This window comes from Syngnathoides biaculeatus, chromosome 8 (genome assembly GCF_019802595.1).
Source record: "Syngnathoides biaculeatus isolate LvHL_M chromosome 8, ASM1980259v1, whole genome shotgun sequence".
Classification (NCBI taxonomy): Eukaryota; Metazoa; Chordata; class Actinopteri; order Syngnathiformes; family Syngnathidae; genus Syngnathoides; species Syngnathoides biaculeatus.
In genome coordinates, this window is record NC_084647.1 from 27911788 (window position 1) to 28488503 (window position 576716).

The 576716-nt window shown below is 43.7% G+C and overlaps 4 protein-coding genes, 3 long non-coding RNA genes and 3 other non-coding genes across 19 annotated transcripts in view; 5 read left to right on the forward strand and 5 right to left on the reverse strand.

Annotated features, from left to right (window-relative positions):
• Positions 1 to 37591, reverse strand: part of LOC133505247 (uncharacterized) — a 38915-nt gene extending 1324 nt beyond the window's left edge. For 2 of the 5 annotated variants that reach the window (XR_009796187.1, XR_009796186.1), the window contains exons 1-5: positions 37500 to 37591; positions 3624 to 3799; positions 2317 to 2922; positions 1093 to 1378; positions 1 to 122 (exon numbers count right to left, since the gene is read on the reverse strand). The exon at positions 1 to 122 is cut by the window's left edge and continues 133 nt beyond it. This is a non-coding gene — a long non-coding RNA (uncharacterized LOC133505247). Of the gene's footprint in view, positions 151 to 1092; positions 1379 to 2316; positions 2923 to 3623; positions 3800 to 37499 lie in introns of all 5 variants that reach the window. The other 3 variants (XR_009796188.1, XR_009796190.1, XR_009796189.1) reach the window with 3 other exon arrangements.
• Positions 37592 to 48391: 10800 nt separating this feature from the next.
• On the forward strand, positions 48392 to 48463 carry trnap-ggg (transfer RNA proline (anticodon GGG)). The gene has a single exon. It is a non-coding gene; the product is annotated as a tRNA-Pro (tRNA).
• Positions 48464 to 54248: 5785 nt separating this feature from the next.
• On the forward strand, positions 54249 to 145161 carry appbp2 (amyloid beta precursor protein (cytoplasmic tail) binding protein 2). 5 transcript variants are annotated; one of them, XM_061826969.1, is made up of 14 exons: positions 54249 to 54613; positions 63987 to 64075; positions 76754 to 76905; positions 90370 to 90493; positions 102416 to 102587; positions 102683 to 102772; positions 102917 to 102984; positions 103066 to 103171; positions 109779 to 109903; positions 117009 to 117094; positions 125534 to 125724; positions 135307 to 135472; positions 140595 to 140686; positions 140754 to 145161. In XM_061826969.1, the coding sequence occupies exons 1-14, from the start codon at positions 54476 to 54478 to the stop codon at positions 140787 to 140789; spliced, it is 1635 nt and encodes a 544-aa protein (XP_061682953.1). In that variant the 5' UTR covers positions 54249 to 54475; the 3' UTR covers positions 140790 to 145161. The 5 variants fall into 5 exon arrangements, with proteins under 5 accessions (XP_061682953.1, XP_061682954.1, XP_061682952.1 ...); XM_061826970.1 differs by having other exon boundaries at positions 140595 to 140668; XM_061826968.1 differs by having other exon boundaries at positions 102683 to 102733; positions 140595 to 145161.
• Positions 91504 to 91574, reverse strand: trnat-agu (transfer RNA threonine (anticodon AGU)). The gene has a single exon. It is a non-coding gene; the product is annotated as a tRNA-Thr (tRNA).
• Positions 93538 to 102016, reverse strand: LOC133504579 (uncharacterized). The gene is made up of 3 exons (XR_009796031.1): positions 100014 to 102016; positions 99389 to 99497; positions 93538 to 99272 (listed from the first exon to the last, which is right to left on the reverse strand). It is a non-coding gene; the product is annotated as an uncharacterized LOC133504579 (long non-coding RNA).
• Positions 145162 to 162521: 17360 nt separating the features above from the next.
• Positions 162522 to 167536, forward strand: LOC133505277 (uncharacterized). Of its 2 annotated transcripts, none has more exons than XM_061828376.1 (2): positions 162522 to 162716; positions 165337 to 167536. In XM_061828376.1, exon 2 carries the CDS (start codon positions 165627 to 165629, stop codon positions 167034 to 167036), a length of 1410 nt encoding a protein of 469 aa, XP_061684360.1. In that variant the 5' UTR covers positions 162522 to 162716; positions 165337 to 165626; the 3' UTR covers positions 167037 to 167536. The 2 variants fall into 2 exon arrangements, with proteins under 2 accessions (XP_061684360.1, XP_061684359.1); XM_061828375.1 differs by having other exon boundaries at positions 162525 to 162716; positions 165358 to 167536.
• Positions 167537 to 171355: 3819 nt separating this feature from the next.
• On the forward strand, positions 171356 to 429105 carry usp32 (ubiquitin specific peptidase 32). The gene is made up of 34 exons (XM_061827750.1): positions 171356 to 171413; positions 181703 to 181830; positions 190640 to 190745; positions 200526 to 200712; positions 201139 to 201283; positions 209662 to 209818; positions 217091 to 217222; positions 228113 to 228220; positions 233808 to 233923; positions 241809 to 241871; positions 242074 to 242157; positions 248293 to 248354; positions 248440 to 248546; positions 267387 to 267469; positions 277419 to 277553; positions 298040 to 298157; positions 316950 to 317104; positions 321806 to 321887; positions 321972 to 322046; positions 327799 to 327937; positions 328003 to 328108; positions 332960 to 333133; positions 338657 to 338831; positions 338909 to 339060; positions 347234 to 347333; positions 347587 to 347636; positions 350566 to 350750; positions 361136 to 361222; positions 361365 to 361485; positions 378545 to 378736; positions 405810 to 405943; positions 408903 to 408987; positions 424018 to 424110; positions 428793 to 429105. The coding sequence occupies exons 1-34, from the start codon at positions 171356 to 171358 to the stop codon at positions 428964 to 428966; spliced, it is 4068 nt and encodes a 1355-aa protein (XP_061683734.1). The 3' UTR covers positions 428967 to 429105.
• An 11913-nt stretch (positions 429106 to 441018) lies between these two features.
• Positions 441019 to 450402, reverse strand: mrpl27 (mitochondrial ribosomal protein L27). The gene is made up of 4 exons (XM_061828312.1): positions 450258 to 450402; positions 449917 to 450045; positions 442246 to 442313; positions 441019 to 442173 (listed from the first exon to the last, which is right to left on the reverse strand). The coding sequence occupies exons 1-4, from the start codon at positions 450349 to 450351 to the stop codon at positions 441967 to 441969; spliced, it is 498 nt and encodes a 165-aa protein (XP_061684296.1). The 5' UTR covers positions 450352 to 450402; the 3' UTR covers positions 441019 to 441966.
• Positions 450403 to 507657: 57255 nt separating this feature from the next.
• Positions 507658 to 507730, reverse strand: trnai-gau (transfer RNA isoleucine (anticodon GAU)). The gene has a single exon. It is a non-coding gene; the product is annotated as a tRNA-Ile (tRNA).
• A 61731-nt stretch (positions 507731 to 569461) lies between these two features.
• LOC133504852 (uncharacterized) lies at positions 569462 to 570330 on the forward strand. The gene is made up of 2 exons (XR_009796092.1): positions 569462 to 569880; positions 570166 to 570330. It is a non-coding gene; the product is annotated as an uncharacterized LOC133504852 (long non-coding RNA).
• Positions 570331 to 576716: the final 6386 nt, after the last annotated feature.

Consider the following 576716-nt stretch of genomic DNA (forward strand, 5'->3'; position numbering starts at 1 on the left):
CTCCTGACGGAGTTTTTCCTCTCTTGTCCTGCTCGGCATCCTTCCCACAGTTGCCATCTGGTGGGTCTGCAGAGGTACTGCCAGCCTCGAAGCATCACTTTTTTTTTTTTCCACCGCAGTCTCTAGTGAAGACAAACACCACAGTAGGTCCTAGACGGGGCAAGGAAATCACGGCAACCCGTAGGAAGCACTTCTACAATGTATACAAAATTTTAAACATTGTACAAATGATGTTTAAAACCCTGGCTGTCTAAATAACTCCTGTGTTGCCGTTTTGCCGCGCAAGCACGTATGAGTCTCAGGGTTTATATATATATATATATATATATATATATATATATATATATATATATATTATATATATATTTAATATACACACACATAACCAAGAAAACATGCATTGACGCATAGACCCTTTTTTACACATATGTAATTTAGTCTGTCTCCCTGGCCTCAAGGTCTGTGATTCATTGGCCTCCAGGAGATGTCTCCGTTCGGGCCTGTAAGACAAAGAAGACATGAGATTTCGCGTTCCCCCTCGTCCCCGTGCGCGCGGAGGGGCGATTTCGGGTGAGGGCTGGAATGGTGTGTGTGTGCCTGCGGACATCGACCCACCCCTGCGCCACGCCATCGCGCCCCCAGAAGCCTCGTGTAGGCCTGCGGCGCCCCCTGTACCGGGCGTCCGCCCAGTCCTCATCTTCCCGTTTTCCTCGTGTTTGGCAAGCAGCGGAATGTCTTTTTATAATTTTTATAAAGGCACCTGTTGTGCCTATTATACAAAGTCTATTCTGTACAGTCCAGGTGTCCTAATAAAGTGTTCAAGAACGTTTCTTGTCTTCATGAACAACCATCGTTTTATATATACACACTTGTTTCATAAATTTATACAAACATTACATCAGGTTTCTAACAGTGAAATCAGTCTGTGTATGTTAGCCAACATGTTCTATGTGTGCTATACATCAACGTTTAGGCTATATGCTGAGCCTCTATCAATACGGAAGCACACTGCGAACTTTCTAAACATTGATATTGCTAATCATGTTAAACACAAATCAGGGCAGGTGGCAAGATTCCGGTCCACCGACTTACATGCACCCGGTGGCTGCTACTAACGCGGATTTCTTTTTTTTTTATATCCGAGGCCCAAAAACCCTTTGCAGCAGAGAAGTACCTCCTCGCATGCGCATTGTTCCGGACGGGTCCTCCATACAGGAAGACCTAACCCCTCCTGACGGAGTTTTTCCTCTCTTGTCCTGCTCGGCATCCTTCCCACAGTCGCCATCTGATGGGTCTGCAGAGGTACTGCCAGACTCGAAGCATCGCTTTTTTTTTTTTCCACCGCAGGCGCGGGTGAAGACAAACACCACAGTAGGTCCTAGACGGGGAAAGGAAATCATGGCATCCCGTAGGAAGTACTCCTACAATATATACAAAATTTTAAACATTGTACAAATGATGTTTAAAACCCTGGCTGTCTAAATAACTCCTGTGTTGCCGTTTTGCCGCGCAAGCACGTATGAGTATCAGGGTTTATATATATAATATATATATTATATATATATATATATATACACACACATAACCAAGAAAACATGCATTGATGCATAGACCCTTTTTTACACATATATGTAATTTAGTCTGTCTCCCTGGCCTCAAGGTCTGTGATTCATTGGCCCCTAGGAGATGTCTCCGTTCGGGCCTGTAAGACAAAGAAGACATGAGATTTCGCGTTCCCCCACGTCCCCGTGCGCGCGGAGGGGCGATTTCGGGTGAGGGCTGGAATGGTGTGTGTGCCTGCGGACAACGACCCACCCCTGTGCCACGCCATCGCGCTCCCAGAAGCCTCGTGTAGGCCTGCGGCGCCTCCTGTACTGGGCGTCCGCCCAGTCCTCATCATCCTCCCAATACCGCCCCATCTTCCCGTTTTCCTCGTGTTCGGCAAGCAGCGGAATGTCTTTTTATAATTTTTATAAAGGCACCTGTTGTGCCTATTATACAAAGTCTATTCTGTACAGTCCAGGTGTCCTAATAAAGTGTTCAAGAACGTTTCTTGTCTTCATGAACAACCATCGTTTTATTTCTACATACACTTGTTTCATAAATTGATACAAACATTACATCAGGTTTCTAACAGTGAAATCAGTCTGTGTATGTTAGCCAATGCGTTCTATGTGTGCTATACGTCAACGTTTAGGCTATATGCTTAGCTTCTATCAATACGGAAGCACACTGCTAACGTTCCAAACATTGATATTGCTAATCATGTTAAACACAAATCAGGGCAGGTGGCCGGATTCCGGTCCACCGACTTACATGCACCCGGTGGCTGCTCCTAACGCGGAATTCTTTTTTTTCATCCGAGGCCCAAAAACCCTTTGCAGCAGAGAAGTACCTCCTCATGCACATTGTTCCGGACGGGTCCTCCATACAGGAAATCCTGACCCCTCCTTACGGAGTTCTTCCTCTCTCGTCCTGCTCGGCATCCTTCCCACAGTCTCCATCTGGTGGGTCTGCAGGGGTACTGCCAGCCTCGAAGCATCGCGTTTTTTTTTTTTTTTTCCACCGCAGGCACGAGTGAAGACAAACACCACAGTAGGTCCTAGACGGTGCAATGAAATCACGGCATCCCGTAGGAAGCACTTCTACAATGTATACAAAATTTTAAACATTGTACAAATGATGTTTAAAACCCTGGCTGTCTAAATAACTCCTGTGTTGCCGTTTTGCCGCGCAAGCACGTATGAGTATCAGGGTTTATATATATATATATATATATATATTTATATATATACACACACATAACCAAGAAAACATGCATTGATGCATAGACCCTTTTTTACACATATATGTAATTTAGTCTGTCTCCCTGGCCTCAAGGTCTGTGATTCATTGGCCCCCAGGAGATGTCTCCGTTCAGGCCTGTAAGACAAAGAAGACATGAGATTTCGCGTTCCCCCTCGTCCCCGTGCGCGCGGAGGGGCGATTTCGGGTGAGGGCTGGAATGGTGTGTGTGTGTGTGTGTGCCTGCGGACAACGACCCACCCCTGTGCCACGCCATCGCGCTCCCAGAAGCCTCGTGTAGGCCTGCGGCGCCTCCTGTACTGGGCGTCCGCCCAGTCCTCATTATCATCCCAATACCGCCCCATCTTCCCGTTTTCCTCGTGTTCGGCAAGCAGCGGAATGTCTTTTTATAATTTTTATAAAGGCACCTGTTGAGCCTATTATACAAAGTCTATTCTCTACAGTCCAGGTGTCCTAATAAAGTGTTCAAGATCGTTTCTTCTTCATGAACAACCATCGTTTTATATATACACACTTGTTTCATAAACTTATATAAAAACATTACATCAGGTTTCTTACAGTGAAATCAGTCTGTGTATGTTAGCCAATGCGTTCTATGTGTGCTATACGTCAACGTTTAGGCTATATGCTTAGCCTCTATCAATACGGAAGCACACTGCTTACGTTCTAAACATTGATATTGCTAATCATGTTAAACACAAATCAGGGCAGGTGACCGGATTCCGGTCCACCGACTTACATGCACCCGGTGGCTGCACCTAACGCAGAATTCTTTTTTTTCATCTGAGGCCAAAAAACACTTTGCAGCAGAGAAGTACCTCCTCGCATGCGCATTGTTCAGGACGGGTCCTCCATACAGGAAGCCCTGACCCCTCCTGACGGAGTTCTTCCTCTCTCGTCCTGCTCGGCATCCTTCCCACAGTCGCCATCTGGTGGGTCTGCAGAGGTACTGCCAGGCTCGAAGCATCACTTTTTTTTTTTTCCACCGCAGGCTCTAGTGAAGACAAACACCACAGTTGGTCCTAGACGGGGCAAGGAAATCACGGCAACCCGTAGGAAGCACTTCTACAATGTATACAAAATTTTAAACATTGTACAAATGATGTTTAAAACCCTGGCTGTCTAAATAACTCCTGTGTTGCCGTTTTGCCGCGCAAGCACGTATGAGTATCAGGGTTTATATATATTTATTTACACATACACTCACTTAACCAAGAAAACATGCTTTGACGCATAGACCCTTTTTTACACATACATGTAATTTAGTCTGTCTCCCTGGCCTCTGTGTGTGTTATTCATTGGCCCCCAGGAGATGAATTACACACTGGTTGTGCTGGCTGGATGAATGACAACTTTGGCTTCCACACTTGGGATGCGCGGGCATGAACCAGACATGGTATGCAGGTGAAAGACATCCGAAAGCAGGCTTGCAGCGCAATGGTTTTCATGGATGGATGAAAGGCCACAATGACTTCCACACTGGCTGTGCTGGCTGGATGATTGACAACCATGACTTCCACACGTGGGGTGCGCGGGCATGAACCAGGCATGGTATGGGGCTGAAGGACACCCGAAAGCGGGCTTGCAGAGAAATGGTTGTGCTGGCTGGATGAAAGACAACCATGACTTCCACACTTGGGATGCGCGGGCATGAACCAGGCATGGTATGCGGCTGAAGGACACCCGAAAGCTGGCTTGCAGCGCACTTCTTGTGCTGGCTGGATGAATGACAACCATGGCTTCCACACTTGGGATGCGCGGGCATGAACCAGGCATGGTCTGCGGGTGAAGGACACCCTAATGCGCGCTTGCAGCACAATGGTTGTAATGGATCGATGAAAGGCCACCATGACTTCCACACTGGCTGTGCTGGCTGGATGAATGACAACCATGACTTCCACACTTGGGGTGCGCGGGCATGAACCAGGCATGGTATGGGGCTGAAGGACGCCCGAAAGCGGGCTTGCAGAGAAATGGTTGTGCTGGCTGGATGAAAGACAACCATGACTTCCACACTTGGGATGCGCGGGCATGAACCAGGCATGGTATGCGGCTGAAGGACACCCGAAAGCTGGCTTGCAGCGCACTTCTTGTGCTGGCTGGATGAATGACAACCATGGCTTCCACACTTGGGGTGCACGGACATGAAACAGGCATGGTATGCGGGTGAAGGACACCCACAAGTGGGCTTGCAGCGCAACGGTTGTGCTGAATGGATGAAAGGCAACCATGAATTCCACACTGGTTGTGCTGGATGGATGAATGACAATCATGACTTCCACGCCTAGGGTGCATGGACATGAACCAGGCATGGTATGCGGATGAAGGACACCCACAAGCGGGCTTGCAGCGCAACGGTTGTGCTGAATGGATGAAAGGCAACCATGAATTCCACACTGGTTGTGCTGGATGGATGAATGACAACCATGATTTCCACACTTAAGGTGCGCGGGCATGAACCAGGTATGGTATGCGGGTGAAGGACACACGCAAGCAGGCTTCCAGCGCACTGGTTGTGATGGCTGGATGAATGACAACCATGACCTCCATACTTAGGGTGCGCGGTCATTAACCAGGTATGGTATGCACTTTAAGGACACCCCAAAGCGGGCTTCCAGCGCAATAGTTGGGTTGCCTGGATGAATGACAACCGTGACTTCTGCACTGGTTGTGCTGGCTGAATGAATTACAACCGTGACTTCCGCACTGCTTGTGCTGGCTGGATGAAAGGAAACCATGACTTCCACACTTAGGGTTTGCGGGCATGAACCAGGCATGGTATGCAGGGGGGGAAGGCACCAAAGCGGGGTTCCAAAGAACTGGTTGTGCTGGCTGTATGAATGACAACCATGACTTCCAAACTTAGCCTGAGCGGGCATGAACCAGGCATGGTATCCGATTGGAAGACACACCCAAGAGGGCTTCCAGCTTACAGGTTGTGCTGGATGGATAAAAGGCAGCCATGACTTCAACAACAAGGGTGCAACGACATGAACAAGGCATTGTATGCGGGTGAAGAACACCCGCAAGCGGGCTTGCAGCACTATGGTTGTGCTGCATGGGTAAAAGGCAACCATGACTTCCAGACTGGTTGTGCTGGCTGGTTGAAATACAACCATGACTTCCACACTTGGGATGCGCGGGCATGAACCAGGCATGGTCTGCGGGTGAAGGACACCCTAATGCGCGCTTGCAGCACAATGGTGTAATGGATCGATGAAAGGCCACCATGACTTCCACACTGGCTGTGCTGGCTGGATGAATGACAACCATGACTTCCACACTTGGGGTGCGCGGGCATGAACCAGGCATGGTATGGGGCTGAAGGACGCCCGAAAAGAGGGCTTGCAGAGAAATGGTTGTTGTGCTGGCTGGATGAAAGACAACCATGACTTCCACACCTTGGGATGCGCGGGCATGAACCAGGCATGGTATGCGGCTGAAGGACACCCGAAAGCGGCTTGCAGCGCACTTCTTGTGCTGGCTGGATGAATGACAACCATGGCTTCCACACTTGGGGTGCACGGACATGAAACAGGCATGGTATGCGGGTGAAGGACCCCCAAGTGGGCTTGCAGCGCAACGGTTGTGCTGAATGGATGAAAGGCAACCATGAATTCCACACTGGTTGTGCTGGATGGATGAATGACAATCATGACTTCCACGCTAGGGTGCATGGACATGAACCAGGCATGGTAATGCGGAGAAGGACACCCACAAGCGGGCTTGCAGCGCAACGGTTGTGCTTAATGGATGAAAGGCAACCATGAATTCCACACTGGTTGTGCTGGATGGATGAATGACAACCATGATTTCCACACTTAAGGTGCGCGGGGGCATGAACCAGGTATGGTATGCGGGTGAAGGACACACGCAAGCAGGCTTCCAGCGCACTGGTTGTGATGGCTGGATGAATGACAACCATGACCTCCATACTTAGGGTGCGCGGTCATGAACCAGGTATGGTATGCACGTTAAGGACACCCCAAAGCGGGCTTCCAGCGCAATAGTTGGGTTGCCTGGATGAATGACAACCGTGACTTCTGCACTGGTTGTGCTGGCTGAATGAATTACAACCGTGACTTCCGCACTGCTTGTGCTGGCTGGATGAAAGGAAACCATGACTTCCACACTTCGGGTTTGCGGGCATGAACCAGGCATGGTATGCAGGGGGGGAAGGCACCAAAGCGGGGTTCCAAAGAACTGGTTGTGCTGGTTGTATGAATGACAACCATGACTTCCAAACTTAGCCTGCGCGGGCATGAACCAGGCATGGTATCCGATGGAAGACACACCCAAGAGGGCTTCCAGCTTACAGGTGTGTGCTGGATCGATAAAGGCAGCCATGACTTCAACAACAAGGGTGCAACGACATGAACAAGGCATTGTATGCGGGTGAAGAACACCCGCAAGCGGGCTTGCAGCACTATGGTTGTGCTGCATGGGTAAAAGGCAACCATGACTTCCAGACTGGTTGTGCTGGCTGGTTGAAATACAACCATGACTTCCACACTTGGGATGCGCGGGCATGAACCAGGCATGGTCTGCGGGTGAAGGACACCCTAATGCGCGCTTGCAGCACAATGGTTGTAATGGATCGATGAAAGGCCACCATGACTTCCACACTGGCTGTGCTGGCTGGATGAATGACAACCATAAATTCTACACTCAGGGTGAGTGGGCATGAAGAAGGCATGGTATGCGGGTGATGGACACCCGCAAGCGGTCGTGCAGAGCTCTGGTTGTGGTGGCTGGATGAAAGACAACCGTGACCTCCACACTTCGGGAGCGCGGGCATGAACCAAGCATGGTATGCGGTTGAAGGACACCCCGAAGCTGGCTTCGAGCGCAATAGTTGTGTTGCCTGGATGAATGACAACCGTGACTTTCGCACTGGTTGTGCTGGCTGGATGAAAGGCAACCATGACTTCCACACTTAGGGTGCGCGGGTATGAACCAGGTATAGTATGCTAGGGGGGGAACGCAGCCAAGCGGGCTTCCAAAGAACTGGTTGTGCTGGCTGTATGAATGACAACCATGACTTCCAAACTTAGCGTGCGCGGGCATGAACTAGGCATGGTATCCGATGGGAAGACACACCCAAGAGGGCTTCCAGCTTACTGGTTGTGCTGGATGGATAAAAAGCAGCCATGACTTCAACAACAAGGGTGCACGGAAATGAACAAGGCATTGTATGCGGGTGAAGGACACCCGCAAGCGGGCTTGCAGCACAACGGTTGTGCTGCATGGATGAAAGGCAACCATGACTTCCAGACTGGTTGTGCTGGCTGGTTGAAATACAACCATTACTTCCACACTTGGGGTGCGCGGGCATGAACCAGGCATGTTATGCGGGTGATGGACACTAGCAAGCAGGCTTGCAGAGCAATGGTTATAGTGGCTGGATGAAAGACAACCGTGACATACACACTTTGGGAGCGAGGGGCATTAACTAGGCATGGTATGCGGTTGAAGGACACCCCCAAGCGGGCTTCGAGCGCAATAGTTGTGTTGCCTGGATGAATGACAACCGTGACTTCCGCACTGGTTTTGCTGGCTGAATGAATTACAACCGTGACTTCCGCACTGCTTGTGCTGGCTGGATGAAAGGAAACCATGACTTCCACACTTTGGGTGCGCGGGCATGAACCAAATATGGTATGCTAGGGGGGGAACGCACCCAAGCGGGCTTCAAAAGAACTGGTTGTGCTGGCTGTATGAATGACAACCATGACTTCCAAAATTAGCCTGCGCAGGCATAAACCAGGCATGGTATCCGATGGGAAGACACACCCAAGAGGGCTTCCAGCTTACTGGTTGTGCTGGATGGATAAAAGGCAGCCATGACTTTAACAACAAGGGTGCACGGACATGAACAAGGCATTGTATCCGGGTGAAGGACACCCGCAAGCGGGCTTGCAGCACAACGGTTGTGCTGCATGGATGAAAGGCAACCATGACTTCCAGACTGGTTGTGCTTGCTGGTTGAAATACAACCATGACTTCCACACTTGGGGTGCGCGGGCAAGAACCAGGCATGGTATGCGGGTGATAGACACCCGAAAGCGGTCGTGCAGAGCGATGGTTGTGGTGGCTGGATGAAAGACAACCGTGACCTCCACACTTCGGGAGCGCGGGCATGAACCAAGCATGGTATGCGGTTGAAGGACACCCCCAAGCGGGCTTCGAGCGCAATAGTTGTGTTGCCTGGATGAATGACAACCGTGACTTCCGCACTGGTTGTGCTCACTGAATGAATGACAACCGTGACTTCCGCATGGTTGTGCTGGCTGGATGAAAGGCAACCATGACTTACACACCTAGGGTGTGCAGGCATGAACCAGGCATGGTATGCAGGGGGAACGCACCCAAGCGGGCTTCCAGCGCACTAGTTGAATGACTACCATGACTTCCACTCTTAGAGCACAGGGCATGAACAACGCATGTTACGCGGAAGAAGGACACCTGCAAGCTGGCTATCAGCGCGCAGGTTGTGGTGGCTGGATGAATGACAACCTTGACTTCCGCACTGGTTATGCTGGATGGATGAATGACAACCATGACTTCCACACTTAGGGAGTGCGGGCATGAACCAGGCATGGTATCCATTTGAAGGACTTCCCCAAGCAGGCTTCCAGCGAAATAGTTGTGTTGCCTGCATGAATGAAAACCGTGACTTCCGCACTGGTTATGCTGGCTAGATGAAAGGCAACCATGACTTCCACACTTTGGGTGCGTGGGCATGAACCAGGCATGGTATGCGGGTGAAGGACACCCGCAAGCAGGCTTGCAGCGCAATGGTTGTGCTGGCTGGATGAATGACACCCGTGACTTCCACACCGGTTGTGCTGGCTAGATGAATGACAACCATGATTTCCACACTTAAGGTGCGCGGGCATGAACCAGGTATGGTATGCGGGTGAAGGAAGCCCGCAAGCAGGCTTCCAGCGCACTGGTTGTGATGGCTGGATGAATGACAACCATGACTTCCATACTTAGGGTGCGCGGTCATGAACCAGGTATGGTATGCACGTTAAGGACACCCCAAAGCGGGCTTCCAGCGCAATAGTTGGGTTGCCTGGATGAATGACAACCGTGACTTCCGCACTGGTTGTGCTGGCTGAATGAATTACAACCGTGACTTCCGCACTGCTTGTGCTGGCTGGATGAAAGGAAACCATGACTTCCACACTTAGGGTGCGCGGGCATGAACCAGGCATGGTATGCAGGGGGGGAAGGCACCCAAGCGGGCTTCCAAAGAACTGGTTGTGCTGGCTGTATGAATGACAACCATGACTTCCAAAATTAGCCTGCGCAGGCATAAACCAGGCATGGTATCCGATGGGAAGACACACCCAAGAGGGCTTCCAGCTTACTGGTTGTGCTGGATGGATAAAAGGCAGCCATGACTTTAACAACAAGGGTGCACGGACATGAACAAGGCATTGTATGCGGGTGAAGGACACCCGCAAGCGGGCTTAAAGCACAACGGTTGTGCTGCATGGATGAAAGGCAACCATGACTTCCAGACTGGTTGTGCTGGCTGGTTGAAATACATCCATGACTTCCACACTTGGGGTGCGCGGTCATGAACCAGGCATGGTCTGCGGGTGAAGGACACCCAAATGCGCGCTTGCAGCGCAATGGTTGTAATGGATCGATGAAAGGCCACCATGACTTCCACACTGGCTGTGCTGGCTGGATGAATGACAACCATAAATTCTACACTCAGGGTGCGTGGGCATGAGCCAGGCATGGTATGCGGGTGATGGACACCCGCAAGCGGTCGTGCAGAGCTATGGTTGTGGTGGCTGGATGAAAGACAACCGTGACCTCCACACTTAGGGATTGCGGGCATGAACCAGGAATGGTATGCGGTTGAAGGACACCCCAAGGGGCTTCGAGCGCAGTAGTTGTGTTGCATGGATGAATTACAACCGTGACTTCCTGCATGGTTGTGCTGGCTGGATGAAAGGCAACCATGACTTCCACACTTAGGGTGTGCGGGCATGAACCAGGCATGGTATGCAGGGGGAACGCACCCAAGCGGGCTTCCAGCGAACTAGTTGAATGACTACCACGACTTCCACTCTTAGAGCACACGGGCATGAACAACGCATGTTATGCGGAAGAAGGACCCTTGTGTGTGGGCTTTCAGCGCGCAGGTTGTGGTGGTTGGATGAATGACAACCTTGACTTCTGCACTGGTTATGCTGAATGGATGAATGACAACCATGACTTCCACACTTTGTGAGCGCGGTATTGAACCAGGCATGGTATCCTTGAAGGACTTCCCCAAGCAGGCTTCCAGCGAAATAGTTGTGTTGCCTGGATGTTGAAAACCGTGACTTCCGCACTGGTTATGCTGGCTAGATGAAAGGCAACCATGACTTCCCACATTCGGGTGCACGGGCATGAACCAGGCATGGTATGCGGGTGAAGGACACCCGCAAGCAGGCTTGCAGCGCAATGGTTGTGCTGGCTGGATGAATGACACCCGTGACTTCCACACCGGTTGTGCTGGCTAGATGAATGACAACCATGATTTCCACACTTAAGGTGCGCGGGCATGAACCAGGTATGGTATGCGGGTGAAGGACATCCGCAAGAGGGCTTCCAGCTTACTGGTTGTGCTGGATGGATAAAAGGCAGCCATGACTTAAACAACAAAGGTGCACGGACATGAACATGGCATTGTATGCGGGTGAAGGACACCCACAAGCGGGCTTGCAGCGCAATGGTTGTGTTGGCTGGATGAATGACAACCGTGACTTCCACACTGGTTGTGCTGGCTAGATGAATGACAACCATGATTTCCACACTTAAGGTGCGCGGGCATGAACCAGGTATGGTATGCGGGTGAAGGACATCCGCAAGCGGGCTTCTAGCCCACTTGTTGTGCTGGCTGGATGAATGACAACCATGGCTTCCACACTTTGGGTGCGCGGGCATGAACCAGGTATGGTATGCGGCTGAAGGACACCCGAAAGCGGGATTGCAGCGCAATGGTAGTCATGGATGGATGAAAGGCCACCGTGAGTTCCACACTCTCTGTGCTGGCTGGATGAATGACAACCATGATTTCTACACTTAAAGTGCACGGGCATGAACCAGACATGGTATTCGGATGATGGACACCCACAAGCGGGCTTCCAGCGCACTGGTTGGAATGGATGGACGAATGACAAAAATGACTTCCAAACTTAGCCTGCGCGGGCATGAACCAGGCATGGTATGCGGCTGAAAGACACCCAAAAGCGGGACTGTAGCGCAATGGTTGTCATGGATGGATGAAAGGCCACAATGACTTCCACACTGGCTGTGCTGGCTGGATGAATAACAACCATGACTTCCACACTTGGGGTGCGCGGGCATGAACCAGGCATGGTATGCGGCTGAAGGACACACGAAAGCGGGCTTGCAGCGCAATGGTTGTAATAGGTGAATGAAAGGCCACCGTGAGTTCCACACTGGCTGTGCTGGCTGGATGAATGACAACCATGATTTCTAAACTTAGGGTGCACTGGCATGAACCAGGCATGGTATTCGGGTGATGGACACCCGCAAGCGGGCTTCCAGCGCACTGGTTGTGCTGGATGGATAAAAGGCAACCATGACTTCCACACTTGGGGTGCGCGGTCATGAACCAGGCATGGTATGCGATGGGTAGACGCAACCAAGAGGGCTACCAGCGCACTTGTTGTACTGGATGGAAGAATGACAACCGTGACTTCCAAACTTAACGTGCGCGGGCATGAACCAGGCATGGTATGCGATGGGAAGACGCACCAAGAGGGCTTCCAGCGCACTGGTTGTGCTGGATGGATGAAAGGCAACCATGACTTCCACACTTGGGGTGCGCGGGCATGAACCCGGCATGGTATGCTTGGGGGGGAACGCACACAAGCGGGTTTCCAGCGCACTGGTTGTGCTGGCTGGATGAATGACAACCATGACTTTCAAACTTAGCGTGTGCGGGCATGAACCAGGCATGGAATGCAATGGGAAGACAAACCCAAGAGGGCTTTCAGAGAACTGGTTGTGCTAGATGGATGAAAGGCAACCATGACTTCCACACTTAGGGTGCATGGACATGAACCAGGCATGATATGCAGGTGAAGGACACCCGCAAGCGTGTTTGTAGTGCAACGGTTGTGCTGGATGGATGAAAGGCAACCATGACTTTCACACTTAGGGCGACGGGAATGAACAACGCATGTGAGGTGGGTGAAGGACACCCGCAAGCGGCCTTCTCGCCCACTTGTTGTGCTGGCTGGATGAATGACAACCATGACTTCCACACTTGGGGTGCGCGGGCATGAACCAGGCATGGTATGGGGCTGAAGGACACCCGAAAGCGGGCTTGCAGCGCAATGGTTGTCATGAATGGATGAAAGGCCACAATGGCTTCCAAACTGGCTGTGATGGCTGGATGAATGACAACCATGACTTCCACACTTGGGGTGCGCGGGCATGAACCAGGCATGGTATGCGGCTGAAGGACACCCGAAAGCGGGCTTGTAGCGCAATGGTTGTCATGGATGGATGAAAGGCCACAATGACTTCCACACTGGCTGTGCTTGCTGGATGAATAACAAACATGACTTCCACACTTGGGGTGCGCGGGCATGAACAAGGCATAGTATGCGGCTGAAGGACACCCGAAAGCGGGATTGCAGCGCACTGGTTGTGCTGGCTGGATGAATGACAACTATGGCTTCCACACTTGGGATGCGCGGGCATGAACCAGACATGGTATGCAGGTGAAAGACATCCGAAAGCAGGCTTGCAGCGCAATGGTTTTCATGGATGGATGAAAGGCCACAATGACTTCCACACTGGCTGTGCTTGCTGGATGAATAACAAACATGACTTCCACACTTGGGGTGCGCGGGCATGAACAAGGCATAGTATGCGGCTGAAGGACACCCGAAAGCGGGATTGCAGCGCACTTCTTGTGCTGGCTGGATGAATGACAACCATGGCTTCCACACTTGGGATGCGCGGGCATGAACCAGACATGGTATGCAGGTGAAAGACATCCGAAAGCAGGCTTGCAGCGCAATGGTTTTCATGGATGGATGAAAGGCCACAATGACTTCCACACTGGCTGTGCTGGCTGGATGAATGACAACCATGACTTCCACACGTGGGGTGCGCGGGCATGAACCAGGCATGGTATGCGGCTGAAGGACACCCGAAAGCGGGATTGCAGCGCAATGGTTGTCATGGATGGATGAAAGGCCACAATGACTTCCACACTGGCTGTGCTGGCTGGATGAATGACAACCATGATTTCTAAACTTAGGGTGCACTGGCATGAACCAGGAACCATGAACAAGGCATGGTATGCGATGGGAAGACGCACCCAAGAGGGCTCCCAGCGCACTGGTTGTGCTGGATGGATGAAAGGCAACCATGACTTCCACAATTAGGGTGCATGGACATGAACCAGCCATGGTATGCGGGTCAAGGGCACCCGCAAGTGTGCTTGCAGTGCAACGGTTTTGCTGGATTGATGAAAGGCAACCATGACTTCCACACTTAGGGTGCATGGACATGAACCAGGCATGAAATGCAGGTGAAGGACACCCGCAAGCGTGTTTGCAGTGCAACGATTGTGCTGGATGGATGAACGGCAACCATGACTTTCACACTTAGGGCGACGGGAATGAACAACGCATGTGATGTGGGTGAAGGACACCCGCAAGCGGGCTTCTCGCGCACTTGTTGTGCTGGCTGGATGAATGACAACCATAAATTCCACACGTGGGGTGCGCGGGCATGAACCAGGCATGGTATGCGGCTGAAGGACACCCGAAAGTGGGATTGCAGCGCAATGGTTATCATGGATGGATGAAAGGCCACAATGACTTCCACACTGGCTGTGCTGGCTGGATGAATGACAACCATGATTTCTAAACTTAGGGTGCACTGGCATGAACCAGGCATGGTATTCGGGTGATGGACACCCGCAAGCGGGCTTCCAGCGCACTGGTTGTACTGGATGGATGAATGACAACCATGACTTCCAAACTTAGCGTGCGCGGGCATGAACAAGGCATGGTATGCGATGGGAAGACGCACCCAAGAGGGCTCCCAGCGCACTGGTTGTGCTGGATGGATGAAAGGCAACCATGACTTCCACAATTAGGGTGCATGGACATGAACCAGGCATGGTATGCGGGTCAAGGGCACCCGCAAGTGTGCTTGCAGTGCAACGGTTTTGCTGGATTGATGAAAGGCAACCATGACTTCCATACTTAGGGTGCGCGGTCATGAACCAGGCATGTTATGCGGCTGAAGGACACCCGCATGCGGGATTGCAGCGCAATGGTTGTCATGGATGGATGAAAGGCCACAATGACTTCCACACTGGCTGTGCTGGCTGGATGAATAACAACCATGACTTCCACACTTGGGGTGCGCGGGCATGAACCAGGCATGGTATGCGGCTGAAGGACACCTGAAAGCGGGTTTGCACCGCAATGGTTATAATAGGTGGATGAAAGGCCACCGTGAGTTCCACACTGGCTGTGCTGGCTGGATGAATAACAACCATGATTTCCACACTTGGGGTGAGCGGGCATGAACCAGGCATGGAATGCAGCTGAAGGACACCTGAAAGCGGGTTTGCAGCGCACTGGTTGTGCTGGCTGGGTGAAAGGCAACCATGACTTCCACACTTCGGGTGCATGGACATGAACCAGGCATGGTATGCGGCTGAAGCACACACAAAAGCGGGCTTGCACCGCAATGGTTATAATAGGTGGATGAAAGGCCACCGTGAGTTCCACACTGGCTGTGCTGGCTGGATGAATAACAACCATGATTTCCACACTTGGGGTGCGCGGGCATGAACCAGGCATGGTATGCAGCTGAAGGACACCTGAAAGCGGGCTTGCAGCGCACTGGTTGTGCTGGCTGGGTGAAAGGCAACCATGACTTCCACACTTCGGGTGCATGGACATGAACCAGGCATGGTATGCAGGTGAAGGACACACGCAAGCGTGCTTGCAGTGCAACGGTTGTGCTTGATGGATGAAAGGGAACCATGACTTTCACACTAAGGGCGACGGGAATGAACAACGCATGTGATGTGGGTGAAGGACACCCGCAAGCGGGCTTCTAGCGCACTTGTGCTGGCTGGATGAATGACAACCATGACTTCCACACTTGGGTTACGCGGGCATGAACCAGGCATGGTATGCGGCTGAAGGACACCCGAAAGCGGGCTTGCAGCGCAATGGTTGTCATGGATGGATGAAAGGCCACAATGACTTCCACACTGGCTGTGCTGGCTGGATGAATGACAACCATGGCTTCCACACTTGGGGTGCGCAGGCATGAACCAGGCATGGTATGCGGCTGAAGGACACCCGAAAGCGGGATTGCAGCGCAATGGTTGTCATGGATGGATGAAAGGCCACCGTGAGTTCCACACTCTCTGTGCTGGCTGGATGAATGACAACCATGATTTCTACACTTAAAGTGCACGGGCATGAACCAGGCATGGTATTCGGGTGATGGACACCCACAAGCGGGCTTCCAGCGTACTGGTTGGAATGGATGGATGAATGACAACCATGACTTCCAAACTTAGCGTGCGCGGGCATGAACCAGGAAGGGTATGCGATGGGAAGACGCACCCAAGAGGGCTTCCAGCGCACTGGTTGTGCTAGATGAATGAAAGGCAACCATGACTTCCACACTTAGGGAGCACGGACATGAACCAGGCATGGTATGCGGGTCAAGGACACCCGCAAGTGTGCTTGCAGTGCAACGGTTTTGCTGGATTGATGAAAGGCAACCATGACTTTCACACTTAGGGCGACGGGAATGAACATCGCATGTTATGCGGAAGAAGGACACCCGCAAGCGGGCTTCTCGCGCACTTGTTGTGCTGGCTGGATGAATGACAACCATAAATTCCACACGTGGGGTGCGCGGGCATGAACCAGGCATGGTATGCGGCTGAAGGACACACGAAAGCGGGCTTGCAGCGCAATGGTTGTAATAGGTGAATGAAAGGCCACCATGAGTTCCACACTGGCTGTGCTGGCTGGATGAATGACAACCATGATTTCTAAACTTAGGGTGCACTGGCATGAACCAGGCATGGTATTCGGGTGATGGACACCCGCAAGCGGGCTTCCAGCGCACTTGTTGTGCTGGATGGAGGATGAAAGGCAACCATGACTTCCACAATTAGGGTGCATGGACATGAACCAGGCATGGTATGCAGGTGAAGGACACCCGCAAGCGGGCTTGCAGCGCAATGGTTGTGCTGGCTGGATGAATGACAAACGTGACTTCCACACTGGTTGTGCTCGCTAGATGAATCACAACCATGATTTCCACACTTAAGGTGCGCGGGCATGAACCAGGTATGGTATGCGGGTGAAGGACACCCGCAAGCAGGCTTCCAGCGCACTGGTTGTGATGGCTGGATGAATGGCAACCATGACTTCCATACTTAGGGTGCGCGGTCATGAACCAGGTATGGTCTGCACGTTAAGGACACCCCAAGAGGGCTTCCAGCGCAATACTTGGTTGCCTGGATGAATGACAACCGTGACTTCCGCACTGGTTGTGCTGGCTGGATGAATGACAACCATGACTTCCATACTTAGGGTGCGCGGTCATGAACCAGGCATGGTATGCGGCTGAAGGACACCCGCATGCGGGATTGTAGCGAAATGGTTGTGCTAGATCGATGAAAGGCAACCATGACTGACACAATTAGGGTGCACGGACATGAACCAGGCATGGTATGCGGGTGAAGGACACCCACAAGCGGGCTTGCAGCGCAACGGTTGTGCTGATGGATGAAAGGCAACCATGAATTCCACACTGGTTGTGCTGGATGGATGAATGACAACCATGACTTCCAGACTTAGGGTGCACGGACATGAACCAGGCATGGTATGCGGGTGAAGGACACCCACAAGCGGGCTTGCAGCGCAACGGTTGTGCTGAATGGATAAAAGGCAACCATGAATTCCACACTGGTTGGGCCTGCTATATGAATGACAACCATGACTTCCACACTTAAGGTGCATAGGCATGAACCAGGTATGGTATGCGGGTGAAGGACACCTTCAAGCAGGCTTCCAGCGCACTGGTTGTGCTGGCTGGATGAATGACAACCATGACTTCCATACTTAGGGTGCGCGGTCATGAACCAGGCATGTTATGCGGCTGAAGGACACCCGCATGCGGGATTGCAGCGCAATGGTTGTGCTAGATGGATGAAAGGCAACCATGACTTCCACACTTAGGGTGCACGGACATGAACCAGGCATGGTATGCGGGTGAAGGACACCCACAAGCGGGCTTGCAGCGCAACGGTTGTGCTGAGTGGATGAAAGGCAACCATGAATTACACACTGGTTGTGCTGGATGGTTGAAATACAACCATGACTTCCACACTTGGGGTGCGCGGGCATGAACCAGGCATGGTCTGCGGGTGAAGGACACCCGAATAAGCGCTTGCAGCGCAATGGTTGTAATGGATCGATGAAAGGCAACCATGACTTCCACACTTAGGGTGCGCGGGCATGAACCAGGCATGGCATGCGGGTGAAGGACACCCGCAAGCAGGCTTCCAGCGCAAGAGTTGTGCTGGCTGTATGAATGACAACCATGACTTCCAAACTTAGCGTGCGCGGGCATGAACCAGGCATGGTATCCGATGGGAAGACACACCCAAGAGGGCTTCCAGCTTACTGGTTGTGCTGGATGGATAAAAGGCAGCCATGACTTCAACAACAAGGGTGCACGGACATGAACCAGGCATGGTATGCGGTTGAAGGACACCCACAAGCGGGCTTGCAGCGCAACGGTTGTGCTGAATGGATGAAAGGCAACCATGAATTACACACTGGTTGTGCTGGATGGATGAATGACAACCATGACTTCCACACTTAGGGTGCACGGACATGAATCAGGCATGGTATGCATGTGAAGGACACCCGCAAGCACGCTTCCAGCGCAGGAGTTGTGCTGGCTGTATGAATGACAACCATGACTTCCAAACTTAGCGTGCGCGGGCATGAACCAGGCATGGTATCCGATGGGAAGACACACCCAAGAGGGCTTCCAGCTTACTGGTTTTGCTGGATGATAAAAGGCAGCCATGACTTCAACACCAAGGGTGCACGGACATGAACCAGGCATGGTATGCGGGTGAAGGACTCCCGCAAGCGGGCTTGCAGAGCAACGGTTGTGCTGAATGGATGAAAGGCAACCATGAATTACACACCTGGTTGTGCTGGATGGATGAATGACAACCATGACTTCCACACTTAGGGGCACGGGCATGAACCAGGCATGGTATGCGGTGATGGACACCCGCAAGCAGCGTGCAGAGCAATGGTTATAGTGGCTGGATGAAAGACAACCGTGACATACACACTTAGCGATCGTGGGCATGAACTAGGCATGGTAAGCGCGTGAAGGACACCCACAAGCGGGCTTCCAGCGCAATAGTTGGGTTGCCTGGATGAATGACAACCGTGACTTCCGCACTGGTGGTGGTGGCTGAATGAATGACAACCGTGACTTCCGCACTGCTTGTACTGGCTGTATGAAAGGAAACCACAACTTCCAGACTGGTTGTGCTGGCTGGTTGAACAACAACCATGACTTCCACACTTGGGGTGCGCGGGCATGAACCAGTTATGGTATGCCGGTGAAGGACACCCGAATGCGCGCTTGCAGCGCAATGGTTGTAATGGATGGATGAAAGGCCACCATGATTTCCACACTGGCTGTGCTGGCTGGATGAATGACAACCATAAATTCTACACTCAGGGTGCGTGGGCATGAGCCAATCATGGTATGCGGGTGATGGACACCCGCAAGCGGTCGTGCAGAGCTATGGTTGTGGTGGCTGATGAAAGACAACCGTGACCTCCACACTTAGGGATTGCGGGCATGAACCAGGATGGTATGCGGTTGAAGGACACCCCCAAGCGGGCTTCGAGCGGCAGTAGTTGTGTTGCATGGATGAATTACAACCGTGACTTCCTGCATGGTTGTGCTGGCTGGATGAAAGGCAACCATGACTTCCACACTTAGGGTGTGCGGGGCACCCAGGCATGGTATGCAGGGGGAACGCACCCAAGCGGGCTTCCAGCGAACTAGTTGAATGACTACCACGACTTCCACTCTTAGAGCACACGGGCATGAACAACGCATGTTATGCGGAAGAAGGACCCTTGTGTGTGGGCTTTCAGCGCACAGGTTGTGGTGGTTGGATGAATGACAACCTTGACTTCTGCACTGGTTATGCTGAATGGATGAATGACAACCATGACTTCCACACTTTGTGAGCGCGGTATTGAACCAGGCATGGTATCCGTTTGAAGGACTTCCCCAAGCAGGCTTCCAGCGAAATAGTTGTGTTGCCTGGATGAATGAAAACCGTGACTTCCGCACTGGTTATGCTGGCTAGATGAAAGGCAACCATGACTTCCACACTTAGGGTGCGTGGGCATGAAACAGGCATGGTATGCGGGTGAAGGACACCGGCAAGCAGGCTTGCAGCGCAATGGTTGTGCTGGCTGGATGAATGACACCCGTGACTTCCACACTGGTTGTGCTGGCTAGATGAATGACAACCATGATTTCCACACTTAAGGTGCGCGGGCATGAACCAGGTATGGTATGCGGGTGAAGGACATCCGCAAGCAGGCTTCCAGCGCACTGGTTGTGATGGATGGATGAATGACAACCGTGACTTCCGCACTGGTTGTGCTCACTGAATGAATGACAACCGTGACTTCCACACTTAGGGTGCGCGGGCATGAACCAGGCATGGTATGCTAGGGGGGGAACGCACCCAAGCAGGCTTCAAAAAAACTGTTTGTGCTGGCTGTATGAATGACAACCATGACTTCCAAACTTACCCTGCGCAGGCATAAACCAGGCATGGTATCCGATGGGAAGACACACCCAAGAGGGCTACCAGCGCACTTGTTGTACTGGATGGAAGAATGACAACCGTGACTTCCAAACTTAACGTGCGCGGGCATAAACCAGGCATGGTATGCGATGGGAAGACGCACCAAGAGGGCTTCCAGCGCACTGGTTGTGCTGGATGGATGAAAGGCAACCATGACTTCCACACTTGGGGTGCGCGGGCATGAACCAGGCATGGTATGCTTGGGGGGGGAACGCACACAAGCGGGTTTCCAGCGCACTGGTTGTGCTGGCTGGATGAATGACAACCATGACTTTCAAACTTAGCGTGCGTGGGCATGAACCAGGCATGGAATGCAATGGGAAGACAAACCCAAGAGGGCTTTCAGAGAACTGGTTGTGCTAGATGGATGAAAGCCAACCATGACTTCCACACTTAGGCTGCATGGACATGAACCAGGCATGGTATGCAGGTGAAGGACACCCGCAAGCGTGTTTGTAGTGCAACGGTTGTGCTGGCTGGATGAAAGGCAACCATGACTTTCACACTTAGGGCGACGGGAATGAACAACGCATGTGAGGTGGGTGAAGGACACCCGCAAACGGCCTTCTAGCCCACTTGTTGTGCTGGCTGGATGAATGACAACCATGGCTTCCACACTTTGGGTGCGCGGGCATGAACCAGGCATGGTATTAGGCTGAAGGACACCCGAACGCGGGATTGCAGCGCAATGGTTGTCATGGATGGATGAAAGGCCACCGTGAGTTCCACACTGTCTGTGCTGGCTGGATGAATGACAACCATGATTTCTACACTTAAAGTGCACGGGCACCAACCAGGCATGGTATTCGGGTGATGGACACCCACAAGCTGGCTTCCAGCGCACTGGTTGGAATGGATGGATGAATGACAACCATGACTTCCAAACTTAGCGTGCGCGGCCATGAACCAGGAATGGTATGCGATGGGAAGACGCACCCAAGAGGGCTTCCAGCGCACTGGTTGTGCTAGATGAATGAAAGGCAACCATGCCTTCCACACTTAGGGTGCACGGACATGAACCAGGCATGGTATGCGGGTCAAGGACACCCGCAAGTGTGCTTGCAGTGCAACGGTTTTGCTGGATTGATGAAAGGCAACCATGACGTTCACACTTAGGGCGATGGGAATGAACAACGCATGTTATGCGGAAGAAGGACACCCGCAAGCGGGCTTCTCGCGCACTTGTTGTGCTGGCTGGATGAATGACAACCATGACTTCCATACGTGGGGTGCGCGGGCATGAACCAGGCATGGTATGCGGCTGAAGGACACCCTCAAGCGGGCGAAGGACACCCGCAAGCAGGCTTGCAGCGCAATGGTTGTGCTGGATGGATGAAGGGCAACCATGTCTTTCACACTTAGGGTGTGCGGGCATGAACCAGGCATGGTATGCTCGGGGGGGAACGAACCCAAGCGGGCTTCCAGCGCACTGGTTGTGCTGGCTGGATGATGACAACCATGACTTTCAAACTTAGCGTGCGCGGGCTTGAACCAGGCATGGAATGCGATGGGAAGACAAACCCAAGAGGGCTTCCAGAGAACTGGTTGTGCTAGATGAATGAAAGGCAACCATGACTTTCACACTTAGGGCGACGGGAATGGACAACGCATGTTATGCAGAAGAAGGACACCCGCAAGCGGGCTTCTCGCGCACTTGTTGTGCTGGCTGGATGAATGACAACCATGATTTCTAAACTTAGGGTGCACTGGCATGAACCAGGCATGGTATTCGGGTGATGGACACCCGCAAGCGGGCTTCCAGCGCACTGGTTGTACTGGATGGATGAATGACAACCATGACTTCCAAACTTAGCGTGCGCGGGCATGAACAAGGCATGGTATGCGATGGGAAGACGCACCCAAGAGGGCTCCCAGCGCACTGGTTGTGCTGGATGGATGAAAGGCAACCATGACTTCCACACTTCGGGTGCACAGACATGAACCAGGCATGGTATGCGGGTGAAGGACACTGCAAGAGGGCTTGCAGCGCAACGTTTGTGCTGGCTGGATGAAATGCAACCATGACTTCCACACTTAGGGAGCGTGGTATGAACCAGGCATGGTATGCGTGTGAAGGACACCACCAAGCGGGCTTCCAGCGCAATAGTTGTGTTGCCTGGATGAATGACAACCGTGACTTCCGCACTGGTTGTGCTGGCTGAATGAATGATAACCCTGACCTCCGCACTGCTTGTGCTGGCAGGATGAAAGGAAACCATGACTTCCACACTTAGGGTGCGCGGGCATGAACCAGGCATGGTATGCTGCGGGGGGGAACGCACTCAAGTGGGCTTCCAAAGAACTGGTTGTGCTGGCTGGATGAATGAGAACCATGACTTCCAAATTTAGCGTGCGCGGGCATGAACGAGGAATGGCATGTGATGGGAAGACGCACCCAAGAGGGCTTCCAGCTTACTGGTTGTGCTGGATGGATGAAAGGCAACCATGACTTCCACACTTTGGGTGCACGGACATGAACTAGGCATATTATGCGAGTGAAGGACACCCACAGCCGGGCTTGCACCGCAATGGTTGTGGTGGCTTAATGAAAGGCAACCATGACTTGCAAACTTAGGGCGCACGAGCAAGAACAACGCATTTTAAGTGGGTGAGGGACACCCGCAGGCGGGCTAACAGTGCAACGGTTGTGCTGGCTGGATGAATGACAACCATGACTTCCACACTTAGGGCGCACGGCCATGAACAACGCATATTATGCGGTTGAAGGACACCCGCAGGCGGGCTTGCAGCGCAATGGTTGTGCTGGCTGGATGAAAGGCAACCATGACTTCCACAAAGGTTATGCTGGGTGGATGAATGACAACCATGACTTCCACACTTAGTGTACATGTGCAATAATGCGGGTGAAGGACACCCACGAGCGGGCTGTTATGCTGGGGAAGGACACCCACAACCATGACAGTTTCTTTGAGGGGGAAAGGAGCACCCCTAAGGCAGCTTGCGTGGCTCCAGCTTTAGGGGGTTGCAGTTCCGATTTTTTCCACAGGCCAGCGAATTGCTGGTGAAAAGACATTCACAATGCGGGGGAAAGACGCACCTAGGCAGGCTTTCAGCGCGGGCATGAACCAGGCATGGTATGCGGCTGAAGATAACACCCGCAAGCGGGCTTGCAGCGCAATGGTTGTGCTGGCTGGATGAATGACAACCATGACTTCCACACTTAGTGTACATGAGCATGAATGAGAGTAAAGGACACCCACGAGCGGGCGTTTATGCTGGGGAAGGACCCCCACAAGCATGACAGTTCCTCTGAGGGGGAAAGGAGCACCCCTAAGGTGGCTTGCGTTTCTCCAGCGTGCGCTTTAGGGGGGGTGCAATACCGATTTTGTCCACAAGACGGCGACTTGCTTGTGAAATGACATTCACAATGCGGGGGGGGGGGGGGAGAAGCACCTAAATGGGCTTGCAGTGCACTGGTTGTGCTGGCTGGATGAATGACAACCGTGACTTCCACACTTAGTGTACATGAGCATGAATGAGGGTGAAGGACACCCACGAGCGGGCGTTTATGCTAGGGAAGGACCCCCACAAGCATGACAGTTCCTCTGAGGGGGAAAGGAGCACCCGAAGGTGGCTGCGTTTCTCCAGCGTGCGCTTTAGGAGGGTGCAGTACCGATTTTGTCCACAAGACGGCGACTTGCTTGTGAAATGACATTCACAATGCGGGGGGGGGGGGGGAGAAGCACCTAAATGGGCTTGCAGTGCACTGGTTGTGCTGGCTGGATGAATGACAACCGTGACTTCCACACTTAGTGTGCGCAGGCATGAACCAGACACGGAAAGTGGGGGAAAGACGCACCGAAGCGGGCACTGGTTGTGCTGGCTGGATGAAAGGCAACAATGACTTCCACAAAGGTTGTGCTGGCTGGATGAATGACAACCATGACTTCCACACTTAGGGCGCACAGGCATGAACAACGCATATTATGTGGGTTAAGGACACCCGCAGGCGGATTTGCAGCGCAATGGTTGTGCTGGCTGGATGAATGACAACCATGACTTCCACATTTAGGGCGCACGGGCATGAACAACGCATATTATGTGGGTGATGGACACCCGCAGGCGGGCTTGCCGTGCAACGTTTGTGCTGGCTGGATGAAAGGCAACAATGACTTCCACAAAGGTTGTGCTGGCTGGATGAATGACAACCATGACTTCCACACTTCGGGCGCACGGCCATGAACAACGCATATTATGCGGTTGAAGGACACCCGCAGGCGGGCTTGCAGCGCAATGGTTGTGCTGGCCGGATGAAAGGCAACCATGACTTCCACACTTCGGGCGCACTGGCATGAACAACGGATTATTGCGGGTGAAGAACACCCGCAAGCGGGCTTGCAGTGCACTGGTTGTGCTGGCTGGATGAAAGGCAACAATGACTTCCACAAAGGTTGTGCTGGGTGGATGAATGACAACCATGACTTCCACACTTAGTGTACATGTGCATTAATGCGGGTGAAGGACACCCACGAGCGGGCTGTTATGCTGGGGAAGGACACCCACAACCATGACAGTTCCTTTGAGGGGGAAAGGAGCACCCCTAAGGCAGCTTGCGTGGCTCCAGCTTTAGGTGGTTGCAGTACCGATTTTTTTCCACAAGCCAGCGAATTGCTGGTGAAAAGACATTCACAATGTGGGGGAAAGACGCATCTAGGCAGGCTTGCAGCGCGGGCATGTACCAGGCATGGTATGCGGCTGAAGATAACACCCACAAGCGGGCTTGCAGCGCAATGGTTGTGCTGGCTGGATGAATGACAACCATGACTTCCACACTTAGTGTACATGAGCATGAATGAGGGTGAAGTACACCCACGAGCGGACGTTTATGCTAGGGAAGGACCCCCACAAGCATGACAGTTCCTCTGAGGGGGAAAGGAGAACCCCGAAGGTGGCTTGCGTTTCTCCAGCGTGCGCTTTAGGGGGGTGCAGTACCGATTTTGTCCACAAGACGGCGACTTGCTTGTGAAATGACATTCACAATGTGGGGGGGGGGGGGGAAGAAGCACCTAAGTGGGCTTGCAGTGCACTGGTTGTGCTGGCTGGATGAATGACAACCGTGACTTCCACACTTAGTGTGCGCAGGCATGAACCAGACACGGGAAGTGGGGGAAAGACGCACCAAAGCGGGCACTGGTTGTGGTGGCTGGATGAAAGGCAACAATGACTTCCACAAACGTTGTGCTGGCTGGATGAATGACAACCATGTCTTCCACACTTATGGCGCACAGGCATGAACAACGCATATTATGTGGGTGAAGGACACCCGCAGGCGGATTTGCAGTGCAATGGTTGTGCTGGCTGGATGAAAGGCAACCATGACTTTTACAAAGATTGTAATGGCTGGATGAATGACAACCATGACTTCCACACTTCGGGCGCACGGGCATGAACAACGCATTATTGCGGGTGAAAGACACCCGCAAGCGGGCTTGCAGTGCAACGGTTGTGCTGGCTGGATGAATGACAACCATGACTTCCACACTTAGGGCGCACGGGCATGAACAACGCATTTTATGCAATGAAGGACACCCGCAGGCGGGCTTGCCGTGCAACGGTTGTGCTGGCTGGATGAATGACAACCATGACTTCCACACTTAGGGCACACGGCCATGAACAACGCATTTTATGCTGGTGAAGGACACCCGCAGGCGGGCTTTTAGTGCAACGGTTGTGCTGGCTGTATAAATTTCAACCATGACTTTCAAACTTAGGGTGCACGGGCATAAACAACACATATTTTGCAGGTGAAGGACACCTGCAAGCGCGCTTGCAGCGCAATGGCTGTGCTGGGTGGATGAAAGGCAACCATGACTTTTACAAAGATTGTTCTGGCAGGATGAATGACAACCATGACTTCCACACTTAGGGCGCAAGGGCATGGTATATAGGTGAATGACACCCGCAAGCATTCTTGCAGCGCAACGGTTGTGCTGCATGGATGAAAGAACACCATGACTACCACACTGACTGTGCTGGCTGGATGAATGACAACCATGACTTCCACACATAGTGTGCGCGGGCATGAACCAGGAATGGTATCCGAGTGAAGGACACCTGCATGGGGGCTTCCAGCCCAATGGTAGCGCGGGCTGGGTGAATGAAATATGAAACTTCCGCACTGTTTACGCTGGATGGATGAATGACAACCATGACTTCCACACTTAGGGCGCACGGGTATGTACAACCCAGTTTGTGCAGGTGAAGGACACCCGCAAGCGGGCTTGCAGCGCGCTAGTTGTGCTGGCTGGATGAATGACAGCCGTGACATTCGCACTGGTTGTGGTGGATTGATGAATGACAACCATGACTTCCACACTTAGGGCGCACGGGCATGAACAACATATGTTATGCGGGTGAAGGACACCCGCAAGCGGGCTTGCAGTGCAACGGTTGTGCTGGCTGGATAAATGACAACCATTACTTCCACACTTACTGTAGATGAGCATGAATGCGAGTGAAGTACACCCATGAGCGGGCTATTATGCTGGGGAAGGACACCCACAAGCATGACAGTTCCTCTGAGGGAGAAAGGAGCACCCTGAAGGCGGCTTGCGTTGCTCCAGCGGGCGCTTTAGGGGGCTGCAGTACCGATTTTGTCCACAAGAAGGCGACTTGCTGGTGAAATAACATTCACAATGCGGGGGGAAGACGCACCTAAGCGGGCTTGCAGTGCACTGGTTGTGCTGGCTGGATGATAGGCAACAATGAATTCCACAAAGGTTTTGCTGGCTGGATGAATGACAACCATGACTTCCACACTTAGGGCGCACGGGCATGAACAATGCATATTACGCGGGTGAAGGACACCCGCAGTCGGGCTTGCAGCGCAATGGTTGTGCTGGCTGGATGAAAGGCAACCATGACTTCCACACTGTGGGCGCGCGGGCATGAACAATGCATTATTGCGGGTGAAGGACACCTGCAAGCGGGCTTGCAGCGCAATGGTTGTGCTGACTGGATGAAAGGCAACCATGACTTCCACACTTAGGGCGCACGGGCATGAACAACGCATATTATGCGGGTGAAGGGCACCCGCAGGCGGGCTTGCAGCGCAATGGTTGTGCTGGCTGGATGAAAGGCAACCATGACTTTTACAAAGATTGTACTGGCTGGATGAATGACAATTATGACTTCCACACTTAGGGCGCACGGCCATGAACAACGCATATTATGCGTGTAAAGGACACCCGCAGGCAGGCTTGGAGCACAATGATTGTGCTGGCTGGATGAAAGGCAACCATGACTTCCACACTGAGGGCGCACGGGCATGAACAACGCATGTTACGGGGGTGAAGGACACCCGGAAGTGGGCTTGCAGTGCAACAGTTGTGCTGGCTGGATGAATGACAACCATGACTTCAACACTTAGGGCGCACGGACATAAACGACACATATTATGCGGGTGAAGGACACCTGCAGGCGGATTTGCAGCGCAATGGTTGTGCTGGCTGGATGAAAGGCAACCATGACTTCCACACTTAAGGCGCACGGGCATGAACAACGCATTATTGCGGGATAAAGGACACCCGCAAGCCGGCTTGCAGTGCAATGGTTGTGCTGGCTGGATGAAAGGCAACCATGACTTTTACAAAGATTGTAATGGCTGGATGAAAGGCAACCATGACTTTTACAAAGATTGTACTGGCTGGATGAATGACAATTATGACTTCCACACTTAGGGCGCACGGCCATGAACAACGCATATTATGCGTGTAAAGGACACCCGCAGGCAGGCTTGGAGCGCAATGATTGTGCTGGCTGGATGAAAGGCAACCATGACTTCCACACTGAGGGCGCACGGGCATGAACAACGCATGTTACGGGGGTGAAGGACACCCGGAAGTGGGCTTGCAGTGCAACAGTTGTGCTGGCTGGATGAATGACAACCATGACTTCAACACTTAGGGCGCACGGACATAAACGACACATATTATGCGGGTGAAGGACACCTGCAGGCGGATTTGCAGCGCAATGGTTGTGCTGGCTGGATGAAAGGCAACCATGACTTCCACACTTAAGGCGCACGGGCATGAACAACGCATTATTGCGGGATAAAGGACACCCGCAAGCCGGCTTGCAGTGCAATGGTTGTGCTGGCTGGATGAAAGGCAACCATGACTTTTACAAAGATTGTAATGGCTGGATGAAAGGCAACCATGACTTTTACAAAGATTGTACTGGCTGGATGAATGACAATTATGACTTCCACACTTAGGGCGCACGGCCATGAACAACGCATATTATGCGTGTAAAGGACACCCGCAGGCAGGCTTGGAGCGCAATGATTGTGCTGGCTGGATGAAAGGCAACCATGACTTCCACACTGAGGGCGCACGGGCATGAACAACGCATGTTACGGGGGTGAAGGACACCTGGAAGTGGGCTTGCAGTGCAACAGTTGTGCTGGCTGGATGAATGACAACCATGACTTCAACACTTAGGGCGCACGGACATAAACGACACATATTATGCGGGTGAAGGACAACTGCAGGCGGATTTGCAGCGCAATGGTTGTGCTGGCTGGATGAAAGGCAACCATGACTTCCACACTTAAGGCGCACGGCATGAACAACGCATTATTGCGGGATAAAGGACACCCGCAAGCCGGCTTGCAGTGCAATGGTTGTGCTGGCTGGATGAAAGGCAACCATGACTTTTACAAAGATTGTAATGGCTGGATGAATGACAACCATGACTTCCACACTTCGGGCGCACGGGCATGAACAACGCATTATTGCGGGATAAAGGACACCCGCAAGCCGGCTTGCAGTGCAATGGTTGTGCTGGCTGGATGAAAGGCAACCATGACTTTTACAAAGATTGTAATGGCTGGATGAAAGGCAACCATGACTTTTACAAAGATTGTACTGGCTGGATGAATGACAATTATGACTTCCACACTTAGGGCGCACGGCCATGAACAACGCATATTATGCGTGTAAAGGACACCCGCAGGCAGGCTTGGAGCGCAATGATTGTGCTGGCTGGATGAAAGGCAACCATGACTTCCACACTGAGGGCGCACGGGCATGAACAACGCATGTTACGGGGGTGAAGGACACCCGGAAGTGGGCTTGCAGTGCAACAGTTGTGCTGGCTGGATGAATGACAACCATGACTTCAACACTTAGGGCGCACGGACATAAACGACACATATTATGCGGGTGAAGGACACCTGCAGGCGGATTTGCAGCGCAATGGTTGTGCTGGCTGGATGAAAGGCAACCATGACTTCCACACTTAAGGCGCACGGGCATGAACAACGCATTATTGCGGGATAAAGGACACCCGCAAGCCGGCTTGCAGTGCAATGGTTGTGCTGGCTGGATGAAAGGCAACCATGACTTTTACAAAGATTGTAATGGCTGGATGAAAGGCAACCATGACTTTTACAAAGATTGTACTGGCTGGATGAATGACAATTATGACTTCCACACTTAGGGCGCACGGCCATGAACAACGCATATTATGCGTGTAAAGGACACCCGCAGGCAGGCTTGGAGCGCAATGATTGTGCTGGCTGGATGAAAGGCAACCATGACTTCCACACTGAGGGCGCACGGGCATGAACAACGCATGTTACGGGGGTGAAGGACACCTGGAAGTGGGCTTGCAGTGCAACAGTTGTGCTGGCTGGATGAATGACAACCATGACTTCAACACTTAGGGCGCACGGACATAAACGACACATATTATGCGGGTGAAGGACACCTGCAGGCGATTTGCAGCGCAATGGTTGTGCTGGCTGGATGAAAGGCAACCATGACTTCCACACTTAAGGCGCACGGGCATGAACAACGCATTATTGCGGGATAAAGGACACCCGCAAGCCGGCTTGCAGTGCAATGGTTGTGCTGGCTGGATGAAAGGCAACCATGACTTTTACAAAGATTGTAATGGCTGGATGAATGACAACCATGACTTCCACACTTCGGGCGCACGGGCATGAACAACGCATTATTGCGGGTGAAAGACACCCGCAAGCGGGCTTGAAGTGCAACGGTTGTGCTGGCTGGATGAATGACAACCATGACTTCCACACTTAGGGCGCACGGGCATGAACAACGCATTTTATGCAATGAAGGACACCCGCAGGCGGGCTTGCCGTGCAACGGTTGTGCTGGCTGGATGAATGACAACCATGACTTCCACACTTAGGGCACACGGCCATGAACAACGCATTTTATGCGGGTGAAGGACACCCGCAGGCGGGCTTTTAGTGCAACGGTTGTGCTGGCTGGATAAATGTCAACCATGACTTTCAAACTTAGGGTGCACGGGCATAAACAACACATATTATGCAGGTGAAGGACACCTGCAAGCGCGCTTGCAGCGCAATGGCTGTGCTGGGTGGATGAAAGGCAACCATGACTTTTACAAAGATTGTTCTGGCAGGATGAATGACAACCATGACTTCCACACTTAGGGCGCAAGGGCATGGTATATAGGTGAATGACACCCGCAAGCATTCTTGCAGCGCAACGGTTGTGCTGCATGGATGAAAGAACACCATGACTACCACACTGACTGTGCTGGCTGGATGAATGACAACCATGACTTCCACACATAGTGTGCGCGGGCATGAACCAGGAATGGTATCCGGGTGAAGGACACCTGCATGGGGGCTTCCAGCCCAATGGTAGCGCGGGCTGGGTGAATGAAATATGAAACTTCCGCACTGTTTACGCTGGATGGATGAATGACAACATGACTTCCACCTTAGGGCGCACGGGTATGTACAACCCAGTTTGTGCAGGTGAAGGACACCCGCAAGCGGGCTTGCAGCGCGCTAGTTGTGCTGGCTGGATGAATGACAGCCGTGACATTCGCACTGGTTTGGTGGATGGATGAATGACAACCATGACTTCCACACTTAGGGCGCACGGGCATGAACAATGCATATTACGCGGGTGAAGGACACCCGCAGTCGGGCTTGCAGCGCAATGGTTGTGCTGGCTGGATGAAAGGCAACCATGAGTTCCACACTGTGGGCGCGCGGGCATGAACAATGCATTATTGCGGGTGAAGGACACCTGCAAGCGGGCTTGCAGCGCAATGGTTGTGCTGACTGGATGAAAGGCAACCATGACTTCCACACTTAGGGCGCACGGGCATGAACAACGCATATTATGCGGGTGAAGGGCACCCGCAGGCGGGCTTGCAGCGCAATGGTTGTGCTGGCTGGATGAAAGGCAACCATGACTTTTACAAAGATTGTACTGGCTGGATGAATGACAATTATGACTTCCACACTTAGGGCGCACGGCCATGAACAACGCATATTATGCGTGTAAAGGACACCCGCAGGCAGGCTTGGAGCACAATGATTGTGCTGGCTGGATGAAAGGCAACCATGACTTCCACACTGAGGGCGCACGGGCATGAACAACGCATGTTACGGGGGTGAAGGACACCCGAAGTGGGCTTGCAGTGCAACAGTTGTGCTGGCTGGATGAATGACAACCATGACTTCAACACTTAGGGCGCACGGACATAAACGACACATATTATGCGGGTGAAGGACACCTGCAGCGGATTTGCAGCGCAATGGTTGTGCTGGCTGGATGAAAGGCAACCATGACTTCCACACTTAAGGCGCACACGGCATGAACAACGCATTATTGCGGGATAAAGGACACCCGCAAGCCGGCTTGCAGTGCAATGGTGTGCTGGCTGGATGAAAGGCAACCATGACTTTTACAAAGATTGTAATGGCTGGATGAAAGGCAACCATGACTTTTACAAAGATTGTACTGGCTGGATGAATGACAATTATGACTTCCACACTTAGGGCGCACGGCCATGAACAACGCATATTATGCGTGTAAAGGACACCCGCAGGCAGGCTTGGAGCGCAATGATTGTGCTGGCTGGATGAAAGGCAACCATGACTTCCACACTGAGGGCGCACGGGCATGATGACAACGCATGTTACGGGGGTGAAGGACACCCGGAAGTGGGCTTGCAGTGCAACAGTTGTGCTGGCTGGATGAATGACACCATGACTTCAACACTTAGGGCGCACGGACATAAACGACACATATTATGCGGGTGAAGGACACCTGCAGGCGGATTTGCAGCGCAATGGTTGTGCTGGCTGGATGAAAGGCAACCATGACTTCCACACTTAAGGCGCACGGGCATGAACAACGCATTATTGCGGGATAAAGGACACCCGCAAGCCGGCTTGCAGTGCAATGGTTGTGCTGGCTGGATGAAAGGCAACCATGACTTTTACAAAGATTGTAATGGCTGGATGAAAGGCAACCATGACTTTTACAAAGATTGTACTGGCTGGATGAATGACAATTATGACTTCCACACTTAGGGCGGCCGGCCATGAACAACGCATATTATGCGTGTAAAGGACACCCGCAGGCAGGCTTGGAGCGCAATGATTGTGCTGGCTGGATGAAAGGCAACCATGACTTCCACACTGAGGGCGCACGGGCATGAACAACGCATGTTACGGGGGTGAAGGACACCTGGAAGTGGGCTTGCAGTGCAACAGTTGTGCTGGCTGGATGAATGACAACCATGACTTCAACACTTAGGGCGCACGGACATAAACGACACATATTATGCGGGTGAAGGACACCTGCAGGCGGATTTGCAGCGCAATGGTTGTGCTGGCTGGATGAAAGGCAACCATGACTTCCACACTTAAGGCGCACGGGCATGAACAACGCATTATTGCGGGATAAAGGACACCCGCAAGCCGGCTTGCAGTGCAATGGTTGTGCTGGCTGGATGAAAGGCAACCATGACTTTTACAAAGATTGTAATGGCTGGATGAATGACAACCATGACTTCCACACTTCGGGCGCACGGGCATGAACAACGCATTATTGCGGGTGAAAGACACCCGCAAGCGGGCTTGAAGTGCAACGGTTGTGCTGGCTGGATGAATGACAACCATGACTTCCACACTTAGGGCGCACGGGCATGAACAACGCATTTTATGCAATGAAGGACACCCGCAGGCGGGCTTGCCGTGCAACGGTTGTGCTGGCTGGATGAATGACAACCATGACTTCCACACTTAGGGCACACGGCCATGAACAACGCATTTTATGCGGGTGAAGGACACCCGCAGGCGGGCTTTTAGTGCAACGGTTGTGCTGGCTGGATAAATGTCAACCATGACTTTCAAACTTAGGGTGCACGGGCATAAACAACACATATTATGCAGGTGAAGGACACCTGCAAGCGCGCTTGCAGCGCAATGGCTGTGCTGGGTGGATGAAAGGCAACCATGACTTTTACAAAATTGTTCTGGCAGGATGAATGACAACCATGACTTCCACACTTAGGGCGCAAGGGCATGGTATATAGGTGAATGACACCCGCAAGCATTCTTGCAGCGCAACGGTTGTGCTGCATGGATGAAAGAACACCATGACTACCACACTGACTGTGCTGGCTGGATGAATGACAACCATGACTTCCACACATAGTGTGCGCGGGCATGAACCAGGAATGGTATCCGGGTGAAGGACACCTGCATGGGGGCTTCCAGCCCAATGGTAGCGCGGGCTGGGTGAATGAAATATGAAACTTCCGCACTGTTTACGCTGGATGGATGAATGACAACCATGACTTCCACACTTAGGGCGCACGGGTATGTACAACCCAGTTTGTGCAGGTGAAGGACACCCGCAAGCGGGCTTGCAGCGCGCTAGTTGTGCTGGCTGGATGAATGACAGCCGTGACATTCGCACTGGTTGTGGTGGATGGATGAATGACAACCATGACTTCCACACTTAGGGCGCACGGGCATGAACAACATATGTTATGCGGGTGAAGGACACCCGCAAGCGGGCTTGCAGTGCAACGGTTGTGCTGGCTGGATAATGACAACCATTACTTCCACACTTACTGTAGATGAGCATGAATGCGGGTGAAGTACACCTGAGCGGGCTATTATGCTGGGGAAGGACACCCACAAGCATGACAGTTCCTCTGAGGGAGAAAGGAGCACCCCGAAGGCGGCTTGCGTTGCTCCAGCGGGCGCTTTAGGGGGCTGCAGTACCGATTTTGTCCACAAGAAGGCGACTTGCTGGTGAAATAACATTCACAATGCGGGGGGAAGACGCACCTAAGCGGGCTTGCAGTGCACTGGTTGTGCTGGCTGGATGATAGGCAACAATGAATTCCACAAAGGTTTTGCTGGCTGGATGAATGACAACCATGACTTCCACACTTTGGGCGCACGGGCATGAACAACGCATATTACGCGGGTGAAGGACACCCGCAGTCGGGCTTGCAGCGCAATGGTTGTGCTGGCTGGATGAAAGGCAACCATGACTTCCACACTAAGGGCGCGCGGGCATGAACAACGCATTATTGCGGGTGAAGGACACCTGCAAGCGGGCTTGCAGCGCAATGGTTGTGCTGACTGGATGAAAGGCAACCATGACTTCCACACTTGGGCCGCACGGGCATGAACAACGCATATTATGCGGGTGAAGGGCACCCGCAGGCGGGCTTGCAGTGCAATGGTTGTGCTGGCTGGATGAAAGGCAACCATGACTTTTACAAAGATTGTACTGGCTGGATGAATGACAATTATGACTTCCACACTTAGGGCGCACGGCCATGAACAACGCATTTTATGCGTGTAAAGGACACCCGCAGGCAGGCTTGGAGCGCAATGATTGTGCTGGCTGGATGAAAGGCAACCATGACTTCCACACTGAGGGCGCACGGGCATGAACAACGCATGTTACGGGGGTGAAGGACACCTGGAAGTGGGCTTGCAGTGCAACAGTTGTGCTGGCTGGATGAATGACAACCATGACTTCAACACTTAGGGCCCACGGACATAAACGACACATATTATGCGGGTGAAGGACACCTGCAAGTGGGCTTGCAGGGCAATGGTTGTGCTGGCTGGAATAAAGGCAACCATGACTTCCACAGTTAGGGCGCAAGGGCATAAACAACGCATTATTGCGGATGAAGGACACCCGCAAGCGGGCTTGCAGTGCAACGGTTGTGCTGGCTGGATGAATGACAACCATGACTTCCACACTTAGGGCACACGGGCATAAACAACGCATATTATGCGGGTGAAGCACACCCGTAGGCGGTCTTGCAGCGCAATGGTTGTGCTGGCTGGAAGAAAGGCAACCATGACTTCCACACTGAGGGCGCGCGGGTATGAACAACGCATTTTATGCAGGTGAAAGACACCCGCAAGCGGGCTTGCAGCACAATGGTTGTGCTGGCTGGATGAATGAAAACCGTGACTTCTGCACTGGTTGTGCTGGATGAATGAATGACAACCATGACTTCCACACTTAGGGAGCACGGGCATGAACAACGCATGTTATGCGGGTAAAGGACACCCGCAAGTGGGCTTGCAGTGCAGCGGTTGTGCTGGCTGGATGAATGACAACCATGACTTCCACACTTAGTGTACATGAGCATGAATGCGGGTGAAGGACACCCACAAGAGTGCTGTTATGCTGGGGATGGACACCCACAAGCATGACAATTCCTCTGAGGGGGAAAGGAGCACACCTAAGGCGGCTTGCGTTGCTCCAGCGGGCGCTTTAGTGGGGTGCAGTACCAATTTTGTTCACAAGACGGCGACTTGCTGGTGAAATGACATTCACAATGCGGGGGGGAAGACGCACCTAAGCGGGCTTGCAGTGCACTGGTTGTGCTGGCTGGATGAATGACAACTGTGACCTCCGCACTGGTTGTGCTGGATGAATGAATGACAACCATGACTTCCACACTTAGGGCGCACGGGCATGAACAACGCATGTTATGCGGGTGAAGGACACCCGCAAGCGGGCTTGCCGTGCAACGGTTGTGGTGGATGGATGAAAGGTAACCATGACTTTCACACTTGGAGTGACGGGAATGAACAACGCATGTTATGCGGGTAAAGGACACCCAAAAGCGGGCTTGCAGTGCACTGGTTGTGCTGGCTGGATGAATGACAACCATGACTTCCACACTTAGTGTACATGAGCATAAATGCGGGTGAAGGCCACCCACAAGGATGCCGTTATGCTGGGGATGGACACCCACAAGCATGACAGTTCCTCTGAGGGGGAAAGGAGCACACCAAAGGCGGCTTGCGTTGCTCCAGCGGGCGCTTTAGTGGGGTGCAGTACAATGCGGGGGCGAAGACGTAAGACATAGAAGACGTGACATTTCGCTTCCCCCCTCCTCCCGTGCGCGCGGACATCGACCCCCCTGCGCCATGCCATTGCCCCCCCAGAAGCCTCGTGTAGGCCTGCGGAGCCTCCTGTACCGGGCGTCCGCCCAGTCCTCGTCATCCTCCCAATACCGCCCCATCTTCCCGTTTTCCTCGTGTTCGGCAAGCGGCGGAATGTCTTTTTATAATTTTTATAAAGGCACCTGTTGTGCCTATTATACAAAGTCTATTCTGTACAGTCGGGGTGTCCTAATAAAGTGTCCAAGAACGTTTCTTGTCTTCATGAACAACCATCGTTTTATATTCACACTTGTTTCCAAAATATACAAACTTTACATCAGGTTTCTAACAGTGAAATCAGTCTGTGTATGATAGCCAACGCGTTCTATGTGTGCTATACATCGATGTTTAGGCTATATGCTTAGCCTCTATCAATACGGAAGCACACTGCTAACTTTCTAAACGTCGATATTGCTAATCATGTTAAACACAAATCAGGGCAGGTGGCCGGATTCTGGTCCACCGACTTACATGCACCCGGTGGCTGCTCCTAACGCGGAGTTCCTTTTTGTATCCGAGGCCCAAAAACCCTTTGCAGCAGAGAAGTACCTCCTCGCAGGCGCATGCGCATTGTTCCGGTCGGGTCCTCCAGACAGGAGGCCCTTGCCCCTCCTGACGTAGTTCTTCTTGGTCAGTACAGTCTCCTGTCTGTAAGGAATTGTTCGTTAAATACGACATCGTTTTTCGTCCAAATTCATCATGAGGAGTTTCAATAACTCCTCATCCGGCCTCCTCGAGTCTGGTTGCCTTCGGAAGATCCTCCTCACGCACTGGAGGCCCTCGTCGATGGGGATATCGGTGTGTAAATTGTCCACGTCCCTGCTAAAGAAGAGCACATTGTAATCAAGGTGTGTTAGGATGCTTTTCTTGCCAATTTTATGCATGTTTTCTATAGAACTCTTCACCACACAACATTACAGGCCTTTGGAACCAACAGAAAAGCTTTAGTTTTGGAAATATTCATGTTTGTGACTTTTTTACGGCCAAAAACAGCGTTTCAGAGCGTGATGGCATATTTTCCTCAACTTGGCTATAAAATCAAATTGGATGCTTTTCTTGCCAATTTTATGCATGTTTTCTATTGAACTCTCCACCACAAAACATTACAGGCCTTTGGAACCAACCCGAAAGCTTTAGTTTTTTAAATATTCATGTTTGTAACTTTTTTACAGCAAAAAACAACGTTTCAGAGCATGATGGCACATTTTCTTCAACTTGGCTATAAAGTCAAATGGGATGCTTTTCTTCCCAATTTTATGTCTGTTTTCAATAGAACTCTCCACCACACAACATTACAGGCCTTTGGAACCAACCGGAAAACTTTAGTTTTGGAAATATTCATGTTTGTAACTTTTTTACAGCCAAAAACAACGTTTCAGAGCATGATGGCACAATTTCCTCAACTTGGCTATTAAATAAATAAGGATGCTTTTCTTGCCAATTTTATGCATGTTTTCTATAGAACTCTCCACCACACAACATTACAGGCCTTTGGAACCAACCGGAAATGTTTAGTTTTGGAAATATTCATGTTTGTAACTTTTTTACAGCCAAAAACAGCGTTTCAGAGCATGATGGCACAATTTCCTCAACTTGGCGATAAAATCAAATAGGATGCTTTTCTTGCCAATTTTATGCATGTTTTCTATAGAACTCTCCACCACACAACATTACAGGCCTTTCGGACCATCCAGAAAGCTTTAGTTTTGGAAATATTCACGTTTGTAACTTTTTAACAGCCAAAAACAACGTTTCAGAGCATGATGGCACAATTTCCTCAACTTGGCTATAAAATAAATCGGATGCTTTTCTTGCCCATTTTATGCATGTTTTCAATAGAACTCTCCACCACACAACATTACAGGCCTTTGGAACCAACCGGAAAGCTTTAGTTTTGGAAATATTCATGTTTGTAACTTTTTACAGCCAACAACATGCTCTGCAGCATGATGGCACAATTTCCTCAACTTGGCTATAAAATCAAGTAGGATGCTTTTCTTCCCAATATTATGTCTGTTTTTAATGGAAGTCTCCGTCACACAACATTACAGGCCTTTGGAACCAACCGGAAAGCTTTAGTTTTGGAAATATTCACGTTTGTGACTTTTTTACGGCCAAAAACAGCGTTTCCGAGCATGATGGCACAATTTCCTCAACTTGGCTATTAAATCAAATAGGATGCTTTTCTTGCCAATTTTATGCATATTTTCTATAGAACTCTCCACCACACAACATTACAGGCCTTTGGAACCAACAGAAAAGCTTTAGTTTTGGAAATATTCATGTTTGTAACTTTTTACAGCAAAAAAAACAGCCTTTCAGAGCAAGATGCGCACATTTTGCTCAACTTGGCAATAAAATAAAAAAGGATGCTTTTCTATCTAATTTTATGCACGTTTTCTATAGAAATCTCCACCACACAACATTACAGGCCTTTGGAACCAACCGGAAATGTTTAGTTTTGGAAATATTCATGTTTGTAACTTTTTTACAGCCAAAAACAGCGTTTCAGAGCATGATGGCACAATTTCCTCAACTTGGCGATAAAATCAAATAGGATGCTTTTCTTGCCAATTTTATGCATGTTTTCTATAGAACTCTCCACCACACAACATTACAGGCCTTTCGGACCATCCAGAAAGCTTTAGTTTTGGAAATATTCACGTTTGTAACTTTTTAACAGCCAAAAACAACGTTTCAGAGCATGATGGCACAATTTCCTCAACTTGGCTATAAAATAAATCGGATGCTTTTCTTGCCCATTTTATGCATGTTTTCAATAGAACTCTCCACCACACAACATTACAGGCCTTTGGAACCAACCGGAAAGCTTTAGTTTTGGAAATATTCATGTTTGTAACTTTTTTACAGCCAACAACATGCTCTGCAGCATGATGGCACAATTTCCTCAACTTGGCTATAAAATCAAGTAGGATGCTTTTCTTCCCAATATTATGTCTGTTTTTAATGGAAGTCTCCGTCACACAACATTACAGGCCTTTGGAACCAACCGGAAAGCTTTAGTTTTGGAAATATTCACGTTTGTGACTTTTTTACGGCCAAAAACAGCGTTTCCGAGCATGATGGCACAATTTCCTCAACTTGGCTATTAAATCAAATAGGATGCTTTTCTTGCCAATTTTATGCATATTTTCTATAGAACTCTCCACCACACAACATTACAGGCCTTTGGAACCAACAGAAAAGCTTTAGTTTTGGAAATATTCATGTTTGTAACTTTTTACAGCCAAAAACAGCCTTTCAGAGCAAGATGCGCACATTTTGCTCAACTTGGCAATAAAATAAAAAAGGATGCTTTTCTATCTAATTTTATGCACGTTTTCTATAGAAATCTCCACCACACAACATTACAAGCCTTTGGAACCAACTGGAAAGCTTTAGTTTTGGAAATATTCATGGTTGTTACTTTTTTACAGCCAAAAACATTTCAGAGCATGATGGCACAATTTCCTCAACTTGGCTATTAAATCAAATAGGAAGCTTTTCTTGCCAATTTTATGCATGTTTTCTGTAGAACTCTCCACCACACAACATTACAGGCCTTGGAACCAACAGAAAAGCTTTAGTTTTGGAAATATTCATGGTTGTTACTTTTTTATGGTGAAAAACAGGTTATCAGAGCAATATGCACACATTTCCTCAATTTGGATATAATATCAAGCAGGATGCTTTTCAAGCCAAATTTCTGAATGTTTTGCATGGAACTCTCCTGACGCAACATAAGAAGCCTTTGGAACCAACCAAAATGCTTTAGTTTTGGAAATATTCATGTTTGTATTTTTTTTGTAAAGAAACCTTTTCAGAGCAAGATGCGCACATTTCCTCAATTTTGACATAATATCAATCAGGTTGCTTTGAAAGCCTAATTTCTGCATGGATCGAGTGGAACTGTCCCCGTGCAACATTAGATGCCTTTGGAACCAACCAATCAGCTTTATTTTTATAATGATTCATGTGTGTAACTTTTTTTTTTTTTGCGAAATAGAGCTTTTCAGACCAAGATGCACACATTTCCTTAATTTTGCCATAATATCAGGCAGGATTTTTTTTAAATCCTAATTTCTGAATGGATTGCAAGGAACTCTCCCCCTCGCAACATTAGAAGCCTTTGGAACCAACCAAAAAGCTTTATTTTTGGAAATATTCTTGGTTGTAACTTTTTTTTATAGCGAAAAAGAGCTTATCAGAGAAAGACGCACACATTTCCTCAATTTGGCCATTATATCCTCCTTTCGCCTCTCCTCAGTCCTCTCAGTATTCGCTAATCTCTTTCCTTGTATGACTCCTTGTATTTTGGGGTTCACCCACCAAGTCTCCTTTTCCCCTTTCCTACCAAAAGAAACACCAAGTACTCTCCTGCCTGTCTCTCTGATTACCTTGGCTGTCGTAGTCCAGTCTTCGGGGAGCTTCTGCTGTCTCACCTCTTTACGAAAGGCCACTCAACATTATTCCTTTCTCAGTTTCCACTACATGGTTGTCTGCTCTACCTTTGTCTTCTTATTCTTCCTACCCACAACCAGAGTCATCCTACACATCACCATCCTATGCCGTTGAGCTAGACTCTCTCCTATCACTACCTTACAGTCAGTAACCTCCTTCAGATTACATCATCTGCACAAAATGTAATCGATGTGCTGCTTCTATCTCCCCTCTTGTAAGTCACTCTATGTTCCTGCGTCTTCTGAAATAAACGACAAAGACGGCATTTTGGCTAACACGCAGGAAAAAAACAGCTACTTTTCCGCCGATAAAACTGGTATAAGCACACAAACCTGCCAGTGTGGGTGTCTGGATAAAATGTCACTTCCTGCTTTTACTCCAAAACGAATGCCTCGAGAGGATTTTTATGGCGGGAGATATAAAAAGCATATACGACATCATGGTGTGTGGTGAAAAAACGGATGGGTCCATTCCGGCTGCCTTTTTTCCATTGAAACATACTAAAAATCCCGCTCTACATGTCAGTGGCACTTTAAGCCACACCTCAAACACTCTGCTTCCTTGTTTGAAATCTTTGGGAAAATCAAAAGTAATCAACCATCAAATCAGAGAAAGGGTTGTGGGACTCAAAAATCTGGCTCAACCCTGGGGCCAATTTCCAGGTTCATCCTTCCCATCTCTATCCCTCTGTCTGGCCAACCTGTAGAGATCCTTTTCTCCTTCTTTCGTCTCCAACCTGATGTACGTCTTCATACGCCTCTTGTTTAGCCTTTGGCACCTCTACCTTTTCCCTATGTCGCATCTCGATGTACTCCTTTCGCCTCTCCTCAGTCCTCTCCGTGTCCCACTTCTTCGCAAATCTCTTTCCTTGTATGACTCTCCGTATTTTGGGGTTCCACCACCAAGTCTCCTTCTCCCCTTTCCTACCAAAAGACACACCAAGTACTCTCCTGCCTGTCTCTCTGATTACCTTGGCTGTCGTTGTCCAGTCTCCTGGGAGCTTCTACTGTCCATCGAGATCCTGTCTCACCTCTTTCCAAAAGGCCGCACAACATTCTTCCTTTCTCAGCTTCCACCACATGGTTCTCTGCTCTACCTTTGTCTTCTTAATCTTCCTACCCACCACCAGAGTCATCCTACACACCACCATCCTATGCTGTTGAGCTACACTGTCCCCTACCACTACTTTACAGTCAGTAATCTACTTCAGATTACATCGTCTGCACAAAATATTATCCACCTGCATGCTTCTACCTCCGCTCTTGTAGGTCACTATATGTTCCTCCCTCTTCTGGAAATAAGTGTTCACTACAGCCATCTCCATCCTTTTTGCAAAGTCCACCACCATCTGTCCCTCAAAGTTCCTTTCCTGGATGCCGTACTTACCCATCACTTCTTCATCGCCCCTGTTTACTTTACCAATATGTCCATTACAATCTGCACCAATCACAACTCTCTCACTGTCTGGGATGCTCAGAACTACTTCGTCTAGTTCCTTCTAGTTCTTTCAACTCTAGGTCACATCCTACCTGTGGGGCGTAGCCGCTAACCACATTATACATAACAACCTCAATTTCAAATGTTAGTCTCATCACTGCACCTGATACTCTTTTCACCTCCAAGACATTCTTAGCCAGCGCTTCCTTTAAAATAACCCCCACTACATTTATCTTCCCATCTACTCCGTGGTAGAATAATTTAAACCCTGCTCCTAAACTTCTAGCCTTACTACCTTTCCACCTCCTCTCTTGGATGCACAGAATATCAACCTTTCTCCTAATCATCATGTCAACCAACTCCTGAGCTTTTCCTGTCATAGTCCCAACATTCAAAGTCCCTACACTCACACTAGCCTCTGTGCATTCCTCTTTTTTTTTCTGACAATGAATCCGGTTTCCTCCTCTTCTTTGTCTTCGACCCACAATAGCTGAATTTCCACCGACGCCCTGCAGGTTAGCAGTGCAGGGGGCAGGCGTTGTTAACCCGGCCCGCGACCGATCCGGTATGGGATTCTTTAGATGAACGTTCATATTAGTCTGGCACAGTTTTTATGCCGGATGCCTTTCCTGACACAACCCTCTGCATTTATCCGGGCTTGGGACCGGCCTACAGATTGCACTGGTTTGTGCCCCCATAGGGCTGCATTTTCATTGCACATTATAATGTATGTAATTTATACGGTCGACATTTTTGTTAGGAGTAACAGGGAAAAGAGCGGAAATTACAGGTATACTTTCAAAACCGATAACTACCTGATCAGCCAGTTTATACTCATCTTGGGCTCCACGGAGGACGCCAATCTCGTTCATGTAGGTGGGGTCGTAAGCACCGAGCCAGGTAGGCTTGGACTTACGTGAATGGTGTAATAGGGCAAGAGCTTCCTTGAAGTGTTCAGGAGCAACCGCCAGATTATCTTGGGTGACAGGAACAGCGGAAATAGGCAAAATTAAAGTTACAAATGAACATCTGCCCGTAGTGTTGCGCGGGAGGCGGTCGATTTGGTCCCCTCCGCACCACCACCACACATCAGCACGGCTGAGTGGTTGAAAGAAAGGTGTTTCCTGGGTCTCTGCACACTGATCATCAGAGATATTACCAATTAGGGTACCATTGCCTTTAAGGAAAATACAGGTGAAGTTTTGGCGTGCCACAGCACAGTTAAACACAGGTTTGTTCTTTTGGGCTGGTGTTACCGGGTGGGCAGTATCCCAAATTTTGCATTATTTATTCATTAGTCACCACAAGATCTAGAATACAGGTGGAGTTGACAGAAGAGGAAACAACACGGAACGAACGTCGAGGTCCCATTCATACAACACAGTCACTCGGGGTTTTATTAGCCGCTTGTTCGGCCATTAGTGACCCATTATTGTTTACTGCGCTAACGCCTATCAAAACCCTAAAAATCTCATCAACAGATAGGGCTTTGTTTATAATACAACTCTTCTCTGTGATAAATATTTTCCGGGTGGGTTGTGCTAACATTTGGCAATGATGTGGGTGTGGGTATGGGGTATTTTTGAGTGATTTTCCAGATTAAAATACCAAGAACAAAAATAACACCAATAATAAGAATGCCATAGAGTCCTGCTCTCCCTCTTTTGGTCGGACTATCTGTAGGAATCATGGTTAACAATAAAACAACAACAAACAAAATAAAAGTGCAATTAAGAGTTTGTAGCAGGGGGAAGCATGGAATAATGAAACCACTTCCTTTTCCCTCCAAGCGGATGGCTTTGGAGGTACGAGCAGTCACCTTGTGTGGGCCAGACCAACAGCTTCTGACCACTTACGACAGAGTTGTTTAAGTTAGACAGATGACCACTAAGGAAGGTCAAGTGCAGGAGATCGTGATGGAAGAGTGTCCTAGATCTGTAAAGACAAATTAGAACCAAAAGAATGCAGTTGTGTCCAAAACCGTTTTTAAGAAAACACAATGCAGTGCAATCTGTAGGCCGGTCCCAAGCACGGATAAATGCAGAGGGTTGCGTCAGTAAATGCATCCGAAGTAAAAACTGTGCCAAACAAATATGAGCGTTCATCTCAAGAATCCCATCCCGCATCGGTCGTGGCAACAACGCCCGGCCCCGGCACTGCTAACCTGCAGGGCGTCAGTGGAAATTCAGCTACTGTGGGTCGAGGACAAAGAAGAGGAGGAAACCGGATCCATCGTCAGAAGAAAAAGAGGAATGCACAGAGCCTATAACTGAGTGTTGGGACTTTGAATGTTGGGACTATGACAGGAAAAGCTCAGGAGTTGGTTGACATGATGATTAGGAGAAAGGTTGATATTCTGTGCATCCAAGAGAGCAGGTGGAAAAGTAGTAAGGCTAGAAGTTTAGGAGCAGGGTTTAAATTATTCTACCACGGAGTAGATGGGAAGAGAAATGGAGTAGGGGTTATTTTAAAGGAAGGGCTGGCTAAGAATGTCTTGGAGGTGAAAAGAGTATCAGATCGAGTAATGAGACTAAAATTTGAAATTGAGTGTGTTATGTATAATGTGGTTAGCGGTTATGCCCCACAGGTAGGATGTGACTTTGAGTTGAAAGAGAAATTCTGGAAGGAACTACTTTTTTTCGTACGCCACCCTGTGACGTTCCAGGCTCAAACCGACGGCAAGCCCTTTGTTTTTAAAGGATCCCATCCCCCTGAGATGTAACAGGTAAACGTCACAGTGCAATTGTACGTCATCAATATACGTCAGGTACACCGGGATAAACAACTTCTCTTTATCTCTTATTCTCTTTATCTCTTATTCTCTTTATCTTTTATTCTATTATTCTCTTTATCTCTTATTCTCAATAACTCATATGAGGCATGAACAATCTGATACCAATGACTTCTTAAATTTAGGCAGTTCAATATGCAGAATTCAACAGCAAACAGGCTTGGTCGCGACCTGGAGAAGTCAGAAGTACAGACGACGACCCTCAACTTGTCCATATAACACTCCTGTGTTTCTCATATGTCAATCTTTATCTCATCTGTCGACGGCCAACACTCATCTACCTCCCTCAACTTCTGGTCGGGGTCACCCAATTGTACGGATTTGCGAGTTTGGACCTTACGCGTGTTCAATAATCGAGGAAGATATGACCTATGAGTAGAGAAAGTTAACAGCAAATGGGTTTATGTCAAAGGAATGTGCAATACAGACGTCCGGGTCTTATCTAAGTATCTGCCGCACATGAGGCGTCTGTCTTCTGGCAAGATAGCCAAAGAAGAAGACGAGAGCTGCCCGGTAACACAGGGTTTTTATATGTATGGGTCCATGGTAGAAGTGGCTGCCCCCGCAGTCTGGTCCTGGGCCGGGATGGTAACTTTCCGCTCCTTATCTGGTGTCGTTGGTCTCCACGGCAACGCGCGGGAGGGAAGGATGACCCAGGTGGTTTTCTGCGTCCAAAGATCAAGGACAACCGCCGGCTCCACAACACATCCTTGTCTGATTAGCAAATGGACCACAATTTATTGATTAAATGTATAAGGTCATATTTAAGCAAATAATGAAAGGGCAATAAAAGTGAAATAGTCTTCATTAGCAAGGGTGCTCAATACTTCAATCACAATCGACCAGTCGAGTTCATGCACATAAAGGCGCGTTCTAGCAAGCTGGCTTCGTATTTATGGCAGTTGCCCCCCGGATCGCGAGAGGCCGGCTGCTTGAAAATTGGATCTTGGCATAAAAAAAAGTCTAGCCCTTCTGTATATTCTCTACATCTAAACCAACTCCTCAGAAAAGCATCAAACATATCAAATAATTATTTTCACAAAAATTAGCCACAAAATGCTTGATAGTGGCTAGACGTTCTCTATTCAGTGAAACATGTCCACGAGCATTAGGGGTTCAGAATATTTTTCGCTAAGACAAACGTTCTTATTTCAACCATGTTAACAGTGTTTAAAAGTTTGAGGAAATAACATACCTCAACATACCTTTGCAACTTGTCTTTTAACAAAAGCTTTTCACAGTTTTAGTACTTTCCATGGGGTGAGCTGAGCTTGTCGAAGCGTGTCCAGGTTCAGTGGCTGATCCAAGTTTGCGTTTGGTGACTTTAGCAACAGCAATCTGTTTAGGTGTCGCAATTGCCTGTATGGTAGACACCAAGTTTTAACACTGAAAACCCATCTCAGACATGAGGCCACCAGTAAAAGAGTCCGGGGTGAAATGTTCATTCCATATGACAGAAGGCTGACCGGGGAATTCTCGAAATGAGTGAGGTTTTCTTCGGTGTAGACCAGAAAGGCTCCGTGATAATCCTCATCCCTGCAGTGACATCAGAAGCCACACCCCCTAAATGAGTCATTTTTCAGGTAAGGGAAACCAGGTCAAAGTTCGCAGACTTCATAAACACTTATATTTTTTGATAAAAACATCCAACAGGATATGCATTTTATGGTACAGTTGAACATATATTTTCGTCTAGATAAAATAATTTGCGTTAGAAATTAGATATTCCACACACTTTAAAGTCACCCCACAGCATCTCAATTGGATTAAAATCTGGATTTTGAGTGAGCACTCCAAAATGTGAATTCAGTTTTTTTTTTTTTTTTTAGCCATTCAGAGGTGGATTTACTAGTGTGTTTCAGATCATCCTGCTGCGTGATCCAAAAGCGCTTGAGTATGAGGGCACGGAGTGATGGCAGTATGTTCTCCTTCAGGATTATGTGGTACGTGGCAGAGTCTAATGTGCCATCAATCACGGCAAGTTGTCATGGTCCTGAGGTAGCAAAGCAGACCCAGACAATTATACTGCCACCACCATGCTTCATCTTGGATAATGGTCGTCATTCTTGTGAGTTTGTTCTTCTCAATACTCAACATGTATTTCGTACCAAGACAGCACCGAACTCTGGAGACAACTTCCTTGTGTATTATTAAATGCTTAGCCAGAAAAGCTGATTTTGATTCTGACTTTTATGAAAGGCTGTGCCATTTTTATGCAGGATGTAACGGGCCACACACCTTCCAAAAAGTTATATTTTTGACTCAGCAGTACACAGAATGTTTCTCAAAAAGATCATAAAGATGTTTTTTGTGTTTTCTCTGCTGACACCAGGGGTTTTCGCTTGGGAACTCTCCATTGCTTGTCTTTCTTATGGTCGAGTGATGAACTTCTTCTTCTTCTTTTCCTTTCGGCTTGTCCCGTTCGAGGGCGCCACATCGCATTATCTTTTTCAATGGAAATCTATCTCCTGTGTCTTCCTCTCTAATGCCAACCGCCCTCATGTCTTCCCTCAAAACATCCATCAACCTAACACACCAACATGGTGCTGAAGTGTAGTCCAAAATATGCTTGAGTAACATCCAGCTAATGCTGTTAATATGTAAAAACATAAAAATCAACAACAAAAAAGCTTCCAGGACTGTTTTTGCCATCTTCTGTTCAGAAAGGTGCAGAGGCCCGTAGCTCAGTGGTTAGAGCACTGGTTTGGGAAACCAGCGGTTGTGGGTTCGGATCCCACTGGGGCCTCCACTCCCTGAGAAGGGTTGCGTCAAGAAGGGCATCTGGTGTAAAAATCGTGCCAAACATATATAAGCTATCATCTGAGATGATACGCTGTGGTGACCCCGAAAGGGACAAGCCACAAGAAACACACTGTTCAGAATGATGTCACTTCCATTGGAATTAGCAGCTACACGCATGGACAAAATTGTGGTTACCCCATGTTCTTGAAAGAAAACCCCATAGTTTCACATCACAAACTTGAATCTACCAAAACATTTGAAAGCTTATGAAAATCAGACATTACTTTTTCATTGTTATTCAAACAAATAATCTTCTTCATTTCCTTTAATCTTGTCCTGTTAGAGGTCACCACAGCGTGTCATCTTTTTCCATCTAAGCCTATCTCCTGCATCTTCCTCTCCAACTGCCTTCATGCCTACCCCGCACAACATCCAAAAACTTTCTCTTTGGTCTTCCTCACACACTTTTGCCTGGCGGCTCCATCTTCAGCACCACTCTACCAATATACTCACTCTCTTGCCTCTGGACATGGCCAAACCATCGAAGTCTGCTCTACCCTCTACCCTTGTCTCCAGAACATCTAACTTTGGCTGTCCCTCTAATGGGCTCATTTCTAATTCTATCCAACCTGCTCACTCCTAGAGCGAACCTCAACTTCCTCATTTCTACCACCTCTAACTCTCCTTCATGTTGTCTTTTCATGCCACAGTCTCTAACCTGTACATCATGGCCGACCTCACCAGTGTTTTATAAACTTTGCCCTTCACCTTCCGCCAGCTGTTCCAACCTGCGTGGATCCCGTTTCTTCACTTCCTTACCATACTCACCATTGCACTGGATTGTTGACCCAAAGTATTTGAAGTCATCCACCCTTGCGATCTGCTCTCCTTGGAGCCTCACTCTTCCCCCTCCACCCTTCTCGTTCACGCACATATATTCTGTTTTACTTTGGCTAATCTTCATTCCCCTCCTTTCCAGTATGTGCATCCATCTTTAAAATTGTTTCTCCACCTGCTCCCTGCTTTCGCTGCGGATCACAATATAATCCCCGAACATCATGGTTCAAGGGAATTCTTATGTCATACTGACAGAACACCTCACCACTGTTCTGGAGCCCCCATACATATTTCTCTGCCACACCAGACTTACGCATCCAGTACCACAGTTCCTCTCTTGGTACTCTGTCATGGGCTTTCTCTAGAGCCACAAAGACACAATGTAGCTCCTTCTGACCTTCTCTGTACTTTTCCACTAGCATCCTCAGAGCAAATAATGCATCTGTGGTACTCTTTCTAGGCATGAAACCATACTGTTGCTCGCAGATAATGACTTCTGTCCTGAGTCTAAATTCCACTACTCTTTCCCATAACTTCATTGTGTGGCTCATCAACTTTATTCCTCAATAGTTCCCACAGTTTTGCAAATCGCCTTTGTTCTTAAAAATGGGAATTTGCACACTTTTCCTTGATTCTTCAGGCATCTTCTCGCCCACTAGTATTCTGTTGAATAAGTTGGTCAAAAAATCCACTGCTACCTCTTGAAATTGCTTCCATTCTTTGTCCAACCTGGTGTACATGTCATCTGCCTCTAATTTTTCATCTGTCTGGGCATACAGACAAGATCCCTGAGCAAACTGAGGACCACTGTAAGCAACATCAGAAGTGCTCACTCTGGCCACACACCAGTATCACACATCATCATAGAAATTTTCATGGTTTATCAAAAGAATCAAATTACAACAGCAATTTCCATTAGTTACTTTTATTGTAACTCATCTGGCCATCTTACACAGTTTAATTGCTGACATAATTTTCCTCCCTGAATTTGACAGATATGACTAGCGTTTTGTGTCCTGTTAGGTCTGTGCTCCCATCTACTATTAGGCTATGCCAGGGTGCATTTTTGAACTTACACATAGTGTCATTCTGTACATTTCAATTCAATACAATTCATTGATTGAATTCACAAATTCAAAGGGATAGTTTTTGCTTCGCCAGCTTTCTGGTATACTCACATACTTTGCCATGTGATCATGGATTTGTTGGACAGCATTCTTCTTCTTTTCCTTTGAGCTTGTCCCGTTAGGGGTAACCACAGTGTGTCATCTAAGATTAACACATATTTGTTTGGCACAGTTTTACGCTGGATGCCCTTCCTGACGCAACCCCTCTGCATTTAGCCGGGGAGAAAAGATTCCCAAACGGTCTCCCATCCAAGTACGACCCAGGGCCAAACCCACGTAGCTTCCGAGATCTGACGAGATCTGGCGTTCTCAGGGTAGCATGGCCATAAGCGTTGAACTGACAGCATTGATGCATTCATTTTAATGGCAAGTAAAATATTGTCAATAAGAACTTTAACTTGCTCAGGGTCAGATTTTTGTGTTTGTGACAGCTAGTTCTTTTTCTCCCAGTCCTTTGTGCTCTCCCGCAATAATGTACCAATACTTTTTCCCCCTTCTTGAGTATTTCTATAATTCCAACAGCATTCAAATGGCTTTTCTACTTAATGTGTTCCTTCAGGTAGGCCAGCTTCCATTGATAACTTTAGCTTTGCTGCATGTTAGGCAGACCACTTTTTCTTACTCGAAAAAGAAAAGATCTCGCCCAGTTTCACTGCTTGTTCGTCTATTTGCACATACTCTGACAGCCATTCCATCTTAAAGGAACCGGAGTTCTTTTTTTACTTTGGTTTGTGGAGCTGATGCATCACATTCATTACCCGCTCGTTTCGCCACGATATGGGGTTAGCATTAGCATTACTGAACTCGACCCTACTGTTATTGTTATGGAGTATGTACAAGTACAGCACATGCGTAAGTACTGTCAATGCCGTGATTGGTTGCGTAGTGTATTTGCATCGTATCGTAATATTGGCTGGACAGCTGTCACTCACTGAATTACACAGCTAAATGATACAGGAAAAAAACTTCATATATCAAATTTATTTGTAGTGCGTTCACTGCGCCAGATAGGTTTTCTTGTGCGCTGATAGTGTGTGAGAAATGCGCAATTGCGCAGCCGCGCAGCTTAGAGGGAACATCGGGGAACAGTATCAGCAGCGACTGGATATTCCACAACATGAGGAAGAGCTATTTTGAAAATTGTGCTTTCTACGAATCAGCCCAGCTTTTTGCCATTTACATTCAGATGATTTGAAATAAAGAATTATTGATATTATTATTGTTCCTGCTAAAGCCAGCATTGGTCTATTCAATGGTTGTTCAAACAAAGTCCCATTCAGGAAAATTGTCAAATTAGTATATTTTCTCATTTTCAGGTTATTGAGACAGACTGTCTATTGATAGCTTCTGAGATGGTGTTGGGGAATTGACCCCTCCGTACAAGGCACTTAACCACGCCTCCTGAAGTGACGTCACGCCACGTGCGCTGATGTAAGACAAACAGTAAAAATGGCAAATACAATACAATACATTCTGAACTGAGACAGACTCCATGCTTCTGATTTCATTCAAATCAACGATATATTATAGATTCTAAATACAAAACATTCTTAACTGAGAGAAACGCCATGCTTCTGATTTCATTCATTCATTCACACGTAGCAATGTTATGCTAGCGAAGAACGTCTCATTCATTTATACGAGACGTGTATTAAAAATCAAATTTAGGGCATATCTTCGTGCAAAAACAGTCTGGTTAAGCTTCGGCCGTGAGCCAGCAAGAAATCGATGTGTTTGAGCAGTCTGATCATTGCTAAATATCGCTTAACAAAGAATAAGTGTGTCAATCGTTCACACGTAGCGGTGTTATGTTAGCGGAGAACGTCTCATTCATTTATACGAGACGTGTATTAAAAATCAAATTTAGGGCATATCTTCGTGCAAACATATGTGTTCCGGTTGATATTAGATGGATTTAGTTGATGATGCGGTCTTCCACAAAGTTTGATCCATCGAAGGCATTTTTCGTACTGGGTCTTTGGTTTTGGAAAGGGTACGAATCGAACTCCACCAACTAGCCTTTCATGATACCTGTCGTCACTATTACAAAGTCCGTGACTACACCTCTTAACCATATTTTTTGTTAAATAACCCAAATACGCGATAAAACGCTAACTAAACCTATACTGGACCATGCAATGTTGTCTGAGAAAATGGCGAGAGCAAAAACGGGCTTTGGTTTATGCAGATCTCTGGCCTCTGATTGGTCAGTGACGCGGATTGCGCAATATCCACGGAGGGGTCAATTGTAAGCAGAAATAACTCTGTGCCACTTCCATCCTGCAGTGTGTCAAAGATGAGTGAAACCTTTCCTAATACAGATGGCCAAGAGTACACAGGATTTAAATGGTCTACATCCTCGTGACGTGACCATTTTGACGGCGCCTTATTGCCGTTGAAAAGAGCTACTTGACAGTGTGGGGGACATTGAACTGGAACAAAATATTCACAATGCCCAAGACTTGTTGGGCTGTTGGTTGTTACAACAGATAAGATTTTAAAAATTTTAAAAGAAGTGTATAGCATGCTCTGGGAAGTGATCTTTTTTTCATTTTTTTTTTAAGCAATAAAAAGTGCCAATGTACTACTGCCTGTAACTAGTGTAAAGGTCAGTGTCAAGGCCAGAAAACGGGATAGGACCCAAATGCATGACTCCAGAGACAAATTGAAGTTCAAAAAGAGGATTTTAACAACAGCCACGTACACAGGCAGGCAGGCAGTCCAAAAGGCAACAGTATCTAAATCATGAGGCAAAAAAGCAAGTTCAGAAAAAAAGGACTGGGTCTAGCTTAGTCAAGGAAGTGAAACAAGGAACATTGGAGCGTGAGGGTAAGGTTCAATGAACTGCCAACAGACAGAAGGAAACACAAAGTCATGTACATTGAGTAAATAGCACAGACAAGGAACAAGTGGGGAGGCTGCAGCTGCAATGAGGCATGGGAATGACCACGCTCAGGAGAGTGAGAGTTCTGGCCCAGAATCTCACAGAATTGGTTTGGAAAGCAGCCTGTGTGAAGTTATGAGCAAAATCAAAAAAATGTGTACAGCAGGTGAATGACGCCTGGAAGCTCGGCTCGCGGCCCACCGCCGGAGCTCGCTCGTCAGACTCCGTGTCATTCCTGTCCGAAAAACCATCCCCAGCTGCCAGCCTGCAGATCGGGGGCCTTTGTTTCGGCGCTTATGTCCCGTGCGTAGGCACCCAAGTAGTCAGACTCTGCGTCATTCCGCCCGAAGAACCATCCGAGTATTCAACATTTACAGCCACAGGTTCAAATCTGTGTGGAAGAATTCCTCCGTCTTCCCGATAAACCGATGCTGCTATTTCTTCATCAGATGAGGATAAATCCGAGAAATCAGCGCTGGGCATGTGTCCCATGTAATCGACCCTTTGTTGTGGCACGGTACACTGCGCACGTTGGTCATGTGACTCATGAAAATGGCAGCGCCCCTGAAAATTCACAATTGTCGATAAAAATATTCTCAAAGCACTATTAAATGAGAGAGGATTTAACACCACATTGTCAAAATAAGGTACGTATTACATGACCTATTGGATACACTGTTCATGCAAAGCACAGGATTTCCCCTTTAACAGCGGTATAACATACAGAGCCTTTCAGAACTCCGGGCGAATGTAAAACTGTTTTCCAAATATATTGTGTTTGAATAGGTTAATGAGGAGCACTAACTTTGTGCACTTTGTAGAAAAGGCGCTTTATGAAGTTTCGTTCGTCGATTTCCACGATTTTACTGTGCAGACGAACACATTCAATATGGCGGACAAGATTACGTATTTTTGCGACGCACACACCAACTCGAGGCGGAGTCTATTAATTTTAGATTTCTATGCTTTTACTTTGTTGGGTGGGTTGGATTTGAAGTGAATAAGGCAGATGAAACCATACCCGGATTAATAAAATCGAAACAGAGGCCGCAATTTAGCGGTAGGAAAAGAATTTGTACTGCCCTTCGAAGTCAGCGAAAGATGGGCATCGAATGTTGAGTCTCTTCAGGGAGGATTGGGACTGGGCTTTTTGGAGAAGGAAAACAACATGGCTGCGGTTGAGCTCGAGTGGATCCCAGAGTCACTATATAACACCGCTATATCGGTCGTGGTGGACAATTACATTCGATCAAAGAAGGACATACGCTTACTTCCAGAAAACATACAGTTTGATGTTTACTACAAGGTAAGAATGTCCAGTCAAGGAGACAATTTTGTGTCTTTTTTTTTTTTAACTCTTTACGTGAACCGTGTTCATGTGAGGTTGCCCCTCTCAGATGTCTGGAGTTATGGCTCATCAATTGTTCTCTCATGAGTATATATATATTTGTTAACTTAACAATTGTATGCTGAACATATGAACGAGGGTGGCAGTAAACTATGTGTACAGATGCATGTGAATATTCTCATTCATCCTCAAGAATCCAGTTCCAATCTATTCAATACCCTGAGAATATGATAACTGATGTTTGGAGTCATTAGTTGTTTTGGTTTTTTTTTTTGGTGTGATTTTTTATACTTCATGTGCGCTGAAAGGAACACTTTGTCCAAACTAAAAGGAACGGGAGCACACTAAATAAGTAGATGAGGGTTCCGTGTTTCTTTTAATCCCAGAGTTATCCACAGATTTCACCAAGACAAATCTCAATATTGGGAAAAGTATGATCGAAATTCCTCTCTCGCTCAAACGTTCCAATGAGCCCGGCTGGAAAACTGACAGCCAATCGGCGTTTGCCACGTCTGCAGTGCTTCCTGTTTTGACCCCCCATTGCTCGTGGATACTTTCACCAACTGAGGCAGGGTTCGTATGAGTCAGGGAATTTCTGAAATATCATGGGAAGAAACGTTGCGTTTTACAGGTCTTGGAAAGTCTGGTCAATAAAAAAAATATTTGGCTTGGGTCAGGGAATGTCATGTGATTTTTCAGTCACTGTGACTTGACGAGTGCGATTGCACTCTCAAATCTGCACAGTCGAGCACAAAAAATCACGCGTGTAAAATTTAACGAGTTGAAATACATAGACATTCGTAGCGCACATGAAAACCAATGCAGCACGGTGAACCACAGCCGGACTCTCTATTTTTTTTTCTTAACAGGGAAGCACAAGGTCTCCTGATAGTTTGCCTGATTCTGCCCCCCCTTTGGCTCTTAAAGGGGTACACTCATAATTCAAAACACCGTAAAACATGCTGCTGGTGTTTACTCTCAATAATAATGGTAAAAGTAAAAAAAAAAAAAAAAAAGTGCTGTTGCTTTGATGAATGTCGGGGTATGCGAATGATAGAAGAAAAAGGTGTAAAAATGGATATTTTCTCTTTTGAGTAAATAAGGGCTGGTCTGAAGCCAAAGTACAGGATGAGACGGTGTATCATGTTATAATTCCACCTCGGCACAGCCTGATAGAGGATGAAAGCATAGTCAATACAGTGCATAAAAAGGTAATTCTGTATTTTAAATATAGGACACATCATTACATTAACTTTAAAACTGGTTGGCAGCATCATTCAGCTTTCAACATGCATTGATAAAGATATTCTGCAAGCAAAAATTCTGTTTTACACCAAGAAAAACAGACGGGAATATCATTGTGGGTTAAAAAAATGAAACAAAGTTGGATGCGACATTTGAAATTTACAATTCATAGTTGGTTTGGTTTGGTTAGCAATGTATTTTTTTTTTTTTGACTGTCATGCTCCTGGCTTCCTGCCCAAGCTGGGCGTGGCCAGCCAATTAGTCAGCGGACACCTGCACCTTGTCCCGGGGGACGACTCGTCCTCCTCCTGATCGTTGCCCTTGTTGCCTCGTTCCCGCACTCCCGTTTGCCTTACTTCTGCTCTCCATGTACTGACCCACGCCTGTCCCTTGACTACCCTCGTAAGCCTGCCATTACTATTACCTCTGCATGTTTGGACTGTCTGCCTGATCCTTGACCTTGGACCGAATAAAGGTTACCTCTGTACTGCCTGCTTGTCTCTGGAGTTGTGGATTTGGGTCTGCTCTCGAGCCCCGTTCGTGACAGAACAATTTGGCTATAACATGGACCTAGCCGACTCAGAAGCTATAAGTTGTCCCTGCAAGTCCAGGGCAGACGCCTGATTGAGCAGGACGCTGCTCTCCAGGTAACCAACCAGAGGCTCCATGAGCTCTGCGCCCGGCTGGAGGTGTGGCTAGCCTCCCAGGCTAGCGCGGCTGCCACGCCAACGGCGGCCACTCCGCCGGTGTCACTGGTTCCGCCCCCACCGCTCGCCACGGAGCTCCCCCATAGCAGTGTAACCCTGCTCTCCCGACCGGAACGATTCTCAGGCGATTCAGGGAATGTCAAGCCTTTCCTCGCTCAGTGCGACCTCCATTTTGAACTGCAGGCGTCTGCCTTTCCTACGGACCGCTCCAGGATCGCCTTTGTCATTTCCCACATGACGGGAAGGCCGGCGGCATGGCCCATGGCTGAATGGAGTCGTAACTCAGAGACTTGTCGTTCCTGGATGTCATTCGTCTGCGCACTCACCCAGGAAGTTCATACGGAACTTCAGCTCCGTGGCCGCTCCTCTGCACGCTCTCACCTCACCACACAACGTCTTCCCAGATCACCAGTTCATGGTGGAGGTTAATGCATCAGCTTCGGGAATCTGAGCCATCTTGTCTCAGAGGAGTCCCAAGTACGGAAGGATCCACCCGTGTGCGTTCCTGTCTAGGAAGTTTACCCCGTCAGAGAGGAACTACGACGTAGGAGATCGAGAACTGCTCGTGGTCAAGACGGCGTTGGAAGAGTGGCGGCACTGGCTGGAGGGCTTGCAAGTGCCATTCGTGGTCTTCACTGACCACAAGAACCTAGAGTACCTGAAGACCGCAACAGGTGGGCCCTGTTCTTCACCCGCTTCCACTTTACTCTGTCCTTCTGCCGAGGCTCCAAGAACGGCAAGCCAGACGCACACTCTCACGGATCCACGACGGGGAGTGCACGGAATCAGAGGCCGCTCCTATCCTGCCAGAGGTGTGCTTCGTGTCCGGCTTCACCTGGGTGGGTGAAGGAGGCCCTGGGAGAGACGGTGCCCCCCGCGGATTGTCCGTCTGACCGCCTTTTCATCGTTCCATCTCTGCAGGGAGACGTCGTCAACTGGGCCCATACCAACAAAACGGTCTGCCACCCGGGTATGGCAAAAACGCGTTCGGTGGTCGAACAAAGGTTCTGGTGGCCCAACTTCAGCAAGGATGTGAGGGAGTTCATCAACGCCTGCACAGTGTGTGCGGCCAATAAGACTTCCAGCCTACGGCCTGTTGGAGAGTTGCGACCTCTGTCCATCCCCTTCTGCTCGTGGTCACACATCGCGCTGGACTTCGTCACTGGCCTGCCGCCCTCCCAAGGGAACACAGTGGGGCTGTCTGTAGTGGACCAATTCTCCAAGATGGTCCACTTCGTGCCGCTTCCGAAGATCCCGTCGAACAAGCAGACAGCCCAGCTGGTGTTAGACGAGGCCCTCCGCCTCAACAGGTATGGCTCCACTCCATGTCGTGCATGGCTATCCTCCGTCCCTGTTTCCTCCACTGGCCACAGACTCCGCGGTCCCGTCAGCCCTGGTACGACGCTGCAAACGAACGTGGGAGGATATTTCAATTTTTGCTGTACTGGTAGAGCACCAAACAAGGGACATTTTTTTCCACAAATACAGTTGAATTCAGTGTTGAAATTAATGGTTTTTGGGCTAATAAATTGCTAAAATCGCTTAGCTTCCGGGGGCTTCGCGGCCACCAGACCCCTGGCTAATTTTCAGACTTTTTTCTCATTTGGCATTCTCATCCCTGCCTCTGTACTGCCTGCTTGTCTCTGGAGTCGTGCATTATATTTTTAATAATCAAAATTTTCATTCTTCATGATGCACCTACTATATTGTTAAGCTTTGGCACTTATTATTTAAGTGGCAACACACGATCATATCGCTGAAATATTGTTGTCTGCCGCAACCAGTCAATGCAATATTAGTCATGGAATGTTGTATTGAGTAGCTGGAAAGTCATGGAAAATTCATGGAATTTTAATTCTATGGAAGTGTAAGAACCCTGCAGAGAACATCCACTATATGGCATTTTGTGGCCTTTTTTTTTTTTTTTTTTAATAATTACAAACAAAAAAGCAAAAATAGCATAGTGTACAGTGTTCAAGCCTGTGCGTTTGAGCCAGAATACACACAGGCGGAACCTGACGTGCTGGAGACTGGGCGTGGCACTGAAAATGAACAATAGACCGCGGAGATTTGTTTGATTTTTCTGAGGACTTGGTTTAGATGTAGGGAATATACAGAAGGGGCGGACAGATTATTTTTTTTAATTTTTATTTTACCCCAAGATCTACTATTCGAGCAGTCAGGCTCTTGCGATCGACAGGCAGGGGTTGTTGTGGTTAGTGGGGGGGGGGTGCGTCAATGGTGCACGTGCACATCGCCGTAAATATGAGCCAGGAAGTGTTTTGTGCTAAGAGCCAATAAAGCGAGTATAACAGCGAGTCGATGCTCCGTGTTATTACTACTCTCGCCATTGAGCAAACAAAACCAAAATAACAATGTACAATGTTACAATGTTAAGAGCGTTTGAGGCAGAATACACACAGGCGGAACTTGAGGTGTTGGAGAGGGGTCGTGACGCTGACGGAGGGGCATAATACAGACCTTCCAGATGTTCCAGATAGGCTTGGTTCAAAAGACTGGTGTTTGTGTTCTCTTTGTGACCCAATGCCAACTGTGGCAGAATGTCAGTGTTGTCGTGAGTTTGAAAGGGTCAAACAAAAATGGAGTGTACTGGAATGAACTTGGAACACGATCAACTTGTCTGCATAAAATAGATACGAGACACTAGATAATAGATACAAAGTTGTTTGTTTGGACGAAGACGTGTTACATATCAATTTACTTATGATCCATGACAGTTTGATGGAAGGACCACTTGTACATTTAGTGGAAAACCGGTGAGTACACATTTTTAATGGTCTTGGAAACCTGTGTGAATGCTATGTGAGCTTTATGAATGCTATGAGCTATGTCCAAAGTTGATAAAAAATGTGAGCTTATTTTCCGGGTACGGCGTCGGACTATCGAATGGTTTATTTGTATCTGGAATATAAATTGGGATTCCCCAAAGTGATTATACGTATATATCCATCAACCATTTTCTTAGCCGCACAACGGTCGTGGGAGTGCTGGAGCCTATCCCAGCTGTCAACGGGCAGGAGGCAAGTTACACACACGCAGACACAGGGAGAACATGCAAACTCCACACATGGAGATGCGGGACTGAACAGCTCCGCCACTGTGCCGCCTTATAAAGTATGTTGTTGCTGATACAGTACCAGCACGAGAGCCTATAGCTAAGGAGCTAATAACCAGTAATGATTAGATGCGTGCAGATTTCCCTGGCTGACGAACGAGCCTCAACTGTGACACCCACAGCTTAACCTGTCAGGTGGACCCCACAGGAAGTGAAAGATCTAATCAGAGGACCTATATTTTATTTTTGTATCACACAAGCTGAGCTAAATTTTCAATTAAAAATATTTTAAAAATTCTCAAATAAACAGCTAAGAAATAAATTAGCGCCAAAGTGCAGTTTTTTTTGTAATCCGAATGCCTCAGATGCCTGTTTCAAACTGAGGCATTGTAGAAGCTGCTTCTGTGTGACTGTTTTATTGAAAGGATCAGTGCTGGTCGGCGCTCAGGAGACAAAGACGACACTCAACAAAAGACCAACATTCCCAAATGCTATTTAGCCTCAATAACTGGCATATTTATTTCGACCAAATGGAAGTTCTCAAAACACAGTTGACTTTGCGTGAAATCAATCATATGAGCCCCTTACCTATGCCGAGAAGGTGGCGAGCCATTCACCCAGGTAGAGGTCCGCTTGTCAACCAGCTGGGCGTCCGTACGAAACCCGCAGCAGACTACCTGTTTGTACTCTGCATCTCTCTATTATACTTTTCAGTTGCGTGCGAGAGAAAGGGCGGGTGGCCTACCCGTCCCACCTGGCGCCGCAACAATTGTAGCCAATTTACTATTGACACCTAAATGTGTCCTTCAGGCTCTGAGGAACATAACAGTCAAGATATCCCACAACAATGTTTGTCTTTGAACAAGATAGTATGCGAAAAACAAGTGAGATATGCATGTGAACGAGATAAAACAAGTGAGAGTGAAACGGTCAAGACGTCTTGACCAGAAAAACAAGTGAGATATAAAAACAGGTGAGTGAAAAACCAATTTATATAACCATGGTTGCACAATACATTCGGGTATTCGACGGATATGGGAAGCATCACTAATTAACACTCCTTTCAGTGACGTCACATCTAGACAACCCCAGTAAAGACAATGGCTTCCTATATAGACAGTCATACACGCTCCAAGTGGGATCTCGAGGAGATAGACAGTAGTGATGAAGAAGTTTTTATGGAATGCCCTGTGGAAGAGATAGGAACTGAAGAAGAGGAATTTCCCAATTCTTCCCATGTTCGAAAAGCATCCCATGTTCGAAAAGCATCCCATGCAGGTGTAATTAAACCATATACGTTCGAACCTGAGTTGACGAATCCAACACAAGGACAGGATTCGGCGAGACCTGACGAAGTTGACTTGGAATTTTGCACCCAAAACACAGACTGGTAGGTGGCTCAAGAAATCTACGTACACCTTGTTGATGAAATAATCTAATTCAAAGACGTTTAAACGTCTGATGCAGCTTGTACACAACAGTGAGCCCTTTGTTGTTGTTGTACTCGAGACTGAGTAGGCGAGGCGTAAAACATAAATTAAAAGCTTCCCTATCGTTCTGCATTTAAAGATCACATGTTTATAGCCCATTTAAAGATCACATGTTTGTAGCCCATTCTTTGCATTATTTACATGCATTTAGCCCGTATTTTAAATAATGCACCGAACACTTGAGAGCACTCACTGCCATCGTCGAATTTCAGGGAGACCTCAGCATCAACAGTACACTAACTTTATACAGTGTCCAAATTTTATCACCTCCTAAACATCACAGGGATACGGATATTAGCAGAAATATATACATATCGGTATCGTACTTACATTTAAAACAAGCTAGATAAGAAATGACCTGTTTTTTTTCAGTGTGTTAGCTAAAATGCCGGCTCGTCGTATTACTGGATTTTTCTTTAACACTCGGGAGGATGGATTCACTCTTTAGACTTTTCCAAAACACCCAGTTAGTCGTGAAAAATTGATAGAACAGGTGTAGAGGACAAGAGCTTTGTGGGTTCTAAATGACTGGTAGGTGTGTATAAAGCGATTAAAAAAAAAAAAAAATAAAAAAAAATGGGGAGGACTAATTTGTTTCACAGTTTATAGCCTATGTTACGTGATAATTGAGAATAAATCCATTTACTCAAACTGGCAACATATAACACATAAAGCATTTGTATTGCATTTTCCAAAACACCCAGTTAGTCGTGAAAAATTGATTAAACAGGTGTAAAGGACGAGAGCTTTGTGGGTTCTAAATGACGGATAGGTATGTATAAAGTGATTTAAAAAAAAAAAAAAATGGGGGGGACTAATTTGTCTCACAGTTTATAGCCTATGTTACGTGATAATTGAGAATAAATCAGTTTACTCAAACTGCCAACCTATAACACATAAAGCACTTGTATTGGATTTAAGACAATTTAATCACACAATACAATACAATACAACACAAAACATTAACAAAATAGAACTACAAATGCGCACTTGTTGCACATTCTCAGCGCACATGAAAACAGTTTTTTTTTTAACACGGAAGTACAGCTGCTCAGCTTACTAACTTCTACTTCCTCGTTTACCTGACACCATAAACACTGTCCACCACCAGTGCTTTAGTTAGCAACATGGTCTGAGCAACGTAGAACAATGAGAGTTGGACAAAAAAAAAAAAGTGCTGTTGCTTTAATGAATGTCGGCTTATGTGAATAATAATGGAAAAAATGTTGAAACTGGACGAGATTTTCTCTTTTTTGAGTATGAAAAGTCTCGTCTGAAGCCAAAGTAGAAAGTAGAGGATAAGATGGTGTATAATGTTAACATTCCACTTTGGCACAGCCTGATCGAGGATGAAAGCTCAGACAATACAGTACACTAAAAGCTAATTCTGTATTTTAAATATAGGAGGCAAAATAACATTAACCTTTAAAACTGTTGGGAGCATCATTCAGCTTTCAACATGCATTGCAAAAGATATTCTGCAAGTAATAATTCAGTTTTACACCAAGAAAAACATACAGGGATATCACTATGGGTTAAAAGCAAATACATGAAATAAAGTTGGAAGCGACCTTTCAAATTTATATTTCATAGTTGGCTTGTTTTGGTTAGCAATGTATGTTTTTGGTTTGTTGACATTTTCATTGTAACTTTGCAAAAACACAAACTTGTTCTTAAATATGTTCTGATGGGAATGTAAATTCTGTAATCTGAATCTTTGAATGAGCCATATAGCTTCAATGGATGACACTGATCTAACCACAGTGCATACATCTGATATTGCTCTCAGTGGTCAAAGGGAGTGCTCATGGGCTTAGTGCGTTTGAGTGTGTGATCAAAGGTCACTGGCATTTGATGTTGATGATGAAATCCCTAAATTCCTTGCAACTTTACATTGAGGAACATTGTCCTTAAACTGTTCAAAGATTTTCTCATGCACTTGTTCACAAAGAGGTGAACCATGCCACGTCTTTTCTTGTGACTGAGCTGTTCGGGGAAGGTCATTTTAAACCCAATCCTGTCACCCACTTCGCCCGAACAGCAGTCACCTACTGGGATGTTCCAAACAGGTGTTTGATGAGCATTCGTCAACTTTCTCAGTCTTTTTGCCACTTATTACAGATTTTTTGGAAAATGTTGCGGCCATAAAATTACAAGTTAATGATTATTTGCTAAAATCTTTATATTCTGTTTTTATGTTTAACACAACATCCCAACTTCATTGGAGTTGAGTTTGTACTCTTCAATCTTCCACATTGGTTAATTAATTTAAAAATTAAAAAGACTCTCTGTGGTGGTCCGCGGGATACCCCAGAACCCTCTCCAGTGTTTTTTTTTTAACTTTCTTTTTTTTTTTTTTTTGGTAAAAATGGACATGGGTGGGGGCATTTTCATGCCTTTGGTGTTTGCATATCTGCTGTTGAGCATTTCTTGTTGATTGTGAATGATTTATTCTGAAGTGTATACACTCGCGTTCACCGGCCTTGAGGTTGTTTAACATGACATGCATGGGAAATATAAATTCTATGGCTTTATTTTGCTGAAAAAAAAGTCTGTTGGGCTATTTTCACCTGAAATGTGCATCACCACTCAGGGTATACACTTCACTTCAATCGTGGTGAACCTATACAGTCAAACCGAACTGTTTTGCCGGTTTTGAAAAAACGTGATAACCCTTATCTATCATTGAAGAAAATATGAGAAAAATGTCATTTTCATAATAATTTTTGTAACTACTAAAAATATTTAAATTGCAAAATGAGCAGATAGCCTTTTCAAAGCTCATAACATTGTTCTCTTTTTGTGTCTCTCAGCTTTACCAGCAGGGCAGGCTCTGCCAACTGGGAGGGGAGTTTTGTGACCTGGAGGTGTTTGCTAAAGTTCTTCGGGCTTCTGACAAAAGGCAAGACTATTGCAAAACACAATTTATGCATAATATGTGCACAACTCTACAAACGCGCCATTTGATTAACTCTTTCTACAGGTGAAATATACCTTTACAGTTGAGCCGTACAATATTGGAAAAAACAACATTGCAATTTTTTTTAAACCTGCAATTTATAGAGATGTGAATCAAAACAGAATGAGTTTTGGGAAATTCATTTCGTACCTAAACTAATTCAAAATTCACTTCACTATTCCTGCAACAAACTACTTCAGTTCATATTTCAAAACTGGTTTTTTTTTTTTCATTTCAAGTTCATCAATCTCCCCCCCCATTGCTCTATATTGCTGCCTAGCTATTACCTTTTGAGTTAAAAATTACATTTTTTAAAAAATCATCACAAGCTTCCTGGGCATTTTAGGATATGGCTTCTGTTCACTTTTTTGTACATCTTGTACTGCTACATGCGTCTCACGATTTGCACAATGTGGGGATCATTGTTTTTTTTTTAGATTTGCAGAGGTTAAGTGTTCCAGGAATGTCCTGCCGGGAGGAGACCCCAGAGGCAACCCAGGACAAACAGGAGGGACTTTGCCTCTTAGCTGCTCACTAACTGAGGCAAAAAAAAAAAACAAAAAACTTGACCACGTATTCAAGCCAATTATAAAAGTGCTTTGCTTTATTTGTGTGCAGGCATTTCGGTATTGTCAGTTAATTGAGTTTCTTGAACAAACTGATCCTGATCACCAGGAGTTGCTTTACCACTAGGTTTTACATGATTTAGGAATTTTTGGGGCCAATCACAGAGTTTAAAAAAAAAAAAAAAAAAAAGATCCTATCACAACGTGAATCAGTGTTGTGCTTTGGCTCCATAAAGGTGGGGTATCACTGCTCTAGTCAGATTATGTATTCAGATCAGTCAGGTCAAACAGACAGAAATACAGACAGAAATAATGGGTGCAAACTTACTGCAATTAAATTATTTTAATTATTCACCAAAACCTACATGTTCACTTACAACGGTTAGTAGTACCACTATCTTTTTGTTGCCTGCTTGTGAGCACTATCATATTAAAAGTACATGAATATGCCTCAAGCAACCCTGAAACAAAGTCCTGTCCTGATCACCGGTGACCACCAACATGCTTTTTGTTTTTATAAACATACGGTGTGATCCATTACTGTTGTTATTGCCTGGGTAACGAGTCTATCCGCTTGTTTGAGTTGACAAGATGAAGCCCAGTCATCATTTAAAAAAACAAACGGGATGTGGTTAATTGAATACAAAATTTTATTGCTGGTAGTACAATTGTGAGACTATATTTCTTCTATCTTGCAGTCTGAACCACAGATTACGTGTTGTATGTTCTACACTGCCATGTTTTTTAATAACTTTAGTGGTGGTCAGATATTTGCGGTACGACATCAGAAGAGGCGCGACAAAGCTAAAAAGGCACTAGCTTTTAGGTTCGAATATACTGTACACAACAGTGACGTGGCGTAAATGTGTTGTGGAGGATCGCCAAAACATGACTTTGAATCAAATCAACAGCTAATTATCAGTGGATACTGATTCGACCGATCATATTGATGTGAAGTCTATTTAACACTAAAATGTCTGCTGATTCAGTTCAGGGAAAGTGTGCTGTTGAGCGTGGGAGCTCAAACAGCATCTCTTTGTGGCATTACTGGAGAAAAGAGCCAAGTCATATATATACTGTGCCTACGAGATAACGAGCACTACTCCACAAGATCCTTGAACCAATATACATCCATTCATTCATCCATCCATCCATCCATTTTCTGAGGCGCTTATCCTCACAAGGGTCGTGAGAGTGCTGAAGCATATCCCAGCTGTCATCAGGAAGGAGGCTGGGTACACTCTGAACTGGTTGCCAGCCAATCGCAGGGCAGACAACAGTCGCAATTAATTAGTTAATGCTGCTTGTTTTTGGGATGTAGTAGGAAACCGGAGTGCCCGGAAAAAAGTCACGCAGGGACAGGGAAAACATGCAAACCCTGCACAGGCGGGGCCAGTATTGAACCCAGGTCCTCAGACTTGTGAGGCCAACGCTTTACAGCTGCACCACCATGCTTCCAATGCACATCCAGTAGAATAAAATGTATTAGATGTGTTAAAGAGACTGAAATAAAATAAACATTTACAATCAAGGCAGTTATTGCAAAAAAGAATTAAAAAGCAAGGTCTTCGCAGTCTTATTGACCAGGTCCAGGCATTGGTTAAAATTATTACACATTAGGAAAACCAAAAACAATTGCATGATTTTCAATACGGTGGGGAGGTAGTGTTTATGTTCAGTAGTCTTGAGTTCAAGGTGTTTATGACTCTTTGTAAAAAAACTGTCTTTGAGTACTTCCGCATTTCTGGAAGTCCAGGATGATTTCCCTTGTCTTTGTGGTTAGTTTGAGATTGTTGAAACACCACTTTCTCTGTAGGCAAACTCATCCCGGTCACGGTAGGATCATCAGCAAACCAAAGGGCAGAATTGCAGGGATGGGTTGGTGTGCAATCATGTGTACAGACCGTAGAGGAGAGGACCCAGTACACAACCTTGAAGGGACCCTGTGCTGAGGGTAATTGAGGAAGAGAGGCATCAGGAAAATCTGGCAGATTGTGGATGGAGAGAAAATCCTTAATCGAGCATCCGATGGAAAGGAATAGTCCAAGGAAGGGAGCGTTTGTCAACCAAAATACCTGGGATTATGGGATTAAAGGCTGAACTAAAGTCTATGAAGGGGATCGTCACACCTAGGTGTTCCAGGTGCATCAGTGCAGTGAGTGTGAAGACCTATTACAATGGCATCCTCCGTGGACCCGTTTCCTTTGTAGACAAAATGGTGAGTGCTAAATGAGGGAGGTAGGGAGGGAGTCCCTATGGTGACGAGCACTTCATAATCTCAGGCGTTAAATGTGACAAGCCTATTATCAATGGGGCTTTTGGGGAATGGGGATGGTTATTGCAGATTCCAGGGAAGACGTGGATGTTTGATGATTATGATTTCTTGTTTTCAGGGAGAAGTTGACGATTTTTGTAAAAACACTGGTCATCTGATCATCATAAAATTTCACTGCCTTCCCAGCCACTTAATCTGGGTTGGCAGCCTTCCTGATGTTTACAGTCCTGAGCGTGTCTGACTTTGTGTTCCTGAAGAGTCAGTATGGTTCTGATGGGAGGTGGTTATGAAGAGACTTAATCTGATATATCAGTCTCAAACAAAAAAATTAGTTTCTTTCCTACCGAGGCGTCTGTGTTGGCACACATCAGGTTATTTTTGTTGAAGTTGTAGTGTTGTAATCCCCTCCACATCTTTTTTGGAGTTATTTTCTGTGAAGCATTCATCACTGTACCTTTTGTAGTCCCCCGTGGCCTCTTTGATGCCTCTCTTCATCGCTGTACTGTGCCTTGTCCCCTCATCTCAAGGTGGCATTACGTCATTTTAAGAGTATAGTAATCACAAATTTTTCACGGTTAATTGGGACCAGAATCACCCGTGAAAAGTGAAAAAACGTGAAGTAGGGGAATGTATGTTTATGTGGGTACTAGAATGTTTAAAATATGTAAACAGTATTTGTACTTTTCATATTTAAAGGGGAAGTCCAGTGGTTTCCATGAACAATGTATCCAATAGGTCAATAATAATTACTCTATTTTGACAATGTGATGTTGAATCCTCTGTCATTTAATCGTGTTTTGAGAAGATTTTTATCGACAATTACGAATTTTCAGGGGCGCTGCCATTTTTGCGAGTCACATGATTTACATGCGCAGACGTGACGTATAAGGTGTTACACCAAAGGCTCGATTACATGGGACACCATTTATGCCCAGCACTGATTTCTTGGATTTATCCTTCTCTGATGAAGAAATAGCAGTATCGGTTGATCGGGAAGACGGAGGAATACTTCCATACAGAAGAAAAAATAAATAATAATAAAATAAAGTAAATAAGGAATATTCGGATGGTTCTTCGGGCGGAATGACGCCGGAGTTTGACTATTCGGAGCCTACACGCGGGACGTAAGTGTGTAAACAAAGGCCCCCGGGAGCTCCATCCCGGCAGCCGCGGATGGTTCTTTGGATGGGAATGACGCGGAGTCAGACGAGCGAGCTCCGGCGGCGGGCATCCACCGGATGTTAAAGCTTGGCTTGTGGCCTCCACCGGACGCCGAAGCTCTGCACGCGGGCTCCACCGGACGCCGAAGCTCGGCTCGCGGCCCGCTGCCGGAGCTTTCTCATCAGAGTCCTGAAAGGTATTTAGTTAAATTTTTGATAATAAAATGTAAAAAAAATATATAATATACAGTATGTGTTCACGAGCGTCATCTGGCGTAACTGCCTCATCCCATGTCATAGTGTTACTGAACCATATCAAGTCAAGTTACATTTTCATGTTTTGGCACGTCCAATTTTTGACCTTGTTTCATGTTTTTTCGACCAAGTCTTTTTCCCTTGTGATTTTTGTACTATCTCCCTCTTTGACTGCCTTCTCGTGTATGACCTCTGCCTGGCAATAAACCGTGAAATCCACACTTACGTCTCTGCTTCCTGGATCTGGGTCCAGAGTTGTAAGCGTCCAACTGTTTTTCCATCTTTGCTGCAAAATCTCTCTCTGCAATTTTAATTTCTCGAGTCAATTGGTTTGTAGTGCGATTGTACAGGGCCCTCCCTCCGGTACGATATGCGACCTTTCAAACCTGGCGGAGTTGCATAAGTCTTGCTCCAAACCAAAGCTTGTTGTTATTGAATGTAGGAAAAGTTGAGGACAGAACACATTTTGTTTGATGCCAACCACTTTTCAAGTCAGCTAAAGTGCAGAACCTGACTGTCTGTTTGTACTTGCTCAGTTGTTGCCTTTTACATTGATTGCTTAAACATTACATTGTGCTTGTTTCTGGCTTTCGGTTTCACGTATGTAATCTACATTTTCTGTGAGGCAAATATGTAAACCGGAGAGCTGTGTCTACAGTCTAGACCTAAGTCATAAATCACGTGACATGGCCATATTGAGACAAGATTTATCACAGCTATTGTACAAACATTGGGTTTAGCCAATGCAACATATTGGAATGTCCTAAAAAAGAAAGAGACTGGTTGATTTGCAAAATTTGTGTAATATGCAGCAGCTGAAATAAAGCTGAAAAAGGATCATTTTTGTCGCTAAAAATATTTCCAAAGGCGCTATTGATCTTCATCAGGTGTTGGGAACAACCCAAGTAATTCATCCATACAAAGTAGAACAATAAAATGAGAAATCAAGATGGGTGTAATAATATGAAATGACACAGGGAAAAAGTATTTAATACATTGAGAAAGAGCGGTGCAAAAAGGGGATGCACCAAACGTCGCTACTATGGATCGTTTTCGGATTGGAGATGAGTCAAATGCTTCTTTTGAAGGCTTGGCCAAGGATTGGTAATATACTTGATAAACTGTAATATGCACAAACGTTTTATACACAAATATTTAATAGTTAAACAGTGTTAAATAGTTTGTATTTTTAAGACAGTAATACGTGTTCTCAACAGTATCAATAAAATGTTGTGCCGTCATTTAGCATTTAGTTCAGTTGGTTGAGGGATTCTGTTCTACCAATTACAGGGAACAGGACAAGTGTGTCCTGTGGCTCTGTCCCGAGATTATATAACCGCTACATCAGCACATGCACAAAGATTATTAAGAATAATTGTTGTATGGACAGTTTTTTGAAAAACAATACAAGTACTTCTTCTTTTCCCTTCGGCTTGTCCCGTTAGGGGTCGCCACAGCGTGTCTTTTCCCATCTTAGCCTATCTTCTGCATCTTCCTCTCTAACCCCAACTGCCCTCATGCCTTCCCTCACCACATCCATAAACCTTCTCTTTGGTCTTCCTCTCGCTCTTGCCTGGCAGCTCCATCCTCAGCACCCTTCCACCAATTTACTCACTCTCTTGCCTCTTAACATGTCCAAACCATCAAAGTCTGCTCTCTCAAATCTTGTCTCCAAAACATCCAACTTTGGCTGTCCCTCTAATGAGCTCATTTCTAATCCTATCCAACCTGCTGACTCCGAGTGAGAACCTTAATATCTTCATTTCTGCTACCTCCAGTTCTGCTTCCTGTTGATTCTTCAGTGCCACTGTCTCTAATCCGTACATCATGGCCGGCCTCACCACTGTTTTGTAAACTTTGCCCTTCATCCTAGCAGAGCTCATCTGTCACATAACACACCAGACACCTTCCGCCAGCTGTTCCACCCTGGTTGGACCTGTTTCTTCACTTAACAAATATAAATACAAATCATTCCTTTTGAGCATATGGAAAGCAGTAAATTGGTGGTGCGCATTGTACATTGGTAGAAGGGTTTAACCGATTTTTTTCTAAAGTCAACTTTGGGGGTGCGCATTATACTTCAGGACGCATTATACTTGAGAAATTGCAGTAAGTGTTCCCTAAGAACTGAGGACCACCTGTGGAGAGCTTCAAAAAGACCTGGGTTGAGCAGGTCCTGTTGTCACAAGGAAAACATTGAGAAATGTAGTCCGTTTCCATGGCTTGTATGCATGCTCACCAAACAAGATCCCATTGCTGAAATAAGTAGAATGTTTTCTGCACCATGAAATTGACTGTAATATAAGGTGCACACTAAATGGTCTATTAAAAAAAAAAAGGTAACAGACTGAAAACTGAGTTTCATTCAACTTTATTCTTCTTTTCCTTTTGGCTTGCCCATTATGGGTTGCTACAGTGCATTATCTTTTTTCATGTAAGCCTATCTCCTGGATCTTCCTCTCTAACACAAACCCCCCTCATGTCTACCCCTCACAACATCTATCAAACATCTCCTTGGTCTTCCTCTCACTCTTTTGCCTGGCGGCTCCATCCTCAGCACCACTCTACCAATATACTCACTCTCTCGCCTCTGGACATGTCCAAACCATCGAAGTCTGCTCTCTCAAACCTTGTCTCCAAAATATCTAACTTTGGCTGTCCCACTAATGGACTCATTTCTAATCCTATCCAACCTGCTCTCTCCAACAGAGAACCTCACCATCTTCATTTCTGCTACCTCCAGCTCTGCTTCCTGTTGTCTCTTCAGTCTCACTGTCTCGAATCCGTACATCATGGGCGGCCTCACCGCTGTTTTTTAAACTTTGCCCTACGTCGAAACAGAGACTCTTCTGTCACACAACACACCAGACACATTCCGCCAGCTGTTCCAACCTGCAAGGAACCGTTTCTTCACTTCCTTACCATACTCACCACTGCTCTGGATTATTGACCCCAAGTATTTGAAGTCATCCACCCTTCCTATCTCTTCTCCCTGGGGCCTCACTCTTCCCCCTTCACCCCTCTCATTCACACACATATATTCTGCTTTACTAGGTCTTATCTTCATTCCTCTCCTTTCCAGTGCGTGCATCCATCTTTAAAATTGTTTCTCCACCTATCCCCCGCTTTCACCAGATGTCATCCGCGGACATCATTCTTCTGTCATACTTAGAGAACACCTCACCACTGTTCTGCAGCCCTCATACATGTCTGGTACTGTTCTCACATAATAATTCTAACATATTTCTCCGCCACACCAGACTTATGCATCCAGTACCACAGTTCCTCTCTTGGTACTCTGTCATAGGCTTTCTTTAGATTCACAAAGACACAATGTAGCTCCTTCTGACCGTCTCTGTACTTTTCCACTAGCATCCTCAAGGCATCAACTTTATTCCTCAATAGTTGCCACAGCTCTGAAAATCGCCTTTGTTCTTAAAAATGGGAACTTGCACACTTTTCGCCCATTGTTCAGACATCTCCGCGCCCGCTAGTATTCTGTTGAATAAAATGGTCAAAAACTCCACTGCTTCCTCTCCAAATTGCTTCCATACCTCCACAGGTATGTCATCAGGACCAACTGCATTTCCATTTTTCATTTTTTGTAGTGCCTTTCTGACTTCCCCTTTACTAATCATTGCCACTTTCTGGTCCTTCACACTTGCCTCTTCAACTCTTCCTTCTCTCTCATTTTCTTCATTCATCAACTTCTCAAAGTATTCTTTCCATCTATTTAGCACACTACTGGCACCAGTCAACACATTTCCATCTCTATCCTTAATCACCCTTACCTGCTGCACATCCTTCCCATCTCTATCCCTCTTTCTGGCCAACCTGTTGAGATCTTTTTCTCCTTCTTTCATGTCCAACCTTGTGTACCTCTACCTTTGCCCTACGTCGCATCCCAATGTATTCCTTTTGGCCCCTCCTCAGTCCTCTGTGTCCCACTTCTTCACTAATCTCTTTCCTTCTATGACTCCCTGTATTTTGGGGTTCCACCACTAAGTCTCCTTCTCCCCTTTCCTACCAGAAGATACACCAAGTACTCTCCTGCCTGTCTCTCTGATTACCTTGGCTGTCGTTGTCCAGTCTTCGGGGAGCTTCTGCTGTCTCACCTCTTTCCGAAAGGCCACACAACATTATTCCTTTCTCAGTTTCCACTACATGGTTGTCTGCTCTACCTTTGTCTTCTTATTCTTCCTACCCACAACCAGAGTCATCCTACACATCACCATCCTATGCCGTTGAGCTAGACTCTCTCCTATCACTACCTTACAGTCAGTAACCTCCTTCAGATTACATCATCTGCACAAAATGTAATCGATGTGCTGCTTCTACCTCCGCTCTTGTAAGTCACTCTATGTTCCTGCCTCTTCTGAAATAAACAACGAAGACGGCATTTTGGCTAACACGCAGGAAAAAAACAGCTACTTTTCTGCCGATAAAACTGGTATAAGCACACAAACCCGCCAGTGTGGGTCTCTAGATAAAATGTCACTTCCTGCTTCTACTCCAAAACGAATGCCTCGAGAGGATTTTCATGGCGGGAGATACAAAAAGCATATACGACATCATGGCGTGTGGTGAAAAAACGGATGGGTCCATTCCGGCTGCCTTTTTTCCATTAAAACATACTAAAAATCATGCTTTACATGTCAGTGGCCCTTTAAGCCATACCTCAAACACTCTGCTTCCTTGTTTGAAATCTTTGGGAAAATCAAAAGTAATCAACCATCAAATCAGAGAGAGTTGTGGGACTCTAAAATCTGGCTCCTCCCTGGGTCCAATTTCCAGGTTCTTTAAGGTACCATGTTCATCTGTTCAAACTATTATATGCAAGTATAAAGACCATGAGGATGCCCAGAAATCACACCACTCAAGAAGGGGATGGGCTCTGTGTGCCAGAGATTAATGGTCCGAAACCTGCAAATCAACCTCAGAGCAAAAGCTTAATACCTTGTGAAGATGCTACATAGAACTGGTAAGAAAGTGCCATTCTCCACAGTGAAACGAATGCTGGACAGACATGGGTCGAAAGGCCACTCACTGAGAATGAAGGCATTTCTCCAAAAGAAACATACAAAAACCAGATTACAATTTGAAAAAAGACACCAAGACAAGGATCTTAATTTCTGTAGACATCTTCTGTGGTGTGCTGAAACTCAAGGCCCCTTGACACTCCCACAGTCGTGTAGCCGGCAACGCTCACATTGCATCATGTCATCCATGTATTACCCTGGGCATTAACTCGGTACATACAAGTCAGAAAAAGTTGCTGCGTGGGGAAAACGGCAGAGCTCAGCTCTCAAGATTGGGCTGTTTTCGTCACATGTTGTGATGACTGACTCATTGTTCCTCCCGGCTCCACAAACCACCTACGCCGTAACCTTCTTGATCAATTTTGCAGCATAATTAAACATTTGCCCATTTTTTCCAGACACATTTCCATGGTTGCCATTTTTACGTTGCTCTGTTCCTTGTTACAGAAAGCAACGTAAAAATGGCTGCTGGAAACTACCAAAAAGTGCTGAGGATACTCCATCCTAGCCAATACCATCCATAGTGACACCTCTGTCTTTGAGAAGAACAGCAGCACATATTCAAAACTGTGAGTATAAAGGTCAACTGCGCACGGGAGAGCCGCAGTGATCTCAGGGCAGTTGCTGCACACGTGAAAATAAAGAAGGCTTATGGTGGCGCTGTTTGGTCATCCATCCATCCATTTTCTGAGCCACTTACCCTCACAGGGGTCGCAGGAGTGCTTGAGCCTATCCCAGCAATCTTTGGGCAGGAGGCAGGGTACACCCTGAACTGGTTGCCAGCCATTCGCAGGGCACATACAGACAGAAAACAGTCACTTACAATCACACCAAGGGGGAATTTAGAGTCTTCAATTAATTCATGTTTTTGGGACATGGGAGTAAACCGGAGTGCCCGAAGAAAATCTACGCAGGCACGGGAAGAACATGCCAACTCCACACAGGGGGGGGCGGGATTTAAACCTCGGTTGTATGAGGCCAACAATCTCACATAGGTGTGCCACCATCTCACCTGTTTGGCCATCATGACCAAGATTGCATCTGGAAGAAAAAGGAGGAACGTTGCAGACCTGGGAACACTACAGAAACTGTGAAGCATGGAGGTGGCACCATCATGTTGTGGGTCAGATTGTGTTGGTGTCTGACCGGGTTCCAGCACATTGGTGCTGTTTGCTGGTTTGAGCGCCCTGCCCCTCATTTCCTCGGTTCCCATCTTCATCGTTCTCTTTTGTCAGGTACTCCTGACCACCCTCCTTTCCTAACAAATAAGGGATATGCTCCCATCCCCGGGCTAGGCTGGGACTGGGACTTTCCGCATTGCAGGCCCTGTGGGTTGTTGGAGGCTTCCTGTGGCGGGGCGTGTGTGACGGTAGTGTAGGCGGTGGCATTGGTTCCTGCAGCTAACACAGGGTGGCCAGTTGTCGGGGCGCTTTGGAGGGGCCGGGGGACCGCCCTGGATCCCTTGGTGTCGGACATGTCCTATCCACAGCAGTTTCCACAACAGTTTCATTTTGAAGGGGAAAAGCCCAGTGAAGAGATAGAAGAGCCTACAACTTCCAAGAAAACAAAGTTATTAACCACACGCACACGCCCTTAACTCACGCCTCTTTTGAGTAGCTTTTTGAGGAGATGGATGTGGAGCACACAGGACTTCTCGAATACATGAAAATAAGATGATGATCCAGAGGGAAATCGCTGGCAAGAGTGTTTGAATTACAAGAGCCGCTGCAAAGATTTCTCTCAGAAAAGAAGTAGCCAATGGCAGCACATATCAGTGACGAGGAATGGGTCGCAAAACTGGTTTACTTGTGTGACATTCAGCCCACTCATTAAATTCAATCTGTCACTTCAGGGGAAAATGACAACGGTTTTCAAGTTGGCAAGTAGCTGGATTTAAAGCCAAACTGGATTTGTGTGGGGACGGCGTGTGAACAGAGGCATTTTTGACATGTTTCAAAAAAAGAGTTGAAGCGCAACTTCCCAACCTAAAAGGACCCATGAACTGCCAAGCGATTGATCCGCGACCCATTTATCAACAAACCAGGTGAATCCAGCATGTCTGTGCAAGAATGGCTTTAAAAGTATTTTTGAGACAACAACTCTGCCAATGTTCTGGAATAAAGTCGTGGCAGAATACCTGGAGATCGCCACCAAAGCACTGAAAACACTGTTGCCATTTCTGACATCCAATCTGTGTGAAGCGGAGTTTTGTGGAGTGAGAGCTATCAAAACAAAACAACAGGATAAACTGGACATATGCAACACACTTTGGGTGTCATTGTCTCCCATTATCTGTAGATGGGACAATCTTGTTGCAGAGAAAGAAGCTCAGGTGTTAGTGTTATGGTGAGTTAAAGTTTTCATGCAGTTTAAATTCATTTTCGCGGTGTATATGTATCTTATTTTGAAGGCATGTTTAAACATTATTATCGAGACCAATCAGAGAGTGTTAGGGCTTTGGTCGCTTCACTTATAGACATACCTACGCATATGTTTTCTGTAACAACACACACACACACCACACCCCTCGGTCCGCTGTAAAAATTGTCAAGCTTTGACCGGTACGCAGTGATAAAAGGGTTGGGGGCTACTGGTCCACGGGGTTGCCTTCAAGTGGTCCCCTGGTCATGGTTCTGTCCTTGATTGATTGGGTGGGGTCCGAAGCTTCCGCATTGCGGACACACAATTATAGGACATTTTGTGTCAGTCTCTGCATGCACAGTGGTGTGAATTCACTCGCATATGACCGTAGGCACACACCCCTGGGATTTTTTTTACTCTGTGTGACGACTCAATGACTTCTATAAATCACTTAGTCCCACCACTTTTCAGTTGTATAGCCGGGTTCATGATCCATGTCTTGCATGGTTCTTCTCTTGTCCTTGTCCTGCCCTGTCTTTTCTTTCCTTCACGGGGTGTAGCGCTGCAGTGTCATGAAACATCCATATTTGTTTCCTTGTTGTCGATATGAAAGGATGTGCTGTTGTCATTTTTTATCTTTATCTTCGTCCCCCCCAAGAAATTCTGTTCTATTGATTGACTTGGATCCTCAATAAAATACTCAATGAAAATACTAAGAAATCACAGAGGAAGTGAAAAACTGTCTCTGTGATACAGTAAAACAGTTCTCCATTCTACTTGATCCAACAGCCGAACCGGAAACACCCACTGAAAAAAGGTCACGTGACCAAAAGAGATCAATGAATCAGGGTTTTCACACGTTTAAATGGTTCAAATGTGTTATAAAGAAAATAGGCCAAATGTGTGTATTGCTGTTGGTAATATATTTTTCTGCATACATTAACATTCTTTGTCTTTCACCCTAGGCATCTCCTACACCACTGTTTCCAGGCCTTAATGGACCATGGGGTGAAAGTTGCCTCAGTGCTGGCCAACTCTTTCAGCCGCCGTTGCTCGTACATTGAAGATTCTCACACTCAGGTCAAAGAGAAGGCGATCCAGTTCGGCTTTGTGCTTGGTAAATGATGGGGCGAGGCTGATATTGAATGGGAGTGATTGTGACTCAAATGTAATCAGTGAGTTGTGAGTAGAATCGTTTGTCTTCTCATTGACATGAAAATTTGCTTTAGTTTTTATAGTTTTCACAAGTTTAAATGAAAAGTGAAGGTTTTCTGACACACCCGTGCTTGCGTGTCTGTTGTCAGCCACATTGCATCACATGACATTAGGCCACATGGCTCCTACGCTACCCTTGACGTGCACACAGCAGAAATTGTAGCTGAGTGCAAAACACCGCAGAGATCATCTCTTGTGATTGGTCCATATTAGTCACATGCTGGAAGTCATACAAGGAAAGAGGTGAGCGAAGAAGAAGTGGGACACAGAGAGGACGGAGGAGAGGCGAATGGAATACAATGAGATGCGACATAGGACAAAGGTAGAGGTGGTGAATGCTAAAAAGAGGCATGGACGACCTGTACAACAGGTTGGACACAAAAGAAGGAGAGAAGGATCTCTACTTGTTGGCCAGACAGAGGGCTCGAGATGGGAAGGGTGTGTAGCAGGTAAGGGTGATTAAGGATTTTCTTCTTTTCCTTTCGGCTTGTCCCGTGAGGGGTTGCCACAGCGTGTCATCTTTTTCCATCTGAGCCCATGTCGTGCATCTTCCTCTCTAACACCCGCTGTGCTCATTTCTTCCCTCACAACATTCATCAACCTTTTCTTTGGTCTTCCTCTTGCTCTTTTGCAGTCCAGTTCCATTCTCAGCCCCCTTCTGCCTATATACTCACTCTCTCGCCTCTGGACATGTCCAAACCATCGAAGTCTGCTCTCTCGTTCTCCTTGTCTCAAAACATCCAACTTTGGCTCTCCCTCTAATTAGCTAATTTCTAGTCCTATCCAACCTGCTCACTCCGAGCAAGAACTTCAACATCTTCATGTTTGCCACCTCCAGTTCTACTTCCTGTTGTCTTTTCAGTGCCACCGTCTCTAATCTGTACATCATGGCCGGCCTCACCACTATTAAACCTAGATAAACTTGAAAATTTTGCCCTTCATCCGAGCAGAGACTCTTCTGTAACATAAACCACCAAAGACCTCCGCCAGCTGTTCCAACCTGCTTGGACCCGTTTCTTCACTTCTTTACCGCACTCACTATTGTTCTGGATTGTTGACTCCAAGTATTTGAAGTCGTCCACCCTCGCTATCTCCTCTCCCTGTAGCCTCATGCTCCCCCTCCGCCCCTCTCATTCACGCAGATATATTGTTTTACTTCGGCTGATCTTCATTCCTCTCCTTTTCAGTGCGTGCATCCTTCTTTAACATTGATTCTCCACCTGCCCCCTGCTTTCACTGCAGATTACAATGTCATCTGCGAATATCATGGTTCAAAGGAATTCTTCTGTCACACCTAAGGCACACCTCACCACTGTTCTGCTACCCTCATAAATGTCCTGTACTATTCCAACATATTTCTCCGCCTCACCAGAATTCCGCATGCAGTACCACCGTTCCTCTCTTGGTGCTCTGTCATAGGCTTTCTCAAGATCCACAAAGACACAATGTAGCTCTTTCTGAGTTTCTTGTACTTTTCAATTTGCATCCTCAAGGCAAATAATGCATCTGTGGTACTCTTTCTAGGCATGAAACCATACTGTTGCTCGCAAATACATACTTCTGTCCTGAGTCTACTCTTTCCCATAACTTCATTGTGTGGCTCATCAGCTTTATTCCTCAAAAATTCCCACAGCTCTGAACATCGCTTTTGTTCTTAAAAATGGGAACAAGAACACTTTTCCTCCATTCTTCAGGCATCTTTTCACCCGCTAGTATTCTGTTGAATAAGTTGGTCAAAAACTCCACAGCCACCTCTCCAAATTTCTTCCATACCACCACTGTTATGACATCAGGACCAACTGCCTTTCCATTTTTCATCCTTTGTAGTGCCTTTCGAACTTCCCCCTTGCAAATCATTGTCACTTCCTGGTCCTTCACACTTGCCTCTTCTACTCTTCCTTTGCTCTCATTTTCTTCATTCAACAACTTCTCAAAGTATTCTTTCCATCTATTCAGCACATTACTGGCACCAGTCAACACATTTCCATCTCTATCCTTAATCACCCTTACTTGCTGCACATCCTTTCATCTCTATCACTCTGTCTGGCCAACCAGTGTAGATCATTTTCTCCTTTCGTGTCTAATCTAATATAATCTAATATAATATAATCTGGTGTACGTGTCGTCATATGTCTCTTGTTTAGCTTTCGCCACCTTTACCTTTACATTGCATTTCAATGTATTCCTTTTGCCTCTCCTCAGTCCTCTCACTGTCCCACTTCTTTGCTAATCTCTTTCCCTGTATGACTTCCTGTATTTTTGGGTTCCACCATCAAGTCTCCTTCTCCCCTTTCCTACCAGATGACAAACCAGTACTCTTCTGCTTGTCTCACCTTGGCTGTAGTAGTCCAGTCTTCCGGGAGCTCCTCCTGTCCATCAGCAGCCTGTCTCACCTCTTTCCGAAAGGCTGCACAACGTTCTTCCTTTCACAGCTTCCACCATATGGTTTCTCCTCTATACCTGTGTCTTCTTAATCTTCCTACACACCATCATTCTATGCTGTTGAGCTACATTCTCCCCTACCACTACTTTACAGTCAGTAACCTCCTTCAGATTACCTCATCTGTACAAGATATAATCCACCTTGGTGCTTCTACCTTCCCCCATGTAAATCACTCTGTGTTCTTGTCTTTTCTGGAAAAAAAAGTACAATACTGCCATTTCCATCCTTTTTGCAAAGACCACCACCATCTGTCACATCCTACCTCTGGTGCAAAGCCGCTAATCACATTAAACAAAACACCCTCAATTTCAAATTTCATCCTCATCACTCGATCTGATACGCTTTTCACCTCCAAGACATTCTTAGCCAGCTCTTCCTTTAAAATAACCCCTACTCCATTTCTCTTCCCATGTACTCCATGGTTCCATGGTAAAGTAATTTAAACCCTGCTCCTAAACGTCTCGCCTTACTACCTTTCCACTTTCTCCGAATCGTCACGTCAACCAACTCCCGAGATTTTCCTCTCATAGTCCCAACATTCAAAGTCCCTACATTCAGTTGTAGGCTCTGTCCATTCCTCTTCTTTTTCTGCCCACTAATCTGCTTTCCTTCTCTTCTTTGTCTTCGACCCACTGTAGCTGAATTTTCATCGAATCACTGAAGGTTAACGATGCCGGGCGTGGGCGTTGTTAACCCAGGCCACGACCGATCTGGTATGGTATCCGGTATTGTATTCTTTAGATGAATGCTCATAAGTGGGTTGGCTCCCGGTCCCTGAACTGGTGACAACTAATTGAGGAGGCTCCGACCTGCAAGACCGTAGAATAAATTAACCCTGCTGAATTTGGACCGAATGTTGTGAATACTCGACGTGGGACGCCCCTGTTGACTGTTCCTGTGGACTAAAACCATCACCTGTGTAATCTTCATGCACAAATTGCTGTACTCGCCCGAGTTGAAGCTGCGGGGCCTAGCCTAGCCTAGACTAACCTAGCTTGATAGCATCAAGTAACGTATGTAATCAAATATTTGCCGAGGAGCTAATCATCAAACATAAGTACTTACACGACTGGCAAAACCTACGTTTCATTTACGGGGACCGTGAGTACATAGTAGGAAGTTTGGCAAGTAGAAACGTCAATTTAAAATTGCTTATAGGCCCAGACACCTTAGCTTAGCTGGCGAACAACAAGACATGTTTGTGATCAAACCGTGCTTTTGAAGACACATCGAACGGGAGAATAACTTTATAACTTGAATGAAGAGGGCCATGTTCGCGTTGAAGCTGCTCAGCCCAAGTCAGCCTAGGTTAGAACGCTAACAATATTACTTACATAGAGTATACAACGAGGACCAAACATCGAACTCTGACTCAACCTTAAACTACTAGAGTGAGGGCCATTGTGGTTTGAATCGCTTCCATCCACATATTCTTTAAGTCACTATATCCTTTATAATTTCACACAGGTAGTATTGTGATTTGCGTACATTTGCTGACTGTATTTATGTGATTGCTTTAATTTGACCTTAACATAGATTAGGCAGTATGTAATTAGTGTATGTTATGTGCTGACTTTTTTTATTTGATTGCTTTTTTTTTTTTTTTTTTTGACTATCTGCAGCGTGTTGGGCAGCACAATATTGTGCAAGCTGTCGGCCGGTCCCAACCCCGGATAAATGCTGAGGGTTGCGTCAGGAAGGGCATCCACCATAAAACTTAAAACTGTGCCAAACATATATGAGCGTTCATCACACAAATCCCAAAATGGTTAGGTTATGGCCCGAGCTTCCTACCTCTGCCCTCGGAACTGTTAATCTGCAAGGCGCAGGTAGAAATTCAGGTAATGTAGGTCGAAGACAATAAAGAGGAGAAAAGCGAATAAGTCGGCAGAAGAAGAAGAGGCATGCACATTCCCTACAACTGTGGGTTGGGACTTTGAATGTTGGGATTATGACAGGAAAAACTCAGGAGTTAGCTGACATGATGAGGAGAAAGGTTGATGTTTTGTGAATCCAAGAGAGCAAGTGGAAAGCGAGTAAGGCGAGAAGCTTAGGAGCAAGGTTTAAATTCTTTTACCATGGAGTTGATGAGAAGAGAAATGGAGTAGGGTTTTTTTTTAAAGGAAGAGCTGGCTAAGAATGTCATTGAGGTGAAAAGAGTATCAGATTGAGTGATGAGGCTGAAATTTGAAATTGAGGGTATTGTGTATAATGTGATTAGCGGCTATGCCCCACTGCGAGGATGTGACCTTGAGTTCAAAGAGAAATTTTGGAAGGAACTAGACGAAGTCGTCCTGAGCATCCCAGAGAGAGAGAGGGTTGTGATTGGTGCAGATTTGTTGGCGAAGGAAAAAGGGGTGATGAAGAAGTGATGGGTGAGTAGGGCATTCAGCAAAAAGGATGGAATTGGCAGTGGTGAACACTTATTTCCAGAAGAGGCAGGAACATAGAGTGACATACAAGAGCAGAGCTAGGAGCACGCAGGTGCATAATATTTTGTGCAGACGATGTAATCTGAAGGAGATTACTGATAGTAAGGTTGTGGTTGGTGAGAATGTAGCTCGACAGCATAGGATGGTGGGATGTTGGATGACTCTTGTAGCGGGTAGGAAGATTAAGAAGACAAAGGTGGAGCATCAGGTGGTGGAAGTTGAGGAAGGAAGAATGCCGTGGGGCCTTTCAAAAAGAGGTGAGACATGCTCGAGATGGACAGGAAGACCTCCCGGAAGACTGGAATACTACTGCCAAGGTACTCAGAGAGGGAGACTGGAGAGTACTTAGGGTGCCTTCTGGTAGGAAAGAGGAGAAGGAGACTTGGTGGTGGAACCCCAAAATATAAGAAGTTATCTAAGGAAAGAGATTATCGAAGAAGAAGTTGGACATGGAGAGGACGGAGGAGAGACGTAAGGAATACATTGAGATGCGACGTATGGCAAAGGTAGAGGTGGCGAAGGATAAACGAGGCATATGACGACATGTGCACCAGGTTGGATACAAAAGAGGGAGAAAAGGATCTCTACATGTTGGCCAGACAGGAATAGAGATGGGAAGGATGTACAGCAAGTAAAGGCGATTAAGCATAGCGATGGAAATATGTTGACTGGTGCCAGTAGTGTGCTAAGTAGATGGAACGAGTACTTTGAGAAGTTAATAAATGAAGAGAATGGAAGAGAGGCAAGCGTGAATGACCAGGAAGTGGCAATTATTAGTAAGAGGGTAGTTCGAAAGGCACTGAACAGAATGGGAAAAAATGGAAAGACAGTTGGTCCTGATGACATACCAGTGGAGGTATGAAAGCAATTTGGAGAGGTGGCTATGGAGTTTTTGAAGAACTTATTCAATAGAATACTAGCAGGAGAGAAAGTGCCAGAAGAATGGCGGAAAAGTGTGGTCGTCCCCATTTTTAAGAATAAAGGTGATGTTCAGAGCTGTGGAGACTATAGAAGAATAAAGATGATGAGCCACACAATGAAGTTATGGGAAGGAGTAGTGGAGGTTACGCTCAGGGCAGAAGTGAGTATCTGCGAGCAACAAGAAATGCCGAGAAAGAGTACCACAGATGCATTGTTTGCCTTAAGGAAGCTCATGGAAAAGTACAGAGAAGGTCAGAAGGAGCTACATTGTATCTTTGTAGACCTAGAGAAAGCCCATGACAGAGTACCAAGAGAGGAACTGTGGTTCTGCATGCGTAAGTCTGGTGTGGCAGAGAAGTATGTTAAAATAGTACAGGACATGTATGATGGCAGCAGAACAATGGCGAGGTGTGTCAGAAGAATTTAAGGTGGAGGTGGGACTGCATCAGGGATCCGCGCTGAGCCTCTTCCTGTTTGCGGTCGTAATGGATAGGTTGACAGATGAGGTTAGACTGGAATCCCCTTGGACTATGATGTTCGCAGACGATATTGTGATCTGCAATGAAAGCAGGGAGAAGGTGGAGGAACAATTAAAAAGATGGAGGTACGCACTGGAAAGGAGAGGAATGAAGATTAGCCGGACTAAAACAGAATATGTGTATGAATGTGAATGGCGGAGCAGGAGTGAAGCTTCAGGGAGAAGAGATCGCAAGGGTGGATGACTTCAAATACTTGGGATCAACAATAGAGAGCAATGGGGAGTGTGGTAAAGAAGTGAAGAAACTGGTCCAAGCAGGGTGGAACAGTTGGCGGAAGGTGTTTGGTGTTCTATGCCACAGAAGAATCTCCTCTAGGATGAAGGGCAAAGTTAATAAAACAGCAGTGAGGCCGGCCATGATGTATGGATTAGAGACAGTGGAACTGAAGAAACAACAGGAAGCAGAACTTGAGGTAGCAGAAATGAAGAAGCTGAGGTTCTCGCTTGGAGTGAACAAGTTGGATAGGATTAGAAACGAGCTCATTAAAGGGACAGCCAAAGTTGGATGTTTTGGGGACAAGGTTCGAGAGAGCAGATGTAGTTGATTTGGACATGTTCAGAGATGAGAGAGTGAGTATGTTGGGAAAAGGGTGCTGCGGATGGAGCTGCCAGGAAAAGAGTGAGAGGAAGACCAAAGAAAAGGTTGATGGATGTTGTGAGGGAGGACATGAGGACAGTGGGTGTTAAAGAAGAAGATGCATGAGATGGGGTTAGATGGAAAAAGATGACACACTGTGGTGACCCCTAACGGGACAAGCCGAAAGAAGAAGGTTAATGCTCGTACGTGATTGCAATCCATCAGTCTGGAAAAGGTTAAACAACCAATTTCCAACGCTCTGGGGTCACAGAAAATCACTGTCAGAGCCATTATCCACAAAAGAAGAAAACTGGGAATAGTGGCATACCTTAGCAGGAGTGGACGGCCAGCTAAAATTAGGCTGAAAATACAAAGGCTCGTCTCACATTTGCCCCCCCCCCCCATAAAAAAAAAACATCTTTGTGATCGAGACTTTTGGAAAAACATCCTGTGGACTGATGAGTTTAAAATTGAACTTTTTGGAAGATGTGCAGCCTGTTACATCTGGTGTAAAAATGGCACAGCGTTTGATTAAAAAGAACATGATGCCAATGGTGAAACATGGTGGGGGCAGTGTTTTTGTCTGAGTCAGCTTTGTTGCCTCATGACCAGGACAACTTGCTGTGATTGATGGAGCAAAGAATTCTGTAGTGTACCAGAAAATCCTGAAGGAAAACATCCCGCCATCAGTTTGTGCCCTCAAACTCAAGTGCTCTTGGATTATGCAGCAGGACAACGATCCGAACACAACAGAAAGGCTACCTCTGAATAGCTAAAACAAAAACACTAAATTCACGTTTTGGAGTGGCCTAGTTAAAGTCCGGATTCAGATCAAATTGAGATGCTGTGATGTGACCTTAAAGTGGGACTGACATCCCCATGAACATTCTAAAATAGATATTGTAATGAAAAATACATATAACAATATTCACTTCAATGTCTATTTATGAAAAAAAAAAAAAAAAAGTGAACGGAGAGCACGTCTCCATGCACAAAGTTGCGCAATTGAGTGTCCTTCGACATCCAAGTGGTTGCCATATTAGTCGCGTCCTCTGTCCTTGACGTCATCGTCACTTCCGCTGTTGAAAACGTGCAGTGCCTGCTCCTATGGAAGCTGAACAACAGAGATATTCGCATTTTTCTGATGCCCCTTCTGATGGCTGAGTTTTGGCGCCCGTGGTGGCATATAAGGAGGAGATGGAACCTAGCTATGTTGCTTTTAGGGGTATGTTCAAAGTCGCCGCAGTACGTGATGAACACTATGGAGACATTGTTGGCTGGGCGACGCGCACATCGACACATTTCATTCGCGGATCTTTTATGTTATGAGAGACCGATAACGTGGTCGCCCCAAACTATTTTTGTTTTTTTTGGACCCACGAAGCTCTCGTCCTCTGCACCCGTGCAATCCATTTTTCAAAACGAACAGGGTTTCTTTCAAACTTATGAAGGGTAATTCCATTCTCCCGGTGTTCAAGCAATGTCCAGCAACGCAATGAGCCGCCATTTTGGCTAACACGAATGAACAACGACCTACCTTCCCGGAGGTAGAACTAAGGGAAACAAACGAGTCCACTAAGGGGCGCCTCTGTCCTGTACGTCACTTCGTGCTTCTTCTCGAAAACAAATCCCTCGAGAGGATTTTCATGGCGGGAGTTACAAAAAGCTGTATACATCAAAATAATGTTTTGTGGTGAAAAAACACATGGGACCATATTGGCTGTGGGGTTTTGATTAATAATATACCAAAAATCATCCGTTTGACGACACTTGACCTTTAAAAAGGCAGTTCATGCTAGAAAACCCTCCAATATAGTGAAGTTGTAACCATTCTCTAAAGAAGAGTGGGACAAAATTCCTGCAGAGCGATTTGAAAGACTCATCATCAATTATTACAAATGCTTGAATTCGTTTATTGCTGCCATGGGCTACACAACCCAGTAAAAGGTTCAGGAGGCAATTACTTTTTCACAGAGGGTCAGAAAGGTTTGATTTTGAGTCTTTACATGGCACAGTCATGAGAGTGAATTTCTTCAATCATTTAATATTTTCCTCAAGGTAAACAGTTAACATACATAAGTACTGCTGTCACTCAAACTTGAAAAATGTACCGGTGTGGTCAGTCATGCTCGCAGATATAAAGTTACGGGTGTGGTCCACCAGTCATGCCAGCAGAAATAAAGTTGCGTGTGTGTGTTCTGTTTTAATTATGAGCATATTCCTTTAGGAGCAGGGGGTGGGGGTGTGTGTCAGGTAAACTCGGAAGTCGAAGTTGGCTGAGCAGCAGCTCATTCTTAGAGACCTTGTGCTTCCGTGTTTGGAAAAAAAACCCAAAAAAACATCAGGCTGTGGTTCACTGCGCTGGATCGGTTTTCATGTGCGCTGAGAGTGTGCGACAAGTGTGCAATTATGCAGTGGCACAGCTTAGAGGGAACATAGGTCAAGACCACCCAAAATAAGCACCGTCTTTCAATATCTATGTATTTCTACTCATAACAAATTTTACGCGCGTGATTTTTCGTGCTCGACTGCAGATTTGCGAGGGTGATGGCGTGCAGGTGCATACGCGCCTGTCAAATCACAGTGACTGAGTTCTGTGTCTTTAAAGAACATGAGGAAGCCCAGATGATGAGCTCATGGCTTTGGAAGCTCGTGATAGGTTCACTGATAAATTGAGATTTTCTTGGTATTAATTGCATTTCCTTTAAACTGCATTACTTGGGTCAGATGTTTTGAGGAACCTTCCACACGCTTTTGATATTACTCTGCTGGAATCTTGGCCCATTCTTCCTGACAGAACTGGTGTAACTAAGTTAGGTTTGTCAGTTTCCTTACTCGCACGCCTTTTCAGATCTGCCCACAAATTTTCATTGTGATTCAGAATAGGGCTTTGTGATGGCCTCTCCCAAGACATTGTTATCCTCAAGACAATTTTTCACTATTTTGGCCGTATGGTCCCCTTTGCTCCCAAGTTTGAGTTTCCTGGCTGATGTCTTGAGAGGTTGCCTTAATTTCTCCATGATATTCTTTCTTTGTGATGCCATCTATTTATGAAGGCCTTCCTGCTGCATAAAAACAGCCCCAGATGTTTCTGCCAACTCCATGCCTCACAGTTGGTATTGTGTTCTCCTGTCTACAAGCTTCCCCCTTTTTCCTCCAGTTGAAATGTTGGTTATTCTGGCCAAACAGCTCCACTTTAGTTTTATCAGACCGCAAGACAAGGCTCCAGGAGTTAAGATCTTTTTCTTGGTGTCATTTTGCAAACCAATCCGACTTTTTTGTTTCTTTAGGAGTAATGGCTTCATTCTCGGTGAGTTGCCTTTCAGCCCATGTTGGTACAAGTGTCATTTCTCTGTGGATACTGACACTTTCTTTCCAGCGTCATCTAGCATCTTCACAAGTTCTTGAGCTTTTGTGCTGTGGTTGATTCGCACATTTCAGACCAAAACATCTCCATTCATCATATTTATACTTTTGCAGAATTGTTTGAACAGATAAACATGGCACCTTCGAGCATCTGGAAATTGCACCCAAGAATGATCCAGACTTGTGGAACGCCACGATTGCACTGTTTTAACACGTGCAGAATTTAGTTTGACATGGTCTTGCTGAAATAAGCAAGTATGTCCATGAAAAAGACGTTCCTTGTCTGGCAGCATATATGTTCCTCCAAAACCTGCACGTACCTTTCAGCATTAATGATGCTTTCACTGATGTGGAAGTTACCCATGCCCTTGGCACTAACACAGCCCCATACGATCACAGATGCTGGCTTTTGAACTTTGCGTCCATAACTGTCCAGGTGGTTCTTTCTCTATTTGGTCTGAAAGACACGCATCCACAATTTGCAAAAACAATGTCTAATATGGGCTCATCGGCCCACAGAACACTTTTACACTTTGCATGAGTCCACTTTAGACGAGCTTGGACCCAGAGAAGCCCGCAACGTTTCTGGGCATTGTTGATCAAGGGCTTTTGCAATGCACAGTAGGGTTTCAAGTTCACTTATGATGTTGCGTTGAACTGTATTTTTCGAATTTGGTTTTCTGAAGATTTCCCGAGCCCGTTTCTACATTGTCTGTTTTTGACGCAATGGGATCAGAAGTCACTTGCCTTTAATGTTGGTTTTCGGCCTTTCCGCTTACATGGTGATTTTTCCAGATTCTCTGAACCTTTTGATATTATGGAGTAAAGATGACTAAATCCCATAATTCCTTGCATCACATTGCAGAACATTGTCCTTAAACTCTTTGACTAGTTCTTCACACAGTTCTTCACATATAGGTGAGCCTCCCCCATCTTTGCTTGTGAGTGACTTGTAAGGAATTCAGGAAGCTCCTTTTATATCCTGTTCTAGCTGTTTTCTATCCTGCGCTGGGCCTAGCTCTTGTGTCCCCATCCTACCTCAATGTCTGCGCAGACCCGCTGTCCTGTCTTCACAAAGATCTTCAAAAGGTCTCTACAACTGTGTGATGTACCAACCTGCTTTAAACGCTCAACCATTATACCAGTCTGGTATAACACCTCACCTCATCCACATGCATTATCAGTACCGGGGCACCCCAAGGTTGTGTCCTCTCTTTTCTGCTCTTCTCGCTTTACACTAATGACTGCACCTTGTGGCATCTGACTGTCAAACTCGTTAAGTTCGAGGATGACACCATAGTCATCAGTCTCATCCAAGACGGCAACAAGTCTGCATATCGACAGGAAATGGCGAGACTGGAGATTTGGTGTGGTCAACACAACCTGGCGTTGAACACTCTAAAGACTTTAGAGATGATTGTGGTTCAGGAGGCATCCTTCACCACAGCTGCTGCTGACCCTGTCCAACTGCCTTGTGTCAACTCTCGATATCTTCAAGTTCTTAAAAATTACATTCTCAAAGAACCTGAAATGGGAGACGAACATCAACTCCATTCTCAAAAAAATCCCAGCAAAGGATGTACTTATTGTGGTTTCTGAGGAAGTGGCCTGTCACATGAGCTGCTTTCTCCACAATCCAATCAGGATTGTTTACCTCCGTCACAGTCTGGTTTGAGGCCGCCACAAAAAAGGACAAACTCCAACTGCAACGGACAATCAAGACAGCTTAACGGATTATCTGCACCATTCTACCCACTATTAAGGATTTACACGCAACACGAACTAGGTCCAGAGCAAGCAGGATCCTTTCGAATCCTCCACATCCTGGCCACCAGCTCTTCCAGCTCCTTCCGTCAGGAAAGCGATACAAATCGATGCAAGTTAAAACTAGCAGGCATTCGAAAAGTTTTTTTCCCATCTGGCAATGAAGTCATTAAATTCTTGATCAGCAAGTTTACTATTTTCTGCCTTGTGCTATTGTTGGGACACTCACTGACATCCCACTGGTCCAATCAATATTAGTATTAGTAATATATTTTGTACATTATTGCACGATTCATCACTTTAAACTGCTCCCTTGCACAATTGTCATTGCACTCTGTACAAGGGACTCTCTACAAGCTTAACAAAATGTGGGACGTTAACACACTTATCTCTTACCTGTTTAAATGAAGAAAACTTTACATCTTGCATGATTTATAAGGAATAGTTCCTTGTAAACAGAAATGTATGTTGTTTTTTGTTCTTGTTGCTATGCTGTTCTTTGTTGTGAATGTCATACCAGGGCAGCACCAACTGCAGGAGAAAAACTCCTTGTCTTTTTTTACACTTTTGGGCAATATAGCTGATTCTGATTTACACAATGTGGGACGTTGACACGCATATCTCTTAACTGTTCTAAATGAAGAAGATACATCTTGCACGACTCTTATCAGGAATAGTTCCTATAAATAGAAACGTGTCTTGTTCCATGTTGTTCTTGCTTTGTTATTCTTGTTCTGTATGTCGTACCAGGGCAGCACCAACTGCGGGAGAAAAATTCCTTGTGTATTCTTACACACTTGGCCGATTAAAGCTGATTCTGATTCACCTGTAGGATCTTCCAAACAGGTGTTTGATGCGCATCCCTCAGCTTTATCAGGTCTTTTTTCCACTTATGCCAAAATGTTTTTGGGAACATGTTGCTGCCATAAAATTCCAAGGTAATTAATATTTGCTAAAAGTTTATCAGTTGGAGAATAAATATATTCTCTTTGAGGTGTATTCAATTAAATATGGGTTGAACATGATTCGTTGTTTTCTTTGTTTAACACAATGTCCCAACTTAATTGGAATTGGGTTTGTATACGTGAGCACTAACTTGGTTCCCATAAATAACCCTTTACATTACTTTGGTCAGAAGTTATGTGTCAGTTGTGTCTTAGAACTATATGACCTGGGTTACTGGTTATTCTTCCATATGTACGTTTTTTTTTATTTTTAGACTCTTAAGTCTTTTTTGTATTATCACAAGGATTTTAAAACCAGTTTACTGAAGACTATGTTCATTCATCAGAATGTGCTGAATGTACGTCTCGTGTTCATTTTAGGGGGGTTCTTGTCTGACGCTGGCTGGTATGGCGATGCTGAGAAAGTGTTTCTTTCCTGCTTGCAGCTGTGTGCTCTCCACAGTGAAGTGCTATATTGTTACAGGGCTGTGGAATGTTGTGTCAGGTCAGTCTCACATTATTCTCATTTTTATTAATCATTTTATTGACCGACAGGTTTGGAGAGTTGGTTAGTCAAGTTAAGTCTCTTGTCTCCTGCAAATTCAAACTTGAGTTCACTGTTAAAAAAAACACTTTTTACTACCTGTGCAAGTGAAAGCAGATTCATTCACAGCAATACAATGGAAATATCTGAGCCAAAAAAAAAAAAAAAGACGAAGCAGGAGACTCTACCTCACAAGGCTGTCCTAATGGAGGACAGCCTAGTGAGCCATTCGGCACTTTTGCAGTTTTGGAAACCACAATGTTCAAAATTCAGCCCACGGCAACAGAACATGGACAAAGTCTTGACTCTGCAAAAATATAATTTAATAGATAATTAAATATTCAGCATATTCAGGAACTGGAGGAAATATTGAATACCCCATTCTGAACGTTACTGTTTTTTAAAATTTAATCAACGCCTTCATCAACCCATGTGTGTGTGTGTGAGTGAGTGTGTGTGTGTGTGTGTGTGTGTGTGTGTGTGGTGTGTGTGTGTGTGGTGTGTGTGTGTGTGTATGTGTATATATATATATATATATATATATATATATATATATTATATATATATATTCGGAGACTTGATTACACACAGGTGGATTGTATTTGTCATCATCAGTCAACATTGGATCATTCCGAGATCCTCACTGAACTTCTGGAGTGAGTTTGCTGCACTGAAAGTAAAGGGGCCGAATAGTATTGTACACCCCACTTTTGAGTTTTTATTTGTTAAAAAGTATAAAATATTCAATGAATTTCACTTCACTTCACAATTGTGTCCCATTTGTTGTTGATTCTTTTTATTTTATATCTTTGTATGTGTATGTGTGTGGCGAAAGGTTGAAAAGTTCAAGGGGGCCGAATAGTTTTAAATAAACGAAATTATCCACAACGTGTCATCTCAGATACACATATTTGTTTGGCACAATTTTTACGCCGGATGCCCTTCCTGACGCAACCCTTCTCAGGGAGTGGAGGCCCCAGTGGGATACGAACCCACAACCTGGTTTACTAAACCAATGCTCTAACCACTGAGCTACAGGGCCTCCTTAACCACATTGGACATAACACCCTCAATTTCAAATTTTAGTCTCATCACTCGAACTGACACTCTCTTCACTCCATTTCTCTTCCCATCTACTCCGTGCTAGAATAATTTAAACCCCGCTCTTAAACTTCAAGCCTTACTACCTTTCCACCGGCTCTCTTGGATGCACAGTATATCAACCTTTCTCCTAATCATCATGTCAACCAACTCCTGAGCTTTTCCTGTCATAGTCCCAACATTCAAAGTCCCTACACTCAGTTGTAGGCTCTGTGCATTCCTCTTTTTCTTCTGACGACGGATCCGGTTTCCTCCTCTTCTTTGTCTTCGACCCACAGTAGCTGAATTTCCACCGACGCCCCGCAGGTTAGCAGTGCCGGGGGCGGGCGTTGTTAACCCGGGCCACGACCCATCCGTTATGGGATTCTTTAGATGAACGCTCATATTTGTTTGGCAAAGTTTTTTCGACGGTTGCCCTTCCTGACGCAACCCTCTGCATTTATCCGGGTTTGGGACCGCCCTACAGATTGCACTGGTTTGTGCCCCCATAGGGCTGCATTATCAACAATACTTTTATACACTTGCAATTATAGTTTGTTTTTAATAACCATAGATTTCACAGTCATTATGATGCACCTATTACATTAAGCTTTGGTACTTAATATTTAAGTGGCAACACATGATCATATAGCTGAAATATTGCTGTTTGCCACAACTACTCAATCAAATAATAGTCATGGAATTTTGTATTGAGTAGCTTGAAAGTCATGGAAAATTCATGGAAGTTTGATTCTCTGGAAGTGTATGAACCCTGTCAGGTTTTAGCAATTAGACATTCATTAAACTGGACAAAAAAAGGAAGCAAAGACACCAGTTCAAGTTTGACAACTCGCGAGGAGAGAGGAGAGGAACTGTCTCATATAATTCGCCACTGCACTCTCTAAATATCCTCTCCTCAGCACCCCTCTTTATTTAGTTTCGAGACACCCCTTATTTACATGGATGTTACAAAAAGGAGACGGCAAGCAAAACATAGTTGGAAACAAAGTGTACTTTTTTTGTTCATGTGTGTGTGCATGTGTGTGGAAGATTGCTGAGTACATGTGTGGTCATCATTTCTTTAACAGGCAGCAGGTGCTCCTGGTTCGAACAGTCCTGATGATTAGATGTTTTTATTCTTGCTATCTCTTGCTAAGCGGCTGCCACGTTATCTAGAGCAGAGCATTTCTTTATTGGAAGCAGATGTATGATAATTATATTCACAGTTATTCCCACAACCCTGACACCATCCCCATTGCAAACATGGTGGTGGCAGGCTCATGGTTTGGGCCTGCTTTTCCGCAGCAGGGACTGGGAAGATGAATGGAGCCAAATACAGGACCATTCTGGAAGAAAACCTGTTGGAGTTTGCAAAAGACCTGAGACTGGGATGTAAATTTATCTTTCAACAGGGCAACGATCCAAAACATGAAGCCAAATCTACAATCAACAATGAACGTATCCAGGTGTTTGGATGGCCAAGTCAAAGTCCAGACCTGAATCCAATCGAGAATCTGTGAGCAGAGCTAAAGACTGCTGTTCACAAACTCTCTCCATCCAACCTCACTGAGCTCCAGGTCTTTTGAAAGGAAGAATGGGCAAGAATTTCAGTCTCTCAATGTGCAAAACTGATAGACTTACCCCAAGCGACTTGGAGCTATAATTACAGCAAAAGGTAGCACAACACAGTATTAATGCAAAGGGGCCGAATAATTTTGCACCCCCCACTTTTAAGGTTTTTATTTGTTAAAAAAAGTTTAAAATATCCAATAAATTTCATTCCACTTCACGATTGTGTCCTACTAGTTGTTGATTCTTGACAAAAAATATTTATTGTTGTTTGAAGCCTGAAATGTGGCAAAAGGTTGAAAAGTTCAAGGGGGCCAAATACTTTCACAAGGCACTGTGTGTGTGTGTGTGTGTGTGTGTGTGTGTGTGCGCGTGCGTGTGTGTGTCTATGTATATATATATATATATATATGTGTGTGTGTATATATATACAAGTATTTTAACACCCTGCTATATTGCAACCTCTCCCACTTAGAGATCATTGAGGGGTCTGAAATTTTCATCATAGGTGCATGCCCACTGAGAGAGATAATCTAAAGAAAAATCCAGAAATCACAATGGGTGATTTTTTTTTTTTTTTATTTTTATTTTTTTTTAATTTGCGATATATTTGTGTGATACAGCTGACACTAGGTATTTAAACACCTGTCTATCAGCTATAATTCTGACCCTCAAAGACCTGTCAGTCCACCTTTAAAAGTCCACCGCCACTCCATGTACGTATTATCCTGAACCAGATGGACCTGTGTGAGGTCGTTGGCTGCATAAAGACACCTGTCCACCCCATACAATCAGTAAGACACAAACTTGGCCAAGTAACATGGCCAAGATCAAAGAGCTATCCAAAGACACCAGAGACAAAATTGCACAACTCCACACGGCTGGAAAGGGCTACGGAGAAAGTGCCAAGCAGCTTGGTGAAAAAAGGTCCACTGTTGGAGCAATCATTAGAAAATTGAAGAAGCTATACATGAGAGTCAATCTCAATCGGAGTGGAGACCCATGCAAGATATCACCTCGCTGGGTCTCAATGATTCTTTAGAAAGGTGAGGAATCAGCCCCCTTTGACCAGTGAGCAACATCAGACCTTTGCACTGTGGTTAATCAGTGTCATCCATTGAAGTTACATGGCTCATTAAAAGGTTCACATTACATACCCTTCAGAATATTTTTTAAAAAACAATATTGTTCTTTTGTACACAGACACTGAAAATGTCAACAAACGAAAAAATACATTGCTCACTGAACCAAGCCAACTATGAACTATAAATGTGAAAGGTCACTTCCAACTTGGTTTCCTTTTTTTTAACTCACAATTGATATCCCCGTCTGTTTTTCTTTGTGTAAAACTGAATTATTGCTTGCAGAATCTCTTTAGCATTGCATGTTGAAAGGGTATTGATGCTCCCAAACAGTTTTTAGGGTTAATGTTATGTTGCCTCCTGTATTTAAAATACAGAATTAGCTTTTTTGTGTACTGTATTGTTTATGCTTTCATCCTTGATCAGACTGTGCCAAGGTGGAATTTTCACATTCTACACCATCTCATCCTGCACTTTCTACTTTGGCTTCAGACCAAACCTTTTTACTCAAAAAAGAGAAAATCTTGTCCAGTTTCACCACTTTTTCTTCAATTATTCAGATACCCCAACGTTCATTAAAGCAACAGCACTTACTTTTACCATTATTATCGAGTAAACCTAAGCAGCATGTCTAACTCTCTTTGCTCTGCGTTGCCCAGGCTGTTTCTAACTAAAGTAGTGATGGTGGCCGGTGTTTTTTTCAATATGAGTGTACCCATTTAAGTGTGGAGGGGGCAGTGTCACCGAAACTAGTAAGTAGAGTTTGTGGCCTAGTGTGGTCGAACAGCAGCTCGTTGTGGGTGGGAGTGTGCTGCCGTGTTTAAAAAAAAAAAAAAAAAAGTCACTAGTTCACTGCGCTGGATCTGTTTTCATCTGCGCTGAGAGTGTGCGACAAGTGCACAAATGTGCAGTTGCGCAGCTTAGAGGGAACATTGTCGGCAGCTAAATCAAAGTAACTAATTTCACTACTCAAATGCAAAAATGAACAGGTTAGATCCCTAATGATGTCACAAGAACACATTTTTTGAGTAACTCTTTACATTGTAACTTTACATTTATGTTTCTACTTTGTAACGTGTTCCCAGCATCACTGAATTGCCGCGATACAACAAATAGGGTGTCATGAATGAAGAGGCACTAGACCCGAGAGCAGGCAGAGGCAGTTTACAAAGGAAAGCTGGGTTTAGGTGGGTTGGCAGGTAATGGCAAGGATGGCATGCAGTTGTGAGGTTTGGTTGCTGGCTTGATGGTAGGAATGCTGTGGATCAAAAAAAAACGAGAACACAGCGCAGGTAGGAACAGGCTTAAGCAGATGTGTAATTTTGGGTGAATTTTTCTGCCGATGTTTCAATTGGACAGATGTGTGATTGATAGTTTTGGTAATGGGGAACGGACCAATGACAGGTGGAGTGTTCTTACGGGTCCTTGTTTGAAATGGTAGGTAGTGGGAAGAAAGCCACAATTTGACCCACCTTGGATTCCCGCGTCAGAGAGAGATGACACTCCATGAACTACTTGTTGCGAGCCGTGGACCAAGTCAACTCTGCCCGCATGTTCTTCCACACTGCGTGGACTCACTGAATGTGATCCTGTCCAGTGGGAATTGCCACCGCCTACTCCTTTTATTTTCGAATCATGGGGTTTGTAAACCACAGCAAGCCATGAATGGGGATGTAACGGTGGTGGAGCTGGTGAGGAAGTTGTGACCCTCCTCAATCCACGGGAGGGATGAGGTCCATGAGGAGGGCTTGCGTGGGGCACACAGCGGGGAGTAGGGCATTACAATACAATGAAAAAAATAGCACTATTTCACTGAACAATGAAAATAAATATTTGCAAAAAACCGCCGGAATATTTATTATACCTGGTTAATGGGACTTCTGCTCCAGAACCTGAACAGCGAACAAAAGAAGGAGAAAAGGATATCTATAGGTTGGCCAGACAGAGGGATAGAGATGGGAAGGATGTGCAGCAAGTAATGATGATTCAGGATAGTGATGGAAATATGTTGACTGGTACCAGTAGTGTGCAAAGTAGATGGAAAGAGTACTTTGAGGAGTTAATGAATGAAGAAAATGGGAGAGAAGGTAGAGTAGAAAAAGCAAGCATGAATGACCAGGAAGTGGCAATGATGAGTAAAGGGGATGTTTAAAAGGCACTGAACAGAATGAAAAATGGAAAGACAGTTGGTCCCGATGACATACAGTACCAGTGGAGGTACGGAAGCAATTTGCTTAGGTGGCAGTGGAGTTTTTGACCAACTTATTCAATACAATACTAGTGGGAGGGAAGATGCCAGAAGAATGGAGGAAAAGTGTGCTGGTCCCCGTTTTTAAGAACAAAGGCGATGTTCAGAACTGTGGTAAGTACAGCGGAATAAAGATGATGAGCCACACAATGAAGTTATGGGAAAGAGTAGTGGAAGCCAGACTCAGGATGGAAGTAAGTATCTGTGAGCAACAGTGTGGTTTCATGCCAAAAAAGAGTACCACAGATGGATTGTTTGCCTTGAGGATGCTCATGGATAAGTACAGAGAAGGTAAGAAGGAGCTACATTGTATCTTTGTAGACCGAGAGAAAGCCTATGACAGAGTACCGAGAGATGAACTGTGCTACTGCATGGGCAAGTCTGGTGTGGCGGAGAAATATGTTAGAGTAGTTCAGGACATGTATGAGGCGAGCAGAACAGCGATGAGATGTGCTATAGGTGTGTCAGAAAAATTTAAGGTGGAGGTGAGACTGCATCACGGTTCTACGCTGACCCCCTTCCTGTTTGCGGTAGTCATGGATAGGCTGACAGATGAGGTTAGACTGGAATCCCTTTGGACCAAGATGTTCGCAGATGATATTGTGATATGCAGTGAAAGCATGGAACAGGCGAAGGAACAATTAGAAAAATGGAGGTAAGCACTGGAAAGGAGAGGAATGAAGATTAGCTGAAGTAAAACAAAATATATGAGAGAAGCAGAGGAGGAAGAGTGAATATTCAGGGAGAAGAGATAGCGAGGGTCGACGACTTCAAACACTTGGGGTCAACAATACAGAGCAATGGTCAGTGTGCTAAGGAAGTGAAGAAACGGGTCCAAGCAGGATTGAACAGTTGGCGGAAGGTGTTTGGTATTCTATGTGACAGAAAAGTATCTGCTTGGACGAAGGGCAAAGTCTATCATACAGTGGTGATGATGGCCATGATGTACGGATTTGAGATGGTGTCTCCGAAAAAACAACAGAAAGCAGAACTGGAGGTAGCAGAAATGAAGATGCTGAGGTTCTTGCTTGGTGTGAACATGTTGGATAGGATTAGAAATGAGCTCATTAGAGGGACAGCCAAAGTTGGATGTTTTGGAGACAAGATTCAAGAGAGCAGACTTTGATGGTTTGGACATGTTCAGCGGCAAGAGAGTGAGTATATTGGTGGAAGGATGCTGAGGATAGAGCTGCCAGGCAAAAAAGCGAGAGGAGACCAAAGAAAAGGTTGATGGATGTTGTGAGGGAGGCCATGAGGACAGTGGGTGTTTGAGAGGAGGATGCACAAGATAGGCTTAGATGGAAAAAGATGACATGCTGTGGCGACCCCTAATGGGACAAGCCAAAAGAAAAAGAATCTTTCAATTTACAACTACAATTAAACAAACAAAATCTTTGTTCAGATATAGTGCAGTTTTGGTGTCACTGGGCTTTCCGGACATGCCGGCTGTCTAATCTCCCTGCTGACACGTCAAGTGCTATCAAACGTCTCCAAAGAATCACTGAAATCGCAGAATATTTGAAGAAAGAATTAAACATTTTTGACTTAATAAGATGACTTAATCACGTTTTGGAGACAAATAATATACACTTCAATTGGACGGTTGTAATTTTGTTTCCCAAGCCACGCAGAGCAGCAACATAAGGATGAAAGGGTCACTTCTGACTCCGTAGTTGTGGGTTACCGACCCCAGGTCTAAACTCATAGACTCAAGATATTTGCAAAATATGTTAGTTTCAGATGTGATTTTTCCATTAATAGGCAGATGTCTGTCTTTTTAAATTGCATTGATAAAGAAAAAATATTCTCTGTTTTTCTGCAACATTCCGACCGTAACCCGTGCCAGAATCTACACTCGTTTCTATTCCGGTCCGACTTTTGCAAGCGAGGTGGAAGATTAGATACACGTCTGTTAATTCGTCGAATGTGCTCGTCCTGGCCAATGAAAATGCTTGTAGTATACGAAGCAGATCATGGGACCATTTTCAAGTGAACACAATGACGGTGCTCAGGAGGAAATACGCCTCTCAAGTGAAAAAAATTGATAGATATGTCATAAATAAGTTCCTATGGGATTGGTGGAATTAGAAATCGTTGATATTGTTGGAAAGAAGGAAGTTACCACTCTAAGCGACTTCATTCACAAAATTTATCGGCCTGGTAAAGCATTGTGCACGTGTTGTCAGGATACTATTGACTATGAATCAAGAGGTTTCAAGGCATTGGAAGTTCACTCGAATATCGATATCTAGTATCTCAAGCCTTGTTCACAGGTAAGGGAAAAATGGAGTGGGAGATCGACAGGCGGATCAGTACAGGGTCTGCAGTGATGTGGACGTTGTATTGGTCCGTTGTGCTAAAGAGTGAGCTAAGTCAAATGGTGAAGCTCTCGATTTACCAGTCGATCTACGTCCCTACCGTCATCTATGGACACAAGATGTGTCGTGACCAAAAGAACAAGATCCCGGATACAATTGGCCGACATCGGTTTCCCCTGCAGGGTGTCTGGGCTCTCCCTTAGCGATAGGTTGAGAAGCTCGGTGATCCGGGAGGGGCTCAGTGTCGAGTCGCTGCTCCTCCACATTGAGAGGAGCCAGATGAGGTGGCTGGGGCATCAGATCTGGATTCCTCCCAGACGCCTCCCTGGTGAGATGTTCCAGGCATGGAGACTGTCAATTAGCTGGCCTGGGAACGCCTCGGGATCCCTCCGGAATAGCTGGAAGTAGCTGGGGAAAGTGAAGTCTGGGTATCTCTGCTGAAGCTATTCCCCGCAGCCCAACCCGGAGAAGTGGTAGAAGATGGACGGATGGGTGGATGGATGGACAGTTAATGTAGTTGTGAGAACAGTAGGCACTCTCTCAATATACAATGTCAAACCTGAAAGTGGGGATGACCCTTCAAGGACGCTTCACAGGGGGTTGTTGCTTCCATGTGGGCACTTATCTTTTGAGAAAATTAGCGAGCCTCTGCAAAATCCGTGCAAACCCTGTGGTAGAGGAAAAGGATGCCTCAGATGAAAATGATGACCCTCTCATTCCTGTTTGATTAAACTTCTCCAGCTCTATGACTAGTGAAAGTACTGTGCAACCAGATCTGCCCATGACCATTATTCAAGATATTGAGCATTCTGAACCTCCAGACCAGGGGTCGGGAACCTTTTAGGCTGAGAGAGCCATAAACGGCAAATATTTTAAAATGTAATTCCAAAAGAACCATACAATATTTTAAAAACTAAATACAAGTGTATTCGTGCATTTTATGTAAGACCAATACTTTAAGAGTACAATAAGTCTCTAAACTCATTTAAATAACAGTTTAATAACAAAAATTATGAGGTTGGTAACCAATGATGACAAAAGTACTTCTTACAATTAATGCAACTTCTTTGCTCATGGCTTTGTCGTCTGTTTCATACGTCATTAAATTAAACTTCATTTTTTTGTGACAAACACTTTTTATATGCATAGGTAGAAACAAACATTGTCAGTACAGCAATACTCACATGCCGCAGTGTGTGGTATGTGACGGGAAGTATGTTCCAAGTTTTCACAATCAGCTGGTCTGCTGGTTTAATCTTTTTCATTCGTCCCCACTTATGTGCGCTCGCCAACAATGCTTGCTGACAGAGGCATACCTTTATGTAAAAACAATTCTGGTCGTGGGCAGTGCACAAGCATGCTGTCATTATAAAACACATTGATAGGCTGTGTAAGGACTGTAACGTTAATAAATATGAGTGTACCCCTTTAAGAGGGGTAAGCAAGGTCAACTAGGAAGAAGAGTGTGTGGCCGTCATTCATGGCCATGCAGCACGTTGTTGTTATAAGTAATGTGTGTTGCCAAAACGTTTAAAAAAAGATGTCAGACACAGAGAAGGTCAGAAGGAGCTTCATTGTATCTTTGTAGACCTAGAAAAAGCCCAAGACAGAGTACCAACAGAGGAACTTGCATGCGCAAGTCTGGTGTGGAGGAGAAATATGTTAGAATCGTACAGGAAATGTATGAGGGCAGCATAACAGTGGTGAGACGTACCGTTGGTGTGTCAGAAGAATTTAAGGTGGAGGTTGGGACTGCATCAGGGTTCCGTGCTGAGCCCCCTCCTGTTTGCTGTAGTAATGGATAGGCTGACAGATGAGGCTAGACTGGAATCCCCTTGGACCATGATGGTTGCAGATGATATTGTGATCTGCAGTGAAAGCAGGGAACAGGCGGATGAACAATTAGAAAGATGGAGGTACGCACTGGAAAGGAGAGCAATGAAGATTAGCTGAAGTAAAACAGAATATGTGCGTGAATGAGATGGGCGGAGCAGGAAGAGTGAAGCTCCACGGAGAAGAGATAGCGAGGGTGGATGACTTCAAATACTTGGGGTCAACAATACAGAGCAATGATGAGTGTGCTAAGGAAGTGAAGAAACGGGTCCAAGCAGGATTGAACAGTTGGCGGAAGGTGTTTGGTGTTGTATGTGACAGAAAAGTATCCGCACGGACGAAGGGCAAAGTCTATCAAACATGATGTACGGATTTGAGATAGTGGCTCTGAAGAAACAACGGGAAGCAGAACTGGAGGTAGCAGAAATGAAGATGCTGAGGTTCTCGCTTGGTGTGAACATGTTGGATTGGATTAGAAATGAGCTCATTAGAGGGACAACCAAAGTTGGATGCTTTGGAGACAAGGTTAGAGAGAGCAGACTTCGATGGTTCGGACATGTTCAGAGGTGAGATAGTGACTATGTTGGTAGAAGGGTGCTCAGGATGGTGCTGCAAGGCAAAAGAGCGCTAGAAAGACCAAAGAAAAGGTTGATGGATGTTGTGAGGGAGGACATGAGGACAGTGGGTGTTAGAGAGGGATGCACGAGATAGGTTGGGATGGAAAAAGATGACATGCTTTGGCGACCCCTAACGTGACATGCTGAAAGAGAAAGAAAGAAAGATGTGAATTGTGCCATTGGAGGTAAGAACCAGTCATCCCTCACTCATTGAATCACATTGGAAATGCCACAAACTAAATAGCTGTAAGATATACTTTCAATTTGCATTGGATTTTTTTTTCTTTGAGCGCAACGCAGAATGTCTGCGAAGAGACTGCATCAGCGGTGCACGATTGCGCACGTGCACCGTTTAGAGGGAACATTGGCTGACGTCTTTTTTTCTTTTTTCTTTTTTTGGCACGTCGTCCCGCGATCGACCAAGACTACCTTGCGATCGACGGATTGAGCACAACTGGTCTATAACAACAGCTGCTGCTTAGCCGACTTCTTTTTCCTATTTTATCTGACACCGTCCTCCGCTCTTAAAGGGGTAAACTCATAATTACAAATAGAGCACACACCCGCAACTTTCTATTTTTTAAATGTGAGTGACTTACTTCGCTTTACTCCCACATCCTAAAAAAATGTATTAATGTGGGGCATTGACGCTTTCCTAATTGCTCTAAATGGAGAAGACTGAGAAACTGTGACTCTTATAAGGAATAGTTCCTATTGTTCTTTGTTTATTCTGAATGTTGTACCAGGGTGGCACCGACTGCTGAAGACAAATTCCTTGTGTGTTGTTGCTTACTTGCCCATTAAAGCTGATTCTGATTATACATTTATTATATCAATATAAATTATAAAACACTATATTTTATAGTTTTAAAGTTACCGTTTATCACTCAGACTCTTCTGCTGGAGGCGCTAGCGATGTAGCTATGACATGGAAAGCTGTGTGTGTGTGTATGTATGTCTGGGGGTGGGTGGTAACAGTATGTTTCAAATATGTTAACGGTACAGTATTTACACTTTGCATATTTGCATTGATTTTAGTCTAAATTCACATGTAACACATAATGCATTGATCGTGGCTTCACAAATGGGAAATCAAATTGTTTTGGTTTTGAGTTCTGAAATATGTTTTGTCTCAGTAGGATTCTTCATGTGCGCAATGGCAATTGTAAATACCACCTGGCGGAAGAGACCTTCAAGCTTGCTCAGTCTCTTATGGAAAGGCTAGCCAAACATGGGCACGAGGCCAACAAGGCAGCACTGTATGGAGAGTTTTGTGCCTTGCTTTTTGCTAAAAGTCATTATGATGAGGTATAGTTCCCCTACACTTTCTGAGAACAATTCTGCGCTAATAAATACGTTGTATCTTTTAATTTAACACTCCCATTCTTCCCTGACTTCCCCAGGCATATAGATGGTGTGTCAAGGCCATGAAGGAAATTACTCCAGAGCTGCCGGTAAAAGTAGTTATTGATGTCCTTCGCCAGGCTTCCAAGGTCTATAATGTTATTTATATTAACATATATTATAAGATATAACATAATATATATTAATGAAGGTTTTTCATGGTCAGCAAATATATGAATGTCATGCAGGGGAATCTACTATTTCAGTGTGTTAAATTTATCAATTTGCTGCAGGCCTGTGTGGTGAAGAGAGAATTCAGAAAAGCAGAACAGCTGATTAAACATGGAGTGTTTCTAGCAAGGTAAAATTAGTCCTTTTGGACTCTCTATTTATGATTTGATGGCCGTGATCACAATGACATGTCTAATCTTTGTCTTTACAGAGAACACTTTGGGGTCAAGCATCCTAAATACTCTGACACGCTGCTGGATTATGGGTTTTACTTATTAAATGTAGACAACATATGCCAGTCAGTTGCTATTTACCAGGTAGGTAATTAAACACTACATACTCCTATTATCCAAATGCTTAATGCCTGGATTGTTTGACGGTAACTTATTGAATGTGTAATGGTAATCATAATCATTTTAGTTTTCATGATGAAAATAATCACTCACTTTTCTATGCACAAACATAGTTTGTCCTCTGTAGAGTATGTAACCTTTCACAATAATGATACCTCACACTGCAGTAGAATGAGATTTATTGCACCCTGGGATTCAGTGTTTCAACCTGTGGGTGGGAATTGAGGTTGCCAGAGTATAGTGGTGATTGTCCATTGATTGATACGGAATGTCTTTTTTTTCCGGCTGTCAAACAGAATGGAAGATATTTCCCTTGTATGCTGAACAGTTTTGTCTCACAGTTGAGTTTTTACGCTGTTTTGTGGTTTCTTAGTGTTATAATGGCTATTTATTAAGAATTAGAGTCAACAGTTCAAACAGAACAAGGTTTCTAAAGGGGAGTGAGAGACAGGGACATCAATCACAGGGCACATATTGACACCATCATTCACCCGTGCCCTGCGGTCCTCACGCTACCCGCACCAAAGATGAGAAAAGTAAATCATTACATATCTAGAACAATTAAACATTAGATATGAATGTTGCATGGGGGAGTAGTGCTTACCCTGTGAGGGAAAGACAGGACATGATAGGCCAGACAGACAGACAGACAGATGAAGCAGCATGCAGGACAAGGGTCGTGAAGCCTGCTGTACAAACTATCCTCGTCTCGGATAGGGAGTAAAGTGTCACAAATGTTAAGGAGCTGTACCCAAGACTATTTGCAGGCTTAGGTCCGTTGGCAGGCAGTGGCCAGGACACGTGGCAGACAGTGGTAAGGACAGACCGCTGGCTTGGTGGTGGTGCGGCAGGAATGACAGAGATCAGGACCACGGGGCAAACACAGAGAAAGAAGCGAGAGACAGGTGTTATTTCAGGGGACATGGAATAGTGTGGCTTATGTGAGGCAGGTTGGCCTCTGTACCGCTTGGAGAAGGTGCAATACTTTGGCAAGGATTTTCGGGTACAGGAAGGCTTATGTGTAGGTGGTGATGAGGGCATATTGACGACAGATTGAGGAAATTGCTGGAAAAAGAAGGGGGACAAAGAGAGGGCGCAAAGCGCTACCAGGGCTCAAACAATGGTATTACAGGGTAACTCATGATGGTAACCTGCTCTCAATGGACGCCTCTTGGCATCCTGCCTGGTTTCTGCATAAATGTCCTCCAGAAGAAGGGAGTGATACACGAGCTTCCGAGAAATCCAAGAATGCTCCTCCTGCCCATACCCTTTCGAGTTGACCAGGTATCGGTACTCCCTCCCCCTGGGCCTCACGTCATGGATGTGTGACTCAACAAAGGCCGGATGAGCGTCAGTAATATAGTGGGGTGGTTGGGGTGCAGCTGGAGGGCTCAGGGTGCAGCAAGAAATATGCTTAAGCAAAGATGTGGAATGTGAGGTGAATTTTTAAGAAAGGGGGAAGTTTCAATAGGATGAAAGTGAGATTAATATTTTTAATAATACGAAAAGGACAAATGAGGCACAGAGTTAGGTTACTGGACTCAGTTTACAGTGCGAGGTCATGGGAAGAAAGCCAGACAAAAAAAACCCACCTTCTATTCAGGTATTGGGGAACGGTGCTGATCCGCAAGCTGTTTGTTGTGCGCAGCAGGCTGGATCAACGCCACCAGATGTCTTTCGACACAGCCTGAGCTCTCCGGAGGTGATCCTTAACGATGGGAACTCCCACTGCTTGCTCATTCCTTCAATTAATGTCACGAGCAAGCGGTATGGGGTTGGACCCAAAAGCAGGAGTCCAAGGCAGTGATTTCGAGTTTTAGTTTGTTTTATTCCAGGCAGAGGTCATACATTGGCAGGCAGGCCAAAAAAGGTAGAGCCAGAAAAACACATGGTAAAAGGCAGGGTAACAAACAAATGAGGTCTGATAACTAAGAGTCTTGACTTATACTTGGCTATGGTGGCACATGAACACTGGCCATTACAATGAGGTGAATCCACAACTCGTATACTCAGACAGACGAATGCAGTCTCATGCAACGAACTGAGAACTAAGACACAGCACACAAGGTTTAAATAGATGACATAATTAGAGCCAAGGAGGCACAGGTGAGGAGCTGCTGCTGAAGACAGCCGCACACGGGGCAATAGGTTGGCCGCGCCCCTGACAATAATGGGGTTTGGTAACCTTAGCAAACCATGACCAGGTACATACTGGTAGAGGAGCCGGTGAGGGAATAATGTGCTTACCTGGTTCACGGTAGAAATGAGCTCCATGGGGAGGGGTTGCGTGCAACAACAAAACGGAGCACCAATTTCAGCGACCGGTTAGCTCACCCTGTCTTGCCGTTGGTCTGCTGCACTCACCACTTTACAAAATTCCTTACAGGGATGAGAACTGGGAACCTCGGTCAGACAGTTTCGATGCAAATACCGTGAAGTATCAATCCATGGTGGACAAGGAGGTTTGTAATTTCAAAGGCAGTTGGAAGTTTGGTGAGGGGTAAGTAATGGACAAAATTGTAAATGTGATCAATGATAGTGAGAATAACTGAGTTACCTTCTGAGAGGATGTGAGACTAAGGGCGGCAAGGAATCAGCACGGCAGCGCGGCTGACCAACTGGGGGTAGGTGTGACTATCTTCCTTGTGTAAACACCGAGTAGGATTGGACAAATTCCCTGGTATCTTGGGTGGAATCAGAACAGAAGGAGTGCTGACTGCTCAAAAGTAGTGCCCAGAGAGCTTGTCGGGTGTTGAGACATTTAGCCGAGCGGGGATAAACCAGGAGTGTAGTTTCTGGGTCCTGGTTTCCCGCTGCAAGACGACAGCCCCATTTCCAGAATCTAATGCGTCCATGTTACGGAGGATTTTATTGATGGAGGCTTGGAAAATTGCAGGGGCCTTGGTTAAACCGACTGGGATGACTAAGTATTAAAAGTGTCTGAGAAGGGTATTGAAAGCGGTTTTTCATTCACTCCTGTCTTGGACACGGATGATGTGGTAGTCATGACGTGGGTCCAATTTGGTGAATATTTGGGCATCGCAGAGGGGTTCAAAAGGTTGGAGAGGATTTGGAGCTGGCAAACAATACCTTCATGAGTAAAATCGTCATCAGCACTGGAATCGGTAAGTGCTATAATGGGTGTGTTATCAGAACTATAATTAGTCATATTTATTTTTCCAAGTGTCAAAAACACACAAGGAATTTGTCTCCATCATTCCAGATGATTTGCAATCCTTATTTATCCGTGACTGTTACCGCAATGTTTTAATACCTCAGTTGACTAACTGTTGTTGTCATGTTTGTCGTACAAGAGCAGCTCCAACTACCTTAGACAAAATCCTCCTCTAAATATGTCTCACCAATTTGCATGTGCTCATTAGGTGCAATGGGGGGTGACAAAAAGGCAGGAGAATGTGCAGGAGGCGAGTGAGAAGGTGATGGCACAGTGCTTTGAGTGGAAGGGACATTACGCGAACGGGCCTCCTTCTCTGGAACTCTCTCTCACAGTCTATCCAGACGGATGTAAATGACAATGAGATCCTCAAAAAGGATAGCTCGTCCGGGACTGCAAGCTCACCCTTAATTTTTTTTCTGAGAGGCCGTTCAAAAAATAAAAGAGAAAACCCTAAGCGCACAGTCATCCCACCCGCATTCCCTCGTAAGTAAACATAACTCATTTGTGTACTCTGCCATGGATTTGGTGCCCTGAGTGAGTGTGAGGAGGTGATGGGTGGCTTCTTTTCCCTGAATGGGGTGGAATACTTTGCGGAGTTCAGAGGAAAATCAATCCAATGAATGGAGTCCTAGGGAGAAGTTGTGCCATCAGGAAGTGGACCATGTAGCTGCTTTGCCACAGAGGAGGTAATGACATACTACCTTGGATTGTTCAGAGGGATAACTCGAAGTTTGAAGGTTGAAAACTAGGGTGCAGTTGAGAAGAGATTGGGTACAGGCAATGTTCCCTCAAAGCTGCGCAATTGCGCACTTCTCACTCACTCTCAGCGCACAAGAAAACCTATCCGGCGCAGTGAATGCACTGCAAATGAATTTGATATATCATATTTTTTCCTGTATCATTTTGCTGTGTAATTTGATGAGTGACAGCTGTCCAGCCAATCATACGATACAATATAAATATGATACACAACCAATCACGGCATTGACCGTAATTGCGCATGTGCTGTGCTCGTAAACACTCCATAACAATAACAGTGGGGTGGAGTTCAGTAATGCTAATGCTAACCCCATATCATGGCGAAACGAGCGGCTAGTGAATATGATGATTGGCTCTCCAAACCAAAGTAAAAAAAGAACTCTGGTTCTTTTAAGATGGAATGGCTGTCAGAGTATGTGCAAATAGAAGAACAAGCAGTGAAACTGGGTGAGATTTTTTTCTTTTTCGTGTGAGAAAAAGTGCTCTGCCTAACATGCAGCAAAGCTAAAGTTGTCAATGGAAGCTGGACTAACTGAAGCAACGCATTAAGCAGAAAAGCCATTTGAATGCTGTTGGAATTATAGGAATACTCAAGATGGGGGAAAAAGTATTGGTACATTATTGCGGGAGAGCGCAAAGGACTGGGAGAAAAAGAACTAGCTGTCACACACACAAAAATCTGACCCTGAGCGAGTTAAAGTTCTCGTTGACAATATTTTACTTGCCATTAAAATTAATGCATCAATGCTGTCAGTTCAACACTTACGGCCACGTTACCCTGAGAACGCTGGTCACATCTTGGAAGATAAGGGGGTTTGGCTCTGGTTAGTACTTGGATGGGCGACCGCCTGGGTATACTAGGTGCTGTGAAAGCTGGGATCAGGTTGAGGAACAGTTAGAAAGATGGAGGGTTGCACTAGAAAGGTGAAGTTAGACAATTTATGTGCATGTATGAGAGGGGTGAAGTGGAAAAGTGAGGGGACGGGGAGAAGAGATAGCAACGATGGATGACTTTAAATACTTGGTCAACAGTCCAGAGGAATGATGAGTGTGGTCAGGAACTGAAGAAACGGCTACAAGCAGGTTGGAATGAGTGGAGGAATGTGTCAGGTGTTTAAATGACAGTTGCTTTTCTCCTAGGATGAACAGCAAAGTTTATAAGACAGTGGTAAGGCCAGCCATCCTTTATGGATTAGTGACAGTGGCACTGATGAGACAACAGGAAGGAGAGTTGGAGGTGGCGAAAATGAAGATGTTGACATTTGCCCGAGGACTGACCAGCTTGGATTAAAATTAGAAATGAGCTCATCAGAGGAACAACCAAGGATATATGTTTTGGAGACAAAGTTACGGAGAGCAGACTGATGGTTTAGAGACATCCAGAGGCCTCTGGATCATTACATTCTGGAGACAATGCTCAACAGAGAGCAGAGTAATTGTTTAGTACATGAGCCAGTTGCCATTTGTTGAAGCTACTGACTTCTCAGAGAGATGTAACCTCAATAAGATACAGTCCAGTAGTGGATGTCACTGGTTGCTTGATCAATAGAAAAGTCACTCCCTGCTGCTCATCCTGTTACTGAAGCACATGGTCATTAGACAGTCGGTTGGCTAATTCTACGAATTTAGCTTTTAAGTTGGTGATCTCAGCATAAGCGTCTTACAACTGGTCGTGTTGACCCCAGTAGTTTGTTCGCTTGCGTTGGTGGCTCATTTCGGTTTGTCATCGTTACACTTTAATTCTCTGCCATCTGTAGATAGCACCTGTGCAGCCTCAGCTATAGCAATGCGGTAGGCTAATTGAGCCTCGGCGTCATTCCGTCAGGCAGGAGGCAGGGTACACCCTGAACTGGTTGCCAGCCAATCAGAGGGCACATAGAAACAAACAATCATGCACACTCACAATCACACCATAGGGTAATTTAGAGTCTTCAATGAATGCATGTTTACAAAAGAATAACTAACGAATATGACATGCACTAAGGGACATGATGTCATACAGTGAGGTTGGTGGGTCATGGAAAAAAATGAGCGCCAAGCAGTGACCACTGGTGCTAATTTGAGAACCAGACCAAAGGTTTTGTGTACCAGTTTATAAGGTTTTTCTATGTAACAAAAATTCTTGACATCCATAAAATCCATAATATTTGGGCGATCGTTCTATTTTTAGAGGTTGACATGGTCCCAAGTGGGAATGGCCACAGAGATTTCAGTGATGATTGGTTGCAGTTTTATGACATTAAGGTCCAAAAGTGAGCATATCGGACACTCCAAGAGGTCTCCAAAAAAAATCGAACATGTTCCATTTCATCGCGACTCCTTGGCAACCCGGGTAGTCTACAGGGGATGTCACAGAGACGTCTCTGCAACCAACGGAGAGTTGAGTTTCCATCAGATTGCTATCTAGTCCCCAGGCCAATGGATTAGCAGGGGTCTTATTACAAATCTTGAGAATAAAGACACATTTTCTTAAATTGTGGGCCACAACATAATAGTGTACAAACATTGTGAGTCCTCTGAGTCCCCCATCCAGTATATATCATTAACAAATTCCCACAGCCAGATATCTTCTTCTGTTTTTCAATAGGAGACATGTATTCATCTAAAAATGATTTCTTCTTGTGCAAATTCCAGACGGCACTGGACATCAGACAGTCTGTATTTGGAGGAAAAAACATACACGTTGCCACAGCTCATGAAGACCTGGCCTATTCCTCCTATGTTCACCAGTACAGCTCTGGAAAATTTGATAATGCTCTGTGAGTACATATGAATACTGTTGAACATAATATATATACAATATGATAATGTATCTTCATAAAATGTGTCCGTGTCATGGTCATTTTTGTTCTTGAACTAGAACTGATTCTTTCGACATGGTAAAGGTAAATGTAAAACTTTCCAAACAGTGGCACCTTAAAATGAGTAACGCAACTTACAAGCTTTTCAGGATACAAGCTGTCATCTGGAATTTTTTTTTTTCAGAGGAAACTCGACAAAATAGCTTTGTATTACATAATTTTGTTTATCCAAGGTCGGGTCGCGGAGGGAGCAGGGAAGCCAAGACTTTGCTCTTCCCAGCCACTTCCTCCAAGTCTTCCAAGCCGATCCTGAGGCATTCTCACTCCAACCGAGAGGCAAACTCTCCAGCCTTTCCTGGGTTGTTCTCAAGGTTGGACGTCCCCAATATGCCTCACCAGGGAGCCGTTCAGGAGGCATCCTAAACAGATGCCTGAGCCACCTCCTCTGTCTCCTCTCAATGTGGAGGAAAAGTGTAGTTGCCTGTGGACGTTTGTGTGACCGGGGTTGAATACTCCCCAGATTTGATAAAGACTCGTGTTTTTTTTCTTGGAGAGTTGGAACAACTTTTCCCATACCAGTCCTGCCATGGCATACACAATGGACTTCAGGACTTGGTCATACCTCCACCTGTACTGTCCTGCTCTTGTAGGGCTCTTGTACAGCAGTTGAGGGTGTGTTCTAGGGAACACAGTTCCTTGGAACATAGTTGGCATACTGGAGACTTTCCTTTGCCCTATGTGTGCAGATTTGACGGACTTTGAAGCACATCATTGTTCCTGACATTGATAGCTGTCATAGCTTGTAGATTCCTGTCAGCCTTACCCCATACCATTGCTTCTAGAATTTGGTTGACGTCCTCATCGAATTAATTCCACTGTGAAGTCATGTTGGCTGATGAACATTTGATTCACCCCTGATTGGAATTGATGCTCACATGCCACACTTGGAGTTCCTGGGACTGTGGGGTGACTCCGGGGCCTGGCACCTCCTGCCACTCACCAGATTGAACACCTTTACATTCTATTTATTCCATGCCAACTTATTTCAATATTTACTGAATTAAGTTAAATATTTTTTATATTTACAGTATGTAATTATTTGTATACTGATTTATTTCACTGGTTGTGGGTTCGTATCCCACTGGGGCCTCCACTCCCTGAGAAGGGTTGCGTCAGGAAGGGCATCCGGCGTAAAAATTGTGCCAAACATATATGTGCATTCATCTGAGATGACACACTGTGGCGACCCCGAAAGGGATAAGCCGAAAAAAACTTACTTACTTATTTATATTTATTTATTGTATTTATGTATTTTATTTTGGAACTGTTAGTTTTCCATAAATGTCTTGTTTCTTCAGTCATCCAGTCTACTAAACAAGAGTCCATAGCAAAAGCACAATACCGTAATTTCTCGTGTATAATGTGCAAAGTTTTTCTCGTGTATAATGTGCAAAATTTTTCAAAAATATTTTCAACAAGCCAATACTGCGAACTATATTTAGGTACAGTTTACATATAAAAAGAAAATCATTGTCTAGTCGTATTCAGGTACATAGGGTAGTAAAAAAAACGTATACACAGTCACTCACATTTGACGAGCACGACCGCGCCCACATGCCTTCGTGCTCGCAAATCTGCATAGTCGAGCACGAAAAATCATGCGTGTAAAATTTGTTACAAGTAGAAAAAAATAGATATTGAAAGATGTCGCTTATTTTGTGTAATCTTGACATTAATTTACATGTTTATTTCATAAACGTTAACAAAACAAGCCTGCTCCTAAACAATCAGTATTCACCCTGAAACAGGAAATGCAAGTTAACTGTTTTGAGCATGTTCGGAAGTTAGACCAAAAGCGCATCTCTGAACATGCATTTCGCATTTACGTTGAAAGTCATCAGCATCATGAGCCTCGGCAAAGGAAATTCAGTTACACTTCAAAATTTCTGGGATATACCACAGGTAATGTTTCAGCATCTAACTATAATACGTATGAGACAGTGATTGACTTGATCACGGTAATTTTCCCTGTGGTACACGTTATGTTGAAGTTGAAAACTTTTCCCATCTATATGATTTCGGAAGATATAGATCATCTACTGGTAGCTTTCATCAATGGATTGACAATAGATACCGCTGTAAATTACGCTAGATTATAACAATACATCACGATTGCCAACAGGAATGTTTGTGACAGTGTATTGCTAGCTTGTTGCCACTAACACTGATTATGTTGAACTAAACTTTCAACATTTTCAAAACATTGTGGGTATAGACCATTCGTGTTTATTCCTTGACATGGCAATGCATTTAACTTTTCTTCAGATAAAGTGTGTCAGATAAAGACTTTTTATTGATAAAAATTTTAAATAACGTTTTATATCATGTTCGACTAATATCAGTTGAAATTGGAAATTCTAATTTGAGTTTGAAATTTTTGTTTTCTATTTTAGTTATGCATTTTAGTTATTTTATTTTTAATTTACAGTTATATTAATGCAGTAAATTATTTTAAGGTCTTGAGATTCCATCCCTAATCATACCCGAAACTTTATCTGTGAGTATGACTGACCACACCTGTACATTTTTTAAATGTAAGTGACTGGTATACATTTACATTTCAACATGATAGTCGATGTCTTATGTTACACATTCATATGTATTACGGTAATGTGCGCCGCCACCTGAGCTTCCTGACCTGCTCACGGGAGTTTGCCGTTTAATGATCGTTAGCGTACCATATTGGTGGCTACTGCACCAAACAACAAAAACGGCTGCCCGTGAGTTTGTTTCAACTTAAACTAAGACAAAAAATGTTGAATACAAGGGCTAGTTATGCAGCCACTTTTAAAAGAAAAGTGCCATCACTGCTGCCGAAGAAATGGGCAACCCCGAAGCAGTGCAGCAGTTCAAAACAACGAGAGCTCAAACTACGTAGAAACGAGTGTAATGGACACATTTAAAAAAACAAAAAACAAAAAAAAAACAAGGCCGCACACAATTAGAATGTTCACTTTTTTAATGTGTCCATTACACTCGTTTCCACATAATTTGGCCTCTCGTTGTTTTGATAGTTACCTGGCGCTATAGTAGAGCTTCTACAGATAGTAGCTGAGCAAGAGGCTGCGGCATTAGCTCTGTGGAGCTTCGCCTCAAAGCACTGACAATATTGAGGAATAAGGAAACCAAAACTCGTAGGATTCAAAAAATGTTTCCATACATACACAATGGATGATATGCTGTGGGAGGAAGATGGGATCACTGTTCAAGATGGAATGCAAGAGGAACTGGAACTGGACCAAGTCATCAATGATGAGTTCCACAGCAATGCACCAAAGGTAGCTACTATGGATCTTTTCCAGATTGGAGATCAGTCACATCCTTCTTTTGAAGGCTTGGCCAAGGTCGTGTAATGTAGTTGATGAACTGCACTATGCACCAATATTTTATGCACAAATATTTAATGCAAAAATATCTTTCCCCACAAAGTTCAAGTTAAACAGTGTTAAATTATTTCAGACTGTCATGTGTTAACAGTATTAGTAAAATGTTATCCCATCATTGAGCATTTATTTTAGTTGGTTGAGGGATTCTGTCCTGGCAACGGGCCTTTCCGACATGTCAATTACTCGTACAATAACAGCTAATTAGATAGCCGCCTTGTCTTAACCCCTGGCTTGTCCCGTCCCTTCCGCAGCCATGTCCCACAAACAATAATATTTGTCAGTCGAGTGAATTTTGAAAAGTTAATGTTAGGAAGAAAATGGTCCTCAGATGAGCTTGGGGAACATGCAAATCTGATAAAAGATATCCTGTTAAGTTACAAGGGGTCCGGTTGATTAATTTTCCAAAGCCTAAAACACAGTTGGCGAAGTGTCTCCAATGGATTAAAGCTTGCGGAAGACCTCACGTACAACTCAAGTGTGAAAAATATCAACAAACAAGACTGTATGTTCGAAGGTAAGTGAGGGAGAAGTATCTTCTCTGAGTTTGATTGAATTATGATCAGTGCTTTATCCATTGCAGGAGAACAACTTTCACTTTGTTAGTTTATCACTGACCTGCTGACTGAAGTGTGTAATGTTTTATGCCAACGAGTCGGGTTAGGGATATGTAAATGCGCGATGTCATGCAAGAGAAATGTCTATTTGCCCATTTGTATCTAAGGGGGACGGAGCTGAAGATCTCCAGTCGGAAAGGTCCATTACAGGCACCAGGGAAAGCGTGTTCTGTGGGATGTCCCGAGATATAGATTACCACTACATCGGCACATGCACAAAGATTATTATTAATGAGTGTTGTACTGACATTTTTTTGAAAAACAATACAAGTAAAAACAATAAAAGTACAAACCTAGCAAAATAGAAAAGCAGATGAATCGTGATATTCGAGCATATAGATAGCAGAAAATTGGTGGTGCGCATAGAACATTGGAAGAAGGGTTTTTCCGGATATTTTTAGATCAACTTTGGGGTTGTGCATTGTATTTCAGGACACATTATTCACGAGAAATTATGGTCACCGAGGAAGAGTTGACATTTTTCTTTGGCACAAACAACATTGTTCCATCATTTTTTGAGGAGGTCACGTTCCTTCTTCAAATTCCAAAAATCCGTGAATAATTGATGCAGTCTTAAAACACCTTTGTATGATATGTACCATATTTTCATGACCTCAAGGCGCACTTAAAAGTCTTAAATTTTCTCAAAAATGGACAGGGCACATTATAATACAACACACCTTATGTTTGCACCATGGTCCAAAACTGTTGGTTTTTGGGTGACTATTTCAATTAACTAGGACTAAACGCATTGATTACATAGATGGCATACATGCAAACCATTGTATGTGTTAGCATTCATGCTATCACATAGTGGGGCTCAAGAGTCAGTGAGGAACAATTGCAATTTTACATATGTAAGTAGAAGAAGCTTACTTTCGCCCACAGTGATAGTCTTGACAAGTCATTAGTCAAAATGTTGTTCCTACTCATGGTGTCATATTTAAACTAAAATTATCACACAACCACGAGCAAATAGTAAAACAAAACAATGATTGAAGAAATAATTGACACAAAACATGCACTTTAAACGCTATTCACATCCTGAGTGCCGCAAAGCATGCCGTTGAGACAAAATAATAGGCAAAACATTTATGAGTGTATAAATGTTTGGCTTTACACAATCACAATTTTTATTGCCGATCAGCGAGTTTAAAACAATGATAATTGATCACCAATCGATCACAAGATAGATAAATGTGTATATTTGAATGACCTGGTCTTTTACTGTATATACTTGTCTATAATTGCTCAAAAAGGTTTTTTGATCATGTATTTATGCCAGTAAGCCATAGTGACAGACAGAACAAATGAATGGTCTTAAATGACAGGAAGTACATCAGATAATTAATGTATACACTTTTTGTGACATTTTTGTTTGTTAGTGTGCCTTGGGAGTTTTCAATTGCAAAATAGGTTCCTTGCCTCCAAAAAGTCAATCTAGTGACGTCATGTATTTGAATCTGTCAGATCAAACCAACATTGCATGACAGAAATATTGGGTTGTAATTTACTGTAATAAAATTACTGTAATTAAATGTTCAATGGACCTGAATGTGATAGAATGTTTTACGAACTTTACATGAACACACTAGTGACTGTATTTCTTCAAACTTCAATGATGTAAAATTTGTTTTTAACTGAACCACATGAAATGATTCATCACAAAACACAAATGCCACATTGGAAATATTAGTTTTCGCAACAATCACATACACTTGAAATATTTGTTACAGAGATTAAGGAGGATGAACAAGTGACAAGGCAAAGCTGGACAATGGTCTCCTCTTAAATCTAATGATTATTTTATTTCACTGGTCTTAAACCACAAATAATCCTTGAATGAAAAAGTAACATTCATAGGTGGTCCACCCACCCTTTTGGTCCCAAAAGTGATGGGAAAGGAGTGGGAGGGTAAATCACTCCAGCCATAAAAAGGCCAGAGCTACACTTTCTCGAGCTCAGCTCTTGTCTCACCCAACCACCTTGCCAGAGACTGGCCGAGCCGGGATGCTCATGTCACCAATTGAGACATCAGACGCTTTCCCCACTGCAGGGGAGCCCTGAAGCTCTGGATTCATCAATTACAATCTTCAATGGACTTGAGTGTATGTGATATCCTGTTTTAAAAACTTTAACGTCACTAGTGACTGTATTTCTGATGTTGAATCGGTTGTCAACTGAACCAGATGAAATGTTTCACCTTACAAGACGCAAATATTCCAGCGTTCTCAACAGTTACATACACAAGAAAAATTTGTCACAGGGATTAAAGAGGATGAGTGTGTGACAAGGCAAAGCAGGACAATGGTCTTGTCTTAATTCCAGTAATATTTTATTCGACTGAGTTTAACGTAGAAAATAATCCTATAATGGAAACGTAACATTCATAGGTGGTCAATCTTACTTTTTGGTCCCAAAGGTAATGAGAAAGGATGCTGGGTGGGGGTAAGTAAATCCACTCCCATTTGTTTCACTCCTACCGTAGAAAGGTCGGCACTATTCTATCTTGAGCTCAGCTCTTTACTCATCCGGTCAACTTCCCGAAGACTGACCCAGTGTGGCGTGCACACATCGGACCATTCCCGACTACGCACAAAGCTACCCTTTTTCGGGGCCTGAACTCACCCCGTGGGGACAAAAATGCCCACCATGCGTCCTCTCCGAACTTCTTACAAGTGGAGACATCCGAGCTCTGACCATCCTGCCTGGGAAGTTTTTGTGCTCCTTTTTTTTTTTCCTGCCTCCTTTCCACCAATTCCAACTGTTCTCAGTGCAGACCGGCCCAACCAAAACACCCGGAAGCTCAACATGCGTGCCTCAATTGTGTTCAAGACACGCAAGTCCAACATTCCCAATGAGGGCAACACTCTACAGCTGCACCCTGTGTTTTTCTGAAGTATCTTAAGTACAGAAATACCATCTAGGCATAAGACTGAAATACATTTTATAGCTGAATAAAGTAACCTAAATCGTAAAGAAAGCTCTTTGTGTGTTCTGAAGATTCCATGCAGAACGTGCCATCGATATCATTACTCACATTCTTCCTGAGGATCATCTGCTCCTGGCCTCCTCCAAGAGAGTCAAAGGTAAGGCAAGGTATTATTGTTTATACTGAAAGCATCAGGCAATCCAAGCCATTCAATATCGTACAAAAATTGTCATTGCTCCTTGAACTCTTCCAAATATTTCCCTTACTATTACAAATGTGAATGTACTTTATTGAAATTTTATGTGATTGCCCAACACAAACTTACATGTAATTGAGAAACAGAACAGTAATGATACGTGGTTTTTTTAGTTAAAAAAAAAAAAAACATTAACTCTGGATACAATACAAATACGAGACCTGCAACCAGGTATAATAGCGGACCTCACACCCTGGCCACATTGGGTTACTTGCAGATTAGTGAACGGAGTACAATGGAGTAGTGAACAATAACAGTCCCATTATATGGACCGTGGAGATTTGAGGCTTTTCTGAGGAGTTGGTTTCGAGGTAGAGATTGTACAACAAGCGTGACCTGAGTTTTTTTTTTTTGTTTTTGTTTTTTTTTTTTTTTTTAACCCCAAGCAACAAGCCTCTCTCAAGCGACCGGCAGCAGCGGCGGTGGGGGTGGGTGGGGGCACGCGTGGATCGCCGTAAATAGTAACCAGGAAGTGTTGTGTTCAGAGAGCCAGCAAAGTGAGTTAATTTGTATTATTACGATACTGACCATTGAGCAGACAAAATAAAAATAACAATGTACAATGTTCAAGCATTTGAGCCATAACACACACAAGCGGAATTCGACGTGTTGGGAGGGACGTGGCGCTGACGACGAACAATAACAGTCCCATGAAATGGACCGCGGAGATTTGATGCTTTTCTGAGGAGTTGGTTTGAGAATATATAGCAGGTGGCCAGACTTTTTTTTTTAACACCAAGTTGTACTTTTCAAGCAGCAAAGATTCTCGCGATCCAGCGGGGCTGGGGGGTGGGATGTTGCACGCGCGGATCACCGTAAATAGAAACCGGAAAGTGTTACACGTAGATATCCATCCATCCATTTTCTTGGCCGCACGATGGTCGAAGGTGTGCTATCCCAGCTGTTAACAGGCAGGAGGCAAGTTTACACACGCAGACACAGGGAGAACATGCAAACTCCACAAATGGAAATCCGGGATTGAAGAGCTGCGCCTCATAACGTGTATATTGTTCCTTTACTGTACCACCATGAGAGGCTATAACTTAGCGGCTAATAACCAGTAATGATTTAATGCGTGCAAATTTCCCCCCTGATGAATGAGCCTCTCAACCGTGACAGCCACAGCTTTATCCTGTCAGGATGACCCCACGAGATGTTAAAGAAGGACAAATTTGGGTGCCTTTTCTGAGTTTTGGTGCAGAACAAGTCGGCATTTTGGCTTGGCTAGAACGAATGGTCTGTAATGCTAAGCACCGGCGATGTCAGGGGTGGAGTCAAAGATGTTTCTTCTGTGTTTGGCTCTGAAAGCTGACGCATATCCAGATTTTGCTTGGATTTCAAATATGTTCTTTTAATTTCAATTCTTATTTTCAATTAATGTCCAAAATAAATAAAGAATCCCATACCGGATCGGTCGTGGCCTGGGTTAACAACGCCCGCCCCCGGGACTGCTAACCTGTAGGGCGTCGGTGGAAATTCAGCGACTGTGGGTCGAAGACAAAAAAGAGGAGGAAACCGGATCCGTCGTCAGAAGAAAAAGAGGAATGCACAGAGCCTACAACTGAGTGTAGGGACTTTGAATGTTGGGACTATAACAGGAAAAGCTCAAGAGTTGGTTGACATGATGATTAGGAGAAAGGTTGATATACTGTGCATCCAAGAGAGCAGATGGAAAGGTAGTAAGGCGAGAAGTTTAGGAGGAGGGTTTAAATTATTCTACCACAGAGTAGAAGGGAAGAGAAATGGAGTAGGGGTTATTTTAAAGGAAGAGCTGGCTAAGAATGTGTTGGTGAAAAGAGTGATCGAGTGATGAGACTAAAATTTTAAATTGAGGGTGTTATGTATAATGTGGTTAGCGGCTATGCCCCACAGGTAGGATGTGACCTAGAGTTGAAAGAGAAATTCTGGAAGGAACTAGATGAAGTAGTTCTGAGCATCCCAGACAACGAGAGAGTTGTGATTGGTGCAGATTGTAATGGACATATTGGTAAAGGAAACGGGCGATGAAGAAGTGATGGGTAAGTACGCCATCCAGGAAAGGAACTTTGAGGGACAGATGGTGGTGGACTTTGCAAAAAGGATGGAGATGGCTGTAGTGAACGCTTATTTCCAGAAGAGGAAGGAACATATAGTGACCTACAAGAGCAGAGGTAGAAACACGCAGGTGGATTATATTTTGTGCAGACGATGTAATCTGAAGGAGATTACAGACTGTAAAGTAGTGGTAGAGGAAAGTGTAGCTCAACAGCATAGGATGGTGGTGTGTAGGATGACTCTGGTGGTGGGTAGGAAGATTAAGAAGACAAAGGTAGAGCAGAGAACCATGTGGTGGAAGCTGAGAAAGGAAGAATGTTGTGCGGCCTTTCGGAAAGAGGTGAGACAGGCTCTCGATGGACAGCAGAAGCTCCCGGAAGACTGGACTACGACAGCCAAGCCAAGAGAGACAGGCAGGAGAGTACTTGGTGTGTCTTCTGGTAGGAAAGGGGAGAAGGAGACTTGGTGGTGGAACCCCAAAATACAGGGAGTCATATAAGCAAAGAGATTAGCGAAGTAGAAGTGGGACACTGAGAGGCTGAGGAGAGGCAAAAAGAGTACATTGAGACGCGACGTTGGGCAAAGGTCGAGGTGGCAAAGGCTAAACGAGGCATATGGAGATGTACACCAGGTTGGACACGAAAGAAGGAGAAAAGGATCTCTACAGGTTGGCCAGACAGAGGGATAGAGATGGGAAGGATGTGCAGCAGGTAAGGGTGATTAAGGATATAGATGGGAATGTGTTGGCTGGTGCCAGTAGTATGCTAAATAGATGGAAAGAATACTTTGAGAAGTTGATGAATGAAGAAAATGAGAGAGAAGGAAGAGTTGAAGAGGTAAGAGTGAAGGACCAGGAAGTGGAAATGATTACTAAGGGGGAAGTCAGAAAGGCACTACGAAGGATGAAAAATGGAAAGGCAGTTGGTCTTGATATACCGGTGGAGGTATGGAAGCAATTTGGAGAGATGGCTGTTTTTGACCAACTTATTCAATAGAATTCTAGCAGAGAGAAGATGCCTGAAGAATAGAGGGGACCCCAAAATTATGTTTTCTGCCCTCTGCTCTTCTCGCTCTATCCAAACGACTGCACCTCAAGCCACCAGGTTGTCAAACCCCTGAAGTTCGCAGATGACACCACAATCATTGGCCTCGTCAAAGACAGTGAAAAGTATGCGTATCGACAGGAAGTGTCAAAATTGGAGCTTTGGTGTGGCCAATACAACCTGGCGTTGAACACTCAAAAGACTATAGAAATGATTGTGGACTTCAGGAGGCATCTTTTACCGCAGCTGCCCCACACACTGTCTTGTCAACCATCAAGACCTTCGAGTTCTTGGGAATTACTGTCTCACAGGACCTGGAATGGGAGACGAAGATAAACTCCATTTTCAAAAAAAGCCCAGCAAAGGATGTACTTGTTGCATCTTCTGAGGAAGCATGGCCTGCCACAAGAGCTGGTGTGACAGTTCTATACAGCGGTCATCGAATCAGTCCGGTACCTCCATCACACTCTGGTTTGGGGTTGCCACAAAAAAGGAAAAAAACTGAATGCAACAGACGATCAAAACCAATGAACGGATTTTCGACATCACCCTACCCACTCTAAAAGACTTTCACGTCACTGGAACTAGGACCAGAGCGGGAAAGATCCTTTCGGACCCTCCATTTCCCCGCCACCAGCTATTCCATCTCCATCCGTCAGGAAGGCGCTACTGATCAATGCAAATCAAAACCAGCAGGCATTTAAACGTTTTTTTCTCTCTTGCAATTAAGTCATTAAATTCTTGATCAGCGAACCAACTTGTTCGGGCATACACATCATTCTGTTCCAATCAGTATTAGTACTCGTAAAAATACACTACAGACTGTCGCACGATTCGTCAACCGCAACCAGTAAGGGCATTCTCTATAAGCTTAACATAATGTGGGGTGTTGACGCACTCTTCACTACACTAAATGCAAGACTCCATCTTGCATGACTGTGACTCTTATAAAGAATACTTCCTATTAATTGAATGTTTATTGTTCTCCATTCTTCTTAGTTTGTTTATTCTTCTTCTTAGTTCTCAACATGAATGGTGGCACCGACTGCCAGAAACAAATTATTTGTGTGTTGTTACATAAATGGCCATTAGATTTGATTCTGAATTGTATGTAATTTGTAGGTGATACTCTTTCCCATTCTTGCTTGTATTACAGCGTCACCTGTTCAGCAGTCCGGGGTCTCCGTCGTCGTATTTTACACTTTATAATGCACCACACATTTTCAGAGGGAGACAGGTCTGGACTGCAGGCAGGCCAGTCTGGTACCTGCACTCTTTTACTATGAAACCCATCCTATTGTAACGTCAGAATGTTGGGCATTGTATTTGTGAAATAAGCAGGGGCGTCCATGAAAAAGACTTTCATGGCAGCATATGTTTCTCCAAAACCTGTATGTGTCAGTGGCATGGCCTGGCCACCGCCCTGAGCGCAGCAGCTCCACAGCTGCATCTTATTGACGCTAATTAGGCCAGGCATATAAGCGTTGTGTTTTTCATTCTCAGTTGCCAGTTCGTTTTGCTTGAGACTGCATTTGTCTCCCTGAGTATACGAGCCTCTTGTCGTGTATTTGTTGTCACGGCCAACATTCCTGTGCCACCAGAGCTAAGTCAAGTCTTGTTTTTTTGTCTCAAAGTAATCCAACCTCGTTTTCCATGTTTTTTGGACCTTCCCTGTTGCCACATGTTTTTGTGCCTCCGGCTTTTTGGACTGCTTACCTGTGTATGATTATTGAAGGCACTCGGCATGCAACGTTCACCACATGCTCATGTTCCAGGAGCACCCAGCGCGTGCCATCCGCTATGTGCTCATGTCTTGAAGGCACACTGCACGCAACGTTCACCAAGTGCTTATGTTCCAGCAGCGCCCATTGCGTGCTATCCACAAGTTAGTCATGTCTCATCGGTACCTGAACCACATTGTCTACCACATGTTCTTGTTCTGGTGACACCCATCAAGAGCTGCCCAACACGTGCATAGGTCTTATCCGCGCCTGATCCACAGCATCCAAGTCAAGCGCAGCTTTATGCCTAACCACTACACTCCCCCCAAGGCACACCAAGCGAAAGCCGCCAGTCAATTAACTCGTTCTATTTCACCTTCCTGAGTCCGTGAGCACTCTGCCACTCTTGCATCCACTCCAACCAAGCCTTGATTTCCCTCGGCTGAGAAGGCACCTGATGACCAACAGTTGCCTCTTGATCATGTCTCACCGCTGCCTAATCCACAGCGGCCTCTTGCTCATGTCTTGGCAGTGCCGGACCCGTAGTCGCCTCTCGCTCATATCTCGGCGGCGCCTGAACCCCAACTGCCTCTCGCTTATGTCTTGGAGGCGCCAGAACCCCAACCACCTCTCGTTCATGTCTCGGCGGCGCCTGAACCCCAGCCACCTCTTGTTCATGTCTCGGCGGCGCCTGAACCACAGCTGTCTCCTACTCCTGTATCGGTGGCGCCTGACACCCAGCCACCTCGTGCTGCTGAATCGGTGGCAGCTGACCCCCAGCCGCCTCTTGCTCCTGTCGTGGTGGCGCCTGACCCCCAGCCGCCTCTTGTTCATGCCTCGGCGGCGCCAGCACTTAGGAGAAGCCCGCACCCCACCTGCCACTCCTCCATGATTCAGCGTTGACTGAGCCCCATTTCCCATGCTTCAGCGGTGTTCGACCAGTAGCAGCAGCTGACCATGCCTCGGCAGTGTTGGACCATGCCTCAGCAGTGCTTTGATAACAGCAGCAGCAGCCGCCACCTCTTGACCATGCCTTGGTGGTTCTTGACTATGCCTCGGCGGTGCTCGACCAGCGTCAACAGCCGCCGGTTCTCAACCACGCCTTGGTGGGGCTTTATCCATAGCTGTCATCTGCTCCTGTTCTTGCTTTGCCGTTGGGACCCTTCTCGTGGACGCCGCCTGAATCACCCTGTAGGGACCATGGTGCTTGGTATCCTAGCCGACTTCCTTAGCTACTCAGCAAAGCTCCTCGCTTTGGGTGGCCTGGACGGCCACTAGACAGACTGGGGTGGGGGTTTGGGGTTCGAGACAACAGACTTCAATGGTTTGGACATGTCCAGAGGAGCGTGGGTGAGTGTATTGGGAAAAGATTGATGAGGATGGAAGCTATCAGGCCAAAGAGCGACAGTAAGCCTGAAGTGAAGGTTGATGGATGTTGAGAGAAGACATGAAGGCTGTTGGTGTGAAAGAGAGAGATGAAAGAGAGAAATTAGCCAACGGGATGAGGCAAAAGGAAAGACCCAGATTCACCGGTCATTAGCTGAGATTTCAACACAGCTAAACTTAATCACAAACTCCCTAAATATAAGTTGCACGTGAAATCTCCGACAAGGGCAAATAACACCCGAGACCAATATTACACTTCCATGAAAAAACGCGTATGGTCCAATTCTTTGCGCACTCATTAGATCCTCTGATCACTGCTTGTTGTACTTAATACCGACATACAGGCAAGCACTGAAATGTGTGAAGCCTTTAGTAAAATAAAAAGTGGACCAATGAGGCCAAAGTAAAACATCAAAGCTGCTTTGACTGTACAGACTGGAGTGTCTTTGAAAATTCAGCGTGCAGCCTAGATAAATACACAGATATTGTTACCGCGTATGTCAGTTTCTGTGAGGAAGTGTGTGTTCCAATAAAATCCTTTCACACGTTCAAAAACAACAAGCCTTGGTTTTCAGCCAGACTTAGGCAACTCCACCAGGCTAAAGAGATTGCATACCACAGTGGGGATAGGGGCCTCTACAATCTCACTACAAAATTAGCTGACTGAAGAAATTAACAATGCAAAGAGAGACTATTCAGTTAAACTGGAAAAACATCCCGGCGCTAACGACTCCAAATCAGTGTGGCACGGTGTACAATCGCTCACTAACTACAGGCGACATTCATCCCCGGTAGAAAACAAGAGTGGGCTAGCCGACGACCTAAATAGTTTTTACTGCAGATTCCAAATAGACACTTCCACTTTTTCATGTACAACACTTGACTACATAGTGAACATAATAGTTTTTACTTCTGTTAATTAAAGAAAAACCCAAAGTGAAAATTGTAAGTAAAGAGTAAGTAAAAGTAAAAATTAATTTGACAAATAATAAACCAATGAAAATCACAGAATTGTTTAAAAACTGGCACAGGCCTGGATAAAAATGATAGTACCTCAAGAAAATATTTGACCACCGGAACATGTTTAACCAATGTATTTCCGACCACTGTTCATTTTACTTTAACAGATGCGGACCAACAGTTTTGTTCGTGTGTTTGTACCGAGCGCCATCATTCCTTCAGTGGCTTTATGACGACATATCCTACGTAATGTTAACTTAACACACTTGTACCGCTACAGGGTTTAGTTGCCCAACAAACTCTCTACAGCTTGCATCTTCGTATCTTTGCTGAATTATTTTTATTTTGGCTAGCATGTCTCCAGTGTGGAGCGCTCGCTACCAGCAATTGGACCGTCCAATTCACCACCTGGTCTCTCGTACTGGAGGTTTGGCTATCCAATTCGCCATGGCTCGCTTTGTGGGCTACACTGAACTGGCTTTAGACAGCTTAGACACTTCCTGGAAAGTCAAATTTTTATTATGTTGTCACGCGTGCATGTTCGCAAGCATAGGCGAATGTGCCAACCTCGTGATGGTTTCTTCTAAATCATCACCACCTGGTTTGGTTTTGCTTTGGTGTGTGAGTCCCACATAACATAGACACCACAGAGAAAGTTATCTCTTTGTTAAGGCACACGATATTTCGATCAGCCTGTGGCTCACACAAGCATGTATTTGATTGACAGGTGAACGTTGAGCAGGGTACAGTGCGATCTGTTTTATAAGTGTGAATGTTGTTTGTGACTTTGTGCATTAACACCTGCCGTAGCACACCTGTTTTATCAGGCTGAGTGTGTGCATTTAGGTGTCTTCAAAAGACAATGGGTTTATTTAGATATTTCAGTAAAGAGTGATGAAAACCAACGCATTTTTCAGATTGTATTTGTGAAGAAAAAAACATGAAAATCACATTTTGTTTTCCACATCACTATGCTCAACTTTGCGTTGGTCGGTCATTTGGCATCCCAATAAGATACATGTAACATGTGGAAAAGTTCATTGTCATGTTGAACAAAACACACCATCAGATTGAACCATATCACCACTAAATGAACAGAAAAATTCTTAGTAAGGTATGTGGCCTTACTGATCATTTTTTAGAGAAATGTATTTGTTTCCAATTTTTGTTTTGTTGTTTTTATTTTTGTACATTAGCCCTGATCTTGGAGGAAATTGCTATTGATTGCCACAATAAGGAGACAGAAGAACGTCTACTGCAGGAGGCTCATGATCTGCACTTGTCGTCATTGCAGCTGGCAAAGAAGGCCTTTGGAGAGTTCAATGTCCAGACAGCCAAACATTATGGCAACCTCGGACGACTATATCAGTCCATGCGAAAGTTTAAGGTTTGATCATTTTTCTTTTACACATATTCTGTTAACATAATTCTGTTAACATAATCCAGTCAAATCACATGACCAGTGAGCACAGCACAAAATACCAGGTTTGTATGATATTTAAAAAGAAAATACAAACAACCTTGATTTATTTTGGATAGTGCTTTACCTCATGAGAGTGAGCTGGACTCTCTCCTTTTGGGTGAGACCTGCTTTGGATTGCATTATCATAGGCCAATTCCAAGGTACCTGTAAACAAAAACCATTTACACTTAAGCCCGCCACACGCCATGTGATTTGGTCATACCTGATTGGACAGAATCATTGTAAAAAAGGAAAAAACTGCCCCAAAAAAGTGTCTTTTGAGTCATGTGTTCAACCATAAAATGATTTTTTTTCTCGTTAGGGTAGAACAGCATAGCTACCGAAAAAGGGCATGTAACTAAAAGAGTAATGTGGTGCTAAAAAGAAAGGTTGAGCTCACACCCATTCAATAAAAAGTACCATCATAAGGATTCCATCTTTTGGGAGGAAGTGACGTCAGAGACCACTACACAGTGTGTAAGTCGGGAAGATTTAATTTACTGCTTTTCATCCTCTACTTACAGTTTTGCCTTTTGCATTTGTCTTCGTTTTACTTTTGAGACTATTATTTTGAGGCTACCTTTCTTTTCGAGGCTCCGTGGGGGTCCTTGAACGTTCCTCGGGTTTTAATGCACGGCGATGAGCCTGCCTACGCGAAATCGATTGCTTAATAGAGAATTTATCCTCCAATGTGAATGTTTACACATCTCTAAGCACTTTTCAGACTTTCTTGTGCTCGTTCAACTTCGCAATGCTTTATATATATATACATATATATATTTTTTTTTTTTTGTGCGACGGGTTGAGGGGCATGGAAGGTTCTGGTAAAGCCCAAAGAAATGGGATGTCTAAAAGGGAGGACACAACATCAGAAGCTTACCAAGGAATCCCGCTGGTCTGCGCTGCAGGCTGCCTCAACCGCGAGGCAAATAGAATTGAACCACTTTTACGAGACCTTGGCCAAGAATGCTCATTCCCCAACACCACTAAAAGTTATAAAATTAAATCCATCCATCCATTTTCTTAGCCGCTTATCCTCACAGGGGTCGCTGGAGCCTATCATAGCTGTCAATGGGCAGTAGGCAGAGTACACTCGGAACTAGTTGCCAGTCAGTCGCAGGGCATATGGAAACAGACAACAGTCGCTCTCACAATCACAGCTAGGGACAAATGAGAGTGTCCAATTAACATTGCATGTTTTTGGGATGCAGGAGGAAAGCGGGGTGCCTGGAAAAAACCCACGCAAGCACGGAGAGAACACGGAAACTCCACACAGGTGTGACCAGAATTTAACCCTGGACCAAAGAACTGTGAGGTCAACACCATGCCACCATGAAATTAAATCATCCAAGAAAAAAATTGGGGCCCTAAACAATAACAGTTGATGATGGAGCAATCGAGGATGTGAAACTTAGATGAGATAATGATCTATGGGGTCCGTTCTTGGACCCTTCCTGTTCAGCCTGTATATGCTTCGCTTGAGTCAAATGCTTCAGAACTTTAATTTTGACCATCATAGCCATGCAGATGGCACATAGTTATAGAGTCAAGAAAATAAATATTCGAACACCCTGCTGGACTGCAAGTTCTCCCACTTAGAAATTGTGGAGTGGTCTGAAATTTTCATTGTAGGTGCACGTCCACTGTGAGAGAGATAATCTAAAAAGAAAAATCCAGAAATCACAATGTATGATTTTTTTTCATGATTTATGTGTGATACAGCTGCAAATAAGTATTTGAACACCTATCAGCTAGAATTCTCACCCTCAAAAACCTGTTAGTCCACCTTGAAAAGTCCGCCTCCACTGCATGTATTATCCTAAATCAGATGCACCTGTGTGAGGTCATTAGCTGCATAAAGACACACGTCCACCCCACACAATCAGTAAGACTCAAACTTTTAACATGGCCAAGACCAAAGAGCTGTCCAAAGACACCAGACACAAAATTGTACAACTCCACATGGCCGAAAAGTGCTACGGACAAATTACCAAGCAGCTTGGTTAAAGAAGGTCCACTGTTGAAGCAATCATTAGAAAATGGAAAAAGCTAAACATGGAGGTCAATCTCAGTTGAAGTGGAGCCCCATCCAAGATATAAACTCGTGGGGTCTCAGTGATCCTTAGAAAGGTGAGGAATCAACCCTGGACTACACCACCGGACTTGGTCAATGACCTGAAAAGAGCTGGGACTACCGTTTCCAAAGTGACTGTTGGTAATACATAAAGACGTCATGGTTTGAAATCATGGATGGAACGAAAGGTTCACCTGCTGAAACCAGCACATGTCAAGGCCCGTCTTAAGTTTGCCAATGACTAGCTAAGCCATTTCTATTTATCAGTTTATGGGCTGACAGCTCCGCCCCTCTCTTGCTACAAGTCCGATGACATGACCAAAACGTCGATCATCCAACTGAGATCTAGTGTGTCCTGGTGCCAAGTGCTCATTTGAATACACTTTTGCCTGAACATGGTGTTTGTTTTGAACAATCCATGATGAGCACAGAAGTAAAGTAACAGAACACCACTCGAGTTCTAATCAGGGGGGCCGTTCTTCCCAATCACACCCTTCCAGGTCTCAGTTTCATTGCCCGCGTGCCCATTGAAGTCCCCCATCAGAATTATAGTCACCACAGGATGTGCTCTCAAGCACTCCCTATAAGGAATGCGAAAAGGGTGGGTACTCTTAACTGCTGTTTGGTACCTAGGCACAAACCACAGTCAAGAGCAGTCCCCCTACCCGAAGGCAGAAGGAGACAATAAATGTACCCACACCTGCTCTGCACCTCTCACCACGGGGAAATCCAAAGTGGAACAGAGTCCAACCCCTCTCAAGAGGACTGGTACCAGAACCCAAGCAGTGCATAGAGGCAAGTCCGACTATATCTAGTCGGAACCTCTCAAACTCATGCACCAGCACTGGGCTCCTTCCCTGCTAAAGAGGTGACATTCCATCTCCCTGGAGCTAGTTTCTGTTGCTGGGGATCGGATCGCCAAGGTCCCCGCCTTTGACACCACCCAGCTCACATCGCTCCCAAACCCTCTGGGCTCCTCTTACAGGTAGTGAGCCCGTAGGAAGGCGGAACCACGTTACCCTTTTGGGCTGTGGCCGGCCAAGCTGCATGGGTGCAGGCCCAGTCACCAGGTGCTCACCTTCGAGCCCCACCTCCAGAGGTAACCCACGATCATCAGGACACACAAACCCCTCCACCACAATAAGGTGACGGCTCAAAGAGGTGTGAAAACGCCCATTTGTCCCTTCTCCAGGGATTAAAAAAAAGGCCGCTGTGCTTGGCTCTCCATCTCTCTCACTTGACACGACACTCTCTTGGGCCGCCTGACTCTCTCCTCCTGGCTGGTGCTCTGCGTTTGAGTCTGCTGAGGTCAACCTGGATCGCCCCAATTAAGATGCACGGTCTCACCATTGTGTTCGTCTGTCCTCATTTGTGTTGTATATCGTCTTGTTTTATCTGTTGCTGTAGATTCCCGAGTTAGTTCCGATTAAAACTAAAATTCACTACGTGCATCCTCGTTTTTGTATTTGCGTGAGAGAAATCATTAGCCGCTGTAACCGAGCACTGAAACGGATTTATTGTAGCAAACCTTCAAGGGTTATGAGATTAATCAACAATAAAAAGGAAACGTTTTCAAGTCATTTTTCTTAAAACTTACATCACACCAGAAGAGATGAGGGCATCCCTCCCGGCGACTTCATCCATTCCAAATTAATTATATTTGATTAAATCTGGTAATCGCTACACACCTCACCAGGGAGGCATCTGTGAGGTATCTGTATCAGATGCCCAAGCCAACTCATGTGGCTCCTGTCAATGCAGCGAGGAGTGGCTCTACTCTGAACCCCTCTCAGTTGACCGAGCTTCTCGCCCCATCACTAAAGACGACCCCGCACACTCTGGAATAAACTCATTTCAGCCACTTGATCTTGGATTTTATTGGTCATGACCCACAACTTGTGACTGTAGGTGAAGGTAGGAACATAGATTGACCGGGAATTGTGAGAGTCGTCTTTCAACTTACCTTACAAAATCCACATCAATGCAGACGCTGGATTGGTTCGCCTGTCAAAATCCGACTCCATTCTTCCCTCACTTGTGAACAAGACTCCGAGATACTTGAACTCCTCCACGTGGGGCAGCATCGCATCCCGAATTGGAGAGGGCACGCCACCATTTTCCAACTGAGTACCATGGTTTCAGATTTGGAGGTGCTGATTCTCATCCCAGACGTTTCACACTCTGTTCCGAACCGCTCCAGAGAGTTAGAGATCATGGCTTGATGAAGCCAACAGAACTACTTTATCTGCAGAAAGCAGAGATACAAAACTGAGGCCACCAATTTGGAACATCTCTATGCCTCAGCTGCACTCAGAGATTCTGTCCATAAAAGTTATGAACACAATCTGTGAGAAAGGGGAGCTGTGGCGGAGTCCAACTATCACTGGAAACAAGTCCAACTTGCAGCCGGTAATGTGGACCAAACTCAGACAGCGGTCTTCCAGGGACCAAACAGTCCATATTAGGGGGCTTGCTACCCCAATCCCCTGGACGACCCCCACAGAACTCCCCGAATGACACGGTTGCACGCCGTCACCAATTCCACAAAACACATGTAGACTGTTGCATCAGGAGCAGGTGGAAAGGTAGTAAGGCTAGAAGTTTAGGAGCAGGGTTTAAATTATTCTACCTCGGAGTAGAAGGGAAGAGAAATGGAGTAGGGGTTATTTTAAAGGAAGAGCTGGCTAAGAATGTCTTGGAGGTGAAAAGAGTACCAGATCAAGGGATGAGACTAAAATTTGAAATTGAGGGTGTTATGTATAATGTGGTTAGCGGCTATGCCCCACAGGTAGTATGTGACCTAGAGTTGAAAGAGAAATTCTGGAAGGAACTAGATGAAGTAGTTCTGAGCATCCCAGACAGCGAGAGAGTTGTGATTGGTGCAGATTGTAATGGACATATTGGTAAAGGAAACAGGGGCGATGAAGAAGTGATGGGTAAGTACGGCATCCAGGAAAGGAACTTTGAGGGACAGATGGTGGTGGACTTTGCAAAAAGGATGGAGATGGCTGTAGTGAACACTTATTTCCAGAAGAGGAAGGAACATATAGTGACCTACAAGAGCAGAGGTAGAAGCACGCAGGTGGATTATATTTTGTGCAGACGATGTAATCTGAAGGAGATTACTGACTGTAAAGTTGTGGTAGGGGAAAGTGTAGCTCAACAGCATAAGATGACTGTGTGTCGGATGACCGGTGGTGGGTAGGAAAATTAAGAAGACAAAGGTAGAGCAGAGAACCATGTGGTGGAAGTTGAGAAAGGAAGGTGAGACAGCCTCTCGATGGACAGCAGAAACTCCCGGAAGACTGGACTACGACAGCCAAGGTAATCAGAGAGACATGCAGGAGAGTACTTGGTGTCTTTTGGTAGGAAAGGGGAGAAGGAGACTTGGTGGTGGAACCCCAAAATACAGGGAGTCATACAAGGAAAGAGATTCGCGAAGAAGAAGTGGGAGACTGACAGGACTGAGGAGAGGCGAAAGGAGTACATCGAGATGTGACATAGGGCAAAGGTAGAGGTGGCAAAGGCTAAACAAGAGGCGTATGAAGACATGTACACCAGGTTGGACACGAAAGAAGGAGAAAAGGATATCTACATGTTGGCCAGACAGAGGGATTGAGATGGGAAGGATGTGCAGCAGGTAAGGGTGATTAAGGATAAAGATGGAAATGTGTTGACTGGTGCCAGTTGTGTGCTAAATAGATGGAAAGAATACTTTGAGAAGTTGATGAATGAAGAAAATGAGAGAGAAGGAAGAGTTTAAGAGGCAAGTGTGAAGGACCAGGAAGTGGCAATGATTAGTAAGGGGGAAGTCAGAAAGGCACCACAAAGGATGAAAAATGGAAAGGCAGTTGGTCCTGATGACATACCGGTGGAGGTTTGGAAGCAATTTGGAGAGATGGCTGTGGAGTTTTTGACCAACTTATTCAACAGAATGCTAGCGGGCGAAAAGATGCCTGAAGAATGGAGGAAAAGTGTTCTAGTTCCCATTTTTAAGAACAAAGCTGTGGTAATTATAGAGGGGTAAAGTTGATGAGCCACACAATGAAGGTTATGGGAAAGAGTAGTGGAGGCTAGACTCAGGATAGAAGTAAATATCTGCGAGCAAAAGTATGGTTTCATGCCTAGAAAGAGTACCACAGATGCATTATTTGCCTTGAGGATGCTAGTGGAAAAGTACAGAGAAGGTCAGAAGGAGCTACATTGTCTCTTTGTGGATCTTGAGAAAGCCTATGACAGAGTACCAAGAGAGGAACTGTGGTACTGCATGCGTAAGTCTGGTGTGGCAAAGAAGTACGTTAAAATAGTACAGGACATGTATGATGGCAGCAGAACAATGGGGAGGTGTGCCTTAGGTGTGACAAAAGAATTTCAGGTGGAGGTGGGACACCATCCGGGATCAGCGCTGAGCCCCTTCCTGTTTGCAGTGGTAATGGATAGGCTGGCAGATGAGGTTAGACTGGAATCCCCTTGGACCATGATGTTCTCAGATGATATTGTGATATGCAGTGAAAGCAGGGAGCATGCAGAGGAACAATTAGAAAGATGGAAAAATGCACTGGAAAGGAGAGGAATGAAGATTAGCCGAAGTAAAACAGAATATATGAGCGTGAATGAAAGGGGCTGAGGAGGAAGAGTGAATATTCAGGGAGAAGAGATAGCGAGGGTGGAGGACTTCAAATATTTAGGGTCAACAATCCAGAGCAATGGTGACTGTGGTAAGGAAGTGAAGAAACGGGTCCAAGCAGGTTGGAACAGCTGGCGGAAGGTGTCTGGTGTGTTGTGTGACAGAAGAGTCTCTGCTCGGACGAAGGGCAAAGTTTACAAAACAGTGGTGAGGCCGGCCATGATGCACGGATTAGAGACGGTGGCACTGAAGAAACAACAGGAATCAGAACTGGAGGTAGCAGAAATGAAGATGTTGAGGTTCTCGTTTGGAGTGAGCAGGTTGTATACGATTAGAAATGAGCTCATTAGAAGGACAGCCAAAGTTGGATGTTTTGGAGATAAGATTCGAGAGAGCAGACTTCGATGGTTTGGGCATGTTCAGAGGCGAGAGAGTGAATATAATAGTGGAAGAGTGCTGAGGATGGAGCTGCCAGGCAAAAGAGCGAGAGGAAGACCAAAGAAAAGGTTTATGGATGTGGTGAGGGAAGACATGAGGGCAGTTGGGGTTAGAGAGGAAGATGCAGGAGATAGACTAAGATGGAAAAAGATGACACGCTGTGGCGACCCCGAATGGGACAAGCCGAAAGGAAAAGAAGAAGACATGTCGACTGTTCCATCGCCAGAACGAAAACCACATTGCTTCTCCTGGATCTGAAATTTGACTTCCCGACAGACCCTCCTCTCCATTACCACTGAATAGACCTTACCAGGGAGGCTGAGAAGTGTGGCCCCCCTGTATTTGGAACACATCCTTTGGTTCCTCCTTCAAAAAAATTGGGACCACCACCCCAGTCTGCCAATTCAGAAGCACTGTCCTCAATGTCTACGCGATGTTGCAGATGCGTGTCAAACTAGACACCGCCACAACATCTAGAGTCTTTAGGAACTCCGGGGAAGTCTCATCCACCCCTGGGGCCTTGCCACCAAATACCTTTTAAACCACCTCAGTGACCTCAAACCCAGAGATGGGAGAGCCCTCCTCAAAGAACTCACTCTGCTTCCTCATGGGAAGGCGTGTCTCTGGAATTGAGGAGGTCTTCAAAGTATTCTCCCCACCAACTCACGTCCCGAGTCGAGGTCAATTACGCTTTATCCACACTATGCACAGTGTTGAGGGTGCACTGCTTTCCTCTCCTGAGACGATGGATGGCGAGACCAGAATTTCCTCAAACCAGTCTTGAAATCTTGCTCCATGGCCTCACTAAACTCCTCCCATGCCTGAGTTTTTGGTTCAGCAACCACCAAAGCTGCATTCCGCTGAGCCAGCTGGTACCCATCAGATGCCTCAGGAGTCCCACATGCCAAAATATTCCCGAAAGGACTCCTTCTTTAGCTTGACGGCAACCTTCACTGTTGATGTCCACCAACAGGTTTCTGGATTTCCGCCACAAACGTCAGTGACTGCAGTCGGCCACAGCACTGGAGGCGCAGAACATGGTCAACTCAATGTCCCCCACAACCACCGGAAACAGAGCAAAGTTCTTTTGGAGGTGGTTGTTGAAACATTTTATGACGGGATTCTGCCAGCTTCGCAGCAGGCCCTCACAATACCTTTGGGCCTGCCACGTCTGACCGGCATCTTCCCTTACAACTGGGTGGTGATCAGTTGACAGCTTTGCCCCTCTCTTCACCCAAGTGCCATGATATGCGGCTGCAAGTCCGATGAGTCAATCATAGAATTGAAAGCTAGAGTGTCCTGGTCCCAAGTGCACATATGGAGACACCCTTATGCTTTAACATGGTGTTCGTTATGGACAATCTGTGGTGAGCACAGAAGCCCAGTAACAACACAGCTTGGGTTCTGATTGGGGCGGCCGTTCTTCCCAATCACCCCTTTCCAGGTCATTGTCCATGCGAGTATTGAATTTCTCGAGTATTGAGTCCCCAATGGGAGCGTTCTCAAGCACTCCCTCTCAGGACTCCAATAAGGGTGAGTACTCCGTAATGCTGTTTGGTACATCGGCACAAAGAACAGTCAGGACACCTCCCCCTACTCGAAGGCGGAGAGAGGCTACCCTCTCCTCCACTGGGATGAACCCCAACATACAGGCACCGAGCTGGGGGCACTAAGTATTTACCCCCACCTGCTCAGCACCTTTCACTGTGAGCATCTCCAGAGGGGAAGAGTGTCCAACCCATCTCAAGAAGACTGGTACCAGAGCCCAAGCCAGTTGTGAAGGTGAGCCTGTCTTTTATCTAGTCGGAATTTCTCCACTGCACACAGCAGTTGGGTCTCCTTCCTTGCCAAAGATGTGAGATCCTCCCTCCCTAGAGCCAGCTTCTGTCTCCGGGGATCAGATGGCCAAGGCCTTTGGTCATCGCCCAGCTCACACTGCACGCAACCCTAATTCCCCCTCCCACATGTGGTGAGCCCATGGAAAGCGGGAACCACATTACCCTTTCTGCGTGTGCCCAGCTGAGCCTCATTGGTGCAGGCCAAGCCAAGAGCAGCTGGCCTTCGAGGTCCAACTCCAGGCCTGGTTCTGGAGGGGGACACTGTTGACCTGTGTCTGGGAAATGGAAACCTAGATCCAATTTTTTTTATTCATCATAGCGGTTTATGTAGCTGTACTTTGTCTGGTCCCTCAACTAGGACCTTTTTGATGTAGGTGACTCTACCAGAGGCTTGTAGCCCCAGACAACTTAGCTCCTCAGATCACTGGGACACAAAAACCCCTCCACCATGATAAAGTGACTGCCCAAAGAGGGATTTTTTCATTTTAGCTGAATAAAGTTTCTTTTTCATCTCCTATGACTTTTACTAGGAAGCAGAGGAGATGCACATCAAAGCCATCCAGATTAAGGAGCAACTTCTGGGCCATGAGGACTACGAGGTGGCACTCTCTGTGGGTCACCTCGCATCCCTATACAACTACGACATGAGTGCCTATGAAGATGCAGAGAAGCTGTACCTGCGCTCCATTTCTATTGGTCAGTCAGTTTTTTTTTTTTAAACAAGCATTCAAGCCATGTGTCATGTCGTAAGTGAAAGTATCGTGCAGTTTTTTTAACCTTGTTGGAAGTATTGAACCCGACAGGTTTTATGCAAAACATCGGAAGATATTTTATTTGTCCACAAAATGTAAAGTATAGTTGAACACACAATCAATATGTTCAAAGATCAAAACCAACTGAAGGGAAATTCTACTGAAAAACCAATGAACCAATGAATATTTACAGCAAATCTCTGTGACTTTTGCTTTTGGTTAAAGTCAAGTTAATTTACTTGATCTTCAAAGTAATTTACTTTCTTGATTGCTTGATTTCAAAAGTAACTGAGCTAAAAATAAATACTTTTTAATTAGCTGTCTAGTGTCAGGAATATAATCTATCCACAGTATAAAAAAAACATTCACGTTACCATACCCAGTACTTGGTAATGTACGCCACAAAAGTTACAGAATATCATCAACATGATGACAGCTGGGATTAGCTCCAGCACTCCCGCGACTGTCATGAGGATAAGCGGCTCAGAAAATGGATCGATGGATGAAAAATTAACTTAAATGTGAGTGTATTTTAAGCCAAATTATATGACCAATTTAGAGCAGACTTGACATCCCAAATAGCCACCTAATTACAAATACGTACACCACACTCAGTATATGTTTTTGAAGACTTAATTGACAGAGAGATATTCGCATGCAACCTTGCCGATTGTGTGCTGGTCCATGAAGGCATGTGTGTGCACACGATCATTGTGTAAAACAAACCTTAGTATTGTCCTCTTTAGAAAGTTCAAGTCGTGACTATTTTTTCAAAACTATTATATATATACTATTACTATTATACTATTATACTATATTATTGACTTGCCCCTTGTTTAACAAGCACTTTAGTTTTGTTAATAACTATCCGTTGCCTGAACATGTATAGCGTGTTGTTCAAAAGCATGTTAAGCGGTGGTTCTTCTGAACAAAAAAGTAACTATTGGTAGCTAAATCAAAATAACTTCAATCTGCCTACTCTAACATAAAAATTAATGCATTAGATTACTTTTGACATCACCAAGCCACATTTTTCGAGTCATCAAATCGTCATCACTTTATAAATAAGTTATCTCAAGACACTTTTTACAAGAGATCAAACTCAGTCCCACATGGGTAACCAAATGCAGATGGAGGCATTGAAAATCTCTTTGCCTTGAGATGGCAAGAGTTCAGGGACCTCTCCAGAGATATGTTCAGAAATGTGCATCTTCACCTTGGCAAGTGCCACTCTCACGTCATTTTCTCCACCAAGTATTTTCGCAAATATAGCTTCGCTACATAACATCTAACAAACAGTAAATGATGACCCCAAACTGCAAACCGACCAAGACATGGCCATCCATCCCACTGACAGAGTGAGCAAAGACAGCAGTGGTCAGAGAAGCAGCCAAGAGGCCCATGCTCATTCTGGATGGACTGCGAAATTCACAAATCAAGTGCGAGAGTGTGTCCAAAGGACAACTGTAAGTCATGCACTCTGCAAACCTGGTCTTTATGGAAAAAAAAGCTGTTGCTGAAAGGAAGGCCAAGTAAGTCCTGTTTTCCATGTCTGTAAATATGGAGAAACCTTTTTTGGTTAGATTTCCAACTTTTTTAATTTTGGAGGATTATCGGGCTAACCACAGAGTGTACTCCTCATCACTCTGAATGCACAATGTGACTTATGATGCTGGCAATATCATGATGTGCTTCAGTAGAGACGGAAAATGCTTGAATATATGGATCAGCTAAAAACAAGGTAATTCTCAAAGAAAACTTTTTGGAGGCTGCAATTGAGACTCTAAAGGAAATTTGGCCTAGTTCTGGCCACATGGCCATAAATTTGACACCCCTGGTTTAGATAAAAGAACTTTCCTTTGTTAGAATCCCAGAGTCAAAATCTAGACCTAAATCTCAATGAGCATCTGTCTTGAAAATTGCTTTTCACAGACACTCTCCATCCAATTTGGATGAGCTTGAGCCATTTCGCGAATACATATGGCCAAGATTTTATGTCTCAATGTGCAAAGCTGCTACAGACATTCCCCCAAAGACTTGCAGCTGTAAGAGAAAAGTGTTTCCACAATTGTATCGACAAAAGGGGAGGCAAATGGAATTTCAAACCATTATGTGTGTGTGTGTTCTCACTAGCTATATTCAGGCTTCCTTCCATGTACAACTTGAGCTCTGGTACCAGTCCTTTTGAGAGGGTTTGTCCACAGTGAGAGCCGCCAAGTGCTCGTGTGGACAATGACAATGAGACAAGGAAGCGCATGATTTGGAGGAATGCTCATGATCAGTACCTGACAAGTTTTCTGTTATTGGTCTTCTCTGGTCATCATGAATTGTCAAAAAAAAACATGTTCAAGCAAAAGGGTACATTGTGCACCTGGCACAATGGCACCCTCAGCCAGAGTGCAATGATAGACTTTGTGGTCATGTCATTAGACTTGGGCCGCATGTGTTTAACACCCTGGTTATGATGGGTGGAGCTGTCAGCTGATCACCACCTGGTGGTGTTTAGGCTCCGATGGTGGGGGAAGATGCCAGTCATACCTGACGGGCCCAAACATTCTGTGAGGTTTTGTTGGTAAAATCTGGCAGAATCCCCCGTAAGAACTTTCAACTCCTACCTCCAGCAGAAGTTCACCCTTGTCCCGGGAGTCAGCGTTGACCGAATTCCATGCCTTCATGCTGAGGGGGTCGAGCAGAGCTGTGGGTCCAAGGTGATCAATGTGACTTGGCGTCAAACCCTGAACCTGTCAACGATGCCAACAAGACTATGACCCAAGGCACACAGCAAAAATAACCGAGTGGCTTCAGAACAACTCATTGACAGTTCTTCAATGGCCCAGCCAGAGCCCTGGCTGAAACCTAATCGAGCATCTCTGGAGGGACCTGAAAATGTCTACTAATGTTCAACCATCCAACCTGACGGAATTGGAGAGGATCTGAAAGGAGGAATGGTGGAGGATCCCCAAATCTAGGTTTAAAAAAAACGTGTTGCATCATTCCCAAAAAGACATGGCGATTAGCTCAAAACAGTGCTTCTACTTCGACCAAAGGGTCAGAATTCTTATGGCTATTATTATTAATGATTGTTGTTTTGGAAAAAAACAATACAAGTACAAACAATAAACGTACAAACCTAGCAAAATAGAAATACAGATAATTCCCAATATTTTGAGCATATGGATAGCAGGAAATTGGTGGTGCGGAGTGTACATTGGTAAAAGGGTTTTCCTGATTTTCAACTTAGGGCGTGCGCATGATACAGTGAAGGAAGGAAATATTTGAACACCCTGCTATGTTGCAAGTTCTCCCACTTAGAAATCCTGGAGGGGTCTGAAATTTTTGTCGTAGCTATATGTCCACTGTGAGAGATAATCTTAAAAAGAAAAATCCAGAAATCACAATGTTTGATTTTTTTTTTTATGATTTATTTGTGTGATACAGCTGCAAATAAGTATTTGAATACCTCAGAAATGTTAATATTTGGTACAGTAGCCTTTGTTTGGAATTTTAGAGGTCAAACATTTGGTGTAGTTGTTCACAAGATTTGCACACACTGCAGGAAAGATTTTGACCCACTCCTCCACACAGATCTTCTCGAGATCAAACAGGTTTCTGGGCTGTCGCTGAGAAACACGGAGTTTCAGCTCCTTCCAAAGATTTTCTCTTGGATTTAGGTCTGGAGACCGGCCAGGCCACGCCAGAACCTTGATGTGCTTCTTACGTAGCAAATCCTTGGTTTTCCTGGCTGTGTGCTTTGGGTCATTGTCATGTTGACAGCTACGACCCATCCTCAATGCTATGACTGAGGGAAAGAGGTTGTCCCCAAAATCTCACAATACATGGCCTCGGTTATCCTCTTTTCAATACACTGCAGTCGTCCTGTCCCATGTGCAGAAAAACACCCCCAAAGCATGATGCTACCACCCCCATGCTTCACAGTGCGGATGGTGTCTTTGGGATGGAACTCATCATTCGTCTTCCTCCAAACACGGTTAGTGGAATTATGACCAAAAAGTTCCATTTTGGTCTCATCTAACCACAAAACTTTCTCCTATGACTCCTCTGTATCATCCAAATGGTCATTGGGAAACTTAAGACAGGCCTTGACGTGCCATGCATGATTTCAAACCATTACGTTTTCGTTTATTACCAACATTCATCTTGGAAACTGTGGTCCCAGCTCTTTTCAGGTGATTGACCAAGTCCTGTCGTGTAGTCCTGGGCTGATTACTCACTTTTCTAATGATCACTGAGGCCATATGAGGTGATATCTTGGCTGGGGCTCAACTCTGATTGAGACTGACCGTCATGTTGAGCTTCTTCCATTATTCTAATGATTGCTCCAACACTGGACCTTTTTTCACCAAGTTGCTTGGCAATTTCTCCGTAGCCTTTTCCAGCCCTGTGGAGTTGTACAATTTTGTCTCTGGTGTCTTTGGACAGGTCTTTGGTCTTGGCCATGTTACAAGTTTGAGTCTTACTGATTGTATGGGGTGGACAGGTGTCTATGCAGCTAACGACCCCACACAGGTGCATCTGATTCAGGATAATAGATTGAGTGAAGGTGGACTTTTTACATGGAGTGAAGGTGAACTTTTAAATGTGGACTAGCAGGTCTTTGAGGGTCAGAACTCTAGCCTATAGACAGGTGTTCAAATACTTATTTTCAGATGTATCACACAAATTCTTAGAAAAATCATACATTGTGATTTCTGGATTTTTCTTTTTAAATTATCTCTCTCACAGTGGACATGCACCTACGATGAAAATTTCAGACACCTCCATGATTTCTAAGTGGGAGAACTTGCAATAGAGCAGGGTGTTCAAATACTTATTTTCTTCACTGTACTTCTGGACGCATTATACTCGAGAAATTACAATAATAGTTAAAAATTAAAGGGAGTTTGAATACTTTCCATAAACACTGTATTTTACGTTTTTGTCCTTTCTTACTGTATCAGTTCTTACAGTATTTGGCTTCACATTAAGAAGTTAAATCATTTAAAGTCCGAATACTGCAATGAGAATGTGTTGTGATACCAAACTGATCATGACATTCTTTGTTATAGGAAAGAAGCTGTTTGGAGAGGGATATAGTGGGTTGGAGTATGATTACCGAGGCTTGATCAAACTCTACAACTCTGTGGGTAACTTTGAGAAGGTATTTGAATACCACAATATACTATCCAACTGGAATCGCCTGAGAGACCGACAATTTGCCGTCGCAGATGCCCTTGAGGATGTCAACACTACGCCCCTACTGACCCAGGAAGTGGTTCATGGATTCTTGTTTGTTCAAAGCTTACCTGACCAAACACCAAATCCAGCCTTGGCTTGGTTGACATAGTAGGAGATCAAAAGACACATTATTCTCAGAAAGCGTGGATGGAAACTGTTGAGAAAGTGGATTTTAGTCTCCAAAACAAGGTTTGACAGATCTGTAAGGGCCAAAAAAAAACACAAGTAAATGGTGCTGAAGTGTAGTCCACAATGTGCTTGATTGACATCCAGCTAATGCTGTGAATATGTAAAAACATATAAAAACAACAACAACAACAAAGCTTTCCATGCTGTTTTTGTAATCTTCTGTTCAGAAAGATGTCACTTTCATTAAAATTAGCAGGCGACACGTATGGATAAAATTGTTGGTACCCATGTGTTCTTGAAAGAAAACCCCAGTGTTCACATCACTAACTTGAATCTGGCAAAACATTTGAAAGCTTAAGAAAATTAAACAATGAAAATCAGACAGCTTTTTCATTGTGGGTAAAAAAAATAATCTTTTCCTTTCAGCTCGTCACGTTAGGGGTCACCACAGTGACACATCTTTTTCCATCTAAGCCTCTCTCCTGGATCTTCCTCTCGAACACTAACTGCCCTCATGTCTTCCCTCACAACATCCATCAACCTTCTCTTTGGTCTCTCTCTCGCTCTTTTGCCTGGCAGCTCCATCCTCAGCACCCTTCTACCAATATACTCACTCTCTCGCCTCTGGACATGTCCAAACCATCTAAGTCTGCTCTCTTGAACCTTGTCTCCAAAACAACTTTGGCTGTCCCCCTAATGAGCTCATTTCGAATCCTATCCAACCTGTTCACACCAAGCGAGAACCTCAGCATCTTAATTTCTGCTCTCTCTAGTTCTGCTTCCTGTTTCTTCAGAGCCACAGTCTGGAATCCGTACATCATGGCTGGCTCACCACTGTTTTATAAACTTTGCTCTTCATCCGAGCAGAGACTCTTCTGTCACATAACGCACCAGACACCTTTCGCCAGCTTTTCAAACCTGCTTGGATTAATTTCTTAAAGTCGTCCACTCTTGCCATCTCTTCTCCCTGGGGCTCACTCTTCCCCCTCAATCTCTTTCATTCACTCACATATATTAAATTTTACTTTGGCTAATCTTCATTCCTCTCCTTTCCAGTGCATGCCTCTATCTTTCTAATTGTTCCTCCACCTGCACCCTGCTTTCACTGCATATCACAATATCATCTGCCAATATCATAGTCCAAGGAGATTCCATTCTAACCTCATGTGTCAGCCTATCCATTACCACAGCAAACAGGCAGGTGCTCAGATCTGATCCCTGATGGAGTCCCACCTCCACCTGAAATTCTGCTGTCACACCTTGGCACACCTTACCATTGTTCTGCAGCCGTCATAGATGTCCTGTACTATTCTAACATATTTCTCCGCCACACCAGACTTACGCATGCAGTACCACAGCTCCTTGCTCGCAGATACTTGTCTTGAGTCTAGCCTCCGCTACTCTTTCCCATAACTTCATTGTGTGGCTCATCAACTTTATTCATCTATAATTCCCACAGTTCTGCACATCACCTTTGTTCTTAAAAATGGAAACTAGCACACTTTTCCTCCATTCTTCAGGCATCTTCTCACCCGTTAGTATTCTGTTGAATAGGTTGGTCAAAAACTCTACAGCCACCTCTCCAAATTGCTTCCATACCTCCACAGGTACATCATCACGACTAACTGCCTTTCCATTTTTCATCTTCTTTAGTGACTTTCGATCTTCCTGCTTACTAATCATTGCTACTTCCTGGTCCTTCACACTTGCCTCTTCACACTTGGCTATCTCGTCTTCCTTCTCATTTTCTCATTTTCTTCATTGATCAACTTCTCAAAGTATTCTTTCCATCTATTTAGCACACCACTGGCACCAGTCATCACATTTCCGTCTCTATCCTTAATCACCCTTTCCGTCTGCACATCCTTACCATCTCTATCCCTCTGTCTGGCCAATCTGTCGATCCTTTTCTCCTTCTTTCGTGTCCAACCTGGTGTACATGTCGTCATATGCCTCTTGTTTAGCCTTCACCACCTCTACCTTTGCCCTACCTTGCATCTCAATGTATTCCTTTTGCCTCTCCTTGGTCCTCTCAGTGTCCCACTTCTTCTTGGCTAATCTCTTTCCTTGAATGACTTCCTTTATTCTGGGGTTTCACCACCAAGTCTCCTTCTCCCCTTTCCTACCAGAAGACACACAGAGTACTCTCCTGCCTGTCTCTCTGATCACCTTGCCTGTAGTGGTAGTCTTCTGGGAGCTCCTCCTGTCCATTGAGAGCCTGTGTCACCTCTTTCCGAAAGGCCACACAACATTCTTCCTTTCTCAGCTTCCACTACATGGTTCTCTGCTCTACCTTTGTCTTCCTAATCATCCAACGCACCACCATCCTATACTGTCAAGCTACACTTTCCATTACAATCTGCACCAATAACAACTCTCTATCTGGGATGCTCAGAACTACTTCATCTAGTTCCTTCCGGAATTTCTCTTTCAACTCTAGGTCACATCCTACCTGTGAGGCATAGCCGCTAACCACATTATACATAACACTCTCAATTTCAAATTTCCTCATCACTCGATCTGATACTCTTTTCATCTCCAAGACATTCTTCGCAAACTCTTCCTTTAAAATAACACCTCTTCCCATCTACTCCATATTAAAACAATTTAAACCCTGCTCCTAAACTTCTAGCCTTACTCCCTTTCCACCTACTCTCTTGGATGCATAATATATCACAACCTTTCTCCTAATTATCATGTCAACCAACTCCTGAGCTTTTCCTGTCATAGTCCCAATATTCAAAGTGCCTACACTCAGCTTTAGGCTCTGTGGATTTTTCTTCTTCTTCTACCGATGAATCCCCTTTGTTCTTTTTCTTCGACCCACAGTAGCTCAATTTCCACCGACGCCCTGCAGGTGAAGGGTACCGGGGCGGGCGTTGTTGACCCAGACTCTTTTGACCCGGATTCTTTTGATGAACACTCATCTTTGTTTGGCACAGTTTTTGTGCCGTATGCCCTTCCTGACAGAACCCTCTGCATTTATCCGGGCTTGGGACCGGCCTACAAATTGCACTGGCTTGTGCCCCCATCGGGCTGCATTTATTCTTTTTTTATGATTACTTTTGTTGGATTCAAGTTATGTGACCACTGTGGATGTTTTATTTCATTAACTGAGGGGTACTAAAAAGTTTGTGCACGTGTGTACTGCATCTCATCCTTATGGTGGACAACATATCTTATGAGCATGCACCTTCTCACTTTCTGCACATTAAACCTTAAACTGATCGTGTTTTTCCCCCTTCACAGTCATAGTTTAAAATTGTGAAATGTGGATATCCATTTAGAAGATAAATATGCCTTTACAATCATGCCGCAGTCTTACAAGATTAGTTTCAACCTGGGTTGTAGTTACATGGGAGCCAAGCCTCCACAAAGCATTCCTGAGTTCCCAGTAAGCAGTAAGTTCATCAAACTTTGGAGACATTTTGTCAATGGTCAAAATTTATGATTTTATTGAAGTGTTGCATGTTCTCATTTAAAACCATAATTTGTGGATTACAATATTGGCAGTGTTAGACCACCAATTACACTTTAATGCGTGGCTTTGTGCCTGCCAATTAAATCATAGATTCTGAATTTGTCTTTTTAGAGACAGAGATTTTTTGTTTTATTACATCTCACTTGAAAATTATGAGCTCCAAGGACTGCGACTGAAGTCTGTCATTTTGGTGCATTTTATCTGCAGTGAGACAAAGATTTTAGGTCAATGAGTCTCCTGTATTATGTGCTGAGCAACAGTCGGTCATATTTTTTCACGGAGACACTCTGACAGTGTATGCATGTGTCCTCATGATAAGTCAAACCCTGGTTTTACACACATACACACACACACACACACACCAGTTGGATGTGTTTTTTTTCTTCTTGAGAAAATAGGAAGAACTTCTAAAATATGGATGACCCATTTAGTATGTTTTTGTACACACACAAATAGAAATACACAGGCAACTCAGTTATTTCCCCACAGAGGCCCAAATCATTCCATTTAGAAAAAAAGAAGTATTCTGAAAATGAAGATCTTTTGTTCGTGGATGCATTCATTCCAAAGGAACATGTCTTAAAATGTAGGAAGATTCTCCATGTAGAGTCTGATGATAACACTGTGAAATACATCAATATTTTGGTTCAAGTTTAAACTGTAGCTGTGGATCAGGATATCCAGAATTTCGGATGCAAAAATGTTCACAAATCAGTGCTAGCTTTCAGTAGTTTGATGTTGAAACAGAACCATTCTTAAAAAGTGCTAAATAAATTTTACTACATTCACATTTGTGTGTGTGTGTGTGTGTGTGTGTGTGTGTGTGTGTGTGTGTGTGTGTGTTGTGTGTGTGTGTGTGTGTGTGTGTGCGTGTGTGTGGTATATTTCACTCGGGTGCTGTCTATTTGTTCTGATCATCTTTGAAATGGTTCTTCACCTTCATTGGAGTCCAGCTGTTTGATTATCTCGATTGGACTTAACTAGGAAAGCCACACACTTGTCTCTGTTAGACCTTACAGCTCACAGTACATATCAGAACAAATGAAAATCATGAGGTCAAAGGAACTGAAGAGCTCACAGACAGAATTGTGACAAACCGCAGATATGGCTGTTACAAAATATATTCTGATGCATTTAGGGTTAAGACATTAGGGATGATGAGAAAGCTTCAGAGAGCTGACTGTCCTGCCAATCAGAGCAATTGGGGAAGAAGAGCCTTGGCAAGAGCAGTAAAAACAAACTCAAAAGATCACTGTGGCTGAGCTCCAGTGATACAGTCGGGAGATGGAAGAATATTCAAGAAAGTCAACCATTACTCCAGACCTCCACCAGTCGAGGTTATATGCCAGAGTGGCCCGATGGAAGACACATGAAAGTCTGCTTAGAGTTTACAAAAAAAACAAAAAAAAACTCAAGGACGAGTAGATAGCAAGAAATAAGATTCTCAGGTCTGATGAGACCAAGATAGAATGTTTGGCCTTAATTTTAAGCTTTATGTGTGCGGAAAAAACAAGGGCCTGGTCATCACCTGTCAATACAGGCCTTGAGGATGACAAATTCAATGTCTTGGAGTGGCCATCATGAAGCCCTGATCTGAATCCCATGAAAAAATTGTAGGCAGATCTGAAAAGGCATGTAAGAGCAATGCAATCAATAAACCTAACTCAGGCACACCAGTTCTGTCAGGAGGAATGAGCCAGGATTCCAGCATAGTACAGTAAGAAGCTTGTGAAAGGTTACCTAACCAAAGTCATGCAGTTCGAAGGAAATCCTACTTGATACTAAGGTATGTAAACTTTTGACCTCAAAGAAAATAATATAAAATTCTATAAGAAATTTTGTCTCTCATTTTGTGGCATCTAACAAATTAGTTAATTTTTGTGATTCTGACTGATCTGAAACAGGAAAGGTTTCTTGTGATTTTACTTCAGACAGTGAGACAAAAAATTAAACGTGTTTTTATGTGAACTTTTGGCTCCTACTTTTTAGCTCCTAAATGTCCAACTACAAATACAGGACTAAATTTGGACAATCTGCCAAATCCCATTGGGAAAGTATAGCAGATTAAGGCCTATTCTTTCATCATGTAAGGAAAAAAAAATGTCCCTCATTCCCTGAAGGACAAAGACCCACTCCCTACAGCAGTGAGCATACAATCTTGGCGGCAGATGGTGCTCAGAATCACTGTTAATTATGGCTGGATACCGAAAACAGACTTGCCAATACGAGACTAGAATACGGTTACGCCTACAAATCTTTTCAGTTAAATTAAAAGACAGACTTTGGAAATTGCAAGAAAGAACTAAAAAAAGACAAGGCACAAAATCTTAATTTTGGCTGCTCAATGTGCGAATGCTACAGAGTGATTCTCGATTAGAAGAGGAACAATATGAGCTAGGTATATCAACTTGGATATAGACAAAAAAAAAATGGTTCCGATTTCCTACATTTCAGAACTTCAGTCTGTATTTTTTTTTTTTTTTAACAAAATATTTTTACTCCGTTTCTAGCACATGGTGCTACCATTTTCTTGTCAGGTATCGTGAATTCAGCTTCTCTTGAGCATAATGACATCAAAATTCCTGAAGGCTTGATCCAAAAACATGAAACAATGTCAAAAATCAGACATAGCAAAATAAGAATACAGGAATTCCTCGTTTTTCATGGTTAATTAGGACCAGAACCACCCGCAAAAGGTGAAAAACCGCATAGCAAGGGATGTATGTTTATGTGGGTACCAGAACGTTGAAAATATGAAAACAGTATTTGTACATTGCATATTTGGGACAAAAAGAGGTATTTAGTTAAATCTTTAACTATAAAAACTGATATATACAGTATTACACATTTTTCATTTAAATATGAATGATAAAACACTATTACATAACTATACTTAGCATTCATCACTTGGAGACTTCTGGTGGCGCTGCCGTGTGGGTATCAGAATGTTGAATCAACAGTACAGCATTTATACTTTGCATACTTGAGACAAATATTATAACTGTACGTTTGGTCCCTTTAGCATCATTGATCTGTTCAGGTGTCTGAACTGGATTTATGGTAGGCGCTGATCCAGGTTTTAAACATTTTTTTACATTTAAAACTTGTCAAAGAGTCTGGGGTGAAATGTTTACTGCATATGACTGACTGGTGCCAGTATGTGCTAAATAGATGGTAAGAATACTTTGACTTGGCCATCCTAACACCTGGATACGTTTATTAGTGAACCATTCCATTGTAGAGTTGGCTTTATGTTTTGGATCATTGTCCTGTTGGAAGATAAATCTCCATCCCAGTCTCAGGTCTTTTGCAGACTCAACAGGTTTTCTTCCAGAATGGTCCTGTATTTGGCTCCATTTATTTTCCCATCTATTCTAACCATGTTCCCTGTCCCTGCTGAAGAAAAGCAGGCCCAAACCATGAGGCTGCCACCACTATGTTTGACAGTGGGTATGTTGCGTTCTGCTGTGTTGTTTTATGGCAAACATATTGTTTTGCATAGTGGCCATAAAGTTCGACTTTGGTTTCATCTGACCAGAGCACCTTCATCCACATGTTTGGTGTGTCTCCCAGGTGGCTTTTGGCAAACTTGAAAGAAGTCTTTTTATGGATATCTTTGAGAAATTTCTTTTTGCCACTCTTCCATCAAGGCCAGATTTGTGCAGTGTACGACTGATTGTTGTCCTATGGACAGACTCTCCCACCTCAGCTGTAGATCTCTGCAGTTCATCCAGAGTGATCATAACCCTCTTGGCTGCATTCTCTTATCAGTCTTCTCCTTGTTTGAGGTGAAAGTTTAGAGGGACGGCCGGGTCTTGGTAGATTTGCAGGGGTCTGACACTCCTTCCATTTCAATATGATTGCTTGCATAGTGCTCCTTGAGATGTTTAAAGCTTGGGAAATCTTTTTGTATCCAAATCCGGCTTTAAACTTCTCCAAAACAGTATCTCGGACCTGGCTGGTGTGTTCCTTGGTCTTCATGAGGCTCTTTGCACTTTAAACAGAACTCTGAGACTATCACAAAGCAGGTGCATTTGTACGGAGACTTGATTACACACAGGTGGATTCTATTTATCATCGTGAGTCAATGTAATCTGAAAGTTACCGACTGTAAGGTAGTGGTGGGGAGTAATGTTAAGAAAAACGCGCAAGCTCGAGTACCGGTGTTTTGTAAAAAAAAGAGATTTGGATCCATTATACAATAATAATATAAATAAAATATGAGTCATAAAAATGAAAAATAAAATAATAGTATGACAAATAAAGTAATCGACTCTACCCAACCAATTGATCCCCAAAATTAGAGAATGGACGGGGAATTTGACAGAGAAAAAGTGGTTTGATTTATGTCATCCCAGATGACGATCAGAAAATCCCACTTGGTGACCAACTAAAAAATGCATGCAAAGTATGTGTGGAAGTCCTTCCTAAGCGTGAGAAAGGAAAAAAAGAATTGTATGAGTGGACCGAGGAATGTTTTATGCATGGCTGGCATGTCTGCAGTGTTGAATAAAGAAGTGGGGAAGTGTTGTGTGGTGAAAAAGGAGGAACTTGAGTGATGTTAAAAAAAGGGTGTCTGTTAGATGGAGAAGAGTAAGAGAGTCATTGAAAAGGGTGTGATTTATGTTGGAAAAGGCTAGATTGTTATGCATGGGAATTTCAGTGAAGGTTGTGAGAGAGCAAATGCCTTTGTCTGTTTTGGGCGAAGCCAAGCCACCTGTCGCACACATTCCGCCACCTTATTCCACCTCAGCGGAATCACCGTATTCCGAATGTAACAAAATGCGTACGATTTAACGAGTTCTGGGGCGGGGGGGGCTGTGCTGTGTGATTGGGACGAAACGAGAGACACACTTCCCCAATTGCGAGCAGGCACGGACTCATCACACAATAATGTTGTCGTGGCTATCGGGGCCGGTGTCACCGCCTCATTTAATCACTTGCAAGACAGTGTTAATTATTTATTACTTACTAAACATTCCCAATGACCCACCCTCTCCATTGGACACCTGCACCAGAAGAATCATTTATTGCTTTAAAACAGCAACTCTCCTCTGCTGCTGCGCTTGCCATCCCTAACTATTTCAAAATGTTTTACCTGGATGCATCCAAAAAACCCTAACCTAACCCGGCAGAAAGGGGGGAGGAGGTGAGTGAAATGTTTGGTTATATCCCTCCGCCCTACTTGAAAAATACAAGCAAAGACATCCAGTATGTGCAGCATTCGCATCCACCCTGGCCCGACTGGTACAAAAAACATCACACACAGTTTTGCACCATCCTTTGACCATCCGAACGTCACACTCCACGGTTCAACATGTTACGAGCCAACCATTTACAATAACACGAGGGGGAGAAAGAAAAATTGAGGCGACATTGACACAACCAAACATTTTGTTCACACATGAAGGTATCAATATGGCTGACGGTTTGATAGAAGAAGAACAACACTGTTGCAGACGACGAGTTGTGGAAGAATACACTCTGAAGTGATTTGTATGACACACCAGTACGTGACCCAGAAATGACTTTGTTCACAGATGGGTGTTGGTTCAAAGGCCCAGAAGGCCTACAATCGGGATTCGCAGTAATTCAATGGATGGGAGACACATTCACAATGCTCGTGGCTACAAAATTAAACGGCATCTAATCAGCACAAAGAGACGAAATAGTCGCTGTCAAAACTGCATTAGCCATAGCCCAAGGGGTCACGGCAAACATTTACAGTGACTTCACCTATGCCCATGTGGTGATGCACACTGCGCTCGTAGAGTGGCAAAGGAACAATCCCAACCTTAGAAATGACAGTGAGTGAAGAGGAGCTGAACTCCAGACACGAGGTGAGCATGGCCACAGTTAGGGAGTGGCAGTAGCAGGCCAGCCCAGAGGAAAAGAGTGCATGGAAGTCGAAGGGCGGGGACAAAGAATGAGGACAGTGTGTGGTCGAAAGATGGTATGTATCCCGCCGCAAAAACATTTGAAGCAGCTGATAAGTGAAGCCCATTGACTGTTCCACATGGGAGTGGAAGAGATGCTAAGGAGACTTAGCACGTGGTGGCACTCGTTCATGAGAACCATTGTTAAGAGAGAACTGCAGGACTGCAGTGCATATAGATTTAATAGTATGCCTCCTACAAAGCCACCCCAGTGCGGCCACGATCCAGAAGTGACTGCCCCTGGCCAGTGGTGTCAATGGATTTCACTAACATGATTAAATCTGTGTCGTGATATCGATACTTGCTTGTCATAGTGGACGCCTTCTCTGGCTGGCCTGAGGCGTATCCCTGCAGATCTGAAACAGCAAGTACCGTCGTCAAACATCTAGTCAATCATTACATTCCTTCCCATGGGTTCCCGAAAAAGATAAGATCAGACAATGGAACCCATTTCAAAAACAAACATCGACAAGATGTTGAAAGACCACTGGGATTAAAACATACATTCGGTTGTGTGTACCACCCCCAATCCCAAATCCAAGTTGAACGCATTAACTGAAACATCACAAAAAAATTAGCTCAGGCATTGGCCTCATTCAAATCGAATTGGCTACAAGCACTTCCAATTGCCTTAATGAACATTTGAATGTCTCTAAATTCTTCAACAGGATGGACACCCTTTGAGTGCCATATAAACTGACCGTTCCCAGCACCTTCAGGTCCTTTATCAGCACGACCAGTTAAAGGGCCACCCAAGCTAAAACAATTAACATTTGAGTTTTCACGTCTCACTGAAAAACAAACCGATTCTCTTCGTGTGCTTAATGATTGTGTTTTTTTGTGGCTCAAGGTGCTGAAGCGGAAGTGATCTGAACCCCAGTGGGACGGTCCATATAAGGTGGTGGAACATACTTCATCCGCTTTTCGATTGGAGGTAAAGGGGGACACATGGTACCATCTTTCATCGACCCGCCCTGCTTGTACCCGACTGGACAGCCTCTTGGCCTGTCCGATTCCGCCCTCATGTCACCAGCTGTTCTTGCCCCACCCCTGACCCTTGTCACCATCTCACCTCCACACACACTTACCCCAACATGCCACATTTCATTGATAAAATGCACCCCATGCTTTTCCTTTTTGTTGCTGGCCACTGTCAAACCCTCAACCGCGAAAGTCAACTGCTCTACTCCTGTCAATCGGCCTTTCCAAAGCAGACAATCAACTGAAGGCAACTGCTTCCTGGTCCTGAAGAAGAGAGAGAAGTGACTTTTGAGTTCAATGCATGCACTCTTTTTAAATGTGAATGGGCTGCAAAATACAAATATTATTTGTCGTCCGTGGACATGTCATATCGCACAACCATAGCGTACACAGGACAAGACTGGAAAACATCATGCACTTTGCACCCTCACCCCAGAGAATGTGTTAAATTAACTCGTCGAGCGGCCTTAGTTAAATTGGGTCCCAGCTCCCCCGGTACTACATATTTGGCTCTAACTATAGATTTGCGTGTTAAATGTATCATTATTCACTTCCAAACTACAGGTTGATGGATGGAAAGAGCAGTGGCGGCCCAACAAACTTTCAACAAATCAGATTGCCTAATTTGTTTTGTATGAATTCACGTCCCATGAGTTTGGTTACCCCCCCTATTGATCACAATGGGTCCCGGTGCGTTTTAGATGTCATGTCTCAGGACGTGCCAAGGCCCGACTGTGAAAAATCGGACAAAATACATCCTCTGTCGCCGCTTACTGCTCCCCTGCCATGGATTAATGCAAGGGTTGTACAGCTAAATGCCACAGAATTTTCCAAAAATTTATTTGGCAAGCCCAAAAATGACAATGTCAGTCTTATCCCAATTTCCTTATGTGCCCTGTTGGTTTCTACCACTGACTGGGATGGCTGCACGTTTGACCAAAAGTAGGGTGGATGCGTGGTGGTATTGCGGGGATGTTACGCTAAACAACGCACTGCCCATAGTATTGACTGGGCGTTGTGCATTAGTCTCTGATATTTATCCTATTTTGGTGTTTGCATTGTCCTTGCACAAAGATATTACCATACCTTCTTCCGCCATTTTGCGCCGTGCTAAAAGAAGGACACAGGTCATAGGTCCGCTTGATAATTCTCCAGTAAACATTGATGCCATCGGCATACCCCGTGGTGTCCTCGAGGAGTACAAATTGGGAGATGAAATTGCTGCCTATTTCGAAAGTTTTCCCATTTGGTCTGCTGTTTTCACTGTCACCCCTATAAAAACCGTTGATCGCATCAATCATTTGCATTAGAATCAACAACATTTAGCCAATTACACCCGGGATGGATTTGAAGCAGTACATGAACAATTGGCATCCACTTTTTTAATGACATTGCAAACCAACATAGCAGTTGACATGTTGTTGGCTGAAAAGGGCGGACTTTGTAGTTTATTTGGAGATCAATGTTGTAATTCCAAACAACACGGCCCCTGATGGGTCTTTAACCAAGACCCTCCAAAAGCTGCGATCATTGTCCGAACTAAAGTCTCATTCAGGTGTGGACATGTCCATGTGGGACAGCTGGATGGATGCAGTTGGCAAATACAAAAACTTGATTTCTTCTGTCGCTGTCCATCGCCGTTTATGCAGCTCTGCTCACTTTGTACAGATGCTGCTCCACCCCTGTATTCGAGGGTTATGTCAGAAGCTCATCACCACTGCAATCGAAAAGAAGGAAGCTGTAGAGCCGTCTCCTTACGCTGCTCAACTGTACATGGCCGACCGCGACAATGCAATCGATGATGACCCCGCTGGCACATTTCTGTAACAAAAACAATAAGTTATATAATAGTTATTGTTCTGTTAAGTTGAGTTCTTAAGAACTCAAAAGGGGGGGATGCTAAACTTTCGCTATTGTGTTATCGTCATTACCAGATTGTACAAATTTGATTTTTTTTCCCAAATCAAATTTTTGTGCTTTGCTGTGTTGGACTCTGTTGGGTCCAAAAGGGGGACTGAAAAGGTTATGTTAGAAAAGCAACCTGCGGTAACACCCAGTTCCAAGAACTGCCTTAAATGTTGAGTTGTTTTTCCCGGAAGAATACGGCCTTGTGTGACTAGCCAAAACGGAGTTGTTTTTTAGCAGAGTCAACGGCCTTAGATGTCTAGTCAAATCAGTTAGATCCTGTTTTGAGACTTTTCTGCCAACGGCAGCTTAGTTTTACTTTTACACACTCGTGTCGGACCACAGCCTTTGTCTGTGTCACATTGTGTGTCACAGAGCGCTCAGTTCATTAAACTTTAAAGTATTTGTCACATTTCACGCCTCAGGAGTCCAGTGATTGACCGAACACGCGGAAGGACCCCAAAAGGCCCTCCTTCCAATAATGTATACACACCCACCTGTCATTTGGAACCCACAAAGCTCTTGTCCTTTGCACTTGTGCAATCCATTTTTCACGACGAACTGGGTCTTTTGGAAAAATATGAACAGCAAATCCATTCTCCCGAGTGTTTGAGCAATATCCAGCAATACAATGGGCCGGCATTTTGGTTAACACGAAGGTAATAACGAGCTACCTTCGAGCAGGTAAAACTAGTATAAACAGACGAGACCGCTTGAGTGCGCTACTGTACGTCACTTCCCGTTTCTTCTCGAAAACAAATCTCTCGAGAGGATTTTCATCCCAGGAGTTACAAAAAGCCATCTATGTCAAAATCATGTTTTGCGGTGAAAAAAAAAACGCATGGATCCATACTGGCTGCTATTTTTTCATTAATAACATACTAAAAATCATGCATTTCGTGACAGTGGACCTTTAATAATCATTTGCAACTTATAATTTGACAGTTAAGTAACGCCATATAGGAAAGAGTAGAATTACTTTTTGTTTGTCTCTTTGTACTACAAGTATTGTCAAAATCATATTGGAAATAGATGTTTTTTCAATAAAATGAAATTTTCTTTAGCCTAGGTTATTTTGTGAAATTTTCATTTGCTACAATAATGATGGGTGATTGCGAAACAAAGTGGTAAAATTGTTGCTGCACATTGCAACTGCAAGGCTGGCCTGGGAGAAGCTTGTTCACATGTTGCAGCACTGCTGTTTTGTTTTGAAGCCAACATCAGCATATGGGATTCAAAGACTATCACATAAGAGAAAGCATACTGGAAGCTGCCAACACCTTTAAAGGATGTGGAGTATTGTCCAATTGGTGGAATTGACTTTACTTCAGCAAAGACAAAAAGCCTTGCCACAATGTTTTGACCATATAAAGGTGCTGAACCCAATGTTATGTAAGATCGAAAACAAACAAACCAATTTTACTTCAAAATTTTATCTGATTCGCCATTTAACGTCCGGCTGTTTTTGCACCCTGAAAATTGTGTTTAGTTCTACTTGTAACAGTTACCCACTGTCTTTGAAACAAAAACCGGTGATATACAGTGGTACATCAGTTTTCGAACCTCTTGGTTTTGGTACAAATTGGTTTTCGAACGAAGATTTCTAGATTTTTTTGCTTTGGTGTTTGAACAAAAATCAGTATTCGAACACCCTGTATTCGAACACCATTTCCCTTCGTGGCTCCCTAGTCTAATCACAAAGTACAGCCTCTGAGTCGGTTAAACATGGATTGCTTTGTCCCTGTTGTAATGTACACGCCATTCCTCTGTCTGTTTTGTCACACATTTTCATCTCATAAGTCGTATTTGTTCCCACATCCATCCACTCTCCATCCAGATGTAGAAACCAAAATCCTGTGGTAGTAATCACTGGTAATACTTGATACTTACATATCGATTTAACAGTAGACACATTGTACTGAGTCCAATACCCAGCACAATATGTACTGTTGCATTTTGTTCGCTCCGAGTGTAACTGTAACCAAAGTTTGCTTCTAATATTCCAAACCCGTCTCCATTCGTGATAATTTCCCATTGTCATTATTCTCTGGAATCGCTCTTTTTGAGCTTCCGCATGTATCATTTGCAATGCACAGGTTGTCCAATTACCTATATGTGATAGATTCTTTAACGCATCATATGTTTCATTCCATAATTTTAACTCCCATGGAAATGCCTTTTTCCAAACACCTGTGTTTTCCAATTGCCCTATCATAGCTTTTGGAAGCCATACCCCTACCTGATGTATAGCCTCTGATGCATGTTGCCCTGTGTTAGATAACATTGTTCTGGTTACTTCATTATCTGCAGCATTAGCTACACCATACAGTGTTCCCATTCCTCCTAAGAGAGTATCATACCAAGCTCTACGTCTTCGTGTACAATGTGGTATATCGGGGATTTTTATTTCCCAGTACACTCTGGTTTTAACCCTGGCTTGTGCCTCGTGTGTACAGGTATCTAATACTGGTGCTATGTGTGTTCTTGTAGCATTAGGTTTCCCAGGTAACACCCATATTATATACAAAGATGTGTTCTGTCCCGAGATTTCAGTGCTGTTAAAAAAAAAAAAAAACGGTTTCTTTTACGGTAATCGTCCACCTCGTCCAGTTGTGCTCATTGCAGGTCTCGGTCGTCCTGTTGTAGTGGCACATGGGGACTACTGAAGTGACGGTTAAGTTGCATCCTTGTTCAACCACCGGGATGTCCTTTCCTCCAAGGCACCTTTTGCACTTCCACATCTGACAATTGCTGGTGACGTTTACCACGTCGCAAGCTCGGTAAGCTGTAAGGTGTAGTCTCCTTGAGTAGGGTCCTGGGTACTGCTTTTCCATCTTATGTGGAGCCGCTGGACCTGCTCCAATTTGTCACCCTCCGTCATTGCGCAGCAGAGTTGGACCATGGCACCAAGGACAAGGATACACGTGACCCAGCAGACGACACTCCCACCTCTTGGGCCCTCGGTCTTCCCTGGTCCGGCCATGACGCCTCTCCGATGATTGTCTTCCAATCAGCAAATACCACCACGGCATCTGTATTATGACAAATAGTGCATACTACAAACATGTGATTAGTTCTCTCTTGTATAACATTTTGACACCGGTACATTTACCCATTTTTCCTCTCCAGGATATAAGACGCTCACAGTAGCATCTTGCCCTTGAGCTATAATTTCTGCTGCTCGGGGAGGACCGTCTGGCTGTTTTACCCAAACTTTTGCCCATGCCAAATCAGTGGAGCCAAATCCTCCCTCCCCTCTGGTGGTTATCACCACAGGTTTAGGTATTTCTTTTACCTTGGTTACAAGGCAAGCTTCACTACCAATTGAGCAATTTTGTCCCCTCTTTCCAATGTAAGGGGCTGTTCTGCTAATAATTTGCATACCACTCCAATTTCTCCTTGATAGTCCACATCAATTACTCCGGCTTGAATTGTTAACCCTTTTAGTGATAACCCACTTCGTGGTAGAATGTGTCCATATGTCCATGATGGACACTGGAGCCCCAATCCTGTTTTCACTATTTGGATTTCGTTGAGAACCAGAGTGATGTTTGTCAGGATTTTCAAATCCAATCCCGCTGAGCTGGAGTAACTCGTATGGGAATTTCAGCTTGAGGATCAATTTTCCACATTTTAATTTCCCCATTGGAATTTTGTACCGGTTCCCCCATTATCATTCGTATTAGGGGCGTTATTCCCGCCCCAAGCGGTCTATTATTAATCTGATTCACCGCCTCTGCTAAGTCTTTGCACCATTTGTCCAGCGTTCTGTTTCGAGATAGCTTTTTCAATGTTTCCTTAAGAATTCCATTCATTCGCTCTATTAACCCAGCAGCCTGCGGATAATAGAGAATGTGATAGATCCATTCTACATGGTGAGTCTTTGCCCACTCTTTAGACTCCTTTTTCCCCTATTTTAATTCGCTCAGACACATACCATTTCCATTTGATAATACTAGCTTCCTGTGCAGTTCCTATTCTATGTGTCGTCGGGTTACCTTTAACTCATGTCAAAATCGGTATATGTGTTCTCATTAACACCTCATGGCCCACCGTTTGAGCCTCAGTTTCAACCAATGCCCAATAGCATGCTAATAGCTGGTTTTCAAAAGGTGTGTACCTTAGGCCTGCTTCTGGGAGCTTTCTCGACCAGAATCCCAAGGGTTTACGAATCCTATCTTGCTTTTGCCACAAACTCCAGTTAGCGTATTCATTTAACGCGACACCTGCAATTCTACCGGTCCCGATTTCATTTTTCCCAGTGACACTGCTTGCTGTATCGCTTCCTTCGCCATATCAAATGATCGCTGTTGTTCTTCTCCCCACTAAAGTATCATTATTTCCTTAGGAACTTTTAGCTTTTCCAGGTGCTCTGCTACCACCCGGTGGCAGATTGTGGGACTATGTAAATAACCCTGTGGTAGTCTGGTAAACGTGTAGCACCCTTCCCAGGTAAACGCAAATTGATTCATCCTATCCTCAGGAATAGGAATAGTGAAAAATGCATGAGCCAAATCTATGACCCCATACCACGTTCCGGGATGATGTTGCACTCGTTCTATAGTTGTCACTGCGTCGGGCACCGCGGAAGTCAATGCAGGTGTGTGTTTATTCAATCTTCTGTAGTCTACTGTCATCCTCCAAGAGTTATCTGATTTCCTGACTGGCCACAACGGATTGTTCCAGTTTGTCGTCACTTTTTTCAATACACCAGCTTCTAAATATTCTTTAATGGTCGCCGAAATTTCTTCCTGTCCTCCAGGTATCCGGTATTGCTTTTGACTAACTACCTGTGTAGCTTGTGGTATCGGAAAAGGTGGCATTTTTACTTTACCCACCAATATTGCATGTATTTTCAGTGGATTTACTCCGATTTCAAATCTCCCGGCTGTCAAATAAAGTGTCATTCCGGCTAATATGTCCATGCCCACTATACACTCTGGGATAGGGGTTATAATCACCATATATGTTTTTATAGGCATATTTCCCATTTTCAAACGTAAGTTTACATGTTTTCCATAAATCACTTTTCCTCCTAGTCCTGTTAATGGTTAATGGTCCTTTCATTTTCTCTGGATTTCCATAAATTATTGAGGCCTCCGCCCCGGTATCTACTAACGCTGTTACTGTTTGAACTGATTTATCCCAATAAATTTCCATATCATATACTTCAAAAGAGACAGTCGTAGTTAACAAAAAGGAACCGGTGCATCCTTTGTAAAACTGTACATGCAAACATAGTGCACATTATTCAGAAGATATGACAAGCATACAATATAGTATTTGGATAGCTTTTTCGGTAAACAAAGATCTTTTTCACGTTAAGTCTATTGAAACACTTGTAGAAAGGCAACACTCGCGCGCGCACACATGCGTACAAACACATACACGAACGATAGAAAGGCAACACCCGCGCGCGCACACATGCGTACAAACACATACACGCACGATAAGAGTATGGTTGTAAGCAGTATTATGTGCAAAAGTGAGCATTCATTTCCTATACTGCGTTATCCTCACTGTTTAATGCACTGATCTAAAAAAAAAAAAAAAAAACAAACAAAAAAAAAAACAAAAAACTGGATGGCTCATTGGCCACCAAAACTGTAGTCGCCATCCGGCATCTTGATACTCCCAAAACAACCATGCCGACCTGTGTATAATCTTCTCTAGTCATGAACAATTCTGGCTCTGGCTGCGCTTGTGGGACTGGCCCTCGCACTCCCTCGCCATTTTTGTCCAGAATTGGTTGATCGTCCGCCCCCATCAGATCCTGGATTCGATCTGGTATCACGCGTCGCTGCTCTTTTCGTCGCGTGATAAGGTGTATCTGCAACCCCTTTAACGAGGGATACTACAACCCAGTCTGTGGTGGCGGGTCTGGTCTTATCCCCCCCACATATCCCCGTTCCACTCCTCCGGATTCCACTGCGCTGACAGCCCAGTGGTGAATGAACGGATTTGCGCTTGTTCTATTTTACGAGGTTTCTTATTTCGCCCTCTTTGCGCCACTCGGGAGATATGCATTACATCTCTTTCTGTTATACTCTGCATTTTTGCCAAATGCTCCTTTAATTCTTTCACTATAACCTCTAGCTGGATAACCTCTTGCGCCTTTTGATTTTCTGCGCTTCTAACCTTATCCAACTCCAACACGCAATTTTTCCAAGCTTCCGCAAACATCCACAACATCTGCTGCGTGCCTCCCAGCGGAGCACGAGCATTCACATCCACCCGCCTCAACATATCACATAATGCCAGCGGCGTGGCAGCGGGATTCACTCCTGTCCACAGTCCGGGGCTTTCCCCCACGCTCCCGTAAGACAGCTCATATCTCTCGGAAAGTGATGCCTTCCCACCCGGGCACCACCTCCTCCTCTGGTGCCTCTTCCGCACCCTTAGTTTTCCTTCTAGAACCAATGCATCCCGTTTTTATCTCCTCCGCATAGCCTGCACGATCCTGCCGACAACGCCAAAAATGTTTTATTGAAAGGATCTGTGCTGGTCGGCGCTCAGGAGACAAAGACGACACTCAACAATAGACCAACATTCCCAAATGCTATTTAGCCTCAATAACTGGCATATTTATTTCGACCAAATGCAAGTTCTCAAAACACAGTTGACATTGCGTGAAATCAATCATATGAGCCCCTTACCTATGCCGAGAAGGTGGAGAGCCGATCACCCAGGTAGAGGTCCGCTTGTCAACCAGCTGGGCGTCCGTACGAAACCCGCAGTAGACTCTACCTCTTTGTACTCTGCATCTCTCTATTATACTTTTCAGTTGCGTGCGAGAGAAAGGGCGGGTGGCCTACCCGTCCCACCTGGCGCCGCAATGTTTGTTTCCTGATTTACTATTGACACCTAAGTGTGTCCTTCAGGCTCTGAGAAACATCTTACGCAGCCATAACTGTCAAGACCTCCCACAACAATGTTCGTCTTTGGTATGCATGTGAACAAGATAGTGAAACGGTCACGACGTCTTGACCAGAAAAACATGTGAGTGAAAAACAACTTATATGCGAAAAACAAGTGAGTGTATGCATGCGAACACGATAGTGAAACGATCAAGACGTCTTGACCAGAAAAACAAGTGAGTAAAAACAGGTGAGTGAAAAACAACTTATATAACCATGGTTGCACAATACATTCGGGTATTCAACGGTTATGGGAAGCATCACTAATTAACACTCCTTTCACACCCCGACCACCTGACCCACGACGATTTGTTATTGTGGTTTCAAAAACACCCCTGAAAAAAACCGAAAAGACGTAACGTGCGCGACTACATGGTGCAACCAGTTGACTCACACACTCCTCTGCTCGCGGACGTTTCCCAGTACTGTAGTGACTTTTTTTCTTCAAATTGAGCAACATTAACCCCCGATCATGGCTCCAAAGAAGGCAAGTGGAACTGCTGGTGCTGAAAAATGGAAAGTAGTGCATAAAACTGTCGACTTCAAGAAGGATTTGATAGCCAAGCATGAATCTGGTCTGCGTGTTTCTGAGCTATCGAAGAAGTATGGCATGTTGAAAACGACGATCAGCACCGTTCCAAAACACAAGAATGCCCTCAAAGCAAGTGATGTTGCCTCCACCCATGAAGACTATCTGTAAACTGATATTTACCGGGTCTTTTCCAGAATAAGTCATACCCCTATGGAAATCAGGCATTTTTCATTCCTGTAATTACAAGGGAGAGAAAGTTGGTCAAAAAGATATGGCATCAAAAAAGTAGAACTTCCAACTTAGTGAGGATGAAATGTGAGTCTATTGAACCATTCTCTCCAACCATCTCTGTGAGACTAGCTCTTTTTAATATCAGGTCACTGGGTAACAAATCAATGTTGAACAATGACATCATTACAACCTATAGTTTGGACCTTTTCTTATTAAATGAAACGTGGTTAACAGAAAGTAGCTGTAATACCATTTTAAATGAGGAAACACTAGCAGATTTAAATTTTTTGAACAAGTGTCATACAGGGTAAAAAGCTGGTGGTAATGCTGTTATTTTTAAATCATTATTTCAATGTAAAGAAATTATACTGGGTGATTTTAGCTCTTTTGAATATCTGTTTTTTTTAGTTAAGGGTGACCCAAAGGGTATCATTTTAACAATTTATAGACCTCCAAGATACAATGGAAAATTTATGGAGGATTTTTCAAAACTGCTGTCAGTTAATTTGTACAACTATTTTTTTCATAACAGGGGACTGTAACATTCATGTTGACAATAACATAAGAAAAAACAAAGAATTTTCTGCAATACTAGACACGCTTGACCTCTCTCAACATATTAAGAGTCCAACTCACACTCAAGGTCACATCTTAGACCTGGTCATCTATCTCTAAGGATGTTGAAATTCTATTGATTGGCATTAAGGATATGACAATTTCTGACCAGTTTTGTGTATTTTTTGAATTACAGATTCTACCAAAAGTTCAGTCAACCTCAATTGGGAAAAGGTACATAAATGAGAATACTGTCACCAAGTTTATGGAGACTGTGGCTGTGCCACAAACAGTGAATGCTGAGACAGTTGATGAAGTTTTGGGCAATTTCACCTCAAAAATCACAAATGCCATGAATGCTGTCACTCCTGTTAAAACTAAGACCATCCTGAGGCGACCTAGAACACCGTGGAGGAGCACAATGATGGTCAAGAGATTTAAACCAGAGTGTAGGAAAGCAGAACACAAGTGGAGAAAAATTAAACTCCAAATTGACTGACCTCTACAGACAGTGTCTTCCTAATTTTAACCAAGAGTTAGTGTGAGCTTGACAGCAAAACTTTTCTGAAATCATCAGTAAAAACCTCAACAATACTCATGCTCTATTTGCTGTGGTTGACAAGCTTACAACCCCCCAAATCAGATAGATCCAGAACTTGTAACAGCTAACAAATACAATGAGTTTGCCCGTTATTTCAGTGAAAAAAATACAATCAATCTATCGGGTCAAATGTCAGCACAAATCAGCAAAAAGAATGATCTCACATATGACCCACCCAGAGAAAACTCTATTAACTTGTCAGAATTTGATACAGTTGACCAAAGAACTGTAGAGAAAACTGTTCAGCAGTTGAAACCATCAACGAGCTGTCTCGACTCAATACCATCTGCTGAAGTAAGAATAATTTTATTGTGTTGTTTTTCCATAATTAAAAGATGTTTCGCAATAGCTTCGTATATGTTTCGCAATAGCTTCGTATATGTTTCGCAATAGCTTTTTATAACCTAAAAGACGATCGCAATAGCTTTGGATAACCAGCAATGTCATAAAAAGATGTTTTTGTGTTATATGATGTCGTGCAACGCCATCTGTTGGTAACAAAGAATAGTGTGGCGTCAGGCGGGATGAATTGGCCACTCACCCCTCCTTCCGCACACGCTTAGAGTATAAAAGGGGGACTGTGGATACTCTCGGTAGAGTCTGCTGCGGGTTGCGTACGGATGCCCAGCCGGTATTGAAGCTGCTCTCTACCTGGAGTGTTGGCTCTCCCTCCTATTGGCGCACGGTAAGAGCTGGATATTCTTCTAAGAGCTGGTTGGATATTACTTAGCTTCATACCACGTGATTTGTGCTTGTGCTTGTGTTACCATTTCTGTGTGGGACCAATAAAGTGCCAATTGTTGGTAGCCAGAAGTGTGTCTTGTCTTCATTTCTGAGTGCCTATCTCCGACGAACCTATTAAAATTTGATACCGAACTCCTGAGCGAGGTATCAGAAATGTTTTAAAACATTTTTGGCGTTGTCGGCAGGATCGCGGAGAATACATTCAGAAATGGCTTGTTGCTTTAAGAGCAAAACTGTGAAGGAGGCGGAAGTGGCCTCAAGTTTTAAGTGTAAAACTGTGAAGGGAGCGGAGGTGGCTCCCAATGAGGATGGCGTCTCCGACTGGGAGAGCCTTGGATTTGAAGAAATAGGGAAACTCCTTAGACGGTACGGGGGACGCCCTAAGCCGTGGATAGGAGAAATTCCCTTGGCAACTCCACCGCTGCTACAGCGCATGTTAAGCAGGGTGGATGTGAGGGACAAAGCCCCGCTGGGTGGCGTCCGAGAGATGTTGTGGATTTTTGCCCAAGCCTGGAAGGAAAGAACAAAGGCTTTGGATAAAGTATGCGCTTCTGAAATGCAAAAAGATAGCGCAACTTGAAGAGAATATTAAAGCGCTCGAATCTGACCAAGCTAAAGCGCAGAAAATCTTGGAGAAATCAGTGGCTTTTATTTCTTCAATGGCGCGCGAGAAAAGTAATAAAAGACCGCGTCGCATCGACCCAAAACAGGTCCGCTCTTTCGCTGTGGCACTCCAGGAAGACTGGGAGCCAGAGGGATGGAATGGCGACATATGGGGAGATGGCGACATGTAATATGGCGGGGAAATGAAACCTCAACCGCTGTATCCACAACTTGGACATCTCCAAGTTAAACCGATCTCACGGAGACGGGAGGAACAGCATGTTGTCTTGCCCGTCTTTGAAGAACAGCGAGATGAGAATAATGTACCTATAGTTGATATGGAAGGAAACCCTATAATGAGGCGAATAGAACAGCCTCAGCCGCCGCCCAGAATGACGATAACAAAAGAGGACTTCTCTCAGGAAGAGATAGCCCATTTAACATCAAAGTATCGACAAAAGCAGGGAGAACCCGCTGATTCTTGGCTAAGGCGGATGTATGAGGAAGGAGCTGACGCCATAGAGCTTGACTCAGAGGACTTTTCGCGATTTGGAGGCTTGAGTTCAGATTCTCGAATGAATGCCGAGTTTCGTGCAAGCGGGAGAGCAATGGCGGCAGGTGATTCTTTTTCGCTATTTGCCTTCTATGCTATGACAGCGCAATCTGTGTATCCAACGTGGCATGATTGGCCCGAGATCAAAGGGCCTTGGGTAACCATCCGCGACGCAATTCACAGAATGGGGAGATTGTGTACGCTCGAGTCGATATCGCGAGCGGGTCTTGCTTTTATTGATGAAACAGCAGTGCCAAAGGTGGTGCGTGATGCAATGATTCGAGACACACCCCCCCACTACAGGTCTACGATACTTACCATTTTGTTAGGAGCCGTCGATAACAGCTTCAGTGACGTGAAAACGCGCTTGTTGGAGTTGGCGACTTTGGGAGATTGGGGAGACACAGTACATCAGCCTTGCCCTGAGAATTACAGGTCCGAAACAGATGGCAAACGACCGCGCGCGAAACCGCCCGAAGCCGGGAGTAGTAGGCGGGAAATGTGGAAAGCACTCATTGTAGCGGGAGTACCGGCAGAAGAAATTGACGGGCTACCCACAAGTGCCTTGGCTGCAAGATGCAAACAAAGGGGATTGAAGGTAAATTGCTTGAGCAGGGGATCAAAGGGAAAATCAGAAATTGCTCAGCTGGCCACCATCATAAAGGGAATGATGACGCCGGCAGCTCAACCAACAGCCCCTCCCTTGGATGCATTTGAGGATGAAGAAGAGGAAGATACAGACTCAAGCGACGACATACTAGTAGACACAAGAGGCCCCAGCTATGTGGCTGCTGTGAGAAAGGGCCGAGCGAAACCCAAGAGTAAGGGGAAAAATAAGGACAAGAGGTCACGTACCTTTGACCTCCTCAGCTAGGATGGAGGACAAACTCAGTCAACCAGCCAGAACAAAATTGTCAATCGATGGTCAGTTGGGGACATCAGACCCCATGTTCAATTGGACACGGAAACCCTGATAAAATGAAGGGTGAAAATGTTCCACTGCGAAGATTGGGGGGACAAATTGTCAATGGAAAAGCAGTAATTCTTCCATTGAAAATTGGGAAAATGCCAATAAGGAAATTTGAAGTGGTCGTCACCCCCATCCCAGAGTGGATAATTGGAATGGACATCCTGGCTGGAATGACTTTGTATTTGAAAAAAGGTAAATTTCAATTTGGAACAGGAATTGATGTGCGGACAATATTGGTGGGAAAGGTAAAAATGACACCGTTTCCCATATCTTTGGGGAAAATGCAATCAGGACCTCCTCGAGCTGCGGAAATTATAGCTCAGGGGTCTGATGCCACAGTCAGTGTTTTATATCAAGGAGAGGAAAAATGGGTGAATGTACCCGTGAACAAATGTTACATGTGAGAATACTAATCATGTTTTCTTTTGTCAATAGTGGTAACCATATCTGTTGCAGCTTGGTGGGTGCTTGTTGAAGTGGGAGCTGCTGATTGGACGACCCTCGACGGGAGGACGCAGAGATGGAGGACATCCGGCGCCGAGGAATTGGAAATGACTGGGTCATCTGCCTCCTTGCCGTTGGTGCCATGGTCCGACTCTCCTGGGGAATGACCGAAGGTCATGCGTGCGAGACAAGCCAGTTCATCGGGATATCATTGAGGAACGACTTGGACGGCAATTGCAGAAGAGGATTTCACCATCGGGGAGGTTGGGGATAATGGTAATATGAGGTGGGGGTATCATATCACGGTCATTTCTAAAGAAACAATGACGCCAAAAATAACTCAAACATACTTGACTCCCATCCTTGACACTTGTACACATCTAGCTCAAGCAGTGGTTGAAACCAGGATATACTGGACAATTCACTTTCCCCCGATTCCGATATGTAATAGAATAAAAAGGGCTTGGTATGATACTTTGTTGGGGGGAACGGGAACCGTATTGGGATTGGCAAATACTGCTGATAATGAGGTAACTAGGACCATGCTGTCCAATACTGGAGAACACTCTGCCAGGGCCTTGCATCAAATAGGGGTTTGGCTTCCTAAAGCTCTGGTGGGACAAAAAGAAAATGCAAAACTTTGGAAAACAGTGTTTAATTGGGATATCAAATTATGGGATGAAGCAGAGAAAGTGCTTCAGAACTTGACAGAACAGAGTAGCTGGACAGTGTGTAGTATTCAAACTCTACACGCTGCGGCTCAAAAAGAGTCGTTTCTAAGGATAGTTACGTCGGGAAATTATCAAGAGTGGCGGAAGGTTTGGAACATTTCCGACTCTTTGTGGTTGACATTACATCCCGAACATACCAAATGTAACAAAAATAAATGTACGGGGTACTGGACCCAGTACAACGTGACGACAACAAAGGTGGTTTGTAAATATCAGGTTTTGCCTGTTATAACAACAAGTGGATATTGGTTTTTACACATGGACGGAGAGTGGTTTGAACCAAAAACCAACAAAACCTTTAAATCAGATTTATGTGATTTAACAGACCAAGGGTTGGCTTGCAGATTACAACATGCGTACTCGAATCCGTGCCTAACCGACTCAGAGGTTGTACTTTGTGATTGGACTAGGGAGCCAGCCAGAGAGATGATGTGGCAAGTTGGACCGCATACTCTCTGTGTGGCTACAACACAAAATAACTCACAAGTACCTTCGGTTCCTTTTGTAGGATGCCTTCAAGATGTACACATATGGCGCTGGGGAAACATGACGTATCGTTTGACTAACTATTCGGAGTCCCGCAGGTTGACTGCGGTCCAGTGGGAGGTACTACGCTCTCCCTGGTCAGTGTCTCTGGAACGATTCAAATGCGCATTGGAGAGTTCTACAGACATCCAAAAACTCATCAAGTCACATGCGTCTAACATTTCCAGTCTCATGGTGTCAACTATGGTAGTAAAAGGGGAAGTAGTGCATGCCGCTAAATTAGTACAACAGGCTTCAGCTCATCATTGGTGGGACATCTTCACAGGAATGTCCTCCACTGCGCGTACTACTTTCTTGCCACCCTTGATCGTGTTAATGATTATTTGTGTGCTTACGCAATGCAATATGGGAACTTGCTATTATGTGCGACGCATCCGGCTTGAGGTAGAGAAGGAAATATATAATCGCCTATAATCAATTGCTTACATTTTGAATGATGGAAAAACATCAAGAGTGGAATGAAGTAAGAATAATTTTATTGTGTTGTTTTTCCATAATTAAAAGATGTTTCGCAATAGCTTCGTATATGTTTCGCAATAGCTTTGTATAACCTAAAAGACGATCGCAATAGCTTTGGATAACCAGCAATGTCATAAAAAGATGTTTTTGTGTTATATGATGTCGTGCAACGCCATCTGTTGGTAACAAAGAATAGTGTGGCGTCAGGCGGGATGAATTGGCCACTCACCCCTCCTTCCGCACACGCTTAGAGTATAAAAGGGGGACTGTGGATACTCGGTAGAGTCTGCTGCGGGTTGCGTACGCATGCCCAGCCGGTATTGAAGCTGCTCTCTACCTGGAGTGTTGGCTCTCCCTCCTATTTGCGCACGGTAAGAGCTGGATATTCTTCAAAGAGCTGGTTGGATATTACTTAGCTTCATACCACGTGATTTGTGCTTGTGCTTGTGTTACCATTTCTGTGTGGGACCAATAAAGTGCCAATTGTTGGTAGCCAGAAGTGTGTCTTGTCTTCATTTCTGAGTGCCTATCTCCGACGAACCTATTAAAATTTGATAGCGAACTCCTGAGCGAGGTATCAGAAATGTTTTAAAACATCTGCTTTTTCCAATCTATTGTAAAGTCAGTGCTACCTGATTTGCAGCAAATAATCAATTGCTCACTTCAGTCTTGCGAGTTTTCCAAAGCTCTCAAAGTAGCTGGTGTTCAGCCTCTTCTAATAAACAGAGCACTGGACGATTCCATGTTAGCAAGCTATAGACCCATAACAAATCTCCCGTTAATAGCTAAGATTCTTGAGAAAGTTATTTTTAATCAACTCAGCAACTTCTTGAATTTAAATGGACTTTTTGACAGGTTTCCAAACTTATCACAGTACAGAATCTGCTCTTATCAAAGTGCTAAATGATATAAGGTTGAATACTGACTCAGGAAAGGTGTCAATTTTGGTCTTGTTGGATCTCAGCGCGGCTTTTGATACGGTAGATCACAATATACTGCTAAACAAGTTGGAAACATGCGTAGGACTAAATGGAACGGTCCTTAAATGGTTTAGGTCCTACCTCGAGGAAAGGAGTTACTTTGTGACCATTGGAGGTGCTTGGTCTCAATGAATGGCAATGACCTATGGGGTCCCTTAGGGGTCAGTTCTTGGACCTCTCCTGTTCAGCCTGTACATGCTACTCATGGGTCAAATTCTTCAAAACTTTAATTTTGACTACCATAGCTATCTAGATTACACACAGTTATATTTAGCAGTCTCCAGATGACTACAGTTCAATTGAGGTATTGTGCCACTGTCTAAATCAGATAAATAACTGGATGAGCCAAAATTTTCTTCAACTAAATCACAACAAAACAGACATTTGTTTTTGGCAATAAAGAAAAGAGAATTGCTGTCAGTAAACACCTGGACTCTCTAGCTTTAAAAACCAAAGACCAAGTCAGAAACCCTGGTGTTGTGATTGATTCCGACCTGACTTTCAACAATCATATCAAATCAATCACAAAAACTGCCTTCTACCATTTGAAACGCACGCAGGGATCGCTGTAAATAGTAACTGGGAAGTGTTGTGTTCTGAGAGCTAGCAAAGCAAGTTGATGCTCCGTTATTATGATACCGACCATTGAGCAAACAAAATAAATATAACAATGTATAATGTTCAAGCGTTTGAGCCAGAACACACACGAGCGCAATTCAACGTGTTGAGAAGGACGTGGCGCTAACGACGAACAATAACAGTCCCATGAAATGGACCACAGAGATTTGAGGCTTTTCTGAGGAGTTGGTTTAGATGTAGAGAATAGATAGCAGGTGGCCAGGCTTTTTTTTTTTTCTTTAACACCAAGTTGTACTTTCCAAGCAGCAAAACTTCTCGCGATGGGTGTTGGGGGGCGCACACGCGGATTGCCATCAGTAATAACCGGGAAGTGTTGTGTTCTGAGAGCCAGCAAAGCGAGTTGATGCTCCGTGGTATTACTATACCGACCATTGAGCAAAATAAAAATAATGTACAATGTTCAAGCGTTTGAGCCAGAACACACACAGGTGGAATTTGACGTGTTGGGAGGGAGGTTGCGCTGACGACTAACAATAACAGTCCAATTGTATGGAGCGCTAAGATTTGATGCTTTTTTGAGGAGTTGGTTTAGATGTAGAGAATATATAGCAGGTGGCCAGACTTTTTTTTTTTTTTTTTCAACACCGAGTTGCGATCCACCGACAGCAGGTGTGGTCTGTTGCAAGCGCGGATTGCCGGAAATAGTAACCGAGAAGTGTTACACGAAATACCCATCCATTCATTTTCTTAGCCGCACGATGGTCGAAGGTGTGCTGGACCCTATCCCAGCTGTCAACAGGCAGGAGGCAATTTCCACACACGCAGACACGGGGAGAACATGCAAACTTCACACACGGAGGTCCGGTTTGAACAGCTGCGCCACCCTCATAACCTATGTGGTTGCTTTACCTTACTAGGACAGGCGCCTAATAACCAGTAATGATTCAAAGCGTTCAAATTTCCCCGCTGGTGAATGAGCCTCAACTGTGACAGCCACAGCTTTATCCTGTCAGGTTGACCCCACTGGAGGTTCAGAAGGACAAATTTGGGTGAGTTTTCTCAGTTTTGGTGCAAAAGAACTCGGCATCTTGGCTTAGCTAGAACAAATGGTCTGTAATGCTAAGCACCGGCGATGTCAGGGGCAGGGTCAAGGATGTTTCTTTTGGTTTGGCTCTGAAAGCTGGCACAGATCCAGATTTTGCTTGGATTTCAAATATGTTCTTTTAATTTCAATTCTTATTTTCAATTAATGTCCAAAATAAAGAAAGAATCCCATACCGGATCGGTCGTGGCCGGGGTTAACGACGCCCGCCTCCGGCACTGCTAACCTGTAGGGCGTCGGTGGAAATTCAGCGACTGTGGGTCGAAGACAAAGAAGAGGAGGAAACCGGAGCCGTCGTCAGAAGAAAAAGAGGAATGCACAGAGCCTACAACTGAGTGTAGGGACTTTGAATGTTGGGACTATAACAGGAAAAGCTCAAGAGTTGGTTGACATGATGATTAGGAGAAAGGTTGATATACTGTGCATCCAAGAGAGCAGATGGAAAGGTAGTAAGGCTAGAAGTTTAGGAGGAGGGTTTAAATTATTCTACCACGGAGTAGAAAGGAAGAGAAATGGAGTAGGGGTTATTTTAAAGGAAGAGCTGGCTAAGAATGTCTTGGAGGTGAAAAGAGTATCAGATCGAGTGATGAGACTAAAATTTTAAATTGAGGGTGTTATGTATAATGTGGTTAGCGGTCCAAAATATATGAAATAATAACACTTGACATTAGAGCGTTTATTGTACATATGAATTTTGGGGAGAGTCTTCCTTTTAACATCATTATATGTGGAAGCACGTTTTCCTGTTTCGTATCAGTTTCAATGTTCACATGTTCCAAGTGCCAACACACCATGCAGCCATACGTGACCCACCATTGTATGGGCTTGCAGATCTAGGTCACATGTTTACTTAAATGTTGTCACTCAACTGACAAAAAAAAAAAAAAAAAAAAAAAAAAAAACACTTACCAGTGACAAAATTATCTGAGCAGACACGATACTGGGACAGATGAGCTGTGTTCACATCTGCTCTGGACAATGCTGCCAGCTCTGTTGGAGCAGCCAACCACAGCATAGAAGTTAGCCATATCTGCAGGCTGGTTGACTTGTGCAAGTTGGAAAAAATAAGAATGGGGTCACTGGTGCGTGGAGATACGGCCGCCTGTACACTTGTTTGTTGTTGTTGTTGTAGCCAGGCAATTGCACTGTTCAGTCGACTTCTAGTTTCAGGAAGGCAACCACTTCATTCGGGCGTTTCCACAGGTCCATTACGGTCAACGTAATGGGACCCGCTGCACAGTTGAAGATGTGCTTCGTGTCGTGAGGGCCCTGTCCGCATTTCGGGCAGAGGTTGACGATAGTATTGGCGACACGAGGCCTATAATCATTGTGCATGCGACCCTCCAAGCAATCGCTTGGTTTTCCAATATGGCGAGCAGCCGAAAATCACTCGATTGTGACGTCATGTCGCAGGCGAGAGGCCACTCCAGCCCGGTAAGAAGCGGTAATGTACCTAAATGCTGGTTGCCACCCACCATTCTCATTAACGAAGACGAAGAAGACTCCTAGCGATGCCTTAACCACCCAGAAAAATATTGTTTAGACATTTATGAATGAAGAAATAATCTAACACTTCACATATTCGTGCTTAATCTCCCGAAAATGAGGAGAGAATGGGTGCCAAAGAGTCGAGGATTGGGTTCCTATCGTATGACGAGGCAGTCAAGAGAGGTAAACCAGCTAAAGGCAAATTTTCATGAGCTCTGATAACCATTATTGAATATGTTCTGATAGTGCGAGGGTTATATTTTCGCTAAAATTGGCTATCCAGAACATGTAGTTTCCCCCGTTTTACAGTGAATAGGCGACTTATATCTTAAATGACTTAAATCGCGGCAAGGTGGATCAGATGGAAAGCGATTCAATCCCGGACCGGCTGTGTGGAGTTTGCACTTTCACCCCGCCTCATGCCTTTGACAGCTGGGATAGGCTCCAACACTCCCGCCACCTTCGTGGGGATAAAAGGCTCAGAAAAGAAATGGTTGGTTGGTTGGTTGGTTGGTTGGTTGACTTCAATCACTAATGTCCTTTCAGATGACATTTTTGTGTAGATTTTTTTCATTTTTATTTAGGCAATTACGAGAGCCTTATTTTTGCAGCCACTCACTTTTAACTTCATCCTCGGAACGTATGTTCAGCCGATTTAAAATAAAAAAAATCTCATAAAAACAGACATTTTGCTGTCTGTATTTTAAAGCAAATGTCACCAGCATTGACACGACAGTTAACGAATGCGTAAGTAATGTTGAAAGGATGCGTACAGTTTATGTATAATTTGAACTATACATAACCAAATGTTCCTCCCAAATACACTCCAACTCTTATCGATTTAAAAGGTAATATGTGACACAAAGTTCTTCAGTGTGAATGACTCCAAAGTCGCTGTGACTTCACATGTAGAGGATTGTATGAGTTCATCAAGGTGATCATTTATGCTTCCAATTGCCTTCACCATTATTTCCTATGACTCAAGCACATGCACTGAAAAGGGTCCTTTAAATTTGCTTAATTTGAACATGTACATTGGCTGAACATGATTTAGAATGTTAAAATGACATTTTTCGGAAAAGGGGTTAATTGTCATTTACAAGTAGTGTACTGTACGTTGCAATCAGCTGCACAGCAGATCATTTTACCATTGTCATCGTGATGTAAGTCTGCTTAATTGTCACGTTGCAGGTCCTGCAATCTGGGAGGCAAAATAATTTGACTCAGTGGGGTTTTATGGTGTACTCGTACTAAAATATTACAACCATACCTCACCTGCAAAGATTTTTAAAAGTATTTTTAGTTCATTTTTCTCCAGTGCATGTATGCAGTTTGACAGATAGCAAAGAATACTCCAAATAAAAAGAAAAAAAATGCTTACTTAGAGTTGACATCCTCCTGATTATGGCAGCGTGAGAGCTCCTGTAAAACAAAAACAATTGAAGAATGAAGTCGCAAGTTATGCAGTAATGGGAAAAGCCAAGGAAATGCTTGTGAACTGTAATGTTATGGCAAGACTGGAAATACAGTGAACAAAATAAGTATTTGAACACGCTGCTATATTGCAAGTTCTCCCACTTAGAAATCACGGAGGAGTCTGAAATTTTCATCGTAGGTGCATGTCCACTGTCTTCTTTTCCTTTCGGCTTGTCCCGTGAGGGGTTGCCACAGCGTGTCATGTTTTTCCATCTGAGGCTATCTCCTGCATCATCCTCTCTAACCCCAACTCCCCTCATGTCTTCCCTCACCACATCCATAAACCTTCTCTTTAGTCTTCCTCTCGCTCTTTTGCCTGGCAGCTCCAGCCTCAGCACCCTTCCACCAATATACTCACTCTCTCGCCTCTGAACATGTGCAAATCATAGTAGTCTGCTCTCTCTCACCTTGTCTCCAAAACATCCAACTTTGGCTGTCCCTCGAATGAGGTCATTTCTAATTACCTATCCAACCTGCTCACGGCGAGCGAGAACCTCAACATCTTCATTTCTGCTACCTCCAGTTCTGCTTCCTGTTGTTTCTTCAGTGCCGCCGTCTCGAATCCGTACATCATGGCCGGCCTCACCACTGTTTTGTAAACTTTGCCCTTCATCCGAGCAGAGACTCTTCTGTCACATAACACACCAGACACCTTCCGCCACCTGTTCCAACCTGCTTGGACCCATTTCTTCACTTCCTTACCACACTCACCATTGCTCTGGATTGTTGACCCTAAATATTTGAAGTCCTCCACCTTTGCTATATCTTCCCCTGTAGCCTCACTCTTCCCCCTCCACCTTTCTCATTCACACACATATATTCTGTTTTACTTCGGCTAATCTTCATCCCTCTCCTTTCCAGTGCATGTCTCCGTCTTTCTAATTGTTCCTCTGCATGCTCCCTGCTTTGACTGCATATCACAATATCATCTGCGAACATCATGGTCCAAGGGGATTCCAGTCTAACCTCATCTGTCAGCCTATCCATTACCACTGCAAACAGGAAGTGGCTCAGAGCTGATCCCTGATGCAGTCCCACCTCCAGCTTAAATTCTTCTGTCACACCTAAGACACACCTCACCATAGTACCTCACCTGTATTATTTTAACATACTTTTCTGCCACACCAGTCTTACACATGCAGTACCACAGTTCCTCTCTTGGTACTCTGTCAAAAGCTTTGTCAAGATCCACAAAGACAATGTAGCTCCTTCAGACCTTCGATGTACTTTTCCACTAGCATCCTCAAGGCAAATAATGCATCTGTGGTACTCTTTCTAGGCATGAAACCATACTGTTGCTCGCAGATACTTACTTCTGTCCTGAGTCTACCCTCTACTACTCTTTCCCATAACTTTATTGTGTGGCTCATCAACCTTATTCCTCTATAATTCCCACAACTCTGAGCATCGCTTTTGTTCTTAAAAATGGGAACTAGAACACTTTTCCTCCATTCTTCAGGCATCTTTTCACCCGCTAGTATTCTGTTGAATAAGTTGGTCAAAAACTCCGCAGCCATCTCTCCAAATTGCTTCCATACCTCTACCGGTATGTCATCAGGACCAACTGCCTTTCCATTTTTCATCCTTTGTAGTGCCTTTCTGACTTCCCCCTTACTAATCATTGCCACTTCTTGGTCCTTCACACTTGCCTCAACAACTCTTCCTTCTCTCTCATTTTCTTCATTCATCAACTTCTCAAAAGTATTCTTTCCATCTATTTAGCACACTACTGGCACCAGTCAACACATTTCCATCTCTATCCTTAATCACCCTTACCTGCTGGACATTCTTCCCATCTCTATCCCTCTGTCTGGCCAACCTGTAGAGATCCTTTTCTCCTTCTTTCATGTCAAACCTAGTGTACGTCTTCATATGCCTCTTGTTTAACCTTTGCCACGTCTACCTTTGCCCTACGTCACATCTCGATGTACTCCTTTCGCCAATCCTCAGTCCTCTCAGTGTCCCACTTCTTCTTTGCTAATCTCTTTCCTTGTATTACTCCCTGTATTTTGGGGTTCCACCACCAAGTCTCCTTCTCCCCTTTCCTACCAGAGGATACACCAAGTACTTTCCTGCCTGTCTCTCTGATTACCTTGACTGTCGTAGTCCAGTCTTCCGGGAGCTTCTGCTGTCCATCGAGAACCTGTCTCACCTTTTTCCGAAAGGCCGCACACCATTCTTCCTTTCTCTTCCACCACATGGTTCTCTGCTCTACCTTTGTCTTCTTAATCTTCCTACCCACCACCAGAGTCATCCTACACACCACCATCCTATGCTGTCGAGCTACACTCTCCCCTACCACTACTTTACAGTCAGTAATCTCCTTCATATTACATCGTCTGCACAAAATTTAATCCAGCTGCGTGCTTCTACCTCCGCTCTTGTAGGTCACTATATGTTCCTCCCTCTTCTGGAAATAAGTGTTCACTACAGCCATCTCCATCCTTTTTGCAAAGTCCACCACCCTCTGTCCCTCAAAGTTCCTTTCCTGGATGCTGTACTTACCCATCACTTCTTCATCGCCCCTGTTTCTTTTACCAATATGTCCATTACAATCTGCACCAATCACAACTCTCTCGCTGTCTGGGATTCTCAGAACTATTTCATGTAGTTCCTTCCAGAATTTATCGTTCAACTCGAGGTCACATCCTACCTGTTGGGCATAGCCGCTAACCACATTATACATAACACCCTCAATTTCAAATTTTAGTCTCATCACTCGATCTGATACTCTTTTTACCTCCAAGACATTCTTAGCTAGCTCTTCCTTTAAAATAACCCCTACTCCATTTCTATAGAATAATTTAAACCTTACTCCTAAACTTCTAGCCTTACTACCTTTTCACCTGCTCTATTGGATGTACAGTATATCAAGTTTTCTCCTAATCATCATGTCAACCAACTCCTGAGCTTTTCCTGTCATAGTCCCAACATTCAAAGTCCCTACATTCAGTTGTAGGCTCTGTGCATTCCTCTTTTCCTTCTGACGACGGATCCGGTTTCCTCCCCTTCTTTGTCTTCAACCCACAGTAGCTGAATTTCCACCGACGCCCTGCAGGTTAGCAGTGCCGGGGGTGGGTGTTGTTAACCCGGGCCACGACCGATTCGGTATGGGATTGTTTATATGAACGCTCATGTTTGCTTGGCACAGTTTTTACGCCGGATGCTCTTCCTGACGCAACCCTCTGCATTTATTCGGGCTTGGGACGGGCCTACGGATTGCATTGGTTTGTGCCCCCACAGGGCTACATTAGGTGCATGTCCACTGTGAGAGAGAGATTCTAAAAAGAAAAAACCCAGAAATCACAATGTATGATTTTTTTTTTTTCATGATTTGTGTGATACAGCTGCAAATAAGTACTTGAACACCTGTCCATCAGCTAGAACTGTGACCCTCAAAGACCTGTTCGTCCGCCTTTAAAAGTCCACCTCCCCTCCATGTATTATCCTGAGTCAGATGCATCTCTGTGAGGTCGTTAGCTGCTTAAAAACACCCATACAATCAGTCAGACTCAAACTTGTAATGTGGCCATGACCAAAGAGTTGTCCAAAGACGCAAAGACAATTTTGTACAACTCCACACAGCTGGAAAGGGCTACGGAGAAATTGCCAAGCAGCTTGGTTAAAAAGGTCCACTGTTGAAGCAATCATTAGAAAAATGGAAGAAGCTTGACGCTCAATCTTAATCGGAGTCGAGCCCCATGCAAACTATCACCTTGTGGGGTCTCAATGATCCTGAAAAAGGTGAGGAATCAGCCCAGGACTACACAACAGGACTTGGTCAGTGACCTGAAAAAAGCTGGGACCACCGTTTCCAAGGTGACTGTTGGTAATACACTAACACGTCATGGTTTGAAATCACGCATGGCACGGAAGGTTCCCCTGGTTAAACCAGCACATGTCAAGGCCCGTCTTAAGTTTGACAATGACCATTTTGATGATACAGAGGAGTCATGGGAGAAGGTTTTGTTGTCAGATGAGAACAAAATGGAACTTTTTGGTCATAATTCCACTAACCGTGTTTGGAGGAAGACGAATGATGAGTTCCATCTCAAGAACACAATCCCTACTGTGAAGCATGGGGGTGGTGGTATCATGTTTTGGGGGTGTTTTTTTTTTTGCAGATGGGACAGGAATACTGCACAGTATTAAGGAGAGGATGACCGTGGCCATGTATTGTGAGATTTTGGGGAACAACCTCTTTCCCTCAGTCAGAGCATTGAAGAAGGGTCGTAGCTGGGTCTTTCAACATGTCAATGACCCGAAACACACAGCCAGGAAAACCAAGGAGTGGCACAGTAAGAAGCATACCAAGGTTCTGGCGTGGCCTCGCCAGTCTCCAGACCTAAACCCAGTAGAAAATCTTTGGAGGGAGCTGAAACTCAGTGTTTCTCAGCGACACCCTGGAAACCTGTCTGATGTGGAGAAGAACTGTGTTGGCCAAAATCCTTCCTCCAGTGTGTGGTGAACAACTACATGAAACGTTTGACCTCTGTAATTGCAAACAAAGGCTACTGTACTACATATAAACATTGTTTTTCTCACGTGTTCAAATACTTATTTGCAGCTGTATCACACAAATAAATCATTAAAAAAATCATACATTGTGATTTCTGGATTTTTCTTTTAAGATTTTCTCTCTCATAGTGGACATGTACCTACGATGAAAATTTCAGACCCCTCCATGATTTCTAAGTGGGAGAACTTGCAATATAGTATGGTGTTCAAATACTTATTTACTTCACTGTAAGCAGACTTGCATTACAATTTGTGTGTCAGAATTCATATTGCCCTTCATAATTCAAATTAAACACCAAAACTGAATTATACCCGGGAGGTGACTCGACACACTTATATCAGCAAGCCTGTTAAGTCTAAGGTTGGTAGGAGCAAGGAAAGGGCGAAGCTCAATCCAGACGAAAAAATGCTGGACCAAAAGACAGAAATTGCAAAAGTGTGGAAGCGTTTCATCAGGCTTTTCACAATTAGGATTTTGAGACTGATCCGCTAATTTTAAAAAATGATATATGATCACAAGATGGAGTATTTTGTCTTTTCAAATTACATGTTCATTTACTGTATGTACTTGGGTACAGTTATCTCTTGTTTTTCACAGTTAATTGCGACCAGAACCACCGACAAATAGTGAAAAACCGCTAAGTAGGATTTCCTCCCCTTGTAGGAATTTTTATGTAGGATTATGTGGCTACCAGAACGTTTCAAATATGTAAACAGTATTTGTACTTCGAATGTTTGAGACAAAAAGAGGGATGTAGTTCAATCTTTAATTATAAAACCTTTTAAATATAATTTATTCAGTATTATAAATTTATAATATAAATATAAATTATGATTACCATTAATCACTCAGAGACTCTTCTGCTCAAGACGCTGCCTATGTAGCTGAGTTTTTTACCTTTAAGATGGAGAGGTTGTTTTTGTGTGGTTGTGCGCGCGTGTGTGTTTATGTATGTGTGGACCAACATGTTTAAAATATGTCTACGGTATGTATTTATACATTACATATTTGAGACATAGTTTCAACAGTACACGTGTGTGGTTAAACTTTTATTTATAAAACCTTATGTTGTAAAGTAACTTTTATTGCAGTACGTATGTAATAAACATTACTCACACAGATAATCTTCTGCTGTTGGTGCTGACGGTGTAACTGTGGTTTTTATCTTTGAGATAGACATGGTGATGGGGAGTTTTCTTTTTTATTCTGCTTCAAAATTCCCATGTACAAGGACATAACCCCATCAGCACGATTGCTAAACCGTACAGCTCGTACCATATTGCCAATGTCTCGTGCAAATTGTTGCATTGCCTTCGCCATGTTACACAATTGTTGCACGTTCTCCAGGGTAAGGCCAGGCTTTTCACTTTCTTTGTCTTCTTCCTCACTTCCAGACTTTTGTCATGCCAAGTAGGTCATCATCAGTCAGTGGATCTGAGAGATTCTTCATCTCTTATGATGCGAGCCAGCAAACTATTCCTTATATGAGTCACAGTTGTGCAAAAAGTCAAGAGTTTTTGCTTAACATTGAATAAAATAATTGTATCTGTTTTTGCTCTTTAACATCATGATAGCATGTCTTGACTCTTGTTGTTGGGAACAAAATGGAGCACTTTCAAAGTAATAACGCTGAGACTGTGGGTCCAAAAACTGTGAGGAGGTATTGTTAACTCCTCATGGACACATAGGCCAGTTGTGATGTTACAAATCAATATCTTACCAGCTCAATCAATTACATGCTGTTTGACAGAACGAGCTTACAAGACACATATTAGGATGTCTGACCCATAGTGTTTGAGAGTAGCAAGCACTGTAAAGATGACATTACCATAATATGACTTCTTGATAACAGGCGCAGAAAATATCTTTTCCACTGAAAATTCTCAACAAAATAGCTGCATATTATTTTTTCGTGAGAACCATCGTCAACCAGTGCTAATTGCAACAACAATATCAAATCCATGGTTGCATTCTTACCCGTCTCTGGGTAAATAAGTGATTTGGACAAAATGTATTATTCATTGGAGAGGAGTACAAAGAAGTTGGAGGACACAATGCCTGACTTACTTTCATCACAAATATTCAAAAACAAACAATGGCTTCTGTGTGAGACTTTCCAAACTGAGAAGCTCGAATAGAATAGCTACAGGTGATTGGAAGAATCACATGATGTAATTTTCTGGGGGCAGGGAGCAACTGTCTTTAGGAAAAACGGATGCTGAATTGATCACAGGTTCAAAAAAAGTCAAATAATGAAATAATGTTCAGACTCAGACCTGTTGCAGACTCTGAAACACTGATGTAACAACATAGAGATGAAGAAAACCGGTCAACATATATTTTTATTTTTTACTTTTGTCACAAACAATGTGAACTCAGCAATTCCCAAATATGACAAATAAAATAATGCTCACGAAACAAAACACTGGCATCATTCAAGAACAGAGACAAGTAATGAACTAGAAAAAAATGCACATTTTTTTTTCTTTGTGAATGTATCTAATTTTCAGTGAAAATGTCTTACTGTACCTTTTTTAAGATGGTTACTTTTTTCATAAGCTCATATTTTAAAAACTGTACCAAGACAATTTATTGTAATTCCATTAGCAGATATTTTCACTTAAAACAAGACATTCTGTCCTTAAAACAAGAGCGAAAAGATCTGCCAGTAGATCTTGATCAAATTCTTGAAATAAGATATAGCACTTTAAAGCTGGTGTTCTTGTCTTGCTGAACATTTTGACAATGTACTATAATCAAAAACTCTTCAACACCAGATATAGCAAGTGAGGTGGCAAGTACCATGTGGCTTTACAACACTTAGTTTTTTTGTACTTACCGAGTCTTTATACAGTACATTCTCCATTCGGGTGGGGAGAGGAATACTGTGTTTTGTTTTAATACACCTCTGTTTCTCCACAGACTCGTGCTTCACATCCAAATATTTAACTTTAAATCATTTATTTTCCCCCTCTTTGAACTGTCGCCTTATTGTGGTCCAGGGGTTTATGTCCCAATGAACCTTGGAGCAAAATTGTCAGGAGCTTTTTTCCCCCTGGCAACATCACCCAAGGCTAACAGGTCCAAGGTGAGGGACTAGACAAGGTACAGCTCAAAAAACCTCAATGAGGATTACACATTTAGGAAAATGTTTTTGCTTCTCCCGAGGCGGATAACTGGTGCCCCCCTCTGGAGCCAAGCTTGAAGGTGGGGCTTGAAGTAGAGTGTCTGATTGCCGAGCCTGCACCTATGGGGCTTGGCTGGGCACAGCCCCAAACACCCTCAAGGGTAACAGGATCACCACCTGTGGAAGGGGCTATAGGGGAACTGGGCGCCAGCTGAAGGCAGAGACGTTGGTGATCCGAACCCCAATTACAGAAGCTGGCTCTAGGGACGAGGAACGTCACCTCTCTTGCAAGGAAGAAGCCTGAGTGGGGGTTGCTAGAGAGCGCTCCTGCCGGAGCCGCCATCATTCTGTTGGGGCACTTCAGTTTTCACATGGGCAATGACAGTGTTACATGGAAGGGTATGATTGGTAAGAACACCCCCGCGCCCCTCCTATCAGAACCCAAATGGTGTTCTGTTATTGGACTTCTGTGATTATCACAAATTGTCCACAACGAACACATTGTTCAAGGAGTAAAGGTGTCGACACGTTCACATGGCACCAGAACCAGCGGTGAAACTGGGGGAGATCTTTTCTTTATGAGTGAGAAAAGTCTGCTCTGTAACTACTCTAAAGTTGTGAACGAGTTTTCCGATGGAAAAATATGGACTAAATGGAAGCTGGACTACCTCAAGCGACACATTCTGGAGAAAAGTCATTTGAATGCTGTTGGAATTATACGAAGACTCAAGCGCAAACGAACAGGAGAAAAAGAACGAGCTGTCACATGAAAAAAAAAAAATCTGACCCTGAGCAAGTTAAAGTTCTGTCAATATTTTACTTACCTTTAAAATGAATGCATCAATTCAACAAATCCATGATCTCATGGCAAAGTATACAAGTATACCAGAAAGCTGGCGAAGCAAAAACTGTCTTTGAATTTGTGTGACACATTTGGAGCACCTGATGCGCATAAAGTCAAAGCAAGAAGCAGACGGAGCCATCAACCGGGACAAAGTGTACAACATTTGGAGAAATGAGAAGAACAGACATGAAAAATAAGGTTTATTTTAAGTCAGATTTGTGCATATTCTAGTGACATTTATTAAGATGTTTCATTTATGGATATTAATCGTTAAATTCCATGATGACTAGATCATTTATGGGTAGTAGAAATGCAGGTTGTCTGTCTCAACGACATTAACATTGAAATGATGACTTTCTTCTTGTTATAGCTGTAATTTTGTTTAGTCTGCTTTTTTTCTGTGAACTATTCTTTTAAAATTATTTTTTAACCCATACCCTATAAACTATTCTAAATTGCTCTTCACTTATTAGTTCCTGACAATTGTTCTCTCTGTCTCTCAATAGTTACAGATTTAGAATTGAAACGACTTAAGGATGCCTTCAATAGAACCAGCGGCCTCTCCTTTTACATGTCTCCACAGTGCTTCAATAATGAGGTGTTGGGAAATGGAGTTCCACCAAATGTTGCAGAAGTAAGAAGTCTTTTCTGTGACTGAGTAAAATATTTTTTTAGTTGTGATTCTCTTGTTTGACATCAATTTCGAAATGGAAGTGTTATGGATCAACATCTTTGTTGTAAAACCATAGATTTTTAAAGCAAATATTTGCAGGTCTCATATTCACAGTATCTAAAATATATGTGTTGATGTATGGATATGTATATACTCAGGAGCATCTACCTCATAGTTCTGAGGACTGGGGTTCAAATCTCAGACCCATCTGTGTGGAATTTGCCTACTCTCCCTGTGCCTATTTAGGTTTTCTCCAGGCACTCCCGTTTCCTCCCACATCCCAAAAACATTAATTAATTGGGTTAGGGTTAGGGTTACCCTAACCCTAACCCTAACCCTTTGTTTCTATGTGTCCTGCATTTGGCTGGCAACCAGTTCAGGTTATACCCCGCCAGCTGTCGAAAATAGCTGGGATAGGTATGGTTTATCACTCTCTCGCCCCTTATGGCTCAAATATTATTAATATTGAATGGCTAACCGATGGATGGATCGTCTTATTCACCAATTCCCCTGCCTGAATCACTCTTTCACAGGGTATAGATCAGGGGTCGGAAACCTTTAACCCTTAAGGAGCCATTCCGACCCGGTTTCCACGGAAAAGACAACACTGGGAGCCGCAAGCACTTCTGAAATGAAGATGTGAGCTTTGTATTGTTTTGCAAGTGTGCCTGTCAGGAAATCGAAACCACAAGCTTTTTTTTACACCTTATTTATTTTCCAAAGCCACAGAGAATTGCAACATAAGGATGAAAGAGCCGCGGGTTGCCGACCCCTGGTAGAAAATCACATTATGTAGTCGTATACGGGGACATATAGAAAATAAAAAATGGTATACATTTCCATTTCAACATGATATTAGATGTCTTATGTTACACGTTTATATGTATTACGGTAATGTGCGCCACCAACCTGAGGTCCTGAACCTGCTCACGGGAATTGACCATTTTACCATTGTTAACAGAGCATATTTGTTGCTACTGTACCAAAGATCAGAAATGGCTCCCCGTGAGTTTGAGTTAACTTAAACTAAGACAAAAAATTTCAACTACATGGGCTAGTTATGCAGCTGCTTTTAAAAAAAATGTGTCATCACTCCTGCCGAAGAACTGGGTAACAGCGCGACAATTGAAAGAGAGATCCAGCTACGTAGAAACGAGCGATGGGCACATTAAAAAAACGGAAAACAGGAGGGCGAGCACAATTAAAATGCAAGGTTTTTTTTATGTGCTCATTAGGCTCATTTTTATGTAGTTTGAGCTTTCGTTGTTTTGATAGCAACCCGATGGTATGAAGAGCTGCTACAATAGCTGAATGGAGGGCAAGAGGCTGCGCTATGTGGAGCGTCGCCTCAAAGCACTGACAATAATGAGAATAAAGGGAACCAGGACTCTTGGGATTCAAAAAATGTTTCCTCAGAAATGCAATGGATAGCACAGAGGATGATGTGCTGTGGCGCTAGACAGGATCACTGTTCATGATGCAATGCAATTATTGTGCTACCTGTCTGCCGGTCCCAAGCCCGGATAAATGCAGAGTGGGTTGCGTCAGAAAGGGCATCCGGCGTAAAACTGTGCCAAACATATACGAGCATTCATCATACGAATTCTAGAACAGTTAGGTCGGGGCCCGGGCTTCCTACACTCATTAATCTACAAGGCATAGGTAGAAATTCAGAAAATGTAGGTCGAAGACAAAAAAGAGGAGGAAAGTGGCTTAGTCAGAAGAAGAAGAGGAATGCACAAACCCTACAGCTGTGTGTAGGGACTTTGAATGTTAGGACTATGACTGGAAAAGCTCAGGAGCTAGTTGACATGATGATAAGGAGAAAGGTTGATATATTGTGCATCAAAGAGAGCAAGTGGAAAGGGAGTAAGGCTAGAAGTTTAGGTGCAGGATTTAAATTATTTTATCATGCAGTAGATGGGAAGAGAAATGGAGTAGGGGTCATTTTAAAAGAAGAGCTGCTAAGAATGTCTTGGAGGTGAAAAGAGTATCAAATCGAGTGATGAGGCTGAAATTTGAAGTTGAGGGGATTGTGTATAATGTGATTAGCGGCTATGCCCCACAGGTAGGATGTGACCTCGAGTTGAACGAGAAATTCTGGAAGGAACTAGATGAAGTTGTCCTGAGCATCCCAGATAGAGAGAGAGTTGTGATTGGTGCAGATTTCAATGTACATGTTGGCGAAGGAAACGGGCGATGAAGAAGTGATGGGTAAGTACGGCATTCAGCAAAGGAACTTTGAGGGGCAGATGGTGGTGGACTTCGCAAAGAGTATGGAATTGGCGGTGGTGAACACTAATTTACAGAAGAGAGTGGAACATAGTCACCTACAAGACCGGAGGGAGAAACATGCAAGTGGATTATATTTTGTGTAGACAGTGTAATCTGAAGGATGTTACTAACTGTAAGGTTGTGGTGGGGGAGAGTGTAGCTCGACAACATAGGATGGCGGTGTGTAGAATGACTGGTAGTGGGTAGGAAGACTAAGAAGACAAAGGTAGAGCAGAGAATCAGGTAGTGGAAGTTGATAAAGGAAGAATGTTGTGTGGCCTTCCGGAAAGAGGTAAGACAGGCTCTAGATGGACATGAAGAGCTCCCAGTAGACTGGAATACTACTGCCAAGGTATTCAGCGAGGCATTAAGGAGAGTACTTGGGGTGTCTTCTGGTAGGAAAGTGGAGAAGGAGACTTGGTGGTGGAACCCCAAAATACAAGAAGTAATCCAAGGTAAGCGATTAGTGAAGAAAAAGTGTGATACGGCAAGGACTGAGGAGAGGCGTAAAGAATTGATTGACGTGTCGTAGGGCAAAGGTAGAGGTGGCGAAGGCTAAACAAGAGGGATATGACAACATTTACTCCAGGTTGGATACGAAAGTAGGAGAAAAGGAGTTCTACAGGTTGGCCAGACAGAGGGATAGAGATGGGAAGGATGTGCAGCAAGTAAAGGTGATTAAGGATAGCGATGGAAATATGTTGACTGGTGCCAGCCAGGAGTGTACTATGTAGATGGAAAGAGTATTTTGAGAATTCAATGAATGAAGAAAATGGGAGAGACGGTAGAGTAGAAGAGGCAAGCGTAAATGACCGGCAAGTGGCTTTGATTAGTAAGGGAAAAGTTAGAAAGGCACAGAACAGAATGAAAAATGGAAAGACAGTTGGACCTGATGACATAACAGTGGAGGTATGGAAGCAATTTGGTAAGGTGACTGTGGAGTTTTTGTCCAACTTATTCAATAGAATACTAGCGCGAGAGAAGATGCCAGAAGAATGGAGAAAAATTGTGCTCGTCCCCATTTTTAAGAACAGAGGCGATGTTCAGAACTGTGGAAACTACAGAGGCATAAAGATCATGAGCCACACAATTAAGTTATGAGAAAGAGTAGTGGAGGCTAGACTCAGGACAGAAGTATCTGCGAGGAACAGTATGTTTTCATGAAGAGAAAGAGTACCACAGATGCACTACATGTCTTGAGGATGCTCGTGGAAAAGTACAGAGAGCTACATTGTATCTTTGTAGACGGAGAGAATGGCTATGACAGAGTACCAAGAGAGAAACTGTGGTACTGGATGCGCAAGTCTGGTATGGCGGAGAAATATGTTAGAATAGTACAGGACATGTATGAGGGTAGCAGAACAGCGGTGAGATGTGCCGTTGGTCTGTCAGAAGAATTTAAGGTAGAAGTGGGACTGCATCAGGGTTCTGCGGTGAGCCTCTTCTTGTTTGTGGTAGTAATGGATAGGCTGACAGACGAGGTTGGACTGGATTCCCCTTGGACCATAATGTTCACAGATATTGTGATCTGCAGTGAAAGCAGGGAACAGGGGGAGGAACAGTTAAAAAGATGGAGGTACGCACTGGAAAGGAGATGATTGAAAATTAGCCGTAGTAAAACAATATATGTGCGTGAATGAGAGGGGGAGGTGGAAGAGTGAAGCTCCACGGAGAAGAGATAGCAAGGGTGGACGACTTCAAATACTTGGGGTCAACAATACAGAGCAATGGAGCGTGTGGTAAGGAAGTGAAGAAACTAGTCCAAGCGGGGTGGAACAGTTGCCGGAAGGTGTCTGGTGTGTTATGTGACAGAAGAGTCTCTGCTAGGATGAAGGGCAAAGTTTACAAAACAGTGGTGAGGCCGGCCATGATGTACGGATGAAAGACAGTGTCACTGAAGAAATCAGAGGCCAGAGATCTGCATAAACCACGCCCCTTCCCTCAGACAACGTTGCATGGTCCAGTATAGCTTTTGTTAGCGTTTTATCGCGTATTTGGGTTCTTTAACAATAGATATGGTTAAGAGTTGTAGTCACGGACTTTATCATAGTGACGACAGGTATCCTGAAAGGCTAGTTGGTGGAGTTCCATTCGTACCCTTTCCAAAACCAAAGACCCAGTATGAAAAATGTCTTCGATGGATCAAACTTTGTGGAAGACCGGATGATCAACTGAATCCATCAACCGGAACAGATATGTTTGCACGAAGGTAAGCCCTATATTTGATTTTCAATACATGTCTCATATAAATGAATTAGCAGTTCTTCGCTTGCATAATATAGCTACGTGTGAATGATTGACACACTTGATCTGTGTTGAGCGATATTTTGCGATGATCTGACTGCAGAAATGTGTCTCTGTTCAGCGCTCCAGAGCTAAGCTAAACCGGACTTTGTTTGCACGAAGGTATGCCCTATATTTGATTTTCAATACATGTCTCATATAAATGAATTAGCAGTTCTTTGCTTGCATAACATAGCTACGTGTGAATGATTGACACACTTGATCTGTGTTGAGCGATATTTTGCGATGATCTGACTGCACAAACGTGTCTCTTTGATGGCGGCTTCGGTAAACCGGACTGTGTTTGCACGAAGGTATGCCCTATATTTGATTTTTAATACATGTCTCATATAAATGAATTAGCAGTTCTTCGCTTGCATATCATAGCAACGTGTGAATGATTGATTGACACACTTGATCTGTGTTGAGCGATATTTTGCGATGATCTGACTGCACAAACGTGTCTCTGTTGTCGGCTACCGAGCTAAGCTAAACCGGACTGGCGAGTCCTAAAAGCCTTCGACGTCCACCGAGACACCAAGACTGAAGGAAGGATGTTTGAGGACACGAAAGTAGTGACTGTCGTACTCGGTCGGGACTTACGTAGGTTCGGCACTAATTCAAGAATAATTATTGAGGGGAGCGCGTGATGTGACACAAAGAAAACGAGAGAAACAACTCTTAAATCAAGCCTCGCCTTCTTTTCCTTCATACGGCGGTTCACAAACCGCTATACAGATACACATACAGATTCTGCACACAAGTGTGATAGGTAACACGAAAATAGGAAACTGTCAATGACGAATTTGTCTTTGGGTTATACTATATTATATTATGTGGCTTCTCGGTTTTCCTCTGACTCCGGAAAGATCTCGCGCTAATATCAATGGTTTCTCCGTCGATATGGATGTAAATACAATTGAAATACCCCTCGCTGAAATACTTGAAGCCCTGCTGTCTGCTTTTCAACGATATTTCACTGTTAGCTAAGAATGCGAGTGAGAAATCAGCCGGTAAATCGGACATTTTCGCTCTATTCTTTTCTTGCTGCGCCGCCCTTTTTGCTCATTGTTTGTCTGACGTTACCGCACGTGGCGTGACGTCACTTCAGGAGCCGTGGTTAAATGCCCTGTACGGAGGGGTCAATTATTACATTACATTGTTGTTATGTTCAGTGGTTTGAGATCAAGGAGTTGATGGCTGTATGCCGCCTGCCAAAGGGCAGCAGGTTAAACGGGTGATGACCAGGATGTGAAGAGTCCTTTAATATATTAGTTTCTCTGCTGTGATAACTGGAGTTGGCATTGTCCTCTAGGGAGGGCAGAGAGCAGTCAATGATCTTCTTGGCACTGTTGACCACTCTTGGCAGAACTTTCCTGTCCGCTGCTGTGCATCCAGCATACACACTGTGATGCAGTAAGTGTGGATGCTCTCCACGGAGGTTCTGTAGAAGGCATCCAGCAGCTTAGCTTCCAAGTTGTTCTTCCTGAGCACTCTCAGGAAGGGGAGTCACTACTGGGCCTTTTTCACCACCACATTTGTATTGACGGTCCAAGTGAGTTTGTCCGTGATGTAGACTCGCAAAAATTTGAAGGAGTTGACCCTCTCCACACACTCTCCATTGATGAACAGTGGGACCGGCTCGGTGCCGCACTTCTGGAAGTCCAGGAAGATTTCCTTCGTCTTTGTGGTGTTCAGTGTAAGGTTGTTTGCAGAACACCACTTTGACAATTTACCAATCTCATATCTGTAGGCAGACTCATCTCCTTGTGAGATGAGCCTGATCACAGTGTTGTCATCAGCAAACTTGATAATGGAGTTGCTGGGATGGGCTGGTATGCAGTCATATGTGTACAGAGAGTATAGCAGAGGGCTCAGTACACAGCGTTGGGGGGACCTGGTACTGAGAGTGATTGAGGAAGAGAGGTCTGGGCCAAGTCTGACAGACTGTGGACTGTTTGTGAGGAAGTCTTTAATCCAGCAGGAGATGAAAAGAGATGTCCAAGGAGGGAGAGTTTGTCAACCAAATTACCTGGGATGATGGTATTAAAGTTCTGAACTAAAGTCCATGAAGAGCATCTTGACGTAGTTCCCTTGGCGTTCCAGGTGGCTCATCCAGTTTGGAGAGCGATTGTGAAATCTACGTAGATTGTGTGAAATGATTGTGATTGTGGAAATGTTCAGGAGCTGGTTGACATGATTTGGAGAAAGGTTGATATACTGTGCATCCAAGATAGCAGGTGGAAAGGTGGTAAAGCTCAAAGTTTAGGAGCAGGGTTTAAATTATTTTACCATGGAATCAATGGAAAGAGAAATGGAGTAGGTTATTTTAAAGGAAGAGCTGGCTAAAAATGACTTGGAGGTGAAAAGAATATCACAACGTTTCATGAGGGTTAAACTCGAAATTGAGGTTTTTTTTTTTTGTATAACGTGACTAGCGGCTAGGCCACACAGGTAGAATGTACCCTACAATTAAAAGAGAAATTCTGGAAGGAACTAATGTGAAGAAAATAAGTATTTGAACACCCTGCTATATTGCAAGTTCTCCAACTTAGAAATCATGGAGGTGTTTGAAATTTTCATCATAGGTGGATGCCCACTGTGAAAGAGATAATCTAAAAAGAAAAATCCAGAAATCACAATTTAAGATTTTTTTACCAAGTTATTTGTGTGATACAGCTGCAAGTAAGTATTTGAACACCTGTTTATCAGCTAGAATTCTGACCCTCAAAGACCTGTTAGTCCGCCTTTAAAAGTCCACCTCCACTCCATGTATTATCCTGGAATCAGATGCACCTATGTGAGGTCATTAGTTGCATAAAGACACCTGTCCATCCCATACAATCAATAAGACTCCAACTTGTAACATGGCCAAGACCAAAGACCTGTCCAAAGACACCAGAGACAAAATTGTACGTCACATGGCTGGAAAAGGCTACGGAGAAATTACCAAGCAGCTTGGTGAAAAAGGTCCACTGTTGGAGCAATCATTAGAAAGTGGAAGAAGCTAAACATGACGGTCAGTCTCAATCGGAGTGGAGCCCCATCAGAGATATCACCTCGTGGTGTCTCAATGATCCTTAGAAAGGTGAGGAATCAGCCCAGGACGACACGACACTTGGTCTATCACCTGAAAAGAGCTGGGACCACTGTTTCCAAGGTGACTGTTGGTAATACACTAAGACGTCATGGTTTGAAATTATCCATGGCACGGAAGGTTCCCCTGCTGAAATCAGCACATGTCAAGGCCTGTCTTAAGTTTGCCAATGACCATTTGATTGATACAGAAGTGTCATGGGAGAAAGTTTTGTGGTCAGATGAGATCAAAATAGAACGTTTTGGTCATAATTCCGTGTTTGGAGGAAGACGAACGTTGAGTTCATACCACTCACCCGACTGTGAAGCATGAGGGTGGAAGCATCATGCTTTGGGGGTGTTTTTCTGCACTGGGACAGGACAACGGCACTGTATTAAGGAGAGGATGACCGCGGCCATGTATTGTGAGATTTTGGGGAACAACCTCTTTCCCTTTCAGAGCATTGAAAAATGTGTCCTTGCTTGGTCTTTCAACATGACAATGACCCGAAGCACACAGCCAGGAAAACCAAGGAGTGGCTCCATAAGAAGCATATCAAGGTTCTGGCGTGGCCTAGGCCGTCTCCGGACCTAAACCCAAAAGAAAATCTTTGTGAGTCTGTAAATTGTTAAATACGTCAATAAAGTACAACCGAACTCAAGTTTTCCTCCGGCTGCCTTTTTAAAGGGTATGTAAAGTCTTCAAAGCACCTGGTCGCCAGCCAGTCTCAGGGCACATATAAACAAACAACCATTTGCACAGGGCATTCAATTTACTTACCCTGCATGCTTTTGGAATGTGGTAGCAACCCAGAGAAAACCCACTCAGGCGTGGGGAGAACATGCAAACCCCAAACAGGTTGGGCAGGGATTTTAACAGTTATAAAAACTTGTGAGGTAGATGTGTTAACCAGTCACCCACTATTTCACCTGAGCACATGCATATCCATACATGAATATATTTTTGATACTGTATGTATGGCTAACACAGGTCTATGTACATATTGAAATTAAATTGAAGGGTGCAGTAGTAGAGTATTAGCACTATTTCTACTCCAAATGCTCAGATCTCTTGTTTGTTTGTTGTTGTTTAGAAATTTAAATTTATATTCTTATGCTTTTTTTCCCATTTGTTCAGATGCTCTACACTTCATTTGGGGGCACCTCTAAAGGACTTCACTTGAGCAATGTTGTTGTGGGTCTGGTACTTCTGACACGTGGACGAAACGACGAGAAGGCCAAGTGTAAGTTGTCTTGAAAATAAGTGTGGCTTCTCTGAAAGTCTCTGTTTGTTGTCTAAAATCAGTTTTTTTAAATTTCCTTTGGTAGATTATCTTGATTGCAATAGAATGTGTAAAATGTAATATAAAAGCGTTTTTGTCATGTGTGCTCACTGTAACACGCCAAACATAGTCACCTCAAAAAAAAAAAAAAAACAGCCAGCATTGGGAAAGTTCGTTGTCTGTGAAATAGTTCAAAGTTTAGTTTACTTTCAAAAATAAATGTTTAAAGTTTCTGCGATTGGGTAGCAATCAGTTCAGGGTGTACCCCGCCTCTTGCGTGTTGAGAGCTGGGATAGGCTCCAGCACTCCCCTTGACCCTCGTGAGGATAAGCAGCAAAGAAAATGGATGTTTAAGATAAGTGTTAGAATAATAAAAGACTTGTGTGATGGCAGACGTAAAGTGGTGATGTAAGCTGTAGGTGTGACAGATGAGTTGAGGGTGGCTACACCCTTTCATGTTTGCAGTGGTGATGGATTGTCTGACAGATGAGCTTGGACAGCAATCCCCTTGGACAATGATGTTTGCAGATGACATTGTGAGCTGCAGTGAAAGCCAGGGATCAGGTGGAGGAACAGATGATGGAGGCATTCACTGGAAAGCAGAGGAATGACAGGCTGAAGAAAGATAGAAGATACAGTTTGAGCCAGAAGTTTACATATACTGCAAAAACGTAAACATTTTTGTCCCACTTTCTGAAGTCAAATCAGACTAAACATCTTTGGTTTCAGGTAAATCAAGATCATTCAAATTAGTTAATTTTGTTCAATGACACAATCATAAGAGAAATAATTTCTTTGAGAATTTTTTATTTTCTTCAAGGTCACAAGTTTACATACATTTCCTAAGTACAGTGAGTACTCTGTTCTCGAATGTCCCCTGTTTTATTGAAAGGATCGCTGCTGGTCGGCGCTCAGGAGACAAAGATGACACTCAACAAAAGACCAACGTTCCCAAATGCTATTTAGCCTCAATAACTGGCATATTTATTTCGACCAAATGCAAGTTCTCAAAACACGGTTGACATTGCGTGAAATCAATCATATGAGCCTCTTACCTATGCCGAGAAGGTGGAGAGCCGTCACCCAGGTAGAGGTCCGCTTTGTCAACCAGCTGGGCATTCGTACGAAACCCGCAGCAGACTCTACCTGTTTGTGCTCTGCATCTCTCTATTATACTATTCAGTTGCGTGCGAGAGAAAGGGCGGGTGGCCTACCCGTCCCATCTGGCGCCGCAACAATTGTAGCCAATTTACATTTGACACCTAAGTGTGTCCTTCAGGCTCTGAGAAACATAACAATCAAGATATCCCACAACAATGGTCGTCTTTGAACCAGATAACAAGTGAGTGTGAAACGGTCTAGACGTCTTGACTAGAAAAACAAGTGAGATAACAGTCAAGATATCCCACAACAATGTTGTCTTTGAACCAGATAAAACAAGTGAGATACAATACAATGTTGTCTTTGAACCAGATAAAACAAGTGAGATACAATACATTCGGGTATTCAACGGTTATGGGAAGCATCACTAATTAACACTCCTTTCATCCCCGTTCTCAAACAAATAGGTTTTCAAATGAAAATTTCAAGACTTTTTTTTCTTCTGATTTCGAACGAAAATCCAGTACTCGAATACGTTGAAAAAACCCTGAAATAACAACGCACCCGGCCTGACCAGCTGACCCACAACGTGCTTTGTTATTGTGAATTCCAACACCCCGGGAAAAAAAACAAAAAACAAAAACCCGGAAATAACATCGCGCGCGTGGCCCGACCAGCTGACCCATGACGTGCATTGTTATTGTGAATTGGAATGATCCCGAAAGAAACACGGTAATAACACGCACGGCCTGACCACCTGACCCACAACGCGCTTTGTTATTGTGTATAAGGCAGCCTCTGTACGGAGACTTGTCCCGGTAGCTCCATTTACTGGCTGTTTTTTCTTCCTATTAGGAACTATTATCCCCCAATCATGGCTCCAAAGAAGTCACACTCGACAAGTTCTTTGTGAAGAGAAAGGGAAGTTCCAAGGGGGTTAATCACCCCCACCGTAGAGATTTCACAGTTGATAGTTTTGCTTTTTTTCTTGTGAACTTTAATAATGCTCTGTTCCATTTGCATTTCTGCATTGTTTTTGTTTCAAAGATTTCATTAACTCAAGTTACGAGTTAATTTTTTTGCATGTTCCTTTTGTAAGAATAAAAAAACACTTTTCTTCCCGCTCATTATTGCTTGTTTAAAGTTATTCTGCACTTTTGTTCATAAAAAAAAGTTTACAAGGCCGAGTCGCTACGGTGCACTCCCAGCCTCGCCTACTCTACTACTCTACTACTAAAGCATACATTTTAAACAAAAAATAAATACTTTTCTTAAATTATTTCATCAAATAAAGTTTTGAAATTATATATGTATTTGTACTATGCAGTTTATTATCAGGAAAAACTAAAAAAATACTTACTACTAAGCCTATTTTTTTAGGCTTGGAACACATTACGCATGATTATGCTCCCAAACCGTTTGAAGGTTAATGTTTTGTTGCCTCCAATATTTAAAACACAGGGGGGGGGGGGGGTGTAAGGTAAACTAGAAAAAAGAGTGTGGCGGAGCAGCGATCGTTGTTGTTGGAGAAAGTTCCGTATGCTGCCTAAAAGAAACCAGTGGCTTCTTTTTTACAGTACGTATGTGAATTGTGCCGTTGGATGTAACAACCAGTCATCCCTCACTCATTGAATCATATTGCAAAATGTCACAAACTGAATAGCTGTATGTTATACATTAAATTTGCATTGGATTTTTTTTTTCTTTGCGCGCAACGCAGAATGTCTGAACACGTGCAGTTTAGAGGGAACATTGGATAACGTCTTTTTTTTGGGGGGGGCACGCCGTCCCGCAATCAAGTTTTTTTTCCTCTGGCAATTTAGTCATTCAATTCTTGATTAGCGAATCTACTATTTTCTGTCTTTTGCCGTTGTTGGGATACACCCTCACATCCTTCTCGTTAAATCAGTATTAGTAATATACTTTGTAGACTATCGCACAAGCAGTCACTTTAAACTGCTCCCTTTGCACAATTGTCATTCCACTGGTCTATAACTGGAACCGAGAACAGGTAAAGGCCCTCTGTACAAGCTTAACACAATGTGGGATGTTGAGACATTCTTATCTCCTCCCTTTTCTGAATGAAGAAGACTTTACATCTTGCACATCTTATCAGGAATAGTTCCTATAAACAGAAATGTCTCTTGTTCTTTGTTCTTTTTACTTTGCTCTTCTTTGTTCTGAATGTTGTACCAGGTCAGCACCAACTACCGGAGAAAAATTCCTTGTGTATTTTTACACACTTGCCCAGTAAAGCTGATTCTGATTAAAGATATTTGTTCTGTGTCTTTTTGCAAACTGAAATCTGGCTTTTTTAAGTTTCTCGACGTGTAATGCCTTCTTTCTTGTTGCCTACCCTTGCAGTACATTTCCATGCAGGGCTCATTCATAATGAGACTTTCTCACTAGATTCATCCAGCATCTTCACAAGGTTTTAACTTTTGTTCCGGGGTTGATTTGCTTATTTCGGACCAAAACCCAGCCATCTGTGGGACACAGCCCGTCTACTTCCTGAGTGGAGTGATGGCTGAAAATTCCCTTGATGTTTTAACTCACGTATAAATTCTTTGAACAGATGAACGTGGCACATTCAAACGTCTCAAAATTCCACTCAAGGATGAGCCAGAGTTGTGGATCTCCACAATTCCTTCTCTGATTTCCTGGTCAATTTCTTTTGACACCTTTAGGAACCTGTTGACTTTCCCTGTCAACCATGGCTTATGATTGGGCCCTGATGATGGTTTGGGAGGCCGTAACATTGTTCATGCACTTCCTTATGTTGGCAGTGACAGTTCGTATAATGCCTGACTCTGGTTATTAGGTGAGCTAAGAAGGATGTACAATAAATTGTTGCCATCAGAACAGCAGTAAATTTCCTAGGCAGATGATAAGGCCGGTCCTTGATGATCATCAACTCCAGCAGCAGTGAAGTGTTTACAAACCACTGCAGCGTTGTCGCAACAGGCATCACTGATGTAAACAAAAACTCCCCCGCCACGTCTTTCCTCCTTTGATGAGTGCTCTCCAGTAGCATGTTAGCCATCCTAGCTGAATGGTGCAGTCTGCGACACTATCGTTCAGCAATGTTTCCACCAAAGAAAAGTCCAGCAGAAATGTTTTGGGGTCACTGCGCAATGGGGTGTGAAGAAGAGTGTTTAAGGTGTGGACTAAAATATATTCCCAGGTTTTCCCGTCTATTAATGTTGTCATTTAACCCAGCAGGAGCTTCCAAAGCCATGATCTCATTATCTGGGCTTCCCCATGTTCTTTAAAAACATTGTAGTTTTTGTGTGTAAAGTTTTGACCTCGAAGAAAATGATATAAACTTATGTAAGACATTCTTTTTCATTATTGTGGCATTTAACAAAATTAATATAGGTGAAACTGACCGACCTGAAACATGGGACTTTGATCTTTTTTTTTTTTTTTTTTTTTAAAATCAACAAATCACTTAAAGTGTTAACTGCTGGTTTCTATCGATTTTCTCACCAACACTCTGCTTTCGCATGACACCTCCCCACATGGGGTATTGCTCCATCTGCGAAGTGGGCTTCCTTGTTGCATTGACAAAGGTCTGATGAAAGCCACATATGCCATCTAGTATTGTTTTGTGCCGAAACCCTTCCCAAAACATTGATAATTACTGAGGAGCTGTGCGAAGCCCTTTATTAGAATCAGAATCAGCTTAAATGGCCAAGTATGTAGAACACACAAGGAATTTTTCTCCAGCAGTCAGTGCTGCCCTGGTACGACATACAGAACAGAAAACAGAGAAGAAGGAACAACATAGCAACAAGAACAAAGAACACGAGACATTTCTGTTTATAGGAATTATTCCTTATAAGACGTGCAAGATGTGAAATCTATATAGATAAGTAGGTTAACAATGTAAATTGTGCAAAGGGAGCAGTTTAAGTGATGAACCGTGTGGTCTCCAAAATAAATGAAGTCAAATAAATTAAGTATTTGAACACCTGAGAAAACCAATGTTAATATTTGGTACGGTATCCTTTGTCTGCAATGACAGAGGTCAAATGTTTCTGTAGTTTTTCACCAGGTTTGCACACACTGCAGGAGGGATTTTGGGGTGGGTTAGGTTTCTGGGCTGTTGCTGAGAGACACGGAGTTTCAGCTCTCTCCAAAGATTTTATATTGGGTTTAGGTCTGGAGACTGGCTAGGCCACGCCAGAACCTTGATATGCTTCTTACAGAGCCACTCCTTGGTTTTCCTGGCTGTGTGCTTCGTGTCATTGTCATGTTGAAAGACCCAGCCATGACCCATCTTCAGTGCTCTGACTGAGGGAAAGAGGTTGTTCCCCCAAATCTCACAATACATGGCCATGGTCATCCTCTCCTTAATATAGTGCAGTCACCCTGTCCCATGTGCAGAAAAGCACCCCCAAAGCATGATACTACCACCCATGCTTCAGAGCATCATTTGTCTTTCTCCAAAACCGGTGAGTGGAATTATGACCAAAAGTTAAATTTTGATCTCATCTGACCATAAAACTTTCTCCCATGACTGTATCATGCAAATGGTCATTGGCAAACTTAAAATGGGCCATGGCATCTGCTGGTTTAAGCAGACTCGACCTGCTTTTCAAAAAGTAGCTGTCAATGCGACTTATCCGAGTCCCTTCTTGAGGCACTGTTCCCTGCCCTGGTGAATCTTCAGGCCCTGAATGGAGGTAACCTTTGCCCAACCACAAACACAGATTTGGATCTTAAGTCCTGGTTTGAATGTCAGAGCTTTATTTATGCTGATAGATGTTCTCGTAGTCTTTTCCGTTGCTGTGTTCGTTTCTGTGTTATCTGCCGATGAGCCATCTTCCGACCCCGCTCTCGCAGGCTCAGGGGGTGTTTTCTTCTTAGTTTTCTTTAGCAATGTTGGGGGGAACCCATGGAGCAATTGTCCTGGGCCCCGCTGCCACGGGTTGCTAGCCCGAAGTGGCTCCGTTGGAGTCTATTCCCTCCTGCCAGCGGTCATTCCAGGCTGTCACAAGATCTTTCCCATGTTGTCAGCTGCCCTTTCACAGCAGTCACTGGTTCCCTTGATTATTTCCCCAGATTACCAACATACCTCTGCAAACTAGTCTTTTAACAAAAGCTCTTTCTTGGGGTGGGGTTGGGAGGCTGTTCTGAGGTTGTTGTATCTTGTCCAGGTTCAGTGGCTGTTCAAAGTTAATGCTTGGTCTCTTTAGCAGCAGTGATCTGTTTACGTTTCGGAACTGGATGTATGGGAGGCATTGATGCGGGTTTTAACAGTTTTTTACATTTAAAACCCATCTCAAACATGAGAGCACCATTAAAAGAGTCTGGGGTGAAATGTTCACTGCATATGACAAACAATATTTGCTCATCGTTTGTACTGTCTTCTAAGGCTCGGATCTTTGGGATAATAATGTAAACTGTGACCAGAATAATTCAAATTACTACAAATATGTGTGTAATGTAGCCCTATGGGGGCACAAGTGCATGGAATCTGTAGGCTGGTCCCAAGCCAGGATAAATGCAGAGGTTTGCATCCGGAAGGGCATCTTGCATAAAACTGCGGCAAACAAATATGTGCGTTTATCTAAAGAATACCATACCAGATTGGTCATGGCTCCACGATCTCGGGTGGACAATGCCCGGCCCCGGCACTATTAACTTGCAGGGCGTTGGTAGAAATTCAGCTACTTTGGTCAAAGACAAAGAGGAGGAGGAAAGCAGTTTCGTCGGCAGAATAAGAAGAATGCACAGATTCTGCAACTGACTGTAGGGACTTTGAATGTTGGGATGATGACAGGAAAAGCTCAGGAGTTGGTTCACATAATAATTAGGAGAAAGGTTGATATAGAGTAGCTGGAAAGATAGGAAGGCTAGAAGTTTGGGGGGGTTAAATTATTTTACCATGGAATAGATGGGAAGACAAATGGAGAAGGGGTTATTTTAAAGGAAGAGCTGCCCAAGAATGTCGTAGTGAAAAGAAAAAATGTAAAGAGAAGAAAAGTAAATAGAGTATCAAATCGAGTGATGAGGCTGAAACTTAAAATTGAGGGTGTTATGTCTTATGTGATAAGCGGCTCTGCTCCACAGGTAGTTTGTGACCGAGAGTTGAAAGACAAATTCTGGAAGGAACTAGATGAAATATTTCCAAGCATCCCAGACAAACAGAGAGTTGTGGTTGGTGCAGATTGAAATGGACATGTTGGTGAAGGAAACATGTGTGACGAAGAAATGATGAGTGAGTACGACATCCAGGGAAGGAACTTTTAGAGACAGATGGTTGTGGAGTTTGCATAAAGGATGGAAATTCCAATAGTCAACACTTTTTTCCAGAAGAGGCTGGAACATAGGATGACCTACAACAGGACAGGTAAAAGCACGCAGGTAGATTACATTTTGTGCAGACGATGTATTCTGAAGGAGGTTACTGACTGTAAGGTAGTGGTAGGGTCGTGTGTAGCTCGGCACCATAGGATGGTGGTGTGTAGGATGACTCTGGTGGTGGGTAGGAAGATTAAGAAGACAAAGGTAGAGCAGAGAACCATGTGGTGGAAGAGAAAGGAAGAATGTTGTGCGACCTTTCGGAAAGAGGTGAGACAGGCTGAGAATGGAAGAATGTTGTGTGGAGAGAGGTGAGAGAGGCTCTTGATGGACAGGAGAAGTTCCTGGAAGACTGGACTACTACAGCCAGTGTAATCAGACAGACAGGCAGGAGAGTACTTGGTGTGTCTTCTGGTAGGAAAAGGGAGAAGGAGACTTGGTGGTGGAACACAAAATACAAGAGTTCATACAGTGAAATAGCAGAGAATAAGTAAGACACTTGAGAGGACTGAAGAGAGGCAAAAGGAATACATTGAGATGCAACGTAGGGCCAAGGTAGAGGTGGCTAAGGACTAAACAAGAAGAATGTACACTAGGTCGGACACAAAAGAAGGACAGAAGGATGGCCAGACAGAGGGATAGAGATGGGAAGGATGTGCAGCAGATAAGGGTGATTAAGGATAGAGATGGAAATGTGTTGACTGGTGCCAGTAGTGTGCTAAATAGATGCAAAAATACTTCAAGAGGTTGATTAATGAAGAAAATGAAAGAAGGAAGAGTAGAACAGGCAAGTGTGTTGAACCAGGATGTGGCAATGATTAGTAAGGGGGAAGTTAGAAAGGCACTCGAGAATGAAAATTAGAAAGGCAGCTGGTCCTGATAACATACTTGTGGAGGTATGGCAGCAATTTGGAGAGATGGCTGTGAAGTTTTTGACCAACTTATTCAACACAATACTAACAGGCAAGAAAATGCCGAAAGAATGGAGGAAAAGTGTGCTAGTTCCCATTTTTAAAAATAAAAAATTTGTAGACCTGTGGGAACTAAAGAAGAATAATGTTGGAATGAATGTATTGGAAAGAGTAGTGGAGGCTCGACTCAAGACACCGAACAATAGTATGGTTCTATGCCGAGAAAGAGTACCAAAGATGCATTATTTTACTTGAGGATGCTATTGGAAATGTACAGATAAGATCAGAAGGAGCTACATTGTGTCTTTGTGAATCTAGAGATAGCCTATGACAGAGTACCAAAGGACAAAACGTGATACTGCATGCGTAAGTCTGGTGTGGCGGAGAATTACGTTAGAATAGTACAGGACATGTATGATGGAAGCAAAACAGTGATGAGGTTTACCCTTGGTGTGACAGAAGAATTTAAGGTGGAGGTGGGACTGCATCAGGGATCAGCTCTGAGCCCCTTCCTGTTTGCTCTGGTAATGGAAAGGCTGACAGATGCGGTTAGGCTGAAATCGCTTTGGACCATGATTTTCGCAGATGACATTGTGATCTACAGTGAAAGCAGGGAGCAGGTGGAAGAACAATTAGAAAGATGGAGGCATGCATTGGAAAGGAGGGGAATTAAGATTAGCTGAAGTAAAACAGTATATGTGCATGAATGAGAGGCGTGGAGGGGGAAGAAGTGAGGGTGGATGACTTCAAATACTTAGGGTCAACAATCCAGAGCAATTGTGAGTGTGGTAAGGAAGTGAAGAAACGGGTCCAAGCAGGTTGGAACAGCTGGTGGAAGGTGTCTGGCGTGTTATGTGACAGAATAGTCTGCTTATAAAATAGTGGTGAGGCCAGCCATGATGTACGGATTAGAGACGGTGGCACTGCAGAGGCAACAGGAAGCAGACATGAAGGTGGCAGAAATGGAGATGCAGAAATGCAGGCAGGATAGGATTAGAAAGGAGCTCATTAGAGGGACGTGAAAATTTGAGTGTTTTGGAGACAAGGTTCAAGAGAGCAGACTTCGATGGTTTGGACATGTCCAGATGCGCCAGAGTGAATATATTGGTAGAAGGGTACTGAGGATGGAGGTGCCAGGCAAAAGAGCAAGAGGAAGACCAAAGAGAAGGTTGATTAATGTTGTGAGGGGAGACATGACAGCAGTTGGTGTTATAGAGGAAGATACAGGAGATAGGTTTAGATGGAAAAAGATGACACGTTGTGCCTGCCCCTAACGGGATAAGCCGAAAGGAAGAGAAGAAGATAGAACTTACAAATACCACGCTGTTGGTGTTCGTGTCTTCATCTGGCTTTTTTTTTTTTTTTTTAAACCAGTCCTGGTTTGCCTACCAAACAAATAGGTCTGCTGCGTATGATGCAGTCAATATGGGAATGCATCGCATCCTCGAACACCTCTACAGCGCGGGGACCTACATGAGGATGCTGTTTCTGGACTTCAGCTTTGCGCTCAACACCATCATCCCCGAGCTTCTCTCGAAGCTTCTTAAATTCAGTGTCTTGCCTGCCATCTGCCAGTGTAATAACTATTTTCTGTGCAAGATGCACCGGTGCAAGCATCATGTTCATGGACTTCACCTCTTTGTTCAACACCATCATCCTCAAACTCCTCTCCTCCAGGCTTTGCCAGCCCAGTCTGGGATCTACCAATGGATTTGCAGCTTCCTGACAGGCAGGACACCGCAGGTGCAGGGCACATCATCCATGCACCATCAGCACCAGGGCAGCTAAGGTTATAGCCTCCCTCTACTGCTCTTCTCTCTCTACACAAATGACTGCACCACAACCTACCCAGCTGTCAAACACCCTAATGTTTAACAGATGACACAGCTGTCATTGGTCTCATCAAAGACTGCAACGACTGCATATCAATGGGAATGTTGCTGATTTCAGGAGGCATCCGTCGCCACGGCTGCCCCTTATGCCTTGAGTCAACGGTCAAGACCTTCAAGTTCCTGAGAATTGGTCTCTTGGAGTGAGACTAACATCAACTCCATCCTCCAAAAGGCCCAGCAGAGCATCTACTTCCTACGGCTTCTGAGGAAGCATGGCCTGCTGCTGAAGCTGTTGAGGAAGTCTTCCACAGCGCTCATCGGAGTAATGCTGTGTTACTCCATCACAGTCAGGTTTGGTGTAAAGGACAAACTCTGACTGCACTGGCCCATAAACCTAATGAAAAGATTGCTGGTACCCCTCTGCAAAGCCTCAAGGACTTGCACACTGCCAGAACTAGGACAAAAGCATGCTCTTTCAGCACCTTTCTTTGGGTATGCAGGACCGAACAATGCAAACTATAACTATCAGACATTCCATCAGTTTCTTCCCTCTAGCAATTAACTTATTAAACAGCTTACAAACAATTCCACTGAAACATGCTGATAATTTGATTTGTCTTGCGTTTGTTGACATTTCTGTTGGCCCAATTCTACAGTGCCGTGAAAGAGTATCCCCCCCCCAGGTTTGTCTTTTTTGCTCATCTATCGCACAATGGCTTACAATGATCAAACCAATTTTAATATCACTCAGAGACAACCCAGGGAAATACAAAATGCACTTTTCAAATTACACATTTATTAAGGCACAAAACAATTCAAACGTTTCTGACCTTCTCTGAACTTCGTAACGGGTTGTGTCATCCTTGGCAACAATAAATGAAATCAAGCACTTACAATAATTGGTGACGAGTCTTACACATTTTTCAGTTTTCTTTGTTTTAACTTTCCCATATTGGGGAGTTTTCCATCATGTACTGCCCGTTTAAGATAAAGTAAGTTTCTTTCGGCTTGACCTGTTACGGGTCGCCACAGTGTGACATCTCAGATTAACGCTCATATTTGTTTGGCACAGTTTTTACGCCGGATGCCCTTCCTGACGCAACCCCACTCGGGGAGTGGAGGCCCCAGTGAGATACGAACTCACAACCCCTCTTCAGTATAAAACATTACACACTTCATTCAGCAGGTCAGTGATACACTAACAAAGTGAAAGTTGTTCTCCTGCAATGTATAAAGCACTGATAATAATTCAATCAAACTCGGAGAAGATGCTTCTCCCTCACTTACCTTTGAACATGCAGCCTAGTGTTTTTTGATATTGTTCACATTTAGTCGTACCTGTAGTCTTCTGTGAGCCTTTATACATCGTCGACACTTTAACTGTGTCTTAGGCTTTGGAAAACGAATCAACCAGGCCCCTTGTAACCTAGCAGGATATCTTTCATCAGAATTGCGTGTTCCCCAAGCACATCTGAGGAACATTTTCTTCAGAACATTAACTTTTCCAAGCGCATGCAAATGACAACCAGCATTGCTTGTGGGACAACATGACTGCAGGGGCGTATCAAGCAGGGGTTAAGTCAGTGCGGCTATCTGATTGCTATTACTGTACGAGTGATTGACGGGTCGGAAAGGTCCATTGTCATTTGAAAACTGCATTTTCTATTTCCTTGGTTTGTCTCTGAATGATATTAAAATGAGATTGATGATGTGAAACATTTGTGTGATAGATATGCAAAAAAAAAAAAAGTCAGGAAGGGGGGAATACTGTATTGGCATGAAGAAACTCAAGTTGTTTATATTCAGTGGTGTATTCATTGCTACTGCTTGCCAATACTGAATGAGAGAGAAACCTGTTGTAAAGAACTCCATTTCACTTCTGCAGCTGTCCATAGTACGTGATTGTTTTTCCTGATGTTATAAATGTGTCTCGTGAGAGTCAAGTTATATGTATAGAAATTTTACGTGTGCTCGAGATCACGCCACATCAAACCTAATCCCGTCTGCCTTAATCATAATGCTTTATGCTAGGGGTGCCCAGACTTTACCGCAAGACCTACTTCTCAAGCATCCAACATCTCGCGATCGATTTTCTTTTTTTCTTTTTTTTTTTTTTTTTTTGAATGACCAATGATGAAATAGAATGATTAGGGTCACAAGGGTCTGCCTACTACAAAAATGAAAATCACATTTATTTTAAAGTATATTAAGGATTCTTTGTGTGTAAATGTATGTTTTTGTGCCTTGGATAACCGCATGAGCCAATATTCCACAACATAATTTTAATTTTTCATAACTTTAAACATTTTTTGTAACTATCTGAGTTCATTGATGATCACTAAACACCATACACCTACTTCTCAAGCATCCAACATCTCGCGATCGATTTTCTTTTTTTTTTTTTTTTTTTTTTTTAAATGACCAATGATGAAATAGAATGATTAGGGTCACAAGGGTCTACCTACTACAAAAATGAAAATCACATTTATTTTAAAGTATATTAAGGATTCTTTGTGTGTAAATGTATGTTTTTGTGCCTTGGATAACCGCATGAGCCAATATTCCACAACATAATTTTAATTTTTCATAACTTTAAACATTTTTTGTAACTATCTGAGTTCATTGATGATCACTAAACACCATACACCTACTTCTCAAGGATCCAACATCTCGCGATCGATTTTCTTTTTTTTTTTTTTTTTTAAATGACCAATGATGAAATAGAATGATTAGGGTCACAAGGGTCTACCTACTACAAAAATGAAAATCACATTTATTTTAAAGTATATTAAGGATTCTTTGTGTGTAAATGTATGTTTTTGTGCCTTGGATAACCGCATGAGCCAATATTACACAACATAATTTTAATTTTTCATAACTTTAAACATTTTTTGTAACTATCTGAGTTCATTGATGATCACTAAACACCATACGAATGAAAATGCACACCTGGCCTGTGTCAGTCGCGTCAGCGGATTCGTCTAACTGCAGTGAGAAACACAATGCGAGATGTCCTTCCACACATCACCCATGGCTTCACAGCACCGTGTAACTGTACTCCTTTACAGCTGCAGAGATTTTATTGAAGATAATATATATATATATATATATATATATAAAGATAATGGGGTGCCCTGTAGCTCAGTGGTTAGAGCACTGGTTTGGTAAACCAGGGGTTGTGGATTCGTATCCCACTGGGGCCTCCACTCCCTGAGAAGGGTTGCGTCAAGAAGGGCATCCGGCGTAAAAATTGTGCCAAACATATATGTGCGTTCATTTGGAGATGCCACGCTGTGGCGACCCTGAAAGGGACAAGCCGAAAGAAACTTACTTTACTTTATATATATAAAGATAACATTTCCGTATATACCAGAGCCCAAGCGCTGTGTCGATGTGAGTCTGACTATAATTAGTCGGATCTTCTTGACCTCAAGGACCAACTCAGGTTCCTTCCCTGCCAGAAAGGTGACGTTCCATGTCCCTTCAGCTAGTGTATGTAGCCGTGGATTGGATTGCCAAGGTCCCGCCTTTATCTACTGCCCAGCTCACATTGTACCCGACCCCTATGGCCCCTCTCACAGGTGGTGAGCCCAGGGGAAGAGGTCCCATGTTCCCCTTTCAGGGTGTGCCCGGCCGAGCCTCATGTATGCAGGCCCAGCCACCAGCTGCTCGCCCTTGAGCCCCAGCTCCAGGCCTGGCTCCAGAGAGGGGCCCCGGTGACCCGCGTCCGGGCAAAGGAAACGGAGATCCAATACTTGTATTGGTCATTCGCGTTATGGAGTCGTACTTGGTCTGGTCCCTCACCTTTTGTTTTGCCATGGGTGACTCTTCCAAGGTCGTGAATCCCCAGAAAACTTCGCTCTTAAGATTATCAGGATACTCCACCACGATAAGGTGACGGCTAGAGAAGAGGGGAATCAGTTTTACAACACCCATTCAATGTCATCATTCCCAGTCATGCTGCAACTGTGTATTACATTTTGGTCCACACAAAATAATTGTTTAACTTAATAGGACCATGACTATGTACCACTGTATTTCAGTGGTGGAGTCCAGTAGTTGCAAAGTTTACCATATTTATCATTTCAATCAGTTAACTTTAAAGAAAACATGAAGGGCTAAGACACTTAATTTTATTTGACTGCATTGACTCACGAAACTAGGACAAAACGGCATCAAAATCGACCCATTTCAGACGTTATTAAACCATGGTCTATTATTTCAAACCCCCAATTTATAGTGGTTCTGTTTTTTTTTTTTTTTTTTTACGGAGTCTTGAGTCATTGATCTGGATGTCTTTTGTGAACATGCTGCCTTCACTAACACACAAACACACACAATACCTCACTGCCAACCTTGGAAACCTCTTTGGTTAAGGGTTTTCCAGAGCTGCCAAAAGTCCAGCCTCTGATGTTTACTGTCATATCCACATTGAACTGCTGTTTACTGCACTTTATTTTATTACCCCCCTCCTGCTTGCCAGGCTGCAGAGGTGAAGTCTCTGAGTCCTGTGTCAACAGTCAGAGTCACCATCATCACCATCATTGCTCACCTTTCATGTCATGCAGTCGCAAAGTATCTAAATTAGCGATTAGAAAATACAGACCACAAACTGTGTTTTTGCTCAGAGTTACTAACTTTGAACAACAAAAAAGCAGAGTAAACAATACGTGTATATAATTGTAAGATAATTCATGCTCACACACAACACTGCTTCCGAACCAGAAATTGTGATTTGTATGTCACTGCACACGTTACTTCAGAATGTAGGGAGATTATCGGTGTTGAACTGTTATTAACAATATGTCACAAACATAACTTTTATTACTCTTACAGTGGGGAATTTTTGTTTCACTAGAAATTGTTGATCTAGTAAATATAAGTATGTTCTATCAATGGCGTACAAGAGATGTACAAGAAATACTGTCCGATGCACAAAATAGAAGCCAAAACTATTGCCCATACATAAACTATCCAATTCAATCCATCAGTAGTATTGGTTGTTTGCAAAATATAGTGCAGTTTCATTTGTGATGTTTGAGAGATGATTCTTCTTCTTCTTTTCCTTTCGGCTTGTCCCGTTAGGGGTCGCCACAGCGTGTCATCTTTTGCCATCTTAGCCTATCTCCTGCATCTTCCTCTCTAACCCCAACTGCCCTCATGTCTTCCCTCACCACATCCATAAACCTTCTCTTTGGTCTTCCTCTCGCTCTTTTGCCTGGGAGCTCCATCCTCAGCATCCTTCTACCAATATACTCACTCTCTCGCCTCTGAACATGTCCAAACCATCGAAGTCTGCTCTCTCGAATCTTGTCTCCAAAACATCCAGCTTTGGCTGTCCCTCTAATGAGCTCATTTCTAATCGTATACAACCTGGTCACTCCGAGCGAGAACCTCAACATCTTGATTTCTGCCACCTCCAGTTCAGCTTCCTGTTGTTTCTTCAGTGCCACCATCTCTAATCCGTACATCATGGCCGGCCTCACCACTGTTTTGTAAACTTTGCCCTTCATCCTAGCAGACACTCTTCTGTCACATAACACACCAGACACCTTCCGCCAGCTGTTCCAACTTGCTTGGACCCGTTTCTTCACTTCCTGACCACATTCTCCATTGCTCTGTATTGTTGACCCCAAGTATTTGAAGTCGTCCACCCTCGCTATCTCTTCTCCCTGTAGCCTCACTCTTCCCCCTCCACTTTTCTCATTCACGCACATATATTCTGTTTTACTTCGGCTAATCTTCATTCCTCTCCTTTCCAGTGCATGTCTCCATCTTTCTAATTGTTCCTCTGCATGCTCCCTGCTTTGACTGCATATCACAATATCATCTGCGAACATCATGGTCCAAGGGGATTCCAGTCTAACCTCATCTGTCAGCCTATCCATTACCACTGCAAACAGGAAGGGGCTCAGAGCTGATCCCTGATGCAGTCCCACCTCCACCTTAAATTCCTCTGTCACACCTAAGGCACACCTCACTATTGTTCTGCTGCCATCATACATGTCCAGTACTATTTTAACATACTTCTCTGCCACACCAGACTTACGCATGCAGTACCACAGTTCCTCTCTTGGTACTCTGTCATAGGCTTTCTCTAGATCCACAAAGACACAATGTAGCTCCTTCTGACCTTCTCTGTACTTTTCCACGAGCATCCTCAAGGCAAATAATGCATCTGTGGTACTTTTTCTAGGCATGAAACCATACTGTTGCTCGCAGATACTTACTTCTGTCCTGAGTCTAGCCTCCACAACTCTTTCCCATAACTTCATTGTGTGGCTCATCAACTTTATTCCTCTATAGTTCCCACAGCTCTGAACATCCCCTTTTTTCTTAAAAATGGGAACTAGAACACTTCCTCCATTCTTCAGGCATCTTTTCGCCCGCTAGTATTCTGTTGAATAAGTTGGTCAAAAACTCCACAGCCTTCTCTCCAAATTGCTTCCATACCTCTACCGGTATGTCATCAGGACCAACTGCCTTTCCATTTTTCATCCTTTGTAGTGCCTTTCTGACTTCCCCCTTAGTAATCATTTCCATTTCCTGGTCCTTCACTCTTGCCTCTTCAACTCTTCCTTCTCTCTCATTTTCTTCATTCATCAACTTCTCAAAGTATTCTTTCCATCTATTTAGCACACTACCGGCACCAGTCAACACATTTCCATCTCTATCCTTAATCACCCTAACCTTCTGCACATCCTTCCCATATCTATCCCTCTGTCTCGCCAACCTGTAGAGATCCTTTTCTCCTTCTTTCATGTCCAACCTGGTGTACATGTTTTCATATTTCTCTTGTTTAGCCTTTGCCACCTCTACCTTTGCCCTACGTCGCATCTCGATGTACTCCTTTCGCCTCTCCTCAGTCCTCTCAGTATCCCACTTCTTCTTCGCTAATCTCTTTCCTTGTATGACTCCCTGTATTATGGGGTTCCACCACCAAGTCTCCTTCTCCCCTTTCCTACCAGATGACACACCAAGTACTCTCCTGCCTGTCTCTCTGATCACCTTGGCTGTCGTCGTCCAGTCTTCCGGGAGCTTCGGTTGTCCATCGAGAGCCTGTCTCACCTCTTTCCGGAAGGCCGCACAACATTCTTCCTTTCTCAGCTTCCACCACTTTGTTTATCTGCTCTACCTTTGTCTTCTTAATCTTCCTACCCACCACCAGAATCATCCTACATACTACCATCCTATGCTGTCGAGCTACACTCTCCCCTACCACTACTTTACAGTCAGTAACCTCCTTCAGATTACATCGTCTGCACAAAATATAATCTACCTGCGTGGTTCTACCTCCGCTCTTGTAGGTCACTATATGTTCCTCCCTCTTCTGGAAATAAGTGTTCACTACAGCCATCTCCATCCTTTTTGCAAAGTCCACCACCATCTGCCCTTCAAAGTTCCTTTCCTGGATGCCGTACTTACCCATCACTTCTTCATCGCCCCTGTTTCCTTTACCAATATGTCCATTACAATCTGCACCAATCACAACTCTCTCGCTGTCTGGGATGGTCAGAACTACTTCATCTAGTTCCTTCCAGAATTTCTCTTTCAACTCTAGGTCACATCCTACCTGTGGTGCATAGCCGCTAAACACATTATACATAACACCCTCAATTTCAAATTTTAGTCTCATCACTCGATCTGATACTCTTTTCACCTCCAAGACATTCTTAGCCAGCTCTTCCTTTAAAATAACCCCTACTCCATTTCTCTTCCCATCTACTCCGTGGTAGAATAATTTAAACCCTGCTCCCAAACTTCTAGCCTTACTACCTTTCCACCTGCTCTCTTGGATGCACAGAATATCAACCTTTCTCCTAATCATCATGTCAACCAACTCCTGAGCTTTTCCTGTCATAGTCCCAACATTCAAAGTCCCTACACTCAGTTGTAGGCTCTGTGCATTCCTCTTTTTCTTCTGACGCTGGATCCGGTTTCCTCCTCTTCTTTGTCTTCGACCCACAGTAGCTGAATTTCCACCGACGCCCTGCAGGTTAGCAGTGCCGGGGGCGGGCGTTTTTAACCCGGGCCACGACCGATCCGGTATGGGATTCTTTAGATGAACGCTCATATTTGTTTGGCACAGTTTTTACGCCGGATGCCCTTCCTGACGCAACCCTCTGCATTTATCCGGGCTTGGGACCGGCCTACAGATTGCACTGGTTTGTGCCCCCATAGGGCTGCAGTTTGAGACATGATTAACATGCTTTAATAAACTAGCCTTCTTTCCTACAAGGGTTGGTAAGAGAATTAGCAAAATACAAATTAATCCATAGATATTTTTGCTAATGGAATGACAAACTGTCCTTTCCTGGCGCCTGCATCTGTTTCCCCCATTATAAGGTTGGTACAATCTTTAAAAAATGTCAAATATTGAAGGCATACTATACACTATTAATGATTAGGATTATATTGCAAGGAAATGTTCTTGACTATGTTTTGAAACTATGGAAAGCTGACAAGTTTGGACTAATAGTTTTGGAAGTGATTTTTTTTTTTTTTTTAATAGGTTGGCATCTGGATTTTCTGTATGCATCAAACAATTTCATATCAATTACTGTATACCTTTCACAAAAGCAAGGAATGTTTGTTAGAGATTTTGTTTTTCAAATGTAGAGATAAAACCTTCTACATTTGTCCCTGAACATTTTAGTTTTATACTTTATTCCTACCCGCTTAAGATGAATTGCCAAAGTTTTTTCCGTGTTTGAATCTTGGCAGGGGGATAAGGTGAACTTTGAGCACTTCAGGGACTGGCTCCTAGAGAATAAAGAAGCCTTCACTTTATCCAGGTGGCTTCTGTCAGGAGTGTCTGCCATTCTAACAGATAACAGTGAGACACCCACTTTCTACCAGACCCTGGCAGGCGTCACACATTGTAAGTTCAAATGGCTTTTATATACATTTTCAAGAAAAAGAGATAATGTGTTTTTGCCTGGATAATTTAAAGGGTTTAAGTGTTCAATGAGAGACTTGCACTCATGAAACCAAAATCGTGTTGCTGTTCTCAAAGTTACTATCTGATGACTGGATGGATTATGGAAATTTACAATGGATTGGAATTTCAATTTAATGGATTTGAAAGGACAAGGGTTTCACCGTAACAACCAATTGTTAGTTAGCAGGTTGGATAGGATTAGAAATGAGCTCATTTGAGGGACAGCCAAAATTGGATGTTTTGGAGACAAAGTTCAAGAGGGCCGTGTTGGAGAGGAAGTTGCACGAGATAGGCTTAGATGGAAAAAGATGACACGGTGTGGCGACCCCTAACGGGACAAGCTGAAAGAAAAAGAAGAACCAATTGTTTGTTATATTCAAGCACTTTTTTTATGGCCATAGGTTCGCATATTACTGTACAGTACAAAACCATGTTGTCTTTTTTTTTTTGTTTTTTTTTTTTTTGTTCTCTGAAACACCCCGTACACTACAAAGTTACTGCAAATAAACAACACGCTGGTGTGCTTGATGGTGACTTTTTTTGTATTTATTTTTAACCTGTCCTGTTCAGCTGGATGGCCTTGCAGAATGGTGGATCTGTATGTTTTTGTTCTGCAACAGTTTTGTTGTGCAATGGGGGAATTTGAAATACTCCCTCCACTTAATTTTTTTTTAATTAGTGAATGGAATATCAGCAGAAGAAAGACATGCTAGACTAGAGAGCAGGCCAGAGTGGCGGGACACTTGGGTAAGTGTACACCCACGACCCTGGCCTGCCCCAACATTCAGGTGGATAATGCATTAAAACAGGGGGACCGGCAGAGAAGTGAAGGAGGAAGAGGGCAACCAGAGAGGGAACCAGCACAGATGTGCCAGCAACAGGCCCTGCACCCACCCCACCATTGTTGTTGCCAGACTGACAAGTGACACTGAATGAGATATGAGTGTGCTCAATGTAGGGAGTATTTACAGTGTTACAGAGAACTACAAATGTGCAGTGTGTGAAGGAAGAAGCTTAACTCCTGCGTGTCCGAGCCGGCCAGCCGGAAGACCTTAGATAAAAGGGATAAATCCACCACAGCCCAGTGACTGTAACAGGCTCACAAGGTGGGCCAACCGAGGCGGAAGGTGTTGACTCACACTAAAGCCCCAAATCACCTGAGGACCCCACACAGCCCGAGAGAGAAAATGGCAATGACGACAGTGGCGTGCCCCGGGGTGAGGGAAGAGGAGGGCACAGGCCCAGGATGCAGCAGCATCGGCGCCCAACCGCCTACGCGGAGACCAGGAGGAGACCCCCAGGCCAACGGTCACCACATAGAGGCTGGCAGCTGGTCTTGATCATAGCCTCGCCCTGCGTCAAGCCGTACCCCTCCCCCCAATTTTCTCAATAGATTTACACGTTTCACAAAAATGAGATTTTCAGCTGAAAAACTCGGAATTTCGCGATTCCGCTGAAAATTCTCATCCCTGCATCAAGGATGTGAAACGCTTTTGCAGTGAGAACACCACCAAAGTACTGTGTTTTACGAATGACACGGTGTCTATCGCTCAAAAAATCCTGGAGATCACTGATCAGCACCTCAACTGTGAAATCCAAAATCCGCCATGATGCACTGATTAGAGACTGTGGCACTGAAGAGACAACAGGAAGCAGAACTGAAGGTGGCAGAAATGAAGATGTTGAGGTTCTTGCTCGGAGCGAGCAGGTTGGATGGGATTAGAAATGAGCTAATTAGAGGGACAGCCAAAGTTGGATGTTTTGGAGACAAGATTTGAGAGAGCAGACTTTGATGGTTTGGACATGTTAAGAGGCAAGAGAGTGAGTAAATTGGTGGAAGGGTGCTGAGGATGGAGCTGCCAGGCAAGAGCGAGAGGAAGACCAAAGAGAAGGTTTATGGATGTGGTGAGGGAAGGCATGAGGGCAGTTGGGGTTAGAGAGGAAGATGCAGAAGATAGGCTAAGATGGAAAAAGATGACACCCTGTAGCGACCCCAACGAGACAACCCGAAAGGAAAAGAAGAAGATCCTTTGAAAAAGACAGAAATTCAAAGATCTTAACTTTTGCAGACATGTCCTGTGGCGTGATGAAATTAAATTGGATTTGTTTGGTCATAATGACTGACGTTATATATATAGAGGAAAAATGGCACTGTAGACCGTAATTACTTCTGCTGGGTTCAAGTTTTACAACCATATCAATTCACATGTTTTTACAGATGTTTAGACAATTAAAAAAAAGAATCCCACCTTCTGTTTGTTGCTGTCATTTGCCAGTTCGTTGTGCTAGAGACTGCATTAGTCTGAGTGAGTATACGAGCCGCTTGTGATATATTTGCCCCGTTGTGACGGCCAGCGTTCCTCTGCCACTACAACCAAGTCAAGTCTTGTTTGGCCATTTATCCGTGGGCCCCGCGTGGTGGCCAGAGGAGCCACCCAAGTAGAGCGCAGGTTTCTGCCTCACGCTACACTCCGCCCAAGCCACACCAAGCAAAATCCGCCAGTTAACTCATTATATATCACCCATGTTTGCCAGTTCACCTTCACAATTCCGTGTAAACTTTGCCACCCTCGTATCCATGCCTACAGAGCCTGTTTGACAGCAGGTTGAGGAGGCACCTATTGACCCCCAGCCGCCTCTTGCTCCTGTCTTGGCAGCGCGTGACCTCCAGCTGGTTCTTGCTCCTGTCTCGGCGGCACCTAACCCCCAGCCACCTCTTGCTCCTGTCTCGGCATCACCTGATCCTCAGCCTCCTCTTGCTACTCTCACAGCGGCGCCTGATCCCCAGCCGCCCTTGCTCATGCCTCGGTGGCGATCAACCCCAAGCCAGCTCTTGCTCATGCCTCGGTAGCGACTGACGCCAGGCCGTCTCTTGCTCATGCCTCGGTGGCGACCAACCCAAGCCGCCTCTTGCTCATGCCTTGGTAGAGACCGATCCCAAGCCAACTATTGACACAAACCAGTTTAATCTGTAGCCCGGTCACAAGTCCGGATAAAGGCTGAGGGTTGCGTCAGGAAGGATATCCAGTGTAAAACTGTGCCAAAGAAATATGAGTGTTCATCTAAAGAAAACCATAGCCAATCGGTCATGGCCCGGGTTAACAACGCCCGCCCTGGTTAACCTGCAGCGCTTCAGTAGAAATTCAGCTACTGTGGGTGCTGAGATTCGACTTCCCGACAGATGCTCCTCTCCAGTACCCCTGAGTTGACCTTACCAGGGAGGCTGAAGACTGTGATCTCCCTGTAATTGGAACACACCCTTCCGTCCCCTTTTTCAAGAAGGGGAATCGGAGTGTGTGAAATCTGCCAATCCAGAGGCAGTGTTCCCGATGTCCATGCAATGTTGCAGAGGCATGTCAACCCGGGTAGCCCCACAATATCTACAGTGTTGAGGAAGTCCTGGCAAAGCTCATCCACCCCCAGGGCCTTGCAACAGAGGAGCTTTTTAACCATCTCACTGACCTCACCCACAGAGATGGGGAGTCTGCCTCAGAGAACCTAGATTTTGCTTCCTCATGGGTAGGCATGTCAGTGGAATTGAGGTCTTCAAAGTATTTTCCGCACCGACTCACAATGTTCTGCGTAGAGGTGAACAGCGCCCCATCCTCTCTATACATTTATTAATGGTGCACTGTTTCCCCCTTCTGTGACCCAGGGCGGTGGACCAGAATTTCCTTGAAGGCATCAAAAACTTATTCTCCATGCCCTCATCGAACTCCTCCCATACCTGGGTTTTGCCTCAGCGACCATCAAAGCTGCATTCCACATGGCCAGCCAGCAAGCATCATCTCCCACTGGTCAAAAATGCCTTCTCCCACTAGTCAAAAATGCCTTATGGGCCTCCTTCTTCAGCTTGACTGCATCCCTCACTGTTGGTGTCCATCAACATCCCGCCGCGAGAGGCACAGACCACCTTACGGCCACACCTCCAGTCAACTTTCTCAATAATGGAGGCACGGAACATTTACCACTTGGACTTTCCACTCGGTTCCACCAAAACATGAGCAAAGTTCTTTCGGAGGTGGGAGTTGAAACTCCTTCTGCAGGGGAAGCCAGCCGTTCCAAGTCTACCCACACAATATGTTTGGGCCTACCACGTTGGACAGGCATCTTCCCCCACCATCGGAGCCAACTTCCCAAAAGGTGGTGATCAATTCACAGCTCTGCTCCTCTCTTCACTCGACTGTCCAAGACAAATGCCCCTCAGGTTCTTATCGTGGGTGGGTCGCGGGGCGTTCTTTCCAATCATGTCCTTTCAGGTTACACTGTCATTGCCCACATGGGGATTGAAGTCCCCCAGCATAATGATGGAATCCCCAGAGGGAGGGCTCTCCAGTACTCCCTGTAAGAACTCCAAAAAGGGTGGGTACTCTGAACTAAGTAAGGACCTGTCCCCCCACCTGAAGGCGGAGGGAGGCTACCCTCTCATCCACTGGGGTGAACCCCAATGTACAGGCGCCGAGCCTGGGGGGCAATAAGTATACCCACACCTGCTCTGTGCCTTTCACCATGGGCAACTCCAGAGTGGAACAAAGTCCAATCCCTCTCAAGAGGACTGGTACCAGAGCCCAAGCAGTGTGTAGAGGTGAGTCAGACTATATCAAGCCGGAACTTGTCGATCACACACCAGCTCGGGCTCCTCCCTTGCCAGAGAGGTGACATTCCATGTCCCTAGAGCTACTTTCTGTAGCTGGGGATTGGATCACCAAGGTCCATGCTTTCGGCTCCTGCCCAGCTCACATTGCATCCGACCCTTAAGTCCCCTCTCACAGGTTGTGAACCAATGGGAAGGGCGACCCATGTTTCGGCTGTGGCCGGCGGAGCCCCATGGGGTCAGGCCCGGCCACCGTGCCCTTGCCATTGAGCCCCTTCTCTAGGCTTTGCTCCAGAGAGGGCCCCGGTGACCTACGTCCGGGCAAGGAAAACCCAAATCCATTTCTGTATCCCACCATGGGGGTCTTTTGGCCGTGCTTTGTCTGGTTCCTCACCTTGAACCTGTTTGCCATGAGTGACCCTACCAGGGGCGTGAAACCCCCAACAACTTAGCTCCTGGGATCATCAGGATACACAAACACCTCCACCAAGATAAGGTGACAGCTCAAGGAGGGGCCAATTGAAATCCATCAGTCTGAAAATGTTACAAAGCCATTTCCAAGGCTTTGGGGCTCCAGCAAACCACTGTTAGTCATTATCCACGAATCGAGAAAACTGGGAATAGTGCCAAACCTACCCAGGAGTGGACGACCAACTAAAATTACTCCAAGGATGCCACGACTCATCCAGAAAGTCACAAAAGAACCTAAAAAAAAAATTGAAAGAGCTGCAGGCCTCACTGGCCTCAGTTATGGTCAGTGTTCATGACTACCAGAAGAAAGACACTTCTAACTTGGAATCCTTGAGAGAGTTCCCAGGCAAAAACCCCTGCTGTCGACCAAAAATTCAAAGGCTCGTCTAACATTTGCCAAAAAAACCCCCCAAAAACATGATGACTCTAAAGGCTTTTGGCGAAACAGTTTGTGGGCTGACGACTCAAAAATTGAACCTTTTGGAACATGTGGGGCTTGTTACATATACACATACATATGATGTAAAAATGGCAAAGCATGTGAGAAAAACATTATGCTAACAGTGAAGCATGATGGTGGCATTGTGATGGTCTGGGGCAGCTTTGCTTTAATTTATGGAACAATGAATTTTGCTATGTACCAGAAAGCTGAAGGAGAACGTCCGGCCATCAGTTCGTGCCCTCAAATTCAAGCGCTCTTGGACCATATGGCCGGACAATGATCTTAAACACACCGGTCTGTCAATCTATGAAAAGCTAAAAAATAAAAAGAAACAAAGGTTTTGCAGTGGCCAAGTGAATGTCTGGATTTAAATCCAATTGAGATGCCTTGAAGTGACCTTAAACATCATTCTTGCAATAAAACCCTCCAGTTTGGTGGAGTTGAAACAATTCTGCAAAGATTTCCTCCAGAGCGATGTGAAAGACTTAATAGATTGAATTGTCATTGGAATACTCTAAACTGCCCCAAAAGTTTTTCCAATTGGATTGAGCTCAGAACTTCCATTCATCCATTATCAAAGCCGCTTATCCTCACAGGGGTCACAGGAGAGCCGAAGCCTATCACAGCTAGTTTCAGGCAAGACTACACCCTGAACTTGTCGCCAGTCAGTCGCAAGGCAGTTATCAACACAATCACTGAGTGGGTATTGATCCAACACTGTCTGCACCAAAATCAGGCGTGTGTACCACTACACCATCAGTGACTCTGAGATCAGGACTTATTGTGCGATATTTTAAAACATTTTTTTCTTTTTAACCATAACATTGTGCTTTTGGATGTCTGATTTGGGTCCTTGTCATGCTGGAATACCCCTTATTTTTGCCTCCCATGTTTTCCTTCACTGGATAAGACATTTTTGCAGATCACGTGATCATTTTATAATTTCATGATAACTATGACACAGTAAAACCCTCCAGTGTCAGATGTGGAAAAGCAGCCCCACAAGCATTTTGGATTCTCCACCCTGCTCAAATGTTGAGAGGGTGTTCTTTTTCTTAAAGACACTGCCTATAAACATACTGTTTGCATGCATTAGTAGAAAGCTCTGTTTTTCATCTGTCCAAAAAATATTATAGTTTTCTATCTTTTATCAAACAAATTTCCATCCATCCATCCATTTTCTTCGCCGCTTATCCTCACAAGGGTCGCGGGGAGTGCTGGAGCCTGTCCCAGCTGTGGGACCCACTGGGCAGAAGGCAAGGTACACCCTGAGCTGGTTGCCAGCCAATCGCAGAGCACATAGAGACAAACAGCCGCACTCACAAAATCACACCTAGGGGCAATTTAGAGTATCCAATTAATGTTGCGTTTTTTTGGGATGTGGGGGGAACCTGGACCGCCCGGAGAAAACCCACGCAGGCATGGGGAGAACATTCAAACTACACACAAGTGGGTCCGGGATTGAACCCAGGACCTCAGAACTGTGAGGCCAACGCTTTCCAGCTGATCCACCGTGCCATCAAACAAATTTTCTCAAGAAAAATGTTATTTCCCTTGATTTCCTTTATTCAGGCGATATTCCACTTTTAGAACTGAAATGTCAAAATGTTGAGCAAGATTGTATGAGTAAATTGAGTTACAAGCTTCTTCATTCTTTTAGCACTTCACATATTCCACACTGATCTCTTTGTTTTTCATTCTTAAGTGGAAGAATCTGACATTGTAGACTTGGAGAAGCACTATTGGCTGCTGAAAGCACAATCAAGAACTGGCCGCTTTGACTTGGAAACTTTTGTCCCACTGGTCTCGCCTCCAATCCATATCTCCATATGTGAAGGTTGGTGTAATATTTCTCTCATGTTAGTAATTAAGAATTAAACACTGTATTTTCTAGACAATAAGCTGCTACTTTTTCGGGCGCCGTGAATCCCACTACCTGTATTCTGATGTGGTTAAAATGTTGTTTTTCTTGCGGTCATGAGTCTAAAACTACAACAAAAAATTGTTCGAATGAAAATGTTCAGACATGGCCGTTCCCTAGAATTCACTGTGGTTTGGGCCTGTGCAGAGGTTTCCATTGTGGAGAAGAAGGAGACTTCACTTTCAACAGCCAGCAAACAAAAAGACTCTACCTCGATTGGCCGGAGAAGAAGACTCTACCTCAATTGGCCGGAGAAGAAGACTCTACCTAATTGGCCGGAGAAGACACCGCATGTTTTGGTGCTCTGAAAGCAGGATGCTGCATGACACTCACAAACATAAAATATATATTTTTATTGATCCATCCATTTTCTTAGCCTATCCCTGCTGTCATCGTGCAGGAGGAGGGGTACACCTTGAACAACTTGCCAGCTAATAGGGCACATGGAGACAACGGTCACACTCACAATCACACCTTGGGGCAATTTGGAGTCTCCAATGAATGGCTGTTTTGGGGATGTGGGAGGAAACTGGAGTGCCCGGAGAAAACCCACCCAGGGGAGAACATGCAAACGACACAGAGCGGGGCCAGGATTTGAACTCCAGTCCTCAGAACTGTGAACCAGACTCTCTACAGCTGCGCCACCTTACCACCCATTTTTAATTAATCTAAAAATCTTTCACAAAAATTTGAATAATCTTTCACAAAAAGTGGCCGCATGAGAAGTTCTTCAATGGATTTTAAATGCATGAAGCAACGTGACATTGAAAAATTTGGACAAGATGGCGTCGCGCACGGGTGCAGTGGCTCTTTGCTCTCGATTTTGTTTCTTTTTCTTTATTTTGGCAATATTTGTGCAATGTTGTAAGGCCACATTCAACTATAGCTTTCAGAACCTCATTGAGCTGGGATTGAAGCATAGTTTATCAATCACCAACAAATATCAAAAGAAAACATCAACATCAAGGACAACATCCTGAGGCCATCCGGATCTCCGTGGATAGCCGGTCTACCCAGCAAGCGACAGAGAAGGTGGAGGGAACGTAAGCAAAAGCGAGGATGTCTGTCGGACCTAGCAGCTAAGCTAAGGAAGCAATCTCACAGACCACCGCTACCAGGCATCTTTCTGACCAAGGCAAGATCCATTACCTACAAAGTGGATGAATTGGAATTACAAATTTTTTTGGGGCAAATTTCAATCAGGTTTCCAAACTCACAGTACAGAATCTGCTCTTATCAAAGTGCTAAATGATATAAGATTGAATACAGACTCAGGAAAGGTGTCAATTTTGGTCTTATTAGATCAAAGCGTGGCTTTTGATACGGTAGATCACGATATACTGCTAAACAGGTTGGAAATGTGGGTAGGACTAAATGGAATGGTCCTTAAATGGTTTAGGTCCTATCTGGAGGAAAGGAGCTACTTTGTGACCATTGAAGGTGCTCGGTCTCAGCAAATGTCAATGACCTATTGGGTCCCTCAAGGGTCAGTTCTTGGACTGCTCCTGTTCAGCCTGTATATGCTAACTTTGGGTCAAAATTCTTTACTTTAATTTTGACTACCATAACTATGTAGATGACACAGGTATATTTAGCAGCGTCTCCAGATGACTACAGTTCAATTGAGATATTGTGCCACTGTCTAAATCAGATGAATCCAGATAAATAACTGGATGAGTCAACATTTTCTTCAACTAAATCACAACAAAACTGAGACAATTTTTTTTAGCAATAAAGAAAAGAGAATTGCTGTTAGTAAACACCTGGACTATCTAAAGTGGGGGCGACATCCCTATGAACATTCTAAAATAGATATTGTAATGTAAAATACATATAACAGTATTCACTTCAATGTCTATACGAAAAAAAAAAGTGAGCGGAGAGCGCGTCATCCATGCACAAAGTTGCGCAATTGAGTGTCCCTCGACATCCAAGTGGTCGCCATATTAGTCGCGTCCTCCGTCCGATCCACTTCCGCGGCGGAGATGAGCCATCGCGGCTCATCGCAGCCGGCCGGTGTGGCTTATGACAGAGCCGAGCGGTGATGCTTTGTGTTCACAGTCGAGCCCGCGCGCTTCATGCACGCACTCAACTGAGTAAAGCATTCACGGCTGGATTCTGCAGAGCCGCCCCCGTCGCAAAGCCCGACGCACAGCCTTCGCGGAAGATGTGACCGCCGAACGCGGCGCCTCAGCCGGTGTGGCTGAGTAACAGCCGCCGTGGTATATAAGGAGGGGGTGGGGCTGAGCTATGTTGCTTTTAGGGGTATGTTCAAAGTCGCCGCAGTACACGACGAGCACTTTCGAGACGAGGCTGAGTGAGACATTGTTAGCTGGGCGACGCGCACATCGACATATTTCATACGCGGATCTTTTGTTACGTTATGAGAGAGACCGATTACGTGGTCCGCCCCAAACTTTTTTTTTTTTTTTTTTTTTAGTAGCTGTATACACACCTACCTGTTATTTGGAACCAACGAAGCTCTTGTCCTCTGTACCCATGCAATCCATTTTTCACAACGAACAGGGTCTCTTTCAAACTTATGAAGGGTAATTCCATTCTCCCGAGTGTTCAAGCAATGTCCAGCAATGCAATGAGCCGGCATTTTGGCTAACACGAAGGAACAACGAGCTACCTTCCCGGAGGTAAAACTAATGGAAACAAACGAGTCCACTAGGGGGCGCCTCTGTCTTGTACGTCACTTCCTGCTTCTTCTCGAAAACAAATCCCTCGAGAGGATTTTCATGGCAGGAGCTACAAAAAGCTGTATATGTCAAAATCATGTTTTGTGGTGAAAAAACACATGGGACCATATTGGCTGTGGGGTTTTCATTACTAATATACCAAAAATCATCCGTTTGACGACACTTGACCTTTAAAAACCAAAGATCAAGTCTGAAACCTTGGTGTTCTAATTGATTCCGATCTGACTTTCAACAATCATATCAAATCAATCACAAAAACTGCCTTCCACCATCTGAAAAACCTATCGAGAGTGAAGTCTTGTATGAGTCAAGAAGCTCATCCATGGCTTTTATCTCAAGTAGACTTGACTAGTGTAATGGTCTTCTGACTGGATTCTCCAAAAAAAGAGGATTCAACAGCTACAGCTCATTTAGAATGCTGCAGCTCGCGTTCTGACCAAAACAATGCAGTCAGAGCATATAACTCCAATCCGAAAGTCCTTGCACTGGCTTCCAGCAACTTTAGAATAGATTTTAAAGTTCTGCTACTGGTCTATAAATCACTAAATGACTTAAGTCCTGAATACGTGAAAGAAATGCTTACGGAATACAAACCCAGTAGAGATCTGAGATCGAATGATTTAGGTCAAATAGTGGAGCGCAGAGTCCAAAGCAAACAAGGTGAAGGAGCATTGAGCTATTATGCTGCACAAAAATGAATAAGTTGCCAACAGAGGTGAGGTCAGCCCCAAAGTGTGAATGTTTTTAAATCCAGGTTGAAAACTTCTTTTTTTCGTCATGCTTTTTCAACTATATCCACTTTTTGATCACTGTATGCGGTTTTAACTCTTTTTTTTTTTCAATATTTTGTTTGTCATTTTTATTGTTTTTATCCCATTTTAAATATTTTATCTCTTTGTTTTCAAATGCCTTTAATCATGTAAAGCACATTGAGTGACCTCATGTATGAAGTGGGCTCTTGTTGGAGGAGGTTCTTTCGGGTCCTTCTGTGTGTTTGTCCAATTCTAGGTTCAGTCAATAACTGGACTCCAGCGTCGTGAAATGTGACAAACACTTCAATGAATGAACAGAGCGCTCTGTGACACACAGTGTGACACAGACAAAAGCTGTCGTCTGACACCGAGTGTGTGTGTGTGTGTGTGTGGTGTGTGTGTGTGTGTGTGAAAGCAGAACAAATATTATATAGGCAATGTTGGAAAGCTGCCGTTGGCAAACAAGTCTCAAAACAGGATCTAATTGATGTGACGAGACACCCAAGGCCATTGAGTCTGCTGAGAACCACCTCTGTTGTGACAATACACTCAAGACAGGTGCCTGCGAAAAAAAACAACTCTATTTTGGCTAGTCACACAAGGCTAAAGCCTGCTGAAAAACAACTCCATTTAAGGCAGTTCCTGGAACCCGGGTATTAGCGCAGGTTGCTGTCCTAACATAACCTTTCACGATACAAATAAATTTGCTTTGCTTTGCTGTGCTTCATCACAAAGTCGTGGATACAGCCGCGAATCCCTGATGCTGCAGTCTCGCTAGCAGACCTGACACTACATCGGCAGGACAAAACCGATGTCTCCGGTAAGAAAAAAGGAGAACTGCTTTGTCTTTATGTGTACTACGACTGATGTTCTCACAGCAGGATCATCGACACCCACTGCTGCAATGATTTGGAGATCCTTGCAGACCCCTTTATCTACCAATGAACTAACTAGTAGTTGTGGTAGCTCTATATTTCCCCCCAGATGCTAATCTCAACACAGCACTTAGCTGTCTGCTCTTGACTGTAAACAAACAGCAGATCGCCCACCCCGACGGAGTATTTATTGTTGCTGGTGACTTCAATCAAGCGTGTATTATGACTGTCTTACCCAAAGTTGGCCAGTATGTGGAGTGTCTCCCCAGAGGAGACAAAATCCTGGATCATGTTTACTCCAACATTAAACATGCATAAGTGCCGCCCCCTCCCCCATCTTGCTGGATCCGATCATGTTTGCGTCGCCCCCCCCATTCACCCCCCTGCAAAAACAAACAAGCCCTCAAACAAAGACAATTATGGGTTTTCCCCAACCAAAAACCCTGCATGAACCGAAGGAGTACGGCACTCCTGAGATGCCACAACACTGCCTTCAAGTCAGGGGACAAGGCACAGTACTGCGCTGCCAGAACTGACTTAAAGAGAGGCATCAAAGTGGCCAAGGCGACCTACAAGAAGAACATTGAGAAGAGCTTGACAGAAAATATCTCAAAAGAGATGTGGGAGGGATTATGACACATCACAAACTACAACAAAAATAACCAAAAACGCCTCGCTGACAGAGAAACTAAACCATTTCTTTGCCTGTTTTGAGACTGACAGACCAATTCAGTCTTACCACCACCACCTCCCATCAGTAGCACACTGACACATCAGGAGCATGAAGTGAGACGTGTGCTCAGGATTATAAACACCAGGAAGGCTGCTGGCCCAGATGGAGTGCCGGGGAAGGTACTGGAAATCTGTGATCATCAGCTGAACAATGTTTTTACAAAAATCTACAATAGCTCCCTGCATCAATCAACCATTCCCTCCGGCCTGAAACATGCCACAATCATCCCCGTCCCACCAAAAAATCAGCCATTGACAGTCTAAATGATGACAGGGCTATGGCACTCACACCTGTGAACATGAAGTGCGTTGAGTCGAGTTGCACGTCACATAAGGGTCTAGCTCCCTCCCTCTTTTGACCACTAGCAGTTTGCCAACCGAGGAAACCAGTCCACCAAGGATGCGATCGCAATAGCTCTCCACACTGCACTGAGTCACCTGGAACAACAAGGGAAGTATGTGAGGATTCGCTTCATGGAATTTAGTTCAGCCTTTGATAGTATCATCCCAGGTATCCTAGTTAACAAACTCTCCTTCCTTGGACTATCTCCTTTCATCTGCTGGTAGATTAAAGGCTTCCTCACAAACTGTCCACGGTCTGTCGGACTTGGGCCACACCTCTCTTGTTCAATCTTCCTCAGCACCGCATACCCCCCAAGGTTGTCTACTGAGACCTCTGCTATACCCTCTGTACAGATATGAGTGCATACCAGCCCATCCCAGCAACTCCATTATCGAGTTTGCTGATACCACTGTGATTGGGCTCATCTAAAAAAGAGATGATTCTTCCTCCAGAGATGAGACTGGAAAATTGCCAAAGTAGTGTTCTGCAAACAACCTCATACTGAACACCACAAAGATTAAGGAAATTATCCTGGACTTCCGGAAGTGTGGCATGGACCCGGTCCCTCTGTTCATCAATGGGGAATGTGTGGAGATGGTCCAATCCTTCAGATTTCTGGGAACCTACATCACAAACAAACTCACCTTGACTGTAAATACTACGGCGGTGGTGGAAAAATGCCCAGCAGCGACTCTACTTCCTGAGAGTGCTCAGGTCAAATAACTTGAAAGCTAAGATCCTGCTGTCTTTCTACAGAACCACCGTGGTGCACAATCTCGCATACAGCATCATAATGTGGTATGCTGGATATACAGCAGAGGAGAGAAAAGCTCTGCAAAGGGTGATCAACGATGCCCAGAAGATCACCGGTGTGCTCTCTGCCCTCCTGAGAGGACATTGCCAACTCCCGCTATCACAGCAGAGCTACTAACATCGTAAAGTACTATTCACATCCTGGGAACCACCTGTTTAACAGACTGCCCTCTAGCAGGCATTCCAGGTCCCACAAAACATCGATAAGCAGACTCAAAGACAACTTTTTCCTCGAGCCATCAACTGCTTGAACTTAAAACCACTAAACCAGTGGTTCCCAATGTCAACCTGGGCCCGGACCCCCAGTGAGACGTTCAAAACCTCCCGGACCCCCAACCTCAACTTTCGGCAATAATGTAGTGCTGGACACAGTTATGCCATTCGGGTACAAAGAAATACTCAATTTTAGTGGCTCACGTGCTCTTGCTTTTTATTTTTGCACAATAAATCAAAACTTGGTTCAACATTGGAAAGGGCAATTCTCACATCATAATTAGCTTCCAGACGATTTCATTTTTTCGTCTTCACATCTAATAGAGTTGAAAACCCCGCCTCACACTTGTACGTAGTAACGAAGGGAACATAGTATTCCACGGCTGATTTGGCGAGTTTTGGGAACAGTTCCAAACCCTCGCACCAAAAGGTGCTGTTTGACTTGTTCTCAAATTGTTGACGGATGGCTTCTGAATGATGGAGTTCGATGAGTTCTTCCTTTCTGTCATCGTGCATTGTGTCAAGATTGAAGCCAAAAGGATCTTGAACCCATGATTCTTCTTTTCCAGACAATTCATCAGGTGTAAAGTAGTGGTGAAAACTTCGCCGCAGTGCTTTCAAATGCTGCTGAATTTTTTTTTTTGATATCAGCTTCTCTCAGATCGAGGCTGTCAAGTTCTGGGAAATTAGCAGAGTTATCATTTCCCACTCATTTCTCCCATAAAGCCTAGTTCTCCAGAAAAACTTAGAAAAATATGTTATTATTACTCTGTCTCAGACATTGTGCTGCGGACCGCCTGGAAGGACGTTTTTCACCCCCTGGGGGTTCGTGGACCCCACTTTGGGGAACCACTCCACTAAACAGTACTGTAATGTAAAATTATGCAACTGCACTTTTGTTTGCTTTTGCTACAGAGAGTGACCTACAAGAGCGGAGGTAGGAGCATGCAGGTGGATTTTGTGCAGACAATGTAATTTAAATTAGGTTACTGATTGTATGGTTGTGGTGGGAGAGAGTGTAGGTCGACAGCATAGGATGATAGTGTAAAGGATGACTATGGTAGCGGGTAGAAAGATTAAGAAGACAAAGGTAGAGCAGAGAATCAAGTGGTGGAAGTTGAGGAAGGAAGAATGTCATGTGGCCTTTCGGAACGAGGTGAGACAGGCTCTAGATGGACAGGGAAAACTCCCGGTAGACTGGAATACTACTGCTAAGGTACTCAGAGAGGCAGGCAGCAGAGTACTTGGGGTGCCTTCTGGTAGGAAAGGGGAGAGGGAGACTTGCTGGCGGAACTCCAAAATACAGGAAGTCATCCATGGAAAGGGATTAGCAAAGAAGAAGTGAGACATGGAGAGGACTAAGGTGAGGCAGAAAGAATACATTGAGATGCGACGTGGGGCAAATGTAGAGGTGGCAAAGGCTAAACAAGAGGCATATGACATGTACACCAGGTTGGATACGAAAGAGGGAGAAAAGGATCTCTACATGTTGGCCAGACAGAGGGATAGATATCGAAAGGATGTGCAGCAAGTAAAGCTGATCAAGGACAGCGATGGAAATTTGTTTACTGATTCCAGTGGTAGATGGAAAGAGTACTTTGAGAAGTTAATGAATGAAGAGAGAAGGTAGAGTTGAAGAGGCAAGCGTAAATGACCAGGAAGTGGCAGAGACTAGCAAGGGGGAAGTTAGAAAGGCACTGGACAGAATGAAAAATGGAAAGACAGTTGATCCTGCTTACATACCAGTGGAGGTATGGAAGCCATTTGGAGAGGTGGCTGTTGAGTTTTTGACCAATCTATTCAATAGAATAATAGCAGGAGAGAAGATTCCACAAGAATGGCTGAAAAGTGTGCTAGTCCCCATTGTTAAGAACAAAGACGATGTTCAGAGTTGTGGAAACTATTGAGGAATAAAGATGATGAGCCACACAATGATTTTATGGGAAAAAGTAGTGAAGGCTACACTCAGGACAGAAGTAAGTATCTGCGAGCAACAGTATAGTTTCATGCCAAGAAAGAGTACCACAGATGCATAAATGACCAGGAAGTGGCAGAGACTAGCAAGGGGGAAGTTGGAAAGGCACTGGACAGAATGAAAAATGGAAAGACAGTTGATCCTGATGACATACCAGTGGAGGTATGGAAGCCATTTGGAGAGGTGGCTGTGGAGTTTTTGACCAATCTATTCAATAGAATAATAGCAGGAGAGAAGATTCCAGAAGAATGGCGGAAAAATGTGCTAGTCCCCATTGTTAAGAACAAAGGCGATCTTCAGAGTTGTGAAAACTATAGAGGAATAAAGATGATGAGCCACAAAATGACGTTATGGGAAAGAGTAGTGAAGGCCACTCTCAGGATAGAAGTAAGTATCTGCGAGCAACAGTATAGTTTCATGCCAAGAAAGAGTACCACAGATGCATTATTTGCCTTTAGGATGCTCGTGGAAAAGTACAGAGAAGGTCAGAAGGAGCTACATTGTGTCTTTGTAGACCTAGAGAAAGCCTATGACAGAGTACCAAGAGAGGAACTGTGGTATTGCATGCGCAAGTCTGCTGTGACGGAGAAATATGTTAGAACAGTATGAGTGCAGCAGAACTGCGGTGAGGGGTGCTGTTGGTGTGTCAGAATAATTTAAGGTGGAGGTGGGACTGCATCAGGGATCTGCGCTGAGCCCCTTCCTGTTTGCAGTAGTAATGGATAAGCTGACAGATGAGGTTAGACTGGAATCCCCTATGACTAGATGTTAGACTATGATGTTCGCAGATGATATTGTGATCTGCAGTGAAAGCAGGGAGCAGGTGGAGAAACAATTAGAAAGATGGAGGCACACACTGGAAAGGAGAGGAATGAAGATTAGCTGCAGTAATACAGAATATATGTGCATGAATGTGAGGAGCGCAGGAGGAGGAGTGAAGCTCCAGGGAGAAGAGATAGCGAGGATTGATGACAAATACTTGGGGTCAACAATACAGACCAATGGAGAGTGTGGTAAAGAAGTGAAGAAACGAGTCCAAGCGGGGTGGAACAGTTGGCGGAACGTGTCTGGTGTTCTATGTGACAGAAGAGTCTCTGCTGGGATGAAGGAAAACTGTGGTGAGGCCGGCCATGATGTAGAGATTAGATAGGCTGGCTCTGAAGAAACAACAGGAAGCAGAACTGGAGGTAACACAAGTGAATATGCTGAGGTTCTCACTTGGTGTGAAAAGGTTGGATAGGATTAGAAATTAACTCATTATAGGGACAGCCAAAGTTGTTTTGGAGATAAGGTTAGAGAGAGCAGACTTAGATGGTTTGGACATGTTCAGAGATGAGAGAGTGAGTATATTGGTAGAAGGGTGTTGAGGATGGAGCTGCCAGGCAAAAGGGCAAGAGGAAGACCAAGGAAAAGGCTGATGGATGTTTGTGAGGGAGGACATGAGGACAGTGGGTGTTCGAGAGGATGATGCACGAGATCGACTTGGATGGAAAAAGATGACATGCTGTGGCGACCAGTAATGGGACAAGCCAAAAGCAAAGGAAGAAGAAGACTTTTGTTTGCTTTTCTTTGTTTTAATAATCTTACCAAGGCCTGGACAGGGAGTACAAGACTGTAAAACACACCGTATGCATTTATTTATGTATGTATCTATGTTTAAGTTCTTTAGCATCAACTGTGCCTTGATCATACGTATTTTCTCTATCTTACCTCATACCCAAGATGTTATTTTATTTTCATTTTATTTATTCTATTTTATTTGCACAAGCACCTTGTGGAGAAGCACTCATTTCGTTGTATGCACAATCATATAATGACAATAAAGGCTTTTGATTTGATTTGAAAGAATCTACTCTCACTAAACAAAAGGCTGGACTGCTATGTGAGGAGAATAAAATCCATCATCACTCAGTGATTAAAAGGCTTGACCATTACGTGAAAACAATACAACTTATTCAGTAGTTTGATATGAAAATAACATTGAGAGTGACCGAGAGACCAAAATGATATGCGAGACTTTCTTCGGCTGGCCAACCCTAATATTTTAGAGGATTCAATGAATAGGATGAGGAAGAATTAAAAGAATGACTTTTCTGTTATGTTCGAGCCGTTTTACTGCTTTTACAGTCGCTGTTTGGAAACAAGGCATCTAAATAAATATTTACAAAATATTTCTGTGTGAAGATCTAATTTTTACATTGTACCAGTGCATACTTTATACAGTATATCTCCAGTGTATGATCCGGCGCAGGGTTGTGTATATAAAAAAAAAAAAAAGCCACATAGGGTGGGCATGACCCATTAACCAGTGTGCACGGTCATCCTGAGAATACGGTACAACACTGATAATGATTTTACATGTTTTATTTTTTTTGTACTGTATTGTTTGTTTTTACAGGTTTGTTTTCTGCCTTTGATGAAAATCAGGACAACCACATTGATTTTAAGGAACTATCTTGTGGACTCTCAGCCTGCTGCAGGGGACCTATTGCTGAAAGGCAGAAATGTAAGTCCACCAGTCCATATTTCATATGAAAAACCCTTTTCTCAATAAATTTCTGTATTTTCCATTGTACACTGTTCCCCCGTTATTCGTGGGGGTTACGTTCCTTACAGCTCTGCGGATCATGAAAATCCGCAAAAAAATGGATGCAGTATTAATATGTATGATATTTACCATATTTTTGCAACCATAAGATGCACTTGAAAATCATAAAATGTTTTATCCAAAATGGAAAGCCTATTATGTGCACAATTTTTGTTTGACTTATCCAATGAAGTACACTTGAAGACACTGGTTATACTGTCAACACGTGTGTAAGCGTGTATGTAAGCTACCATATGAATGCACTGATGAGGCAGTGTGGAACAATTGCATTTCACATCTGTAAGCAGAAGAAGCTTACATTCCGCTGCACACTGCCCATATAGATAGACCATTACTGACGATGTTGTACACAAAAAGAAGAAATTGTACACACTCGAGGTCTCACATTGAAACTAAAATGATCACATGACCGCAAACAGAATAGCATAATTAGCAAATAATAAAACAAATAAAAGAATGACTCACAAAATAATAGAGACAAAACATCCCCTTATAATCCTATTTACATCATCTCAACATGCTTTGCGGCACTCCCAGCATGCTATGAGGCACTAAGGACCTCCATAGTGCCGAAAACCATGCTAAGAGCAATGCAATTGTTCCTAACTGCCTCGTGAGCACCATCATATCATAGCTTACATACACCAGCCACTCTCAAAATGTATGGGTGTGGTCAGTCATGCCCGCAGATATAAGTTACAGGTGTGGTCCACAGGTCATGCCCGCAGATATAAAGCTGCATGTATGTGTTCTGTTTGGAATTAGAGTGCACCCCTTTAAGAGTGGAGGAGGGCGGTTGTAGGTAAACTAGGAAGTAGAAGTAAAAGTAAGCTGAGCAGCAGATTGTTGTTAGAGACCGTGTGCTTCTGTGTTTAAAAAAAAGAAAAAAAAAAGACGTCAGGCTGTTGTTCACTGTGCTGGGTCGGTTTTCATGTGCACTCAGAGTGTGCGACGAGTGCACAATTGCACAGTGGCGTAGTTTAAGAGGGTTAGGTTATTTGGTTAAGACTATACAAAATAAGCGATGTCTTTCAATATCTATGTTTTTCTACTCATAACAAATTTTACGCGTGTGATTTTTCGTGCTCGAGTGTGCAAATTTGCGAGTGTGATGGCGCGTGGGCACATCCGCCCCGGTCAAATTACAGTGACTGATACACACTAAAATGCTTGTTGACATGCATGCTAGCAGTGTAACCTGTGCGTTGAAGTGTACTTTGTTGAACAAGTCACACAACATTTCCAAATGTTGGAGCTCAGTGTGCTCATAAGGTGCACCACATTAGACGTGGAACCTTGTCTATTTAAAAGAAAATTTAATACCTCTACGATATACGAATACGTGAAAACAGCTGTAAATTAAAAAATAAATCCGCATGTATTCTTGGCCACGAAGGTTGAACCGCCAATGGCCAAGGGCACACTGTATATATTTGTCTAAAAGTAGTTCTCTCACTGATTTGGCATTTAGTAAATAGAAAGAATTTTGGTAATCCTAAGTAACCTGAAACAGGAAAGGTTTTGTCTGATTTCATGATAGTCAAGGAAAAAAAGCATGCCATTTCATACTCATATAAATTAATTAAGCTAAATACAGTGAATAAAATTTAAGTATTTGAACACCCTGCTATATTGAAAGTTCTCCCAGTTAGAAATCAATGGAGGGGTCTGAAATTTTAATCGTAGGTGCATGTCCACTGTGAGTGAAATAATCTAAAAAGAAAAATCCAGAAATCACAATGTATGTTTTTTTTTTTTTTTTTTTTTTTATGATTTATTTGTGTGATACAGGGAGGCCCTGTAGCTCAGTGGTTAGAGCATTGGTTTGGTAACCCAGGGGTTGTGGGTTCGTATCCCACCGGAGTCTCCACTCCCTGAGAAGGGTTGTGTCAGGAAGGGCATCCGACGTAAAAATTGTGCCAGACAAGTATGTGCGTTCATCTGTGATGACACGCTGTGGCGACCCCGAAAGGGACATGCGGAAAGAAACTTACTATTTGTGTGATACAGCGGCAAATAATTATTTGAACACCTGCGAAAACCAATGTTAATATCTGGTACAGTAGCCTTTGTTTGCAATTACAGAGGTCAAACGTTTCCTGTAATTGTTCACCAGGTTTGCACACACTGCAGGAGGGATTTTGGCCCCCTCCTCCACACAGATTTTCTCTAGCTCAGACAGGTTTTGGGCTGTCGCTGAGAAACACAGAGTTTCGGCTCCCTCCAAATATTTTCGATTGGGTTTAGGTCTGGATACTGGCTAGGCCACGCCAGATCCTTGATATGTTTTTTTACGGAGCCACTTCTTGGTTTTCCTGGCTGTGTGCTTCGGGTCATTATCATGTTGAATATTGTCATGTTGAAAGACCCAGCCACGACCCATCTTCAATACTCTGACTGAGGGAAAGAGGTTGTTCCCCAAAATCTCACAATACATGGCCGTGGTTATCTTCTCCTTAATACATGGCTGTCGTCCTGGCCTATGTGTAGAAAAACAAAACACCCCCAAAGCATGGTATTCCACCCCCATGCTTTACAATCGGGAAGGTGTTCTTGGGATGGAACTGATCATTCGTCTTCCTCCAAAGACGGTTCGTGGAATTATGACCAAAAAGTTCAATTTTGGTCTCATGTGACCACAAAACATTCTCCCATGACTCCTCTGTATCATCCAAATGGCCATTGGCAAACTCAAAACAGGCCTTAACATGTGCTGGTTTAAGCAGGACTTACAAATCAAAGTCGACAGTAATATGTTCCAAGCATTTCACGGAGGACTGCTTTGAAAACCTGGTACAGTGTTCACTTGGCTTCGGTAGCAAGTCAGTACGAACGTGTTCAATTGTTAGTATTGACAAGTATCTACCTCGTTTTAAATGTAAGTACAATACCGATACAGATATATATGTCACCTAATATCTGTATCCGTGTGATGTTTTGGAGTTGACAAAATTTGGACGCTCTATAAAGTTAGTGTACAGTTGATGCTGAGGTCTTCTTGAAATTCGACTACGGCAGTTTTTTTAGGTGCATTATTTAAAATATGGGCTAAATGGATGCAAATAATGCGAAGAATGGGCTATAAACCTGATCATTAAACCCAGAACGATACTGACTGTTTAAATTTTTGTTTTACGCCTCGTCTACTCAGTCTCGAGTACAACAACAGCAAACGACTCACTGTTGTGTTCAAGCAACATCAGACGTTTAAATGTGTTTGAATTATATTATTTCATCAACAAGGCATAGATTTCTTGAGGTGTTTTGGGTGCGAAGTTCCACGTCAACTTCACCAGGTCTCGCTGAATCCTGTCCTTGTGTTGCATTCATCAAGTCAGGTTTGAACGTATATGGTTTAATTACACCTGCACGGGATCTTTTTCGAACTTGGGAAGAATTTGAAAATTCCTCCTATTCAGTTCCTATTTCTTCCACAGAGCATTTCATATTAACTTCTTCATCACTGCTGTCTATCTCCTCTGGACCACACTCGCAGCATTTATGATTGTCTGTATAAGAAGCCATTGTCTTTACTGGGGTTGTCTAGATGTGACTTCACACGGAAGCAGCTTCTAAAGAGCCTCAGTTTGAAACAGCCATCGGAGGCATTCAGATTACAAAAAAATGTGCACTTTGGCACTAATTTATTTCTTATCTGTTGTGCTGGGAATTTTTTTTAATATTTTTTTTAATGAAAAATTAGTTTGGGCAGCAAGGTGGATCAGCTGTTAAAGCGTTGGCCTCACAGTTCTGAGGACCCTGGTTCGATCCCGGCCCCGCCTGTGCGGAGTTGCATGTTCTCCCCGTGCTTGCATGTGTTTTCTCCGGGTACTTCGGTTTCCTCCCAGATCCCAAAAACATGCAACATTGATTGGACACTCTCAATTGCCCCGAGGTGTGATTGTGAGTGTGACCGTTTGTGTCTATGTGCCCTGCGATTGTCTGTCAACCAGTTCAGGGTGTACCCTGCCTTATGCCCGTTGCCAGCTGGGATAGGCTCACACACTTTCCCCCAACCCTTGCAAAGATAAGCGGCAAAGAAAGTGAATGGATGGATAGCTATATTTGTATGATGCAAAAAGAAATGTAGGTCCTCTGGATTAGATCTTTAATAGTATGGGTTGAGAAAAAAAATGAGATTTCAGTGCTGTAATGGGTCTTTGAAAAAAATTGTCCATCAGTCTGTTGGTGCTTGCTTTTGGAATCTGTGCTTCCTTCCAGATGGCAGGAGCTCAAATAGTTGGGAACCGGGGTGTGTCATGCCCTTACTCAAGTTCTAAGCTCTGATGAGGTAATGAGAGAGGAGTAAATGTCTGCCAAGGAGGGGAGAGGGGAGCCAATGATCTTCTGTGCTGCTTTTTCCTCTGAATCCTTGCTTCGTCTGCCTCAGTGCAGCTCCCGTACCAGATGAAAACACAGTATATTAGCAGGCTCTGAATGGATGAGAGGTAGAAGGCCAGTTGTTACCTTGTGTCCAGGTTGTTTTTCCTGAGGACTCTCAGGAACTGGAAATGCTGTTGACCCTTCTTAATGACCACAGAGATGTTGTCTGTCCAGGAGAGGTCTTTGGAGATCAAGGAACCTGAATATGTGGACTCTCTCCATACACCATTGAAGAGCATAAGAGGTCAATTTTGTTTGCGATGGATCTGGCGGTGAATTACAGGCTTGGAAGAGGTGGTCTGTGTAGCTTTTTTTTCAGCCTTTGCAGTCGGCCAGACTGAAAGCCTCGATTTTGATTCTTTTCCCTCCTCCACCTTCATCCTGTTGCTAACCTGACAACAATCTTCGGCGAGTCCGGGAATCTCGGAAGCTAGTCCGGGATGTTATGTTAATTGCTGAAAGTTGCCTAAAAGTTATTTTGTGTTCGTATCTGACGTTAGGAGAAGCCAATTAGAGTGGGTATAATTTATATGGGGTTGATCTGAATCATTTTCGATTGTGGAAGATGTGTGCTGCATAATTTAACAAGTTTGAAACTTGTTACAGACTTGACCAAATCTGGAGCTGTTTTGTGCAAACTCAATTCCAATGAAGTTTGGACTAGTCTTCCAGACACTTGTTCTCAAAGAGGTGAACATCGCCTCATCTTGACTTGTGAATGACAGAAATTCAGGGATGCTCCTTTTTTACCCACTGATGGCATCCACATGTTCCCAATTACCCTGTTCACCTGTAGGACATTGCAAACAGGTGTTTGATGAGCATTCCTCAACTTTGTCTTTTTTGCCACCTGTTCCTGATTTTTCTGGAACATGTTGCAGCCATATAAGTTCATGATTATATGCTAAAAGCAAAGTAATCCGTTTGAACATTAAATATCTTCTCTTTGTCGTGTATTCAAGTCAGGATAGGTTGAACATGACTTGCAAATCATCGTATTCTATTTTTAACACAACACCCCCACTTAATTGGAATTGGGAATGTCATCTTATCTGTTTTTATGGAGCTCATATTTTATCTTTAATGTGTTTTTCATTTTTAGTCTGTTTCAAAGTGTTTGATGTGGACCGTGATGGAGTTCTATCACATGATGAACTCGGAGATATGGTTCTGGTCTTGCTGGAGGTCTGGAAGAACAATTGCATTGACATGGTCCCGGTAAGCTCGCATTGATTCACAATGTATTGAGGATATATAGACCCTTTCCAATAATAAATTTGCTTCCAATAAAGAAATGCTTTGCTCTGCCCTAGATAACGTGGCAGCCTCCTAGCAGGAGATAGCAAAAACAAAAACATCTAATCATCAGAACTGTTAGAACTGCTGCCTGTTAAAAAAATGATGACCACACATGTATTCACAATCTTCCACACAAGCACACACACATGAACAAACATTTACACCTTGTTTCAAACTGTTTTGCTTGACGTCTCCTTTTTGTAACATCCATGTAAATAAGGAGTGTCTCAAAACTAAATAAATAGAGGTGCCGAGGAGAGGATAATCAGAGAGTGCAGTGGTGAATTGTACGCGACAGTTCCTCTCCACTCTCCTCGCGAGACTTGAACTGGTGTCTTTGCTTCCTTTTTTGTCCTGTTTAATGAATGTCTGATTGATGAACCTGACATTTACTTGGTCCTTCGAGCCGGATCTCAAGATACCTGAGGTTTCCAGGGGCCGAGTCGACGTCCAGGCAAAGACCGTGGCCACGGCACTTGAGACCCTTCCGGGACTGGGCCTCGACTTTGCGCCTGGAGGCTGACGGTTGACGAGAAGCCGAAGGAAGTGAAAACATCTCTGGTGAGTAGGAAACTCCCACACTCATGAGGAATGAGTAAATGCGCGTCTGGGTGACTGCAGCAGAACCAAACCTCGAGAATACTAGTCACTATCGAGTAGACTACTTTGTCTATAAAACTGAGAAAAGGGCAAGGCGTGTCCTGTACGTGAGGTCCGTGAAATGTGTGCATGTGTAAAAGTGTGAGTGGAGGTTGGCTACCTCATTTGAACAGGAAATTGAGTGAAAACTGTTTGAGGATGCAGAGGTAAGAATTCTCCGCCACTTGTGGTAGAAGCTTGAGAATTACCTCAAACGGACCGTAATTGTCACCCTGTTCAGGGGAAGTCAGTTTAGTCACCCGAGGTGAACCGCTGTCTTCAACAGGGGAAAAACAAATAGCAAAATAGTTGATAAATAGCAAAATAGTTGAAACAGAACATCTGGGAAAAAAATGCGTAAGGACTAGAAGTTTGTAGTAAGCAAAAGTCCTACGAAAACAAAACATCTAAATTTGTGCATAACACAATATGACTTTGCTGGCCAGCTCAACATACACACAAAAAATATATATAATTAACTTGCAGGATAAAATAAGCGAAACACACACACACACACACACCACACACACACACAAAACATAAAAAAAATCAACAACAACAAAAAAAAAAAAGCTGGACTCAAGATGATGTGAAAACGGCCATAAAAGGTATCACATCTCATAAAGTTGATGTAACATAATTCGTCCAGGGAACGGAAGACTTGATAAATTCTTACCACTTAAATGGTGTGGAAGTACAACAAATTTGGATGACAGCAAAGTACTTTCTCTCAACAGCAGGGAGTTCAAGGGTTAATATCACGCACTTCTGCTAGATTAAAAAAAAAGCAATTTTTTCTGCCATTGGAAGAGCAAAATAAAACAACAATGAACCATTTGAAGAAGATAGAATTGGAATAAATGCATGTTTTAAAGCAAACAGTGGCATTCCTGAAGATCACACTCCAGGGAGTGTGTATCAACGGCAATTAAAAAAATGCTCTTCATGTGAATTCAAATAATCCTATAAAACAATGGATTGAAAAACATTGGGTTGACAAACCGACTGGCAGCCTGTAACATTACGTTAACCAAGCACTCCACGCAGAAAGAGTGCTACAAAATAATAAGAAGAAAATTGACACCTTTCTGACAGAGAAAGGAGAAATTTATGGAGCTTTATGCGAAACATTTAATAATTGTGGCCGCAGATGAGGAAGAGAGCAGCCATCTCCCCATCAAAAATGTCACAACTACTGCTCCAAAAATGCAACTTTTTAATATGTCCCATACATTTTTTGTGAAGAGATGGCTTGCTGAAACTTGGACTGCGCTTAATTCCCTCTCTGACAGGAAAAATAGAAGTAAAAAGAAAAAAAAGGAATTACTGGGAGGACAATTAAATATCTTACAAAATAGGAATCCAGCGCTCTATTATTACACCTTACATATTCCAAACAAACCTCCCAAAAGAACAGGAGATTTCTTGCTGCAAACAGCTCAAGATGTGATTGAACAACCACAAAATGACGTAGGAAGTGACTCATTGCATGAGAAATCATGATTATCTGTACTCAGATGGTATATCAGTCATGGTGACAGGAACAAGACTGACTGACAAAATAAATGCACTACACAAGGAATGGACACCACCACACATGTCATTACAACAGGAGTGGGAGAGTTTGGGACAATTTGTTTTGGTAGTACGAAATGTTCCTGATTGGACAGAAAAAGAACCAGATTTGGATTGGGACGACTGAACTGTACAGACAATATATTATTGGACAGTCTTAATCAATCTGAGACCAAATGCTGGTGTATTCACGGTGGTATCACGATCTACACAGACAATACTGGAAAAATAGACGAATAGCGACAACTACAGGGAACACAGTGACACATGCAAAGCTACTACAAAATTTTCTCATAGCAGTTCAATTACCAAAAGAAATAGCCATATGTAAATGAGCGGTACACACATCAAATATAGACAAAAAATCATTAGAAAATGGATTTACAGATAAAACAGCAAAAGAAGCAGCAGCCAAAACATTTATGGGATTAGCTGACCATATAACCAATGAAGACATACTTTGAGATGATGTGTTAAACAAAATGCAACAACAAAGCTTACCAGCAGAACTAAAAATGTGGAAAAAATAAGGTACTGATCAATGGATTGAACTTGTATGCAAATAACTTTTTTGTAGGGCTTGTTTGATCTGTGTGCGACATAATCCACAAGGGAATGTGCATCTAAAATGTTGTCATTTTCCTCAAGTTACACATCCATTCATAGTCCATCCATTTTCTTAGCCGCTTATCCTCACAAGGGTCACGGGGAGGGCTGGAGCCTATCCCAGCTGTCAACGGGCAGGAGGCAAGGTACACCCTGACCTGTTTGCCAGCGAATTGCAGGTCACATGGAGACAAAAAGCCGCACTCACAATCACACGTAGGGGCAATTTGGACGCAATGATAGATTTAGTCTACTATACATACATTACAAGCACGAAAGGGTCTCATTCCATTCAAAACACTGTTTGGGAGACCATACAAATTACCAATAATTTCCACACAATGAGAGATAGACGAATGATGAAGGGAAAAAAAACACTCAAGTGGGTCACTTTCAGGAGTTATTAAGAACCCCAAACAGCTTAAAAAATTGCAAAAACGTGTACTTGAGTTCATTTGGTGATTGTCGGAAAGTTATTGCTTTTGAAACCTTTGTTAACACAAACAAAACTAATTTGTTTTTATCGGCCTCTTGTAAGATAGCTGTTCTCATTCCCACTGCCAAGGTCGTTGTAGTCCTGTTACACATGGGAGTGAGACTGCTGTCATAATGGTGACTAAACAGTAAAATTTTGCTGTTGGGTGTTGGTTGAAAACGCTATCTGTTATTTTCATTTTTCTGTTTGAGTGGTACCTGTGGGAACCACTCAAGGTCCCACCCCCAAAAAATAAATAAAATAAAATAAAAACAAAACAAATTGGATAACTTCATACAAAAAACGTGTCCAAAAGATTGTAGTGTTTGCACAGATCCAGAGATGATACCAATGCTATTAATTGATGATAAATGCAAAAAAAAAAAAAAAAAAGTTGGGGGGTTCTGTGTATCCATTAACTTCTTTTGAAAAACTAAAAAAACATTGTTTCCCAATGGCGTGTCACTAGGAAATTTCACATGCATCATTTTGATAGGACTAGAAACAAATTGGGAATTTTATCAGCATTGATGTGTGAAGCCATTTTTGTGCCACTGTCATGGTGGTGCGGCAGTAACTGTCTTTTTGATTTATTTTTTTTTACGCCGGATGCCTTTCCTGACGCAACACTTCTGCATTTATTCGGAGAGAGAGGTGAAGCCAATCCCAGCTAACTTCGGGCAGCGGCAGACAACACGCCGAACTGGTCCCCAGCCAGTCGCAGTGCAGATGTCGACACCATCACTGAGCGGGAATAGACCCCACGCTGCCTTCACTCGAAATGTCCCTCTGAAGCAAACCCGAACTACAACGTGGCCCGCAAGACAAATGAGTTAGAGATCCCTGCACTACACCATCAAAAAAAAAAAAAATGTAACAAGTTACTGTGCTTTTATAACCTTCTGACTGCCATTTGTTTATTCATCCTATGTCTGTTTATGAATTAACATCTACTGTATGTGCAGTTTTATCCGTTGTTAACCCTGGCATAGACTGAGCAAGAGCTGAATGACATGGACAAAATAGCAGAAAGAAACACGTGGATACACCTTCCACACTGTAAAAGGTCATCTCAGCTGAGTTACCCAAGGGGAAAGGTGAGCAAAGACCAGCATACGGTGGGTGCAGATTTATAGTATCTGAAAATACCTGAAGGCTGGTGAAGATTTAAAAGACACTTGACTCATTTAGGGGTGACTTGGTTGACATGACTTCAAAATGGCTAAATAATATGATAGCATGTTGGTCTGCAACATTGACAGCCGTAATGATATTTTTGTTCATATGCTACTTTTGGACACCTGTAAAGCTGACAAAAATACATAACAACTGAACCAATAATTATACTCAGCCAACTATGCCTACCACACATAAGATAAAGAGGCGCAACCTCATTTCAAATAACTTTGGTAAACAACTATGCGGGAGGCATGAGGCATGAGAGGAGGACTCCATGTGTGCCTCCCAGTGAATCAGTTCAGCACTTTTTCAATTCCTTGGCAGAGTCTAATTGCTGGGGATTCCATCTTTGGGCTTATGCTAAATGAAACCCCCACTTTCTTCTCACCATTTGCCAATTTAATGCTACCTTAAACCCGAATGCCATACAAAAGAGTACGTATACTATGGAGGGAGTATTTTAACCGAAAAAGCCTGAGGAACATTTTTTAATTATTTTGATTATGAAAACCTGTGCAAGTGATTTGAGTTTATTCAATGATAAGTGACTATAAACCAGGGCTGTCAAAAATGTAATGCCTCTGATTAATCAACAAATTATTCTTAGTCGTGTTGATGCCGGCGGCATGGTGGATACTGGTTAGCACATCTGCAACAAAGTTCTGAGGACTGAGGTTCAAATCTTGTTCTCAGTGTAGAATTCCATGTTCTCTGTTTTCAAGTTTTCTCTGGGTACTCTGGTTTCCTCAGCTCACGGCTCCGCCGCTCAGCGGCATTATTTACAGCCACAGGTTCAAATCTGATATTATATTAATATTCCTCCGTCTTCCCAGTCAACCGAGCGGCCGAGCTGCTGAAGGCCGTGCCATTCATGGCTGCATATCAAAGTATTCCTCCGTCTTCCCGATCAACCAAGTGGCGGAGCGCTGCTCACGGCTGTAGCGCTCACGGATATGTATGGAAGTATTCCTCCGTCGTCCCGATCAACCGATACTGCTATTTCTTCATCATAATGGTGTCCCATGTAATCGAGCATTTGGAACGGCACGTAACACGTCACATACGCCTACGTAGGTCATGTGACTCACGAAAATAGCAGTGGCCTTGAAAATTCATAACTGTCGATAAAAATCTTCTCAAAACACTATTAAATGAGAGAAGATTTAACATCGCACTGTTCGATAGAGTACATATTAAATGACCTATTGGATACATAGTCAATGCAAACCACTGGATTTTCCCTTTGAAGACATTACACCGCCGTCATGCTGATAAGCTGCTGAATTCTTCTCAGCGAAAATGTGCCACAATCATTCTCCTTTGTGAAATCTACTTCTATAAACCAGCCAGCACTGTTAGCATCATATAAGGTAGCGTACCAAATTGCTCAGTGCAAAAAAAAACTAGGAGCTGATACTGCCTGCTGCAGTAGACTATCATGCTGGATGAAACAAGTGCTGGAAAGCTACAAACTACCCCTATGTCCAATGACACTGTCACCAGATGAATAGATTGCTAACGATCTTCAAGAACTGCTGGTAGATAATTATTGATTTTATTTAATTTTATTTCTCGGTATGAAATGGTGCAATAAACCAGTCAAAAATGTTCACAGTTTAAAAAGTTTTTTTTTTTTTTATTTCAGGCAAATTGATGCGCTTAATCTTTTCTGTTACAGACTAAATACAATGTTAATAAAGTTATTCTTTGTAAGTTGAACTTTATTACAAATTTTTTACTTTCATTTTGATATGGATATAATGTTATGCAGAGCTGCCTTTATAACAATTTTATCGCCAAATAATAATATTTATAGTCACGGCGGTGAGTGGGGGGGAGTTAATTGAAGACTCTAAATTGCCGTGGGTTTCTATACGAATACAAATGGTTATTTGCACTTGGCTGGTGACAAGTTCTCACCCTAAAACAGCTGCGATAGCCTCCAGCACACCCGTAACCCTAGTGAGGATAAGCAGTATGTTATATGAATGAATGTATAGATGCTGTTTAATCACACAATTAATTTTACGATCATGCTCATTCACCTTAGCCGATGTTGCTATCAGGTCATTTATCAGGTCATTGCTTTTTGCCGGTGCAAAAATTAAGACTAGAGTTGGTTTCCTCAGTGGCAAATTTCTCTTTAAATGTCACTCCCTTTTACACTTTAGATAAAGCAAAAGTAATTTGTATATATTTGGGCTATATTTCGTTTTCATCAAAGGAAATCATGTTTGAAATACTATCTAAAGCAAGAGCGCTACTACATCGGCAACATTCGCAGGATGACAAACAAAGCTGGAAGACTGTACCTGGCGCAAGCTTGTCAGCAAAAATACCAAGGATAAATTAAGCAACACTTTTGTAAAACCACGTGTAGGCCAGTTAAAATTTTTGATGTCCAGGGGCTGCAAAATATATACATTACCACAGGTCACCAGTCATACAAACAACCTCAGAGTGGGACATTTACAACAAGGACAATAAAGTACTGCACAAATAAGACCACCAGGTTTCACTGACCAGACTCCTCTTAGACTTCTGTGCGTAATCACAATTATGTTTGTGTACCTGCTTATCTAATCAATGACGAACGTTTATTATATTTAGTACATTATCTGTGTTCATCAGCACTGTTTGCATTATCCTTGCAGAACTGTCCAAACGATCCACTTAATTTTTACTCGGGTATTACAAAGACATTCATCTATTTTGTAGATCCCTTATCCTATTCAGCGTCACGGGAAGCAGCTGACAATCCTATTTGATTTTGGAGTATTTGCTAGTCAGTTGCAGGGCATGTTATTACCATCTTTTGAGCAAAGAAATAGCACACATTCAAGGACAAAATTTTGAAACATGTTCTTCTATGACCGTTTTTCAAAATATTGGGGTCTTTTTGAGAGTTACTTGAAATTAAGAAAATAATGAATTGTGATTAATCAAAATGTAAATGTGTGATTAATCTTTGCAAAAAAATCTCAATTGACACAGCCCTAGCATAAACAATGTATTATTACAAACTATTTTTTAAATTAAGCATTGCATCATGTAAGGATAGAAGGACAACTCAGATTATAGAATTCATGTAATAGTCTACTGTCCTGAGAGTGCCAGTGCATCATTTAATTTTGTTTCATTTGTTTGTAACTTGCAATCAAAATATTTTTTGTTGGTAATCACCAGCAGTAGTTTACTGGAAATTCATAAGCTACACGAACATAAAAACTTGGATTTTTAAAGGTTTTTGTACTGTGACTCAACATAACAAAGCTATTATTCCTCTAGTCTTTGAGGTTTCCTTTTACTACTTATTGTTGTGTGTTTCAGGAGCTGTTCAGTAATGTTTCCGAGATCACCAAAGGAATTGTAAAAGTGCATGATAAGAATAATGTAAGCCCTGCCCATTTCTTTCGTTTTGAAGTTTTCTCCTTGACAACAATAGTTGTTACATTTTATATTTTAACTGTGAAATGTCACTCACTCATTTCTTTCATTCTTTGATTTCATTTCGTACTATTATTGCTCTTACCATTTATACTTTTGTGAATGAGTAATTCTGATTGTTTTCTTCTTTCTTATGCCTACCTCTCAGCTTGGCTACCTAACCCTGGAGGACTACCAAATCTGGAGTCTACAGAATGCTTTGGCTCACGAATTTTTAAATCTTCTGTTCAAGGTCAGCACATGTATATTTTACGCTTTGAATAATTATTTTTACTACACTACGTTTGTGGGATGCACAAGTTCAGCATTCACTTCAAGTTAGTAATACCCTTGGCTCTCCCTTTGGGACTGGTCTGGGGACTTCAGTTAGGTTGGGGACTGCCCAAGGGTCCTCGGAATTGGCTGGCTGAGTCCCCTTGCGAGGTAGGCCCGCTGGCTTGCCACCCTCCTCTCCCCCATTGCAGGTGGAGGTATCCAGGCAGACCATTCCTTAATGTGCCATCTCAGCTACTCCATATACCAGTTGACTAAAATTGACTGAAAACTGAAGACTTGCGTGTTCATTTGAACAATGTTGTAAGCATGAATGAATGGGATTCAACATGGCTAAAATAATAAATAGAATAAGTATAACATGATAACTCTGGTTTCCTCCCACCCACCCACAAAAAATATATTTATTATTTATATATATATAATTATTGTTAATAATAATATTAATAATTATCATAACTACTGTACACACCACATGGCACTTTACTCTGGTCATCTAAGAAACAATATTCAGAGTTGATGACTAATATCTCTAGTCTATTAAAAATTAATAATATATATCGTAAGTTTCTTTCAGCTTATCCCGTTAGGGGTTGCCACAGCGTGTCATCTCAGATGAAACGATCATGTTTGTTTGGCACAGTTTTTACGCTGGATGCCCTTCCCGGAGTTCCCAGTGAAATACGAACTCGAACTCACGATCTGGTTTACCAAACCAAGGCTCTAACCACAGCGCTATGAGTCCTCACAATTAATAATACATATATGTATACGTATATAAATACATATAAATGTAATTAAATTAAATACAGACTGTATACTACATATATAGTAATATTTTTTTCTGCACCTAATTCTTATTTTCTACCATTTATATTACTACATTTTATGACATACTTCAACAGAAATATAGGACATGCACATCCCTTAAACCACATGGATTGGGTGCTATATCACCAAATAAAATGTGAAAAAGGAAAAAGAGTAATCCACACACCAAAGAACTCCCACATGCAAAATTTATTTAGCGTGCATGACGTTTCGAGCAAGACTGCTCATCCTCAGACTGCTAATAATTACAAGCAAATCGCCATCTTTAAATACCCATGAAGCACATGATACATCTCCAAACATAGGAGTACAATTCAGTCACATAAGGTACACAATGCCATTTTAGGTGGTATATGTGACAGAGTAATACAATATATACATTTGTACAGTGAAGATAAGTATTTGAACACCCTGCTATATTGCAAGTTATCCTACTTAGAAACCATGGAGGGATCTGAAATTTTTATCATAGGTGCATGTCCACTGTGAGAGAGATGATCTAAAGAGAAAAATGCAGAAATCACAACGTATGATTTTTTTTTTTTTCCAACAATTTAATCATGTGATAGAGCTGATAAGTATTTGAACCTGTCTAGCAGCTCAAATCCAAAGTCAACAGACAACTCCACACGGCTGGAGAGGACTACAGAGAAATTGCCAAGCAGTTTGGTGAAAAAAGGTCCACTGTTAGAGCAATCATTAGAAAAAAGAAGAATCTAAACATTACGGTCAATTTCAATCAGAGTGGAGCCTCATGCAAGATACAACCTCGTGGCGTCTCAATGATCTTTAGAAAGGTGAGGAATCAGCCCAGGACTACACGACATGACTTGGTCAATGACCTGAAAAGACCTGGGACCACCGTTTCCAAGGTGACTGTTGGTAATACGCGAAGACGTCATGGTTTGAAATCGTGCATGGGACGGAAGGTTCCCCTGCTTAAACCAGCACATGTCAAGGCCTGTCTTAAGTTTGCCAATGACCATTTGGATGATACAGAGGAGTCATGGGAGAAAGTTTTGTGGTCAGATGAGACCAAAATGGAAATTTTTGGTCATAATTCCACGAACCGTGTTTGGAGGAAGACGAATGATGAGTTCCATCCCAAGAACACCATCCCTACTGTGAAGCATGGGGATAACATCATGCTTTGGGTGCATTTTTCTGCACATGGGACAGGAATACTGCACCGTATTAAGGAGAGGATGATCGCAGCCATGTACTGTGAGATTTTGGGGAACAACCTCTTTCCCTCAGTCAGAGCATTGAAGATGGGTCGTGGCTGGGTCTTTCAACATGACAATGACCCGTAGTACACAGTCAGGAAAACCAAGGAGTGGCTCCGTAAGAAGCACATCAAGGTTCTGGCGTGGCCTCGGGAGTCTCCAGACCTAAACCCAATGGGAAATCTTTGGAGGGAGCTGAAACTCCGTGTTTCTCAGCAACAGCCCAGAAACCTGTCTGATCTAGAGAAGAGCTGTGTGGATGAGTGGGCCCAAATCCCTCCTGCAGTGTGTGCAAACCTTATGAACAACTCCAGTAAACGTTTGACCTCTGAAATTACAAACAAAGGCTACTGTACCAAATATTAACATTGGTTTTCTCAGGTGTTCAAATACTTATTTGCAGCTATGTCACACAAATAAATCATTAAAAAAAATCACACATTGTAATTTCTGGATTTTTCTTTTTAGATTATCTCTTTCGCAGTGGACATACACCTACAATGAAAATTTCAGACCCCTCAATGATTTCTGAGTGCGAGAACTTGCAATATAGAAGGGTGTTTAAAATAATTTTCTTCACTGTACATGCACCAAATAGAAACAAATATAATGTATAGAAACATATATAATGTATAGAAACATATGTAGAAAAATATATCAAGATTCTTATATTCAAATGACATGTTCACCACTTGAAGAAAAGAACAGAGTCCAGCAAGACATAGAAAATGTCAAAGCAAAACAAAGAATAATGAAAAGTAGTGAGATGATGCAGAAGGAGGCAGACGAAATAGTAGTGAATGCAGAAAAAAAAAAAACAAGACTTCACATTACTGTCCAAATCCAATGCTTACCGCAAAGGTGTGGCTGAGAAAAAGGAAGAGCTACAACCACTAGCCAAAACGCTGAAAGATTTGCAGGAGAGTGTCAAGAAGCTACAGTAACAGACAGGAACATTTTAATTTAAATTACATTGCTTTGTTTTATATTGGCCTTTTTGCACTGCAGGATAGGACAGGATAGGTTATTTGTACTTTTAATTTATTTTTGCAGTGATTTTTATTTTTATTTTAAGAATGCAGGTGTCCATGCACAAAGTAAACTGTACTGTAACCTAAATACAGTAAATAAGCAGATTAAAGGAATTTTCTTGGTCATTTATTGAACATATGAAAATATTTTGTGGAGAAAGTACAAAAGAGAAAGAGACGATTAAACATTGAAGCACTCTGGTTAAATGTACAAAATATTAGGTACAATTGTAGAAAATAACAGTTCTCCAAAGCTTCGAGTGGGTTACTAATGAATGTTGTGATAACTTGACTCGCACTGTAGCAGCTGAAAATGTCCTGGAAAACAATTTTAAGAAAAGAGTGGGAACCCTGGCTTGCACACAGACTCACACATAAACACTGTTATACAGGCATATGTTGATGTACATGTAGTTTTCCTGTAACTCCCCCCCTTCCATGCATTTCTGGCGGCGTGGCGTGTTGTCTTTTTTGGGAGGTGGTTATGTTCCAAAAAATGTTTCCTCTACTGCTCACAAACAGCGACCACTTGAGGTGCTGTGATTCCTTTGTTGTATGAACAGAATTCCGTCCAATGATGTAGAATAAAAAGTAGACTGCGCACTCTGCATCCAATATTGGTTCCGCCATGGTCAACAGGCTCTGACTTCCAGTCAGGGCAAAAGGCATGGTAAACATATCTGTACATACATTGTTATGGAAAACGATGCGATGAATCTAAATACTTGTGATGTTTTGGATTACAAGAAATATTAATATAATGTAAACATTTGTAGCATCCCCAGGAACCTTTAGAAGATACATTGACACATACATATGTAATAGGAGGTACAGGCCTTAATAATATTATTAGTGTAGCAGGCATTTCAATTGATATGTTCCACAAATGACAAGGAATTATTTTGGACACTCCTGCAAAAAATGTTCTACAGAATTTCTATAGAAATCTATAGAATTCGATCAGAACAACTTGTTTTACAGAACTTCGGTTGAGACTTTCTGTTGAATTTCTTCAGAACAAAATGTTTCTATACAAATTCTATAGAAAGATTTGAAGAACAGAAAGTGGCACAGTGCTTGATCTCAAATTTCTATATAATTTATACAGAAAATAATTTCTGTAGAACAATTTTCCTGCAACATCAGAGCTAATACACATCCTGAAGTCGCATAATAAAATGCATCAAGTATTTGTTATAATACATAAATACTGTCATGTCTATGGAGATTTCATAATAGGACAGGTCCATCATTTAAGACAAGCCACTATTAAAACACCTACATCTTGAAAAACCGGAAACCAGGTGTCAATGTGTTGAAGAGGGCATTTGTTGTATGGTTGATTCAAGTTGTCTTACATGACGGACTTTCCGCAAAATAGGTTATTGATACCAGATGTTATAATTGCATGTTTTAGTGTTGGAACACATGCAGCATATTTTGTATAAGAGGATGAACAATCTCAAAAATGTTATTTATTCAACACACATATACACACTGTTAACTGTTCCTGCTCCGGTCGCCTGACCGTGGTCGGGAGACGCAGGGGAGACGTCTTCTCCTGGCCTGAGGTTGTCCTCGCCAGGGTTAACTCCGTTCTTACGACGCACCTACAAAGCTCAATGGTGGGAGTGGTACTAACACGGAGCATCAATTTGCTGTTATAGTCACTTTATTGGCTTTGAGCAAACAACACGCATGTGCAGTCCGTCTCACCTACACATCAATATAAACACCCACCTGCACCGAGCCCGCCGTCACAACACCCACAACAATACATTCAGTTGAAACCCTTTAATAGTTATTATTCTCTATGAACTTGAAATATAATCTTTAGTGTACACTTGCACTCATTTATACACATATTGAGATATGTTTGTAACATCACTTATATTCAACACTGTACAACCTGCAATCCATAATAATTGTGATAAACTGTGATTTTGAAATATGTATCAGTGACTGTGATATACAAAAATCGCGATCAGTTACATTTATATTCAACACTCTACAAGTTGCGATACATAATTGCGATAAACTGTGATTCTGAAACATATCAGTGACCGTGATATACAAGAATTGTGATCAGGCTGTGATATATGCCTGTGATACTGAAATATCAGTGACTGTGATAAAAAATAATTGTGACGAAGCTGTGATATACCCCTATGATACTGAAATATATTAGCAGCGTTAGAAGCCTCTTATACACCTAGATCTAATTCTCTAAACACATTAATCTGCACTGTAATGATATACTGTATTTTCCACATTCATAGTTATAATAATTAATTATGAAGGTTAAACTGAAACACACTTACCGGTGAAAAGTTACTTCTTTGCCTCCACCTGCACGGTTCTGACAGCCAACAGCGCAACAAGAATTGAACCATGTTGACACCAAAAAATTTAAACCTAACGTATTCCAATTAAATTTGATGTCATCATGTTTCATTATGTACAATTGTAAGGATGTCAACTTTCACATGAAATAGTACCCAAAGCAATGTTTTGCCCTGACCGTAAGTTGAAACGAAACTACCACACGAAAGGGGTCTGTTTGCGGTCTAGTTTTTATTCTACGTCATTGATCCCATCCCACTTGACTGCTTTTTTGCTGCACTTCCGAAGAAACAATTGAAAAATATCCTGCGATGGCTTGTGCCAGCCCCCCACTGACAGGTCAGTGGACATCACTGTAACTGTGACACTTTCCTCATAACACAATCAATTGTAAATTTCACTTTGTTGAGAGCCATATGCATCTTTATCTATATCTTTATAGCAAAAAGAAGCAGACTTTCGCCCTGAATATATTTTTATTTCACACGAGTGGTAAAATATCTCAAGCCTTTGCAAACTTTTTTTTTTTTCATGCAACACAAAGTAAAGGAATATTGAGAAACCTGTAACTCGTAACTTTGAAAAACATGTAATTTAGGACATTTGTATATCAAGGTTGCAGTGTACCATAATTAAATATTTTGGTTGTGCTGGTTGGTGCAGGTTTGCCATATAGTATTGGGGCTCAAGCCTGCTACCTCTCAGGAGGAAGGACAAATGATCAGGTAAACAAATGCCATTTATTTTTTCATGCAATGTAAGTGCTGCTTCTTGACGTTAGAATTTTTTCACATTTTTATGTCCAAATAGGGGCTGGTTGGAGAGAGAAAACAGACTTGGGCTACAGCCTGGCCAGAGCTGGTTTCTTATATCTGTGCAATGGTGGCAGCAGTGGAAGAACTATACTAATTATGTAAGTCAGATGAAATCCAATCCAAATTATGCTTAAAGGAAAAATCCACTGGTTTGCATTCACAACGTATCCAATAGGTCATGTAATGGACAATTACGAACTTTCACATGACCTATGTGCACGGATGTGACGTGTTACGAGCTGCAACAAAGGCTCGATTACATGAGACACCATTTATGCCGAGCGGTGATTTCTCGGATTTATCCTCATCTGATGAAGAGATAGCAGTATAGGTTGATCCGGAAGACGGAGGAATACTTCCATACACAGCCGTGAGCGGCACAGCTCTGGGGCTCAGGGGAGCCGTGAGCTCGCTCCCCGAACCGTGCGAGCGAGCTCTGGGGCCATGTAATTCCATTCTGGGGCCGCTCACGGCTGTGTATTGAAGTATTCCTCCGTCTTCCCAATCAACCGAGCGGCGGAGCCGCTCACGGCGGAGCCGCTCACGGCTGTGTATGGAAGTATTCCTCAGAGAAATCAGTGCTGGGCATAAACGGTGTCCCATGTAATCGAGCCTTTGTTGCGGCACGTAACAGGTCACATCCGCACACGTAGGTCATGTGACTTGCGAAAATGGCAGCGCCCCTGAAAATTCGTAATTGTCGATAAAAATCTCATCAAAACACTATTAAATGAGAGAGAATTTAACATCACGTTGTCAAAATAAAGTACCATATTTTCCGCACTATAAGGCGCACCTAAAAGCCTTTAATTTTCTCAAAAGCCGACGGTGTGCCTTATAATCCGGTGGGCTTTATATATGGATCAATATTGAGCCTTTAGTGCAGCTCTATCTAATGGATGCATAACGTAACCCCAGCCTCTACTGTAATGTCTATTCTATGCGCTTTATAATCCAGTGAACCTTATAATGCAGAGTTTTAAAATGGGCCATTTATTGGAGGTGCGCCTTGCAGTGCAGAAAATACGGTTAATATTACATGACCTATTAGATACATTGTTAATCCAAACCAGTGGATTTCCCCTTTAAAACAGATGTCCCCTACCACTGTGCTGCAGGCCATGTAGAACTGGCTCCACAAACAGACTGGTTTTGATCATCCTCAGACCCTAACGTGTATGGCTCTGTGCTCTCGTGTGTGTACACACGCACACACTATATTGCTAAAAGTATTGATTCACCTGCCTTGACTCAGCTATGAATTTGAGTGACGTCTCATTCCTAATAAAATATGGTTAATTATGAGATCAGTCCAACGTCTTTAATTACAAAATCCTTAGTCCTCTGGAAGGGATTTTCATAAGATTTAGGAGTGTGGTCACTGGACTTTATGACCATTTTCCCCGAAACCTGTTCATGAGGTTACACTTTTAATGTTGGCCGAGAAGGTCTGTCTCTTAGTCTCTGCTCTAATTCATCTAAAAGTGTTCTGCAAGGTTGAGGCTATTATTTTACAGGCTTGTCATGTTCATCCACATCATTCATGTCCCTCATCCATGACTTTATGAACCTTGATTTGTGCACTAATGGACAGTCATGTTTGAACAGAAAGGGGCCATCTCCAAACTGTAGGCACAAAGATGGAAATTTCATAAATATTTGCCCAGAAGCAAACCAAGAGATTTTCCTGTTCCAACATTTAAATGCATCACTGCACAGAGCAAGGTCCATAAAGACATACTGTAGATAGAGAATTTGGTATGTATGAACTGAACTGGCCTACACAGAGCTCTGCCCTCAGATTGAACAACATTGGGTTGATTTTGATTGGACTGAGCCAGATCTTCTCATCCAATATCGTTGAATAACTTCACAAATATGCTTTTGAGAATCAGCAAAAATGTTATCAAACTCATACCTATGAACTTAAATGTCAAGATGGCACCTACCTGTGCTCTCTAGTACTATCATTTCATTTTCTGAGCCGCTTATTCTCACAAGGTTTGTGGGAGTACTGGAGCCTATTCCAGCCATCATCGGGCAGGAGGTGGGGTACACCCTGAACTGGTTTCCAGCAAATCACAGGCCACATGGACATAGACAAGAATCGCACTCACAATCACACTGAGAGGGAATTCAAAGTCTCCAATGAATGCATGTTTTTGGGATGTGGGAGGAAACTGGAGTGCCCAGAGAAAACAGGCAGGGGGAAAGCATGCAAATGGCTTTGTAAACACATCAGTTTCGGCACTGTAATGCTTCAGGGCCTCCAACTTCACCGGGTAAATCCGATCACAGAATTATTGCAGAGTAAAAAAAGGTGGCAGGATATGCTCTGAAATCAACAAAAAATGTTGTAGTGATGATGACACAGTTCGATTTAGCAGTGTCTCCAGATTACAGTTCAAATTGGGTGTTTTGCCACTGTCATCTTCTTCATCTTTTACTTTCGGCTTGTCCTGTTAGGGGTCGCCACAGCGTGTCATCTTTTTCCATCCTTCATGTCTTCCCTCACAACATCCATCAACTTTTTCTTTGGTCTTCCACTCACTCTTTTGCCTGGCTGCTCCATCCTGAGCACCCTTCTACCAATATACTCACTATCTCACCTCTGGAGATATCCAGACCATCTAAGTCTGCTCTCTCGAACCCTGTCTCCAAAACATCCAACTTTGGCTGTCCCTCTAATGAGCTCATTTTTAAACCTATCCAATCTGCTCATTCCTAGTGAGAACCTCATCATCTTCATTTTTGCTATCTCCAGTTCTGCTTGTCACTTCAATGCCACTGTCTCTTATCCATCAGTCTTGGCCGGCCTCACTACTATTTTATAAATTTTGCCTTTCATCCTAGTAGAGACTCTTCTGTCACATAACACACCTTCCGCCAGCTGTTCCAACCAGCTTGGACCCGTTTCTTAACTTCCTTACCACACTCACCATTGCTCTGGATTGTTGACGCCAAGTTCTGTGCGTGAGGAGGAGCACGTGGCACTCAAGCAAACACAGCATGAGGAAATAAAAAAAACTAAAAGGAAAACTCAAACCAACACGAACTCTGGACAGCACCCATCCATATAGCAAATGAACGGTTAGAAAGTCTGAGTAAGCATGCCATTAACAGTAATTGTTTAATAAATTTAATTGCAATAAAGTAATTTAATTACAGTAACTTAACACCCATTATAATGTCTATATGATGATAATGTATAATGCACTGTTGATCTAATGTAACTTTATGTCAAAGGCCAACACTTGAATGCACCCTTAGAGGTCATTGATGTTTTAACATTTGTCTAAACTGGTAGAGAACAAATTTTAGCTGGAATAGGCTCCAGTATGTCTATGACCCTAGTGAAGATGAGTACAATATAAAATGGATGGATACAGTACATAAGTGTATACAGTAACGCAACAAGTCATAGTACACAAGTAAATACAAAAGATGAACAAGTCATGTAAATGGACACGTTGCTCCATCTTGTGATCAAATCTGTCATATGTCGGGGGCATGGCTAGGCCACTGCCCTCTGCACAGCTGCCTCCGGTAGCAACTCCTCAACTGTAGCCTATTGACACTAATAGGCCAACTATATAAGCCTCGTGTGTTCCATTGTCATTTACCAGTTCATTGTGTTTGACACTGCATCATTATGTGTAAGTATGCTAGCGTTTTGTTTATCTCCCTCGTTACAGCATTTCTGTGCCACTTTAGTCAAGTGTTGTTTTGCCTTGTAGTTATCTGACGTTTCAGGATTTTTGGACCTTGCCTTTTTCACTTTTTTTTTTTTTTTTTTTTTTTTTTGCTTCTGCCTTTTTGGTCTGCTTACCTGCATATGACCTCTGACAGAATTAAACTACGCTCGAAAATCATGTCCCTGCCTCGGAGTCCTGCATGTGGTCCTACCCCGTGTTGCTTGCTCGTGACAGGTCGGTTATTGTTTCTCTTTTGAAAACTTGGTGATTGGTGATTTGCCTCAAAACTCCTGATAGTGTAAAGTCTACTTTAATCACACACACACACACCTAGCTGCAGCACCAACCATTATCTCACCTTTGACTCCCCCTGATTCGTTGATCATCTACAAACAGGAAGTGACCTGCATCTTCAACCAACAAAAGATCAAGAAACCAGCAGGCCCAGACCTCGTGTCCCCATCCTGCCACAATCCTGTCAATCCATCCTGTCTCTCTGGACCAGCTCGCTCCAGACTTCACACTGATCTTCAATAAGTCTCTTAAACTGTGTCACGTACCACCCTTTTTCAAAAGCTCCACCATCCTCACTAGTCCGCAAGTAACCAGCAATTTTGGATCTGAACTCCTACAGGTCTGTCGTCTTGACATCTGTGCTCATTAAGTCCTTTTGAATGCCTTGTGCTTATCCACCTCAAGAGCCTCACAGATTCCCTGCCGGACACTTGCAGTTTCTCTAATTCTTCTTCTCGTGTAAATTGCAGTGGGCGTGTATTATGCAATGTCTTTTTATTCCTGATCCCCCCCCCCAAAAAAAAAAAAAAAACAAAAAAAAAGTCATGGTGCCATTTTTAAAGTTTAATTTTTTCAAACCATTATAGCCAAATTTCAGTACTGTGGCATTTTCTTAATGCTTTGTTTTGGAGGAAAGACATAAATCATCAACAGGACAGACACTAGGAAACTTAAAGGTTAAGATAAGTATTTTAAGTCCTTCAGTGAGTCAGTCCTTATGCTCCATTACCCTTTGTGCACTTTGTATGTATAATTAACCCACAATGCATTCCGCGCAATTTGAATTGTTAACATGTAAATAAAAAAAGTAGCAACAATCAAGTACACTTTTTACTCAGCAAAATAATGGGAAACAAAAGTGTGACAACTGAAGTTGCGCAATTCTTTGCACTTTTACAGTCCTGCACCAACACTGTACATTGTATAAATCAATCACTTCCGAATCGCTTTCTTCTATTTTTATCCTCAATAAAATGGTACCACACAACTGACTGCTCTTTATTTGAATCATCAGTTTCAAATTTCAGTATGTTTGGTGAGAGACATTGACGATGCAAAAGTAAGCATTGTTGGACTTCAGATCTACTTTAACTCTGGTCTAATTACTTAGCCAGGAAGAGTCACAAGTTATTATATTAATTACTTAAAATCGCAGATATTCGGAGTAACCTGCATCACTGCTGGCCACTAATGTGCTTGGGAAGCATCTGCACCATTTGCACAATTGACATTGTGATATTTGTAGTCATTTTTAACTGCATACATTTCTTGAAGTCCCTGTGCCCTTTGAATAACGGTCATTGCACCAGACTATTGTTTTATTAGTTATGTCAAACTGAGTGCTCTCGAGGACTCTGCATCATTTTTCACAATTGTCAAAAAAATAAATTGTATTGGCATTACCACATTAATGGTATTCTATTGTTCTGTCACTTTTTAAAAATGTTTTTATGTCTCGAAAGTATTCACTGTCAGTTTAGTTGTTGTCATAGTAGGGCAGCTTCAACTACGAGACAAATTCTCATTCTTGACATTGTGAAAGCCTTCCCAAAAGCTGTTACATCTGCACAGGGTTGGCCAACATTGTATTAAACCATATTGATTTAGAATGGGATATCACTTAAAATCATGTGAGCCATGGCAGGTACTCCATATGTCAGAAAAGATGAGCTTTTAAATTGGTTGTGCTGTATCACAATCAGTTGATGTTAAAGTAAGCATGGATGACTGGCTGATGTCAGTTTGTTTTGAATGCCATCCCATCTACCCACAGGAACAACAATCAACCAATAAGTCATGATCTTTGTTATAGGCACCCACGTGGTAAAAATATTTAACCTTGCAACTCGTATTTTAGTTGCAGATGCAAAAATGTAATGACATTGTAGTAATCATCTGTTGATCTGGTGCTGTGCCTTCCAATCAGCCAAATATATTATTTATGCTTTTGGAATAACCCTGATATTATTCCTTGCCCAGGAGACTAAAAGAAGTTAAGCGGATCAGCCATCCAGCTTGAGCTCTCTTCAAACTCGGAAGTCAACAGCTGCCTTAGCAGCTACCGCTTTTGATCGATCAAATCAGCTGGAAGCAATTATTCCTGCACCTGAAAGGTCTCTTGATGCACTGTCATGTGCAGAGAGTGGAGAAATTGGTCAGTATTTACACTTTTTTTCCAGGTTTTACTGTATTTACCAGGCAAGTCAATTGATAATCACTTGTAATTTGGCATGACAACTTTGGCATTAACAATGGCCTCTTTGCCCATAATCTCCTATGTTGCCAAAATACTGCTGTCTTTTCCTATTTTGAAAAATGACACACTGTTTTTACAGGACTTGCCAAAACTAACCATTAGAGACATACATTGTTTTTAAAATCCTTCTCCAAAGCACCGACCAGAAATTTAGACAACGGCTTTAATATGTATGTATGTTAATATACTTGGTGTTCTGCACCCACTGAGTCATCTATTGCATACCAGGATTTGTAAAGGAATGATGGTGGTTGGATGTTTGGTGGTGGTCAGAGGAGCCGCAGGTGCATTGACAGCCACGCTTATGTCACACTGCTTCCTTCCATCAGTATGCGAGTATAAAGTGAATGAATATTGCGTGCAATTATAAATCATCTTTTGAGTGTCATGAATAGATATACTCGTGTAATTATTTTTTTCCCAAAAATTTGCTTTTTGTTTTATCCTTTAATTTGATTTTTTTTTCTGTGAAACCAACACCGAAAATGATAATTGGTTGTTTATTCCTGCTTATTCAAGAATTTTGTGTGGTTCCTTTTTTTTTTTTTTTGCTTTGTGTTATTTTTCTTCGTTTTGTTTCAATGCTATTATAATGGGATCAAATAGCGGGATTCACTCAGTAATCTTCAAAACATTGCGGTTACATTAGATGTAAGGTTATCAATGGACAAATAATCCTGGTTAGTGATATACAATTTATTATTACTCTAAACATTTTCAGTTATTCAGGCTAAAAATTTCCAATATTCTGTTCTGTGTATTTAAGTTTTCTTTTTAATCTACCGTAAATTCTCAAAAATAATGCCACTGTCTCTTATCCATCAGTCTTGGCCGGCCTCACTACTATTTTATAAATTTTGCCTTTCATCCTAGTAGAGACTCTTCAGCGTGTCATCTTTTTCCATCTTGGCCTATCTCCTGCATCTTCCTCTCTAACCCCAACTGCCCTCATGTCTTCCCTCACCACATCCATAAACCTTCTCTTTGGTCTTCCTCTCGCTCTTTTGCCTGGCAGCTCCATTCTCAGCACCCTTCCACCAATATACTCACTCTGTCGCCTCTGAACATATGCAAACCATCGACGTCTGCTCTCTCGAATCTTGTCTCCAAAACATCCAACTTTGGCTGTCCCTCCAATGAGCTCATTTCTTATCCTATCCAACCTGCTCACTCAGAGCGAGAAAATCAACATCTTCATTTCTGCTACCTCGAGTTCTGCTTCCTGTTGTTTCTTCAGTGCCACCGTCTCTAATCCGTACATCATGGCCGGCCTCACCCCTGTTTTGTAAATTTTGCTCTTCATCCAAGCAGAGACTCTTCTGTCAGATAACACACCAGACACCTTCCGCCAGCTGTTCCAACTTGCTTGGACCCGTTTCTTCACTTCCTAACCACACTCACCATTGCTCTGGATTGTTGACCCTAAATATTTGAAGTCCTCCACCCTCGCGATCGCTAATCCAAGTAGCCTCACTCTTCCCCCTCCACATTTCTCATTCACGCACATATATTGTGTTTTACTTTGGCTAATCTTCATTCCTCTCCTTTCCAGTGCATGTTTCCATCTTTCTAATTGTTCCTCTGCATGCTCCCTGCTTTCACTGCATATCACAATATCATCTGAGAACATCATGGTCCAAGGGGATTCCAGTCTAACCTCATCTGTCAGCCTATCCATTACCACTGGAAACAGGAAGGGGCTCAGAGCTGATCCCTGATGCAGTCCCACCTCCACCTTAAATTCCTCTGTCACACCAAGGCACACCTCACCATTGTTCTGCTGCCATCATACATGTCCTGTACTATTTTAACATACTTCTCTGCCACACCAGACTTACGCATGCAGTACCACAGTTCCTCTCTTGGTACTCTGTCATGGGCTTTCTCTAGATCCACAAAGACACAATGTAGCTCCTTCTGACCTTCTCTGTACTTTTCCACTAGCATCCTCAAGGCAAATAATGCATCTGTGGTACTCTTTCTAGGGATGGAACCATACTGTTGCTCGCAGATACTTACTTCTGTCCTGAGTCTAGCCTCCACTACTTCTTCTTCTTTTCCTTTCGGCTTGTCCCGTTAGGGGTCGCCACAGCGTGTCATCTTTTGCCATCTTAGCCTATCTCCTGCATCTTCCTCTCGAACCCCAACTGCCCTCATGTCTTCCCTCACCACATCCATAAACCTTCTCTTTGGTCTTCCTCTCGCTCTTTTGCCTGGGAGCGCCATCCTCAGCATCCTTCTACCAATATACTCACTCTCTCGCCTCTGAACATGTCCAAACCATCGAAGTCTGCTCTCTCGAATCTTGTCTCCAAAACATCCAGCTTTGGCTGTCCCTCTAATGAGCTCATTTCTAATCCTATCCAACCTGGTCACTCCGAGCGAGAACCTCAACATCTTCATTTCTGCCACCTCCAGTTCAGCTTCCTGTCGTTTCTTCAGTGCCACCGTCTCTAATCCGTACATCATGGCCGGCCTCACCACTGTTTTGTAAACTTTGCCCTTCATCCTAGCAGAGACTCTTCTGTCACATAACACACCAGACACCTTTCGCCAGCTGTTCCAACCTGCTTGGACCCGTTTCTTCACTTCCTGACCACACTCTCCATTGCTCTGTATTGTTGACCCCAAGTATTTGAAGTCGTCCACCCTCGCTATCTCTTCTCCCTGTAGCCTCACTCTTCCCCCTCCACTTTTCTCATTCATGCACATATATTCTGTTTTACTTCGGCTAATCTTCATTCCTCTCCTTTCCAGTGCATGTCTCCATCTTTCCAATTGTTCCTCTGCATGCTCCCTGCTTTCACTGCATATGACAATATCATCTGCGAACATCATGGTCCAAGGGGATTCCAGTCTAACCTCATCTGTCAGCCTATCCATTACCACTGCAAACAGGAAGGGGCTCAGAGCTGATCCCTGATGCAGTCCCACCTCCACCTTAAATTCCTCTGTCACACCTAAGGCACACCTCACCATTGTTCTGCTGCCATCATACATGTCCTGTACTATTTTAACATACTTCTCTGCCACACCAGACTTACGCATGCAGTACCACAGTTCCTCTCTTGGTACTCTGTCATAGGCTTTCTCTAGATCCACAAAGACACAATGTAGCTCCTTCTGACCTTCTCTGTACTTTTCCACGAGCATCCTCAAGGCAAATAAAGCATCTGTGGTACTCTTTCTAGGCATGAAACCATACTGTTGCTCGCAGATACTTACTTCTGTCCTGAGTCTTGCCTCCACTACTCTTTCCCATAACTTCATTGTGTGGCTCATCAACTTTATTCCTCTATAGTTCCCACAGCTCTGAACATCCCCTTTGTTCTTAAAAATGGGAACTAGAACCCTTTTCCTCCATCCTTCAGGCATCTTTTCGCCCGCTAGTATTCTGTTGAATAAGTTGGTCAAAAACTCCACAGCCATCTCTCCAAATTGCTTCCATACCTCTACCGGTATGTCATCAGGACCAACTGCCTTTCCATTTTTCATCCTTTGTAGTGCCTTTCTGTTTTCCCCCTTAGTAATCATTTCCACTTCCTGGTCCTTCACTCTTGCCTCTTCAACTCTTCCTTCTCTCTCATTTTCTTCATTCATCAACTTCTCAAAGTATTCTTTCCATCTATTTAGTACACTACCGGCACCAGTCAACACATTTCCATCTCTATCCTTAATCACCCTTACCTGCTGCACATCCTTCCCATCTCTATCCCTCTGTCTGGCCAACCTGTAGAGATCCTTTTCTCCTTCTTTCGTGTCCAACCTGGTGTACATGTCTTCATATGCCTCTTGTTTAGCCTTTGCCACCTCTACCTTTGCCCTACGTCGCATCTCGATGTACTCCTTTCGCCTCTCCTCAGTCCTCTCAGTATCCCACTTCTTCTTCGCTAATCTCTTTCCTTGTATGACTCCCTGTATTTTGGGGTTCCACCACCAAGTCTCCTTCTCCCCTTTCCTACCAGATGACACACCAAGTACTCTCCTGCCTGTCTCTCTGATCACCTTGGCTGTCATCGTCCAGTCTTCCGGGAGCTTCGGTTGTCCATCGAGAGCCTGTCTCACCTCTTTCCGGAAGGCCGCACGACATTCTTCCTTTCTCAGCTTCCACCACATGGTTCTCTGCTCTACCTTTGTCTTCTTAATCTTCCTACCCACCACCAGAATCATCCTACATACTACCATCCTATGCTGTCGAGCTACACTCTCCCCTACCACTACTTTACAGTCAGTAACCTCCTTCAGATTACATCGTCTGCACAAAATATAATCTACCTGCGTGGTTCTACCTCCGCTCTTGTAGGTCACTATATGTTCCTCCCTCTTCTGGAAATAAGTGTTCACTACAGCCATCTCCATCCTTTTTGCAAAGTCCACCACCATCTGCCCTTCAAAGTTCCTTTCCTGGATGCCGTACTTACCCATCACTTCTTCATCGCCCCTGTTTCCTTTACCAATATGTCCATTACAATCTGCACCAATCACAACTCTCTCGCTGTCTGGGATGCTCAGAACTACTTCATTTAGTTCCTTCCAGAATTTCTCTTTCAACTCTAGGTCACATCCTACCTGTGGTGCATAGCCGCTAACCACATTATACATAACACCCTCAATTTCAAATTTTAGTCTCATCACTCGATCTGATACTCTTTTTACCTCCAAGACATTCTTAGCCAGCTCTTCCTTTAAAATAACCCCTACTCCATTTCTCTTCCCATCTACTCCATGGTAGAATAATTTAAACCCTGCTCCCAAACTTCTAGCCTTACTACCTTTCCACCTGCTCTCTTGGATGCACAGAATATCAACCTTTCTCCTAATCATCATGTCAACCAACTCCTGTGCTTTCCTGTCATAGTCCCAACATTCAAAGTCCCTACACTCAGTTGTAGGCTCTGTGCATTGCTCTTTTTCTTCTGACGCTGGATCCGGTTTCCTCCTCTTCTTTGTCTTCGACCCACAGTAGCTGAATTTCCACCGACGCCCTGTAGGTTAGCAGTGCCGGGGGCGGGCGTTGTTAACCCGGGCCACGACCGATCCGGTATGGGATTCTTTAGATGAACGCTCATATTTGTTTGGCACAGTTTTTACGCCGGATGCCCTTCCTGACGCAACCCTCTGCATTTATCCGGGCTTGGGACCGGCCTACAGATTGCACTGGTTTGTGCCCCCATAGGGCTGCATTTAGCCTCCACTACTCTTTCCCATAACTTCATTGTGTGGCTTATCAACTATATTCCTCTATAATTCCCACAGCTCTGAACATTGCCTTTGTTCTGAAAAATGCGAACTAGAACACTTTTCCTCAATTCTTCATGCATCTTTTCGCCAGTTAGTATTCTGTTGAATAAGTTGGTCAAAAACTCCACAGCCATCTCTCCAAATTGCTTCCATACCTCCACCGGTATGTCATCAGGATCAACTGCCTTAACATTTTTCATCCTTTGTAGTGCCTTTCTAACTTCCCCCTTACTAATCATTGTCATTACCTGGTCCTTCACACTTGCCTCTTCTACTCTTCCTTCTCCCTCATTTTCTTCATTCATCAACTTCTCCAAGTATTCTTTCCATCTATTTAGCACACGACTGGTTAACACATTTCCATCTCTATCCTTAATCACCCTTATCTGCTGCACATCCTTTCCATCTCTATCTCTCTGTCTGGCCAAACTGTAGGGATCCTTTTCTCCTTCTTTCATGTCCAACCTGGTGTACATGTCGTCATATGGCTCTTGTTTAGCCTTTGACACCTCTACCTTTGCCCTACATCGCATCTCGATGTACTCCTTTCGCCTCTCCTCAGTCCTCTAAGTGTCCCACTTCTTCTTTGCTTATTTCTTTCCTTGTATGACTCCCTGTATTTTGGGGTACCACCACCAAGTCTCCTTCTCCCCTTTCCTACTAGAAGACCCACCAAGTACTCTCCTGCCTGTCTCTCTGATTACCTTGGCTGTCGTCGTCCAGTCTTCCGGGAGCTTTCGCTGTCCACCGAGAGTTTGTCTCACGTCTTTCCGAAAGGCCGCACAACATTCTTCCTTTCTCAGCTTCCACCTCATGGCTCTCTGCTCTCCCTTTGTCTTCTTAATCTTCCTTCCCACCACCAGACTCATCCTACACACCACCATCCTATGCTGTCGAGCTACACTCTCCGCTACCACTACTTTACAGTCAGTAATCTCCTTCAGATTACATTGTCTGGACAAAATATAATCCACCTGTGTGCTTCTACCTCTGCTCTTGTAGGTCACTATATGTACCTCCCTCTTCTGGAAATAATTGTTCACTACAGCCATCTCCATCCTTTTTGCAAAGTCCACCACCATCTGTCCCTCAAAGTTCCTTTCCTGGATGCTGTACTTACCCATCACTTCTTCATCGCCCCTGTTTCCTTTACCAATATGTCTATTACATTCTGCACCAATCACAACTCTCTCGCTGTCTGGGATGCTTAGAACTACTTCATCTAGTTCCTTCCAGAATTCTCTTTCAACTCTAGGTCACTTTCTACCTGTGAGACATAGCCGCGAACAACATTATACATAACACCCTCAATTTAAAATTTTAGTCTCATCACTCGATCTGATACTCTTTTCACCTCCAAGACATTCTTAGCCAGCTCTTCCTTTAAAATAACTCTACTCCATTTCTCTTCCCATCTACTCCGTGGTAGAATAATTTAAACCCTGCTCCTAAAATTCTCGCCTTACTACCTTTCCACCTGCTCTCTTGGATGCACAGTATATCAACCTTTCTCCTTATCATCATATCAACCAACTCCTGAGCTTTTCCTGTCATAGTCCCAACATTCAAAGTCCCTACACTCAGTTGTAGGCTTTGTGCATTCTTCTTTTTCTTCTGACAACGGATCTGGTTTCCTCCTCTTCTTTGTCTTCGAGGACAGTACTCAATGTGCTGACAATAATTAGGAATCAAGGGAACCAACATTCTTCGGATTCAAAAAAACGTTTCCTCACAAATGTCATGGATGGCATTGATGATGACATGCTGTGGGAGCAAGATGGGATCACTGTTCATGATTGCAGGAGGCACGAGAACTGGACCAGGTCATCAATGATGAGGTTCACAGTGATGCACCAAATATATCTATGATGGATATTTTTTAGAATGGGGATGAGTCGGATGCTTCTTTTGAAGTCTTGGGCAAGGATGTGTATTTTCGTGGATAAACTGTACTATGCACAAATATTTAATGCAAAAAATATTTAAGTGTTAAATACTCAGGGATTTTCCTGGAATTCCGGATTTTTAAATTTTCATAAAAAATCCTCTGGAAAATTGAGGAAAATTTGCCTTAAATGAATCCGGATATTAGTTGACAACATTGAACGAACATGTCTTTGAGTTTGTTGTTTTGCTTTTACCAGCGTAGCAATGTTGAGGCACTAATACGAGTAACAGTAACGCCCCTCCCCTCGCATTCTCTCGAGGCGTCGCTTATTTTTTATGGTCTTGACATTAATTTGCATGTTTATTTCATAAACGTTGTTTACAAACAAGCCTTTTCCAAAACAACCGGAATTTACCTGGGTACAGGAAATGCAAGTTAACTGTACTGCGCATGTACGAAACTCAGAACTGCTTCACATAATGTGAGCGCAATAACGTCGAAAGTTATTAACATGAGCCATGTCAAAGGAAATTCAGTTACACCAGGGGCCACCCGGCGTGGGGGGAGGGTCAACCCCAAAGGATGAGGACATCAGTCCTTCCTTGGGGCGCATGACCATGAGTATGACCCACAAAGTCGACGTTAACGTGGTCGAACCTCCTCTCGGGACACCGAATGACTCCAAGGGGGGTTTTGCGTGGCGATGCACCTGAGCATGCTGACAGGCGAGTCGACCCAGGTCTGCACCCCGTGGTCCGAGGCCTGGTCCGCGCCCATACGGGAGTGGTCAAGACCGAGATGCACAGTGCCGACGACTGCCCCGGACAGGCAGTCCGCAACCACATTGGATTTGCCGGCGATGTGTCGGATGTCCGTAGTGTACTCCGAGATGAACGACAGTTGGCGTTGCTGGCGGGCAGACCACGGCTCCACCACCTTGGACATGACGAAAGTGAGGGGTTCGTGGCCCACATTTGCTGTGATCTCATGGCGTTCCAGAAGGGAACGGAAGTGGCGGATCGCCAGCCGGAGGCCGAAGAGCTCCCGATCAAATGTGCTGTATTTGCGTTCCCTGGGGACCCACCTGATGGCTGAAAAAGGCAAGCCGTTGCCGGGCGCCGCCAACCCACTGTTCGAATACGGCCCTCACGGCGTAGTCCGACGCGTCTGTAGTGAGAGTGAGGGGGTCCCGGGAGATGGGTGGGCCGGCATAGCGGCCCGGCTCAGCGTGGCCTTCATGGCCCCGAAGGCTTCCACTCTTTCAGCCGTCCATTCAATGTCCTGGTTGGGGGCCTTGCCCTTAAGAATCTCATACAGCGGGCGGATGGTGTGGGCTACCCGTCGGAGGAACCGGTGTTGGAAAGTCACCATTCCCAGAAACTCCCGGAGCCCCTGAGCCGATCGAGGTCGGAGAAAAGTGGAGACTGCCTCCACCTTTGACAGAATGAGGGCGGCGCCGTTTTTGTCGATAAGGTGCCCAAGGATCTCAATGGAGGGCATCCCGAAAACACACTTCGCAGGGTTGATGATCAAGTCATACTGCTCGAATCTCGCGAAGACCTCCCCGAGGTGCTTCAGATGTTCTTCCTCTGAGGTGGTGGCGACGAGGATCTCGTCCAAATAGACAAACACAAAGGGGAAGTCTCTGAGCACCGAATCCATTAACCGTTGGAAAGACTGGGCCACATTTTTGAGTCCAAACAGCATCCTCAGAAACTCAAACAGGCCAAACGGTGTGACTACAGCCGTCTTGGGAACATCTGAGGGGTGCACAGGGTCCTGGTGATAACTGCGCACCAGGTCAATCTTGGAGAACAGGAGTTTGCCTGCCAGGTGGGCCGAGAAGTCCTGAATGTGGGGGATAGGGTAGCGGTCGGGTGTAGTGGCCTCCTTAAGGCAGCGGGAGTTACCACACGGTCGCCACCCGCCCTCTGGTCCAGAGACGATGTGGAGCGGCGAGGTCCCACAGACTATCCGAGCGGCGGACAATGCCCAGGCGCTCCATGTTGGCAAACTCGGATTTAGCGACTACGAGCTTCTCGGGGTCGAGCCGTCGGGCTCTAGTATGAATCAGGGGCCCCTTGGTCTCGATGTAGTACTCGACCCCATGTTTAGTTGCGGCAGAGGAGAAAGTGGGCCGTGTCAAGCCAGGGAATTCACCAAGGAGGAATTGATACTTGGTGCCATCTGAGAGTGAACTGAAGAGACTGTCATAAGTCGCCTCGTTACGGACACAGGCAACCGAGGATAAAGTTAATGCGTCCACCAGACGGCCCTTCTTCACGTCCACCAGCAGTCTGTGGGCACAGAAAAAAATCAGCGCTGAGGAGAGAGAACGAGACATTAGCAGTGACAAAGTCCCATTTGAAGCACCGACCCCCGCAACATAAGCACTCAGTCTTTATGCCATAAGAGCAGATAGGGGAGCCATTAGCGGACAGTAGGGGCGGCTCCTCCAGCGGCGTCATCCGCAGTAACAGTCAAGACGGTCCTCTGGGGGCCGGTGTCGCAAAGGAATTTGCACCCGGAAAGGGTGTCCTTGACGAAGAGCAGCCGGTTCTTCTCGCCCACGCTCACGCCCGCTACGGAGCGCGGGCTTTGGCATTTCCCGACGCGTCGTAGTTGGAAGGTGTGCGCCATCTCTTCGCTTTCGCGCCAAAATGGGCGTGGAAGTTGCACAAGCCTGTGGCAGCGCGGCCGTCGGTGACAATGGGGCCCCTGTTGGATGGCACCTCCACCCCCGGGGGCAAGTAACTGCGCGCCAGGCCAGCACCCCAGGGGAGAAGCGCTGGGTGGCCAGGAAGAAAAGGTCGACCTCCTCAGCCAGGGCACGGGGCTCAGTGATAGTAGCGTTAGCGAGCGCTGTCTGAACATGCGGCGGCATGTGTCTAAGGAACAGTTCCATGAAAAAGAAATTGAGCTCTTCCGCGCCTTCAGGTTGAGCATCATTTCCATGTGTTTGGAAAGTTTGCTGTCCCCCAGTCCATTAATAGCCAAAAGACGTCGGGCTCACTCTGGGTGTGAAAGCTCAAAAACTTTGAGAAGATGAGTCTTGAGCCCAGCATATTTATCTTGGGCCGGGGGAGATGTGATGAAACTCACTGCCCTGGCCGCCGTTGAGCTCCCAAGGGCTGAGACAACGTGGTAATCATCCAAGATCCCATGAACCCAACTTCATATACTTGTATAAAGTTGGAAAAAGTGACCAAAGTATCTCAGTCTTAAATGCATGAGTCTTAGTATTTTAAATTGCACATAGACAAAGTTCAGTACTGTTGTATCTGTTGATGTACTGTAAATATGACTGCAATGGCACAGCGCAGAATGCTTAATGATGTAAAAAAGAAGCCTAGCGTTTCTTCCAGAAATCACTGGTACATGCAAACATCTCTGTTGACAAATCTACCTTAACACATTAAATAAGAATTGAGTTCATTAAAGAGCACCAAGGAGGAAACGTTGCTCTCATTTAAAAAAAAAAAAAAAAAAATATATATATATATATATATATACACACGTGTGTATGCTGCATGTTTGAAGTTTGCTCAAATGTACTTAGCTATCCAAAAATCCACTACTGGAAAAAGGTTTTCTAGGTTCTCTTTGGACTGATATTTTTTTTTTTTTTTTTTTTTTTTTTTTATCCTAGTCGTGGAACAGCGGAACAGGTCCGCGAGGGTGTACGGTGCTATGAAAAAGTATTTGCCTCGTCCTGATTACTTTATTTTATTTATTTATTTTTTTGCAAATCACACACACGTTTCAAATCATCAGACCAATTTTGATGTCATTCAGAGACAAACCAAGGAAATACAAAATGGAGTATTCAAATGACAATTACATTTATTAAGGAACAGAAAAAAATCCAAACCTTTCTGACCCTCTTTAAAAAAGTATTTGCCCCCTGAACCTCATAAAAGGTTGTGCCACCCTTGGCAGGAATCACAAAAATCAATCATGAAAATTCATGATGAGTCTTTCACATCTCTCTGGGGGAATATTGTCCCTCTTCTTTGCAGAATTGTATCAACTCTGCTATAATTGAGGGTTTTCTAGTATGAACTGCCTGTTTAAGGTCACAGCATGGCATCTCATCTGGATTTAAATCCGGATTTTGACTTGACCACTCAAAAACCTTGATCTATCTTTTTTTTTTTACCAATTCAGAGGTGGACTTGCTGGTGTGTTTCGGATTGTCGCCCTGCTGCATGATGGAAGAGCATTTAAGTTTGAGGGCACGAACTGATGCTAGACGTTCTCATTCAGGATTTTCTAGTCCATAGTAGAATACATTGTTCCATCAATCACAGCAAGTTGTCCTGGTCCTGATTTAACAAAGCAGCCCCAGACCATCACAGTGCCAACACCATGCTTCAGTGTTAGTAAAATGTTCTTTTCATCAAATCCTCTGCCATTTTTACACCAGATGTTTATGGGCTGCACACCTTCCAAAAAGTTGAAGTTAATTTTTGACTCTTCAGCCCACAGAAGATCATCAAGATTATTTTGGGCAAATGTGTGACGAGCATTTGTATTCTTTGCTGACAGCAGGTGGTTTTGCCTGTGAACTCTCTCATGGATGCCATTTTTCGCCAGTGTCTTTCATATGAAAGAGTCATGAACACTGACCTTAACTGAGGCCAGCAGGTCTGTAAATGTTACTCAAGGTTATTTTGTGACGTCCTGTAAGAGTCGTTGTCGGACTCTTGGATTAATTTTAATTGGTCGTCCACTCCTGGGAAGGTTGGCCAATGTGTCCAGTTTTATCATTTGTGGATAATGGCTAAGACAGTGCTTTGCTGGAGCCTCAAAATCTTTGATATGACTTTGTAACCTTTTCCAGATTTTTGAATTCCAATCACTTTTTTTCAAAATTGTTCTTGAATTTGTTTGGATCGTTGCTTGGTGCATTGGCTTTTGAGATATTGTAGCCTACTTCACATTTACTGACAGATTCTATTTAAGTGATTCCTTTATTCAACAAGTATCTAGGCAGTCTAGGCTTGGAAAATTGAACTCACCTTTCCCAAATTTGCAGTTAGTCACAGTGACTTTGTGATTTAACAAACTTCCTCGAACTAATTTACCTTTTCACAGAGGGTCACAAAAGGTTGTTTTTTTTGTGCCTGAATAAATTGATTTGTCATTTGAAAACTGCAATTTTGTATTTCCTTGGGGTGTCTCTGAGTGATATTATAATTGATTTAATAATTTGAAACTTTTGTGTTTGATATAAAAAAAATCCAGAAGGTGGCAAATACTTTTTCATGGCACTGTAATACAGTGGCTGCTTTCTTGCAGGAATGCAGACATATTTATACAACAGGACCCAATATTTTAAAAGGGTTAAGATTTTTTTCCTAGGTCAAGGATGCAGTCAGTTTTTTACTTTATCATGGTTTGTGAATCACTCCCAATTGGCACCTCCCTTAATGTACCCCAACCCACATTTTCCCATGGTGCAGATATTTGGGACCTTTGAGGTAATTCTCCAATAGCTGTTTCAGATGTAAGAATGTGTCCAACAAATATAGTGAACATATTTGTTTGGTTGTTTTTCCCCTCAGCCCACGGTCACCTATCCCTGGATGCAGCACAGAGGCCAGGAGCCATTGATAACCAAGATCTGGTCATGACTGACACCATCAAGGTAAAGGATTTCCAAGGATATATGCAGTAGCTGTGTCAGCATGATATTCATATCATTATTTTATTTGCAATTGATTATAATGTCCAAAGCAGACTGCTTTAGACGAGGAGTCTTGTCATTTTACCATTTTTTATGATTGTCAATATTCTATTCTGGTGTTCGTGGTCATTATGCGAAAAGCTCAGTCATAATGCTTACTAGAATATAAAACATATCATGATAACACTGTCCTCTACAACATTTTGAGTTTAGTTGAAAAAATAAATTGCTTGGAAATAAGAATGAAAGAGTGAAAGCCAGACTAATTTATATTAGGTATGATGCAGTGGTCTTTTATGGCAATTTTTTTTTTTTTTTTTAGGAAGGACCTTGTCATCGTGGCTTTCTTGATTTAAACATGTATTCCTGTTGAGCAAAACTTGTCAATCTTAGATTCAGAGGTCATCTCCATAGCACTTTTCAGGTCTGAATTTGACTGCCGCATTGTACATTTTGAATCAAGTCAGTGTCATTTGAAATCATCCAGGTAACCAAGATATGGACAGGAATTTACATGCTCTGGTCTTAGTTCTGGCAGCGTGCAAGTCCTCCAGGGTAGATAGAGTACCGGCAATTTTTCTGCCTGTCATTATTGTCTCTTGCAGTCAACGTTTGGCTGCAACGAGCCAAAGTGTGTTAGATGAACAGGGGACAAATTCAATAATACTGTGGAGAACTGCCACAGAATCAGAATCTGCTTTATTAGCCAAGTGTGTAAAAACACAAAAGGGATTTTTTCCCGGCAGTCGGTGATGCCCTGGTACGACATTCATTCAGAACGAAGAACAAGAAGACAAACAAAGAACGAGACATTTCTGTTTATAGGAGCTATTGCTTGTAAGTAATGCAAGATGAGCAAGAAGGAGCAGTTTAAACTGACGAATCGTGCGGTCTACAAAATATAAAAATATATATATAAATATATATAATTTTTTAAATAGATAGATGGATAGATAAATATACACATATACACGTATACACACAGTGCCTTGTGAAAGTATTCGGCCCCTTGAACTTTTCAACCTTTTGCCACTTTTCAGGCTTCAAAGATAAACATAAAATTAAATATTTTTTGTCAAAAATCAACAAGTGTGACGCAATTGTGAATCGGAATGAAATTCATTGGATATTTTGAACTTTTTTTTTAACAGATAAAAACCTGAAAAGTGGGGCGTGCAATATTATTCAGCCCCCTTACATTAAGACTTTGTAGCACCACCATTTGCTGCAATTACAGCTGCACGTCGCTTGGGGTATGTCTGTCAGTTTTGCATATCGAGAGACTGAAATTCTTGCCCTTTCTTCCTTGGTAAACTGCTCAAGTTCAGTGATAGCATTTGTGAACCATTCCATTGTAAATTTGGCTTTATGTTTTGGGTCAGTGTCCTGTTGGAAGATAAATCTCCATTCCAGTCTCAGGTCTTTTGCAGACTCCAACAGGTTTTCTTCCAGAATTGTCCCTTATTTGGCTCCATTCATCTTCCCATCAATTTTAACCATCTTCCCTCTCCCTGCTGAAGAAAAGCAGGCCCAAACCATGAGGCTTCCACCACCATGTTTGACAGTGGGGATGGTGTGTTCAGGGTGATCAGCTGTTTTGCTTTTATGCAGACATATCGTTTTGCATTGTGGCCATAAAATTCCATTTTGGTTTCATCTGACCAGAGCACCTTCTTCCACATGTTTTGTGTGTCTCCCAGGTAGATTGTGGCAAATTTTAAACGTGACTTTTTATGGATATCTTTGGGAAATGACTTTCCTCTTGCCACTCTTCCATTAAAGGCCAGATTTGTGCAGTGTACGACTGATTGCTGTCCTATAGACTGACTCCAACCTCAGTTGTAGAACTCTGCAGTTCATCCAGAGTGATCATGGGCTTCTTGGCTGCATCTCTGGTCAGTCTTCTCCTTGTTCGAGGTGAAAGTTTAGAGGGACAGCCGGGTCTTGGTAGACTTGCAGTTGTCTTATACTTCTTACATTTCAATATGATTGCTTCCACAGTGGTCCTTGAGATGTTTAAAGCTCGGGACATCTTTTTGTATCCAAATCCAGCTTTAAACTTCTCCACAACAGTATATCGTACCTGCCTGGTGTGTTCTTTGGTCGTCATGATGCTCTCTGCACTTTAAACGGAACCCTGGGACTATAACAGAGCAGGTGCATTTATACGGAGACTTGATTACACACAGGTAGATTCTATTTATCATCTTCAGTCGACATTGGATCATTCAGAGATCTTCACTGAACTTCTGGAGTGAGTTTGCTGCACTGAATGTAAAGGGGCCGAATAATATTGCACGCCTTACTTTAGATTTTTTTATTTATTAAAGTATAAAATATCCAATAAATTTTGTTTCACTTCACGATTGTGTCCCATTAGTTGTTGATTCTTGACAGAAAAAGAAAATTTTATATCTTGGTTTGATGCCTGAAATGTGGCATAAGATTGAAAAGTTCAAGGTGGGGTCAAATACTTTCACAAGACACTGTATATATACAGTGAAGAAAATAAGTATTTGAACACCCTGCTATATTGCACGTTCTCACACTTAAAAGCATGGAGGGGTTTGAAATTTTCAACGTAGGTGCATGTCCACTGTGAGAGAGATAATCTAAAAAGAAAAATCCAGAAATCACAATGTATGATTTGTGTGATACAGCTGTAAATAAGTATTTGAACACCTGAGAAAACCAATGTTATTTCGTACAGTAGCCTTTGTTTGCAATTACAGAGCTAAAAAATTTCCTGTAGTTGTTCACCAGGTTTGCACACACAGCAGGAGGGATTTTGGCCCATTCCTCCACACGGATTTTCTCGAGATAAGACAGGTTTCTGGGCTGTCGCTGAGAAACACTGCGTTTCAGTTCCCTCTGAAGCTTTTCTTTTGGGTTTTGGTGTGGAGACTGGCTAGGCCACAGCAGAACCTTGATATGCTTCTTACAGAGGCACTCCTTGGTTTTCCTGGCTGTGTACTTCGGGTCATTGTCATGTTGAAAGACCCAGCCAGAACTCATTTTAATGCTCTGACTGAGGGAAAGAGCTTATTCCCCAAAATCTCACAATACATGGCCGCGGTCATCCTCTCCTTAATAGAGTGCCGTTGTCCTGTCCGATGTGCAGGAAAAACACCCCCAAAGAATGATGCTACGACCCCCTTGCTTCACAGTACGGATTGTGTTCTCGGGATGGAACTCATCATTTGTCTTCCTCCAAACATGGTTAGTGGAATTATGACAAAAAGTTCCATTTTGGTCCTATCTGACCACAAAACCTTTTCCCATGACTCCTCTGTGTCATCCAAATGGTCATTGGCAAACTTAAGACGGGCCTTGACTAAGACGGGCCTTGACATGTGCTGGTTCAAGCCAGGCATGAGTTCAAACCATGACGTCTTTGTGTATTACCAACAGTCACCTTGGAAACGGTGGTCCCAGCTCTTTTCAGGTCATTGGCCAAGTTCCGTGTAGTCCTTGGCTGACATATCCATACCATTAAAGTCTGCTCGCTCGAACCTTGTCTCCAAAACATCCAACCTTGGCTGTCCCTCTCATGAGCTCATTTCTAGTCATGTCCAACTTGCTCACTCATAGAGAGAACCTCAACATCTTCATTTCTGCCATGTCCATCTCTGCTTCCTGTTGCCTCTTCAGTGCCACCGTCTCTAATCCGTACATCATGGCTGGTCTCACCACTGTTATATAAACTTTGCCTATTATCCTAGCAGACTCTTCTGTCACATAACATACTAGACACCTTCCGCCAGCTGTACCAACCTGGTTGAACCCGTTATTTCACTTCCTTACCACACTCACCATTGCTCTGGATTGTTGATCCCAAGTATTTGAAGTCGTCCACCCTCGCCATCTCTTCTCCCTGGAGTCTCACTCTTCCGCCTCTACCCTTCTCATTCATGCACATATTTTCTGTTTAACTTCGGTTCATCTTCAATCCTCTCCTTTCCAGTGCATGCCTCCATTTTTCTAATTGCTCCCTGCTGTCACTGCAAATCACAATATTATCTGCGAACATCATTGTCCAAGGGGATTACAGTCTAACCTCATCTGTCAGCCTATCCATTTCAACAGCAAACAGGAAGGGGCTCAGACCTGATTCCAAATGCAATCCCACCTGGACCTTAAATTCTTCTGTCACACCTACAGCAAACTTTACCACTGTTCTTCTGCCGTCATACATGTCCTGGACTATTCTAACCTATTTCTGCGCCACACCAGACTTACGCATGTAGTACCACAGTTCCTCTCTTGGTATTCTGTCATAGGCTAACTCTAGATCCACAAAGACATTGGAGCTCCTTCTGACCTTATCTAAACTTTTCCACGAGCCTGCCAAACAAATATGCATTCATCTGAGTTGACACTCTGTGGTGACCCGTAACGAGACAGGCTGAAAGGAAAAGAAGAAGAATCCTCAAGGCAAATAATCCATCTTTGATACTCTTTCTTGGCATGAAACCATACTGTTGCTCGCAGATACTTACCTCTTTTCTGACTCTCGCCTCCACTCCTCTTTCCCATAACGTCATTGTGTGGATCATTAACTTTCTTCTCTCTGCAAATCGCCTGACCAAATGGGAACTACCACACTTTAACTCCATTCTTCAGGCATTTTCTCACCCGCTGGTATTCTATTTAATCTTCTTTTCCTTTCGGCTTGTTAGCTTGTCGCCACAGCGTGTCATCTTTTTCCATCTTTGCCTATCTCGTGCATCTTCCTCCCTAACCCCAACTTGCCCTCATGTCTTCCCTCACCACATCCATCAACCTTCTCTTTGGTCTTCCTCTCGCTCTTTTGCCTAGCAGCTCCATCCTGAGCACCCTTCTACCAATATACTCATTCTGTTGCCTCTGAACATGTCCAAACCATCGAAGTCTGCTCTCGAACCTTGTCTCCAAAACATCCAACTTTGGCTGTCCCTTTAATAAGGTCATTTCTAATCCCATCCAACCTGCTCACTCTGAGCGAGAACCTGAACATCTCCATTTCTGCTGCCTCCAGTTCTGCTTCCTGTTGTTTCTTCAGTGCCACCGTCTTTAATCCGTACATCATGGCCAGCCTCACCACTGTTTTGTAAACTTTGACCTTCATTCTAGCAGAGACTGTTCTGTCACATAACACACCAGACAGCTTCCGCCAGCTGTTCCAACCTGCTTGGACCCGTTTCTTCACTTCCTTACCACACTCACGATTGCTCTGGATTGTTGACCCTAAATATTTGAAGTTTTCCACCCGTGGTATCTCTTCTCCCTGGAGCTTCACTCTTCATCTTCCGCCCCTCTCATTCAAGCACATATTTTCTATTTTACTTCGGCTCATCTTCATTCCTCTCCTTTCCAGTGCATGTCTCCATCTTTCTAATTGTTCCTCCGCCTGCTCTTTGCTTTCATTGCATATCACAATATCATCTGCAAACATCATGGTCCAAAGAGATTCCAGTCTAACCTCGTCTGTCAGCCTATCCATGACCACTGCAAACAGGAAGGGGCTCAGAGCTGATCCCTGATGCAGTCCCACCTCCACCTTAAATTCCTCTGTCACACCAAAGGCATACCTCACCATTGTTCTGCTGCCATCATACATGTCCTGTACTATTTTAACATTCTTCTCTGCCACACCAGACTTATGCATGCAGTACCACAGTTCCTCTCTTGGTACTCTGTCATAGGCTTTCTGTAGATCCACAATGACACAATGTAGCTCCTTCTGACTTTCTCTGTACTTTTCCACTTGCATCCGCATGGCAAATAATGCATCCGTGGTACTCTTTCTAGGCATGAAACCATATTGTTGCTCGCAGATTCTTCTGTCAAGAGTCTACCCTCCACTACTCTTTCCCATAACTTCATTGTGTGGCTCATCAACTTTATTCCTCTGTAATTCCCAGAGCTCTGAACATCACCTTTGTTCTTAAAAATGGGAACTAGTACACTTTTCCTCCATTCTTCAGGCATCTTTTTCACCCGATAGTATTCTATTGAATAAGTTGGGCAAAAATTCCAGTCAGCTCTCCAAATTGTTTCCATATCTCCACCGGTATCAGGACCAACTGCCTTTCCATTTTTCACCCTTTGAAGTCCCTTTCTAACTTCCTCCTTACTCATTATTGCCACTTCCTGGTCCTTCACGCTTGCTTCCTTCTCTCTCATTTTCTTCATTCATCAACTTCTCAAAGTATTCTTTCCATCTATTTAGCACACTACTGGCACCAGTCAACACATTTCCATCTCTATCCTTAATCACCCTTACCTGCTGTACATCCTTCCCATCTCTATCCCTCTGTCTGGCCAACCTGTAGCGATCCTTTTCTCCTTCTTTCATATCCAACCTGGAGTACATGTCGTCATATGACTCTTGTTTAGCCTTGGCCACCTCTACCTTTGTCCTACTTCGCATCTTAATGTACTCCTTTCGCCTCTCCTCAGTCCTCACAGTGTCCCACTTCCGCTAATCTCTTTCCTTGTATGATTTCCCTTATATTTGGGGTTCCACCACCAAGTCTCTTTCTCCCCTTTCTACCAGAAGACACACCAAGTACTCTCCTGCCTGTCCCTCTGATCACCTCAGCTGTAGTAGTCCAGTCTTCCAGGAGCTTCTGCTGTCCATCGCGAGCCAGTCTCACCTCTTTCCAAAAGGCCGCACAACATTCTTCCTTTCTCAGCTTCCACCACATGGTTCTCTGCTCTATACCTTTGTCTTCTTAATCTTCCTACCCACCACCAGAGTCATCCGACACACCACCATCCTATGGTGTCAAGCGACACTCTCCCCTACCAGTACTTTACAGCCAGTAAATTCTTTCAGATTACAGTACATCGTCTGCACAAAATGCAATCCACCTGCGTGCTTCTACCTCCGCTCTTGTATGTCACCCCATGTTCCTGCCTCTTCTGGGAAAAAGTGTTCACGACTGCCATTTCCATCCTTCTTGCAAAGTCCTTCCCTGGATGCCATACTTCGCCATCAACTTCTTCATCTCACCGTTTCTTTCACCAACATGTCCATTACAGTCTGCACCAATCTCAACCCTCTCTCTGTCTGGGATGCTCAGAACCACTTAATCTATTTCCTTCCAGAATTTCTCTTTCAACTCTTGGTCACATCCAACCTGTGGGGCATAGCCACTAAACACATTAAACATAACACCCTCAATTTCATATTTTAGCCTCAATAATTGATCTGACACTCTTTTCGCCTCCAAGGCAGTCTTAGCCAGCCCTTCCTTTAAAATAAGGTCCAATCCATTTCTCTTCTCATCTACTCCATGGGAAAATAATTTAAACCCTGCTCCTAAACTTTTAGCCTTACTACCTTTCCACCTGCTCCCTTGGATACACAATCTATCAACCTTTCTCCTTATTATCATATCAACCAACTCCTGAGGTTTTCCTGCCGTAGTCCCAACATTCAAAGTCCATACACTCAGTTGTAGGCTCTCTGCATTCCTCTTCTTTTTCTGCGGACGAATCCGCTTTCCTCCGCTTCTTTTTTTTCGACCCACAGTCACTGAATTTCCACCAACGCCCTGCAAGTTAAGGGTGCCGAGAGTGGGCTTTGTTCACCCAGACCACGACGATCCTGTATGCTATTCTTTAGATGTATGCTCATATTTTTTGGGCAAAGTTTTACATTGGATGTCCTTCCCGACAAAATCCTCTGAATTTATCTGGGCTTGCGACCGTCTTACAGATTGTACTGCCTTGTGCCCGCATTGGGCTGCATTAAAAAAAAAACAGGAAAAAAACGCGTGCATTAATTGGACACTCTAAATTGCACCTAGGTGTGATTGTGTGTGACTCTTGTCTGTCTTTGTGTGCACTGCGATTGACTGGCTACCAGTTGAGGTTGTACCCCCCCTCCTGCCCGATGACGGCTGAGATAGGCTCCAGCACTCCCACGTACCTTGTGAAGCTCAGCACCTAAGAAAATGGATGGATGGATGGATGGATGGATGGATGAATGGATGGAGTTGTTCGTCTCACACTTTGGGTACTTTGAGACCGATTCCTAGGAGCCTCTAGGTTTCAACAGCTGACAAAGGACGACAAAAAAACAATCAATAAAAAAGGAAATGAGGTAGGTAAAAAATATATATTTTGAACGTGTGAAGTTGAGATGCTGCTCAAAGAAGTAAAATCCTCTTTGAAACACACAGTAAAAGGGACATTTTGTGGAACTGCAATGCTTTGCGGTCACAACTGCGCACACACACTGAACTGAAAAAAAAGAAGTGGCCAGACATAAAGGTGAATGTGAAGTTGAAGACAGCTACCCACCGCCAAAGTGTGGCCAAAACAGGCAGAGGAACCGGTGTAGATGGCCTCACCCTGTTTGCTGAGAAAGTTGCTACAATCACGGGTGACACTGTTCTCTCAGGGATGGTGGCAGCAAGTCAGTTACTCTGAATGCACGCAAGGTAAATAGCATGTATTTTTATAACTCACAACAAATGTGTTCACACAGTAACCTACACTGAGTCCTATGAGATAAAGGTTCATGCGTTAATGTACGAGTGTGAAGAATGAGTGTGAAGGACCAAGAAGTGGCAATGATTAGTAAGGAGGAAGTTAAAAAGGCAGTTGGTCCTGATGACATACCAGTGGAGGTATGGAAACAATTGGGAGAGATGGCTGTGGAGTTTTTGACCAACTTATTCAATAGAATACTAGCGGGAGAGAAGATGCTCTGGCATGAATGGAGGAAAAGTGTGCAAGTCCCCATTTTTAAGAACAAAGGCGATGTTCAGAACGGTGGAATCTATAGAGGTAAAATGATTATGAGCCACACAATGTAGTTATGGGGAAGAGTAATGGAGACTAGACTCAAGACAAATGTGTCTGTGAGCAACACTATGGTTTCATGACTAGAAATAGTACCACAAATGCATTATTTGCCTTGATGATGCTTGTGGAAAGTACAGAGAAGGTCAGAAGGAGCTACATTGTGTCTTTGTAGACATAGAAAGAGCCTATGACAGAGTACCAAGAGAGGAACTGTGGTACTCCATGCGCAAGTTTGGTGTGGCGGAGAAATATGTTAGAATAGTACAGGACATGTATGAGGGCAGCAGAACAGTGGTGAGATGTGCCGTAGTTATGTCAGAAAAATTTCAAGTGCCACTGTCATGAAATGCATTGTTTTTACAATATTTTATTAATGAAAAAACGGCAGCCGACATGGACCCTGAGCCTCTTGTCTGCGGTAGTAATGGATAGACTGACAGACGAGGTTAGACCGGAATCCACTTGGACCATAATGTTTGCAGATGATATTGTGATCTGCAGTGAAAGCAGGGAGCAGGCGGAGAAACAATGAGAAATACGGAGGTATGCACCGGAAAGGAGAGGAATTAAGATGAGCTGAAGTAAAACAGAATATGTGTGTGTGAATGAGAGGGGCGGAAGAGGAAGAGTGAAGCTCCAGGGAGAAGAGATAGCGAAGGTGGACGACTTCAAATACTTGGGGTCAACAAGACAGAGCTATGGGAATTATCGAGGAATAAAGTTGATGAGCCACACAATGAAGTTATGGAGAGAGTGGTAAAGAAGTGAAGAAACGGGTCCAAGCGGGATGGAACTGTTCTATGTGACAAAGGAGTCTCCGCTAGGATGAAGGGCAAAGTTTAAGACACACTATTGTTCATTGGTGATCATCTGACATCATAGCCTGTTCTTCTTTGTTGGTTTACACCGCTTCATCGTTGAATGGAAATTTTTATTTGGAACAGTTCCAGAACCAGAGCGTTAGTCCCAGTTCCAATCGATTCTCAATCCCCAACCCCAGTAATTATCCTATCAAATTAACAAATGTATATAAATATATATATCCCAGTTCTAAATACGAAAAAAGTATAATAATAATTGGTGTATCTATCCTTCTGTTCTGTGCCTGCAGGTTCCAACATTAACGATGGAGGGTGGCAGGCTGAAACACAGCTTGCAGAATCATAGACATTTTGAGATTGTCCCAGAGCCAGTTTGGCGAGCACTTTACCGGTGGTATGGTGCCAACCTCAGCCTGCAACGACCAGTAAGTGTACATTGGAACAACACGGCAAATCTTCACCAGTGCAGCTTCCCCTCACTTCATTAAATCTTGTAAGAATCAAATTGGATTGAGTGGAGCATATAAGGAAAACCATCATGAAAATGCCAATCCAAGCAAGCTTAAGAATTGTTCTCTCCATGACACTTTTTCAGTAATAAGTACTCATCACTGTCAAATGTTTTTGATCAAACACCATAGTGTTAATTGTGATATAAACAAGAAATTTCATAAGTGTGTTCCTTGTGAGTAACTTTTTGACAAAAGTACTAGTGTAGAAAAAAAATCAATATGAAGACTTTTCTGACATGATTGGTAAAAAAACAATACTGTAATATGCTGAAGTGTTCCTGACACATAACTTTTTTTTTTAAATAAAAATGTGCTTGCACAAGTTCTTTTTCTTTTTTTTTTCTTTCGGCTTGTCCCGTTGGGGGTCACCACAACGTGTCATCTTGTTCCATTTCAGCCTATCTCGTGTATCCTCCTTTCTAGCACCCACTGTCCTCATGTCCTCCCTCACAACATCCATCAACCTTTTCTTTGGTCTTCCTCTCGCCCTTTTGCCTTGCAGCTCCAACCTCAGCACTCTTCTACCAACATACTCACTCTCTCACCTCTGAACATGTCCAAACCATCGAAGTCTGCTACATACTGTCATACATACTGTCTGGGAGTCTTTGTCTTTAGTTAGAAGTGATCCGCATATCATCTAAATATGGCTCGAAATGATAGGGTAATATTGCCCCGGTCACTTCACTCGATTGTGCAATGTTCGAAAAGAGCTTCGTTGTCAAAAGGGGCGTCGTAAAAATACGAAAATCTGTTGTTCATCTCCCATAGCAGGTGGCACAGTGTCTTATCAATGGACAATGATTCTCCCAGTGTGACAGCCGTAAATGACGTAGCAAGCAATATGGTTACCACTTGGGTGTCGAGTGAGACTTCTGCAATTTTGCCCATGAATGACACGCTCTCCGCTCATATTTATTTTTTCATATAGACATTGAAGTGAATAATATTGTATGTAATTTTCATAGCAATATCTATTTTTCAATGTATATAGGGATGTCAGTGGCACTTAAAATAATAATTTTATATTCTGAATCAATGTGTGATACAGTTTCCAATTTTGGATAATTTTTTTTTTTCATATGCTTCTTCTCGATCCATACTAGTGGCCCACCTTGATTTGAACAAAATTTAAGAGTTGTTCATATGTGGTCATCGTCTTCCCTTCTCTCAGTCAGCACAAAAACCCTCAACCCTTCTTCACACTGCTCTTGACTTTCTCTTTTTCCTGGCTTAAATCTCTCCAGTTACGGAGCTTGGCTTCAGCCCTGCCCCTTTTTTCTTTGTTGTATCACCACATGGTGCTAGCGATACTGAACCACGACGTGGCGGTGTCCAAAGTCTGCAATGTGATCTATTTTCCCAGCCGTGATCTGTTCACAGGGCCCCCAGATGTCACTCCTGGCATTCTTACCAATCACACCCACAGATAAGAGCAAGGGAGGGGGCTGGAACAAGTTAAATGGCATGCAAATTTGCAAATGCCCCCAAGAGGGAATAGCTATTTTTTTGCATCTCTTGTTTTTACTTTTCGTGCATCTTCTTCAACATCTACCTCTGTTCCTCCAGAGACTGTGAAAGATCAGACCTAGTTGGAAGGAAAACAATGTAGTGATTGCAAGAAAGTATAAATGGATGCATAAGATTTTTTTCCCCTCCTTGAGCTGTCACGTTATCATGGTAGAGTGGTTTGTATGTCACAGTGATCCTAGGAGCTAACTTGTCTGGGGCTTCATGCCCCTTATGGGGTCACCTATGGCAAACAGGTCCTAGGGGAAGGACCAGACAAAGCATAGCTGCATAAACCCATATGATGAATACAATTAATGGATCAAGGTGTCCCTTGCCAGGAAACAGGTCACAGCCCCCCCGCACCTTGTCGTGGAGGGAGGGATTGAAGGTGAGTACCTGGTGGCCAAGCCTGCACATATGTTGCTCTGCCAGGTACAGACCAAAAGGGTAACATGGGTCTCCCTTCCTTTGGGCTCATAGTAGGTGTCATAGGCGTCAGTTGCAGTGTGAGCTGGGCGGTGGTCAAAGGCCCTGCAACAGAAACCCACTCTAGGAAAGTGGAATGCCACCTCTCTGACAGGGAAGGAGCCCAAGATGCTGTGTGAGGTTGAAAACTTCCGTCTAGATATAGTCAGACTCCCCTCCACACACATCTTGGCCTCAATTTTTCTGGAGTTGCCCATTGTGAGAGGGGCCAAGCAAGTGATGGGTATACTTACTGCCCAGCGGCTTGACCCCCATATGTTGGGGTTCACCCCAGTGGATGATAGGGTAGCCTCCCGCCGCCTTCCGGTTGGGGGACAGCTCCTGACTGTGTTTTGTGCCAATGAACCCACCCCTTTTAGTGTCCTTACAGGGAGTGCTGGAGAGCACTAGTGCTTGAGACTCCATGTTTCTTCTGGTGGAACTTCAGTGCTCACATGACCAATGACAATGAGACCTGGCGTGCACGGTTGCAGTGGCTCCTAGTAGTTTTGGTGCTTTTTCTTTTTTATTATTTTGGCGCTATTTGTGGATTTCTGTAAAGCCACGGTCGCATATAATTCCAGGACCTAATTGATTTTGCCTTGAAGCATAACTTATCAATCACAAAAAAATACCAAAAGAAAAACAGTACTCCGCAGGACATCGCAAGACCAGCAGGATCTCTATGGATAGCGGGTCTCAGCAAGCGAGGGAGAAGGCGGAGGGTGCGTAAACAAAGGCAAGGATGTCAATCGGGCCTGGCTGTTAAGCTAAGGAAACAACCTCACAGACCAGCGCTTCCAAGCATCCTTTTGGCAACGCAAGATCCATTACCCACAAAATGGACGAGTTAGAATTACAACTAGCAACGAGCAGCTTTGTCCGTAACTGCAGTATTTTCATCACGGAGACGTGGCTACATCCGCAAATCCCCGATGCTGCAGTTTTGCTAGCGGACCGTACCCTACATCAACAAGACAGAACAAAAGACTCCAGTAAGAGGAGAGGGGGAGGGCTTTGTGTTTATGTGCACTATGACTGGTATTCTAACAGCAGGTCATCGACAACCACTGCTTTCCTGATTTAGAGGTCCTTGCAAGTCTCATGCAGACCCTTTTATCTCCCAAGGGAGTTAACAGTAGTCATTGTCCATATCCCGCCGAACAGTAACGTTAGCGCAGCACTTAGTCGTCTGCTCATGACTGTAAAAAACGGCAGCTCGCCCACCCCAACAGAGTATTTATTGTTGCTGGTGACTTCAATAAACCGTGTTTAAAGACTGTTTTACCCAAATGTTTCCAGTTTGTGAAATGTCCCACACAACCCTGGACCATGTTTACTCGATTAAACATGCATACAGGGTCACCCCCCCCTCCCTCATCTTGCTGGATCCAATCGTTTTTGCATCACCCTTACACCCACATACATTTCCCTAAAAAAAGCAAGCAAGGCCTCAAAGACAATAGACAACTGTCTCAGCTGCAGGACTCTCTTTCATGGACTGATTGGGAACTATTTGAACACCAGAACCTCCAGCAACACACAGATACTATTCTGTCTTACTGACTGTCAATAGACTGATCCAAAAAAACCCTGGATGACCCGAGAGACTGAGACGCCACAAGACCGCCTTCAAATCAGGGGACAAGAGACAGTACAGCGTTTCCAGAGCTAACTGAAAGAGAGGCATCGGAGAGGCTAAGGCGGCCTACAAAAGAAATATTGAGGAGTGCTTCATAGAAAATAGCTCAAAAAAGATGTGGGAGGGATTGCAACACATCACAAACTACAACAGAAATAACCAGATTTGTGCCAGAAACACCGACGCCTTGCTGGCAGAGGAACTAAACCGTTTCCTTGCCTGTTTTGAGACAAACAGATCAAATTCAAGGTCATCACAACCACCTCCCATCAGCAGCACACTGACACTTCAGGAACATGAATTGAGATGTGTGCTCAGGACAGTTAACACCATTAAAGCTGCTGGCCCAGCTGGAGTGCCAGGGGAAGGTAAGCCTGTAAAGCCTGTGCTGATCAGCTGACCAGTGTTTTCACAAAAATCTTCAACGGCTCCCTGCAACAATTAACCATTCCCTCCTACCTGAAATCTGCAAGAATCATCCCCGTCCCAAAAAAATCAGCCATTGACTGTCTAAATCAGTGATTCCCAAATAGTGTGCTGGGGTACATTACTGTGCCGTGAGCGCTCTACAGGTGTGCCGTGGTAAGTTATCCAATTTTATGTAATTGCTAAAAAAACATTGATTCCAAGAAATAATGTATCCTTATTAATCTATTCATGCCAGTGAAGCACAATGACAGACAGAACAAAAAAATCCTCTTCTAGTAGATGACTGGAAGTACATACAGTAATTAATCGATCTATTTTTGGTGACAATTACTTTTGTTGGTGTGCCATGGGATTTTTCAATTGTAAAATATGTCCCTTGGCTCTATAAAGGTTGGAAATCACTGGTCTAAATAATGACAGGTCTATTGCACTCACACCTGTGATCATGAAGTGCTTTGAGAGGCTAGTTGCACGCCACATAAGGGGCTCACTCCCTGCGTTACTCGACCCCATTCAGTTTGCCTACAGAGGAAACCGGTCCACCAAGAATGCTATCGCAATGAGCTCTCCACACTGCACTGAGCCACCTGGAACGCCAAGAGAATTATGTCAGGATGCTTTTCATAGATGTTAGCTTAACCTTTAATACCATCATCATAGGTATTTTGGTCGACAAACTCTCCCTCCTTTGACTATCGCCTTCCATTTGGATTTAAGACTTCCTCAAAAACTGTCCACAGTCTGTCAGACTTGGCCCACACCTCTCTTCCTCAATCACCCTCAGCACCAGTTTCCCCAAGGTTGTGTACTTAGCCCTCCTGCTGTACTTTCTGTACACATATGACTGGAGAGCAGCCCATCCCAGCAATCCGTTATCAAGTTTGCTGACGATCACACCTTGATCGGGTTCATCTCAAAAGAAGTCGAGTCTGCCTACATGGATGAGATTGTAAACCTATCAAAGTAGTGTACAGCGAACAACCTCACATTGAATTCGACAAAGGGAAAATAAATCATCCTGGGCTTTCAGACGTCCGGCATGGACCCGTTCCCACTGCTCATCTATGGGGAGTGTGTGAAGAGTGTCCACTCCTCAGATGTCTGGAAGTCGACAACACAGACAAACTCACCTGGAGTGAAAATACCACAGTGGTGGTGAAAAAGGCCCAGCAGCGACTCCCCTTCCTGAGAGGGCTCAGGAAGAACAACTTGGAAGCTAAGCTGCTGCTGGCTTTCAACAGAACCACCATGGACAGCATCCTCATTCTGGATCACAGTGTGGTATGGTGGATGTACAGCAGCGGACAGGAAAGCTCTGCAAAAAGTGATCACCGGTGCCCAGAAGATCACTGGCTGCTCTCTGCCCTCCTTAGAGGACATTGTCAACTCCCATTATCACAGCGGAGCTAATAACATTGTAAAGGACTCTTTCCATCCTGGTCACCACCTGTTTAACCTGCTACCCTCTGGCAGGCGGCACAGGTCCCACAAAACACAGACAACTAGATTCAAAGACAGTTTGGTCCCTAGAGCCATGAACTCCTTGAACTTAAAACCACCAAACACAACAGTACTGTAATAAAAAAAATATGCAACTTCATTTCTTATTTGCTTTTGTCGGCCTGAATAATCTTACCAAGGCCTGGACAGGGGGAATAATATTGAAAAAATCAATTTATGATTGTATTTATCCATTTATTTATTTATTTCTAAGTTCTTTTAGCAATAACTGTGCCTTGATGTACGTATTTATTTTGTTATTCATACCCAAGATTTTCTTTTTTTATTCCGTTTTATTCGTGCCTGCACCTTGTGGAGAAGCATTTGTTATTTCATTGTATGCACAGTTCATGTAATTACATTAAATGCTTTTGATTGATTTGATTTATTGGAAGGGCGTGATTGCGAAGATTCCGCCCCCCGATCAGAACCTGAGTGTTGTTCTGTTACTGGACTTCTGTACTCATCATAGGTTGTCCATAACGAACCCAATGTTCAATCATAAGGGTGTTCATACGTACATTTGGCACCAGGACATTGTAGATTGCTGTTCGGTGATGGACTTTGTATCATCTGACTTGCGGCTGCATGTCTTGGACCCTTGGGTGAAGAGAGGGGCAGAGCTGTCAACTGATCCCCACCTGGTGGTGAAGTGGCTGTCCGACGTGGAAGCTCCAAACGTATTGTTAAGGTCTTATGGAATTCGTTGGCAGAATCCCGTCTAGAGGAGTTTCAACCCCCACCTCCGACTTAACTTTGCTCATGATTCTGGGGTGGAGGGGGACATTGAGTCAGAGTATACTATGTTCCTTGCCTCCATTGCTGACGCAGCCAGTGACCGGAGCTGTGGCCGTAAGGTGGTCGGTGCCTTTCGTGGCAGCAATCTAAGAACTTTGGTGGACACTAACAGTGATGCATGCCGTCAAACTGAGGAAGGAGTCCTACAGGGCCTTTTTGGCCTGTGAAATTCCAGAGGTAGCTGAGGGCTACTGGTTGGCCGAGCAGAATGCAGCTTTGGTTGTTGCGGAGACAAAAAAGAGGCATGGGAGGAGAGACCATCATTTGCTCCTGAGACCATAGAGACAAAAACTTCAAGGTGGCTTCCAGAAAGTTCTTGTCCACCATCAGGTGTCTCAGGAGGGGGAAGTAGTGTTCTGTCAACACAGTGTATAGTGAGGGTGGGGGGCCTGCTGACCTTGACTTGGCAGTATGTGAGTTGGTGGGGTGAATACTTTGAAGAGCACCTAAATTTCACTGACATGCCTTCCCATGACAAAGCAGAGTCTGGGTTATCTATCTTTGGGGTCGAGGTTCACTGAGGTTGTTAAAAAGCTCCTCGGTGACCTTGAGGTGGAGGTGATTTGCCCAGAGTTCAGTTCCTAAAGGTTCTGGATGTTCTTGGGCTATTCTGGTTGACACACCTCTAACATCGGGGACAGTGCCTCTGGATTGGCAGACTGGGATTGTGGTCCCCTTTTTAAGAAGGAGTGTTCCAAATACAGGCAAATCATACTGGTAGCCTCCCTATAAGGTCTATTCAGCGGTGCTGGAGAGGAAGGTCTGTTTGGAAGTCGAATCTCAGATTCAGGAGGAACAATGTAATTTTCATCCTGGCCCTGGAACAGTGGATCAGCTCTTCACCTTCGGCAGGGTCCTCGAGGGTGCATGAGAATTTGCCCAACCAGTCTACATGTGTTTTGTGGACTTGGAGAAGGCTTTCGATCATGTTCCTCAGGGAGTTCTGTGGGGTAGTCGGGATCCTTTGGGAGTATCTAGTTCCGGAAACCCTGATACGGGCTGTTCAGTCCCTGTGCGACCAGTTTGGTCCGCATTGCCAGCATTACCATAATTTCTTGACTATAATGTGTCCTGAAGTATAATGCGCTCAGTGAGTTGTCAATAAATGTCACCTCTCTTGTCCTTTGTCTCGTCCATGCCATACTCCCAGGATTTGACAACCCATGCTTCGGGAAGGCGTGCTGGTCCTATTTGAAGCCATCCCGCTTTTCTCCACTCTGATTCCTAAATAGTCACTTCAAGATTTGTTTGGATGTAGATAACACTAAGTGAATTTGGTCTTATTTGAATTGCGTCCTCATGTTCCTCATGTCACACTGCTAAGATTTAACACAACCCAATTGCACATACATGTGAGTTGGGAGACAACATTCTGTTTTCCTACAATATTTAAGACATTTTTTATCCAACTTGTTGTTAATTTCATTTTTGTATTTCCAATCAGATATCTTTTAGGCTGCCTTTCCCTTCACCCAGGGCTTTTGTCATGCCTTCACTCATGGTTCATATTACAAAACTTCCCAATTTGATGTCAACAAAAACCACACTCATCATAATAGGATAAGGATCATAATAATTTGGTCCCAATCTAAATTTAAGTACCATACCCTGAATTTGCATGTATGTCCAATTTATGAACCACGTGCTCCATGTAGGGTATAATATTTTACCTATTTTGACTGTTTTTGCCCCATGGGACTTAAGCGACATTTCAAAACTCCCCTGCCCAGCTGGTACATATCACAAACATTTGTGCCCTATCATCTAAAAATGCTGGCTTCCATTTAGCAGTTTCATTGAGATTTGGATTTCTTGATTTTAGCTGTAATGTATACCTATAGTCAATTTATCCTCCCACACAACATGCACTTTCTAGATATGATTTTAGTGGCTCATCTTTGCTTTTGAATGGCTCTGGTCTGCCAGTAGCCATGGTTTTCTAATGTTCGTAAGTAGAAGGGTACCTCTCACCTCTGGGTTTCATCTGATGGAGGCCAAAACTCTGGAGACGCTTGTATGTCCTCGTCTATGCCTTGAATCCAGCGCTTCATGGCTGCATCTGCCAAATTTAAAGTGTAGCTCTTGGTACATGTGGCGCCTCTTCTTCTGTCACACCCCTTGTCATGCCAACAACAGGACGCACCTCTATCTGTGTCTGGGAAACAGCCTTCCTCATTCCTATCGGTTCTATATCACCTTCTTCTTCCTCTTCATGTCCTTTTGAAAAGGCACCAATAGTTTACCAACAATCTTGTGACAGTTCTTTTAGGGGTGGCGCTATCATCTCCATGCCAGCTCCAACAGCAAATACTCCAAAATATATTTCATGCACAAATACACTTCCAACTTCGCCTGCACAACAGATCAATATCCAACATGTTCACCCAAACTTGGGTCACCTTCAATTTGGGCGAAGTAGTACATAGCTTGTTTTTTCTTGAGCTCCATTGGAGTCTCGAAGTAGTGTAGGCCCGTTAGGCAGTACAAATTATATCCCCTTAGTGTGTTTTTTTTTTTTTTTTCGGATGTGTCAGCTTCTGATGATCACTTCCAGGCATTTTGTGGATTGCCACATCTGCATTCCATTACATCGGCACTCAAATTATTCTCCCAAACCCCACCCCAGTCTGTCTGGTGGGCATCCAGGCCACCCAAACCGAGGAGCTTGGGTGAGCAGTTCAGGAGGTCGGCTAAGACCTGGGTGAGAGGGGGCTGGGGCGGCGGGAGGTCAGACACCAACGTGACATGAGCGAGAGGGAGCTGGAGGTTGGGTGCCACCGCGACATAAGCATGAGGCGGCTGAAGGTCAGGCACCGCTGCGACATGGGCCAAACAAACAATTAGGAGTCTGGCAAGGCCACGCTTAGGACAAGAGGCACTTGGCTCCGCAGAGGCATAAACGAGAAGGTTGAGGCTCAAGCGCCGCCGAGGCGCGAAGGAGAGGCGGCTGGGGCTCGGGGTTGGGCGCCGCCACGACATGAGCAAGAGGCAGCTGGAGGTCGGGCGCCGCCGCAACATGAACAAGAGGTGGGACTTACTTTAGTTCTTGCTTTAAGACGGTCTCGACCGAAGACATTTCTACTTTCTACACCCAAGTCTTGTCCGCCATTATGGCCCCAGCACCATAGTGTTTCTGCTTAGCTCATGCATACGGCTTATCTGTGTTTGTGCGCTGGGAGTTTATTTGCCCTTTTTGCCCACCTTTTTACACATTATGGCCCAAAGAAGAAAGCTGTTTTTTTTCCCCTGTTGAACCGAAGCTTAACATAATTTAAAAAAAAAAAAAAGTGAGAGAGGATTAACATCAATGGACATAAATACCTGGGCTTCAGTTGGATGACCGTGGCGATCATTATTAAAGATAAAGCCCGTATTTTAGCGCTCGTGAAGGATTTCGTCCCTATGAGGGATACTGTGATCATGAAGCAACTTTTTTTGTGAAGAAAAAAAAACGAAGCAACGTTCTTCAATCGTTGCTGAGATGGAAAAATTACTTAAGTTATGTATGTATGTATTTTAGTTTTTTTATATGACGTACCAACACCCATCCATTTCTGAGCTGCTTATCCTCACAAGGGTCACGGGAATGCTAAAGCCAGTCCCAGCGGTCATCGTAAATTTTTGCTTTAACCGTGAAATCCAACTTAAATTGAAATTCGAGTTAAGTCACTACTATGGGAACAGATCTTAGTCATAGACCAAGGACTCCCTGTACAATTTCTCAAGGAAGAAGGACAAGAGGAACTTTTTCTCACGAGACCGTCAGATGTGTCTCTTTCACCATCTCAAACCTTTTCTGCCCACATCTCCACGGATCCTCCTTTTTATTCCTTAGCACGGTCCATAATGCAACAAAGCAACCGTGACAAAAATAGCTAATGTGAGTCTTTGCGATGTCTTCACCATCCTCGCAAAACCGTCAGTCTTCATGTTGTCTGCTGCATTACTGTCTGGTGTTTCCACGGCACCCAATGTCCCTCTTGATTGCATCACATCGTTTCAGCAAACAAGCATAAAAATCAAACAAGAGAAAATAAGAGACAACTTTCTATCCAATTAATCCAACAATTACCTCGTTTTTCAAAATAATTTGTTTTTGGTTTTAATGGCTGCAACCCCCATTGCTCTCCGTAGTGCATGTATATTTTCAGTCCTCCATTAGCTTCCACGAATTTGGTTGCTGTTGGGAAGCTGGGAAGAAGCTCTGTCCTGTTAAGAGGACGCATTTTGTCCTTTTCAAGATGTTTCTTTCTGAATTTCTTCATTGTTGTCTTCGATAGAGCTTTCCCAGTTGAGCCTTACATGTGTCCCTTTCTTTGTCATGACTATCAGTGGCATGTGCCCCCGGCTTTATATCTCACCGGGGCTTCTAATCCCCAAGATGGGTTGCGTCAGGGAGGGCATCCAGCGTAAAAATTGCCAAACAAATATGAGCGTTCATCTGAGATGTCCCGATGTGGCGACCCCTAACGGGATAAGCCAAAAGAAACTATATCTCAGTGGCACGTGTCACCCATTCAAATAATGGAACCCCACCCATTGCAGAGCTTACCATGTCTGTTTTTTTTTTCCCTGCTGTTGTCTAACAAGTTCTTGAAGCACTTTCACCAAGCCAACATATTCCTTGTAGTGGCAGGCTGATTTCAAATTGACATCCAGCAGTTGAGAATTAGTTAATAAGCAATTTCACAATGGGATCATATGTACAGCAAGGATTTATCATCTTACATACACTGGGTCCCACTGCCGATTTCAATCATCTGAAAAAGATCAATGGTATCTGCCTTTGGTGCATCGCTATGGAACTCATCATTGATGACTTGGTCCAGTTCCGGTGCCTCCTGTATTGTATCATGAACAGTGATCCCAGCATGTCGTCCTCTGTGCAATCCATGGCATTTGTGAGGAAACAATTTTTTGAATCCGAAGAGTCTTGATTCCCTTTATTCCTCATTATTGTCAGCACTTTGAGGCGAAGCTTCACAGTGCGAATAGTGCACCGTCTTGCCCTCCGTTTGGCTACAATCTGTAGCAGCTCTTCTATGGCTTCGGGTCCCTATCAAAAAAACAAGAGCTAAAACTACGTAGAAATGAGCAGAATGGCCACATTAAAAAAAAAAAAAAAAGCATTTTAATTGTATGCGCCCTCCTGCTTTTTTTTTTTTTTTTTTTAATGTGCCCATCACACTTGTTTCTATGTAGTTTGAGCTCTTGGTGTTTTGCTAACGACCTGACTCCATACTCTTAGCTTAATACCTGAAAAAGAGGATTCGTGGGGATGGGGCCAGAAAAGATGGTGAGAGAGACATCCCGCATTCTCCTTGTGAGCAAAAGTTCCTCTTGTTGAGGAGGGGGCGCCACATTGTGAAACGGAAGTGATGTAACAGCGGTGCACGAGAAGTGGCATCACAGCAGTACAGGTATCACTGTATTTAAACTGTGATGTTTTTTTAAGAGCTAAATTAACAGGATGTTTGCATTCGGTGGAATCCAGCACATATTTTTCCTTTCGTAACCTGAATTTCTCGTTATTGGAGACGTTCGTAAGTAGAGGTATCACTGTATTTAAACTGTGATGTTTTTTAAGAGCTAAAATATTTTATTTGATGTTGCAATAGTTGAGTACCACAGATGAATTATTTGCAATGCAGCCCTATGGGGGCACAGACCAGTGCAATCTGTAGCCAGGTCCCAAGCCCGGATAAATGCAGAGGGTTGCGTCAGGAAGAGCATCCGGCGTAAAAACTGTGCCAAACAAATATGAGCGTTCATCTAAAGAGGCCCCGTAGCTCAGTGGTTAGAGCACTGGTTTGGTAAACCAGGGGTTGTGGGTTTGTATCCCACTGGGGCCTCCACTCCCTGAGAAGGGTTGCGTCAGGAAGGGCATCCGGCGTAAAAATTGTGCCAAACATATATATGCATTCATCTGAGATGATACGCTGTGGCGACCCCAAAAGGGACACGCCGAAAGAAACACACATCTAAAGAATCCCATACCGGATCGGTCGTGGCCCGGGTTAACAACTCCCGCCCCCGGCACAGGTAACCTGCTTGCTGTCGGTGGAAATTCAGCTACTGTGGGTCGAAGACAAAGAAGAGGAGGAAACCAGATCCGTCGTCAGAAGAAAAAGAGGAATGCACAGAGCCTACAACTGAGTGTAGGGACTTTAAATCTTGGGACTATGACAGGAAAAGCTTAGGAGTTGGTTGACATGATGATTAGGAGAAAGGTTGATATACTGTGCATCTAAGAGAGCAGGTGGAAAGGTAGTAAGGCTAGGAGTTTAGGAGCAGGGTTTAAATTATTCTACCACGGGGTAGATGGGAAGAGAAAGGGAGTAGGGGTTATTTTAAAGGAAGAGCTGGCTAAGAATCTCTTGGAGGTGAAAAGAGTATCTGATTGAGTGATGAGACTAAAATTTGAAATTGAGGGTGTTATGTTTAATGTGGTTAGCGGCTATGCCCAACAGGTAGGATGTGACCTCGAGTTGAATGATAAATTCTGGAAGGAACTACATGAAATAGTTCTGAGAATCCCAGACAGCGAGAGAGTTGTGATTGGTGCAGAATGTAATAGACATATTGGAAAAGGAAACAGGGGTGATGAAGAAGTGATGGGTAAGTACGGCATCCAGGAAAGGAACTTTGAGGGACAGATGGTGGTGGACTTTGCAAAAAGGATGGAGATGGCTGTAGTGAACACTTATATCCAGAAGAGGGAAGAACATATAGTGACGTACAAGAGCGGAGGTAGAAGCACGCAGGTGGATTACATGTTGTGCAGACGATGTAATCTGAAGGAGGTTACTGACTGTAAAGTAGTGGTAGGGGAGAGTGTAGCTCGACAGCTAAAGATGACTGTGTGTGGGATGACTCTGGTGGTGGGTAGGAAGATTAAGAAGACAAAGGTAGAAAACCATGTGGTGGAAGCTGAGAAAGGAAGAATGTTGTGCGGCCTTTCGGAAAGAGGTGAGACAGGCTCTCAATGGACAGCAGAAGCTCCTGGAACACTGGACTATTACAGCCAATGTGATCTGAGAGACAGGCAGGAGAGTACTTGGTGTGTCTTTTGGTCGGAAAGGGGAAAAGGAGACTTGGTGATGGAACCCCAAAATACAGGGACACAGAGGACTGAGGAGAGGCGAAAGGAGTACATCGAGATGCGATTTAGGGCAAAGGTAGAGGTGGCAAAGGCTAAACAAGAGGCATATAAAGACATGTACACAAGGTTGGACACGAAAGAAGGAGAAAAGGATCTCTACAGGTTGGCCACACAGAGGAATATAGATGGGAAGGATGTGCAGCATGTTAGGGTGATTAAGGATAGAGATGGAAATGTCTTGACTGGTGCCAGTAGTGTACTAAATAGATGGAAAGAATACTTTGAGACGTTGATGAATGAAGAAAATGAGAGAGAAGGAAAAGTTGAAGAGGCAAGTGTGAAGGACCAGGAAGTGGCAATGATTAGTAAAGGGGAAGTCAGAAAGGCACTACAAAGGATGAAAAATGGAAAGGTAGTTGATCCTGATGACATACCGGTGGAGGTATGGAAGCAATTTGGAGAGATGTCTGTGGAGTTTTTGACCAACTTATTCAACAGAATACTAGCGGGCGAAAAAGTTGATGAGCCACACAATGAAGTTATGGGAATGAGTAGTGGAGGCTAGACTCAGGACAGAAGTAAGTATCTGTGAGCAACAGTATGGTTTCTTGCTTAGAAAGAGTACCACAGATGCATTATTTGCCTTGAGGATGCTAGTGGAAAAGTACAGAGAAGGTCAGAAGGAGCTACATTGTGTCTTTGTGGATCTAGAGAAAGCCAATGACAGAGTACCAACAGAGGAACTGTGGTACTGCATGCGTAAGTCTGGTGTGGCAGAGAAGTATGTTAAAATAGTACACAACATGTATGATGGCAGCAGAACAATGGTGAACCTGCATCAGGGATCAGCTCTGAGCCCCTTCCTGTTTGCAGTAGTCATGGATAGGCTGACAGATGAGGTTAGACTGGAATCCCCTTGGACCATGATGTTCGCAGATGATATTGTGATATGCAGTGAAAGCAGGGAGCATGCAGAGGAAAAATTCGAAAGATGGAGACATGCATTGGAAAGGAGAGGAATGAAGATTAGCCGAAGTAAAACAAAATATATGTGCGTGAATGAGAAAGGTGGAGACTACAGGGAGAAGAGATCGCGAAGGTGGGGGACTTCAAATATTTAGGGTCAACAATCCAGAGCAACGTTGAGTGTGGTAAGGAAGTGAAGAAACGGGTCCAAACAGGTTGGAAGAGCTGGCGGAAGGTGTCTGGTGTGTTATGTGACAGAAGAGTCTCCGCTAGGATAAGGGGCAAAGTTTACAAAACAGTGGTGAGGCCGGCCATGATGTACGGATGAAAGACAGTGGCACTGAAAAAACAACAGGAAGTAGAACTGGAGGTAGCAGAAATTAAGATGTTGAGGTTCTCGCTTCGAGTGAGCAGGTTGGATAGGATTAGAAATGAGCTCATTAGAGGGACAGCCAAAGTTGGATGTTTTGGAGACAAGATTCGAGAGAGCAGACTTCGATGGTTTGGACATGTTCAGAGGTGAGAGAGTGAGTATATTGGTGGAAGGGTGCTGAGGATGGAGTTGCCAGGCAAAAGAGCGAGAGGAAAACAAAAAGCAAGGTTTATGGATGTGGTGAGGGAAGACATGAGGGCAGTTGGGGTTAGAGAGGAGGATCCAGAAGATGGGTAAAGATGGAAAAAGATGACACGCTGTGGCGACCCCTAACGGGACAAGCCGAAAGGAACAGAAGAAGATGAATGATTTGCCTTGAGGATGCTAATTGAAAAGTACAGAGAAGGTCAGAAAGAGCTCCATTGTGTTTTTGTGGACTTAGAGAAAGCCTCATAGAGTACCAAGAGAGGAACTGTGGTTACGTTGTGTAGTGCTCTATTTCCGTGGCAGGGTTACCCATCCCAAACAGGTCCTAGGCGAGAGACCAGACAATGCATGGCTCAAAAGACCTCTATGATGTATAAAATATTGGTATATTATTTTCGATTGCCCGGACACATTTCTAGAGCTCGCCCTGGAAGTGTGGCTCGAAGTTGAGTCGCTGGTGTCTTAACCTGCATCCATGGACCTGAAACACTAATATGGGTTCCCCTTCCCATGGGCTCACCTCCTTTGTTTGGAATTGTAGGGGTCAGGTGCGGGGTGAGCTGGATTGTTGTCAAAAGAAGGGAACTTGGTGAGCCGATACTGGGGTACAGAAGCTGGCTCTAGGTACATGGAATGTCACCTCTGTGGAAGGGAAAGACCTTGAGGTGGTGTGTGGGATTGAGAAGTTCCGACTAGATTTAGTTGGCCTCTCCTCGATACTCAGTTTAGGCTCTGGTCCCAGTCTTCTCAAGAGGTGTTGGACTCTTTTCCACTATTAAGTTGCCCGTGGTGAAAGGCACCGAGCAAGTGTGATTATACTTACTGTCCTCTGGCTTAGTGCCTGTACATTAGGGTTCAGCCAACCCACTGGATGAGAAGGTAGCCTCCCTTCACCTTTGGGTGGCGGATGGGTCCAGACTGTTGTTTTTGTGTCTGACTGTTAGGTTTATCACCCAACTTGCTGGAATAGTTGCACAACTAACGGACAAGAAAAGTGATGAATGATATAGATGGAAATGTGTTGACTGGTGCCAGTTGTGTGCTAAGTAGATGGAAAGAGAACTTTGAGAAGCTAACGAATGAAGAAAATGCGAGAGAAGGCAGAGTTGAACAGGCAAGTGTGAATGACTGGGAAGTGGCATTAATTTGTAAGGAAGAAGTTAGAAAAGCACTGAACAGAATGAAAAATGGTAAGACAGTTGGTCCTGATGACATACCAGAGGAGGTATGGAAGACATTTGGAGAGGTGGGTGTGGATTTTTTGACCAACTTATTCAGTAGATTACTCGGGAGAGAGACGATGCCAATGGAGGAAAAGTGTGCCAGTCCCCACTTTTAAGAACAAAGGCGATAGTAGAACTGCGGAAACCACAAATAAAGATGATGAACCACACAATGAAGTTATGGGAAAGAGTAGTGGAGGCTAGACTCAGAAGTATCTGTGAGCAACAGTATGGTTTCATGCCTAGAAAGAGTACCACAGATGCATTATTCACCTTGAGGATTGTTAGAGTTATCATTAATATATTTATTATGGACTTGCAACAAAGCCAAAGTATCATCCTTGCTTCGAAGAGTCTTGTTCACAGGACGAGCTCCTCCACACAGATGCAACAGTATCTTCCTACAAGTGGCCAAGGACAACTCCATCAACTGTAGCTTTGTTCATTTCATCTGCTCACCCCTCCTTTTGACCTTGTGTGTTTTCTAATTAAAAAAAAAAAAAAAAAAGAGTACGTGAGAGGCTGGTTCAGAACGTGTTAGGAGACTGTAACTGGCCTGTCTCTCACGTCCTCCTGATCAGAAGAAAGACGACTTTCTTGTCCGTTATTTGTGCAACTATTCCAGCAAGTTAGGTGATAAACCTAACAAGGATGCTTGTGGAAAAGTACAGAGAAGGTCAGAAGGAGCTCCATTGTGTTTTTGTTGACCTCGAGAAAGCCTGATAGAGTACCAAGAGAGGAACTGTGGTCCTGCATGCGCAAGTCTGGTGTGACGGAGAAATATGTGAGAATATTACAGGACATGTATGAAGGCAGGAGAACAGCGGTGAGGTGTGCCGTAGGTGTGTAGGAGAATTTAAGGTGGAGGTGGGAGTGCATCAGGGATCCGCACTGAGGCCCTTCCTGTTTGCGGCAGCAATGGATAGGCTGACAGACGAGGTTAGAGTTTAGACTTAGAGGTTAGGCTAGAATCCCCTTGGACCATGATGTTTTGCAGATGATATTGTGATCTGCAGTGAAAGCAGGGAGCAAGTGGAGGAACAATTAGAAAGATGGAGTTACGCACTGGAAAGGAGAGGAATGAAAATCAGCCGAAGTAAAACAGAATATGTGTGTGTGAATGAGAGAGGTGGACAAGGAAGAGTGAAAGGAGAAGAGATAGCGAGGGTGGATGACCTCAAATACTTGGGGTCAACAATACAGAGCAATGGTGAGTGTGGTAAGAAAGTGAAGAAACGGGTATAAGCGGGATGGACTTCGCTCGGAGTGGACAGCCAAAGTTAGATGTTTTGGCGACAAGGTTATAGAGAGCAGACTTACTGTAGATGGTTTGGACATATTTAGAGGAGAGAGTTTGAGTATATTAGTAAAAGGGTGCTGAGGATGGAGCTGCCAGGCAAAAGAGCAAGTGGAAGACCAAAGAAAAGGTTGATGGATGTTGTGAAGGAGGACATGAGGACAGTGGATGTTGGAGAAAAAGGATTCATGGGATAGTCTTAGATGGAAAGAAAACAAAAAAAAATTGGCTGACGTCTTTTTTTTGGCACACCTTCACATGATCGACCAAAACTGCTGATCGACACATTGAGCACCCTGCTTTCAGCACTCAGCATCAACATGTCTTCTCTTAAACACTACTCCTCCCCAGTCACCCTCTAAAACTCTTAACTTGTAAACTGTACACACTAGCAACTGCTCACACTGTGTTTTCACACACCTGCGGGTCTCTCACACAAACACACACGGCGAAGGAGAGGCTCGTAAAGGCTTTAAGTTCACTCACCTGTTGCATTGCGCCACATGATGATCGTAAACACGGACCTTGAAGAAGTACGCGTAGGTATCCTCTTCCAAAAAAGGCCTTTTCCATCCATGTTAAAAACTTGCCCCCCCCTCCGTCTAGGAAACTCTTTCCCACGTAAAGACGAGCAGCACTAATCAGAGGCACGTTTCTGAGGCTGTATATTTTTTTTAATTTTTTGAACCAGCCATTGCCGGTCCAAAAGCCTCGTCCTTGAGGAGAAAAGTGCCCTGGAGGACATCGTAGTAGGTACCACAGTGCCCATGCTATTTGCTGCAAAAAGTGGTTGATTCCTCCCACTGGCTCCCTAAAAGGATAAACGTGCATGCGAGGTGACCACCTCTCGGCGCCTCCGAGGAAGCTTTCGCTGGGGCACAACACTGAAGTGGTCCTGTCAAAGAAATCAAAAAATATTATCGGTTAAGAAAAAAAAAGTGGTCACAAACTCAACACGAAGCTAGAGTACATAGAGTCAACGCGCAAAACCAGGAAATGAGTGAGACAAGGAAAGTTGCTGTGTAAGGCTTTGATGATGCACAACCGATCAGTTCACGGAATAAAGCCAGTCGTGCTCTCATTGGTCGATGTCGCATCAGGACTCAATCACATGCCCTGTGTCAATGTGCCTTTACCCAATATGGCGATCTGGTTGTATTATTTTTAAAAATTATTAATAAAAATCAATGAAGCACTGAAGCCGCAATAGGTGAAGTGTGAAGTAGAGAGGAATTACTGTTCTTCTAAGATCTCTTCAATTCGACTAACATCCCTTCCCATGAGAACCAGAGTCTGGGATCTCGCAGGTGGAGTCTCCTGTCCTTGGAGTTGAGGTCACCGAGGTGGTGAAAAAGCTCCTGGGTGTCATGACCCCTGGGCCTGATAAGATTCGCCGAAGTTCAGAAAAACTCTGCATGCTGTGATGCTGTTGACACACCTCTGCAGCATTGGATGGAGACTGGGGACAGTACCTTTGGTTTGGCAGACTGAGGTTGTGGTCCCCCTTTTAAGAAAGGGGACTGGAGGGTGTGTTCCAACAGCTGCGTTCTCGCACTCCTCACCCTCCCTAGTAAGAGGTGCTGGAGAGGAAGGTCCGTTGGGAAGTCGAATCTCAGATTCAGGAGGAGCACAGTGGTTTTCGGCCTGCCTTTAAACAGCTTTGCAACCCCTTTGCAGAGTCCCCAAGGGTGCTTGCAGTCTTCCCAACCTTCTAATTTTGTGAATGTGAAGAAGGCATTTGTCCATGTCCCTGTAAGGGGTGCTTCAATTGTAAGGATACCGAATTCCCTATGTAATGTTAATTCCCTCTGCAGCCACTGTGAGGGTTTGGTCTGCATTGCTGGCAGTAACTTAGATTAGTTTCTGGTGAGGTTTTGACTGCACCAAGTCTGGCCTTTATCACTAATTCTGTTCATTATTTTCATGGAGAAAATTTCAACATGGAGCTGAGGCATTGCGGGGGTTCAGCTTGGTGACCTCAGGATTGCATCTTTGCTTTTTGCAGGTGATGGGGTTCTGTTGGCTTCATCAAGCCATGATCTTGAATTCATAGGCGCAGTTTTTAGCCAAATGTGAAGGGGTTGGGATACAAAGAGATCAAAATCTGATCATCATGGTCCTCAGTCCAAAAATTATGGAGTCTGGAGATCCTCCCCCAAGTGGACGAGTTCACCTATCTTGGGGTCTTGTTCATGAGTGCGGGAAGAATGGAACTGGAGATCAATGTGCAGATTGATGCAACATTTGGAGTGAAGCAAACATTTTACTGTTCTCTTGTGGTGAAGAATGAGCAAAGAAGAAAGGTGCAGTTCTCAATGTACCCATTGGTCTATGTTCCTATCGTGAGGTGTGGTCACAAGCTGTGGGTCGGGACTGAAAGAACAACATCCCGGATACAAGTGGCTGAAGTGAGTTTCCTCTGCAGGGGGTCCAGGCTCTCCCTTGGAGACAATGTAAAAAGTTTGGTCATTAGGGAGGGGCTCAGACTTGAGCATCTAGTCCTCCATATTGAGAGTGCCAAATGAGGTGACTCGGGCATCTGATTCAGATGCTTCCTTGACACTTCACAGGTGAAGGTGTTTCGGGCATCTCCCCTGGGAGGAGACCCTCGAATTTATTTATGTTTGTCATGATTTCCTTATGAACACCTGTCTGTCAAAATAATAAATCATATAACTTAGTTGTGGGTGAAAAACTAGGTTAGCATTTTAACAGTGTTTGTTATTAAGCACTATTACTATTATTATTATTATTATTATTATTATTATAAGTACACACTCATGGAATAAAAATGTTTTTTTAGTCGCTTTCTTTTTAATTTAGTTAATGAAAATAAAAACCTCACAATGACTGATATTTTAACCATTGACTTTACATTTCTACAGGTAATCCTGAACAATGAGACAGGCCAAGCTGAATTGGAGCTTTTCCCTTGTTCCCTCCACTTCCTACGACACCAGTCAGCCCCACCCTCCTCTCAGTCCAATATCTGGACCAATATAGGTAAGAATAACTGCAGATTTTTCCCATTTGATCAAGTACCATAAACCTGCAGCAAGACTGGAGCATGTAATCATCTACATTTTACAATTACAGTACTTTATCAAGCAAAATACCACTTTTGAGGTGATTGAGAAAACGGTCCAAAATCTGATGTCAAGAGATCAGACAGGGTGACAGATTTCATGTATCCCGGATGAGGTTTAACCAAATGAGGAAATGAGGGAGTTTTAAACATTTCTACAGAGGTATCCTGGTCTAATTCCAGGCAGGAGAGCCCCGATTTCCCTCTCCAATAGCCATTTAGTCCAGTTGTTCCAGGGCGATGTATCTCAACGCAAGACAGACTGCATCCACATTTGAGTTCAGTCACAGCAATTAGACATGATTGATGGTGCACCAGTTCCCACTCCTGAGCTGCTGGATGGTGAACAATAATTTAAAGAGTATGGAATGTCTAATTTCTAAAGCAAATTATCTTATTCAGACGAAAATATATGTTCAACTAAACCATAAAATGCATTACCTTTTCGATATTTTTACCCAGAAATATAAGTGTTGATGAATTCAAGTCCGGAAACTTTGACCTTAGCGTCCCGTGTCTGAAAAACACCTCCTTTTGTGTGGCTGACCTCTGAAGTCACTACAGGTAAACATCCCGTTGCGGGACTAGCATTAGCCTGGAGCCTTTCATATTTACACTGAAGAAACACCCATTTGTTTAAAAAATTCCCTGGTCAGCAATCTGTCATATGCAGTGAGCATTTCATCCCGGACTATTTTACTGATGAACTCGTGTCTGAGATGGCTTTTGAATGTAAAAAAACTGTTAAAACCTGCATCAGTACCTACTATACAGACAGTTCCAACACCTCAACAGATTGCTGTTGCTAAAGGCACAGAACGCGAACTTGGGTCGGCCGTTGACCCCAAACACGCTTTGACAAGCTCACCCCCCCAGAAAGTAGCAAAACTGCGAAGGGCTTTTGTTAAAAGACAAGTTGCGGAGGTACGTATTTTTTTGTCCTTTAACACTGTTTACATGGTTGAGCTATCGAACCACATGTCGTTCTTAGCAAAAAAGATTTTATTAGTCCAAATCATTTGACCATTCTCAACTATAACAACAGGGTAACAATGTGTATTAATGGCGTCATGGTGAAGCAGCTGGAAAGTGTTTTCCTCACAGTGCTGAGGATTTGTGTTCAATCCCAGGCCTCCCTGTGTGGAGTTTGCATGTTCTCCCTGTGCCTGCATGGGTTTTCTCCGGGCACTCTGGTTTCCTCCCACATCCTAAAAACATGCTACATTAATTGGACACTCTAAATTACCCCTGGGTATGATTGTGAGTGTGACTGTTGTCTGTCTCTGTGAAATAAACAAGTGTTGGACACGCAAAGAAGTTGTTGAGGTTGTCAAGTACTAATGCACTAAATACACGCCGTTTGCATAATTACAAAACAAGACCGAAACCTTCGTATATATATTCAGGATATAAGCCATTACTATTTATCAGTTAATGGCTAAATAAACAAAGCAATAACTTCACACAATGCTGACTGGTCCTGTGTTTCCAAAACGAGCATGTCGTCCGAGCTGGGTTGCCACCTTCATCGGCAGCTACAGTGAAGAAAGTAAGTATTTGAACACCCTGCTATATTGCAAGTTCTCCCACTTGGAAATCATGGAGTGTTCTGAAATTTTCATCGTAGGCGCGTATCCACTGTGAGAGAGATAATCTAGAAAAAAAAAATCCAGAAATCACAATGTATGATTTTTTTTTTAAACGATTTATTTGTGTGATACAGCTGCAAATACGCATTTGAACACCTGTCTAGCCGCGAGAATTGTGACCCTGAAAGACCTGTTAGTCCGCCTTTAAATGTCCACCTCCACTCCATGTATTATCCTGAATCAGATGCACCTGTGTGAGGTCGTTAGCTGCAGAAAGACACTTGCCACCCCATACAATCAGTAATAGTCAAACTTGTAACATGGCCATGACCAAAGAGCGGTCCAAAGACACCAGAGACAAAATTGTACAACTCCACATGCCTGGAAAGGGCTACGAAGAAATTGCCAAGGAGCTTGGTGAAAAAATGTCCACTGTTGGAGCAATCATTAGAAAAATGGAAGAAGCTAAACATGACTATCAGTCTTAATCGGAATGGATCCCCATGCAAGATATCACCTCGCTGGGTCTCAATGATCCTCAGAAAGGTGAGGAATCAGCCCAGGACTACACGACAGGACTTGGTCAATGACCTGAAAAGAGCTGGGACCACCATTTCCAAGGTGACTGTTGGTAATACATTAAACGTCATGGTTTGAAATTATACTTGGCACGGAAGGTTCCCCTGCTTAAAGCAACACGTCAAGACCCGTCTTAAGTTGGCAATGACCATTTGGATGATACAGAAGAGTCATGGGAGAATGTTTTGTGCTCAGATGAGAGCAAAATGGAACTTCTTGGTGATAATTCCACCAACCGTGTTTGGAGGAAGACGAATGATGAGTCCATCCCAAGAATACCATCCCTACTGTGAAGCATGGGGGTGGTAGCATCATGCTACAGGGGTGTTTTTTCTGGACATGGGACAGGTTGACTGCACTGTATTAAGGAGAGGATGACCGCGGCCATGTATTGTGAGATTTCGGGGAACAACCTCTTTCCCTCAGTCAGAGCATTGAAGATTGGTCGTGGCTGGGTCTTCCAACATGACTATGACCTGAAGCACACAGCCGGGAAAACCAAGGAGTGGCTCCCGAAGAAGCATATGAAGGTTCTGACGTGGCCAAGCAAGTCTCCATACCTAAACCCAATAGAAAATCTTTGGAGGGAGCTGAAGCTCCATGTTTCTCAGAAACAGCCCAGAAACCTGTCTGATCTAGAGAAGATCTGTGAGGAGGAGTGGGCCAAAATACTTATTTTCTTCACTGCATTTTGATCGTGTGTGCTCTCTAACTGGCTAAAATTGATAACCTTTAACGCCTTTATAAAGCTCGTTTCTTCACCATCTTCTTGGGACCCATCAGATTCATGTTCATTGCTCGAATTACCGGGAAATCCATCGTCGTTCTCACATTGTAGTCGAAGGGCACCAGATGTTCTCACCGGCTCACTGGCTCTGACGTCACGCCCTTTGTCAGGTATTTCTGCTCTGTTGTCGTATTTTTTGGCAAATCCAGCAATGTGTGATCATTTTTATGCCGATGAACGAAAAATATGAATGTTTCCTTCATAACAGATTTCAGATTCGAATTGTGCATCAAAAATGTATAATATTAGCAAAAAGGTGCATTGAGGACCTTTCAAACCCTTTAAAGGTAATAAAAAAAATGTAGAAAGCAATTTTTAAGTTCTTACATCCATGTTTTTTTTCCAAACAACTACTGTATATGCAATGCTGGTCACATTTGACCTCTCAGCATAGAAACGGTCCAACTCACACTCAAGGTTACATCTTGGACCTGATAATCTCTTGTTCTTTCAAAATGTTTTTTCAGTTGACATTAAGAACATTGTTCGTAATCATTCATCATTTTTGTTCTTTGAATTGCATTCTACCCCAAAATTTCAGACAACCTATGTGCCTATTAATAAACGGTACATAAATAAGAGTACCAGTCCTAAGTTTCTGAAGACCATAGCTGTATCAGCAACATGGAATGCAGAGACAGTTGATAAAACTTTTGGATAGATCTTAAATGTTGTCATGGATGCTGTTCTGTTAAAACTAAATGCTTCTTTACACTTGCGCAGGTGGTGACCGCCCCTGCTGCTTTACATGCAGTGATTTCTCCAGATTCATTTTCTTCATGAAGAGGTGAACCTTGCCCCATCTTTGCTTGTGAATGACTGAGCAAGTGAAGCTTCTTTTATGCTCACTCATGGCACCCACTTTCTGCAATTACTCTGTTCACTAGTGAGATATTCCAAATAGGTCTTTGATGAGGATTCTTCATCCTTTTTGCCACTTGTCCCATTTTTTGGGGGAACGTGTCTTCTTATTTTCCTTTTGGCTTGTCCCGTTAGGGGTTGCCACAGCGTCATCTTTTTCCATCTAAGCCTATCTCCAGCATCTTCCTCTCTCACCCCAATTGTCCTCATGTCTTCCCACACAACATTCATCAACTTTGTCTTTGGTCTTCCTCTCCCTCTTTTGCTTGGCAGCTCCGTCCTCAGCACCCTTCAACAAATATACTCACTCTCTCGCCTCTGGACATGTCCAAATCATCGAAGTCTGCACTCTCGAATCTTGTCTCCAAAACATCCAACTTTGGCTGTCCATCTAATGAGCTAATTTCTAATCATATCCAACCTGCTCACTCTTAGAGCGAAAACCTCAACATCATTTCTGCCACCTTCAGTTCTGCTTCCTGGTGTCTCTTCAGTGCCACCGTCTTGAATCCATTTATCATCGCCGGCCTCACCACTGTTTTATAAACTTTGCCCTTCATCCTACCAGAGACGCTTCTGTCACATAACACACCAGACGCCTTCCGCCAGCTGTTCCAACCTGCTTGGACCCATTTCTTCACTTCCTTACCACACTCGCCATCGCTCTGGATTGTTGATCCTAAATATTTGAAGTTGTCCACCCTTGGTATCTCTTCTTGCTGTCGGCTCACTCTTCCCCCTCCACCCCTCTGATTCACACACACAGATTATGTTTTACTTTGGCTAATCTTCATTCCTCTCCTTTCCAGTGCATGTCTACATCGATCCAATTGTTACTCCACCTGCTCACTGATTTCACTGCATGTCACACTATCATCTGCGAACATCATTGTCCAAGGGGATTCCAGTCTAACCTCATCTGTGAGCCTATCCATTACCACTGCAAACAGGAAGGGGCGCAGAGCTGATCCTCGATGCAGCCCCACCTCCACCTTAAATTCTTCTGTCACACCTACAGCACATCTCACCATTGTTCTGCTGCCATCATACATGTTCTAGACTATTCTAACATATTTCTCCGCCACACTAGACTTACACATGCAGTAGCACAGTTCCTCTCTTGGTACTCTGTCATAGGCTTTCTCTAGATCCACAAAGACACAATGTAGCTCTTTCTGATCTTGTCTGTACTTTTCCACTAGCATCCTCAAGGCAAATAATGGATATGTGGTACTCTTTCTAGGCATTGAACCATACTGTTGCTCGTACATACTTAATTCTGTCCTGTGTCTCGTCTCCACTACTCTTTTCCTCTATAATTCCCACAGCTGTGAACATCACCTTTGTTCTTAAAAATTGGAACGAGTACATGTTTCCTCCATTCCTCAGGCATTTTCTCGCCCACTCGTTTTCTGTTGAATAAGTTGGTCAAAAACTCCACAGCCATCTCTCCAAATTGCTTCCATACCTCCACCTGTATGTCATCAGGATCAACTGCCTTAACATTTTTCATCCTTTGTAGTGCCTTTCTAACTTCCCCTTACTAATCATTGTCACTACCTGGTCCTTCACACTTGCCTCTTCTACTCTTCCTTCGCTCTCATTTTCTTCATTCATCAACTTCTCCAAGTATTCTTTCCATCTATTTAGCACACGACTGGTTAACACATTTCCATCTCTATCCTTAATCACCCTTATCTGCTGCACATCCTTTCCATCTCTATCTCTCTGTCTGGCCAAACTGTCGGGATCATTTTCTCCTTCTTTCGTGTCCAACCTTGTGTACATGTCGTCATATGGCTCTGGTTTAGCCTTTGCCACCTCTACTATGGCCTGCGTCGCATCTCAATGTACTCCTTTCGCCTCTCCTCAGTCCTCTCAGTGTCCCACTTCTTCTTCGCTAATCTCTTTCCTTGTATGACTTCATGTATTTTGGGGTTCCACCACCAAGTCTCCTTCTCCCTTTTCCTCCCAGAAGACACACCAAGTACTATCCTGCCTTTCTCTCTGATCACCTTGGCTGTAGTAATCCAGTCTTCCGGGAGCTTCTCCTGTCCATTGAGAGCCTGTCTCACCTCTTTCTGAAAGGCTGCACACCATTCTTTCTTTCTCAGCTTCCACCACACTCTGCTCTACCTTTGTCTTCTTAATATTCCTACCAAACACCAGAGTCATCCTACACACCACCATCCTATGCTGTCGAACTACACTCCCTACCACTAACTTAGAATCACTGACATCCTTTAGATTAAATCGTCTGCACAAAATATAATCCACCTGCGTGCTTCTACCTCCACTCTTGTAGATCACTCTATGTTCCTGCCTCTTCTGGATATAAGTGTCCACTACAGCCATCTCCATCCTTTTTGCAAAGTCCACCACCATCTGTCCCTCAAAGTTCCTTTCCTGGATTCCGTACTTACCCATCACTTCTTCATCGCCCCTGTTTCCTTTACCAATATGTCCATTACAATCTGCACCAATCACAACTCTCTCGCTGTCTGGGATTCTCAGAACTATTTCATGTAGTTCATTCCAGAATTTCTCCTTCAACTCTAGGTCACATCCTACCTGTGGGGCATAGCCGCTAACCACATTATACATAACACCCTCAATTTCAAATTTTAGTCTCATCACTCGATCAGATACTCTTTTCAGACATTCTTAGCTAGCTCTTCCTTTAAAATAACCCCTAGTTTCTTTCCTTTATGCCGTACTTACCCATCACTTCTTCAATGCCCCTGTTTCCTTCACCAACATGTCCATTACAATCTGCACCAATCACAACTCTCTCTTTGTCTGGTATGCTCAGAACTACTTCATCCAGTTCGTTCCAGAATATCTCTTTCAACTCTAGGTCACATTCTACCGTTGGAGCATAGCCGCTAACCACATTATACATAAAACCCTCAATTTCAAGTTTCAGTCTCATTACTCGATCTGATACTCTTTTCACCTACAAGACATTCTTCACCAGTTCTTCCTTTAGAATAACCCCTACTCCATTTCGCTTCCCATCTACTCCGTGGTAGAATAATTTAAACCCTGTTCTTAAACTTCTAGCCTTACTACCTTTCCACGTGCTCTCTTGAATGAACAATATATCAACCTTTCTCCTAATCATCATCATGTCAACCAACTCCCGAGTTTTTACCTGTCATAGACCCAACATTCAAAGACCCTACACTTAGTTGTAGGCTCTCTGCATGCCTCTTCTTCTGACGATGAATCCGGTTGTCTCCTCTCCTTTGTCTTCGACCCACAGTAGATGAATTCCCACCGACGCCCCGCAGGTTTGCGGTGTCGGGGGCGGGCGTTGTTACCCCGGGCCACGACCGACCCGGTACGGGATTCTTAAGATGAACGCTCATATTTGTTTGAGACAGTTTTTACGCTGGATGCCTTTCCTGACGCAACCCTCTGCATTTATCTGGGCTTGGGACTGGCTTTCAGATTGCACTGGCTTGTGCCCCCATAGAGCTGCATTTTTTTGGAACATGTACAATTCTAAATTAATGTTAATTTGCTAAAAACAAAGTTGATCAGTTTGAACATTGAATATCTCGTTTTTGTACTGTATTAAATTAACTATAGGTTGAAAATAATTTGCAAATCATTGTACTCTGAACATCTCAAATTGATTGGAAATGGGGTTGTCAATCAAAATACCATGAAATAAAAGCTGGATTTCTGAACTTTTGTCTCATATTCAACTTTTGATCTGAAATACAAATGTTTTCAGAATACAACAAAAACAAAAAACACTTTCTTGGCACTCCAATACAGGGGGTCCTCGTGTTAAAACGGTCTCGACCTAAAACATTTCTACTTTACAATGCCTGTATCTCGTCCACCATTTTGGCGCCAGAGCCGTAAGTGTTTCTGCTTAGCTCATGCATATTGCTTATCTGTGTTGTTGTACTTGGAGTAAATGTTTTTTTTCCACCCACCATTTTACACAATATGGCCCCAAAGAAGAAAGCTGTTTTTTTTTTAAGCAATGCTGATCCAGCCGAAAGACAAGCAATTACCATGGAAACAAAGCTAAACATATTAATATCAGAGAAAGGAGTAACACTGACGAACATCGTTAAAGACTTGGACTTCAGTCAGTCGACCGTGGCGATTATTATTAAGGACAAAGCCTGTATTTAGTGCACAAGAAGGATTTCGCCCCATGACAGATAAAATGATCATGAAGCAACTTTTTTTCATGAAGAAAAAAAATATGAAGCAACCTTCTTCAATTTTTGCTGAGATGGAAAGATTACTTACGTTAGGGATCAACGATCACAATCAACATAGGTTTTATATCAGCCTAATGTTCATTCAGGGAAAAGGCATAGTGAATTTTCCTAACTTTCAAGGCGATGAAAGGCAAGGACACTGAGGAGTGAATTTACTGCTAGCAAGTTTTGTGTGCATGCTTCCTTCGCAATCGCTATGCACAGTCTTCCCTCATTCTTCGTCATCCACCTCTCACAGTAATGGTAAGTTCAGAATCTTATTTTTTCATTTTAATATATTTTAGTTTTTATTCAAAATACCAACACCCACCCATTTTCTAAGCTGCTTATCCTCACAAGGGTCGTGGGATTGCTGGAGCCAAACCCAGCTGTCTTTGTAAATTTTTACTTTAAAGGTGAAATCCAATTTATGGCGAAATTTGGGTTACGTCATGAGTGTATGAACGGATCTCTGTCGTAGACCAATGACTCCATGTACTTAAAAAAAAAAAAAAAAAAAACCTCAACCTGGGAATATATTTGAACTAGAGTTGTGTTTTAAATACACATTAAACACACATTTCTTTTTTTGTCTCACTGTCTGAAGTAAAATCAGAATAAACCCCTCCTTTTTCAGGTCAGTCGGGTTCAGCAAAATTATTACATTTTGTTAAATTCCACAATAATGAGCCTAGATGATGAGGTCATGGCTTTGGAAGCTTCTGATTGGTTATAACTGACAAGATGTGAGTTAGTTGATGGCACACCTGGGGATGTATTTAAAGACACACCTCAAACTCTCTGTTTCCTTGTTTGAAAATTTGGAAAAATAAAAAGAAATCGGGCTGTAAATCAGAGAGAGAATCATGGCGCTCCACAAGTTTAACTCATCCTTGGGTGCAATTTCCAAATGCCATAATGCACCGCGTTCATCCATTCAAAGAATTATGTGCAAGTATAACCATCATGGGAATGTCCAGCCATCACAGCATTCAGGAAGGAGACGGGCTCTGTGTTACAGAGATGAATGGGTTTTGGTCTGATATATGTGAATCAAGCCCAGAACAAAACCTAAAGACCTTGTGAAGATGATCCACAGTGAAATGAGTTCTGCACCGACATGGGGTGAAAGCCCGCTCGCTGAGAATGAAGCCAGTACTCCTAAAGAAAAAAGACATATTTATAAAAAGACACCAAGACAAAGCTCTTAACTTCTGGAGACATAATGACTGTTACGTAGGAAGAAAAAAGGCTGACACTTGTAGACCTGAGAACATAATTCCAACTGTGAAGCATAGAGGTAGCAGCATTATGTTGTGGGGCTATTTTGCTGCATCAGGAACAGAAGCGCTTCATAAAATGGACAGCATCATGAAGAAAGAACACTACATGGAGCTATTTCGGCAAAATCTCAAGACATCAGCAAGGAAGCTAAAATTTGGGTTGAAATGGGTCTTTCTAATGGACAATGACCCTAATCGTACTGCCAAAGTGGTTCAAAAGTGGCTTGAGAATAATAAAGTCAATGTCATGGAGTGGCCATCACAAAGCCATGATCTGAATCCCACCGAAAATTTGTGGCCAGATCTGAAAAGAGGTGTGCGAGACGTGTTCCTCCGTCTTCCCAATTAACCAATACTGCTATTTTTTCATCAGATGAGGATAAATCCAAGAAATCAGCGCTGGCCATAATTGTGTCACAACGAAAGCGAGCCTTTGTTGGGGGACGTATTATGTCACATCCGCGCACGTGGGTCATGTGACTCGCCAAAATTTCGCCGAGCTTGTGATTGGGTAAAAAAAAACAAAACGTCTCGCCCCCACAGAAGATGGAAAAGCAAACACAGGGACAAGATATGAAAATCCCCACTCCATGCATGTGTTATCCCACCATGCAAACCAATCTAAAAGAAATATAAATAAATATAAGACAAATTAAAATTGGATAGTAATAATAATAACAATGACAATAGCTATATACATAGTATAAATAAGATGAAAATGATGAAAAACTTGACAACAAAGAATAAAACAAAGAGGCTACAATCAAGGAAATAACACTTCTTTTTCGTTTATGGTTAACTTATATGATAACTTTATTAATTTACAATCTCGTCCTAAAAATGGGACACTGCCCGCGAGAGGGTACTTGGGTTTTCTTAGTAGATCGTCCCAAAAACCAGAATCAGAATCAAATTAAAACACTTAAATATTTTGATATACTGAAGGATATAATGCGTGAAAATCATGATGCCCCAAAAATGGGACGCTGCTCACGAATGGGTTTAAGCTTCAGCCACCAAGTATACACAGTTTTCAGGAAAATGGAGTCTTTAAATTCAAAATATTAGTTTTTGTGTAACTGAAATCTAGAAGCATTGAACTGTACATTCCACTATAACATGAAAATATGTATCTTAGGTATTTTGTCTGCATTGTGCACAAATATTTAATGGATAAAAGCCCATTTTATGCCTAGTGTGCTGAGTAAAATGTACATGATGGAGGACATTATATTATAGGATGTGTAGATTTATATTTTTGTCATTCTAAATGGATTGTTACAAATCTGTATCCAAAAGTTATGGTCGGTAGACATGGATAGGTCTTTCTATTTGTTTATTGGTGGATATATTGATTTAGTGCATAAAACTAACTTGTGAAAGAGTTCTTTTACTTTGTGGGACAAGGTTTATGATTTGCTTGACCAACTCCAGCACTTTGAGAGTATTCTGAAGTGTTGGTATTCTTTTTTTTTTTTTTTTTTGCTGCTTTTAATTTATTCTAATTAAGAAAAGTGCTGTTAGTTATTTGGAATTCTTGGAATAGTTCATCAGGTGTCCTAAAAACATTATTGTTTAATAGTTGTTGTAGGTAGTTCCCAGTTGCTAAAATAAAGGGGTTTATTATTAATTTCAAAATCTGGATCACATACTGGAAGCTAATTGAGATCCTGTAGAGACTTTGACATCAAGCCATTAATGTGGCAGCGATTATTGAATTCTTAAAACATTCATGTCGTTTAAGACTGGAAATATATGGGAGTTTTGAGAGTTTATTGTTGCAGTTATCTTTGCTTTCCTGAAAACTTTTAACACTGTTCATGGTTGAATGATCGAAGCACATGTCGATCTTAGCGAAAAATATTTTTTTACCGCAAGTCATTTGACCATAATCAATTAGAAAAACAGGATAATAATGTGTACAAATGGCGGCATGGTGGAGCAGCTGGAAAGCGTTGGTCTCACGGTGCTGAGGACCTGTGTTCAATCCCAGCCCTCCAATGTGGAGTTTGCATGTTCTCCCCGTGCCTGCGTGGGTTTTCTCCGTGCACTCCGGTTTCCTCCTACATCTCACAAACATGCAACATTAATTGTTCTGGTATTGGCTGGCAACCATTTCACTGTGTACCCTGCCTCTATCCCATTGACAGCTGGGATAGGCTCCAGCACTCCCGCGACCTTTGTGAGGGTAAGCGCTAAAATGGATTGATGGATACAAACCTTTTATTTTTTTTATTTTGATGAAATACTAAGTAGCATTAAAACAAGCAGTATTACATACTAGTCACTCACAGAAAAGGAGACCTGTTTGCAACTTATCAAAAATAATTTGTGCACCATGAAATAGAATGACATAAACCTGTGCTTTATCCATACATTTTTTCTTATTTTATAAGCTTTCAACCTTATTTTTCTATATTAATTACAGATGTTGCAGGAACAACATATCGGACAGCTTTTCACCACAACAAAAATTCGAGTAGAATACAGGCCGAAAGAAGAGATGGTCTCCCACAATACAAAGTCGGCATTCCAAAGTACAAAGCTGGGCACCACACAGTACGAGCACTGTAAACAGAGCCCACAATATATTATGCCTTTTGGCTCATGCGGAAACTACTGACATCCTACTCTGAGAGCCCTCATGGTCTTAGAAATACCATCTCAGAGATGAAAAACCAAGAGCACTGGCGGCAGGATTCGTTCATCCTGACAAAGCCCAATCTTTAGCACAACATATGTCGAGATTTGGTGACAGCAAATGTGGCATACAGTTATAATTATTTCAACCTCAGGTGTTCTCAAATTACTCTTATTGAAAGACCAAATAATTCTATGCAAATGTTATGTAACAAATTTATACAAAATGTAAGCATACAGTTGAATAAAAACGCTCTGAATCTTGTTCTTTGGTGTGTATTTATTTCATATACAAACATATACATCAACATTTACACAAAGAAAACGAAAATCAGGATATAGACCATTTAAATCCCGTGTACTCTTGGCCTTCTGGATGAGGAAAGATGTCATAAATGACACACAGTAGGATGGAAGAGGCACGTGGTTATTTCTGCCAAACATTCCCCAACACCATCTCACAATCTGACTATAAGCAGCATGTCGGATTAACCTGAAAAAAAGAAAATATGACAATTTTACAGAATGAGACTTTGTTTGAACAAGCATTGATTGGACAAATGCTGCTTTCAGCAGCAACAATAATAAAATAAATAATTCTTTATTTTGAAAAATGTAAATAGGGCAGCACGGAGGCACAGCTGTGAAGCGTTGGCCTCACATTTATGAGGACCCGGGTTCAACCCCGACCCTACCTGTTTGGAGTTTGCATATCCTCCCCGTGCCTGCGTTCTCCAAGACCTCCAGTTCCTTCTGCTGAATGAAAGCTGGGATAGGCTCCAGCACTCCCGCGACCCTTGTGAGGATAAGCGATGAAGAGGATGGATGGATGGATGGATGGATGGATGGATGGATGGATGTATGGATGGATGATGGGTGCTCCATGCACTGCAGCAGATGGTCTGGATAATCTGCCATTTTCTGGTGAATATGTTGACTCTCATGTCAGCAAAAATTCTGTTCGCATAGGTATGTAGCATTTACATGCACACCTGTGGATATAATAAATAAATAAAAATCTGTTCACATTCACAAACTTCTAATGCTCAAAGACCCATATCAGTCCAGTAAATAGAACCATCCAACCCATTTACATTTGTATTTTAAGCATTTAGTGCCCCCCAAAAAAACCCACAAGATACTGGTTTACAGTACTTAATACTTTCAGTATAATATTTTGCAGTTTTGCTCATGACATCTTGGGAAAATTGTGACAAAAATGGGGTTTGGACGGGTCTGGGTATTGTCTGGTTATGGCATCAGTTTAGCATGTGAAATTATATTTATGATGAAGCAAGTTATGACCAGCTATTGCTCTCAAATTAATGTGACAACATTTTAAATGGATTTTTTTCACGATAATCATTATATGTGAAAATATACCAACTTAGACTGTGGAAAACGTTATCAGCTTCTTCGTGGTTTGGTGCAATAATAAGCCTTGTACATGCAATATACAGTGAAAAAAATGAGTATTTGAACATCCTGCTATATTGCAAGTTCTCCCACTTGGAAATCATTTTCATCATAGGTGCATGTCCACTGTGAGTGTGTGTTTCTAAAAAGAAAATCCAGAAATCACAATGTATGATTTTATTAAACTTTGTGTGATACAGCTGCAAATAAGTATTTGAACACCTGAGAAAACAAATGTTAATATTTGCTACAGTAGTGTTTGTTTACAATTAAGACGTCAAACGTTTCCTGTAGTTATTCACCAGGTTTGCACACACTGCAGGAGGGATTTTGGCACACTCCTCCACACAGATCTTCTCTTGATCAGACAGGTTTCTGGGCTTTCACTGAGAAACACGGAGTTTCAGCTCCCTCCAAAGATGTTGTAGCAAATAACATTGCAGCAGTAACATAAAAATAAATTATTTTAAAAATCATCCATTCCGATTTTATGCTTTATATACATACATATATTGTCTCTCATAGTGGAAATGCATCTAAGATGAAAATTTCAGACTCCTCTATGATTTAAAAGTGGAAGAATCGCAAGGTGTTCAAATAATTATTTTCCTCCCTGTATATGACGCCAAGTAATAGGCAAATATGATATGTTTAGCAAACCAAAGCAAATGTCTTTGTGTAGCACATTTCATACATGAGTTAACGCAATGTGCTTTACATGATTAAAAGCATTTGAAAATAGAGATAAAACATTTAAAACGAGATAAAAACAAGAAAAATGACAAACACAATATTGAAAGAAAGATAATTGAAACCGCATACAGTCTAAGTAATATTATCAAAAAGTGAATATATTCTAAAAAGCATGAGAAAAGAAGTTTACAACCTGGATTCAAAACATTCACACTTGGTGCTGACCTCACCTCTGTTGGCAACTTATTCCATTTGTGTGTAGCATAAAAGCTAAATGCTGCTTCACCATGTTTGCTTTGGACTCTGCGCACCACTATTTGCCATGAGTCAGTCAATCTCAGAGCTCTAATGGGTTTGTATTCCAAAAGCATTTCTTTCATATATTCAGGACCTAAATCATTTAGTGATTTATAGACCAGTTGCAGAACTTTAAAATCTATGAACTTTAAAATCTATTCTAAAGCTGACTAGAAGCCAGTGCAAGGACTTTAGGATTGGAGTTATATGCTCTGACCGCTGTGTTTTGGTCAGAATGTGAGCTGCAGCATTCTGAATGAGCTGCAGCTGTTTAATACTCTGATCGAGGAGTCGAGTCAGAAGACCATTACAGTAGTCAAGTCTACTTGAGATAAAACCATGGATGAGCTTTTCCTGGTCTGCGTGACACATCCAAAACTTCACTCTAGATATGTTTTTCAGATGGTAGAAAGCAGTTTTTGTGATTGATTTGATATGATTGTTGAAAGTCAGGTCGATATCAATCAGAACACCAACGTTTCAGACTTGGTCTTTGGTTTTTAAAGAGAGAGAGTCCAGGTGTTTACTAAAAGCAATTCTATTTTCTTTATTGCCACAAACAATTGTCTCAGGTTTGTTTTGATTTAGTTGAAGAAAATTTTGCCTCATCCAGTTATCTGATTTATACAGTGCCACAATACCTCAATTGAACTGTCATCATCTGGAGACACTGCTAAATATAACTGTGTGTCATAGTGTCAGATTCCGCTTATCCGCAGGACTAATCGGGAGAAATGTCCTGACCGACTCTCGAGTTAAAGGGTTAAGCTACCCCTTTACTCCAGCCGACTCTTAATGCCGTGCATGCAGGAGGACGGGAGCTTCTTAAGTCGGTGTCGAGATGAATTCGCCTAGGTGTACTAACTGCCTTTAGTTTTGCAGAGCCAATCCAGTCTGCCTCCACTTGTCCGCCTTGTCGAGTAATCTTTCCGAGTAACAAGGTGACAAAGTGTTCCCTCAGCTTTTACAGCAGCTCCATCTCTTATGAATCGATTGCCCTTGTCATTGACCTAGCAAATTTAACAATCCTTATTAGGATCGTACGGATTTGTTCTATCTTAAGACGGAGATTATCAATGAGTGACTGATTAAAATAGAATTTTTACGACGAAATGATGTTAATGTCAATGACGTTCAATCTTTAATGAGGTAGAATGGTAATAATGAGATAACTCAATTTAAGAATGACAAAGATAGATGAAGATGGAAATTTTAAGAATTTAATACAATGATAAAAATTGTTCAGATAACATTCATCCTACAGTTATCCCCGCCAGACGCGAGGTAAGGTTGCGATGTTAAGGCAAATTTCAATGTTAATAGAACATAAATCAATAAAAGTAAAAATGGTGAAAATGATCAAAATTGTTCAGATAACATTCATCCTACAGTTATCCCCGCCAGACGCTAGGTAAGGTTGCGATGTTAAGGCAAAATTCAATGTTAATAGAACATAAATCAATAAAAGTAAAAATGGTTAAAATGATCAAAATTGTTCAGATAACATTCATCCTACAGATATCCCCACCAGACGCGAGGTAAGGTTGCGATGTTAAGGCAAAATTCAATGTTAATAGAACATAAATCAATAAAAGTAAAAATGGTTAAAATAATAAAATTCATGGTAAGAAGGATAAGATAAATGATAAAAATAGCAAAAAGCAATATAAGTGAAGTGAGATTCAAAGCGTCTAAAAGCATCAGAAATTAGGGATAATAGACATTTTTGAGTGAGCCTGTTAGGGTTGATCAAGTCCTATATAGCTCGAAGCCTAATTTAATAATAAGGGTTTTCGGGATTACGGATAAATTGTCAAGACAATTTGCCCTTCATAGGTAACCACGTAATATCGCTGGTATTATCCTGCCATTACCTTATTATAGTAGTTTTACTTGCGCCCAATCTCAAAAAGAGTCATCAATTTAGGCACTCCAAGTTGCCAATTCCTTCTCCCCGCCAGCTTGCCACACGACTATTACACCTATAGAAAGACCTTGTCTCTTTGTCAGCGAAAACTGAACAAAAAGCCCCGAACTTCCATATCCAAGGTTTTATAGCTTTTTGGTGGAACATTCTGAAAAATGTTTGCTGAATCTACGCCTCGTAGGAAGGGCCTCCTTTGGTTCATCCTATTGGGCCCCATTTGCCATTCCTGGCTTGACCTGTCACGCCCTTCTTTAGCTTCACTCAATTTTGTTATTCTCCCTTTAATTAATAAACACATCTTTTAAAAATATAACTACAACTCGCGTTCGGTTTCACCCTAATTTTGAACAATAGCATAAATGTATCAACATTCTTGTGAATACAATTCTCTCGTGCATTCTCAGACTTGTTTTAGTTGGTTGCTCATCATGTGTTGCCTTGTCTGAGAGAGACAGCCATACAGTGGTTATATTCTTTTCACAAAGCTGTTTCAAAGCATCTTATTTTCTGCTAAAAGTCCAGTGGAAAAATAGTTTAAATCTATTTCTGCTTGCCGACTTCCTGCGTGGTCATTCGAGTGTGACGGGCTTCCTGTTCAGTAACTTGACGCTGCAACCATCTTGAGAAATGTTAGGTGTGGCTTGACAGGTGCATCCTGTCACTGTCTTAATATCAGAAATAAGATGTGAATACAAAGATATAACAATAATTGGGTTCTTAAGGTTGCTAACCCCGATATATGTATGTAATACAAAGATATGAAAAATAATCAGGTTAATATAAGGTTACTGACTTTGGTATACGTATGCAATGCAATGAGAAGCTAAGCGGGTAGGCTACGTTTATCAGAGAGATCTTTGCCGTGCTAGTGACCCAATCGAGTGTAAATTTGTTTGGCGACATCTGGTGTCCAATTTAAGAGTTAGTGGCTCAGCTCAAAACATGAACCTTAAGCCATACACCCCAATTGTCAATTCGCTCCATTGCTATTTGTGGTATAGCAACCTATCTGACAATACAGTAGTCAAGTCTACTTGAGATAAAACCATGGATGAGCTTTTCCTTGTCTGCTTGACACTTACAAAACTTCACTCTAGATGTTTTTAAGATGGTAGAAGGCAGTTTTTGTGACTGATTTGATATGATTGTTGAAAGTCAGGTCGAAATCACTCAGAACACCAAGGTTTCAGACTTGGTCTTTGGTTTTTAAAGATAGAGAGTCCAGGTGTTTAGCCAGCCCCCAAAAACCCTCCCCCTCACCCAACAATAATGGACATTTTTGATCTTGCAGAAAATGAAACTGCAGGGATATCGGACGATGAGCATATGGTTTTCAAAGTCGCAGCATTCTGGAAATTCTTGACTTATTTCCAGTCTTTCTGACCCAAGGTATGAGCCAAAAATTATTTGCAAACTTAGAGGAAGTTCTCCAGCAAGTCTCCCACTGAGAAACAACACAGAGACATCACTCCGTCTATCGTTTGATATTACCTGGTGCCGTTTTAGCGCATCGTATCAGATGTGGGTTACCAGCAACAGTGAAACTTCAAATGGCTCGGCGTTTTGAAGCGGAAAATCAGAAGGCGGGTGTTTACATTTTTACATCTATTTAATCATCGTTAAATCCATCGCTTTTCTGATATGTTTGGAAGTCCAGATTATCGTCTGGAAGACCTCATGCACGAACATCAGGCTGGATCAGCTCAAAACATGTCCAGTGCCCGCCCACTGAATTTGATAGAAGAAAATCACATATAAATGTATTTCCTGATTTTTTTTTTTTAAACTAATGCTGACAGACATTTGCCTTTTCTAACAGAAGCTATTTTTTAGAAGAGTAGGTTTTCCTTTAAACAACTGCATTCACCCACAGTACAGAGATGGCACATTATTAAATATGAAGTAGAGTAACTTTCCTCCTGAAACTTGGCATCTTTTGCCTTTCACGATTTCATCAAGATCAAGGCAATTTCAGAATGTAATTTAACTAATAACTTTATCAGTGCACGCTCCGATTGACAAAATTAACAGTTACTTTAATTGAAAAATAAAAGTTCTTAATCGATATCCCCACAGGCTTGATGGGCCTCCCTTAATGGGCTGTTTCTGACCTACGGACACATGTTTGATCCTCCTGATTTAGAATTCAACTTTAACATAACATACAGCACTAATAAAAAGTTTAGACACAACGTTCTACTCAATAGGATATAATATGGTTTTGACTTGTATTAGTATGGTGTTCTGCTCTGAATTAAATAGAGTGTCGAAACGAAAAGCTTCAAGCAGAGGTAGATCATGCAAGCCTTGGTTTGGGTTAACTCATTCACATACTAGCTCAACAAGTCTTCAAGGTTTGGATAATGTTCCTTTGCCTGAATGAGTAAAATGATTGTTGTATTTCTTCATTAGGTAATGTGCCATCTCCCAACATTCCTCCGAAGCGAGTGTTGGTTTACAATGCCTGCTTTAGCCGTATGGCATCGATCAAGGACATTCATCTCTATGTGTCTCAGAAACTTTGCATCAAGGAGGAAAACATTAGACTGTGGCTTTATAACAGCGAGGTAACTATTAACTAGAAACTTTTGTTGCTTTTTTTCCCGTTTTGTTCAGTCACATTGATGTACGGTGACCCCCACTATCTGTGTGGAATAGCCAGGCTAGGCCGTGATAAGAGGAGTTTGGTGAGTAATTAAGTCCTTAAAAGTAATAAAATTAGCTTGCAATTAATAGTTACTATTGCCTATATGAATAGTTTAAACCAATAACAAGCTGTGGCTTACTGCCAAATTTATGCAACGTCGCCAGACTAACGAGGTTGCGTATCGTAGTGGGCATGGGGCCTTGTAGAGTCCCACTAGAAACCCCCTGACTAAAGGTGTTAATACCGCAAAGAGGGATTATAGGAGTCAGGATGGGGAAGCATTGCACCGTCAACACTGTGTATAGTGAGGATGGGGGACTGCTGACCTCAACTCGGGATATTGTGAGTCATCAGAGAGAATACTTTAAAGACCTTCTCAACTCCACCAAAACGGCTTCCCACGAGGAACCTGACTGAGTTCTCTGAGGCGGGATCTTCTATCTCTGGGGTTGAGGTCATCAAGGTGGTTAAAAAGGTCCTTGGGGGCAGAGACCCGGGGGTGGATAAGATTCGCCTGGAGTTCCTAAAGGCTCTGGATGTTGTGGGGCTGTCTTGGTTTGACACACCTCTGCAACATCGCATGGACATCAGGGACAGTCCCTCTGGATTGGCAGACGGGGGTGGTGTTCCCGCATTTTAATAAGCGGTACCAAGGGTTGTGTTTCAACTATAGGGTGATCACACTCCTCACCCTCCCTGGTAAGGTCTATTGAGGGGTGCTGGAGAGGAGGGTCCATCAGGAAGTCGAATCTCAGACCCAGGAGGAGCAATGTGGGTTTTCGTCCTGGCCGTGGAACAGTGGACCAGCTCTACACCCTCGGCAGGATCCTCGAGAGTGCATGGGAATTCGCTCAGCAAACGGAAAGAGGTGAAACAGGTTCTAGATCAACAGGAAGAGGTCCCAGAAGATTGGAATACTACTGCCAAGGTATTCAGAGAGGCAGGCTTGAGAGTACTTGGGGTGTCTTCTGGTAGGAAAGGGGAGAAGGAGACTTTGTGGTGCAAACCCAAAATACAGGAAGTCATCCAAGGAAAGAGATAAGTGGGACATGGAGAGGACAGTGGCGAAGGCTAAACAGGAGGTATATTACTTGTACACCAGGTAAGAAGAAAGGAGAAAAGGATCTCGAAAGGTTGGCCAGACAGAGGAATAGAGATGGGAAGGATGTGCAGCAAGTAAACATGATTCAGGATAGAGAGATAGATAGATAGATAGATAGATAGATAGATAGATAGATAGATAGATAGATAGATAGATAGATAGATAGATAGATAGATAGATAGATAGATAGATAGATAGATAGATAGATAGATAGATAGATAGATAGATAGATAGATAGATAGATAGATAATAGATAGATAGATAGATATAGATAGATAGATAGATAGATAGATAGATAGATAGATAGATAGATAGATAGATGATAGATAGATAGATAGATAGATAGATAGATAGATAGATAGATAGATAGATACTGGTGCCAGTAGTGTGCTAAGTAGATGGAAAGAGTATTTTGCAAAATTAATGAATGAAGAAAATGGGAGAGAAGGTAGGGGAGAAGAAGCAAGCCTGAACGACTGGAAATTGGCAATGATTAGTCAGGGGAAAGTTAGAAAGGCACTGAACAGAATGAAAAATGGAAAGACAGTTGGTCCTGATGACATACCAGTGGAGGTATGGAAGCAATTTGGAGAGGTGGCTGTGGTTGGGTGTGGTGTGTTTTTGACCAACTTATTCAATAGAATACTAGTGGGAGAGAAGATACTAGAAGAATGGAGGAAAAGTGTGCCACACAATGAAGTTATGAGAAAGAGTAGTGGAGGCTAGACTCTTGACAGAAGAATTTGCGAGCAACATTATGGTTTCATGCCTAGAAAGAGTACCACAGATGCATTATTTGCCTTGAGGATGCTTGTGGAAAAGTACAGAGAAGATGAAAAGGAGCTACATTGTGTGTGAATAGACAGAAAGAAAGTCTATGACAGAGTACTAAGAGAGGAACTGGTACTGCATGCATAGTTCTGGTGTGGCGGACAAATATGGTAGAATAGGACAGGACATGTATGAGGGCAGCAGAACAATGGTGAGATGTGTCATAGGTGTGTCAGAAGAATTAAAGGTGGAGTTGGGATTGCATCAGGGATCCACGCTGAGCTCTTTCGTGTTTGCGGTAGTTATGGATAGGCTGACAGATTAGGTTAGACTGGAATCCCCTTGGACCATGATGTTAGCAGAAGATATTGTGATCTGCAGTGAAAGCAGGGAACAGGGGGAGGAACAATTAGAAAGATGGAGGCACGCACTGGAAAGGAGGGGAATGAAGATTAGCCGAAGTAAAACAGAATATATGTGCGTGAATGAGAGGGGTCAAGGGGGAAGAGCAAGGCTACAGGGAGCAGAGATAGCGAGGGTGGATGATTTTAAATACTTGGGGTCAACAATACAGAGCAATGGTGAGTGTGGTAAGAAAGTGAAGAAACGGATTCAAGCGGGGTGGAAGAGTTGGCGGAAGGTGTCTGGTGTGTTATGTGACAGAAGAGTCTCTGCTCGGACGAAGGGCAAAGTTTACAAAACAGTGGTGAGGCCAGACCTGATGTACGGATTAGAGACGGTGGCACTGAAGAAACAACAGGAAGCAGAACTGGAGGTAGCAGAAATCAAGATGCTGAGGTTCTCACTTGATGTGAACAGGTTGGACAGGATTAGAAATGACCTCATTAGAGGGACAGCCAAAGTTGGATCTTTTGGAAGCAAGGATAGAGAGAGCAGACTTCGATGGTTTGGACATGTTCAGAGGCGAGAGAGTGAGTATATTGATAGAAGGGTGCTGAGGATGGAGCTGCCAGGGAAAAGAGCGAGAGGAAGACCAAAGGAAAGATTGATGGATGTTGTGAGGTAGGACATGAGGACAGTGGGTGTTAGAGAGGAGGATGGGTGAGATAGGCTTCGATGGAAAACGATGACACGCTCTGGCGACCCCTAATGGAAAGCTGAAAGAAAAAGAAGATATGGAGACCATTCCTCCTTGCAGAACCTCTTTAATTCTGTTAGGTCGGATGGAGAATTTTTTTATGCACAGCCATTTTCAGATCTATCCAGAGATTCTCAATGGGGTGAAAGTCACAGATCCGGTTCAGCCAGTCAAGAGCAGTCACGGAGTTCTTCTGGAGCCACAACTTCAATATTTTGGCTGTGTCGTCTTTTTGGAAGGCGAACCTTTGGCCCGTCCAAGGTCCTGAGAACTATGGAGCAGGTTTCTGTCCTGGATATCCCTGTACTTGGCCGCATTCATTTTTCCTTCGGTTGGGGCTAGCTGTCCTGTCCCTACAGCTGAAAACCACCCAGAACACCATACTTCACTGTTGGGACCATTTTGGACAGGTAATCTTTTCCCTTCTCATGATTGCATCACTGGACTTGAGCCACAGTGATCTTTAGTTACTTCTTTATTTCTCTCACCAAGACTCTTCTCCCCCACCAAAGTAGGAAAAACATGCCCATATTATGATGCCTTCACCACAATGCTTCACTGTCGACCGTGGCTTGAATTCTGAGTTTCTGCAACCCCTAGACCCAAAAAAACAATTTTACTCACATCCATCCACAAAATGTTCCTCCATTTCTCTTTAGACCAGTTATGTGTTCTTTGGCAAATTGTAGCCTCTTCCGCACATGCCTTTTTTTAAACAGAGGGACTTTGTGGGAGGTTCTGGTAGTATAGCTTCCCTCAGGCGTACACAACTGGACTACAGTGAAGGTGTAGAACCATTCTTTGGATGGTCAAAACAAATGAACATTACCAGAATTTAATATATCAGTGTCACAACAAAGGACCTGAATACCTATGGCTGTGTAATATTTCAGTTTTTCTTTTTTTAATAAATCTGAAAAAATGTCAATAATTCCCTTTTTTTCTGTCAATATGGCGTGCTATGTACATTGAGGTAAAAAATTAACAAACAATATTCACAAATGGGTGCACCATAACGAGTGAAAAATTTGAGGGGATCTGAATACTTTCTGTAACCACTGTATATTATGCTTGTAAACCTGAACATCCCGTTTCTTGAAGTCCCAGACACTGGTATTAAATGTTTAGAAGGATGGGTCCTGGAATATTCTGAATTGCAGAAGTATTGGAGGGAAGTGGGTTTCTGTCAAATACTCCACCCTCACTATCTCTTCTTTTTGGAGCCTCACTCCACCCCTCGGATTCATCCGCATATATTCTGTCTAATGCCGGCTAAGATACACTGGATTCCTTTCCAGTGTATTCCCCCACCTTTCAAACTGTTCCTCCACCTGCTGATTGACTACACTTTACTTGTACTGCACATAATGATCCCTAATTTTATGAGACAGTTTTTGATGGCCATCTTTTGGCATCTTATGCCAATTCAGAAAGAGAACCAAACATTTAACTGAAAAGTTGTTCAAAAATTAATGAAGGACAGGTTCCTGCAAAATTTATGAATGGGTAAGGGAAAGCTGTGTCACTGTAAAATAATAGAGATGAGAAAAACCTGTCCTTCCAATACTCAATGAAAGCATTGTAGATTTTTTTTTAATTATTGGACTGTAATGCTTGCAAAGCCCAACATTTTGACTTTATTTTGGCAGAACTATCTTACCCTTCTGGACGATGAGGATAATACACTTGAAAGTTTGCAGATCCAGGATGAGCAGCAGCTAGTCATTGAAAGTAATTCTGAAATACAAGTTTTCTGCCCTAATTTTAATGAAGCATTTTCTATTGTGTTTTTTAAAATGTAGTCATCCTTAATAGTCAGGAACAAAGACATGAGCTGGCCTGAAGAGATGTCTTTGATTACCAACAGCAGTAACATGGAAAGACATAAAGGTAAACAAACTCATTTTCGATCACAATTTCAGGGATTACCGCTTATTCCTCATAGATCATATAAATCAGATTCAATGTGTCTTGCTGTTGGTTGAAAAATTTCTAGAGGGGAAATTGTACACATGGAATTCACTTGAGCTGTATGATATACTGTGACAATACAGCATACAGTAATCCCTCTCTACTTCGCGCTTCACCTATAGTGGATCCAGTGCATCGTGGGTATTTTTCACCCCCCCCCCAAAAAAAAGACAGATCGTCTTACAGTATGTACTACATAAAATGTTCTTGATACAACCTGCAGTGATACAGAGCACATCCCCAGCGCAACGTGGAACAATGAAGCAAGAACTAAATAAAAAATAAAAGAAACGGCTTCCTTCTTTGGGGCCATAATGTCTAAAAAGGAGGGAGGTAAATGCGAAGATACTCCTGGCGCACAAACATAGACAAGGACCATGCACATTAGCTAGACAAAATGGGGGACAGGCGTTGTAAAGTCGAAATGTTGTAGGTCGAGACCATTTTAACCCGAGGACTCCCCGTGTGTGTGTGTGCGTGCGCGCGTGTGTGTGTGCGTGCGTGCGCGCGTGCAGGTCTCAAGTTGAATGTCCTGAAAGTACACATAAGCATAAAGAAAATAAGTATTGGAACACCTTGCTATATTGCAAATACTTGTAAATTATGGAGGGATCTGAAATTTTCATTGGAGGTGCATGTCCACTGTGAGAGAGATAATCTAAAAAGAAAAATCCAGAAATCACAATGTATGATTTTTTTAACAATTTATTTCTGTGATCCAGCTGCAAATAAGTATTTGAAAACCTGAGAAAATCAGTGTTAATATTTGGGACAGTTGGCTTTGTTTGCAATTACAGAGGTCAAATGTTTCCTGGAGTTGAAGAGGCCCCGTAGCTCAGTGATTAGAGCACTGGTTTGGTAAACCAGGGATTGTGGGTTCGTATTCCACTGGGGCCTCCACTCCCTGAGAAGGGTTGCGTCAGGAAGGGCATCCGGCATAAAAATTGTGCCAAACATATTTGTGCGTTCATCTGAAATGACATGCTGTGGCGACCCCGAAAGGGACAAGCCGAAAGAAACCTACTTACTTTTAAATGTTTCCTGTAGTTGTCCATCAGGTTTGCAAAAACTGCAGCAGGGATATTGGCCCACTCCTCCACACAGATCTTCTCTAGATCATATAGGTTATTGGGCTGTCACTGAGAAACACGGGGTTTCAGCTCCCTCCAAACATTTTCTATTGGGTTTAGGTCTGGAGACTGGGTAGGCCATGCCAGAACCTTGGTATGCTTCTTACAGAACCACTCCTTGGTTTTCCTGGCTGTGTGCTTCGGGTCATTGTCATGTTGAAATACCCAACCACGACCCATCTTGATGCTACCACCCCATGCTTCACAGTAGGGATGGTGTTCTTGGGATGGAACTCATCATTTGTTTTCCTCCAAACACAGTTAGTGGAATTATGACCAAAAAGTTCCATTTTGCGCTCATCTGACCACAAAACTTTCTCCCATGACTCCTCTGTATCATCCAAATGGTCATTGGCAAACCTAAGACGGGCCTTGACATATGCTGGTTTAAACAGGGGAACCTCCCATGGCATGCATGATTTCAAACCATGACGTCTTAGTGTATTACCAACAGTCACCTTGGAAACAGTAGTACCAGGTCTTTTCAGGCCATTGACCAAGTTCTGTCGTGCAGTCCTGGACTGATTCTTCACCTTTCTAAGGATCATTGAGACCCTACGAGGTGATATCTTGCATGGGGGTCCATTGAGATTCACAGTCATGTTTAGCTTCTTCCATTTTGTCATGATTGCTCTATCAGTGGACCTTTTTTCATTTTTTTTTAAATTTTCATCGTAGGTGCATGTCCACAGTGAGAGAGATAATCTAAAAGAAAAATCCAAAAACCACAATGTATGATTTTTTTTTAACAATTTGTGTGCTCCAGCTGCAAATAAGTATTTGAACACCTTTCAATCAGCTAGAATTCTGACCCTCAAAGACCTGTTTGTCCGCTTTTAAAAGTCCCCCTCCACTCCATATATTATCCTGAATCAGATGCACCTGTGTGAGGTCGTTAGCTGCATAACGACACCTGTCCACCCCATACAATCAGTAAGACTCAAAACTGGTAACATGACCAAGATCAAAGAGATGTCCAAAGACACCAGAGACAAAATTGTGCAACTCCACACGGCTGGAAAGGGTTACAGAGAAATTGTCAAGCAGCTTGGTGAAAAAGGTCCACTGTTGGAGCAATCATTAGAAAATGGAAGAAGCTAAATATGACGGTCAATCTCAATCGAAGTGGAGCCCCATGCAAGATATCACCTCATGCGGTTCAATGATCCTTGGAAAGGTGAAGAATCACCCCAGGACTACATTACAGGACTTGGTCTTCTTCTTCTTCTTTTTCTTTCGGCTTGGCCCGTGAGGGGTCGCCACAGTGTGTCATCTTTTTCCATGTAAGCATATCTCGTGCATCCTCCTCTCTAACACCCACTGTCCTCATGTCCTCTCTCACAACATCCATCAACCTTTTCTTTGGTCTTCCTCTCACTCTTTTGCCTGGCAGCTCCATCCTCAGCACGCTTTACCAATATACTCACTCTCTCACCTCTGAACATGTCCAAATCATCGAAGTCTGCTCTCTCTAACCTTGTCTCCAAGACAACTTTAGCTGTCCCTCAAATGAGCTCATTTCTAATCATATCCAACCTGTTCACACCAAGCGAGAACCTCAAAATCTTCATTTGTGCTACTTCCAGTTTTTCTTCCTGTTGTTTCTTCAAAGCCACCACCTCTAAATTGTACATCACGGCCAGCTTCACCACTGTTTTCCTTCATCCTAGCTGAGACTCTTCTGTCACATTCAACACCAGACACCTTCCGCCAACTGTTCCAACCCGCTTGGACCCGTTTCTTCACTTCCTTACCACACTCTCCATTGCTCTGTATTGTTGGCCCCAAGTATTTGAAGTCGTCCACCTTCGCTATCTCCTCTCCCTGGAGCTTCACTCTTCCTCCTCCCCCCCTCTCATTCACTCACATATATTCTGTTTTACAACAGCTAATCTTCATTCCTCTCCTTTCCAGTGCATACCTCCATCTTTCTAACTGTTCTTCTGCCTGTTCCCTGCTTTCACTGCAGATCACAATATCATCAGCGAACATCATGGTCCAAGGGGAGTCCAGTCTAACCTCGTCTGTCAGCCTATCCATTACTACCGCAAACAGGAAGGGGCTCAGGGTGGATCCCTGATGCAGTCCCACCTCTACCTTATATTCTTCTAAAACACCAACGGCACTTCTCACTACTGTTCTGCTACCCTCATACATGTCCTGTACTTCTTCTTTTCCTTTCAGCTTGTCCCGTTAGGGGTCGCCACAGCGTGTCATCTTTTGCCATCTTAGCCTATCTTCTGCATCTTCCTCTCTAACCCCAACTGCCCTCATGTCTTCCCTCACCACATCCATCAACCTTCTCTTTGGTCTTCCTCTCGCTCTTTCGCCTGGCAGCTCCATCCTCAGCACCCTTCCACCAATATACTCACTCTCTCGCCTCTGAACATGTCAAAGCCATCGAAGTCTGCTCTCTCTCACCTTGTCTCCAAAACATCCAACTTTGGCTGTCCCTCGAATGAGGTCATTTCTAATTACCTATCCAACCTGCTCACGGCGAGCGAGAACCTCAACATCTTCATTTCTGCTACCTCCAGTTCTGCTTCCTGTTGTTTCTTCAGTGCCACCATCTCTAATCCGTACATCATGGCCCCGGCCTCACCACTGTTTTGTAAACTTTGCCCTTCATCCTACCAGAGACTCTTCTGTCACATAACACACCAGACACCTTCCGCCAACTGTTCCAACCTGCTTGGACCCATTTCTTCACTTCCTTACCACACTCACCATTGTTCTGGATTGGCTAACCCTGGATTGACCCTAAATATTTGAAGTCCTCCACCCTCACTATCTCTTCTCCCTGTAGCCTCACTCTTCCCCCTCCACCTTTCTCATTCACGCACATATATTCTGTTTTACTTCGGCTAATCTTCATTCCTCTCCTTTCCAGTGCATGTCTCCATCTTTCGAATTGCTCCTCTGCATGCTCCCTGCTTTCACTGCACATCACAATGTCATCTGCGAACATCATTGTCCAACGGGATTCCAGTCTAACCTCATCTGTCAGCCTATCCATTACCACTGCAAACAGGAAGGGGCTCAGAGCTGATCCCTGATGCAGTCCCACGTCCACCTTAAATTCTTCTGTAACACCTCAGCCACACCTCACCATTGTTCTGCTGCCATCATACATGTCCTGTACTATTCTAACATATTTCTCCGCTACAACAGACTTACGGATGCAGTACCACAGTTCCTCTCTTGGTACTCTGTCATAGGCTTTCTCTTGGTCTACAAAGATACAATGAAGCTCCTTCTGACCTTCTCTGTACTTTTACACAAGCATCCTCAAGGCAAATAGTGCATATGTGGTACTCTATGCATGAAACCATACTGTTGTTCGCAGATACTTACTTCTGTCCTGAGTCTTGGCTCCACTACTCTTTCCCATAACTTCATTGTGTGGCTCATCATCTTTATTTCTCTGTAGTTTCCACAGTTCTGAACATCGCCTTTGTTCTTAAAAAGTGGGACTAGCACACTTTTCCTCCATTCTTCTTGCATCCTCTCTCCCGCTAGTATTCTATTGGTAAGTTGGACAAAAACTCCACAGTCACCTCACCAAATTGCTTCCATACCTCCACTGGTATGTCATCGGGACCAACTGTCTTTCCATTTTTCATTGTGTTCAGTGCCTTTCTAACTTCTCCCTTACTCAGCAAAGCCACTTCCCAGTCATTCACACTTGCCTCTTACACTCTACCTTCCCTCCATTTTGTTCATTCATTAACTTCTCAAAGTACTCTTTCCATCTACTTTGTACACTAGTGGCACCAGTCAACCTATTTCCATTGCTATCCTTAATCACTTTTACTTGCTGCACATCCTTCCCATCTCTCTCCCTTTTCTCCTTCTTTCATATCCAACCTGGAGTACATGTCATCATATGCCTCTTGTTTCACCTTCACCACCTCTACCTTTGGCCTGCGACGCACCTCAATGCATTCCTTACGCCTCTCCTCAGTCCTCTCCATGTCCCACTTCTTCTCTAATCTCTTCACTTGGATGACTTCTTGTATTTTGGGGTTCCACCACCAAGTCTCCTTCTCCCGTTTCCTACCAGAAGACACCCCAAGTTCTCTCCTGTCTGCCTTTCTGAATACCTTGGCAGTAGTATTCCAGTCCTCTGGGAGCTCTTCCTGTCCAAAGGCGACTGTTCCAAGTATTAACATTGGTTTTCTCAGGCGTTCAAGTACTTATTTGCAGCTGCGTCACACAAATAAATCATTAAATAATCAATTATTGTTATTTCTGGATTTTTCTTTTGAGATTATCTCTCTTACAGGAGACATGCACCTCCGATGAAATTTTCAGACCCTCCATGATTTCTGTGGGAGAAATTGCAATATAGCAGGGTGTTAACTTACTTTCTTCACTGTATGTATGTATATATATATAAATATATATATATACTCTGCCATAAAAAAATGTACACATTTTTCACATCTCTTCATAAGAAGTGATGCCACATCGATGCTCATGATCAATTATATCATCAGCTGAAGAACCATTTCACCCTAAATGTTCTTTATTTTCTGCAGCGCCAACAGAGAAGGGGGCCACAGGCCTTAGTAACCTTGGCAACACCTGTTTCTTGAATTCTAGTATCCAATGTGTGAGTAATACAAGGCCTCTCACCGAGTACTTCATCTCCGGGGGACATTTCTATGAGCTTAACAGGTCCCATTTGATTTATTTTTCGAGGTATTAATATTAAAATCATTCACGTGATATTTGTCCAACAGATCCAACCCAATTGGTATGCAAGGTCACTTGGCAAAATGTTATGGTGATCTTGTGATGGAGCTGTGGAGTGGGACACAGAAGAATGTGGCTCCTCTCAAACTCAGGGTGAGCCTTTCTGCCTGAAATGTTTTCAATACAGCAACATTTGTTTTCTATATGTTATTTGATTTTAATATTATTCACTGTATGTATGGGAGATTTATTTATTATCATATTATTTACTTGCTGTTTGTCCCAGTGATCCTAGGAGTTAAGCTGTCTGGGGCTTTATGCCCCTGACAAGGTCACCCATGGCAGGTGGGTCTAGAGTTGATTATGTACAACAACTTAAAAATATCTTTTCCCTCATCTGGATGTGGGTCAGTGGAACGCCCACTTCGAGCCAGGCCTGGGGGTGGGCCTCACCTCCTGTGGAAGGGACCAAGGGGCTGTGGTGCAGTGTGAGCAGGGTGAGAGCCAAAGGCAGTCCGTACCTGTCTACAGAAGTAGACTCTTGGAATGAGTATCACCTCTCGGGGAAGGAAAAATTCTGAGGTTGGTGTGTGAAGTTGAGAGGTTCTGGCTAGATATACAGTGCCGTGAATAAGTATTGGGCCCCTTCTCAAACTCTGAGGTCATACCTGACAGTATGACAATATGTACAGCCGCGGGTGACGACAACGCCTTTCATCGCGGCCCAGCCGCAAGGAAGCGATGAACAACGCCAACGGATGAACAACGGTAACGCTATTGGCAATGAACAGCGACATCGATGGCGTCGATGATGAACAACGCCGTTCCCCCCAACTATTATTTTTTTAATAGCTCTATACACACCTACCCATCATTTGGAACCCACAGAGCTCTCGTCCTTTGCAGTTGTGCTATCCATTTTTTTTCCCTTACGAAATGAAATAATTTAAAAACAGCATTTTAAATTCAGATGGATTATATTTGTATATTTAATTTTATTTTATGATCTTAAATATTGAACTGTGGAAACTATGCAAAAATTTACGAAAGGGGCCAATACCTTTCACAACACTTTTAGTTTTATTGACCTCAACACACACCAGGAACCATTCTTCTTGAGAGGGGTTGGATTCTATTTCATGCTGGATTTGCCAACAGCAAAAGGGGTTCAGGAGGTGTGGGCATATTATTAACCCCCTACCCTCTTTCTCATCGCATGAATGTTGGGGTTCACCACGTTTACATCTGGGGTAGTCTCCATTCACATTTGGGTTGGGGGGGAAAGGTCCTGACTGTTATTTATACATATGCACCACACATGATCTTAGATTACCCACTCTTTTTTTAGTCCTTGGAGGTGGTGCTGTACAGCACTTCTGATGGGGACTCAATTTTTCTGCCAGGAGAACTTCATCCAACTTAATCCATGTCCCTAAAGTGAGAGGGACATTGAGTCTGACTGGGCTATTGTTGAGGCAGGTAACCGGAGTTGTGGCCGCAAGATGGTCAGTGCCAGTCTTGCTGGTAATCCCCGAACCCGTTGGTAGACTGCAGAGCGACTCATATCAATCCTTTTTGGCCAGTGGGACTCATGTACTGATGTGTACTAGTGGGGCGAGCAGGTTGTCATTGAGGCGAAAACTAATCCATATGAGGAGTTCAGTTACACCATGGACACTGACTTTCAGATGACCTCAGGAAATTGTAGCCCAACATCCAGGACCTGAAGAAAGGGAAGCAGTGCACCATAAAGACTGTACTGGGGATTGGGTGCTGGTTAATACACACGTTTTCAACATCACGTGGACATCCTCTGGATTGGCAGACCGGCGGGTTGGAGTTTGTGTTTCAAATTCAAGATCACACTCCTCAGCCACCATGGTAAGTCTATTCGGGGGTCCTGGAGAGGAAGTCGAATCTCAGGTTTAGGAGTAGCAGTGTGGTTTTCATCCTGGCCATGGAACAGTGAACCAGCTCTATACTCTCAGCAGGGTTGTGAAAGGTGCACGGGATTTTTGACAACTTGTCTTCATGTGCTTTGTGAATTCCAGTGGAGTTTGAACTGGGAGTATGGGGTACCGGACGCCCTAAAAAAGGCCCCGGGGTCCCTGTACAAATGGTGTCAGAGATCTGTCCACACTGCCAGTAGTAAGTTGGATTAATTTCTATTGAGGGGTGGATGCTCTTTGTTACAGTCTGTTCAAAACCTTTGACAGCATTCAGTTACTGCTTCGCAGATCATGTGGTTCTGCAGGTACCAAGCTGCGATCTTCAACTCTTGCTGGAGGTGCTTGCATTCTAGTGTGAATGGTTGGGTTGAAAATCAGCACCTCCAAGTGTCTCACTAAGTTCTACAGTTGAAAAAGAGGACAGTCCACTCTCTGGGTCAGAGATGAGTTCTTGCCATATGTGGAGGAGTTCATGTATCTTGGGTTCTTATTCACGAGTGAGAGAAAAATAGAGCAGATCGACAGACAGAATGGTGCAGCACCTGCATTGAGTCAGACTCCGCTTCTCTCTCTCCTGGTGAGGAATTTACCGTTCAATCTAATTCCCACCCTCACTTATTGTGTGACGATCCGTGGGTCGTGAATGAAAGATCATGGATACAAGCGCCTGAAATTAGTTTCCTCCACAGCGTGTCTGGCCCCTAACTTAGATCTAGAGTGAGAAGCTCAGTCATCTGAGAGGAGCCAGATGAGGTATCTTGGGCATCTTATTAAGATGCTTTATGGATGCCCCCCTTGTGAGATGTTCTGGCACATCGACATCTGGAGGAGCTGGATGAAGGGGCTTAGGAGCGTGTCAGATTCCGCTTATCTGCAGGACTAATTGGGAGAAATGTCCTGACCGACTCTCCATTTAAAGTGTTAAGCTACACCTTTACCCCAGCCGCCGACTCTAATGCCATTTGTGCAGGGGGGCGGGAGCTTTTTAAGTCGGTATTGAGATAAATTCGCCTAGGTGAACTCACTGCCTTTAGTTTTGCAGAGCCAATCCGGTCTGCCCTCACTTATCAGGTCTTATCGAGTAACCTTACAGAGTAATAGGGTGACAAAGTGATCGCTCCGATTTTACAGCAGCTTCACCTCTTATGAATCGATTGCACTTGTCATTGACCTAGTAAATTTAACAATCCTTGTTAGGATCGTACGGATTTGTTTTTATATTAAGCCGGAGTTTATCAATGAGTTACTGATTAAAATGGAATTTACGACTAGATGTTGTTAATATCGTTGACGATCGATCTTTAATGAGGTTGAATGGTAAAAAAAATGGTAAAAAATGAGACAACTCATTGTAAGGATGACAATGATATATGAAAATGGAAATTTAAGTATTTAATAAAATGATAAAGATTGTTCAGATAATATTCATTACTCGACAGTTACTCCCTAGGGTACGATTGCAATGTTAAGGCAAATTCGATGTTAATTGAACATAAATCAATAAAAACGAAAATGATTAATATGATGATAATGATGGTAAGTAGGATGAAGTAAATAATAAAAGTAATAAAAAGCAATAAAATGAAGTAAGATTAAAAGCATTCAAAAGCATAAGAAAATCGGGAAGGTATACATTTTTGAGATAGCCTTTTAGGGGTGATCAAGTCCTACGAAACTCAAATCCTAAATTAGTAATAAGGAATTTTTACGACTAAGGATTAATTGTAAAGCCAACTTGCCCCTCTTAGGTAACGTAATATCGATGGTATTATCCCTCAATTACCTTATTGTAGTAGTTTTGCTCGTGCCCAATCGAAAAAGAAGTCAAAAATTAGCATCCTAAATTGCTTGAAGACCTCTCCCCGTAAGGTTGTCCTATGATTATTACTCCCTGAAGAAAGCCCTTTCTGTCTCCTTGTCAATGTAAAATGAACAAAGAGCCTCAGACTGCCATATCCAAGGCTTTTATAGCTTTTGGGTGGAACATTCATTCCCCTCCTAGCTCACTCAAAATAGGGCCGGGCGCCCGCAACCTCCACTGTCACTTCCCTTAACATCAACAAACAACAGGTGCATCCTGTAGATATATCCACTATCTTTCTTTTAGTTTCACTCTAGTTCTTAAGCAATAGCGATAAATGTATCAACATTCTTGTGAATTCAATTCTCTCATGCATTCAACAGGCTTGTTCTCGTTGGTCGCACATCATGTGTTGCCTTGTCTGAGAGAGACAGTCATACACAGGTTATATTCTTTACACAAAGCAGTTTCAAAGCATCATATTTTTCACTAAGCGCTAGATGGAAATATATATATATATATAAATAAGGTCAGTTGCTTGCAAACATCCTGTGTGGTTACTGAAGGGTGTCACAGGCTTCCTGTTCAGCAACCCAGCAATGCTGCAAACATCCTGTTTGTCAATTGTAGGCAGCTTTGCTCCGCCGTTGAAAACTGTTGAAAACCGCAGGGTGTGAACAGCTGCTGAAACGCATCCTGTTGATGTCTTTATGTCAAAAACAAGATGTGAATACATAGATATGAAAACAATTGGGTTTTTAAGGTTACTGACTTTGGTATATGTATGTAATGCGGTGAGATGCCAAGTGGGAAGGCTATGTTTATTAGAGAGACCTTTTCCGTGTGGGCGATCCAATCAAGTATAATTTGGTTTGGCGACATCTGGTCAATTTGAGAGTTGGTTCTCGGGCTCAGCTCAACACATGACCCCGAGCCACACAAGCCAATTACTATCAATTTACTCCATTGCTATACGTGCCATGGCAACCTACTCGACAAGAGACAAGCCTGGGCTTCCTTCCTAAAGCTGGTGCCCGTGACCTGACTCTGTATAATTGAAATACGATGGATGAATGGACAATTTTTGTTTTTCCACTCTTTTGAAAGAACAATTGCTCTTTTGCTAAATCACCCACAGTAGTGTGTTGTTTAATGGAAGATTCATAAGGAATTCCAGTTATCAGTGGTGTGTTCAAATCTTTTCATGTTGTTCCAATTTGATATACCTGTTACTTAGCATTTCTTTCTTCCTAGTGGACAATAGGAAAGTACGATCCACGCTTTAATGGTTTCCAGCAGCAGGATTCCCAAGAGCTGCTGGCATTCCTGTTGGATGGTCTCCATGAAGACCTAAATAGAGTCCATGAGAAGCCCTATGTGGGACTTAAAGACAGTGATGGCCGGCCTGACGGAGAGGTCGCTTCTGAGGTTAGAGTTTCACATTGGTTTCACTCCACATTTACGTTCGGTACAGGAAATATTCAGACTCCCTTAAATATTTCACCGTAATATTGCAGCTATTTGCTCGAATCAAGGTAATTTTTCCCACATTAATGTATTTTTACACACAGAACCCCATATTGAAAGGAAAACAACTAAATCTTTCTTTAAATACGAAACAAAAAAAAGTATTCAGATGCTGTGACACTCCATGTCAATTTTCCAAGTTGCTTAGCCACACAAGGTTCCCGGAAGTGCTCTGGCCTATCCCAGCTAACATACAGTATAATTACAATATAGTAATTTCATATTTTTCGGTTACCGAGGTGGTATTTTAACTCCATAACCAAAACTTTTCTCTTAAAAAAAAGTTATCATGAATACAACACTAAGATACAGTAGAAATGTGAGCGTTAACAGCATGGACAAGACAACGCGCAAAACAAGGAAATGGGTGGGACAGGGGAAGTTGCTGGTCAGGCGCAAAAAAATCAGCTCACGGGATAAAGCCACTCGTGCTTTTATTGGTCATTGTTGCGCCGGGAACCAATCACGCAGCTTGTGTCAATGTGTCTTTCCACAATATACCGATCTGGTTTTAATTTTCTTTTATTTATCATTTTTTATTAATAAAAACCTGCGAAGCCCTGAAGCCGCAAAAAGTGAAGCACAAAGTAGCGAAGGAACCCTGTATTTAACTCTGGACCTGTCTATTTCTTCTGATCATCCTTGACATGGTTCTACACCTTCATTGGAGTCCAGTTGTGTTTGATTGTACTGATTGGACTTAATTTAGGAAAGCTGCACACAAATCTCGATAAGACTACAAATCACAGTACTTGTCAGAGCACATAATCATGAAGTCAGGCAGATGGGAGACATTTTTTGTAAGTCAACCATCACTGTAGTCTCCATCAGTCAAGGCTTCATGGCAGAATGGCCCAATGGAAGCCTTTCCTCAGTGCAAAACACATGACTGAATGGAGTTTGCTTAAAAAAACACCTGAATGACTCCAAGATGGTGAGAAATGAGTGCCTCTGGTCTAATGAGACCAAAATTGAACTTTTTGGTTTGCTAATTTGTCCTGCTCTTCTGTAATAATCCCTAGGCATCCCCAGATCATCCGAGAGACATAGGGGTCATCTCATTTTTATAGTTAAACTTCCTAGGTCCTTCCTCCTCGGTTCTCTGTTTGCATGCTACCACCTCCCACCAGAGATTTGAGGTGAGAAGCGAGCCAAGAAGGGGTAGGAATGTTTCAGGGAAATGAGAGAATTTTTCCTCAATGACATTTCATGGAGACATCATTGAAGTGTGACAGCATTCATGGCATTTGTAATTTTTGAGGTGAAATTGTCCAAAAGTTCATCACATGTCTCAGCATTCACAGTCTGTGGCACAGCCCCAGTCTCCATAAACTCAGTGGCAGTACTCTCATTTATGTAGCTTTTCCTAATAGAGATAGAGGTTGTCCGAACTTTTGAAAGAATCTGTAATTCAAAAAATACACAAAAATGATCAGAAATAGCCATATCCTGAATCTCAATTGATAGAATTTCAACATCCTTAGAGATGACGAGGTCTGAGATGTGACCTTGAGTGTGAGTTGGACTCTTAATATGTTGAGAGAGGTCAAATGTGTCGAGTATTGCAGAAAATTCTTTGGATGTTTTTTTCCACATTATTGTCAACATGAATGTTAAAGTCCCTTTCTGACGAAACAGTTTTACTCGGTACGGATAACTGACAGCAGTTCTGGAAAATCCTCCATAAATTTTCCATTGTATCTTGGAGGTTTATAATTGTTAAATAATTACATAAATTATTAAAACAATCACTTTTGGGTCACCTTTTACTAAAAAACTCAGATATTAAAAAGAGCTCAAATCAACCAGTATAATTTCTTTACATTGAAATAAATATTTAAAAATTAGAATTCCACCACCCTTTTGCCCTTGTAGGAATTTGCGAGTTTGGACCATTTGCATGTTCACGAATCGAGAAAGAGATGACTAATGATTAGACGAGTAAATTTATTTATTACAAAGGAATGTCCAATACAGATAGTCTTATGTTGGTATCTGCCGGATACAGGATAGCCCAAAGAAGAAAGACAAGAGCTGCCCGGTAACACAAGGTTTTCATATGTGAAAAGTGTGCTAGTCCCCATTTTTAAGAACAAAGGCAATGTTCAGAACTGTGGAAACTACAGAGGAGTAAAGATGATGAGCCACACAATGAAGTTATTGGAATGAGTAGTGGAGGCTAGACTCAGGACAGAAGTATCTGCGAGCAACAGTATGGTTTCATTCCTAGAAAGAGTATCACAGATGTACTATTTGCCTTGAGGATGCTCGTGGAAAAGTACAGAGAATGTCAGAAGGAGCTATATTGTATCTTTGTAGACCGAGAGAAAGCCTATGACAGAGTACCAAGAGAGGAACTGTGGTACTGCATGCCCAAGTCTGGTGTGGCGGAGAATATGTTAGAATAGTACAGGACATGTAGACTGAGAGACGAGGTTAGACTGGATTCCCCTTGATTTTTGCAGATGATATTGTGATCTACTGTGAAAGCAGGGAACAAGCGGAGGAACAGTGAGAAAGAAAGAGATACATGGGGGAAAAGAGGGGAATAAAGGTTACCTGAAGTAAAACAAAATATATGTGCATGTATGAGAGAGGTAGAGGAGGAAGAGTGAAGCTCCAGGGAAAAGAGATAGCGAATGTGGACAACTTCAAATACTTGAGTGAGCTCATTAGAGGGACAGCCAAAGTTGGATGTTTTGGAGACAAGGTGAGAGAGAGCAGACTTCGATGGTCTGGACATGTTCAGAGGCGAGAGAGTGAGTATGTTGGTAGAAGGGTGCTGAGGATGGATGTTGTGAGGGAGGACATGAGGACAGTGGGTGTTAGAGAGGAGGATGCACGAGATGGGCTTCGATGGAAAAAGATGAGATGCTGTGGCAACCCCTAACAGGACAAGCTGAAAGAAAAAGAAGAAATTATTAATAATATCATATAAAATAATAATATAATAGTAATATATGTAATATGATCCTAAAAACTGCTTCTTCGTGATTGCAAGGGGCCAGTCTACTAGTGTTTTGCATAAGAAGACATAACATTCGAGCCATCTGTGAGTATGAGCACTTGTTGATATGCAGATAGAGTGATTGTCATCAGTTCACTCTTCAAGACTTTGAAAAGCTGTTAGCATCTACTCTAAGAAACTGTTGCCAGTTCTTTGGTGTGGGGCTTGCAGACTCAACCCTTCTCCTCTGACTAGAACCACGATGTACCCTAATTTGTGATTTTAATATTAATATTTTAATTAATATTTAATATTGTAATGTCCCACACAAATTCTAAATGGCATGCATGAGTGTACTCTTTCTTTACACATGGAATGAAGATATCTGATGCATAGTCTTTGAAAGTCTTGCACCCTATGGGCCTCAGCATATTGACCAGGACTGCGCCGTCAAAGATTGTAACATCTGTGGGTGGTCGTGCAGGACCAGTTGAGGTTGTGTGGTGTTGCAGACAGTCCAAAAGATCAGATTTTTTTGCCTTGTCTCAGCTGACCATATGAGGATAATGAAAGGGGGAAAGACTGGTTCTCATGGCTTAAAAAAAGTGTTCAAGTCTCCATCTCTTTTTTGGGAAGCAACATATAACCGTGCAAATAGTGAGGCCTCATTTATCAAAAGTTTAACAGTCTCATATGATTTATTATTTGGCTTCTGTGGCTGTTCATGAAACAGAATGACCTTGTTCCTTGTTATTGGTGCTGATATTAGCTTAACTCTGTCATCCAGTCTTTCTCTGACAAATGTGTCATACCGTTGTTGTCCACAAGTCTTTATTGCAGCCAGACATTCGACAGAAGTGTGTTCCATAATATCTCGAGAATTTAGTCACAGCAGTTCATTAATGTCTTCCTGAAACGGATTTCCCATACTCTCTATGATATGAACGAGTGATTGCATTTGTGTTGTGAATTGTTTCTGGTGCGACTCAGTTTGTTCATGGTGGTCCACCTGTGCAAACTGTTCTGTTTTGCCAACTATCGAGGACTAAAATTCACAAGTTACACAAACAAGTTCAGGACCAGCAACTGCTCAACGTAAGAGTGCATCTGAATCTCCTGTCAAGTCAATTGACTGTAGTTCCTCCATCCCCTTTCATTTTGCCGTTGTTCTGTTCATGGATATGACCAATGGCAATCAAAGAGAATAAGAAGATATAAGGTATATATGCACGGTTACTATGAAAATCTAATTCCTTAGCAACCGTTGTTATGGAAGGGAAGTTTGTTTTATATCTGAAACTGTTCAGTCCCCATCACAAATATTTTTTGTTAACTGATAATTGTACAAAGCTAAAAGTACTTTAGGTATACATGCACCGTTGCTATGAAAAATCAAGTCCTTACCAACCATTGCTATGGAAGGGCAGATTGAGATTGGCTACATCTCTGAAACTGATCATACCTCAGTGTCTCGCCTACCATCTGCCAGTGTATCTACAACTTCCTGACAGGCAGTACTCAGCAGGTGAGGCGGAGGCGCACCACCTCATCCACGTGCCCTATCAGCACTGGTACACACCGCGGTTGTGTCCTCTCCCTTCTGCTCTTCGCGCTCTACACAAATGATTGCACCTCAAGGCACCCAATTGTCAAACTCTTGAAGTTCGCAGATGACACCACAGTCATCGGGCTCAACAAAGATGGTGATGAGTTTGCGTATCGATTGGAAGTGGCAAAATTGGAGCTTTGGTGTGGCCAACACAACCTGATGTTGAATACTCTAAAGACTGTAGAAATGATTGTCGACTTCAGGAGGCATCGTTCACCACAGCTGCCGCTGACTCTGTCCAGCTGTCTTGTTTCAACTGTCCAGACCTTCAAGTTCTTGGGAATTACAGTCTTACAGGACCTGAAGTGGGAGAAGAACATCAACTCCATCCCCCAAAAAGCAAGGCAAAGGATGTACTTCTTGGGGCTTCTGAAGCACAGCCTGTCACAAGAGCCACTGAGACAGTTCTACACATTTTCATTGAATTTCCATAGCGTCACTACCTTAATGTGGCCAGATGTAGTAGGGCCCATTTACAGCTAGTCGCAGTGCTAGTTTTGTTTAGTTTGAAAATAAACTTAATGTGGCAGTAAACTTGTTGAAGCCTCTTTTCTGAAGGAATTGTTTACTATTTGCCCAATTAATTTTATTGTGAAGTTCACTGTGCTGTGCATCGTTCATATCTACAATTTGAATTTGAAAGACAAAATAAAAAAATATCTGAATGACTTAAGACTTAAGTTGGGTATCTAAAGAGATTATTGTATGCTTTCAAATATATGCTTCCAATTTAAAATTTTAGACCAAAATGAAAATTCTGGCCAGTCTTTTTTCTCTCAAAGAGTGACAAATGAATTCAGATTGTCGTATTTTCTGGTTCAATATAGAGGATTATTTTGTGTAAAATGAGACTGTGTTCAACTTCAAGGCATGGGAGAATCACCTGCGCAGGAACGACTCTATTGTGGTGGATTTGTTCCACGGTCAACTAAAGTCACAAGTAAAATGCAAGATCTGTGGCCACATCAGCTCACGTTTTGACCCTTTCAACTTCTTGTCCCTGCCGCTACCTATGGATACATCAATGCATCTGGAGATAACTGGTGAGTGTTGATATTTTAGCATATATGTGCCATTTCAGCTTATTAATTAATAATAACGTTTTGTGGTGTATTTCCAGTTATTAAATTGGATGGTTCAACTCCTGTCTGCTATGGCTTAAGGTTAAATATGGATGAGAAATACACTGGACTTAAAAAACTGCTGAGTGACATGTGTAAACTGAAGCCTGAACAGATTCTTCTAGCTGAAGTTCATGGTGCCAATATTAAGGTACTCAACACCTTTCCACAACAATAATTACTAACTCTTCCCAAAGTAGTGGAGAATAAGCATCACTTCAGTCAATATAAAACAGTTGGGTCCTGTGTATAAATAAATCAAATAAAGGTTGAATTTATTGTATTTATAACAACAGGGGCGGAACAGTGGAAGAGGTGCATAGAATGGGCCTCAAAGTTCAGACAACTGGGGTTCAAATCTTGGCCCCACCTGTGTGGAGTTTGCATGTTCACGACGTGGCTGCATGGGTTTTCTGTGGGCACTCCGGTTTCCTCCCAAATCCCCAAAACTTGCATTAATTGGGAGACTCTGAATTGCTCCTAGGTGTGATTGTGGCTGTGACAGTTGTCTGTCTCCATGTGCCCTATGATTGGCTGGCAACCAGTTCAGGGTGTACCCTGCCTCCTGCCCGATAACAGCTGGATAGGCTGCGGCACTCCCATGACCCTCTTGAGAATAAGCGGTTCAGAAAATGGATGGATAGCTATAACTAGAATTTTTTTATTCAGGTTAATGTTTGGGGTAATACAAAATTCACATTCAGACACCTTGAGAAAAATTGTAGTGAAATAATACTTTCTCTTAGATATTTTGCCTTTCATCAGCGCAAACCTCATCAGTTCATGCACAAGATAGAACAGCTCTAACCCGATTGTTGGTGTGGCAGTTCAACTACTGGACTGGGTGCCTATAAGTAGGATTTAGGTTTTATCACAGTTGAGTTGTACGGAGTTGGACAAAATGCACCGTTTGAGTTCAGAGAGTTAATTTATAAGTGAGGAAGGTGGAAGAGTGGCAGTGAGTTTAGTGGACATGTCGATCGACTCACACAGACCACCTCTTCCAAGCCTGTACCTCACCATTGCTAGATCCATCGGCAACAAAATAGACTAGCTGGAATTACAACTTGTGGATAATAAGTCTGTCCGTGCCTGCTGCATCCTCATTATGAGGGAGACATGACTTCGCCCGAACATTCCCGTTGGTAGCGAGTAGCTAGCAACCTGCACCCTTCACTGCTAGGATCGGACTGAAAACTCCAGTAAAAGCAGAAATGGGGGTCTCCATATGTGCATGACAACCAGTGCAACAACAGTGTGGTTATTAAGAGACATTGTCTGAAGTCTCATCTTTGCTCTTGCCACACTATTCATGCAACAACACCCTAAATTCAATCTCTTAATACTTTTTAAGGATTCCATCTTACACATTTTTCCTTATTTGTATTCTTTTTTATTTTTGCTTTTAAATATCCACTGAAGCAGGAGAGGTTCCAATTCTATTGTACAGTTTTGTATGGTAACAATAAATGTGATTAATTAATTCATTCATTTAGTCTATGGCACACCAAATGAAACAGGGCACCAATGGGATTTAAATTGCGTTGGATTAACTGGCTGTGGCCCTTGAAGTACGATCTTTATTAGCAGAGGGGTGTGTGTGATGTCAAGGCTGCGGAGCCTGTTCAGGAAGATGGTGAGTGAAATGGTATCAAAAACTGCTGTCAGATTGAGGAAGAGTACAAAGAGTTAAACCAGAGCCAGCTGCCTGGATGAGGTCATGAGTTATTTAAATATGTGTTTTGAGGTCAGTGGGGGTGGGTAATTGATTATCCTTAGTAAAGAGTATTGTCAGTAAGGTGGCAATATTTTGAACCAACAGCCCTTTCTAGGATTTTTGAGAAAAAAATAACAGTACAATATGAGCTGAGAAGCTCGGCTATCCAAGAGGGGCTCAGTGTAGACTCACTGCTCCTCCACATTGAGAGGTCCTGGATGAGATGGGATGGGGCATCTGATTCAGAGGCCTCCCGGATGCCCCGCTGGTGAGTTGCACTGGCCAGCAGGAGGAGAACCTGGGGATGACCCAGGACACGCTGAAAGAAGTGGCTGGGGAGACGGAAGTCTTGGGTACTCTGCTCAAGCTACTGTCTCCACAACTAAACCTTGGATAACTGGGAGACAATGGATGGATGGTTGGATGAAAGAGGCCTGGACAAAAATGATGGTACCCTTAATATTTTGTAGCACAACCTTTTGACGCCATCACTCCAATCGAAAGTTTTTTTGCTTTGCATTTGCCTTAGATGAGAACTCAAAGAACGCCATTTCAGAATAGTCCAATATTTTCCTGTTAGCCATTCTTGGATGTTTATAGTTGTTTCGAGTCCTTAAACTTATAAAGACCCATGACCTCTAACTGAAACAAACCTTTCTGACAGTGGGAAGAACATTTCTTTCTAGAATACCTTGATTGTTTTGAGATGTCGTTGTACCTTCACAGATTCAAGTGACCTTGTGCCAGATGTAACAAAGCAGCCCCAGAACATAATGAAACCTCCTGTGTTTCACAGTTGGGACAGTGTTCTTTTCTTGGGATGCTTCTTTCTTCATATCTGAGCAGATGTATATTGCCAAAAAGTTCCAGCTTTGTCTTGTCTGTTTAGCGGACATACAGTAGTGTTCCAAATAATAGCGGTCAAATGTGACGAACCAGATTATCCACGTTTAAGTATATTTTTTATTGCTACATGTCAAACAAGTTACCAGTAGATGCAATAGATTGTCAGAAAAACAACAAGCATTCCTGATGTGCACACTCATTAAGCTGTGAAATTGGCCAATTTGTTGAAAGGGGTGTGTTAATGCAGCCCTATTGGGGCACAAGCCAGTGCAATCTATAGGCCAATCACAAGTCCGGATAAATGTAGAGGGTTGTGTCAGGAATGGCATTTGGCATAAAACTGTGACAAACAAATATAAGCATTCATCTAAAGAATACAATACCTGGGTGATCAACGCCAGCCCCAGCACCGTTAACCTGCAGGGCGCCCGTGGAAATTCAGCTACTGTGGGTCAAAGACAAAGGAGGGGGAAAGTGGATTCATCGACAGAAGAAGAGGAATGCACAGAGCCTACAACAGGGTGTCGGGACTTTGAATGTTAGGAATATGACTGGAAAAGCTCAGGAGTTGGTTGACATGATTAGTAGAAAGGTAGCTAAATATTGCATCCAAGAGAGGTGGAAATGGCGTAAGGCTAGAAGTTTAGAAGCAGGGTTTAAATTATTTTACCGTGGAGTAGTTGGGAAGAAAAATAGAATAGGGTTTTTTTTAACCCTAGATAATCCAAGAAATCCAAATCCTCTTTCAAAATTTTATGTACTAACTACATTAATCAATAAGCATCAAAGGAACACAAAAATATCACATTTGGAAAAATTTACTAATTTACTTCCAGTTTAGATAATGGGTCACATATGACCCAGTGGGCCTTAACTATCAAAGAACAATGCATTTAATGCAGACACATGTGAGACGAAGGGCTTTAAGGGGAAAAAGTGTAACTGGTGCGTTGTGTTTATACAGTGGGCCCTGAATTACACTGGGTCATATGTGACCCCATGGGTTCTCTATGGTTAAAGGATGATTTGGCTAATAATGTCTTGGAGGTGAAAAGGACGAGTTGGCAATTGTACAAGGCTAAAAGTACTTTAGGTATACATGCACCGTTGCTATGAAAAATCAAATCCTTAGCAACTATTGCTATTGAAGGGCAGATTGAGATTGGCTACATCTCTGAAACTGATCGTACCCCTCAAATGCCAAATTTCATGCTTTTATCACCAACTGAACGGTTTTGGCACTGATTGCCTGGACTACCCCGCAAATAACAACGTCTGAATAATGCATGCAATATTAATACACACTGATTACACATTTGGCATCCAGTCTGGTGTGGCGGAGAAACAGTATGGTTTCATGCCTAGAAAGAGAACTACAGATGGATTATGTGCCTTGAGGATACTCGTGGAAAAGTAGACTGGAATCCCCTTGGACAAAGATGTTCGCAGATGATATTGTGATATGCAGTGAAAGCAGGGAGCATGCAGAGGAACATTTAGAAAGATGGAGACATGCACTGGAAAGGAGAGGAATGAAGATTAGCCGAAGTAAAACAGAATATATGTGCGTGAATGAGAAAGGTGGAGGGGAAGAGTGAGGCTACAGGGAGAAGAGATAGCGAGGGTGGAGGACTTCAAATATTTAGGGTCAACAATCCAGAGCAATGGTGAGTGTGGTAAGGAAGTGAAGAAACGGGTCCAAGCAGGTTGGAACAGCTGGCAGAAGGTGTCTGGTGTGTTATGTGACAGAAGAGTCTCTGCTAGGATGAAGGGCAAAGTTTACAAAACAGTGGTGAGGCTGGCCACGATGTACGGATTAGAGACGGTGGCACTGAAGAAACAACAGGAAGCAGAACTGGAGGTAGCAGAAATTAAGATGTTGAGGTTCTCGCTAGGAGTGAGCAGGTTGGATAGGATTAGAAATGAGCTCATTAGAGGGACAGCCAAAGTTGGATGTTTTGGAGACAAGGTGAGAGAGAGCAGACTTCGACGGTTTGGACATGTTAAGAGGTGAGAGACTGAGTATGTTGGTAGAAGAGTGCTGAGGATGGAGCTGCAAGGCAAAAGAGCGAGAGGAAGACCAAAGAGGTTTATGGATGTGGTGAGGGAAGACATGAGGGCAGTTGGGGTTAGAGAGGAAGATGCAGAAGATAGGCTAAGATGGCAAAAGATGACACGCTGTGGCGACCCCTAACGGGACAAGCTTAAAGGAAAAGAAGAAGAAGAAGACGACAGTGGACATGCATCTACGATAAAAATTCCAAGTGGGAGAACTTGCAATAAAGCAGGGTGTTCAAATACTTATTTTCTTCACTGTATCAGTGTATTCGTCAAGTTGCAGTGTCAACTTACTAGTGACATGGACCTTTTCAAAAATTAAACTTTCGATGTCTGCAGACATCTCACCAATACGTTTGGAAATGGTGTTCTGTGAAAGAAGGACTTAAGCTATTTTTTAGCCACTTTTGTTTCAAGGATTAATCTCAGCCACAGTGTGTGACTTCTTTTAATTTGGCTACAAGTTCAGTAAAATGATGGTTAGTTTTAAGGGCTTTCTAGTTTTTTTAGTGTTTAAATACTTATTTGTAGCTGTATCATACAAAAAAATTCTTAAAAAAATCATACATTGTGATTTCTGAATTTTTCTTTTTAGATTCTCTCTCACAGTGGTTATGCACCCATGATTTCTAATTTGGAGGACTTGCAATATAGCAGTGTTCAAATACTCATTTTCTTCACCATATATATATATACACACACACACACATCAATCTGTGGACTAACCCTAACTAAGGATACTGCAACATATATTTCAACCACAGGTGGCCTCAAGATGCTCATGTTGAAAGACCAAATAAGCATTCAGTGAAAATGTTACGTGAGAAACATATTTATAAACAATGTTTTGATAAAACAACAAAATTTATAAACAACATAGAATTCAATAAAAATGCTTTGATTTTAGTTCTTGTGTAGTGTATGTTTACTTCATAAGTTTATAAGTATCAACATTTACACAAAGACAAAACCTAAATATTCAGTATGTGGACCACTTAAATCCTGTGTACTCTTGGCCATCTGTCAGAATCGTAGACACATAGTAGGATTAAAGTTGTATTATTTCTGCCAACAATTCGACAACAGCATCTCACAAGCTGTCTATAAGCAGTATGTCGCATTAACCTGAAAATAAAAAAATATATACTCATATGAGGATTTTCCAGAATCGGACTTTGTTTGAACAAGCATTGATTGGACAAATGCTGCTTTTAGCAGGAACACTAACAATATAAATAATTAATTTTGAAAAATCTGAGTGTAAATGGCAAAAAGCTGAAAAGGAGAAATACTAATATTCATAATTTTAAAAATAGCTCTTACTCGTGTTGTGGAAAATCCAGTCGCTGCTGATACTGTTGCCTGAATTAGAGATAGGAAACCTCAAGTACTTCCTTGTTCAGACAGCTGGCAATTTGTCCTCTGTGCACTGCAGCAGAAGTTCTGGATAATCTGGCATTTTCTGATGAATATGTTGACTCTCATGGCAACAAACATTTCTTCTGTTGTTTCCATGGTTATGTAGCATTTACATGCACTCCTGTGGATGTAATTAAAAAAAAAAAATCTGTTCATATTCACAAACTTCTGCAGCTCAACGACCCATAACATCCCAGTACACAGAACCATCCACCCCATTTATATTTCTATTTTAAGCATTTAGAGCCCACACAAAACCACAAGATACCGGTTTACAGTTTTCAGTATAAAGTTTAGCTATTTTGTTCATGACATCTTGGGAAAATTGTGACAAAATGAGGATGGGCAATTCTGGGTATTGTCTGGTTAAGTCGCACAGAAGAAGTCCCAAGATTTTTACCACATGCAAATGTATTCATGGTGAAGCAAGTTATGACCAGCTATTGCTCTCAAATTAACGTGACAACTTTTATAAGGGATTTCGTTCATTAAAATCCTTATTCGTGAAAATATATTAACTTAGACTAAATACACGGCCTTTGCATAATTTTAAAACAAGACCGAAAACTTTAGATATTCGTTCAGGATAGCGAAGCCATTTCTATTTATCAGTTTATGGCTAAACAAAACAACAACTTAACAAATGCTTACCAGTCAATGTTTCCAACACGAAGCATGTCCTCCTCCCTGGTTCTGACTGCTGGCTTGACATCTTCACTTCATCTGTATTTGCACCTGTTTTCTGTCTAACTGGCTAAAATTGATAACCTTTATAAAGCTCATATTCTTCACCGTCTTCATGGAACCCTTCAGAATCAAGTTCATCGCTCGAATTATCAGAAAATCATTAGAATTCAGGATATCAAAGTCTTTACTATTTATTACTTTATAACTAACTAAACCAAGCAAGAACTTAACAAATGCTTACCAGTCTTTGTTTCCAACACGAGGCATATCCTGCTCCCTGCGTGCTTGGCACTTTCTTCATGGCCAGCTATTTCGTCTCCATTCGAATGTGTATGCTGTCTAACTGGTTGAAATTGATGATCTTAACGCCTTTGTCAAGCTCGTATTCTTCTTCGTGGGACCCTTCAGAATAATGTTCATCGCTCGAAATATCGGAAAATTCATCGTTGTTCTTACAATGTATTCCAATCCTCCCCATTGTTTTCACTGGTTCTGACATCACGTTCCTACTCCGCTGTTTCCACTTTGTTTCCGTCTTTTTCCGGGGAATCCAGCAATTTGCGACCATTTTTGCCGATAATCAAAAAATAAAAATGTTTTCTTCATGACAGATTTCAAATTCAAATTCTGCATAAAAAACTCTAAAATATTAGCAAAAAGGTGCATTAGGACCTTCCATACACTTTAACCTCGTTGAGGTGAAAGGTAGAAATGTGCACGTCGTGTGGGGAAGGTGGTCTTCACACCAAAGAGGAGCAGACTCCCTGACCTCAAGTTTGAGAAGCTGCTTCTCCGACGATACAACCACTGGTTTAAGGGCTAAAATGTTGAGATGACTGGGGTGGGTGGGTGGATGTTTGGAGAGATCTTTGGAGGTACCTGTTTTTTGCTGTCCTGCTCTGTGCATCTGGCTTATATGTATGTGGGGATGTAATGCAATAGTTACTTTTGCTAGTAACAAGTTACTTTTACATTGGAGTAACTCATTTAGTAACGGTTACTTTTTGGGAGAAGTAACTCGTAACTATAACTAATTTCCCAACACTGGTAATGACCCCATGTTAACCCTAATATTTAATAGGGTTCTGGATGGCAAGATATGGGTGACACGGTCTGTAGAGGGTGCATTAGTAAACGGGCGGCATCAGTCGAGAATTGTATAATTTATTGCAAAAGAAGTGTTGGCCTGTTAAGCTTTGAACCTTCATATGAGCTAAGTGTATGTATGTTGTTATGTATGTATGAGTTAAGTGACTACAACCTCTGACCTCCATAATCATTATCCCTCCACCGTGTGGTCCACTTACTTTACTGGTAAACTAAATACAAGCATAAAAAAATTGATGGCATTGGTCCATTCTTCCCGTTGTGGACACCACACACAACATGTACATCAACAAATGAGACAGCATAGGTCGGGATTTATATACTTTGTATCAATCTTTTTCAAGTTCCTTCAAAAAACAATTTTGTGTAAACTGCAGTTTTTGTTGGAATTGCCTTGCTTCATTGACACTGAATACAATTGTCTAACTTGACAAATGCAACATTGTCTTCTCAAAACCACTGTCTAATTTTTCTTATGTATTATGTTCAGAATTTCCCCCAGGATCACCAGAATGTCTATCTGACTGTAAACAGCTTTTTGTGTGCTTTTGAGATCCCAGTGCCAGGTTCTTCAGCATCAAAACCACCAGGTAAGCCTTGCCAATTATAACTACAGTACTGGATTTTAATTATTATTCAGGTGGTTAGTAATCCACACAAAGTTTTCTTTTGTACTTGCTTTTTACTCATCATATGAATTCACTTGTATAGTCAACAGTATAACATCCAAATGTCACCAAGAAAATGATCCCATTCTCGTTTGGAATAAATTGCGTCCCATTGGAGTCTGCAATTCAGAAGCATCACTGGCAAAAAGATTCCTACATGTGCCAAATCGCCCAGGAAGTGGTAATGCTGTTACTGGCTACATCATTGCCATGCACAGAAAAATGGTGAGAATCACACTTGAATTATAATACACTGGTAATGAGTTTTCCTGTTGCAGGAAAAATTGTGTGTACTCTTTTGGATCTACCTTTATTTCTCCATAATGTCGATGTCAGGTGGAATATTGCAAACCACTTCTTTTCAGGAAAAAAAAAATCTGAAAAAAGGTTGAATTACCAATCAAGACATCTTTCAAATTTGGAATATCCTAACACCTGGCAAGTTTTATATAAAAGCAGCACACCAGACCACCAGAATAGTTGAACATGATTTTAATGAAGTCTGAATCCACGTGACAGATTGATTCAAATCCAGGGTAAGAGCAGTCAACTTTCACAGATGACTGGGAGACACTCTGAAACTGATTGGTTTGCAAGCAAAGCCTGAACTCGGGTTTGTAGCTGATAAACTCTGATTGGCTGGCTTTGGCTTGTGACAGAGGAAATCGCAAACAGACTGTGACATATACAGTGGGTCCTGAAAGTATACAGAACCCCTTAAATGTTGCATTTTTATTAAATTGCAGCCATTTGATAATATAATTTGTTAATTTTTTTCTTCATTAATGGACACACAGCAACCCATATTGACAACAAAAATGGAATTGTTAACATTTTTCCAGCTTTATTACAAAAATAAAATAAATGAACTGAAAATCACAAAGCCATACAGTGGAAAAAAATAAGTATTTGAACACCCTGCTATATTGCAAGTTCTCCTACTTAGAAATCATGGAGGGATTTGAAATTTCCATTGTAGGTCCATGTCCACTGTGAGAGAGATAATCTAAAAAGAAAAATCCAGAAATCACAATGTATGATTTTTTTTTTAACGATTTATTTGTGTGATACAGCTGCAAATAATTACTTTAATACCTGAGAAAACCAGGTTTCTGGGTTTTCGCTGAGAAACACGGAGTTTCAGCTCCCTCCAAAGATTTTCTATTGGGTTTGCTAGGCCACGCCAGAACCTTCATATGCTTCTTACGGAGCCACTCCTTGGTTTTCCTGGCATCACAATGGATGATTTTTTTAACGATTTATTTGTGTGATACAGCTGCAAATAATTACTTTAACACCTGAGAAAACCAATGTTAATATTCGGTACAATAGCCTTTGTTTGCAATTACAGAGGTCAAATTTTTCCTGTAGTTGTTCACCAGGTCTGCACATACTGCAGGTGGGATTTTGGCACACTCCTCCACACAGATCTTCTCTAGATCAGACAGGTTTCTGGGCTTTCGCTGAGAAACACGGAGTTTCAGCTCCCTGTTCTATTGGGTTTAGGTCTGGAGACTTGCTAGGCCACGCCAGAACCTTCATATGCTTCTTACGGAGCCACTCCCGAGTTTTCCTGGCTGTGTGCTTTGGGTCATTGTCATGTTGAAAGACCCGGCCACAACCCATCTTCAATCCTCTGACTGAGGGAAAGTGGTTGTTCCCCAAAACCTCACAATACATGGCCGCAGTCATCCTCTCCTTAATACACTGCAGTCGTCCTGTCCAATGTGCAGAAAAACACCCCCAAAGAATGATGTTACGACCCCCTTGCTTTACAGTAGGGATGGTTTTCTTGGGATGAAACTCATCATTCATCTTCCTCCAAACACGGTTAGTGGAATTATGACCAAAAAGTTACATTTTGGTCTTGTCTGACCACAACAGTTTCTTCCATGACTCCTCTGCATCATCCAAATGGTCATTGGAAAACTTAATACGGGCCTTGACATGTCTTGGTTTAAGCAGGGGAACCTTCTGTGCCATGCATGAGACCAACCCATGACGTCTTAGTGTAATACCAACACTCACCTTGGAAACGGTGGGCCCAGATCTTTTCAGGTCATTGACCAGCTCTTGTGGTGTAGTCCTGGGCTGCTTCCTCACCTTTGTAAGGATCAGACCCCACAACGTGATATCTTGCATGGGGCTCCACTTCAAGTGAGATTCACCGTCATGTTTAGATTCTTCCATTTTCTTATGATTGCTCCAACAGTGGGCTTTTTCTTCACCAAGCTGCTTGGCAATTTCTCCGTAGCCCTTTCCAGCCATGTGGAGTTGTACAATTTTGTCTCTGGTGTCTGGCTCTTTAGTCTTGGCCATGTTACAAGTTTGAGTCTTACTAATTGTATGGGGTGGACAGGTGTCTTTATGCAGCGAACAACCTCTCACAGGTGCATCTGACTTAGGATAAAACATGGCGTGTAGGTGAACTTTTAAAGGCGGACTAACAGGTCTAGCTGATAGACAGGTGGTTCAATCATTCCCGACATTGTTCCTCACACGCAAAGAATAGTTATTTAACTTTGGTTGTGGCAGATTAGTTGCTTACTGTTTAAAATCACATTTGACTAAGACAATTCTCAACTTCTCATTCAGAAAAAGTTGACAAATTTTAGCGACTTGACATGCTGACACAGTGATCAAGACATATATTTACAATATTTCTGCACCGTTATAAACAAAAATTTTATCTTCCACTGCCATGGATAACGACACTTGCAGATTCTTTCCATGCCAGTGGGTGGTGCCTTGCATCCCTGTTCCAGGAATCAAGATTTCACCTTATTTGGCCAGATATTTAACTCAGGTGCTCTTCATTTCTTCTGCTCATACTTCAAATTAAAATCAAATATTTCATCAATCTTTTTTGGGAAGGTTTTTTTTCTGTAAACATAATTTGTAAGTTCAGAACTGAAATAAGTGCAAATGTTCTCAACAATAACTAGTCCCTTTTAGAAAACTTAGACTCGACTTGTTGAAGATCATATCCTGTTTATAAGATCACCTTTATTTGTCACACAATGGGGAAATGACCAATATCCTGAAATCCAGATATTTTAAAAGGGTTCACATTCTCTTTTCCAATAGGTTCGATTTGACCAAAAATGTGCAGTATAAATCTGACAGAATAATATTATATCTCTTATTCTTTCAGATACGTACAGAGCTTTACTTCTTGTCATCTCAGAAGAACAGACCTGTTGTGTTTGGCATGCCATTGACTGTTCCCTGCACTGTTCACACCACAAAGAAAAATCTGTATGATGCTGTCTGGATCCAAGTATCTCGACTTGTCAGCCCACTGCCGCCTCAGGATTCAAGCAACCATGCCCAGGATTGGTAGGCTAATTCTTCGCAGTTCAATAACATGCTGACCATATTTTGCTTGCAGTCCAGCACAAGGCAACAACAAATAATTTTTTGATGAGTTCCATAGTGAAGTTTTAACTCAACATTTTTCCAAATCCGTACACATTAAATCATTCATAGCAGTATTCAGATCTACTCTGCTAGGTGCATACTCTCGTTTGCCAAGTGTGACGTTATTTCTACGATACAAATTCAAATCAAGCCGTCTGTTAGGGGTCGCCACAGCGTGTCAGCTTTTTCCATCTAAGCCTATCTCGTGCATCCTCCTCTCCAACGTCCATCAACCTTTTTTTCGGTCTTCCTCTCGCTCTTTTGCCTGGCAGCTCCATCCTCAGCACACTTCTACCAACATACTCACTCTGTCGCCTCTGAACATGTCCAAACCATCGAAGTCTGCTCTCTCGAATCTTGTCTCCAAAACATCCAACTTTGGCTGTCCCTCTAATGAGCTCATTTCAAATCATATCCAACCTGTTCACACCAAGCGAGACCCTCATCGTCTTCATTTCTGCTACCTCAAGTTCTGCTTCTTGTTGTTTCTTCAGAGCCACCATCTCTAATCCCTACATCATGGCCAGCCTCACCACTGTTTTATAAACGTTGCCCTTCATCCTGGCAGATACTCTTCTGTCACATAGAACACCAGACACCTTCCGCCAACTGTTCCACCCCACTTGGACCTGTTTCTACACTTCCTAACCCCACTCTCCATTGCTCTGTATTGTTGACCACAAGTATTTGAAGTTGTCCACCTTTGCTATCTCTTCTCCCTGGAGCTTTTTTGTCTCCTTCCAAAGACTGATAAAAATATTTACATTTTAAAGACCTAATAATCCATCCATTCTCTGAGCTGCTTATCCTCACAAGGGTCGTGGGAGTGCTGGAGCTTATCCCAGCTATCTTCAGGCAGGAGGCGGGTTACACAGTGAACAGGTTGCCAGGCAATCGCATGGCACATAGGGATAGACAACAATCACACTCACAATCACACCTACCTAGGGGCAATTTAGATTCTCCAATTAATACATCTTTTTGTGATTTGGGAGAAAATCGAAATGGCCAGAAAAAAAAATTCAGGCACGGGGAGAACATGCAAAGTCCACACAGGCAGGGCCGGGATTTGAATACCCGGCCCTCAGAACTGTGAGGCCAACGATCAAACCAGATGCTCGACCATGCCGCTCGACTGTATAATGATGATGATAATTATGACTAATAATAATGATTACCCCCTCCTCGAGGTGTCACCTTATACAGTGATGAAAGTCCTGCAGATTTTCCCGGAATTCCAGATTTTTAAATGTTCATGAAAATTGCTCTGGAAAATTGTGGAAAATTTGCCTACAATTAATCCGGATATTAGTTGACAACATTGGACGAACATGCGTTTGAATTTGTTGTTTTGCTTTCACGAGCGTAACCATGTTGAGGCTAGTAAGAGTAACGCCCCTCCCCTCATATTCTCTCAAGACGTCGCTTATTTTGTGTGGTCTTGACATTAATTTATGTTTATTTCATAAATGTTGTTAACCAAACAAGCCTGCTCCAACCGGTATTCATCCGGAAACAGGAAATGCAAGTTAACCGTACTGAGCATGTACGGAGCATGTACGAAAGCGCATGTTCAGAACTGCTTCACGTAATGCGAGCGCATTTACGTTGAAAGTCAACATCATGAGCCATGTCAAAGGAAATTCAGTTACACCAGGGGTGCTCATTGCGTCGATTGGGAGGCAGTGTGACGGCGTGAAAGAAAACAAAACAACAACAACATTAGACTATCATCCACCTTGTCGGTTGATTCAGGTGTGGCCAATACGTCGACCGCATGCACATAAAGGTGCGTTCTAACAAGCCGGCCTCCTATTTACGGCAGTCCCGTGGTGCGTGCCCCCTCCACAACAATACGTCACGACAGGAATGTTTGTTTACATTGTATTGCTAGCTTGTTGCCACGAACGCCGATTATGTTGAACTAAACTTTCAGCATTTTCAAAACATTGCGGGGATAGACCGTTCATTTTTATTCCTTGACAGGCCAGTGCATTTAACTTTGCTTCAGATAAAATTTGTCAGATCAAGAGTCTTTATTGATGAAAAATTTTAAATACCATTTTATATCATAATCTACTAATATTAGTTGAAATTGGAAATTATCATTTCTGTGTTTGAAATTTTAGTTTTCTATTTTAGTTAGTTTCTATTTTAGTATTTGTATATTTTATTTTTAATTTGTTGTTATGTTATAATAATCCAGTTATTTTAAGGCCATCCCTAATCACACCCACAACCTTATCTGCGAGCATGACTGACCACACCTGGACATTTTTCAAATGTGAGTGACTGTGTGTGTGTGTGTGTGTGTGTGTGTATGTGTGTATATATATATATATATATATATATATATATATATATATATCAAAATATTCAAGGCAACTGATTATACTATTAGTATTACTAGATATTATCTAAGATAGTGAGGTATGTGGTCAAGTGTATCAATACAACGTGATGTAAAAAGTTTGAGACTTAAACGTTAATAGTAATTACTACAGATCAACTTCTTTAAGATGTTTTGGTGTACGTTGTAGAAATTCTTCGATATATTTTCGTGTATATTCTATATCTATACTATGAAATGTATAATGTGGGGAAAATGACGATTTTAGATGTCTTTTTACTGAATAGTTCACCTAATTTATTTGTGTAGAGATAAAATGGCATATTTTAAGCATATTTTAATGACAAATGTGATTTTGTGGTATCCAGTGATAGGGGTGTGGGGGGCGGAACTTCGGCCCAATTTTTTTTTGGGTCAGGACTTGGAAATTTTACTTTCAATTTTTGTTTGAATTTTGTTCACAGATATCGCCAGAATGCACCACAGCCATCCATTTTTTTTTTAAATTCCCGGGGGGACATGCCCCCGGACCCCCCTAGTACTCACATTTGGATTTTCAGGAATTTTCACAAAAGTCGACTTTCATCTCCACTTATAGTGGTGAAGGAGTTTGTGTGTCACGATGATCCTTGGAACTAAGTTGTCTGGGGCTTCACGCCTCTGTTAGGGTCACCCATGGCAAGCAGATTCTAGGTGAAGGACCAGACAAAGTACAGCTCCATAAACCCCTATGACAGGTAAAAATAATGGATTCAGGTTTCCCTTGCCAGGACGCGGTTCACCAGTTCACATGTTCCGGGCCTCCATTGCTCACGGGGCCGACCGGAGCTTTGGCAATCAGGTGGTCAGTGGCTGTCATGGCAGCAACCCCCAAACACCATGACCGGCACCTGGACAGTGCATGCAACAATCAGTGGAATGCCAAATACAATGGGTCTGTTCTTTTGACATGGACACCAACAGTGAGCGATGCCGTCAAAATGAAGGAGGAGTCCTATCAGGCATTTCTGGCCTGTGGGACTCCTGAGGCAGCTGATCGGTACCGTCAAAACTGTATATAGTGAGGACGGGGCACTGCTAAAAGCAAAGCAAAGCAAATTTATTTGTATAGCACATTTTATACATGAGGTAACTCAATGTGCTTTACATTATTAAAGGGATTTGAAAACAAAGAGATAAAACATTTAAAATGGGATGAAAACAATAAAAATGACAAAATGTGTTTTTAAAAAAAAAATTTAAACCGCATACAGTGCATGTAATATGATCAAAAAGTGGATATATTCTAAAAAGCATGAGAAAAAAAGAAGACTTTTCAACCTGGATTTAAAAACATTCACACTTGGTGCTGACCTGACCTCTGTTGGCGACTTATTCCATTTGTGTGCAGCATAATAGCTAAATGCTGCTTCACCATGTTTGCTTTGGACTCTACGTTCCACTATTTGACCTGAGTCAGTCGATCTCAGAGATCTACTGGGTCTGTATTCCGTAAGCATTTCTGTCATGTATTCAGGACCTAAATCATTTAGTGATTTATAGACCAGTAGCAGAATTTGAAAATCTATTCTAAAGCTGACTGGACGCCAGTGCAAAGACTTTAAAATTGGCGTTATATGCTCTGACCGCTTTGTTTTGGTCAGAACGCCAGGTGGAGTATTCTGAATGAGCAGCAGCTGTTTAATACTCTTTTTGCGGCGTCCAGTCAGAAGACCATTACAGTAGTGACGTCTACTTGACATAAAAGCACAAATGAGCTTTTCCTGGTCTGCTTAACACATACAAGACTTGACTCTAGATATGTTTTTCAGATGGTAGAAGGCAGTTTTTATGATTGATTTGATATGATTGTTGAAAGTCAGGTAGAAATCAATCAGAAAACCAAGGTTTCAGACTTGGTCTTTTTAAAGATAGAGAGTCCAGGTGTTTACTAACAGCAATTCGCTTTTCTTTATTGCCAAAAAAAATTGTCTCAATTTTGTTGTGATTTAGTTGAAGAAAATTTTGGCTCATCCAGTTATATATCTGATTTAGACAGTGGCACAATACCTCAATTGAACTATAGTCATCTGGAGACACTGCTAAATATAACTGTGTGTCATCTGCATAGCTATGGTAGTCAAAATTCAAGTTTTGAAGAATTTGACCCAAGGGTAGCATATACAGGCTGAACGGGAGAGGTCCAAGAACTGACCCTTGAGAGACCCCATAGGTTATTGCCATTTGCTGAGACCGAGCACCTCCAATGGTCACAAAGTATAGCTCCATTCCTCCATGTAGGACCTAAACCATCGAATGACCGTTACTTTTAGTCCTACCCATGTTTTCAACCTGTTTAAGCACTATATTGTGATCTACTGTATCAAAAGCTGTGCTGAGATCCAACAAGACTAAAATTGACACCTCTCCTGAGTCAGTATTCAACCTTATATCATTTAGCACTTTGATAAGAGCAGATTCTGTACTGTGATGAGTCGGAACCCTGATCGAAATTTGTCAAAAAGTCAATTTAAATTCAAAAAATTGCTGAGTTGATTAAAAATAACTTTCTCAAGAATCTTGGCTATGAATGGGAAAATTTGAGATGGGTCTTTAGTTTGCTAACATGGAATTGTCCAGTGCTCTGTTTTTTAGAAGAGGCTTAACAGCAGCTACTTTAACAGCTTTGGGAAACTTGCCTGACTGAAGTGAGCAATTGATTATTTGCTGCAAATCAGGTAGGACTGACTTCACAGGTTTTGAAAAAGTCAGATGGTATTGAGTCGAGACAGCTCGTTGATGCTTTGAACTGCTGAACAGTTTTCTCTACAGTATTTTGGTCAACTGTATCAAATTCTGACAAGTCAATAGAGTTTTCTCTGGGTGGCTTCAAATGTGAGATTATCTTTTTGCTGATTTGTCCTGACATTTGACCTGATGGATTGTATTTTTTCACTAAAATAACAGGCAAACTCATTGCATTTGTCAGCTGTTACAAGTTCTGGATGAATCTGATTCGGGGGGGTTGTAAGCTTGTCAACCACAGCAAATAGAACACAGGTATTGTTGAGGTTCTTACTGATGAATTTCAGAAAAGTGTTGCTGTCTAGCGCTAACTAACTCTTTGTTAAAATTACAAAGACATTGTCTGTCGAGGTCATAGTCAATTTAGAGTTTAGTTTTTCTCCACTTGCGTTCCGCTTTCCTACACTCCGGTTTGCATCTCTTGACCATCATTGTGCTCCTCCATGTTTTTTCTCGGTCGCCCCAGGATGGTCTTAGTTTTAACAGGGGCGACAGCATTCATGGCATTTGTGGTTTTTGAGGTAAAATTATCCAAAAGTTCATCAACTGTCTCAGCATTCACAGTCTGGCTGTGCCTGTGCTACAGTCTCCATAAACTTAGTGGCAGTACTTTCATTTATGTACCTTTTCCTAGTAGAGATAGAGATTGTCTGAACTTTTGTAAGAATCTGTAATTCAAAACATACACATAAATGTTGAGAAATAGCCATATCCTTAATGTCATATGATAGAATTTCAACAACCTTAGAGATGACCAGGTCTAAGACGTGACCTTAAGTGTGATTTGCACTCTTAATATGTTGAGAGAGGTCAAACGTGTCTAGTAATGCAGAAAATTATTTGGATGTTTTTTCTATGTTATTGTCAACATGAATGTTAAAGTTCCCTGTTATGACAAAATAGTTGTACAAATAACTGACAGCAGTTCTGAAAAATCCTCCATAAATTTTCCATTGTATTGTGGAGGTCTATAAATTATTAAAATGATAATCTTTGGGTCACCCTTAACTAAAAAACACAGATATTCAAAAGATCTTAAATCACCCAGTATAATTTCTTTACATTGAAATAATGATTTAAAAATAACAGCAATACCACCAGCTTTTTTCCCTATATGACACTTGTTCATAAAATTTAAATCTGCTACTGTTGCCTCATTTAAAATGGTATTACAGCTACTTTCTGTTAACCACGTTTCATTTAATAACAAATAGTCCAGACCATACGTTGTAACGATATCATTGATCAACATTGATTTCTTACCCAATGACCTGATATTAAATCAAGCCGTCTGTTAGGGGTCGCCACAGCGTGTCAGCTTTTTCCATCTAAGCCTATCTCGTGCATCCTCCTCTCCAACGTCCATCAACCTTTTTTTCGGTCTTCCTCTCGCTCTTTTGCCTGGCAGCTTCACCCTCAGCACCTTTCTACCTCCATACTCACTCTCTTGCCTCTGAACATGTCCAAACCATCGAAGTCTGCTCTCTCTCACCTTGTCTCCAAAGCATCCAACTTTGGCTGTCCCTCTAGTGAGGTCATTTCTAATCTTATCCAACCTTTTCACAACCTGTCCTGTACTACTCTAACATATTTTTCCGCCACACCAGAATTATGCATGCAGTATCACAGTTCCTCTCTTGGTACTCTGTCATGGGCTTTCTCGAGATCCACAAAGACACAATTTAGCTCCTTCTGGCCTTCTCTGTACTTTTCCACGAGTATCCTCAAGGCAAATAATGCATCTGTGATACTCTTTCTAGGCATGAAACCGTACTGTTGCTCGCAGATACTTACTTCTGTCAGATACTTACTTCTGTCTAGCCTCCACTACCCTTTCCCATAACTTCATTGTGTGACCTCGGTATTCTGCTAGCCTATGAGCAAGCACACTGAAGAAAATTTTCCCTTTGACATTTAGGAGGCTGACCTGTTGGAACTGCCCAATCTCTTTATGAGTCCTTCTCCTTTTGGATCAGTATTAAGTATTTGAGGACGCTCGTGGAAAAGTACAGAAGAGTTTAAGATGTAGGTGAGACTACATCAGGGATTAGCTCCCTTCCTGTTTGCTGTGGTAATGGATAGATTGACAGATGAGGTTTGACTGGAATTCCCTTGGACCATGATGTTCGCAGATAACATTGTGATCTGTAGTGAAATCAGAGCAGGTGGAGGAACAATTAGAAAGATGGAGGCAGGCACTGGAAAGGAGAGGAATGAAGATTAGCCGAAGTAAAACAGAATATATGTGCATGAATGAGAGGCGTGTAGGGCGAGGTTCTCTCTAGGAGTGAGTAGGTTTGATAGGATAAGAAATCAGAGGGATAGCTAAAGTTGGATGTTTTATAAACATGAGAGAGCAGACTTTGATGGTTTGGACATGTCCAGAGGCGAGAGAGTGAGTATATTGGTAGAAGGGTTCTGATGATGGAGCTGCCAGGTTAAAGAGTGAGAGGAAAACCAAAGAGAAGGGTGATGAATGTTGTGAGAGAAGACATGAGAGCATTAGGTGTTGGAGAGGAAGATGCAGGAGATACGCTTCCATGGAAAGAGATGACACGTTGTTGTGACCCCTAACGGAAAATGCCGTTCAAAATAATAGCAGTCCAATGTTTGCCGTTGAATTTACAAACTAGACTATTTTCCACAAACTTTTGTTTTTTTTAGATTTGTCAATCCTTTGAATCACTCACATTTGGTTGTATGACCACCATTTTTTAAAATAACTTCTTCACATCAGTGTGACATGGAGTTAATCAACTTGTGGCACCTTAAAAAAAAATAATAATGAAAAAAAATAAATAAATATATATATATATATCCTGAAAATGTGGATTAATCTGCTCTGTCACATTGGACTGCTATTGTTTTGAACACTACTGTACTTGTATGAGACGTGCATCCAGCCAATCCCAGCTGTCACCGGGCAGGAGGCAGGATACACCCTGAACTAGTTGCCAGCCAATCGCAGAACACAGAGAGACAGACAAGAGTCACACTTTTAATCAAACCTCGGGGCACTTTAGAGTCTCCCATGTGTGCATGTTTTTGGGATGTGGGAGGAAACTGGAGTGACCATAAAAAGCCCACACAGGCACGAGGAGAGCATGCAAACTCCACACAGGCGAGGACGTGATTTTAACCCTGGTCCTCAGAACTGTGAGGCCAACACTCAACAGCTGCACCACCGTGCCACCGTGATAATAACTATAAAAATAATAAAAATGAATCTTATTCATGAGCATTTTTCAGAGCAATCAAGGTAAAGGTAAGGTTTCACAAATTTCTTCAAGGAATTTCATTAAAACCCTCCTGGAAATTGTCACCTTATTGTGGTGGAGGGTTTTCTTTCCCAATGATCCTAGGAGTTAAGTTGTCTGAGGCTCCATGCCCAGGGTTGTGTCACCTTTGGTGAGGAACCCGGCAAAACACGGCAAAAAGACCCTTATAATGACAAAGATTAATGGATTGAGGCTTTCCCTGCCCGGACGCGATTCACCGGGGCCACACTTTGGAGCCAAGTCTGGAAGTGGGGCTCGAAAGCAAGTGCCTGGTGGCTGGGCCTGCACACATTTTGGCCAACCCTAGCACAGGTCGAAAGGGTAACGGGGGTACCTTTTCGCATTGGCTCCCCACCTGTGGGAGTGCCATAGGGGTCTGTTGGAGTGTTCAACTGGGTGGTGGACCTTGGTAATCCCATCACTGACTACAGAAGCTAGTTCTAGGGAATTGGAATCTCACCTCTATGGCAGAGAAGGAGCCCAAGCTGGTGTGTTAGGTCAAAAAGTTCCAACTCGATATTGTCTTGTCACGTCTCCACACATGGCTTGGACTCTGGTACCATTCCTGTTGAGAGAACTTGGACTCTATTCTGCTTTAGAGTTGCCCTTGGTGAGAGACGCCAAGCAGGTTTGGGTGTACTTATCACCTCCCGGCTTGGCACCTGTATGTTGCGGTTCACCCCGATGGAGAAGAGGGTAATCTCCCTCCACCTTTGGATGGGAGGACATGCCCTGACTGTTGTTTGTCTCTATGCAGCAAACAGCAGTTCAGTGAACCCACCCTTGTCGCAGTCCTTCGGAGGGGTGCTGGAGAGCACTCCCACTGGGGACTCCTTCGTTCTGCAGGGTGATGTCAAGGAATCGCTGGTGAAGAGAGGGGAGGAGCTGTAAATGATCACACCTGGCCGTCTGTTGGCGCCAATGGTGGGGGAAGATGCAGGTCCGACGTGGCAGGCCCAAACGTATTGTAAGGGTCTCCTGGCAACATCTGCCACAATCCCCTGTCAGAAGGAGTTTCACTCTGACCTCCAACAGAACTTTGGTAATGTCTTGAGGGAGGTGGGGAACAGTGACTCCAGGTGGACTATGTTCTGTACCTCCATTGCTGTGGTGGCTGACCGGAGCTGTGGCCGTATTGTGGTCAGCGCATGTCATGGCGAAAACCCGCGAACTCGACGGTGGACATCAATGGTGAGGGATGGTGGGCTGAAGGAGGAGTCCGATCGGGCCTTTTTGTCCTGTTTGTTTATTTTAAAACAATCTTTTGGGCTCACATTCACAAATACGGGTAATTTAGTCTTCAATTTACCATTCATGCATGATTTTGGGATGTGGCAGGAAACCACAGTGCCCGAGAAAACCCACGCAGGCTCAGGGAGAACATAAAAATGTCACACAGGCGAGGCCGGGATTTGAACCCTGGTGCTCAGAACTGTGAGATGGACAATCTCACCAATCCCCCACCATGCTGCCAGGTTTAAATCTATGTTGTAGTTATTTATATATAAATTTGTATTATTCCCAACTTTTATTCGTGTTCTACTATCGAACAGGGAAAAATTCCTACTTGTGAATGGAACTTTCACTCACAACAGCAATCAACGGATTCGGACGAATTCTAATTCTGAACCTTGCCATGAACCAAGTGATTACCCATCCTCCACCCTACTGCTGTAATCACTTGGTCCTTGACTGGGAATATTTGTCCCTACACCATATTTGTGTTGTCCTCATTTGAGTAGAGTGCATTAAAATTGGTCTTATGAGAAGGCTACAGGCCATCACTGACGTATAGCCTTCACCACAATTCAAACTACACAGGACAAAGCATGTTATGTGATTCATGTGGAGGTCTATTTCTGAAATATGGATTTTCCTGTTTTTATATTGAGTTATGACAGCTTGGGCTACCAGTACCCATTCACTTTACGGACTGTGGATAAGGACGGTACCTCATGTGCCTTTTGCCCTTGGTATAGGTAAGAGATGAAATATATCTTATGCACAATCCCAAATGTAATGAGAAGGCGTTACTAATCATAACTGCAGTGAGATATTGAAAATCTTGGCATATTCCTGTATGTATTTGCTTGAGCATGTGTATGCTTTTTTTATATTCAGGTTTTGTCATGGCTGCACAATTTCGTGTACAGAGGAAAGAGCCTCATTTGGCAATGGTTGCATTTCTGTGGACTGGGACCCTACTGCCCTGCACCTGCGCTACCAGACCTCCTTGGAGAGAGTGAGGCACTCGTCAATCTCTTTTAAACAGTTTATAATTTAAAGAGAAGTCGCCAAATACTTAAACCATCCTTCATTTTTATTTTATTCTTGACTGAAGAATGACCTAGATCTTTATGCAGACCTTAATAATATTAGTCAAAAAAGAAATTGCAGCGGAAAAGAAGAATTTGAACATTCTATTGATTTATACAGTGGGTAAATAAAGTATCCAGACCCTTTGACAATTTTCACTTTTTATTGCAGCCAATTGCTTAAATCACAAGTTCATTTTCCCTCAATTTACACACAGCACGCACTGTTGACGGAAAAAAAGCAGAATGGTCAATTTTTGCAGATATAAAGAAAAAAGTAGAAAAAGACAAGTTTCAAGCACCCATAAGTATTAGGACCCTTTGCTCAATATTTAGTAGAAGTGCTCTCCTGAACTTATGCAGCTATAGGTCCTTTTAGGAAGGATGCAACATGTTTTTAACATTTGCCATTCCCCCTTGCAGATCCTCTTAGTTCTGTCAGGTTGGATGGTGAATATTGGTCAACAGCCTTTTTCAGACTCTCAAGAGACGCTAACTTCAGGGCACTGGCTGGGACATTTGGCCCCGTCTAAGTCCTGAATGCTCTGAAGAAGGTTTTGATATCCTGTCCCTGTACTTGGCTGCATTCATCTCTTCTTTGATTGAACCCTGTACCCCTGTTCATGCATTTGAAAAAATCCCCCTCAGCATGATGCTGCCACAACCATGCTTCACTGTTGGGACTGTATTGGACAGGTGTGCAGTGCCTGTTTTTCTCCAGAAATACAGCTTAGAATTCATCACAACCAGAATCATCTTTATTCGGCCAGTATGTCAAACATACAGGATGGAGTTGATGTTGATCTCTCACTTCAGGTTCTTTGAGACTAATTTCGAGGAGCTGAAAGAATTTGATGGTTGATGTAGTACAGTTGGACAGCGTGAGGGTCAGCTGTAGTCAAAGTGCCTCGTGAAGTCCACAATCATTTCTAAAAACTGTGCCAAACAAATATGAGCGTTCATCTAAAGAATCCCATACCGGATCGGTCGTGGCCCGGGTTAACAACGCCCGCCCCCGGCACTGCTAACCTACAGGGCGTCGGTGGAAATTCAGCTACTGTGGGTCGAAGACAAAGAAGAGGAGGAAACCGGATCCAGCGTCAGAAGAAAAAGAGGAATGCACAGAGCCTACAACTGAGTGTAGGGACTTTGAATGTTGGGACTATGACAGGAAAAGCACAGGAGTTGGTTGACATGATGATTAGGAGAAAGGTTGATATTCTGTGCATCCAAGAGAGCAGGTGGAAAGGTAGTAAGGCTAGAAGTTTGGGAGCAGGGTTTAAATTATTCTACCACGGAGTAGATGGGAAGAGAAATGGAGTAGGGGTTATTTTAAAGGAAGAGCTGGCTAAGAATGTCTTGGAGGTAAAAAGAGTATCAGATCGAGTGATGAGACTAAAATTTGAAATTGAGGGTGTTATGTATAATGTGGTTAGCGGCTATGAACCACAGGTAGGATGTGACCTAGAGTTGAAAGAGAAATTCTGGAAGGAACTAGATGAAGTAGTTCTGAGCATCCCAGACAGCGAGAGAGTTGTGATTGGTGCAGATTGTAATGGACATATTGGTAAAGGAAACAGGGGCGATGAAGAAGTGATGGGTAAGTACGGCATCCAGGAAAGGAACTTTGAAGGGCAGATGGTGGTGGACTTTGCAAAAAGGATGGAGATGGCTGTAGTGAACACTTATTTCCAGAAGAGGGAGGAACATATAGTGACCTACAAGAGCGGAGGTAGAACCACGCAGGTAGATTATATTTTGTGCAGATGATGTAATCTGAAGGAGGTTACTGACTGTAAAGTAGTGGTAGGGGAGAGTGTAGCTCGACAGCATAGGATGGTAGTATGTAGGATGATTCTGGTGGTGGGTAGGAAGATTAAGAAGACAAAGGTAGAGCAGAGAACCATGTGGTGGAAGCTGAGAAAGGAAGAATGTTGTGCGGCCTTCCGGAAAGAGGTGAGACAGGCTCTCGATGGACAACCGAAGCTCCCGGAAGACTGGACGACGACAGCCAAGGTGATCAGAGAGACAGGCAGGAGAGTACTTGGTGTGTCATCTGGTAGGAAAGGGGAGAAGGAGACTTGGTGGTGGAACCCCAAAATACAGGGAGTCATACAAGGAAAGAGATTAGCGAAGAAGAAGTGGGATACTGAGAGGACTGAGGAGAGGCGAAAGGAGTACATCGAGATGCGACGTAGGGCAAAGGTAGAGGTGGCAAAGGCTAAACAAGAGGCATATGAAGACATGTACACCAGGTTGGACACGAAAGAAGGAGAAAAGGATCTCTACAGGTTGGCCAGACAGAGGGATAGAGATGGGAAGGGTGTGCAGCAGGTCAGGGTGATTAAGGATAGAGATGGAAATGTGTTGACTGGTGCCGGTAGTGTACTAAATAGATGGAAAGAATACTTTGAGAAGTTGATGAATGAAGAAAATGAGAGAGAAGGAAGAGTTGAAGAGGCAAGAGTGAAGGACCAGGAAGTGGAAATGATTACTAAGGGGGAAGTCAGAAAGGCACTACAAAGGATGAAAACTGGAAAGGCAGTTGGTCCTGATGACATACCGGTAGAGGTATGGAAGCAATTTGGAGAGATGGCTGTGGAGTTTTTGACCAACTTATTCAACAGAATACTAGCGGGCGAAAAGATGCCTGAAGAATGGAGGAAAAGTGTTCTAGTTCCCATTTTTAAGAACAAAGGGGATGTTCAGAGCTGTGGGAACTATAGAGGAATAAAGTTGATGAGCCACACAATGAAGTTATGGGAAAGAGTAGTGGAGGCTAGACTCAGGACAGAAGTAAGTATCTGCGAGCAACAGTATGGTTTCATGCCTAGAAAGAGTACCACAGATGCTTTATTTGCCTTGAGGATGCTCGTGGAAAAGTACAGAGAAGGTCAGAAGGAGCTACATTGTGTCTTTGTGGATCTAGAGAAAGCCTATGACAGAGTACCAAGAGAGGAACTGTGGTACTGCATGCGTAAGTCTGGTGTGGCAGAGAAGTATGTTAAAATAGTACAGGACATGTATGATGGCAGCAGAACAATGGTGAGGTGTGCCTTAGGTGTGACAGAGGAATTTAAGGTGGAGGTGGGACTGCATCAGGGATCAGCTCTGAGCCCCTTCCTGTTTGCAGTGGTAATGGATAGGCTGACAGATGAGGTTAGACTGGAATCCCCTTGGACCATGATGTTCGCAGATGATATTGTCATATGCAGTGAAAGCAGGGAGCATGCAGAGGAACAATTGGAAAGATGGAGACATGCACTGGAAAGGAGAGGAATGAAGATTAGCCGAAGTAAAACAGAATATATGTGCATGAATGAGAAAAGTGGAGGGGGAAGAGTGAGGGTATAGGGAGAAGAGATAGCGAGGGTGGACGACTTCAAATACTTGGGGTCAACAATACAGAGCAATGGAGAGTGTGGTCAGGAAGTGAAGAAACGGGTCCAAGCAGGTTGGAACAGCTGGCGAAAGGTGTCTGGTGTGTTATGTGACAGAAGAGTCTCTGCTAGGATGAAGGGCAAAGTTTACAAAACAGTGGTGAGGCCGGCCATGATGTACGGATTAGAGACGGTGGCACTGAAGAAACGACAGGAAGCTGAACTGGAGGTGGCAGAAATGAAGATGTTGAGGTTCTCGCTCGGAGTGACCAGGTTGGATAGGATTAGAAATGAGCTCATTAGAGGGACAGCCAAAGCTGGATGTTTTGGAGACAAGATTCGAGAGAGCAGACTTCGATGGTTTGGACATGTTCAGAGGCGAGAGAGTGAGTATATTGGTAGAAGGATGCTGAGGATGGCGCTCCCAGGCAAAAGAGCGAGAGGAAGACCAAAGAGAAGGTTTATGGATGTGGTGAGGGAAGACATGAGGGCAGTTGGGGTTCGAGAGGAAGATGCAGGAGATAGGCTAAGATGGCAAAAGATGACACGCTGTGGCGACCCCTAACGGGACAAGCCGAAAGGAAAAGAAGAAGAAGAAGAAGTGCGTTCTGCTCCAGGTTGTATCGGCCAAGCCAAAGATCCAATCCAGCCTCTCCACTTCCTGTCGATACACAAACGCGTCAGCCGAAGTACTACGCCTCTGCTGTCTACTCTGGTGGCCGGCACAAGCCCGACTCTTTCACCCAGCCTACTGTGGAAACACCATGGGTGGAACAAGCAGAAGGGGGGGTGTCAGAGATGTTCCTAGAAAATTAGCTAAGACAAGTCTGAGGACTGAAGAGCGTTAACTCAAACCAACCAAGATTGTCTTTCTCGCGAGGGACAGCAGGGAGACCCAATACATGAGTGCACTCCCTCAGACTGCCAAAGTGGTAGTCCCTGTCTGCTCTTTTTATTGCTTTCTCAGGTCAAAGGGGTACATGGTTACACAGTGAAAATGCTGACACAGATGGCTACACCAACAGTACATAAACACTAAGGTACATGTTTCTCCAAGCCTGCAAGAGTGTCCTGATAAATCCACAAGAGAAAAAGCAGGGCATTGTTTAATGACATGTTTATGGCATTTGGGGGTATCATCTTGTGGGAGAAAGGCGTTATCTCCACCCAGTGTTGAGGAGTATCTGCTTAAGATCAGAAGGGTAACATGCTGAGGTCAGGATGGAGATATCACTTCCCAGTGTTCAGGAGTATCAGCTTGAGGTCGGCAGGGGGGCATCGCCTCCCAGGTGTCACCGGGTCACACTTCAAGACACGCACGCAGCTCACAAAGAGAACAATTCAGACTAAGACTAACAGAGCCAAACACATGATAAAACAATCCTAATAGCAACTATAGTCGTAATGGTATACTTTTGTCATGATAACTAACATAGCAATAAATTCCTTAATATTTCCCCCCTGTTTATCATGAAAAAAATAAAAAACTATCAAAAGCTGTTGCTTGAGTGGGAAGAAAACTACTCAAAAAACCCACCAGGGAAAAAAGAGTAGAAACCCTTTCACAAGCAAGAGTGAAAGTTGAGGGGAACGACAAAAGTTGTATTTGACTAAATATACGTGTATATACAAAGTAAAACTGGAAACATCAAACATTCACAACTGCATTGCTTTTCTGTGAAGTCGTCAAAAAAGGTTTACATAATAGTAGAATCATCGTCATTATCAGAGTCCACATACACTTGATATGTTGATATGACATGGGTACAGTAGCTACTTTCTTACTTACTTTTAGCAGCTACTTTCATCGCAGTAGACTTTGCACAGGGGAATACCACAAACAATACATAAACAAGACAATAATACAAAAGATAATTGCGGCTATAGCAACAGCTATGCTTTCCCAATTTCCAAACGTATTCTGTAGCCATTGCAATAAGGCGTTTGGTTTGACACCTTCCATACTCTGAGTTTTCTCCCTAAAGCCCTGAGTAGTGTAAGGGTTTCAATTAATGTTAAATTACCAGTTAAATTTAAGTTAGTTAAATTAGACAATGTGTGTAGAGGGATAAAGGTACAACACTCACCAGATTCAATCATACGACAAACCCCTCCTTTTTCCGCCAATACCATATCTAATGCCAGCCTATTCTGCAAAGCCACAAGTGAAGTGGCGTGCAATTGTGAAGCTGTATGTGTAAACAATGCTTCTGTGAAATGTGTTATTGTGTTAACTTTATGATTCAGAAAATTAATTAGTTCAGTGTGCTGATATATGGTTATAGGAAAAAGATAACTTATGAAAGGCAGCTGTGTGAATGCTGCTTTCGTTTCATCTAACAATTTATCTTTGTCTGGAATATTTCGAGGTTGGCCAATTGCATCAAAATAAACTGGGAGGTTCTGTGTAATTGGAGGCTTTAAATTAGCATTACTCAAATCTTTTTTCGTCCTGTGTGTGCTGTTAAGTGTTAACACATCATCATTCACAACAAAAGAAGTTGTTTGCAGTGACATACACACAAGTTCCTGACCAATAGGAAGACAATTTAGCATACAAAGTCACTCCTCCACAATACCACCACAACTGAGACTGCCGAACAAACTTGGTGAGATTTGTTGGAAAAGTCTCAGTGGTGGCGCACGTAGTGAACTTGATGTTACCATGATCAGTGTTTCAGTCTTCTCCTTTAAAGTGACTTTTAAACACCATGCGCTTTTTTCCTTATCTTTTCTCGCAGGGAGGTGACAACAGCGTTTAGATGTTCTTGCTTTGACTGGCCACTAATGGATGGGTGGCTGCCAATTGTAGCACAATTTAATTGGGACACGCGGATGCCCCCTTGCTCCGTACCATGCCCAGAGCGTGACCATAGTACAGTTCTCCCTGTCTTTATTTTGTAGGGACAACATTGGCTGTGTTATGGTGGGTTCATCAGACCTTGTCACTTTGATAGATATTTTGCTGTCCCTGATTCTTATGTGGATTTGACCAATAATCACCATCAACAAAAGTGATGTAATTCGACCAAGACAACCATTTTTTATCATCTGCATCATGGGCACTGATTAGATAAAACCAATCATCTCGCCACTGACTCATTTTAGTTACTTCAGTATATTGCTCTTCTATATCTGCACCCAAATAGTCAGGAACCGCTGAGATCTTGCTAAACCTGGCAGGACTGTAATTGGTCCAGCGGAAGTGATGGAAAGTTCTTGAGAAAGGTAAGTTACATTAATCATTGTCCCCGTTCTGTCCATCAGGAGCTGTAGGTTTCCCAGAGTGGACGTAGAAAATAGTCTACAACTGGGAAACTGTTCCGTGTTGGTGCTTTCCTTGCCGTGATGGTTGTGCACCACCTGCCATCAGGCACAGCCCTGCAAGAAAGTAAACAGCATATTTGGTTGACAGGACTGCGCTCAGCCTCTGGCCGGTGGTCTGCTCCATCTTCCAAGAGGGGTGTATTTGCCACGGAAAACCCTCTCTCCAACTGTGGTCTTTCGTCAGTACACTGGTGTGTACGTTGTGGCGATCCTTCCCCGAAGGACTAATGTCACTAGGCCCGTCAGCAGGGAATAGGAGGAGCTTGCACTGCGACTGGTGGATCCAGCTGTCACGTCCCTGGACTTTTACAGCAGTAGGTGTCGCTGCTATCACCTGGTGGGGGCCGTCCCAGCGTTCACTGTCCCAGTGAGGTCGTCACAGCACTTTGAGGAAGACTTGGTCTCCCACGCGGGCGTGGTCACTCTGTGGAGCAGAACACACTGGCATGTCATTGTGTCTCTTTCTGGTCAAACATGTTTTTCATGTGGACTGGGATCAATGTGCCCGTTGACGGTGATTCTGACAAGTCAAGGTCAGGAAGTCTATAAGGGTGGCCATATAGAATTTCAAATGAGGATAATGTTTTTCTTTCGGCTGGCACTATCCTCATTGCAACAATTGAAACACAGTCAGGCCATTGTCTTTTTGTTTCCCTCATTGTCTTTATGAGGCTTGCTTTGACAGTTCCGTTTGCTCGTTCAACGAGCTCAGCAGATTTCAGATGATACACGCAATGACGCTTTAAGTCAATTTTCAGCAGCTGTCCAACTTTTGTGACACCGTCATTCACAAAATGTGTGCCATTGTCACTTCGAATGACACTTGGAATGCCAAACGTTGGAATAATACGATTTCGCAGTGCTTTTACACATGTCTTTGCATCAGCATGCGCTGTAGGAAACAACTCTACCCATTTGGAGGACACATCAATTATCACCAAACAATATTGCATCCCTAATGCTTTGTTTAACTCAATGTAATCCATATGGATTGTGTGAAATGGTTCTGGAGGTAGAGGAAATGTTCCTCTTCGTGGTCTTAAATACCCTTGTGCATTATTTTTTAAACAGATAACATTGTTTGTACAACTTTTTGGAAAAGTGTGTGAACCCATGTGTGTGATAATATTGTTGTGTCAATGCTACCATCCCCCCTGTTGACACATGACTCAACCCATGTATCAATCTTGCTGCCCATCCAAACAATGATTTTAGCAGCCAGGGCCAATTTGCAAACCCCTTCCCTGTCAATTTTCGCACCTTTGTTCTCCCAATGTGTGCATACACTGAATCAAAATGTCATGTTGATTTACTGTGTGTGTTTTTGTTACCTCTTTCACTAGTGCTGTGTAAACCATGCGGAATGCCTGGGCTGCAGCCTTGGCTGCTTGATCAGCCAGTCTGTTGCCAATTTTGAGTGGGTCATTTCCTGCTAAGTGAGCTTCACATTTACAAATGGCCACTTTGTCCGGCAGATATACTGCGTCCAGAAGTGCCTTGTGAGCAACCTCTTTACCTGTTGTGTAGTAAAGCCCCGATTTGACCATTGTCTCCAGAACACATGAATTGAGTCCCAGTCATATTGGCTGTCAGTCCAGATTGTAACATGTTTCTTGGAAAAACATCTTACAAGCCTGGATCAATGCAGACAATTCTGCTGCCTGTGCTGAACACACAGAGTTAAGTGTTGCCTGAAACAAGACCTTTGTTTGTGTCATTATAGCAAATCCCACCCTCTTGAGGCCGTCTTCCCCTTTGCTTGCTGATCCGTCAACAAAAACAACCTCTCCAGTCGTGAGGGGAGTGTCCAGGAGGTCAGGTTGTGATTTGGTGGAAGTTTGGGACATGGCTTTCACAGTCGTGTGGAGTGCACTCTGCTGGTGTGGGCAAAAGGGTCGCTGAATTCAGTCACCCACATCTTACAATTGTGATGTGTCCCTGTTATCACAATGTTGCGGTCCAATGTAAGTGTCGTGCTGGTGACAAAAATGTCATCTTTGTTACCAGCAGAAGGACTGAAACTGTGTGTGGCACTGTCAGTGTGAAATGGTGGAAAAAGACTACTTCCGTAGACGCCTCAACAACCAGAGCAGCGGCCAGAATTGCCTGAACGCCCTCTGGAGTGGCATGTGCTACGGAATCCAATTCTTGCGAGTAGTATGCAACTGGTCTCATTTTCCCTCCGTGTTTCTGCAGCAACACTGAGGTCATGAACCCGTTTTTGCAGTCACTGTCTGCTCAAATGGCCTGTCATAATTTGGTAGTGCTTGCACAGCTGAATCAATGAGTTCTCTCTTGACAAGATCAAAAGCTTTGTCAGCATCTGGCGTCCATGCAATTTTGTCTTGTAATGTCATTGGCTTATTATAAATTATGTTCAGCAATGGTCGTGTGATTTCTGAGTAAATTGCAATCCAGGCGCGACAATAATTGCAAAGACCCAAAAATTACATAATGTGCTTTTTTGTTACAGGTTTTGGAGCCTTGCCAACAGCTTGTTTCTGTTTGTCACCGACAATGCATTCACGTTCAGTCAAAATGTGTCCTAGATAGGTCACTTCTTATTTCCATAATTGTATTTTGTCTTTTTAAACTTTATTTCCTGTGTCATACAAGTACTGCAGTAACGCTAATGTATCGATATTGCATTGCTCTTGTGTGTTTGAGACCACCAAAATTTGGCTTTTGTGTGGGGCATTAAATGAGGCCAAACATCTTGTGATTGCTTCTGATCAATTTCTGTGTCCTGAAACTAAAAGTCTTCTATTTTTCCAAGTGTTGTACAAACACTGATCCGTGAGAAATAGTAAATATAGTCGTCTTTCAACCAGCTATTCTGTACTATTTTTCCAAGTGTTATAAAAACAGTGACCTGTGAAAAATAGGAAATATACTAGTCTTTCGACTAGATATTCGCTACTATTTTTCCAAGTGTTATGGAAACACTGACCTATGAAAAATGGGAAATATAGTCATCTTTTGACTAGATATTCTGCACTATCATTCCAAGTGTTATAAAAACACTGACCTTTGACAACACTGTGTGAGTGCGCTCCCTCAGACTGCCAAAGTGGTCGTCCCTGTCTGCTCTTTTTATTACTTTCTCAGGTCAAAGGGTTAGATGGTTACACAGTGAAAATGCTGACACAGATGGCTACACCAACAGCACATAAACACTAAGGTACATCTTTCTCCAAGGCTGCAAGAGTGTCCTGATAAACCCACAAGAGAAAAAGCAGGGCATTGTTTGACATGTTTATGGCATTTGGGGGTATCATCTTGTGGTAGAAAGGCGTTATCTCCTCCCAGTGATGAGGAGTATCTGCTTAAGATCAGAAGGGAAACATGCTGAGGTCAGGAAGGAGGCATCGCTTCCCAGTGTTCAGGAGTATCAGCTTGAGGTCGGCAGGGGGGGCATCACTAAACACTGTACAAATGAAAATGTACACCTGGGCTGTGTCACTCACATCAGTGGATTCGCCCAACTGCAGTTAGAAACACAATCTCCTATGTCCTTCCACACATCAGCCGTGGCTTCACAGCACCGTGTAACTGTACTCCCTTACGGTTGCAGAGATTTTATTGAAGATAATATTTCCGCCTTATTTTTAAAAGATCGGAACAACAAGTCAGCTTTACCTCTTTTACCATCTCTCGGTCTTGGAAGGACTTCTTGCTATAAATGATGATGTGACAAACGCGGAACGATGCTTTGGTGGTGGCTTTCGCTGTAAAACTATATTGCAAAAGTAGCAAATTTTTCATAATTTTTTTTTACAAAATTCTCAACACAACAGAAATGAAATAAATTAGTGCCAAGGTGCACATTTTCTTTGGAATTCAAATGCCTCCTATTTCTGTTTCAAACCGATGCTCTGTTGAACCTGCTTCCGTGTGACATCACACCTCAACCTCAGTACAGAAATGGCTTCCTATATAGACAATCATACACGCAAGTGGGATCTAATGATAAACAGCTGTGATGAAGAAGTTTTTATGGAATGTGTAAATGCTACAAGCTTCTTGTGCATGTATAAGCATGGCAAACGGGTCCTAGGTGAGGGACCAGACAAAGTATGACTCCAAAACCCCTATGATGACTACAAAAATTGGATTTTGGTTTCCCTTGCCCGGATGCGGGTCGCCAGGCCCGGAGGTGGGGCTCGAAGGCATGCGTCTGGTGGCCGGGCCTGCACCCATGGGCTCACCACTTGTGAGAGGGCCCATAGGGGTTGGGTGCAATGTGAGCTGGGCGGTGGCCAAAGGTGGGGACCTTGGCGATCTGATCCCCGGCTACAGAAACTAGCTCTAGGGACATGGAATGTCACCTCTTTGGCAGGGAAGGAGTCCGAGTTGGTGCGTGAGGTCGAGAAGTTCTGACGAGATATAGTCGGACTCGCCTCTACGCACCACTTGGGCTCTGGCGCCACTCCTCTTGAGAGGGGTTGGACTCTGTTCCACTCTGGAGTTGCCCACGGGGAGAGACGCCGAGCAGGGGTGGGTATACTTATTGCCCCCCGGGTCGGGGCCTCTACGTTGGGGTTTACCCCAGTGGATGAGAGGGTAGCCTCCCTCCGCCTGCAGGTAGGGGCATGAGTCCTGACTGTTGTTTGTGCTTGCACACCAAACAGCAGTGCAGAGTACCCACCCTTTTTGGAGTCCTTAGAGGGAGTGCTTGAGAGCACCCCCTCTGTTACTGGACTTCTGTGCTCATCACGGATTGTCCATAACAAACACAATGTTGTGGCGAAAGGGTGTTCACATGTCTACTTGGCACCAGGACACCCTAGGGCGCAGTTCGATGATTGACTTTGTGGTCGTGTCATCGTACTTGCGACCACATGTCTTGGACACTTGGGTGACTGAACTGATCACCACCTGGTGGTGAGTTGGCTCCGATGGTGGAGGAAGATACCAGTACAACGTGGCAGGCCCAAATGTATTGTGAGGGTCTGCTGGGAACGGCTGTCAGAAGGAATTTCAACTCCCACTTCCGAAAGAACTTTGCTCACGTCCCAGAGGAGGCGGGGGACATATTGGTGGACACCAACAGTGAGGGATGCTGTCAAGCTGACGAAGGAGTCCTATCGGGCATTTCTGTCCTGTGGGACTCCCGAGGCAGCTGATGGGAATCGGCTGCCCAAGTGGAATGCAGCTTCAGTGGTCGCTGAGGCAAAAACCTAGGCATAGGAGTTCGGTGAGGCCATGGAGAACGATGGCGTCAGGGAAATTCTGTTGTGGGGTTGTCCTGGTTGACACACCTCTGCAACAGCTCGTGGACATTGGGGACAATGCCTCTGGATTGGCAGACTGGGGTGGTGGTCCCCCTTTTCAAGAAGGGTGACCGGAAGGTGTGTTCCAACTATAGAGGGATCACACTCTTCAGCCTCCCTGGTAAGGTCTACTCAGGGGTATTGGAGAGGAGGGTCCATCAGGAAGTCGGGTCTCGGATTCAGGAGGAGCAATGTTGTTTTCGTCCTGGCCGTGGAACAGTGGACCAGCTCTGCACCCTCGGGAGGATCCTCGAGGGCGCATGGGAGTTCACCCAACCAGTCTACATGTGTTTTGTGGACTTGGAGAAGGCATTCGACCATGTCACTCAGGAAGTCCTGTGGGGGTTTCTTTGGGAGTATGGGGTACCGAATTCCCTGATACGAGCTGTTTGATCTTTGTACAACCGCTGTCAGAGTTTGGTCTGCATTGCTGGGAATAAGTCGGACTTCTTTCCGGTGAGAGTTGGACTCAGCCGAGTATGAAGCCGCTGGGATGAGAATCAGCACCTCCAAATCAATGACCACGGTCCTCAGTCGGAAAAGGGTGGCGTGCCCTCTCCAGGTCGGGAACGAGATCCTTTCCCAAGTGGAGAAGTTCAAGTATCTTGGGGTCTTGTTCACGATTGAGGGAAGAATGGAGCGGGAGATTGACAGACGGATCGGTGCAGCATCTGCAGTGATGCGGACTTTGTATCGGTCCGTTGTGGTAAAGAGGGAGCTAAGTGGAAAGACGAACCTCTCAACTTACCAGTCGATCTACGTTCCTACCCTCACCTATGGGCAAGAGCTCTGGGTCGTGACTGAAATAACAAGACCCCGGATACAAGCGGACGAAATGAGTTTCCTCTGCAGGGTGTCCGGGCCTATCTATCTCTAAGGGAGTTGAGATAGGGTGAGAAGCTCGGTCATCTGGGAGGGGGTCAGTGTCGAGCCGCTACTCCTCCGCATTGAGAGGAGCCAGATGAGGTGTCTGGGGCATCTGATTCGAATGCCTCCTGGACGTCTCCCTGGTGAGGTGTTCCAGGCATGTCCCACCGGAAAGTGACCCCGAGGACGATCCAGGACATGCTGGAGAGACTATGTCTGTGGGCTGGGTTGGAAACGCCTCAGTATCCCTCCGGAAGAGCTGGAAGAAGTGGCTTGGGAAAGTGATGTCTGGGTATCTCTGCTGAAGCTAATTCCCCCGCGACCCCACCCGGACAAGCGGTGGGTGGCATGGATGGATGGATGGATGGATGGAAGGCACACTCAGCCTCCCCTGCTAATGATCCACTGTGTTGCAGTAGAGCAGGTGAACAACGCCAAATTCATGGGTGTACACAGCTCCAAAGACCTTTCCTGGACCACTCTTACCACAGCATTAGCTAAAAACACTCAACTGAGCCTCTGTGAAAACGTAGTTAACAACTGAACCTAATAAGGGATAGTGCCACGCTTGGCAGCAATAACTGGAATCAAGCGTTTGCGATAATTGCTCATGAGCCTTTTACATTCATCTATCCATTTTATTTGCCCCTTATCCTCACAAGGGTTGCGGGGAGTTCTGGAGCCTATCCCAGCTCTCAACGGGCAGAAGGCAGTGTACACCCTCAACTGGTTGCTAGGCAATCACCCGGCACATGGAGACAAACAGCCGCACTCACAATCACAGTGTCCAATTAATGTTGCATGTTTTTGTGATGTGGGAGGAAACCGGAGTGCCTGGAGAAAACCTACGGAGGCACGGAGGAGAACATGCAAACTTCCACACAGGCGGGGCCGGGATCGATCCCGGGTCCTCTGAACTGTAAGGCCAATGCTTTTACCAGCTGCTGCCAGTCTTTTACATAATCCCCCAAGTTTGTCCCACTCTTCTTTGCAGAATTGTTTTAACTCTGCCATACTGGAGGGTTTTCGAGGATGAACTGTCCGTTTAAGGTCACACCTCAGCATCTCAATTGGGTTTAAATCCGGAGTTTGACTTGGCCAGTAAAAAACATTATTATTATAATTATTTAGCCTTTCAGAGGTGGGCTTGATGGTGTGTTTCCAATTGTTGTCCTTCTGCATGATCCAAGAGCGTTTGAGTTTGAGGCCACGAACTGATGGCGGAAGTTCTCATTCAGGACTTTCTGGTACACAATAGAATTCATTGATCTATCGATCACAGCAAGTTGTTCTGGTCCTGAAACAGCACAGCAGCCCCAGACCATCACACTTCCACCACCAAGCTTTACTGTTGGCATAATGTTCTGTTTATAAAATGCAATGCCATTTTTACACCAGATTTAATGGACCACACAGCTTCTGAAAAATTCTGTTTTTGACTCATCAGTCCACAGAATGTTTCTCCAAAATTGGCTCGTCAGTCCAAAGAATTTTTCTTCAAAGTTATTGAGGATCATCAAGATGTTTTTTTGGCAAAGGTGAGAAGAGGCTTTGTATTCTTTGCTGACAGGAGGGTCTTTGGCCTGGGAACTCTCCCATGGATTTAATTTTTGGCCAGTGTCTTTCTTATGGTAGAGTCATGAACACTGATCTTTACTGATGCCAACGACGCCTGTTGTTCTTTAGATCTTATTCGACGTTCTTTTGTGACCTCATGGAGGGGTTGTCGTCGCACTATTGTTGGAGTAATTTTATTTGGTGGTCCACTCCTGGAAAGGTTTCTCACTGCTCCCAGTTTTCTCCATTTGGAGATAACAGCTCTGACATTAGTTCCCTTGAGGCCCAAAGCCTCGCAAATGATTTTTAACCTCTTACAGACTGATGGATTTCAAATTTTTTTTCTCATTTCTTCCGGAATTTCTTTGAATTGTGGCATAATGTATTGGTTTTTGAGCTCTTGTTGTCTACTCCATGTTTTCTGATTCTATTTCAGTGAATTATTAATTCAACAAGTATGGTGGTAATCAGCTTCGGATGTGTCTTGTTATATTGAACTCACCTATCCAAAATGTGTGGTTCGTCACAGTGACTTTGTGATTTAACAAGGGGGTGGGGCCAGTTCATGTTTCACAGAGGATCAGGAGGTTAGCAGTTATACTTTTTGGTCTATTACAAGGGGAAACACCCACTTGTATCTCCAGTCATTTTGAGGTCCCTGGGTACATTTCCTGGTGTGGTTGGGAGAAATAAAATACTTACTACAAGCGGACCCCCTTGTGTATCATTTGGGAGGACCAGTCACTTTGCCTGCATTTTCAGGCATTGGTTGGAAAGAATCGAATACTCGCCCTTGGTAGATAAACTTTTTGTCAATTTTGGGTCACATTTCAGGGTACTTTGCCACTGAATGAGAAGCAGCACAAGAAATGCGGATCCCGGAGTAATGTAGGAGGGAGCAGTCAGCCAATTAATAGAAAATGTGGCACGGTGTTGCAGCTGTATAGCGTTGGCCTCACAGTTTTTAGGACCAGGGTTCAATTCTCAGCCCCGCCTTTGTGGCGTTTGCATGTTCTGCGTTAGTTTTCTCCCGTCACTCTGGTTTCCTCCCACATCCCCAAAACATGGTTTAATTGGAGACTCTAAATTGCCCCTAGGTGTGATTGTCAATACGACTGTTTGTTTCTATGTGCCTTGCGATTGGCTGTCAACAAACTCAGGGTGTAATGCCCACCTCCTGCCCGGTGACAACTGGGATTGGCTCCGGCACTCCCGTGACCCTCGTGAGGATAAGTGACTCAGAAAAGGGATGGATTATTAGGTCTTTAAAATATAAATATTTTTATCAGTCTTTGGACGGAGCTAAAAATAAAAAATGACAGCTTTACAGCTTGATTTGAATTTGTATCATAGAAATAATGTCAAACTTGGCAAACGAGAGTATGCACCTTGCAGAGTTGATCTGAATACTGCTATGAATGGTTTGATGTGTATGGATTTGGAAAAATGTGAAGAGTTAAAACTTCATTATGAAACTCATCAAAAAATTCTTTGTTGCCTTGTGCTGGACTGGAGTGTTGTGTTTGTATTTTTATTGTCTGTAGTCTTTGTTTTCCCATTATGTTTTTAAATTGTAATTGTAATAATGTGGGTCATTGTGACACTGTTTCCTTTCATCCTTTTAAATCCTTATGATGTGACACGGTTTCCTCTAATGCTCTTGGGTCTGTGTGATGCGAACACTTTGTGTCCCTTGTGACACGGAAGTATGAAATGTTTCAAGGATTACCTATATAAGGACGAGAAAGACTGACAACGAGGCTTCTTCTTACGACCTCAATGCTGCTCTGGGAAACTACGCTGCTTGGAATGCTAACAACACAGACGCCTGGCACCTTTTGTTTCTGGAACCTGCGCTAACTTGGAATACCCGCTGGGATGAACATTTGCTTGTTTGGGAACACTCGTTCAACATTTGTGACTATTCGCCATCGTGGATCAACTACTCTGTTCTTGAATGCCTATTCTGTGTTACCTATTTTGTCGTGTTTGTGTTGTGTTGATGTGTGTGAGATTAAATTGTCAGAAACCCAATACAACTGCCTTGTTGCATTTTGCTGGTTTGAACAAAGGGGACATGAGTCTAAATTCACACGTAACACAAGCAAAATACAGTCAGCATGTTATTGAACTATGAAGAGTAGCCTACCAATCCTGGGCATGGTTGTTTGAATCCTGAGGCAGCAGTGGGTTGACAAGTCGAGATACTTGCATCCAGACAGCATTATACAGATTTTTCTGAGATGACAAGAAGTACAACTCTGAACTCTGTACCCATCTGAAAGAATAAAAGATACAGTATATAATTATTTTGTCAGATTTACTCATCAGTCCACAGAACTGCACATTTTTGGTCAAATCGATCCTGTTGCAAAAGAGAATGTGAACCCTTTTAAATTACCTGGATTTCTCGATATTGGTCATTTCCCCATTGTGTGACAAATAAAGGTTATCTTATAAACATATGATCTACATCAACTCAAATCTTCAAGTTTTTGAAGTTGAAGTAACTGAGTTTCTAACATGACGACTGATTGTTGTCTTCCCTAGAATGTGCTAATTTGGCAAGTTTATCTCCGTAGGTTTTTGAGGAACACTGCAGTGTGGAGATGTCTCGTCAGACCAAGGCTGAGCCAATCAGTCTAGATAGTTGTTTGAAAACCTTCACAAGCGAGGAAGAGCTCGGGGAAGATGAGCTCTATTATTGCTCCAAATGTAAAACCCACCGGCCGGCCACAAATAAAATTGACCTCTGGAGACTTCCACCTATACTGGTCAGTGCTCATAATTTTACTTAGAAATACACAAAGCATTATCTAAACATAATTTGACGGACCGTTTGGTCCAGTTTATTTGTACTGTTTATTATTTTGCCTTCACGCAGCAGCAATTTGAAATAAAATCAAGATAATTATGAAGTATATGTAAATTTAGATTATGCCTAATTTAAAAAAGAAACATTATGGATTAGTGACTTATATTAGTCAGTGAATTGTTTTTGGAAAAATATTGTTCATCTTTTAAAATTGTTTTTTTTTTCTGAACTGTATCATTTAGTAAGTATGTCAATCACCAAGTTGTTTGGCATTTGAACCATTGTGACATCACATGAGTGGGTGTAATAGAACTTTGAGAATTTGAACCCCGCCATAATAGATATCAGCTATTTCATTTGCCATTGAAAAAGTCTGTTTGTTCCAGAATTTGCCACTGTTGTTTTACTGACAGTGTGGCACAATGCATGCTGAGCATGGAACTGACGTATTGCCAGGTCACAGATAAACAAGAATAATAGATCACTCGGTGCCTTGGAGACAGCTCTGATGAATGCTGGTTCTTGATGTCGGCAATGTGACACTGATTTATCATCAATTGTACACAAAGTAGAAAGAAGTGTCATGGCTGCAGTGGTGTATAAAACACAACACTTTATAGTGTGGAACAGTTTTTTTGTCAAACTGTTCCCCTTTAGCCAACTGATTATTCTGCTACACTGTTTATAAATGTCTATATAATACTGTCCATAATAGTCAACCAGTAATAACCAGTACACAACATTACTGGTCATAATGTCAATACTACACATGCATGTACATATGGGAATTTTCAGTTCCTTAACTTAGCCAGATTGACCATATTGTTCGTTTACAATATTTATGGTATAATGCATCCATCCATCCTTCTACCGCTTATCTCAGTTTGGGTCAGGAGGACACTAGCTTTAGCAGGGACGCCCAGACTTCCCTTTCCCCAGTCACTTTATCCAGCTTTTCTGGGCGGATCCCGAGGCGGTTCCCAGCCAACCAAAAGACGTAGTCTCTCCCGTGTGTCTTGGATTGTCCTCTAAGTCTCCTCAGAAGGAGGGGGATAAGACGTGCCTGGAACACCTCACCAGAGAGGTGTCCGGGAGTCATCCAAATCAGATGCCCCTGCCACCTCATCTGACCCCTCTCAATGAGGAGGAAGAGCAGTTCTTCTCTGAGCCCCTCCCATATGACAGATCTTGTGGTTTCGGTTATGGGCAACTGCTCGTTACCAGAGGTGAGGGTTGGAACGTAGATCAACTGGTAGATTGAGAGCTTTGACTTTCAACTTAGCGCCTCCTTTACCACAATGGATGAAGAGAAAGCCCACATTACTGCAGATGCTGCACATATCTCCCATTTGATCTCCCGCTCCATTCAACCCTCTTACCTAACCACAACATACTTAACTCCTTCGCTTGGGACAGGTTCTCATCCCTGACTTGGAGAGAGCACACCACCCTTTTCCGACAGAGGATCATAGTCTCAGATTTAGAGGTGCTGATTCTTATCCCACCTGCTTCACACTCAGGTGAGAACCACTCCAGTGAGAGTTCACGATCACAACTTGATGAAGCCAATGGAACCACATCATCTACAAATAGCAGAGATCCAATACTGAAGCCACCAAAACGGATCCCCTCTACACCTCGACTGCGCCTGGAAAATTGTCCATAAAAATTTTGAACACTATTAGTGACAAGCCTTGGTGGAGTCCAATCCTCATCGGAAACAAGTCCAAGTGACTGTTGGCAATGCGGACCATACTCTGACAATAGTTGTACAGGGACAGAACAGCCCGTATCAGCAGATTCGGCATAAGTACTGTCCCTGATGTGATGTTAAAGAGGTTTGTCAACCAGGCCAGACCCACAACATCCAGAAACTTTAGGAACGCCTGGCAAATCTCAACCACTCACGGGGCCTTTCCATCAAGGAGCTTTTTAAATACCTTGGTGACCTCAAATCCGGAAATAGTAGAGCCCACCTCAGAGAACCCAGACTCTGCTTCCTGGTAGGAAGGCATGTCAGTGGATTTCAGGAGGTCTTTGAAGTATTCTTCCCACCGACTCATAATGTCCCAAGTTGAGGTCAGCAGCGTGGTGATGGTGCAGTGCTTTCCCCTCCTGAGACATTGGAAGGTGGACTAGAATTTTTTTAAAGACTTCCGGAAGTCTTTCCGTGGCCTCACCGAACTCTTCCCATGTCCGAGTTTTTGCTTCAGCAATCACCAAAGCGTCATTGCGCTTGGCTAATCAGTACCTACCAGCTGCCTCGGGAGTCCCACAGGTCAAAGAGACCCAACAGGGGCCCTTCTTCACCTTGACGGCAACCCTCACTGTTGGTGTCCACCAACGCGATTGAGGATTGTCGTCATGTCAGGGACTGACAAACTTACGGTCGTGGCTCCACAGTTTGCTGCCTCAACAATGGTGGCCCACCCTAATGGTCCACTCGGACTCGATGTTCATCACCTCCCCCGGAACATTGACAACCACCCAGTGATTAGTTGACAACTCCGCCCCTCTCCTTACACGAGTGTCCAAGCCTTGTGGCACCAAGTCTGATGACACAACCACAAAGTCGATCATCTAACAGTGATCTAGGGTTTCCTGGTGCCAAGTGTACGTGTGGACACCCTTCTGCTTGAACACTGTGCTAGTTATGGACAGTCCATGATGAGCACAGAAGTCCATTAACAGAACAACGCTTGGGTTCTCATCATGGGGGAGGAGGGGTTCCTCCAAGTCATGCCTTTCCAGGTCTCACTGTCATTGCCCAGATGAGCATGGAAGTCCCTCAGTGGAACGATGTAGTCCCCAGACTGAGCACACTCTTGCATCCTTTCTAAGGACTCCAAAAAATGTGCGTACTCTGAACTGATGTTTGGTACATAGGCACAAACAACAGTCTGACCCTATCCCCCCCACCCGCAGGCAAAGGGAGGCTACCCTCTCATCAGTACAGGCCCTGAGCCAGCGGGCAATATGTATACCAATACCTGGGCAGTGCCTCTCACCATGTGCAGCTCCAGAGCCCAACAGAGTCCAAACCCTTTCAAGAGGACTAGTACCAGAACCCAAGTCGTTTGTGGAGACGAGTCCGACTGTATCTTGTGAGAACTTCTCAACCTCATACACCACCTCGGGCTGCTTTTCTGCCAGAGTGGTGACTTTCCCTAGAGCCAGTTTCTGTAGCCAGGGATCAGCTCGCCAAGGTCCCTGCCTTCAACCACCGCACAGTTCATACTGCACCCAACCCCTTCGGCCCCTCCTACAAGTGGTGAGCCAATGGGAAGGGGGACCCACGTTACCCTTTCGGGCTTTTCCGAGCCGGGCCCCATTGGTGCAGGCCCGCCCACTAGGTGCTCCCCTTCGAGCCGAGCTAAATTTCAATCAATTTATAGTTGTCATCATAGGGTCTTTTTGCCGTGTTTTTTTCCTTGTCCCTCACCCAGGACCTTTTTGTCATGGGTAACCCTTGCAGGACTTTAAGCCTCTGACAACCTAGCTCCGAGGATCATTAGTACACACAAACACCTCCACCACGATAAGGTGATGGCTTCCAGGAGGGGTAGTATATTGCACAATATACATATTTTAGACAGAGCAGTTTATTTTTAATTTTTATTATTTTTTAAAATCGCATGTCTGAGAGGAAGTTACTTTAAACTTTAAACTTTGGCAACTAGTGAGCATGCAAATTCCTTATTGCTCATGAAAGTGACTCAGCTACATTGTACATCAGCACTGTTACTAGGATCAAGAACACAGGGGTGGTGAGTTTGGATCACAAATTCCCAGGAGCTCATGAAAGCAATTTGCCTATGATGAATACTGCAACAAGGTCAACAAGGTCATCATGGTCAAGCAAACAGGCGTGGCTAAATTGGTGAAAATATGGAATGATTTCAAGCTTTTATAAAATTTATTTACAATAACTTTGTATAGTACTGGATGTTGTAGGCCACAAAAAGACCTACAAAACTATAATTTTCAACTATAAAGTAATCCGGGTGCTGTTAGCTTGACAAATGTGACTGTTGTCAGTAGTTTGAGAAGTTTGATGAATGAAGAAAATGAGAGCGAAGGAAGAGTAGAAGAGGCAAGTGTGATGGACCAGGAAGTGGCAATGATTAGTAAGGGGGACGTTAGAAGGGCACTGAAGTGGATGAAAAATTGAAAGGCTGTTGGTCTTGATGACATACCTGTGGAGTTATGGAAGCAATTTGGAGAGGTAGCTGTGGAGTTTTTGACAACTTATTCAACACAATACTAGCGGGCGAGAAGATGCCTGAAGAATGCAGGAAAAGTGTGGTAGTTCCCATTTTTATGATCAAAAGCAATATTCATAGCTGTGGGAACTGTAGAGGAATAAAGTTGATGAGCCACACAATGAAGGTATAGGAAAGAGGGGTGAAGTCTAGACTCAGGGTGGTGGAGTCCCTTTGTTATTCCTTGGGGAGGCTCTCTCCTTTCCACTCCTTACATCCCTCCGGAGTCGCCTCCTCCTCTTCCCGCAGTGGGGATTCACCTGGAGTCTGCGGAGCCCAATGTGTTTTTTTTTTTTGCCTGGTCTTAGGGAGGAGCCCACCTCCTACACTCAGGGGTGGTAAGTGAGTGCCGACAGGGGTTTATGGGGGGAGTTGTTCCTGGGGGTGGTGCTGTGGGTCTGGGGGTGGCGTCCCTTTTTGCCAGTGATTGTCTGGTCTGTTGGGCCTGATGTGCAGGAGCTGTCCCTCATAATCACTCACTTAGCACACGCACACACTATTTACTGTCCATACTTCTTCCACTTATCACATCTGGCCACATAACCATATCAACGGGTTCTTGGGCGGTTGACGTGGGGTTGCAGGTGTCGGACCAGCACATGGCACAGCACTGTTTCCTGGTCCAAGCACCTGAGAGAGCAGACTTCGAATATGGTTTGGACATGTCCAGAGGTGAGAGAGTGAGTATATTGGTAGAAGGGTGCTAGGATGGAACTGCCAGGCAAAAGAACGAGTTGAAGACCAGAGAAGGTTGATGGAATTTGTGAGGGAAGACATGAGGGCAGTTGGTGTGAGAAAGGAAGATACAGGGGATAGGCTTAGATGGAAAAAGATGACACGCTGTGGTGACCCCTAACTGGACAAGCTGAAAGGAAAACGAGAAGAAGACCCTTTGAAAAAGACACAAAGACAAAGATCTTAACCTCAGTAGACATGTCCTGTGGCCAGATGAAATTAAAGTGGAGTTGTTTGCCCATAATGACTGACGTTATATATAAAGGAAAAACGGGGATGCTTGCAGACCTGAGAACACCATCGCAAAGCATGGAGGCGGCAGCACCATGTTGTGGGGCTGTTTTGCTTCAGCAGGAACTGCTCTTCATAAAATAGACGGCATCATGAAGAAAGCACATTACATGGAGAGATTAAGGCAACATCTCAAGACAACAGCCAGTTTGGTCTTCTAAATGGACAATGACACTGAAGCATACTGAAAAAATGTGACTTAAAAAGTGGTTTGAGGATGAAAAAAAAGGCAATGTCTGGAAATGGGTTTCAAAAAGCCCCTTTCTAAATCCCATTGAAAAATTGTGGGCAGATCAGAAAAGGCAAAGCATCTGACAAACCTAACTCAATTACACCAGTTCTGTCTGGGGGAATGGGGCAGGATTCCAGCAGAGTAGTGTCAGTATCTTGTAGAAGGTTACCCAAAATGTTTGGCCCAAGTCAAGTAGTTCAAAGGAAATGCTCTTCGATAATAAGGAAATGTATATAAACTTTTGACCTCAAAGAAAATAAGATTAAATTCTCCAAGAAATCATCTCTCATAATTATGGCATTTAAGAAAATTAAATAATTTTGGTAATCCCGACTGACCTGCAACAGTAGAGTTTAGTTTAGTCTGATTTGACTTTAGACAGTGAGACAAAAAATTAAATGTGTTTTTGCACAGTGTATGTAAAGTTCTGGTTTCAACTGTAGATAGGCCATCATGTGCACTGTTTGGTCCTTGCCACCTCTTCTTTCGCTTTCCATCTCCATGTAGGCCTTTCTCCTCTCCTTGGTCCTCTCAGTGTCCCATCCCACTTCTTCTCAACTAACCTCTTGTATGATTTGTATGTCTCCTCCCCTTTCCCAGCAAAAGATATAGAGGTTCTCCCCTGCCTGTCCCTCTGATAACCTGAGTTGTAGTTGTCCAGTCTTCTGGAAGCGCATCCTGTCCACTGAGAGCCTGTCACACATCTTCTGAAAAACTGCATAACACTCTTTCTTTTCTCATCTTCCACCAGATGGTTCTTTGCTCTCCTTTTGTCTTCTTAATCTTCCTCCCGACCACAAGAGTCATTTTACACACCACCATCCTATGCTGTCCCCCCACATTCTGCCCTACCACGACTTTACAGTCAATAACCTCCTTCAGCTATCATCATCTGCACAAAATGTAATCCCCTTGCACCTCAGCTCTTGTCAGTGTCCCCATGTTCTTGCCTCTTTTGAAAGTGTTCCAGACTCTGCTTCCCCAGATTAAATAAACACTTTAACACTCATTCAGTATTGCATAATAATTGTTACTTCTTGATTACACTGAAAAATACAAAAGTTGAAATCTTACATTCCAAAGGTCTACAATCAAAGAAAGAATCTTAAATTTGATTACAGTGAAAAATATCTGGTGGCACAGTGGATCAACTGGAAACCGTTGGCCTCACAGTTCTGAGATCCCGGGTTCAATTCCGGCCCCACCTGTGTGGTGTTTCCATGTTCTCCCCGTGCCTGCGTGGGTTTCATCCGGCCACTCTAGTTTCATCCCACATTCCAAAAACATGCAACATTGTTTGGACAGTCTAAATTGCTACTCGGTGTGATTGTGAGTGCGGCTGTTTGTCTGGATTTGCCCTGCGATTGGCTGGCAACCAGTTGAGGGTGTACCCTGCCTCCTGCCCGAGCTTTCCCGTGACTCTCATGAGGATAAGCTGCTAAGAAAATGGATGGATGGATAAAAAATATCTAATTATTGGTTCAAACATTGAGCTGAACGTGAACGAGTTGTGCCACCCTTGGCAGCAATACCTGGAATCAAGGTTTTGCAATAATTGGTTATGAGTCTTTCACATCTCTCTGGAAGAATTTTCCCCCACTCTCCTTTCCAGAATTGTTTCAAATCCACCATATTGGAAGGCTTCCGTGCATAAACTGCCCGTTTATGGTCACAACACAGCATCTCAATTTGATTTCAATCTGGACTTTGACATGACCACTCTAAAACCTTTATTTTGCTTTTTTTTTTTTGGAGCCATTCAGAGGGGATTTTGCTGGTCTGTTGTGGCTCATTGTCCTGCTGCGTGATTTAAGAGAGTTTGAGAGCACAAATTTATGGCGAGACTGCACACCTTGCAAAAAATTCAATTTTTGACTGGTCAGTCCAATGTTTCTCCAAAAGTCTTGAGGATCATCAGAATTTTTTTTTTGCAAACTTGAGACAAGCCTGTATTCTTTGCTTCCAGTAGGGGTTTTCACCTGGGAACTCTCCCATGGGTGCAAGTTTTGGCCAGTGTCTTTTTTTATGGTAGAGTCACGAACACATCGCCGGTGCTTAGCATTACAGACCATTCGTTCTCGCAAAGCCAAGATGCCGATGTGTTGTGCACCAAACTCGTTTGGTGCATAAAGACACCTCTCCACCCCATACAATCAGTAAGACTCAAACCTGTAACATGGCCAAAACCAAAGACCTGTCCAAAGACAAAGACAAAATTGTACAATTCCATACAGCTGGAAAGGGCTACGAAGAAATTGCGCAGCACCTTGGTGAAAAGTTGGAGCAATCATTAGAAAATGGAAGCTAAACATGATGGTCAATCTCAATTTGAGTGGAGCCCCATGCAAAATATCACCTCGTGGGGTCTCAATAATCCTTAGAAAGGTGAGGAATCAGCCCAGGACTACAGAACAGGACTTGGTCAATGACCTGAAAAGAATTGGGACCATCGTTTAAGGTGACTGTGTGGAATACACTAAGAAGTCATGGTTTGAAATCACGCGTGTCACAGAAGGTTCCCCTGCTTAAACTAGTACATTTCAAGGTCATAAATTTGCCAATGACCATTGGGATGATACAGAGGAGTCATGGGAGAAGGTTTTGTGGTCAGATGAGACCAAAATTGAACTTTTTGGTCATATTTCCACTATCCGTGTTTGGAGGAAGACATATGATCAGTTCAATCCCAGGAACACCATCCCTACTGTGAAGCATGGGGGTGGGAGCATCACACTTTGGGGGTGTTATTCTGCACATGGGACAAGACGACTGCACTGTATTAAGGAGAGGATGACCGCAGCCATGTATTGTGAGGCGTCCAGGTGGACAGGTCAGGAGGACGACCCGAACGCCAAGCAGCAGGGTCCCCACGGGGCGACTCGGGCGGACGACCTCTGTGAGGAACCAAACGGCGAGGCAGGAACCAGAACGAGGCAGGCCACTGCTCTGGATGAGAACCTCCCACGCCGTGGTTGCGAGACGACCAGGGACTGGTCGCCACCGAGGCTTGGTCAGGAAGCGGCTGGGAGCCATCTGGAGCGAATAGGATGATGGAGAGAAGGACCAGAGCAATGACCACCACCCTCCCGTAGTCTCTCCAGCTCCAGGGTGGCTCCACAGAACTTCCCAGCTCCTCCTGGACAGGAACGTGAGAAGGCGGCGCCAGTACCGCCCCCTCCTGGACAGCAACTTGAGAAGGCGGCGCCAGTACCGCACCCTCCTGGACAGCAACGTGAGAAGGCAGCGCCAGTACCGCCCCCTCCTGGACAGCAACTTGAGAAGGCAGCGCCAGTACCGCCCCCTCCTGGACAGCAACTTGAGAAGGCGGCGCCAGTACCGCACCCTCCTGGACAGCAACGTGAGAAGGCAGCGCCAGTACCGCCCCCTCCTGGACAGCAACTTGAGAAGGCAGCGCCAGTACCGCCCCCTCCTGGACAGCAACTTGAGAAGGCGGCGCCAGTACCGCCCCCTCCTGGACAGCAACTTGAGAAGGCAGCGACCCCGTCGCCGCCCCTCCTGGACAGCAACTTGAGAAGGCAGCGACCCCGTCGCCGCCTCCTGGACAGGAACGTGACAAGGCGGCAGCAGCATCACCAACTCCACCTCTTCCTGGACGGGAGCGTGAGGCGGCTGGGGAACTGTCGCCATCTCCTGGACAGGAACGTGAGGGCGTGCCCGTCGCCGACAGAGCAGGAACGGGGAGCGGCCGCGGGCCGGTCGCCGACAGAGCAGGAACGGGGAACGTCCGCGGGCCGGTCGCCACTGCCACTCCAGAGCACGGACGAGAAGCGGCTGTGGAGACGTCGCCACCTCCTGGACAGCAACGTGAGGCGGTCCCCACTGCCACGTGAGCTTGCACCGCATCCGTTGAAACAGCAACGTGGGCGTGGCGCGGTGGCAAATCAGTTTCCAGGGCAACGTGAACCTGAGTAGGCGGAGAGTCAGTCGAAACTGACACGTGGGCGTGTCTCGGGAGCGGGTCAGTTCCGACTGCCGCGTGAGCTCTGCTCGGAACCGCCAACACTGCGACGTGCACTTGAGGTGGCGAGTCTGTTCCCACTGTGGCGTGCACTTGGCAAGGGGGCGGGTCCGTTTCCATGGCAATGTGAACCTGAGTCAGCAGTTTGTCTGTCGCCGTTGCGACGTCAGCGAAGCTCGGCTGGTTCGCCAATCGTTGCCGGACCTGGGCTGTGAGAGCCGCCAATTCCGCGCTCTCCCTCTCTATCTGCGCCCGCATTTCGTGACAGAACGCCTCGTGGTTTGGCAGCTTCTCCTCCCTCTGGGCTGGAAGCTTCGCCACCAGCTGCGGGTCTGCCGGTCTCACAGTTGCCGGCGAGGAGTGGGAGGACGGTGTCTTCGTTGACTCGCAGCGAGAGACACCAGGGAGCGCCTGGCTGGGGCGTCTCCTCTGGCCGCCACGCGGAGGTCCCGGTTAGATGGCCAAGCAGGTTCCCTCGTACCGATAGGTGCACTTGGATCTACCGGGCGAAGTCGCTCGGGTGCTGGAAACGCGGGGAGGCGGGGCAAACTGACTGGGATCAAAAGCCGGGCAAAGAGACTCAAAATCAAAGTCGTCGGAGTCGTACTCAGGCAGCCCGGCATACAAATCACGGTCCTCCTCATATTCCGAAAAGTCAGAGTCCAGAAGAATATGAGGAGCCGGACGGGTCGTGTTTGGGACGTATTCATATCTCGCTGGCGGAGCGTAAGACACGGAAGTGGAGGACGTCAGGGAGCCTACCCGGATTGGACAGGCTTGGTCCTCCGGCAGACGGTCTACCTTGCGTCGGTCCCGGCGACGCCGGGTCTTTCCTGCTGGGTCCTGTATTGGCCAGTTCGTTCTGTCACATCCCATCGGGAACGAGAGTAGGACCCAAATGCAGGAACTCGGAAGACGCAAGGTAGTTCAAGAAGAGACACGTTTATTGTATGCAGAGGTCGGGGATCGAGCAGGCAGTCCGGTGCGGCAGCGGTAGTTGTGACGTCGGGCGAAGAGAACAGATGAGCGGACAGGCAGGAGTCGGTACACAGGGAAACAATCAACGCAGGCAGAAGTATCAAGGAGTCAGGCTTACAAGGTTGGTCAGAGAACGGACGGAGGTCGGTACACACAGGTTCAATCAGGAATACGAGAGTGCTGGAACGGGACATAAAGCTCAGCGAACTGGCCGAGGACCAGTCGTCACCGGGTCCTATCTATACAGGGGATGATCAGCCCGCATGAGGAGCAGGTGTGTGCCTCCCAATTAGCGCAGCCGCACGGGCACCCGCACAGCTCGTGCTGAAGCGGCAGGATCATGACAACCGGGGGATTTCCCAGTACGCGTATGCTATGTACCCAGAATTCCCCTGTTCGTAACACATGCGCATTGATCACAAGGAGATTTTTCAACATGGTGGATCGTTCAGATTTTCACACCGGTACTGCATAACCTCAACAGGTTTGCATGTTCTCCCCATGTCTGGATGCGTGTAACCTGCCTCATGCCCGATGTTCTCCCCATGTCTAATCTGCCTCCTGGCCATTGACACCTGGGATAGCCTCAAGCACTCCTGCGACCCTCGTGCAGCTTAGCAACTAAGAAAATGGATGGATATATGTGTAATCACTTTTGGAAAGTCCCAATTTTTTTTTTTTTTGCATTTTCTATTCCAGACATAAATAAACCATTAGCTAGTCCTATGTCGTACTTGAAAATGAGATCACATTTTTGATCAACTTTGGACATAGCATTCACATAGCATTCACACAGGATTCCAAGATCATCAAAAATGTGTACGCACCAATTTTCCACTGGATGCACAAGTGGTCCTTTCAATAAACTGTCATGGATCATAAGTAAATTGATTTGTAACACATCTTAGTCCAAACAAACAACTTTATCTATTATCTAGTATCTATGTTATTCAGACGTTGATCGTGATCCAAGTTCATTCCAATACGCTCCATTTTTTGTTTGACCTTTTGAAACTCACGACAATACTGGCATTCCGCCACAGTTGGCATTCGGTCACAAAGAGAACACGAACACCAGTGTTTCAAAACGAGCCTGTCTGGAACATCTCCAAGGTCCATGTCATGTTCCTCCATCAGCGTCACGCCTCCTCTCCAACACGTAAAGTTCCGCCTGTGGGTATTCTTGTCATGAGCAACAATGGACCACAGCCACGAGGGGTGTGGCCTGGCCACCGGTTTGGGCGGTCTCATCTCTGAAACCTGTCAATGTCACACCTGTTTTGCATTAGTCACAGTGATTAGACCAAATATTTAAGTTGGAGTTTTGTCACTGGCATTTGCCAGTTCGCTGCCTTGAGTTAGTGAGTTGCGTGCACTTCCAGCAGGAATCTCCACCACCGAGAGAAAGTGTAGTCTGAGGTCTCCTCATCACAGGGATTCCATGCCACCATAGTTTAGTCCTGTCTTAGTTCCTGTTTCCAAGTTTGCCTCCTAGTCATCAGACCTCACTTCATGTTTTTGGATTTTGCTCATAGCCTAGCATTGTTGTGCCTCTGCCTTCTTGGACTGCTTACACCTTGTATGACTTCAGCTTTGAATAAAACTATGCCTAACATCATGCCCTCGTCTCGGAGTCCTGCATTTGGGTCCAGCCCCACGCCGTTGATTCATGACAATTCTGACTCAAACACTTGAACATTGTTATTTTTGTTTTGTTTGCTCAATGGCGGGAGTAGTAATAACAGAGCATCGACTCGCTGTTATACTCGCTGTCAGGTTCACCAATTAGACATTCATTAAATAGGACAAAAAAAGGAAGCAAAAACACCAGTTAAAGTCTCGCGAGGAGAGAGGAGAGGAACTGTCTTGTACAATTCACCACTGCACTCTGATTATCCTCTCCTCAGCACCTCTATTCATTTAGTTTAAAGACGCCCCTGATTTACATCGATGTTACAAAAAGGACACGGCAAGCAAAATGGTTGTAAACAAAGTGTACATGTTTGTTCATATGCGTGTGCATGTGTGGAAGATTGCTGAGTACATGTGTGGTTATCATTTCTTTAACAGCCAGCAGTTCTAACAGTTCTGATGATTAGATGTTTTTGTTCTTGGTATCTCCTGCTAGGCAGCTGCCACGTTATCTAGAGCAGAGCAAAAAAATTCTTTATTGGAAGCAGATGTATGATAATTATAATCACAATTATTCCTATATTTCCCCCCTGTTTATCCTACATTTGCAGCCAAGTTTTCTAGAGCAGAGCAAAGCATTCTTCATTGTAGGCAGGAACAGTCACTGAATTGGAGCAGAGCAAAGCATTTCTTCGCTGCAGGCAGAAACAGTAACTGAATTGGAGAAGAGCAAAGCATTTCTTCATTGCAGGCAGAAACGGTAACTGAATTGGAGCAGAGCAAAGCATTTCTTCATTGCATGCAGAAACAGTTACTTAATTATATTTACAATTATTTCTACATTATACTCCTGTTTATCCTACATGTGCTCAAATCCTCTCATCATCTAATAGATCACCCTTTCGGCTTTATTCTACAGAATCATATTGATGAAAACAAACAGTTACACTCAGAGGAAAATATAACACTAATTACTTGTAATCTTCTGAATCAGAGAACAGGTCTGGAAGAGGAGTATAACGACATCATCATGGTCAACAATATCACTGACATTACCCTGTTGTGCCAGTAGTGGATATATTTCTGCCAATTTTGAATTTGCCAGGGCAATAGCAGTGGTTATAAGTCGAGTAAGTATAAGTAATGCCCTTATGCAGGGAATACAACAACATCCACACAATGTAAGAATAGCTGCAAACAGGGATAGAAACTAGGACAGAGAACACCAAGTTTTTATATTTGCCAAACATTTTTTCCCACCACTCAGACCAGGCTGATGTACTCACGCCACAGAGCTCCTTCATCTTGTGGTTCAGGGTGCGGATGCCTTGAATGGCCCTTGTGAGTGACCCATCAGGTGCTGTGTTATTTGGAATAAATGTATAACACTGGTCACTGAACATTGCGCAGATGCCACCCTTCTCGGCCAGGAGCATGTCAACCACTAGTGAGGTTGCGGCTAGTTGCTCTCTTATGGTAATAAAGCCTGCTTCCGTATGGTTACCCAGTTTCTGTACATTGTAATGTATGTAGTTGATTCTGTCAACATTTTTATTTGGGGTTATCCATAACAAGATGGATTCCCATCCTGCAGCAATCTGGTTTGGCAACTTATACTCATCTGGTACGCCTCATGGGATGCCGATTGCATCAATGTATGTCGGATCTCCATCTTTCCAAGAGGACCTTTGCCTCGGAGTGGAGGTCCAAAGATGGATGCAGCCAATATGTATATCCTCTGCTGTGTATGGAAACACAGTCACAGATAGGACCAGTGATACCAGTGAACACGTTCCTGATGCATTTATCAGTGTGTCATATAACTTTTGGCCACCGCACCACCACCACACATCTCTGCGTGGGAGCAGGGGGGCATTTTGCCGATGGATAACATGACACCATGTTTTGTTGAGGCTTCCCACTTTAACACCTGTCCCTGTATAGCTAACACAGGAGAAATTAGCAAATGCAGCATAAGTAGAAAATATCGGTTTGTCATTTGCTGCTTTAGTTGTCAGATAAACACTATTCAATTTCTGACAAGTGGTGTTGTTTTCTTCATTACTTCCAGGGTGCACTGTGGTGGGATTGCTGCTGTGTCAGCAACCAGTCCCTGGCACCACCAGTTGTTGATCCTGTTGGGAAGTAATATCACATTCTCAGGGTTCGGACGTGTCCCTAAAAGTCCCTAAAAACCCCTACATTTTTGAAGGTGCATTTAAGGGCTCCTAAAAGTCCTTAAAATCCGTGAAAATCGGTCAAGCCCCTAAAAAGGCCTTAAATAAAAAAAATCAAAGGGGGGATCTCTACCACCAAAATTCTCCTTAAAAAATAAATTAATTTTTTATTATAAAAAAAATAGCGATCCGTCTGGCGTCCAAATCAGCCGGAAATTGTCAACGGAAGTCACCGTGTTGACAACTAGTCGCCATCTTGTCGATATTCCATTGTTTCCGTGAGTAGGGATTTCACTTCGTCTTCGTTACGATGTAGCGTAGTTCTTTCATCGATCCAACTTGTATCACGGGGAAGTGCATTTTTCAAGAAGCTTGGGTTGAAAGTAAGGAGTTTGGGAGCTGGGTTCGTCGAGATCCAAAAGATCGGCACATGTCTTACTACCATCTGTGCAAGCAGAGTTACCAGCTTGAAAAGATGGGTGTCAAAGCGCTGGAGTCGCACCGGAAAAACAGGAGACATGCTGATTTGGCGAAGACTCTTTCATCTTCCGTTGGTATGAATCTGTTTCTAAAATATCAAGATAATGAAGCATCAACTTCAGGCAGTGGTACTAGCAGTGCATGCGCACTAGGGATAGCAAAAAACCGCTTACTTCCATAACCGGTTTTAACCGAACAGCTGGAGCAAAAAAACAGTACCATAGTGTTGTTTACATAATTCACCCGCGGGACTTCGAGTTGGGGTGCGGGGTTCCGCACGGACTGTTTTTGTTGTTGCTCTTCCGGTGTGACGTGTTCACAGAGTCCCCCCCGTTATGCGAGTAGTATTTTGATGTCTGCCAATCAAACAAGTTTACTCATACTTTGGAGCGTTTCCTCAATGCCATGTTTGATGTTTCTTTGATTTAACTGAATGGTTTTTTGAGTCCAACTTTACTCAAACAGTGTCACGTCCCATCGGAAACGAGAGTAGGACCCAAATGCAGGAACTCGGAAGATGCAAGGTAGTTCAAGAAGAGACACGTTTATTATATGGAGAGGTAGGGGATCGAGCAGGCAGTCCGGTGCAGCAGGAGTCGGTACACGGGAGAACAATCAACGCAGGCAGAAGTATCAAAGGAGTCAGGCTTACAAGGTTGGTCGGAGAACGGACGAAGGTCGGTACACACAGGTTCAATCAGGGATACCGGAGCACACGAATGGGACATGAAGATCATACGAACTGGCCCCGGCCAGTTGTCATCGCGGTCATATAAATCCATAGCATAATCAGGCTGCATGAGGCGCAGGTGTGCACCTTCCAATCAGCGCACCTGCGCGGACACCCGCACAGTTCATGCTGAAGCGGCAGGATCATGACAGTACCCCCCCCCCCCTCAAAGGCACGGCTCTCAGACGTGCCTAAACGAAAAAACAGACACTAATTAACACAGGCAGGGATGGGCGGAAGGGGGTCCGGAGGAGGGCACGCCCCCCCCTGAACCCTAGACTGGTGGCCATCCAGGCCACCAAACACGAGGCGTCTGGGTGGACAGGTCAGGAGGACGACCTGGACACCAAGCACCAGGGTCCCCACGGGGCGATTCGGGCGGACGACCTCTGTGAGGAACCAAACGAAGAAGGAGGCACCAGAACGAGGCAGGCCACTGCTCCGGACGAGAACCTCCCACGCCGTAGTTGCCAAACAACCAGGGATTGGTCGCCACCGAGGCTTGGTCAGTAGGCAGCCGTGGATTGGTCACCAATGAGGCCAAGTCCTGAAGCGGCTGGGAGCCATCTGGACCGAATAGGATGATGGAGAGAAGGACCAGAGCCATGACCGCCACCATTACCATCCCGAAGTCTCTCCAGCTCCGGGGTGGCTCATCAGAACTCCCCAGCTCTTGTCGGACAGCAACGTGAGAAGGCGGCGACGCCATCGCCCCCTCCTGGACAGCAACGTGAGAAGGCGGCGACGCCATCACCCCCTCCTGGACAGGAACGTGAGAAGGCGGCGACGCCATCGCCCCCTCCTGGACAGGAACGTGAGAAGGCGGCGACGCCATCGCCCCCTCCTGGACAGGAACGTGAGAAGGCGGCGACGCCATCGCCCCCTCCTGGACAGGAACGTGAGAAGGCGGCGCCAGTACCGCCCCCTCCTGGACAGCAACGTGAGAAGGCGGCGCCGGTACCGCCCCCTCCTGAACAGCAACATGAGAAGGCGGCGACACCACCGCCCCCTCCTGGACAGCAACGTGAGAAGGCGGCGACACCACCGCCACCTCCTGGACAGCAACGTGAGAAGGCGGCGACCCCATCGCCATCGCCACCTCCTGGACAGGAACGTGAGAAGGCGGCGACCCCATCGCCATCGCCACCTCCTGGACAGGAACGTGAGAAGGCGGCGACCCCATCGCGTTCGCCACCTCCTGTACAGCAACGTGAGGTGGCATCGGGTCGGTCCCCACTGCCACGTGAGCTTGCAGTGCATTCGTTGAAACAGCAACGTGGGCGTGGCGCGGTGGCGAATCCGTTTCCAGGGCAACATGAACGAGAGTCGGCAGAGAGTCAGTCGAAACTGACACGTGGGCGTGTCTTGGGAGCGGGTCAGTTCCGACTGCCGCGTGAACTCTGCTCGGAACAGCCAAAACTGCGACGTGCACTTGAGATGGCGAGTCCGTTCCCACTGCGGCGTGCACTTGGCAAGGGGGCGGGTCGGTTTCCACGGCAACATGAACCTGAGCAGGCGGAGAGTCAGTCGAAACTGACACGTGGGCGTGTCTCGGAAGCGGGTCAGTTCCAACTGCCACGTGAGCCTGCATCAGCAGCGAGTCCGTCGCCGTTGCGACGTCAGAGTAGCTCGGCTGGTTCGCCAATCCTTGCCGGACCTGGGCCGTGAGAGCCGCCAATTCCGCGCTCTGCCTCTCTATCTGCGCCCGCATTTCGCGACAGAACGCTTCGTGGTTTGGCGGCTCCTCCTCCCTCTGGGCTGGAAGCTTCGCCACCAGCTGCGGGTCTGCCGGTCTCACCGTTGCCGGCGAGGAGTGGGAGGACTGTGTCTTCGTTGCCGCGCAGCGAGAGACACCAGGGAGCGCCCGGCCGGGGCGTCTCCTCTGGCCGCCACGCGGAGGTCCCTCGTACCGATTGGTGTACTTGGATCTACCGGGTGAAGACGTTCGGGTGCTGGAAACGCGGGGAGGTGAAACAAACTGACTGGGATGAAAGATCGGACGAGCAGATTCATAGTCAGAATAATCCGAGTCGTACTCCGGCAGCCGGTCATACAAATCACGGTCCTCCTCATACTCCGAAAAGTCAGAGTCCAGAAGAATATGAGGAGCCGGACGGGTCGTGTTCGGGACGTATTCATACCTCGCTGGCGGAGCATAAGACACGGAAGTGGAGGACGTCAGGGAGCCTACCCGGATTGGACAGGCTTGGTCCTCCGGCAGACGGTCTACCTTGCGTCGGTCCCGGCGACGCCGGGTCTTTCCTGCTGCGTCCTGTATTGGCCAGTTCGTTCTGTCACGTCCCATCGGAAACGAGAGAAGGACCCAAATGCAGGAACTCGGAAGACGCAAGGTAGTTCAAGAAGAGACACGTTTATTATATGCAGAGGTAGGGGATCGAGCAGGCAGTCCGGTGCAGCAGGAGTCGGTACACGGGAGAACAATCAACGCAGGCAGAAGTATCGAAGGAGTCAGGCTTACAAGGTTGGTCGGACAACGGACGAAGGTCGGTACACACAGGTTCAATCAGGGATACCGGAGCACACGAATGGGACATGAAGATCATACGAACTGGCCCCGGCCAGTTGTCATCGCAGTCATATAAATCCATAGCATAATCAGGCTGCGTGAGGCGCAGGTGTGCACCTTCCAATCAGCGCACCTGCGCGGACACCCGCACAGCTAATGCTGAAGCGGCAGGATCATGACAAACAGCGAAACTTCAAAAAAGTGGAAATGATGTTGAAAAAATAGCTCAATGTGGAGTACCGGAACCGATTGGAAATTTTAACCGATTTTGAAAGTCCGATTACAGTTTCGGTTCTAAAAAAAACGAAAACCGGTTATAACCGGTTATTTTCAACCGGTTGCGATCCCTAATGCGCACCTACAGTTGTCCAGCCAGAAGTCAGGCTTTATGAATGTAGTTCAATACACGAAGACGGACTCGTTAAAGGCAGAGATCGTGTGGACTATAAAAGTGATCTGCATCCATTACAGTGACAAATCTTAAAATATAATTCGAAAGTGTTTCCAGTCATGTTCCCAGACAGTGACATTGCTAAAAACTACCACTGTGGGGAAAGGAAGACTTCGTACCTGGCTACATTTGGCATCGCTGCCCACTTTTCATCTCCACTGCCTCAAAGCCAAAAAAGCCAGAATAGAGACTGACATATTAACGCTTATTGAGAAGGCTTACAGGCTGTGTGAGGAGGCAGAAGAAAAGAGGAATCTGAGGTTTATCACCGAGGCCAATGCACTCAGAGGCAGAGCAAAGGACAAGAGAGCCACTTTGGCACCTCTGCAGCAACAAAGAGGAGGCACTGGGTAGGCTCAAGGAGCTAGAGTAGGGGTGCTGAAACAGACATCAGTAGAAGACATTTGTGTGTATAGTTGCAATTGTAGTTAGAATCTGTTTTTCTGTATACTGTTATGTGAAGATGTTGACAATGGTCATATCAATGAGAACTACCACAAGGGGCGACAGGTGATCACTGTCACAGGTACTGAGGTACTGGAACATTTGATGAACCAAGAACGGTTGATGGCACCATTGGGTGAGTCTTTTTTCCTTACTCTTGATTTCCCACAATGGCCCTAAATTTTTCGTGTCGGCCCTAAATTGTTTCCGTGTCAGCCCTAAATTTTTCGTGTCAGCCCCTAAGAATGCCCCTAAAAAGCCCTTAATTTTTTTTGGTCAGACTGAGTATGAACCCTGCATTCTGGTAATTTAAGTTCACTTCTTTTTTCTCATGTTTTTCTCATGTTGTCTGCTAAAGTTGCCTTGTCATCTATCTCCCATTGTGTGGAAAATATTGGTAATTTGTATGGTCTCCCAAACAGTGTTTCAAATGGAGTGAGACCTGTTGTGCTTGTAATGTTGTGTAGTTTGACTAGATCTATACATGGTCCATGGTCTGTGTGTTTCTTCCATGCATTTCTTCAGTCTATTCTTAATTGTGCCGTTCATTCTTTCTACCAATCCTGCACATTGTGGACGATAAGAACAGTGGTGTTTCAAGTTAATGTGGAAGATGTGTCCTATTTTGTCGACCACTTTGTTTACAAAGTGTGTTCCATTATCACTATATATGGTCTCTGGGATACCATATCGTGGTATGATATCTTTGCATAATGCTTTAGCTACTGTTAGCGCATCACGTTGTTTAGCCATGAATACTTCTACCCATCAAAAGCATCAATGATGACTAAACAGTATTGTTTTCCCTCACTTTTGTTTAGTTCAATGAAATCCATGTGTATTCTCTGAAATGGATATGTAGCCTGAGGAAACTGACCACGTTTTGGATGTGGATTCTATTGTGGATTATGTCACGTTATGTGCACAGGTCAAACGAGCCCTGCAAAAAATTTTGCATACAAGTTAAATCCATAGGTCGTATAATGCCTTTGTACCAGGGCTACCATTCCCCTTGTTGAGACATAAGACTTCCCATGGCTCAATATTGCCACCCACTTAAAAAGATTTTTTGGTAGAATGGGTTTTGTATCTGTGCTGACATAAATCCCATTTTTTAATGTGGCACCTTTATTTTTCCACATTTTTAATTCTGTTGGTAAGCTTTGTTGTTGCATTTTGTTTAACACATCATTTGAAAGTATGTCTTCATTTGTTACATGGTCAGCTAATCCCATAAAGGTTTTGGCTGCTACTTCTTTTGCTGTTTTCTCTGAAAATGTGTTTCCTAATGATACATTGTCTGTATTTACTGTGTGTGTACTGTACATTCACATATGGCTATTTCTTTTGGTAATTGAACAGCTGTGAGCAAATTTTGTAGTAGCTCTGTATGTGTCACTGATATCCCTGTAGATGTCATCATTCCTCTATTTTTCCAGTATCGTGCAAATATATGACATGCAGCAAAAGCATATTGGCTGTCTGTGTAGATTGTAACACATTTTTCTTTCATTAATTTACATGCCTCAGTTAGTGCCACTAATTCTGCTGCTTGTGATGACGAGTGTGATGGTAACGGTTCAGCTTTTAACATGTGTTTCTGTTACTACAGCGTATCCCTTTTGTGTTTTTCCAAAATTATTCTTTTTTTGATGATCAATCTACAAAAAGGATTTATCGTGTTTCTAATGGTTGGTCTTTTAAATCTGGTCTGCATTTTGTAGTTTGTTCAGATAATTCTTGGCAGTCATGTTGTCCACTCGTCAGGGAGTGGTCATAGGGTAGCTGGGTTTAAAACATTACATCTTTCCAGTGTGAGGTGTGGATGAGATAGCAATATAGGCTCTCAAGTTCTCTTTAACTCCCTCAGTTCTTTGCCCCAACTTGAAAAGGGCCTTGGTTTTCAAACACATGAACAACTCAAATTTTCCTCTTTCTACAGTTTATTGATGATGGTTAAGGTGATTAGAGGGTGGTGGGAGGTTGATTAATTTGAAAACCATGACCAAAGAAGCACTTTGAACACATTGCATTATTTTTAGCTTAAATAAATAGGTCATCAAAGCATTACTTTAACCTTACTAATCACATTTTGAGTAAATGACATACATTTAAGTATTCAAAAGTAACAAAGTAAAAAGTAAATAAGCACCATAACTGACTGAACAAACCAAACAAAAGCATTCACTTTGTCTCCATGAATACTTTAGATTAATTCAGAAGTTAGACAAATGTATATAAGGTGGTTTGTAGCTGAAATGAAACAAATTAACCAATTAGCATCCAAGTCCTTTCCCTACCAGTTGCGTCTGACTGGAAACTGAGGGGTGCCTTTGAGTTTTTTAGTTGCTTCGTGGTTGCTTCAGTTGTTTGTTAGTGATTTATTCCTTTTGCTGGTAGGCTTTCTTTGTTCCACACAAGCTCACATGCGGTCCGTGAGCAATATGGCTGCCCCTAGCCTCTGACAGGAAGCTTGAAGAGTTGTGTGATTGAAGTTTCTCTGCCCCCTGCAGGTAGGGAGGGGGACAGGTGCTCTTCCTGTTAGTTGACTTGACACCTCCCACTTGACATCTCGGTTCTTGAACCCAGAGAGGTCACATGAGTCCTGGATGCTCATTGTCTTTTTCTTGGTTGATGGTTGATTACTTTTGTTCTTCTACAGGAATTAGAACAATGATGCATCGTACATCTCCGTGCAAAATTGTCGAGGGGATTTTTGTGGGGGGTTTCTTTGCTGACTCTCTTTGATTAGATTTGACAGTAGAGACGGGGTAGCTGGGGAAGGTATGTACATCTCTGACGACGCCCTTTTTGTCAGGGTTGACACTGACGGCCAAGCTTATACTGACCCCTCAAAGCATGGTCGGCCAGCCAAACGATGTCTCCTGTGGCTACATTTCTGTTTGTTATGTGCCACTTACTTCGGATGAATAGATTAGGCCCCGCCGATTGACTCCACTTCCTCCAGAACTGGTCAAGTTCAGTTTGAATGGTTCTTAGCCTCTTGTATGGGTATCCTTGAAAGTCAAAGCTTTCGCATACCTCCCCTGTGTCCTGTTCTTCCCAGCAGAAGAGAGTTAGGGCTGATGTAGTCTACACAGTCCTCGCGGCTTTGAGTACTGGCATCTATGGGTCTCTCATTGGCCAGGTTACCTGCCTTGTAGAGGAAGGTTTGGAACTCACTCCATGTGAAGCACCCGTCTCCTTGCAGGTTGTGCAGAGCGCGTTTCACTGCGTGTACAGCAGCCTCTGCAGTTCCATTCCTGTGAGGGGAATTAGCAGGATGAAGTTTCCAGCTCCATTCTGTTCCATGTTTGGAGGCTTCATTCTCAACTTTTGATGTTTCCAGCTTCTTCAGAAAGGCATACAGTTCTTTGAGGGCAGGTCTGGCACCCACAAAGTTTTTTTTCCTGGGGCTGACCACATTTTCTTTGGATGTCCCCTCAATGCTGTGAATCTCTTGTAGGCCAACAGGAAACCCTCAGACAACTGGTCACTTACGACATCTGAGTGTAGAGCTCGGGATACCATACAGCAGAAGACTAGCCCCCATACGTTGAGCCTCGCTTTCTTCTTCACCTCATCCTTCACTTCGTAAGGGCCAAACACATCCACTGTTGTGTATTGAAATGGCTTGGCCTAGTATTATCCGCTCGGATGGGAGGTTACTCATGATTTGTTGGCATTTTTTGGGTTTGGCTTTGCTGCATGACACACAGCCATTTACAATCTTCTGAGTCAATCTTCGGCCTTTTAAAACCCATGTGTTCTTCCTCATGCGCAGGAGTTTCCCCGCTTTTTCCTCATGGTTTGTATTGTGGACTTCTTGTGCCAGAAGAGAGGATTTCCATGCATCGCACGGTAAGATTGGTACAGCAGTTTTGTCATTGTTAAAGATCTGAAATCTTCCGCCACAGACCAAGAGTCAAGTCTCTGCATCTTTGTATACATCCAGCGTATGGTGGTGTCTTGGAAGGATGCACACTCTTGGGCTGCAAGGAAGAGGTCTCTCTGTGAATCTTCATACTCACTGATTGTAAGTACAGCTTGTTTGGTTCTGGACTTTATCTCTTCTGATGAAAGCCCCTCCCACTTTGGGTTACTTGTAGCTGGGCTTTTGCCAATACTCTTTTCCATTTTGTTGCAGCCCTCCATACCCAGGCAACAACTTTGCTGAACTTCCTGATGTCGATCAGTTCTTTCACTGCAGATCCAGCTGGTAGTCTTTGGGTTTGAGGCTTGGGTTCTTTTCCATCTGTGATGGCTCGTGGAGCATTATGGTCTCGCTCATCTGTGACTTTTGCTGGATTACTAGCTCCAGTAGATGGCGCATCACATGTACTTTTTTTCACCTGTGATCTGGTCATTGCTGCTGTGAAGGATTTTCTTTGGAGTTTGTTAACCACTTCCCTGGCGTAGGCAGCAACTTCTGTGGCAGACTTTTTTAGCCATTCTTTCACGGGCAACTTTAGGAATTGAGGTCCATTCTGCCACACAGAATCCTCTTGGAGGTCCTGTGGAGCTGGACCTCGTGTCACCATGTCTGCAACACTGATGTACCCCTGGATCCACCACCAGTCATCAGTGGATGTGATCTTCTGAATTTCTCCAACTCTTTTGAGGCAAACTGCGTAGACAGCACCACATATTTCAGCTTTGAGTGGTTCTCCCTTCTGGTCGAGTGGTGTGGGCTTTGCTTTGGACTCAACGAGTCTGACTTCAACGCCCTTTGCCGTCTCCCATCTGAGGTACACCACGGCTCCGTAGCTCTGGTTGCTCCCATCAGAGAATGTCACTTCCCACGTTTTTTGGGTCCAGTTCCGTGGTGTGACGCTTCTGTTGAAGGTAATTTGGTTGAGGCGAACATATTCTTCAAATAACTGGACTGCTTCTTCCCTCAACTTTTCTGACAATGGCTTGTCCCACGTGTCTCGGGTTGTGCTGGTTCCAACCTCTTAGAAAGCTCTCCTGACTAGAATGGTACCCTTCTGTTTAGCAGGAGTGACAAGACCTATTGGGTCATAGAGGCTGCTACAAGTAGCTACTTGGCGTAGCAGTTGTCTTCTAGTCAGTGGCATGGGAGTTTTTTTTCTCTCACCTCTTCCTCCAGGAGATTTTGACCCACTCTCATTTTCTTCCTCCTCTCTGAGAAGTTGACTGAGGTCATTGGGTACAGTTTGTCACTTTCGACAAGGTAGCCGACTCCCAGGGCTTTATCTTCTTCTGTCCTTTGATTGGCAGAATAAGTATTTTACTTAATGTTGCTCCTGGTGTGGGCATCTCCCTCCCACTTTGGCCTGACCGAAACCAGGGCTTAAGGAAAAATCCGACTGCCTTTAGGATCTCTTCAAATCTTCTGGTGTCTTCGTCCAGCGTTTCCAGGTCGTTGTGGGAGGTAAGCACATCATCAACATAAGAATATTCCTCCATGATCCTACACTCACAGGTGAGTAAACATAGGTAGATTTACAGTCTCTCTCACGACCAGCTGTGCAATGCATCCTGCTGGTCGGTCACCAATGTTGACTCATACTCTTCAGCTCTCTTTCCTCGCTCAGTGTCATCTCCTTTCCTCCTGGCTGGCAGTTGCTACATCTGCATCCTCCACACTTTGGTTCGCAAGCTGCTCCAAGACTGTTCCATTTCCACTAGTTGAGAAATTCTTTATCTGCAACAGTGCTTGTGGTTTCAGCTTTGAATCCCTCTATATTACTGAGTTCTTGATATTTCACAGCAGTGGCTCTCATGGACCATGCAAAGTGTGTTTTGGATGTGTGAGCTGCCAAATCCACTTTCTCAAAGAGATCTGGGTGCGTTCCATCAACTGTCTTCCCCAGTGGGCCGTCCCATAAGACGAGGTCTCCAATCACCTTCACCCTCTGTGGTACAAGCCGTCCTTCTTTCCACAGCACTCAACGTGTCTTTTGGCTCCAGTTCTTTAAACTTTTTGCAGAAGAAAAGTTTTTCTTTGTGCCACTCATCGCATCCCCCTTTTCTTGTGGACCTGGTTGAGACGTATTTCTTGGATTCAGCTGACTTTTTGTCCGGCTTCTCACATATTCCAAGCTGCTTAAGCCTCTCCAAGACCTTTTCTTGAGTTTTCAGGTAGTTTAGGAGGCTATCGAAGTGGTTGTCTGGTGTGACTGCGTTTACAGGATTGACCATGAAGACTAGCCAGTCCCTCTTCATTGTATCTGGCAGTTTGCTCTCTATTGATTTGATTACAAGCGGATTCTTGATGGCTCCAGTGTTGCTGAGCTCTGTGAGGTCATTAAGGGCCTTTTGAACTGATTGGATCATTTCAATCATTTTCCTGGGCTGGTATGACTTCAGAGGGTGGATTTTCTTCAGGTACTCAGTGATCTCCAGGGCTATGGTTGTTTTGTTTCCAAATCTGTTTTCCAGCACCTTGAACATGTCCTCTGTGGTCTTGTACAAGGACAGTCTTTTAGGTCACTGCAGATCTTCTCATCAACACTGTCGAGGAGCTGGATCTTTTTGGCTTCTGCTGAGCCAGTTGGCTTACCTTGTCTCTGAAGACTCTCCCAGTCCCTTTTCCATTGATGGAAGTCTCTTTTTGAGTCGTAGAATCTGGGTAGGCTGGTGGGTTTAATTTTAAGAACAGGCTGCTGGGCTCTTCCTCTCATTTCCTCCTCTGCAGTTCTTTGAACCACTAGGAATTCTGCCTTTTTGGCTTCGAGGCTGTTCTTCAGTTTTCTTAAGCCTTTCACTCTGCCATCCAGAAGGTTTTTTTCCTGCTCCCGGGATCCACCCTTCCCATTCCGTGAAGCTTGCCATCACATCATTGATGAGTTTCTTTGCACCATCCACTTGATGTTCATAGGCATCTTTGTTTACCACAGACGCAGGAATCGCGTGGGCCCTTTCACAAGCTGATTCCGCCTCTCTAAATGCGAACGTCAGCTCACCTTCCCCATACCTGGACCAGAGGTTGGACTGCACTATCCACTTCACTTCAACCAGCCAACAAAATTGTCATATTGTTCTGTAGCAATAAGGCTCCCACAGCATGTGGCACTCTTAGTGTTAGTGGGTGAAAAAGCACGATGGAGGAACTACTCTCAACAGCCATTGAGTCTGCAACCACAGTCCTGACACAATGAGGAAGTGCACAAGCTATACTATCCAATTTGGATGAGAAATATTCCACTGGTCGAATTTTTTCTCCATACGTTTGAGTCAATACTGATGTCATATATTCTCCTTTGCAATCTACCATTTGAACAAAAGGTTTTGAATAGTCAGGTAATGCTAAGGCTGTACTTGACACCAAAACTTGCTTTAACTCAAAAAAGGCCCGCTCTGCCCCAGCTGTCCATTTTATTTGGGATGTCATTTTTAAATTTTCCTCATACATTATTTTTGATTACGGTGCTGTTATTTCAAAATTCGGTATCCAGGCTCGGCAGTAATTTGTAAGGTCTAAAAATGACATAATTTGTTTTTTTTGTTAATGGTCCTTTTAAATTTCCCCTCCTTTCTTTTTATGGCTATTAACATCCAATCATTTTTGTGTGTGGTTCTTATTTTATCCTGCACGTGAACTATTTTTTGCGTATTGAGCTGGCCAGCAAAGCCATATTTTTTTTATCCAAAAATTTAGATATTTTATTTTAGAAGGACATTGGCTTTCTACAAACTTCCAGTCCTTACATGGTAATTTTTGTCTCAGATCCTCTTGTCAACTATTTTGCTGCATGATTTTCCCATGTTGAAGTCAGTGGTTCACCGAGGGTGACTAAACTGACTTCCCCTGAACAGGATGACAATTACGTTCTGTTTGAGGGAATTCTCAAGCTTCTACCACAAGTGGCGGAGAATTCTTACCTCTGCATCCTTAAACCGTTGTCACTCCAGTTGTCAATTATCGGCCGATTCCAATCAGGCCAATAAAATCGGGATAAAGTCTATTTTAGTTTTCTTGTCTTGTATACTTGAATTGACTTTGTTTTACATTTTTATATTTTTTCTATCTTCATCAAGGAAAAGATTTTGCCGTAATACACTTTTCTTTTGAGGTGTGTATCAAGGGAGAGCCCTAAATTTTTCATTGTCAGGATTTTTCTGAGCCTAACTCTTGTGTTTTCTTTTAGATTGTCCACTTCAAGCGGTTCCACTTTGTGAATGGTTGTTGGATCAAGTCTCAAAAGATTGTTAAGTTCCCAAGGGAGAATTTTGACCCCAGCAACTTCTTGGTTTCCAGGGACCTTGAACTGTGCTTCCATCAGTCATACAGTAAGTGTTGGTTCATTAGAGAGTATAATTGGAGATATACTTTACTTTCTGGAATTATGTACTGAAAAGCTGGGATAGGTTCCAACTCTCCTTTGACCCGTTGAGGATAAGCGGCTAAGAACAGACAAGAAACCAGTTTTTTTTTTCCATTATGTTATTGTCTTTTGACATTCATTTGTTGGTTTATCGGTGCATCTGTGAAGAGCAATAGCTGTCTGAATCAGTCAAGGTCTGATCTAAGATAATTGGAGTTCAGCCTCCTGACTTGTGTGTAGAAAAAAATGTCGTGCACTTATTAGAATGCATTATCAAGCAAGGAGACAATGTTATATTCAGTTGATATTGTAATGCCCACAGGGTGGAATTACTGTGCACCCTTTAAATGATGAAAAAAATCTGCTACTTAAACTATTTTTCCCTTCAGTTGTCAGGCTGATAAATGCCAGTTTTATTAATGAACAATTATGCTTTTACACTGCACTATTTATCTATCATTACTCTTTTAATTCATTCTTTTTGCTTTAAAATTGAATTTTCAAATTACATTTTTAAACTATAACTGCTTTGAAACCATTAGTTCTACCAACCACTGACAAGTGAGAGTTGAACGAGGCAATGGAGGATGCCATCACCATCGCTCTCCACTCAGCGGTGAAACATCTTGAACACAGGAACAAATACGTCCAGATACTTGTTGATTACAGCTCAGCATTTAGTACCTTTATACTACACATTTTGATAAGAAAACTGCTTCCCCTTGGTCTTCACACACAGCTCTGCCTCTGGATTATGGACTTTCTCACAAACTGCACCCAAACTGTCAGACTTAGTTCTTACCAATGTTCCCTCTAAGCTGCGCAACTGCGGCTTTGTGCACTTGTTTCACACTCTCAGCGCAGAAGAAAACAGGTCCAGCGCATTGAACTACAGCCTGACATTTTTTTTTTTAAACACAGCAGCACACTGCCTCCACTCTACTTCCTAGTTTACCTGGCACTACCCCCCTCCATTTTAAAGGGGTACACTCATAATTACAAGCACCAGGGTATGTGAATAATAGAACAAAATGTGGTGCAACTGGATGAGATTTTATTTTTGGGAGTAAAAAATGTCTGGTCTGAAGCCAAAGCAGAAAGTGTAGGATGAGAAGGTGTGTAAATCTTAAAATTCCACCTTGGCACAGCCTGATTGAGGATGAAAGCAAAGAGCATTGCCCAAAAAGCTAATTCTGTATTTTAAATATAAAAGGCAAGAAAAACAGACAGGGATATCATTGTGGGTTAAAAAAAAAAATAAACAAAGTTGGAAACGACATTTCAAATTTATATTTAATACTTGGCTTGGTATGTATCTATATTGTAATGTATTTTTTTGTTTGTTGACACTTTCAATGTAAGTTTGCAAAAAACACGAAATTGTTCTTAAAAAAGTTCTGATGGGAATGTAATATGAACCTTTCAATGAGCCATGGAACTTCAATGGATGACATTGATTGACCACAGTGCATACGTCTAATGTTGCTCACAGTGGACAAAGTGAGTGCTCACGGCCTTGGTGTGTTTGCTCAGACACGCAAAAAATTAGAGGGAACATTGGCCCTCACCACTCTAACCATCCCTCTCAGTACCTGCTCCCTGGGCTCTGTACTGAGCCCACTTCTGTACTGTCAGTACTCCTATAATTGCACACCTGTGCACCTCTCCAATAATAATAAGTTAAGTCATTAAGTTTGCAGACGACACAAGCGTGGTTAGACTCACCTCGTCTCTGTGGTGCTCTGCAGTATACAGTACTGGACTTGAGGAAACTCAGCGCTGACTCATCCCCCATTTTTATCAATTGTGACAATGAATTGTGAAAATACTGCAGAGCAATAAATTTCATGGTATATATATCACAAACACCCTGTCCTGGACCACAAATACCATTGCCATTTTTAAGAAAGTCTGGCACCACATTCACTTCCTCAGGATTTTCACAAGAAACAACCTCTATAAAAGACTACTGGTAACCGTTTACTGCTCTGCTTTTAAAAGCATTTTAACAAACTGCATTACATCATGGTATGCAGGCTGCTCTGTTGCAAACGAAAAATCACTACAAGGTTATAACAACTGCAGAAAAAGTCGTTGGCTCCTTCTTCCACCATTTCAGGATATTGCCAACACTTATCACACTAGGGCCAGGACTAATCCTACAGACACTTTTCACCCCAGTCGTCACCTCACATACCACTAGATTAATATTTTTTTTTCCCCAAAAGCCATTCACCCCGGAATACCAACATACATCATAGTCATCAGCAAATTACATCTGTCAGGGGAAAAAAAAAAAAATTAAATGTGCCTTTCTATCGCCTGCTGTTATTTGAACACAGAGGACTTCTATATATTTTTTACTGAAGCACTTTTAAATGCTGATACGTCATATTGTGTGGTTGTTATAGTTATTGATGATGTGCATGGATTGAATTTTTGTTTTAGTTGACAATATAAACAAAAACTTCAAACTTGAACATTTTTTTTGTCACATGAATAATTATTCTACTTGAAGTGAACTGGAATCTTTCAAACACATTGCTCGGATGGGATAAAGTTCTGAATTGGAATTTTTTTTTTTTTTTAACCAACAGCTTTTCCTGATTTGAGCCGGGATGCCCCACCGTGCCAAAACAGCAAAACATCTACCAGACCCAGAACTTACAGTGGAGGTTATAAGCCCATACGTCAACATCTGCCCCAGATGAACCGCAAACATCGCCTTTCTAATAGCAATGAGTATCTCGAGGAATCTATTGACGCTGAGTCACAGGACTGCACACTACTGGAAGACACGCCTGGACGGGATGAATTTGCTGAAAGAGATGAATTTGGCCTTAGGTCAGAACATCTACTTGAATCAGTTTCAGCATATAGTCTAAAGTCATCAAAAAGTTTAACTGATGTGATCAGGGGTCATGACGTCACCACAAACTGCAGCACAGAGAGCCAAAAAAGAAAATATTTGGATTCCATCTACAGTCTCTATGCAATATCAGTAAGTACTGCTCAGTATTTATTGTTAACCTTAAACCCTTACAAAGTTTCTTTGATCAGATTTAATGAACGGAACCAGTGATTTTCTGTTTGTCAGAGCATACCTTATTATCTGTGAAAAGAGAGATACAAAAGGTTGATTTGATTTAATACCTTATATCTTTACTTACCTTATCTTCAGCAGTCCTTTGACTTCTCATTAAGGTCTCACCTTGTTGCACCAAATGAAGAAAAATACTTGAAACGAATAATTAGATGAAAAAAAGATTACAAACTAGATATTTTGTTGAGTATCATTTGTCTGCCGAATTTGGATGCGTAGGTTTCCTTTGAAATTCCTTCCTTGATTAAAAGGACTGCAAAGCTATTTTTTGTTCGTGAGGCCCCGTAGCTCAGTGGTTAGAGCACTGGTTTGGTAAACCAGGGGTTGTGGGTTCATATCCAACTGGGGCCTCCACTCCCTGAGAAGGGTTGCGTCAGGAAGGGCATCCGGTGTATTAAAAAAAAAAAAAAAAAAATTATGCCAAACATATATGTGCGTTCATCTGAGATGACACGCTGTGGCAACCCCGAAAGGGACAAGCCGAAAGAAACTAGAAAGCTATTTTTTGTTTCTTAATACATTAAATATTTGAAGAAATGGAATGAAAACTTTCGAAATCTGAGAAAAATTTAATACTCAATTGTTCAGATGTAGCCATCGTAAACCATTTTTCATCATCTCAGCTATTCGACTTTTTGGGGCGAAGCATAAGGACAGCCTGGGGCGTACAGAATATGTTCTGAAATGAGTCACCCCTGCCCCACAATCTAAGTATAGAGTAACACCTTTGGCTATTTTGTACACTTCTAAGTTACTTAATAGGTTGGCCTGTTTATATGACATCAATAAAACCCCCCAAAATGAATTTTCTCTGAAGTGTTCTTTGGGCTACAGTAGGGAAGGCAACAAGTCAGAGATGAAGAGCCACATTTTTTACTGTGTTATGGCAAAGAGCCACATCATACACATCAAAGAGCTATATCATATACATGGATAGCATTCCCTCTTCACACACCTTTGCTCACCCAGATTTATTGTAAATGTCATACACAGACATAATAAGAACAAAAATCAACTCCAACAGAGTACAAAGACCACAGGCCAATAATTAAAAAAAAAAAAAAACATTTCGTGCTCTCTCACAAGAACAAACTACCAGACCAGCTCAACCAAATCTTGTATGTCACAAGTGTCATCTAATGAAACACTAAAATACTCACATTATTGATGGTCTGACTGCAACAGTGAATCTGTAGCCATGCTTATGTCCAATATTCTCTGTTTAACAGTGTGGCGCGACAGTTGAACGTCTTCTACCATTCATTTAAGGTTTTTATTTTTCAGACACAAGATTTCAGCGATATCAGTGAGGCATTTTTTTAAAAATGATCCTTCAATGTATGGCTTTTTGGGCCTTCCAATGTTCCAAGCCACTTAATGCGATGCAAGCATTCGTCTCTGGATGCTTCATTATTGTTTTTTTTTTAAAAAGCTGCATCTGCTTTTCTGTGTGATTTTTCAAAGTGACTAACTTGTGACTCGGAAGCTTAGTCTCTTTAGGAATTCCCAGGTCGATCTTATCATGGAGTGAGTTGAAGTGAAGAGTTTTGAAGCTGTGAAATGCGAAAGCCGTCTGACACAAAAGGCAGAGAGTGGCTTGCTGTTGTGCTCAACCACAAAATAATATAAGCTCTCCCGCTCTATTAAAACATCCTGTGTTCATCCACATATTTTTGCTTCACTATACATTTTTCCCTCGCATTTTGAGAATGAATTTGACAAATTATTTTCTACAAAGATCACCATCCAACTGGGAAGCTTCGAGCTATTTTCATTCAGTGTGAAAGCCAGTTTTACGAAAATAATGTGCTAACCTTTCCTGCTGCGGTCACGTGACCTCGGTCGGGAGAAGTATTTTCCGTGCTGAAGTCATCCTGCTTGGGGTTAAATCTTCCTTCTCTCATTGCACAGTTGAGGTGAGTGGCAGGAGCAGTAAAGCCACTTTCCCCCCAGTCCCATTTCCCTGACACAACAACGTGCAGACATACTACGTAGTAAGCCCAATGACCTGGCAGTCACAGGGTGGAGGTGTGTTTTACAATTCGATACATGGTGGTGTTCTGCCACCCCTGGCTGGATGGCTGTTTGGCATGGGGACTACCTGGGTTCCCGCTCTCATCATTCTCTTGTTGGGAACACCTATGCACCCCCTGTTCCGACAAACAAGGGGCATTATCCCATTCTTGGGCTGGGACTGGCCACATCGCAGGCCCTGTGGGATGTGGGGGGTTTCCCTTTCTCCTGGGTGTCGGGGGAGTGGGCCATGTGGGGCGGTGGTGGAGGGTGGTGGGTAATGGGGAAGGCAATGGGTCCCTGTGCCCACCGCCCGGTGACCAGTTGTCGGGGAACCTTCGGGGGCCGGAGAACTGCCCTGAGTCCCTCGACGTGGGACGTGTCGTGTCCACAAGGTTCATCTCAGGCATACCCCAGGTCCTGGTTTGATCTGGTGAGGTCCTTCGCCTCCACATTTTGGACCCCTTTCTGAATCCACTTGCATGTCTGTTACCACACACCCCTGGGATTCTTTCATTGGGTGCTGGAGTGCTTACTTATTGCAACAAATAACTCAAATATGCTTTCCATTATTTACTATTTTATTTATATTGGTTCAAGCACCTTATGGTGTAGCACTCATTCTCTCATATGCATAGTCACATAATGACAAAAAAAACTTTTGGTTTTATTTTATTGACAGTGTTGTGAAAAAGTATTCACCCCTTCCCACTTTCTGTTTTTTTTTTTTTTTTGCATAGTACACACAAAGGTTTCAAATCCATCCATTCATGCATTTTCTGAACTGCTTATCCTCACGAGTGTCATGGGAGTGCTGGAGCCAATCCCAGCTGTTCTTGGGCAGGAAGGCCGGGTACACCCTGAACTGGTTGCCAGCCAATCGCAGGGCACATGGAGACAGACAATAGTTGCGCTCACAATCACACGTAGGGGAAATTTAGAATCTCCAATTAATGTTCCATGTTTTTGGGATGCGGGAGGAAACCGTAATGCCTGGAGAAAACCTACGCAGGCATGGGGAGAACATGCAAACTACACACAGGCGGGTCTGGGATTGAACCCGGTCCTCAGAACTGTGAGGCCAACACTTTCCAGCTGAGTTACCGTGCCGCCCCTAGTCCAATCAGTAATAGTAATATATTTTGTAGACTATCACACCATTCGTCACTTTAAACTGCTCCCTTTGCACAATTGTCATTGCACTGGTCTATAACGGGAACCGGGAACTGGTAAAGGCTCTGTACAAGCGGAACACAATGTGGGATGTTAACACACTTATCTCTTACTTCTTCTCAATGAAGATTTTACATCTTGCATGACACTTATAAGGTGGACACCAGTGGTGAGAAATCCTGTAAAGATGAAGAAAGAGTCCTATCAGGCGTTTTGGGCCTTGGCACTCCTGAGGCAGGAGGTCTACAGCCCCAAAAGGTACTGGGTGGCCAAGCGGACTGCCGCTTTGTTGGTTGGTGAGACAAAAACTTGGGTGTGGGAATAGTTCAGTGGAGAAGAATTTCCGGACGGTTTCGAGGAAATTATGGTTTACCATCTAGCATCTCAGGCGGGGGAAACAGAGCACTATCAACACTGTGTATGGTACGAGTGGGGTGGTGCTGACTGCGACTTGGGATGTTGTGAGTCACTGGTGATAGGACTTTGATGACGACTTCAATTCCTCTGACATGCTTTCCCAGGAGGAAGCAGGGTCTGGCTTTTCTAAGGTGGGCCCTCCAATCTCTGGCGATGATAACACCAAGATGGTTAAAAAGCTCCGCAGTGGCAAGGCCCCGGAGGTGGGTGATGTCTTCTCAGACTTAATAGAGTTTATGAATGTTGTGGGGCTGCCCTGGTTAACATTTCTCTCATCGTGTGGAAATCTGGGACACTGTCTCTGTATTGGCAAACTAAGGTGGTCCACCTTTTTCAGAAGGACAATTGGAGGGTGTGTTCCAACTCAGCCTCCCTAGTAAGGTCTATTCTGGGGTGCTGGAGAAGAGTGTCCATCGGGAAGTTGAATCTTAGATTCAGGAGAAGCAGTGTGCTTTTCTTCCTGGCTGTGGAATACTGAACTAGCCCTACACCTTCAGCAGGGTCAGTGAGGGTGCACAGAAGTTTGTCCACACATTCTACATGTTTGGAATTGGAGAAGGTGTTTGACTGTGTCCCTCGGGAGAATGGGGTACCAAACCCCTGTTTGATCTGTACTGCTGACAGTACAGATGAGTCCGACTTGTTTCCAGTGATGGGTGGAGTTTGCCAAGGCTGTCCTTTGTTGCCAATTCTGTTCACAACTTTTATGATGGAATTTCTTGGCAGAGCCAAGGCACAAGAGTGGGTCCGATTTGGTGGCCTCAGTGTTGCACCTTTACTTTTTTCAGATGATGTGATGCTCTTGGCATTATCAAGGCCTGATCGCCAACTCTCACTGAGGTGTTTTCATCAGAGCATGAAATGTCTGTGATGAGAATCAGGAGCTCAAGATTTGAGACCATGGTCCTCAGTCAGACAAGGGTGGGGTACTCTATCAGGTTGGGGATGAGATACTCCCCCAAGTGGAAGAATTCAAGTTTCTTGGGGTCTTGTTCACAAGTGAGGGAAGAATGGGGTGGGAGATTGACTGGCGGACTGATGCAGTGTCTGAAGTGATGTGGACTTTGTATTGGTTCGTTGTGTAGAAGAAGGTGTTAAGCCGAAAGGCAAAACTCTCAATTTACTGGATCCCGGATTCAAGCGAATTAAATGAGTTTCCTCAGCAGGGTGTCTGAGGTCTCGCTTAGAGATAGGGTGAGAAGCTCAGTCATCCGTAAAGGGGCTCAGAGTAGTTGCTGTTTTTCGACATTGAGAGGAGCCAGATGAGGTGACTCGGGCATTTATGCCAGCATGCCTCCTGGACTACTCCCTAATGAGGCACATCCCACCAGAGGGAGACCCCGGGGACAACACAGGACTCCCTGGAGACTACTCTTGGCTGGCCTGGGAATGACTTGGGATCCCCTCTGAAGAGCTAGAGGAAATGGCTGGCGAGAGGGAAACCTCAGCTTATCTGCTAAAGTTACTGCATCTGCACCCCAAACCTTGTATATGCAGATGAAAATGGATGGATATTCTGTATTGATATGCCAGTATTTTTTTTTTTTTTATCTGGACAGAAAGTGTGGCAGAGAACTCCTCAGGCAATGACAACCACTGGTTGGTGGGGTCAGGTAATGAGGTTTTCTGAACTTAAAAGGACTGTAAAAGTACAAAATAGTCTTGTAAAATAAGGCCCGAAATCGTGAAAAATAGAGGTTTGCTTATCTGTCAAGCAAATATGTTTCTTTGCATGAAATGAACTCAAGTGTCACGTAAATTAAAGGCAGAATATTTCTTGCTGCTGTTTTCAATAAACATTTAACATTGTTTTGACAGGCTCCTTTATGCAAGATTCCACACAAAAACAACACATTGCATGAAATAGCCGTGGTCGAGCAAGTTCATGACTTCACAAGCTCATTAGCTTGCAAGCTAGCGAACGTAATAAACAGTTATCGTCCTTTAAAGTCTTTCTGATGCTATTACTTGTATGTGACAGTGCAATGAACAGTCTCAGCCGCCACTACCTACTGTATATCATCAGTAGCAGCTAGACAGCCCCACAGATTAGTATTGGGGCTGCCCATCATGTCCCTTCTCCCTGTGCTGTCTGTAGGTCAACAAAATGGAAACACTCTAGCCCACGGGTGCCCAACCCGTAGTTCTCAAGCAGCATGCAGCTCTTTGCCTGCTTTCGTGCGGCTCTTGTGAACGCACGAAACCATATCAAAGTTCTGCTTATATGCTTTGCTTGAGTTCATTCCAGTAGGTGAGAGGGAACATTGCTTGCATTTTTTAACGGTATTTACATGCGCACTTTGTTTCAGTTTATTACGGTTGTTATTGGTATTGCTAGTTCAAGCTCAGTATGTCTGCGCGTTGTTGTGTCAGGGAAATGGGACTGGGGGAAAAGTGGCTGTGGCCAGTCCCAGCCCAAGAATGGGATAATGCCCCTTGTTTGTTGGAACAGGGGGTGCATAGGTGTTCCCAACAAAAAAATGATGAGGGCGGGAACCCAGGTAGTCCCCATGCCAAACAGCCATCCAGCCAGGGGTGGCAGAACACCACCATGTATCGAATTGTAAAACACACCTCCACCCTGTGACTGTGACTGCCAGGTCATTGGGCTTACTAAGTAAATCAGTGCCACCTCCCCCACTCCCAAGTGAAAGGGTGCATTTAAAATCTAGAGGACCTGTGAGCCGAGCGGGGGGGAGGCAGGGCTGCCAGGTACTACTGCCTAACAGCCAAACCCTGTGACCCACCGCAACCCCAGAGTATATGTGGTGCATTAAAAGCAAAAGGGGATACATGTGGGTAGTACATTTCAAATAGGGGGCGGGCAGAGCAGATGGGAAGGGTGCTCGCAACAGGAAACAGCACCCATGTGCTGGTCCGACACCCGCAACCCACGTCAGCCCCCCAAGAACCCATTGTTCTGGTTATGTGGAGCAGATGTGATAAGTGGAAGAAGTATGGACAGTAAATAGTGTGTGCGTGTGCTCAGTGAGTGATTATGAAGGACGGCTCCTGTGCATCAGGTCCAACAGGCCAGACAATCACTGACAAAAAGGGACACCACCTCCAGGACCTCCCCCCGCAAACCCCTGTCGGCACCCACTACTCACCCCTGAGTGTGGGGGGTGGACTCCTCCCTAAGACCAGGCCAAAAAAAAACACATCGGGCCCCACAGCCTGCAGGTGACCACCCTCCCTCCTGTAGGAAGAGGAGGAGCAAACTGCAGGATATAAAGAGCAGAAAGAAGAGAAAGGGAGCCAGCCCGAGGAGCAACAAATGGACCCCACCATCAGCCCGAGCAGAGGGCCCAGGAGGATGCCAGTCGGCACCACCCCAGCACCCATGGGGCATGGGTGAGTAACGCAGCCAGTGTCCCAGAGAAGTCACCCCAGTGGTCCCATTCCCAAGATCAGGATTGAGTCCAGCCCACACGGAAGATGCAACTGCAAACACATGGACAAGAGAAAAAAAAATAATCTCACTCCGTATATGTCGTCCTACCATGCAAAATGATCTAAAATGTATGGGACAAACAAAAATTAAAATAATTACATAATAATCTTCTTCTTCTTTTCCTTTCAGCTTGCTAGGGGTCGTCACAACAACTGTCGAACATCAACTGCCCTCATGTCTTCTCTCACAACTTCCATGAACTTTCTCTTTGGTCTTCCTCTAGCTCTTTTGCTTGGCAGCTCCATCCTCAGCACCCTTCTATAAATATATTCAGTCTCTCGCCTCTTGACATGCACAAACCATCAAAATCTGCACTCTCGAACCTTGTCTCCAAAACATCCAACTTTGTCTGTCCCTATAATGACCTCATTTCTAATCCGATCCAACCTGGTCACTCCGAGAGAGACCCTCAACATCTTCATTTCTGCCACCTCCTGTTGCCTCTTCCGTGGCACCATCTCTAAACTGTAGACCATGGTGGGCCTCACCACTTTTAGATAAACTTTGCGCTTCATCCGAGCAGAGATCTTCTGTCACATAACACACCAGACACCTTCCGCCAGCTGTTCCAACCCGCTTGGACCCGTTTCTTCACTTCCTTACCACACTCTCCATTCCTCTGGGTTGTTGGCCCCAAGTATTTGAAGCCATCCAACCTTCATTACCTCTTCTCACTGGAGCCTCACTCTTCCCCCTCCACCTGTCTCATTCACGCACATATATTCCGTTTTACTTTGGATAATCTTCATTCCTCTCCTTTCAGTGCATGCCACCATTTCCTAATTGTTCTTCCACCTGCTCCCTGCTTTCACAGCATATCACAATATTATCTGTGAACATCATGGTTCAAGAGGATTTCAGTTTAACATCTGTCAGCCCATCTATTACCACAGCACACAAGAAGGGGCTCAGAAATGATCCCTGATGCAGTCCCACCTCCACCTAAACTTTTTCTGTCACAGCTACAGCACACCTCACCACTGTTCTGCTGCTCACATACATGTCTTGTACATAGTTCTCCGCCACACCAGACTTACACATGCAGCCCTAACCCTACACCACAGTTCCTCTCTTGGTACTCTGTCATAGATCCACATAGACACAATGTAGCTCCTTCTGACCTTCTCTGTACTTTTCCACTAGCATGTTCAAGGCAAATAATGCATCTGTGGTACTCTTTCTGTGCATGAAGCCATACTATTGCTTGCAGATACAGTGAAGAAAATATTGCAAGTTCTCCCACTTAGAAATCATGTCAGGGTCTGAATTTTTCATCGTAGGTGCATGTCCACTGTGAGAGAGATAATCTGAAAACAAAAATCCAGAAATCTCAATGTATGATTTTTTTGTAACAATTTGTGTGACACAGCTGCAAATAAGTACTTCAACACCTGTCTATCAGCTAGAATTCTGACCCTCAAAAACCTGTTAGTCCGCCTTTAAAAGTCCACCTCCACTCAGTGTATTATCCTGAATCAGATGCACCTGTGTGAGGTTGTTAGCTGCATAGGTCTCGATGTCCACCCCATACAATCAGTAAGACTCAAACTTGTAACATGGCTAAGACCAAAGAGCTGTCCAAAGACACCAGAGACAAAATTGTGCAACTCCACACGGCTTTCAAGGGCTACGGAGAAATTGCCAAGCAGCTTGGTGAAAAAAGGTCCACTCCACTGTTAGAGCAACCATTAAAAACATGGAAGAAGCTAAACATGATGGTCAATCTCAATCGGAGTGAAGCCCCATGCAAGATATCACATTGTGGGGTCTCAATGAACCTTAGAAAGGTCAGCCCACGACTACACCACAGGACTTGGTCGATGACCTGAAAAGAGCTGCTACCACCCTTTCCAAGGTGACTGTTGGTAATACACAAAGACGTCATGGTTTGAAATCATGCATGGCACTGTAGGTTCCCCTGCTTAAACCAGTACATGTCAAGGCCCGTCTTAAGTTTGCCAATGACCATTTGGATGATACAGAGGAGTCATGGGAGAAAGTTTTGTGGTCAGATGAGATCAAAATTAAACTTTTTATTCATAATTCCACTAACTGTTTGGAGGAAGACAAATGATGAGTTCCATCCCAAGAACACCATCCCTACTGTGAAGCATTGGGGTGGTAGCATGGGTGTTTTCTGCACAAGGGCCTGGACGACTGCACTGTATAAAGGAGAGGATGACTGAGGCCATGTATTGTGAGATTTTGGGGAACAACCCCTTTCCCTCAGTCAGAGCATTGAAGATGGGTCGTAGCTGGGTCTTTCAACATGACTGACCCAAAGCACACCACGAGGAAAATCAAGGAGTGGCTCTGTAAGAAGCATATCAAGGTTCTGGCGTGGCCTAGCCAGTCTCCCTATCTAAACCCAATTGAAACTCTTTCGAGGTAGCGAAACTCCGTGTTTCTCAGTGACAGCCCAGAAACCTGTCTGATCTAGAGAAGGTCTGGTGGGGGAGTGGGTCAAAATCCCTCCTGCAGTGTGTGCAAACCTGGTGAACCTCTACAAGAAAAGTTTGACCTCTGTAATTGCAAACAAAGGCTACTGCAACAAATATTAACATTGGTTTTCTCAGGTGTTGAAACCCTTTGCAGCTGTATCACACAAAGAAACCGTTAAAAAAAATCATACATTGTGATTTCTGGATTTTTCTCTCTCATGGTGGACATGCACCTACGATGAGAATTTCAGACCCCTCAATGTTTTCTAAGTGGGAGAACTTGCAATATAGCAAGGTGTTCAAATACTCATTTTCTTCACTGTAACTTCATTGTGTTGCTCATCAACTTTATTCCTCTGGAGTTCCCACAACTCTGAACACCACTTTTGTTCTTAAAAATGGGAACTAGCACACTTTTCCTCCATTCTTCAAACATCCTCTCGCCTGCTCGTATTCTGTTGAATAAGTTGGTCAAAAACTCCACAGCCATCTCTCCAAATTGCTTCCATACCTCCACCGGTATGTCATCAGGACCAACTGCCTTTACATTTTTCATCCACTTTAGTGCCTTTCTAACTTCCCTCTGTCTAATCATTGCCACTTCCTGGTCCTTCACACTTGCCTCTTCAACTCTTCCTTCTCTCTCATTTTCTTCATTCATCAACTTCTCGAAGTATTCTTTCTATCTATTTAGCACACAACTTGCACCAGTCAACACATTTCCGTCTCTATTCTTAATTACCCTTACCTGCTGCAAATTCTTCCCATGTCTATCTCTCTGTCGAGCCAACCTGTAGAGACACTTTTCTCCTTCTTTGATTTCCAACCTGGTGTACATGTCATCATATGCCTCTTGTTTAGCCTTTGCAACCCCTACCTTTGCCCTACATTGCATCTCAATGTATTCCTTTTGCCTCTCCTCAGTCCTCTCTGTGTCCCACTTCTTCTTCGCTAATCTCTTTCCTTGTATGACCTCCTGTATTTTGGAGTTCCACCACCAAGTCTCCTTCTCCCCTTTTCTACCAGAAGAAACACCATGTACTCTCCTGCCTGTCTCTCTGATCACATTGGCTGTAATAGTCCAGTGTTCCGGGAGCTCCTCCTGTCCATCAAGAGCCTGTTTCAACTCTTTCCAAAAGGCCGCACAACATTCTTCCTTTCTCTTCCACCACATGGTTCTCTGCTCTACCTTTGTCTTCTTAATCTTCCTACCCACCACCAGAGTCATCCTACACACCACCATCCTATGCTGTCGAGCTACACTCTCCCCCACCACTACCTTACAGTCAGTTACCTCCTTCAGTTTACATCGGCTGCAGAAAATATAATCCATCTGCGTGCTTATACCTCCGCTCTTGTAGGTTCCTGCCTCTTCTGGGAAAAAAAGTGTTTATGACAGCTATATCCATCCTTTTTGCAAAGTCCATCATCATCTGTCCCTTAATGTTCCTTTCCTGGATGCCGTACATCACTTCTCCATCACCCGTTTCCTTTACAAACATGGAAGACAAATGTGGAGAAACAATTAAAAGATGGGGACATGCACTGGAAAGGAGAGGAATGAAGATTAGCCGAAGTAAAACAGAATACGGGTGGAATGGTGGCTCAGCTGGTAAAACGTTGGCCTCACAGTTCTGACATCCCGGGTTGAATCCCGGACCCGCCTGTGTGGAGTTTGCATGTTCTCCCCGTGCCTGCGTGGGTTTCCTTCAGGCACTCTGGTTTCCTCCCATATTCCAAAAACATGCAACATTAATTGGACACTCTAAATTGCCCTTGGACGTGATTGTGAGTTCGGCTATTTGTCTCAATGTGCCCTGCGATTGGCTGGCAACCAGTTCAGGCTGTACCCCGCCTCCTGCCGGAGACAGCGGGGTACAGGCTCCAGCACTCCCCGTGACCCTTGTGAGGATAAGCAGCGAAGAAAATGGATGGAAAACAGAATATGTGTGTGTGAATGAGAAGGGTTGAGGGGGGGAAGCGTGAGGCTCCAAGGAGAAGAGGTCGCATTGGTGGAAGACTTCAAATACTTCGGGTCAACAATCCAGAGCAAAGATGAGTGTGGTAAGGAAGTGAAGAAACATGTCTTTGGAGGTTGGAACAGCTGGCGGAAGGTATGTGGTGTGTTCTGTGACAGAAAAGTTTCTGATAGGATGAAGAGCAAAGTTTATAAAACATTGGTGAGGCCAGCCATTATGTACAGATTAGAGACACTGACACCGAAGTGACAACAGGAAGCAGAGCTGTTGGTGGCGGAAATGAAGGTGCTGAGGTTCTCTCTAGAAGTGAGCAGGTTGGATCAGATTTCAGTGATGAAAGTCCACCGGATTTTCAAGTTTTCATGAAAATTCCTCTGGAAAATTGAGGAAAAATTGCCTAAAATTAATCCAGATATTAGTTGACAACATTGAACAAACATGCGTTTGAGTTCATTGTTTTGCTCTCACGAGCGAAGCCATGTTGAAGCACTAACACGAGTAACAGTAACGCCCCTCCCCTCGCCTTCTCTCAAGACGTCGCTTATTTTATGTAGTCTTGACATTAATTTACGTGTTTGTTTCATAAACGTTGTTAACTGCCTGATCCAAAACAACCAGTATTCATCCGGAAACAGGAAATGCAAGTTCACCGTACTTAGCATGTATGGAAGTTTGGCCTAAACCGCGTTTTCAGAGCTGCTTCACGTACTGCAAGCGCATTTACATCCAAGGTCATCAACATCATGAGCCATGTCAAAGGAAATTCAGTTACACCAGGGGTTCTCATTGCGTTGATCGTAAGGCAGTGTTACGGCATGTGTGTGTGTCCCCCCAAAAAAATACATTCGTCTATCATCCACCTCGTTGCTTAATTCATGTGTGGCCAATACGTCGAGCGCATGCACATGAAGGCGCGTTCTAACAAGCCGGCCTCCTATTCACGGCAATCACGGCGATGCGTGCTCCTAAACTTTGAGCATTTTCAAAACATTGCGGGTGTAGACCCTTCATGTCAGTGCCTGTGTGTGTGTGTTTGTGTATATATATATATATATATATATATATATATATATATATTAAAGGCAACTCAGACTATTAGTATTACTAGATTTATTTCTAAGATAGTGAGCAATGTGGTCGAGTGTATCAGTACTAAGCGACGTAACAAGTTTGAGACTTAAACGTTAATAGTAATTACTACAGATCAACTTCTTTAACATGTTTTGCTGTACAGTGTAGAAATTGTACGATATATTTTCATGTATATTCTATATCTATACTATATAATATGTATAATGTGGGGAAAAGGACAATTTTAGATGTCTTTTTACTGAAAAGTGACAAATGTGATTTTGTATTATCCAGTGATAGGGCGATGGGCGGCAAAAAAAATTTGGGCTTGGCCCTTGGGGAACTCCTGGCCAATTTTTTTTTTAATCAGGACTTAGAAATTCTACTTTAAATTTTTGTCTGAATTTTGCTCACAGATATCGCCAAAATGCACCACAGCCATCCATTTTTTTTTTCAAAAACTTCACGGTGGGGGCGGGGGCAGGACTTCACACCTTTATTTAGTACTCACATTTGGATTTTCAGGAATTTTCACGAACGTCCAGTTTCAACTCTAAGGTTAGAAATTAGATCATTAGAGGGGCAAACGAAGTTAGATGTTTTTGAGACAAGTTTAGGGAGAGCAGACTTCGATGGTTTGGACATGTCCAGAGATGAAAGAGTGAGTATATTGGCAGAAGGGTGGTGAGGATGGAGCTGCCAGGAAAAAGAGCGAAAGAAAGACCAAAGAGAAGGTTGATGAATGTTGTGAGGGAAGACATGAGGACAATTGGTGAGAGAGGAGAAAATGCTGGAAATAGGCTTACATGGAAACAGATGACGCACTGTGGCAACCCCTAACAGGATAAGCTGAAAGGAAAAGGAGAAAATTAAGTGAAATGTGTAGAAAATAATTGAAACATTAGCTTGCTGATGAAAAAGAAAATGTTTCAATGTTCTAATATCCTACTTGACTAAAGTCTATCCATCCATTTTCTTAGCCGCTTATCCTTACTAGGGTCGCGAGGAGTGCTGGAGTAGACCGTGAGCTGGTTGCCAGGCAATCACAGGGCACATAGAGACAGACAACAGCCGCACTCACAATCACACTTTGGGGCAATTTAGAGTGTCCACAAATCATGCATGCTTTTGGGAAATGGGAGGAAACCAGACTGCCCCGAGTAAACCCACGCAGGCACAAGGAGAACATCCACATTCCACACAGGCAGGTCCGGGATTGAACCCGGGACCTCAGAACTGTGAGGCCGACGCTATCCTGCTGAGCCCCTGCGACTCAAGTAAAGGCAATAGGTAAAATGTTTCAGTGGTAAATTAACCCCGTCTTTGTTCTGCTGTTTAAATAATGTGAGGTAATATCCTACTGCAGTCCTGCTTTTGTATGCGCACCAGTAGTAATGTATTTTGTGAAGAAATACAACGATCAAAAACCACCAACACTAGTTTGGTGCTGAACTTGTGAATATAAGTTTGACCAATGTGCCTTATCTCACGGAACATGCCTTGGCATGCCTTTGGATGGAGAAATTTGCTAATTTATGATTGTGTTTCTATTACGTGAGTTTGTTGTGCTGCTACAAAGGTCTGTTTTTTCTGTCACGTGTGACCACGGCCAGGATAATGCGGCTCTGGTTGTGAATGTGTATGCAATGAGATGCCATCGCACATTGTGTGGATCACATTTCTGTCATGTGAGCACCCAAAAAAATAATGTGTTTAATGAAACAGTGAGCTTCAACCTGGAACAAAGGGATTTCACAGTTTTCCATTTTTTTTCCTGACAATTGAACAAACCAGGGACAATGTGTGGATGTTTCATGATAATGGATAATCATCACATGTCCTATTGTGTAGAGGGAAGACATCTGCTGTGTGAGCACTCAATGAAACATTGTGTTTTCTATGTGAATATCTACAAGACTTTATCTCTAATTACCTGTTGGATTATTCTTTTTGTCTATAGAGTTCAAAAGCAGTTTGTCTTTTCAGAGGGTGTTGATTTGTCAAAATATCTTTGCTTTATTGATGAAAATAAAAGAGGGCATCTATCAGTAGAAGAAGGTTATTCCATTTATGGAGGGTGGCTCTTGTGGGCCCAAGATAAGTCCAGACCTGTTCTAACATGTCTAGAACGTCTGTAACATTGAGTGTGGGGTGTGATAAACTCTTCCTGTTAAGGATTTTTTACCCCCGTAATTTTCGGCTAAATGTTTCTACACTTGAGTCAACGAAAATTGATGTATGGCTAAAATTCTTAAATGGTAAATCTCGTGTTTTGGTTAAACCTTTTATGTTTGCATATTACAGCTAAAAGTGTAGACTTCTGTCACATCAGCAGTTTTTATTTAAAGCCACTGCTCTGAAACATACTTTACGTCAACAGTGCCATACAGGAATCATGGGTGGAGGCCACTACGTGACATATGCTAAAAACCCCAATGGAAAGTGGTACTATTACAATGATAGCACCTGTAAGGTAAGTGTTGTGTTTTTTTTTATCCTGAGTATCAATTATATAATGAGTTGAACTGCAAAGTAAGCAGGTTTTTGTCGACTGTTTTTTGGTTTCCTTCGGTTTTACATTTTTAGCTCACTCGCATTACTCGGGACAAGCCACAATTTTCTTGTTGGATCGGTTTTTACCGTGCAAAATTTTCCCAAAATATTTTCAAAAAGTCTATAGAGTGCATTATATTTAGATATAGATGAAAAAGAAATTCACATTGTATAGTCGTGTACAAGTACATAGGATGATGAAAAAAAAAAGGATACAATTATATTTCCTTTCGGCTTGTCCCGTTCGGGGTCGCCACAATGCGTCATCATTTTCCATGGATGCCGATCTGCAACTTCATATCGAACACAAACTCCACACTAACTCCAAACTCCTCACAACATCCATCAATCTTCTCTTTGGTCTTCCTCTCACTCTTTTGCTTGGCAGCTCCATCCTCAGCACCCTATGACCAATGTACTCACTCTTTCACCTCTGCACATGTCCAAACCATCGTAGTCCGTCTCCCGAAACTTGTCTCAAAACATCTAAATTCGTCTGTCCCTCTAATGATCTAATTTCTAGTCTTATCCAACTTGTTCACTTCTAGAGAGAGCCTCGGCATCTTTATTTCTTCCACCAACAGCTCTGCTTCCCGTTGTCTCTTCGGTGCAACTGGCTCTAATCCCTAGATCTTGGCTGGTCTCATCACTGTTTTATAAACTTTGCCCTTCATCTTTGAAGAGACTCTTCTGTCACATAACACACCGGACACCTTCCGCAAGCTGTTCCAACCTGTTTGGACCCATTTCTTCACTTCCTTACTACACTCACCATTGCTCTGGATTGTTGACCCCAAGTATTTGAAGTCGTCCACCCTCGCTCTCTTTTCTCCCTGGAGCCTCTCTTCCCCCTCCACCCCTCTCATTCATGCACATATATTCTGTTTTACTTTAGCTAATCTCCTTTCCAGCGCATGCCTCCAGCTTTTTAATTGTTCCTCCACCTGCTCCCTGCTTACACTGCAGATCGCAATGTCATCTGTGAACATCATGGTCCAAGGGGATTCCAGTCTAACCTCAACTGTCTGTCTGTAATGGATATAACACAGCAAACAGGAAGGGGTTCAGAGTTGATTCCTGATGCAGTCCCACCTCCACCTTAAATTCTTCTGTCACATCTTCTGACACACTTCACCACTGTTCTGCTCCCCTCATACATGCCCTGTACTATTCTAACATATTTCACCGCCACACCAGACTTATGCATACAGTACTACAGTTCACAGGGTTGTAAGCGTCGCTGGGACCTTGAAATAGTCAAGTGCTGTCTACAGAAGAAGAAAATTTTCTCTTCGATATTTAGAAGGCTGATCTGTTGGAACTGCCCAATCTTTGATGAGCCCCTCTCCTTTGAAATAAAAAGTTGCCCAGTCCTACGCCAGGCAGTTGGTAACTCCCTCTTCTGCCACACAACCCTAATCAGCTTCCAGAGGAATCATAGGACATCTGGTGTTTTTGTAGAGCCATAATGGATGTCAGGGTGTGTCCCAACAATGATACGAGGCAGAAAAAACTAGGTCCACTTATCAAGAATTTAATTACTTAATTGCTAGAGGGAAAAAAGGTGTTTGAATGCCTGCTAGTTTTGACATTCATTGATCAGTAGCGCTTACCTGACGGAAGGAGCTGGAAGAGCTGGTGGCCAGGATGTGGAAGGTCCAAAAGGATCCTGCCCGTTCTGGACCAAATTTGAGTGGCATGCAAGTCATCAAGGGTGGGTAGGGTGGTCCCGAAAATCTGTTCGCCAGTTTTGATTGTTCATTGGAGTCAGAGTTTGTCCTTTTTTGTGGCAGTCCCAAACCAGACTGTGATGAAGGTACACAGTATGATTGGATGACCGCTGCGTAGAACTGTCTCAGCAGCTCTTGTGACAGGCCGTGCTTCCTCAGAAGCCCCAAGATGTATATCCTTTCCTGGGGGTTTTTGAGCAGAGTTGATGTTCGTCACCCACTTCAGGTCCTGTGAGACTGTAATTCTTGTAATTCTTCCTATTGTCCCGCTGTTGTCAAGTGCCATGTTGGGCTTAGTGACTTTGTCTCAGCAATAATGAGGCATAAGTCGTCTTCTGTGCTTATTTTTATGATTATCGCCCACAATAACCATTCAGTTTTGAAGTTGAGCCTCGTGAATTGATTTTACTTCGTAAAAGTATGTTTGATTACTTTTGGTGAATCCATTCACCACACCCAAACCTGTTAATATTGAATAATATTATTCAAATTATATTTTATGTACTTATATTTTGAAACTTGAGTCACTGATGATGTATTGCCTGACTTTGGTGCAGGCAGCATGGTATTGATTCCCGCTCAGTGATGGTATTGATACTTGCTCTGTGACTGACTGGCAACCAGTTCAGTGTGTACCCTGTCTCCTGCCCGTTGATAGCTCGGTTGGCGACAGCATTCTCGTGACCCTTGTGAGGATAAGCGGCTAAGAAAATGGATGGATGGATATTTTGAAACCATGCTTCCCGGGTGTCTCTTTGGTGAAGTACTCCAGGAACGTCACTCCGGGAAGAGACCTAAAAAAAAAACAACACACAAACAGCAGGCCCCACAACACATGGGCGACCACCCAGGTCCACCTTGGCCAAACTGCGTGCTCGAACAAAGGAATGTGGAAGGGGTGTCTGAAGGCTACCACGGAGCTGGGAACCTTATAGCCTGGGACAGTAGCAAATTCATTTAGAGTTGAGCATCTTCTAATGATTCTCAAACAGCAGACTGTGGCGCAGGGAAGAATGCATCTTATCAAGTTGTGGGGGAGGTTTTGGCAGATGGCTCTGAGTCAATACACATGCATCACATCACTCAAAATTATTTCAGGAGCTGAAAACTTTTTTTTTTTTAAACAATTTTGTAACTGCTATTAGTTTGTCTGTTGGTAAGTAACACTGATACAGAATGAATGGTTCTAATCTCCCGTTCTATTTAGACTACTTTATACTCCCGTGGTTGTGCGGTTGACAACACCCACATTGCACCACGTGACGTCTGCATTGCCCCGCGGAGGTGCTGCGTGCCTTGCTTGTGTACACATCAAAAAAGTTGCTGGGTGGAGAGAGTAGCGGAGCTCATCCTTAATGATTTGCCCGGTTACGTCACATGCTCTGCTGACATACCGTTTCTCCCAGCTCCACCGCCGCCTTCTCTATCAATTTTGCTGCTTAAGTAAAGAAATTATCCCGGTCATTTTGATCCACTTGTTCAAGCACTTTTCGACACGACAGATGACATTCCGCGGGCAACAACACGTTTTGTTATGTCCACGTCAAGTGATGTAGAGCGGCCACCGGGCCAATGCGTCAAGCAGTATAAAGAGCCCTTAAGGCGCTTATTTATTTGTTTAGTTTGATATTTTTAACTACTGGTACAAAAAATAATAATAAAATTGTACACTGCTATACTTTGTCAAAACTGGCCTGGTGCTGGTATATGTATTGGTGCAACACATCAACTCATTTGTCAACTTGATGAATTCTAATCGCAGCCTGGCCAGTCATTATCAGCATGAGTTAACTGCATTAGCTCCCATTAGTTCACCTTACCACAATTCAAAATCTAGCAAGCCAGCAACAGTAGCCTATTGTAATAAATATTTATATAAGCCTTGTCTCTTGCTGAAATGTTGTGTATTTTTGCCTTTAAAAATTGGAGCATGTGATGCATAGATGTCTGGCTTGAACTAATTTTCAACGTTAGTCTGTAATCAGGAGGCACGGTGGATCAGCTGGAAAGCATTGGTCTTACAGTTCTGAGGTCCCAGGTTCAATCCCAGACCCCTCTGTATGGAGTTTGCATGTTCTCCCAGTGCCTGCGTGGGTTTTCTCCAGCCACTTCGGTTTCCTCCCACAACCCAAAAACATGCAACATTAATTGCACAAATTGCCCCTTGGTGTGATTGGTAATGTGGCTGTTTGTCTCGATATGCCCTGCGATTGGGTTGCAACCTGTTCAGGGTGTACGCAGCCTTCTCCCCGTTGACAGTGGGATAGGCTCTAGCACTCCCCGAGACCCTTGTGAGGATGAACGGCTAAGAGAATGTCTGGATTGTCTGTAATCAAGTTTGAGAATGTGATGATGATAATATAATAATATAGAATGTTCCTGATTCCACTTAAAAAAACCAACCCTGATCTAATAAGTACAATAAATGAATCAATTTGTTTGTTATGTGTGTTTGTATTTAAACCTGTGCCTCTCTCACAAACTCCTGGCCCCAGTTAACCCCCGACCCCCAGAAAAATTGGTACAGTTAATACAGGGAGCAGCATATACATGCTATAACATTTTGACTTGGCTCATTTCAAATACAATCGACCTCTTAAAGGGAAATGGGTTTGGGTTTAAGTGATATTCTAGAAAAAAATGCAAGTGCACCAGTTCCTCAGATTAAATCGTATTTACTTTTGAAAGAAGACAACAACAATTTTCAGAGGTGATAGTTTGGTATTTTAACATTGTTCAGTGACCTCCCTACAAAGCATAATTGTTGCATCAGCCAAGGTTTGTTATATGTTAAAATGTCCACGTTATGAAATTACTGATTTATTATTTTTTTAAATTAAACTACCAATTGTTGTTTTTTTTTTTTCTTTAGGAAGTGCATTTTGAAGAGATTGATACTGACTCAGCCTACATGCTCTTCTATGAGCAACAGGGAGTAAATTACTCACAGTTCCTGCCAAAGATGGATGGGCAGGAAATGGCTGACACCAGTGGCATCGATGAAGACTTTGAGTTAGACTACAAGAAATACTGTGTCATCCAGTGAGCTGGTCTTCTCATCAATCATTACCCACCATACCTTCCTGGTTTCTCCTGCTTCTCTACTTTTAAATATGCAGAACAATGAACTATAATTACTGTCTCTCAACAGTACTTTTAAAAAGTAAGAGGTATTCTTCTTTTAATTGAAATATTAGGATGAGCATAAAATGTATTGTAACCTTTATAGGTAAACTTGATGAGACCATCTGTTAACTTTTGAATGCACATCCACATAAAACCCCAGTATCTCGAAACATTTTGTGAAAAGTGTCAAGGCTATCCACTTTTTATTGGCCAGTCACAAGGAATACTGTATGAGTTTGGTAGTCTCATTGATACCAACAGTCTATCTGATGTATTAATTATTTGTTCCTTTGTCTTTGGGCGTATTACTGAGAAGACTGCCTGATCCAAAAAAAGAAGAAAAAAATCCTGGATTTTCATTTACAGTCCCCTCCAAAAGTATTACAATGGCAAGGTCTAGTCCTTTGTCTGTTGTATCCTGAAGACATTTAGGTTCAAAATCAAAAGATGAATATGTGACAAAAATTCAGAATTCCAGTTTTTATTCACGTTATTTACATCTAGAAAAAAAAACTCAGGACATACCACCTTTTGTTTGACGCCACCCAACTTTTCAAGTGCGCAAAAATATCGGTACATTATTAACGTGAGTAAATTAATATTTGGTGGCATAATCCTTACTTGAAATAACTGCATTAAGCGACCAATTGATTTCAGACTGTTGCATTCTTCATTTAAAATGCTTTTTTTTTTATAGGAACCTATTTTACTTCCTGGGGGTTTCCTTCCTTCAATCTTTTCAGGAAGTAAAATGCATGCTAGTTGCATGCATGGGTTCAGGTCAGTTGATTGTCTTGGCCAATCACCTTCCACTTTTTCTCCCTTTGTTGTGTGGGCAGTGTTTGGGGTCATTTTTTGTTGCATGATTACTTTGGATGCATTTTTCAGTAAATTGTCAGATAAAATGGTTTTGTAAACTTCAGAATTAATTTTCCTGGTGCATCATGAGTTACATCATCAATAAAGACGAGTGAGCTCGTTCAGGAAGCAGCCATGCAAGTCCAAGCTGTGATATTTCCGAGACCAGACTAGATATTTTCTTTGTGAAGACAAATTAACTTTCCTTTCTTTCACCATACTTTGGTCTTTCCATCACTTTGGTAGAAGTTAATCTTGGGCTCATCAGTCCATAAAACTTTGTCCCAGAACTTTTGTGGTTCATCCCTTATCTTTTCAAAACCCAGTCTGGCCTTTTGATTATTTTTGCTGATGAATGGTTTAAATATTGTGCCTTTTCATCACTTTGGTAGAGGTATAGGGTAGAAATATTCCTTCACTTGAAGTCTTTTTTAAATAATACCTTCTTACCCCTGGACATGATGTAACTGGGTGTTTCTTCAAAATTCTCACGTTTCTACCATCAAGAGCTGTTGATACCCTTGGCCAACCTGTTTGATGTCTGTTGCCCAGTACATGTAGTTTCTTTCTCTTTCTGCGCATTCCAAATTGTGTATTGGCAATGCCCAATGTTTCTCAAATACTGCTGATCAATTTGACATCTCCTCCTTTGTTTTTCTCTCAAGACAGCCATTTAGGCTTCATTTTTGCTGAACAGCCAGTGCACTTTCACAAGTGAAACCCAAAGCCAAAAAAGTGTTATCGAATGTTTAAGCTGTCAATCTAAAACTCAACACCTGAGGAACTAGAAACACCCATCAGTCACATTTTCAAATACTTCAACTCTTTTGCTCACTTGAATAGTGGGTTCCTTCAAACACAAGGTGCTCTGTCTCAAGTTGTTTAACATAGCACTGCAGGCGTGGCAAATGTGATAGGCTGTCAGTTTTCCAGCCAGGCTCATTGGAATGTCTGATAGTCCTTGAAACAAGGATTTTACAGCTGTGATCAAGGGATTTTCTAACACGGGGTAATCCAGTTGTGGTGGTCAACGATTTCTCTCAGATCTCCGGAGAAGATAATTTGCATATTTTCTTCTGCATCATCACTTCCTTCCATTTCAGTGCTCTTTTCAGATTGTCACTCCTCTCACTAATATACTTGAGGAAACTGAAAGTTGCTCTCCTTGTCATCTGAACCATCATCCTTAGATGAGTGTTTTTGAGTCAAGGCGGTTTCATTAGTCTGTTCAGTCAGTTTGGCACTGTTTTCAGGTAAATAGTGCTGTTTTGATAAGAGTTAGACTCAATAAACATCAAAGAACCGTCTAAAATACTATTGGATACAGGTTTACTGTCAAAATCGGGTTGGTCGTCAAGATCTAGGTAGGTTGACACATTCTAGTGAATCATCATCATTTTAAGCTTTTACAGGACTCTCAACAGGATAACCTATCTGGGGGTTCAGAATGCTGAATATCTTGAATAGTGGTTATGGGCACCAGTTGCACAGTACTTTCACTGGTCATAGAGATGGGGAAGTTTAACCAAACAGCAATTAGAGAATCATCATCTTCATCTGAGACATCCTCTTCCTCTACCCCAAGGTTTGCATAGGTTGCTGGCACTGGCTTTTGCAGAGGCTTACTACTTTTCTCCACAGAAAAGTGCTCACATGGAAGAAACAGGTCCCTGTGTAGCATCCTTAAAGGACCATCCCCATTTACAGGTTTGACAGCATATACTGGGAGAGTGCCCTTCTCACTACTACATGAACTGTACCTTCCCAATTGTCTGATATTTTATGTTTTCTGCGGATGCAGTCATTCCTGACTAACACTCAATCACCAGGTTCTTAGTCTGAGGCGGTCACGTCTGAAGTATCCGGAATACAATAGTGTAACATAAAGTTCTCCCATAAGCACTTTCCTAATTTTGATTAGGTGTTGTGATAGCAACCTCAAATTTAGTGAAATGGTTTATCAACAGAATATCTTTGGTCGCGCTTTTGTCAGCCTCCAGGGACAAGTAATCCAAAAATATTGAAGAAGGGGGCTGTAGATTGTGCCTTCCTTTCGCACGCACCTGCTACATGTCGTCAGTTTTCTTTCCACAGCGATTGCTGCTTTTGGCCAATTGAATCGGGCCTGTACAAGATCCACTGTTCAGTCGGTGCCCATGTGACCCATATGGTCATGCAGGCTGGTGAGAACTGTGTCGCGGAGCTCTGCTGGAAGAATAAAATGGTAAGTTGTGTGGGACCCCACTTAGCATTGCCCAAGTAGGATGTCATTACTGAGCGCGAGACGGTTGAGTTCTCGGAGAAGTAGTGGGAGAACAGAAAGTTGAGTGGGCAAGGGTGGAGGCGGGATGGTCTCCATGCTCAATCTGGGTGATGGCATTTTATCCATTGGTCACCCCGTTGCTTAGCTGAGATCTCCATTTCTGATAGATGGAGGGTGGTTGGGAGACCTCCAAACTGCTCTTCTTGTTCATAACTATTAGGAACACCTTTTAGGGATGCTTCAAAGACAACATGATGTGTATCTGGTTCTCTCTCATCATCAGGACAGATGCTGTAAGTTAGCTGTCTCTCACAGTTTGCTCTCACAACAGCCTGATATATGATATTGATGATTGTTGGGTCAGAGAGGGGATCTTGTGTGAACTGATGTATAGGCTCTTGTTCTTTTTGTGATTTCAGGTTGTCTGCTAGCATTCCATGTGGTCTGCGGAATAATCCATCCGCATCTCCATTCTGCTTTCCAGGACAATAGAAAAGCTTAAAGGAGAAGGTGGATAACACTGCGGACCACCTATAGCTGGTGGCGTCAAGTTTTGCCTAGGTTAGAATATACGTCAGCGGATTACCATCTGATACAACGATGAAGTGATTACTATGAAGTCGCTGAACTCTTCTCTGACTGACCACTTGAGTGCCAGGAACTCTAGCTTGTGTGGTGGATAGCGGCTTTTGATTCTTGTCAGACCTCTGCTCGCATATCCTCCTTGCTCCTGATACAAAACAGCACCGAGCCCGATGAACTGGGATCGTTGTGCAGTATATATACTATATACAGTAGTATATATAGTAGTAGTATGTAGCAGTATATATAGTCTCTGGGGGTCAGCAAAGGCGAGAACAGGAGTGATGGCAAGCTGGCGTCCAGCAGACTCCAAAGTGTTCTTTCGGGTCATGACACTGATTTTGTTTCTTTTTGGTCTGGTGGTTTCGTTCTTGATCTCTTGTGGAGAGGTGGGTATCCAAAGGTTAAATTGTGAAGGTGCTTCACTTGAGTAATCCCTTTACATACCTCCCATAGTATCTCGCAAAGCCATGGAAGGATTTCAGCTCCAGCGAGGTCTGGGGAACAGCCCATGTCTTCAGAGCTGCAATCTTCTCAGGATCTGTCTCGACGCCATTTCTGGAGACAACGTGGCCCATATAACAGGAAGAAAACACATTTTTCTGGCGGTAACGTCAACCCAAACTCTTTGAGATGGGTTAGTACCTTCATGAGTCTTTCTTCGTGCTCATCGAGAGTTCTGGAAAATACAATTATGTCATCAAGGAAAACTAATGTATCTTTAAAATAGGTCCTCCATGCACCTTTCCATTAGTCTTTGGAATGTGCTGGGGGCGATCACCACAGGTTGAGCCATTCTGTTGAATTCCCAGAATCCCAGCAGGTAAACAAAGGCTGTTTTGGTAGTAACCTGACTTTAAATCTAGGACAGAGAACCATTCAGAACCATTTAGGGCTGAGAATGTGTCCTCTAGCTTTGGAAGGTTGGAAGAATATTTTATTGTCTGGATTTAAAAGCCTATAGTCGATGCACAACTGGACGTATCTGTTTTACTTCCACTCCTGGGTGGCTCAACAAATCTGGAACCAGCTTTTAAAATTTATAAAAGAGAATTACAGGAATTAAATAACTAGTTTTGAACCAGAACAAAAAGGCTCAGCTCATGAGGAGCCACAGAGATGAGCATCAATAATGAAGCAGATGCAACAATGAGAGTTGAGTAGTCATTCATATATCCATTGATCCATCCATTTTCTTAGCCACTTATCCTCACAAGGGTCATGTGAATGCTGGACCTTATCCCAGCTGTCAACAGGCAGAAGGCAGGGTACACCCTAAACTGGTTGCAAGCCAACCGCAGGGCACATGGAGACAGACAACAGTCACACTAATCACACCTAGGGTCAATTGCGAGTGTCCAATTAATATTGCATGCTTTTGGGATGTGGGAGGAAAGCGGAATGCCCGGAGAAAACCCACGCAGGCATGGGGCGAACATGCAAACTCAACACAGGCAGGGCCGGGTGAACCCTGGACGTCAGAACAGTGAGGCTTCACAGCTGCGCCACTCATATCTTCTTTTCCTTTCAGCTTGTCTCGCTAGGGCTCACGACAGCGCGTCATCTTTTTCAATTCAAGCTAATCTCCTGCATCTTTTCTCTAACAACATCTGCCCTCATGTCTTCCCTCACAACATTCATCAACCTTCTCTTTGGTCTTCCTCTCACTCTTTTGCCTGGCAACTCTGTCTTCACCACCCTTCTACCAATATATTCACTCTCTCACCTCTGGACATTTCCAAACCATTGATGTCTGCGCTCTCAACCTTCGTCTCCAAAACATCCAACTTTGTCTGTCCCGCTAATGCGTTCTAATCCTATCGAACCTGCTCATTCCTAGATAGATCCTCAATATCTTCATTTCTGCCACCTCCAGCTCTGCTTCCTGTTGTCTCTTCAGTGCCACTGTCTCTAATGCGTACATCATGACTGGCCTCACCACTGTTTTATAAACTTTGCCCTTCGCCCTATCAGAAACTCTTCTGTCGCACAGAACACACCAGACACCTTCCGCCAGCTGTTCCAACCTACTTGGACATAATAAATTGGACTCTGTAAAACTACATTCATCAGGACATTTTTGATACCTTTTTCTCCATGTTGATCTATATCGGTCATTGAAGAAAATATTCCTTCGTTTAGCATTTAAACAAAGTTGTTTTAAATTACCATGCGATTTTGTGAAAGAATTTATTAGTATTTTAGTTACTGTTCAAATTGTTTTATCATGCATTTGTTTGTTAGACTTACTCTGAATTGTTCTCCCTGTGAGCTGCATCCGAGACTTAGAGTGTGACCCTGCAACGCCTGGGATGCGACGCCCCCCTGCCGACCTTAAGTAGATACTCCTCAACACTGGGAAGCAACGTTCCCCTTCTACCACATGCGGATACTCCCAAACGCCATAAACATGTCTTGAAACAATGCCCTGCTTTTCTCTTGTGGGTTTATCAGGACACTGTTGCAGCCTTGAAGAAACATGTACCTTAGTGTTTATGTTGGGGTGGGTGTAGCCATCTGTTCCACCATTTGTACTGCGTGAACTTGTAACCTGAGAAAGCAAAAAAAAAAGTGGTACAACGTGGTTTGGAGGTGCAGCTGGTCAGCCAAACCCGTTTTCCTCATGAGCCAATTAAATATTTCTTCTTGTCCCTAATTAATTGCATAATTAATCCAGCGGTCAGGCGTCAAACCTGACATTGACTTGGTCCTTTGAGCCGGATACCAACATACCTGAGGATCCCAGCTTCAGAGTCAACCTCCAGGAAAGACCGTGGCCACGGCAACACAGACCCATTAAGGGACTGATCCTTGAACTCTCAAACTGGGATCTGAAGGTTGACTGAAATCTGAGGGACAAGAAGACGTCTGGGGAATAACAATTTTCTTATGGGGTATAAAAGAAAAACTCTTGAGTTTCAGGAATGTGTCGACAGGAAATCTGCGCGTAGATGGGTCGTCGTCCACACAAAGGTACTGTGTAGGAGAAGCCTTGTGAATACTAGTATATTTCCTATTTTTCACAGGTAGGGAAAATAGCACAGAATATCTAGTCAAACGAATATCATACAGTGAATAAAATAAGTATTTGAACACCCTGCTATTTTGCAAGTTCTCCCACTTAGAAATCATGGAGGGGTCTGAAATTTTCATTGCAGGTGCATGTCCACTGTGAGAGATCATCTACAAAGAAAAATCCAGAAATCACAATGTATGATTTTTTTAACGATTTATTCGTGTGATACAGCTAATAAGTATTTGAACACCTTAGAAAACCAATGTTAATATTTGGTACAGAAGCCTTTGTTTGCAATTACAGAAGTCAAACGTTTCCTGTAACTACAGTTCACCAGGTTCGCACACACTTCAGGAGGGATTTTGGCCCACTCCTCCACACAGATCTCTAGATCATACAGGTTTATGGGCTGTCGCTGAGAAGGACGGAGTTTCAGCTCCCTCCAAAGATTTTCTATTGGGTTTAGGTCTGGAGACTGGCTCGGCCACACCAGAACCTTTATATGCTTCTTATGGAAGGGGCTCAGAGCTGATCCCTGATGCAGTCCCACCTCCACCTTAAATTCTTCTGTCACACCTAAGGTACACCTCATCATTGTTCTGGTGCCATCATACATGTCCTGTACTATTTTAACATACTTTTCTGCCACACCAGACTTACGCATGCAGTACCACAGTTCTTCTCTTGGTGCTCTGTCATAGGCTTTCTCTAGATCCACAAAGAGACAATGTAGCTCCTTCTGACCTTCTCTGTACTTTTCCACTAGCATTCTCAAGGCAAATAATGCATCTGTGGTACTTTTTCTAGGCACGAAACCATACTGTTGCTCGCAGATACTTCTGTCCTGAGTCTTTATTCCTCTATAATTCCCACAACTCTGAACATCGCCTTTGTTCTTAAAAATGGGAATGCACAGTATATCAACCTTTCTCCTAATCATCGTGTCAACCAACTCCTGGCCTTTTCCTGTCATAGTCCCAACATTAAAACTCCTTACACTCAGTTGTAGGATCTGTGCATTCCTCTTTTTCTTCTGACGACGGATCCGGTTTCCTCCTCTTTGTCTTCGACCCACAGTAGCTGAATTTCCACCGATGCCCTGCAAGTTAGCAGTGCCGGGGGCGGGCGTTGTTAACCAGGGCCACGACCGATCCGGTATGGGATTCTTTAGATGAACGCTCATATTTGTTTGGCACAGTTTTTACGCCGGATGCCCTTCCTGGCGCAACCTTCTGCATTTATCTGGGCTTGGGACCGGCCTACAGATTGCACTGGTTTGTGCCCTTATAGGGCTGCATTACAAAATATCTCATCGAATGACTGGTATATTTCCTATTTTTTACTGAGAAAATAGCACAGAATATCTAGTCGAAAGACTGGTATATTTCACATTTTTACAAGGAGAAAATAGCACAGAATATCTCGAACGTATAGTATATTTCCTATTTTTCACAAGAAAAATAGCACAGAATAACTATTGTCAAACCACGAGTATATTTCCTATTTTTAAAAGAATAAGATAGTTGGAAGATTGCTACTTCCGAAGAGAAACTCTTAAGTTTCAGGACACAGAATTTGAGCAGTCTGTGAGTGTGAATGTGTACAGAGTGAATGTTCAGTTTAGGAAATCTAAAACTGACTAAGCGTTGTGAGGAAAAGCACCCAGAAATACCCGCTCCAAATTGGGAGTAGAAGCTTGGTATTCGACCCAAAGGTAAGCACTTTGAATTTTTCCCAAAACGGAGGAACCATATCTAGACGCCTATAAGAAATAAGACCGTCAGAAATGGCGGCAAAGTCGATCCAAAATAATCCAGTTGTCCACTTTCCAAAGCTTAGGTAAAGAAAAAATGCCGTTTAGCTGAAATTGATTACAAAGGAACAACAAGATTAATCGAAAAGTGGCAGAAAAAAAAAAGAAAAATACAGATTTTCTGGAAATGTAGATAACTGTGAAGAATTGGACAAACTTCTCAGTAAGTTGTCTCTTAAAGAGAGGCAGAAGAGAAAATATGGACGTGTCGAGTCAGAAAAAGGAAAGAAAATGATGTGGTCTAAGAATTTAACTATGGGTGATGTACACTTCACACAAAGCCAACATGAATCAATATGTAGATGTGGAAAATTTGAAAATTCAGAGAGCAACCCAGCATTATAGACAAAATTTAAAAATAAAAAATTAAAACAAAAATTAAACAAAAAGAGTAAAACAAAAGGATGAGCCTTTTGAGGAATATAGAGTGAAAATGACAACTACATTCAAGACTAACAGTGAGTGGCATAATGATAAAGATGCACATGGACCTCTCCAACAGCAGTTGAAGGGGTAAATAGTAACCGGGAAGTGTTACACGTATATATCCATCCATCCATCCATTTTCTTAGCCGCACGATGGTCGAAGCTGTGCTGGAGCCTATCCCAGCTGTCAACGGGTAGCAGGCAGGTTACACACATGCAGACACAGGGAGAACATGCCAAGTCCACACATAGAGGTCCAGGATTGAACAGCTGCACCACCCTCATAATGTATGTTGTTGCTTTACTGTACCAGCACAAGAGGCTATAACTTAGGAGCTAATAACCAGTAATGATTAAATGCGTGCAAAATTTCCCCGCTGATGAATGAGCCACAACTGTGACAGCCTACTAGCTTTATCCTGTAGGGTTGACCCCACGGGAGGTTAAAGAAGGACAAATTTGGGTGGGTTTTTTCAGTTTTGGTGCAGAACAAGTCGGCATCTTGGCTTAGCTAGAACGAATAGTGTGTAATGCTGAGAACCGGCGACGTCAGGGGCAGGGTCAAGGATATTACTTTTGGTTTGCCTCTGAAAGCTGGCACATATCCAGATTTTGCTTGGATTTCAAATATGGTCACTTTCAACTTTTTTTTCAATTACTCTACAAAATATATGTAATTATAATATTACTTCACATTGGAGAGTCACATTCATACATATTGTACATCCTTTAACAAACATTGCATTGGCCTGAATACTGGCACATTGGAGGAATATGTTAATCATGCCTCCATGCGGAGAAAATTCTGAAACATAAAAAGAAACAAACAAGCTACCACTTTTTGTGGGAAAGACACTGTTGCAACAAGCATGCCATTTCCTAATAGAACAACAGGATAAAATGAATGAAGACTTTCTTAATGTAACATCCATCCATTATCTAGTGCTTTTCCGGGTCGGGTCGCGGGGGAAGTAGCTTCAGCAGAGATACCCAGATATACCGAGAACTGCTAGACTTGGTTTTAGTTTACCTAGGAGAGGACAATACATCCAACTTTCAGAAACCCGGTGTGACACACAAAGCTCGCTGGATGGATATATATTTTGCAAGTTGTGGAAAATGACAGGAAAGCTGTACCAAACCAATGGAAGAAAATGAAAACTGAAATTGCAAATTGGTATTTGCATTTGTAGACTGTAGACAAACTGAGAAAAATGTAACATTTTACTATTGCAGCGTTCTGTAGGTACATTTCAGGATGTATGTTTTGAATGATGGATGTTCATTTGAATGAATATTTTACAAATACATTATAATCTTTCCTTTTGGCTATTGTTTTATGAAATCACAGATATTTTATTGCTTGCAGTTCACTGATGCGAGTAGAAATGTAGGCTTTAATGTGTCAATTTGACTGATGCAATGTTGAGATTTCCATCGCGATGAGGAACCCCTAAGCATTGAAATATTTTATCCGAATTTCACCATTTTACTTTTAATATCAAGCCTGACGCTAGAAAAAAAGTTCAGTTCAAAAGACTCAAGCTTTCAAAATCAAGGGGGACCAGATTCAACCTACTGTATACAAATGGCTCGCACATACATCAAAGATATAATTTCATTGGGAAATGCTTTCGCTTCGATGGAAAACATTTTAGTAAATCAAAGAAAAAAAGAGAAAAGTTGACAAAATAGGTAAAAATGTTAGAGAGAGCAGACTTCAATGGTTTGGGCAGAGGCGAGAGAGTGAGTATGTTGGTAAAAGGGTGCTGAGGATGGCGCTGCCAGGCAAAAGAGCGAGAGGAAGACCAAAGAAAATGTTGGATATTGTGACGAAGGACATGAAGACAGTGGGTGTTAGAGAGGAGGATGTGTGAGACAGGCTTAGATGGAAAAAGATGGCCCGCTGTGGCGACCCCTAACGGGACAGGCCGAAAGAACAAGAAGAAATTGGGAAAAAATGTTAAAAGAACGGGGGGACACAAGCACCAAGTGATAAGCATCATCCAGGCTCTCAGCAGGCGGCCAAATTAGTGGAGCTGGGTGGTTGTGAGAGGTGTGAGGAAGGAGCATTGGCGCTCTCAAGTTACCGACAATGCCAACAGCTTAAAAAATACATGAAAAAAATAGACAACTAAATTTAGGTTAATTTGACACATTGTAAAAAGATCATTTCAGTCTAGGATCTATTTGGTAAGGTGAGCAGAAAAGATGACGGGAGGCTGGGTGTAGGCTTATAGTGTCTAAAAATAGCCAAAGTCAGAGAAGACATTAAAAGACATCTAACCTATTATTAGGGACACCTATCTGAAATGCCTACCCTAAAAGTGGTTAAATTCCAAATTAGAAGGCTGTGGCATGGTCGTCATCATGACGTTCTTCCTGCTTATGACACAGCTGTGGAGTGTCAGAATGTTGTCCTACTATGAAAAACCCTTGACACTCCAAATCATTTTGAGCACCACTAAAGTACCTTTGAAACCACCTTCTTATATAGAAGCAACATTACCTCACCTTGCTTCTTTGTGAAGACAAGAATAGTCTCAAGGGCACAGAGACAACTACTCGTACGTTGTCTTCTAAATCAAAATTAACCAAAGTAAAAGTGATCCAAAAACTAGAGGTTGGTGACTGGTTTTAAATTGCGACAGGCATTTTTGGAAAAAAATACATTGTAGTGCAGTTGTAAAGGGTTGGCCTCACAGTTCTGAGGACTGGGGTTCAAATCCCGTCCCCGCCTGTCTGGAGTTGCATGTTGACCCAGTGCCTGCGTGAGTTTTCTCCGGGCACTCCGGTTTCCTCTCGCATCCCAAAAACATGCAACATTAATTGGACACTCTAAATTACCCCTGAGTGTGATAGTGACTGCGGCTGTTGTCTGTCTTAATGTGCCCTGGAAGTTGACTGGTAGCTGGTTCGGGGTGTGCCCCACTTCCTTTTTGGTGGCGGTGGGGATGGGCTCCAGCATTCCCATGACCCTTATGAGGATAAGCGGCTGAGAAAATGAATGGATGGACAAGCACAAAATCTTTATTGAAAGATTGTGTTGTTTGCATGACAACTTTTACAGCTTATCCCAGCACTATCACCAGATGATTGTACCAAGGAATTTGGAGTGGAACAGTACCTGATAATGAATGTAAAAAAAATGGGATTTTGTGTTTTACACCGAATTCTTGTGAGAATTGGAGAAAAAAAAAACGTTTTCTAATGACAGAACTGAGTAATTTCACATGTATCAAATTAATAGAAACTGGAAGCAAATTAGGAAATTCATCATCTTCAATGTGTGAAACCATTTTTGTAATTAATAACTCATTTCAGTCATTGTAATGTAGGGACATCTGATGGTGGTGCCGAGGTAACAGTCTTTTTGATAAATTAATTAAAAAAAAGATAACTTACTGTTACTATTACTGTACTGAAACAAATTCAACGCCTGGGGCCACAGCCACCCTAACACACCATCTTAGGTGGCCTGCAAAAGCAAATTCTTTGCGGCAACTTCTATGAGTGATTAACTCTAAATTAACTAACTCTAAATTTCGCATCAGCATATTTAATACATTTTCAGACATGTAAGCATTTTGGGGTTACCCAACCACTTTCTACAGTAACTTTGAAAAACTGGTGTGAAGAAAAATTTCCAGTCTACATCAAATTGTCAATCATAAGTGTGAGGGGAATGCTACCAACATGGACTATGTCAAAACAGAATTTGACAACCTTTTAGTTAAAAAAAATTGAAAAACCAACACTTGCAAAAATAATCTGATCCATGCTCAGTAAAATGGAGCTTTGCATGGTGTGATTTTTTTTTTTTCAGAAAATGTGGTTCCTCTTGAATAATGAATGCAACTTTTGGGGAAGTCCACTGTAAAAAGAAATTTGTAAATTCATTGTTGTAGAATTTTTACCAAAAGTACTGTTTGAACCTCACGACAACTACGTCCACATCAGGTTTAGACCATGCTAAGCAATTTGAATGTGGGCTCTTGCTTTACTGGAATAATATTGATAAAGGTTTTGTAAAGTAAAGTTCCTTTGCCAAGCTTGGTGATGATTTGGCTAGCCTCCAGACTGCGAGGGAATGGGGTGTAGACATCCTTGGTGAGCCTGATGTAACCATCTTCAAGAGCATAAAGAGTATTATTGGTTCCCATCCCAACCTTCAAAACAGAATGACACATCTGTAGGTACAAGATTAAACAAACGACAAGTACATGGAATAGTTCACTTACATGGGCTCCTGGGTGATACCTCAGCAGCCTCTGTGTTGCCAGAATGTTGCCAGCACGGACAAAGTTTCCTTACAAGTAGAGATAAAAGAGTATGAAAATGTTATCAAGATTACAGTGACACCTGAGAATTCCAAGGACCACTGTAAGCGACATCAAATGTGAATACCGCGTGGCAGTATCACACCTGCCAAAACATGATACCATAAATCAGTCAAATACATAACTATTGGGACAGTGACACAATATACACCATTCTGATCTTCTTGGCTCTAAATGCCACCAAAATGGATTTGAAATGATTCAAACAAGATGTTCTTTCACAGCAGACTTGCATATTTAATATAAGCATATTTACATCCAATTTACATGAACAGTGTCAGAAATTATTCCCATGGATAACATCAAATTTGGCATAAACAGAAAAAAATATGAGTACAGCTTGACCAGACAAGATGTCCCAGCACCTGGCCCGGTGCCAGCCAACTATACCTGCTGCAAGTCCTCAGGGACCCTATTGGCCAATGTGCAAAGTATGTACAGTGAGAGTACTAAAAACATGCAGTGCACTAGCTACCTGCTCAGCTTGACAGAATGGCAGGACTGATAAAAAGAAGTCCCCACCACCTCACAGCACCAATTATGACTCCCAGAACCAGATTAAGCACAGCCCAGTGACCAGAACTGGGCCAGAAGGCAGTCCCGACTGAGGCGGGAGGCGCTAAAACTCACCATGAGCCCACAAGTTATCTGGGGACCCGAGGGAGAGAAGGGCAATTACCAGGCTGGGCGGTCCCAGGGAAAGGAAAGAGGACAACCCAGCACCACGGCTCATAAACCCTCGCCCGGAGACCAGGACGAGACCCACAGATTGGGGCAAATGGGCATCCCCGGGCACCTGGGGATGAAGAGCATCTGCAAAACAGGTACCCCCTGTACCCCCCAAAGGTTAGGTTTAGGAAGTGGGGGAACAGACCCATTATCCCCATAGGGCTAACCAGGAAAATTCAGGAGGAAGAGGGTAAAAATGCATGTAAGTTCATTCCCGTTCAATGGTTGCTCTCAATTCAGTGAGTGTTGCAAGTCTCATTGTGTAGAGTTTGTCTTTTATGTACGGCCATCCATTTTCTGCGCCACTTATCCTCACAAGGGTTGCAGGAGTGCTGGAGCCAATCCCAGCTGTAATCAGGCAGGGAGCAGGGTACACCCCTGAACTGGCTGCCAGCCAATCACAGGGCACATTGAGAAAAAAGTTGCACTCACAATCACACCGAGGGGCAATTTAAAGTCTCCGATTAATACATGTCTTTGGGATGTGGGAGGAAACTGGAGTCCATGGAGAAAACCCATGCAGGCACAAGAGAACATACAAACTCCAGGCAGGCCGGGATTTGAACCCTAGTCCCCAGAACTGTGAGGCCAATGCTCTACAGCTGCTCCACTGTCCCACCTTTTAGACATCCCCATAAAAAGAAATTCGTGGTGTGAGGTCTGATAAACATTGACGGTATTCAACTAAATCCCTCCATCCAATCCACCTGTTTGGCATTTCTCGCCTATGGCTATGAAGAATAACTTCAAGACTGCTTCGAGGAATTTCTGGTCCACCATCTGGCATCTCAGGAGGGGGAAGCAGTGGACTGTCAACTGTGTATAGTGAGTATGAGGCACTGCTGACCTACACTCAGGACGTTGTGAGTCGGAGGGGAGAATACTTCAAAGACCTCTTTAAATCCACCGACAGGTCATTGCATGAGGAAGCAGAGTCTGGGTTCTCTGAGTCGGGCTCCTCTTATCTCTGAGGTTAAGGTCACCAAGGTGGTTGAAGAGCTACTCGGTGGCAGGGGCTCGGGGTGGATGAGATCTTCTTAGAGTTACTAAAGTTTATGGATGTTGTGGGGCTGGCCTGGTTGACATGCCATCTGCAACATCGCGTGGAAATCAGGGATAGTGCTGGATTGGCAGACTGGGGTGGTGGTCCCTCCTTTTTAGGGGGGTGTTCCAAGTACAGGGGCGATCACAATCCTCAGCCTCCCTGGTAAGGTCTATTCAGGGGTGCTGGAGAGAAGAGTCCGTCGGGAAGTTGAATCTTAGATTCAGGAGGAGCAATGTCGTTTTTCTTCATGCCGTGAAACAGTGGACCAGCTCTCCACCTTCACCAGGATCCTTGAGAGTTTATGGAAGTTCATCCAACCAGTCTACATGTTTTGTGGACTCGGAGAATGCATTTGACCGTGTCCCTCTGGGAGTCTTGTGGGGGGTTCTTAGGGAGTACAGGGAACCAAACCCCCTGACACAGGCTGTTCAATCTTAATACAACTGGTGTCAGAGTTTGGTTCGCATTGCCAGCAATAAGTCAGACTCGTATCCAGTGAGAGTTGGACTCCACCACGGCTTCCCTTTGTCACTGATTTTTTTCAGAAATTTTATGGACAGAATGTCTCGGCATAGCTGAGGCGTAGAGGGTGTCCGGTGTTGTCGCCTCAGCATTGCATCTCTGCTCGTTGCAGATGATGTGGTCCTGTTGGCTTCATCAAGCCGTAATATCCAATGCTCACTGGAGCGCTTCACAACAGAGTGTGAAGCAGCTGGGATGAGAATTAGCACCTCCAAATCTGAGACTATGGTCTTCAGTCGGAAAAGGGTGGTGTGCCCTCTTCGGGTTGGGTATGAGATCCTGGAACAATGGTGGAGGTCAGGTGTCAGGGTCTTCTTCACGAGTGAGGGAAGAATGGAGTGGGAGATTGGTGCAGCATCTCCAGTGATGCTGACTTTGTATCGGTCGAGTGTGGTAAAGAGGGAGCTATGTTGAAACGAGAAGCTTTCAATTTACCAGTCGATCTACGTTCCTACCCTCACCTATGTTCACAAGCTGTGGGTCGTGACCAAGACAACAAAATCACGGAGAAAAAAGCAGCCAAAATGAGCTCCCTCTGCAGGGTGTCCGGGCTCTCCCTTTGAGATAGGGTGAGAAGTTTTGGCATCCCGGAAGGGCTTAGTGTCGAGCCGCTGCTCCTCCGCAGTGAGTAGAGCCAGATGAGGTGGCTGGGGCATCTGACCCCGATGCCTCCCAGACACCTTCCTTGTGAGGTGTTCCGGGCACGTCCCACCGGAAAGAGACCATGGGGACGACTCAGGACACGCTGGAGAGACTATGTCTCACAGCTGATCTGGGAACACCTTGGAATCCCCCCCGAAGAGCTAGATGAAGTGGCTGAGGAAAGGGAAGTCTGGGTATCCCTGCTCAAGGTACTTCCCCCGCAACCTGACCCAGAGAAGCGGTAAAAATTGGATGGATGGGTGGATGGATGGTAAAATAATCCGGGTAGTTATTTCATTTTTATTGTTTCCATCCTCTGTCCTAATTCTAAAAAAGGAAGCAGGTTCCACCTGGTTCAATCGGATCTGATTTTAGAGATTAAGGGGTTATACAGTGAAGGAAATAAGTATTTTAACACCCTGCTATATTGCATGTTCTCCCACTTAGAAATCATGGAGGGGTCTGAAATTTTCATCATAGGTGCATGTCAACAAAAAATCCAGAAATCACAATGTATGATTTTTTAACGATTTGTGTGATACAGTTGCAAATAAGCATTGGAACACCTGTCTATCAGATAGAATTCTGACCCTCAAAGATCTGTTAGTCCGCCTTCAAAAGTCCACTTCCACTCCATGTATTATCCTGAATCAGATGCACCTGTGTTAGGTTGTTAGCTGCATAAAGACACTTGTGTGAGTATCCCTGCTGAAGCTACTGCCCCTGCGACCCGACGCAGAAAAGTGGTAGAAGATGACTGGCCAGTTGAAAAATTTAATTAGAAGATCTAGACCTTTTAAATCCCTCAGCAGACAAAGAAATCTGCATCCTATAGTTCAAAACCAAGAAAAGTTTCTCGAATGAAATAGGTGCCTGGTGAGTTTTCAGTCAAATGAGTGCATATGTTTGATTTTTAAAAGTCAATTTTCTGTCCATTATATTGTGTAACGTGTCATCTATATCATACTTTGAACTGGATTAGCTAGAAATTACTGTTTTTCTTATGTGTTTCAACAGATTTGTGCCGTTATCAATGTCAGTAGACAGAGGTCATTTTCTCATTTTGTGACTGGTAAATGTATGAAATTAGTCATTGAGATTTGTATATTTTTTAATGAAATTGAGTCACTGATAGTGTGGTGATACACGTGCTTGACTTTGGTGCAGGCAATGTGGGTTCAGCTCACACACTCTGACATTGTGGATATGTGCCCTGCGACTGACTGGCGACCAGTTCAAGGTGTAGTCCACCCAAGTCATCTGGGATTGGATCCAGCACTCCCAGGACCCTTGTGTGGATCAGTGGGTTGGGAAATGAAAGGATAGATTTTTTTAATGGAGATTTTTGTTTTGTGGAAGTAGTTCTACTATTTTCTGAACAAAAACGGGTATTTCTTAGTGTTCGAGTGGGTTGATAATCTTTTTAGGATTGCTGTTTTAATGAATTATTTTTTAATAAATTGTGTTGACAAGTCAATTTCACTTTTTTTCCCTAATGTGCTACCACAAAGGGGACTTGTTCATCTCAAAATCAAGATTGTATCAGAATGGGGAGGAATGATATGGTGCTAATTAACATAGTATGGTTTCCAGAATTTCTGACCAAACTGGTAGTGGGAGAGAATTATTGGATTTTTAAAACAATCTTCTTCTTCTTTTCCTTTCGGCTTGTACCGTTAGGGGTTGTCACAGCGTGTCATCTTTTGCCATTTTAACACAGCAGACACCTTTCGCCAGCTGTTCCAACCTGCTTGGACCCGTTTCTTCACTTCCTTACCACACTCACCATTGCTCTGGATTGTTGACCCTAAATATTTGAAGTCGTCCACCCTCGCTATCTCTTCTCCCTGGAGCCTCACTCTTTCCACTCCACTTTTCTCATTCACGCACATATATTCTGTTTTATTTCGGCTAATCTTCATTCCTCTCCTTTCCAGTGCATGTCTCCATCTTTCTAATTGTTCCTCTGCATGCTCCCTGCTTTCACTCCATATCACAATATCATCTGTGAACATCATGGTCCAAGGGTATTCCAGTCTAACCTCATCTGTCAGCCTATCCATTACCACTGCAAACAGGAAGGGGCTCAGTGCTGATCCCTGATGCAGTCCCACCTCCACCTTAAATTCCTCTGTCACACCTAAGGCACACCTCGCCATTGTTCTGCTCTCATCATACATGTCCTGTACTATTTTAACATACTTCCCTGCCACACCAGACTTACGCATGCAGTACCACAGTTCCTCTCTTGGTACTCTGTCATAGGCTTTCTCTTGATCCACAAAGACACAATGTAGCTCCTGCTGACCTTCTCTGTACTTTTCCACTACCATCCTCAAGGCAAAAAATGCATCTGTGGTACTCTTTCTAGGCATGAAACCATACTGTTGCTCGCAGATACTTACTTCTGTCCTGAGTCTAGCCTCCACTACTCTTTCCCATAACTTCATTGTGTGGCTCATCAACTTTATTCCTCCATAGTTCCCACAGCTCTGAACATCCCCTTTGTTCTTAAAAATGGGAACCAGAACACTTTTCCTCCATTCTTCAGGCATCTTTTGGCCCGCTAGTATTCTGTTGAATAAGTTGGTCCAAAACTCCACAGCCATCTCTCCAAATTGCTTCCATACCTCTACCGGTATGTCATCAGGACCAACTGCCTTTCCATTTTTCATCCTTTGTAGTGCCTTTCTGACTTCCCCCTTAGTAATCATTGCCACTTCCTGGTCTTTCACACTTGCCTCTTCAACTTTTCCTTCTCTGTCATTTTCTTCATTCATCAACTTCTCAAAGTATTCTTTCCATCTATTTAGCACACTACTGGCACCAGTCAACACATTTCCATCTCTATCCTTTATCACCCTTACCTGCTGCACATCCTTCCCATCTCTATCCCTCTGCCTGACCAACCTGTGGAGATCCTTTTCTCCTTCTTTCGTGTCCAACCTGGTGTACATGTCTTCAAATGCCTCTTGTTTAGCCTTTGCCACCTCTACATTTGCCCTACGTCGCATCTCGATGTACTCCTTTCGCCTTTCCTCAGTCCTCTCAGTATCCCACTTCTTCTTTGCTCATCTCTTTCCTTGTATGACTCCCTGTATTTTGGGGTTCCACCACCAAGTCTCCTTCTCCCCTTTCCTACCAAAAGACACACCAAGTACTCTCCTGCCTCTCTCTCTGATTACCTTGGCTGTCGTTGTCCAGTCTTCCGGGAGCTTCTGCTGTCCATCGAGAGCCTGTCTTACCTCTTTCCGAAAGGCCGCAAAACAGTCTTCCTTTCTCAGCTTCCACCACATGGTCCTCTGCTCTACGTTTGTCTTCTTAATCTTCCTACCCACCACCAGAGTCATCCTACACACGATCATCCTATGCTGTCGAGCTACACTCTCCCCTACCACTACTTTACAGTCAGTAACCTCCTTCAGATTACATCGTCTGCACAAAATATAATCCATCTGCATGCTTCGACCTCCACTCTTGTAGGTCACTATATGTTCCTCCCTCTTCTGGAAATAAGTGTTCACTACAGCCATCTCCATCCTTTTTGCAAAGTCCACCACCATCTGTCCCTCAAAGTTCCTTTCCTGGATGCTGTACTTACACATCACTTCTTCATCGCCCGTTTCCTTTACCAATATGTCCAATACAATCTGCACCAATCACAACTCTCTCGCTGTCTGGGATGCTCAGAAATACTTCATCTAGTTCCTTCCAGAATTTCTCTTTCAACTCTAGGTCACATCCTTCCTGTGGGGCATAGCCGCTAACCACATTATACATAACACCCTCAATTTCAAATTTTAGTCTCATCACTCGATCTGATACTTTTTTCACCTCCAAGACATTCTTAGCCAGCTCTTCCTTTAAAATAACCCCTACCCCATTTCTCTTCCCATCTACTCCGTGGTAGAATAATTTAAACCCTGCTCCTAAACTTCTAGCCTTACTACCTTTCCACCTGCTCTCTTGGATGCACAGAATATCAACCTTTCTCCTAATCATCATGTCAACCAACTCCTGAGCTTTTCCTGTCATAGTCCAACAATCATGGTGTTTAAAACTTGTGCTGATTAATGGGAGGTCTGAAAGTTTGGGGCAATTGCATTCTACCTGTTCTAGTTGAGGTACTGTATTTGGTGAGATAAGCAATCATGTTTGAAGTTAGGTGCATCAATTCCCCCATTTGTCTTACCTTTGTAAGGGGGTAGCTCAGCTGATACTCTTTTCTCATTTTTAAGAGTCAAATTTTAAAATGGCAGTGTTTGGCAATTGGAACCATTTTAATGTGGATTTTAATGGGATCATTGAAATAGTCGATTTGTGGTACTGATTTCATTTTTACTGTAGCTATATGCCCATAGGTAGGTGATGAAGACAGGTTTATCTGTGTAAAGTGATGAAACACATTGAATATGTCAATCTCATCACATTGTTTTTCCCTGTAACTGGAATGGAATACGTGTGTAATGTGGCTTCATTCCACTACTGTGCCTGTGAAAATCAACTTTTGTAATGTTACACATATTATCTTTATAAGAAAGCCAGGTGCATTTTATTTGCATATCACATGCATATAGGTCAAATTATTCGCAAGACCAGATTTATTTAGAAATTCACAAGTATTTGCGTACTACCATCTTGCTTCTTGAAGCCGTATCTCCTGCCAGGGCTCTTTCCTCCATGATTCTTGGTGCTACCGCCAGCCTTTTTGGATGCAAACCTCAATGAGGACAGGAGAAGAATCGGACCACGATCCAAAAGCCCTGAAGCAATATTAATAAAATCTTTGATAAGTAACCACTTTATACGCTAAACGTGAATAGATGAAAGTGCGATATAGCCTCCGAGTTATTTAATAAAAGAAAATTTGAAGTAGAAAATTGCAGTCAAAATCACATAAAGGACCGTTAAGGTTAGCGATAAAAAATATAAATAAAAATGTGTTCATCGCAAATTGGAGAAAAACAGCCAATACCCGTTTTGCACTTGGAAACACAAGGTAACAGCGCTGCCATTTTAAACGGATTCGTCATATCCTGTGTTCTCTTCTCGGAGAGGAGGACTGGCATCTCGAATGGGTAGGTGCGTCAACGAATGTAGCGAGCTGACAAACTGACGTGCCGACGTAGTGGCCATATTAGAAAGGTCGACGTTCACGTATTAGATCGTGCATACACTGACATTAAGTCGTAACGTGCTCATTGATCAACGACTTTTGCAATTCTTTAAACATCAAAGCGTATGCTATCAGTTAACATCCATTTTACAAACTGCTTATCTCCACAAAAGTCGCGGGAGTGCTGGAGCCTTTAGACTGTGGTCGTCCAACGTCACACAACCACCGGGTTTTAGAAAACGGTCGCCATTTTGGATGGGTGAATTCGAGTATACAAACTGTATCTCAGCAGAAATAAGTTCAGAAAGGCGTATGAATGGGAGTGCACTGCTATAATATCAGTTGCTCAAACTAAAGTGTGTGTAATCAAGCGTCCATCTTTCAACTGCTAGCTGTGATCAAGAACTAGTGCGAGAAAACTGAGCAGTTATCAATTAAACGGCGACAACTGTGGCTGTCTCGTATCAACAGGGACGATCTTACAGCCAAGTCATTCCCTTATGCCAGAGTTTGCTTGAAGCATTTTATTCTTGGTAGGTATTGAATCCTTTTAGAATTTCACACCTACTTAGAAATAACTAAGTTCTGTGAAGGAGAAGTATTATTTAGTTCCAAGGGCCTACATAATATGCAATGCATGTCGCTCAAAATCTGTATTTTCTGTCAGCCCACGAAAGCAACTGAAACAGAACTGAATCCCCCACCAACCCACCCTGTACTCCATAATGAATCTGTCTTAATCTTTATTTCACTGTTTCACATATTCGGTTTGCACTTGCTTTTCTCATCCCTCAAAGTGATTGTTATCCGCACATGTTTGCAAAAACGAAAATAATAATAATCTACACCTCTTTCATTGGGATAATCAACATAATTTAACACAACGCTGACTGTAATCACGCGAATGAATACTTTCGACAGCATTCACTCAGAAATGAAGTAGCCTCAGTCTCCATATTTAAATTGCAGTGTGCAGTGTGGAGACACAGGTTGCTTACAATGGATACCGCCGCTTCACAAGCCCACCCATTGATGAGTTGGTTGTAGGTCTCCAGACCTTTGTAATTCTTTAGTTGGTCCATGATATAAGCGCTTGTCTCGAAGAGCAGATAGTTGACGATATCTGGATAGGTTACCAATGCCCACAGTTCGAAATTCTTGCTCCATTTGTGTTTCTCCAAGGCATATGGGTCGATATTGTCGATCAAAGCACACTTCTTATCATAGCAGTTTCTTGAAACAACATCTAATCAGCCCCGATAACGTTCCAAAGTCTTTTTCGACATATTTGTGCCACTTTCAACAGTCATACGAACATTTGTGCATTTGTAAGCAGTGCACGGATGAGATAACATGGTCGAAAACAGTCTATTCCAACTGTTTTCAGGCAATAGGCGGGGTACAACCTGAACTGGTTCCCAGCCAGTCACAGGGCACATAAAGACAAACAACCATCTGCACTCACAATCACATTAAAGGGCAATTTGGAGTCTCCAATTAACGCAGGTTTTTTGGGATGTTGGATGAAACCGGAGTGTCCGGAGAAAACCCATGCTGGTACAGGGACAACATGCAATCTCCACACATGCGGGGCCGGGATTTGAACCCCTGTTCTCAGAACTGTGAGGGCAATGCTTTAATCAGAAGTTTCAACGTGCCACCGTTTGCTGGATGTGAATAGTAAAAAAATAAAATAAAATTATTACATGAAATAGTTCCATTTTAGAGCGGCATGGTTGTTCACGCTGTGCCTGTGTGTTTTTTTTCTGGGCAAAAAACAAAACATGCATTAATTGGAGGCTCTAAATTGCACCCAGGATGGATGGATTGGAAAAAAATATCAATGTAAAGCACAGCCCATAGCGCTAAAATGGAACTTCATCCATCCATGTTTTTAAGCTGCTTGTCCTCACAAGGGTTGCAAGAGTGCTAGAGCGTATCCCAGCTGTCAACGGGCAGGAGGCAAGGTCAGCCCTTTAAGGTTAATGCCCCCTATATTTAAAATACAGAATTAGCTTTTTGTGCGCTGTATTGTGCTTTCATCTGTGATCAGACTGTGGCAAGGTGGAATTTTAGCATAACACACCATTTCCTCTTTCACTTTCAACTTTGGCTTCAGACCAGACCTTTCTCACTTGAAAAAGAGAAAATCTCATCCAGTTACACCACTTTTTCTTCGATTATTCACATACTCCAACAGTCATTGCATCTGAAAACAACAGCATTTATATTTTATCCATCCATCCATCCATCTATTTTCTTACCTGCTTATCCTCACAAGGGTCGCGGACGTGCCAACATACCCAGATGACATCTTCTCAGTGGCAAGAGGGACAAGTGGTGGAGCTATAGTCACTTTCAAGAAGGACAGCTACATGATCATCAAAAGTAACCACAGGTTTGATTTTCATGGAAGTGGTAACCTATTGTACTTCCATACTAATGAAAATATTGTCAGCAATGATAAGTGTAACGTGTGCAATGACATGCAAACTTGGCATGAAATCCTCGGTCATTGCAATTCTGAGAATGTACCAAAATTACAGTGTGTGATAAATGGTATGGAGATAAAAGGCAGTACATCCATACCAGCAGAACAATGTGAAATATGCACAAAATGGAAATTTGTACAAACAAGTAATAGGGAGCCAGACAGAAAAGCCACAGTGCCATTACAATTGCTCCACACTGACTTAGCGGGTCCTATGAGAGGGGCACAAATATTCTGTCTTCACAGACGACTATTCAGATGCATTCACTGTATACTTCAAAAAATCCAAAAGCAATGTAATACATGCAACAGAGAGATTATTGGCAGACTAAGCACCATATGAGCGAATACACTAGCAGAGAATTTAAAGCTCTGTTCACTAAAAATGTGATTTGCCATGAAACTTCAGCACCTTATTCGCCCCATCAAAACGGGACAGCTGAGAGGGGGTGGGAAACGGTTTACGAAATGGGCAGATGTATGTTATTGGATAGCAAATTACCAGACAGACTTTGGAATAATGGTATACAAACAGCAGCCTATGTAAGGAACCAGTGTTAAAGTAATCGCACAAAGAAAACAAAGTCCACCACCATCTGTCCCTCAAAGTTCCTTTCCTGGATGCCGTACTTACCCATCACTTCTTTTTCACCCACGTTTCCTTCACCAACATGTCCTTACAATCTGCACAAATCACAACTCTCTCTCTCTCTCTGTCTGGGATGCTCAAAACTACTTCCTTTAGTTCCTTACAGAATTTCTCTTTCAAGTCTAGGTCACATCCTACCTGTGGGGCATAGCCGGGAATCACATGATACTAACGCCCTCAATTTCAAATTTCAGACTCATCACTCGATCTGATATTCTTTTCACGTCCAAGACATTCTTAGCCAGCTCTTCCTTTAAAATAACCTCTGCTCCATTTCTCCTTCCATCTACTCCATGGTAAAATAATTTAAACCCTGCTCCTAAACTTACTTACTTACTTGCCTTCCTACCTTTCCACCTGCTCTCTTGGATGCACAAAATATATCAACATTTTTCCGAATCATCATGTCACCAACTCCTGAGCTTTTCCTGTCATAGTCCCGACATTCAAAGTCACTACACTCAGTTGTAGGCTCTCTGAATTCCTCTTTTTCTTCTGCCGACAAATTTTCCTCCCCTTCTGTGTCCTCGACCCACAGTGTCTGAATTTCCACTGATGCCCTGCAAGTTAGCGGTGTCACCAATCTTTGACACACAGCAGGATGGAAGTTGCATGTGGTTATTTCTGTCTACAATTCCCCAACCATCTCACAATCTGTATACAGGCAGTATGTCTCAATCACCTGACAATAAGAAAATATACTCATATGACAATTTTCCTGAATGGGACTTTGTTTGAACAAGCATTGATTGGACAAATGCTGCTTTTATCAGGAACCATTATAATATAATTAACATATGTCGTTCCTTAAAATCCTTAGTTGTGATAATTTACCAACTTTGACTCCAGCGACTTGGTGTCAAAATGTTGAGAAAAAATACTGGGTCTTTGCATAATTTTAAAACAAGACCGAAAACCTCCTATATTCATTCAGGATAGCTTTGCCATTTCTAATTATCAGTTTTTGCCTGAATACAAAAACAATTTTACAAATGCTCACCTGTCAGTGTTTCCAACACGAAGTAGGTTTTCCTCCCTCGGTCTGACTGCTGCTAGTGAAGGATTGGAACCTTTATGCCCAGCTGCTCAAATTGATAACCTTTAATACCTTTCTATACTTCACTGTTCTTCACCGTCTTCATGGGACCCTTCAGAATCATGTCCATCGCTCCAATTACCGGAAAATTTGTCATCATTCTCAAATTAATCTTGCACTGCAGGTATGTTTTTTTTCTTGGTGTGACGTCACAAATCTTCTCGAGATTTTCCGTCGTGTGCTCGGGGAATTCATCAATGTGCAATCAACCTTTGCTAATAATCGATACCTATAAGTGTTTTCTGCAAATCTGATTTCAGATTCAAATTCAGCATAAAAAACTGTATAGTATAAGCAAAAGTCGATTTGAACACTTTCCATACCCTTTAACTGCATTCCATACCCTTTAACTGCATTTTCCCCTTCCAGTTTGAGAGAAAAAAATTAAAAAATATTTTCTCCAAAGATCACGTTCCCACTGGGAAACTTCAAGCTGTTTTCATTCAATGCTCATGGCGGTTTGCAAAAAAAACGTGTTACCTATTCAGCAATTGTCACCTGACCGTGGTCGGGAGACGCGGGCACTCGCAAAGGATGAAAAATCGAAAGGCAGTTGATCCTGATGACATACTGGTGGAGGTATGGAAGCAATTTGGAAAGGTGGCTAGAGAAAGCCCATGACAGAGGACTGAGAGAGGAACTGTGGGACTGCATGCGGAGGTTTGGTGTGGTGGAGAAATATGTTAGAATAGTACAGGACATGTATGAGGGCAGCAAAACAGTGGTGAGGTGTGCCGTAGGCGTAACAGAAGAATTTAACGTGAAGGTGGGATTGCGTCGGATTAGCTCTGAACCCCTTCCTGTTTGCTGTGGTAATGGATAGGTTTACAGATGAGATTAGACTGGAATCCCCTTGGACCATGATGTTTGCAGATGATATTGTGATATGCAGTGAAAGCAGGGAGCATGCAGAGGAACAATTAGAAAGATGGAGACATGCACTGGAAAGGAGAGGAATGAGGATTAGCCGAAGTAAAACAGAATATATGTGCGTGAATGAGAGAGGTGGAGGGGGAAGAGTGAGGCTACAGGGAGAAGAGATAGTGAGGGTGGAGGACTTCAAATATTTAGGGTCAACAATCCACACCAATGGTGAGTGTGATAAGGAAGTGAAGAAACTGGTCCAAGCAGGTTGGAACAGCTCGTGGAAGCTGTGTGGTGTGTTATGTGACAGAAGAGTCTCTGCTAGGATAAGGGCAAAATTTTTAAAACAGTGGCGAGGCTGGCCATGATATACGGATTCAGTGGCACTGAAAAAAGAACAGGAAGCAGAACAGGAGGTGGAAGAAATGAAGATGTTGAGGTTCTCACTCGGAGTGAACATCTTGAATAGGATTAGAAATTAGCTTATTGGAGGGACAGCCAAAGTTGGATGTTTTGGTGACAAGGTTTGAGAGAGCAGACTTCAATGTTTTGGACATGTCCAGAGGCGAGAGAGTGAGTATACTGGTAGAAGGGTGCTGAGGATGGAGCTGCCAGGCAAACGAGTGAGAGGAAGACCAAAGAAAAGGTTAATGGATGTTTTGAGGGAAGACATTAGGACAGTGGGTGTTAGATAGGAATAAGCCAAAAGGAAAAGAAAAAGAATGTTGTCCTCCTCTGGGTTAACTCCCTTCTCTTGTTGCACAGCTCATCTGTGTGCCGGGAACAATAAAGATACTCTTCCCCGGTTGCCAAAATGCCTTTTTTCCTTCCCACCCTCTCGCTGTACGTGCCTGCGCAGTGAAGTCTCACTCACACATCGACACAGATCCACACACCCTCAGCTTGTTGTCACAATACCTGTAACAACCGTAATGAACTCAAGAAAAGCGGGCACGCAAATGCCGGAATCAATGCAAGCAAAGTACGCTCTCAACGACCACAATGAACTTGAGCAAACTGTGTGTGGACGCATTGTGCAGCTGTGCGATACTGGTACTTAGACTGGGCGATCGTGGCAAAAAAAGAGAGTGCGTTCAGGTGCTTTGTCATTAGAAATAAAAAAAAAAAACTTCCACAATCGTAAAAGCTCACATGAAACACATGATCTCTAAGCCAAGCAGAGTTAGTGAACGGAAGAAACCCTTCTTCTGAATGTCAGATTGTAGCAAAAAAAAGAGGGTAGGTACCATGTATCCATAAGAAGAAAAAAAAAAAAAACTTCCGCGACATGAACGTTTGCATATGTGCACAGAAGTGTGCATTTTTCGGAGATACCGGCACTCATGTGTACCAAGTCTTTTGCCAAAATCTTTTTCTGACACCATAAGAAAGGAGACAATCTTGTCTTTGTGGATTTTTATTACAAAAACAATGGAAAGTCTTTGCAAACAAAGAAAAGGGTACGAATCTTGCGAATTGTCACCACTTATAAAAGAATTAAATTAAATTAAATTAAATCAAGTCCTTTCATTATATAAACGAGAAACAGACAGAAAGAGAAAACAAGACTGTTATCTATGTCCAGCTGTATACACAAGGAGCTGGTAGGAACAACATCACATGAGGAGTACCCTGACTGGGAGAACTAAAAGGCACAACAGATAAAATCTGTTCAAGTTGAAGGTAGAACTAATATAACAAATATTTGGTATATATGTAAAACATAAATCTGACAACACAGTTTCACGCCTTTTGATTAATCCAACCTACTCAATCTACCACTACATCAGTCAACCCTACGGATTAAAATCCAAACATCAAAAACAGTCATCAAAACACTAAAAACAAAGCCAAACAAGTAACTAAGCACTCAACATTAGCGATCTAAAAAAGCAAAAGCGAAGCAATCCCACTAAATATTAACATGAACAAGTTAGAAGAAAGTAAAACAATAAATAAAGCTAAGGTATAAAAAAGGAAAAAGCAAATCATCACGCATCAACAAAACAAAAACCTCACAGTCATCCAGAAATTCACACCGCCGGTTTAGAAAATCCTTCACGCTATTCGCAGATTCAGAATGAGAAAAGTGAATAACGGTCGACATCACCCAGGCAGTGAGACTAAAGGGAAGAGGTCAGGAAAATGCCTGTCAGAGATGGAATAGTGAAAATGTGCATCACAATCAAAAGCTGTGACAGTCATGCAACAAACCAGAGATTTCACTTCAGGAACAAAACAGTGTGATATGAGAAAAAGTACAAACAAAAAGATGCCCAAAGAAAAGTGAGACAACCATGCTTACCATTCAAGTCTGCCCAACCAACCCGAATCAACCAGATCCTCAAGCGCCACAATGTCACAAAGTGGTTTTCAGTTGTTAACCTTTGTAATGCATTTTTTTTTATGTGCCAGTTCACAAAGATTCACAATTTTGGTTTGCTTTGACTTTCAAATTGAAAACGTACACTTGGAACCGCTTACGCCAGTGTCTGACATGAAGCTCCACTCTCATCTGCAAAGCACTCTCCCGCAGTCTTGAACCCTTGACACTCACACTGGGCACAGTTTTGCTACAATATGTAGATTATTTGTTATTGGTGTTCCCACCAAAGAACAGTGTGAGACTGATATGATTGTTTTGTGAAAACAATTTGCATCAGAAGGCTACAAAACATCCTTTACGATCCCGAGCCAACAAAATGGATGAACTTCTGCTTCTTATCAGGACCTTCAAAGACTTTTGACATTCTGCAGCCCTGGGCTTTACAGAGACTTGGCTTTGGGGTCGGACTACAGACACCACCATTACACTACTGGGCTTTCAACACCATGCAGCGTCCTGGAGCTAACAAAGAAATTGAAAGTTGGTGGAAGATGCTTTTACATCAATGAGAAATGGTGCACGGGAGAAATGTCTGACAAGGGCAAATAACACACTAGACTATTGTTCTTCTTCTTTCCTCACCACTGTATTATAAACTTTGCCCTTCATCCTAGCGGAGACTCTTATGTCGCATAGAACACCAGACACCTTTTGCCAATTGTTCAACCCCGCTTGGACCCGTTTCTTCACTTCTTTACCACACTCTCCATTGCTCTCTATTGTTGACCCCAAGTATTTGAAGTAATCTACCCTCGCTATCTCTTCTCCCTGAAGCTTCACTCCTCCTCCTCCCCTCACATTCATGCACATATATTCTGTTTTACTTCGGCTAATCTTCATTCCTCTCCTTTCCAGTGAGTGCCTCCATCTTTCTAATTGTTCCTCCGCCTCCTCCCTGCTTTCACTGCAGATCACAATATCATCTCCGAACATCATAGTCCAAGGGGATTCCAGTCTAACCTCATTTGTCAGCCTATCCATTACTACCGCAAACAGGAAAGGGGCTCAGCATGGATCTCTGATGCAGTCCCACCTTTAATTCTTCTGATACACCAATGGCACACCTCACTGCTGTTCTGCTGCCCTCATACATGTCCTGTACTGTTCTAACATATATCTCCGCCACAACAGACTTGCGCATGCAATACTACAGTTCGTCTCTGTACTCTGTCATAGGCTTTCTCTAGGTCTACAAAGACATAATGTAGCTCCTTCTGACCTTCTCTGTACTTTTCCACGAGCATCCTCAAGGCAAATAATGCATCTGTGGTGCTCTATCTAGGCATTAAATCATACTGTTGCTCACAGATACTTCTGTCCTGACTCTAGCCTCCACTATTATTTCCCATAGCTTCGTTGTGTGGGTTATCATCTTTATTCCTTTATAGTTTCCACAGGTCTGAACATCACCTTTGTTCTTAAAAATGGGAACTAGAACACTAGAGCACACTTTTTTGCCATTCTTCTGGCATCTTCTCTCCTGCGAGTATTCTATTGAATAGGTTGGTCAAAAACTCCCCAGCCACCTCTCGAAATTGCTTCCATACCTCCACTGGTGTTTCATCAGGACCAACTGTCTTTCCATTTTTCATTCTGTTCGGTGCCTTTCTAACTTCCCCCTTACTAATCATTGCCACTTCCTGGTTATTCACGCTTGCCTATTCGACTCTACTTTCTCACCCATTCTCTTCATTCATTAACTTCTCAAAGTACTTTCCATCTACTTAGCACACTTCGAGCACCAGTCAACATTTCCATCGCGATCGTTAATCACCTTCACTTGCTTCACATCCTTCCCATCTCTATTCCTCTGTCTGGCCAACCTGTAGAGATCCTTTTCTCCCTCTTTCGTATCCAACCTGGTGTGTCGTCATATGCCTCTTGTTTAGCCTTCGCCACCTCTACCTTGCCCAACGTCGCATCTCAATGTATTCCTTCCGCCTCTCCTCAGTCCTCTCCATGTCACACTTCTTCTTCGCTAATCTCTTTCCTTGGATGACTTCCTGTATTTTGGGGTTCCACCACCAAGTCTCCTTCTCCTCTTTCCTACCAGAAGGCACCCCAAGTACTCTCCTCCCTGCCTCTCTGAGTACCTTAACAGGAGGATTCCAGTCTTCCGGGAGCTCTTCCTGTCCATCTAGAGCCTGTCTCACCTCTTTCCGAAAGGCCACACGACATTCGTCCTTCCTCAACTTCCAACACCAGATGCTCTGGTGTACCTTTGTCTTCTTAATCCTCCTACCCGCTACCATAGTCATCCTATACACCACCATTCTATGCTGTCGAGCTACACTCTCTCCCAACACAACCTTACAATCAATAACCTCCGCTATTGTCCGTCACAATGTTCCTATCTCTTCTGGAAATAAGTGTTCACCACTGCCAATTTCATCCTTTTTGCAAAGTCCACCACCATTTACCCATCACTTCTTCATCACCTCTGTTTCCTTTGCCAACATGTCCATTGAAATCTGCACCAATCACAACACTCTCTCCCTCTGGGATGCTCAGGACAACTTTGTCTAGTTCCTTCCAAAATTTCTCTTTCAACTCAAGGTCACATCCTACTTGTGGGGCATAGCCGCTAATCACATTATGCACATCTGATACTCTTTTCGCCTCCAAGACATTCTTAGCCAGCTATTCCTTTAAAATAACCCCTACTCCATTTCTCTTCCCATCTACTTCATGATAGAATAATTTAAATCATACACCTAAACTTATCGCCTTACTCCCTTTCCCCTTGCTCTCTTTGATGCACAATACGTCAACCTTTCTCCTAATCCTCATGTCAATTAACTCCTTGGCTTTTCCTGTCATAGTCCCAAGATTCAAAGTCCTTGCACACAGTTGTAGGGCCTGTGCTTGCCTCTTCTTCTGCCGACTAAGTCCCTTTCCTCCTCTTTTTTGTCTTTGACCTACATTACCTGAATTTCTACCTACGGCTTGCAAATTAACAGTGCTCGGGGCAGGCGTTAGCCTGGGCAACACACTAGACTGTCTTAACACATCCATAAAAAACACATATCGTGCAATTTCTCATACACCCATTGGCTCCTCTGATCACTGATCTGTACTAATACTGACATACAGGCAAGCACTTAAATGTGCGAAGCCTTTTTAGAAAATCACTTAAAAAGTGGACCAACAAGGCCAAATTAAAACTTCAAACCTGCTTTGACTGTACAAATTGGAGTGCCTTTGAAAATTCAGCACGCCGCTCAGATGAATACATGGATATTGTTACTGCAAATGTGAGTTTCTGTGAGGAGCTGTGTGTGTGTGTGTGTTCCAACAAAATCCTTTCGCACGTTCAATAACAACAAACCATGGTTTTCAGCCAGGCTACAGAGATTGCATAGCGTAGTGGGGACAGGGCCCTCTACAATCTAAAGATTAAGACTACAGAAATTAACAGTGCAAAGAAAGACTATGCAATTAAACTGGAAAAACATCTCAGGGCTCATGACTCCAAATCAGTTCGGCACGGTCTACAATCGCTCACTCATTACAAGTGACGTTCACCCCCGGTAGAAAACAAGAGCGGGCTAGCCGAAGACCTAAATAGCTTTTACTGCAGATTCGAAATAGACACTTCCACACTTCGCACCAAGCCACACCACCTTCCACTCCACCTCCCTCTCCACCATTTAGCATCCATGAAGGGGACATTAGACAGATGTTCAAACAACAAAAGATCAACAAATCACCGGGCCCAGACCTTGTGTCCCAGTCCTGCCCCAAGGTCTGCGCCGACCAACTTGCTCCTGTCTTTGCAAAGATCTTCAACGGGTCTCTAGAACTGTGTGAAGTACCAGCCTGCTTCAAACGCGCCACCATTATACTTGTCCCCAAAAAAGCAGCGCTCTCTGTTCTTAATGACTACAGGCCTGTTGCCCTGACATCTGTGGTCATGAAGTCCTTTGTATGCCATCTCAAGAGCTTCACAGGTCTCCAGGTGGACCCACTACAGTTCGCCTATTGAGCTAACAGGTCTGCGAATGATGCAGTCAACAAGGGTCTGCACTTCATCCTTGAACATCTCAACAGCGAGGGTACCTATGCGAGGATCAGGCATTCAAACTGTTTTTCCCCCTCTGGCAATTAAGTCATATTCTTAATCAGCAAATATACCATTTTTTGCCTTGTGCCATTGTTGTGACACGTAGATTCGGCTGGTCCAGTCAATTACAGTACTAGTAATTTATTTTGTAGACTTTCGCATGATTCGTCACTTTAACTCGCTCCCTTTGCACAATTGTCTTTGCACTGTCATTGCACTGGTCTATTACAGGAACCAAGAATGGGCAAAGAGACTCTGTACAAGTTTTACGCATTGTGTTACGTTGAGACACTTATCTTCGTTCTCAACGAAGAAGATTTTACATCTTGGACGACTTTTATCAGGAATAGTTCCTATAAATAGAAATGTCTGTTGTTCTTTGTGCTTCCTGCTTTGTTTTTCTTTGTTCTGTATGTCGTACCAGAGCAGCACTGTCCGCCGGAGAATAATTCCTTGGGTGTTTTTTTTTTTTTTACACACTTGACCAAATAAGGCTGATTCTGATGCTGATTCAGATTTTGATTCTGATGATCAAAACTGCAGTTGTATCACAAGAAGTTGAGTTCCTAGGACCACTCCACAAGTAAAAAATGATTTCCCAGCATCATGTACAGGCTATTGTTGACACACCCAAACCACTCACAAAGAGACAGGTGTTGTCATTTTTGTGTATGTGCTCTAATTGTAGACATTTCATACCAAATTCTTGTGCTCAAGACTTTGTCATGCATTCTCTCACTTTGGACACATCACTGACTTCTTCATCGCATATCAAATGAACACTTGAGGCTACCAGTGACTTTGAAATCCTCACGCATGCCTTTAAATCCTGCCCTACTCTGTGATTCTGGACTCATCCAAGCCCTTTGTTTAGTTTGGAGACGAATGCTACGGAAATTTGACATCAGTGTTTTTCAACACCATCCAGTGGAGTATTTCTTTCATCAACTTGATCCAGTGGCACAAGGTCTTCCTGCGTGCCTCTGTGCAGTAGCAGGAGGCTCTACTTCCTACACATGACTATGTGGGATATGCACCACTAACTCTATATGTCCCTCTCAGGTTTCACACTGAGGTATGTCTTATGCCCATATTTAGTCATGACTGCATAATTATGCAGTCCTCATGTCCTCAGTGGGGCTCGGCTCAACAGCCACATATATCCTTGCCAGCACAAAAAGGTTGTAAATCCCGTGACTGCCGGACACACTGGTAGGTTGAGGTCAGTCCAAAACTTTCTGGACCAGTAGTAGTCTCGTTCTTTTCGGAGAATCCTAGAGACTAGAATTCCTTATTCGAAATCAAAGGACTGTTTCGTTAAAATAAAGAGGCTCGAGCAGTTTTTGAAAAAAAAAAATAAATAAATACATATAACAATTTTAATAATCCATCTGAGAGATAACATAAATTGTAGAAATTAGTGACCTTAATAAAATGGTCTAAAATGGGTATGACGACACCCAATGGTAGGTTAAAAAAACAAAAAGGGGCGTCCTTCGGCATCTGCTGGCTCGTGGGTGAGTGCCTCACATGTGCGCACACACACGATTGTAGCATGGTGAGGCAAGCGTGTGTGTGTGTGTAAGTGTGTGTGAGTGCAAGGCCAATGGAGGCTACATGTCTTGTACATCTACTGTTCTCATTCCTGTTTTTTATACATTTGCATTTTTTAAGGCTGAATTCTTTGAGTTGTTGGCCGCGTCAGTGTGCAAGGAGGTCCACCCTCCGCGTTAAAGAAAAAAAGAGAGAAAGGGGAGGAGTCGATTTAAAACAAAATGGAGGATGCCTTTTCAAAATGGATCGAACTCTTTCCAATTAAACATCCCAACAGCTTTACAAATAGCAGAAATAAAGACTCATGTCCAGAATGTTTCAGGTGCCCACCCTGAATCTGTTCTTGAACGAACCAGGGATCCTGAAGACCCAGAGGAATCTTCCGAAGGTCCAGCTTTTCCTCCTCATCGGCCTGTGACTCATTCCCAAATTTTGCAGGCACCCATGTTAGCCAAAGTTGACCCAGCTACTGGCATCTCTGCTGTGTTTTAACAAACCTTTCTCTCCCACTGAGTGAGTGTGAGTGTGTTGATGCAGAAACTTCCGCCTATGCAATCTGGTGGTGCCAGTTGGCTTCAGACAGTGCAGAGAGCGGTTACCGGACAAATGTTAACAGCAGGTGATATCCGTGTTCTCCTTACACAATCATGTCCGCTTTCACAGTTGAATACCCTGATGCAAAATTCAGGTTTTTCTTCTATCCGTGATAATCAATCTCTTCCGTGAGAAAATTACTTAACCTTGTCTCCAGCTTTAAATAGTTTGTTTCCACTCCCTGAGTGTATAATTTCAGATCTGGTGTTTGCTCCCAAAGCAGATGAGGAGGCCATAGCTTTTGTTGACCGGGCCCTCACTGATTACACTCTGAAAACAGGACGCAGCCCTATGGCCTCCGCCTTGCATTTGCAAGTGTTCCGAGCAGCAATTTTGAAGGGTGTTCCCAAGTTTGTAATGCAGGGCATGGAGACCAATCTGGACCTTCCTGGTGCTGAGGTTGACTGGTGGTTGTTGCATCTTAAACCTCATTTGGGGAGACATGCTAAAGAAAATGAGTCCAAGTTAGACAGACACATAATTACAAAAACACAACTTGGCATGTTGCAGTGGCAAAATCTGAAAAATCAGGAAAAAGCCACTCTTGCTGTGATCTCACTTCCCTCTGTCGATTCCGACTGCATCATGTATCAAGCAGGTTAATTCATGGGTCGAGGTTCCCCCCTCCACCCCCCCCACCCCCCGGTGGCCGTAACATGTGCTTCAATTGTGGACGGCCTGGTCATTGGGCCCACGAGTGGAGACAGCGACCTCAAGCGTCTGGATGGAGAGGCAGAGCCAGAGGCCAACAACCTGCACGTAGCTACAATCAAGGAGGTTAAAACCAACCCCGAGGGAGAGGTTATCTTGCACAGCACCAGCAGCAATCACAGCAGCAAAAAGCATCTCACTTTTTGCATTCAAGGAGATTTCTTCATCACCACATGCCCTCTCATCAAATGCAGCCCTGATGGACTCATCCTGGAATTTCCGGATGGTAACATCTACTGCTGCTCTGCCTCCCTTGTTTAACAAAACCCTGTGGCATACGCCACTGCCGACATCTACTGGGTAAGAGTAGATATTGACTCCAGTGGTTGGCTCAAAGCTGAACACTTTTGGACTCTCTGGTCACCTTTGGTTCGTAACCTCAGATCTTATGATATGGTAACTGATTGTATGCATTGCACTCTGTACTATGACAGATCAGGGGATGAGAGCTATAGCGAGGCATTTCAGGAAATTGAAAACAACATATGGAAATTGAACACGGTTGATTTGTTTGCAGTCAACCAGGTGTCGCCTTTCCGGTGTTCCTGACTCCTGAACAATTCAAATGGTATGGCGGATCCCTCGGATCCTTCCATGCCTTCTTGTCACCCACATGTCTCCTTGATGGTCTCGCCTCAGCATAGAGCGAAGGATCTCGGTCCGTTTGTCCTGGCATGCACGGCGGCCACTGATTGGCAAGATTTCTTTCACTCTCTATTGCTCTACTCCCTGTCACGTGATGCTTATTGGATTCAGTGTAACACATTTTTACCCACTTCTGTTTTGGACCACCAGCTTCTGTATAGGCACCATGGACGTGAAACAACGACAGCGATTTTGTTGGTCAACTTCTTGATTCCCCACATCGTTGTGGTCCATGGATCCCTCTGATGTTGGTCTCTGCAACGTATCACCTGTTGTGTTTCAGATGAAACCAGGACAAATATATGTTCCGCAATACTCTGTAAAAGAGGCTGGGATGATTGGCATTTCAGAAACAATTGATGGCTTTCTCAAAGCATGAGTTTTGTGTGAAATTCCTGGCTCTGATTTTAACACCGCCAATTACCTGTTGAAAAGAAAAACACTGGAAAGTTTCGCATGGTCCATGACCTGTAAGCAATTAATGCGGTCGTTTTTACCCTCACTTTGCCCGTCCCGAACCCACACTCAGCATTTTCCCAAATTACATCGGCCCACACTCTTTTCACTTGTATCGACTTGGCTAATGTGTTCTTTTGCTTCATCCTTCAATGAAGCAGTTTTTTTGTTTTCACTTAGAATGGTGTTTGCTACTGCTACCATCACCTGCCTCAAGGCTTTGTCCTTTCACCTGCACTCTTCAATGACTGTCTTTGTCAGTTGGTGTCTCCGCTTTGCCTCATGGGGTTCTCCTGGTGCAGTATGTGGATGGTCTCTTGCTGGCGGCTCCATCTGAAACTTCCTGTCTTGAGGCAACTAGTTATTTGCTTTCTCATTTGGCCTCTGTTGGACTCAAGTGTTCCAAGTCCAATCTCCAGATTTCCCAACCACAGGTTTCCTTTCTCCAACGTCAGATCTCATGCCATGGTACAGGAATGTCTCCCTCTCACAAGATGATATCCTCTATCACCCAAAACCAACAAATGTCAAAACCATGCTGGCCTTTCTCGGTCTTTCCAACTACTTCAGGCATCATGTTCCAAACTTTGCTGAACTCACTCACCCACTCCAACAGTAACATAGCTGATGGTCTGTTTGGAAGAGAACTGCATTGTTGTGTACAAAAAAACTACGGAAGAAAATTCACTCTGCACTGAACGGTTGGGTGAACCATCATGTATCATTTTAATTGTTCATCACTCAATGAAGTGTTGAATGCCACTCCAGGTTTTCATACAAATAAATCACCGATGTTCAATTGCCAAACATCGCATTCGACATTTTGAAATGAATCTGCATAAACCTCGTCGCCGCACCTGTCATAGTATAGAGTGGAGTGCATACGATCACAAACCATGTCACAAGGGCGAAGTTGTCAAATCCATGGCAGCCATAATGTCCAGTAGTTGGGTATCAGAATACTCATTCTCCGTAGAGCAGTGGAAAGTGTTTCCATCCGGAAACTGTAGAAAAAGTCCATCAGGGCTGTATTTGATAATTGGGACAGTCTTTGATGAGGAGATCCCTCCCCATTAAATTGACCGGGCAGTTGGGGGCATACACAAAAGAATGCATGAGAGTCTGTGAATAACATTGAATGGTAATAGCCGTGGTGTGAGTCAGGATAATTTCTTCACCCTTGAATCCAATAAGTGGGATGCCACCAGCCGTGAGGGAACATCCAGGAGCCAGAGGCGTGACTGTGGAGTGTTTCACCCCAGTGTCGACCATAAAAGGTATAACAGTTCCTCCTACTGTTAGGCTGATCATCGGTTTCTGCAAGCCGTGTCCATTGGACTCAGGGCCCCATCATTGCGGGTACTGGCCAGCAGTTGGCGGCAAATACCGCTGGTTCGGTGGCTGTATGTATTGGCCAGCAGGTGGAGGCAAATACTGCTGGTTCGGTGGTTGCATGTATTGGCCAGCAGGTGGCGCCAGTTGGATGGGTGGGGGAGCATGTGGTGGCTGTGGAGCCACAGGTGGAGCTCCAAATGGAGCTTGGTGACGATGGCCACCATGGCCCCGCTCACCATACTGTCTCCTGCCTCTTCCTCTGTTGGCCCAGTGTCAAGGAAGCTGCGATGCGCGGCAGTCACGAGGCCAATGTCCCATTTTTCCACAGCTGAAGCATGCTCCCCTGGAGTGGGGTCGGTCTCTCCAAGTGGCCTGCCATTCAATGTAGCGATGCGGTTCGTCGGTGGAGTTGCAAGAACAGAAATAGACACCCTGTGGAGTGACAGGGCCGGATTATGCACATGACACTCACCACTATTAGGCGCGTGAGGAGTTTGAAAGTGGACCTTGGAATCATTTTGTTTCTGTTAAGTTTGTAATTGTAACGTGGTCAATTGGGATTTAGCATTTTTACATTTTTCTACTTTTGTGTCAATTTCTTTGGTGTGTTTCCTCAAATAATATTTCAAATGAGTCAGCCATCTATCATGGGTGGCTCCAGGGAGATCGGGATTATGCCCCATCGAAAGTATTGTGTACCCCCTTTAATATAGAAGCACGGAAAATTTGAAAATATAGTGTGGTGGCAGTGGGCTGGTGCTCGGTTCGCTGAGGGAACTCAACCAAAGCACGGTCAATAAATGAATCAGCATTCTCATTGGATTTTGAAGCAAAGACCAGGTCAGACAGAACAATCTGCGGTGGATGCGTCACGCAATTATGATGATGTATCAAAACCTTCGGATTTTTCAATATTCTTAGCTAAATTATTTATGGCATTCAGCACCTCCCCTTTCTCGTCACTTCTAATACGTTCGGACTTGGACCGCACTCTCAATGTTTGCTGTGTTGTTTCATCTATGCGGCATTGGGCGTTACGGTCAGCGTCGCGCAATTGATTTAATAATCAGTCGTGCGGTATTTGAGGAATTTCTGCGTGTCCTGCGAGCACTACCTTAAATTTGGCAACATCATGCAAAAATTGTCATTTTCTTTATGGAGCAATAAATCATTAACAGTGTCTTGCATGTGATTAATAGAGGCGGTGACACCAGCCCAGAAAGCCACAGTAACATTATTGTGTGATGAGTCTGTGGCTGCTCGCGTTTGGGGAAGTGTGTCTCTCATTTCATCCCAATCACACAGCAACTCCACACTTATTACAGGACACATCAAATCGGATGCATTTTGCAACGTTTTGTACATTTGTAATACTGCGATTCCACTGCAGTAGAATAAGGTGGCGGAATGTCTGTGACTTCACACCGTAACGTGAGGAATTTTAAGACATCTAAGATTCTTCTGAAGAACGATGTTGCGTCTTACACCGCAAAATTAGGAATTACTGTTTCTATGATTCTCTAATAGAACGAAACCACCTCTATTCACAGTATAATGTATCTGGTGTGATTTGTCTCTGTCCCTGACAGTTTACTGTTTCTCTCTGTCCCCGACAGGTTTCTTTTTTCTCTCTGTCCCCGACAGTTTACTCCACATACATTAAGTAGTTTTTGGTTTGAGGAAATTGTGGTATCTCAGATTCCACAAGGGAACAACACCGCCTCTTAAGACAAAACAGGACAGAGTGAATTCGCCTTCTCTTTGTGCTAATTGCAACACTTAATGTATTGGTTATTTCTCTGTTTCCCTTTGTACTTATGCACTTTTATTCTCTTTACTTTCTGGCCATAAGATCACATTTCACAGCCTCTTATTCCATTTCAAACAATAGGAAGTGAAACGTTACCACACCCTGGCCGACAGACAGAAATTAGATTGAGAAGATAAATGTCTTCTTACCTTGTCAATTGTGGCACCAAAATTTCTGCCTGTTGCTCCAATGGATGGTTCAGAATCACGTCAGGGTCACCAATTGTTGGAAGGAGGCCCTTTTGGGGTCCTTCCGTGTGTTCGTCCAATTCCAGGTTGTCAGATTCCGCTGATCCACAGAACAAATTGGGAAAAATTAATCTCCATTTAAAGCGTCAAGCTTCCCCTCTACCCCAACTGCATATGCCGGGGGACGGGAGCTTCCTAAGCTGGTGTCAAGATGAATTCGTCAAGGTGAAATAACTGCCTTTAGTTTTGCAAAGCCAATCCGGTCTATCCTCACTTATTAGCCTTATTAGTAAAAGGATAACAATGTAATGCAGCCCTATGGGGGCACAAACCAGTGCAATCTGTAGGCCGGTCCCAAGCCCGGATAAATGCAGAGGGTTGCGTCAGGAAGGGCATCCGGCGTAAAAATTGTGCCAAACAAATATGAGCGTTCATCTAAAGAATCCCATACCGGATCGGTCGTGGCCCAGGTTAACAACGCCCGCCCCCGGCACTGCTAACCTGCAGGGCGTCGGTGGAAATTCAGCTACTGTGGGTCGAAGTCAAAGAAGAGGAGGAAACCGGATCCAGCGTCAGAAGAAAAAGAGGAATGCACAGAGCCTACAACTGAGTGTAGGGACTTTGAATGTTGGGACTATGACAGGAAAAGCTCAGGAGTTGGTTGACATGATGATTAGGAGAAAGGTTGATATTCTGTGCATCCAAGAGAGGAGGTGGAAAGGTAGTAAGGCTAGAAGTTTAGGAGCAGGGTTTAAATTATTCTACCACGGAGTACTTGGGAAGATAAATGTAGTGGGGGTTATTTTAAAGGAAGCGCTGGCTAAGAATGTCTTGGAGGTGAAAAGAGTATCAGGTGCAGTGATGAGACTAACATTTGAAATTGAGGTTGTTATGTATAATGTGGTTAGCGGCTACGCCCCACAGGTAGGATGTGACCTAGAGTTGAAAGAGAAATTCTGGAAGGAACTAGATGAAGTAGTTCTGAGCATCCCAGACAGCGAGAGAGTTGTGATTGGTGCAGATTGTAATGGACATATTGGTAAAGGAAACAGGGGCGATGAAGAAGTGATGGGTAAGTACGGCATCCAGGAAAGGAACTTTGAAGGGCAGATGGTGGTGGACTTTGCAAAAAGGATGGAGATGGCTGTCGTGAACACTTATTTCCAGAAGAGGGAGGAACATAAGTTACTGACTGTAAAGTAGTGGTAGGGGAGAGTGTAGCGTGACAGCATGGATGCTGAGGATGGAGCTCCCAGGCAAAAGAGAGAGAGGAGGACCAAAGAGAAGGTTTATGGATGTGGTGAGGGAAGACATGAGGGCAGTTGGGGTTAGAGAGGAAGATGCAGGAGATAGGCTAAGATGCCAAAAGATGACACGCTGTGGCGACCCCTAACGGGACAAGCCGAAAGGAAAAGAAGAAGAAGAAGTAAAAGGATAACAATGTACTCGCATTTACAGCAGCTTCATCTCTTATGAATCGATTACACTTGTCACTGACTCATTAAATTTAACAATCCTTGTTGGGATTGTACGGATTGTTTTTCATATTAAGACGGAGTTTATCAATGAGTTAATACTTAAAACGGAATTACAAGTAGGTGTTATTAACTTCATCGACAATCGATCATTAAAGGGGTTGTATGGTAAAAGATGAGACAACTCATTATAAGAATGACAACGATAGATGAAAGTGAAATTAAGGTATTTAATAAAATGATAATAATTGTTCAGATAACATTCATTACTCGACAGTTACTCCCACCACAAGTCTCAAAACAGCATCTAACTGATGTGACTAGACACCCAAGGCTGTTGAGTCTGCTGAGAAACATCTCCATTGTGGCTGGACACTCAGAGCAGGTTCCTGCAGAAAAAAACAACAACTTCGTCTTTGGCTAGTCACACAAGGCTGGAAACTGCTGAAAAAACACCTGGAACCGGGTATTAGCGCAGGTTGCTGTCCTAACATAACCTTTTCACTAATAATATAATAAATAAATAAATAAATATTATAATATAATAATAATCTTATTGCCTCGTATATTTAAAATACAGAATTAGGCCGGAGACTGCTGAAAAAACACCTGGAACTGGGTATTAGCCCAGGTTGCTGTCCTAACATAACCTTTTCACTAATAATATAATAAATAAATAAATGAATATTATAATATAATAATAATCTTATTGCCTCGTATATTTAAAATACAGAATTAGGCCGGAGACTGCTGAAAAAACACCTGGAACTGGGTATTAGCCCAGGTTGCTGTCCTAACATAACCTTTTCACTAATAATATAATAAATAAATAAATGAATATTATAATATAATAATAATCTTATTGCCTCATATATTTAAAATACAGAATTAGCTTTTTGGGCAATGTATCATCCGTGCTTTCATCCTCAGTCGGGCTGTGCCAAGGTGGAATTTTAACATTACACACCATCTCATCCTGCACTTTCTACTTTGGCTTTAGACCAGACCTTTTTTACTCCAAAAAAAAAAAAATCTCATCCAGTTTCACCACTTTTTCTTCTCTTGTTCACATACCCCAGTGTTTGTAATTATGAGTTTACCGCTTTAAAATGGTGGCGGTAAACTAGGAAGTAGGTACCATGTTAAAAAAAAAAAAAGACTTTAGACTGTAGTTCACTGCGCTGGATCTGTTTTCCTCTGCGCTGAGAGTGTGCGACAAGTACGCAAATGCTCAGTTGCGCAGCTTAGAGGGAACATTGGACGCCACCCTTTTCAGCCAGGTGCATGTCGACAGCGATGCGGTTCTGTAATGCCATGAGTGAGATTGCAGCTAATTGTTCTCTTATGGCACTAGAGCTAGCTTCCGTATAGTTACCTAGTTTCTGTACATTGTCATGTATGTAGTTGATTCTGTCAAGGTTTTTATTCGGGGTTACCCATAACAAGATGGAATCCCATCCTGCAGCAATCTGGTTAGCCAGCTTGTACTCACCGGATGCACCTCACGGGATGCCAATTTCATCAAAGTATGTTGGATCTCCATCTTTCCAAGAAGACCTTTGCCTTCAGGAGAAACCGAGGGGAAGTCCAAAGATGAATTGGGCCAATTGTATGTCCTCTGCTGTGGATGGAAACACAATCACAGGTAAGAGCAGTGATACCAGTCCACACATTCCTGATCTATTTATCAGTGCGTCAAACAACTTTTAACCACCACACCACCACCAGATATCGCTGCGTGGGAGCAATGGGACAGTTTGCAGATGGATATCACGACACCATGTTTTATTGAGACTTCCCACCTGAACACCTGTTCCTGTAAAGCTAACATAGGAGAAGTTACCCAATGCAACATTCGTAGAAAATTTCAGTTTATCATTTATTGCCTTAGTTGTTGGATAAACATGATTCCATTTCTAACAAGTGGTGTTAGGAGTTGTTTTAGTCATTACCTCCAGGGTACACTGTGGTGGGATTTCTGCTGACACATAGTAATGCTTTAGCGCCCATGCAGGCAATAAGAGAGGATCAACACGACGTTTTCAAGATATAGTACATATGACATGACCTATTGGATACATTGTTAATCTAGACCACCAGAATTCCCCTTTTCTTTCCTCCAATGTTTTTTTCATGTAGTTTGCCAAATTTGCCTTGTCATCGATCCCCCATTGTGTGGAAAATATCGGTAATTTGTATGGTCTCCCTAACAGTGTTTCAAATGGAGTGATACCTGTCGTGGTTGTAACGTTAATGTATAGTTTGACTAAATCTATACATTGTGTCTATGGTCTGTGTTTCTTCCATGCATTTCTTTAGTTTGTTCTTACAGTGAAGAAAAGATGTATTTGAACACCCTGCTATATTGAAAGTTCTCCCACTTAGAAATCATGGAGGGGTCTGAAATTTTAATCGTAGGTGCATGTCCACTGTGAGAGAAATAATCTAAAAAGAAAAATTCATAAATCACAATGTATGATTTTTTTTAACGATTTATTTGTGTGATACAGCTGCAAATAAGTATTTGAACACCTGAGAAAACCATTGTTAATATTTGGTAGAGTAGCCTTTGTTTGCAATTACAGAGGTCAAACATTTCCGGTAGTTGTTCACCAGGTTTGCACACATTGCAGGAGGGATTTTGGCCCACTCTTCCACACAGATCTTCTATAGATCAGACAGGTTTCTGGGCTGTCGCTGATAAACACGGAGTTTCAGCTCCCTCCAAAGATTTTCTATTGGATTTAGGTCTGGAGAATGGCTAGGCCATGCCAGAACCTTGATATGCTTCTTACGGAGCCACTCCTTGGTTTTCCTGTCTGTGTGCTTTCTGCGTCTCCCGACTCCTGCATTTGGGTCCTATCTCTGTTTCGATGGGTCGTGACAAACTGCTTCCTTTGCACAGTTGACATTGTAAATACACCTATCTATATAGATTTTACATCTTGCCCATCTTACAAGGAATAGTTCCTATAAACAGAAATGTCTTATTTTTTGTTCTTATTGTTATATTGTTCCTTGTTCTATGTTCTAAAAGTCGTACCAGGGCAGCACCAATTGCCGGAGAAAATTTCCTTAAAGCCGATTCTGATTCTGAACTCCACCATTGCGTCCACTTTCTGATCCTTTATAATAAAATAGATGCCCATTCTCAGGAGTAAACATAGCTTCATCTTTCTGAAGTACTTTGCCAAGGACTTCGAAAAAAAAATTGTGGTTAAAATTTCCTGACCGACCCTAAAAATCACCACATAATAAATGTGTCAGAGGTGTGGTTCTCCACGGCCCCGCGCATGACTTTGAAGCTACAGAAGCACAAAGTTAAGTCAGGTGTTTGACAGCAGCCGCGGGGGGCAGCGATATTGCCGTGTGCCACATCTTAGTGCACGCTGATTACGTTGTGAATTTAAACCTTGTTTTTCATGCCACGTGTTGTATCAGCTCGCGTAACTCGTCACCGCATGTCATTCCATGACTGAGCCATATCAAATCAAGTGACGTTTTCATCAGAATCGGCTTTATTTGCCATATGTGTAACAACACACAAGGAATTTGTCTTCTTTGGTAATTGAACTGTTATGACCAAATTTTGTAGTAGCTCTGCATGTGTCACTGATTCGCTGCTAAAATAAATTCTATAGAACATTTCTAAAGAATTTCTACAAAAACATTCTATAGAAATGCTATGGAACTTTAGGACCCAAATTTTATAGAAATTCTATAGAAATATTCAATAGAAATGCTATAGAACGTTAGGACCCAAGTTCTATAGAACTGTTCTAAAGATCCTGTTCTAAAGAACTGTGTTTTGAAGAAAGTTCTGCAGAACTGTTCTAAAGAACTGAACGTCAACATTGTATTCGTAAAGTGCATTAACGTGACAATCCCCCATACAATCAACATTGCCTTAGAACATAGAAACAACATTGCCATGCTACATGGAAATTCAGCCATTAAAACAAAGATTGAAATCTTTATTATGCAGTGTGAAACCAGTGTTTTTCAATCAAACTACAGACAATTACAAACAATTGGGTAATTCATCCCACAGTAATACATGTTTAGAACAAATAACTTTTTTCTTAAATTATGTTACAAACAAATTAAAATATAATATTCCACTATGTGAACTTTAACTATGTGTCTCTCATGTTTACTGTCCATCCGAGTTCCTCCCGTCCTGTTTCCTGCCACTGCCACCGCATCTGTCAGGCGCACATTTCGGGCATGATGTGGCCGCACTTCATACATCACTCAGGGTCCCCTCGTGGTTTCTCAAGACACATTCAGAGTTCAAAATTAAGAGACTTGGTTATTATTACGTCTGGCAAACACTATAACTATCAGTTAGGAATCTATCAAGCACAAGAATCCATATTTTGTTTATAGAAAGAGCATTGTTCAGAAGTCTGCAAACAGCACACAAAAGACTTTCAATTGTATGAATAAATGCAATATTGTTTGAAAGTTAAAACAAGAACAAAATCTTCACCTGATTCTCAACTGTATATTACTAGTAAAAAAAAGATACATTCTATACAATATATATAATATTCAATTACCTCTTCAGGATCCGTTTGATATTTTACTTGAGGGTTACCCATCCAACTTTCAACATTTGGAATTTCTGCAAATCAAAAAAAGGCAAAATTAGGAATTAGTTTGTTCTTAAAATTAAACTCAACAACTTTTTCCATACTTAATCATAGCAGTTCTGCAGAAGCAGAAGGGTCTTCCATCACCTTCTGTTCAAGGACATTGAAGTCGGCCAGATATTTTATCTGTACAATGTCAATGTCCTCTTCTTGTGCTGCCCTATGGTTTTGATGCCTGCCGGTGTCCCTTAACTTGAAAGAGAAATTCTGGAAGGAACTAGATGAAGTAGTTCTGAGCATCCCAAACAGCGAGAGAGTTGTTATTGGTGCAGATTGTAATGGACATATTGGAAAAGGAAACAGAGGCGATGAAGAAGTGATGGGTAAGTACGGCATCCAGGAAAGGAACTTTGAGGGACAGATGGTGGTGGACTTTGCAAAAAGGATGGAGATGGCTGTCGTGAACAATTATTTCCAGAAGAGGGAGGAACATAAGTTACTGACTGTAAAGTAGTGGTAGGGGAGAGTGTAGCGTGACAGCATAGGATGGTAGTGTGTAGGATGACTCTGGTGGTGGGTAGGAAGATTAAGAAGAGAAAGGTAGAGCAGAGAACCATGTGGTGGAAGTTGAGAAAGGAAGAATGTTGTGCGGCCTTTCGGAAAGAGGTAAGACAGGCTCTCGATGGACAGCAGAAGCTCCCGGAAGACTGGACAACGACAGCCAAGGTAAACAGAGAGATAGGCAGGAGAGTACTTGGTGTGTCTTTTGGTAGGAAAGGGGAGAAGGAGACTTGGTGGTGGAACCCCAAAATACAGGGAGTCATACAAGGAAAGAGATTAGCGAAGAAGAAGTGGGATACTGAGAGGACTGAGGAGAGGCGAAAGGAGTACATCGAGATGCGACGTAGGGCAAAGGTAGAGGTGGCAAAGGCTAAACAAGAGGCGTATGAAGACATGTACACCAGGTTGGACACGAAAGAAGGAGAAAAGGATCTCTACAGGTTGGCCAGACAGAGGGATAGAGATGGGAAGGATGTGCAGCAGGTAAGGGTGATTAAGGATAAAGATGGAAATGTGTTGACTGGTGCCAGTAGTGTGCTAAATAGATGGAAAGAATACTTTGAGAAGTTGATGAATGAAGAAAATGAGAGAGAAGGAAAAGTTGAAGAGGCAAGTGTGAAAGACCAGGAAGTGGCAATGATTAGTAAGGGGGAAGTCAGAAAGGCACTTCAAAGGATGAAAAATGGAAAGGCAGTTGGTCCTGATGACATACCGGTGGAGGTATGGAAGCAATTCGGAGAGATGGCTGTGGAGTTTTTGACCAACTTATTCAACAGAATGCTAGCGGGTGAAAAGCTGCCTAAAGAATGGAGGAAAAGTTTTCTAGTTCCCATTTTTAAGAACAAAGGGGATGTTCAGAGCTGTGGGTACTATAGAGGAATAAAGTTGATGAGCCACACAATGAAGTTATGGGAAAGAGTAGTGGAGGCTAGACTCAGGACAGGAGTAAGTATCTGCGAGCAACAGTATGGTTTCATGCCTAGAAAGTGTACCACAGATGCATTATTTGCCTTGAGGATGCTTGTGGAAAAGTACAGAGAAGGTCAGAAGGAGCTACATTGTTTCTTTGTGGATCTAGAGAAAGCCCATGACAGAGTACCAAGAGAGGAACTGTGGTACTGCATGCGTAAGTCTGGTGTGGCAGAGACGTATGTTAAAATAGGACAGGACATGTATGGTGGCAGCAGAACAATGGTGAGGTGTGCCATTGGTGTGACAGAGGAATTTAAGGTGGAGGTGGGACTGCATCAGGGATCAGCTCTGAGCCCCTTCCTGTTTCCAGTGGTAATGGATAGGCTGACAGATGAGGTTAGACTGGAATCCCCTTGGACCATGATGTTTGCAGATGATATTGTGATATGCAGTGAAAGCAGGGAGCATGCAGAGGAACAATTAGAAAGATGGAGACATGCACTGGAAAGGAGAGGAATGAAGATTAGCCGAAGTAAAACAGAATATATGTGCGTGAATGAGAAAAGTGGAGGGGGAAGAGTGAGGCTACAGGGAGAAGAGATAGCGAGGGTGGACGACTTCAAATATTTAGGGTCAACAATCCAGAGCAATGGTGAGTGTGGTAAGGAAGTGAAGAAACGGGTCCAAGCAGGTTGGAAAAGCTGGCGAAAGGTGTCTGGTGTGTTATATGACAGAAGAGTCTCTGCTAGGATGAAGGGCAAAGTTTACAAAATAGTGGTGAGGCCGGCCATGATGTATGGATTAGAGACGGTGGCACTGAAGAAACAACAGGAAGCAGAACTGGAGGTGGCAGAAATGAAGATGTTGAGGTTCTCCCTCGGAGTGAGCAGGTTGGATAGGATTATAAATGAGCTCATTGGAGGGACAGCCAAAGTTGGATTTTTTGCTGACAAGGTTCGAGAGAGCAGACTTCGATGGTTTGGACATGTTCAGAGGCGAGAGAGTGAGTATATTGGTGGTAGGGTGCTGAGGATGGAGCTGCCAGGCATAAGGGCAAGAGAAAGACCAAAGAGAAGATTTATGGATGTGGTGAGGGAAGACATGAGAGGAGTTGGGGTTAGAGAGGATGACGCAGGAGATAGGCTAAGATGGCAAAAGATGACACACTGTGGCGACCCCTAACGGGACAAGCCGAAAGGAAAAGAAGAAGAAGAAGGTGTCCCTTAACTCAGTAAGCAGCATCAGCCCTTTTTTTGGGAACCCAGAACAACAACATGTGCACAATGCAAAAGAACAAATATGACAAAAAGTTAAGAGACGAGTTATTTGTAGACATTTTTGGCTTACTTGCTTCTTACATAGGCCAACTCTCTTTGGAAGAATGGTAGAGGCTCATGTTTGGTGGTGGTGGATGATTCGGGGTTGATGGATTTCTTCTTATAAAGTGCTTTAAACAGAACATGTATTTACTTTCATGGTTTTACAGGGCAATTACAGCATTGGCATCACTTTCCGAATCCTCCACTTCAGGAGGTTTTTGGAGCTGGAAAGAAAATTAACCTTGATCTGCAATATCACATCACTGAAAAGTTGATAGATATAGTCAATACATAAATTTATTGAATTCTGGAGTCTTTGAAAAAACAAAACATCTCAAATTATACACTTATATAAAAAATACTACATCAATGAATGACACTGATGATATGCATACAGTGAGAGAATTAAATGAGACATGCCAATTTTGATTACACCATTGGCAACTGGGTAAAAATAGGTCAATATATTAATGTAAGTACCAAATTTTTCATTCCACACGGTCGCCACGCGCCACTCAGTTTAGGGACGAGCGGCGGACGATGCCCAGGGGCTCCAAGTTGGCATACTCGGACTTAGTGACTGCTAGCTTCTTGGGGTCGAGTCATCGGGCTCTACCGCGAATCGGGGGGGCCTTGGTCTTGATGTGGTGCTCGACCCCATGTTTAGTTGCGATAGAGGAGAAAGTGAGCCATGTCAAGCCGGGGAACTCACCAATTGAGAGTGAACTGGAGAGACTGCCATAAGTCACCTCATTGCGGACCCAGGCAACCGAGGAGAAAGTCAGTGCGTCCACCAGATGGCCCTTCTTAACGTCCACCAGCAGCCCGTGGGTGGAGAAATATGTTAGAACTAAATATGTTAGTACAGGACATGTATGAGGGCAGCAGAACAGTGGTGAGGTGTGCTGTAGGTGTGGCAGAAGAATTTAAGGTGGAGGTGAGACTGCATTAGGGATCAGCTCTGAGTCCCTTCCTGTTTGCTATGGTAATGGATAGGCTGACAGATGCGGTTAGACTGGAATCCCCTTAGACCATGATGTTCGCAGATGACAGTGTGATCTGCACTTATACCACGGAGCAGGTGGAGTAACAATTAGAAAGATGGAGGCATGCACTGTAAAGGAGAGGAATGAAGATCAGCCGAAGTAAAACAGAATTCATATGGGTGAATGACAGAGGTGGAGGAGGAAGCATGAGGCTCCAGGGACAAGAGATAGCAAAGCTGGACGACTTCAAATACTTGGAGTCAACAATCCAGAGCAATGGTGAATATGGTGGGGAAGTTAAGAAACGTGTCCCTGTGGGTTGCAACACCTGCCGAAAGGTGTCTGGTGTGTTATGTGACAGAAGAGTCTCTGGTAGGACGAAGGGCAAAGTTTACAAAACAGTGGTGAGGCCGGCCATCATGTACGGATTAGAGACGGTGGCACTGAAGAAACAACAGGAAGCAGAACTGGAGGTGGCAGAAATGAAGATGTTGAGGTTCTCGCTCGGAGTGAGCAGGTTGGAGAGGATTAGAAAAGAGCTCATTAGAGGGACAGTCAAAGTTGGATGTTTTGGAGATAAGGTTCGAGAGAGAAGACTTCAATGGTTTAGACATGTTCAGAGGTGAGAGAGTAAGTATATTGGTAGAAGGGTGCTCAGGATGGAGCTGCCAGGCAAAAGAGTGAGAGGAAAACCAAAGAGAAGGTTCATGGATATTTTGAAGGAAGACATGAGAAGAGTGGGTATAAGAGAGGAAGATGCAGGAGATGCTTAACATAGAAATGTAAATGGGGTGGATGGTTCTGTGTACTGGACCGAAATGGGTCTTTGAGCTGTAGAAGTTTCCAAATGTGAACAAACTTTGTATTTTTTTATATCCACAGGTGTGCATGCAAATGCTTTATACCCCTGGAAATAACAGAAGAAAGTTTTTGTTGCCATGAGAGTCAATATTCACCAGAAAATGGCAGATTATCCAGACCATCTGGTGCAGTGCACCCAGGATTTATTGCCAGCTGTCTGAACCGATCGGTACTTGAGGTTGCCTATCTCCAATTGAGGCAACAGTATTGGCAGCGACTGAATTTTCCATAACACGAATCAGGGCTATTTAAAAAAAATTATTAATATTAATATTTCTCCAAATCAGCCCAGCTTTTTTGCCATTTAAATACATATTTTCCAAAATAAATAATTAAATTAAAAAAAAGATGTATTATTATCGTTCATGGCAAAAGCAGCATTTGTCCAATCATTACTTGTTCAAACAAAGTCCCATTCTGGAAAATTGTCATTTGAGTTTTCTTGGCGCCACGGTGGATCAGCTGGAATGCTTTGGCCTCACAGTTCTGAGGTCCCGTGTTCAATCCCAGACCTGTCTGTGTGGAATTTGCATGTTCTCCCCATGCCTGAGTGGATTTTCTCTTGGCACTCCGGTTTCCTCCCACATCCCAAAAACATGCAACATTAATTGGACACTCTAAATTGGCCCTAGGTGTGATTGTGAGTGCGGCTCTTTGTCTCGATCCGCCCTGCGATTGGCTGGCAACCAGTTCAGGGTAGACCCCGCCTCCTGCTCGTTGACAGCTGGAGTAGGCTCCAGCACTCCCCGTGACCCTTGTGAGGATAAGCAGCCAAGAAAATGGATAGATGGTATATTTTCTCATTTTCAGATTTATACTGCTTATAGACAGTTTGGAGATGGTGTGGGGAATTGCAGGTAGAAATAATCGCGTGCCACTTCAATCCTCCTGTCTAAAATTTGTGACAGATGGGCAAGAGTACACAGGATTTAAATCATTAATTTTTTCAAATAGCATTTTTATTTAACTGTATGCTTACATTGTGTATAAATATGTTTCATAACATTTGCACGGAATGCTTATTTGGTCTTTGAATGAGCATCTTGAGGCCAAATGAGGTTGAAATACATGTTGCAGTATCCTCTCTGCTGTCGGACAGATACAGTGAAGAAAATAAGTATGTGAACACCTTGCTATATTGCAAGTTCTCCCACTTAGAAATCATGGAGGGGTCTGAAATTTACATCGTAGGTGCATGTCCACTGAGAGAGAGACAATCTGAAAAAAAAAAAATCCAGAAATCACAATTTATGATTTTTTTAATGATTGAATTGTGTGCTACAGCTGCAAATAAGTATTTGAACATCTGTTTATCAGCTAGAATTCTGACCCTCAAAGACCTATTAATCCGCCTTTAAAAGTCCACCTCCACTCCATGTATTATCCTGAATCAGATGCACCTGTGTGAGGTCGTTAGCTGCATTGGTCTCTATGTCCACCCCATACAATCTGTAAGACTCAAACTTGTAACATGGCCAAGACCAAAGAGCTGTCCAAAGACCTGGTGTAAAATTGTACAACTCCACACGGCTGGAAAGGGCGATGGAGAAATTGCCAACCAGTTTGGTGAAAAAAGGTCCACTGTTGGACAATCATTAGAAAATGGAAGAAGCTAAACATGACGGTCAATCTCAATCGGAGTGGAGCCCCATGCAAGATATCACCCCGTGGGATCTCACTGATCCTTAAAAAGGTGAGGAATTAGCACAGTACTACATGACAGGACTTGCTCAATGACCCGAAAAGAGCTGGGACCACCGTTTTCAAGGTGACTGTTGGTAATACACGCATGGCACGGAAGGTTCCCCTGCTTAAACCAGCACATGTCAAGCCCCGTCTTGAGTCTGTCAATGATCATTTGGACAATAAAGAGGAGTCATGGGAGAAAGGAGTGCAAGATATCACCTCGTGGGGTCTCAATGATCCTTAAAAAGGTGAGGAATCAGTACAGTACTACATGACAGGACTTGCTCAATGACCCGAAAAGAGCTGGGACCACCGTTTTCAAGGTGACTGTTGGTAATACACGCATGGCATGGAAGGTTCCCCTGCTTAAACCAGCACATGTCAAGCTGGATAGGTAGCGGTGCACCAACAAGCAGTCGTTATTGTTACAGTCAGAGTTTGTCTTTTCTCGTGTCAGTAACATTACGAGACTGTGATGGATGAACACAGGACTGATTTAATGACAGCTGTGTCGTACTGCCTCAGCAGCTCCTGTGGAAGGCCGTGCTTCCTGAGAAGGAAGTACAACCTCGAGTGTGCCTTTTTGAAGCGCGAGCTAATGTTGGTCTCCAAAAAAGATGATCAAAAATGTTATTTCCGGTAATGATGCTGATTATGTCTTTTGACAGTTGATTTTGACTGGCATGGAAATGATTATGTCCATGATAGAGACAAGATTGCTGAATGAACTCTGATCCATCACCATCTTAAATGTCTCCAACTTCAATGCCTTGGTGTCACCAGCCTTCTTAACAAGTCTGGTAATCTGTTTGGTGTTGCTGTTATTGCTGCTCTCTAGCAGACTACAGTGAAGTACATGGCACTTGCAACCACAGACTGGTTGGATCTCTATTTTCCAGTACCATTAAAGGATTTTAAGTGTGTGAAGAGGGAGCTATAAACATTTGAACAATAAATGGTTGAACAAAACCCTAAAAAGCAAAGCAAATGTATTTGTACATAGCGCATTTCATACACAGACACATTTCTGAGGCTGTTTATTTTTAAATTAATCGAACCAGCCTTTTTATAGTCAAAAAACCTCAACCTCGAGTGTGAGAGAAACAATGCAGGGTCCAACAAGGTGAAAAATTCCCTGTCCTGCAGGACATCCCCGTAGGTCCCCGCGGTGCCCGCGCCATATGCTGCACAAAGTGGTTTCCTCCTGGTGTGTCCCAAAGAGGAGTACCAGCAGCATTACCACCTCTCGGGTGCCACGGAGGAAGCTTTCGCTGGCCTACAACACTGAGGTAGTACAGTAATATAACTACATAATCAAAAATGCTATTGCTTCAAAAACAACAACAAAAAAAAAAACGTTATCACAAACACAAGACTAAGATACAGTACATATGCAGCTGGTCAAAAGTGTGGACGAGACGTCGACAACAACGAAATGGGGAAGAACAAGGGAAGTTCCCAATCGAGCTCTCATTGGTCGATGTCTTGCCAGCAACCAAACAAATGTTTTTTTTTTTTACTTTATTGTTCCACATGTTGCGCTGGAGATATGCTTTGTATCAATCCGTGTGTTATCAATCTGCCTCACGTAAATATAGGACCTAATATAGGACTGATCTAGGCTTTTTTTTGGGGGGGGGAGTGAAAGAAAAAACGTGATGCACTGTATCTGTGATAGGGGATCCGCGAAGTAGAGACAGATTCTTCTTTTCCTTTCGGCTTGTCCTGTTAGGGGTCGCCACAGCGTGTCATCTTTTGCCATCTGAGCCTATCTCCTGCATCTTCCTCTCTAACCCCAACTCCCCTCATGTCTTCCCTCACCACATCCATAAACCTTCCCTTTGGTCTTCCTCTCGCCCTTTTGCCTGGCAGCTCCATCCTCAGCACCCTACCACCAATATATTCACTCTCTCGCCTCTGAACATGTCCAAACCATCGAAGTCTGCTCTCTCAAACCCTGTCAGCAAAACATCCAACTTTGGCTGTCCCTCTAATGAGCTCATTTCTAATACTATCCAACCTGCTCACTCCGAGCGAGAACCTCAACATCTTCATTTCTGCCACCTCCAGTTCTGCTTCCTGTTGTTTCTTCAGTGCCACCGTCTCTAATCTGTACATCATGGCCGGCCTCAACACTGTGTTATAAACTTTGCCCTTCATCCTAGCAGAGACTCTTCTGTCATATAACACACCAGACACCTTTCGCCAGCTGTTCCAACCTGCTTGGACCCGTTTCTTCACTTCCTTACCACACTCACCATTGCTCTGGATTGTTGACCCTAAATATTTGAACTCGTCCACCCTCGCTATCTCTTCTCCCTGTAGCCTCACTCTTCCCCCTCCACTTTTCTCATTCACGCACGTATATTCTGTTTTACTTCGGCTAATCTTCATTCCTCTCCTTTCCAGTGCATGTCTCCATCTTTCTAATTGTTCCTCTGCATGCTCCCTGCTTTTACTGCATATCACAATATCATCTGCGAACATTATGGTCCAAGGGGATTCCAGTCTAACCTCATCTGTCAGCCTATCCATTACCACTGGAAACAGGAAGGGGCTCAGAGCTGATCCCTGATGCAGTCCCACCTCCACCTTAAATTCCTCTGTCACACCAAAGGCACACCTCACCATTGTTCTGCTGCCATCATACATGTCCTGTACTATTTTAACATACTTCTCTGCCACACCAGACTTACGCATGCAGTACCACAGTTCCTCTCTTGGTCCTCTGTCATGGGCTTTCTCTAGATCCACAAAGACACAATGTAGCTCCTTCTGACCTTCTCTGTACTTTTCCACTTGCATCCACAAGGCAAATATTGCATCTGTGGTACTCTTTCTAGGCATGAAACCATACTGTTGCTCGCAGATACTTACTTCTGTCCTGAGTCTTGCCTCCACTACTCTTTCCCATAACTTCATTGTGTGGCTCATCAACTTTATTCCTCTATAGTTCCCACAGCTCTGAACATCCCCTTTGTTCTTAAAAATTGGAAGTACAACACTTTTCCTCCATTCTTTAGGCATCTTTTCGCCCGCTAGTATTCTGTTGAATAAGTTGGTCAAAAACTCCACAGCCATCTCTCCAAATTGCTTCCATACCTCAACCGGTATGTCATCAGGACCACCTACCTTTCCATTTTTCATCCTTTGTAGTGCCTTTCTGACTTCCCCCTTACTAATCATTGCCACTTCCTGGTCCTTCACACTTGCCTCTTCAACTCTTCCTTCTCTCTCATTTTCTTCATTCATCAACTTCTCAAAGTATTCTTTCCATCTATTTAGCACACTACTGGCACCAGTCAACACATTTCCATCTCTATCCTTAATCACCCTTACCTGCTGCACATCCTTCCCATCTCTATCCCTCTGTCTGGCCAACCTGTACAGATCCTTTTCTCCTTCTTTCGTGTCCAACCTGGTGTACATGTCTTCATACGCCTCTTGTTTAGACTTTGCCACCTCTACCTTTGCCCTACGTCGCATCTCGATGTACTCCTTTCGCCTCTCCTCAGTCCTCTCAGTGTATCCCACTTCTTCTTCGCTAATCTCTTTCCTTGTATGACTCCCTGTATTTTGGGGTTCCACCACCAAGTCTCCTTCTCACCTTTCCTACCAAAAGACACACCAAGTACTCTCCTGCCTATCTCTCTGATTACCTTGGCTGTCGTTGTCCAGTCTTCCGGGAGCTTCTGCTGTCCATCGACAGCCTGTCTTACCTCTTTCCGAAAGGCCGCACAACATTCTTCCTTTCTCAACTTCCACCACATGGTTCTCTGCTCTACCTTTGTCTTCTTAATCTTCCTACCCACCACCAGAGTCATCCTACACACTACCATCCTATGCTGTCGAGCTACACTCTCCCCTACCTACTTTAGTAGTGGTAGTCAGTAACCTTCAGATTACATCGTCTGCACAAAATATAATCCACCTGCGTGCTTCTACCTCCGCTCTTGTAGGTCACTATATGTTCCTCCCTCTACTGGAAATAAGTGTTCACTACAGCCATCTCCATCCTTTTTGTCCACCACCATCTGTCCCTCAAAGTTCCTTTCCTGGATGCCGTACTTACCCATCACTTCTTCATCACCCCTGTTTCCTTTTCCAATATGTCTATTACATTCTGCACCAATCACAACTCTCTCGCTGTCTGGGATGGTCAGAACTACTTCCTCTAGTTCCTTCCAGAATTTCTCTTTCAACTCTTGGTCACATCCTACCTGTGGGGCATAGCCGCTACATAACACCCTCAATTTCCAATTTTAGTCTCATCACTCGATCTGATACCAGCCAGCTCTTCCTTGAAAATAACCCTACTCCATTTCTCTTCCCATCTACTCCGTGGTAGAATAATTTAAACCCTGCTCCTAAACTTCTAGCCTTACTATCTTTCCACCTGCTCTCTTGGATGCACAGAATATCAACCTTTCTCCTAATCATCATGTCAACCAACTCCTGAGCTTTTCCTGTCATAGTCCCAACATTCAAAGTCCCTACACTCAGTTGTAGGCTCTGTGCATTCCTCTTTTTCTTCTGACGATGGATCCGGTTTCCTCCTCTTCTTTGTCTTCGACCCAGAGTCGCTGTATTTCCACCGATGCCCTGCAGGTTAGCAGTGCCGGGGGTGGGCGTTGTTAACCCGGGCCACGACTGATCTGGTATGGGATTCTTTAGATGAACGCTCATATTTGTTTGGCACAGTTTTTACGCCTGATGCCCTTCCTGACGCAACCCTCTGCGTTTATCTGGGCTTGGGACCGGCCTACAGATTGCACTGGTTTGTGCCCCCATCGGGCTGCATTGAAGTAGAAACGGATTACTGTACCTCAATTGAACTGTAATCATCTGGAGACAGTCCTAAATATAACTGTGTCATCTGCATAACTATGGTCGAATAAAATTTTTGCAGAATTTGACCCAAGGGTAGCATATACAAGCTGAACAGGAGGGATCAAAGAACTGACCCTTGAGGGACCCAATAGGTCATTGCCATTTGTTAAGATTGAGCACTTCCAATGGTTACAAAGTAGCTCCTTCCTCCATGTAGGACCTAAACCATTTTATGGCCATTCTAATTTGTCCTACCCACGTTTCCAACTTGTATATGATGATCTACCGTGTCAAAAGCTGCGCTGAGATCCAATAATACCAAAATTGACACCTTTTCAGAGCATGTCTTGGACACTTGGGTTAAGAGAGGGGCGGAGCTGTCAACTGATCACCACTTGGTGGTGAGTTGGCTTCGATGGTGGGGGAAGATGCCAGTCTGATCTGGCAGGCCCAAACGTATTGTGAGGGTCTGACCTCCTCAATTCCACCAACACACTTTCCCATGAGGAAGTCGAGTCTGGATTCTCTGAGGCAGGCTCTTCTATCTCTGGGGTTGAGGTCACCGAGGTGGTTAAAAAGCTCCTTGGTGGCAGGTCCCCGGAGGTGGATGAGATTTGCCCAGAGTTCCAAAAGGCTCTGGATGTTGTGGGGCTGTCCTGGTTTACACGCATCTGCAACATCGCATGGACATCGGGGACAGTGCCTCTGGATTGGCAGACTGGAGTGGTGGTCCCCCTTTTTAAGGAGGGGGACTGAAGGGTGTGTTCCAACTATAAGGGGATCACACTCCTCAATCTCCCTGGTAAGGTCTATTAGGGGGTGCTGGAGAGGAGGGTCCATCAGGAAGTTGAATCTCGGATTCAGGAGGAACAATGTAGTTTTCGTGCGTGGAACTGTGGACCAGCTCAACACTTGGCAGGATCCTCGAGGGTGCATGGGAGTGCGCCCAACAAGTCTACATGTGTTTTGTGGCCTTCGACCCTGTCCTTTGGGGAGTCTTGTGGGGGGTTCTTCGGGAGTATGGGGTTCGGGACCCCCTGACACGTGTTGTTCGGTCCCTGTATGACCGCTGCCAGAGTTTGGTCCGCATTCCCGGCAATAAGTCGGATTTGTTTCCAGTGAGAGAGACTCCACCAAGGCTGCCCTTTGTCACCGATTTTTTTTCACAAATTTTATGGACAGAATCTCAATGTGCAGCCGAGGCATAGAGGGTGTCCGGTTTTGTCTCCTCAGCATCGCATCTCTGCTCTTTGCAGATGATGTTGTTCTGTTGGCTTCATCAACCCGTGATCTCCAATGCTCACTGAAGCGGTTCTCAGCTCAGTGTGAAGTGGCTGGGATGATAATCTGCACCTGCAAATCAGAGACCATGGTCCTCAGTCGGTAAACGGTGGTGTGTCCTCTGCGATCCTGCCCTCAGTGGAGGAGTTCAAGTATCTTGGGGTCTGGTTCACGAGTGAGGGAAGAATGAAGCAGGAGATCAACAGACGAATCGGTGCACGTCTGCAGTGATGTGGACTTTGTATCGATCTGTTGGAGTGAAGAGGGAGCTAAGTCAAAAGGCGAAGCTCTCAATTTACCAGTCGTTCCTACCCTCACTGATGGGTACAAGCTGTGGGTCTAGAAAAGAGTTTCCTCCACAGGGTGTCCAGGCTCTCCCTTTGAGATTGTGTGAGATGCTCAGTCATCCGGGAGTAGCTCAGTGTCGAGCCGGTGCTCCTCCGCATTGAGAGGAGCCAGTTGAAGTGGCTAGGGCATCTGATCTGGATGCCTCCCGAACCGAAGGTAATCTGGGCATGTCCCACCGGAAAGAGACACCGGAGGCGGCCCAGGACACGCTGGAGAGACTTTGTCTCTCGGCTGGCCTGGTGGAGGAAACTCATTTCAGCCGCTTTTATCTTGTTGGATCTTGTTCTTTCGGTCATGACCCCCACAGCAGATGTCCATAGGTGAGGGTAAGAACATAGATTGGTAAATTGAGAGCTTTGCCTTTCGGCTTAGCTCCCTCTTTACCATAACGGACCTATACAAAGTCACTGCAGACGCTGCACCGATCCGTCTGTCAATCTCCCGCTCCATTCTTCCCTCAGTCATGAACAAGACCCCAAGATACTTGAACTCGTCCACTTGGGGAAGGATCTCATCACCAACCTGGAGAGGGCACGCCACCCTTTTCCGATTGAGGACCATAGTCTCAGATTTGGAGGTGCTGATACTCATCCCAGCTGCTTCACATTCTTCTGCGAATCGCTCCAGTGAAAGAGATCATGACTGGATGAAGCTGACAAAACCACATCATCTGGAAAGAGCAGGGATACGGTGTTGAGGCTACCAAACCGGACAACCTCTACGTCTCTCGCCTGCGCCAAGAAATTCTGTCCCTAAAAGTTATGAACAAAATCAATGACAAAGGGTAGCCTTGGCAGAGTCGAACTATTAGGGGAAACGAGTCTGACTTATTGCCGGTAATGTGGACCAAACTCTGACAGCGGTCGTACAGGGACCGAACAGCTCATATCAGTGGATTCGGTACCCCATACTCCCAAAGAACCCCCCACAGGACTACCCGAGTGACACGATCAAATGCCTTCTCCAAGTCCATAAAACACATGCACACTGGTTGGGCGAACTCCTATGCACCCTCGAGGATCCTGCCGAGGGTGTAGAGCTGGTCCAATGTTGCACGGCCAGGACAAAAACCACATTGCTCCTCCTGAATCCGAGACTCGACCACCTGGCGGACTCACCTCTCCAGTACCCCTGAGTAGACCTTACCAGGGACGCTGAGGAGTGTGATCCCTCTAAAGTTGGAACACACCCTCAGGTCACCCTTTTTGAAAGGGGGGACCACCCACCCCAGTCTGCCAATCCAGAGGCACTGTCCCCGATGTCCACACGATGTTGCAGAGGCGTGTCAACCAGGACAGCCCCACAACATCCAGAGCCTTTAGGAACTCCGGGCCAATCTCGTCCACCCCCAGGGCCCTGCCACCAAGGAGCTTTTTAATCACCTCTGTGACCTCAACCCCAGAGATAGATGAGCCCTCCTTAGAGCACCCAGACTCAGCTTCCTCGTAGGAAGGCGTGTTAGCGGAATTGAGGAGGTCTTCGAAGTATTCTCCCCACTGACTCACAAGATCCCGAGTTGATGTCAGCAGTGCTCCATCCCTACTATATACAGTGTTGATGCTCCACTGCTTCCCTCTCCTAAGATGGCAGACGGTGGACCAGAATTTCCTCAAAGCCATCCTGAAGTCATTCTCCATGGCCAGTCAGGATCCATCCCCCTACCTGCAGGCAGAGAGAGGCTAGCCTCTCATCCACTGGGGTAAACCCCAATGTACAGGCCCTGAGCTGGGGGGCAATAACTTTTCAATATATATAAATTTAAATCTTGCCACAAGTCATTTAGAAATTTTGGGGGTTTGCTTGAATAAAATGCCTTCTGTTCAGCATCCCATATAGAATCCCTTTAAAATGAACAGTAATTTTGAAAAAAAATATCTTAAAATTATTTTAAAAAACCTTATGATTACAATTCTCGTTGGGACAAAATAAGTATTTGGACACACTGCTATACTGCAACTTCTCCCACTTAGAAATCATGGAGGGTTCTGAAATTTCCATCGTAGGTGCATGTCCACTGTGAGAGAGATAATCTAAAAAGAAAAATCCAGAAATCACAATGTATGATTTTTTTTAACGATTTGTGTGATACATCTGAAAATAAATATTTGAACACCTGTCTATCAGCTAGAAGACCCTCAAAGACTTGCTAGTCCACTTTTAAAAGTCCACATCCACTCCATGTATTATCATGAATCAGATGCACCTGTGTGAGGTCGTGAGCTGCATAAAGACACCTGTCCACCCCATACAATCAGTAAGACTCAAACTTGTAACATGGCCAATACCAAAGAGCTGTCCAAAGACACCAGAGACAAAATTGTACAACTCCACATGACGAGAAAGGGCTACGGAGAAATCAGTCATGGTTTGAAATCATGCATTGTACGGAAGGTTCCCTGCTTAAACCAGCACATGTCTCAAGTTTGCCACTGATCATTGGGATGATACAGAGGAGTCATGAGAGAAGGTTTTGTGGTCACATGAGACAAAAATGGAACTTTTTGGTCATAATTCCACTAAACATGTTTGGAGGAAGACGAATGATGAGATCCATCCCAAGAACACCAGCCCTACTGTGAAGCATGGGGGAGGTAGCATCATGCTTTGGGGGTTTTTCTGCACATGGGACAGGACGACTGCACTATATTCAGGAGAGGATGAGCGCAGCCATGTATTGTGAGATTTTGGGGAACAACCTCTTTCCCTCAGTCAGAGCATTGAAGATGGGTGGTGGCTGGGTCTTTCAACATGACAATGACCCGAAGCACCAGGAAACCAAGGAGTGGCTCCGTAAGAAGCATATCAATGTTCTGGTGTGGCCTAGACAGTCTCCAGACCTAAACCCAATCGAAAATCTTTGGAGGGTGCTGAAACTCTGTGTTTTTCCAGTAACAGCCCAGAAACCTGTCTGATCTAGAGAAGATCTGTGTGGAGGAGTGGGCCAAAGTCCCTCCTGCAGTGTCTGCAAACCTGGTGAACAACTACAGGAAACGTTTGACCTGTGTAATTGCAAACAAAGGCTACTGTACCAAATATTAACATTGGTTTTCTCAGGAATTCAAATTCTTATTTGCAGCTGTACCACACAAATAAATCGTTAAAAAAATAATTCATTATGATTTCTCGATATTTCTTTTTAGATTATCTCGCTCACAGTGGACATGCACCTACGAGGAAAATTTCAGACCCCTCCATAATTTTTCAGTGGTAGAATTTACAATTTAGCAGGTTGTTAAAATACTTATTTTCTTCATTGTATTTGTGTTTTCATTTTAGAACTTATATTCTTATTCATAAATTCCACACCAGATATGAAGGTCTTCAATATGACATATTTTTTCTGTAGAGATGTTCAATGAATAAGGCAAACCTTACATACATTTACGTGATTGAATTGAAAATAAAAAAAACACTTTTTCACATTTTTTTTTCTGTAAACACTAGGAGAATCAGGTTTCCTTGAATAGGATGCTCGTGGCATCTCCATTTTTCTTCATAAGTCATTAGCTATGAGACAGCAAATGACTGTGGTTCTTCTTACCACACTCTACACATCCAGTCAAAATGTGAAATGCGTCAGCTTTCTTTGAATTTCAATTAAAATTGAAGTTGCCTGTTTTTAGGGTGCTCTAAAAGTGACATGCTTTCTGGGTCTAAGTGGGTTGTGAAATATTTATGGCAGTTGGTGAGCCTAACACCTTATATAATGGCCCAGCAGAGTCTAGACAAGTAGTTGTTCACACTTTTGTGCACTCAGAGATGAGGTTTCTACTGACAGGTAATACTACTCTTGCCTCACACCCGAGAACTGTCAACAGCCATAAGTTGATAAGAGGCATGCTGTTGGGGTGTAATTGTCTGAAAAAGTGTTGATGTAAGAGTCGAAAAACCAAATTACTGAAACTGTGCTTGGCCCAAGGAGGTGACCATGTCAGCCTGACATTTATTATTATGATTTTTTTTTCAAATCCAAAAATATATCTGCAATTAACATTGTTCAAATCCAAAAATTATTTGCACGTTATTAAAATCCACAAATATAGCCGAGATTCACACGTGTTTTTCAAATGCAGAAATATATACAATTTACACCTGTATTTGTCGGATCGACCGATATACATCCATCCATTTTCCAAGCTGCTTATCCTCACAAATGTTGCCGGAGTACTGGAACCTATCCCAGCTACTCTGCAATTTACACATTTTTCAAATCCACAAATTCAAAGTTTTTCAAATTCACAAATATATCTGCAATTTACACGCTTTTGTTAGTGTGTATTTTTCATGACTTACCATTTGAAAATAATACATTTTGTTTGTGATTTGTTCAAAGTGCATTTGTTTATCAACAGGCATGTGCATTTATTTTTTAAGTAAACATCACAAACCTTCTAGATTCATCCATGGAGATAAAGGCCCTCCCTCCATCCGCGAGGTGAGTGTGGGAGTCTCTGTTGATGAATTGACTGCAAGTCATTTTTATAGGAATTAACATTCTATGGTCCAACCCTGCTGAAATCACTGGAGAATTGAGCGTGGGTAAACAAGGTGAACAACTAGCAGCCCCGTCATGAGAAAGTCAAATATGAGACTGCCAAGCAATCATAGTAACGGGGTTTTCTCACTTTGGTGTGCCTGAACCTGGGAATCACATGCATTATAGCTTGCATTATACATTACTTACATGATAAGTAGTACAATGAGACAATAGATGTATTTTATGGGTCAGTCGTGCTACCTTTTTTGGGGGGGTGGGGGGTGGGGGGATAATCATTTGTTTCATCATTACGTGAGCGTGGCCTACTAATCAGCACAAGCCTGGTGCCCATCTTAGCTAACCCAGCTTAGCAACAAGACCAGCTGTCAAGATGCCTCCCTTCTCTACTGAGGACTATCACGGACTACTCCAGATGGTGGCAATTGTGGAATAAAAAAAATCTGCCGTCTTGAAGTCTATGTGGATGTAAATAGTCGGAATGAAACCACTCGAGTGGAATAAAACCACTCGAGTGATGTCTCAAAATGGCGACCAGCGGTGTGCTAACAGACAGCCACTTAGTTCAAGAACGAGGACAGATGTGGACTGTGGAAACAATAACAGATCCTCCAGAAGTTCTCCCTGGAATATACTGGGAGCAAAGCCCAAAGATATGGAACGTTGAAAAAGGAAGACACAACAGGACCAGGAGATTACAAAGGAATCTGTCTGGCCTGGGTTGCGGGCTGCCTCAACACCGAGTGAGCAACGAAGGATAGGCGTTACACCGAAGAGCAAGAAAAAAAGAACGTGAGTCCGTGCAAAACATTGACATTTGTGGTTTTTACATCGCCAAGTAACGCAGGGTGGACAACATTATGTTTCAAACGGCCTTTATTGAAGACGCGACCGACAGCACATCAAGCACAGACAGACGACTTACTAGACTAACTGGCATATTCACATCATGGGACTCAAGGCTGCGTCAAAAAGGCACAGTATTGTGCCCTTGATCTTTTACTCTGTGACATCCCCCCTTTCATGTATAGTAGGCAAAACACTATACGAACATTAACTTTTAGCATAACTTCAAACAATATGTTTACTCTTTAGCTCAGTCATTACTTATTTAAAAAAACAACCTCTTCCATATATGCGAATAAACATTCGTACTGAGTTTCTTCTGTTTTTTTTTTTTTTTTTTTTTTTTTTACATTATCTGAGGGTGTGGGTAGACTACAGTCCCTTGTGATGAGAAGGGATTTATTCTGCCCTTTTGTCCATCATCTCAACTAACTAGGATACGTGGGGTTTGGCTTAACAGTCCGACCAAATCTGATGACTACTGGAGTTGGGTATCAGGGAACCAGGGGCATCAGCAGGAGCACTGGTGGTGGTAATGTCCTGCTCTGCTGGCTCACGTCGGCTGAGGACACCCATCTTTCATGGTGATGACAGGAGGAACCAGCGACGAAGTGCGATTCAGGCGAAGTCTGCTGACGTGGAACGTAGGGTGCACCCTCATCGACCTGGGCAGTTTTAGCGAGACGGCGACCGGGTTAATGATCTTGGAAATCGGGAACGGGCCAACGAACCTGGGAGCCAGTTTGCGGGATTCCGTCTGCAGCGGGAGATCTTTGGTGGAGAGCCACACTCGCTGTCCCACCCTGAACTCTGGTGCGGCCCTTCTCTTGCGGTCCGCTGCGGACTTGTAGGCTCATGCGCAGTGTCCTCCAAGCTGCTTCCCAGGTCCGTTTGCAGCGTCGCACCACGGCCATGGCCGACAGGACCGCGGAGTCTGTGGCCAGTGGAGGAAACAGGGACGGAGGATAGTCATGCACGACATGGAGTGGAGCCATACCTGTTGAAGCGGAGGGTAGAGAATTGTCGGCATACTCCACCCACTTGATGTGCTGGCTCCACGTGCTCTGGTCCCTGGATGCCAGACATCGAAGACCTGTCTCCAACTCCTGATTTATCCTCTGTCAGGCCATTAGACTCCGGGTGTAGACCCGATGTCAGACTAGCTGAAGCGCCGATGAGTTTGCAGAATTCCTTCCAGAAGCGGGCGCTGAATTGCGGACCCCTGTCCGACACAATGTCCTGGGGTAGCCCGTGGTAACGGACGACCTCGTCCAACACCATCTGGGCTGTCTGCTTGGCCGATGGGATCTTCGGAAGCGGCACGAAGTGGACCATCTTGGAGAAACGGTCCACTACAGACAGCACAACTGTGTTCCCTTGGGAGGGCGGCAGGCCGGTAACGAAGTCCAGTGCAATGTGTGACCACGGGCGGAAGGGGATGGCCAGCAGATGCAACTCGCCTACAGATCGTAAGCGAGACGACTTATTGGCCTCACATACCGGGCAGGAATTGACGAAGTCCTTCACGTCCTTGCTAAGGTTGGGCCACCAGAACCTCTGTTCGACCACTGAACGGGTCTTCGCCATACCCGGATGGCAGACCGTCTTGTTGGTATGAGCCGAGTTGACAACGTCTCCCCGCAGAGACTGAACAATGAAAAGGCGGTCCGACAGACAATCCGCGGGCAGCGGAGCCTCTCCCAGGGCCTCCTTCACCCGCGACTCAACCGCCCAAGTGAAGCTGAACACGAAGCACGCCTCTGGCAGGATAGTAGCGGCCTCTGAGTCCGTGCGCCCTCCCTCGTGGATCTGTGAGAGTGCGTCTGGCTTGCCGTTCTTGGAGCCTGGGCGGAAGGACAGAGTAAAGCGGAACCGGGTGAAGAACAGGGCCCACTTGGCCTGGCAGGCATTCAACCGCTTCGTGGACTTCAGGTATTCTAGGTTCTTATGGTCCGTGAAGACCACGAACGGAACTTGCGAGCCCTCCAGCCAGTGCCGCCACTCCTCCAACGCGGTCTTGACTGCCAGCATTTCCCGATCTCCCACGTCATAGTTCCTCTCTGCCGGGGTCAGCTTCCTAGACAGGAACACGCATGGGTGGATCCGTCCGTCCCTGGGACTCCTCTGAGACAAGACGGCTCCGATTCCCGAATTAGATGCGTCAACCTCCACCATAAACTGGTTATCAGGGGCCGGAACAATGAGAACGGGTGCAGCAGTGAAACTTGCCTTAAGCCTGCTGAAGGCCTCCTGGCAGGTCCCGGACCACGCGAAGGTGGTGTGCGGTGAGGTGAGCGCATGCAGAGGAGCGGCCACGGAGGTGAAGTTCCTTATGAACTTCCTATAGAAATTGGCGAATCCTAAGAACCTCTGTACGTCCTTCCTGCTGGCGGGGTAGGCCACCGCAGCACCGCGTCGAACTTCCCGGGGTCCATACGTATCTCTCCTTCCGCCAGGACGAAGCCCAGGAAGGACACGGATGCCCGGTGGAACTCACACTTGTCCATATTTACGAACAATCGGTGCTGCAACAGACGTCAGAGCACTTCTCTGACCTGTTGAATGTGAGAGGTTAGGTCTGCCGAAAAGATAAGAATGTCATCCATTTATACAAAGACAGATTTATTCAGGAACTCCCAAAGCACGTCGTTAATGAAGTTTTGAAAGAAGGCCGGGGCGTTGGTCAATCCGAAGGGCATCACGAGATACTCGTAATGCCCCATGGGAGTGTTGAAAGCCGTCTTCCATTCGTCACCCTCGCGGATCCGCACCAGATGATACGCGGTGTGCAAGTCCAGCTTGGAGGAGTTCAAAGGCTGTAGCTATCAGGGGCAAGGGGAACCTGTTCTTGACCGTGATGTCATTCAATCCTCTGTAATCGATGCAGGGTCGCAAAGTGGAATCCTTCTTCTTAATGAAAAAAAAAAAAAAAAACCCTGCACCGGCTGGTGAGGATGACGGGCGAATGAGTCCGGTTGCCAGGTACTTCTCGATGTACTCCCTCATTGCCTGGTGCTCCGGTCCTGTCAAAGAGTACAGTTTCCCTTTGGGGGGTGAGGTACCCGGGAGGAGTTCAATGGCACAGTCATAAGGCCGATGCGGCGGCAGGGATCTTGCTTTTGACTCAGAAAAAACTTGCTTCAAATCATGGTAGCAAGAGGGTACCATGGCTAATTCGGAGGCGGTGCTAAGCTCAGCAACTTGAATCCCTCCGTCCTCCCCGGCAGCGCAACACTGCTTGTGACAGTCCTCACTCCATTCCATAATCCGACCCGTGACCCAGTCAATGTGGGGGTTGTGTCTCTTGTGCCACAGGCTCCCCAGGATTATATCAATGTTGCTAGAATTGAAAACGTGGAAACTAATGCGCCCCGTGTGCGTGTCCGGAAAGTCCATCCGTATGGTTTGCATGCGGTGTGTAACGCGGCAGAGGAACTTGCCGTTGGTGGCGTAAGCAATACGAGGACACTGTGTGGGGAAGGTTGCCGCCCGCAACGCTTCGACCACCCGAGGATGTATGAGGTTCGCATCCGAACCGGAGTCAATGAATGCGGTCACAAAGCACGAGTGAGAGTCTGTACCGACTGTGAGGTGCAAAAGCGTATCCAGTGTGTCTGCGCAGGTCACAGACAAGGCGGTTGCAGATTCGTCATCAGCATCACCGGAGTCGGACATCACTCCGTACGTCTACCTCCGGGTGCTTTCCCGGAAGTGGACTGAACCTCGCTGGAAAGGACCGTTTAGGGTTCTGGCTAGAACTTCACACGCCGTCCAATTGGAAACTAAAGGACAAAAGTGGTACCATTACTCACAGTTGCGCCCGGCCCCAGACTTTGTGCCTGCCAATGATGAGCTTAAAGGTTGACCGCCCGGACAGGCAGGTCAAGAGAGGGAATGTGAAGATGGCGAGAATTGGATCAAACTCGGACTCGAAAGTGTCTGAACAAAGACGACGACGATGCAAATGTTTAACTTTATTGACTATTTTGCTTGTTGGCTTGTGCTTTGTGTGGAGTATGTTGGCGTTTGAACATATGGTGCGGGATGACAGAAGTGATGGAGCGAAAGGAGAACGAGTGATGGTGTACCATTCCTGTAATAGAACGGTATGGTATGAAGCAGTGCAAGATGGTGGTAAGACGCTGACACAGACACAACAACTACTGCTAAATCTGAAGTGTAAACAACCGACACAGGTGAACGCTTGGGTGACAATTTTCAACTGGACTCAACAATGGCTTGATTTGTTAGATAAATTGGACAATTGACAGGTATGGAAAAGAAAAAGCCTATTTTTGACACCCAAGTTGCGAAATAAAATTTCACCTGCCTAAAGTTAAATGGGACTGGCCCTGGGATTGGAAGTATCCAGGAGTCATGGTGTAATGAAAGTGTGTCTTTGCCAGCAGGAATCCCTCTCGCTCGTGCTGATGTTTGGCTGTGGTGTGGAGCGAAAGTGTTGTATGATAGACTTCCCACCAATGCCTCAGGTAAGTGCACCCTAGTAACGCTGATCATGCCAATTAGTGTGACAGCATTAGATCTGACCAGAATGGATTGGGAAAGCGTTGGACAGTGGGGAAGAATCCCCTTCCTTGGGAGGAAGAAAAGGGACATGCAAGAATGGTTGAATGCAGGAGACCCCACGTACATAGATGCAATTGGAGTTCCGAGAGGGGTCCCTGATGAATACAAATTGGTGGATCAAGTGGCAGCAGGATGGGAGAGTATTTTCCTGTTCGTTACAGTAAACAAAAATGTGGACCGGATTAATTATGTCCACTATAATGTCCAACGATTGGCGAACTTCACCACCTCAGCACTCCAGGCAGTGCATGAGCAATTGGCTGCCACGTCTCTTATGGCATTCCAAAACAGAATGGGCTTAGATATGTTGTTAGCTGAAAGAGGAGGAGTGTGTGGTATTTTTGGGGATCAGTGCTGTTCTCTGATTCCCAACAATACGTCTCCTGACGGTCGCCTTACCAAGGCATTGGAGGGTCTGCGTACGCTAAGTAACAAAATGAAGGAGCACTCAGGTCTGGACACGAGTTCGTATTCTGACTGGTTAAACGTCTTTGGTAAATATAAAAGCTTGATTGCATCAGTACTGATTTATATCGCTGTGTTTGCTGCTATTATGGTGTTATGCGGATGTTGCTGTATTCCATGTATGAGATCATTAACTGTTAAGACAATTGAACGCACGTTGGGGCCACTCCCTCCGGGTGGCCAGTACATGATGATCCCTCAGAAGGACCCCCAGGAGGCGGAGACAGCTGTGGCCCTCCGGGAGTCCGGGATGTGAGTATGTGAAGGTGGCCTCAGGTACCTGAGGCCATGAGGAGGGAATGAAATTTTCTACTGATTTTCTACTAGAATTAAATTTTTTTACTGATTTTTGATTTTCGACTAATTTTTTATTTTTTGCCTATTTTTAGCTTATGGCTATTGATTTTTAACTCGTGCTTAACAATAAAATCAGTCGTCTGAGGTCACGAGAGGGAATAAAGGAATATAAGAGTTTGAGCTTAAAGTAGTTCATTAGATGTTGCTACATCCTGTGTATGAAAGTGTGAGACTGTAAAGTGCTGAGCGTGTGACTGGTGGAACGAAACAGGCTATGTGGTGCAAGAATGGAATGTTTTAGAACAGACGGTGCTAACTGCAAGGAGGATGCAGAGACGACAGGACTCAGAGGCAGTTGGTGGAAAAACTACTGTCAGGAAACCACCACCAGGAGGAGCCAGCACGCGAGTCTGCAGGGGAGGAGTCGGGCCAACATCCGGCGGACCAAAGGAGACCAATGAGAGAGCGCCAAGGATACCTGAAGGAGAGACAGAACCAATAGTGAATCAGTAGATTGTACTTTAAAATTGTTCTGGGAAACTCGGATGTAGAGTACGTCGGCTGAGGGAACAGAGACGTACAGGGTTGTAATGAGAGGGACCCGAGTCCCAGGTGTGTGTTGAAGGAATAAATACACTCGTGTGTGAACATGCCGGCTTCCTGATACCTTTCCTATTGCAGAACGAGCGCGCATATTGTTGGATGAGTGGCAGTTGGGTAAGGTCACAAATTGGAGTCAGATTACTAACTTAAGTTTATGATGATTTAGAAATATAAAATTCCAACACAGCGAAGGCGGAAGATCCATGGCAACGAAGTGGCCATGAATCTGTGGGGAAAGTCCCTGGTAGAATGCGTCATGGAGGGCCTCCTCGTTCCACCGGCTCTCGGCAGCCCGGATCCGGAATTCAATGGCGTAGTCGGCCTTGACGAATTGTCATGAGCGAGGACGCCGCCTGGCGTTCCGGAGCCGCGTACTGGAATACCTGGGTGAGCGCGCAGACGAACCTCGTCCATGAACGGCAGATCTCCAAGTTGCGACTCCACTCTGCAGTGGCCCACGCCGCCGCCCTCCCCGTCATGTGGGAAATGAGGAAGGCGATACGGGAGCGGTCCGTGGGAAAAGCGTACCCGTGCAGTTCAAAATGGAGATCGCACTGCGCCAGGAAGGGCTTGACGTTACCAGAGTTGCCTGAGAACCGTTCTGGTCGGGAGAGCGGTGTTATGCCGGCACGGGAGGGCTCCGTAACAGGCGGAACGGTCATCGTTGGCGTAGCAGCCGCGCTAGCTTGAGAAGCTAGCCACGGTTCCAGCCATGCACAGAGCTCATGGATACGTTGATTAGTAACCTGGAGAGCAGCCTCTTGCTCTGCTCGACCAGGCATTTGCCCTGGACTTGCAGCGAACTGCGTATGGCTTCAGAGTCAGCTGGGTCCATGTTATGGCCAGATCGTTCTGTCACGAACGGGGCACGAGGGTGGACCCAAATGCACGACTCCAGAGATAAGCAGACAGTATAGAGGAAACCTTTATTCGGTCCAAGGTCAGGGATCAGGCAGGCACTCCAAACAAGGCAGAAGTAATCGTGCGGCAGGCTCAAGAGTGGGGTCAAGGGACAGGCATAGCTCGGTACATGGAGAGCAGAAGTCAGGCGAACGGGAGTGCGGGAACGAAGCATCAAGGATGACGATCTGGCGAAGGACAAGTCGTCCCCCAAGTCCCATATATACTGGGAGGCATTAGCTGGAACAAGGTGCAGGTGTGCTCAGACTAATTGGCTGGCCACGCCCAGCCTGGGCAGGAAGCCAGGAGCATGAAACTTCCCTGAGTTAAGGCTTTATCTGTAGTGAGTCATATGTGGACATGATTGATGTCTCTGCACCGGAATCTATTTTAAAAATGTTAAAATGTGAGTATCAAACCATTGCCTTCAGCTATCTCTGTGAGACTAGTTCTTTTTAATATTAGGTCACTGGGTAAAAAAATCAATGTTGATGACATCTTTACAACCTATGATCTGGACTTTTTGTTATTAAATGAAACAACAGGTCAACAGAAAGTAGCTGTATTACCATTTTAAAAAGTGGGAACACCAGCAAATTTTTAATTTTATGAACACCTCAAACAAGGAAAAGGGGTGGGGGTATTGCTGTTATTTTTAAATAACTATTTCAATGTAAAGAAATTATACAGGGTGTTTGTTAGATCTTTTGAGTATCTGTGTTTTTTTAGTCAAAGATGACCCAAAGGTTGTTGTTTTAACAATTTATAGACCTCCAAGATACAATTGAAAATTTACAGAGGATTTTTCAGAACTCATGTCAGTGATTTGTACTGAGTACGACTATTTTGTCATAACAGGGACTTTAACATTCATGTTGACAATAACATGGAGAAAACATCCAAAGAACCTTCTGCAATACTAGACCCATTTGACCTCTATCAACATATTAAGAGTCCAACTCACACTCAAGGTCACATCTTAGACCTGGCCATCTCGAAGGATGTTGAAATTCCATCGATTGAACATGAAGGATATAGGTATTTCTGACAATTTTTGTGTGTTTTTTTGAATTACAGATTCTTCTAAAAGTTCAGACAACCTCTATCTCTATTAGGAATGAGACCACTGCCACTAAGTTTACCGAGACTGTGGCTATGCCACAGACTCTGAATGCTGAGACAGTTTATGAAATTTTGGACAATTTCACCTCGAAAATCACAAATGCCATGAATGCTGTCCCTCCTGTTAAAACCAGGACCATCCTGAGGCAACCTAGAACACCGTGGATGAGCACAATGATGGTCAAGAGATCTAAATCAGCGTGCGCGCACTGACATTAGCAGAACTAATATTTGCTTTTGTGCCTTCACGAGAGCTGCATGAAAGGAGCCAAAGAGCCGGATGGGACTCGAGAGCTGGGGGTTGGCCACCTGTGTAATCTAGCTGCATCGTTAACTATACTGCAGGGTTCAGATTACTGGGAAAAAGTAGTGGCTTGTCATCCAGCAAATACATTATATTAGCAAGAAACCACAGAGGAAGCTTAGAAACTCCACTGTGACAGTAAAACTGTTCCAGCACAAAAGGGACACAGATCCTTCATTCTGTTTAACCTAACAGCTGAAGAGGACCACAAAAAAAAAAAAAAAAAAAAAAAAGGAAAAGAGTGGCGTACCCTCACCGGGTTTGGCATGAGATCCTGCCTCCCAAGTGGAGGAGCTCAAGTATCTTGGGGTCTTGTTCACGAGTGAGGGAAGCATGAGGTGGGAGATTGACAGGCGGATCAATGCAGCATCTGCAGTGATGCGGACTTTGTATCTGTTGTGGTCAAGAGGGGGCTAAGTCAAAAGATGAAGCTCTCAATTTACCAGTCGATCTTCATTCCTACCCTCGCCTATGGTCATGTGCTGTGTGGGTCATGACCAAAAGAATAAGATCTCAGATACAACCGGCCAAAATGAGTTTTCTCTGCATGGTGTCCCAGCTCTCGCTTAGCTTGGTCATCTGGGAAGTGCTCAGGGTCGAGCCATTCCTCCTCCACATTGAGAGTAGCCAGATGAGGTGGCTGGGGCATCTGATCCAGATGCCTCCCGGACACCTCCCTGGTGAGGTGTTCTGGGCACATCCCACCGGAGACCCCAGAGAGGACCCAGGACACGCTGGAGAGACTGTGTCTTTTGGCTGGCCTGGGAATGCCTCGGGACCATGGGATTGTCTGGGGGAAGGGTAGTCTGGATAAATATAAGCTACGACCGGACCCAAAAAAGGGCTAGAAGATGAATGGATTTATGGATGTGCACTACAACGTCAAGATACTTATTGTCCAAACTGAGAAACTTTGTTTTAGCAAATAATCCTTAACTGTGAGGCCAAAACAAACTATTAATTTGGTAACAAATTACAATACCGCATTAAACTGTTTCATCACATGGCTAGTGTTGAAACAGTCAGACCGCAATAACATCAAGCTCTGCAAGCAACAGAAACTCAATCAGCTCCCAGTACCATAATTTCTTGTGTATAATGTGTTTATAAAAGGTCAACTGACACGTAAAGCATAATTTTTAGTGTTTTTAATAAAAAAAATAAGTCAGCTGGAATGGATGCATCCTTTTTTTCACCACATGTCAGGATGTTGTTGTTATATGGATTTTTGCATCTCCTGCCATGAAAATCTTCTCGAGGCATTTGTGTTGGAGAAGGACGAGGAAGTAAATTTTTTTGCAGTAGTGGGGTCGAGTGTTTATATTGGTTTATACCTATTGTACCGGTGAATAATTACTCGTTTTTTTTTCATTGTGTTAGACAAATTGCCACCTCGTTGTATTGCTGGATTTTGCTCGAACACTCAGGAGCATGGATTTGCTTTTCATACTTTTCCAAAAGACCCGGTTCTTCGTGAAAAATGAATTGCACAGGTACAAAGGCCGAGAGCTTTGTGGGTTCTAAATGGCAGCGAGGTGTGTATAGAGTTGTTAAAAAAATAGTTGTGGGGAACTAATTTGTCTCACAGTTTATAACCTATGTTACGTGTGAGTTAAGAATAAATCCCCTTGGTCAAACCGGCAAAATATAACAAAGCACTTGTATTGCGTTTAAAACAATTTAACCACACACAATACGATAGAAACACAAAACAATAACAAAATAGAAGAAGAAAGACAGTTTAGTAGCGTGGAACACAACCCAAAAAACTTCTCAGAAAGAAGCAATAATGAAAAGATCTATCCGTGTCCGACAACTTAATCCTTCTCTCAGAATGTAAAAAAAGATCCACGTCACAAGTTCGTACATCAGGGGTGCTAAATGTGTCAATATGCGTGGTCTGGCATTGTTGTTGTCCCCCGGCGGCCCAGCGTTATCGTCTGCCGGCAGCCGGGCGTTGTTGTCACTCGCCGGCGTTAGCACTAAATGCAGAGGTGGATCGGGTGAGGAGGTGGTTTGGCCGCGTGGGGGGAGGAAAAAGACGTTTTCATGACAATATCCATCCATTCATCCATTCTCTTTGCCGCTTATCCTCACAAGGGTCGCGGGGAGTGCTGGAGCCTATCCCAGCTGTCGCCGGGCAGGAGGCGGGGTACACCCTGAACTGGTTGCCAGCCAATCGTAGGGCACATCGAGACAGCCGTACTCACAATCATACCTAGGGGCAATTTAGAGTGTCCAATTAGTGTTGTATGTTTTTGGGATGTGGGAGGAAACCGGAAGGCCTGGAGAAAACCCACGCAGGCACGGGGAGAACATGCAAACTCCACACAGGCGGGCCTGGGATTGAACCCGGGACCTCAGAATTGTGAGGCCAACGTTTAACAGCTGATCCACCGTGCCACCTTCATAACAACATCTATTTTAAAATGTATATATGGCTGTCAGTTGACCTTCAAGTACAATGCGCACCCCCAATGTTGACCTAAAAAAAAACGCTTCTTCCAATATATATGGCACGACCAGTTTGCTGCAATCCATACGCTCAAAATAGTAGGAATTAGCTGTATTTCTGTTGCTCGGTTTGTACTTTAATTTTTTTTTAAACTTGTATTGCTTTTCAGAAAAATTGTCTTTCCAACAATCATTCATAATAATCTTTGTACATGTACTGGTGTAGCGGTAATATGTATCTTGGGACAGGAGACAGGACACTCTTGTCATGGTCCCTGTAATTGTCAGAACAGAATCACTCGACCAATTAAAATAAATGCTCATTGAAGACAGAACATTTTATTAATACTGTTGATAACACGTATTACAGTCTTAAATAAATAAACTAACACTGTTAAACTTAACATTTGTGGAGAAACTTTTTTTTTTTTTGCATCAAAGATTTGCACATAAAATGTTTGTGCATAGTGGAGTTTATCCACTATATTACACATCTCTAGCCAAGCCTTCAAAAGAAGCATCTGACTCATCTTCCATCTGAAAAAGATCCATGGTAGCTTCCTTCTGGTGCATCGCTGTCAAACTAATCATTGAGGACTTGATCCATTTTCTGTGCCTCTGTCAGGTTCATCAATCAGACATTCATTAAACAGGACAAAAAAGGAAGCAAAGACACCAGTTCAAGTCTCGCGAGGAGAGAGGAGAGGAACTGTCTTGTACAATTCACCACTGCACTCTCTGATTATCCTCTCCTCGGCACCTGTATTTATTTAGTTTTGAGAAGCCCCTGATTTACATGGATGTTACAAAAAGGAGACGACAAGCAAAAGAGTTTGAAGGTGTAAATGTTTGTTCATGTGCGTGTGCATGTGTGGAAGATTGCTGAATACATGTTTGGTCATCATTTCTTTAACAGGCAGCAGTTCAAACAGTTCTGATGATGAGATGTTTTTGTTCTTGCTATCTCCTGCTAGGAGGCTGCCATGTTATCTGGGGCAGAGCAAAGCATTTCTTTATTGTAAGTAAATGTATGATAATTATGATCACAATTATTCCTACATTTCCCCCCTGTTTATCCTACATTTGCGACCACATTTTCCAGAGCAGAGCAAAGCATTCTTCATTGCAGGCAGAGACAGTAACTGAATTGGAGCAGAGCAAAGCATTTCTTCATTGCAGGCAGAAACAGTAACTGAATTGGAGCAGAGCAAAGCATTTCTTCATTGCAGTCAGAAGCAGTTACATCATACTATTTAGAATTATTTTTACATTAACCTCCTGTTTATCCTACATTTGCTCAAATCCTTAAATCATCTAATTGATCACCCTTTCGGCTTACACTCGGAAGAAAATATAGCACTAATTACTTGTAATCTTCTGGATCAGAGAACAGGTCTGGAAGAGAAGTCATAACATCATCATCGTGGTCAACAATATCACTGTCATTACCCTGTTGTGCCAATAGTGGATATATTTCTGCCAATTTTGAATTTGCCGGGGCAATAGCAGTGGTTATAAGTTGGTTAAGTGATGCCTTTTTGCAGGGAATACAACAACATCCACACAATGCAAGAATAGCTGCAAACAGCGATAGAAACTAGGACAGAGAACACCAAATTTTTAGATTTACCAAACTTTTTTTTTTTTTTTTCCCCACCACTCAGACCTGGCTGATGTGTTTACACCAGAGTGCTCCTTCATCTTGTGGTTCAGGGTGCGGAGGCCTTGAATGGCCCTTCTGCGTGACCCATCAGGGCTGTGATATTTGGAATAAACAACACTGGTCACCGAACATTGAGCAGTCGCTACCCTTCTCGGCCGGGAGCATGTCGACCGCAATGCGGTTCTGGAACGTCATGAGTGAGGTTGCAGCTGGTTGTTCCCTTATGGCAATAAAGCCTGCTTCCGTATAATTACCTAGTTTCTGTACATTGTAATGTATTTAGTTGATTCTGTCAACGTTTTTATTCAGAGTTATCCATAACAAGATGGATTCCCATCCTGCAGCAATCTCTTTAACCAATTTATACTCATCTGGTATGCAGTTGGACATGCCATTTGCATCAATGTATGTCAGATCTCCATCTTTCCAAGAGGACCTTTGCCTTCGGGAGAACCCAAGGGGAGGTCCAAAGATGGATGCGGCCAATTGTATATCCTCTGCTTTGGATGGAAACACAGTCACAGATAAGAGCAGTGATACCAGTATACACGTTCCTGCTGCTTCCATACAACTTTTGACCAACACACCACCACAACAAATCGCTGCATGGGAGCAGTGGGGCAGTTTGTAGATGGATATCATGACACCATGTTTTGTTGAGACTTCCCACCTTAAAATCTGTCCCTGTAAAGCTAACACAGGAGAAATTAGCCAATGCAACATTAGTAGAAAATATCAGTTTATCATTTACTGCCTTAGTTGTTGGATAAACACTTTTCCATTTCTGACAAGTGGTGTTCGGAGTTGTTTTAGTCATTACCTCCAGGGTACATTGTGTTGGGATTTCTGTTGGAATGACATGCATTAGTGGCCTAGGGCCCATGCATGTGATGTAACTATAGTTTACCTTGTTAGCTGCATTCTACATGAATAACAACCAGTTTTGTTTCCTATTTGTAAAAAAAAAAAAAAAGATAATAATGAAAAAATGTTCCTCAGGCTTTTTCGGTTAAAATACTCCCTCCATAGTATACGTACTCTTTTGTATGGCATTCGGGTTAAAGGTAGCATTAAATTGGCAAATGGTGAGAAGAAAGTGGGGGTTTCATTTAGCATAAGCCCAAAGATGGAATCCCCAGCAATTAGACTCTGCCAAGGAATTGAAAAAGTGCTGAACTGATTCACTGGGAGGCACACATGGAGTCCTCCCTCATGCCTCCCGCATAGTTGTTTACCAAAGTTATTTGAAATGAGGTTGCGCCTCTTTATCTTATGTGTGGTAGGCATAGTTGACTGAGTATAATTATTGGTTCTGTTGTTATGTATTTTTGTCAGCTTTACAGGTGTCCAAAAGCAGCATATGAACTAAAGTATCATTACGGCTGTCAATGTTGCAGACCAACATTCTATCATATTATTTAGCCATTTTGAAGTCATGTCGACTATGTTACCCCTAAATGAGTCAAGTATCTTTTAAATCTTCACCAGCCTTCAGGTATTTTCAGATACTATAAATCTGCACCCACCGTATGCTGGTCTTTGCTCACCTTTCCCCTTGGGTGACTCAGCTGAGATGACCTTTTACAGTGTGTAAGGTGTATCCACGTGTTTCTTTCTGCTATTTTGTCCATGTCATTCAGCTCTTGCTCAGTCTATGCCAGTGTTCTGATAAAACTGCATGTACAGTAGATGTTAAAAGTAAGTAAGTTTCTTTCGGCTTGTCCCTTTCGGGGTCGCCACAGCGTGTCATCTCAGATGAACGCACATATGTTTGGCACAATTTTTACGCCGGATGCCCTTCCTGACGCAACCCTTCTCAGGGAGTGGAGGCCCCAGTGGGATACGAACCCACAACCCCTGGTTTATCAAACCAGTGCTCTAACCACTGAGCTACGGGGCCTCTATGTACAGTAGATGTTAATTCATAAAAAGACATGGGATGAATAAACAAATGGCAGTAAGAAGGTTATTAAAGCACAGTAACTTGTTACATTATTATTTTTTTTTTTGATGGTGTAGTGCAGGGATGTCAAACTCATTTCTCTTGCGGGCCACGTTGTAGTTCGGGTTTGCCTCAGAGGGACATTTCGAGTGAAGGCAGCGTGAGATCGATTCCCGCTCAGTGATGGTGTCGACATCTGCACTGCGACTGGCTGGCGACCAGTTCGACGTGTAGTCTGCCGCTGCCCGAAGTTAGCTGGGATTGGCTTCAGCTCTCTCTCAGAATAAATGCAGAAGTGTTGTGTCAGGAAAGGCATCTGGTGTGTAAAAAAAAAAAAAATCAAAAAGACAGTTACTGGCGCACCACCATGACAGTGGCACAAAAAATGGCTTCACACATCAATGCTGATAAAATTCCCAATTTGTTTCTAGTCCTATCAAATTGATGCATGTGAAATTTCCTAGTGACACGCCATTGGAAAACAATGTTTTTTTAGTTTTTCAAAAGAAGTTAATGGATACACAGAATCCCCCAACTTTTTTTTTTTTTTGCATTCATTATCAATTAATAGCATTGGTATTATCTCTGGAATCTGTGCAAACACTACAATCTTTTGGACACGTTTTTTGTATGTAGTTATCCATTTTGTTTTTTTTTTGTTTTTATTTTATTTTATTTATTTTTTGGGGGTGGGACCTTGAGTGGTTCCCACAGGTACCACTCGAACAGAAAAAATGAAAATAACGAATAGCGTTTTCATCCAACACCCAAAAGCAAAATTTCACTGTTTAGTCACCATTATGACAGCAGTCTCACTCCCATGTGTAACCGGACTACAGCGACCTTGGCAGTGGGAATGAGAACAGCTATCTTACAAGTGGCCAATAAAAACAAATTAGTTTTGTTTGTGTTAGAGGCCCTGTAGCTCAGCGGTAAGAGCACTGGTTTGGTAAACCAGGGGTTGTGGGTTCGTATCCCACTGGGGCCTCCACTCCCTGAGAAGGGTTGCGTCAGGAAGGGCATCCGGTGTAAAAATTGTGCCAAACATATATGTGCGTTCATCTGAGATGACACGCTGTGGCGACCCCGAAAGGGACAAGCCGAAAGATACTTACTTTAGTTTTGTTTGTGTTAACAATGGTTTCAAAAGCAATAACTTTCCTACAATCAACAAATGAATTCAAGTACACCTTTTTGGAATTTTTCAAGATGTTTGGGGTTCTTAATAACTCCTGAAAGGGACCCACTTGTGTGTGTGTCTTTTTTATTCCCTTCATCATTCGTCTAGCTCTCATTGTGTGGAAATTATTGGTAATTTGTATGGTCTCCCAAACAGTGTTTTGAATGGAATGAGACCCTTACGTGCTTGTAATGTATGTATAGTTAGACTAAATCTATCATTGTGTCCAAATTGTCCCTACTTGTGATTGTGAGTGCGGCTGTTTGTCTCCATGTGACCTGCAATTGGCTGGCAACCAGGTCAGGGTTTACCTTGCCTCCTGCCCGTTGACAGCTGGGATAGGCTCCAGCCCTCCCCGCGACCCTTGTGAGGATAAGCGGCTAAGAAAATTGATGGAGGGATGAATGGATGTGTCGCTTGAGGAAACTGACCACATTTTGGATGCATATTCCCTTGTGAATTATGTTGCACACAGATCAAACAAGCCCTACAAAAAAAGTTTTTTTTGCATACAACTTAAATCCATGGATCATGTAATGCCTTTGTACCAGGGCTACCATTCCCCCTGTTGAGACCAGAGACTTCCCATGGCTCAAGATTGCCGCCCACTTAAAAAAGTTTTTGGTAGAATCTGTGCTGACATAATTCCCATTTTGTAAGTAGTGCCTTATTTTTCCACATTTTTAGGTCTGCTGGTAAGTTTTGTTGTTCCATTTTGTTTAACACATCATCTCAAAGTATGTCTTCATTGTTACATTGCTAATCCCATAAATGTTTGCTGCTTCTTTTGCTGTTTTATCTGTAAATCCATTTCCTAATGAGTCTTTGTCTGTATTTGATGTGTGTACTGCATATTTACATATGGCTATTTCTTTTGGTAATTGAACTCACATGAAGAGCATTTTTTTAATTGCCCTTGATACACACTCCCTGGAGTGTGATCTTCAGGAATGCCACTGTTTTTTGAAAACATGCATTTATTCCAAATCTATATTCTTCAAATGGTTCATTGTTGTTTTATTTTGCTCTTCCAATGGCAGATTTTTATTTTTTTTAAATCTAGCAGAAGTGCGCGATATTAACCCTTGAACTCCCTGCTGTTGTGAGAAAGTACTTTGCTATCATCCAAATTTATTGTACTTCCACACCATTTAAGTGGTAAGATTTTCTCAAGTCTTCCGTTCCCTGGGCGAATTATGTGACATCAACTTTATGAGATGTGATACCTTTTGTGGCCGTTTTCACATCATCTTGAAATCAGCCTTTTTTGTTGTTGTTGTTTTTTTTTGTCTGTGTGTTTCTCTTATTTTATCCTGCAGGTTAACTATATATATTTTTTGTGTATGTTGAGCTACCCAGCAAAGTCATATTGTGTTATCCACAAATTTAGATGTTTTGTTTTAGTAGGACATTTGCTTTCTACAAACTTCTAGTCTTTACACATCATTATTATTATTATTTTTTTCAGATGTTGTGTTTCAACTATTTTGCTATTTATCAACTATTTTGCTATTTGTTTTTCCCCTGTTGGAGTCAGTGGTTCATCTAGTGTGACTATACTGACTTCCCCCTGAACAGGGTGACAATTACATTCCGTTTAAGGTAATTCTCAAGCTTCTACCACAAGTGGCGGAGAATTCTTACCTCTGCATCCTAAAACAGTTGTCACTCAATTTCCTGTTCAAATGAGGTCGCGAACCTCCACTCATACTTTTACATATGCACATGTTTCACGCAGCTCACATACAGGACACACCTTGTCCTTTTCTCAGTTTTATAGACTAATTAGTCTACTCGATAGTGACTAGTATTCTTGAGGTTTGGTTCTGCCGCAGTCACCCAGACGCGCATTCACTCATTCCTCATGAGTGTGGGAGTTTCCTACTCACCAGAGATGTCTTCACTTCCTTCGGCTTCTCGTCAACCCTCAGCCTCCAGGTGCAAAGTCGAGGCCCAGTCCCGGAAAGGGTCTCAAGTGCTGTGGCCACGGTCTTTGCCTGGACGTCGACTCGGCCCCTGGAAACCTCAGGTATCTATAGATCCAGCTCAAAGGACCAAGTAAATGTCAGGTTCACAATCAGACATTCATTAAACAGGACAAAAAAGGAAGCAAAGACACCAGTTCAAGTCTTGCGAGGAGAGAGGAGAGGAACTGTCTCGTACAATTCACCAATGCACTCTCTGATTATCCTCTCCTCGGCATCTCTATTTATTTAGTTTTGAGACGCCCCTTATTTACATGGATGTTACAAAAAGGAGACGACAAGCAAAACAGTTTGAAACGAGGTGTAAATGTTTGTTCATGTACGTGTGCATGTGTGGAAGATTGCTGAATACATGTGTGGTCATTTCTTTAACAGGCAGCAGTTCTAACAGTTCTGATGATTAGATGTTTTTGTTCTTGCTATCTCCTGCTCGGAGGCTGCCACGTTATCTAGGGCAGAGCAAAGCATTTCTTTATTGGAAGCAAATGTATGATAATTCTGATCACAATTATTCCTACAACAAATAAGAACATCCAATGTTGTCCATACATTGTCATGGCAACACCATCCATATACCATTTTATGTCTTTGATTCTAGTGTCGTGAACTCAACATCCTCTCCTTTAGTGATTGGAAAAAAACGTTCCTCAGAATTCATCTAAACAAAAGTTTGACTTCCATGTCAGTGTCCCGATGCTGATAAAACTGAGTGGATTTGGAAAAGTTGTTGAATGAGAGTGATGAGAAGAGTCCCTGGTGGTTACTCAGTCTTTCCTTGTGTGAGTCCAGAGACAAAGGAAAAACACAAAAATATAGTCCTCAAGTGCATGTAACCACGATGTCCACATGGATAGGCACCTTCTTGACTGATAATCCCATGCTTGGATGGGTGCGTGGATCGATTTTTTTTCTACCTGACATGCTTAAGTGTTTAAATGTTCAGTATGCATTTGATAATCCTTTCCTGTTTTCAACACTCAAGTCAGTCGAGCCATCTCATGATTTTTTACATAGAAGGGAATGACACAAGTATCAGGAGGGACCTGAAGTTATACATTTCAGAAATTGAAGAGTGTTACACAATTCCAGGATCACCAACCTTTTTGAGAGTGAGAGCTAGTTATGGGTTACTGATTTATGCGAACAGCTACAGTTTGATACAAATCTCTGAAATAAAGTTTCCCAAATGATCATTTATCATTATTTTTACATTATTATTCCAAATTAATGACATTCATTTATATAGAAACATTGATCATTTTAATGATTTCTCAAAATAATTAGGAAGAAAATATCAATATGTAACTCTGTATTTCAATAAATCTCTGCCAGGTTTTGTATTCTGAAATGAACACTTCTACAGCATCCATCCTTCCATACATCCATCCAGAATGAGATTCATTGACCACTGTTGTCATTAAGACCTGAGACTGCTGCTTTTTTGGGGACCGGTATAATGATGGAGCGTTTGAAGCAGGGTGGTACTTCAAACAGTTGCAGAGACCTGTTGAAGAGGACCAAGTTCGTCTGCGGAGACTTTGTGGCAGGATGGGGACACGAAGTCTGGGCCCAGCGCATTGTTGATCTTTTGTTGTTTGAAGATCTGTCGAAAATCACTTTAATGGATATTAAACTGTGGACTGGAAGGTGGTACGGCTGGTGGGTGTGTGGTGTGGAAGCGTATTTCAAATCTAGACTAAAAGCTATTTCGGTCGTCAGCTAGTCTGCTCTTGTTTTCTACCAGGGGAGAACGTCACTTGTACTTAGTGAGCGATTGTAATCCGTGCCAAACTGATGTGGAGTCATTCGCGCCTAGATGTTTTTCCAGTTTAACTGCATTGTCGCTCTTTGCAATGTTAATTTCTTTAGTCAGCTGGTTTCTTGTGCAATTGTAGAGAGCCCTGTCCCCACCACAATATGCCATCTCTTTAGCCTGACAGAGTTGCCTAACTCTGGATGAAAACCACAGCTTGTTGTTTTGGAACATACGAAAAGTTTTTGTTGGTACACACACCTCCTCACAAAAACTGGCAAATGCAGTAACAATATCCGTGAATTTATCTTGGCTGCTCTTCGAATTATCAAAGACACTCCAGTCTGTGCAGTCAAACAACTTTGAAGTTCTTATTTTGCCTCGTTGGTCCACTTTTTTAACTGATTTTACGAAGGGCTTCGCACATTTCAGTGTTTGCCAGTATGTAGATATTAACTCCATCCATCCATCCATCCATCCATCCATCCATCCATCCATCCATCCATCCATCCATCCATCCATCCATCCAGTTTCTTAGCTGTTTATCCTAACAAGGGCTGTGGGAGTGCTTGAGCCTATCCCAGCTGTCAGCAAGCAGGAAGCAGGATACAGCCTGAACTGGTTGCAAGCCAATCGCAGGGCACATAAAGACAGTCAACAGTCACAATCACACTTAGGGGCAATTTAGAATCTCCAATTAATGCACGATTTTGGAATGTGCAAGGAAACCGGTGTGCCTGGAGAAAACCTTGGCAGGCATGGGGAGAACATTCAAACTCCACGGAGGCAGGGCCAGGGTTTGAACCCAGTCCTCAGAACTGTGAAGTCAACCCTCTACAACTTTGTCACTGTGGCGCCAGATTTGTCCAACTTTTCAAAAGTCCGTCCATCCATCCATCCATCCATCCATCCATCCATCCATCCATCCATTTTCTTGGGTGTTTATCCTCACAAGGTTGTGGGAGTGCTTGAGCCTATCCCAGCTGTCAGCAGGCAGGAAGCAGGTTACACCCTGAACTGGTTGCCAGCCAATCACAGGGCACATAAAGACAAACAATAGTCACAATAACACATAGGGGCAATTTAGAATCTCCAAATCTTCTTCTTCTTTTCTTTCGGCTTGTCCCGTTAGGGGTTGCCACAGCGTGTCATCTTTTGCCATCTTAGCCTATCTCCTGCATCTTCCTCTCTAACCCCAACTGCGCTCATGTCTTCCCTCACCACATCCATAAACCTTCTCTTTGGTCTTCCTCTCGCCCTTTTGCCTGGCAGCTCCATCCTCAGCACCCTACCACCAATATACTCACTCTCTCGCCTCTGAACATGTCCAAACCATCGAAGTCTGCTCTCTCGAACCTTGTCAGCAAAAAATCCAACTTTGGCTGTCCCTCCAATGAGCTCATTTATATATCCTATACAACCTGCTCACTCCGAGCGAGAACCTCAACATCTTCATTTCTGCCACCTCCAGTTCTGCTTCCTGTTGTTTCTTCAGTGCCACCGTCTCTAATCCGTACATCATGGCCGGCCTCACAACTGTTTTGTAAACTTTCCCCTTCATCCTAGCAGAGACTCTTCTGTCACATAACACACCAGACACCTTTCGCCAGCTGTTCCAACCTGCTTGGACCCGTTTCTTCACTTCCTTACCACACTCACCATTGCTCTGGATTGTTGACCCTAAATATTTGAAGTCGTCCACCCTCGCTATCTCTTCTGCCTGTAGCCTCACTCTTCCCCCTCCACCTTTCTCATTCACACACATATATTCTGTTTTACTTCGGCTAATCTTCATCCCTCTCCTTTCCAGTGTATGTCTCCATCTTTCTAATTGTTCCTCTGCATGCTCCCTGCTTTCACTGCATATCACAATATCATCTGCGAACATCATGGTCCAAGGGGATTCCAGTCTAACCTCATCTGTAAGCCTATCCATTACCACTGCAAACAGGAAGGGGCTCATAGCTGAACCCTGATGCAGTCCCACCTCCACTTTAAATTCCTCTGTCACACCAAAGGCACACCTCACCATTGTTCTGCTGCCATCATACATGTCCTGTACTATGTTAACATACTTCTCTGCCACACCAGACTTTCCCTTGTGGATTATGTCGCACACAGATCAAACAAGCCCTACAAAAAAAAAAGTTTTTTTGCATACAAGTTAAATCCATGGATCATGTAATGCCTTTGCACCAGGGCTACCATTCCCCCTGTTGAGACCTGAGACTTCCCATGGCTCAAGATTGCCGCCCACTTAAAAAATGTTTTTGGTAGAATCTGTGCTGACATAATTCCCATTTTGTAATGTAGTGCCTTATTTTTTCCACATTTTTAGGTCTGCTGGTAAGTTTTGTTGTTCCATTTTGTTTAACACATCATCTCAAAGTATGTCTTCATTTGTTACATTGCTAATCCCATAAAGGTTTTGCTGCTTCTTTTGCTGTTTTATCTGTAAATCCATTTCCTAATGAGTCTTTGTCTGTATTTGATGTGCGTACTGCATATTTACATATGGCTATTTCTTTTGGTAATTGAACTGCTATGACCAAATTTTGTAGTAGCTCTGCATATGTCACTGTGTTCCCTGTAGTTGTCGCTATTCCTCTATTTTTCCAGTATTGTCTGTGTAGATTGTGATACCACCATGAATACAGCAGCATCTGGTCTCAGATTGTTTAAGACTGTCCAATAATATATTTTCTGTATAGTTGTCGTCCCAATCCAAATCTGGTTCTTTTTGTGTCCAATCAGGAACATTTCGTACTACCAAAACAAATTGTCCGAAACTCTCCCACTCCTGTTGTAATGACGTGTGTGGTGGTGTCCATTCCTTGTGTAGTGCATTTAGTTTGTCAGTCAGTCTTGTTCCTGTCACCACGACTGATATACCATCTGAGTACAGATAATCATGATTTTGTCTGGTGTGGGCTGTTATAAGTTTATCTTATACTACATTGTCACATGCAATGACTCACTTCCTATGTCATTTTGTGGTTGTTCAATCACATCTTGAGCTGTTTGCAGCAAGAAATCTTCTGTTCTTGTGGGAGGTTTGTTTGGAATATGTAAGGTGTAATAATAGAGCGCTGGATTCCCATTTTGTAAGATATTTAACTGTCCTCCCAGTAATTCCTTTTTTTTCTTTTTACTTCCATTTTTCCTGACAGAGAGGGAATTAAGCGCAGTCCTAGTTTCAGCAAGCCATCTCTTCCCAAAAAACGTATGGGACAAATTAAAAAGTTGCATTTTGAGAGCATTAGTTGTGACATTGTTGATGGGGAGATGGCTGCTCTCTTCCTCATCTGCGGCCACAATTATTAAATGTTTCGCATAAGGCTCCATAAATTTCTCCTTTCTCTGTCAGAAAGGTGTCAATTTTCTTTTTCTTATTTCGTAGCACTCTTTCTGCGTGTAGTGCTTGGTTAACGTATTGTTACAGGCTGCCAGTCGGTTTGTCAACCCAATGTTTTTCAATCTATTGTTTTATAGGATTATTTGAATTCACATGAAGAGCATTTTTAAATTGCCCTTCATACACACTCCCTGCAGTGTGATCTTCAAGAATGCCACTATTTGCTTTAAAACATGCATTTATTCCAATTCTATATTCTTCAAATGGTTCATTGTTGTTTTATTTTGCTCTTCCAATGGCAGAAAAATTGCTTTTTTTTTTAAAATCTATTAGAAGTGCGCGATATTAACCCTTGAACTCCCTGCTGCTGTGAGAAAGTACTTTGCTGTCATCCAAATTTGTTGTACTTCCACACCATTTAAGTGGTAAGATTTTCTCAAGTCTTCCGTTCCCTGGGCGAATTATGTGACATCAACTTTATGAGATGTGATACCTTTTGTGGCCGTTTTCACATCATCTTGAGCCCAGCCTTTTTTGTTGTTGTTTTTTTTTTGTCTGTGTGTTTCTCTTATTTTATCCTGCAGGTTAACTATATATATTTTTTGTGTATGTTGAGCTACCCAGCAAAGTCATATTGTGTTAGCAACTTTATGAGATGTGATACCTTTTATGGCCGTTTTCACATCATCTTGAGTCCAGCTTTTTTGTTTTTGTTTTTTTTTTTGGTTTTTTTTTTTGTTTTTTGTGTGTGTGTATGTTGTATTTCAGCTATTTTGCTATTTATCAACAATTTTGCTATTTGTTTTTCCCCTGTTGGAGTCAGTGGTTCACCTTGGGTGACTATACTGACTTCCCCCTGAACCGGGTGACAATTATGTTCCGTTTGAGGTAATTCTCAAGCTTCTACCACAAGTGGCGGAGAATTCTTACCTCTGCATCGTCAAACAGTTGTCACTCAATTTCCTGTTCAAATGAGGTCGCGAACCTCTACTCGGCCCCTGGAAACCTCAGGTATCTTGTGATCCGGCTCGAAGGACCAAGTAAATGTCAGGTTCACCAATCAGAACAGGACAAAAAAGGAAGCAAAGACACCAGTTCAAGTCTCGCGAGGAGAGAGGAGAGGAACTGTCTCGTACAATTCACCACTGCGCTCTCTGATTACCCTCTCCTCGGCACCTCTATTTAATTAGTTTTGAGACGCCCCTTATTTACATGGATGTTACAAAAAGGAGACGACAAGCAAAACAGTTTGAAACAAGGTGTAAATGTCTGCTCAGGTGCGTGTGCGTGTGTGGAATATTGCTGAATACATGTGTGGTCATCATTTCTTTAACAGGCAGCAGTTCTAACAGTTCTGATGATTAGATGTTTTTGTTCTTGCTAACTCCTGCTCGGAGGCTGCCACGTTATCTAGGGCAGAGCAAAGCATTTCTTTATTGGAAGCAGATGTATGATAATTATGATCACAATTATTCCTACAGCCTCCTACGTTGCATTATGAACAGTAAACATCTTGCTCCTACAGCATCCTCTGTGCCATCCATGGTGTTTGTGAGGAAACATTTTTTGAATCCCAAGAGTCTTGTTTCCCTTTATTCTTCTATTATTGTCAGCTCCACAGTGCTCATAGCGCAGCCTCTTGACCTCAGTTCGGCGACAGTTTGTAGCAGCTCTTCTCTAGCGTCAAATATCAAAACAACAAGAGCTCAAATTACAAAGAAACGAGCGTAATGGTCACATTTTAAAAAAAACAAGCATTTTAATTGTGTGTACCCTTCGGTTTTTTTTTTTTTTTTAATGTTTTACCCACTTCTTCGGCAGGAGTGATGACACTTTTCTTTTAAAAGCAACTGCATAACTATCCCTTGGAGTTGACATTTTTTCTCTTTTTTTGAGTTAAATCAAACTCACAGAAAGGAGTTTTTGATGTTTGGTACAATAGCAACAATTATGCTACGCTAATGAGTGTAAAATGCCAAACTTCCACGAGCAGGTCAGAGTGCTCAGGTTGGTGGCGTTTTTAACAAATAATCATTGACTTAAATTTTTTGGTAGCAACACATTCCAAAAAAGCTGGAACAGGTGGCAAAAAAGACTGATAAAGTTGAGGAATGTTCATCAAACACCTGTCTGGAACATCTACAAGTAAACAGGCTATTTAGGAAATGGTGGGCACCATTATTGGGTATGAAAGAAGCATCCCTGAATTGGTCAGTCATTCAAACAAGCAAAGATGGGGTGAGGTTTACCTCTTTGTGATCAAGTGGTAGAGTTCCTAGGTGAAAACCCCTGCTGGCAAAAAAGAACACAAAGGCTCTCCTCACATTGTCAAAAAACATTTTGATTATACTCAAGACTTTTGGAGAAACATTCTGTGGACTGACAAGTCAAAAATTTTACATTTGGAAGGTGTGCGGCCCTTACACCTGGTGTAAAAAGCACAGTATGTGACTGCCGGAGAAAAATTCCTTGTGTTTTTATACACTTAGCCAATAAAGCTGACTAATTTTTTCACAGAGGGTCAGAAAGGCTCAGATTTTTTTTTTATATGCCTTAATAAATTGAATTGTCATTTGAAAACTGCATTTTGTATTTCCTTAGGTTGTCTCTGAGAGATATTAAAATTTGTTTGATAATTTGAAGCCTCTATGTGTGATAAGCAACATAAAAAGTGCAGGAACTTTCCTCAATACAATAAATTAAAAGCAGCAATAAGAAAAGAATACCAACACTTCAGAGTGCTCTTGAATTTCTAGAGTTTGTCAATCAAATCGTAGAGCTTCTCGCGCAAAGTAAAATAAAGCTTTCAAGAGTTTATAAATTAATTTTATGTACTAATTCAATATGCCCATCAATCACCAAATGTGAAGAAGTGCTCTCCATGTCTTCCAACCATAACTACTGGCAATATAAACTACTTCGGGTACATTTTGCTCAGGACACTATGCAAAAAATGGAATTTCATCCTTCCATCCATTTTCTGAGCCGCATATCCTCAAGAAGGTTGCGGGAGTGCTGGAGCTTATCCTAGCTATCTTCGAGCGGCAGACGGGGTACACCCTGAACTGGTTGGCAGCCAATTGCCGGGCACATAGAGACAAACATCAGTTGCATTCAGAGTAACACCTAAGGGCAAATTAGAGTCTCCAGTTAATACATTTTTTTTTTAGATGTGGACGGAAACTGGAATGCCTGGAGAAAACCCACGCAGGCATGGGTAGAAATAGAAACTTCACACAGGGAGGGCCAGGATTTGAACCCTGGTCCTCAGAATTGTGGGGCCAGCGATCTAACCAGATGCTCCACCGTTGTTGTCTTCTTTTCCTATCAGTTTTTCTTGTTAGGTGTTGCCATAGCGAGTTATCTTTTTCCATATAATCCTATCTCCTGCATCTTCCTCTCGAACATCCACTACCCTCATGTCTTCCCTCACAACATCCATCAATCTTCTCTTTGATCTTCCTCTTGCTCTTATGCCTAGCAGCTCCATCCTCCACACGCCTCTACCAATATATACTCACTCTCTCGCCTCTGGACATGTCCAAACCATTGAGGTCAGCTCTCGAAAAAAAATCAAGAAAACTCTTGAAAAATATTTTTCACTTCAATGTCTATAAAAATAAGAGAGGAGAGCGTGTCATTAATGCAAAAGTTCTGGAAGTCTCACTCAACATCCCAGTGGCAGCCATATTGCCTGCAACGTCATTTGCAGATGTCACACTGGGACAGTGGCTGTAGAAAACACATAGTAGCACCTGCTATGGGAGACAAATGAGAGATTTTCAGATTTTTCTGACGCCCCTTCTGAGACTGAAGCTCTTTTCGAAGAAGAAAACATCTCAGAATCGAGTGAAGTGACCATGGCAATATTACCCTATCATTTCGAGCCATATTTAGATGATATGTGGATCGTTTCTAACTAACAACAGACTCCCCAACAGATGGACGAGGAACCTGATGAAATATTCAAAATAACAGGCCTATAATTGTTTGAGTTCCTAAATCTTCTAAAAGTCTCGTGTATCGAGCATACTTAGAAGGACCCATACCGGTCAAAGTAACTACTTCAGGGGTGCCCAGAAACCGGTGGCCGGTGGCAGGGAGAGATCCTTTCTCCTCCCCGCCAGCGGTGTGACAGCACGGGTCAGCCAGCCTCCTGGCCTGACCCACCTCCGTGTCGGGTGAAATGGCGCAAACTGTGGCGACCGGTGATATGACTCGAATCTTTTGTTCCCTTCTGATTGAAGGATTACATCATCGAACCGGGACGGACTCCCAACTATTATTTTTCTTAATAGACACTGTGTCATTTATAACCCACAATGCTCTCCTCCTTTGCACCTGTGCAATCAATTTTTCCCGACGAACCGGGTTTACTGGAAAAGTGTGAAGAGCGAATCCATCCTTCGACTGTTCGAGCAAAATTCAGCAATACAATGAGCCAGCAATTTGGCTAACACGAAAAAAAACAAGTAATTTTTCGTCGGTTTAAAACTAATATAAACACTCGACCCTGCTACTGCAAAAAACTTCACTTCCTCGTTCTTCTCCAACACAAATGCCTCGAGAGGATTTTCATGGTGGGAGATGATGCAAAAATCCATACACAACAACATCCTGACGTGTGGTGAAAAAACAGATGGGTCCATTCCGGCTGACTTCTTTTTTTCAAAAACATATTAAAAATTGTGATTTATGTGTTAGTTGACCTTTAAAGTGCCACTGACACCAAAATACGCACTTTAAAATAGGTATTGTTATCAAAACGACATATAATATTAATCACTTTGATGATAATACGAGTCGGAAAAAGTGAGCTGGGAGCGTTTTATTAAAGTGCAAAGTTGCGAAAGTATGACTCAACAGCGACAAACAATGAGGCGCAGGTGAGGAGCTGCTGCCGGAGGCAGTTGCGCACAAGACAGTGGCCTGCCTATGCCTTTGACAACGCAGGCACAGGGAGAACATGGAAAAACCAGACTGGTGAGACTTGATTTGGACCCAAGTCCTCAGAACTGTGAGACAGATTTGCTCACAAGAATATTGTCGCCCGTGATTGTTTTCTGCATGCATTACCATCAGGAATACATTTTGAGAATTCATCAACCCAGAGTAAGTAATACCTTCAAGACAGAATTACAGTCGTGTTGTAGATTGCTTAACAAGAACCTTGAATGTTTTAAAATTGATGTTGGAGCTAGAGCAAAGGTTGAAAAAGGATTAGGAGACGAAGGCAAGGACCCCACCCATTGTAATCATTGGTGCAACATGAACTCACGCACACGTTGAATTTTAAAATCTCATTTGGTTTCTCACAATGGGTAATTATATTAAAATCATGGTTTCTGAGACAGTGATTGACTACCAAAGCTTTCAAGAAAATCATTCTAAAATTCAAATGATTAATTCAGTGGACCAGCTCTTTGACCCCGGAGTATTCCTCGTAGTAATAAATAACATTGCGTCATCTATACCCAGTATTGTATTTCGAGTTGCTGTCGGTATAGTGAACGAATAATACTGTATTGTTTTGGTATTTATTTGTTGGGTTGTCACTGGAAAACAAACCAAGGGGATTTTTCAAACTCATTGCACAGTAGTACTTCAAGAGAAAGCATACAGCATACATCATGAAATGTTTTTGTCTGGAATGCGTCAAAGACATCCTAATGGAGTATAAACGTAGAATGACTTTGAGATCGACAGACTTCGGTCAAATAGTGGAGCAAAGACTCCAAAGCAAACATGGTGAAAAAGGGTCTGGAATCAGAATGAGTGAACTTCGTCTGGATAGCCAGCCATGCTTCATCCTAAAAGGCCTCCACTGCAAAACGACAAAGTCTGACAAAGATTAAGACTGAGGTAACTTGTTTGCAGCTAGCGTTAGCAGTATTTACTGAGCAAACATGTTCCTTCAATTCTTGTTACATAAAGGCATAATTTAATCACACTAGTTTCTATCTGTTGTCGGTAGTGATATGAATAACTCATCAAGCTTGCAGGAATACAAGACCGGGGAGTTGAACGTCTTCTTGGATTGTGATGAAAAAAATATGCAATCAATAAAAAGTATTGTCTTGTAATGGCATTTATTTTTTAAATCTTAAATCTCATTGTTTTGCATCCAGGAGAGTTTCAACTCGCATTCCAATATGCAGTGCAAACAAAAATGGTAATTGAAAGCTTTTTCTCCACGTCAGCAATTTCAACAATGTACTTTTGTAGTAATAATTATATTTGTAATTCCACAGGTTGTGCTTCGAGCAGGAGTATTTCCAGGAGAATGACAACCGCATAAGATCTCATTCACTGACACCAAATAATAATATCCACATGGCTAAAACGCTCAATTTTATGCGGAAGTTAGTAAAAACCTGGACTATTACAAAAACAGCAGAGGAGAATTTGGAGGAAATAAAGTGTATGTGTGGAAGCCCCATTTGTTATTGCATTTTTGTGTAATGTATATTCTGTACAGTTATAAATAAATGGTTTTGTCAGAAGTACTTTTTTTTTTAATGTTCAGATTTTTGAGATTTTCACGAAAGAAAAAATATGGTATCAAACTAATTGTTCTTCAAGATGCGTCTGCTTTCACAAAGAGGCCTGTCAGAGAAGTTTTTACAAAACAACCAACACAAGCCTGGAGGACTGGATTGAAATGAACTCACACCAACGAAGATTGTCTTTCTGATCAGGAGGACGGGAGAGACTGGCCTATGACCATCTCAAACCACATCCTTAACCAGCCTCTCGCGTACTCTTTATTTCGAAAACACGCAAGGTCAAAAGGAGGGGTGGGCAAGCAAGTGGACAAAGGCACATAAAAAAAATAATGATGTGTATGCATTGATTAAGTTGTCCTCCGCTACTTCTCGGAGTAGTAGTTGGCTTATCCACTTGTGTGTGTATGTGCCTGTGTGTAAGGAATCTTCGAAACAATGATGATACTTTGGCTTTGTTGCAAATCTAACATTTTGAGTTAGAATGAAACCTAACAGCTTGACTTTCTCACCTGCACATCTGCGTCGTGAATTTCGGCAAAATCTGAATATGCTTTTGACATGACAACTATGATAATGAATTATTTCACAAGGCTGTATTTTTACCCGTACCCAAACCGTGTCTTTTTTCTCTACTCCCTGAGAAGGGTTGCGTCAGGAAGGGCATCCGCCGAAAAATTTTTGCCAAAGATATGTGCGTTCATCTGAGATGACACGCTGTGGCGACCCCGAAAGGGACAAGCTGAAAGAAAAGGCCCCGTAGCTCAGTGGTTAGAACACTGGTTTGGTAAACCAGGGGTTGTGGGTTCGTATCCCACTGGGACCTCCACTCCCTGAGAAGAGTTCCGTCAGGAAGGGCACCCGGTGTAAAAATTGTGCCATACATATATATGCGTTCATCTGAGAAGACGCTCTGTGGCAACATCGAAAGGGACAAGCCGAAAGAAACACACACACATTTTCATACTGCACAATATTCTTTTGGGCTTGGAAAGTCAGTCAAATATCTAAAAAATGTTTGGCAGTCCAGGGTACCTTGCTCAGGAAATGATTTGCAGTGAAAAATGTAATGCATCTTTATGGGGGGTACAAGCCAGTGCAAAGTATAGGCCCATCACAAGCCCTGATAAATGCACAGGGTTGTACCATTAACAGCATTGTATTATAGCTTTGCCCCAAAAATATGAACGTTCATCTAAAGAATTCCATACTGAGTCGGTCGTGCCCCAGGTTAACAACGTCGGCCCACTGCACCGTTAACTTGCAGGGCACCAGTAGAAATTGAGTTCCTGTGGGACGAAGACGAAAGAAAGGTGAAAAGTGGGTTGTTAGGCTGATAGGGAACAGGAAAGCACAAACCCTGCAACTGAATGTGTGAATTTTGAATGTTGGAAAATCTCAGGTGTTGGTTGACTTAATGATAAGGAGAAAAGTTGATATATTGTGTGTGAGGCGAGCAGGTGGAAAGGCAGTTAGACAAGAGGTTTAGGGCCATCTTTTAAAATATATTACCATGGTATCGATGGGAAGAGACATGGAGTGGGGGTTATTCTAAATAAAGGAAGAGTTAGGTAATGTCTTGGAAAGGAATATTCGATCGAGTAATGGGACTGAAACATGAAATTGAGGGTGTAATATAATGTTATCACCAGGTATTCCCCACGGGGTGGATGTAGCATAAAGGTGAAAGAGAAATGCCCTCATGAAGTAGATGAAGTAGTTCTGAGCATCCTAGACACGGAGAGTGAGAGAGTTACTTATGGTGCAGATTGTAATAGACATGTTGTAGAAAGAAACAGGTAATGAAGAAGTAATGGGTAAGTCTGGCATCTACGAAAGAACCTGGGAGAAAGACATGGTTGTAGACTTTGCAACAAAAAAAAAGTTAGAAATAGCTTGAGTGAACACATTTTTTCCAGAAGAGGCGGGAACATAGAGTGACATAAAAGAGCGGAGGTAGAAGCACACAGGTGCATTACATCTTGTGGAGACAATGCAATCCTAAGGAGGTGACTGACTGTAAGGTAGTGGTATGGGAAAGTATGGCTTGATAGCATAGGTTGGCGGTGTGTAAGATGACTGGTGGTGGAGGGCAAGATTAAGAAGACAAAGGCAGAGCAGAGACAATGTTGTGGAAGTTAAGAAAGAAAGTATTATGCTGCTTTTCAAGAAGAGATGAGACAGGCTCTTGGTAGACAGGAGAAGCTTCCAAAAGATTGAACCACTACAGCCAAGGTGGCCAAGGACAGGCAGGAGAGTGCTTGGTGTATCTTCTGGCAGAGGAGGAGACTTAGTGGTGGATCCTCAAAGTACAGGAAATCATACAAGGAAAATGGTTAGCTAAGAAGAAGTGGGAGACTGAGAGGACCAGGGAGAGGAGAGAGGAACGCACTGAGATGCAATGTTGACCAAAGATAGAGGTGGCAAAGGCCAAAAGAGAACTCCATTTATGTATGCTGTATGTATACCAGGTTAAAGAAGGCTAAAGGAGGAGAAAATGATTGATACAGCTTGGCCAGACAGAGTCATTGAGATGGGAAAGATGTACAGCAGGTTATGGTGAGAGAAGGAAAGAGATGGAAATGTGTTGACTGGTGCCAGTAGTGACATTGGATGGATGGAAAGAAAACCTTGGGCCATTGATAAATGAAGAAAATGAGAGAGGCTCAAGAGTAAAAGAGGGAAATGTGGTGGACCAGGACTTGCTAATGATTAGTAAGGGGGAAGTTAAAAAGTCATTAAAGAAGATGAAAACTGGAAAGCCAGTTGGTTCTGATGACATACCTGTTTTTTCTTCTTGTTAGTTTGTTCTTCTGAATGTCATACCAAGGCGGCACTGACTACCACCGACATTCCTTGTGTGTTGTTACACACTTGGCCAATAAAGCTGATTCTGATTCTGATCTAGAAGAGGTGGCTGTGGAGTTTTTGACCACCTTGTTCAACAGTATTCTAGTGCATGAGAAGATGCCTGTGGAATGGAAAAAAAAGTGTGCTGATACCCATTTTTAAAAACAAAGGTCATGTGCAGAGTCGAACTATAGAGGAATAACGTTGATGAGCCACACAATATGGGAAATGATCTTAAAGGCTAGACTCAGTAGAGATGAGTATATGCAAGAAAAGGTTTCATGCCTTGAAAGAGTTCTACAGATGCATTATTTACCTTGGGGATGTTGAGGGAAAAGCACAGAGAAGCTCAGAAGGAGCTGCATTGCAAATTTATAGATCTCGGGAAAGAACTGAGCCCCTTCCTCTTTACAGTAGTGATGGGTGGGATGCCAGATGAGGTTAGACTGGAATCTCCGTGGACCATGATGTTTGCAGATGACATTGTGACCTACAATGAAACCATGAGGCAGCTGGAGGAATAATTAGAAAGGTGGATGCAATGGCTAGGAGAGGAATGAAGATGAGCAGAAATAAGTCTGTATATCTATATGAAAGAGAGATGGCAGGTGAAGTTTGAAGCTCCAGGGAGAAGAGATAGGGAGGGTGGAGGACTTCAAATATTGAGGGTCAACAATCCAGAGCAATGGTGAGTGTGGTAAGGAAGTGAAGAAATATGTCCAAGCAGTTTGGAACAGGTGAAGGAAGGTGTCCTGTGTGTTATATTACAGAAAAGTCTCTTCTAGAATGAAGACAGTGGTGAGCCCGGCCATCATGTATAGTGGTACTGCTACTTACGAACATGTCTACGAACAAAAAATTCAGGTTGCGAAACACCACCTTGGAAAAATATTTCCTCTAGTTATGGAGGAAATTAAGGATATGAACGGAAAAAAATAGGTGCTGGATTCCCCAAATTCCACCGAATGTAAACATCTTCTATCTTGGTTTGTGTGGCGCGATAGAGCTGCTCTCCAAATTGGCAATCACCGGAGAATCTTCCTGGCATCCCATTGGCTTGGAGGGACATCAATCTTTACCCTTGATGTACTTCCTGTATCTTGGTTTGTGTGGCGTGATAGAGCTGCTCTCCCATTGGCTATCACCGTAGCATCTTCCTGGCATTACATTGGCTAGAAGGGATCTTAACCCATGATGCTTTTTGATTCCCTTGGACACTCAACTGTCACTGAATCACTTAGTCCTCTCACACACAAGCTAAAGCACATTGGAAAAGTACAACATTTTCATTTGTGTATTTTGCAAGTTTATTCATCTTTCTTCACCATGGGCCCCGAGAAACTTTAGTGGAATTAAGTTGTGTGCATCCATACATTCGTACGTATATTTTCTCTCGAGTGTCAAAGTTTACAATTGAGTGTCGGGACTTTGAATGTTGGGACTATGACAGGAAAAGCTCAGGAGTTGGTTTACATGATGATTAGGAGAAAGGTTGATATATTGTGCATTCAAGAGAGCAGGTGGAAAGGTAGTAGGGCGAGACGTTTAGGGGCAGGGTTGAAATTATTTCACTGAGGAGGAGATGGAAAGAGAAATGGAGGAGTGTTTTTTTAAATAAGAAGAGATGGCTAAGAATGTCTTAGAGGTGAAAAGTGTATCAGATTGAGTGATGAGGCTGAAACTTGAAATTGAGGATGTTTTGTACGATGTGATTAGCGGCTATGCCCCACAGGTAGGATGTGACCAAGAGCTGAGAGATAATTTCTGGAAGGAACTAGATGAAGTAGTTCTGAGCATCCCAGATAGAAAGAGAGTTGTGATTGGTGCAGATTGTAATGGACATGTTGGTGAAGGAAACGTGGGTGATGAAAAAGTGATGAGTAAGTGTGGCATCGAGATAGGAACTTTGACAGACAGATGGTGGTGAACTTTGCAAAAAGGATGGAAATGGCAGGTGTGAACACCTTTTTCCAGAAGAGGCAGGAACATAGGGTGAGCTACAAAAGTGGAGGTAAAAGCGTGTAGGTGGATTACATTTTGTGCAAACGATGTAATCTGAAGAGGTTACAGACTGTATGGCTGTTGGTGGGGAGGAAGATTAAGAAGACAAAGGTAGAGCAAAGAACGATGTGGTGTAAGCTTAGAAAGGAAGCATGTTGTTGGCCTTTTGGAATAGGTGATAGAGGCTCTTGATGGACAGGAGTAGCTCCCGGACGACTGGACTACTACAGCCAAAGTCATCAGAGAGACAGGCAGGAGAGTCCTTGGTGTGTCTTCTGGCAGAAAGAGGAGAAGGAGACGAGATGGTGGAACTCCAAAATATAGAAATTCAGACAAGGAAAGAGGTTAGCAAAGAAGTGGGACACTGTGAGGACTGAGAAGAGGTGAAAGGAATACATTGAGATGCGACGTAGGGCAAAGGTAGAGGTGGCGTATGCTGAACAAGAGGCATATGACGACATGTACACCGGGTTGGAAATGAAAGGAGAAAAGGATCTCTACAGCTTGGCCAGGTAGAGGGATAGAGATGGGAAGGATGTGCTGCAGCTCAGGGTGATTAAGGACTGTGATGAAAATGTATTGACTGGTGACAGTAGTGTGCTTAATGGATGGAAAGAATACTTTGAGAAGCTCATGAATGATGAAAATGAGAGAGAAGAAAGAGTAAAAGAGGCAAGTGTGAAGCACCAGGAAGTGGCAATGATTAGTAAGGGGGAAGTTAGAAAGGCACTAAAGAGGATGAAAAATGGAAAGGCAGTTGGTCCTGATGACATACCAGTTGAAGTATGGAAGCAATTTGGGGAGTTGGCTGTGGAGTTTTTGACCAACTTATTTAACAGAATACTAGCGGGTGAGAAGATGCATGAAGAATGGAGGAGAAGTGGCTAATTCCCAATTTTAAGAACAAAGACAATGTGCAGAGTTGTGGGAATTATACTGGAATAAAGTTCTTGAGCCACACAATGAAGTTATGGGAAAGAGTAGTGGAGGCTAGACTCAGGACAGAAGTAAGTATCTGCGAGCAACAGTACAGTTTCATAACTAGAAAAAGTACCACAGATGCATTATTTGCCTTGAGGATGCTAGTGGAAAAGCACAGAGAAGGTCAGAAGAAGATACATTGTGTCTTTTTGGATCTAGAAAAAGCCTATGACAGAATACCAAGAGAGGAACTGTGATACTGCATGTGTAAGTCTGGTGTGACAGAGAAATATGTCAGAATAGTACAGGACATGTATGAGGGCAGCAGAACAGTGGGGAGGTGTGCCCTAGGTGTGACAGAAGAATTTAAGGTGGAGGTGAGACTGCATCAGGGATCAGCTCTGAGCCCCTTCCCGTTTGGTTTGGTAATGGATAGGCTGACAGATGAGGTTAGACTGGAATCACCTTGGACCATGATGTTCGCAGATGATATTGTGATATGCAGTGAAAGCAGGGAGGATGCAGAGGAACAATTAGAAAGATGGAGACATGGACTGGAAAGGAGAGGAATGAAGATCACCCGAAGTAAAACAGAATATATGTGCGTGAATGAGAGAGGTGGAGTGGGAAGGGTGAGGCTACAGGGAGAAGAGATACTGAGGGTGGAGGACTTCAAACATTGAGGGTCAACAATCCAGAGCAATGGTGAGTGTGGTAAGGAAGTGAAGAAACGGGTCCAAGCAGGTTGGAACAGCTGGCAGAAGGTGTCTGGTATGTTATGTGACAGAAGAGTCTCTGCTAGGATGAAGGGCAACGTTTACAAAACAGTGGTGAGGCCGGCCATGATGTTCGGATTAGAGACGGTGGCACGGAAGAAACAATAGGAAGCAGAACTGGAGGTAGCAGAAATTAAGATGTTGAGGTTCTCGCTCGGAGTGAGCAGGTTGGATAGGATTAGAAATGAGCTCATTAGAGGGACAGCCAAAGTTGGATGTTTTGGAGACAAGGTGAGAGAGAGCAGACTTCGATGGTTCGGACATGTTCAGAGGTGAGAGAGTGAGTATGTTGGTAGAAGGGTGCTGAGGATGGAGCTGCCAGGCAAAAGAGCGAGAGGAAGACCAAGGAGAAGGTTTATGGATGTGGTTAGGGAAGACATGAGGGCAGTCGGGGTTAGAGGGGAAGATGCAAGAGATAGGCTAAGATGGAAAAAGATGACATGCTGTGGCGACTCCAAAAGGGATAAGCCGAAAGGAAAAGAAGAAGATAGCTAAGTTTCCATGACACCCAATGGGCCTCTTGATTGCGTCACATAAAACAAAGAAGCATTTCAAACAACCACGAGAGCAAATATGAGATAACTTTATATCCAATTTATCCCAAATTTTGCTCCTGTTTATCTAATATTTGCTTAAAATCTCACATCACCCAAAATTGACACTTCGCTAGATTTTTGACTACTTTATGATGCACTCAGAGGAAAAATAGTTGTTCATGCAGGATCAGGAAACAAATCAGGCAAGTCAGCTTGAATACTCCTTCGTGATTTGTCCCCAGCAAAGGATACATCCGCGCCATTTCGTTCTCCATGGGTGAGATTGGTGTTATAATAATTCTATTTAGGCAAGAGCACAGACAGAGCATACATCAACAACCACACAAAATCAAAATAGCTGTGAAAATCGCAATAGAAATTAAAATAGATGAGACAAGTGCTTTGTATTTTCCGAACATACTCATCCATTTGTCCGACATGGAGGTGTCAACACCAGAGTGCTCATTCATCTTACTGTCAAGGACCCTAAGGCCTTTTATCGCCCTCATCAGACTACCGTCAGCAACCATATGGTTCAGGATGACGATGTAACATCACTCCCCTAAGAGAGCGCAGACACCACCTTTTTCAGCCAGGAGCATGTCCATGGCTATTTGGTTTTGAAATGGCATGATATAACTGGCTGCGATTTGTTCATGCGCAGCCTCAAAAACACTTTTGAGTCCAATTTCCCAAATTTGGACATTGTAGTGGATGTAGTTTATTCCCTCCATGTTCTTGTTGGTTGCACACCACCAAAACAGGAAGGATTAAAATCCAGCTGGCACTTGGTCACCCGATTTATACTGACTTGGAACACAACGGGGAACACCAATGCACAGATGTATGTTAGATCGTTTTATCCTTGCCATTCAGCTGCTCTCTTCTACGCTATTGTTCAAGGGAAACTGCCTGTATAGTAGATGTTGATTCATTAACATACATTGGATGAACAAAGCAAAATAATGTTAAATTCTTGAGCAATTTTTCAAAAAGCCCGTTATCTCCGCACCACCACCAGATATCACTATGTGACAATGGCTTCAATGAATTCTCAATTACCATAATGATTTTACACATCAATGTTGATAAATTTGCCAATTTGTTTCCAGTTCCTGTTCAATGGACTCTTGTGAAATACTCGGTGCTACGTCATGAGAAAACAATGGTTTTCATTTTTCAAAAGAAGTCAGTGGTTATACAGAATCCCAATTTTTGCATTCATTATCAGGTACTGTTTTACTCATTACTTCCAAGGTGCAATTATCTGGTAATAGCACTGATGTAATCTGTAAAATTGGTTTGGGACCCATGCAAACCACGCAATCTTTTGGTGAAGCTCTTGCTGCTTGTTCTACCATAAGAAGCCAATTATTATTCTGTCCCGAAATTACTATTGTTACATGAAACCATTCGTCAACCTTTGGCTTTTGGATCACCATTACTCTTTTTAAGTTTTGTTCTAGGAGAATGGGTGCTAGCGGTTACTTATATGTGTGCCTTTGCAAAAATCTACGTGACCAGAAACGTAGGCCCAGAGATAAAAGCCCCAACATGGATTTGCTCCTTCATAAGAGGGTTTTTAAAGGTACTTTGGTGATGTTCAAAATGATTTGGAGGTCTTCACTCAATTTATACCACTGTATAGTCTGCTGCTGGTGTTTAGCGAATTCAGACATGCCCCAAGATGGTGTTCATTCATCATTTTCATTTTCAGTCACCAAAGTGTCTCATCTCGTGTACATCAGATTATTCATCATGTACCACTTAATTTGACTCAGCACTGCTACTTGTTCCCCCGTCTGTCGGACTTGACCGTGGGAAAATTATAAATTAAAATTTGGATTATATTCGCACGCATGAGAACCTAATTGTGGATCATATTGGTTTTGGATTGTCAAGGGTTTTTCATGGCAGGACAACATTCTGACACCCCACAAATATTTCAAAAGATGGAAGGATGTTACTATGGTTAGGACCACTCCAAAACATCAAATTTCGTAACCTAACCACTTTAGGGTAGGCATTTCATTTAGATGTCCCTATTTGTTTGGCGTCTTTAAATTTCTTCACTGGCCATCAGCTGAGACACTATAAACCTCCACCCAACTTGTTGCCAGTCTTTAGCTCACCTCCCCAATCAGATTCTAGGCTTAAATAACCTTTTTGGAATGTGCCAAATGAATCCAAGTCAACCTATTTTACAGCTCTGAGTGTTGTCAACAAAACCTGAAATGGACATTCCCACTTTGGCAAACACCAGTGCTTCTTTATGCTTCTCACCAGGATCCAGTCTCCTGGTTCGACCAGTGTGGTCTCCTGCTGACATCGATACATTGGGATGCTGTGTTGGAAAGAGTTCTTTCCATTTTGAGAATGCAATTATGACCAAGCAATATATTTTTTTTTATCACCTGTTAGCGCAATAGGCAAACTGCAGTGGGTCCAGCTGGGGACCTGTGACGGTCTTTAGCTGGTCCAGCACAAGGCATTCAACAGACTTCATGACCACAAACGTCAAGGCAACATGGCTGTAGTCATTAAGACCCAAGACAAGGCTTTTTGGGGGATTGGTATAATGCTGGAACATTTGAAGGAGGTTGGTACCTCACACAGTTGGAGAAAACTGTTGAAGATCTTTGTGAAGACAGGAGCAAGTTGGTCCACACAGACTTTGAGGCAGGATGGGGACACAAGGTCTGGGCCCGGCGCTTTGTTGATCTTTGTTGTTTGAAGATCTGTCTAGCATTGCTTTCATGGATGTTAAACGGTGCAGTGGAAGGTGGTGCTTCTTGGTAGGTGCGTGGTGTCAAAGTGTCTATTCCGAATAGGCAGTAAATGCTATTTAGGTTGTTGGCTAGCCCGCTCTTGTTTTCTACCCGGGGGATGTCGCTTGTAGTTAGTGAGTGATTGTAATCCGTGCCAAACAGATCTGGAGTCATGAGCGCCGAGATGTTTTTGAACACTTATTTTCAGAAGAGACAGGAACATCGAGTGACCTACAAGAGCGGAAGTAGGAGCACGCAGGTGGATTATATTTTGTGCAGACGATGTAATCTGAAGGAGGTTACTGATTATAAGGTTGTGATGGGAGAGAGTGTAGCTCGACAGCAAAGGATGGTGGTGTGACGAATGACTCTGGTCACGGGTAGGAAGATTAAGAAGACAACGGTAGAGCAGAGAATCAGGTGGTGGAAATTGAGTAAGGAAGAATGTTGTGTGGCCTTTGGGAAAGAGGTGAGAGAGGGTCTAAATGGACAGGAAGAGCTCCTGGAAGACTGGAATACTACTGCCAAGGTACTCAGAGAGACAGGCAGGAGCGTACTTGGGGTGCCGTCTGGTAGACAAGGGGAGGAGACTTGGTGGTGGAACCCCAAAATAAAGGAAGTAAGTAATAAAGTAATAATAAGTAAGTAATCCAAGAAAAGAGATTAGTGAAGAAGAGGTGGGACATGGAGAGGACTGAGGAGAGGTGGAAGGAAGAGATTGAGATGCAACATAGGGCAAAGTTGGAGGTGGTGAAGGCTAAACAAAAGGCATATGACATGTACACCAGGTTGGATATGAAAGAGGGAGAAAAAGAGCTCTACAGGTTAGCCAAATGGGAAGTAAGTAAAGGTGATTAAGGATAGCGATGGAAATATGTTGACTAGTCCAGTTGTGTGCTAAGTAGATCGAAAGAGTACTTTGAGAAATTGATTAATAAAGAGAATGGGAGAGAAGGTAGAGTTGAAGAGGAAAGGGTGAATGACCATGAAGTGGCAGTGATTAGAAAGGGGGAAGTTAGAAACTCACTGAACAGAATGAAAAATGGAAAAACACTTGGTCCTGTTGACATACCAGTGGAGGTATGGAAGCACTTTGGTGAGGTGGCTGTAATCATTATCTATGAGCAACAGTATGGTTTCATGCCTAGAAAGAGAACCACAGATGCATTATTTGCCTTGAGGATGCTCGTAGAAAAGTACAGAGAAGGTCAGAAGGAGCTACATTGTGTTTTTGTAGACCTAGAGAAAGCCCATGAGAGAGTACCAAGAGAGGGACTGCGGTACTGCATGCGCAAGTCCCGTGTGGTGTAGAAATATGTTAAAATAGTTTGGGACATGTATGAGGGCACTGGGACTGCATCAGGGATCCACCTTAAGCCCCTTCATGTTTGCAGTAGTAATGGATAGGCTGACAGATGAGGTTAGACTGGAATCTCCTTGGACCATGATGTTCACAGATGATATTATGATCTGCAGTTAAAGCAGGGAGCAAGCGGAGGAACAATTAGAAAGAGAGGCACTCAGTGCAGAGGAGTGGAATGAAGATTAGCCGAAGTAAAACAGAATATATGTGCATGAATGAGAAAGGTGGAGGGGGAAGAGTAAGTCTATAGGGAGAAGAGATAGCAAGGGCGGAGGACTTAAAATATTTAGGCTCAACAATCGAGAGCAATGGTGAGTGTGATAAAGTGAAGAAATGGCTCAAAGCGGGGTGGAAAAGTTGGCGGAAGGTGTCTGGTGTTCTATGCGACAGAAGAGTCTCCACTAGGATGAAGCGCAAATTTTTATTAAACAGTGGTGATAAACAGATTAGAGACAGTGGCACTGAAGAAACAACAGGAAGCAGAACTGGAGGTAGCAGAAATGAAGATGTTGAGGTTCTCGCTCGGAGTGAGCAGGTTGGATAGGTGGTGAAACAAGCTCATTAGAGGTAAAGCCAAAGTTGGATGTTTTAGAGACAAGGTTAGAGAGACCAGACTGAGATGGTTTGGACATGTTCAGAGGTGAGAGAGTGAGTATATTGATAGAAGGGTGCTGAGAATGGAGCTGCCAGGCAAAAGAGCGAGAGGAAAACCAAAGAAAAGGTGGATGGGTGTTGTGAGGGAGGACATGAGGACAGTGGGTGTTAGAGAAGAAGATGCACGTGATAGGCTTAAATGGAAAAAGATGACACACTGTGGAGACCCCTAACGGGACAAGCTGAAAGGAAAAGAAGCGCCAAGATGTTTTTCTAGTTTAACTGTATAGTCCCTCTTTGCAATGTTAATTTCTTTCGCAAGCTGGTTTCTAGTGCAATTCTAGGGGCCCTATTTCCACTATGATGTGCAATCTCTTTTGCCTGGTTCAAAACCATAGATTGTTGTTTTTGAACGTGCGAAACGTTTTTGTTGGAACACACACCTCCTCCCAGAAACTGACATATGCGGTAACAATATCAGTGAATTCATCTAGGATGTGCACTGAATTTTCAAAGGCACTCCAGTGTGTGCAGTCAAAGCAGCTTTAAAGTTCAAATTTTCCCTTGTTGGTCCACTTTTTTACTGATTTTATTAAAGGCTTCACACATTTAAGTAGTTGCCTGTATGTCGATATGAAGTACAGCGAGCAGTGATCAGAGGAGCCAATGAGTGCACAGGGGATTACACGATATGCGTTTTTAATGAATGTGTAACATTGGTATAAAGTGTTATTTGCCCTCTTTGGACATTTCGCATGCTTGGTATTTCGGGAGTTCATGGTTAAGTTTAGCTGTGTTAAAAATCTCCTAGGATAATGAGCAGTGAATCTGGGTGTTTTTTCTCAATTTCGTTTACCTACTCGGCGAGCGTTGGCAGTGCTGTGTTCATGCTAGCTTGAGGCAGAATGTAATTCTAATGATTCAATTGCATGTTTCAGACGGCAGGGGAGGCTCAGGAGCTGTTCTCTGTGCGTCATGGCCCAATAAAAACTGCACGTATTTTACCAGCTCCACATATGAGTAAGTGGGTTTGTTATGACGTAGTCTAAAAATTGACACAACCAGCTTTAACAATTAATACATAAATACAGTGCCACGAAAAATGCAGCACCTATGGGGGCACAAGCGATTCCAATATGTTGGCTGATCTCAAGTTCGGATAAATGCTGAGGGCTGCGTCGGGGGACATCTGGTGTAAAACTGTGCCAAACAAATATGAGCGTTCATTTAAAGAATTCCATACCGGATCAGTCCTGGCCCGGGTGAACAAAGCCCGCCCCCGGCACCGTTAACCTGCTGGGTGTCAGTGGAAATTCAGCTCCTGTGGGTTGAAAACAAAGAAGAGGATGAACGCGGATTCGTCGGGGGAAGAAGAGGAGGAAGGCACACAGCCTACAACTCAGTGTTGGGATTTTGAATCTTGGGACTATGACAGGACATGATGATTAAGAGAAAGGTTGATATATTTTGCATCCAAGAGAACAGATGGAAAGGTAGTAAGGCTATAAGTTTAGGGGCCCGGTTTAAATTATTTGACCATGGAGGAGATGGGAAAAGAAATGGATTCAGCGTATTATAAAGGAAAAGCTGGTTAAGAATGTGTTGGAGGTTAAAAGAATATCAGATCAAGTGATGAGCCAGAAATTGGAAAATGTATGATGCAGTTTGCAGTTATGTCCCACAGGTAGGATGTAACCAAGAGTTGGAAGAGAAATTCTGGAAGGAAATAGTAGTAGTTCTGAGCATCCCAGACAAAGAGAGAGTTGTGATTGGTGCAGATTGTAATGCACATGTTGGTGGAGGAAATAGGGGCGATGAAGAAGTGATGGGTAAGTACGGAATCCAGGAAAGGAACTTTGAGGGACAGGTGGCGGTGAACTTTGCAAACACGATGGAAATGGCAGTAGTGAAGAGTTTTTTTTTTTTTCCAGAAAAGGCAGCAACAAAGAGTGACCTCCAAGAGCAGAGGGAGAAGCACACAGGTGGATTATATTTTGTGCAGACAATGTAATCTGAAGGTTACTGACTGACTGAGGTCGCGGAGAGTGTAGCTAGACAGTGTAGGATGGTGGTGTGTAGGAAGACTCTCTTAATAGAAGCCATTTTGGGGTCTTTACACAAACACAAATGGAAATGGCACACTTCGTGCATTCATATACCAGTAGGCACCGCGTGCTACTTCTACAGCAGAAAATGGAGTCGGCAGCTACTGACAGTAGTTGCAAGGGCACACTACCTGACCTGTTGCGGCTCAAAATTGATGCATATATAAGGCACACTGCATTATAAGGCACACTGTCAGCTTTTGAGAAAATTAAAGGTTCTTAGGTGCGCCTTATAGTGCGGAAAATACGGTATTTTGAATGGAAGGTTAAAATGACAGCGATGACTGCATCACTTGTATTATATATATATATATATATATATATATATATATATATATGTATATATATATATATATATATATTATAACTATTTTTTACTTATAAGGGCACCCATCACTTTGTACAGATGACATTTAGGGAAATTGACAAGAATCCCTTTTATTGATTAGTCTCAAACATCATGAAGGGTGCGACAACATTTGAATTACATACGAGTCGACAACCAAAGGCTTTATGTTCTCCTGAAATTAAACAAAAAAAATGCACGTAGCGACTTTTTACAGAAAATTTTTATGGGATCTACCTTGGGAATCCTCAAAAAAGAACAAAAAAGAGTTGTGATGTAAGGGTATCAATGAACGTGGGATGACCATAAGCATAGCTTGGATTCCTGTTCTTGTTATTTTAAACCCAAATATGCACCAATTTGTACTTTTTATAGATGCTAAAGTTGGACTTTTGTTGAACATGAGGGAGGCTGGCGGGTCGAGCTTCCAGGATTTGGCCAGAGAATAGGTGGTCGCCAGAAGTTCGTAGCGGACGTGTACTCTCCGCTTGCTTCCTTATCCGTGGGGCTCGAGCTAAACCAGGGTAGCTTTCACCTTATGCGGGATGCTTTACCGTTGAGGCTGCTCTTCGACGGGTCTCTGTAACTTTGCGGTGATGTGGGACCTTTTGGATGGACGAGATGATCGGAGAAGTCTGTGGGATGAGCAACCATAGCCTGGCATCCAGGAAAAAAAACAAAAAAAATGAGGAAAAACTCCAGATGAACCATGGCCCCAGCTTTTTTATGGCCAAAAATGAACTTGGGAGTTACAGTGCAGTGTGCCCTTGCCCCTTCGGGGTTGACCTTTCGCAGTCCCACATGTCCACTGATTTTGCTCTTCTTTATTTCACAATGTCCCGTATTTTCACGACCTTAAAGTGGGGGTGACATCCCTATAAACATTCTAAAAGAGATATTGTAATGAAAAATACATATAACAGTATTCACTTCAATGTCTATACGAAAAAAAAAAGTGAGCGGAGAGCGTGTCATCCATGCACAAAGTTGCGCAATTGAGTGTCCCTCAACATCCAAGTGGTCGCCATATTAGTCGCGTCATCTGTCCTTGACGTCATCGTCACTTCCGCCGTTGAAAACGTGCAGTTCCTGCTACTATGGAAGCCAAACAACAGAGATATTCGGATTTTTCCGATGCCCCTTCTGACACGGAAGCTCTTTTCGAAAAGGACAACACCACACAACCGAGGGAAGTTACCGGGGCAATATTACACTATTGTTTCGAGCCCTCAGGGCAATATTACACTATTGTTTTGAGCCATATTCAGATGATATGCCGTCAGGTCCAAACCATATCCCGTCCGATCCACTTGCGCGGCGGAGATGAGCCATCGCGGCTCATCGCAGCCGGGCGTTGTGGCTTATGACTGAGCCGAGCGCTGCTGCTTTGTGTTCACAGTCGAGCCGGCCTTCATGCTCTAAAAGAAGAAGTTTTATGGTCATCTTAACATGATATTCTACCCCCGTGACCCTCATGAGGATAGACAGTGCAGACAAATGGATGTAGAAATGTATAAATTTCAATACCCGAGGTCTCAGATTTGCCCAGTACGTTCCAAGATTTGTGAAGATATACTCGTATTAATTTTTTTCGGTTTGTGTTTTTTTTTCCTCCACTTTCGACCAACGGATGAAATTCAATTGTGCCACTCTGGCATACTTACATTAATGAACTGAATGTGCATTATCTGATTAAAATTTTACATATAAATTATAAATTTATAAAGGTAAGGCTCAATAGATTAGAATTGTGTCAGTTTAGTTCCCCACTCAGAGTGAAATATTTTCTTCTTTCTTTTCAAAGGCAAATTCCTGTTTGGTTTGTACGTTAAATTTTTTTTTTAATTTTTTGTAATATTTAGTTACTAAAGATGGGGAATTTGGGGTAATTGTTCTCGGGAAGCTTTAATCATGAAAATAATGATATATAATATATATATATATATATATTATATATATATATATATATAGTGCAGGTAGCCTTTGCTAGCGGTAAATTCCTCCTTCATGTTCTTGCTTTTCTGCCCTTTCAAAGTTAGGAAAATACGCCATGCCTTTTCCCTTAATGAACATTAGGCTGATATTAAGCCTACATTGATCCGGATCCTCAATCCATAACGTAAGTAATTTTTCCATCTCAGCAACGATGACAGAACATTGCTTTGTTTTTTTTCTTCACAAAAAAGTTGCTCCGTGATCATTATATCCCTCATAGGGGGAAAACCCTTCACGGCCGCTAAAATATGGGCTTTGTCCTGAATAATATATTTTTTTATGATATTAAGCTTTGTTTCCATGGTCATTGCTTTAAAAAAAAAAAAAAACAGCTTATTTCTTTTGTTCCATAATGTGTAAAAAGGTGAGCGAAAAAGGCAAATAAACTCCCAGCGCGTAAACACAGATTGCAATCTGCATGAGCTAAGCAGAAAATCCATGGTGCTCGGGCCAAAATTGGGGATAACACATGGGGCATTGAAACATTTTGGGTCGAGACCATTTTAACCCGAGAACTAACTGCACAAAAATAAAAACATTTGAAAATAGAAGTACAATTAAAAAAGCTTTTAGTCCAAGAAATGTCACTGAAAAGTGGAATTACTCTAAAACGCATGAGAAGAGTTTTTAACCTGGATTTAAAAACATTCACTTTTAGGGCCGATGTCACCTCAGTTAGCAAATTATTCAACTTTTGCTGCATAATAGCAAAATAATGCTTCACCATGTTTGTTTTGGACTCTAAACTCCATTATTAGACTCTGTCAGTCATTATCAGAGCCCTACTGGGTTTGTATTCCATTAGCATTTCTTTCATGTATTCAGGACCTAAACCATTTAGTGATTTATAGACCAGTAGATTTCAGACCTTCCAATGAACACTCATATTTATTTGGCAAGTTTTAAGATGGATGCCTTTCTTGGTGGAACCCGCTGCATTTATCCAGTCTTGGGACCAGCCGACAGTCTACATTGGCTTGTGTCGTTCATTGGGCTGTATTGAAGAAAGAAAGGAACAGCAACCGATTTAAACATTACATCTAAAAAATAGAGGGATGGCATTTTATACAATAGTGTTCAAAATAATAGCAGTCCAATATGACTGACCAGATTAATACACATTATCAGGATTCATTGTTTTTTATTACTACATGTCAAGTTCCCAGTAGGTGCAGTAAATTCTCAGAAAACCAACAAGACTCTGAAATTCATGATATACACACTCTTCAGGCTGTGCAATTGGGCAATTTGTTGAAAGGGGTGTGTTTAAGAAAAATTGCAATGTAGCATTCCATCAGTGAGGTCATCAATTTTGTGAAAACATGTGTGAATCAGGTGGTCTCTATTTAAGGATGAATCCAGCACTTGTTGCACATGCATTTTTCCTTGAAAGCCTGCGAAAAATGGGTTATTACACACATTGTTCAGAAGAAAAGCATACTTTATTTAAAAGTTCGATTGGAGAGTGGAAACCCTATAAAGAAGTGCAAAAAATAGGCTGTTCAGCTCAAATAATTTCTAATGCCTTCAAATGGAGGGCAAAACCAGACACACGTGGCAGAAAACTAAAGGCAACCATCAAAATGGACCGCAGCATAACCACAATGGCAAAGCCTGAGCCAATGATAAGTTCCAGGATGATCAAAGATAGGCTGGAGTTACCTGAACGTACTGCGAGAAGACATCTGTGTGAAAATAATCGATTCACTAGAATCCCCTGCAAAGTCCCTCTGTTAAAAAGAAAGGCATACGTAGAAGAGGCTGCAATTTCTCAAATAACACATCCACTGGCCTAGAGAAATGGAGGAACATTTTGTGGACTGATGAGCATAATTTTTTTTTTTTAAATCTAGGGGCAAGAGACATCTTGTGAGACGGCTCCCAAAGCCACAGTACACAGTGAAGACAGTGAAGCATGGTGGTGCAACCATCATGATATGGGCATATTTTTCCTACTATGGTATTGGGCCTTTTTATACCAGGGATCATGGATCGGTTTACATATTTCAAAATACTTGAAGAGGTCATATTGCTGTATGCTGAAGAGGATATGCCCTTGAAATGGGAGTTTCAACAAGCAATGACCACAAACACATCAGTAAACATGCAAAGTCTTGGTTCCGAACCAAAAAAGTTAATGTCATTGAGTGGCTAGCTCAATCCCTGTATCTTAATCCAATTGACAACTTTTGGGGCAACGTCAAAAATGCCGTTTCTGAAGCAAAATCAAGAAATGTAAATGAATTGTGTAATGTCATTAAGGAATTTTGGAGTGAAAGGTGCTGCAAGTTGGTTGACTCCGTGCCACACAGATATGAAGCAGTTAAAAAAAAAAATGTGGTCATACAACTAAATATTAGTTTACTGATTCAAAGGATTGGTAAATCCTAGAAAAAGAAAAGTTTGTAGAAAATAGTTTTGATTTTGTAAAGTCAAAGGCAGACTGCTATTGTTTTGAACATACCCCTTTCAACACATTGCCCAGTTGCACAGCCTTAAGAGTGAATATCATGAATGCCGGGTGTTCTTGGTTTTATGAGAATCTACTGCACCTACCGGTAACTTGCTTGAATAAAAATACACTGAAAATGTGAATTAATCTGGTTAGGTACATTGGACTGCTATTATTTTGAACTCTATTGTAACTCCTCAATGATCAGGATCACTAATGTTTCCTGATGATTTCGTGCTTCGCGGGGATTACATTCCTTACATCCCTGCAAATAACAAAATCTGTGAATCTTGGATTCACTATTAACAAACACTTGTTACACTGTCAGCATGCAGTACGTGTTTTAATGTCTACCATATGATGGCGCTCACGAGGCACTGAAGAACAATTGCATTTCACTTCTGTAAGCAGGAGAATCTGACATTGCCCTCCACATTGTCTATGTAGGCCGGTCATGACTGATGATGTACAGACGGTGTCACATTGAAACTAAATTGATCACACAACAGCAAACAGAATACCATAACTAGCAAATTTAAAAAAAAAAAAAAAGACTCACGATGTAGTTTATACAAAACATGCACTTTTAACGCTATTTACATCCTCCCAACAATCTTGGCAGCACTCAGGACAATCCATAGTGCCATGAAGCATCTATGACACACAAAGGTTTCAAATCTCCAAACCAATTTTAATATCACTCAGAGACAACCCAAGGGAATACAAAATGCTTCTTTCAAATGACAATTAAAATTATTAAGGAACAAAAAAATCCAAACCTGTCTGACCATCTGTGAAAAGGTAATTAACCTCCCACCCTACCCATTTTCTCACAAATTCACTGTGACTAACCACAAATTTGGGAAAAGTGAGTTCAATTTCACAAGCCACACCCAAACCTGTATGCCACCATACTTGTTGAAACAAGAAATCACTTAAATAGAATGTCAAAGAACGTGAAACAGGTTACATGTTCTCAAAAACCAATGCATCATGCCATGGTCCAAAAAAAAAAAATTAAAGAACTGAAAAAAGTGATGGAAATCAATCAGTCTGGAAAAAGTTACGAAGCCATTTCCAAGGCTTCGGGGCTCCAGCAAACCATTGTCAGAGCCATTATTCTCAAATGGAGAAGACTGGGAACAGTGGGAAACCTTCTCACGAGTGGATGACCAACTAAAATTACTCCAAGAGTACAACGTTAACTCACAAAAAGAAGACTGATCAGAGATGCATCCAAGAGGGCCGTGAGCACTCTGGATGAACTGCAGAGATCTACAGCTGAGGTGGGAGAGTCTTTCCATAGAACAACAATGCACTGCAAAAATCTGGCCTTTATGGAATAGTGGCAAGAAGAAGCCATTTCTCAGAGATATTTCTCAGCAATAGCCATAAAAAGTCTTGATTAAAGTGCCACAAGCCACCTGGGGGAAACACCAAACATGTGGAAGAAGGTGCTCTGGTCAGAGGAAATCAAAATCGGACTTTTTGGCCACAATGCAAAACGATATGTTTGCCATGAAAGCAACACGGCTCATCACCCTGAACATACCATCCCCACTGTCAAACATGGTGGTGGCAGCCTCATGGTTTGGGCCTGCTGTTCTTAAGCAGGGACAGGGAAGATGGATAAAATTGATGGGAAGATGGAAGGAGACAAATACGGGACCATTCAGGAAGAAAAGCTGTTGGAGTCTGCAAAAGACCTGAGACTGGGATGGAAATTTGTCCTCCAACAGGACAATGATCCAAAACATAAAGCCAAATCTACAATGGAATGGTTCACAAATAAACATATCATAATATGCAGCGAATGGCTCTCTAATGAGGCAATGAAGCCTTCAAAATTGCTTCGCCACTCGGACACCAAGCACCCTGAAATAAAAGACAAACCCCCAGAGTATTTTGAAATAAAAAAACAGGAACACAAAGGACAGAAGAAATTACTGATGGCCACCACAACAATAAATGCAAATGCACAGAGCACATCATACTTGGTGGCTAACCGTATTGAGAAGCCTAAAAACCCATTTACTATTGGTGAAGAATTGATATTGCACTCTCCAAAGGACATTTGCTGTTAACTTCTAGTAGAGGCTGCTGTTAAAAAGATAGCACAGGTACCCCTGTCCGCTAGCATCATGACTCTGCACATTGAGGAAATAGCCGAAGACATTGAAAAACAACTGTTGGAGAGGATTAATAATTCACCGTGGTACGCAATCCAGGCTGACGGATCTACAGATGTTGAAAATAAGGCAATACTACTTTTTGTCTGCGATATCCTCATCAGGAGGATGTACATGAGGATATGTTATGTGCTCTATTATTGCCAACCAATTCCACAGCCGCAGATCTGTTCAAGTCGCTGGATGGTTAGTGTCCTCTTGCGTCGGCATATGTACAGATGGAGCTGCTGCTATGACCGGACAGCTGTCTGGTTTAACTGCTCAGATTAAGGAGATGGCACCTGAGTGTGAATCACCGCATTGTATTATTCACAGCGAAATGCTGGCAAACCGAATTGAACAGTGTTTTGAATTATGTCGTAAAAGTTAACCACATCAATGCACACGCCCTCAACGTGCGCCTTTTGTGAGGAGATGGACGCGGAGCACACACAGCTTTTCTTATACACAGAAATAAGATGGTTATCCAGAAGGAAATCGCTCACAAGATCGTTTGAATTACGAGATCCACTGTAAAGATTTCTCACAGAAAAGATATCGCCACTCGCAGCACATTTCTGTGACGAGGAATGAGTTGCAAACCTATCTTACTTGTGCAACATATTCAGCCTGGTCAATTAATTCAATCTGTCACTTCAGATGGAAATGAGTCATCAAAATGAATATTCAAGTTGGCAGATAAAGTAGCTGGATTTAAAGCTAAATTGGATTTGTGGGCTCATGCGCGTGAACAGAGGCATATATGACATTTCAAATATTAGCAGGGAATTTGTGTGAGACTGAGCCTTCATTCGGGCACGATCACCTGTCTTTGTAATGAAAAGAGTTCAAGCGCTACTTCCGAACCAAAAAGGACCCACAAACTGCCAAGGGATGGACCCGCATCCCAACAAACAACAAACGAGGTCAATCCTGCATTTTTGTGCAAGAAGATCCACAGCGGGAGATCACAAATGACTGTGCCGTTAAAAATATTTTCGAGACAACAACTCTGCCGATGTTCTGGATTAAAGTCATGGCAGAATACCTGGAGATCTCCACCAAAGCACTGAAAACCCTGTTCCCATTTCCAACATCCTACCTGTGTAAAGCGGAGTTTTCTGTAGTGACAGCAACCAAAACAAGACAATGGAATAGACTGGACGAAAGCAACACACTTCAGGTGTCATTGTCTCCCATTACCCCAATATGGGACCATCTCGTTGCAGAGAAACAAGGTCAGGGCTCCCATTGATTTAGCGTTATGGTGAGTTAAAATTTTCATGCACTTTAATCTTCGTGATGTATCTGTATCTTATTGTGAAAGCATGTTTAAACGTTACTATAGGGACCAGTCAGAGAGTGTTAGGGCTGTGGTCACTAACAGAGGGAAATTGGAGGCAGAGTGGAGAGGAGAGGAGATGGTTGAAAGTGACAAATTTATTTCAGCTGTTGAAAAATAACATTCATGGAGTTTTTAATTAAAAAAAATAAGTGTTGCATAGGTATATTTAAATAAAAGAGAAATAAATGTGGAATTTCTGGTTCTTGTTCTTCCCATGAGTATTTTTTTAAGTTCATTCTTTTATTTATTGCATAATTTTCTTATTAGTATTTTATTCATTATAATGTTCATTATTTTTGATGTTCAATATAAACTATATTCAATACAATACAATACAATACAAACAATCTATGTAAGGAAACTGATCACCCCCTCCGCCCCCCGAAAAAAAAAAAAAAGTGTTTAATTCTCCTTAGATGCCACAAGATGATGGCAAAGAGCCTACAATGGAGAAGATTATCAATCATGGACACCATCTATTGAGCTTGAACACAATCATGAACCCATGGTGCATAAATGACTGAAAAGAAAAACTCCCTTTGTCACGGTCATCAATAGTATCGGCTATGTTGATTTTTTTTTTTTTTTTAAGATAGGAAAATTGTCACAGCAAAGTTGAGTCAATGGGGTTTTAGTACTTGCATTGACTGAGAAGTAGAAAAAACATTGACTTTAACTTTCTGCCTCACATAAGCCATATTCAAGGATTAAAAAAAAAAAAACAGAATCCAAAGCAGATAAAAAAACATCAATGAATTAAACAACCCCAAAATTCCACAAGATGTCACTAAAGTAATATTGTTATTGCTTTGACGTGAGCAAAAAAAAAAAAAAAAAAAAACCCAGCAGGCAAGATTTTCCACCAAACAATGGATAATTTCTCAAGTAAGCGACACGTATGACATGGTTCACTCTAAATCTCAGAATACAAAATATACTTTACCAAATGCAAGATGGTGACACTGTTTCCTCGTTAATGCTAATTTCAGTTCGTGTGTCCATACTCACTGCAACATGTTTTCCATTGACATGATACTGTAGGTCTTAACTCCTCTGGTGATAGAACAAAAGCATGCTCAGTTGTTTTTGCTGTTTCTATAGAATATGCGCTAGTAGCCCGAGACAAACACATGTTTACCTCAAAGACCAGGCACACCAGCCGAAGACAAGCAATCTGGTGAATGCAGTCGAGGGCAGTAAAGCCAGAAGTGTACACAGACTGTACAAAAACACACGTTTAATTTTTTTTGTCTCACTGCCTGGAGTCAAATCAGTCGAAGGCTTTCCTGTTTCAGGTCAGTCGGGATCACCAAAATTATTTAATTTTGTTAAAAGCCACAATAATGAGAGAGAGCATTTCTTGGAGAATTTTATATTATTTTCATTGAGGTCAAACGTTTACATACACAAAATGTATTAGGTCTTAAAAGACCGCAGGGAAGCCCAGATGATGAGGTCATGGCTTTGGAAGCTCCTAATAGTTTAACTGACAATGTGAGTTAATCAACAGCACACCAGTGGATTTTTTTAAGGCCACACCTCAAACTCTTTGCTTCTTTGTTTGAAATCATGGGGAACATACAAGCAATCAGCCAGGAAATCAAAGACAGAATCGTGGAGGTCCACAAGTCTGGCTCATCCTTGTATGGAATTTTGAGAAACTTGAAGGTGCCATGTCTGTTCAAACAATTCTACACAAGTAAAAAGATCAAGGAAATGTCCAATATCACATTCCTCAGTAAGGACACAGCCTCTGTGTCCCCTTGATAAATTTGTTTTGCTCCAAAATGTGTGACTCAACCACAGAAAGAAAACGAAAGATCTTATGAAGATGGTGGATGAATCTGGTAAGGAAGTGTCATTATCCACAGTGAAAACAGTCCTGCACCAACATGGGCTAAAAGGCTGCTCAACCAGAATGAAGCCATTACTCCTAAAGAAATGTAAAAAGACAGATTACAGTTTGCAAAAAGCCACCAAGACAAAGATCTTAACATCTAGAGACATGTCTTGTGGTCAGCAGAATCTAAAGTGGAGCTGTTTCACCATAATGACCAAAGTGTCATATGGACATAAAAGGACCCTGAGAACATCATACCAACTGTGAAGCATGGAGGTGGCTGCATCATGTTGTGGGGTTGTTTTGCTGCAGCAGAAACTTGAGCTCTTCATAAAATAGATGGCATCATGAAGAAAGAATATTACATGGACATATTAAGGCAACACCTTAAGACAGTAGTCAGAAAACTAAGAGTTGGCCGCAAATAGATCTTCCAAATGGACAATGACCTTGAGCATACTGACAAAATGTTAAAAAGTGGCTTGAGGATCGATAACAGAGTCAATGTCTTTGAGTGGCCATCACATCTGATCTGAATCCCATTGTGATTGTTTTTTTTTTTTTTTTGTGGGAATATCTGAAAAGGCGTATCCGAGCAAGACAACCGACAAACCTGACTCAGTTACACACGTTCTGTCAGGAGGAGTGGGCCATGATTCCAGCAGACTACTGTCAGACGCCTGTGGAAGGTTACCCAAAACGTTTGTCTCAAGTCATGTATTCAAAGGAAATGCGACTCGATATAAAAGAATCAATAATAAGATTATGCTCATGTTACACAAAATTATAATGCACAGTGTATTGTATCTCCTTTTGTGATAACTGAATGAGGACATGGGGAAGAATGTAAACTTGTTGCGTTTACTATTGCGCTCTTCAGAATTAAACTAGGTAGGCACATGGCAGGTGTGTAAGTGTTCGAGTTAACTTCAGGGAGACAAGGTTGGGTTGCAGACAAAGATAGGACTCAAAGCTTGCCTGGAAATCTCAACACTTTGACTGAGAACTATAATGTCAGAAACTTCTGTGGCTTGTGTGTTTTGGAGACTGTACAGATGTGTGTTTTGGAGACTGTACAGAGAGAGGACCACTGAAAGCCACTTCTGAGTCTGGCAGCTGGTGCTTTGCCGTGATATGGTCGATATGTGGTCCTATTCCTAGTGGTGTAATTCAAGGGATGCAGAAGAAGTGTAGTAGCAAAACTCTCCCTTTAACAGCTGCATTGTGTGTGCTTGTTGTATCACAGGTCCCTTCATTCTTAAGATCCTGGATGTAATTTTTAGGTAGGATGTCAAAGTCAAAATACACCTTTGTTTTAATGATGTGATTTTGTCCAACAATGTGTCCATTTTCAGATTGTGAATGACAGCCAGGTGTAAGGTAAGTAGTTCAGTTCATCTAGTTTTTGAGGTACAAATTCCACAGTTAACAGTTTGGGGGCAGGTGTTGCCTGATTTCATTTGAGAAATGAACTCCACTGCCCTAACCGGACATATGCTGTTTAGGCCTGCCACGTTGGACCAGCATCTTCCACCCACCATCGGAGCCAACTCACCACCCCTCTCTTCATTCTGAATGCCCAAGATATGTGGTTGCATATCTGATGACACAACCACAAAGTCGATTATCGAACTGCGACCTAGGGTGTCCTGGTACCAAGTGCACAGGTGGATACCCTTATGCCTGAACATGGTGTTAGTTATGGACGATCCGTCGTGAGCACAAAGGTCCAATAGCAGAAAACAACTCTGGTCTGATCGGGGGGGAGGGGGGGCAGTTTTTCCCAATCACGCCCTTCCAGGGCTCACTGTCATTGCCCAAGTGGGCATTGAAGTCCCCCAGCAGAATGATGGCATCCCCAGAGTGAGCGCTCTCCAGCACTCCCTCTAAGGACTCCAAAAAGGGTGGGTATGCTGAACTGCTGTTTGGTACAAACAACAGTCCTCCTACCCAAAGGTGGAGGGAAGCTACCCTATGATCTACTGGGGTGAACCCCAACATACAGGCGCTGAGCCGAGGGGCATCAAAAATACCCACACTTGCTCGGTGTCTCTCACAGTGGGCAACTCCAGAGTGAAACTGAGTCCAACCCCTCTCAAGAGGACTGATACCAGAAACCAAGTGGTGTGTAGAGCCAAGTCCGACTAGATCTAACCGGAATTTTTTAACCTTACGCACCAGCTCAGGCTCTTTCTCCTTCCACAGCGGTGACATTCATGCCCCTAAAGCTAGTATCTGTTGCTGGGGATAGGATCACCAAGGTCCCTGCCTTCAGCTCCCGCCCAGGTCGCATTGCACCAAACGCTATGGCCCCTCCCACAGGTGGTGAGCCCATGGGAAGGGGGGCCCCTGTCACCCTTTCAGGCTGTGCTCAGTTGAGCGCCATGGGCGCAGGCCCTGCCACCAGGTACTCCCCTTCAAGTCGCGACTCCAGGCCTGGTTCCAGAGGTGGTCTAATACTTAATAGTTACTATAATACTTGGATAATACTTGTCTTCGTCATTTTGGTTATGGAGTCGTACCTTGTCTGGTCCCTCCCCGAGGACCTATTTGCCATGGGTGACCCTACAAGGGGCATGAAGCCCCAGACAACTTACCTCATGGTGGTGGCTTTGAGGCACGTCGGAACGACTGCTTGTCAGTGAAGTGTTGAAGATGTCTGTGAGGTCATCTGTGAGCACATCCATACAGTCTTTCAGGACACGTCTAGTCCCGATGCCTTCCTGCATTAGTTTTTCAGAGTGTTCTCCACATGCTGTCTGGAGACAGCAGCAGCATCCTGTCAATGCGATGCAGAGTAATATTCTGTGCTGAGATGGTGTTGCCTGCCTCAGATTGAGCAAAGAAGTCATTGAGATGATCCGGCAACGAATAGAAGTTAATGCACGTCTGGGAGTGTAGTAGTCCATGATGGTCTGGATACTACACCACAGAATCCTGGTGTCTTTGCTGTCACTGAAGTAGTCAGCAATCATCCTGGAGTACTGCTTCTTAGCTTCTCTGATGCCATGTGACAGGTTGGCCCTGGGTGTCCTTAGGCACACCTTGTCTCCAGCTTTGAAGCCAGCCTTCCAGGCCTTCAGGAGCCTATGGCCCTCCCCTGTCAACTATGGCTTTTGATTGTTCCTGATGGAGATGGTTCTGGAGACCCTAACGTCATCCATCTGCTTCCACATGTAGGCAGTGACGGTCTCTATGTACTCCTGGGGGTCTGTAATGTTGTTGTGCGTGGATTTTTGTGGCTGGCTTTGTCACCTTAACCAGCATCTGTATGTAGTCATTAGCATAACAGTTGTGTGCTCTGAGGCTCCTAGGTGGGCGGAGAGCTTTTTAAGATTCTTTGTAAGTTGTGTAATCATTTTCCAGGATGTTGTCCCCTCTTGTGGAAAATTTAACATGTCCATGAAGTTGTGTAAACAGGGTCTTGGGGTTGCTGTGGTTAAAATCCCTAGCCAGGCTGAGTAAGGCATCAAGGTGCGAGATCTGCTGCTCACTGATGAGCTGACTGAGTTCGTACAGTAACGCTCAGCAGTGGTGAATGGTGTTTACAAACCACTGTTGTGTCGTGGGACCAGACATCACTATAAACACAAAGCCTCCCACCATGAGCTTTCCCTCCCTCAACAAGGGCTCTTTCTGCCCGGTAACGTTACCTGGCCCAGCTTGAATGGGGTGGTTCGGGAAGCTATCATTGAGCCATGTTTCCATGAAAGCAAAGACACACCACTCACGCTTTTTGATGATGTGCGAAGTAAATGAATATAGTCCATCTTGTTGTCTGGCGAGTATACGTTGGCCAGGATGATGGAAGTGAGAGCTGGGCGGTGCAGGTGAGCTATTAACCTAGCTTGGACACCTCCCCACTTGCCCCTGTCCTGCCTGCTTCTGATCTTCTCATGGCGCTTCCACTGTGTTATGGGTGAGGGAGTGAGGGTTGGGGTTTGGGCTGGCCTCCTATGCAGACCACAGTCGCAGAGCACTTCCGCAATCACTGGATTTTGGTTAAAAAATAACATTCTGCAAATATCAAGCAGAAATGCTTTGGGATATTTATGCAGCAGGGTGTGACTATGTGATGGAGACAGACACACTCAATCCCCCCCCCCATAAAAACACGAGAACACCGTTATGTGCAGAGAGAAAGGATCAAATGCATGTGCACATGCCACCAAAGATGACCTTAGTGAGGGTGATGGTTAATATATATATATATATATCTATATATATATATAGATATATATATCTATATATCTATATATATATATATTGGGCAGCATGGTGGCTCAGGTGGAAAACGTTGGACTCACAGGTCTGATCGTGGACCCGCCTGTGTGGAGTTTGCATGTTCTCCCCATGCCTGCGTGGGTTTTCTCCGACCACTCCAGTTTCCTCCCACATCCCAAAAACAACATTAATTGGACGGTCTAAATTTCCACAAGGTGTGATCGTGAGTGGGGCTGTTTGTCTCTATGTGACCTCTAATTGGTTGGCAACCAGTTCAGAGTGTACCCCGCCTCCGACCCGTTGTCAGCTTGGATAGGCTCCAGCACTCCCTGCGACCCAATATATATATATATATATATATGTATATTTCACTTTATCTATCTAGAAAAAAAATGGCCCCACACATAAATACAAAACAAAAACACCAAAACAAGAATTAACAGGCTGATAAAACAATTCTGTCTGAAAGTACATTTTTTTCCATGTGAGGTAGTGTGTGTGTGTGCGCGTGTGTGTGTGTGGATCTGTCTGTGTGTGTGTGTGCATGTGTGTGCGTGTGTGTACAATAAACCTTGTTTTTTGGGGTTAATGGGCACCAGAACCCCTCGCGAAATGTGAAAAACCGCGAAGTAGGAAATACAACATGCAGTTCCCACATAAAAATTACACCTTTGGGAAATGTGAGTTCAGTTTCACAAGCCACACCCAAACCTGATTACCACAATACTTGTTGAATCAAGAAATCATCGAAATAGAATCTGTCAGAGAATGTGAAGTAGGCTACAAGATCTTAAAGTGCCAGTAACACCTGAAACATAAAATTGAGTATGTTGTTAACCAAAAAAAAATCTGACGGAATGGACTCATCCGTTTGTTCACAGCACGTTAGAATGTTGGACGTATATCGATTTTTTTTTTCATCTCCCACCATGAAAAGTCTCTCGAGGGTTTTGTGTTGAACGAGAACCAGAAAGTGAAGTTTTTTGCAGACACCTACAGTGGCGGGGTCGAGTGTTTATGCCTTATTGTACAGGCAAGAAATTAGCTGTTTTTTCTGCATGTTAAGCAAAATGGCCGCTTGTTATATTGTTGGATTTTGCTCGAACACTCGGAAGGATGGATTCACTTTTGACATGTTTCCGAAAGACCCGATTCGTCGTGAAAAATGGATTGCACGGGTGCAAAGGACAAGAGCTTTGTATGTTTCAAATGACAGGTAGGTGTTTTTCGAGCTTTTAAAAAAAATAATAGTTGGGAGGACTAATTTGTCTCACACTTCATAGTATATGTTATTTGTGACTTTAGAATAAATCCCCTTGGTCAAATCGGCAAAACATAACAAAGTACTTGTATTGCATATGAAACAGTTTAATCACACACAACACAATATAACACAAAACAATAACAAATTAGAAGTACAAAGACAGTTTAGTAGTGTGTAAGACAAGCTAACTAGCCAAACGACGTATATTCACCAAACTCGAACGAATGTTGTTTCCAGCGAATGTTCCGGGAAGGCAATGTGGTGTCCGTGTACTGTCCGAAAGCAGCAGTATTAACAAAAAGTTCTGTCGACAGCAATCCTCGTCCTTATAGGAATAGAAATCTGTGTCCTACAACATAATCCTTCTCTCAGAATGTAACAAAAGAGCTGCTTCATAATAACTTAATAAAGTACATAAGTCTGGGGTTCTCAATGTGTCGATGCGTGCAGGCCATTGTTTCCCCCAACGCGGAGGTGGGTCGGGCCAGGAAGCTGCCTGGTGCACACGAAAAATTCGAAAATCGCTGTCATTCATCTGCGATTGGATTTGGCACACCGTGTTTTTAATGTTGGGGTTCTATGTGATGCATGCACGAGATGTCACATGACGTCACAGACAATATGGCCAAAACTGAGATGTCGAGTCACACTTTTGCAACTTTGCGCTTTAATAATGCTCCCAGCTCACTTTTTCTGACTCGTATTAACACCAAAGTCATTTTCTTTCACCTTGTCCCGTTAGGGGTTTCCACAGCGTGTCACATTTTTCCATCTAAGACTATCTCGTGCATCCTCATCTCTAACACCCACTGTCATTATGTCCTCCCTCACAACATCCATCAACCTTTTCTTTGGTCTTCCTCTCGCTCTTTTGCCTGGGAGCTCCATCCTCAGCACCCTTCTAACAAGATACTCACTCTCTCGCCTCTGAACAGGTCCAAACCGTCAAAGTCTACTCTCCCTCACCTTGTCTCCAAAACATCCAACTTTGGCTGTCCCTCTAATGAGCTCATTTCTAATCCTATACAACCTGTTCACACCAAGCGAGATCCTCAGTATCTTCATTTCTGCTCCCTCAAGTTATGCTTGCTGTTGTTTTTTCAGGGCCATCGTCTCTAATCTGTACATCATGGCCGGCCTCAACACTGTTTTATAAACTTTGCCCTTCATCCTGGCAGATACTCTTCTGTCACAGAGAGCACCAGACACCTTCTGCCAACTGTTGCACCCCGCTTGGACCGGTTTCTTCACTTCCTTACCACACTATCCATTGTTCTGTATTGTTGACCCCAAGTATTTGAAGTCATCCACCTGAGCTATCTCTTCTCCCTGGAGCTTCAGTCTTCCTCCTCCGTCCCTCTACATATCATATACAATAAGGGTAGTGAGTACCAATAAGAAGTTGGTCGAGTGGAAATGCCAACTTAAACGTTCTTATTGGCCTAGTATTCCTTAGCTTAGCTCGCTAACAATGAAACGTGTTTGTGATCAATTCGTGGATGTTGAAGAAACGTCGAACTTCATAACTTATACGACGAGGGCCGTCTTATAAGTCTCATCTTAGTACACAAATTGGTCCCGTATCGTTCGCGTTGAAGCTGATCTGCCCAAGTTAGCCTAGCGAGCTAATGTTATTACCTATGTAGAGGAAACAACGAGGACCAAACATCAATCGTCGACTCAACCTTGAACTACTAGTGAGGGCCATTGTGGTTTGAATCCCCTCCATCCACATATCCTTTAAATTGCCATATCCTTTATATTTTTAACACAGGTAATATGTGATTTGTGTACCTTATGTGCTGACTGTGTTTCTTGTGATTATTTTCATTTGACCTTAACTTTAACATAGAGTAGATAGTATGTACAGTGAAGAAAGTAAGTACTTGGACACCCTGCCATATTGCAAGTTCTCACACTTACAATTCATGGAGGGGTCTGAAAATTTCATCGTAGGGGCATGTCCACTGTGGGAGAGATAATCTATTATATAAAGAAAAATCCAGAAATCAGAATGTATGATTTTTTTTTAGCAATTTATTTGTGTGATACAGCTGCAAATAAGTACTTGAACACCTGTCCATCAACTAGAATTCTGACCCTCAAAGACCTGTTAGTCTGCCTTTTAAAAATCCACCTCCACTCCATGTATTATCCTGAATCAGATGCACCTGTGTGAGGTCGTTAGCTGCATAAAGACACCTGTCCACCTCATACAATCAGTAAGACTCAAACTTGTAACATGGGCAAGACCTAAGATTTGTCCAAAGACACCAGAGACAAAATTGTACAACTCCACACAGCTGGAAAGGACTATGGAGAAATTGCCAAGCAGCTTGGTGAAAAAAGGTCCACTGCTGGAGCAATCATTAGAAAATGGAAGAAACAAAACATCATGATTAATCTCAATCGGAGTGCAGCCCCACGCAAGATATCACCTCATGGGGTCTCAGTGATCCTTAGAAAGGTGAGGAATCAGCCCAGGACTACACGACAGGACTTGGTCAATGACAAGAAAAGAGCTGGGACCACCGTTTCCAACATGACTGTTGGTATTACACAAAGACGTTATGGTTTGAAATCATACATGGCATGGAAGGTTCCCCTGCTTAAACCAGCAGATGTCAAGGCCGTCTTAAGTTTGCCAACAGCCATTTGGATGATACAACGGAGTCATGGGAGAAGGTTTTGTGGTCAGATGAGACCAAAATGGAACTTTTTGGTCATAATTCCACGAAACGTGTTTGGAGGAAGACGAATGAAGAGTTCCATCCCAAGAACACCATCCCTACTGTGAAGCATTGGGGTGGTAGCATCATGCTTTGGGGGTGTTTTTCTGCACATGGGACAGGATGATTGGACTGTATTTAGGAGAGGATGACCGCAGCCATGTATTGTGAGATTTGGGGGAACAACCTCTTTCCCTTAGTCAGAGCATTTAAGATGGGTCCTGGCTGGGTCTTTCAACATGACAATGACCCGAAGCACACAGCCAGGTAAGCCAAGGAGTGGCTTTATAAGAAGATCCTTCTGATGTTGACTGGTGCCAGTAGTGTGCTAAGTAGATGGAAATAGTACTTTGAGAAGTTAATGAATGAAGAGAATGGGAGACAAGGTCGAGTCGAAGAGGCAAGGGTGAATGACCAGGAAGTGGCAATGATTAGTAAGTGGGAAGTTAGAAAGGCACTGAACAGAATGAAACATGGAAAGACAGTTGGTCCTTATGACGTACCAGTGGAGGTATGGAAGCAATTTGGAGAGGTGGCTTTGGAAATTTTGACCAATTGATTCAATAGAATACTAGGTGGAGAGAAGATGCCTGAAGAATGGTGGAAAACTGTGCTCGTCCCCATGTTTAAGAACAAAGGCAATGTTCAGAACTGTGGAAACTATAGAGGAATAAAGATGATGAGCCACACAATGAAGTTATGGGAAAGAGTATGGAGGTTAGACTCATGACAGAAGTAAGTAAGTATGGTTTCATGCCTAAAGAGTAGCACAGATGCATTATTTGCCTTGAGGATGCTTGTGGAAAAGTACAGAGAAGGTCAGAAGGAGCTTCATTGTATCTTTGTAGACCTAGAGAAAGCCAATGACAGAGTACCAAGAGAGGAACTGTGGTACTGCATTCACAAGTCTGGTGTGGCGGAGAAATTTGTTAGAATTGTACATGACATCTATGAGGGCAGCAGAACAGCGGTGAGATGTGGCATTGGTGTGTCAGAAGAATTTAAGGTGAAGGGGGGACTGCATCTGGGTTCCGCGCTGAGCCCCTTCCTGTTTGTAGTATTAATGGATAGGCTGACAGACGAGGTTAGACTGGATTCCCCTTGGACCATGATGTTCGCAGATGATATTGTGATCTGCAGTGAAAGCAGACAACAGGCGGAGGAACAGTTAGAAAGATGGATATGTGTAGTTTTGATAACACCTATTTCAAAATATATAGTTTGGTGTCAGTGGCACTTTAAGAACCAATGCATCATGCCATGATCAGGAGACATTCAAGAAGAAATGAAATGCTCAGAAAATGAAAATGAATGTATGAGGGGAAAAAAAGTGTCTGGAAGTCAGTCTGGAAAAGGTTACAAAACAATGCCCAAGGCTTTGGGGCTCCAGTGAACCACTATCAAAGCCTTTATCTATAAAGGAGAAGACTGGCAAACCTTCCCAGCAGTCAACGACTAACTTAAATGAGTGCAACGGGGATTCATCCAGTAGGTCACAAAAGAACCTTGAACAACATCTAAAGACCGGAAGGCCTTGCTGCCCTCAGTTTATGTCAGTATTCATGATTCTACTATAAAAAAGACACTGGCCAAAAATGGGATCCGTGGGAGAGTTTCCAAGTAAAAACTCCTGCTGTAATTAAAGAATACAAAAGGCTAGTCCCACATTTATTTAAAAAAAAATAAAGATGATCTGTAAGAGTTTTGCAGAAACATTCTGTGGACTGAAGAGGCAAAAATTTAACATTTTTGAAGGTGTACAGCCCATTACATATGGTGTTGAAATATTGGCACAGAATTTTTTTTTTTTTTTTTTTTTTTTTTTTAAACCAGTATTTCTAATAGTGAAGAATAGCAGTGGGATGGTCAAGGGCTGCTTTGCTCCCTCAGGACCAGGACGACTTGCTGTGATGGAACATTGAATTCTCCTTTGTCCCATAAAATCCTAAAGGAGAACATCCAGCCAGCAGTTCATACCCTCAAACTCAAGCGATCTTGGATCATGCAGCAAGACAAAGATCTGAAGTACCAGCAAGTACATCTCTGAATGGGTCGAAAGAAACAAAATTAAGGTTTTGTAGTGGCCAAGTCAATGTCTGGATTTAAATCCATATGAGATGCTGTGGCGTGACCTTAAACGGGCAGTTCATGTGAGAAAACTCTCCAATATGGAGAAGTTGAAATAATTCTTCAAAGATGAGTGGGACACAATTCCTCCAGAATGATATGAAAGACTCACCACCAATTATCCCAAATACTTGATTTCATTATATTTCATACTTGCCTCTTCTGCTCTTCCTTCTGTCATTATCTTCATTCATTAACTTACCAAAGTATTCTTTCTTTTTAGCACACTACTGGCACCAATTAACACATTTCCATCTATATCCTTAATCGCCAAGGATGGCGCAATCGTTATTAGTTTCAGCGAGCAGCTACTTTTTCACAGAGGGTACGAAAGGTTTGGATTTTTTTGTGCCTCAATAAATTGAAATGTTATTTGAAAAGTGCATTTTGTATTTCCTTTGGTGTTCTCGGAGTGACATTAAAATCGGTTTAATTATTTGAAACCTTTGTATGTGATTCATATAGGGGGAAAAAAAGGCATGACCAAGTATTCAAAATGACGAAGGGATGTGTTCAAAACAGTTTTCCACTCGTCACCTCCACGGATACGGTGATAAGCATTTCTGAGGTCCATTTTGGTGAAAATTTTAGCTTGACTGAAGGGCTCGAACCAGGGCTCTATTAGAGCCAGTGGCTACTTGTCTTTAATGGTTATCTTGTTAAGAGCCTTAAAGTCTATACCAGTTCAGAGTGAAGTATCCTTCTTCACTATAAAAATAATTTCTGATCCTACAGGTGAGGAGGAGGGATGGATAAGACCAGAATCAAAAGACTCCACAATGTAGGTTGCCATGGTCTCGCTTTCAGGTTGAGACAGATTGTACAGTTTGCTGGGAGGTAAAGGGGGACCCGGGAGGAGATTTATGGCACAACCATAGGGGCGGGGAGGGGGAGAAAGATATGGACCAGTTTCATTACTGAAGACAGCGGCTAAATCTTGATACATTGAGGACTCTTTAGAGAGGTCAGGGGATTCCGGGTTAGTGAGTGACTTCTTGTATGAGTGTACTTGCGTTAGTGCAAAAACCGAGGCATGCTGAGTGACAATGAGTGCACCAAACCAAGATCTTGCCCAACAACCACTCAATTAGCAGATTGTCGAGCGTTTACCAAGTAAGACCTAGAGTAGTATGACACAAGGGGGAGATGATGACAAACAACTGGATGGATTCATGCTTGTTTCCTGCAGTGGTGAGCACAAGGGGAATAGTGCAGTTGGTCACTTGAAGAATTGTGGCCCCATCCATAGCTTGTATAACCTTCAGGGCAGTTAGAGGCTTGAGGGAGATTTTTGCTTGTGCAACAAAGTCTTTTGTCTCTGAAGTTATTCTCTGCTTCTGGATCCACAAGAATCTGAAAAGGCAATACGTGAAAATACAGTGGTACCTCTACTTACAAAATTAATCCGTTCTGGAAATCTTTTCGTAACTTCAATCTTTTTTAAGTAGTATTTTGTATTTTACATGTAAATAGCCTAATCTGTTCCAAGTCTGCTGACACCACCCACCACCACCAAAAATAAGCATTCAATGTGTACATGATGTCAAGAATTAAAAAAAATATATTAATTTACCTTTGGCGTTGAGCAACAATGCAAAGAGAAGGGTGCGTGATGGAGCATTGTGCGGGACGTAGAAAGCACTCACACAACTTAATTCCACTAAAATTAATAAATTCCACAAACTATGAATTCAAAACAAACATTAACATTAAGTTTCAATGTTTCATGAAGTACCAATCCAAGGATGTTTGCCTTTGACTGCTTTTAATAATCTTGCGAAAATGTGCAAGGCAAACGTCATTGAAGTGAGCCATAGCTTGACTAGTTAACACATTTTCTGGAAGATTCTTTTGAATAAATTTAAAGGAATTTCGTCAACACTTATTTTATTCTGGCTGATGGAATAGTGGCTTCCTCCTCTACGCCGCAAACTGCTCCTGGATTGCCGTGTGTATTGCATCCTCCTTCGAAACATCCTCGTGGTGCTCCTCCGTTAAAAGATCCTCGTGGTGATCCTGAACATCGAAAAATCCTCTTGAACCAACTCATCGATGTTCTTCTCAGCCTTTCCCAGCAAAACAATTTCCTCAACTTCAGGTTCAACCTCCACTTCAATCCTCTTCAAATCCTGATGAGCAACAGCATGAGGCCACATGCATTCATACCTTTTTCATATTTCTCAACGATTTCTTGCTTTGTTTTGATGGACGAAACAACTCTCATTTTCGTCTCAATGGCACTGGCCATCAATTTCTTGGGGCTTAATGGTAAACAAAAGATGAATACAGGGAGTCCTCAGACTTTGACTGACAGCCGTTCGCAAAGTAGCAACTTAACTCGAATTTTGACTTAAGTTGGATTTCACCATTAAAGTCAAAATTTACGATGACCACTGGGACCACCAGTGACCACTGTTTCAGCCTTCTCATGACCCTCGTGAGGATAAGCGGTTCAGAAAATGGACGGGTGTTCTTACTTCATTTAAAAAAACTAAAATACATAAAAATTAAAAAATATAAGATGCTTCACTTACCATTTTGAAGGCAGGCTGGGATGGCAAAGAATGAAGGATTGGGGGGTGCGCTCAGCTATTGTTAAGGAAGCAAGTACAGGTAGCTGTTGCTTGCGGGAAATTCCTCATCAGCGTCCTTGCCTTTTTGCTCTTTCAAAGAATAAAAAAATACGCCGTGACTTTTCCCTTAATGAACATTTGGCTGGTATTAAGCCGACATTGATTCTGAGCTTCAATCCATAGCGTAAGTAATCTTTCCATTTTAGCAACGATCGAATCACGTTGCTTATTTTTTTTTTTTTTGTTGATTCGTGATCTCTGTATCCCTCATGGGGGCAAAACCCTTCACATGCACTAAAATACAGGCTTTGTCCTTAATAATTATTGCCACGCTCGTCCAACTGAAGCCCAAGTCTTTATGTCCGTTATGTCCATTGGTGTTAATCCTTGGTCCGATTTTTCTTTCTTTTTTTTTTCCCCCGACATTATGCTTTGTTTCCATGGTCATGGCTTTTCTCTCGGATGGACCAGCATTGGGGAAAAAAAAAAAAACTTTCTTCTTTTGGGCCATAATGTGCGAAAATGTGGGTGAAAAGGGCAAGTAAAGTCCCAGTGCACAAACACAGATAAGCAGTATGCATGAGCTAAGCAGAAACACAATGGTGCTGGGGCCCTAATGGCGGACAACTCAGGTGTCGTAAAGTTGAAACATTTTAGGTCGTGACTATCTTAACCTAAGAACTCCCTGTAAATCTGCGAAGTTGGACAGTGCGAGGGTGCGCGAGTGTATGGCAATGGATTCGGTGACGAAGATGCAGGCTGTTTGTCACGGGTAAAGATTGATGTCCTTCCTAGCCAATGGAGGGATGTGATCCCAGAAAGATGCTACATGATAACCGAAGGTCGAGCACCTCTATCGTGCCACAAAAACAAAGAGACAGGAAGTGCATCATGGCTAAAGATTGACATCCCTCCAAGGCCAATGTGATGCCAGGAAAATGCTCAGGCAGTAGCCAATGGAGAGCAGCTCTATCGCGCCACCTACACAACAAGATACAGTAGAGGATGTTTACGTTCAGTGGAATCCAGCACAATTTTTTTCCTTTTGTATTCTGAAATCCCTACATTTCTAGAAACTATTTTTTTCCGGGGAGGCTTTTCTTAACATGATATTTTCATGAGTTGAGACATTTTTAAGTCGAGGTATGACTCTGTCTGAATTGTGATTTCGGGTGTCTGACAGAGTGAAACGGGAAGAAGAGCAGGAGGAATGAGTTTGGCTCACCACAGTGCTCCCCTCACCTGATGAGCCTGGTCTTTTTTTTTTTTGTACTGGACAGGTGACCACAAGCTGTCCAACTTCTTCGTCTCGGTTTTCCTTTCGGCCTGTCCTGTTAGGGGTCGCCACAGTGCATCATCTTTTTTCATGTAAGCCTATCCTGCATCTTCCCCCTCCAACACCAACAGACCTCATGTCTCCCCACACAACATCCATCAATCTTCTTTTTGGTTTTCCTCTCGCTCCTTTGCCTGGGAGCTCCATCCTCATCACCCTTCTACCAACATACTCACTCTCCTCTGTACATATCCAAACTATCGAAGTCTGCTCTCTCTAACTTCGTCTCCAAAACATCTGGCTTTGTATGCCTCTCTGACGAACTCATTTCTAATTCTGTCCAATCTGTTTACTCCTAGAAATAACCTCAAAATCTTCATTACCGCCACCACCAGTTCTGCTACCTGTTGTCTCTTCACTGCCGCTTTCTCTAATTTGTACATCATGGCTGGCTTCACCACTGTTTTATAAATTTTACCCTTTATCCCAACAGACACTCATCAGTCACATAACACACCTGACTACTTCTGCCAGCTGTTCCGACCATCTTGGATGCATTTCATCATTTCCTTTCCACACCCACCATTGCTGTGAATTATCAACCCCAAATATTTGAAGTTGTCCACCCTCATGATTTCTTCTCCCTGTTGCCTCACTGTAACCTATCCACCCGTCATTCATGCACATATATTCTCTTATTATGGCTAATCTTCATTCCTCTACTTTTCAGTGCATGCCTCCACCCTCCACCTGCTCCCTGCTTTCACTGCACATTACAATATCATCTGCGAACATCATGTTCCAAGGGGATTCCAGTCTATCCTCATCTGTCACCCTATCCATTACCACAACAAAAGGAAGTGGCTCAGAACGGATGCCTGATGTACTCCCACCTTCACCTTAAATTCTTCTGTCACACCTATGGCACACCTCACCACTGTTCTGCTGCCTTCATACCTGACCCCGAATCTCCACAGCCACCTCTCTAAATTGCTTTCATACCTCCACAGGTATGTCATGAGGACCAGCTTCCTTTCCATTTTTCATCCTCTTTAATGTGTTTCTAACTTCCCCCTGACTAATTATTGCCAATTTCTGGTCCACCATACTTGCCTCTTCTGCTCTTCCTTCTGTCATTATCTTCATTCATTAACTTACCAAAGTATTCTTTCTTTTTAGCACACTACTGGCACCAATTAACACATTTCCATCTGTATCCTTAATCGTCCTAAACTGCTTACACATCTTTCCTATCTCTTTTCCTCTGTCTGGGCAACTTTTTTCCCCCCTTCTTTAGTGTCCAACCGTGTCGTCATATGCCTCTTGTTTAGCCTTTGCCACCTCCACTTTTGCCCTACGTCACATCTCAATGTATTCCTTTCTCCTCTATTTGTTACGATGCGGGGCTCAAGGGTGGACCCAAATGCACGACTCCAGAGACAGCAGACAGTACAGAGGAAACCTTTATTCGGTCCGAGGTCTGAGATCAGGTAGACAGTCCAAACAATTCGTAGTACCAGTACGAATGGGCTTACGAGGGTGGTCAACGAACAGGCGTGGGTCGTGCACGGAGGTCAGAAGTCGAGAAAGCAGGAGTGCGGGAACGAGTCATGAAGAGCAACGATCTAGCAGAGTATCTGTCGTCCCCCGGGTCCTATATGTACTGGGTCTAATCAAAGGTCATGAGGCGCAGGTGTGCATCTTCAGATTAGCTGGCCACGCCCAGCCCTGGCTGGAATCCAGGAGCATGACAGTACCCCCCCCCCCCTCAACGGCCGGCTCTGGACGGCCCAGGAGCATCAGGGTGAGCCGCGTGAAAGTCCCTGATGAGGGAGCGGTCCACGACGAAGCGGGAGGTTATCCAAGAGCGCTCCTCCGGGCCATATCCCTCCCAGTCCACCAGGTACTGGACACCCCTTCCTCTGCGACGGGAAGACAGCAACCGGCGCACAGTATACACCAACCCACCGTCGACCATGCGGGGGGCGGGGGGGATTTGAGCGGAGGAGCCAGCGACGACGTGCGATTCGGGCGAAGTCTGCTGACGTGGAACGTAGGGTGCACCCTCATCGACCTGGGCAGTTTCAACGAGACGGCGACCGGGTTAATAACTTTGGAAACTGGGAACGGGCCAACGAACCTGGGAGCAAGTTTGCGGGATTCCGTCCGCAGCGGGAGATCTTTGGTGGAGAGCCACACTCGCTGTCCCACTCTGAGCTCTGGTGCGGCCCTTCTCTTGCGGTCTGCTGCGGCCTTGTAGGCGCTGCTCATGCGCAGCAGTGTCCTCCGAGCTGCTTCCCAGGTCCGTTTGCAGCGTCGCACCACGGCCAGGGCTGACGGAACTGCGGAGTCTGTGACCAGTGGAGGAAACAGGGACGGAGGATAGCCATGCACGACATGGAGTGGAGCCATACCTGTTGAAGCGGAGGGTAGAGAATTGTGGGCATACTCCACCCACTTGATGTGCTGGCTCCACGTGCTCTGGTCCCTGGATGCCAGACATCGAAGACCGGTCTCTAATTCCTGGTTAATCCTCTCAGTCTGGCCATTAGACTCTGGGTGATGACCCGATGTCCGACTTGCTGAAGCGCCGATGAGGTTGCAGAACTCCTTCCAAAAACGGGCGCTGAATTGCGGACCCCTGTCCGAAACGATGTCCTGGGATAGGCCGTGGTAACGGACGACCTCGTCTAATACCAACTGGGCTGTCTGCTTGGCCGACGGGATCTTCGGAAGCGGCACGAAGTGGACCATCTTGGAAAAACGGTCCACTACGGACAGCACCACTGTGTTCCCTTGTGAAGGCGGCAGGACGGTGACGAAGTCCAGCGCGATGTGTGACCACGGACGAAAGGGGATGGACAGGGGTTGCAACTCACCAACAGGCTGTAGGCGGGAAGTCTTATTGGCAGCACACACCGGGCAGGCGTTGACGAACTCCCTTACGTCCTTGCTGAGGTTAGGCCACCAGAACCTTTGTTTGACCACTGAACGTGTCTTCGCCATACCCGGGTGGCAGACCGTCTTGTTGGTATGGGCCCAGTTGATGACGTCTCCCCGCAGAGATGGGATGACGTAAAGACGGCCCGACGGACAATCAGCGGGTGGCGGTGTCTCTCCCAGGGCCTCCTTCACCCGCGACTCGATCGCCCAGGTGAAACAGGCCACGAACCACCCCGCTGGCAGGATAGTAGCGGTGTCTGAATCCGTGCGCCTTCCCTCGTGGATCCGCGAGAGTGCATCCGGCTTGCCGTTTTTGGAGCCTGGGCGGAAAAACACCTTAAAGTGGAAGCGGGTGAAAAATAGGGCCCACCTGGCCTGACGGGCGTTCAACCTCTTCGCAGACTTCAAGTATTCAAGGTTCTTATGGTCCGTGAAGACAACGAACGGTACTTGCGAGCCCTCCAGCCAGTGCCGCCACTCCTCCAACGCGCTCTTGACCGCCAGCAGTTCCCTATCTCCCACGTCGTAGTTCCTCTCTGCCGGGGTCAACTTTCTAGACAGGAACGCACACGGGTGGATCCTTCCATCCCTGGGACTCCTCTGCGACAAGACTGCTCCGATTCCTGAATTCGATGCATCCACCTCCACCACAAACTGGTTATCTGGGTCCGGAATAATGAGAACGGGAGCAGTAGTGAAACTTGCCTTGAGCCTGCTGAAGGCCTCCTGGCAGGGCCCGGACCAGTCGAAGGGGGTATGTGGCGAGGTGAGCGAATGCAGAGGAGCGGCCACGGAACTGAAGTTCCTTATGAATTTCCTATAGAAATTGGCAAATCCCAAAAACCTCTGCACGTCCCTCCTGTTGGTGGGGGTAGGCCACCGCAGCACCGCGTCGACCTTCCCGGGGTCCATCCATATCTCTCCCTCAGCCAGGACGAAGCCCAGGAAGGACACGGATGCCCGATGGAACTCACACTTATCCATATTCACGTATAATTGGTGCTGCTGCAGACGCCGGAGCACCTCTCTGACTTGTTGAATGTGAGTGGTTAGGTCTGCTGAAAAGATGAGAATGTCATCCAGGTCAACAAAGACAGATCTGTTCAGGAACTCCCGAAGCACGTCGTTAATGAAGTTCTGAAAGACGGCCGGAGCGTTTGTCAGTCCAAAGGGCATCACAAGGTACTCATAGTGCCCTGTGGGGGTGTTGAACGCCGTCTTCCACTCATCCCCTTCCCGAATCCGCACCAGATGGTAAACGCTGCGCAAGTCGAGCTTGGTGAAGATCCGGGCTCCCTGGAGGAGTTCGAATGCTGTAGAGATAAGTGGCAAAGGGTACCTGTTCTTGACTGTGATGTCGTTCAGTCCTCGGTAGTCGATGCAGGGTCGCAGCGTGGAGTCCTTCTTCTTGACAAAAAAAAAAAAACCGCACCGGCTGGTGAGGATGAGGGGCGAATGAGTCCGGCTGCCAGCGAGTCCTCGATGTAGTCCCTCATGGCTTGATGCACTGGTCCTGTTAAAGAGAACAGTTACCCTCTGGGAGGAGAGGTGCCTGGCAGGAGTTCAATCGCGCAGTCGTATGACCGATGTGGCAGCAGAGACTTTGCTTTAGCTTCAGAGAAGACCTCCCGTAGGTCATGGTAGCAGGAGGGCACTGCGGTCAGGTCCAGGGCGGTACTAGGTTCTGTTAGCCGAACCAGCGCAACTTGAATACCCCTGTCTCTCTGGACAGCGAAACAGCGACTGAGACAGTCCTCTCCCCAAGTCTTGATCTGACCCGTGGTCCAATCTATGTGTGGATTATGTTCTTTGAGCCACGGGCTGCCCAAGATGATGTCGCTACTACGTGCGTCGAAGACATGAAAGCTAATACGCTCCGAGTGAGCGTCCGGAAAGCTCATACGTCTGAGTGCGATGTGTAACCCGACAAAGGAACTTGCCGTTGGCGGCATAGGCGTGACGAAACCGTTGCGTGGGGAAGGTTGCTGCCCCCAGCTCCTTGACCACGCGGGGATTTATCAGGTTAGCTTCCGACCCAGAATCTATGAAAGCCGTCACAGTGCATGAACGGGAGTCCGTTCCCAAGGTGAGGTGAAGAAGGGACCTCCCTGACCCCGCCGCGGTGTACCGCACACTCACCGGAGCAGAGATCCTGATGTCAGAGTGCCATGGTCGAGTCGGGCAGCGGGAGATCAAGTGTCCCAAACGCCCGCAGTAAAAACAGCGTCCCTCTCGTCGCCGACGTAAGCGCTCCTCCGCTGAGCCGCCAAGGCCCTCCACTTGCGTGGATTCCGATGAAGCTGACAACACGGGTGGCCGGGAAGCGGAAGCAACCGGACTGCGACTCTCCCTCTCCTCCTCCCTCAGGCCCTCCATCTGTCTCTGCACGGTGAGGCGCTGGTCCACCTTGAGGGCCAATGCGATGAGGGAGTTAAGCGAAGGTGGAAGATCCGTGGCCACCTTGTGGCCACGGATCTGTGGGGACAGTCCCTCGTAAAACGCGTCATGGAGGGCTTCCTCATTCCAGCGGCTCTCGGCAGCCCGAATCCGGAACTCAATGGTGTAGTCGGACACGCGGCGACATCCCTGGCGAATTGTCATGAGCGAGGACGCCGCCTGGCGTTCCGGAGCCGCGTACTGGAACACCTGGGTGAGCGCGCAGACGAAGCTCGCCCATGAGCGGCAGGTCTCCGAGTTATGGCTCCACTCGGCGGTGGCCCATGCCTCCGCCCTCCCTGTCATGTGGGAAATGACGAAGGCGATCCAGGAGCGGTCTGTGGGAAAAGCGGACGCTTGCAGCTCAAAGTGGAGATCGCACTGGGCCAGGAAGGGCTTGACGTTACCGGAGTCGCCTGAGAACCGCTCTGGTCGAGAGAGCGGAGTGATGGTGGCACGGAAAGGCACAGGAGTGGCCGCGCTAGCTTGGGAGGCTAGCCACGGCTCCAGCTGGGTGCAGAGCTCCTGGATCTGGTGAGTCATACCCTGGAGAGCAGCCTCTTGCTCACCCAGGCGTTTGCCGTGCACTTGCAGCGCACGGCGAATGGCTTCAGAGTCGGCTGGGTCCATGTTCGGGCTAGATCGTTCTGTCACGATGCGGGGCTCAAGGGTGGACCCAAATGCACGACTCCAGAGACAGCAGACAGTACAGAGGAAACCTTTATTCGGTCTGAGGTCTGAGATCAGGTAGACAGTCCAAACAATTCGTAGTCCCAGTTCGAATGGGCTTACGAGGGTGGTCAACGAACAGGCGTGGGTCGGTGCACGGAGGTCAGAAGTCGAGAAAGCAGGAGTGCGGGAACGAGTCATGAAGAGCAACGATCTAGCAGAGTATCTGTCGTCCCCCGGGTCCTATATGTACTGGGTCTAATCAAAGGTCATGAGGCGCAGGTGTGCATCTTCAGATTAGCTGGCCACGCCCAGCCCTGGCTGGAATCCAGGAGCACGACACTATTAGTCCTCTATGTCCCACTTCTTCGCCAAACTCTTTCCCTGTATGACTTCTTCCCACACCAAGTCTCCTTCTCCCCTTTCCTATCGCAAGGCTGCCTCTCTCTCTGATCACCTTGGCTATAGTGGTCCAGTCCTCCTGTGCTCCACGAGCCTGCCTCACCGCTACCTTGCAGTCAGTAACCTCTTATAGAATACATCATTTGAACAAAATGCATTCTACCTGCATGCTTCTCCCTCCACACTTGTCGGTCACCCGATGTTCCTGCCACTTCTGGAAAAAAGTGTTCACTACTGACATTTCCATCCTTTTTGCAAAGTCTGCTTCCACCTATCCCTAAAAGTTCATTTTTTGGATGCCGTACTTACCCATAACGTCTTCATTGCCCTGGTTTCCTTAATCAGCTTGACAATTACAATCTGCACCAATTACAACTCTCTGTTTCTGGGATACTCAGAACTACTTCATTTACTTCATTTTATCCTCCAGAATTTCCCTTTCACCTCTAGGTCATCCTACTTGTTGGGCATAGCCACATTATGGGTTGTTTTCACTGACGTCACATTTTTTGCTTTAATGACCCATACACCACTGCGCACCAAGATTTAACCTCCCTACCTAACACCTACCAATGTGGAAGCCTCTGGAATGCTCTCTGTTGCTGTTTGTTTTTTAGTGTTTCACGGGCGTCTCGGGACTCAAGTACACAAGAGAGGACTTGCTAACCATCAGAGAGCCTTCTCCTGACTTTTCAGACTTTTTTTTTCGACAACTCTCGCCAATTCGCTGAAGCTTTTTCCAAAGTTGCTAGTCGGCGCGCTCTTCAAAGCCTCACGATGAAGAGGCTCGTGATCTGGGATGCAAGTTCGCCTTCGAAAGCGGGGACATCGTCTAACGCTTCCGATGATCCATCTTTCGAACTTACGCTCCCTAGCCAATAAAACGGATGAACTTAAGCTTCTGATTAAAACCTGCAAAGACTTTGGATGTTCTGCGGCTCTGTGCTTCACGGAGACATGGCTTTGTGGACGAGTGTCCGACGCTGCTATGCTTCACCCTCCATTGTGCTGATCGTGTCGTCGAGCTAAGAAGCTTGATTGACCCTAAACCTCTTTTCATAAGGCAAACTTTACAGTTAAGATCCTTTTTTTGTTTTGTTTTGTTCATCACTTGAAAGATTGGAGAATTGTGAAATACTGTATTTGTTTATTCTTTTGTCATTCTGCCATTGTCATCAAATTTTAAACAAATAAACATTTTGCTTTGCTTGTGGTGAACTAATATACAGGTTTTACTTTTTGAAAAAAATTGAGTTTGCCTCGATAAAATTATATTCCATCCCCTTTCATTTTCCGTGTTAGCATACACGTAAGTTTTTATATGGGGACTTACCTGTATGCTGACACGGAAAACAAAAGGCGGTGGAATATGCTTTTATATCAATGAAGAATGGTGCATGGATGTTACGGAGCTCAGCACACACTGGAGGCCGCTTTTAGAGTCGCTGTTTTTGAACTGTAAGCCGTTTTATTTGCATCAGTTCACATCTTTTATCCTAGTCGGGGTTTACATTCTGCCTCAAGCCACTCGAGCTAGCATGACCGCCACGCTGATAAAGCTCGCCAAGCAAATAAACGAGATTGGAAAAAAACACCACCCATATTAGCCGCTCATTATTCTAGGAGATCTTAACACAGCTAAACGTAACCAGGAACTCCCTAAATATGCGTTGTCTTTGTGATGCAGTGCTGAGTCCCATGATATGTCTATGCCAGTTAGGTTAGTAGTCAGTCTGGGCTAGCTGTTGGTTGCGTCTTCAATAAATGCATTTAGAAACATAATGTCGTCCACCTTGCGTATGTATGAGTAACGAGCTCAGGGATTTAAAAAAGAAATGGCTGCCGTCCGAGGCAGCACAACGGGTGACGTCACGTGAAAACAACCCATACATAAAACACTTAATTTCAAGTTTCAGCCTCATCACTCGAACTGGGACTCTCTTACGACATTCCTAGCCAGCTCTACCTTTAAAATACAGTAATCCCTCTCTATTTCACAGATCACCAATTGCAGATTCAATGCATGCCCCCCCCCAAAAAAAACAACAACAAGACAGATCAACTCACAGTACGTACTATATCACTTTAAGAAGCCCCACCCTCTCCATAAAAAATGCAAGGTCCGCATTTTGAAGCTGATTGGCTGCATCATCGAAGCTCCACCCAGCATCTCCCTTTCTCCCTCCCTTCTTCTCCAATGCACCATTTTACATGGCTGTTGATTCCGTGTAGATGTCTTTTCTAGTTCAAAATGCATCCAAAGCGATCCTGCTTGATCTTAAAGCTGCTGCCGGAACACCCAAATTGAAGAGAATGATGCAAAATTAGAGGATTGCTTGAAAATGAAGCTGCCTTGGTTTTGTGGACAGCGGATTGCAAAAAATAAATAAATAAAAACATAAAAAAAACGGCCCGGTCACAATGAGGAAGAGGAGGGGAGGGAGCTGATGGATCAGCAAAAAAGTGAAACTTGGATATGATCAAAGACAGCAGAAGTTACACTTTTGTGGCGCCATGATGGTGTGACTGAATCAGCTGTATGCCACATAAAGAATGATGTGGTAAACATCAACCTAAAGCTGCAATGAAGCATTCAACCCCTCGAGAACAAGGCTTTTGGGAAGCCAAGGTTGGTTTGAAAATTTTCAAATGCGTGCGACAATATGGTACGAACTGTGGAGTTTAGGAATTGCATTGACAGCGTTATGTCCTTGTACAGGGTGTAGGAGCAAATGGATTAATTGTCCAAAGTTATCTCTTAACTCGCGTTAGCTTTGTTTGTGACTTTCTGTACTGCAATAAAAGTTATTTTATTGTTATTGTTTAACTAGACACTTGTCGTGTTGTAAATTTTGTCTCAAGTGGGAATCTATAAATGCTGCGCTGTTGATAAAACATTCTGGTTCCCACACAGCTGCCCCAGCAGAACAGAAGTGATGTCACAGCAGTGCACCAAAAGTGAATGCAAAACAAGGCGTCGTGGGCATTCGGTGCTACATGAGGAGACCACGTGTTTGCTTTGTTTGTGACTTTTTGTACTGCAATAAAAATGTTATTTTTTTGTTATTGTTAAACTAGACACTCATAGTGGAATTTTTGTCTCAAGTGGGCAAAGTATAAATCCTGTACTATTGATTAAACATTCTGGTACTGGAACAAGATGGAGCCAGGCTGGACGAAGGATAGAGCGACGTAACATTTGCAAAGCACTGCTGAAGTAAAACACAGGGACACCTTCTCAGAAAGGTGGATAAAGCCACAGGCGTGGAGGCCAAAGTACCACTGGTGGAAGCAAATATCATTTGGTGTCTGCTTGTCCATTGGCAGGCTTATTAAACCCTGGTGATTATGGATTGATGGCAGGTGCACAAGAATGCGTTTCCCTCCAGAAGCTACCCAGCCCACTCTGAAACAATAAAGCAAACAACTAGCAGTGTGGTGCAGGAAATAAGCCCACCAAAATAATACAAGGCTGTGCTGAAACACCACAAGCAATGCACTCCTCCAACATGACCTGTATGCACGATCACCAAACAAGACCCCATTGCTTAAAAAAAAAAAAAAAAACTCAATTAATATAGAGAACATAGTTTTGTCTGATGAGTAAAATTAAACTATTTGGATGCCACACTGTACAGCACATTTAGAAGAGAAATGGCACTGCACATCACCCAGTAAACACCATACCAACAATTCAGTTTGGAGGTTGGAACATGATGGTGTGAATTTGCGAGCAAATAGTACTAGTAAACTTTACATTACTGAAGGAACGAGAAATGGGCAAATGTACCGAGACAATCTTGACAGAAATATGCTGCAATCTACGAGGATGATGATAATGATAAAAGTGTGGTCATTTTATCAGGATAATAATCCAAAACTGACTGACAAGGTAACTCTCAATTGGTTTCAAAGAAAAAAAAAAAGCTTCTTAAATGGCCCTACCAGTCACCTAACGTGAATCCAATCAAAACTCTACAGAAATAACTGAAACTCAAGGTCCATAAAAGAAGCCCTGGGAACCTTTATGATTTGATGATGGCTTGTGTGAAAGAACGCGCCAAAATCACATGTTTCTCCATACATGAGGCATCCTGAAGCTGTCATTGCAAACAGGGTTAGGGTTTGCAGTTGGTGTATTCAATAATACTTTTCCCCGTGTCATTTCACATCATTACACACACTGAATATTTGAGTTTGGTACTGAGATACTACAGTACTTATGCTTGTGGTTAGGGTTAGGTGTGTGTGTGTGTGTGTGTGTGTGTGTGTGCACGTGGGTGTGTATTTGGAATTTTTTTCAGGGATGCTACTCTTGACTGCTTGGTCATGATTTCCACATCTTCCAGATCCTCACCCACCCATGGATGTCTTCACAGAGTGCTTTCCACCATCTGTATATATTACACCGTGGGGATACTGAAGCAAAGATCAACAAACACAAATTTTTACATTTTTGCGCCCCGGGTGAACTCATCATAGTCAGAACTTTTGCAATAAAGAAAACTATTGCTTCGAATTTAAAGCAACATTCAAAGGCCTGTAAACATCTGAATCTGTGTTTGAATCTTGAAAAAAATAACACTGATTTATGGATTGGAAACACAATTTCTCTTGCATATTTACAATTTCATCATTTGGCCAACACCTCCTGCTGACTCCCCATGCTCCGGTTTTGGAAGCAGTCCATCACGTTTAATTAACAAGAAAAAAAAGACAAATTTGGGTGAGAGCCATGTTTGAGAGAGGCACTTTTTATTTGAGTTAGTGACAAGGTGTTTATATTGTGAATCATCACTTCATCTATGACAGAAAAAGTTTACTATTTCCAATTTTGTAAAAAGTCTGTTATCCATATCATAAAGATAATACTAATACTAAACTACGTAATGTTTGCAAAGCAAATTATAAATAATTATCAGTCCATTCTGTTTGAAATTGTTAGTTTTCAACATACATTCTTGGTATTTTTGGCTTTAAGAAATATATTTTGAAGCTGTCAAGTAGTTGCCATGCCACAAATAGCAATGGAGCGAATTGATAAGCAATTGGTTTGTATGGCTTGGGTTCATGTGTTGAGCTGAACCCTAGCACCAACTCTCAAATTGAACATCAGATGTCGCCAAACAACATTATACTTGATTGGGTCACCAGCACGGCAAAGATCTCTCTGATAAACATAGCCTACCCACTTAGCATCTCACTGCATTGCATACGTATACCAAAGTCACTTACCTGATGTAAACCTGATTATTTTTCATATCTTTGTGTTACATACATATATCGGGGTTAGCAACCTTAAGAACCCAATTATTGTCATATCTTTGTATTCACATCTTGTTTTTGACATGAAGACATCAACAGGATGCAGCTGCCGGGTCACACCCAACGGTTTTTCAACACGTTTGCAGCGTTGAGTTACTCAACAGGAAGCCCATCACACTCGAATCACCACACAGGATGTCTTCAAGCAGAAATTGATTTAAACTGTTTTTCCATTAAACTTTTAGCAGAAAATACGATGCTTTGAAACAGCTTTGTGAAAAGAATATAACCTGTGTATGACTGTCTCTCTTAGACAAGGCAAGACATGATGAGCAACCAACTAAAACAAGCCTGAGAATGCATGAAAGAATTTTATTCACAAGAATGTTGATACATTTATGCTATTGCTCAAAAACTAGGGTGAAACCGAACGCGACTTTGTGGTTACATTTTTAAAGATGCATTTATTGATTAAAGGGAAAATGACAAAATTGGGTGAAGCTAAGAAGGGCGTGACAAGTCAAGCCAGGGATGGTGAAAGGGGCCTAATAGGATAAACCAAGTGAGCCATTCCCACTAGGCGTGGATTCAGCCAACATTTTCCAGAATGTTCCACCAAAAAACTATAAAAAACCTTGGATACTGAAGTCCGGGGCTTTTTGTTCGGTTCTCGCTGACAAAGAGACAAGGTCTTTCTATAGGTGTATTAGTCGTCTGGCAAGCTGGCGGGAAGAAGTTTTCCAGCAATTTGGAATGCTTAATTTTTAACGACTCCATTTAAGATTGGGCGCAAGTAAAACAACTACTATAATAAGGTGTGTGTTTCTTTCGGCTTGTCCCTTTCGGGGTCACCACAGCGTGTCATCTCAGATGAACGCATATATATGTTTGGCACAATTTTTACGCCGGATGCCCTTCCTGACGCAACCCTTCTCAGGGAGTGGAGGCCCCAGTGGAATAAGGTAATGGCAGCATAATACCAGCAATATTACGTGGTTACCTATAAAGGACAAGTTGGCTTGTCAATTTATCCTTAATCCCGAAAATCCTTATTGCTAAATTAGGCTTCGAGCTATGTAGGACTTGATCGTCCCCAACAGGCTCACTCACAAATGTCAATTTTCCCTAATTTCTGATGGTTTTGAATGCTTTGAATCTCACTTCATTTATATTGCTTTTTACTATTTTTTATCATTTATCTCATCCTACTTACCATCAGTATTATCATTTTAATAATTTTTTACTTTTATTGGTTTATGTTCATTTAACATCGAATTTTGCCTTAACATCACAACCATACCCCACGTCTGGTGGGAATGACTGTCGAGTAATGAATGTTATCTGAACAATTTTTATCATTTTATTAAATTCTTAAAATTTCCATCTTCAACTATCTTTGTCATTCTTATCTTGAGTTGTCTCATTATTACCATTCTACCTCATTAAAGATCGACTGTCAACGACACTAACATCATTTAGGCGTAAAATTCAATTTTAATCAGTCACTCATTGATAATCTCCGGTTTAAGATAAAACAAATCCGTACGATCCTAACAAGGATTGTTAAATTTACTCGGTCAATGACTAGTTCAATTGATTCATAAGAGATGAAGCTGCTGTAAAAGTGGAGCGATCACTTTTGTCACCTTGGTACTCTCAAAGGTTACTCGACAAGGGCTGATAAGTGAGGGCAGACCGGATTGGCTCTGCAAAACTCAAGGCAGTTAGTACACCTAGGCAAATTCATCTCGACACCGTCTTAAGGAGCTCCCGTCCTCCTGCACGCACGGCGTTAGAGTCGGCTGGGGTAAAGGGGCAGCTTAACCCTTTAACTGGAGAGTCGGTCAGGACATTTCTCCCGATTAGTCCTGCGGATAAGCGGAATCTGACAAAGCCTGTCTTCTTTCCTAAGGTTTAGACCAAATAGCGTTCAGTGCATTTTTTTTATGTTTAAGGAAAAATGGTACAAATGGAAGGATGGATGGATTTATTTTTTTATTTATTTGGGTGTGGGCCAGTCGCTCCTTTGTGCACATGTGCTAAGCAGCTACTCGCAGCATGTCCAGTGAAATGAAGTTGTCAACATACATGGTTTTCTATCACCATGATTTTATTGATAACCACAAACACACACATGCCATCAAATTGAAATTATAGTCATTTTATGTGGAATTGCTTGTTTTCAACAGCCACTTTTCATTTTTTTGGCTTTAAGAGATACGTTTTGAAGCTCTTCTTGCTTCTAAAGGTTTATAGCAAATAGTAATCTAGTGCCATTGTTTGGTGCATTCTTTTGAGGTTTAGCTTTTGGTATAGGCCAGTAGATCCTTTGTGTACATGTGTGAGCAGCTATTTATGGGATGTACACTTGGACAAAGTTTTTATTGTATGGCGTTTTGTACCCCCATGATTTTAATGACTACAGCAAACATACATCAAATTAAAATATTAAAATATGGCAGACCATATCAAATTTCAAATGACCCATAAGTTCAATAAGCCTGATTTACAGTGAAGAAAATAAGAATTTGAACACCCCGCTATATTGCAAGTACTCCCACTTACAAATCATGGAGGGGTCTGAAATTTTAATTGTAGGTGCATGTCCACTGTGAGAGAGATAATCTTAAAAGAAAAAATCCAGAAATCACATTTTATGATTTTTTAATGATTTATAGCAAATAGTAATCCCAATTTTTCCCAATTCCCAAGAACTTGAAGGTCTCAACAGTTGACATGGGACAGATGGACAGTGTCACGGGCATTTGTGGTGAAGGATGCCTCCTGAAGTCCACAATCATCTATAGAGTCTTTTGAGTGTTTAAAGTCAGGTTGTGTTGGCCAGACCAAAGCTCCAATCTCATCACTTCCTGTGGATACGCAGACATGTCGTCATCTTTGATGAGGCCGACGACCGTGATGTCATCTGTGAACTTCAGGAGTTTGACAGCCGGATGCCACGAGGTGCAATGGGTCATGTAGAGCGAGAAGAGCAGAGGAGAAAGGATACAACCTTGGGGTGCTCCAGTGCTGGTAGTGCCTGTGGATGAGGTGGTGTCACCCAGCCTCACTTGCTGTGTCCTATGTCAGGAAGTTGTATATTGTAGATCGTTGTAGACGTGTCGTCACTTTTGCCCACTCTTGTGACATCACTTCAGTCTCACCGTTGTGACGTCAACTTCGTCACCCCGTTGTGACATCCCCTCCTCCAACAAGAGCAACTTTTGCTGGCAAGGAGAATGCGGGATGCGTCTCTCACCATCTCCAGCCCGATCTGGCCAAATCTCCACGTGTCCTCTTTTTTTATTTCCTTAGAGCTGACCAAAACCTAACAAACACAGCAAACGTGACAGACGAAACAAGCGTGAGTCGATATACAAAGCAAATGCGACTCCTGGCACTTCCTCCACTGATGGGTTGTAGGGCACCAAACGCTCCCGATAAACCCGGTGATGTCATCTCCACCTCACTCTTGTAACGTCTCCTCTCGGTCGAGTGGTGCTTTGGACGCAATGTAATGTGCTTTTTTGTTGCATCATATTGTTCAAGCATATTAAGCATTGCAATTTGCATTAAAAGCAAAACAAGACAGCAAATATGAGATAACTTGATGTACAATTAATCAATTTAACCCAATACTCTGTACAAGGACATAACGCTGTCATCACAATTGCTAAACTTAACAGGTCATACCATATTGTCGCACGCTTCTGAGGGGGTAACGCTTTTGCATTTTTTAAAACCAACCTTTGCTTGGCACGATATGCAATGGTTCGTGTAGAGCGAGAAGAGCAGAGGGGACAGGACACAACCTTGGGGTACACCAGTGCTGGTAGTGTGCGTGGATGAGGTGGTGTCTCCCACCCTCACCTCCTGTGTCCTGCTCATCTAACGGTAGATCTACCGGGAGATGGCAGGTGAGACGCTGAGCTGGAGAAGTTTGGAGGGGAGGAGTTCAGGGATGATTGTGTTAAGCGCAGAGCTGAAGTCCATCAACAGGATCCTCGCATAGGTACCCTCAAGTTTGGTGATGACACCACTGTGATCGGGCTCATCTCAGAAGGAGAATAATATACCTACAGAGACGAGATTGGTAAATTGTCAAAGTGGTGTTCTGCAAAAAACATTACACTGAACACCACAAAGACGAAGGAGCACAAAATAAAGCACTTCATGATCATAGGTGTGACTGCAATAGGC

Coding starts and splice junctions, on each gene's coding strand:
- appbp2 (XM_061826966.1), top strand. CDS start 54,476: ATGGCTGCGGTTGAGCTCGAGTGGATCCCAGAGTCACTATATAACACC. Junction 109,904..117,008: donor GGAAAATTTGATAATGCTCT/GTGAGTACATAT, acceptor TGTGTTCTGAAG/ATTCCATGCAGAACGTGCCA. Junction 135,473..140,594: donor CCTGCGCTCCATTTCTATTG/GTCAGTCAGTTT, acceptor TCTTTGTTATAG/GAAAGAAGCTGTTTGGAGAG.
- LOC133505277 (XM_061828376.1), top strand. CDS start 165,627: ATGAGGTGGGGGTATCATATCACGGTCATTTCTAAAGAAACAATGACG.
- usp32 (XM_061827750.1), top strand. CDS start 171,356: ATGGGTGCCAAAGAGTCGAGGATTGGGTTCCTATCGTATGACGAGGCA. Junction 242,158..248,292: donor TTTTAAATCTTCTGTTCAAG/GTCAGCACATGT, acceptor TGGTTGGTGCAG/GTTTGCCATATAGTATTGGG. Junction 248,355..248,439: donor GAGGAAGGACAAATGATCAG/GTAAACAAATGC, acceptor ATGTCCAAATAG/GGGCTGGTTGGAGAGAGAAA.
- mrpl27 (XM_061828312.1), bottom strand. CDS start 450,351: ATGCCAGTCCTCCTCTCCGAGAAGAGAACACAGGATATGACGAATCCG. Junction 442,314..449,916: donor CGGCTTCAAGAAGCAAGATG/GTAGTACGCAAA, acceptor TCTACTTGTAAG/GAAACTTTGTCCGTGCTGGC. Junction 442,174..442,245: donor GGTATCACCCAGGAGCCCAT/GTAAGTGAACTA, acceptor TCTGTTTTGAAG/GTTGGGATGGGAACCAATAA.